This window comes from Vipera berus (assembly GCF_964194415.1).
Source record: "Vipera berus genome assembly, chromosome: 6".
Classification (NCBI taxonomy): domain Eukaryota; kingdom Metazoa; phylum Chordata; class Lepidosauria; order Squamata; family Viperidae; genus Vipera; species Vipera berus.
Window position 1 is genome coordinate 64,777,541 of NC_138208.1, and position 470,453 is coordinate 65,247,993.

General features: G+C 39.4%; 12 protein-coding genes across 24 annotated transcripts; 7 read left to right on the plus strand and 5 right to left on the minus strand.

Moving 5' to 3' along the window:
* Positions 1-6,788: 6,788 nt before the first annotated feature.
* CYTH4 (cytohesin 4) lies at positions 6,789-57,678 on the minus strand. The gene is made up of 13 exons (XM_081331872.1): positions 57,604-57,678; positions 34,100-34,182; positions 33,329-33,393; positions 27,886-27,952; positions 24,067-24,185; positions 23,862-23,942; positions 22,648-22,760; positions 21,375-21,523; positions 18,904-19,015; positions 16,047-16,123; positions 14,943-15,014; positions 10,966-11,120; positions 6,789-9,767 (listed from the first exon to the last, which is right to left on the minus strand). The coding sequence occupies exons 1-13, from the start codon at positions 57,620-57,622 to the stop codon at positions 9,695-9,697; spliced, it is 1,185 nt and encodes a 394-aa protein (XP_081187998.1). The 5' UTR covers positions 57,623-57,678; the 3' UTR covers positions 6,789-9,694.
* Positions 57,679-66,524: 8,846 nt separating this feature from the next.
* On the plus strand, positions 66,525-84,361 carry RAC2 (Rac family small GTPase 2). Its single transcript, XM_081330338.1, has 7 exons — positions 66,525-66,688; positions 70,837-70,908; positions 71,894-72,011; positions 73,663-73,725; positions 74,622-74,781; positions 81,154-81,286; positions 83,935-84,361. Exons 1-6 carry the CDS (start codon positions 66,654-66,656, stop codon positions 81,282-81,284), a joined length of 579 nt encoding a protein of 192 aa, XP_081186464.1. The 5' UTR covers positions 66,525-66,653; the 3' UTR covers positions 81,285-81,286; positions 83,935-84,361.
* Positions 84,362-96,410: 12,049 nt separating this feature from the next.
* Positions 96,411-465,124, plus strand: SSTR3 (somatostatin receptor 3). Of its 6 annotated transcripts, XM_081330893.1 has the most exons (4): positions 96,411-96,535; positions 96,646-96,704; positions 97,277-97,373; positions 104,018-107,820. In XM_081330893.1, exon 4 carries the CDS (start codon positions 104,072-104,074, stop codon positions 105,311-105,313), a length of 1,242 nt encoding a protein of 413 aa, XP_081187019.1. In that variant the 5' UTR covers positions 96,411-96,535; positions 96,646-96,704; positions 97,277-97,373; positions 104,018-104,071; the 3' UTR covers positions 105,314-107,820. The 6 variants fall into 6 exon arrangements, 4 of the variants coding, with proteins under 4 accessions (XP_081187019.1, XP_081187017.1, XP_081187018.1 ...); XM_081330891.1 differs by lacking the exon at positions 97,277-97,373; XR_014026876.1 differs by lacking the exon at positions 97,277-97,373 and adding an exon at positions 465,075-465,124 and having other exon boundaries at positions 96,436-96,704; positions 104,018-106,195.
* Positions 117,227-132,212, plus strand: C1QTNF6 (C1q and TNF related 6). Of its 3 annotated transcripts, XM_081330981.1 has the most exons (4): positions 117,227-117,261; positions 119,042-119,072; positions 129,790-130,052; positions 130,796-132,212. In XM_081330981.1, exons 3-4 carry the CDS (start codon positions 129,809-129,811, stop codon positions 131,341-131,343), a joined length of 792 nt encoding a protein of 263 aa, XP_081187107.1. In that variant the 5' UTR covers positions 117,227-117,261; positions 119,042-119,072; positions 129,790-129,808; the 3' UTR covers positions 131,344-132,212. The 3 variants fall into 3 exon arrangements, with proteins under 3 accessions (XP_081187107.1, XP_081187105.1, XP_081187106.1); XM_081330979.1 differs by lacking the exons at positions 117,227-117,261; positions 119,042-119,072 and adding an exon at positions 125,162-125,436; XM_081330980.1 differs by lacking the exons at positions 117,227-117,261; positions 119,042-119,072 and adding an exon at positions 125,162-125,436 and having other exon boundaries at positions 129,803-130,052.
* TMPRSS6 (transmembrane serine protease 6) lies at positions 192,887-217,623 on the plus strand (the record flags this gene model as incomplete). Its single annotated transcript, XM_081330643.1, has 17 exons — positions 192,887-193,037; positions 193,506-193,648; positions 194,006-194,073; positions 194,694-194,878; positions 199,677-199,718; positions 201,161-201,365; positions 202,200-202,336; positions 204,882-204,994; positions 205,726-205,835; positions 207,200-207,345; positions 208,405-208,503; positions 209,391-209,504; positions 210,829-210,945; positions 212,816-212,987; positions 213,644-213,915; positions 216,348-216,484; positions 216,663-217,623. The coding sequence occupies 17 exons, from the start codon at positions 192,887-192,889 to the stop codon at positions 216,822-216,824; spliced, it is 2,373 nt and encodes a 790-aa protein (XP_081186769.1). The 3' UTR covers positions 216,825-217,623.
* On the minus strand, positions 209,290-250,261 carry KCTD17 (potassium channel tetramerization domain containing 17). 3 transcript variants are annotated; one of them, XM_081330904.1, is made up of 7 exons: positions 250,032-250,261; positions 246,918-247,026; positions 232,992-233,083; positions 231,828-231,923; positions 230,965-231,090; positions 228,659-228,849; positions 209,290-209,461 (listed from the first exon to the last, which is right to left on the minus strand). In XM_081330904.1, the coding sequence occupies exons 1-6, from the start codon at positions 250,248-250,250 to the stop codon at positions 228,664-228,666; spliced, it is 828 nt and encodes a 275-aa protein (XP_081187030.1). In that variant the 5' UTR covers positions 250,251-250,261; the 3' UTR covers positions 209,290-209,461; positions 228,659-228,663. The 3 variants fall into 3 exon arrangements, with proteins under 3 accessions (XP_081187030.1, XP_081187029.1, XP_081187028.1); XM_081330903.1 differs by lacking the exon at positions 209,290-209,461 and adding an exon at positions 212,095-212,969; XM_081330902.1 differs by lacking the exon at positions 209,290-209,461 and having other exon boundaries at positions 222,414-228,849.
* Positions 252,312-262,083, minus strand: MPST (mercaptopyruvate sulfurtransferase). 2 transcript variants are annotated; one of them, XM_081330900.1, is made up of 3 exons: positions 262,007-262,083; positions 255,517-256,153; positions 252,312-253,061 (listed from the first exon to the last, which is right to left on the minus strand). In XM_081330900.1, the coding sequence occupies exons 2-3, from the start codon at positions 256,109-256,111 to the stop codon at positions 252,763-252,765; spliced, it is 894 nt and encodes a 297-aa protein (XP_081187026.1). In that variant the 5' UTR covers positions 256,112-256,153; positions 262,007-262,083; the 3' UTR covers positions 252,312-252,762. The 2 variants fall into 2 exon arrangements, with proteins under 2 accessions (XP_081187026.1, XP_081187025.1); XM_081330899.1 differs by lacking the exon at positions 262,007-262,083 and having other exon boundaries at positions 255,517-256,156.
* Positions 263,877-280,069, plus strand: LOC308669902 (thiosulfate sulfurtransferase-like; the record flags this gene model as incomplete). Its single annotated transcript, XM_081330901.1, has 2 exons — positions 263,877-264,471; positions 279,625-280,069. 2 exons carry the CDS (start codon positions 263,877-263,879, stop codon positions 279,921-279,923), a joined length of 894 nt encoding a protein of 297 aa, XP_081187027.1. The 3' UTR covers positions 279,924-280,069.
* Positions 300,404-341,013, minus strand: CSF2RB (colony stimulating factor 2 receptor subunit beta). Its single transcript, XM_081330644.1, has 14 exons — positions 340,837-341,013; positions 338,303-338,399; positions 334,257-334,383; positions 328,405-328,568; positions 325,422-325,582; positions 324,111-324,282; positions 319,889-320,033; positions 319,602-319,771; positions 311,962-312,110; positions 311,696-311,858; positions 310,732-310,822; positions 307,084-307,153; positions 305,245-305,321; positions 300,404-302,092 (listed from the first exon to the last, which is right to left on the minus strand). Exons 2-14 carry the CDS (start codon positions 338,367-338,369, stop codon positions 301,090-301,092), a joined length of 2,559 nt encoding a protein of 852 aa, XP_081186770.1. The 5' UTR covers positions 338,370-338,399; positions 340,837-341,013; the 3' UTR covers positions 300,404-301,089.
* Positions 349,430-370,511, minus strand: NCF4 (neutrophil cytosolic factor 4). Of its 3 annotated transcripts, XM_081330895.1 has the most exons (11): positions 370,297-370,322; positions 369,492-369,576; positions 369,063-369,221; positions 364,190-364,343; positions 361,994-362,064; positions 358,434-358,561; positions 358,236-358,293; positions 357,336-357,434; positions 356,589-356,719; positions 352,891-352,956; positions 349,430-349,981 (listed from the first exon to the last, which is right to left on the minus strand). In XM_081330895.1, exons 4-11 carry the CDS (start codon positions 364,299-364,301, stop codon positions 349,771-349,773), a joined length of 876 nt encoding a protein of 291 aa, XP_081187021.1. In that variant the 5' UTR covers positions 364,302-364,343; positions 369,063-369,221; positions 369,492-369,576; positions 370,297-370,322; the 3' UTR covers positions 349,430-349,770. The 3 variants fall into 3 exon arrangements, with proteins under 3 accessions (XP_081187021.1, XP_081187020.1, XP_081187022.1); XM_081330894.1 differs by lacking the exon at positions 369,063-369,221 and having other exon boundaries at positions 370,297-370,511; XM_081330896.1 differs by lacking the exons at positions 369,063-369,221; positions 369,492-369,576; positions 370,297-370,322 and adding an exon at positions 367,464-367,501.
* On the plus strand, positions 407,541-423,378 carry PVALB (parvalbumin; the record flags this gene model as incomplete). Its single annotated transcript, XM_081330905.1, has 4 exons — positions 407,541-407,601; positions 419,861-419,993; positions 422,165-422,274; positions 423,350-423,378. 4 exons carry the CDS (start codon positions 407,541-407,543, stop codon positions 423,376-423,378), a joined length of 333 nt encoding a protein of 110 aa, XP_081187031.1.
* On the plus strand, positions 439,439-447,153 carry IFT27 (intraflagellar transport 27). The gene is made up of 7 exons (XM_081330261.1): positions 439,439-439,694; positions 441,232-441,311; positions 441,878-441,937; positions 443,892-443,951; positions 445,699-445,816; positions 446,085-446,194; positions 446,334-447,153. Exons 1-7 carry the CDS (start codon positions 439,661-439,663, stop codon positions 446,430-446,432), a joined length of 561 nt encoding a protein of 186 aa, XP_081186387.1. The 5' UTR covers positions 439,439-439,660; the 3' UTR covers positions 446,433-447,153.
* Positions 465,125-470,453: the final 5,329 nt, after the last annotated feature.

The following is a 470,453-nucleotide window of genomic DNA, read 5'->3' on the forward strand; positions in this document are numbered from 1 at the left end:
AACATTGCTCCTGAAAATACTTTATGGGGGAGATCTCTGATTATGTCTTCAGCGGGGAACGTGGGGAACCAAGGAGGCTTCGGACCCCTGGAGACATGATCAACAAAAGACTAAGTAGACACACGCATCCTGGCTAATGAAATGGGTATAGCAACATCATGCTTCATTTAAGATATTGTTTCCTTGGAAAGAATTCCTACAGCAAATTCTCCTTCATTAGTTTGAATTGGGATTATTAGCTGGAGAGAAAAAAAAGAGGATTTCTCATTTATGTCCCCAGAATTCTTTACCTCTGAATGCCTAACTACTTAGAACCAAAATTTTAGAACCAGATCCTAACCCTAAGCTAGTAATGTTATTCGGTGAAAGTCAGACACTTTCATAAGCCACATTGAGGAGGGATGTAATTTAATGGTGTCTCCTGGACGCAGTTTATAGTATCTGATGCTTCTGGGAAAGCTTCATTTCCACAACATATACAGTAAAAGAGGCAGAGAAGTGATCTGGATCACAGCTGCAACAAAGAAAACGCCACCAATCCACCAGGATGTTTACCAGGGCTGACTCCGTGCTGTTTCTGATGCTCTTAGAAAAGTAGTCTCTTCTATTTTCAGATCAAACATGAGGTAGAAGAGAAGGAATTGGGCAATGAACAGCCTGACCTCAAACAGATATTATCCTATTTCTTCTAGAGAGAAACTTCCCATTTGTGTTCTGTAACTTCAGCCTACACTCACAGAACTGAGAGACACTTTATAATGAAGATGCAAAAATATATAGATGCATGTCTTTCTCACGTATAATCTATTTCCTTTCTACCTTTCCTTTCTACCTAGGCCCCATTCATCAACATCAAAAAAGAGAAAGGCAGATTGGAAATGGCACAGCAAGATTAAACTGCAGCCTATTCTTGTCACAGTTGCTTACATTGATGCCTTCACTGGCAGTCATTCTTTAGCCAATGAAAATACAAAATTGAGACCACAGTGATAATGGTACCCATAAGAGACTTTTTAAAAGTAGGGCCGGGGGATTTATTAGATTGAGATGGAAAGCAGATAGGTTGAATTCCATCATCCATCAATCCCAGTCAATATGGCCAATAGTAATGGCAGGAACTGCAGTTAAAAAACAAGGAAAAAAGGACCGTTGATGTCTCACACTGTGCTAGAACATGAAAGGAAGAAAGGAACGATGAGTTGTTGAAGATCTCAGGACTAGCCAGCATTGCGTGGACTTTTCTCCTCCACCAGCCTAATATGGACAAGTTCCACTCAGGTATTGGGGCTTTACTGTACATGTTTTCAATTGTTGCCTTCCTTCCTAAAAGTGTTCCATTTGTTTTTCAATTGAATTTTATAGCTTCTATGTGTTCTGTACCAGCCTGCTACCGGCCCTGCAGAAAAGGCAGGGACAACCCCTTTTACAAGAAGGCAAGAGGCTGGAATTACGCCTGCCAAATTTATTACTACAAAAACAAACGGAACAAGACAAACCAAGAAACTGGAGCTTTAAGAAACATGAACTATCCGAGCAGTTGCCTTCAGCAAAGCAGCCCTCCCAGACATTCCCCTTATATAGAGTTCAGGGCGTGGCTTCTCTCTGCCTCCTTCCGAGAAGCCCCATTGCCTTCCTCTGTTTACTCCTAATTGACTGCCTCCTGCGTCGGGCATCCTTGAACAGGGCCAGCTGTGGGTCATCTTCATCCACACTGTCAGGCTCACACAGCTGAGTCTCCGTGGTGACCAAGAGGGAGGGGCCTGGCTGAGGGCTCTCATCAGCAAGATCTTCAACCCCCTCAGCAAGGTCTTCAACACCCCCCTCCTCCTCCTCTGAGTCATCCAACCCAACTGCCGAACCCACAGGCTGACCCTGAATCACAACACTATGTCATATTAAAGGTAGAAACAATTCTGAAGTGATTTCTCTTGGTCTGATTTGTTTTTACATCTCAAAAACATGGCATATTAACAGGAGTCTAAAATTTAATAGGGGTTTAAAATTCTATATCCATTGTACATCTCAGACTATAAAGATGGACCACAGCTTGAGAGAGATGTTTATTGCTTTTAAATGCATCAGCAGAATGTTGTTTTCCACTTAGATTCCTACGATAGCAACTATCAGATTTTCCCCCCCAAAGGAAATGAAGTAAAATGTACACAATATGGGCTTAAATACAGAGCAGCAAGGTAGGGATGGGGACTAGCAGTTTTGTTTCTCCCTCTTTTATGTAGAATAGAGGTGAGGAGATCTTCATTGGTTCTGTAACTCAGATTCGTACTCCTTGTTTTATTTCCAGTTCATATAGTTCCCTTGTGTCTTCAGAATTTTGACAGTTCCAGAAGTGAAAGTTGTCCCAATAACTATAAAGAATTGGGAGCTCGAAGTGGAGTAGTATGAAGGTACCCACAGTTATTTGATGCATCTGAAAGTATTCACAAACTTCAGCAATTTCCGAGGCTTGCTTTCTCCAGCCAGGGAGGTCCTGTCAATCCTTATTCCTTCCAAAGTCCAGGTTTAGGTCAAAATTTGGCTTATTGCTATCCTAGATTTGAAAAATCTGGTTTGTTTTACTATAAAACCTGGCTTGGAATTAGAACAAGCCCTAAATCCAGATGCAGAACCTCAAAGCTACTGACTTGTTCTTGCTGCTGTTCCTCACTCCACTCTCCACTTTCGCATTTCCTGCTAGCATACTCTCCGCATCCTTTCCTACATGTTTCTCTGAAGTCTTCTGAAAATAATTCCTGGCTGCTTCAGTGCCAGCTTCAGTCTCCTTCACTGGCAAATGTTTTCTTGAAGGGTTTTAAAACTGTATCATCTTTTAAAAGAGGAAGTGATAAACTGAGGTGGAAAGGAGGGACAATGCTAGAACTTGCCATATTCTTCAGTTTTATGCCCATTGCTTCCTGGCCTTTTATAAAGATATATAGACATTTATTTTGAATAAATTACCAGCTGCACTCCAAAGTCCTTGATCGGAGAAAGGCCCAAAGTGTCTGTCTTCAGGTATGCTTGTGCTCCCAAGCATGGAAAGAAGCATGTTAGCCAGAGAGCAATCTATCAAATTTACTATCTGACAGTGCATTGCACACCCAGATAGGAAAGTGTCCATGGGTAGCGAGGCAAATTTTCTGTTGAATTAATGATGAAGGGTCAGCACAGATTACATTGTGAATCAAAGGGTGAACATAGTGAAATATGAATCTGAGCTGGTCAATATCCTGGTCCAGCCTGTTTATAATGCTTGAGCTCAGTGAAGAAAAATGTTCCAATCAAATGCATCAGAAATTGTCCTCATTTTAATTTTCCAGAATTCCCACTATTATTTCAAGATATTTTGGGAAACTGATACTTAGAATGCTGCCAGAGCCTACCACAAAAAACTGCCCAGCATCCTCTCCTTCTCTGCATGCGTGCACGGGCGTGCGCGCACGTGCACACGCACACACACACACACACACACCACCTTGCATTTCAAACAGGCCAAATCTCATTTTAAACGTAAAGATTCAGTGTTTTACCCTAGTCTCATCAGGGCTTTGCTCCAGAATCTATACTCAGTATTTGGAAAGGAGCCTGGATAGAGCCCTGGAGCATAAGAAATCAGCATATGAATTTAGGAAACTGCTTAATGCAAGAGAGTGCAAGCTTTACTAAATAGGATTCAGTAAAAGAACTTTCCTACCATGTATCATTGGCGTGCGGGTGGGAGAGGGGGGGAAACCTGCAGATATTGTGGTTTGAACCTGATTTATTCTATATGCAAAGCACTGTGATGCCCCTAATCAAAAGTGGCAATCTACAGCTTCAGAATCCTGGGGCCTTCAGCCTGATTTCAAAAGCCCTTTGTAAGTAATCAACTCAGATCAGATCTTTTCCAAAAGCAATTTATCCTTTTCTTTGCAGCTGAAGAAAAACAAGAGTGTGTGTGCTTGATGTCTCTATCCACATCCACTTTTTGTCTCTTGCTCTGCCCACAAGTGCCACCTCCAGCAGATTACTTCTATAAGAAAATAGCTCTTGAAAAAAAGGAAAGGTTGTATATCTTTGCCTTAAATAAATTGAATTTTCCTCCATCTTTCATTCTCCCAGAAATGCTGCATAATTCTCAATTCCCAGTAGCCCCAGCCAACCTGACCAACCTCCAGGAATGTCTAGACCATCAACATCTGGAAGACCACCCATAGACCTGTGAAGTTATGGGAAAAGAGATCCTGTGCTAAAAACCTAAAACCTTTTATTTTCAAATTAATCTCTGGAGATCTCTGACTTATTTTCTCTGCCTCTTTTAAACTTTCTCTCTGCTTTTATACATATCAAATAGCATAGCAATACAATCCCTCACTTTCTTCCCATTACCAGTGAGAAGGTGGAGAGCAGTAAATCACCAACCCAGATACAATCTATATTGCTTGCTTAATGAAGCTAAGTTACCTGAGATGGTTTAAAATGTTAGATACAGTATTATATATAGCACTGCCGCTGAATGAATCACTAGCAACGTGTAGGGATTTTCTGCAAGTATAAAGGATCCTTTCTGAACCTTTAAGGCAGTAGGAAATATGAAATTACATCAATTTTATATTCAGTAAAGAAGAAAATATAAGCAATGCATGCAATGTGGGTGAGGGGATGTTCTCTACCTTTCAAATCTGCTTTTCCTTCTTCTTCAGCAGCAGCAACTCTTACCCATTCATAAAAATAAATCCTGAAAAGAAGCTACCTAGTTTGCACTGTGTTCAAGACCCTTAACCAGATTAAAGACAAAGATGGTCACTTTTCAGGTGACAGCAATCTTTTCAGGACACAGGCAGCGTTATTTCCCTCAAGGTGATGAGCACTAACAGGTTCTACATTTTAAATATGGGTAAAAAATCTCATAAACTTTTCATGTGATAAAAAAAACTTTGCCCATTGTGGCAGAAATCCTTTAGATTTGGATCATATTTTATTCCTTTTTAAAATATTTAATTTTGGAGATCCAGGTTTCCCAGTAAGAGTTGTGGGCTTTCTGGATTCTGTGAATGCTACATGACCGAGTTTGCCATTTTCAAAGAGAAAATATAACTCAAGCATATTTTGAAAATTTATAGTAAGAGGCCCCGGTCAACCATATTATTGGGTAAGACCAAGTTGGGAGAAGGGTGCTGTGATAACACAAAAGAGTAACAGAACATTTAATTTGTTATGATAAAACACCGGTAGGATTTTCCACTTGGGCAGGGGTAGGCAATCTCGGCTCTTTTATGACTCATGGACTTCAACTCCCAGAATTCCTGAGCCAGCCAAGCTGGCTCAGGAATTCTGGGAGTTGAAGTCCATGAGTCATAAAAGAGCCGAGGTTGCCTACCCCTGCACTTGGGTATTAAAATTATATGCAAACCTGCACACTGATTTGAAGGGAAGAGGGCTTATTGGATTCATAGTTCCTGAAAACAAAATACCTAGAGCTGGCTGAACTGCAGGTCAAATACTTTGGGGGCATAGAAAACGAATTCTGGGAGAAATTGAATTGACTGAATTTCTAATAGAAGAGAATATAAATGGCTCAAGGCTGAAACGTGAAGCTCTTGGTGCTCTCTGGGCTTGATTGTTTGCTTGCAAATGTTTCACTACCTGTCTAGGTACAGTATATAGTATATTGCAGCAAACCCCATATTCAGTTACAGTGATGATGTTACCTAGTTGGATAATGAAATGTCTGCAAGCAAACAACCAAGTTCAAAATGCACCAAGGACTTCACATGCTGCCTGACATAATGTTCTTAAAAGCTTAAAAAGATTTTTTTGTCATGTTGAAGGGATTTATTCATTTTGCTGAGAAAGCATTGTTGGAGGGAGTCACTAGAAATAGATTTCATCTCATCTGGAAGGAGCTCCAAAGTAGCCTACCTAGGAGATCTGGGAAGAAACCCAGCTGGAATTGTTTTGCACCTGAAAAACGTATTCTCTTTGCACATCCTCAAGTATTTGAACAGGTGGGACAGACTAAGCCTTTCTTGGAGCTTCTGTTTTGAGCTAAATTGGTCAGAAAGCTCCTGGCATTTATAATCTTTTCAGAATATTTAGTAATTTATTTCCATTTTCTGTTCAAAGTTGCCTTTTTCTCCACAGAGATTTTTTCATCCTCTTTCCACTGGGAGATGTATGATACTGTACATGCTAGTCAACTAGATAAATAAATAAAAAAGCAAACTCCTTGGAGGATTGTCATCATTGGCAAAAAAAAAAGGGAAGAGCAACACAGGGGTCTCATTCAAGGAAAACCTTCACATTCATCTCCTGTGCTTGCACGTGATTTGACTCTAATATCTATTTGCTGTGCCTACTGGAATTAATTCACCTGCCCTGTTGCAGTGGCAAAAGGAAAAAAAAAAGACCTTGGTGTCTGAATTTCCTTGTGCGCGGAGCCCTCTTCAGGAAGAGAAGAAAGAAGAACCAGAATTGGAGACAAAAGAGGCTAGATTGTATTAAAAAAAGGAAAAGCAAGACATGGAAGAGTCACTCAGGAAAAAAAAGGAATTGCTGATTTCCTAGCTGTAATTCATTATTATAATCACCATGCACATAATAATCCACCTTCTAAATTTAGCTACCATCTATACATTATGCAAATAGCACACACAATTCTTCTTTTGGATTGTCCTGTCATGCCCAGCTTAAAAAACAGAAAGGAAATGCAGAGGTCATGACAGCCTGAATTTTGCACTAAATGTTTGTTTAAATACTAATTTATAGCCTACTTATAGGACAAGGTAGATGGCATTGCAATTAAAAAGACAAAGTAATCTAATTAAGTCATAAGAATAATAATGCATAAATAATTCAAGCAACAAGTAAATACAACAATAATAGAAACTAAATAGTTTATATATTATCAAAAACACAGGGTACTAGAACAAAAGGTGATTGTACATAGATTGGCATCAATAAATCTTTAATTATTTCTACTCTGGTATTCATACGTTTTCAGGCTGTATTTCAGAATTACAATGACTCAGTGCTACTAATAATAATATTATTCCCAAAAAGTACACTTTATACACTTCTTTCTGCATAGCTGTGGGGTTGCTACCAGCATCAAACTTTGATTATATTCAATGTTATCTATAATTTGTTTGGAGCTGCTTGTTAATGTCACAGACTTTCTATTATACATATTTCCAATAATCTTGGGAAATCAATTCATGTATCTCCATTTGTCAGATCTGCCCCAAAACAATCATTTAGGAAAGCAGATTCTCAACTCCAATTGATTGAAGTAAAAAGAACTTTTGCTAAAGTTGTTGGTTGCAGGAAGGTAAGGCAAAAACTGAAGTTCCCGCTCACCGATACAAAGAGCCAAGCCCACCGTTCCCCATCCCTCCCCCAATGTCCAGTCTGTTGTCACCCAATCCGGAATCGCAAGGATGTTGTGGGAAACTTTGGATTGTTTAGGCTGTTGGAATTTCACACTCAGGGCAAGCAGCCTTGAAGATGCCTGGCATAACTGGTACAAACAGCAAATGGCATTAATTGTTTGTCATTTCATTGCTATCTGGTCCTTTCAGCTGTGCATGAACTAACCCATGATGAGTTCATGTCTTATACTTTTGCTTTAGTCCCCCCAAATCAGCTCTACTACATTCAGGAAGGGCATCACCATTTCTTCAAAGCACCATGTCAATGGAGATTTTCAGTTATCCAGGTCATGGTTGTCCCAAACCTGCTTTTTCGAAAGGCAACTGGGCTTTGTTTTTCCTTAAAGATGTTTTGCTTCTTATCCAAGAAGCTTCTTGTTCTGAAGAAGCTACTTGGATGAGAAGTGAAACGTCTTCAAGGAAAAAGTCTTTTGAAAAAGCACCTTTGGGATCCTCAGAGCACCCTTCTTTTTGTAAAATAATCTGCTAGAGAGATTATTATTCTATTCCTAAATGACAGAGTTGTAGGCACTTTTCTAAATAAAGAAACCAGATTTAAAGGATTTTAATTCAATCCCCCTATATGAATTATTTTAATAGTGGTCATATTTCATTCATCCATTACATGTGTAGGTTTCCTGTAAATTTCATTTTATTCTATAACAATTAAAACAAACAAACACATGTTTCTTCCATACACTAGAACTATACATACTATACAATCTCTATACAAAATTGTACAGAGCTCTCTTTTCTCAGAATCCACTTAGGAACATGGATTTAAATCAGATTGGATCTTTGCAGTGAATTAGATCAGAGGATCTTCTTTAGGACTGCTGGATAAGACTCAGAATTGATGTGGATAATTTTTGTGCCCATTATAGTACTTATTCTGAATAAAAGTACATATTCTGTATCCTTGAGTGACATCAACTTCCAAACCTGCCAATTAGAAGCTATCTAATATCAAGCTATAGCCATTCAGAATGGACTTTCTTTCTTTGACTGAATTTTCTTTCTTTGAGTAGGGTTGCTATTTGGTGAATTTAAGACTTTTCACATACCTAACAAGTCTTGGGTATTTTTCCAAAATGTATAGTGGGATTCATAAGAAAAAAGAAAAGTAACAGAGAGATATAACATACCTCCTGCTTCTGATTTATGTTGATAAAATAAAAACGAAACCACAAGTGTAAAAAACTACAAGATGTTTTTCTTTTTTTTTTCATTTGAAAAGAAAAAGTGTTATTTCTCCATCTGTTTGAATCGGTGTGGAAAACAGCACATGCGAATTTTGGGTAAGTGTGCATATGGGAGTGTATTTTGATAACATGTAACTGTACTTAATCTACTTAAACAAAAATATTGTACTACTCATTTGCATGCAGGCATGATTCTTACAACAATAACCACGTTAAACAAATTTTATTATTTTACAGAACTTCTTGTATAGATGAAAAACTAAGAGGAGAGGTAAACAATTTCCCCAAGATCACTACGTACTGTAAATCTCCCATAATAAAAATCTAGCTTTTGATCGTCTGGACTAATGTATGTTTCAGAGGAAGAGGGAAGTAAACAAATATCCATCTGTATTCACGTTTTTCAATTGTTCCAACACTGATGGACCAGCCAACTCAAAGAACATAAGAATGACTAATGACTCATTGCATTGATGATTGTTTAGAGCCTGCTTTGGGTGGAAGGTTCTGTCCTGAAAAACTAACATTCAGTATTACCATAAACTTGGCAATGATTCCCAGCTCCAAAACAGCCACTTGCCAAGCTCAGCAACACAGTAATATGTGTTTATACTGGCCAGGTTTCATAGCATCCCTTGAGTCTATTAGTTCACTTTGTCCTTCATCCTATTATTCATCCTATTATCTCAGATAGCATCGTTATTCAAGAAACCTCAAGACAGTGAGCCAGAGGAGGCAGGTGTCAATGTAGAAAATTATAGTCTTACAGGTATAAAAATACTGTAACTGTTGAAACCATTCCCTGGTTTCCATCACCCATACCTAGGCACATGCACACAATTATATCCTGCTCCATTTACTCAGAAATTCATGCTTGTTTTCTGTACATGAAGATGAGATAGAATTCCTGTACCAGTTTCTGATTCTGCATCCTCTGACACTGGGAAATGGAAGCAGGTCACTGATCATCCTTTCAGTCGCTTGCCTGTCTCAGAGATGGTTGAGGAATTTTGGCATTAGAGACTCCAAGGAAGCCTTTTCTTGGTGTTAATCATCCACTGAACAAGATGGTGCTAGCCAGAAGGTTCATTTTTTACTGGTAACTTTTTTCTTACGAGCAGCAACTAGGTCATAAAAGGGATCTCTAGTGATGCTGGTTCTAAAAAAAAGAATAGAAAGAATATTAAGATTTGACTGTTAGTAAAACACTGATTAACTCCTTCACAGGACACAGTGGAATCTGTGAGCTTGAAGCTGGGAAAAGAAACAGGCCATGTGATAGTTTTGTACATCTTCCATTGCTTACAGCTAATGTGTTATTCTGGTCTTCCCAGTTGCAATGTATGGCAGTGAAAGCTGGACCATAAGAAAGGCTGAGCGCCAAAGAATTGAAGCCTTTGAACTATGGTGCTGGAGAAGACTCCTGCGAGTCCCTTGGACTGCAAGGCGATCAAACCGGTCAGTCCTAGAGGAGATCAACCCTGACTACTCTTTAGAAGGCCAGATCCTGAAGCTAAAACTCAAATACTTTGGCCACCTAATGAGAAGGAAGGACTCACTGGAGAAGATCCTAATGCTGGGAAAGATCGAGGGCAATAGAAGAAGGGGACGACAGAGAATGAGGTGGCTGGATGGAGTCACTGAAGCAGTAGGCGTGAGCTTAAATGGACTCCAGAAAATGGTAGAGGACAGGAAGGCCTGGAGGAACATTGTCCATAGGGTTGCGATGGGTCGGACACGACTTCGCAACTAACAACAACAACAATGTGTTATTGAAATTATACTAGGCAGGAGGGCATGACAGTGGCCTTCATATTCTTTCTAGGAAACTTTGGTGGTTACCCTAAAAAAATTGGATAATGGGTTTAGAGAGCTCTTCTTATGCTTAGAATGATCATGACAATGAAAGTAGGAGATAAGGAAGAGAGCACTGCCAAAAAGAATATAAAGCATTATTCCCTCCCAGTTTTTGGTAATGAAATTGATATTTTTATCTGTATTTGAAATGTTTGCCAGGACTCTCTTTTCTTTGATTTATGGGGTGAAATTATTTTTCACTATGTTGTTTTCTATCTCTGCTCACCCCTTGGCAACTTCCATCACCAAAAGTATCCCTCTTGTGTCACAATTTGGAAGGAGAAAAGTAAATGCAGTCAGGTAGTTCACACATGCATGTTTCTTACTTGATGATTCCATAGGAAGTCAAAAAGACCAGAGACAGAATAATGCAATAATTTCAAATGCAATATCTCACAGCAGTCTCATGAAATGGGGATACAAGCCACTGTTAAGCCCACACTAAAATATTTTCCATGTCATTGTTATCCCACCATAGAATGCCAGCCTTTCCTCCTTACCGTATGGCTTCAATCCATAAATCACGGTCCTCCTGGGAGGCTGCAGAGATCTTATAGGATTGGTGCTTGCCTTCAACCACCCTTCCATCCCCATCAGTCTTGCAAGCTTTGATCTTCTGCCCTTTGCAGTTTGCATTAAAGAGCTCAAAGCAATTCTGAGAGGAAAAATGTGGAAAGCAGTAAGAATCAGCAATACTACTATCTCCAGTATCTGATATGTATGTGCACATCTCTTTTGTGATGCTGGTGAGAAACATCCTAGACCTCTCTATGACCCCAGACAAAGATCCCAAAGAGATTTCATTTACACTGACCAGGATAGCCGGGGATGATAGGACTGGTAATCCAATACATCTGGAAGAGGACACTGGTTTGCACACTTGTTTCATTTACGTGTGACTTACATATTCCAACTGGTTTCAACTAGCCCACCACTTATGGACTAATATGCAGAATGGAATGCAGTTAGTTATTGCAATTATTATCTTACAACATGAGAATTTTGTATTTCTCCAGATGATGCAGCATAGTTCCTAGACCATCCCCATCCATAAAGTACCAACATTTATTTTAAAAATGTACATTATGAGAAGATATTGGGAGCTAATTAGATTCAGTTCCAATAAAATGCTAAATCATGGAAGATGTTACATGAAGAAGTCCTCTGATCAAGCACTTCCCCCTCTCTGTTTTCCTCTCATGCTTTCCTTTCCTTCCATTAGTCATTTGATGGATTTCAGCATACCCCAATTTTAATTGCATTTTACCATTCTTGTATTAGCCACCTGAGACCATACAAGGAAAAGCAGAAAATAAGCATCTTAAATAGATCAGTTGATTACTGCTGGACCGGCAAACTATGATACATGCGTATTTTGCAGACCAGGAATAGACATAAAGTTTTGTTTACTTTTTTCTAACCTTGATTTTTGATTTGCTGAAAATAAAGAGGTAACCAAATCAGAGAATGAAGGCATAGGAGGATAAGGCACCAACATATAAACAAGCTCGTATTTATTAGATACTTATCTGAACAGAGTTGAAAATAATAAAAACAGTCCAGATCCTATATTGAGTCCATTTTAATTAGATTCTGAAGATTTGGGATATAGAAAAGCTGGCTTTTATTTATTTATTTATTTGGAAAAGGCCATAGCTGAGGTTTCACTTGAATCCCAGATCTTAGAATGCTTGTGATCTGGGAAGATGTCCATGGAAGGAAGTCCCACTGAGTAAGCACGTACAAGCTTGGCATAGTGTCAGCTGTTTAATGAAAGGAAAACACTCGAAAGGAATCCCCTTTTGATAATACTTAGCTGGTCCTTGGCAAGAGTCAGCCATTTATCCATCCAAAAGATATGCAAGAAGTTAAAAGCTCTGATATCTCTGAAAGCTCTGTATGGCAATTTTGCTGCTTCATCTTGGTCTACTCCTTTAATAATTTTCCAGCATGGCATAAGGCATTATGCGTAATTGCTGAAATTTTCTCTCCCTTCCTATTTTGATAAGTACACTAGGAGTCAAGGAAGGAAACTGACTTCTGATCTGGATTTTCTCCAGTGGACTTTTTTGATGAGATCATCCTGACGATGGATGATCTCTGTGAAGTCTGTATCTTGGGTCCAAATATTGAAACAAAAGGTTTCTTCTTATCTTTTGAACAATAATTTTAATGTAAAACATTAAAACATTATCTTAGAAGCTCCGTATTGAAAATATGGAATAGATATAAACCCAGCCTGTGTCTGAAAAGGCCTTTAGGGGTCTCAGCACAAGAAGCATTCCATAAGAAAGAAACAGCAGGTAGAGAGAAATTGCTAACCTATTGAAAGCTGTTCAAATTAGAGCACAAAGAATATAAAATGAAATTGAGAGAACAATTGATAGGGCTCACAACTTGGGCGTCCTCCTGGATTCACGGCTCAGTTTAGAAGACCACATAGGTGCCGTGACCAGGGGGGCTTTTGCCCAGGTTCGCCTGGTGCGCCAGTTGTGGCCCTATCTGGACTGAGATGCCCTACGCACAGTCACTCATGCGCTCGTGACCTCTCGGTTAGACTACTGCAACGCTCTGTACATGCGGCTGCCCTTGAGGACCACTCGGAGGCTTCAGCTGGTGCAGAATGCAGCCGCGCGGGTTGTGATGGGAGTCTCCCGATACTCCCATGTAATGCCTCTTCTCCGCAAGCTGCATTGGCTTCCAGTTGCCCTCCGGGTGAGATTCAATGTGCTGGTGATGACCTATAAAGCCCTACATGGCATGGGTCCGGATTATCTTAGGGAGCACCTGCTGCCAGCATCAACTTCCCATCGTCCTGTGCGCTCCCATAGAGAGGCCCTCCTTAGGGTGCCGCCAGTTAGGGAGCGCCGGCGGGTGATCCCCAGAGGGAGGGCATTCTCTGTGGGCGCGCCTGCCCTTTGGAATGATTTACGTGTGGAACTCCGGACTGCCCCCGATCTGCGTTCATTTCGCCGGGACCTGAAAACCTGGCTTTTCGATTTATCAGGCCTGGACTGAAGGAGTTTTAGCTTTTTAAATATTGTTTTAATTGTTGGGCTTAATTAATTTAATTTATTTTAATTTTATATTATCTTTTATATTGTATTTTATGCTGCCCTGTAAACCTCCCTGAGTCCTTCGGGAATAGGGCGGTATAGAAATCTAAATAAATAAATAAATAAATAAATAAATAAATAAACAAACTGATTGCAGAGGGATTTAGTTTTAAAAAGGTTGTTTTTTATCATGCTTGGTAGACTTGTAAAAAGCCATAAAATTGGACTTCTAGATGAGAAAATGGTGGACTAAAGGTGGCTCAACAAAAAGAGGAAACATAGCAGCACAGAATCATCATAAGGCTGGAAGAATTCAAAAAAATTGAAGTAAAGAACAAAAAACCAAAGAAGACTTGTATACTAGAAAGTTATACTAGAAAGGATTAAGAGTCCAGTTAAACTTGGAATACGATTTTGGAATTCATTGTAATGAATTTTGCATGTGGAAAATAGATTGTTTGGACTTTTGCAAGACATAAAGGTAAACAATTTTAAAAATTGGAGTTCTTTAATAAAAAGTATATGTACAAAAAAGGGAAAGAATTTGAGATCTTAAGTTCCATATTGCTTTGTTTAGAGCAAAGAAATTACAGAAGAAAAGGCCTTATGGGTGAAAGTATGTAAGAAATTCAGTATGAAGTTTTATTACCGTAATCACTGTTCAGAAGTTATAACCCCTGGAATTTCCAGTATGACCAATTATGCTGGACTTTGCAGATGAGTCCCACCCATTGTTATAATCCAATTCCAAAGAGATGTTCTGAGAGACAATCTTGCCCCCCCCCCAATTGAGGAGGCTTGAACAGAGAAATAGAATGAAACCTGGACTGAAATGTTCTGCAGTGCAAAATGTTAATTCTGATCTATGATACATTGAAATCCTAAATCAACAATGAACAGCATGTGAAGAAAGGGAATTTAGGGACTGGATTCCATAGACTTCGTGGTCATCACTAACTTCTAAAGAATAAAGGTGTTTGTCTCTCTCTGTTTGTGTGTGTGTGTGTGTGTGTGTGTGTGTGTGTGTACTATAACTAAAAAATGGAAGCAAGTAAATTCTTTATAATTCAGTGAGAAACCATACTAAATGGTTCACATAACACACTAAATTGTAAACATGGAATAATAAAACATAATTGTTGAATTTCCATATCATGCTATGCCCAAATGAATAAAACATGTATTTAACATAATGGTCTTGTTCTCACATACTATTTATATATTTGTTATATATTGATTATATTTTTATTTTATGTGCTAAAAACATAATAAAAATCAACAGCAGTTAAAACACAACATTACGATAATATAATAGGTGCTATGGCTGCATCTAATAAAACTGTGCTCCTGCAATACACTAAAAGCAGAAATTAACTCAGCCGAATCTAGCATGTTTTACAAACCCAATGGCAATGACTTACTTGTTTCTTGGGATCGTCTACTGGTTGAACTGACAGGTTTTCCAGTGGGATTATCCCTAGAGGCTCTTTGTCCTAGTAAACAGCAGAAATCATAAGTGAATTGTCCCAGTGTGCATATAAAATCAGTGAAATTAATGTAAATCTTAGGTCTCCATTTCAACATGTCTGGTAGAAGAGTTAATTACTTTTTTGTTGCATGGGATTCCAGTTCAGCCAAAAACAAAAATGTGACATCTTACGAGAAGTCCTACACTTGGACAGGGAAGCAGAATTTCTTAAGAGTTTGGAATTAAGATTAAGATTAAAATAACCTTTATTGTCATTTTTTACTGTGAGTGCACTGGTACACATTAAAAATGAAATTCTGTTGCTTGCTCTCAAAAGAAAGTGTATATCTACCCATACACATACATAACACACATATACATATACTATATACATACATATATATGCCTACAGCAAGGAATGACAATTTTTGATACAACTTCTGCTTTAGAAAGGAATCAGGGGAAGAATTCATTCCACAAAGACAATCAATGAGAATACGATCTGCAGGTGATACATACTACCCCATATAATTTTGAAGAACTAGAGAGCCTTCTGCTAATGCAATCAGATAAAGGATTCTGCATCCTTTCATTAATTTTTTTCTCAGGTTGATTGCTTATCTCTACAACTAGAAGTAGTGAACCAACCATAATCAAGCATGAGGTACAGTAATGTGGAAGACCATAAAGCTGGAAGATTTCTGCTTGGATATATCAGTAGGATAAAATCAGATAGTGGGCATTCCTCCATACTCTTCCTGAATACAGTTATGGCTCAACAGAGCAGTCAACGTGACTTCCTGACAGTTAGAACAATTAACCAGTGGAACAACCTGCCTCCAGAAGCGGTGAATGCTCCAACACTGGAAGTTTTTAACAAGAGACTGGACAACATTTGTCCAAAATGGTGTAGGGTTTCCTGCCTGAGCAGGGGGTTGGGCTAGATGACCTCCAAGGCCCCTTCCAACTTTGTTGTTGTTGTTGTTGTTGTTATTAAAGCTGCAAAACTAGACAAGAAATCTTATATACTGAAGATCATCCCTGAGGACAGTCTTACCGTGGTGTATTCAAAATAGTACAGGCAATTATCTGTCAGAATGAACCAGCGACGTTTCCAGGTCTTCACTCTGCCTCCTAGAATAAAAAAAAGAATGAAATGAGGTAATTAGGGTATGGGGTTTTTTTGAGAAAGAGAGAGAAAGTGGTAAAGCTTCATGTCACGCATCCATAAAAATGGGAGGTACTATATATCTCAGTATGAATTAATGAATAAACAATATTTGCTGTAGCTAGTAAAGCCAGGAGTCAAAAACTTCATCAAAACATCAAAAGCCAAGTACCAGTTTTTTATTTATTTTTCACATTTCTGAACCATCCATCTCCCTCAGAGGACTCTGAGTGGTGTATAATAAAACACTGAAATATGAAACAGTGTATAAAATTTTAAAATGTTAGAATTAAAAGTTTAAAAAAAATAAAAAAAATAAAGGAGGCAAGAGTGATTAACCCCCATGAAAAACTGGTTGGCAAAAGCAAAAGGAAGGAAGGCTCTCGTGGCACCAACACACCCTTCAACTGTGTGCTCCTTTGGGCTCCCCACACAAGGCCACAGAGCCATAATTTACCGTAACCCTTTTTCAGAAGGCCAGGAGTGTGGGGCCCTGCCTCAGCCCCGGGGAGAGAATATGCTATAGGGCAGAGACAATGTCAGAGAAGATTCTCTTTCTAGAGCCCACCAGTCGGAGTTCTTTAACTGATGGAATCTGCAACATATGTCATGGGACGAAGCCACTTCCTTAAATAGCCTGGCTCCATGCTACGTAGTGCTTTACAGCTCATAAGCCACACTTTGAATGGGACCCAAAAGCAAATTGGCACCCAATGCAGTTTGCAGAGCAGAGGTGTTACATGTGCCCTTCTAGGGGCATCCGGTATAGCTCTCGTGGCCACCTTTTGTACCAGCTGAAGCTTCTGATACTTTTCAAGGATGGCCCCTTGTAGAGTGTATTGAAATAGTCCAGACAGGAGATGACCAAGCCATGAGTGGCCAAGTGGAGAGCCTTCCTATCCCAGGAAAAGGAGTTTGCCTACTCTTGGTTAAAGGAGATGAAATTAGAATTCTGCCCTATAATATCCTACATTTCATGGCATAACCTACAAAAACTTGTTTCTAGGTCCATCATCTAATCCTCAAGCTCCTGCTGCTGTACAGATACTTTTTTCAGCTTATTTGTGCTAGTTTAAAAAACAACAACAGAGTGTTGGTTTAGGGCAGGAATGGAAGAAAAATATCTATCCAAATATTATCCAAGGCTATCTCCAGGAGATGGTTCATATCGTAAAATGTGACCAAAGGTCTTCCAAGTCTCTCTCTTTCAAACCCCCTTCTTTTCCCCTGGATATCATTCAGTTCCCATAGCAATACTGAAGGTGATAGGCATTGGAGAACCAGCACTTGAAAAGTTTCACAACTAGAGCATTCAAGATTGCTTTCTTAAAATACCGGTAGTTATTGTCTTATAAACATTCATTTAGTGATCATTTGAAGTTACAAGGGCCCTGAAAAAAGTGGCTTATGGCTGGTCTTCACCCTTAGAACCGTTGCAGAATCATGTGACCAAAATTTTGGCATTTGGCCACCAGCATATATTTACAACAGTTGCAGCATACCAGGGTCATGCGATCACCCGCCAGCTTTCCACAAGTGAGGGAAGCTGGATTCACTTAACAACTGCAGTGATTTGCTTAACCATGGCAAAAAAGATCATGAACTAGATCACTTCTCACTTGACAGCACCTTGTTTAGCAACAGAAATTCTGGGCCCAATTATGGCAGTAAGTTGAGGACTACCTGTATATATTTTTTCCTTTAAAAGTCATGGAACAGCTTGGCTTCTCAGTGAAGAGAAGAAAGGAGAGACAGTGTTTAGGTAAAATGGGGACTTTGCCTCAGGAATATTATGGATTTGATTCAACTGGAGCCAAAATACTCTATTCTTTTTTTTTTTTTTTGCAGCTTTCGATTTATACCTTTAAAGAGCACAGAGGAAGACATCAAAGAGCAGCCAGGCAGAAGAGTGCACTGTTAATCAGAAATAAGCCTCACCAGCTTAATCCTAATAAGCAGGTTGATGAATTAGTGAAACAAAGTATATGGATGGGAAAGGAAAGAAAAGAGCATTTCATTAAATCACCTCTCTTTGAATTGTGAGCTGCTGTACAAATTATTAGTTAAATTACTGGTTCTTGACAATTCTGGTTCAAATCACCTGTTCATAAATTAGGTTTATTATGCAGGCTTAGAAAGCCTGTCAACATAGCCACAGAGTTTTCAATTTATCCTTTGAAAAAGTGTCCCCAGCACTCTCCCCAGCAGCTGGTCCTCCAGGTGGCTTTCCCCCAGCCCATTAAATGATGCAAGTCAATAGGATATTCAGTAAAACTTTTAAGTGACAGATATATATGCCATTTTGTGTGCTAGATCATATCATGCAGCAACTAGCATAAATTAAGTCTTTCTCGTATGGTAAATGTGAACACATTTCATTAAAACATTTTGTAATTTTAACGATACATGATGTACAATCGTTGATGTGAAAAAGTAAAATTTTCAACAAAACTTTAAAAAAAAATGATGCAAGTCAAGTACCCAGGCCAAATGAGGAGCAAAAGATCAGCCACTCTGTTAAGGCCTAGTGCAGTCTGCAGGAGTCTCTAGAGAAATATATACCAGAGCCAAACACCAGGGGTCATTCTCGCCCCATAGCTGAAGACTGGCTGGCTGGCTTCTGCTGCTACAGTGCTCTGCTACAATATTAACACAACCCTTTTCCTTGAAAAAAAGACTTAAATTTGAGTAGAAGTCATGAGCAAGTTGTTTTTATTTTCTTATCAGCAAATTGCAAACAGGTTACCTAGCTTGAGGAGCCAGCCTTCCCGACTAGGGTTGAAGAAAGTGTGGGTGAGATCATTTCCGTCGTCCTCTGGGATGGAAAAGGGTTCGTTTTTGATACTCTCAAATAAATTCTGCCAGGGAAACGGAGAGGAGAAAGAAAGAGAAAATCCTGAAGAGTGTTAATGTTTGATTTACCAGGTCAATGTGTTTACTTATCTGGTGCAGTAATAGGTCTCCTGATTTGATATCTCAGGCAGTCTTTCCCTTCCCGTGCCCCCTGTTCCTTTTGATTGGTCTGTGGTCCTTGACTGGTTCTGGAACCTCTTGCATGGAAAACATCCTCACCATCACTGAGCAATGGACAGTCCTTTCCATTTATTAACTGGCAAATTTGCACTTTCTTAATTTTAACCATATAGACCAGGGATGTCCAACTGGCAGCTTGTGGGCTGGATGCATCACATCCAGGCCATGCCCACCCCAGTTCCACAAAGGCAAACACTGTCATAATATGTCACAATTTGTCATGTGATGTGATCGAATTTGACACCCATGGTATAGACTAAACCAACCCGAGTCCCTAATGACATGTAATATAGTTGTGTGAATACACATTCAATTTTGACTGAATCACTAGAAATCTAGTCACACTATAACCACTGATTGAGTGGAGTCTAAACTTCTTCATTCAGCAAAATGAGACAGATACCGGTATATGCTTTGCAATGTTTTTTAAAATGCAGGAAATTAGTCAAACCACTTCATTCTATCAGTTCTCTCTTTACATACATCTGTGTATCGCTTCCTACAATGAAACTATGTTTTCCTGCCATTCCTCTCAATCTAATTTAAAACCACAATCATAAAGCAGATGTTGTTAATCAGAAATAAGCCCCACCAACTTAGTCTTAATAGGTAAGTTGATGAATTGGTGAAACAAATAGATGGGAAGTGAAGGAAAAGAACATTTCATCATTAATGAAATTAATTCAATCTATGCTTGAGAGCCAATTTGGTGTAATGGTTAAGGTATCAGGCTAGAAATCAGGAGATCATGGGTTCTAATCCTGTCTTAGGCACAAAGTCAGCTTGGTGATTTTGGGCCAATCATTCTCTCACAGCTATAGGAAGCAGACAATGGCCAACCACTTCTGAAATCTTGCCAAGAAAACAGCAGGAACTTGTCCAGTCAGTCCTCAGGAAAATAAAATAGTGATCTGAAGATAAGCACACACAAATATGTTCAGGAAGTGGATTTCCATTTTACAGCATTTTCTTAAATCTGAGAGAACCACAAGTTTTGACTATGTGCATATAACTTATTGCTACATTTTTTTAAAGTGATTTCTCATCCAATGAAGTAATACTGGGATATGATGTCATATATTATGTAATGTTGCTGCAACTTCCTGAAATTGCTTATCCAAAAAACTCCGCTTTTACTCACTAAGTAATTTCAGATTCCTATGCAAAGTTGCGTAGGAGCATTTCAAGATAATTTTTGAAAGCTGATACTGAATTTGTACAGCTTTGCAAACTTTTATAGAAAATAGTGATAGCTCTATAATACAAATCAAACATGCTATGAAACCCTACTGAAGAGCTTGAGCTCTGCAAGAATAAAAATGAAAAATACTGCATAATTCCAACACTGGCCCACATTCAGTAGAAAAGCAAAAGGCCATATCTAGATGCAGACATAACTAGGTTAATCAAGAGTTCCCATTAATGGAAGGAGGCTTATGTGTATACAAATGTTTGCTAAAATATAGCTGTGAAGAACATTGCTGATGGGCATTTCAATTTATGGCTATCAAGTATGATTCCATTTGTCTTTTATATACTTGATAAATGTACCACAAAATAATTTGAATATCCCTATCTAGATTAGGGATCCTAGAATAAATACAAATATTACCACAAATTACAAATCCTGGTGATTACATGGACACATCTTCTTAGCAACAATTCAGAACTGGTTTGATTTTGATTTTCCCAAGGTTTTTAAAAAATTCCTTATCTAGCCTACAGTTTTGTACTTTCTTAAAGTTTCATCCAAATCTAACCAAGTTTGAAAAAAGCTAAGATCATCTACCAATGGAATTCTTTACTTGAATATAAGATGATTTTCTTTAATGTCTCATCTCATGTACTTCATTCGGTTGTTAGGGCTTAATGTAATTAAAAGATGCCAACCTGGTCTACAAATTGTGAATACAAATCTATCAAGTACTTTGGGGTATTTGGCAGTAGATTAGAGCATCTTCTTTAGACCTATGTCTAATATTTCAGAGTAATTTGCTTTTCCTTAGCAAACAATGCTATTCATAGATACTATTATGCAAATTATCCCATCACTCCATGAGTATACTGGGGATAACTGAATTTCTGAAGTGCACACAACCATTAAAACCACCAGAAATCTATTAGAAAAGGTGTGTTTGTATCAGTAAAATGGACTGACAATTTGAGTTTATTTTGTTACCTTACCTTCAGAAGTACTTCTTGAAAATCTTCTCCATTATTGATTTCTCTGTTCATGGACATGAACTGCTCAAATGGAGGCTTATCTTTGACGTTTGGATTGTGGAGGCTGGTATTCAACATGATAACCGAGAATGAAAGGATGTAACAGGCATCTGACAAAGAAAAATGTAGGGTTAATAGCTGACAATAGTGGATTTCTGAAAGAAAGAGTGATAGTTATCAGTTTAATTAGCATGATGAGGCCTTCTAGAACAAGGGTCTTACCTTGATACCTCAGCTGGTAACCATTTTCTCCAAAATATTTGCCAGTCACAAAGGCAATTCTGGGCTACTTGTACATGCTTTTGTGACAACCTCATTCTGTAAACACTTTGTGATTTTAGTTCTGGGTCGGTGCAATAAACAATATTGGGACTACTACAAAAACAGTAACAGAGCTTAAGTAAAACACCCCGGGGTCTTCTGGAGTTGGCAGCCATAATAAATGTAAATAAGTAAAATGGTAGCAGTGGTTCTTTTCAAAGATATTATCTCAGGTATTGTTTGCCCGGCCTGGCACCTATTTATTTAGTTTTGCCTTTAGGTTCTTAATGGATTTTATAATTTTCAGGAAATCCATTTTATTTTAGGGGTGCAGAGCATAATCTTTCAGGTTAAAACATCAGGATGTGATCAGTTTTATCCTTATCTTGTTTGACACTTTTAATTACTCCACTAGCAATGAGTTGAAAGTAAGGTAAAGGTAAAGGAATCCCTGCAGATTTTACTCTGCTTGTTATAGTTGAGTTTAGGTGCTCATCTCCATTTCTTCAAGCCATTGAGGCAGCACTGTCCAAAGACATTTCTGCGGGTCATGTGGCCAGCATGACATCATGCTGCAGCAGGATGCATACAGAGAAACACAGAACATTGTTATCTTCTCACTGAAGTGGTACCTATTTATCTACTCACATTTGCATGCTTTTGAACTGCTAGTTCGCAGGAGCTGAGGCAAGTGATGGGAGCTCTGCTTATCTAACCGCTAGAATATAGATCTTCTCCAGCATCTTTTAAGCCACTGAGCCACTGTGCCTCAATGAGTTGAAAAGGCAGTACAGAAAATATACATTAATTGAGGCAGCTACATCTTGAGCTTGAAAGTTAGTAGATAATACAGAAATAGTATAGACACATTGATTTAAAGCACAGATTGAAATCAGACAGGTATCTCTTCCATGCTATTAGAACTAGTGTTGTAGGATCCTAAATAAATATGTCCATCCATCCATCCATTCACCTGTTGACTGAAAAATGCCTGGGTTGCACTGACAATACCAATTGGCAAAAGCTTCCATCATACGGTCAATCTTCTGGGCTTCTCCAGGCAAACGGAAGCTCCACATAAACTGCCTGTAAAGGAAACCATATCTTCAGAATCTTCTGTCAGAAAACGATAAAAATTTCCTGTCATAGAAACTAGAGACGATGATATGATGTTCCAGACATTACTAAAATCATGGTTAGTCTCCCAGTCCTTGGTAGACATTGGTTGTTGGAACCCTTGTTAGTTAACCCCAGTTTTGTTTTTCTGGTGAGACATTTTCTCTTTTATATGCATATAAGTTGCCCAGAGACACTGAGGAATTAGGTAGTCTTAAAATTGGAATTAGTAATTAAATTAACATTTCTGCTATTATGGTAATGTTTTTCAGCTGATGATTTTTTAATTGCATAGATCTTTTGACTTAGCTGAGAGGAAGAGGACACTCCTTTCTTTTTGCAATAAACTTAAGTCCAGGTTATAATTGTGGCTTCACACGTGTCCTAAGATTTACTTCATACAAAGCAGCTGTGTTCATCTAAGATGCATAACTAGTTCAGTTATGAGCCTAGATGCTACATTTCCACAATATACCAAAAACTGGGTTAGTTTTGGGGGCTTAGTTACTTATTTTGTGAACCTGAGCCATTTGGTTACATTATGGTTCAAGTTATGGTACAAGCTCAGTGACCATCTTGTGTGCCAACTGCTCTACTATTGGATGGATTTCTCTTCCATGCCACAAATTTAGAGTCGTTTTTCACAGTGGCAGAGTCTTGAATATTTACTGGTTTTGCACAGCAAGGCTGGAATTTATCTAGATATATATTATATGCATAGAAGTGGAACAGAAACTACTTAAGTGCCTGAGAGAATTTACCCATTTGCTTCACATTCACAGCATCTCAGTTGGTTCCCCTCTAGACTAGAGAAGGAAAATGGGCATCAAGATCAAAAGAGAGCCATAGAATAATAGAGTTGGAAGGGACCTTGGAAGTCTTCTAGTCCAACCCTTTACTCAAGAAAGAGATCATATACTATTTTAAACAAGTGGTAGTCCAGACTCTTCTTAAAAGTCTCCAGTGATGGAGCACCCACAACCTCTGAAAGCAAACTGTTCCACTGGTTAATTATTCTCACTGTTAGAATATTTCTCCTTGCTTCTCTCCTTTGCATGTTTTGAAACTCACCGTAGTGCTTGCACCAGATTGAGATTGGCAAACTGGTGGCATTCTACAAAAGCCTGCAGAACCTGGAGATTCAGTGGATCCCTGGAAGGAGAAGATGGTTAAGATGAGAGACGTGGATTTTTTCCCCTCCCCCAAACATATTTTCCCCTGTGTCCTGAAGGCCAGAATAGAAACATGTGTGTTTATTCACTGATGGTAAACTTACCTTTGCCCCAGGTAATCTCCTATGGCTGTTTTATTGAGTCCTTCTCCCTGGTAAAGAAATTTGGCAACTTCTTGTGCATCCAAGGAGAGTACCTTGTGCTCAGCTAGATATTGAATACCCTGTTGAGGAAAATAGAAGATCCCTATGAGTTAACTGTGAATGGACTGTTGCTTCCAAGAAACAAACAAGAATATGTAAAATAAGGGGCTATAAAAATGAGTGATGGTTATTGTTATATGTGAGCAACTTAACTTAACTAGTTCCAGTTCTGGTCACCACAATACAAAAAAATGCTGACGCCCTAGAACAGGGGTGTCAAACTCAATTTCATTGAGGGCCGCATCAGCATTGTGGTTGCCCTCAGGGGGCCGGGTGGGTATGGTCTGGGTGGGCGTGGCCTACTGGGTGGGCGTGGCTAGAGCGCATATGGCCTACTGGGTGGGCGTGGCCAGCTCTACATCGTTGGCATCAAGGGTGCCTATGGGGGCCTGGGCAGGAGTGGGACAGATCTGAGGGTCTCTGGCGGAAGGAGGGTCTCTGGGCCAGGGCCAAGTCAGTGGGGGCCGTTCCCTCACTGTTTCCAGGATGGCTTCGCGGGCCGCATGAAACCACTTCGTGGGCCTGATCTGGCCCCCGGGCCTTGTGTTTGACATGTCTGCCCTAGAAAGAGTGCAGAGAAGAGTAGCAAAGATGAGTGCCTATCAAAGAAAAAGATTATGAGTGACATGATACTGACTTCCAGTACTGAGGGGCTGTCACCGAGAAGAGCGATTAGAAGTTGTAGATGTTCCATCACTTGAGGGTTCCAAGAAGAGATTGGACTACCATTTGTCTGGACCGATGGGAGGTCTCCTAATCAAGCAGGAGGTTGGACTAGAAGACCTCTAAGGTCCCTTCCTACCCTGTTATTCTATGTTCTTTGTTCTATGACTTGAATCTCTTTTAAGCCATGAATTATCCCTTATTGCAAGTCTCAGGAATATTCAGTTGCCTACAGAAAGAGATAATAGGTTGTATAACTGGTTAATAATTTCTTCTGCTCTATGTATTTTAAGATTTCCAACAGTTTTCCCCCCCTCAAAATTCAGCTACAACAGTTGGGCCATATGTTCCTAGTAAGCAAAATATAGCTGGATTCTGGAGCTCTGATTTAGGCCCTGCTATTGTGGGAAATCAGAACTGATTTCTTAACAAGAGATTTCTTTCTGGTGACATCATAACCATAGGATTCTCTTTCATGCATATATAATTAATTGCATCAATTAAGTGAAGATATTTTGTTCCACCAGTTCCTTATTTTATTTTTCAATGTGTTCAACTTGCAGCTGTGTTTACAATAGCACTCCTCAATGTGAAGGTAAGTGGGAAATGGTTCTCAGTGTTGATGTTTTAGTGTTTACACACATATTCTTATTTGAAGAAGATGTATTTTAAATAGGGCTGGATATATTCTCTAGTTCAGACATGTCAAACAGAAGGCCCGAGGCCGGATCCGGCCCGCAAAGTGGTTTCATGCGGCCCACGAAGCCATCCTGGAAACAGTGAGGGAACAGCCCCCACTGCCTTGGCCCTGGCCCAGAGACCCTCCTCCTGCCAGAGACCCTCAGATCTGTCCCACTCCTGCCCAGGCCCCCATAGGCACCCTTGATGTGAACGATGTAGAGCTGGCCATGCCCACCCAGTAGGCCATGCCCACCCAGGCCACACCCACCCGGCCGCCTGAGGGCAACCGCAATGCTGATGCGGCCGTCAATGAAATTGAGTTTGACACCCCTGCTCTAGTTGAACTAGTTTTGCACGTGTAGGTTCTTTAATAACATACAAATTGATCAGAAATAATAATGCAACTAATAAAGTGAGCTTAAAACACAATGGAAATCAATCATCCTATCAAATTGTCCTCTTTTCTTAAAGTCCTTGTTCATATTCAACACACCTTTACCCCACTGTAGTAATGTAGGTAGCTGCTTTTCTATTAAGATTTTGAATACCATTTAATGATTGAGTGGTCACTTTTAACTGTACTGTTGTTAGTAAAAGGAAGTAATTACACTGAGAGTATCAGAAAGATAGAGTTCAGCATTAAGTGCAATTCACAATGGGTTACAGTTAGTGAAAAGCACAGAGATAATTACATCTAGAAAAGAAAGATAAGGAAAAAGACAACTTCAGTTCCATCTTTGTGTAGGCAAGTACCTGGTTGTGACAAATAGAAAGAAATATGGTGAAACCAAAACATGGGGATGTATAAGAGGTTCAGAATGAAATTAGCTGTGATTAACACAACTGCTACAATTAGTAATTGTGATTTTCCTTTTAAAGTATACGCTATGAATTCCAAAGAAGAGAAAGATGATTGGAGAAATACCAACACACTCTTTATTCATAAGGAAGCGGATGTCAGAAAGGAGCAGAATATTTTGTGTATTTGTAGCATTTTTCATTAGAAAGAGGACCTAGGGTGCTTTCTCATCATTCGTTAGAAAGAGGATTTAGATTTCTCAGAGCTGGACCTGTCTTTTATCATATGACTTACTTCCTTTCTTGTAATTTCTTAGTAGTCTCATTACCTGGCTTTCAAAAGTTTCATTCTAGTTTTCTAATTTCTTCCATTTTCTTTTTCATGTAGTATATGGTACATGGTTATAAAAATTGGCTTAGCTAATAATGTGTGTTTTTGTGTGTGTATGTGTGTTTTTATATAAAAGCAACCAAGAACCTTTCTCCATGGCTGTGTTAAAGTGCTATCTGTCAATCTTTGAGCCAGTCAAAAATGTTATTGGCATTAAAGTTGCTGGATCCATCAATTCCCTATTCTTCTATTGGCCCAATGCTGCCAAGTGATGTCATCCTTATTTATTACCCATGGGGCATGTTAAGAAAGGGCTTTGGAGAATTTCCTCATCTTTGTTTTCCCTCCTCTCATCATCCTCTGATTGGAAACAGCTATCAATTACACTCCTTATTGGGGCATAGGGATTGGGGGGAGTTGAATTTTTACCAATGGCTGGTTATGGCATATTTAATAATCTTTAGTCAAGATTCACTCTGACTTTGAGCAAATATTTTGCATATCTGAGTTCAACAGGAGCCCAGCTATTATCTGACAACGGGGATCTTTTTGACATGGGTTTAATACACTAAATCCAACTCAAAACAAATAAAAACTTTAGTGCTTTTCTCAAAGACCATTAAAGCCATATTCAAAAGCAGAGTAAACAATAGATAACTGGGTGGGGGTTATGCCATGAAATGGAAAAAAGAAAGAAACCTACTTTCTCTCTCCCTCTTAACCACCCAGCCCAAGTACCACTACCTCTCTTTCAGCTGCTATTTGGGCTGGTTCCTGAGATATGGATTGACTCAGTGGGTTAGGACGCTGAGCTTGTCGATCAGATGGTCGGCAGTTTGGCGGGTCGAATCCCAAGTGCCACGTAACAGAGTGAGCGCCTGTTACTCGTCCCAGCTTCTGCCAACCTAGCAGTTCGAAAGCACGTAAAAATACAAGTAGAAAAATAGGGACCACTACGGTGGGAAGGTAACAGTGTTCCGTGCGCCTTTGGCATCTAGTCATGCTGGCCACATGACCACGGAGACATTCTCGGACAAGCGCTGGCTCTTTGGCTTTGAAACGGAGATGAGATGAGATGAGTTGGAAACGACTAGCACGCATGTGCAGGGGAACCTTTACCTTTACTTTTTTTAGGTACAAGAGTAATTCCTTCCTTCCTTCCTTCCTTCCTTCCTTCCTTCAAATAGCTTTTTGAAACATGAAAGCTTTAAATCTTAAATTAAATCTCAATACAGACTTGTTCCTACCTTAACAGGATCCATATTAAATTTCTTCCGTCCAATGCTCAAATTCTTATCCCTCTGAATAAGTTTGCTGCAAATATAGAAACAGGATCAGAGCACAGGGTAAAACAAAGGAAAGCCACCTTCTGTCTTTTCCAGCTATTTGCTAAGTCCCAGAAATGTACACCAAACATGGATGCATTCAGGTTCAGTTTATACAACTGGTTTACTTAATTTTAGGCCCATTAAATCTCAGTCGCTTACTTGTTTTGTGTCACACAAAATATAGGTACAAATTAAGCATTACTAATTTATGAAATAAAAGGAACAGTATGAAGCAGAATAGATCTTCCCTGGTGTTGCTCTGTGCCCATTTTATGGAGCTTTTCATGCAAAAAGTTAATTACAAGCAATATTATAAGCAATAAAAGCAAAGTAAGTTTGGTCTTACTTTCTAGCACCAGGCTAGAAAGCCGTGGTCTGTGAGTTCTAGTCCCACCTTAGCCATTAAAGCCAGCTGGACAGTTACTTGGACAGTTACTCTCTCTCTCAGCCCATCTCACCTCACAGGGTTGTTGTTTGTGAGGAAAATAGGAGGAGGAAGGTCTGTTGGATACATTTGCCACCTTGAGTTATTTATAAAAAATAATAAAGGTGGCATATAAATAAATATTTCTATTCTACTATATATTACTGCTATAGTATAGTATACATAAGTCATCTACCCATAGGCCAGATCAAGATACAGAGTTCCAAACATATAATATTAATACAAACAATTTAAAATGAAATTGGAATAAAATACAATAATTTAATATATAGACAAGTAAAATAAGATAAAACTATTTTTCACCTCTACAATCTACCCCAATCAGTCCCACGTAGCTGATTTTATCCAAACCATTTTACTCAAACACTGTGCTGTACTAAGTGCTGTTTTCAGATTCTGGCCACACATAAGATATGTTTTAATGTGGGGTTCCCCATGGGTCATTCATTTAATATATGAACCAGGGTACCTGTCTCTCACCCTCTTATACAAACAACAGTCAAATAGTATGTGAGCCAAGTCTTCTACCTCTACTGCTCCGCAAATGCATATACGTCTATCAAATGGTATAGAATGGAACCTCGAATATCTGACCATTGTATCAAGCTGTTTGAATCCTACTTGCGTAAATATCTCCCTAAGATGTTTTGTCAATTATAACTCTAAATAGCTGTCTGTTTGAAAAGTATTGTTTGGCTTAGTAATTTTTTAATTTTGGCTTAGTAATGTTTTCAAGAAAACTGGGAAACTCTGTATGATTGACTTGTCAAATTGATGACATGTAATTGCTTATAAAGATATACCTGTCCCAATCAAATAGGCAAACCAAAATGGCAATTTAAATTTAGAATTTAAAGAAGAAAGTTTGCAGTTTTGACTAGTCTGACTTTAAAAAAAAACACTTTAATTGCTTGTGTTCCTTGTGCATATAAAATCCAGCTGTTTTTATTGGATCAGTTTCTGATCTCCCATGGAGCTCTCCTGGGTCCTGAATACCTACACAGGCTGCCTGTAACTAGATATATATATTTAAAGTGGCTAATTCAGTGTTTTTCAAACTTTGGCAACTTTTAAATTATATCAGGGGTGTCAAATTGCCAGCCCGCAAGCTGGATGCATCATGCCGAAACTACGCCCCCCCCACCCCATTGCTGGCAATGGAAAAAAAGTGTGATACGTCGCAACACATCATGTGACATTGCAAGTTTGACACTCCTGAATTATATGGACTTCAAATCCCATATTCCCCAGTCAGCACTGTGGTTCATTGGTTAAACTCAATTCTCCACTAATTTAACTAACAAAGTGAAGGCTGTTAGCTGCATGGAAGAAAAAAAACCTTTTATATGCAAAGAGCATTTGCTAGTTTTGTTTTATATATATATATATATATATATATATATATATATATATATATATATATATATATATATATATATATATATATATATATATATATATATATATATATATATATATATATATATATATATATATATATATATATATATATATATATATATACACATATATATATATATATATCCCCTTCATGGATTACTGCCTTGTCGTGGCGAAGGGGCTTGCGTAATTCAATGAAGCTATGAGCTATGCCGTGCAGGGCCACCCAAGACGGACAGGTCATAGCAGAGAGTTCTGACAAAACGTGATCCACTGGAGAAGGAAATGGCAAACCACTCCAGTATCTTTGCCATGAAAACCCTATGGACAGTACCAAAAGGCAAAACGATATGACGCTGGAAGATGAGCCCCTCAGGTCGGAAGGTGTCCAATATGCTACTGGGGAAGAGCAGAGGGCTAGTACTAGTAGCGCCAGAAAGAATGAAGCGACTGGGCCAAAGCCGAAAGGACGCTCAGCTGTGGATATGTCTGGTGGTGAAAGGAAAGTCCGATGCTGTAAAGATTTTTTCTCCATAGGAACCTGGAATGTAAGATCCATGAATCAAGGAAAACTGGACGTGGTCAAACAAGAGATGACAAGACTGAACATTGACATCTTAGGTATCAGCGAACTAAAATGGACAGGAATGGGTGAATTTAATTCAGATGACCATCAGGTATACTACTGTGGGCAAGAATCCCTCAGAAGAAATGGAGTAGCCTTCATAGTCAATAAAAGAGTAGGAAAAGCAATACTGGGATACAATCCTCAAAATGACAGAATGATCTCAGTTCGAATCCAAGGCAAACCATTCAATATCACAGTAGTCCAGGTCTATGCCCCAACCACCAGTGCTGAAGAGGATGAAATTGACCAGTTCTATGAAGCACTACAGCACCTTATAGAACTAACACCAAAAAATGATGTTCTTATCATCATGGGGGATTGGAATGCTAAAGTAGGAAGCCAAAAGATAACTGGAATAACAGGCAAGTTTGGCCTTGGAGTGCAAAATGAAGCAGGGCACAGGCTGATAGAATTCTGTCAAGAGAATACAATGGTCATAGCAAACACTCTTTTCCAACAACCCAAGAGACGGCTCTACACATGGACATCACCAGATGGTCAACACAGAAATCAGATTGACTATATGCTCTGCAGCCAAAGATGGAGAAGCTCTATACAGTCAGTAAAAACAAGACCAGGAGCTGACTGTGGCTCAGACCATGAGCTTCTCCTTGCAAAGTTTAGGCTTAAACTGAAGAAAGTAGGGAAAAGCACTAGGCCACTCAGGTATGAATTAAATCATATCCCTGTTGAATATACAGTAGAGGTGACAAATAGATTTAAGGAATTAGATCTGATAGACAGAGTGCCTGAAGAACTATGGACAGAGGTTCGCGACATTGTACAACAGGTAGCAACCAAAACCATCCCAAAGAAAAAGAAATGCAAGAAAGCAAAATGGCTGTCTGAGGAAGCTTTGCAAATAGCTGAGGAAAGGAGGGAAGCGAAAGGCAAGGGAGAAAAAGAAAGATACACCCAATTGAATGCAGAATTCCAGAGAATAGCTAGAAGAGATAAGAATGCCTTCTTAAATGAACAGTGCAAAGAAATAGAAGAAAATAATAGAATAGGGAGGACCAGAGATCTTTTCAAGAAAATTGGAGAAATGAAGGGAACGTTTAATGCAAAAATGGGCATGATAAAGGACCAAAATGGCAGGGACCTAACAGAGGCAGAAGAGATTAAGAAGAGGTGGCAAAATTACACAGAAGAACTATACAAGAATGAGCTTAACGTCCCTGATAATCACAATGAGGTGGTCACTGACCTTGAGCCAGACATCCTAGAATGTGAAGTGAAGTGGGCCTTAGAAAAGCTGAGCAACAACAAAGCTAGTGGAAGTGACAGTATTCCAGCTGAGCTATTCAAAATCTTAAAAGACAATGCAGTAAAAGTGCTACACTCAATTTGCCAGCAAATTTGGAAAACTCAACAATGGCCACAGGATTGGAAAAGATCAGTTTACATTCCAATTCCAAAGAAAGGCAGTGCCAAAGAATGTTCAAACTATCGCACCATTGCACTCATTTCTCATGCTAGTAAAGTCATGCTTAAAATCCTACAAGCTAGACTTCAGCAGTATGTGGATCGAGAACTACCAGAAGTGCAGGCAGGATTTCGAAGAGGCAGAGGAACTAGAGATCAAATTGCCAACATACGCTGGATCATGGAGAAAGCTAGGGAGTTCCAGAAAAACATCTACTTCTGCTTCATTGACTATGCTAAAGCCTTTGATTGTGTGGATCATAACAAACTGTGGCAAGTTCTTAAAGAGATGGGAGTACCAGACCATCTTATTTGTCTCTTGAGAAACCTATATGCGGGTCAAGAAGCAACAGTGAGAACTGGACACGGAACCACTGATTGGTTCAAAATTGGGAAAGGAGTCCGGCAAGGCTGTATACTGTCGCCCTGCCTATTTAACTTATATGCAGAGCACATCATGAGAAAGGCAGGGCTAGATGAATCAAAAGTTGGAATTAAGATTGCCGGAAGAAATATCAACAACCTAAGATACGCAGATGATACCACTCTAATGGCAGAAAGTGAAGAAGAACTAAAGAGCCTCTTGTTGCAGGTGAAGAAGGAGAGTGCAAAACTTGGGTTGAAACTTAACATTAAGAAAACCAAGATCATGGCATCTGACCCTCTCAATTCCTGGCAAATAGATGGGGAAGAAATGGAGGTAGTGACAGATTTTATTTTCCTGGGCTCCAAGATCACTGCAGATGGGGACTGTAGCCAAGAAATTAAAAGACGCTTGCTCCTGGGGAGGAAAGCCATGGCAAATCTAGACAGCACACTAAAAAGCAGAGACATCACCCTGTCAACAAAAGTGCGTATAGTCAAGGCTATGGTCTTCCCAGTTGCAACGTATGGCAGTGAAAGTTGGACCATAAGAAAGGCTGAGCGCCAAAGAATTGAGGCCTTTGAACTGTGGTGCTGGAGAAGACTCCTGCGAGTCCCTTGGACCGCAAGGCGATCAAACCGGTCAGTCCTAGAGGAGATCAATCCTGACTGCTCTTTAGAAGGCCAGATCCTGAAGCTAAAACTCAAGTACTTTGGCCACCTAATGAGAAGGAAGGACTCACTGGAGAAGAGCCTAATGCTGGGAAAGATCGAGGGCAATAGAAGAAGGGGACGACAGAGAATGAGGTGGCTGGATGGAGTCACTGAAGCAGTAGGCGTGAGCTTAAATGGACTCCAGAAGATGGTAGAGGACAGGAAGGCCTGGAGGAATGTTGTCCATAGGGTCGCGATGGGTCGGACACGACTTCGCAGCTAACAACAACAACAATATATATATATATATATATATATATATATATATATATATATATATATATATATAAAACAAAACTATATATATACACACACACACACATATATATATACACACACACACACACACACACACACTGTATGTATGTATGTGGCTGACACCTCACCATGATTGTGCTTGCTGGAAATGATCAATCTCCAGAAATATTTCAGCAATCTCTTGATTTATTTTCTGGAAGCAAGAAAAACCAATGAGTATGAATACAGCCAGAAAAACAGTGACCACATTGAATGTTTTCCAAATATTCTGTATAAGTGGTGAAAAAACAAACAATGATTACATGCCAAGTCAACAGATGTATGCATTTTTCAGTCATTTCATTTAGATGCAATACACACATGTATTTATCCTTAGAATATATGTCCATGATACAGATGAAAAATATATGTGGAAAGATAGAGATTCTCTAGATCAATAAATCAGAGGCCAAGTTGAGATGGTCATGCACCAAACCTCTAGTAATAATGCCAGGAGTCTTGTCCCAGAAGCATAGCCATTATCCAAATATATTGTTCTATCTCACAGGAAAATAATGCTTACTCGGGGCAATGCACTTGACTTTATAAGACCTTTTCTACTACCTATAACCCTATTAAATCCCAGGTCAAAAATTAGCTAGCTGCATTATTGATTTTCTTTCTCTCAGCCATCCCCAACCTGGGGTAATCCAAATGCTCTTGAGTAGACCTCCTATAATTTCCACTCCACAATCAATAGGCAAGTTGTAGTCTACCCCAGGGGTCCTCAACCTTGGCAACTTTAAGATTTTTGGACTTCAACTTCCAGAATTCCTCAGCCAGTCCACAAATCTTAAAGTTGCCAAGGTTGAGGACCCCTGCTCTATCCCATCTAGTTGGGGAATTAGAGTTATTCCTACCTGAATGTCTTCCAGAAAGTCTTTCTGATGCTTCTTCATTATCTCTAGCTCGGTGTCTTCAGCATCATTCAAGTCGGATGTATCTGAAAGAGACCAGCTTTTTTACTCCCACCATAAAACTCTCTGCAGTAATAAAAATAAGATCCAAATAGGTAGAAAAAGGATAAAAATATGATTTAAAAATCCCACTTACATATAGATTCTTTCATTCACCTTCATTTAAAAACAGGCAAATCTAGACTTTCATGGAATTTTCATGTTCCAGGGGACAAAATTGTTTGATTACTCCAGAACAAAACCCATGAGCTGTCATTAACAGAACATAAAGTGCTCACAAGAAAAGAAATTTGCCAGATAGCTGGGGTCAATGAATGAAAAATTCAAGTATTGAGGCAAATGGCAATGCAGTGTTGAAGTTCAAGTGGGTAATCAGAAGATAAATTTGGGGGGGGAAGAGTAACAGGAAAAGGCCTGAAGTAGATTGATGATGTTGATCCCGGAAACTGAATTTGCATTAACTAGAAACTTTTATAATGAGAGCTTTTCTGGTTATGCTTCTGCTTCAGCTATTTCTCAGATAAATGACACCATATGGATGTTATTGAAAAGTCTGTCTGTGTGTTTTTCATTGTTGAAAGCAGGAGCTGTGATGCAAATCCATGCAGATGCTGCTATTCCTGACAATTTAAAAAGAGTTCCAGATTTCTTTTCTGGCTTAAATGGAAGGCAAGCTGAACAGATTCTTCTTTCCTATTGTTACCATTTTTAGAACATACCATGATGCCTGCTGAGCTATCTTCTCTGAATAGATGTCTTCTTCTGGAGAATGAAATTCATGACTAATAGGGATTTGAATCCAAGATTTTGAAATGCTAGTATGCCACTCAATTTATTCTATTCAATTCTATGTCCCTATCCACTTATTTTTTTAAAAATAATATTGTGGGAATGACAGATCTGTTTCCATAAAGCTGTTTCAAATCTACTTGAATTAAAAACTTTAATTGCTGTTATAATATAGTAGTAAAATGAGTGGTTAAAAATCAGACTAGTGCAGGCGAGAGTATTCGCTGTGACATTCTGTGGACATTAAAGTTGGAGTTTGAAGAAGCAAGATAAAAATCATATTGGCATTTCTGGTATTGGAAAAAAAAACCTAAGAATGCCATGGACAGTGAAAAAAAATGGATCCTTGAACAAATCAACCCAGAGCTCTCACTCAAGACACATAGCATCAGGGTGAAATTATCTTACTTTTGGACACATCATGCAAACATCTAGCTCCTTAGAGAAGTCTGTGATGCTGGGAAAGGTGGAAGAATGGAGAAGAGGATGATCAGCTGCATGATGGATGGGATTTGTTACAGTGGCAATGGGTACACCCTTGGAAGGTCTGGAAAGACCTAATTGGGGCAAATTGTCATGGAGAAAATTTATGTGGTTTCTAAGAGTCAAAGATTTGATGGCACATAATCAGACAATCAATCAGTCAAAATGAGAGATTGAGAATAATAATCTTATGGACCCTTTTAATTCAATACAGCCTTTTTGAATGGGGGAAAAACAGGGAAAGAGAACAAATAGATAACCAAATGGAAATTACAGCAATACAGCTAATATTGGGTTATGAGAATGACTGCCTGTAGCTGCACTTTCATTGAAGAAGAAAGATTGGAGTGGAGGATCAGTTTCTCTTCCTGCCAGGTGTGATTATGCAGAGGTTTGCATAAAAGCAAGCAGGCTTTGGCTTTAGTCTACAAAATGGGGAGGGTTGGATGAGTTGCTTTGAGCTGGTATCTGCCCACATTTGCTCCAGTAAATGGCTTTAATCTACCAGGATTTCTTTCAAAGAAAACCAGTTCTCTGGATAAAGTGCTTGGGTCCCAGAAAACTCACAACATGGAGGACTGAATGAATAATTCCGTAGAGTCATTTTCATGTATATCCTGAAAGTGGTCCAAATTTGGTAGCTATTTTGTTGAGATGGTATGCATAGACAATTACAATGAGAGCTCAAAACCTAAAATTTATACAAGGATACCTGTTGTAATATCCTTATCTACATATATCTTCCTCCCCACTTGAAGGGGGATAAGATAGTAGAAGATTTTGAAAGAAATGGAGGCTTTATCAGAAGCTGTCCATAAATCTTACTCTAGGCTGTGCACAGTTTCTGTTTAGTTCTCAGGAAATGGGGTGGCTGACATCAGAGACAAAAGCCACAAAATGGTTTAGTAAGGAAGCAGAAGTAGCAAGCCAGCAGGGTGATGGTGGATACTAGAGTTAAATCATGAATGCTTAGCAAATATTTGTCTGTTAATGAGAAACAGCTATTGTAACTGCAAATAAATGCATTTATTTGATGTATAAATTGTACCATTTTTTGAGGCATTCACTCTAATGTAGAATAAAGGTATCACAGAAACTTATCACACAAATGTAAATGTCAGGTCTCTCTGTGCTTTGCTTTAGCTAAATACTGATATTCAGAATGGACTTTAGTTAGTTTAGGGAAAATAATGTTTAGCAGGGGTCAGGATCAGTTCTTCCATTAGAGAAAATGAGATGGTTCATTTCCAATAGGAGTTCTGCAGATTTAATTCACAGTAGTTATTTTAATTATTAGGACATTTTAAACCACATTCACATTGGTTTATTTGATTGGTCTATGCTACATTAGAACAAATATTATTTTGCAAGCACACTCAGTAGTTTAGTAGCACATCATCATTTTATTTTTGTCTTATTTCTGTTAGGATAGAAAAAGGAAGTATAATCCATTGGTCCTGGAAACTCTTTCTCTACTTTGTATTTCACATGCAGATTATTGCTAAATATGGTCAGAAAAAGGGAAGCCACCACCTAGACCCAAGGTGAAATTTGGGTAGGAAAAAGAAGGGAGAGGAACAAGAATCTCATTCAACATGCCCTTTTTTTCTTGGCTACATTTTTAAAAGAAAAAAGAGTAAGGCTGATGTGTAATTATTTGCTGAACACTGATATGAAGCCTGACAGATATGGTGATATTGACGTAGAAGATGGATGGCTTTTTTGAATGAAATTTTGTCACTGGGAGAGGATATTGATACATGAAATATTTTTAAAAAACCTCCACGTTTGTGTTTTCCATTTAATTTAGCAGCATGTTTTCTGAACATTTTTTCCCGAATGCACTCACAGATTGCACAGTCTCTGTTCTAGAGCAGGAAACATTCACATTCTCATATTTTTCTTTGACATACAGAGATAATTCACTGCCTAATGATTGTCTCAACTTACTATGTCACTTCCTGATAGTACAGTATGAACCATATTAGGGCACTCATCTGGTAATGCAAAGATGTAATATTTCGGCCACAGCTAAGATGAGCAATGGAGGCTAGAAAAGATACAGCAGGATAAAAGATACAGGAGCCATGTGGCACACTGATTAGAATGCAGTATTGCAAGCTAACTCTGCCCACAGCCAGGAGTCTGATCATGACAGGACTCAAGGTTGACTCAGCCTTCCTTCCGAGGTCAGTAAAATGAGAACCCAGATTGCTGGGGGCAATATACTGACATTTGTGAATTACTCAGAGAGTGTTGTAAAGCACTATGGAGCAGTAAATAAGTCTAAGTGCTATTGCTATTGCTATACAGAATTTTTGCAAAGCTGACTTAAGGCTTGGACACATGGGGCACTGTCACTATATTGGATGTTTTTGCTCAGATACAGGGTGTAAACAATGAGTGCCAGTGGCACAAAGTTGTTTTAGCACCAGGCAAGAAACTAGGAGACCTGTATGAAAATCCTGCCACCCATCTAGTTCACTGGAGTGCTGGGACCAATTACTATCCATCATCATAACTCCTCTTAGAAGGATAATATTCAGAAGGGCACCACTGAGATTATTGTAAATTCCTTGAAGATTAAAAAAAATGTAACAAATGTTGTTAATTTTTGCAAAGATGTTTCTGAGCAAGGTCAGAAAGTCAGCCTTTGGGTTTCACTTGTCATAGAACCAAAGAACTAATCCAGACCATCATTTCAATGTGCTTCTTTCCATTCTGTGAGGTGTCACTAAACATAACAGAAAGAAATCAAAGTCATTTTTTTACAATTCTTCAGTTTTGATTAAAACTTCATTTCACCAAAGAGTGAAGACAAAGTCGCTTGCATGTTTGAGATTTATCAATTCAAAGTTTTTAATAGATAAAAAATAGTTAGCAAGCAATTACCAAACATGATTATAAAAATACGTTTGCAACCTTAGTGACCTTTAAAAGGTGTCAACCATGGTTGCAAATAAGATGGTTATTCCCATCATGCCCCAGTGCTTAAAACCCAGCAGACACTGCTGCCTTGTGGTCTCCTCATCAGGAGTGACTGTCCTGAGCGCATGTGGGTAATCTCCCATCCTCTCCTTGTCCAGAGAGATTCTGAAGAACCAGTCTACTCATTGGCTCTTTGTTCTTTATTGCAGTCATTGGCTTGCTTTTTGTCTGCAGTCTGTCATTTCTTCCATTGGAAGTCTGAGATTCTTTCCCCTACCCAATGTAGAAGTGCCATTTAGAAAACTGGCTAGGACAGAATACTTTTCCAAACTGTCCTATATATTTTGTTAAAAGTGACCCAGATCTAGAATGAACCCATATGTGCATTTTCAGCTTCCTCTATAAGCAGTTGTTGTTTTCATACATTTCCTCTGAGCAATATTCTACGCAGAAGTAACCAGGATCACATAAAAATGTTCATTGATGGTGCAGTTGCAAGGTTTCCCTGGTGAACCTTTAATCTGGGAAGACCAAACCAGTGTGTTTGCAAAAATCTCCCAAAGTAGAAAGGCTGACAATGAATAGAGTTAGCATACTAGAATCCCTAAGGCAGAAAAATTGGCAAAACATCTCCTCCAGTACATGCATTCTAACCATAGACTGTTTAGTCCAACAGATAAATAATTTCCACTGGCAAATTCCCCTCAAAAAAGTTTATTCTGAAAGCAATGCAGAACAAGATGCAAAAAAGGAACAGAATTCTTTTAACAACTGAGAAAATCATTTTATACATAGCTAGAGCTGCTAACTTTTTCTTTTCAATATATAACTATTGTCTAGACGTATACTGTCAATAGTATAATTATTGAAGACACTGAAATACTTATCCTCTTTTCATCTGGCCACATTGGGAACTAAGCACTATATTACAGATTTATAACCAGCCACACACAATTCTCCAACCCCAGGGAGAATAAATGTTACAGAGAAAGATTTGGAAATGTTATTGCCTCATTTAAAGTCTCTGTATTTTAACAATAACACTATATATTTATTTATTTTAATTGGTGCACAATTAAAATAACAGAATAACAAAGTTGGGAGGGACCTTGGAGGTCTTCCAGTCCAAACCCCAGCTCAAACAGGAAACCCCACACCATTTCAGACAAATGGTTGTCCAATCTTTTCTTTAAAACAAATGAATGAACCTTTATTGTCAAAGTACAACTATGTATACATTGAGATTGGCTGAGTCTCCCTTCGTGTATGAGCACCCATAATTTCTGGAGGCAAGTCATTCCACTGATTCATTGTTCTAACTGTCAGGAAATTTCTCCTTAGTTCTGGGTTGGGTCTCTCCTTAATTAGTTTCCATCCAATGCTTCTTGTTCTGCCTTCAGGTGCTTTGGAAAATAGATTGATACCCCTCTTCTTTGTGGCAGCCTCTTAGATATTGGAACACTGCTATCATGTCACCCCCTAGTCCTTCTGTTCTTAAACTAGATATACCCAATTCCAGCAACCTTCTTTGTATATTTTAGCCTCTGTTTCCCTAATCATCTTTGTTGGTCTTTTCTGCACTCTTTCTAGAATCTCAACATCTTTTTTATATCGTGGCAACCAAAACTGGATGCAATATTCCAAGTGTGAACTTACCAAGGTATTAACACTTCATGTGATCTTGATCCTATCCCTCTGATAATGCTGCCTAGGACTGTGTTGGCTTTTTTGGCAGCTGCAGCACACTGCCGGCTCAAATTTAAGTGATTGTCCATTTAGAAAAGAATCAAAATATGCAATAAAAATATCCAGAGTTTAAACAACAAAAATAACATAGAAATAAGGCTAAGATGACTCACAACCACTCAAACCAGCCATGTCATGGACTCACTCATGGTATCAGCATATCAGGCTGAATGGCAAAGCCAGATTTTTAGTGCACTACAACAAAAGAAGGGATAAATCTAATTTCTCGGGGGCAATGTTCCAGAGGGTGGGTGCCACAGCAGAAAAGTTGTTCTTCCTTTAATGAAGAGGAGTAGTTTAAATACTCTTGTAACTCCAGCTCTGAAAGAGCATGGTCATTAATTTGTTTACTACTGAGCCAAGTTCAAGCTATTGATGTTGTTGTGCAGAGCCCTAGGTGACTTGGGAGCTAGGAAGAAACAGTTCTTTCTGCGTTCTCCTGCTAATGCTTATTTGTTCAATGTATACTTCCTTCAATATTGCTGGTTTCTGTCTTTGGAAAAGAATCTTCATGTTGTCCTTTTATTAGAAGGGGTTTATGGAAAGTTAACACATAGGGCTGTCTCCAGGACGATGTCCAGAAAATGGGCAACTCTCTCCAAGGAAGTTATCTCTTATATATATCTATATCTATATCTATATATATATATATAGATATATAAAGTATAAAATCTTCAAACACCAGGATGGATAAAAAAACAGTCATTTATTGCTAAAAGATCATAATAAGCAATAAAAAGTAACCGTTTAAAGCATATCTACCTAATCTAAGCTTTCGCTGGTCCTCTTAGATTAGGTAGATATGCTTTAAACGGTTACTTTCTATTGCTTATTATGATCTTTTAGCAATAAACGACTGTTTTTTATCCATCCCGGTGTTCGAAGATTTTATACTTTAAGTAAATATGCCTATATATATATACGCCTATATATATATATATATGCCTATATATATATATATATATGCCTATATATATATGCCTATATATATATATGCCTATATATATATATATATGCCTATATATGCATACACACACACACACACACATATATATACACACATACATAAGTATTTTTGTCCCTCTTCTATATTACACACACACACACACACATATATATATTTGTGTATATAAAGTACACAAGAATGAGAGGGACAAAAAAGACCTGGCTCATCCACCCACAGAGCAGCATGAAACCACAATGAGAAAAAAGAGGGAGACACCAACATTACCCGTTCAGGAATTAGAAGGGAGATGACAGACCAATGAGAACAGGATGGGATGTACGGCAGGAGGAATGCTACCAGATGTGACCATGCAACAACTTACAGGGGCCACAGGATGGGGCAACTCAGAGGACAATCTGGCAATGACGCTAAACAGCCACACACAAGCGGGAGGAGAGAAAGCGCCAAGAGTCAAACAAACACAAGTAGATGCGATACGATTAGGAACAATACAACTGGCTGAGGGAGGGGTGGGTAGACCGGTTACACGCTTGATGAGCAGAGCATTGAAACAGCTAACTACATAAGCAAATCTTCCAGCCACTGGCTTTCACTCTGACAACATCGGCAGAGGACCAATGAAAGCTTAGTATTAAGCAGCTTGTTTTTTTATATTTATCCCGGAGTTCAGTGACTTTGTCGTACTTTTGATATGAATATACCTGGGATTTGAGTTATATATTCCAGAACTGGTGAAATCACCACCTATATAAAATATTGCCACATATTATACATGAAGCCATTTTTGATGACCAATTGGAAGCAGCGATCAGTGAAATTTATTACAGATGACCATTAATGTGGGCACTGCACTGGTTCCTAGTAAGCCTCCAAATACAATTCAATGTTCTGTTTTTGACCTCTAAAGACTTAAATGTCTAGTTTTTAAAATACAAGCAGAGCTATCTTCTCCATGTACAACCAACTTATATTTGTTTTGAGTGGAAATGTTATGGGTTTTAACTTCACATGAGGTGAGGTCATGGCTGGCCTCAGAATTGTGTTTGTTGATGGTGGCCTCTGCTTTTCCTGAAGACCAAATCAGCAGCAACCCTGGCTTCATCCAGAAATGCAGTGAAGGTTGGAATAGTTCAAGGAGCTTTTGAAAGTTGAGATTACCTACTGTGCATGGATTTGTTTTTTACTTAGAAAATAGAAATTCAATCCACCAGTAGGGCTTAGTGATTGTGTTTGTGAAAAAGATCTTGAAATAATAATTGATATCAAACTGAATATCAATAAGAAGTGTGATATGGCTGCAAAGAAGAGAAATAGAATTTTAGATTGTATGAACAGAAGTATATTTCCATGAACTCAGTTTAAGAGAAGGCAACTGCATGTTGGCAAAAAATCACTTTGTGACAGTAAGAGAAATTTAACAGTGGACCCAATTGCTGAGAGTTGGGGACAGGGAGTTACTAATGATAGTTGCAAAAAAAAGAGGGGGAGATGTTTCTCATTGAATTACAGTCACCATAGTTCATATGGTAGCACTATGAGCAGGGTAGCAATATTTTCCAGATGTACAAATTAAAAAGGCAGAAGCTTTACACCATATAAAAGCAACCACTTGCCACACACAGCACATTCTTTGTTAAGTATTTATGAGTAATGTATTTATAGCACACTTTAAAAGATGTACTTTCAGGATGAGTTGACTATATTTTTTGTCCACCAGACGAACAGAACAGGTTTTCTCCAGGACCTCTTGACCAGCAATTGCCTACGCCACTATATACAACAAGAGGAAAAGCTCAATTTGTCAGAGCACAGAGATACAGATGTTATATTACATCACAAAACAATATCTGGCTATATTGGAGAATTTGGTGAAACCAATCACATAATACCTGCCTCCTGGTGGTCTGTGCATAAATTCAATTGAAAGCATTTTCACTTAAAAGCATAAGATAATAGATGATAAGTATATTTGCCAGAAAAAAGTATATTTGCCACGCTAGAGACCACCCCGCCCTGAGGACCAGTCCCAGGGCCTACAAAGAAGGTAGTAGCATGAGGCAACATGAGACATGAGCCGCGAAGACTTCTCACCATGTCGAAGTTTGGAAAGCTCTAAGAATTCAATGACACACACCCAGAGAGATGGTTGTCCTACATCTTGAGAATGGAAAACTACCTCTGAGCAAATGAAGTCACCAAAGATGGCCTGAAGGCTGCAACACTCCTCTGTGTGTGCAGGCCTGCAATGTTCGACATCTCTGAGAACTTAGTCGCACCAGCACAGCTGGAGTCCGTTATGTACGTGGACCTGAAGAAATGGCTTTGCAACCATTTCCAACCAAAGCTGTCAGTGATAGCATGGAGGCATGCTTTCAAACAGCAAGTACAACAACCCGGAGAGATGGCCACAGAATTCATCGTGGCATTGAGACAAGCTTTGTGCCTTTGTCAGTTCACAGACTTGGAAGAAAGGCTTCGAGATCGTCTCATCTGTGGACTCAGGAGTAGAGAGCTTCAACAAAAACTTTTTGCAAAGGAGACTCTCTCACTCCAAGAAGCCTTAAAAGAAGTTATGGCGCATGAAGCCACTGGCGGGGCTGTGAAGGAGTTGCAGCCCGCCAAAAGCACTCCACATGAAGAAGCCGTCCACCACAAGGATGCTGAGCAACGAGAAGATGTCGACTCTGACCACAAAGTCGACAAGATTCAACAGCACCAAGAAAAGGAACAGAAGCCCCTTTACAAGGCAGTTCCCTTCCTTCAATGTTTGGGCTGTGGCGGCCACCACTAACAAGCAGACTGACAATTCAGGACAGCCATGTGTCAGGCCTGTGGAAAATCTGGTCACATTGCAGCCATCTGTAGACCGCAGAAGGACCGCATCGTTCATGAGAGGTACCGGGGCCCTGGGGCACCACGGGAGCTCGCCATCCCCTTAAACAAAAACTTCAGCTTCAAGTCGAGCTGCAAGGTGTTGCTTGCAGGATGGAACTGGACACTGGTTCAGCTGTATCCATTATTTCACTTGAGACTTTCCAGTTCGTGTGCAGCTGCAGCAAGAGATGGGCCAAGCTTAGGCCATCCGACATCATTCTAACTGACTTCCAGAATTCCCAAGTGGCCATCAAGGGCGAGGCCACTTTGGCTGTAAAATTCAAGGGGTTTTCGGGGACCCTAGATGTGATCATGGTGGAGGGCCAGAGAGCAAGCCTTATTGGGCTTTATTAGTTTGATGCACAGGGCATTGAGGTAACCGGGATCCACCAGACACAAGTGGTGAGCTTGGCGTCAGTATGCGAGGAATTCACAGATGTTTTTGACACAAGCCTGGGAGAGTACAAGGGCCCTCCAATAGGATTTAAGCTTGATCCTTCCATAACGCCCATTAGGATTAAGCCCTGTTGAGTGCCTTTTGTACTAAAACACAAAATTAATGCAGAGCTGGACAAGCTAGTCAGTCAGGGGGTACTACAGCCTGTAGATAGGGGTGAGTGAGAAACTCCCATTGTCATGCCACTTAAGACCAATGGGGAGATCAGGATTTGCGCTGATTACAAGTGCACCAATAACCGGGCACTGCTGCAGCACACATACCCAGTGCCAGTCGTTAGCCACATTTTGCAAGGGGGTACCATGTTTGCTAAGTTAGATTTAGCACAGGCCTATCAGCAGATACCAATGGATGAGGCCACAGCGGCCGCACAAACAATTGTGACACATAGAGAGGCTTTTAGGGTCAAGCGCCTCCAATTCAGGGTTAGTGTAGCCTCGGGAATCTTTCAGGGAGTCATGGAGCATACACTCCAGGGTATTCCGGGGGTCTGCCCCTATTTTGACAATGTACTCATTGCCAGTGAGTCCACTGAGGTGCTAGCAAGGTGGCTCAAAGCCGTCCTTCAGCAGTTCCGCACAGCGGGGCTCAAGCTGAAAAGGGACAAGTATAAAATTGGGGTCCCTTCCACTGAATTCCTGGGGTTCCATATCGATGCTGAAGGCATCCATCCTGCATAGTCCAAGCTGAAGGCAATTCAGCTGGCACGAAGACACAGATCCAAAGAAGAGCTCCAGGCATTCCTGAGTCTCCTGAATTTTTACCATGTGTTCCTTCCTAACAAGGCCACAGTGGCAGAGCCGTTACATTGGCTCTTAGACAAGAACACCCTTTGGAAGTGGACCAAGGTCCAGGAAAATAGTTTTAAGGCAGTAAAATCACTAAAAAGGTAAAGGTACCCCCGCACATGCGTGCTAGTCATTTCCAACTCTAGGGGCTGGTGCTCATCTCCATTTCAAAGCCGAAGAGCCAGCGCTTGTCTGAGGACGTCTCCGTGGTCATGTGGCCAGCATGACTAGATGCCAAAGGCGCACAGAATGCTGTTACCTTCCCACCTTAGTGGTCCCTATTTTTCTACTTGCATTTTTACATGCTTTTGAACTGCTAGGTTGGCAGAAGCTGGGACGAGCAACAGGTGCTCACTCTGTTACGCAGCACTCAGGATTCGACCTGCCAAACTGCTGACCTTCTGATCGACAAGCTCAGCATCCTAACCCACTGAGCCACCTCGACCCTCAGATTTTACCTTTAGTAAAATCACTACTGTCCTCCAATTCAGTGCTTATGCACTTTAATGAAAACTTGCCAGTCTGCATTGCATGTGATGCATCCCCTTATGGGGTGGGGGCTGTACTAAGCCACTTGTCAGATGATGGGACTCAATTCCCCATTGCTTATTATTCAAGGACATTGTCCTCAGCTGAGCGCAATTATGCTCAGATTGACAAAGAGGCCCTGGCCATCGTGGTCAGGGTTAAAAAATTCCAACATTATTTATATGGCCGGAAATTCAGTCTTCACTGACCACAAGCCATTGTTGGGGTTATTTACCACAGATAGGCAGATGCCTCAAATACTCTCCCCCAGAATGTTAAGGTGGTCCATTTTTATGTCAGCCTACAGCTACAGGCTGGTTCACAAACCTGGCAAAGACATGGGCCATGCAGACGGCCTTACCAGGTTGCCATTGCCACACATGGAGCCAGATCCGGCTCCAGCAGCACGCATCTTGTCAATTCAAGATTTGCCTGAACTTCCCCTCCATGCTGGTGATGTAGTTGCAGAAACTGCCTCAGACAGAATTTTAATCAGAGTGTTGTCACACAGGGTGGCTGGAAAATAGCCTGGGACCAGAGTTCCAGAGCTACTTCACACGTAGACATGAGCTTTCAGCTCACAAAAGCTGCATTCTATGGGGAAGCAGGGTTATTGTCCCCAGTTCATTAAGGCACCGTGTACTTCAGTCTCTCCATGAGGGCCATCCGGGCATAGTCCAGATGAAGGCATTGGCACAGAGCTACCTTTGGTGGACAGGGTTAGATAAGGCTATTGAGGCCCAAGTACATGGGTGTTACATGTGTCAACAGTCCAGACCAGAGATGCCACAGGCCCCTGTCCATTGATGGGAAGAGACTCATACACCGTGGTCAAGGATTCACATTGACCACTGGGCCCTTTCAGGGACAGTTGTTTTTGATAGTGGTTGACAGCCACTCTAAATGGTTGGAAGTAATTCCTATATCTACTATGACTACTGCTAGGACCATTCAGGTGCTTAGGAAGCTTTTTGCTACACATGGGCTGCCGGATGTCTTAGTCTCGAACAACAGGGCCCAGTTCACAGCATCAGAATTCCAGGCCTTCTTGAGGGCTAACCTCATAAGGCATGCAACGTTGGCTCCCTTTCACCCCTTGACTAACTGGCAGGCTGAACGCATGGTGCGTACGATGAAAGAGTCACTCAAGCGCATTGTTTCATGGGATTGGCACCATAGGCTGGCTGATTTCTTGCTTTGCCAGCACACTACGCCTTGCACAGCAATGGGTAAAAGCTCAGCAGAGCTTTGCTGGGGAAGAAGATTAATCACGAAACTGGACAGGTTGCATCTTGACCAGGTAGCAGCAGACACTGCACGCCCAAAGGCACCAAGAGGGTTGCAAGTGGGTGATGGGGTGTGGGCCCGGAACTACGGGCATGGGAACTTGTGGGTGCCAGGTAAAATTGCTAAGGTCTCAGGACCCCTTTCCTATGAGGTGGTCCTGGATGGGGGGCAAGTCGTTCGCCAAAATATTGGTCAGCTGCAAAGGCGTTTTGTGGAACGGCCACTAAACGAGGACCTCACAGCAGGTCCGCAACAAGAGCCAGCAGCCAGCAGCCTAACAGAGCAGTTCACATGCTCTGAGGACTCATTCAGTCATTACAACGGGGAGGTGGCCATAGATGGACACAGTCCAGGAGTGCAACTTGGATCTCCACATGGGGAAGGACAAACCAAACAAGGCAGCAGCTCTGCTGACCCTGCTACCACATTGGACTTTGGATTGGGCTGACCAGGAATGGCCAAAGGAACTCAAGTCAATCCGACTCACGTGAAACCCAGAGTCCCGGTCTACCCAGCCCGGCGGGCAAGCTGGTAGACCGGGAGTTGCCTGGAACCCCAAGGCATTCTGAAAGGTTGTGTAGACCACCAGAATATCTTCAAGATTATGTTATTAAATAATGTGTGTACATTCTAGGGGGAAGGGGTGTAATGTATTGGGATTTTTACTTATACTGATTCACATGTCTGTTTGAATGCTGCTTAAAGGTTGCTCAATGGTGTGTCTGTGTAACAGTAACTGATTAGCCAGACTTGCTGTCTCCAAGAAGATCATTGGATGATTTGGGGCAGTAATGGGTTCCTTTAAACGTATTGGCTGCCACCTAGTGGCCATCCGTATAAGTAGCTGCGCAGCAGCCACTGTTTCAGTTGTCTTCCTGTTTGCCTCAATAAAGCATGTTCCTGTTTGCAACCTCCCGTCTCACTTATTTTCTGCAAAGAACCAGCTACACAACAGTTACATTACCTACAGGTCTACTGGTTACATTAACAGAATTTTGCAACTTTCAGAGTACATCTCTCTCCTGTCACCTGTACAGCCCAAAAAATTAAGAAGGGTCCCTTCTGAGGTGTTTGCCATATCCACTTTAGTGCTATGAGCTAAACTGCCGTTTACCGGACTGTTACCAACTGCAGTTCTCATCTCTCAAGGTTATTCTCTTATATCATTACCTACTGTGACATAAAAGACTGTAATAAATGCAATTTTCTATCACCTCCAGATAGAGAGGTTTACAAAATCTAGAATATATTCCAAAATGGTGCATTAAATCAACAGATGTTCTGGAAAGCTGTGTTTAAAATATATGTCAGGTCTCAATACATATAAAGTGAGATGCTTAGAAAAAGTATATAAGTTGCATAGAAATACTTTTAAACTACAAGGAAAAAAGACAGACAGCATCCCTATGAAAACAGCTGCAAATAATTCAATGGGAGACTTGTTGGAATAAAATGTGAATATATGTGGCACTGCATGGGCCAAGTTTCCAAGTACATTGTATGTGGTACTGAAATGGAACCAGACATACCGACTTTGGGAGCAGGCAGGAAATTAAGGAACAAATATATGGAGATCACAGTGAATCCACCTTAACGTGCTGTTTTGCCTCACCAAGATGTATCATTGCTTTGATGTGATAACAAAAGTGAGACACTCTGCTTCCTCCAAGCAGCAAGCCAAGGCCAATCTCACATGATCTGCTGTTTCATTCTGGTAGAAGTAGCTTCTGAGCATGGACTGTTTCATATGTTTAGAAATTTTCAGAAAGTATGTACTTTTTTATAAATCCTTTCTTATTGATATTTATGTCTAAATCTGAACCGTTTAATTTTCTATCCATACAAAAAAAGAAAATGTAATCCGGTAAATTACTGGTTCTTAAATTTCTTCTATTTTGCTTTATAATGTCCAGATAGTGTTGCTGGCTAGGGATACTGGGAACATATTGGGGACTCGCTTGTTTTTGTCTAAAATATATTACGAAATTACATCTTAGCATGGAAATAAGGCCTTCCATTGTCCTTGCTTAAAGTGTCACTGCACGTTTTTTTTATGTTCGTCAGAAAAGTTCATTTCTAACTGTACATTTCCCCTGCTCTCTGCACCTGTTGTGATAACTTATCTGGTAACCATAGTGAATCCCATATGACTAGCTATGTTATGGTTTCAGTCTGTTTAGTGCGCATGTCTAGAGAAAGTTCTGGGTTGTTATCTGTATTGTTTTTTTCTCTTTGCTGTTACTGACTGTTACGTTAGGATGTAGCCCAGCTAGCTCTGTATAATATATATTTAGTTTTTATATTTTTGTAAGTAAAAGGTATTTAGTAAGATTATGCGTCTTGTTTTTCTTGCCTTCCTGCAAGTGTATCATGCATTCTCTGAAGCACGGTCCGTCGCCCTCTACAAAGGTGATTTTTACCTTGACATTTTGGTATCGAGGATGGTTGATTTATGTTTTTGGAGATGCATGTTTCTGCGGCTGTTATCAGTTAGTTAGTGCTAGTGAGGCAGCGGTGATTAACTGCTGAAACATGTCAGGAAGGAAGCCACGGCTAAAAAGGAGTCTTTCTGTGGGCCAGCTCCCTTCGACTTTAAGAACTCCGATAGCTTCGGCCACACGCCTTGGAGAAGACGCACCTGCTCCTGTCGCCGATGCAAGGTCAGTCACTCCTTTTTCTACTTTTCCAAGCTCCCTGGCAGCTGCTTTTTGAAAATGTTCACACTCCTGGGGCTCAAGATGAATTTCAAAGGCTTGGAGCGAAACTTAAAGTCCAGCCAAAGAAAATTTCTTCTGCTCCTTCAAGCCCCAAGCAAACTATGCGAGATAGGGCTATGCAAGGCTACTGTGAACAAATTGGGGTTTTTGAAAGGCGTTTGCAGCAGGCAAAGAAATATGTGTCAATGGTTCAGCAATATGAGAGGTATTATGAGCATGAACCGGCCATATTGCCACACCCACAAGGAGAAGCCATATTGCCTCCTTCTTCCCCAAAGCCAAAGTCACGCCCATCATTGAGTGTCATGCAAGACGAATGGGAACCGGAGGCTCCTATGTCACATGATTATGGGCTGTCCCAAAGGACATACAGAGCCACAGTGATGCCTGAAGCAAATGTTATAGCACCATCTACTGGTGAAGCTGCATTAAGACATGAATTGGAGCTCTCACTCTCGCAATTGTCTATGGAGGAGTCTTTGCTCAGAGATACAAGATTTCTGCCGTTATCTGAGGCTCCAGTCCCTGATGGTGCTAGGATTCCTGTTACTATTGCTTCTCCTGTTAATATTGCTTCTATGCAAGCCCCTCTACCTGGCAGAACACAGCCATATTCAGCCCACATGCAATTGCCACCGGGTTCTTATATGCGAAGGCCAGTGTTATCTGCAGGTTATGCTAATGCACCAGCCCCAGCGCCAGCGCCTCCTGCTGGCCAGGGTGGAATAGCAGCTCAAAGACAGGCACAGCCAGCACCAAGACTACTGGCAGCTTCAATGCAACTGCCGCATGTCCAGGCACAGACGCCACTGGTGCCCCCTGCAGGTTATGGTCGGATTGCACAACCTGCACAGCCAGTACCTCAATTGTATATTCCTCATCAAACACCTTCCATTGTACCACTGGCTGGTGATTCAAAATTAAAGAAGTCAGGACAGAATTACAGGGCATGGGTCAGTGAGGTTGGACTTTTGTTACGCAGAGAAGGTACTCACATGATGGTGTTTAATCCTCCTGCCCAGCCATGGACTCCTGACATATGGGACTTGGATAATAGAGCATGCACAACATTATTGATGTCAATGGACACTGAATTGCAGCTCACGTTTTCACATGATGCAACTGCCCAACAAATTTGGACTCAGTTAGAGACATGTTATCGGCCTACATCAATTGAGTCTACATGTTTGCTTTTGTCTGAGTTCCATGGTTCCAAATTAAAACCTGGTGAACATATTGGAGCACATTTGACTACAATGAAAGGTATTAGAAAAGAACTGGGCGAAAAAGGCTATCCTATTGATGATTTTCAAATGATCAGCATTATCATCAATTCTTTGAATCATGAGTGGAAAGATGCTATTTCCAAGATCAATCAAGTGCCTATTGCTCAACGCACAGTGGATCATGTATGCAGAATTTTAGCCGAAGAAGAGGCACTTATGCAAGCTGCACCACATTTAAGGGAACCACCTGCATCAAGAGCTTCAGCGAGGCGTGCCTTCCGTGGAAGTACCTACGTTCCAAGGATGCCAAGATGCTACATCTGCAATCGTGTGGGACATGCCACCCGGGATTGTCCCCAGCGAGTTCCAGCCCCCGTCACATACCAGCCCAGAGGAACAGATTCCAGAGGAGGCAGAGGTAGAGGCGGACGACAAGGTCGTGGTCGTGGTTCCAGGTGTGATTCACAAGCTCCACTTGTCACATTGGTTGTGACCAACGATCCACAGCCTCAACCAGAGTACGACAGACGACTTCTTTGGACTTTGGACAGTGGAGCAGCATTACATGTTACCTACAGAAAAGAGCTTTACACTGAGATGCACGAGCCTGAACCTGAACTTCGTGAACTTTACTCTTTTTCCAATCATCCTGTTCAGGTCATGGGAAAAGGAATTGTCTACATTGAAGAGCTTGATGCTCTCATTCCAAATGTTTACTATGTTCCGTCTGCCAGTAGTAATTTGCTTAGTCAGAGTCATTTGTCTAGGTTTTCTCATTTTCAGGTCCACCATCTTGAAAAAGCAAGTTATATAGTCAAAGACGGAGATATTGTTGCTGAAACCATGTTGATTGGTGGTGTTTATTACTTAAAACCAAAGCCTAAGCAGCAAGAACAGGCAAGTATACACGTTCCAAAAAGCACAGGCCCAGAGAGAGACGTCCCAGAGAGAGATCCTGTTGCTACTCCAAAGGTTCCTAATAATGATAAAAATACAAAAAAGACACAGGTTGCTCACAGCAAGCCTGGGGTTCCTAACAAAAATGCTAATGTTGAGAATTCACTAACAGGTAAACCTTTGCATTCCAGGTGTATCCATAAGTGGCACAGAAGATTGGGTCATGCCAGTTTCCGTGTTCTGAAGAAGATGCCAGAGTTCGCAAGAGGTTTGGATCTAAAGGGGTGTAAGGTGTTCTTGGACTGTGCTGTCTGCAAGAAAGCCAAATCCAAGGCAGCAGCAATTCCAAAACGCGCTACACGCCTGTCAACACGCATTTTTGATTTGGTACACACTGACATAGTTGGTCCTTTTGCACCAACACTTGGTGGTAAAAGATATTTCTTGACAATCGTTGATAATTATTCTAGATATGGATATGTATATCCTATGAAAGAAAAATCTGAGACCTTTCAGATCTTTAAAGACTTTGCTAGTCTTGTCTATACCCAATTCGAGGTCAACATTGCCAGAATCCAGAGTGATCGTGGTGCTGAATTCATGTCTCAGCATTTCCAGGACTGGATGCGTGAGAATGGGATAGTACATCAGACATCTGCTCCTTATACTCCAGCTGAAAATGGGGTGGCAGAACGCAGAAATGGGGTTTTGCAAACCATGATGCGTTGCCTCCTTGAAGATGCTAACCTCAGTCTTCCATACTGGGGTGAAGCTATCAAATATGCTAACCATATCATCAACCGTACTTGGAGTAGTGTGATAAATCAGACTCCTTATTTCATGTTGTATGGACACAAGCCTGATCTCTCACATCTCCATATTTTTGGTTCATATGCTATGGTGAATATTCCTTTAGCCCAAAGAAAGAAAGGGGGTCCTGCAGCAAAGAGGATGAGATTTATGGGCATTGATGATAATTCAAAATGGAGCAAATACATTGACTCTCATCATGTTATTGTGGTTTCACAATCTGCTACTTTTGAGGAAGATGCTGACTGGTCCAGGATTCATTCTAATGATCCTGGAGTTTATTTTCCTAGAGATGATGTTGCTGATGCCACACAACCTGATGATCAAGATTCACAGGAGAATGTTCCTTCCACAAGTTCTTCTCAACCTACTGTTCCGTCTTCGCAAGCCGCTGATGTTGCTGCTGGCGACGATGATGAAGACGAGGACGACACGGAAGAAGAATGGACGGTTGGCCCGAGACGTTCCAAGAGGTCCACAAAGGGAATCCCTCCAAAACGTTATTCGTGGCAAGTAACAAAAACACCTGTACCTTTGATTTGTAATGTTACACTTCCACCTGAGAAGTTCACACAGATCAAACATCTTCCTGAATCAGAACAAGATAAATGGTTTGAGGCAATGCAGGCTGAAATGGACAGTCTAAAGAAACTCCAAGTGTTTACGCCTGCAAGCCCTCCAGCAAACAAGAAAGTTATTGGTACTCGATGGGTCTACAGGATCAAAAAGAAGCCGAATGGTGAGTCGTTGTACAAGGCCAGACTCGTAGCCCAGGGTTTCGCTCAACGTTATCCTGAGGACTATACAAATACATACTCACCCACAGTGCGGACTGAAAGTGTGAAAATTGCTTTAGCCACTGCAACTATCCTTGGCCTGGAAGTTTTCCAGTTCGACGTTGAAACGGCTTATCTACACGCTGATCTTGATGAGGACATCTACGTCAAAGGTCCTCCAGGTTTCAGACAGCAAGAAGGGGATACCTGGTTTCTACACAAAAGTCTTTATGGTCTGAAACAGTCTGGTTTAATGTGGTACTTATGTCTTTCTGACAAACTAAATTCAATGGGCTTTATTAAGTCCGAAACAGATGAATGCGTGTTTACCAAAAGATCCGGTAATAGGTATGAGATAATTCTTGTTTATGTCGATGATATTGTTTATATTGGTCCAAATAAGCAGATGAGTGAGGTTTTTGCTAAAGCTTTACAAAAGTTTTTCACATTGAAGTGTTTAGGATGTATTAACACTTATTTAGGTGTTCAAATTGCCAAAACTCAGAAGGGGTTTAGTCTCACACAAGAAGAGAAGATTGAACAACTGTTACATCACTGTAACATGGAGGACGCTAAGCCTGTGAGTATACCCATGCAAACTGACTTTCACATTTTGGCACATGAACCAAGTCCTGAGTTCGAAGATCAAACACTATATCGCTCAGTCATTGGGTCGCTGCTGTATATTAGTAGTTGGACTAGACCCGACATTGCACTTAGTGTTAATCTTTTATCACGACACGTAGGCAAGGCAAAACAGTTTCATTGGACATGTGTTAAAAAGTTATTGAGGTATCTAAAACACACCAAAGACATGAAGTTGTTGTTGGAACCCACACATACTGACTATGCAGAGTTATGTTGTTTTGCAGATTCAGATTGGGCGAGTGATAAGAAGTCACGGAAAAGTACATCAGGTTACATGATGTTTTTAAATGGATGTCCTGTTTACTGGCATGTGCGTAAACAGAATTTTGTTTCTTGTTCCTCTACAGAAGCTGAGTATGCTTGTGTGTCTGATGCATGCAATTCTTTAACCTGGTTTGATGCTTTGGTCACAGATATCTGGACACATCCGATTCGACCAATCACAGTGATGGAAGATAATGAATCTGTGGTTTATATTTCTGAAACACGTTTTACAGGTTCAAGGTCCAGACACATTGACATCCGATATCAAAACATAAGGCAACTGGTTAAACAAGGTTTTGTGACGTTACAGTATGTGCCTACACGTGATCAAATTGCTGACATGCTGAACAAACCACTTCCTACAGCCCAGCATGAGTATCTGCGTGAGAAGATGTGCCTTACTTGAGTCTTCACTTTGCTGACGAAAGAAGGGGAATGTCACTGCACGTTTTTTTTTATGTTCGTCAGAAAAGTTCATTTCTAACTGTACATTTCCCCTGCTCTCTGCACCTGTTGTGATAACTTATCTGGTAACCATAGTGAATCCCATATGACTAGCTATGTTATGGTTTCAGTCTGTTTAGTGCGCATGTCTAGAGAAAGTTCTGGGTTGTTATCTGTATTGTTTTTTTCTCTTTGCTGTTACTGACTGTTACGTTAGGATGTAGCCCAGCTAGCTCTGTATAATATATATTTAGTTTTTATATTTTTGTAAGTAAAAGGTATTTAGTAAGATTATGCGTCTTGTTTTTCTTGCCTTCCTGCAAGTGTATCATGCATTCTCTGAAGCACGGTCCGTCGCCCTCTACAAAGGTGATTTTTACCTTGACATAAAGCTTTTACCATCTTTAATAAATCTCTATTTGAAATGGGGAAGAATCTCTTGACTAAACAAAGTTCCTGGTCACATTCAAGCAGGGGAGAAGGATATGTTTCTCAGGCAAGATTTTTTTTTCCTGCAAGAAGCTGATCATAAATGAAATGGTTGAATCTGTTAGAGACACTAAGGTCTCATGAACATGAGATGTGGGACATCAAGGCACTTCATGAAGTCAGTTTGGAAAGGTACTTCACTTAGAGCACTGCTGAAGTGAAGCGCTACTTCATTTGGATTTGCTTTTGTAAGGTGTAAAGTTTTCCAGGCATGTCTTCAGCTGGTGACATTGTTTTTAGTACTGGAACCACAGGCCGTACACAAGTATTTTTACATACAAAGCTTCTTTTCCCCCAGCTTTCTGTATCTTAATAATCTAATTTAGGAAGGGGAAATGGATTTTATTTTTATTATTATTAAACCAGTGGAATCCTTGTTGGAATCTATCAACCTCCTGTCTGCCAGTGGTCTAACCTTTACAAGGAACTATTTTTAATGAAAAATTAACACAAAAAGATGAGATTAAAATACTTCAGCTTTAACAATTCAGCTTTAACAATTGCACCCTTTAGTGCACTGCTGAAAAAATTATATTTAAAAAAAAAATAACTTTTTTTTAAAAAATCTATTCTAATTCATTCTGATCAGGGAAAAGTACTTTCAATATATAAAAGAGAAGAAAGTTTCAGAAAAATCCTGATGATTGGAGTGCAGGATAATTGTGTTTACTGGAATACTAGGATTACTAGGAGGGGGTAACCTTGATTTTTTTGACCCTCTGGACAGATGGGCTGAAGCTACCCTGGCTCCCCCCTTCATTTATATTTTATGGAAGTCAATATGAAGGAACTTTTCTGGGGTCTTTTCAGAATATCAATGATAGACAATCACAAAGAGTCATGAAGAACAGATAGTAGAAAAGTCACCTCCATAAAAACAATATTTCCCATTCACCAGACAATATTACTGGAGATAACAGGGATAGCCAGGTTTTTTTAATTTCCTTTCTCAGATGGAGGAACCAAAGGTTTTATAGCTTAGAAGCAGTGGTGGGATTCAAATATGTGAACAACCGGTTCTCTGTGTGGATGCCACTTGTGGAAGCCCATTCTGGGCCTGGGCAACAAAAAATTAGCTACTGGTTCTGCCAAACTGGTCCAAACTGGCTGAATCCCACCACTGTTTAGAAGGGATACTAACCTTCCATTCCCCCTGTTCCTAAGTATCTGCCCTGCATGCAGCCAAAGAAGAAATAAGGCTATTGGAAGAGAATCATGATTGTGGATGACCCAGCAAATAACTCTCCGTTTCTCAAGCACTTTCCCTAAATTTTTATTTGGGATGGGGAGTACTAGCTCTGGTCTTTGCATGTAGACTTGTTTGGTTTTAAAAGCTTCCCCAAATGGATCAAGTTAGCCATTTCAGACAGCTGGTTACAGTTTTGACATAGCTTACAGATACAATGGACTGTAGCCATCATTGTCTCTCATTTAATATTGCTATGATAACATGGAAAAGAAAATTATGTAAAAAACCAAGAGCTCTTGAAAAGAAGTAAAGGATTGAAAATAAAATGCAACTGATTACATCTAGTAACTGGGAGCTGCACATATCTAAGATGTGTGTGTCTCTGAAAGATTTTAGATACATCAGAAGTTATTGTGATGATCCTATTTCATATTTTCTGATCTGAATAATTGGCATAAGACTCCATCTCTGAACAGCGCCTTTATGAGAGTGTGGTTGAAATAAAAGACTTGACAATTTGAACTATCTGATTATTTCTTCCCAATAATTTGCCTTTTCCTAAGTTCTTGGCCTGCCTGTTTATAACTTCATATTAAGATATTATATCATGATATAATTATATTATATCTATCATTTACCTGCAAGTCACAAGGAAACTCCATTAAGGACCAAGTCAAAGTACACATCTAAGCCATACCTACTGAAAACCTCCTTTCTGTATCACCAGAGTGGAGATGAATGAAAAGACATAAAAAAGTTGTATCAGATAAGTCTTCCTGGACCTTTAGTTCTTTTTCACTTTTGCTAAGGTTTATTTATATTTCCATCAATCAGTAAATTCAAATAGTGATCATGTGTTATAAAGTGATACAAATATCCATGATAAAACATGAAAAATAATGAAATGATATGGCAGCTGAATTTTCCCTTTAGGATATCCTTGGCTGGAATTAAGGAAGCAAAACAACAAACATCCAACAAGAAAGTTGGACAAACTTATATTCTATCCAGTTGTCTCATTTCTTCTTGGCCCTTTGTTTAAGCTGATGAAGTTCCTATAAGACAGTTCTCTCAGGAATCCTACACATAGAAAGGCAACATGGAAGTTCCCTATCTCTTTTATGGTCAGAGAAGACTTACCCACAAGACAATTATCCATCCTGAAGATGTCCCCAGGGCAAGGCAGCAGCTACTCCAATTTCTCTTCTCTTTCTTTCTTCAAGCTTAAGGTGACTTGAACAGAATAATAACTAAACTAAGTGACTCCACCCTTTGTTTCTGGTTCCTCCTTGAGGGTTCAGATAGACAGAGGAAGCCATTTGCTCACAATTCAGAACTGTGCGCAAGTAGTTTGGTTATTTCCTGGAAAAAAAATGCAAACCCACAGCACTGTTGCTCACATTGCAATGAATGTCTTTGTTAAGAGGAGTCTTGAATCACAGAAATATATTCCTCTCTTAGAAGTGATTCCCATTGTGTTCAACATGCTCATTTATAAGTGTAAACCATTCTGTAGTTAAAGCTATCATGCTCAGGAAAACAATGGTAACAAAATATGAAAAACATCAAATGGCATGACAGTTAAAGAGACTTTTTATTGCTTATTAGACTAAAAAACTATCTGTTTTAGATTTTGGGCTCCTTCCAGGAAGCCAGAACTAGAAATAAAAGGATGTATTTATGAATACTGGTTCTTTTTTGTCAGTTAAAAAGAATCTGGGGCTTTTATGTATAACTTATTTCTGTTTCTTCAGCATGGGCATACTTTTTTTTAATCCTGTGTAGCTCATTAAAATTCAGTTGTGATAAAACTGTGCTGAGCTCATCTCTGCTTATATTTGGAGCCACAACTCTGCGTGGCTGTTGTTTTATAATCCCTTTATTCCTCATTCAATGCAAGTCAAATGTATTGGACATTTGCATACTTTGTACACCTCTCCAGTGAAAAGAATTTCAGCTCCACAAATCCATAAGTAAGCCACAGACAGTTCTGACACCTTGAGAAATATAAGTGTGTGTATGAAATTGCATGCTACATCTGGCTTCCTTAACAGACTAACACTGATGCAGAAGCAGAAGACTGTACTGTTTAATTACATACTGTATCTGACATTTCCTCTTCTTTCCACAACTGTGAATGGGACAAAAGCTCCTATTTTGCATCCAGCTCCCTATAGCTTCCTCTTTAGCTGATTAAATGTACCCCTTCCACATTTTTTCATTTCATCTTACAAGAGTGCTGTTTAAAGGCCAGTTAAAAGGAGGCAGCAGATCAAGAATGCTTCTGCTTCTTTTTCACATCTTCCGCAATCAGCAAGGGTAAAATAGGAAATGCTCAAAAGGCAGCACTACCCTTTATTTCATTTCTTCTGCTTAGAATAATCTAGAGAGGCTGCACCACCAGCTGGAAAGAAAAAAGAAATGCAATGATTACAATTCAAAGAAACCAAGTTCCCAAATTTTTCATCTTAGGATCTTGTGGCAATGATTAGGACAGTATGTAATAATATGTATTGGATGTAATAACAACAACAACAACAACAACAGCAACAACAATAATAATAATAATAGTAGTAGTAGTAGTAGTAGTAGTAGTAGTAATAGTAGTAGTAGTAGTAAGTCATTATTTTGAATTATGCATGTAGTGAGTGCATCTCAAGAAGACCTGTTAAGAGACTCACTTCTGTCTGAGTTGATGAGGATATGGACAAGACAGTAGGCCTTCTGTCTTGTAGGCCACTACCACACTCTCAAATCCTCAAATTCCAGAGATCCATAAATTTCCTTCCACCTTGGTTTTCAGGAGATTTTCCAAACAGGCTTTCAACGGGTTTTCAATGCTATCTAGGTTTTGTTTTGTCTTTTATCTAGGAAGGAAGGAAGGAAGGAAGGAAGGAAGGAAGGAAGGAAGGAAGGAAGGAAGGAGCAAATTATTATATAGCACAAAGTAGATGTATTGGTAGAAAGAAAACAGGAAACCTTTTGATACGTATTTTTTTCCATTTTCTGTTTAATGTATAACATTACAGTTTACTTTTTACCTTTAAATCAGAAATGTAATGGTCAATTTTGAAAATAATGTTCCTGTCACCAAGAAGACACTATAACCAAGCTTCATGAACATTTATTTTTAATTCCTGTTGTTTATACACAAAGAAGAAATGACCATTTTGGTTAAAAAGAAAAAGAAAATCAGAAATCTGTTAGCACCTTTTCAGACTTACAGATCTTATTAAAAGGCATAAGTTGTCATTAGCTATGTGAAATTCTGATTTTTGGCTTCTATAGATTAACAACAGCTCCCTTACAATTTCTTGAATGGTTAAAAAACCAAAAACATTGAAACAAATTGAACAAGCAAACTACTAATAAAATAGCACCATTAAATTTATGGAGCATGACAACAATTCAGCACATAGATACCTGGAAATAAGCAGCATTTAACTCTCTGGGGCTTACGTTTGACAACAGAAATGTTTAACTTGTAAAACATAGTGAGTTTTAACAAAAGATCTTTGGGAAGCTCAAACGCCACTTTTAGCTTTTAATTAAAAATGCAAGCAATCTTAAATAACTCTTATAAGTAAAGCAAACACAGTTATGTTGATGGAGGGAAAAAAGGCAATACTTTCATTAAGCCAGTACTTTGCCACCTAGCTTTTCATTAAAAAAAATGCAAACAATCATTTAAATAATTTATAGGTGAAGCAAGAACAGTTATGATGGAGGAAAAAATGACAATAACTTTATTAACCCAATACTTTGTCACTGTCGTGCAAATTGCTGAACATAGAGGCATAGAGAGTCAAAAGTGTGTAGCATGGGGAAAGAGAATATATGATGTCTATGAATCTCAACTGATAAATGAAGAGAACTTATCAAAGCTGAGGAAAAAGTAGACCACCTCTATTTTAGTAATTTCTTTGTTCACTGATTATTTTAATGGTAATGTCACAAATTGTGATGAAATGGGTGATATTGTTCACCCCTCTTCTTTTGGCAAGGCACAGAGTACTCATGAATTCTGCTGGTGATCCACCAAATGATAGTATCATGACTCATCTTAAGAAAAAGTAAGTAAAAAGTTCTGTTTAACTGCATTCCCACTGGGAATGAAATTCTAATCATTTAAAATGTCTAAGAATATAGAAAATTATTTCACAAGTGCAGTGCCCCCACAACTGCTTTTAGCAATTTGAATTTTCGGTCCCAGTAGATTGGAGTCTAGATGGAACAAGACTCCCTTTTCAGAGCTTGGAGTTTGCCAAGAATTTACACACTGACACTGAGCACAGAAACAGCAAAATTGGTACGTAATCTACCACTATCTCCTGTAGACTGTGAAAGAAAAAACTTTTTTTTTGCCTTTTTCCTGGCAATAACATTTAATTTCAACCTCGATCCATGGCAGTCAGTAGGCCAGAAAAAGGGCTGGTGTCTGTGATAAAAGAGCTAAATAATAGCTAAAATGTGTTGTCTTCTGAGGGTAGACAGAAAGACAGATTGCAAGACAGAAATTTTTAGAGGGTAAGAGAACTGCAGACTGAAGCATAAGTTACTGGAACAGGAAGACAGATTGAGGGTAATTTAGCAATTTCCTCTTCTGCTGTATAATAATTGTTTGGTTGTTACAATATCCTCTTCTGAAAGGTGAAGAATGGAGCAAAAAGCAGTGTCACTCTCAGACCATCTAAAGATGCAACTCCTTTGCCCTTCTGCAGTGGCAAAATTACCTCCATTGTAGTTCTGTAGCCAACACATGATTAAATGATAACCTGCAGTTTTCTTCCATAATTCCTTGGTATGATAAGGGGAAACTGGAATAATTAATCATGTGATAATTTGATGTTAGCAAGGCAGATTCATGGCTAATGAAAGCAGTTATTTAAATGATCAAATGATATAGCTTCAATTATCATATTAATAATTCATTCCCCTAGTTAATATACCCATTTGCCTTTGATGGAATATAGTTCAGGCAGAGGTATATCATATTTTCTCGGGTGTTCTGTATGATCTAATCATGCAAACAAGGGCGTGTACAGCTACTAAAGAGAGAGGAATGATCAAATTCTCTCTGGGGAAATGGGTGGGAAGATAACACAAAAAAGGAAGAAGCTGGGTAAAACTGCAGCAATTCAGTGGCTTTCCTTGGTATAAGTCTTCACTCACAATCACATTTCTAACAAAGAGAAATGGCAAGGGGTACTCCTGCTAACTCGGTAGACAACTTAGTTCTGTAAAATTTTGAAATTTTAGCAGTGTGGGGGGGGGGGTGACTTAAAAATGTTAATTTCTGGTAACTGCCTGGACAAATTTCTACAGTGTTTGGAAGTGTTTGCTATTGCCTTCTTCCTAGACCTAAGAGAGAATGACTTATCCAAAGTCACCCAACTGGCCTCATGCTGAAGGTGGAACTAGAACTCATGATCTCCCAATTTCTAGTCTGATGCCTTAGTCATTACAGCACACTGGCTTTTTAAAGTTTTGAATTACAACCTTTACAATTTATTGCAATCTACCATGGTGGATGGGTCTGATAGGAGGTGAAATTCCAAAATTTAAAAAATATCTACATCTATAATCTATATCTATATATACCATTTTTGCATACAAGGCCATAGTTGGTCTTCAGTGGTCTCCTAAAGACCATGGTCCTTCCCTCCACAGCTGGTTAAGAAACGAGGTATGAAAGGTAAATGTGGACTCTTGTTTTCTATGACACATAAAAGGTAAGATACTATATAGCATATGGCTTTTCCCCCTCTATCTCTCTTATTAAATTTTATCGGAAGCAGCTTCTGTGGACAAATAAGATATTATGATTGGTTAATTGACAATAATTACCATGCTAAAGGAAAAGGTTGTGGATATTATTCAGCCTCTTATGGGCATTTTGCACAAAAAGAATAAAAGGAACTTAGGACTTATGGTTTTGATTAATAGACAGATTATAGAAAGAGGAAACATATGATGTAACTTTGGACAGTTCAAAAAATATTTGCATTATGACTGCATCACACTGTGGCTGCTGTGAAGAATATTGAAAGGCACTTTTTTTTATTCTGTACTTTCTTTTCTATTAATTTTTTTTGCTTGCCCTTTTCTTTTTTCTTTAATTTTCTTCTTTTGCTTTCTTTATACTAGTTTGTATTAGCTTTTATCTTGTTTAAAAATTTTATTAAAAATTATGTACATATAAAAATGGAAAGGTTGTGAATATTATTCTAAATCCTACATATTGTATACTTACCTTACAAGAAAAGGCTAGAATATGTGAGACACAATAGCTAAGAAAAAAGACAACTTGGACAGGATATGATTGAAGTCTATAAATTCATGTGTGGTGTGCAGAGAGAATTTGTTTTTCCATTCTGTCCAAATACCAGAGGGCATCCTATAAAAACTTAAGCAGTTCTTGCTGGATGAGATGCCTGGCCCATCTAGTCCAGCAGTCTGTTCTCACAGTGACCAACCAACTGCCAAAAGAAGCTCAGTACTCTCCCAGAAGGCAGCCTTCCAAGACAGTCATGATCCCCATGACTGCCATGGATTAGTCCAACCCTTTCTATGTAGCTACCCAAGCCTTTAGCCAGCACTACATTTTGTGGCAATGAAAATGACTGATGCAAAAGGTTGAATTCATTGCCCAGGAAGAGGCTGTCTCAGCCATCCTACCACCCACATTGAGCCATTCAGGGTATGAATATCATTCAAGAGAAGTATCAGTTGGAAGAACAATATTTGGTTTCAGAAAAGGAATTTGATGAAACATTACATAGGAAATTTGGGAGAAGAACTTAACCCGCTCTTAAATTGATTTAAATAGCCCAGCTCTCTCTAATTTTGTAACAGCAACTAAATAAACATCCAAAAATATCATTATCTGCTCTTATTCTGAATCTGTGATTCAATAGTATACTCAGCACACCTGGCACCATTTTTAGATATGCCTCCTCACCAAGAACCAGTTTGGTGTAGTGGTTAAAGCTGGGGTGTCAAACTCGCAACGTCACATGATATGTCGTGACATATCATGACTTTTGTTCCATTGCCGGCAATGGGGTGGGCACAGTTTCGGCATGACACATCCGGACCATGGGCCAGCAGTTTGACACCCCTGGGTTAAAGGCAGCAGGTTAGAAACCAGGAGATTATGAGTTCTAGTTTGGCCTCAGGCACAAAGCCAGCTGGGTTGACCAGCCATTGTCTTTCAGCCCTAGGAAGAAGAAACTGGCAAGCCATTTCTGAAAAATACTGCCAAGTAAACTATAGGAGGCAGTCACTATGACTTAAAACTGACTTGAAGATGCAGTTATTTTCCTCTCTTGCTGCCATGCCACTCACCTCTAAAAAGGTTCTACATTTAGGCAGGAAAAATCAAATGCATAGGTATAGTATAGGTGGTACCTTGCTCAATAGTAGTAACTGTGAGAGGGATCTCGGAGTCTTAGTAGACAATCACTTCAATATGAGCCAGTAGTGTGCTGCAGCTGCCAAAAAAGCTAACACAGCGCTAGGCTGCATTAACAGAGGGATAGAATCAAGATCAAGTGAAGTACTAATACCACTTTACAATGCTTTGGTAAGGCCACACCTGGAATACTGCATCCAGTTTTGGTCACCACGATGTAAAAAAGATGTCGAGACTCTAGAAAGGGTACAGAGAAGAGCAACCAAGATGATTAGGGGGCTGGAGGCTAAAACATATAGGGAACGGTTGCTGGAATTGGGTATGTGTAGTTTAATGAAGAGAAGGACGAGGGGTGACATGATAGCAGCGTTCCAATATCTCAGGGGCTGCCACGAAGAGGGAGTCAAGCTATTCTCCAAAGCGCCTGAAGGCAGAACATGAAGCAACGGATGGAAACTAGTCAAGGAGAGAAGCAACCTAGAACTAAGGAGAAACTTCCTGACAGTTAGAACAATTAACCAGTGGAACAACCTGCCTCCAGAGGTGGTGAATGCTCCAACACTGGAGGTTTTTAAGAAGAGACTGGACAGCCATTTGCCTGAAATGGTATAGGGTTTCCTGCCTGAGCAGGGGGTTGGACTAGATGACCTCCAAGGTCCCTTCCAACTTTATATTATTATTATTATTATTATTATTATTATTATTATTATTATTATTATTATTATTATTATTATCCAGTGCTGCACCTGCTTCCTTATTGTCTTCAGAAGCATTTCCCTTATTAGCTGCACCTGGGCTGCCTGCCACACACCACACTCCCCAGCACACCACCACTGTGATCGATTCTGCTTCAAGTAGCTACTGTATATTTTGGGTAACAGTTTACTTTATTTCATCAATTGCACCATTCCTCTTCTACTAACATGTCATCCAGACTGAAGTTTGGATATCCATAGCTCAGAAGAAGCTACCGTATGTATTACAAAAAGTCTGATCTTCTCTTACTAGAATGAAATGTCATAGCACTTTCATACCTCTTGTTATGTATCCAGGTGAAGGGAACAGACACACATTCATAGCAGTCACCACCAGGGGGCGTTGGACTTTTTGGCGGGAACCCATTTTCGGTGGGAAACAGAGGTTCAAACCGATTGGCCGGCTGCTCTCCTGCCCAGGTATAAAAGGAGGTCAGGTAACCCCTATTCCCCAGTACAGTCACTACCACCGAATAAAGATCTGCCATGCTGTACTCATCGTCTCGGCGTCTTTCCTGCTGCCCAGAACCCACTACACAATACCTCTTTTGAAGAATTCCCCACCTGAAAAAAACAAGTAACAAGTCCAAGAAGACTTACAGCTTTCAGTAGGTGAACCAAGGTGCTATGAAAGACAACAGCAAAATATGAATTTAGTAGAGCCTAAAGGTTAATCTAGGTCATCAGACTGACTGTCTGCTTGAAACAAAGGGTTTATACCACTAGAGACATACCTGAGGCTTACTAGCAGCTTTGGGACATGCTGCAAGAGTCATGATATAAACATAGCTTTTAAATATTTCACACTGCAGCAAATACATTTGGTTCCAATTCTCAGCCCTTGCTCTAATTCAGTATCTTCAGCTCTTGGACATCCCCATTTCACAGTTTTTCAGGCCATCTGTCCTGCTTCATCTATCTTTCTTTCAGTGATTTAGGACTTCATGTGTTTGTTTCTGTAGGTGTTTTATTGCTGCCTTCAGTCATAGATGTGGCATGTCAAGAGTTAAATGGTTAGCATTGTTGAAGGAAAAGTCTCCATCATGGAGTTTATCAAGTTTATCACATCTGCATTTTTGCAGACTTGATTTCTGTTTGGGACAGAGAGACTTGGGAGCAGGGGTTGGTTTCTGCTTTTAAAATCCTTTAGAGAAATATATTCTGCCTTTTAAAATATTTCCAAAAATATTTCTTTTTCGGGGGGGGGGGGGCTGACTTCCCACAGCATCTATTGGCAAACATTATAGACACAAATATTATCATGACTTGGAGAACTGTTCTGCATGCATATAATTATAAAGTATTCACTTTGCTTTATACATTGTGAGGTGAGGAACCAAGAATTCTGCATGTATGTGACTGATTCAAAAGTGCAAAAGCATCCAAAACATTTCACAATGTTTTTTTGTGAATATCCAAGTCTCTGGAAAAACAAACAAAATAAATGTTCTTAAACATTACTTCTAAAAGGAAGATAACAAGGTGTTTACAAAATACACAGACTTTGTTGTGCTCTCTCTCTCTCTCTCTCTCTCTCTCTCTGCAGTGAGACCAAGCCTAATTCCTCAGCAAGGCATCTTCTCTTCAGCTGAAGTAGCTGGAAGGAGAAAAGGCCTTCCTTTTCCAAGCCTGTCTCTCTTCTTCACCCTCTCCATCTGCTGCTCTGGGTCGTGTATGTTGGGGAGAGGATTCAAAGCAACCTTTCTCCCTACTGTCCAAATTGTGGAGTCACAGATAAGAGGAAATGCTGAGCCATCTGGGATCTGCAAAAAGAGTTCTGCTTTCAAACAGCAAGCCTGCTCTTCTCCAGCAAACACTTAAAGCTGCCTGGTAGAGGAAGAGTGTAGTGGGCGGGCTGAGAAATATTCTATCTCTTCCGCTTCCTCCCTAACCCACAACCTGCTGTTAATTCAGCTTCAGTTTTTACATATCTATAGAAGATTTTCCACCATCAACATTTTTTGAGCTGCTTCGTTGCTCAAGAGGCTTCCTGAACTCCACAGCACTGCTAGGCCGGAGACATGCAAGCCATCAAATGTGTGGTGGTAGGAGATGGGTATGTACCCTTCATTTGGGGAGAAAGGGAGAGTCTTTTTTTTTCCTCAGCTGCCCTTCTGACAAAATGGGTGCAGTCTTCTTTCTTGCTCTCCATCTTTCTTTTAGAGAGAGAGAAAAAAGAACATAGAAAGCAGAGGAGGAAATTTGTTTTCTGGGCAATACGGATGGGAAAGTAATGCTTTTATTTTTCAGAAATATGGTATTTTTAAAAAAAAGATTAATTGTGGAATTGCCTACCAGATAACTTGTTACTTGTCAAATAAACCATGCCCCCTTTATTTAAGTTCTTTAAGGCAGAACCTCCTCAGTCTGCTGCTCTCCAGGTGGATAATAGGGATCACAGCTCCCAGAATTTCCTGTCATTTGGATCAAGAGCAAAACCTGGGGAAATCTGACTTAATTACAGTAGTTTCATTTTTGGAGCTAAATGTTGCAAGCCTGAAATAATGTAACTATCTTTCAAATGATTTAAATTGGAGGTACAGGCCTTATATTTGTGGCTTTCTGCCTAGGCTGTGGTTTACTGTGCCAGTGATCTTGGAGGGTCTTAAGCGCAAATCTGGAGGAGAAGGATATTTGCCCTGAATGAAATTCAGCCTGTTCCTTTCATCCTTCATTATTTGCCCTGGGCCAGTACAGATAAAGGGACTTTTCTAGCTTCTCCATTTCACCAGTACCTTTTCTTTTTCTGTAACCTCAATGAGGAAGTTTCCTTGAAGTGTTTAACACCTGTGGCTTTAAAAAAAAGAAGCATGCAGAAGTTGAGGGAGGGGTCATATTTCAATGGCTCAGGTTTGAATTTCTCCAGTTGAAAAGGCTAAGTAGTTAATGGGCTCCTGCAAATGAGAATTAGATCAGCCTTTATAAATCAGATCATCAGCAACTCCAATCATTCAGTACTGCAGGGGTTGGGAGCTTTGGCCCTTTTATGACTTAGGGACTTCAACTCCCAGAATTCCTGAGCTAGCCGTGTTCCAATTGGAATTGGCAGTACTGGGCCTGATAGCTCAAAGGCCTGGCATGATGGCTGTATTCACAAGAAACACATAGGCAATCATATGCCAATCTTGTGTGAGCCCATTTTATGTGCATCCATAAAATTGGGTTAAATAAATGTACTTTGTGAACACCAAGTTCTGAATGACATTCTGATGATGAAGTCTCACTACCTGACACTGGTGTTCTCCTTTTTGACTTTATACCAACAGCTGATACACTCAGCAACTAGCTATCTTTGTCTAGGAGATGATCCTTGGGCATCACTGGTAGATTCTTGATTGGGCCAAATCTTTTTTGCCTTTTCACTCCCACCCCCCAAGCTATATCATTGTCCATGGAATTTTCCATTGGGGTGGTTTCCCTCAAGTATCAGTCATGGGTCCTATTTTGTTTACCTATTATGCCCTTCTCTTGGGTTCCCCAATTCATGCTCAGTATCATGCAAATATTATGCCTATCAACCTGTCTCACTAGGTTTTCATCCTGGATATTCTCTCATTGCCTAAAGTTGGCCTACAGTAGTTGTCTTTTCCATCCTTTACCATCTTCCTCATTTGATTCCAGAGCTTCAGATTATCTGTTTTCTCTGCCTGAAACTTTGGAGTCTTGCTTGATAATAATTGACCCATTTATTAATTGTATAGCATTAACATAATATCTTCAATCTTGGGACTTATTTTATCAATGGTTAGAGAAAAGATTTAGGGATTAGGAATTTAATTTGCATTAGTGAATAAGATACTCAAAAAACACATTTTTGTTGAATAATTATTATTGAACTCTGTTAAAAATAATAAAACTTTTTAAAAAAATTGTATAGCATATTTTTAGTTTGGGGGCATTATTAGGCTCTTGGTGGCTTTATTGATGCTTGCTTCAGTTGCTTCATGCTTGGACTAATGCAGGGTCTTCAAACTTGGCCCTTTTATGACTTGTGGACTTCAACTCCCAGAATTCCTCAGCCAGCATGCCTGGCTGAGGAATTCTGGGAGTTGGAGTCCACAAGTCATAAAAGGGCCAAGTTTGAAGACCCCTGGACTAATGCAATAGGCTTCCAGCAAGTGCTCCCAATGCCTCTCCCTGTCATGAGTTCTTAGTCAAAACAGTAATTTTGGGATTGCTCTGGACCTCTTTGCTTTCCTCATATTTTGCTACACTATATAGCACTTTACTTGCTTCCTATTTGAACCAGACCCACATGTTTGGGGTGGATTGTTTTTTTCTTTGTTTTTTGAGCTTGGTGGTCTCAAGCCCTTCAGTATGTGCTCTTATCCTATAAATCCAACCATCCTTTCTGTCCCTTTGTGCAAGGCTGTCTTTCTCTTTCACACTCCAGTTTGTTATCTGGCATTCTGGGATAGGCCCATCATTCTAAAATCAGTTGCTGCTGTTCCTTCATACAGTATTTGTGAAAGTTTGCATGCTTTCAAAAAGACTTAAGGGCCTTTTTGATTTGTGGGTTAATGTGGAGTTTGCTTATTTGACCTTACTCTTCTGTAATTCCTAGAAATAAGTTAATATTGCAGTTCTTGCTGCCTTGTTCTGGTTATTGAGAAATCATGGATGGATGGATGGATGGATGGATTGGTAGTAGGATAGTGTAAAAATGTCTTGTTGTACAATACCAGGTGGCTGTTTAAATTCTAAATATTTGTTCAGTTGCTCATTAGGTTCTGGGCATTTTTGTATTGGATGAAATGTTTATAATTACTGGATTTCCTTGATCGTACCATGCCTTGGTACAAATGCATATGATTTATTATTACTACTACTACTACCATTCTCATGCACCATGCTCATGTTCATGTTGGAACAAAATGAGAACATCCTTTTAATGCTAATTCCAATTATTGGCTAAAACATCTACAAATATTTCAGCTAAATCCCAAGGAGGATTATCTAGACTTAACTCCACAAATGCCATCCTACTGTATTTTTAATTAAGAGAGCTGAGGATGAATACCTTAGAACAGCTTTTCCAATCTGGTGCCTTCCCAAGATGATGCTAAAATCACTTTTGTAATTTCTTAGCAAAGGGCAAGCTGGATGTCTTACAAGATATTTTTTAAAAACTAATTTTACAGACAGACAGTTCACTAGAAACTCATTTAGCTCTTCCTTCCAATTCCTATCTAATAGCCATCACGGTACTGTCTAGACTATGGGCTGGTGGGAAATATCTTTGAAGTTACATTTTCCATTGGATCACCCTGTTTGCTCAAATCATACAAGCAGGCACACTCGTGCTCAATTTCACATGCCTTTTTGTGGCCTCAGGTCTGACAACAATTTTTTAACCAGATTTTTAGAAAGGTCTCTGAACATGGACAACATTTATTCATTGCACAGGATTTAACAAAAGAGTGGTTCTGCATACTTGGTCTTAGCATGCCTTTCACAACTATGTGGAAAGTTTATATGAATTGCACAGACCAACTTTCACCCATCTGATAGCTTCTGAGTATCTTGGACAAAACTGTGATTATCTGAAATAAGCATGCCTGGACTTGATGTAAACTATAGAAACCACGTCTCAAGAAGGCCGGCATAAGCAGTCAGGTGACATTTTTTTAACTAAAGAATGGACAGGGAAGTGGCAACTTGCTTCCGGTTCCTTCCTGATTTTAATGAATTTTCTTTGCTAGCACCCAAACAGACTATAAACATGTACTGGTAATCTCTCTGTGTCTGTTTCTTTTATATGTTCTCCTGAAGTTGCCTTCATCTTGTTCCTACCCATACTTAAGAGAGATTACAATTGTCCTTACCTGTATGCTTCATGCTCCTATCTCTCTTATTTGAAATAAAACCTGGGGAAGTGTTTCTCAACCTTGGCAACTTAAAGATGTGTGAACTTTGCAAAATTTTCCAGCTAGCATGCTAGGAGCTGAAGTCCACACTTCTTAAAGCCACACAAACTGTGTAGTGCATGTTAGCCATTACTGAAAATATCTTGTTAGATCAATTGGTCCTCTTCATTACCTGTGATTTAAAATGTTCAATTTCTGGATACCATTATGATACTGCCATGTAAATCATTTGACTAGGAACTTCATTCATAAGCAAAGCATCTCTCTAAATCTAATCTTGAAGCATATTTTTAAAAAGAACTGCATTTATATGACTCTTCCCCTTTTTCTCTTTCAGAGCTGTAGGTAAAACTTGTCTCCTGATCAGCTACACCACCAATGCATTCCCAGGAGAATATATTCCTACTGTGTGAGTATGGAAATTGTTTAGCTTTTGGTTATTGGATTTGAAAGAATTAGATCTACTCATATTCCTGTTTGTCAAGGAAATGCAATTTTACTGTGTAGATAATATCAGCAATAAACAATAAGATTAAGTTTCCAAGAATCAAGGGCATTCAGCATTGTAATATTCCTAGATGGGAATGTTAAGAAAAACAAATGAATTTGATTAAGAAATTATTTGTATCTGTTCTGTCCATTTTGGGGATAAGATGACAGATCAGCCTAAATTAACTTGGTCCTCATCAAATTTCTTAGGATCACAACTTTCAGAACAGGAGCTATCACTGCCAATATATCTAGAAAGGGTGATAGCAAAGAGATATAGCTTCATTTTGGGATTGCACCCTCAATAGTTTCTAATGTACTGCTTTAATATAGAATTCGGCTCCCCATCTTATGAAAAGGATTGGTTTAGTGCCAATTTAATTATATATTATGGGGAACTATTGTTTAAGGGGGGTATAAAAAACTCAAGATGGCAACCACAAAAATACAATCTGAGCCATGCTCCTTATGTGCAATACACATAAAAAAGGAGCTCAACTTGGATTGCTAAATTGTGCTCACAATCTTGACTTCTTTTGACTTCTTCCCTGTAGGCACCCTTACCTTCCAGATTGCTTACTAGTGCTCCAGAATATCTTTGTGTTGCACCAAGAGTCCACACATAAAGAGATTACTGAGATCTAACCATCCTCTATTTTCATAGAATGCTTTTGGGGCCTCATGCTACTCCAGAAAGTGCCAGTGGGATTTACAGAATCAAAATTTTCCATTTAATGTTTACGAAATAAAGTCAAGTGACTCAAAGAATCTGATGGTGCCAAGAGAAATATCTGTTAGCACCCTGGAGAGAACCGTGCTTTTTCTCCTGAATCAGGATTTTGGTCTAGGAAAGAGTAAGATCCCTCTCCCTCTAATGTCACTATAAACCTTGATATCTGTTACAGCTTTGATAACTATTCTGCCAATGTGATGGTTGATAGCAAACCTGTAAACCTGGGATTATGGGATACAGCTGGCCAGGAAGATTATGACCGCTTGAGGCCCCTCTCCTATCCACAGACTGTGAGTCATGAATTTTCTCTGAAGCATTGTCTAATTGTTTAGGGCTATCAGATATGGACTACACAAATCCAAAAGTCGAGACCACCAGTAGAAGCTGCAAAGAGCTATAGTTCTCCTTATTTAGTGGACACCCATATTTGTTTGATAGCCTTATTTATCTCTGAAAGGTTTTGTTCGATATTCCTTGTTAGCACACACATGGCAACTTCTACCTAACCTTAGCTGATTACCAAAAATCAGCTATCCAGGATTAGACCTAGTTAGCATTTTGATGAGATACCACCAAGAAATCATTAGACTGTAGAATAGAGTGGAGATTTTTAAAAAGGCATTCTGAAAGAAATCAATGACAATGAGATCAATCCACATCATCACCAGTAGTCGATATTATATTAATGAAGTATTATCATATCTGGAAGGGACGCGGTGGCTCAGTGGGTTAGGACGCTGAGCTTGTCGATCGGAAGGTCGGCAGTTTGGCGGGTCGAATCCCGAGTGCCGTGTAACAGAGTGAGCGCCTGTTACTCGTCCCAGCTTCTGCCAACCTAGCAGTTCGAAAGCACGTAAAAATGCAAGTAGAAAAATAGGGACCACTACGGTGGGAAGGTAACAGCGTTCCGTGCGCCTTTGGCGTCTAGTCATGCCGGCCACATGACCACGGAAACGTCCTCGGACAAGCGCTGGCTCTTCGGCTTTGAAACGGAGATGAGCACCGGCCCCTAGAGTCGGAAACGACTAGCACACATGTGCGGGGGAACCTTTACCTTTACCTTATCATATCTGGGCCACCAAAATCCTAATTACAGTGGATGGTGGTAGTACAAAAAATTAATGTGATGTAATAGTCATCACAGCCAAAAAAAAACCACACCCCCAGAACGTTTAATAGTTTTACCTATCTGATCCAGGACTTTAGAGAGCCTTTCCTCTCACTTTTTAAAGATGGAAATAAAATTATATTTACATAATTTAAGGCAGTCCTTTAAGATGCCTGGATAAAATCCTCAAGCTTCTCTAGCTGATAGTAAGTACTGTACAATATAATATGACATATAACTCTCAGATGGGGAAGCTGATTATGACATGAAGAAAGCATCAAATCAATATTATTCTGAATTAATCTTGATTAGATAAACTAGCTAGTATTTTTCAGCCTGTGGGCATAGCTGTGAACTTGTTAGGGATGCTTTTGGATAATGGCTACCACCAGGGCATGCCTCATCAAATGATGGCTAAGATAATATGACACTTTTGGTTTTTTTAGTATTGCGAATATTGAGTTATTAGTGGAAGAAGTAATTCTGTTATGTCTATATAATAGATCTAGTTTTTTTTACTGTTCACACTGTTTCTTTGTTTCAAAATCCTTTGGTTTCAGTAAAGCATTTCCACAAGATTCAAAATTCCTCAGGTGCATCTTTCAAACCAACCAAAATAGCTGGACTTTAGAAATATCCATTAACAATAACAATGGAGCCTATAGAGTTCTTGTGAGAGTTGCAGAGATGTTCTGTAAAATGCTTTAAGCACCTGAGCAATAGTGTATATCAATATTTGCTACATTCTGCTTCATAATGATGACATTTTTTTTCCTGGATGCACCAAACACTCACATGAATTTTTCCCCCATGTCTGAATTTTCTGCCTACAGGATGTGTTTCTCATCTGCTTCTCTCTGGTCAGCCCTGCATCTTACGAAAATGTTCGTGCTAAGGTGAGATCATCCGGGCTACTGTGTGCAGAGCAAGTGACACCAGGGAAGACTCAATCTTGGTATTGTAGCAGCATGAAAAATATACAGTACAGTGACAGTAAAGTAGTTGGATCCTTATGTAATGTATAAATTAGATTGATGTCAAAGACTTCATTGAAAGTTTTGAATGAAGACACCTAACTTTTCCCATGACTATGTTAGATTTTCCATATTGTTTGGGAATTCTGATAATTGAAGTGCAATAAATCTGAAGAATGTATTGGATGAAGGCTGTTTTACATCAACGTAACTCTTCAGATCCACTAGAGGTTGCATCCTACTCTACAAATAGGATTCAGCAACACTAGAGCATAAGGCTAGGTAGAGCTGCCCAAAGTTCCAGTTTGTGTGGATCCTCCTTAAAGGTATCTAGGAATTAGATGAGCTCTTTGTTGTGAATTTGTCTTTTTTATGATCAGAGCTGGGTTTGTTTTCTAATGCCATTACTTTTCCATTTTAAAAAAATTTCTAGTTTTTTTAACCCCAGCTTTGTCTTCCAGAACTGCAATTATTAGATGGGCAGCTATATAAATTGATCAAAAATACTTCAGTGGATGTAACCCAAAGTTACATTTGCTAAATGTTTATATCATTTATACTCCTCCACAATCAGAATCAACTCTCTATGGTTCAGCAGCCTCATATTCATCTTGAGATCAACTGCTATTCCAAGATCTATTTCCTGGGTTTATTAAAAACATTTATGCCCAATCCAATACCTGGGGGTTTGATTTCTAGTCCTTATCTAAGAAGGTTGCATTGGTGCAAATGATCTGCCTGGTTTTTCATTTACCAATCAGCTGTCCTGCATCACTATTTTTTGTGTTACTTCAGTAAAATCTTGAACTTTCCTTTAGTGGTTCCCTGAAGTACGACATCACTGCCCTAGCACTCCCATGATCCTGGTGGGCACAAAGCTAGATCTCCGGGATGACAAGGATACTATTGAGAAGCTGAAGGAAAAGAAGCTGGCCCCTATTACATATCCACAAGGTCTTGCCCTAGCCAAAGAGATTGGTAAGTGTTGCTGCAGGGAGGGAAAAAGTTTGCTAGTTTCACTTATTCCAATTCAGTTGTGGCTACCTATTTCTCTTGAACCAATCAAATGCAGGCAGACATCCATGTCCATTCTTTAGATGAGATTGGCACTTATCTTCTAGCTGTTCTTCTTTTCTTTGGCTTGTTTATTTTGCACTTTCTGCACTTTAGCTTTTAGTGACACTAACTCTGGTGCAACATGAGGAAACCTGTAGAGAAATAAGAGCTAGAAAGCAGCTGAGAAATTCAGAATGGCAAATGCATGTTGGGCTAAAATAGCCACAATCCATGATAGATAAGGAAAGAAAGTCCTTCCAAAATAACTCTCACATTAGTTGCTCCAAAGCTCCAAAGAAATGTTAACTTGAATATTTTGGTCTCCAAGAGTGGGATGCTGAAGTTTTTTTTTGGTTGTTTTTTTTTGCTCACATTTTAATGAGCCAACCAGTTCCGAACTTTTATGCAAATCAGAAAGCAGTTATCTCTGAAATTTCACACTTTTCCTAATTATGTGATCCAATGCCACTTCAGAAAATGCATGCATGAATGTGTATTTTGAGAATTTAGAAAGGAAAAAAATGTGGAAGAAAGTCCACTAAGAAATGTGTATCAAAACCACATTTTTCTACATTTAAAAATAAGATGCATGTGGCCATGTGTTTGAAAAACCATGGGCATAAAAAACCCCATTTGTCTATTTCTATTAATACACTAGAAAACCTATATTCATGCCTATCAAACCTTGGCAATAGAACTATGCTGGTTTGTGAGCCCCGGCACCAATGATGTATGCATAAGGGGTTAAGGTGGCATGTTTCTTGCAGAGTTAAGATTAAGAATAGGGCTTAAAACTCAAAATATCAGAATGGTGATATTTTCCCCCTCCACTTTTCAACTTTCTGTATCCGGAACTTGCCTTCTGTCGCTTGAAATAATGTTGAACCACAACTTCCTTTTCCTGTCCTGTCTTCTGGGACACACCAGCAAAAGCTGAAAGTCTGCTCTTCTTTCTGAAGGATCTTTACCAGAGGATAGAGTCACGTTTTCTGGAAAAATAATCTATCTTTCCCTTTTTATTATCTCCCAAGGCCTAAATAGAAGGTGAGACATAGGCAAAGTGAAAAAAGGGAACAATACGGTATATTAGATGGTAATTCTGGGGTGGGGGGGGAATCTAATCTTTTGCTGTCTTGGGTAACAGATGTCCTGCTGGGAGGATTTAGGATTGCTACTCTTCAACAAACTAACAAAATTTGGCTTTTCCTATGATCTGCCCAATAATTTAGAATCTGCATATTTATTTATTTATTTATTTTAATTTAATTTGTATACCGCCCTTCTCCCGAAGGACTCAGGGCGGTGTACAGGGCAATAAATACCAAAAATACAAAATACAAAAGTTAAAAACAAATTAAACAATTGTGCCCGAATACAATAAATTAATTAAAAACAGTAATTAAAACCCCAAACCCATCAGGCCAGGCCGGCTTGTTCAAATAAATAAGTTTTTAGATCACGTCGGAAGGAGCGCAGGTCGGGAGCCATCCGGAGCTCAACCGGTAAACGGTTCCAAAGGTCTGGCGCGCCCACAAAGAACGCCCTCCCCCTGGGGGCCATCAATCGGCATTCTCTGATCGGAGGCACCCTGAGGATGCCCTCTCTGTGGGAGCGCACTGGGTGGAGGGAAGTTGACGCCGGCCGCAGGTGCTCCCTTAGGTACTCCGGACCCATGCCATGTAGGGCTTTATAGGTCATTACCAGCACCTTGAATCTCACCCGGAAGGCAACTGGAAGCCAATGCAGCTCACGGAGCAAAGGTGTAACATGGGAGTATCGGGAGACCCCCAACACAACTCTCACGGCTGCATTCTGCACCAGTTGGAGCCTCCGAGTGGTTCTCAAGGGCAGCCCCATGTAGAGACCATTGCAGTAGTCTAACCGAGAGGTCATGAGTGCATGAGTGACTGTACGCAAGGCATCCCGGTCTAGATAGGGCCGCAACTGGTGCACCAGGAGAACCTGGGCGAAGGCCCCCCTAGTCACAGTTACTATATGATCTTCTAAGTAAAGCTGTGAATCTAGGAGGACTCCCAAGTTGCGAGCCCTATCTACGGGGGGTAATAACTCACCCCCCCATAGTAAGAGATGGAATGATCTGAATTTCCCGAGATGCCGGCACGCACAGCCACTCAGTCTTGTCAGGGTTGAGCCAAAGCCTGTTCCTCCCCATCCAGACCCGGACCGCCTCCAGGCAACGGGACATCATGTCGAGGGAATCACTGGGGTGGTTTGGGGTAAAAATAGAAAGCTGGGTATCTTCAGCATACTGATGATAACCAACTCCAAAACCACGAATGATCTCACCCACAGGCTTCATATAGATGTTGAACAGGAGAAGCGAGAGGACTGACCCCTGAGGAACTCCACAAACGAGAGGCCTCGAGGTCGACCTCTGCCCCCCTGCCAACACCAACTGCGAACATCCCAGGAGGTAGGAGGAGAACCACTGAAGAACCATGCCTCCCACTCCCAATCCCCTGAGACGCCGCAGCAAGATACCATGGTCAATGGTATCAAAAGCCGCTGAAAGGTCTAATAGGACTAGGACAGAGGAACAACCCCTGTCCCGAGCCCTCCAGAGATCATTCACCAGAGCGACCAATGCCGTCTCCGTGCTGTGCCTGGGCCTGAAACCCGATTGGTACGGGTCCAGATAGTCAGCTTCCTCCAGGAACAAATGGAGCTGATGCGCCACCACGCTCTCAACAACCTTCGCAAGAAAGCGAAGATTGGAGACCGGACGGAAGTTGTTTAATACAGCTGGGTCCAAGGCAGGCCTCTTGAGGAGAGGTCTCACCACTGCCTCCTTCAAGGTGGCGGGGAAACTACCCTCACTCAAGGAAGCAGTTATCACCGCCTGGAGCCAGCCTCGTATCCCATCCCGAGCCGCATAAACCAGCCAGGAGGGGCACGGGTCCAATAAACACATAGTGGAACTCAGCTACCCCATGATCCTGTCCACATCATCCAGAGTCACAGGATCGAACTCCTCCCAGATAACATCAACAAGACCGCCCATGTCCTGATCGTCAGACTCTGCCCAGTTGGAGTCCAAACCGGTCCGAATCCGAGCGATTTTGTCCGACAGATGCTGGCTAAACTCCTCGGCATGACCCTGCAAGGGCTCCTCCCTCACCTCCTGATTAAGGAGGGAGCGGGTCATCCTAAATAGGGCGGCCGGGCGGTTATCTGCAGACGCGATGAGGGTGGCAAAGTAGTTAGACCTTGCCATCCTCATCGCCGCGAGATAAGACCTTGTAAAGGACCTTAGTCGCGATCGGTCGGATTCAGACCGGCTGGATCTCCAACAGCTCTCTAGGCCCCGTCTCCGACGCTTCATCTCCCGGAGCACCACGGAGAACCATGGAGCCCACTGGGATCTGCACCGGGTCAGGGGCCGCAGGGGTACAACTCGGTCTAGTGCCTCCATGGCTGCCTTTTCCCAGGCTTTCACTAAGGCATCGGCCGAGCTGTGAGCAAAGGAGGCAGGTGGGGACCCAAGCGCTGCCTGGAACCTCTCATGGTCCATTAAGCGCCTAGGGTGGAACCATCTCATTGATTCAACAACCCCATGACGGGGAGTGGCAAAACGGAAGACCAACCGCAGGAGATGATGATCGGTCCATGACAGGGGCATGACACTTGGAGAACCCCCACCAAGATCATCTAACCACTGTCCAGATAGAAAAAACAAATCAAGCGTGTGGCCTCCCACATGAGTCGGGCCCTGGATTACTTGCATCAGGTCCATGGCCGTCATGGAAGCCATGAACTCCCGAGCTAACTCAGATGATCCTCCCAAGGATGGTAGATTAAAGTCACCCAAAATCAAAAATTTGGGGAACTCAATCACCAGCCCCGAGAGGATATCGAGAAGCTCAGGCAGGGCTGCTGCTGCTGCGCGACTAGGGGAAAGGTACACCAGCAGCAAGCCCAACTGAGCCCTAGAGCCGCATCTCAGGAGGAGGGAATCACACCCGGCTATTTGGACAACGGTGGCCTCCCGCGGACAAAGGGTCTCCCTCACAACTACCACCACTCCCCCGTCCCTACCCTGAGCCCGAGGCCAGTGCAGCACCTGGAAAGCCTGAGCTCAGGTGGCTGCACATCCTCGCTCCCAGAGCCACGGGACAAAACCAGAGGGTCGAAACCGCTTGGAGATAGTGGAGACGTACTCCCAGATGTTGATACGGCCCTCTGTTCACACCACGGGATGAAACCGCTTAGAGATAGCGGAGACGTACTCCCAGATGTTGATACGGCCCTCTGTTCACACACCTGCTGCCATTCCCTAATGTCGTGGGAATAGGTAGTCCCACGGCCCCCTCCGGAGCCCCGGAGGCAGCCAACCCTAGCTCCCCCCCCAGCGTGATCAATCCCGGACCTGGCCTGAACAACAGTTGGTGGACACCCCCCAGTTTCCAACCAACCCTGAAATCCCTCCCCCCTCCCTAACCCCACAAAAAATTAGCTAAAAAATTAACCAGGGGCCTCTTATTAAATTTGTATCGGAGGCTCCTGTCCCTGCCCAACCATCTCTCAGGGTCCCAGCAATTGGGCCCTTCATCAAGAGGAGGAATGGAAATAGAGGCGGGTCGCACCCAGGAAGGGGGGGTACCCCTGAGGGCGAACAAAACCGTGCTGGTATAGCTAAGGTGAGTCATGATTATCAAAATAAGTCCAGCAAAAAGGCAATCCCTTGTTTGATCAGGAGGATCTTAAGACAAAAGGTAAGTGAGTATCCAGTCTGCCAACCCAGCTCCACTGCCACTCGAGCTGGGTGAACCTCCGGAACAAGTCAACCACCATCCTCTCACGACGGTCGTAGGTCTGATCCGGGGAGCAGCCTGGAATGCACAGCCGGGGTAACGCATACCGCCTAGAGCTCTCACCTCTAGGGGGGTAGCAGATGGTGAATTTAAGCCACTCTCCCACAGTGGCTTTGTACCCGGGTCCTTCTGAATCCATTGGGCGGGGCGGCAGGCAAAAGAAACAAGCAGCTATTAATCCAAGGCGTAAAGCCTGTAGAGTCGTAAAATGGCAAGAAATCCTGGCTGCAAATGTTCTCCTCCACGTCAAGAGAGGGTCAGGCGATAAGTAAGCAAATAGGGGAGGCAACCAAGATACCCGCAGTACTTCCTCAGTACTTTCGCTGGGCCGCAAACTGGCTTCTCGGAACACGAGCGGCGTAAAGATGGTTTGTGCCGCCCAACCGTCCAAAGCACGAAGCGGCCGCATTCCACCACTGGGCAATGGGTCCCCACATCGGAGCGGCCGCAGCGCTCCAACTCACCACGCCACCAGCCGCTCCAGACGCCGCTATAATGTTTCCATCATTCCGCCATTCTAAACGCTGTTCCAAGCCGCAACTCCATCGGTCCCGACCATCAGCTGATCAGCGCCTTACAGAGTGCGGCTCCTCCAAACTTTCTGGATGACTTTCCAAGTTCTCCCAGGCTCTGCCGGGCTCCATCAGCACCAATAATCAGCTGGTCGGCGCCTCACAGAGCGTGGCTCTTCCAGGCCTTCTAGGCCGAGGCCCCTCCAAAGGTCCCAGAACTCACGGAGCCAATTCTTGAGACATAGGATTATGCCGCTGCCAAAAAACAGCCACCAACAGTCTTTCGTCTGCCCGACCCAAGCCCCAACACAGAGGGCATAAAGCGCCTCTGTAGGACTCCCAGGGTCGCCGAGTTGCTGAAACTCCTCGCAGAGCTTAGCCAGACACGTCCGCCATCTTGGGCATGCGCAAGTAGAAGTTGCTAACTCCTTCTGCAGTATCAGAAATAAAGTTTTTATCAATTGATGCTGCACAGCTATTACAGTATTTGTTTTCTTACTTATTACATCAAAGACATGTAGTTTTATCACATCAAAATGCAAGCTGTAGAGGAACAGCAAGCAAATTTTTTGTGTTCATGTATTCCTTGTGGATGCTTGTAGCCATCTGATTGGCTAAGAGATAAAGCATCTCCATAACATGCAGAATGTCCTTGTTTAGTGTTTGATCTCACAATTAGTGATGAGCGATATTTCAGCCTGAAACCTTGGACAACCAATTATTGTCAGTGCAAACAATATTGAGGTAGTTTCTTCAATGGTTAGACTCTACATAAGGCATCTTCCTGTGGCAAGGTTTTGGTCTGATCATGTTAATCTTCTCTTATATTCTTACATTCCTAAGTAGTTCTGCTGTCCATAGAGAGGCCGAACCTGATATTGGGACAAATGAGGGAATTATTTTTCATTTGTGCATCTTCCTCAGACAGAGTTTTTTTTTTCTTTTTGCAGATGCAGTAAAGTACCTTGAATGTTCAGCACTCACCCAGCGTGGCCTGAAAACAGTGTTTGATGAGGCCATTCGAGCAGTTCTCTGTCCACAACCTACAAAGACAAAGAAACGGAGGTGCAATATCCTTTAGGGGTAAGTATCAAACCTGCTTTTGGTTTCATCCAGAATGGATCCATACCAGTGTGATTCCTTACCATGGGACTTTAAAATATTATAAAGTTTATCATGTGCTACTGTTGTGATTTTAGCAGGTTACAAACACCCGCGAAAAACCTCAGAAAACAAATATATATATATATATATATATATATATATATATATATATATATATATATATATATATATATATATATATATATATATATATATATATATATATATATATATATATATATATATATATATATATATATATTTGTTTTCTGAGGTTTTTCGCGGGTGTTTGTATGTGGATCTTTGGTCATTCGGGTGTGTGCTGTGGAAAAGCTGCTGTGATTTAATGAGCCAAGACATCTGAAAACTCATTCCTCCAAACTTTACAAAGGACTAGTGCATATGACAAGTCTGGATGATATAAACTTGAGCCTAGAATAAAAAAATCAGGATAATCATTACACACATAATCCACACATCAGCTTTGCCACATGGAACTCTGCAGATGGGTTGCATTACAATTCATTGTGCTAGACTTACCATCTTTGATCAATGATTGTCAGTGAAGCAGTGCGTGGTAGTTGACAAACAGAGATGTATCACTGGGTACATACACCTTTTCAAAATTCTCTGCTCGATTTATTCACAGTAAAGTTGATTCAGAAGATTTTTCCAAACCTCTCCAGGGAAGAGGAAACAACTCTGTAAATATCCTCTTAGTAATGACAGTCACATTGCAATTGCAAAAGTCCCAGTGAAGAAATTGTCTTGTGATATATTTCCCCAGGATTTAAATGAAACATGGAATATCAGAGAAGCTGCAACCCATTGGAAAGATGCTTGAATAATAAAAAAGCAAGATATTTATATATGGGCATGCATCCACATTGTCTACCCTTTCACTATATAAATGTAAAAATATTGTGGGAAATTGTAGGTATATTTTATGTATAGTGGTTGGTCTAAGCTGTAATGAAACTTACGTTATATTGTGGCCACAAAAGTGTCTCTAAATTCTCTTTTTTATTCAAAGTTTCCAAAGTAAGTACTTTTTTATTAAATCAAATGAAACCAATTGGAAAAAAAGTGCAGGGAAATTCCTCTGGTTAGCAGTATGAAGGTGTGTAGAACAAAATGTTTTTGGCAAAAGCAGAATGTATATTTGTGCTTAAGAACAAGAGCAGAGAGTGTGGTATATGTAGACAGTCTGGAGCACAAGCCAAAACACTGGCATTGGGGGAGGGGATAGATTGGAACCTTTACTCTTAGTTCACCCCTCTCATTTATCTATTTGATAACAATGTGAAGGAATTCCACAGCACACTAAAATTCTTCCCATGTTTACTTTTCATAATTATTTTACCGAATGCCAATGCATCAGTAAAGGTCATGAGCACCAGCTCTATACACGGAAAATGTTTTCATGCCAAATTTTTTCATGCATACGGCACTGGGTGTGGGATCCAGTGTTCCAACCTTTCCATTGGTTTTCCCACTGACTTTCCCACCCTCAAATCCCACCCACCCACTTCCCCTTGGCCAGCATTTTAAAGTTTTGGGGTTTTTTTGTATACTGCTACCTTGTTGTATTGTTCTGGGATTTTTACATTAGCTATATCAAACCCTTAAAACTATTTTTGTACTTCTGCAAACCCTGAGATTTTTCCAAGTCTGATGACAACATCTGTACTCCAGGCCTCTTCAGGCAAGTCTTTAGTGAACAGCAGGATATTCACTTCCCCATTCACCCTCAACAGCTAATGAGGTTGTCCAAGTGATTTTATGGGGCTCAAACTAGAGGGTAAGGTTTCTCAGCAACAATACCGCAACTTTGTGATTCAATTGTATAAAAAGCCAGCCCTTGCTAGGTTTCTGGGCTGGTATCTGTAGCAGCACAGTAAATTTTTGCACTTTTAAAAAAAAACAACAGACCAGTTCAATGATTCAAGTGGGCTGTGGAAGTGAGCCTAAGTCTGCCAGTTTCTCTCCTGCCCGAAAGGAAATTTGGATTTTAATGGCTGCCTGCAACGATCTACTGCTTCATAAAGGGTGGAGAATGCAATTATTTACAGCAGTTTCCCCAAATTGTTTAATCCACCCCCAATGCCCTATCCATCATAACAGCTAAGAACTCTAGGTGTTGAAGTCCACATATATGAAGGAGCCCTGGGGTGCAGAAGATTGTTATGTAGCTAACAGACTAGAGCAGTGATGGCGAACCTTTTAGAGACCGAGTGCCCAAAGTGCAACCCAAAACTCACTTATGTATCATTGGGTGCCGGGCGGGTGTAGCCCATTGGGTGGGTGTGGCTGGGGTGGTAACAGCAGACAGGGTGGGACTAAAAAGTTCAATCAATTCCAACTTTGTGAGATTTTTTTTTCCCCGTGAGAAGTTGAAATTGATTGATTGAATGAACGTGGGTTTTTTTTGCCCATGGTGGCGGAGGCCTAAAGCGAAAAGGTTTTATAAAACCCAGCTGAAGGCCTAGGGATGGGGTGACAGCGTGTGTGCCCACAAATAGGGCTCTGCATGCCACCTGTGGCAAGCGTGCCATAGGTTCACCACCACAGGACTAGAGTAACACAATTTCTCTCCCTCCCTCTTTCTTTGTGTCTCTCTGATACAGAATCTGGATTCTGGCCCTTCAGCCCACAGACCTTTGAAGAGGGGATGAAGAAAGAGAACTTTAGAGGCTGCTGGATTTTTAATCTTGTTTCACTATGAATAGCCCAGTGCTTCCACAACTAGCTCTTTGTTTAAAAAAAATCTGAATGTATGCATTACTTTATTCTTAATAAGGTGCATTATAGTATAATTTGCTTTCTCTCTCTTTCTCTAGATCTAATTTGTGGCTACTGCTTAAAAAAATAAAATGCAGTCATGGCAATATATTCATTAGTAATAGGGAACATACTATGAAAACTTTTCAAAAGGGCCTCTGTTTTGCGCATATTCTTTGCAGGTTCAAACAGTTAATGTCTCCAGTTGATCTGGGCTAGTGGTTTTTTAATCAATAATTTTCATTTTCCTTCTGAATACATTTCCTAAATTTCCCCAGTGCTGGTATGGATGTGTGTATGGGGGGTACATTTTAACTATTGATTTTCTCTTCATTTTTCTCTTCCCCCCCCCCTTTTTTGGACTGGTAAACTAGTGCTATAAATGAACTCTTCCCGTATTATATAAAGCAAAGAAATATGTATAATGTCAGGAAATGTTTTAGTTCCCAATGAGAAATCATAATGATAGTAAGGTAATTGAAGGCTTAGACTCAGTATTATCCCCATGCTTTATTAACATGTACACGCCACAAAAGACATTGCTTTTGAATAAATGCTTTGGAATATTGGAAAAGGCTTTGCTAAGTAAAGTGCCAGGTAATACAGCAATGTATAATGTGCTGTATGTTTTAAAAAATATTCTTGTACTGAAAAAAAGATGCTTCCTCAGTACTAAAGAGCTTTAGCATGGGAGCACCCTTATTTAAGTTATTCTCCTACATTACCAACCTGCTCCTATTACTGATCACTGCATTGTAAATGAGACTCAATTAAAACATAATCATAAACCATCTATTCCTATTACCCATAACTTGTATGGGTGCTAATACAGATACACATTGTCAGAGATAGGTTGCTGAGATGCTGGCTGTTCTGCTACTTATTGACCAATCTATCTCATTTGGCAATATTATGAGCACACAACTGATGAAGTTTATTCCTCATAAATACTAAATTAGAATTTAGAATGGATGTCATTACTGAGAAGTAATGTGCCCTTGGTAGATATTATGTTGATTAGACAGCATGATCCCAATTTTTAGTACATAAGATATCGTAGTCACAGGTCCATAATTTCATTATTGGGTTTCCTGTTCTGTATTGTTCCTGTAGCCCTTCTGAAAGGGTAACCTGGACATTTTTTTTTTAATCCCATTTATATCCCGCCCTTCTCCGAAGACTCAGGGCGGCTTACAATTTAAGCACAAACCAATGTGCTTAGCAATTTAATGGTTTTGGAAGATGCTAACTTCGTGCTACATTTTGTTTTACCAGTAGGTCTTCTGGTAGGGCTGGTGGTTTGCCTTTTACCTTCTTGCCCAGTGTCTGTTACTCTCAACCCAAACACTCCAAATTGCTTCACTGTCTTCTGTCTTACAGGAAGCTTTTTAATGAGGCTCTGAGCTAAGCCAGGGTGCCTACATGTTGGTAGTGTTACATCAATTCTAATTTAGAATTGCAAATATTTGTTCATGGCAGACGTTGCGTGGTAAAAACAATGTGACTCTTGACAGTATATAATTACATGGCAACCTACCAGATGCACAAGAACCACGTGAACATGCTAAAATGAGTGATGTGATTAAGCCTACATTGGATATATCTTTGTGGATTAACAAATGGATATAGCTCCATACTGTGAAGGTATAGGTTGGCTGGGTTTTCATCTGTGCTAAAGATCTTGCCATTTTTTCACAATTGCCTTTTAAGGAAGAGTCCAGTTCATTAAAGACATTTACTAAAGATTCAAAAGATATCTCTTCTAACAGCTAGATCATCAAGCTAGTCAAATCTGATTGGGATGACTTTGGATCAATAGGGACTTCATCACTTTTTTTCTAAAATCTCAAAATCGTCCAACTGGAACCAGCTGTGAAAGATGATGTATTAGAGCATGCTGGCTGGGGAATTCTGGAAATTGAGGTCCACTCATTTTAAGTTGCCATGGTTGCATGGCAACTTAAATGCTGGCTTAAAGGACAGACAATTACTGTACCTGCTATAAGCTATGAGCTATGCACTTGTATTATTGGCATATTCAAGCACAAATCAACAACTGTCTAATGCTGTTGTTAAATGATTTTTAAACAATTAGGAGTCAGAAACCTTTTCAAGCCATCCAGTGAACTACTAGCAAATCTTAATTTAACTTTACTTTACCCCTGATACTAAGAAATGCATTTCAGCCATTCTAAATTGTATTTAAGAACTATAAATCTGTCTTTCTGACATAAAACATATCAGGAACAAAATTAGGCTCACTGAGAAGCCTCTGGTCTCAACCTCCTTATTCACAGTAAGAATTCCTCACCTGCTCACGCTGTGTGTGACAAATAAACAGCATGTGTGTGTGAGTGGGATGGTTGGTACAAACCATATCTGCAGGAAGGCAACCTTATTCCTTGTTTCTTATATGCCAGGCTTTTCTGTATCAGTGCACCTGCAGCTTTCTCCTACCCACAGAATGGTGCCAATGAGCATAAATGACTCTATGTTATACAAGCCAGTGGTTTTGGCAATGAGAAAGTCTGCATTATTAGGGAGTTTCTTAATTTAGGGTGAGACCCATGCCTTTGTGGCACTTTTCTCCTGCTGGAGTGCTTCTGGGCACCTACAAAGAATGGTGCAGATCTCTGCTGTTATTCCAATCTCTCTGCTTTCACTAATCTGCCAGCAAGAAGCAGAGACAGAAGCTGAATGCTGGAAGGAGCAAGGAGGCAATAGAATGAGTCACCGATCAAGACTAATAGCCTACGGGTTGCTAAAATAAAACTGATGACAGCTATCCTTATGGTGCAGTAGAATCGGCAGCTGTGGGCACCTGTGTTACTGGATGATGCTAAGAACCAGGGAAGGGGCATGGCTTTAAATGATGATCAGTAAGGTATATTCTTGAACAACTTCCCAAAGGTGCCATTTTCTCATAGTTTTGTTGCTACATATTTTATTAGCTGCAACAAAGTTCAGAGCAACCCTCACCCAGATAAAAGAACACAAAGGAATGGAAGAATCCCCTTCTTACTCACAAAAAAACATAGCAGAAAATTATACCTACAAGGCATTTTACAGATTAACTGTAATTTTACAGATTAACTGCAATTTACTTAATGTCAATTCTTCTTCAGTACCAGTTGGATGTGATGCCTAGTCTACTGTGCCAGATAAAATGTTTGATATGGCTATTGTAGTGTATGACTTTAAAGCATACACGGAAATGTCAGCACAGCAGGGGGCTGGACAGCTCCAGGCTATAACCGCGGGAAAGCCTGAATAGGGCGAGTCGTTGACAGCCCCAGGGCATGGTCAGCTCTGGCGGGAAGCCAGGGTTTAAATCCATTGACCACCTGCACTGGCGGGAAGCCCAGGTTTAAATCTATTGGTCACCATTCACCTGGGCAGGTATAAAGAGACGGCAGGTAACCCCTTTGCTCCAGCTTCATTTTTGACTCAATAAAGAAATACTACCCAGCTCAAGTGTCCGTCTCTCCGTTCAACCACGCAACATTGCAGCTATGTTCTTTTTTCATGTGATTAGATGAGACATTTACTGTAATTCAGTGGTCAATTACAGGTTTGCATGCGAAAATTCACTGGTGTTCACTTGTCAAATTATATGTTTTGCATGCAAAAAACTCACCCCAGGATCTTCAGCAAAAGATGGGAATGCCCCCTGTCTGAAAATTTGGAGACTGCTGCTCAGATTGGACCCATACTATATCCTATCCTTGAAAAGCTGGATATAAACCAAACATTCCCAAAACACAATAATGTTGGATTCAGACATCATGTCAGCTATACATTACATATCTACAATTTTATAAGGAAGCCACAATTGGCTTATGCTCCAAGGAACATTCTCACTTTGTACCATTGTTAAGAGTTTATCCTTGAGAGAACTTGGTGAAGAAAAGGAAAAGAGAAGACTTTAAGTATGCAGCCACTTCACTCCAAGACCTCCTGCCAGATTGGGCTGCAGGCCGCCACCTGTGTTTGATGGGGAGTTATGGGTTGTTCTATTCCCCCTCCTTTACTCACAATTGGGATCTGGGTTATAAAGATGATGAAATGCTTTTATGTGGATTCAAACAAAGGTGACTAAAAGACCCTGTGGATCTCTCTCATTTCAGTAAATGGGACTCAAGAATGCTGGAGAGACAACTGGACAAAATCACTCATGCTTTGGAATTTGCAAGGTCTTTTCATGTGGTAAAACAGTTTTTAAAAAAGATGGGAAGGAAAAGTATTATTAAGGGCATACAATTTTAGATGGTTTGGGGGAATAGACTGTGGTTGTAGAGATTCCACATGTGCTTCTCTCAAGATTGATAGAGGGAAATGACCACATAATTGTTTTCCCCAGCATACACCATTTTGGTATATGCAGCTCTTGCATACATACATATATATATATATATATATATATATATATATATATGTGCAAATTATTCAAATTGCTAATAAAGAATTTGGGAGGCTCTTTATTAGCAATTTGAATAATTTGCACAAATAATGAGCTGTCATAAGTTGACTAGTTCCTGTGGATAAGCCCTGAGCCGGGCCAAAACAGGAATGAAAGAGTTAATTAGCAAGGTCCATTCAAAAAGCCTTGACAAATACTTAAACATATATATATATATATATATATATATATATATATATATATATATATATATATATATATATATATATATATATATATATATATATATATATGTGTGTGTGTGTGTGTGTGTGTGTGTGTGTGTGTGTATGTGTTATGTGTATGTGTATATATATATCTTTAAAAAGTATGCAATTTGAATATATAATAAAGAATTAGGGAGGCTGATATGGCCATTTCGAACTTATTTTGTTCTCATCAGTCAGTCATACCCTTTATCTGAGATTCGAACCTGGGCTAATTATATATTAGGCAGTTGTTTTAACCCCTAGGCCACAGGCTCTTTCTCTCTTTATTAGCTAGGAAGCAAAGGACATATATATACATGTAAAGACCAATACTGTTCAGAAGAAGATGGAAAGACAGCTCTATAACAGTTTCCTTTTTCTTCATATTCTATCTTTAAATGGAGCAGAAAACAACGTAATCTCAAACATTAAAATAGGAGACAGAGTAGTGGCAAGATGTAGCTGTCAAAACATTAATGCTATCTTAATGGACACCAGAAACAATACAAAGTTAAGCTCTGTTCCACATTCATGGGGAATAGTTTCTGCAGTTGGTCCTCTGAACCTTGTGGCTTAGTGAGGAATGCAGACTACAGTATAATCACAGAAAACAAACTCCCTTGAGCAAAGCAGAAAAAGGTGGGCTGTAAGCAGGAGATGAAGGACAAACCCAGGAGCTAGAAAGAAACAAAGACAGATAGGCAGAAGCAAAAAAAAGGTGGGTGTTGTTGAACTCTAGATAAATGCCAAGGCAGATTCTCTGAAAACACACACTCGCACACACAAAGCATGTAGAGACAGAAGAAAATAGCTGACATGTTCTGTTCTTTTTTAATGGCACACTTTGGTTGCTCTGAAGACATGATTTTATAGGAAATCTTTCACTTAGGTAATAATATATTTAATAATGTATTAACTTATTCCAAAGGTGAAACAGACAGTAAATATTCTATGCACCCCTGCACATTCTCCCCTTCTGTGCTTTACAAATAATATTTCCTTGATATTTTGGGGCAAGGGAAATCATATTAAGTTTCTTGGTAAAGATGATTCTTTAAAAAAGTGAACATGCCTAGAATTTCATATTTAAATACTATTTCGTTATCATAACAGCAGCCTATCGAAATCTCCCCTCTACATATTCATGAGGATTACTTCCTACAGTAAAGTGGATTGGGAGTAGAGGAGCATTATCTATTATCAAATGATTAGGATAGGGCTATATTTTAGTTTTCTAAAAATAAGTTGCAATTCTTCCACATTTTTGTCTTCCACATTAGAAGTAATCAGGACAAAACTGCATACCTAGGGACTCTTATACTGTTATAAAGACAATGTCTCCAAATCAAGCTAAACTTCATGCTCTTTTCTGGTTAGAGAAAAGAAGTAATTTAAGATGCCATCGGCATCTTTCCAACCTAGCCTATGACTCCATATTTTCTAGTAATCTCCCAACCAAGTTCTAATGAGGTCTGACACATTTTCTGTACCAAAGGCTGCCAGATGTTGCTACCTAATGAAACAGTAGTTAAGGTCCTCATAATTAAGTATAGTTAATTTATGGTAAGCAATCAGGAATTATGAGAAAAGATGAACACATGGTCCAGTTAATTTTATATTATTTTTTTAAAATTCTAGCCATCAGCAACTAATCCATCTAAGCTTGGTAAGGGGTCCACCAGTAAACTGTGGTGCCATCATCCAAAATTGCCAGTAAGGATAAACCAGAAGACAAACAAGTCCTAGATATCTAGATACCAGTATATCATCAAATTAATTATGTATTAATCCACTGGGCAGAAAGCAGGGAGAGGCAAAGGGGAGGGGACAAGTATTCTGGTGATGCTGACATAATGTTGGCTTTTCCCCTGTTATACATGCTTTATACAAAAAAGGGAGGTATCTGCATTGTTTGTTTCATTTTGATAAATTATCTGATCCTATAGATACATTTGAATATAATTATAATTCACCTATCCTAAATTTAAACACCTTGGGCTAGGCATATTTTTTGAAAAAACAAAACATATTTTTATTAGTTTTTTTCAATTTACAACCTATATATCTAGAAAGCATCGTGGTACCTGGGTAGTCATCAATTGAATAACAGAGTTTGCAATACATAGTTTGGGTTACATTATCATAGCATCCTTCTCTATTTCCCTCAACATTCAATACAACATATTTAAAATAACAGATTTATAAGAATAGCATGGTCAATTAAAAAAGATTTTGTCAGTCCAATTTCAATGAAGTATATCTATATCCTGTTATTAGAGTTTATCTAATTTTGATGTTAATTGTAGTATCCAAGTTTAACCTTTGACATCCCAAATAGTATTCAGAACCCCAAATTCCCTTATTTTATTACATCAAAGATTGTATCATCTAACATACACCCAATAGTTAAATAGCTAACTTCTACCTAATAAACATTGTTTGTTTCATATCCTGATACGACACAAGTTATCAATCAGAAAGCCTATATTTATCAATCTACTTCTACTTATACATAACCAAAATTTTAACATCAAAGATAGGATCCATAAGCCAATTTTCCATTATGTCAATATATAATGTTATAATATTTGGAATAAGCCCAATAAGTACTTAAACACATTTTAATTCTATCTCACGAATATTTTCTATTTCAGATCTTAATAAGTCACTAATTACTAACAAAATGACCTATCATAGTTCTCTAGGAATTCATTTTTAAAAAATCTAACTCTAGGTTCCTTTTTTTGCCAGTCAGGTTTCCAGACCAAGGGCTTTAAATTGCCAAGTAGGTCTTCCTTTGCTGACATGCATATTATTTGCACCAGAGGAGGCCATCCAACCATCAGCGATGTACAAAGGTTGAACCATTTATAGTGATTATATTGTTGCCATGTTAATTCCACTCTCTTTATTTGCTCTGACATCTCTGTCTGCAGTTCAGTCTGGATTCTTCTTCCATCTGGGTTGATATGTTTTAAGGAGAAAATCTTATCCACTATTATAGTTAGTAGTTGACTGTCCAGGCTTTCCACAGGTTTGTTTATTTATTTATTTATTTATTTATTTATTTATTGAATTTGTATACCGCCCTATTCCCGTAGGACTCAGGGCGTTTTACAGGGCAGTTAAAACCATGAAATACAAAAATTAAAATCAATTAAAACAATTAATTAAATTCAAGCCCCAAAGGTAAATCTAAAACCCAATTAAAATTAAAAACCCCTCAGTCTGGGCCAAACAGCTTGAAGAGCCAAGTTTTCAGGTCCCGGCGAAATGAATGAAGGTTGGGGGCAGTCCTAAGTTCCATAGGTAGTTGGTTCCATAGGGCAGGCACACCCACAGAGAACGCCCTTCCCCTGGGAATAACCCGTCGGCGTTCATTAACTGCCGGTACCCTGAGAAGGCCCTCCCTGTGGGAACACACAGGACGATGGGAGGATGATGCCGGCAGCAGGTGTTCCCTTAGATAGTCCGGACCCAAGCCATTTAGGGCTTTATAGGTCATTACCAGCACCTTGAATCTCACCCGGAGGGCAACTGGAAGCCAATGTAGCTCACAGAGAAGAGTTGTTACACGGGAGTATCGGGAAGCTCCCATCACAACTCGCGCAGCTGCATTCTGCACCAGTTGAAGCCTCTGAGTGGTCCTCAAGGGCAGCCCCATGTAGAGGGCATTGCAGTAGTCTAACCGGGAGGTCACGAGTGCATGAGTGACTGTGAGTAGGGCATCTCGGTCCAGATAGGGCCGCAACTGGCACACCAGGTGAACCTGGGCAAAAGCCCCCCTGGTCACGGCTCCTATATGATCTTCAAAACTGAGCCGTGAATCCAGGAGGACGCCCAAGTTGTGAGCCCTATCAACGGGGGATAACACCTCACCCCCTATTGTTAATGATGGAAAAAGCTGGTCAGTCCGAGACGCCAGTATGAACAGCCACTCAGTCTTGGCAGGATTGAGACGAAGCCTGTTTCTCCCCATCCAAACCTGGACCGCCTCCAGGCAACGGGACATCACGGCGAGGGCATCACTGGGTTGGTTCGGGGTGGAAAGAAAAAGTTGGGTATCATTGTCTTAGTTGGTCTTCGGCGTCCTCTATGTTGGCATTACTATTTTGCCTGTAGTGTACTTTTGAAGTTATAGGCTCTTTAGAAAGGGTCAAAAGTTGAGTATTAAGTTTTTTCCTAGTTTGTTGTTGATCTTTAGGATTTTCTGTCATAGGAGTAGTTCCTTGTACTTTAATAATTGTAGGTTCTTTGGGTAAAGTCAAGTTTTGGATAATAGTTTTTTTTTAGTACTTTTTTGTTTTGGCTTATATTCCTCTGTCTCAATAGTAGTATCTTCCAAGTTTGTTATATTCTGAAGTATAAATTCTTTAGATGCAGTCTGGGTTTCAGTTTGTAAATCAAAGTTGGCATGTAAATTATTTAATCTGGAGATAGACATCTCAGTGACTCTATAGATTGTTTCAAATATAAGATTATAGTCAAGCGAGGTTTGTGGCTGATCATTCTCCATTTTGTAGTAATTATAAATAGTCCTTGGTGGAGGCTATTTTTCAAACAAAAATCAGTAAGTGTCCACCTCCACAAGTCTAAGCCAAATTCATCCCCAGCTGTTTCAGGTTTTTATCTTAATGCCAAGGTCAGTCCAAAATGTAAGCAAGCTTGTTTGCCAATGGCATTCACTTGCTGTAACAGAGTTTTCTTTTTTTATCTCCTTTTTTAGATTGATAAGTAGAGTAGTCCATTTCTATTAATATAGGTATTTGGGGCCAAAGGTAGAAAGGCAGTAAGTCCAATTAATCAGTATCATGTAGTTTAAGGCTTTTTCTTTTCTCTCCCAATGTAGACAAAGGACGCCATTAAGGAAGGTGGGGGAAAAAATCCCTTCCCTCTCTCCTTGCAAGGGGAAACAAATTCGGAAAGCTTTGACAGGAAGAGTAGACAATTAGGAAAAGAAGAACGCAATTCTCAGCCAGTTTTCAAGTGCTTTCAAGTTCTTTGTTGTGATTTTGGCTTCGGCAGGAGACAGCTAAATGATGGGCCATGGGAGTGGCCAATCCTTTCTTCTTTGGTTTGGAGAGTAGCTCCAAGCCGACGGGAGGGCCGCTGACCTTCTACCACCAACTGGAGAGACCTCTCCCTCGCTCATCACCCCTCCAGGGTGACTTTTGACCCCTTTACAGCCCACCCCCCTGAAGAAGAAATCCAGGCAACATGAGGAACGATTCCCTCGTGCATCTGGCCGCACTGGGATCTGGAACCGGAAGCCAGGCTAGGCATATTTTTGACATCATTTGATATCTTGGAAGCTGTAGAATTCTGAATGTGGTGAAATAAATTCATATTACATCTTTGAAAATAGAGCTATTTGTCATCAATAGACATTGGGGCAATGTAATAATATTTTCTTGATAATAACTCTGGATGAAACTATGTTCCCTCCTGAAAGAGTTGATAAGATTTTTCCTGAAAGTTTTGGCCAGAAGCAGGTCTGAAAGTTCCTGCTTAAACAGCAGATGGAAACCGTGATTGGGGAAGATTTTCTCCAGCCTTGGCTATCTGAATCAACATCTGCTGCAATAGTAATATGTACCTGGACCACAATTCAGATGGAGTATTGCAATGTACTTGCAAGGGGTAACCTTTGGAGACAATTAGAAGCTACAGCTGATACAAAATGCAGTGCCCAGACTCTTGGCAAGACACTACATCAAATTAAAATAATAATAATCCTGAAATTGCTACATTGAATCAAAGTGCTTTTATCAGCTCCTTAATGAAAAGGAGTAACTGACATGATTGTGCCATCAGGATGATCATTCTGGAAAAATCAGATATGACGTGCCTGTCTATAATCTTAAAGGTTCTTCCTAAAACCAAATACCACTAAACTCACCACATGCAAAAACTAGTATCTGGAGGAAACCAGCTAAGAAAATAAAAAGAGGTCCCATCAGTCTTAGCAATTTTGTCTTGGAAAGTGAAGACTGAGACTAAATGTATAAATAAACTTGCAGCTGATAATGCCAGATAGATGTTCATTTGGATCCTTACCTCTCCTCCCTTCTTTGGGAACCTGGAAATCTCCAATTTGCCACGGTTAATTTTTTTAGTCCAAATTAGGGATCTCCGATTGTCAGCTTTAGCACAATTCTGAATCTTAAATCCATTGTATAATATGGTTTTTCAAGTCAAAGCCTGTTCCAAAGCTGGTAACCATAGTTTCTTTTTTTCAGATGTAATGCGAAATTATGACAAAATTAAGGAGGACAGAAGAGACTGTACATGTCTCAGTTTATTAATTCAAAGTGTGGTTAGACAAATATGTCTGCTAAGTGCAAAATGCTGTCCAATTTTTAATAGTTCATTCATGGAAGCATAATCTGTACACGAGGGAAAAGCCTTTGAACATTTTAATTTATAATCCTAAAAAGCAGCCAAAAAATTCAACAATTATTCACATATGATTTTGCCCCAAAAATGTGAAGCAATCACACAACTGTTTTTTTCCCACGTAGCATGTCAGCTAATCACTGCTAGAGGGGGAAGGAGAGCAGTCATAGCACTTCTGCATGTTAAAATATTGACAACTGTCAACTTAAATATTATGGGATGTCTAATGAACCATTAATGACATGTTTTCTTCATTTGCATCTTTAGAATAGTCTTGAATGAATCTCCTCTGGATATTGTTGCTGCAAAGAGAATGCAGAATAACATTGGCTAGATTAAGCAAAGCAATCAATTTATAGCTTATTAAATATAACAAGACATTGAGGGGGAAAAAACAAATTAAAATACCAGATTTACTTTTTGAGCCAATTATGACTTTTATTACTGCAGCTAGAGAGATTAGAAATACAAAGCGCTTGCATTAAACATCACTTACAAAAGTGCTACCCCTTCCCCCCAGGCTCAGAAGGCACATATAAACAAGTTACATAACATCAAATTAAGAAAGGCCAAAGCATATTTATGAATTAACAAGTAGGATGGTGGAGGGACAAATGGCATCACTGACAGGCAGGCATTGCAGCAAGGAATTCTGAATGTATAAGTCCATAAAACTTCACAGAAATCTTGGATGGAAAGGAAAAAAAACACAAATAGAAATCAATAGTCACCAGACAAGAGATCCAGTTTAGCCTTAGCCCAGGGACCTTTCTTCTCAGCAACACTCCAGGAGCATCACTGAGCTTCTTTCCAGATTTTCCCTTTTTCCTTCCCCCCCCACTTACCTCTCTCCTCTCTTTCCTGCTCTGTCACCATCTGTTATAACTGCACTATTGCACACCCCCTCCTGCTTCCTTTTTTCCTTCTTACACCCCCTCACTTCCCTTCATCCTCCTCCCCTCCATGCTCTTTCCTTCTATCATAATCTCTCTGTCACTCTGCCAATCTCTCAATCTCTCTCTCTCTCTCTCCCTCTCTCTCCTTTTCCTCCTGCTTGCTCCCTCTAAATCGATGCCAATTGGCTGGTGGCACCATTCCCAGGCGCAACTGACATACATCTTGATCTGCCTAACCCTGTGAGACAAGCAGTTCCCCCACCCTCCCCCTACCCTCTCCCTTCATTCAGCAGAAGGAGAGCTGGGCTGGGCTGGGCTCTAAGTGGAGCTAGAAGGGAGCTTTCTTACCTGCAGTGACTAGAGAAGACCAGGTGGGAGAGTATTAAAGGCAGGCAGCAAGCAGGCAGGCCGATGTGGGAGCAAAGAGGCCAGGAGACGGTATGTCAGCCCAGGAGGAGCAGCCAAAGGGGAAAAAAAAGCTAAGCAGGTGCCTGAAAGGAGAAGGAAAGTTGAAGAGATAAAAAAAGCTTCTCAGTCTGATGTAAAAGACAGTGGATTCAGGCATTCCTTTCCTTTTTTTTTCTTATATAAAAGAAGACAGAAGAAGATGAAATATCATCCTGGCAAGTGAAGGCGGATACCCATTTGTTGAATCTGTGAGTATCCGGCACAGCATGCTGTCCCTGGCTTTACCTTCACATTCAATTGCATGCAAAACTTTACTTTGGCATCAGGGCAATTGATGCTCTCTGCTCCGTGCCTCTCCCTCTTCCATCTTCTTCAGATAAGTAGGATTTTTACTTGGCGGGGTGGGGGGTGGGGGGGGAAGGTTCCCAACATTCATTAGTTTTGAGCCACGGAGGAAAAGGAGCAAGTGGATGAGTGCTGCAATGTGCTGCCTTATCAAATTCAGTTTTGTCATTAGTTGATGTTTTCCCAGCTCTGTCTGCTACAGCTACCTGTTGTCATTCATTTAATTCTGTCATGCAACTGGCAGCTATATACTCCAGAAAAGTTTCTTGTCTTTTTAAAGGATTTTTCTCTGAATAACTGGTAGGTAGAAGATTGCAATCTTGGGATTGAAAAATCTGTAGGACATAAGCTGTATTTGTAGAGTAGCCTGTCCCTGGGGTTGGGGATGGGGGGGTATAGGTGGGGATAGGTTTAGGGGAAATGCAACAATTCTATTTATTTATTATCTAACTTCATATTCCATCTATTTCTTCAGACTCAAGACAGTTTAAAAATTGGTAGCCCTGATATAAATTATGGGCAGTGTGGAGAGAGTCATGATGACATGCTAATTTCAGAAATAGATTTCATAGGTAAGGTTCCACTGAGAGTATAACATGAGAGCCAATCTGGCGTGTTGCTTAAAGGCACCAGACCAGAAACCAAGAGACTGTGAGTTCTAATCCTGCCTTAAGCATGGACCCAGATGGGTGACCTTGGGTCAGTCACTTTCTCTCAGCCCTATGAAGAATCTCCTGGTAAGTCATTTTTGAAATTGATGCCAGGCAACTGGGGTCTGTTCAGGCAGTCACCGGGAGTCAGGCACACAAAAAAGGAAGGTAATAAGTAACCATTGCCATATCAAACACACTTATGCACATATGCATCTACTGGAAATTTTCAAAATTGTTGACTTTGCTCAAAGACTGATATGGATGAAATTCCTTAAATTTTCTTTTTTCAGATTTAGTTCTAAGTAATTTGGAATTTCTCTTTATAAATCAGTGGCATTGTTTTCTCCGATGGGAAGAATAATATTCTCACATGTAGAAGTACAGCCTTTTGCTCTTTTTTATTTTTCTATGCAGCAAAATATGGCAAAAGTATGTTAAGGTTACAAAAGAGTGCCTGGTTTGTTTTTTTAAAAAGAAACTATTAGACAAAATGGAGCCCAATAATTGTACACATAAGCATTTGCAAAGAATGTGGACACCTGAAGCATATGTAGAAAGTAGTCAGAGTGGTGTCGCGATACACTCATAATTTATTCTGTCCCAAAGCATATTTATTTAGTCACTAGGAGCAAAAAAAAATGACTTGGTGGCACATAATCAATTAATCAATCAAAAGCTTATAGGTCTGCCTGCGCAAACTATTATGGGTTTGTTCTGTTTGAAGAACTCTATAAATATATCTGATTTTCAGCATTTTGGAATCTTTCATGTTGACTTGTGGGAGAGGGCAAAATAAAGGTCTAATTGTTACTAAATTGTACCTTGGGATCCAAATGTTTTTCTTTAAGGCCATGCTTTATTTCTCAAACATTGCATTTTCCTGCTAGTTAATCAGTCACTGTTCTTCTCAGGATAAAAAGTATTTTTCCCCTACTTTCCGTATAGCTTGAGGCAGTCAGAAATGCTCCCTAAGATATAGCTGATGGTCCAAATCTGATGGGGAGGGTTACTAATAAATAATACTGTACTGTATTGGTAAGAAACCACATTCTCTTTGTTCTCTTTTTAAGCATTGTAAATTGGATCATGGTTGGGATTTTTTAAACAATGTTTTTAATGTTTCTCTAATGAGCAGCCACATTGCTGATTTTTCAGGGCTCACTTTAAAAACCCCACTGCTATTCATCCTCAACCTCTACTAGTTTAGACTATGCTTTTCCCCATGATGTTCCCATTCCCAAGCTAGGTTTCCATCACTCAAACACCATACCCGTGTTTTGAATTGTTGTCACTATTTACAAGTTTTTGTTCCTAATGTTTTCTTATAAATACCTCCAATTATAACCAACAGAGATTCAGCAACTAAAATGTAATTAAAATTGATAGTGATTCAGAGTGTCAAATGCTTTCTTCAATAAGCATGACAACAAGCCATCTTGTATTACTGAGTAACCACATTAAAGCTACATAATCGGAGTCCTAGGCATCCATGCAGCTATTTAAAGTTTGTGAATAGGCAACTCCCAGATGATTTTTAAAAGTTACCTCAAACTGTAATTTGTATTTGATCATAAAAAGATAAACTGAGAAAACCAATTTAATAATATTAGCCTTACTTAATTTGCCATAAAGGTTAATTTTCAATTAAATATTGATTTAATCCAATTTAGGTTTTATCCTGGCTTTGAACACTGTGCATACCATCTGAAGACCCTTTGTGCTTTAAAAAGTTTGCACAGCCCAGCAATTCACTATTAAATAGGAATTTCAGTCTGTTTGCAGACTAACATAGAGACATTGGTACTGATCTGGCATCTTCTGTATGCATGACAATGCTCTGTCATTGTGTTATTGGCCTTTCCCTCAATATAAACTCATGAGAAAACCCCTATAATTTACACTTGTTAATGCTTTGATTCAAAACCATATATCTACCAAATCTTCAGTTACATTCATTCACCTTTCTATAAGTTCCATAATGAGAAATAACAACAGAAACTACTACAAGCACTGTCTGAATACATACGAGTTTTAAGTTATAGATAAGTAGCTAGAGAGAATGTTCTATAGGCTAACTATATAGTTAAGGGATAATCATAACTATACTATCATTCCATAGCTCTAGAGTTAGCTGCATTGCTCTAGAATAATTTATCTTTGCAAGTACCAGATTTTTTTAATGAACATAATAGAAGACAAATTAACTCAGTATAAGTCCAATATTTAAGTCAATCCAATTCAATGAATGGTGATCTTTTTTTAAAAAAAGAATGGTTTTTCTGCATTTTGTTTTAATTACTATTAAGAGACTCAAATTACTGAATTTAGCTGGATATTAGGGATTTCACAATATGTTACAATCATTTCTACAAATGAAACTGGGAAATATATATATTCTATCGAGCATGTGGGTTCTTTATTTCTGGAGGCTTTTAAGATGAGTCTCTCATGGATGGTTAATTGGTTCTCGAAGAGACACTTGTGCGGCAGGCTGAGACAAAGAGGCAGTCGCGAACCAGCGAAATCCTGGGGCTGGACAGGGGACAGATTATATCTTCCCTCAGTGTGGAAGGGACTGCCACTTTTGAATTGGCCTTTTTAGCCACACCAGATGCTGCTTTAGGACCTCTTTCCAGAGCACGATACTATAGTCTTTCGAGACTGAAGGATGCCAATGATGAGACTAGTTGTACTTTGCAATCCTCTTCCAGAATTATCTGGTTCAATACTACATCCATAGCTAATTACAAAGGTATATCTGAAAGATTGTGGTTGTACAGCCAACTGCAAGTAGACACAATGCGTGTTGTAAGAAAGGGTTCTTTATATTATCACCATAGATTGACCATATGATGAAAAAGATTTTTAGAATTCTCACAGGCAGATAATATAATAGCATATGTTCATGGAAGAAAAATATAATCCTTCACTGAAGCGATTTACAATCAAGATAAGCTTTCATCACCTCCAGCTATGTATTTATAGGGTTTATAGGAACATCACTTTCAAACAGCAGGTTCTAATTATTTTGAAGATTGTGGCTGTGTATGTATGGCCTCTGTGTGTATGTGTGTGTGTTTAAAAATGGAAATTTCATCTTTTGATGGTTTAATAATCATCATTCTAATGGTAGAACTATAAGCTTTACATCCAAATGTTTTTTGGTACTGGATAAACAACTAATGTCAACTTTGCATTATTAAGTCCTGCTTTTCCCACATAGCACTGGGAAAGGATCATTCTCTGTAATCATGGAAAATTGTTCCGCGCCTATTCCAGCCTTCCCAATGTGATGCTTTCCATATGGCTTAGACAACAAAGTCAGAGCTGTGTATCCTGATCTTGAGGCTGCCTGGGTAGGACTTTGGAGAAGAAATCCCAGGCATCCAAACACAAGAAAATTGCTTAGTAAAAATTTGAAGTAAAGGAAATAAAGCACTTATTTGTACTTTGTGAAAAGTAAATAGATCGTTATCCTTTCACCTGATGGATAATGGGTTTACTTTCACTTCAAAAGATAAAAATGTTGAGTGGGTAGTGGTGTTCCTACACTTGCCTTATTACACTTGCATGTCCTGCCTTTGCAGTTCCCTTTGCTTCCTATACTTCCACTGCACAGTCTTCTCTCCAGCAGCTTCCCACACTTCAACTGTCTCCCAAGGGAAGAAAAGCATCATGACTGCACTTCTCCCACTGAGGTAGGAAGTCACCTCAGGAATTCTCCAAGCTAAGATCTAATTCTTCGGCCTTAATCTTTCCATTGGACTAGAAATAGGATTTTCTGTAAATAAGTCCTCATCTAATCACCGATCATCATATTTTTAGTTTTAACTATATTCTATTCTGTTTCCATCAGTTACTGATTTAACATTTGCCATGAATAGATGTTTGTGCATTGATATTCACAGATTTTCTGGAGAAATATTTAAACTGAATAACGGGGGCAGTGATTTAATTGATACAGAACATTCCTGTCCTTGGCAATCTAAAAATTATAGGGTTATCCATATTGTAACATAGAGGCGTATGTGTGGACAAGAATGTCAACCTAGCTTTCAAGCAAAATCAAGCTTTTAATAGTGAGTGCCACACCAAGTGCACTAATCTAACAAGAAAATAAGGGAACTTAGGCACCACACAGGCTATGTAGAAAGTAAACACAGGATCAGTCACAAAGGACTCAAATGTCTATACACCAATGCACAGAGTATGAACAGTAAACAGGGTGAACTAGAAATTCATGTTAATGAGGAAGGGAGGGAGTTGCAGGTGAACTATATCTTTCAAAGATCCTGAAGCACTGGGGAACTACCAGAGGACTGGAAAAGAGCTGATGTAGTTCCCATCTTCAAAAAAGGAAAAAAATGGATCCAGGAAACTACAGACCTATTAGCCTGGCCTCAAAACCTGGGAAGATCTTGGAAAAGATAATCAAGCAACAAATCAGTGAACACCTAGAGGAAAACAAAGTCATTACCAAAAGCCAACATGGGTTTGTCAATAACAGATCATGCCAGACAAATCTTATTGCATTCTTTGACCAAGTGACAAAATTAGTGGATCATAGGTATGGTGTGGATATAATTTACTTGGACTTCAGTAAGGCATTTCATAAAAGACCACAACCTACCACCTGATAAGATAATGTCAGTTAGACAGTATCACCATCAGATGGATTTGTAGCTGGCTGATCGACCATACTCAGTGTGTGGTCCTCAATGGAACTGCATCTACATGGAGGGAAGTGTGTAGTGGGGTGCCCCAGGGCTCTGTTCTGGGCCCAGTGCTCTTCAACATCTACATGATTTGGATGAGGGGATAGATGGGGAACTCATCAAATTTTCAGACAACACCAAACTGGCAGGAATAGCCAACACTCCAGAAGATAGGCTTAAGATACAGAAGGATCTTGACAGATTCGAACATTGGGCTCTATCTAACAAAATGAAATTCAATGGTGAAAAAAGTAAGGTTCTCCATTTAGGCAAGAAAAACCAAATGCACAGGTATAGTATAGGTGGTACCTTGCTCAATAGTAGTAACTGTGAGAGGGCTCTTGGAATCCTAGTGAACAATTACTTAAATATGAGCCAGCAGTGTGCTGCAGCTGCCAAAAAAAGCCAACACAGTGCTAAGTTGCATTAGCAGAGGGATAAAATCAAGATCACATGAAGTGTTAACACCACTTTACAATGTCTTGGTAAGGCCACGCTTGGAATACTGCATCCAGATTTGGTCACCACAATGTAAAAAAGATGTCGAGACTCTAGAAAGAATACAGAGAAGAGCAACAAAGATGATTAGGGGACTGGAGGCTAAAACATATAGGGAACGGTTGCGGGAATTGGGTATGTCTAGTTTAATGAAGAGCAGGATGAGTGGTGACATGGTAGCAGTGTTCCAATATCTCAGGGGTTGCCACAAAGACAAGAGAGTCAAGCTATTCTCCAAAGCACCTGAAGGCAAGACAAGAAGCAACAGATGGAAACTAACCAAAGAGAGAAGCAACCTAGAACTAAGGAGAAACTTCCTCACAGTTAGAACAATTAATCAGTGGAACAACTCACCTCCAGAAGCTGTGAATGCTCCAACACTGGAAGTCTTTAAGAAGAGATTGGACAGCCATTTGTCTGAAATGGTATATTGTTTCCTGCCTGAGCAGGGGGTTGGACTAGATGACTTTCAAGGTCCCTTCCAACTATTATTATTATTATTATTATTATTATTATTATTATTATTATTATTATTATTATTATTATTATTATTATTATTATTATCATCATCATCATCATCATCATCATCATCATCATCATCATCATCATCTAATATGTAATATTTATGTTCAGTTTTGCTTCAAAAGTCCCCTAATATAAGACATCAAACTGATTCTCTATAGATACACTGTCATCAATTAAATATTTAGCTGACAGGACTTGCTCTTCTTAGAAACACCATCTTGAGTATGTGTATGCATGAGCTCCTGTATCTAATTTGCCTTTAGAGGAAATAATTTTGACAATGCAGGATGATTGAGTTGGTTGAAAAATATGTCTTAATGTACATTAGAGTTCTATCTGTTATGGCTCTTGAGCCTCATTTTTATTAGGTAAGGAATCTAAGTTTGGACCTTATTCTGGCCACTTAATAGGATTTTATGTTGTTCTCATGATCTGTTTGATGCCAACCTCATTATGCATAACAATCTGCTCTCTTGTGATATTCTGAAGATAAAGATTGCTCTATTTTTCAAGATTTTTTTAACATGGTGTTTCTTTTTTCCCTTTATTCTACCAATTTTCTCTGGAAATTTATCATTATTCCACTTCTTAGTTGTGCCTTAACTCAGGAATAAGGCCTGCTGAAAAGTAAATATCCACTATAGCCAACATTACGGTAGAAGCAATGGAGATATATAGAGAATTCTAGCCTGTAGTCATGAGATTCACTGGCCATCATTTGCTATTCCATATCTTAAGCCCTCTGCAGAGTTACATACTATCTAAAATGCTTGTGGATCATAAGGTGAATGATAAATTATCTGTTTCTGTTCTTGTCAAATACAGAGTCCTCCAAAGGGATCCTGTGGATAATTCTGTCCTGCTGTTCCTTTTTCTGCCATGGACAGTTTCAACTTCTCCACCACAGTGGCTGTTTGGGAAGAAAATTCAACAACTTCTGGTACAGCCTTTCTTTCTGGAAATTTATCCCTAGCTTCTAGTCTGGGCCTAGATATTAGTGGTGTCCTTATTCCCCTGGTATATCTCATTGTCTGTGTTGTAGGACTAGCTGGAAATTCTCTAGTCATTTATGTGGTTTTGTGCCATTCAGTTAGTGAATCAGTGACTAACATCTATATCTTCAACTTGGCACTGGCAGATGAACTCTTTATGCTTGGCCTACCCTTCTTGGCAGCACAAAATGCTTTATCATACTGGCCTTTTGGTTCATTTATGTGCCGTCTAGTAATGGCTGTGGATGCCATAAACCAATTTACTAGTATTTTCTGCCTCACCGTGATGAGCATTGACCGCTATCTAGCTGTGGTGCACCCTGTGAAATCCTCAAAATGGCGGACAGTCCGAGTAGCTAAGACTGTCAGTGCCACTGTGTGGGTAATCTCATCTGTGGTGGTGCTGCCTGTGGTTGTGTTTTCAGAAGTCCCTCATGGTATGAGTACATGCCACATTAAATGGCCCGAGCCTGCTTCAGTATGGAAAGCAGGTTTCATCATCTACACAGCTACACTCGGCTTCTTTGGGCCACTGCTGATTATCTGCTTGTGTTACCTGCTTATTGTTGTCAAAGTTCGTTCATCAGGTAGAAAGGTGCAAGCACTGACAGCTAAACGCAAACGGTCTGAACGGAGAATCACACGCATGGTAGTAATTGTGGTGGCAGTCTTTGTACTCTGTTGGCTACCTTTCTATATGCTCAACATCATCAACGTCATCTGGACTTTGCCTGAGGAACCATCACTCTTTGGAATTTACTTTCTGGTTGTTGTCCTGCCCTATGCCAACAGTTGCACCAATCCTATCATCTATGGCTTCCTCTCCTACCGATTCAAACAGGGTTTTCGCAAAGCCATCTTGAGACCTTCCCGCCGAGTGCAGAACCAAGAAGTAGCCATGGCAACCACTGCAGATAACATGGAAGAAGAGGAAGACGGGGAGGAGGGGGAAGAAGAGGAAATGTTAGCTAAAGTAAAGGAGATCAGCAAGATCACCCAAAATGGTAATGGAGGCCAGCAAGAGAGTGAACCTGCCAGTGAGCCAGGAAGAGGCAGTGAACACAAGCCAAATTCTGAAGAGCCCATAAGTTGTGAGAAGCCCAACATAATTAACATCAGCTGTTTATAGTGATAGGGAACTGGATCTCTCCCTCTTTCTCCTGAAATTGCCTGGCAGAGACTCATGTAATATTTTTTTTAAAAAAAGAGTAATTCATAAATTAAGGAGTTTTATAGTAATAACCAGTCCTGTGATGTCTTTTTGAAGCAAGGTACTCTACTAACATGACCATAACTATTCCCATAAATCAGAATAACTGAACAGAAACTGAAAACAGCCTTGACCCATCATTAAGTAAAGAAGTAGGGATAAGATTGTCTTTGTTCTTTGCAAATGCTCAGAGATTGATAATTAGAATCAACTGCTCAGCAAAATTTCAGCTAAATTTGCCCTCTGATCTAGAAATCCACTGCACAGGAAAGCTAAAGCTACTTTTATTGAGTCTGGCTACAAAAACAGAAGCTTGCAAGTGTGATTGTACCTCCTCCTCCTTCATATTATTTAGTTAAATAGTAATACCAAGGCACTTCCAATGTTATCTCATTGCAGAATTCAAAAATGTTTCGTCCCTTTGGCCTAGGTTCCCTCATATCTTTATCAAGGTTATCTTCCTTACTTATAGGTAGACAGAAGTATATTTACAATTAGGTTTAGCACATCTCAGTTTCAAAAATATGGATGTTTTACCACATGGCAACAAGGAAACATAGAAATGTCTCTTTTTTGCCTTCTAGTGGCTATTTGGATTTTTCGCAATCTCCAGAATTCAGATCTCCAAAGGAAATGTTTTGGATATGGTAAAACTGTGACTGGGGGTCATGACAGCTCAGTGATTAAAGACACTGAAATGTCAGCTATAAATAGAGTGAGCTCCCATTATTTGCCACAGTTCCTGCCCACCTAGCAATTTGAAAGCATGCATATGTGAGTAGATAAAAAGGTACCACTTTGGTGGTAAGGCAACAGTGTTCCATACACCTCAGCATATAGTCATGCTGGCCACATGATCACAGAAATGTATTTGGACAATGCTTGCTCCCTCAGCTAAAAAACTAAAATAAGCACCACATCCTAGAGTTGGAAACCTTTACAAGTGTGATTGCCCATCAGTGGTACCTCAAAGTAACCATTCCTTCAAAATCAAGAAAAGTCAGGCCCAAGATAATCTGGGCCATAGGTCCATGGCAGGTTGAAGTCTCCCAGGACCATAAGCCTGGGGAATTTCACTGCCAACCCAAAGGTGGTTTTTCACAAGGCAACTCTTGTTTTTCTTTGAAGACATATTGCTTCTCATCCAAGAAGCTTCTTGGATGAAAAGCAAAATGTCTTTAAGAAAAAACAACCAGTTGCCTCGTGTAAAAGGCCCTTTGGGATAACTAACCCTGAAATGGCCTGCAGCCGCAGGGAGGTTGCCATGCAGCAGGGATGCTGGTACACTAGCAACAATCCCAACTGATCTGATGAGCGTAGCTTCAGAAACATGGTCTCACAACTGGAGACTTGGGGACCAAAACCCTGAAAGTCTAGGGCTACACAGTTCAACCTAAGCAATATGTCTTTTCTTCTAGTGGAATAGTAATATCCCTTTTTCCCTCTCCAGAAGCTCTTCTATGTCTTTAAAAGCTATATGATAGAAGTTTATTGTATTAGCAACAGTTCAATTGATAGATGGAAATGGATGCACTGGGAATAGTTACAACTCCCCACAGGTATTTGATACTGCCATCTGTGCTTCTTTAAATTTTGTTGACATTTTTTGAAATAAATTGCCTGAACCAGGTTCTTCCTAGTAAGCTGAAATTTGATAGTAACACTCTTCCTACAAGGAAATTGTCATTTCTTGCAGCACTTCTGAAGTCATGTAACACACATGGGACATTGCATGCAAGACTTAAAAGAATGTGGAGGGTGATCAGGTGGCACATAGTCCCATTTCCTTTAGTTGTTATATGGCTTTACCTCAGTTTTATACCTTGAACTTTTCCATATCTCTGGTTGCTAAGATACCCTACTATAATCCAGATTTCTGTATGTGATTTTGGACACCTCCAGAGGAGACTTTAGCAGAAGAGCATATAAGGTTCACTTCATCTACTACAGGTATGTCAAACACACGGGCCGTGGGGCAGATGTGGCCCACGCCCACCCCAGCCCTACAAAGGCAAAAAAAAAAAGTCCCAATACGTCACGATACCCCACGATGCGATCGAGTTTGTCACTTGTGATCTAGTGGGTTTGAAGTGACAAGTATGAGGAAAATCTTGTACTTCAAGATCAACTCAAATTATACCTTTTCCTCACAGAGAGCTTTTGTACATTTCTAACATCTGGTCAATTACTGTCTTTGAGTTAGATGGAATTTGAGCATTCCCTGAATCTTGTCAATCTTATAATTATTAAAAACAACTATGTGAGGGACTCTGAATACATCAAAGTTATATGTTTTCTCCAGTGTAAAAGCAGTCTTTGTCCTGCATTTTATCCTGCTTTTAGTTGTGGAGGAAGAATATGCACACACACAAACAGAGAGCCCATAAACATATAATTTAAAATGAATAATTTACTTCATCATATCCCAGCCTATGGGTGATGTGAAGTTGTTAAAACAGTGGTATTTTCAGTTACTTAAAATAAAAAATTCAGATTCAGTTTTGTGGGTCTAAAGAAAAAAAATCTTTTCAAATATGCGTCCTGACATGCACTACCATTATAATTACTGTGTTGGATAATATTGTAAAGATTATCAGCTGTGTATGGCATATATTGCTTACTGTAGTTTTGGAAAGAATTCTGGGAACTACAGGGGCATAATAAATTTATTAAAAGCAACAAATTTTTCATAAACTAGAGAGAAAATTTAGTGGCTCTTATTTCTGAACATGCAGCATACAATCATGCCTGTGGTATTATTATGAGCTTTAAAATTCCTCACTGAGTGTGAAACCCTGCAGTGTCGCAATAGGAGGGTGGTGCTTCATCAGTAATATATTATTGTGCTTATCAGATGGGCCTCATTAAAAATCAGAAGTTGTGAGAACAAGCTTCTAATTAAAGTTGCAGGGGATCCCTGATGTATGTGGATGTCTGGAGGTCAAACACAAATTACTGTGGTATTTCACCTTGTGGTTCCATTCCCTAATCTCTAAGACACTTACATGAAAACACCAAACACATCTTGCTTCCTGCAAAAGCCTTTTCACCATATCCAATTTGCTTTTAAGTTATGTTGGGAATCCAGCTGGGACAGTATATCAAGTTAAACATTCCCACCAATTATCCTCTGCAAATCCTCCCAAATTACATCTTACTGTCACCAGAAGGTACAAACTCCTAAGTCTGACTTATAATTTAAAATGTTAAAAAAAGGGTACCAAGTGCTTGTCATCAATAGACATTAGGGATAATTTGAGGGTCTTGATACATAAACAAAAAATATGTCTTACATGGGTTCAAATACAGATCCTTCTGCCTTTGGATGGAATGGGATAGGATAGAGTTAAGTAGGATAAGAAGATAGTTAAGTATTTATATTTACAGAGTATGAAACGTTTCTCTTCCTGTATGGAGTATAAAATAAAAAGGTGAGAAACAGAGAAAAAATAAGTTATTGCAGCCATAACAAGCCCAAGTTAATTTGAAATCCCTGGAAATTTCAGAGACTCTCATTTTGGATTGCTTATTAAAAAAACAAGAAGTATGCCAGAACTTTGCACAGTGACTTTATTTTAAAAGGTTCAAAGTTCCAAATTTCACCTGCAACTCCCTCCCTTCCCAGTACAAGCCTGATGATGTCAAGGACACAAGATTCTTGTATACAAACTGTCAAGCATTTATTGGTTTTAGAAAACAATTTATATAGCCACTCAACTCACTGAAGTGACTCTAGGTGGCATACAAGGTTAAAACTAAAACAATAGTGCAATTCAAGAGCCATGATAACAAAATGATTGTGTGTGTCTGTGTTTGTGTATGTGTATGTCTTGAGAAAGGCCAACTGGGTTTGGGGCCATCAGGGTCTTGGGGTGGGGACACTGAGGGAAGATGAGGCAACAGAGAAAGTGTACCACAAAGGAACGGAGTGGACCCAGTATTGCTGTATACAATTCTAGCCTTTCCAAATACTCTATATGTGCATGGAGAAACTGAAGGGGATCATTTCACCATGCTTCACTAGATGTTATTCACAGTGCAATAATCCAGTTTTCCTTCCATTCCTTTTTTCTTAAAACACCCTTTCCTTTTTCTAGTTCATTCATTTTCCCACTCTATAAATAGGTTAATAGCAATAACCATCTGATATTCCAGATGTCATTCAAAATCTTTCATGAGGATACGTATACAGCATCATTATGGATTCTGTAGGGAGAGAAGTAATTTGAAAGGCAGGAAAAAAAATCTATTAAAAATCCTGCCAAATGCACTTGTTTTTCAGGGAGGGAGGGAGGGAGGGAGGGAGGGAGGGAGGGAGGGAGGGAGGAAGGAAGGAAGGAAGGAAGGAAGGAAGGAAGGAAGGAAGGAAGGAAGGAAGGAAGGAAGGAAGGAAGGAAGGAAGGATAAATGATTTTCTCAGGAAATGAAGGTTCAAAACTTCCTCTGTATGAATAAAATTACATGTACTTAATTTCAGAAGGATTTTATCTTAGTTATTTTAATCCACTTTGTTCATTTTTTTTAACTGATAGAAAACTACATGGAAGGTTTTTAAAAAGCAAAATAAGACATTATGCGAATAACTGCAGGACAAAATGTAGTAATCCACGCTTTATATTTGCACTGTGTCTTTCCTATGAAAGCATATGGTGTCATATTGGGGATAATTTTCTTCCTTCCAACATAGATTAGATGGAAATATAATGACTGGACAAGTCACCAAATAATGATGTTGCCTAGTACAGATCTGAGTCAGGTTCCAAAGCCAAGATATCTTTCTTCAGCACTATGAATCAAGAACTGCCTCTCTTTTTTATCTGAATTTAAGCACTAGATCACATAAAAATGACACATGGTGTGTGCATGTGTGTGTGTAAACTTGTCACCCACCTCTATATGTCTCCATGGGTATGTTTGAAGTCCTATATCGGGAAGTAAATTAGTAGATTTACATTTCTATAAAAATATCACTGGATGAGGCTGCACAGGGCTAACAGCAGTGGGTTGAAACAGATCTCAGATATAAAAAAGCTGAAAGAACTGGTGCTCTGTATCTTCCTGACTCCTCCATCTGGACATGGGTGAGAGAGCTTGGTGTGGGAAGCTGAGCGAACTGTCAGACTTTTCTTGCTACACTTGACATTCACAGATCCAGACTTTCATATTTTTTTGCTCCTCCGGCCTGAATAGCCTTAAGGGTTCAATCTTGCTTGCATATCGTGCAATAGAAAAATGCTGTGGATGACAACAGAAGAGAATCATGTAGATTCACATGGAGAGACAAAAGACAAAAATATATATTAACTCCAGGTACAAAAGCTGAGATAAGCATATCAGACCCTCCAGGATGCAAAGGGATTTTTAAATTAATTATTATCAGAGAGTGACCACAGCTGCTACTATAGCAGCCAGCTGCAGTGCCTCTTTCCAGCTCTGTTTGATCAAGGCTAGGCTGCATAGAAACAAGCAAAACAAATCCCCTATGTACACTTGCACACACGCACACAAAAACACACACACATTCTTTATTCTACCGGCAAAAGCAAAGGAGCAGAAGGCATCTCTTTTGTGCCCACATCACTAAAAGTTTAAGCTGGCCCACCATCAGCACCCACACAAACTACACAAATCCACCATACTTGCACGCAAACAAGATTCACCCACGCAGCACATGCACCACGTAGCACACATTCAACTGTCTGTACCCACAAAATTAATTAGTCACATCTTTTCAGTGCAGGCTGGCTTTAAAACGCCTTAAGCTAAGACTGGAATGCCTTTGAAAATAGTCATTTGCTGGAATTTTCAAGAAGGGGAAGGGCATGGCAAGGGAATGGATTGGACTGGCACCCACATAAGCTATTTATATCGAAACCTCTTCATTCCTGGTCTTCCTTGCTAGCTTTTCTTGGAAGAGCATGGTCCTATACAGTAAAGAAGGTCCAGCCAGCAATTCGTACAGCCTAGGAAGTAAGGGTGGGGATCTTGGGTCGAGTTTGATTGAAAGAGAAGGAAAAGATTTTAGGGCTTCCTGTTTAAGAGAGAAGTCACATTCCCCCTTTCCTCCCCAAGATACACTGACTGACATGTCACTGTTCTGTAAATGCAAGGTGAAACTAAAACTCTTCATCTGCTTGATTGAGTAGAAAATATGCAAATATTTGTCCTTTGCTTTCTGAAGCAAAGGCTATGAGGAACCTCATACTGAGCATCTGGCTCCCGCTTCACTCCTCAAGCCCATTATGCAAAATCAGTGCACGCCCAGCTATTCATTATGTGTGCCAGATGTCAGAAGTGGAGAATCTGTAGGCTTCATAAGTTGCCAGAGTGCTTCCTTTACCATTGAGGCTGATGGGAATTATAATTCTGCAATAATGAGAGGGACACATCCTCTCTGCCTGTGCATATCCACTGGAGTCTAACACTGGAACATATGGGGGGGGCTCTTTTTCCTTCAGGACTCTTTCCATGGCCACCTGTGAAAAGCAGGAATTTGAAAGATGATGCTTTACTCACCATCACCACATGAAAAATGTAGTGTTGTAATATATAACAATGACACAGCTTTCGGAAGAGTTGGAAATTTTTTCACACAAAAAAGAATGACAATAATGTAAAGAAGATTAGCTTTCTTATCATAGAGAAAACCTCTTTGGATGTTAAATAGTTGTGTGACAGCAGAAATGGCTAGAGTGGTGGGTCCTTCACATATAGTCCTTGAGTCCTTTGGCTTACGCTTGGAAACTGAAGCTCAAATACATTTGGAGGGAGTGATGGTCAAGAAAGAAGAATGAAATCGTTAAATACATCAAGAGTCATTATATTTATTGATTCAGTTATTGTATTTTAATTTAACCATTTTTGTCAATGCTTTAACATTTCGTATCCTGTTCCTACTCATTCCTGTAGTATATGCTCATGGCACATCATTCAAACAATGTATGACATTGACATAAAATTCTACACCTGCTTTTCATATGGATTTTTTTTTCAAGAGACACTTGGATACACTCTTCACATATCAGCTGTATGCATGAGTAGATTGTGGGTGTTCTAGCATTTGAGTTGCTTCAGTTTGCTTGCTGTCCAAATCACTCTACAGAGGGAAGCTATTTCTTCTGTTCTCCATCTGAGCTTAGCACACTTAAAGAAATACTCATGCGCGAATGCTGTTTGTCGACTTCAGTTCGGCATTTAATACAATTGTTCCTCAGCATCTAGTAGACAACCTGGGCCTTTTAGGCTTTAAATGCACCTTTGTGCAACTGGATTCTTGGTTTTCTTATTGACAGGCCCCAGTATATGCAAGTTGGGACTAATATTTCCAACATTTTCTTGAGCACAGGTTCTCCTCAGGGTTGCATCCTAAGGCCGCTGTTGTTCATCCTGTTGACCCATGACTATTGTGCTATGTTTGCCACCAACCATATTGTGAAATATGCGGACAATACAACTGGACCTTATTCAAGATGGGCCTTATTCAAGTTGACAATGAGGGTGCTTACCACAAGGAGGTTGAGGTTTTGGTGAACTAGTGTAATAAAAACAGCCTAGTTTTAAATGCTGAAAAACTAAAGAGATCATTGTCAATTTCAGAAAAGGCAGGCACAGCCACACTCCTCTATGTATTAATTATTCACCTGTGGAAATGGTTAGCAGCATCAAAGTTCTCGGTGTGCAGCTAATGAGTAGGCTGGCTGGTCACTCAACACCGAGACACTGGGCAGAGCAGTGTCTGCATTTTTTGCATCGCATGAGAAAAGTACATCTTTTTCCCCCTGTTCTTACCACTTTGTATAGAGAGTTGATCGAGAGCATCCTGTCATATTGCATTATGTTTGGTTTGGAAGCATTACTGCATCAGACAGGAAGGCGGTGCAGAGTGATAAGGATGGCAGAAAAGATTATTGGCAGTTCACTCCCTTCTATCCAGGACATAGCATATAAGCATTGCTTGAGCAGTATTGCCTGGGGCACTACCCATCCTCTTCATGACCTGTTTTCCTTGTTACCTTCTGGGAGAAGGCTTCGTGGTAGTATTTGAAGCAGAACATCCAGATTCAGTCAGTTTTGTTCCATACAGTATCAACCTTGTGAACTCTCAAGCTTCCTCTTTCCACTACGTATTCAAGATGGACAGTGATTAACATTTATATGTATTTATATGTAAGGGTGTAGGTATATACCTATGTATGTATATAGCATGTTTATGTGTGTGTTATGTATGTGTACACTTTTTAGAGCAGGCAACAGAATTTCATTTTTAATGTGTGTCAGTGTGCCCACAGTAAAAAAAATGACAATAAAGGTTATCTATCTATCTATCTATCTATCTATCTATCTATCTATCTATCTATCTATCTATCTATCATTTAGACCTGTCTTACATCAGCCACATACCTCACAAGGTACGTATCAATAACTTCATAATACAAAACATTTTCAAAAGCCATAAATTATGTAGATATTAGGCTAACGTGGCTGATTTTCTTTTCAATCAATCATTGCAATTTTCATTTAACAACTGGCAAAAAAAGGTTTCAGGTGTATTCGTATTCATTTTTGTGTACACCTCTGTACGCTATTTGTGTCTATGCCTATCATGAAAATTGTATCTTTCAAATTTTTAGGACATGCAGAACATGCATGTGGAAATTAATATATTAGTGTCTGCTTTTCCATATGGGGAGAATGCTTTGTATATGTATCTTCAGCTTGTCCTAAAATTTTGAGAGGTGAAATGTAACATGCTCATCCCTTGCAATTCCTCATACATAGTTGATATGTATATCCAAAATGAGCATGCTCATCTAACATTATTGTGCACCACATTGATCTTCCATTTCTAGATGTGAAGGATATTGCAGAATAACTAATGTATTTATCTATTTAACAATCCTCTAATTGGGCAAATAGTTTTTAATTAACAGTTTCTTGAAATATATCTATGCTGAACAAATAGAATTAGATTTGCTTTAATAATAGTATGCTTTGTATCTTACATAGCATGCATCTGCAGTGAGATAAATCTGCATCTGCAATATGTACCTTATCCCATTTGATTACTTCATGCCAAGGTTCCTTACTAGGCCAAGGACAGGTATTTCAAAGGCAATGCAACCCTAGTCTCATTTAGCACATCATGTGCCTATATTTCTCAACAACAGGTGCAGCTGGTCTCAAAGATAACAAATTGTAATTGCCAACGGAGTGTGGAAATACAAGCTTTACCCTAACCCTCTACTCCAAATAAAATCAAATAATGTAGTTCTCTTTCCATCAAATTCAGTGGCCTATATAAATTCATCTAAAAGATGTAGACTGTGGTTACATATAAAGGAGAGAGGAGTTGTTTAAAAAATGTCCTTTAATGTTTATATATTAGCCACAAACTGTGCATAGCACTTACTATGGCAGCAGGGATGCAGCATGATACATTTAAGCACGTATCTTTGCCAACTTCAAACATACTTCATTTTAATTGTATTATTACCTCCAGTATCATAGGCAGCGTGTCAGTTGCTGGGAAGCATATGTGGGAGGGTTGTTAGATGCTCTTGTCCAGCTTTTGGGCTTTCTGTAAGCAACTGGTTAGCTATTATAAAAACACAGAACCAGAGACTGATCCAGCAGCACATTTCTTCTTTTTCTGTCCATTTAATTATCCTTGTGGTACATTGGTTACTTTCACCAAAGCAAGCACAAAACTATTCACCACCTATCAGCCAGGGACATCTTTCTAATATCTATAGCTTAGTAATACCTTTATTAGACTAAGTAATACAAAAAAGTGTGCAGACTTCCAAGTTGTCCAAAATTCTTTAATATTTTATTTTTTAAATGTTTTATTTTTTATTCTTTACACATATATGTTAATTTTCCAAACAACATGCGAACTGAGTTCATAATTCATTAATACATATACAAATTTCACTCTTTGGTTCTTTTTTCCAACCATTTATAAAATAAATTCCAGCTTTCATAATATTCTGTTTCTTCTTTGTCTTTTAGTCTCATAGTTAATCTGTCCATCTCTGCGCATCCCAATATCTTCTTTATTAGCTCTTCTTCTGATGGTACTTGTTCATTTTTCCAGCATTGTGCATAGCTTATTCTTGCTGCGGTTATGATATGCAGAACCAAGTATGTATTTTGTTTATCAGTCTTTTCTGGTAATATACCTAATAAAAATAATTTGGGATTAAATGCTACATGTTCTCCTAATATTTTTTCTAGGCAAGCATGTATTTTTCTCCAATAAGCTTTTACTTTATCACATGTCCACCAAATATGATAATATGTACCTATATTATGTTTACGTTGTCCAAAATTCTTAATCAGGCATTACCATTCTTTTTAAAAAAGAAAAGGGTAGTGGTAAGGAAGAAGCACCAGAGTCCAAAAATTGAGCTAGGTATTTTGAAACTTAAGAGTCATGAAATTATTGTAATGTGGTGTTTCTGGATTTAATGCAATCTGTGGTTAGTATGAGATTATACCAAACCTTCATGGACACAGGACTTTGTCTAAAGAAAATTTATCCAAGCATGAAGTAGGGAACAAAAAATGTGAATCAAGAACACTTGATCTTGCTAGTCTTGTCAATTTTGCCTCCACATGATCATTCTTTTTTCATTCATACCTCCAACACAGCATAACATATACATAGGTGATTCCATCCTTTAAAAGGGTACATTCTAACATATAAAATATCCACAATAACTGCATTCTACTAAGTCATATTTCAGGAACATGAGGCTCCCAATAAATGTGTTATTTATTGATCCTAATAAATGCAGTAATGCATGGGATTCAGTTCCAGATTAAACACTAGAACAAAATTTGTAGGCTATTCTAGTAAAACAATAACTTGTACAGTATTTTGAAATAAGGAGCTGGGTAGTATTTCAGATCCAATGGGGAAAAATGTTTCAGAACGTATTTATAGCAGCTGTGTCTTTGCCGAGGATCATGTGGCTGCTTTCTGAACCTACAAGGCAATCCTAAGAAAAAGATATCTTTGACTTAAGAAGATTCCATCACTCATGCACGCTCTGAAATACAAGTACAATATATTGGTATAACCTTTTATGGCTAGTAACAGTCAAGGAGTGATGAGGTTTCGCATTGAATGGCCCAGGTCTAGTTTTCTGATGTCTTGACATCCGTTCCTGTTCAGTTGCCTCTGAGCTATTGAGAAGTATGCCACAAAACAGTCACTCTGCCTCTGAAGAGTGCCAGCCACAGCAGCTGGCAAAATGCCAGGTCACAGGAAACTAGACCACAGGCGTTCCGCCTCAAAGCTCATCATTACTTAACTTTGAAATATCTTTTCCCCTTCAAATATAAAGTAGCCTGTTAGGTTATAAACTAAAGTGTATGGTGACAGGTGAGGCATCATTATGTGTGAATCCTGAATTATCCTGTAGGAGGAACAATTCCCTCACAGAGATCCCTAACCCAAACACCAACCTGCTCTTCCTCAGAAACTGTCTTGAAAGCCACTTTTTCCAAATAACAACCAATGAAATGTAAAGGGAAAGGGTCATGGGAGACAGGCAAGATAAGTAATATGATATTAATAACCAAGAGAAAGTCCTGGGTCATAGGAAGTGTCTATATTGCAGGCTTAAAACTGATTTAATGACCATTCCATCTCTACAGAAGTAGTGAGGGTGGGAAAGGAAATGGAGTGGTAACCATTATTCTATCCAGTGCCATCAGGGAAACACTGCCTAGTTCTTTGTTCAAGAATGTAATTCAAGATTAGATATGCATTGGCTGCATGCTGATCCACAACAACCTATTCAATTTGTTCCATTCTAGTGACATGGAATCAGAGAAGAAGATAATGCACAACAATGCAGGTAAATTGGAAGAATGATTTTCCTCCTTTAATCCTTAGAATTCAAAGTCACCATGTGTGGTTTTTTTAATTTAGGAAATAAAAAGGATTATTCCTTGTGCATAGTGTGTTTCATGTATGGCTAAATAGCTACCAGCATAGACAAGTATTATCCTTAGCTAAGAATGATCTACCAGGCTCTGGCAGAGTTCATTTCTAATTATCAGAATCTGGACTCAAATATGGAGTCATGCTGTGTACAACCTAACTGGATGCTGCTGAAGACACAATGCTGGATTTAGGAAAGAAACTACTTTGGTCTTTTCAAATGATTCTTACACCTTCTTGTGTTTATAAAGAGACAACAAATAAAGAAGATGAAGGATTCCTGCAATTTGGAACCACTCTTAGCCTGATTGGCAATCTACATGGTATTTGTCATGTTGATCCCACTTTCAAAATTATTGAGAGCCTTTTTCCTTAATATTTAGCAGCAGGAAGGACAGGAATGATAGTAAGAAGGATCCTGTTGTTCTTTTTGTATTTATAAGAATGAATGGTTTGAAATGACAATGATCATTTTCTAAGTAATTAAAACAGGTATATAATAGTGAAAATATCTTTCTAAATATGCTTTATCTGGAAGCAGACACAAAGGTTTAAAAACCATCTAATGCTGAAACGAAGTGGCTGTGAGGGCAAGACAGGATCATATATCAACTCTGCGAACCAATCCATGTCTAGTCAAAAGCAAATCCCATTAATCTGAATGGAACATAAAGCTGAAGGGCAGCAATTTCTTGAAACCTTTTGACTGGATCCATTAATGACTAGATCCATCTCACCAATTATTAACTGAAGCAATCTTTTTCACCACATCTGCTGACAGATATCTATCTGAATCCTCCTAAACACACACATATCTGATATGACAATTCCAAACTCAGTGGTGAACAAATTGACATAATAGAATTTTGAATCAGGTTTTCCAATCACTCTAAAAAATGTAGAGAGGGATGTCACCTGAAGCCTAGATTGGTAATAAAGAATGTTATTACAATGAAAACCTGCAAGATAGAGATTCACAGTGGCACTGTGTCAAAGTCACCAATCTAAGAAGCAGCAGTTGCTTTGGATTCAGCTTTACAAATATATATATTTGTGTGTGTGTGTGTGTGTACAGTATATGTATATATATATGTATATGTATATACAGTATATGTATATATATGTATATATATATATATATATATATATATATATATATATATATATATATATATGTATGTATGTGTGTGTGTGTGTAAATTTTTTGGATTGCTAACAAAAAATTAAAGGGAGGCAATCCAAAAGATTTACACAAATATGAGCTGTCACTGTTGTGACTACAGCCTGTGGATGGCCTTGGGTGAGGCTGAAACAAGAAATAAGATTTGCCCCGTATTTGGGGCCTAGCAAGGTATTCAAAATACTTAACAAACACTTATCATATACAGTCATGGCCGAAATTGTTGGCACCCCAGAAATTTTTCCAGAAAATCAAGTATTTCTCACAGAAAAGTATTGCAGGAACACATGTTTTGCTATACACAGGTTTATTCCCTTTGTGTGTATTGGAACACAACAAAAAAGGGAGGAAAAAAGCAAATTGGACATGTCAAACAAAACTCCAAAAATGGGCTGGACAAAATTATTGGCCATGAGTGTGTGTGTGTGTGTGTGTGTGTGTATTTGAGAGGGGAGAAAGCAGTCTCATTCCTTACTCTGCTTGAAAGTAAAATTCTGCTTCTTTCCTTACTCAGAACTGACTCAAAACTCAGCCATAAATTAAAGGTAGTGTATTGAACATAAAAGTTTCATGCAAACCTATATGCACAACCATATTAATATTTATGAAAAAGTGTAATACCACCAGGAAGGTAAAATGTATTACAAATTAGCTAGACGTCAATGAGATACTTAACAAATGGGAGTATCAGAACTGTGCATCTTAAAATTTCAAGGAAATCTCATTTAAATGCATAAGAAGAACTCTAATGGGTGGGTCCAAAGGTGTATTAAATCCAAAACTTTATTGATTCAAGTAGCCAACCAAAAGCCTATATGAAGCCTATCAAATAGCAAAGATATACTGCAAAGTAAAGGGCATTGGATTTCAACTTTGTATATGACTATAAATGTATTGACCACTAGGGGCAATAGTTGAGAAAATTACACATTTATTAACCTTTTCCTGATCTTTATTTTGCATATCTCTGCCTAACATGCGTCCAGTTGGTTAAGTTTTATCAATTCAACCCTCTTCAGTTTTTTCTTTCTTTCTTGTGTGTCTTATGCAGTTCAGATACTTATTTTCTCTCTCTTCATAAGATTTAACACAGGCTCTTGGCTGTAGATAGACCTAAATAACATAGCATTTCCTAATACTATGTACTTTCTTAAGCAACACTTATTTTACTCTTACACACCAGCCTCAAGATTTCTTTTATAAAATGTATACTTTATAAAATTTATACTTATACTTCAGTTTTCTCTCTCCATACATTCTTTCTACTACATATATCTATCTGCTATCCAACAAATGGATTTTCCTTTGAATCTGCTTATATAAGGTAAAGGTAAAGGTTCCCCCGCACATGCGTGCTAGTCGTTTCCGACTCTAGGGGCCGGTGCTCATCTCCGTTTCAAAGCCGAAGAGCCAGCGCTTGTCCGAGGACGTCTCCGTGGTCATGTGGCCGGCATGACTAGACGCCAAAGGCGCACGGAACGCTGTTACCTTCCCACCGTAGTGGTCCCTATTTTTCTACTTGCACTTTTACGTGCTTTCGAACTGCTAGGTTGGCAGAAGCTGGGACGAGTAACAGGCGCTCACTCTGCTATGCGGCACTCGGGATTCGACCCGCCAAACTGCCGACCTTCAGATCAACAAGCTCAGCATCCTAACCCACTGAGCCACCGCGTCCCTGAATCTGCTTATAGATATGCCCTACTTTATGAAGATTCTTGAAATCTCCCACAAAAGTTTCTTTTATTGTCCATTCTTCCTCCTCCTACCCATCTCTCATTCTCTTATTTTGCTTCATTTGTTTCAAACCATATTGATAGGAATTTGCCTTCTTCTTATTCTTCCTAAACTTAATAATGCATTCAGTAGTTTATTATTTGTGGATTACTGTTATCCATTATGGGCTTTTTGTGGTTCCCTAATATTTTTGTATATTCAGGGCAGAAGCATCCTACCCCAGAATGCATTTATTGCTTTAATTCAGAGAACCGCCAGATGCTGCAAGAAGGCAGTGGTTTGATTATTTTATTATTATTATTAAAAATTGAATAGTTATCTGGATTTAATTTATTCTTCATACATATTGTTTCTATATAGTTGTTTCATGGATAATTTGTCATACTTGCCCATCCTCCACCTTTTCCAGCATTTAAAACAAAACATTTTATTTGTTTTTAAACATTCAAAAACACTAAAAGTCAGTTTGGTCTAATGGTTAAAGCGCTAGGCTAGAAACTGGGAGACCATAAGTTCTAATCCTGCTGTATTCATGATAGCCAGCTGGGTGATCTTAGGCTGGTTACACTCTCTCAGCCCAACTTACCTCACCTTGCAGGGTTGTTGTGGGTAAAATAAGAGGAGGAAAAGTATTAGATATATTGGTCACCTTGTGTAAATTAACAGTAAAGGAAAGATATAAATAAATAACATTGTCCATCATTCCGTTAAGGAATGAGTGGACAATATATCTTCATATGAATACTGAACTGCAACCTCCATCTTTATTTTTGATCATTTTCTTCTACTATTGCTGGCTAAGTAATACAAAAGGACATCTGCAGGCCAGTCATTGCCCCTTTTAGTGTTAGAACCTCAAGATCTTATCTCCCCAAAAAATCAGGTTAAGTGGATATTCCTTTTTCCTTCCTTCACAGGTAATATGCAGATTCAAAACTACACAAAGATTATGAGAATTGAAGCAGACAGGGAGATGTTAAACCAGTCTTCTCTTGTTGTTCCCTAAAAAGACCAGGGGCTTTTGCCTTTGCCATCCCAACTTGAAATGCACACATCAGAAGCCCGTTGCATTTTTTAAAAAGGATGTATACTAAGATGCCATTTAATGTAGTTTCTAGAAGCTCTTTGGATCCCAACATCTCTGTATATCAGGATTTCTCAATCTTAGTCACTTGAAGACATGTGGTCTTCAACTCCCAGCCTGCCATGCTGGCTGGGGAATTCTGGGAGTTGAGGACCACAGAACTTTAATTGACCAAGGTTGGGAAATCCTGCTATATATCATTAAAGATTGCTCCAGGAGAGCCACCTAGGATTAAACCTATATACGTAAACAACAAAGCAACAAAAGCTGCACATTCCTAAAAGAAAATATGAATTCAACAACTTTTTGTTGATGCTGGAATACTAATGTGTAATATTGGGACTGGGTCTGTGCATCAGAGTGCTAAGCTTGTAAGCCGCCCTGAGTCTTCGGAAAAGGGCGGGATATAAATGGAATAAAAATAAAAATAAATTAAATAAATAAATAACCAAGGACATAGGGAAGAATGCTCCTCTCTCCCACCTCAGCATATTTAGGAATTCTGAAGGACAAACTGCAAGGCCAGTGTAAAAGTGACCTAACTACTATCAAAAAAAGGTTAGACATAGTTCTGATATTCACATTTCAGCTCTCTTCTTCCCCTGCCCCTCCTCACCAAGATTCAAAGAAATTGTCTCCGTTTTTCTCCGCTGTGGGCTTCTGGATAGTGTTAAAAACCAGCAATTTCCCAGTACCTTCTGTTCTCTCCTCCCTGCCACGTTTCCTTCTTATACTTCCCCAGACTTTCTGTTTGCTTCTCTGCTCTCAGTATCTTCTGCCAAGTTGTGGGAAGCACACCAAATCTGGCACCAGGGAGTTCTCCGACTCCCTAATCTAAACAAATGGAAACAATTTGTCCACTCCAGAGCCTGGTGTAAAGTGTTATCCAGCTTTTCCTCCAATAACTTGAAAGGGCTACAGTAAACTTGCTGACCTTGCAGTTCTTCCCTTACTGAAAAGCAAAACTGATTTTCTTTGATCCTTCATTCCCCAATATTTAATCAGGAGTGGGGCCTTCACATTTCTTAGAAGCCTCTCTCCCCAGTTTCTGGTTAAACTCCGATTGTCAGCCAATCAATTTTTCCCCACCTTCTTTAATTGCCAGAACTAAAGAGAACAAAGCCAAAATAAATAAAGTCGACCCACTGTTCCCTTCAGCTGGCAAGAGATGTTGTACATCCAGAAGCAGCCTAGCGAATGCGCTGCTTTCAAGTCAAAGGGAAGAACAGCCAAACCAGCCAAGTTACATTTTGTTATCTGAATCTGATACAAAACATCCCACAAAGTGTCCCGTCCCCTACAGCAAATACATTTATTTTATTTATTTTATTTTATTATTTTATTTTATTATTTTATTTTATTTTATTTTATTTTATTTTATTATTTTATATTTTATTTTATTATTTTATATTTTATTTTATTTTATTATTTTATTTTATTACTTTATTTTATTTTATTTTATTTTATTTTATATTTATTTAATTTTTGGGACTTATATGCCGCCCTATCTCCCGAAGGACTCAGGGCGGTTAACAACAATAATTAATTAACAACAACATTAAATGACTAACAGTCTTTGAAAAGTAGCTATGTGTGCAGGATTCCTGTATGATTTCTATACTTACCTTCTATTCAGTGGGCTATATGGGGCTATATTCTAGGGTTCCTCTGAAACAACTGTATGTCCCTTGATCTTTCAACCAACAAAAGAAAGCCAGACAGACCAGAACAAAGTTCACATTTTTGCTTATTACTTCTACATTGTAATGGGAATCCTTGGAGTTAGGATTGGAAGGGAGGAATACCCATGTTGGCATACATCTGAAGCTTATAGGCAGTCCTCAATTTACGACCATGATGGAGCGTGCCCATTACACTCATGATGGTCATAAAGCGGGTCATATTTCCAATCCAATTTTATGACCATTTTTTTCAGTGCATTTTTTTCTTTATGGGGTGTTGCCAACACTTGGAAATAAATGCTGGTTTTGGCAAAAATGACACAAATCATGGTCACATGACTACAGGTCACTGCAAATAGCCATAAATAGCCAAGAACTATATACATTTATTTCCTTTCTGTGAGTTGTCTGCTTAGAGAAAGCCAGGGCAGCAAAAGAGCATCAAACAATGAAGATGGAAACAAGGAATATTTCTGTGGCTTCAACAGCCAAGAATTCTCTCAATTAAAATACTTCATCAGTCATTTCAAACCCATGAGGTAGGATTATAGCTCCCAACATTCCCAGCCAACCATTGACCATTGGGACTATATAAAACCATCAGGATAAAATCTGGCATAAGGAGAAAGAAAGAAATAAAAAGAAAAGAATAAAAACACAACAGTAGAAAAGAATAAAAACACAACAGTAAAAAAACGGAATATTCAGTTCAGCTGTGTATATTACAGGTTTGGAAACCAAAGGATATATGGGAGTTGGGCAAAGTGCCAGGTGGGAAAGTCTCTGCATTCACCTTGCTTCTCCTAAGATAGGTTTCTCAACCTTGACAACTCTTAAGTTGTGTGGACTTCAACTCCCAAAATTCCACAGACAGCATTTCATAATGCCAAAGTTAATTTTGTCTCCTCTCTATACCCACAGCTGAGGCTGCTTATAACCATCTTCAGCTATTCCAGTTTTAAAGTAGTGTTTTCTTGTTCTCCCACTAGTTGTGTATCTCACTGAAGGTCAATTTAAATCACAGAATAGCTGGATTTTGCCAGCTGTGGATGGTGGTTCTGCCACAAGCGTAGCATTACAAATTGTCCAAAACTTCAGATGACAAATTGATTTTCATGGGGATTTTTTTTCTTTCTTTTTAAGGGTAGCAGCACATTTTATCTACTCCTATCCCATTTTGCCTATGCCAATAGGTGACTTATGGATGTTGCTACCCGTAATTGTAGCACATCTTGCTAATACTACCATGGCCTCCGGCACACATTTCTGCCAGGACAAGGACAGATAGGTAACATTTTAGCAGTACTGATTAGCTGTGCTCTGTGTTGCATATTGGGTAGGATACTTTGATTTTATTGGGGAGGTGTATATTTTTTTTCTCTTAACTAAGCCTACTTCAAATTGTGCAATACAATTCTCATGTGGTTCTCTCTGCTCAGATGGATTGAATTTCAACATCTATAAGGGTTTTTTGGGGATCTGCAAGAAATAGATGGTGAGGCCACGCAGCCCAGGCTTCGAACTGCCCATTGCTGATATGAGGCACATGAATAAATGGTTATCCTCACCTTGTGTCCACAAATACATCTGGATACCCCTCCCACTATCTCTGAACATCATCCCTGTGGTTGAGGATTGGAAAAGTTAGGTGTCCTTGGTGTTCTCTCAGCTTGTTTTCTTGTGTACATTTCATTACTAGGTGGTATCATCATCATCATCATCATCATCAAGTTAGTTTGGGCAATGAACGTCTACAAAACAACCAAGCTCAGCACCAAGGACCCCTCATTTCAACCTTGACATACAAATGGTCCCCTTTATTGATTAGTCTGTAACATCAAGTGGCAATGGACACCTCAGTCTAGTTTTTTTCCCTCCCCTCCCACTTTGCTAATAACTGCTAATGGCTAATAACCGCTAATAACCATTTACTCCTTTGGTTGCACACAAACGCAGCTGCAATCCTGTTCTCCGCTACCTGGGACTAACTTCCAGTTAACCACGGAGGAGTCATTCCTCGGACTAAATGCTCTGCTTAGCGCCTCTTGTTAAGAGTTCCGGCCGTCCCAAAAGAGAGTAAGGGGACGGGGCTGAGCAAGCGCAGATGGGCCCAGGCCGGGGAAGAGAGAAAGAAAACGGCTCCTATCGCCGAGGAAAGAGTTAACGGCGCTCGAAACCCAACACCCTGCGGAGCCCGAAGAGGGAAGAAAAGGGAAGGGAGCGCGTGAAGGGATAGAGTCTCTTCGGCGGGTTGGAGGCGCCCGTTTGCCAACAAAAAGCTGCTAAAGAAACCCCCCAGGCAGGCTTCGCGAGCAGAGGTCACCCGATGCGCAGGAGGGACTGAGCAGCGAGCGGAGGAGCAGGAAGGGCTTTCTATAAGGACCTGCGGCGACGCGCCTCTCCACTGGGGTGAGCCTCCCGGTTGTTGCACGGAGTGAGGGGGTTCCGCGGGCGCCACATCTCACTGCAGATTGCACTCCCCTTCCGCTTTATTTTTCTTCCTTCCCCTCCCGATTTTGCATAGTCCCCAACTCCGGCCGAGCCAGTAACCAGACGCACCCGGCTTCGGCGTTCCTTCCGCCCTCTCCCGTCGCGGGGCTGCAGCTCCGCCAAATACCCTTCCGCCCCTTCGGTAAACCCGATAGCTCTGCTTTCCGGAGCGCTCGCCGACTTCCCAGAGTGAAGACGGGGTTATGGCTTCATCCCGGGACAGAAGACGACTCTTTAAGCGTCTCAGGAGGTCGCCTTCTTAAAAGGAACGCTTAGAATTAACAGTTGCCTCCACCGTCCCTACACAAGCACAAACAGCAATGCCGCGATATAAAATAATAGCAAATTTATCCACTGGCGGGTTGTCGTTGTTTTGCTTCCCGTTATTTGGATTCCCATTGTGGACCTCTCGGAATTGAATCCAAACGTGTAGATGTCATACGTGGAATTCTCAGTCACATCTTGTGTGTGTGTGTGTGTGTGCGCGGGGGGGGGGGGAGACGCTTGGATCGTGACCCAGAATGAAAGCAGAAAGGTTGAGAGTTCCAAAAGAGCAATGTTGCTCAACCTCAGTGATATTAAGATGTGTGAACTTCAACTCCCAAAATTCCCCAGCATGGAGAATTCTGGGAATTGGAGTCCTCACATCTTAAAACATGCTGGCTAGGGAATTCCAGGAATTGAAGTTTGTGCATCTTAAAGCATGCTGCTTTAAGCTGCTGAGGTTGAGAAATACTGCAGTAGAATATAGAGTCATAACTCTGGGAATGATATTGGGAAGAGCAACTATGGCCAATAGATAAAGATATACAACAGCAACAACAACAATAATGTCTTGTGAAGGTCAGTAAGCCAGTAGTTCTTGCAGAATATAGCAGGCAGCCTAATTGTGAATAGTGACCAAAGTCGATGCCCAGCCACCAAAGCAGTGAGGTAAGGGTACCCATGGGAGATTTATCTCTACTGTTGCAGCAACACACTTTCTAGGCATCATTCAAAACCATCTCCCTATGTAAATTCCAATGCATAGGGGAGGCAGGAGGTATTATGTTGAAAATCAAATTCTTTGATATCCAAATGCTTCAGCCCAACATCAGCAGTGGGCTGCAACAAGATGAAGGTCCCAGAATGGGGAAATAGCATAGCACTTAGACTTATAGACCACTTCATAGTGTTTTACAGCCCTCTCTAAGCAGTTTACAGAATCTGCATATTGCCCCCAACAGTCTGGGTCCTCATTTTACAGAACTCAGAAGGATGGAAAGCTGAGTCAACCTTGAGCTGGTGAGGTTCAAACTCTTGGCATTGAGCTGAATTAGTCTCTAATACTGTATTCTTACCACTGTGCCACCACGGCTCTTAAACACCGCCAAACTGTAAGTGACCCATCCTACTGCCGCAAGATAGCTACCTGGATAAGCCCTGTTTGAAAAATTACAATAAATTTTAGTAGGTAAGCAACTTACCACAGAGATAACCTGAGGAGAACTTACTCCAAATAAGTGTATGCTCTGTTTCAAAATAATTCTAACATTTATAACTTACATTTATTAGTTAGCTATGCTGACTCAGGAATTCTGGGAGTTGAGGTCCATGAGTCATAAAAGAGCCGATGTTGCCTACCCCTGATCTAGGAGTTCCTTCCAAAGACAATCACTTTAACAAAATCACTGAAACAAATGTAGCAGGCCTTAAGTCAGGGGTGTCAAACTCAATTTCATTGAGGGCCGCATCAGCATTGCGGTTGCCCTCAAGGGGCCAGGTGGGTATGGCCAGGGTGGGTGTGGCCTACTGGGTGGGCGTGGCTAGAGTGCGTATGGCCTACTTGGTGGGCGTGGCCAGCTCTACATTGTTTGCATCAAGGGTGCCTATGGGAGCCTGGGCAGGAGTGGGACAGATCTGAGGGTCTCTGGCAGAAGGAGGGTCTCTGGGCCATGGCCAAGGCAGTGGGGGCCGTTCCCTCACTGTTTCCAGGATGGCTTCGCAGGCCACATGAAACCACTTCGCGGGCCGGATCCGGCCCCCGGGCCTTGTGTTTGACATGTCTGGTATAGGGTGTCCTGCTTGAGCAAGGGGTTGAAGCAGAAGACCTGCAAGGTCCCTTCCAGCTCTATTCTGTTCTAAGTATGCATGAGACTATTAGTCTTATCTTGTACATAAATTAAGCCACATGAAACCACTTCGTGGGCCGGATCCGGCCCCCGGGCCTTGTGTTTGACATGTCTGCCTTAAGTCATCAAAGTGAAGAGATTGAAATCTAGATATTTTCATGGCCTTAATTTAAAGTACAGGTTAAAGTGAGGGTAAAAGACAATGAAAGTAGTTAATTATTTAAGGACAGCCTTAATTAAAAACTGTTGATGGGAACTAGGGGGCAGCAGCACCAAGGTGATCTTGGCTAAACTCAGAAAGGTAAGTAAGGCAGGACCTGACCAGTACTTGGAAAAGAGACTAACTCTAGGGTTGTAGGCTACCGTGGGCAAACCAAAAGGAAAAAAACAACAACAACCCAATCCAATCCTGGAAGGTTGTTGCAATCTGCTTTCATACTATCACAAAAACTATACAGAGATGGCCATGCACTTTACTGGGAACTGAGCTCAGTTCAGGGACTGCTTACTTTGAAGAAAATTGTAGCTAAAAATGATAACTGCTCATTTTATGGATTTCTGTAGCTGAACTATTTAAAGACAGTCAGCTGTAGGGACAAAACTATATATTATTTTCTTCTGTTCAGTTGCATCCAATTTTTGGAGACTGCCTTAACAAGCTAGATACAGCAAAGGAAATCAGGTGGTTTTGCAGAAATAATAGTTAAGGGGTTTTCAGTACTGGATCTTTGGTGTAAATGTTAGGGATATTTCTACCCGTGTAGTTTTTTTTCATCTTACATTTCTATTTCCATTCAGACATACTCTATATCAGGGGTGTGAAACTGCCAGCCCGCAGGCTGGTTTCATCATACTGAAGCCGCGCCCACCCCATTGTCGGCAAGGCAAAAAGAGTTTGACACCCGTGCTCTATATGGAAGGAAAAACACTCATCCTACAGGGAACAGTTTTACAGCCAGCTGCACTTACTATAAGAAATAACTTGTATATAGATCATCTTGTGATCTGTATTGTACAACTGAAAAATAAACATTTTCCCTTCCATCACAGCATCAATTAACAACTTGTACAGAATGGAGGCAGAAAATATCTATTAAAAAGGAATTTACATGCTCTTTATTTTCCCCCAAACTAAATTCCAGGGTCAATACATTTATTAAAGTACAGATAGTCCTTGACTTACAACCACAGTTGGAACCAGAGAAATAAGGTTGTTAAGTGAATTATCTAAGAAATGAGGTTGTTAAGCAAATTATCACACGACTGAATCCAATTCTTCTATCATTTTTACTGTGGTCATTAAGCAAATCACATGGCTGTTAAATGAATCACATGATTGTTAAGTAAATCTGGCTTCCCACTTGACAGAAGCCAGCAAAGAAGATCACAAATCACAATGATGTGACCATAAAATATAGCAATTGTTGTAAACGTGAATTGGTTGCCAAGCACCCAGGTTGTTATCATGTAACCAAGGGGATGGTGCGATGGTCGTAACTTTGAGGACAGGTCATAAGTCACTTGTTCTTAGACCAACGTAACTTTAAACTATCATTAAATGAATGGCTGTAAGTTGAGAATTACCTGTACAACATTCTGAACTCATAGATGCATTGAGTGTTATCCCAAGGGAGCATTATTAGTGGTTTGAAAGAGAGAACAATGAAAAAGGAAGATCAGAGGGAAATCTCAAAGGTGCATTTTCAAAAAGCAACTGGACTTTGTTTTTTGCTTGAGGAAGACATTTTGCCTCTCATCCAAGAAGCTTCTTCAGTTCTGAACAGAGTCAAAGCTGAAGAAGTTCTTGGATGAGAAGCAAAATGTCTTCCTCAAGGAAGAAAAAAGTCCAGCTGCCTTTTGAAAAAGCACCGTCAAGACAATCATGACTGGGATGACTAAGAATCTCCACAGACTCCACAGAATCAGAGGGAAATGATATGTAAAGAGTTCATTCAGGGCATGTTACTTATTGCGGTACCAGTATTAGCCAGTCACAGAATAGTTGTTTGGTGTGGCACAAAACATTTTTCCCTTGATTGGCATATTGTAGTGGGATAAGGACTATTTCTTGTGTGTTAAACAAAGATAAATTCTGAACAGTTCCCATAGAAAAAGTGAGGTACAACATTGGCTCCATTCTGGTGTCCTGTCCTTTTCACAGATTTTTCTTGCAGTTCACAATGAAAGCCATCCAAATCAGCCTGCTCCTGGCTTTTCTTGTGCTCCCGCTCTTTGTGCTTGGGGCTCCCAGTGAGGAGCTTGGCCGGCAAGAAGTTCCTACCAGCATGAGTGGTTGCAAGAGATGTTGTGATTCCCTAGATGTCCCGGGCCCCTCCGAAGCCAGTCTTGATGCAGACAGACCTCATGCTTTGCCATTCGTAATGCCAGAAGTTCGTCCATATATCAACATCACAATTCTGAAAGGTAAGCTATTATCATCTGTTACTTTCTGACACATGCTGCCTTCTCACTGTTTCCTCCTCATTTCATCTCTTTATTTAAAGCAAATTGGAAACCTTCCTGGCAGGATCTTGTGATTTGTTTATTTGCCTTAGTAAATCATCATGTATATTATTGTGCTAAATATGTGTGCATCATCTTTCCCAAGCCAATAACTGTCAACTAACATGGAAATGTTTATTTAGGGAAAGAATCATTGACCACATTAAACCTTTAGTCTTATATCCCTTGGCTGTACTGGCCAAACATGTTGGGAAATAAGTCCAAAACATCTGGAGTGACAAATTGGAAAAGTCTGCTATAAAGTCTCATTTGGTTAAAAACTCTACTCTTTGCACAGGTGAGAACCAAAACATACCTACTTCTTCAGGCAAAATTAAAGCACATCTAATGCAGATAAAACAGAGGCCTGCTGCAAAAAGTGTAGCATGCATGCTTTACTTAGATACAGCTTAAAATGTCTTCTCCATCTGGGTCATTCAAGCATCTCCTCAGGACAGGATCTGTTGCTACATATTCAATCATATCCTGCATCACCTCCTATGTTCCACCTCCCTTTCTGGACCTTTGTAGTATCCTTTAATTATGGTTTCTAGAGATGCTACACATGCATGAAACTACATTGTAAGGCAGGATTCTGAAACCACGCACAAGCAGTGGTTGTCTTCCACAGCTTCTCCTTTTTCTCTCTCTCCTTCTTTCTACAGGAGAAAAAGGAGATCAAGGAGAGCCTGGAGTTCCTGGGAAATGGGGCAAAGAGGGACCCCCTGGTGATCAGGGACCCCAGGGTCCAAAGGGCAGCAAGGGACAAATGGGGGCACCTGGAGATCCTTGCAAGCACCAGTATGCTGCTTTCTCAGTGGGCCGGAAGAAAGCTCTCCACAGTAATGAAGGCTACCAGGCTTTGATCTTTGACACTGTCTTTGTGAACCTCTATAGCCACTTCGACATGTTTAAGGGCAAGTTCTACTGCTATGTGGCAGGCCTGTATTTTTTCAGTCTCAATGTCCACACCTGGAATTTCAAGGAGACCTACATGCACGTCATGCGGAATGACCAAGAGGAAGTCATTCTCTACGCTCAGCCCAGTGACCGCAGCATCATGCAAAGCCAGAGTCTAATGCTGGAGCTGCGGGAGAATGATGAGGTTTGGGTGCGTCTCTATAAGCGAAAGCGTGACAATGCCATCTACAGTGACGATGTGGATGTCTACATCACTTTCAGTGGTTATTTGATCAAGCCCAGCCTTGAATAGCTGTTTCCCTCCAAAGCACAAATTCATCCTCTAAACATCCTCTTGATTTCCTGTGAACTACTGCAAATAATACAGAAAATGACCAAAAGATCTGAAAACAGAGCACTGAAGAAAATGTTTTTTCTTTTGAGAATGCCAACTGAAAAATAATAATATTCATAGATCAAAAAAAATTCCAGAAATGTCTTGCTGATTTATATGTCCTTCTCAAGAGTAGGTGTGATTGTAAGGTATGGACTGGAAATTCTAAGCAGCCTCGTGAAATTTCTGTGTCTGCTAACTCAGAACCATTTTGTAAACATCTTTGTTTGGACATGACACTTCCTAAGCAGAATGTTCTAATTTAGATTGTTTACATGAGGTAAACTCTTTGAGTTATATCAAGTGAGATAAGTTCCTGTATCTTATCTACAAATCTACAAACTAAATGTAGGCCAGCGAAAATACCTTATTTTGGCATTTCAAGTTCCTGACAGCGCCCTTCTTTTTGCTAAAAATTCCTGGTGGGCAGCCTTATGTGACTGACAGTTGCAGTCACCTTCACAAAATTTCCATTTGTAAATGTTATATAGGGTTGGCATATTTTACTGTGATCTGTGCATCTGTCTAATGGACTTGTTATACATTGTATAACTTAGGGATCTCTTCCATCACTATGTTAAACATATGCAGGATTAGGATTTAGCTCAGGCAGCAAAAACATTAGAAATACTGTAATCCTTCCAATTTGTCCCCCAAATCAGAAGATTCTTTTAAGAGGTTCCATGCTGGTCCCTGAATTTGTATTATAATTGAATCACACCAAATCTATAAATGTATTACAACAGGATCCATTTGCCTTCAGATGACATAGATTGATATTACAGATTTTCCCATAGGCAGATAATAAATAATAATAATAAACCTTTATTGTCAAAGTACAACATGTGTACATTGAGATTAGCTGAGCCTTTCCCCCCCCCCCCCCGCTCCCTCCCCCCAACACACAATGACAACAAACCCAAGATCACACAAAGGCCATGATGTGGGCAAAATAATCAATGGGTTTTCCTTTAGTGTCATTGTGAGCTGACCTATGTCCCATGACAGAATTAGTGACTGGGGCTGGGCAGTGCTTCAGAGGTAAATTCTTTGAAGAATGTCTACATACACCTGGTAGTAACTTCTTAAAACAAAGAGATCTATTACAGAGATCATGCTGCAACTGTGCAATTCTAGGAAAAGATGTAGCTGTTTAAAGATGTTTCCAACATGTGCTATATGATCTTCCCCATGCTCCAAAGTATCTCTCCCCTTCAAGTCCAAGACACTGCACAGCTCCACTGGTTAGCTGGGTAAACTATTAAATGTAAGGGCAAAGGATTGCAAGGAATTATAAACAAAAGAAAGATACAAGTAAGTGCTTGCATAGCAGCTTCCCTCACTGAGGGCAGCAAGTGCCATTTGTACATCTGGAGATAAAAGCCTAGGCTGGCATTCTCTTGCTAAAGCTACAAAAGAAATAGGCTACTCTGAGGATGGAAAAATATGAAAGAAATAAAGTTTCCAGAGGGAACTTTTACTTTCTAATTCTCACATGTGAGACCTGCAATTAAATATGCATAGTCATTCAAGATACAGCATGTCCTCTTCCAGGAAAGAGAATTTTATTCTCCTCCTTCCTTAGTTTTCCATTCCCCTGCTGAACCCAAGAGTTATCATCAAATAAGTGCAAAATATGCTGTTTGGGGAATGGAACATTTGGAAAAATTCAGCATGCCATCCATGCAGTCATTCAGAGGGTGATCTGAAACTTAACCTTCCAACCAGAAGTGTCCATCCAGAATTTTTCTCCATCACAGCAGGATAAATCACAATTGTTCAAGAGAATATAAACACAAATTTCTTTTCTTTTCAATCCCAATTTCCATTATGCATACGTTAGTTATGTGATCCCCCCTTTTTTTATTCCCCAAAGCACTGCTTATCTGTTAAATGGGAATTATAATGATGGCCCAACTTGGAGAGTTGTAGTCAGGATACTAGAGATCATCTTCTACCAACCTGGTACCTTGCAGATAAGGCAGGATTACAACCTCCAATGCATCTGTTGTAGTCCAACACATCTGGAGATATCAGCTTGGGGAAGACTGCTTTAAGTAAAGCACTGAGCACTTCCTAAAATATGATTTAGATGCTAAAAAAATTCTATTACAATGCACTGTATGTTAATGATATTTTTTGTGTACAGATGGTGAATATACACAGACACTGCTATATGCATTTGCTGCCTATTCCACTCACAGGTAACTAAGTAATTTCAAACCAAGAGGCTTCTCAGTCTATTAAAAATAAATGGAAATAGACAGGACATGCATTTTTATTTTGACCCAGTGGGTAACCTCCTAAGGCAGGCTATGAGAAGTATCAGCATGCCTGTTTTTGTAATACAGGGAAAGCTGCAGCTGATTGCATAACAATCTGAATTCATTCTCTCTGCAAAGTAGTGGTTTAAAAACCAGCTGTTGGGTATATGCAACACATGGCGTCCCTGTGTCTCCAGAGGGAACAATCAGAATTTCTAGTACTGAATTGCTTCCAGATGTGAGAACTGAACTCTGAGCCTTTGCCTCCATTCCTGTCCCAGCAGAACTCTCTCAAGTACTTCTACTGGGAAGCAGCGTCTAATGTTACAAGGATAAAGTTTGTGCATAGTTGTTATGAGGCTGAAGGCTTGCTTTTTGGTGCTATAAAAAACCTTTATAATTCTTGGTGCTAAAGAAAACTTTTTGATGCAAAATTTGAAATGCATAATTTCAGTTTGCTGGGAGATAGTTGGGAATAACAAATAGGAAGGCCTATGGAATTTATGGTGCTTTGTGGAAATCATCAAACAATGGTTTGTTTGTATATAAGTATCTTTTAAATATTAAAACTTCTTGATTGCACTTTGAGTTGTCCTTTTCTTTATAGGGCTTTTTTCTATGACAAAGATTTTCTATTACAAGATTTTCTATTTAGCATCCTTAGAAATTTAGTACAAATGTTACTTTTAGTGGAAATATTTCTTAAATATAGGAAAACCAGCATGCAGACTGATGGGAAAAAGCCATTACACATTCTGTGAAAAAAAGTCTTTTAGGCATGAGGAAAATGAGAATAATAAACAATTTCCATGTGTTATCAAACACCCCAGGGGAGCGCTTTTAGTGCAGGAATTGAAAAGATGGAAAAGAGGACAGTATAATTTGATTGATGGTTACTAGGAGTTATCTACTTATCTAGTTGGAAGCATCCTGAAATGTGGCTGGCTTTGCTTAAGCCTCAGATTGATATGTCTAAAAATCTAGATATTTGCCTTTTGGTAGTGATGAGTGTCTGCAAAGGGATGAAATGGGATACAAAGGAATAAATATGTCTCTGATTCTCCCACAATAACACACAGATGTAAATTTGTGTGAATTGATATTTTGATTAGGAAAATTATTGGGAAAATATATTTTTGTGTAGATTTTTTCCTCATCACACAACCTTTGTAGCAAATGATTGCAGTATTCAAAAACAAGCTCAGTTTTTGAGCACTTGTGCTCAAATTCAGCTACTGACCATTTGTGGGAAAGTCCTTAAAGCACTGTTTTTCAGTAAAGTTCATGGAGAATCATTATTCTCTGTACAGCTTGCAAGTGCTGAAAAATATTCACCACTTAACAGGTTGTGGGATGAAAAATTACAGAAAATGGGAGCTTTTATGTGAAAATGCAATGAATGTCCTACTTTCCTTTACTTCAGCATATATTGAAATAAATATGCTTTTTTTAGGATTTTAACAAATCTCACTCCGAAAACTAGTGAAATTATTGTCATGTGCAACTCATACATCATATTAAGATTAACAATCAATGTATTAAATATAAGAAAATAAAAGCTTGCTTCATTTTAATATTCTTTTTCTTACTTTTTTGAAGAACCAAAATAGTCATATGCTCCAGCTAGGAATTGTGTTTTGTGTGAAATCAGATATGCTAGTGGCAATCCTGTTTTGTATGTATATTTATTCTTTTTGCATATAGAATATAACAGAAAGCCTGATTTTAGTATCAGATATACATGACTTCTCTTGACTCCTTGACTTGACTGCCTGGATGAGTTCCTGCAGTATTTTTGGCAAGATTTCAGAATTAGTTTGCCATTGCCTATTTCCTAGGACTGACAGAGAGCAACTGGCCCAAGCTGACTTTGTGCCTAAGGCAGGACACAGTGTCTTGCCTGGTGCCTTAAACTCTCTCTCTCTCTCTCTCCCTCCCTCTCTTCATCCATCCATCCACCCATCCATACCACCAGAATCTTGTAATTGAGGCAGCATTGTAATTGTATAAAATAAATGGATGGATGGGATAAGTTGATAGGTAAACCATGGTAACTGTCTTTTCAACATTCAAGAAGATAAACATGTTATTTATGCAGGATGTCTTGACAAAACATGTGGCTGGTGGTAGTATGCTTATTTTGGCCCTAAGCATTGACCCCAATGTGTGGTTTCCTCTTTCCTACAAGTTTTTCATCTGATAAAAATCTACATACACAAAAGTAGTTTTTGTAAGAAAGTGTTTCTTGGAACAGAAGTGGTTTGGTTTCTACACATAATCTAGGCCAGCCAGGGCTATCTCAAGAACAGCCTGGACTGGATGTCTTCTTCAAGTTACTTCATCCATCTGTCGCTCCTAGTAAGTCTATTAGAAGATGGTGAGATCACGGATTTGATGGAGTGAGTCTAATATGCACAATACATGTGCATATTACCGGTATTACAGGATAGTACCGGTAGTTCCATTGTTAAAATCCAAAATACACTAGTTGTGCGTTCTAGCCTACAAGTTGAAGACTTGCTGCATTCTAGTACAGAGCTATAATATGATTCTTAACTACAATTCCTACGCATAGTGTGGAGAATACATATGTGCCAGTACTTATATATTCCCATACAGACAGAAGATAGTTAGAGTCTGATTTAGCTTGGGTTGTGAAGTCAAAATATAACATTGGGATTTAATCGATTTAATCACTAATTTTATTCTAGAAGAAGTTGATAATTGTATATGTACCACATCCTTAGCCATATTGGTTATATTGACATGTAAGCCTAGAAATGTTAATAAATAAATCATGGTTAACCACAAATAAAAGTATCATGTGAACCGAACCTCAATATTTTGGGATTACCAGTCATAAAAACCAACTGTGAAGGACACCAAATTCTGATGTTTTGGATTAAATGTCTTTTGTGCCACAGCTTATCTCTAAATGTTACCCAATCTATACTGGTTTATAATAGGTCCTAAAGAGGTAGTGGGTTGTATAATTTAGATTAAAAATAAAATAAAAGTTAAAATATCCCCTTTCTGACCTCTGTGGCTTCAGTAAAATTTGGAGTCCCATAGAAAAACCTTTTTATATTAAGAATGTAAAGAGATTTGATTAATCAATCTTCTGCATTAGTGTTACAGTATTTGGCCTTATATTCTACTACTAGGGCAGTAATCAGTTCCAGATCCTTTGGGTAATTTTAACCTTGTTTGTAAGACTTTTTACCCTCCCACTCAGTAACAATTTCTAAATGGGGGAAGTAATAGTTTAACTATCATGCCATTGCTTTTCAATCCCAACTTGAAAGAACTGAAGTTCAAAAATTAAAATGAAGTACAGTAACAGCTTGCTTTTTAATGGATCATATGGATTCTAGAAGGGTGTTCCATTATCTGATATCCTGTTCCAAATACTGCAGCTGGTGACAATACAGTACATATAAGAAGGGGCTTATCTATCCAAATCTGAGCCATTTAGACCAATTAAATTACTATTTATGACTTTATAGTAAAATTTCTCAACCTGAGCCACTTTGAGTGGACTTCAGCTCCCAGAATTCACCAGCCAACATACTTTAGAGCGGTCTCTTTAAAGGTAAAGGTAAAGGTTCCCCCGCACATGTGTGCTAGTCATTTCCGACTCTAGAGGCCAGTGCTCATCTCCATTTCAAAGCCGAAGAGCCAGCGCTTGTCTGAGGACATCTCCGTGGTCATGTGGGTGGCATGACTAGACGCCAAAGGCACACGGAACGTTGTTACCTTCCCACCGTAGTGGTCCCTATTTTTCTACTTGCATTTTTACGTGTTTCCGAACTGCTAGGTTGGCAGAAGCTGGGATGAGTAACAGGCGCTCACTCTGTTACGCGGCACTCGGGATTCGACCCACCAAACTGCCGACCTTCTGATCGACAAGCTCAGCGTCCTAACCCACTGAGCCACCATGTCTCTTTAAGAGATCTCTTTTAAGAAGAGATGGACAACCATTTGTCTGAAAGGATATAGGATTCCCTTCTTGAGCAGAGGGTTGGACTAGAAGATCTCCAAGGTCCCTTCCGACTCTGTTATTCTGTTATTCTGATCATAATCAGGACCAGCCTTTTCAACTGTTACAGCTTTTCTGGTGATTGTGGTTTCCACACCAGTTTAAAGGAGCCAGTGAGAAAGTACCAGGTGAGTAAATTGTGTGCAACTAAAAGCATAGTGATATACCACACCTAGATGTAGGTCTCTTTAATACAGGAACAAAAACACATTACCGCTTGTTCTTCAAAGAAAGGAAAGTGAAAGATTCTCCATTATTCTTCCTTTTTCTCTTGGTTTATTTTCTAAATCCTGCATAACAAAGAAAGACAATTGGATTCCTTTCATATCTGGGGAGTACATCTTTTCTCATCATCTCATCTTTCCTACTATCTTCTCCCATTGATTTCTTATAATTTATCAGTTGTTTATTATGATCTATGATCTATTATTTGCTGTTTATATATACACTGTAAGTTTATGCACTGGAGACAAATTCATTGTGTGTCCCATCAACCTTGGCCAATAAAGAATTTTTTGATTCTATAAGAAGTCTAAGACAACTAAACTTTGCTATGTTGCCCATCCTGTATTCTACTCCCACCTAGTCTTGTATTATGCTTGTCACTTTAGCCGTGCAGGTCAACATGTCTTCAAATAAGCAAGTGCCTTCCTCCAAGGTGATCATCACATTCACAAAGGTAAATTGCTCTAGAACTACTCTTTTCTTATTCCCAAATTACTGCATAGATGTCCTAATGGCAAAAGCAAACCAAGAGCATGTTTTCTTTTATCATTCTGTCTTTCAAACAAATCTTAGTAAATGCTAATCAAGGTACTGCCAGTTTGTACAAAATAAGAATTGGATGCTTTTGATTATTTGTTCCATACATAGCTCAAACCTACAGAAGGTTCTGCTTGAATACTATGCCCCACTAAAGGCTTGATGGTGAACACAGGCCTTACAAGTCTATCTATCCAGTTTCTTATTTCTATGTATCATCTGTTGAAAAGGTCTAGGAGTTTAATGTTGGGTTTTCCATTCCTTTTTGTTTATTCAACCAGTGCAAAACCTGAGCTGGGGAAGGAATCAGAAAAGAAGGTGACAATATTTGATGTTTATATTGCTATATCATAGTTTAGCACAGCCTTTCCCAATCTAGTATCCTTCGAACATGTTGCATTAGACCTATATGGCAGATCCTATCAAGTGATGGATTCATTGCCTCAAGCAGCAGTTGGCAGGAATGGAACCAATCAAAATCATACTGATTGTACCAAAAACTGGAGATACAAAAGCAAAACTTGAGCCATCCCCAGGATGCATCTGGAAAGCTCAGTAAATTTTGTGCAAGGGTCATTCTGGTGGTGGAGAAAAAAGCATTCTTTAAAAAATGTTTTCTGTAATGTTATCTCTTCATTCATTCATAAAATTTCCTTTTAAGACTGGAGAGAACCAGCTGCATCAAGAACCTACCGTATTTTGTGCTAGTTGGAATCTACGATATGAGAGTAGTTGGTCATAGTTGAAACATACTATGCGATGAAACCCAATTGCTGGAAGACAAGGGGAAACAAATTGATCTTTAACTGAAAAATGGTTAAAAGAAATTAGGAAGAAAGAGGACTTTGTTTTTCATTGCCTGCTCACTCTTTGAAAATATATATATATATATATGAAAATGGGAAATTTTATGGTTCCGTTACTTATGGTATTTTACCATATGTTGCTAATATGATAATTCATGGTATTCATTTTTTATAATAAAAACAATAAAATGAAGGAATGGGTACATGTGAGTTAAATTAAGTTGGAATTAATACTTTCAGGAAAGCTTTTCCTTTCTGACAGAATTCTATTATTCATAAATAAAAGCTACATCTTTTTAAAGTCTGGGAGACAGGTCTATTGAGGAAATGTTCTGGAAATGGATGATGCCCCAGAATTGAAGGCAAGCCATTGGGCCCGCCTTTAAAAGGGTAAATGATCCTAATTCTTTTTTTAAAAAAAATAAATAAGGAAAGAAAAAGAAAGGAGGATACAAAAGCATTATATAGAGAAATAAAAATAATCTGTAAAAATCCAAATATCCATTGAAAATAATTCAGTATAGGTTAACATGCATTTCCATGCCAGGTATGTTTAAACAAAGTTCTCTTAATATGGTTTTCCATTTGAAGAAAAAAGATAATATCTTGCCCTGATTTGCAGATCTGAATAGAACTGGATAAAGTGATTTCCAAATTGAGCAAAATGCTTCTTTGCATCTACAGCTACAGTATCATTTTTTAAAAAATCTGTATTTATTAAGAGTTTTTCCTTCATGAGAAAAAAAAGACAAAAAAGAAAAAGAAATTAAACTCAATATTTAAGTGACTTCTGATCTTTTTTTCAACAGACAATTACAATCTTATTGTCCTTTCTACCTCTTAATTCTTACCCAAATCCTTTCAGCCCTAGACCTACAGTATCACTGAGGAGAAAGAGAATTATTTCACTTCTTTGATTTTATTTTATTTTATTTAATAATTTGATTTCAGGATTGCCCATGGTTTGATGTGAACAAGGGTTTGATTCTAGACAATGGGGAGTAATGCTAGGGAGAACAATATTTTCTCCACACTATAGTGTGTAGTAGTGGGCCATACAACTGAGCAGAAGTAAAGTATACCAATGAAGAAGAATATTTGTAGCTCAGGGTTGAAATTTAATAATTTAATAATTTGATTTCTATACCGCCCTTCTCCCGAAATGATGGGTCCTCTATGCTTTCTGAGCTTCTTTGTTTTCTTACAGACATTTCATTACCCTAAATAGGTAACATCATCAGTGTTTGCTGTCAATTTATATTCTGGGGCCTTGCCTGTCTGGTTGGTGGGGGGTTGGTGGTCTTAGGGATTCTTTGGTTCAGCTATTTACTAATGATTCTTTGGCAGTTTCTTCATTGGGCTATTGCTTACTTGATTGTTGGTCTGAAGTTAACCTTTGGAGTTAATCTATGCTGATCTGAGTGCTCACGAGTCACACCCTGGTTGGTACCTCTTTACTCTCCTATCATCGGGTAGGAGATACAGGAGTATAGCTAGCCATACCAACAGGCTGAAGAACAGCTTTTATCCATGGGCTGTCAGGCTCTTGAACAGGAAATAACTTTATGTATGATTGACTTGCGAGGCCGGTGTGTTGCGCAATTAGCTCACATGGTGTAACAAGGTGGTGGTTTGTTGTCACTGTGAGTTGTGGGGAGGGGGCACAAAGGGAGGTTCAGCCAATCTCAATGTATACATGGTTGTACTTTGACAATAAAGGTTCATTCGTTCATTCATTACTGGTGGAGAGGTGCTGGAGTCCTTTTCCCTTTTGGGCTGGTTGATTGTCTCTTTTGCAGTCTATAGATGTTGTCAATATCTATGTGTCTATTGATGGCTGATTTGTCAGAGTGCCAGGCTTTTAGAAATTCCCTGGCATATTTGGATTTGGCCTGATCTAGGATTGTCACATTTTCCCCAGTTGAAACTATGGTTAACATTTTATGGTTAAATCTGTCTATATGTTGTGAAATTAAAAAAAAATCATCATGCCTTTTGACTGCCAGTTGGTGTTCATGGATACGTTCTGCCAGTCTTCTGCCTGTTTGTCCTACATAGTGGTTGTTGCAGTTCTTACACTGTATGTTGTAGAAGACTCCTGTTTTTTCTCTGGGCTTGATGAGTCTTTTGGTTTGCTTAGGATGTTCTGAAGGGCTTTAGTTGGCCAAGCTAATTCAGAAGCCAAGCTCCAGATGGGTTGTGGAGACAGAAACAGAGACAATGAGAAAGACATGCTGGATCATATTCACCATAACCAATATCCTACTTCTAAAGGAAGAGAGTATGATGCATCCACAAGATCACCTTCTATTTCTGAAGAAAGGATTTTAATATAAGCACTCCAATTAATTGTCATTGATAAAGCTATAATGTGAGGATTCCAAATTCTTTTATGCAGCTTCTCCCAACCTGGTCTTTGCAAGGTGTGTTGATGCTCTCAGAATTTCAAGACAATCTGGGGAATTCTGAGAAAGTTATGCATTCTATAAGAAATAGCTGAACCCACTTCAGAATTAACTAACCTATTAGCTATAGATAATAAAAAATATTAATTCACACAATAACAAAAAGAAAAAGTGAGCTGGCCACGAGCAGTGGAAACAATCTGTGACCTTCACTATTTGTAGATAAACATAGTAAAATATGTTGCTGGATTCTCAATAATTCTAACAATATGGTTTGTTATACATGTAAATATTAAGTTCAAAACAGCTATGGAGGTTCTTTCCATGCCAGGATCTGTTGTCCTAAAACTTCTGGGGAAAACTATAGGTTGGGAAAGCCAGATAACAAAGAGGAACTGTTGGAAGCATATCCCAAAGAAAACAGAGTCCTGCATATTTGTTTCTACATAGCACCCAAATTGTAGTCCCGTAATTCTGCAAAGAGCTAGCTTAAAAAAGATTAATCTTAATCAGGCCAAATGTGGCTAGAGAGAAACACTACCCAGGAAGACTCAAATAGTTACATAAAACATATCTCCTCTTTCCTCCTTACTTATTTTTGAATGTAGCCCCAGTTATTTCTGAGTTTTAGAAGAAAACATATAGGCAACTCAAGGAAGAGGTTGAGATGGCCAAATGAGCTGCTAAAAGAAAAAGCGGAGTGGTCACTGATGAAAACACCAAGCTGATAGGCCAATATTTAGTACCGCACTTCGGTTGCTTTCCACTGTTATCTGTTTTAGCTCTAAGGCCTGCCTACAGTTCACACATATGGGGACCACAACACCCTCCACCACCCACGCTGCTTCCTTTGCCTCCCAAGAACTGCAGTCAACCAAAATGTGCGAGCTCACACATGAGTGTAAACATTCCTCAAGCAACAAACATCACAACTTTTTCAAAAGGTCAATATATTTTCAAAGCCTTAAAAAAATATCTCCTTAAATATCTTACAGGCTGATGTTTAGATTAGCTGGGGTTGTTTTTTTTCTTAGAAGAAACTGTCATTTTAAAAAATCTGTTAAATGGAACTTACTGCACTTTAAAAAATTTTCTTAAAGGTGAGGTAGGGGTCGGGGCAGCTGCTGCTGCCAGACATCATCAGATCCCACATACACAGGGCAGTGAGTGTGTGGGAGCCAAAGGGGTCTGTCAGCAGCCAAAGCCTGCCAGCCCCTCAGCTGGAACACTCTGACTCTGTAGCTCACTGCAACAACAAGGCCAGCCCTCCAAGCAGCAGGCACTGTGGTGGCATGGGCAGCAGGCAGAGTCAGGGGGGAGGCACATGATGTGGACCGCTGGACATGCCTACTTTGTCCCGTCTGGTTTTGCTTGCACTGGTCATCTCAGTCCCCTCATGGGTGCACCTGATGCACCTGATGCACCTTGGCCCTGCTGCTGGCCACCCCATCACCAAGGTTGACAGCAGCTTGTGCAGATTCATTAGGCCGCCATTGCCACCCGGAGCTGCAGGGGCCCCCATCACGAAGGAAGTGAAGTAGCTGGGTAGGAAGCCCAAGTAGAGGTGGTAGAGCACATCCAGGCATAAGACAGCCCCCCCCCCCGAGCAGGGAAAGCCTAATCCCCATCAGTGCCATGGCTGCCCAGGCCCATCCATGATCGTGTGCATCCCCCCATCTCTGCTGGGCGGCACTGCCTCCTGTGCATGTGCCTGGGGGGGCCTGCCTGGCCAGGCTGGGCAGGGCTGGGGCAGCAAGGGGAACCCCCAAATCCAGCCAGTGGGCCTTATGTTTGACCTGTCAGTCAGTATGACACATAGTCCAAATTCCACTGTTCCCACATTAAGCTTCCTATGATATAGCCAACTTCTGGGGGTCAGATTTAGTCTTCCCCTTTTTCTAAATCTCACTAACTTCAATTTTATCTTGTTTCATTTAAGATAATCACTGTAGATAAATGGTTTTCAGGCTGTGGTTCAGAAACCACTGGCGCTGTGAGAAATCCTGGTTAAGCAAAAATGAAGTAAGGAAACACTAACATAACATAAAATAAACCATGCACATTTAAAGTGGCCCAGATCTCCAATCATTATAAAATAGATTAAGATTTTAAATCTTAAATCTTGTGAAATCAGGAAATAGCAGAGAAATCTTCATCACGCTTTTTTAAAAGTTGTTTTTATTATTGGATCATGGTCCACAAACATTTTCAGTGAAAATACACTGGCTCAGGTACTGTAAAAGGAAAGATTGGAAGTTATTGTCATCTTAAATGTAAAACTTGGCATGAAAAGACTTAACCCTGCTTAGATGAGATAAATCAGATTTCTCAAAATGATCCTGTTGTTCATAAAGTTATTTATCTATTGCACTTATATAAAAAAATTCTCTCTAAACTTTCAAGTGGAATATGTGTTTCCTCTAGCTTGTCTTCATAATAGATTTTCAGTGGACACTATGGTCAGCTAAAAGTCTGAGCTCGTCTGTGAGATGAGGTGAAGTGAGATGTCACACATATTTGAATAGGGATTTGAACCTAAATTTCCATAATCCAAGTCCATTATCTTAACTATTACATCATTTCACAAATTAACTAAAGCTAATCACTGTGCTATCTGATTCAGACCCTCCAAATAATTAGGATTGCAAAGTTATATACATTTACCTATAAGGTAAATTTTAGTGTGTTCATTGGAACTAATTTTTGAATAGATGTATTTTATTTATTGCCCATATCGACACTTTGTCCTTCATCATTTGGAGTAATATGTGGGCAATGTAATTACTTTTTTTTATAGTCCATGAAGTTTCCCCAAATTGCATTACCAAAATCCAAGGACAAACCACCAAAACATATAGTGTTATGATTATCATCTGATGTTTACTTAGATAATATGTAAAAACAAATCATTAGCCTTCAGCTGAATAACAGAATAACAGAGTTGGAAGGTCTTGGAGGTCTTCTAATCCAACCCCCTGCCCAGGCAGAAACCCTACACCAGAGGTCCCCAACCTTTTGAGCACCAGAGACCAGTTCCGTGGAGAGAGGTTTTTCTGCAGACTAGCAGTTCGAAAGCACGTAAAAATACAAGTAGAAAAATGGGGACCACTACGGTGGGAAGGTAACAGCGTTCCCTGCGCCTTTGGCGTCTAGTCATGCCGGCCACATGACCACGGAAGACGTCCTCGGACAAGCGCTGGCTCTTCGGCTTTGAAACGGAGATGAGCACCGGCCCCTAGAGTTGGAAACAACTAGCTCGCATGTGCGGGGGAACCTTTACCTTTTACCTTTAGAGGGTGTGTGGTTTCATGTACTGCCTGCATCCCACAGTTGGGGCTTTGCTTGTTTGTGCAGACCGGTATCTGGCATGCTGCTGCATGGTGCTGGTCCACAGACCGGAGGTTGGGGACCCCTGCCCTATACCATTTCAGACAAATGGCTGTCCAATATTGTCTTGAAAACCTCCAGTCTTGGATAACTGGCAGACTGATTTCAATGAATCAGAAACCCAACAAATTTCATTTGGCCTAGAAATAAGGCTATACAAAAGTGAAACAACATAAAGCTTTTTTTAAGTATTTGTAGTGACCACCTTTACTAATACCATTGCTTTGTTTTGATTTTGAAACACAAGAAAAAGATGTAGGCTTTTATTCAGAGTAATCCCAGATTTTGCATTTTTAGGGCTTTTTAAAAAGACATATTAAATCCTACTTTACTTCATGATTCTTTGAAACTGTTACATATAAGAGTCATAGTAACCAAGCCGGGATATTGTCTGTAGTATGGGCTTGCACAATTATTGTATTTGGCTCAGTTCTCAACTGGTCAACTTAAAAAACAAACATATTCAACCTTGGATGTGTATAGAGTTTGTTTGAGAACCCAGCTCTAACTATTGACTTAAAAAATCTGAATTTCCCATTGAGTTTAATTGAGAATCAAACAATGGATGCTACCCTCTCCCCCATTTAATAAGGGTCCCAGATGTTTGATGCAAAACCTGAATTATATGTTCAGATTTTTTTGTTACCCAGTTCTAGTAGCTTTTTACTATGTGAAACTTGTAGGAATAGTAACATTGTGTCCAACAAGTAAACAGCTGAGACAATCAGGGGGATTTTATGTACTGCTGGTAATTTGAGATTAATTTGAGCTAGGAGGATATACAAGAGGAGTATTTACATTGTTAGAATATCTGAAAAGGGTTTTTCCATATATTTTCTGTTCATAACTGGCACAAAAAGTTAGCTTTAGATTAGAAATCTGCTAAATTCCAAACATATAATATTAGTGAATGTACAGGAATGGACCTTTACTTGGGGAAGGTCTGTGTGATTCAGTTCTTCCTCCCTTTCTCATCCTCACTGCTGTAGTGTCTTTCTTTTTCTAATGCTTTTATTAATTTTATAAAATTGAAATATAAACACCTCTGTAATTTAAAAAATATGGTTTAATGCAGAAGGGAATTATAATGATTTAAAAACAGTTCAAGACATTTTTGGTTGCTTTCTGCTAAACTGACACCAAAGAGTACGGTACATGTTGATCCTCTAAAACACACTGGTGGAAGGATAGGATATTAAACATTTATTTATTTATTTAGGTCCTGCCTTTATTATTAACCTAGTCAGGTTAATAATTTTGTATGTGGTATATAAGGCATTTTATTTATTTGTTTGTATCCCATCTTCATTATTTTTACAAATAACTCATATCCAACACACCTTCCTCCTTTTATTTTCCCCACAACAATGCAATGTGATGAGTTGGGCTGAGAGAGAATGACTGGCCCTAAGCCACCCAGCTGGCATTCATAGCTAAGACAGGTCTTGAATTCATGGTTCCTTGCTTTCTAGCCTGATGCCTTAACCGGGAGACTAAATTGCCTCTTACTGGCTCAAGGATATACAATCCCATATATTACAAACTTTCATGATTCTATTACTGGTGAATAAAATTAGACTAAAAATCTTCAGCATTTCTTCCCTTAATCCCTAGATGAGTAAAATATCTATTCATTGTCACTGAAGTATCAAGCTCGCAACTTGGGGGTCCTCCTAGATTCACGGCTTACTCTGGAAGACCATTTAGTAGCCGTGACTAGGGGGGCTTTCGCCCAGGTTCGCCTGGTGCGCCAGTTGCGGCCTATCTGGACCGGGATGCCCTGTGTACGGTCACTCATGCGCTCGTGACCTCTTGCCTGGAGTACTGCAATGCTCTTTACATGGGGCTTCCCTTGAAGACCACTCGGAGGCTCTAACTGGTACAGAATGCGGCCGCGAGAGTTGTCTTGGGAGTTTCCTGGTACTCCCATGTTACACCTTTGCCCCGTGAGCTACATTGGTTACCAGTTGTCTTCCGGGTGAGATTCAAGGTTTTGGTTATGATCTTCAAGTCCTTACATGGCATGGGTCCGGGGTACCTCGAGGACCACCTGCTGCTGGCGTCAACTCCCCTCCGCCCTGTGCGTTCCCACAGAGAGGGCCTCCTCAGGGTGCCTCTGGTCAGGGAATGTCGACTGGTGGCCCCCAGGGGGAGGGTCTTCTCTGTGGGCGCTCCGGCGCTATGGAACCAACTGCCGGTTGAGCTCCGGATGGCATCGGACCTTCGCTCCTTCCGGCGCGGTCTGAAGACCCACTTATTTGAACTAGCTGGTCTGGCCTGATGGGGAATGTTAGGGTTTTTAATGGGTCTTTTATTGTTATTGTATTTTTTTTAACCGGGCGCTTGTTTAATTCCTTTTTAATTTTTGTATTGTTATTTATATATGCCCTGTTCACCGCCCTGAGTCCTTCGGGAGAAGGGTGGTATACAAATTTAATAAAAGTAAAGTAAAAAGTAAAGTAAGCCTATTAGCCACTGTGCAATAAAGCAATCAACTGCAATTTACTCTTCACTGGAATATTCCTTACAAGCAGAGCTTGGAGAGAAGTGGATCCAGTTTTGCAGGCACATAATATCTCTCTTAGGGCCATACAAAAATAGGGCCCTTTGATTAAGTTTTTAGTGCTTCAGGATAGTGCTCCCTCCTCCATTTCCAAAAGTGAAGCAATGTGTTTGAGATTCTGGGAGGTGCCATTCTGACATATTTGGAAGACCTCTGGAGGAAGGTTGCTATAGATGATCCGAACTAGGGATCTGCTTTAGAGTAACATAATGAAAAACAATAACGTGAAAATGAAATTAAAATTTGAAATTTTCAAAAAAAAACGTTTTCAACAAAATGAAATGTAATGTGAAGAAAAGCAAGGTTTTACATTTAGGCACGAAAAACCAAAGATACAAGTACAGGTTAGGCAAAATATTGCTCAAAAACAGTAACTGTGAGAGGGACCTTGGAGTCCTAGTGGATGATCACTTAAATATGAACTAGCAGTGTGTGGCAGCAGCCAAAAAAGCTAATACAATCCTGGGTTGTCTTAACAGAGGCATAGAATCAAAATCACATGAAGTGTAGTATTAATACCACTTTTTAACACCTTAGTAGGACCACACGTGGAGTACTACATCCAGGTTTGATCACCACGCTACAAAAAAGATGTTGAGACTTTGGAAAAAGTGCAGAGAAAAGCAAATAAGATGATTAAAGGCCTGGGGACTAAAACGTATGAAGAACAATTGCAGGATTTGGATTTGGCTAGTCTAGAGAAAAGAAGGACTAGGGATGACATGATAGCAATATTACAGTATTTGAGAGACTGGCACAAAGAAGAGAGGGTCAATTTATTTTCTAAAGAACCCAGAGGGAAGGACAAGAAACAATAGCTGGAAACTAATCAAGGAGAGAAGCAACCTGGAATTAAGGAGAAACAGTGAGAACAATTAATCAGTGGAGCTTCCAGAAGTTGTGGAGGTTTTTAGGTTTATTGTAGGTTTTTAAGAAGAAATTGGACAACCACTTATCTGAAATGGTATAGGGCAGGGGTGTCAAACTCAATTTCATTGAGGGCCACATCAGCATTACGGTTGCCCTCAGGGGGCTGGGGTGGGTATGGCCAGGGTGGGTGTGGCCTACTGGGTGGGCGTGGCTAGAGTGTGTATGGCCTACTGGGTGGGCGTGGCTAGAGTGCGTATGGCCTACTCGGTGGGCGTGGCCAGCTCTACATCGTTCGCATCAAGGGTGCCTATGGGGGCCTGGGCAGGAGTGGGACAGATCTGAGGGTCCCTGGCAGGAGGAGGGTCTCTGGGCCAGGGCCAAGGCAGTGGGGGCCGTTCCCTCACTGTTTCCAGGATGGCTTCGCGGGCCACATGAAACCACTTCGCGGGCCGGATCCGGCCCCCGGGCCTTGTGTTTGACATGTCTGGTATAGGGTGTCCTGCTTGAGCAAGGGGTTGAAGCAGAAGACCTCCAAGGTCCCTTCCAGCTCTATTCTGTTCTAAGTATGCATGAGACTATTAGTCTTATCTTGTACATAAATTAAGCTAAAAAAACAATCTTAACTTATCCTGTTTTTTCATTTGCTAAAGTAGGGGTTGGCAGTTATTTGCTGAACGAGGACTTTTAAAAATTTGTTTATATTTTCGTTATGCTAAATATTTCAATGTAAGTGGGCTGAGGCCAATTTGAGGATGATGCAGGGCAAGCAAAACGTGAGTCCCAGCCCCCTAAAGAGGAAACTTACATTTATCTTTAATTGTTCCAGTTTAATGGCATTTTCCCTCTTTTCCAAATTCACATGTTGTTGTACAAATGATTTATGATGCCTTGTTAATGACATTGGTGATAATACATTGAGGGACAGAGAAGTGCTCGGCTCTTATTGATCACTTCAGGATGGGGTGGGCATATCTCTTCCCCTTCAATATCCTGGCATTTTGACTTGGGCTGAGTAAAAGGATAATTACAAGAAGAAGTAAATAGCACGTTAAAAGTAAATAAATGTTCTGCATATCTCCTTGGAAGTGACAAATAGCATTTGATGAGAAGGGATTTATATCACTCTTTTTTCAAAGAAACACAATATCAAAAGACAGTGCATATAGCAGTTGGAAGGAGTGACTAGAAGCAGGGAAATCCTGCAAACAATGGCAGAAGCTCAAAAAAATCCTATTCTACTATATTCTCCCCACTTTTACACTACTAGTTCAGATTTAGGCAGAGGCTACATGGCATGGGTCCGGATTACCTACGGGAGCACCTACTGCCGGTGTCAACGTCCATCCGTCCTGTACGTTCCCACAGAGAGGGCCTCCTCAGGGTACCACCGGTCAGAGAATGTCGGCTGGTGACCCCCAGGGGGAGAGCATTCTCTGTCGGTGCACCAATCCTTTGGAACCGCTTACCAGCTGAACTCCGGATGGCCCCCGACCTTCGCTCCTTCCGGCGTGATCTAAAAACTTATCTATTCGAACAAGCCGGCCTGGCCTGATGGATTTGGGTTTTAAAATTATTTAACTAATGTATTCTTATTTTATTGCCCTGTACATCGCCCTGAGTCCTTCAGGAGAAGGGCGGTATATAAATCAAATAAATAAATAAATAAATAAATAAATAAATAAATAAATAAATAAATAAATAAATAAATAAATATCACATTTCCATGTCAGCTTCTGTGGAGAAGGGAGGAAAGATACAGCTCTTCAGCATAAGATTTTTTTTGTGGGGGAGAAAGGCGGTTGCTCCTAGGATCAGACCCTGGGAGGTAAAGCTTAGATCCTCCCCTATCTCCCAGGTGTACTCAAGTGAATTTATCCTAACATCTGATTTGACCTGGTACTCAAACCCCCCTTTGAGTGCATACAGGCAAATTCTTGGGCAAAACCTGCTGGTCTAGCCTTCTGTCAGAACTCATTTCCCACATTAAGGGAAGTGATTAGTAGATGTTTGAACCACTAACTTTACTGGTTCCTTGCTGAGGCACAGCCATCAGCTAAGAAGTCAGACTTCCCTACTTGTTTGCCTGTGCTTCATCTGAAGACCAACAGGCTGAGTACTGCTGGCTGGTAAACAAGGGTTTCAGCCACAGAAGTTAAGAAGCAGCTTCTAAGTTCCTGGTATTTGATAAGGTGGTTCAAAATCTGAGTCACATCAGACCAGGAAAAGGTTTTCTGTGCTGTGACCCAGTAAGGCACTGGAGGCTACATAAAACTGCTCTGTGCCAACAGCCTGATAAAACTTTCCCCAAAAGCTGAATAAAACAGGAGAGGTACCATCTTGGGACTGGAATCAACATGTATATTTCAATATTTTAGTGTAATTTCAAAAGAGCTCTTTGTAACCAAATTCTGCTCAGTATGAAATGGTCACAAGATAGAAAGAAGTGAGGAGTATCTGGACATTTTAAGAAGTGGCATGTGTAGTTGCAGGGTTGCCAACCTCTTTCTCCACTAACTTTTGCTCCTGGGATTTTATAGCAGTTTAATCTGCATATAATAGAAAATGATAGCATTTGACAAAGCTGTACCTTCTAATGCCTTGGAGCTCAAGCCAGTGTGGTTGCAAAAACAGAACTGAAACATGGAGCATTTCTATTCAATATTCTTTTCTGGAATATTCCATCCCAATACCATCTTTATGTTTTTTGTCCCATCTTCTCTCACTCTAATTTTCATGGTCACTAATTATATTCATTTGAGTTAGGTTACTTAAGTAGGGTGGGCAAGTTTTAAAATAATGAAGATAGAAAATTAGTGAAACACCTTGAGGCTAAAAACCGTATCATTTTAACACCTGCCATTCCACGTTGGAGGCCTGGTGCAAAAGCTATATTATCTAGTGTCATATATAATTATGCAAATCTGGAGACATTTACCCTTAATTCTCTCCTGCTGAAATCAATGGGACTTGCAAATAAGCAGTACAAAATTAGGTCACTACAGATTTTTTAACTTAAATGAACTATTGGGTACTCTCTTCAGACAATGATGAGTATTTGAAGTAGAAGGTGATCTACAGTACTTATCTCTTATTACCTTATTTCTTTAGCAGTAATCTGAGAAGATAACTCTTTCTTGGATTTCTAGAATTTCAATTATTGCCAAGAGTCTTATGGCCCTCTCTTTTGATAACACCGTGTATTTGCTTCCTTTGTGTCAAAATGGGTAAGTCAGCACAACTGTATTACTCTGCTGACAGCTGCCAAGAAATGGTTTCTCCAGACCTGGAGCAAAAGAGCAGTTAGATTTGCATAATGACATCTTTAACCAGATCAGTTGAAGACTTAGTGGTGTCATTAACCTATTCATTCCTTTGTGGCTTCATGTATTGTGTGAGGTCAGCAGGTTTGGTTAGTTAATGATTCAGTGTATCATGTGAACTGAGAAAATGAGTTAATTCATAAACCACAATGAGTGTATAAAAACAAATCCAGTCTTTAACTGGGCAACAGGTTTTATTAAGCTCAGTTTTCAGTTTTTCTTCCACAAACATGCAGATTAAAAATCCTAAAATCCCATGATGGGAAAAGAGGGAGGTAGATTAAACTTAAATGACTTGATGCCTCATCATGTGAGAATCCATAAATCAGAGCTACAAGACCTGGATTGAAAAAAATTCTAATGATCACCAGATAATAGTAAAGAGTAGAAGATTTCTCTATCTTCTTCTTACTAATCTTTAAAAAAAGTGTTTTTTTTAAAAATTAATGATACAAATTGAAAATACAAACTAAAAAAGGGAGGGAAGTAAAAAAAGTTTCTTACATTTTAAACTTTTCAATTGTCATTGGTTTACTAATGAATATAATAGGAACTATTGATGACAAATAATACACATTGCTGTCTCCTTTGATTAGTAGAAAATATTCCCTTTTCCAAAAGAGATAAATCACACATTTCCAACAACCATTCCTTGACACACCCATCATTTTTATTTAGTAAAACCAAGTAAATGAAGTAAAGAAAGACCGTGTGTGAATCCAGCCATTGTGATTTATTAAATAAACAGTCAATAGTAACTGGACATAATATAAAAGTTCAGGCTGTGGCCGATAGCTCCTGCGGCTGTTGGATCTGTGATGGCTTTTTCACACATATGCAATTCATTACTGGCTATTACAGTCTTCAAGCAATAAACCATATGAACTGATGCACAAAGCCAAGGAATTATGACTCTGAAGTTAAAATACATTAATTCAAATATATTATTTGAAAATGTCTTTCTCAATATTGCTTAAATATAGAGTATAGTCTTAGGATATAGTCTCAGTTCAGAGCTTACTCACACATCTCAGTAAGGCAAAATATGGTTTGTTTATCATCTAGCAATGGTTAAATCCAGTCACTGAAAATTGTTAGCTATGATAAGTATCTACAGTTCCTCCAAATCCTTATTTGCAGCCTTCAGAACTACCCAAAATTGTATCAATAAACTTCAGTGGTATGATTTTTCACTATTGTAGTTTGTGTGTAAAAATTAAATATATTGAACTTCTGCTAGGTTTAATACACCTATGCCATTTAAATATATACCCTGCAGATGGTTTCATCTGCTCTGTTGATGTTTTTAGTTACCACCACAATCCCCTGACTCTCAGAGCCAATCTCACAAAATATAGTAAAGGGTGGACCTCAGTGGCAAATGGTTTGCCTGCCACACCTTTATGACTCGGTATGTTGTCAAACAGTCAACTGTGGTTAATATACACAATCCTGGTTAAGCCAAACCCCACTTACTGTGATGTGTGAATCAGGTTATGCAAACTCTCTTGTCCACTTTCTCTGATTCAAACATTTGATATTTGTGTTGTTGGCACTAGGAGGATGAGGAGGAGGAAGAGGAGGAGGAAAGCAAGCATTTAAATGCAAGGAGGAAGAGATGCAAGAGCCATATTAAAGATAAACTAGAAATGTCACAGTTTTTCAGCTTGTCTTCTGTGAAGACAAATACTGAAAATAAATGCAAATTTGAGATCCTGCACCATGTTACTCCTTTCAGATGCTCTTGGAAAGGCTAACAGGCCAGCAGCAATCATTCTTACAGCAGGATCACTTCAGTAGCATCACCCATGGATTCCCCATGGCTAGAAGCAGTGGTGGGATTCAAATACTTGAACAACTGGTTCTCTGTGTGGATGCCACTTCTGGAAGTCCATTCTGGGCCTGGGCAACAAAAAATTAGCTACCGGTTGTACCAAACGTGGTGTGAACTGGCTAAATACTACCACTGGTTAGAAGACAATTAGTAAAGTAAAGGTAAAGGTAAAGGTTCCCCCGCACATGCGTGCTAGTCGTTTCCAACTCTAGGGGCCGGTGCTCATCTCCGTTTCAAAGCCAAAAAGCCAGCGCTTGTGCAAGGACGTCTCCATGGTCATGTGGCCGGCATGACTAGACACCAAAGGCGCACGGAACGCTGTTACCTTCCCACCGTAGTGGTTCCTATTTTTCTACTTGCATTTTTACATGCTTTTGAACTGCTAGGTTGGCAGAAGCTGGGACGAGTAACAGGCACTCACTCTGTTACGCAGCACTTGGGATTCGACCCGCCAAACTGCCGACCTTCTGATTGACAAACTCAGCGTGCGATATATATTAAATGATGCTCCATATAAGAAGGATTTTTTTTAAAAAAAAGTTTTGAGTCTGAGAAACTGGTGTGATTCAAATGAGTGTTTACTTCTAGAATTAGCAGAGGAAAGACTTAATTTCACAGCTTTATTTCATCTACAAAACTCTTAATCTTAACTCCCCCTGAACCTAACATTTTTAACAGAATGCGATCAGGACTAAGACAATAATCTTAATATTCATGAAGTCCAATAAAAACAGATCTTTTACTGTGCCCAAAAGATTTCAAGGATTAATTTTATGTTCTTCTTTGGTAAAACAGGGCCTGCTATAGACTTGTTGGCGCCCTAGGCAAAGTCATATTCTGGCATCCCCTGTTGTTTGGCTCATCTTCCAATTTTATTAGGAATTTTTAAAAGGCACCCTCTTGTTTCTTTTTTCTTTGAGCTTTTGAGTTTCCACATATTGTTTGCAGCCATGGAATGTGTGTGTGTGTGTGTGTGTGTGTGTGTGTGTGTTTTCTGGAACATTTTCACCTATTTACTGTATTTATCCTGTACATAGTAAATAATTTTAATTATATCATCACCCATTGTTATGTGAGCTGGCACACAGGTTTGCAAAGTGCACTGTTATCATTTTTTTCAAATATAACTTTGATAAGCTGACAGTCACAACTGAATCACCTAGTACCTTAATATCAGACCTGTGTCTTGGTTCAGTAATATAGCTTTCTGAGGTCCATAGCTGTAATAATAATTTGCTTTTTGTGATTTGCAACTCATGGTTAGTACTCAGAAATCTTGAATCAAATTGAAAACTGGAACTCTGGCCATGTCCTACTGGTACACAGGTTTAATCTTGAGCTATTATCCTTTGGGAAACCAACCACCATTTGTGATCACAATCATGTGGGCAACATAAATTACATAAAGTGGTAGCCTTAGGGGTAAGGAGTGCTCATATGCATTCCTGTGCATCAATTCAGGTCATGAATGTAATTGTCCTGAGTTTTTAAAAATTTTGTAGTCCAGATTCCAATTTCTAAAGCAACTATCTGCTGACTTATGGTCAATTATTATGCAGATGGGTGTCTATGCTTCTGCGGTCACTTCATCTTGAATAGTAGCTTTGATATCAGACCTCTATTCTCTCACTTTACAAATCAGGAAGTGGTCTATGTTGTGGCCTGGGGCTTTCTGACTGTCATCTTTTAAACACCTATTTATACTTTGGGGCCTCATCTCATTCTGACACAGCAAAGGAGTTGATGCTTCCTGTGTGAAGGTAAAAGTTGAGAATATGTATTAGCATCAGAATAGTCTTGTTTCTGATGCTAGCACATATGTAGGCTAATAATCCAGCAGCTGCGACTGTTTAACAGGATGTCACACCAAAAACCAGGATCAATAGCACTGCACCTTCCAACCTGATCCATGAGACTAGAAGAGGATTATCATAAAACCAGGTAATAGATGCATGTATTAAATGGGATGGTTTAAGAGAGGATGTCTTAAAGCAATTTTTTAACCTTGCAGATTTTAGGCATCACATCTTGCAACTTCATCCTTCCCTCAAAGTTCTCAAAGAAACAGGATTAAGAATTTGAATTTATTAATTAGAGACTCCACACATGCCATGCAAACCCAAATAAACACTGTTTTATTTGTTTATACATTTGATTGATTTTTTTAAAACATGTCCTGGGTGCTGCAGCAAAAGATAGTACACATAGTGCTCCATTCCTGACCTTCAACAAATCCCTATGAAGGTTTGGTTGAGAAAGGCCACCCAGTGATCTTACAAGCCTAAGGGTGTCCTTGAAACTGGGTCTCTTTAATAGCAGGTCACTATCCTGAATGACTTTTAACGGAATTAAGTAAGTCCATGGAGAAAAGAGGTATTGTCAAGGGAATATTAGTTTTGAGTGTATTACTCCTGAGCTGGTGGCAATGTATTCCCAAATGCCACTTGCAGGGGAACAGCAGCAAGTGAGACATGTATCTCCACCTCCTGGTTGTGAGCAAACCAGAGACATCTGATACAAAATGCTGAATAAAGTAAGTACTGAATTGATCCAGAAGGGATATTCTTATGTATTGATGTTCTGGATGTTTTATTTTAATGTTCTTCCTGTGTTTTGTTTTTGTTTTTTGTTGAAAATTGTTCTCTCATGGTTCTTTTTTTATTCTCTATATGCTCTGCAACAAACAGCATCTTTGGGGGCAAAAATCCCCAAAGGTTATTTTGAGTGGTGACTTCTGAGGTCAATACAGTGGATTAGGTAGACCTTTTAATCAGATTTAGCATATAGTTTTGATACTTGATAAATTTGTTAAATAAATATTCTGAAATTATTTTAATCTTAACATTCATAAAAGAGAATCATCTTCTTCTTAATTCTAAAATCCTGTTATCTGTTGCTTTGCTTTCTTATGTATATGTTGTTGATGAAGACAAAGAGACAGCTCTGAAGAAATCTTAGGTTCCAAAAAAACTCAACTGCCCAAAGAAAACTGAGTCACGTGGAGAATCCATTCATTTTGAGATTATTCTACTTAAAGAAGAATTCATTTTGAGAAATTTTCCACTTCAAGTGTAAATGTCAGAGTGATTAGAATAATGACTGAAAATGTACCCAGGAAATGAAATACAACGAACATTTGCATAGTCAATGGGTAGCATCTTTTAAGCTGTTCCTGATCAGGAAAAAAATGTCTGAAAAGGACATTTCATGATACTTTATGGCCAAGTCCCCTCACATATTTTTGGCTATCAATACATTTTTACACTGCCCAGATCTTGGAGACTGAGAAAGTTTATATATGTGTGTGTGTGGCAAACTCATAAACCTATTTAGAATTTTGAAAACAATTTGCATGCACTTATAAAATGCCTGCCATTGAAGACTTTTTCCATTTACAAAATGACCACCATGATGAGCATGGCCATTCACAAAACAACAACTCAGCAGTAAGTAAATTGATGATCATGCTCTCCATCTTTCCTCTAGCCTTTCAAAACTGCTTTCTACAATAAGCTCCTCTTTTGGCTAAGTGTTACCCCATCCATTCTTGATTTCTAAGCAGAAGAATTAGGCTCAATTGCTCAACAATTTTATTTTCCAACCATGCTAATGAGCCCATGTGAAATAATTGCATAGTCCATGTAGTGCCCAGAAACATTCTTAGAAATAAAGTTGATCTTGAAGTCTGGTGCTTTGTTTGGCAGCACGTCAGCCTTCCAATTAGTGCTTATGTTAAAATAATGTTAAATCTAATTAAAAATCAGACACAGCAGGGTGCTTGTTTCTTGGCAGGCACAAATGTATGGTATTTTGATGCTTAGGCGTATCCCGTTAAGGTTTGAAGTTACACCTATGATTTTTAGGAACTATGTCATTGATATTGTTATATTTTATGCTACTTCCTATATAAATGAATCTCAGATATTATAAAATATAAATGCATACTAAAAAGGGTTTTTTTAAAAAAAAAAAGGCATGAGAAAGAAACTCTAGGAAATGAAAACAAAGGCTAACAAAAGAAAAACCTTTTATCCCACATTCATGTAAAAGGCCTGGGTGAATGGTAAATCTTAAGAAGAATGTAACAGGAGGTGCGTAATGATGTTCACTAGAGAGAACATTCCAGAATACAGCCATCATTGCAGAGAATGTCTCAGTGCTATCACTGCAATATGGCATTTTGTGGTTCCAGGGACACCCAGTTGGAAGTCTCTTGACAATCTCAGTAATTGAGGTCTATAAGAGCCAGTTTGGTCCAGTGGTTAAGGCATCAGACTAGAAAGCGGGAGACCATCAGTTCTATCCCCACCTTAGCCATGAAAGCCATCTGGGTGACCTTCGACCAGTTGCTCTCTCTCAGCCCAACTCATCTCATTGTGTTGTTGTGGGGAAAATTGAAGGAGAAAGGTATGTTGGATATGAGTTATTTGTAAAAATAATGAAGATGGGATACAAATAAATGAATGAATAAATAAAAATGCCTTATATACCACATATAAAATTATTAACCTGACTAGGTAGCTAATTATAGCAATGAACCTACTTCCATGGATGCACATATACCAGTTCAGTTTCCAAACCAAATACAAAGATAGCCCCATAAAAAGCATGTCATGATAATCTAAGCATGAGGTTATTAATGTACGGACAATACAGTAATAGCTTAGCAGTCTTTGTTTAAGAAATATTTTAGCTATGTTTCTTTGAGGTATGCCTCACCACAAAGGTCATTTAGACATCCAATTATATTGTTTACATTCACAGATATCTTCTAACATTTCCAAGACAGGGTGACCCCACTGAAAAAAAGCAAGGTTTTCATTTCTATCTACACATTCTCCACCTTGCTTTAATTAATTGACTTATATTTTCTGCATCATTTCAGTCAGATGCTGATTTAGATATTATAAAAAAAATAGAGATGAGTAGAGAACCATATTGATGATTCCTTTCCCAAAAATGACTGATAATCACCCTCAGCATCTTCATAGAGATAAAAAAAAATAGCACTTGGGACAAAATAGCCTTATGGTACACCACAGCATAGTTGCCAGAATTCAAAGGCATAAATACTTGTTTATACAATTCCTGCAAGTAGGAGCAGAACTATTGTACCGCAATAATTCTACCTCCCTACTCATGAAGACAATTCAGTAACTTATTCATGTTGATGTTATCCAAAGTTGTTGAACTATCAAACAGATTCAACAGAATGGCCTCGCTAATGAAATCAAATTGTAAATCCTGTGCATTTCCAGAGAATGAATGAATTGTGTGCGAATTGAAATTTGCACACCTTTACAGTTGAGGTTCATTGAGATTACTTATTTTATTTCCCTTAGTCTTCCAAATCTGTGGTTATGGAGACCTGTCTGCTCATTCTGCTCTACATTATTTCATTCTTCCAAGCATCAGGAGACAGGCAGAGTAAGTTTGATTTTTGTACATATTTCAGAATGAATACTAGAGCTATGTCAGGGACAAAAGCTAAATTAGTAGTATTCAAGTTGTACTCCTGAGATCCCAAATTCCCAATGCAAAATACTACCATAAAAACATTGTATATTTTGTATACTGCAGATAATGTCAGGACCTAATTCAAGCCCACATCTTAAGAAAGCAGAACTCTTGGAAACAATTTCTTCCAAGCAGGAACTTTTATTAAGATTAGGAGATAGCAGGCATAATAGACAGGATCTGAGATTTCCCACGCAACACAGCGGGTTATAGTGTCCCCAAGCAGGACCCCACCCATAGATTGACACACGCACACCCATGGATAGCCAATCCTCAAGTGTTAAGTCCATTGTAGGAACCAAGGAGATAATATTGGTCCATCTCCAGCTCATGTGAGAGTTGGAGGCTTGTTCACACCTTTCTGTGGGAGTGTAGACAAAATCCAGGCACTGAGGTTAGATCCCTATCTCTTCCTTTGTTCTCAATTGACAGTTTAAAAGATAGAGTTCAGAGAGAGAGATAATGCAGGAAACAGGATACAGCCCCAATAAACAAAATAAGGGATTACATTGTAGTGAGGGGGAGGAAGTGAAAGCAGTGCCTCTCTCCACCTTGGAAGCATGGCAAAACCCAGGAGAAGTGGAATGAAATAGAAATGAAAGGAATTAAAATAGGAATGGGTTTTGACAGGTACAATGGTTCAGCTAAGAGATTTTCTAAACCCAGTGCTCAGCCATCTGCAAGTTTTGTAAAGGGATCCCTGAGTAAAGATGGAATCAGTGAGCCCCTTCACTTTGTTGCTTGATGGTAGTATTTTTATACATTTGTTTGCCTTCTCTTTATGACTCAGACTTAGAAGAAGGCAGCTAAAAGAGTGGAAGCTAATGCTTCTTTCATCTTGTTCTTCTAACTGTTCACTTACAGGGCCCAGCAAAGCAATAGGGTGGTGATATAACTCAGCTAACTAATTAGCTTGCTTTGGAAGATGCCAAGATATTGAGCTTCAACTCTTTCTTCTTGTTCAGTGTGATATGAAAGGAAAAGAAGAAAAGGGTTCCAGGGACATCATGGAAGTGGACGAATTGAATGGGAGAAGATGATTGGTGGGAGAAGATTTATCCCACATTTGTCTTTATAAATAAGCAGAAATATACCACTGCTTTCTGACCCAAACTGAATTAGGGAAATATGGTTCAAGTAAGTGAATAGGGATAAGGGAAGCTAATAATTTATATATGACAAGGAAGGGCAGAATGAATAGAAGCAGGGTATGAGGTTTCCATGAGAAAAGGCAGACCAAGTACCAGAAGCAATTTGTATAATTTGTTATTGAAATCAACATCTCAGAACTGTTTATAAGAAAAACAGTAAAGGGTGACACAGTTGCTCACCCATCACTGATTTAAAAAAGAGTACATGGTATCATGAAGATTTCTTTCATAACCAAAGGTTTGCCCTATGATTGCCCATATCTATCTTTTCCAATATCCAAATCTGCTCATACACTAAAGAGAAAAAAAAGTTAGGGAACAAGTCTTCTTTTGTCCACTCAGCAGAACTGCCTCACACTGAGTTTCACATAACACAAAATGAAATAACAACAGATTTTCACCTCTGTAATAGCAGAATCTTCAAATCTGGACTGTTTATACGACTCATTTGAGACAGTCATTTGCACCTGGATCCCTGTGAAAACTGCAATGAAAGGGCAATGCCAACTCACTGCTTCAGTCAGCTATGGGTAAGTAATCAGAAAAATATATTTAGAAGATAAAAACCAATTTGCCTTGTCCTAGGTCTATTCCAGTCATCCATCAATGGAAAAAATCATCTAATCTCTTGTCAAAGAAATATATAGAATATTGGTTTCCAATGACTTTCACAAAGCCACTGAGCATATTGTCCTCAATACTCTAAGGAAAATCTTGACTTTGAATACTTATGCCCCTGCACCTTAACAATTTGCAATTTCTGTCTTATAAGAATTTTATGAGTGCCTGAGATTCTCAAAGTGTGGATAATAACTACTCCAAGAGATCAACATCAATTTTGGGGAAGATAATAAAACCTTTTCATATGCAGTCTCCATTAAAATAGTCAAGTTCAGTTTTTTAGTATTCTTAATTTTAGGGTAAGTTATTCTTCAATTAAAAGTTTAACAAATTAACTTGTAACACAATTGACAATACTGTAATCTGTAAACAGGGTTTCTCAACCTTGGCAAGTTTAAAATGTGTGGTGTTCCCCATGTTCGCTGGGGAAATCTTGGTATTATTTTACTATTTATTCATTTAGATGAATTAGCTGCCCAACTCCAGTGGATTCTGGGACATGTACAAACTAGAAAAATACCAAAAACAGCTAAAAATATAAAATCAGATACAGTCCAGACTAAAATAATTTAATAAATGACATAATCAGCAGAACAAAACAGAGACCTTAAACAAATCATCAGCATCAAACCCAGGCCTGGTACCAAAGCCAGTTTTTAAAAACTTTTTGGAGCTAAGAGAAGCGTCTAAGACAACTTACTACAGTCAACTCTCCACAGCCAACTCACCACAACTAATGTACCATGACCAACTTACCATAACCAACTTGCCATGGCCAACTCATGGCAGGACAACTTGATGCAGGACAATTCAATGCTGTACTGTTTCATTCAATTACTTTTTTTATTGGTGACTACATTTTTGTCAAAAGCATTATATCTCTTGTTTTCGGGATTGACTTTATTATTATTGGCCATGGTTCCATCAAAATGAATTCAAATTTTGTATTTGTTGAATTGTCCTATAGCGAGTTGGCTGCAGCAAGTTGGCTGTGGCAAGTTGTCCCATTCTGCTAGGAGAGAGAGGACATCATTGTTATCTGTGACATGGTGATATTTCAGGGGCCGCAACAAAGAAGGCAGACTTCCTAAGTCCCACAACATGACAGTGTTTAACAGAGAGGACTTGGAGTACACCCACTCTGTTGTAATATAGTGGGTGGGAAGAATTGATTGGAGACAAGGTGTCTCTCATAGGTCCTATGCCATGCAGGGCATTCAAAGTAATAACCAGCATCTTGCATTGCTCTCAGAAAGCAGATTGACAGCCAATGCAGCTTGGATAGCAGCAGCACTCTGACCTTAACCTTATTACTACTTACCCTGGTGAATTTTGAACCAGCGGTAGTTTTCTGGTTGTCTTCAAGGGCAGCCCCATGTAGAGCACATTGAAATTATCTAATTATGAGGTGACCAGGGTATGAGTAATTGGAAGGCCTGCATGAGTAATTGGAAAGGCTGCAACTGATGCACAAGATGAACCTCTGCAAAGGCCCTCCTGGCCACAACTGCTGCTTGCTCTTTGAGTAGTAGCTGCAAGTCCAGAAGGACCCAACTTGTGCATTAGTCTAGAATAGGGATAGGGAACCTTGGCTATTTTATGACTTGTGGACTTCAATACCCAGAATTCCTGAACCAGCCATGCTAACTCAGGAATTCTGGGAGTTCAAGTCCACAAGTCATAAAAGAACCAAGATTCCCTACCCCTGGTCTAGAAGTTCAGCCCCATCCAAGACCAAGGATGGTAATATTCCCAACATTAGGAATCCAAACAGCTACAGCACTCAGTCTTGTTCGAAATCAGCTGAAGTCTGTTCTGTCCCATCCAGACCTCTGAACATGTCAATACAGTGACAGCTTCACCTGTGCCATTTGTGATAGAAATGCAAAGTTGTGTATCATCAGAATGATATGGTGTTGATACGGCACCCCAAACTGGCTGATGACTTTGGACTTGGTTTCAAGTAGACATCGAACAGAAGAGATGAGAGTGTTGAGTTCTGAGGCACCCCACATGTAAGGGGGCATGAATGGGATCATTTCCCCTATCAACACCAACTAGAAATGAGGAAAGAGGTGAACCAATGGAGTTGAAATACACACATCTTAAAGTGGTCGACATTGAGATGTATAGATTTAGATTATGGATTGTTATTTTAAAATTATCTGTGTTACTATTATTATTTGGAGTAGGGTTGCCTTTTAGTCACTGACTGTATGAGTCCCTGCAATCGCTGCAGAGTTTTTTGACAAGATTTCAGAAGTGGTTTGACATTGCTAACTCCCAAAGCTGAGAGAGAGTACAGAGTTTCCTGCTTGAACAGGCGGTTGGACTAGAAGTTTCCTTCCAACTCTGTTATTCCGTTATCCAACTGGCTTTGTTCCTAAGCAAACTGGCTTTGCTTTTGTTATACCTGCCTATTAGTTTTATAAAATATTTAAACTTATGCTTTAAAATTGGTCAGTTTGAAATTAATGCATTAAAATGTTCATATGGTTCTATAATTTGTTGTGATTCAAAAGTAAACTTGCTCATCTGGAGTATCTAAAATGGGAATGGCATACTGGCATCCGAACATGATTTATCCGAAAAGAGTAGGAGGCATGCTTTATTATGTATTTTGCTCAGATACTGCCTTTCCTTTCAAAAGATCCAGGATGTATACAATACAAATGAAGTACTACCATACCAGAATTAAAACACACAAAAAAAATCACTTTGAAAATAGTAGCACTGTGGTCATATTGCCCTTCTAAAGATTGTGAACAAATATGATTTTCCTATATACTTCTCCCAAAATCCACAGTGGAATACTGATTCTAATAAAGTTCAGCTTCAAACTGTCACACCATAGGACCAAATGGCAAGATCTCCTCAGTTAATCTTAAAATATAAATTGAGAGATATCTATTTATCTTATTTCATTTTGAAATTATGATACATTCAATATTCTGAATTGGGCCTGGCTAGTGAATAATTCAGTGATGTTAAATTAATAACCTATTCCTGCATGTGAGTTATCTGATCCTACAACTGCTATCTTGCATTGTGTGAATGAATTGTTTATGTGCAAAATTTAGAAATTTGTGTGCCTTATGACAACTCTTCCTTGCAGGAAACCACCTAAGACATGCCAAATGAATGGTACAAGCATAAGGAGTTGTAAGTTGATTCTTGAGGTAAGCGATCCTTTTACAAAATCCTGACTAATGTAAACAAAGTTTTTACAACAGCTGTTCTCTGTTTCAATAATAATTTGACTTGTTGACTGATGTTGGTATGTGAAGACTCAGGTATTATATACCATTCTTATTCTTCTCAATATTGCTTTGATCCATTCTCTTTCCTTTGGTCAAAAAGAAAAAAAGAATATGTCAGCTATCATCAAACCCACCAGGCTTTTAAGCATATATATAGAATATCAGTTAAATTTAACAGTTGTGGGATGATTTTATTTACTTATTTCAATAGAAATTGAATTCAAACCTAATATACCAATTCATAAATTAAGAATAATGTTTAAATGTACAATTAAATATGCAAACACCATCTCTCCATCAGTAAAAAATATTAACACATTTCCACAAAACATTCATTAGAGAGAAAAATGAATAGAAAGTTATAATAAAAATATGACACAAAATATCATCAAAATCAAGAGTTGTAAAATTTGTCTTCACAATCCTTTTAGGAAAAGGAATTAAAATACAGTTCCAGGCAAAGGAAATTCGTTCAGAACCAAGATGCCATTACAAAGAAGGTCTTTTCTCTCTTATAAACGCCAGCCTAATTTCAGATTAGCAATGAAGGATGGAACTGAAATTCAGGCTAGCATATTTTCATAACTGAGAAGAAAGTCTCATCTCTGAATCCACATCCTCTTCTATTGAGAATCTCAATTTAGATATCTATATTTGCCTGGATACTCTGGAGTAATTGAGCAGATAGACACAATTTTAAGCTTCCGGTGTACAAAATATTTAGGACTTTAAAAGAAATTGGTTAAGTTTACATCCCAAATAAAACAGAAACTAATAAAGACCGAGCCTCATTAAATTAATATGCTAAAAAATAGGGGTCACCTGATTTTCAACAGAAGTCTGGATCATATTCTAAACCAATTACAGTTTTCAAACCTTCTTCAAAAAGTCCATGTAGAATAGATTACTGTACATCTAAGAAAAACCAAAATTTATGGTAACAATGTCAAAATCATGGCTTTCCCCCCAAAAAAATTTCAATCCAGCTCTAGGGACATTGATTAAAATTATTTAAAGACACTTTTTGAGATTGTGAAGTATGTATCAAGATACACAACACACACACAATCATACATATGATACAACTGAGAAATGCATCCCTTTACAGGTCTATTGTGGAGGTGACCTGCTATAGTATTACAGTATGTCTGTGTGAAAGTTTCCTTGCAAATTATGTAACTGAATAATAAATCTCCAATTTTAATTTAGTAGCATTTAGTACATTTAGTAGCCATACTTATCACGAGTTTATGGAACGTCATCTGACATACTTTCGTTTTATGTACTGTTCTTTGCAACAACACCTGTGATAGTATAAGTGGTTCTGTTCTTAATTAACAGCACTATATTTTTTTTTTAGAATTACAGCTTGGCTATTATAGACCCTCTTTTCTTGGTTGTGTCTTGCAACACTGGGAAGAAATGGACAGAAGTTCATACTCAGACAATAGAACCATTTAAGAACAGTAAGTTGAAAATGTCTGGTTTGAGATATTTGATACTGTGCCCTGGGCTAGTTCACCAGATTGTATGATGTATTTTCCTGTTGTCTATTCCTATGATTCCATGTGCTATCTTCTATGTAGCCAAACTAGCACTATGCAATGGAAAACAGATTCAGCCCAGAGACAAAGTATAACAGTAATTATAACATGTGGGTATTAGCTATCAATGGGAGATATTCAACCAATTAAATATAGTGTTTGCTAAATCAGTAATGGAAACTCAAGGATAATGATAGCTTTGGACTAAAATAATGAATGATATGAAGAAGAAAAAAAACTGTAGCAACAATCACAACACAAGTAGGTCATAATTCAGTACTATAATGAATGCTTGCAGCTTAAAGTGATCCAGTTCTAGTTCAGGGATTGTTCTGTTCTACATTCTTCCAATTTTTGATATGTAAATTTGACTCAGGTTTGTTCCCCAACAAGTATAGCTGTATGAAGCATCCCAAGGGGTGTTTCTCAAAGCAACTGAAACAGTCATCCAAACCCATAGCTCAAAATGATCAAAACATACCAAGAACCTTCCTGTGTCATCTGTATGCATGCACGTAAAAGATTTCTGCCAGGATTGCTGATGAGATGAAATAATGAGGAATGTGAATTTTATGCCAAATCAGATTAGACTCAGCATAACTATTGTAGTCTCCCATGTTCTGGAAAGGCCTTGATACCATCACTTTTTTTCACAAAGGAACACCAGTTATATAGACATTATATAATCTTCCAATTCTGAAGTCCTTCAGATATATTGTACTTACAGCTCCTTCAAATCCCCAACATGGTTAAAAGCCATGTGAGTGGAACTGTGAGAGTTATAATTGCCACATAACTAGAAGGTGCCAAGCTAGGAAAGTTGCGCTTTATCAAGGGAAAATATTTGATACGCTCTTGGTTAGATCAAAGCCAGCTTGGTAACTATCCAAATTTCATTAAAACTTGCCAAATGTATTTCTTCCTCTAATATGAGATAAATTTGTTTTTAGTTGACCTGGCATCAAGATAATAGTGTAGGGATTGCACAATCCATATCACTTCTCATACTACTAAGACCAGGAACAAGTTCAATCTTATCTCCCAACTTCTAATTTCATACTGTATCATCTCCCACTATCCTTATCTTTAAGGTCTATTCATCATATTGACCATAAATGAAATCAGAAGTTTGTTTGTTTATTTCTGTCAGAAGCATCACAACTAAAATAAGGCATGCTATACAGTATATATATATATATCACAAAGGAACACCAGTTATATAGACATTATATAATCTTCCAATTCTGAAGTCCTTCAGATATATTGTACTTACAGTTTATATATAAATTGAAAATATAAGATACAAGATTAAAATATGTACAAATTAAACAGATCCTGCCCAGAAACTAGCAACATTAATTGTGTTCTTTTGCACCACCATGAGTTCCTCAAGTATACACTGATCAGGACACAAAAAGCAGGTATAGAGATGTTGTCTGCATGTCACAATAGCTAAGAGCAGAAGCCACAAAATAGCCGCATTTGTTCAGAGTGTCTCTGGATCTTCGGCACAGTCTATTCAACAATTTCCATACTTCCCAGCTTTTGTCAGACCCAGGTGCCAGCTCCTCCACTGTTTCCATCCAGTGTCGGTTCTTTGTAGCTTTCCATAGTCTACTCTGCTTTCAAATTTTCAAAGTCTTCCATTAACCTAAGGAAGCTTTTCTTGGGTCCTAATCTCTGATGTGCTGGTTGTAGGCCATAGAGAGGTTGTTGTCTAGATAGTGATGATTTGAGTTCTTTCTGTATGCTGCTGCTTCTCTGCGAACAGCAGACAGGACAATGTCAGCTAGGTAGTAAATCTTATCTAGAGGGATAGGTTTAAGGCATCCGGTAATCATTCTGCTAGCTTCATTCAAAGGAACATCTATTTTCCCAGCATGTGCTGATTTATACCCAGACTGGATATTATACCAGCAGGCTAATATCCAGTCTGGGTTCTATCCCCTGGGCTTCTTTCCACTGTTAAATGAAGCTGATAATTTGTTGTCATATAAAAAAGAACCAGGTTATTCAAATCTGCCCACTATATCACAGCCTCCCCATTTCTGTCATCAGATGCTGCTTTGACAATTAAATTCACCGGTAACAAAACTTGTTTTATACTTATTAAATAATAAATACTTATTAAATTCATCACCCTTGATCTCAGTTAGTGGTGCTTTATACACTGAAGTGACCATATAGTTGCTCAGCTTCACAGTTATTAAGGTAAAGGTAAAGGTTCCCCCGCACATGCGTGCTAGTCGTTTCCGACTCTAGGGGCCGGTGCTCATCTCCGTTTCAAAGCCAAAGAGCCAGCGTTTGTCCAAGGACGTCTCCGTGGTCATGTGGCCGGCATGACTAGACGCCAAAGGCGCACGGAACGCTGTTACCTTCCCACCGTAGTGGTCCCTATTTTTCTACTTGCATTTTACGTGCTTTCGAACTGCTAGGTGGGCAGAAGCTGGGACGAGTAACAGGCGCTCACTCTGTTACGCGGCACTCGGGATTCGACCCGCCAAACTGCCGACCTTCTGATCGACAAGCTCAGCGTCCTAACCCACTGAGCCACCGCGTCCCCTTCACAGTTATTACTTCTGTGTTATTTATTTCTGATATTGATGGCTTTACAAAATCTGCACTGCCATACTGTCAGTGGGGCCTCTCTGCTACAAGCCACATGCTCTGTATTTTAGGTCTTCTCTGGTGCTTGTTTCTGTGCATTTCCTGTGTACAGGAAATGCACAGTATATTTTTGGCACAACTCCTGCAACAGTTCTTCCTTATATATGGACAAATGTCTACTGAAATAATAGTCATCTGTGCACCTGAAAAGATCCTTTCTGTGATGTCCATTGTGTCACAGGTGAGAATGAGCACTTCACTATGTTTTGGACGCTTCTTGATTGAAAGCATTAGCCAGCTACAAACCGTTGCCCAGGAGATGCCTGGATGTGTTAACAGCACTCATTCTTGGGGGAGGCTGTTTTCATGCCCCCTTTTCTTTGTGGAGGCTCCTTTCAATCAGAAGCTTGTTTACCTCAATATCCTATTCCAATATGGTTTTATCTCCAGCAAAATGCTCTATGCTAACCACAATGTTTAAGAGACCACCTAATCCAAAGTGAGTCTGCCTGTCCTAAGAATATCCAAAGACAATCTGCTCACCATACCATCATGGTGTGAAGTTAGGGGTGGAGGATGCATGGACTGGAAAGCAAGCCTTCTTTTTGGTAGTCCTTATAGTCAGGAAACAGTATGAACCAAGTAATATGGTTGGCTCTCTCTCTTCTGGCATTTAAGATGTTGTTTGCTTGGTTTTTACACAGACCTTTGTTGTCCAGTTGTATTGGTGGGTCATCACATATTCTTCCTATATCTGGTTTAATTTATTCATTTAGAACATTTAAATGGTCATTTAATTGAAACAGTATGACTTTGGGCAGCATAAAAGACATTGTTAAACAAAGATACGTACGAAAACAACACCTATCAGCTGACTAAATCAATTAAATCACAATCAGAACTAGTATATACTGCATTTCACCAGTTGGGAACTCAATACTAACCCAAGCACCCATAGAAAGAACCAATTCTTTAACTGCTTTTCTAAAAAAATTACAAGCTTGAGGCCAACTGTATATTGGGGGATCCATGATTCCAAAGTGCAGGGGCTTGCCACTGTGGGCTTCATAAGTGATAATCAGCATTCTGAGTTGCACCTGGAAACCTATAGAGACTTAGTGCAGCTCATGGAGTAGAGGAGTCACATAAACATAATGAGAAATGTCCATAACAACCCCCACCATTGCAAATGAACTTCCAGATGGTCTTTCAGGGCAACCTGATGTTGAGCATATTGCAATAAGCCAATCAGGAGATGACTAAGATATGAGTGTCTGTGAGAAGGTCCAGGAATAGGTGCAACTGACAGATGTGCAATGGTGCCTTGGCTCACACTCTTCAAACAAGAGCTGTGAGGCAAAAAGGACTCCAAAATTGTACACTGAATTTGAGTGAGACAGCGAATGCCTACTGAGAATCAAAGTTGAACTCTCTACAATTCCAGTGCTCCAGGGCTACATTTCGTTTTAATAGGGCTGAGCTGGAGCCTGTTCTTCCTCATTCAAGCTTCCATTTCATTTATTGCTTTTCTATAGTTTGTATTGTTGTTCCCCAATGAGAATCATGAGATCAGATAGTAGAAAAATGTGATATAAGAATAAATCTTTAGGAAGTAGCAAACACTCTATAATTTGACATCTTGAATGGGCAGGGTTCGTCAAAGAAAATTTGCTTCTAAATGCTTCCAGCAACAACAGCTCAAAGTTAGAGAGCAATGGTGTGTGTGTGTGTGGGGGGGGGTGGATTAAAAAATAAAGCTCTCTCTTCCTAGTTCTCTTACTGCAGCTGTTGTGGCTGGGACTGTAGAAGCAATAGCCCCAGAGGAAATCCCTGTCACACACATGTGCACATAGACATTAAATGTTTCACCAGTTTGATTTCCTTGTGGATCGGCTTCTTTACTCACAAAAATATTTCCCCTGGGACAGTTCCAGCAACAACTGGTGTCAGTTTGAAAAGAGGGTAGCATGAACACATTTCTCCCCATCTCCTTGCAACTGTTGTGACTATGTCCCCAGCAAGTGGCTACACAGAGGCTCCATACACCACAGGAAGTGCCACTTGATTCCTGATTCTCCAGTATTCTTCCAATTCTGCTTCTTAGCTGGATAAACATCTTTGTCCATCAAAATATTCTACTCCCTATTTGTCTAATGATAATTGTAGTAGATTGGAGGGCAATTAGGATTATTAGGTAGTTAGGAAAATTATCTCTCTTTCTGTTGGACTGTTGCTTTGTGGCCAGCTGTACACAGAAATGGGGGAAAGTGATAAAAAATAATAATTCTTACTGACGTCTATGATAGCTACAAGATTTGAAGTATACTAGTATACTATTAAGAATGTTAGTTATCAGTTTCTTTCTTGCTTTCAAAATTAGTTCAGCTTCAACCTCCTTGCAACTTGCAACTGGAAAATGTCAGCAAGCCTTCCTACAATTTAACATGGACACTGTGTGTTGTCTCCCATTATCTAAAAGAAAAACTGGAATATGAAATACGGTATAGAGCAAATTCTTCTGGTGAGGTAAGCAGGAAGATACTGGAAGGCAACAACTTGATAGCACTGATTTTTTTTTTACTCTGCAATTCTGCTTTGGACAGACAATAAGATTATAAGCAATATGGTGTAGGAAAACAAAACCACACAGTACAAGTACAAAGGCCTGGAAGAAATATCTCCTATTCTTGAAACTTGATAACAATTGGCTGCAGCCCAAATCTTTGGCTTACTTCACATACCAGTCTAAGTCATTGTATGCTTAACCATGCTTTGATGAATAAATCAGTTGGCTAGGTTCATATATGTTAAACCAAATTAAACATAACCCAGATACTGTGATTTATAAATCAAGGTTTAGGATTACTAAATTGTCAGATTATAATTAATTGTAACTTAATTGTCAATCTGAGTTTGCTAAACCCAAGGTAATGGCTTCATACAATGTACAAGCCAAAGTATTGGATGTGCTCAGCCATCATCATTACATTTGACAACTGCTCAAAGCTGGGAAAAATTAAAAGCTGACATGTTTGCCCAGCCTGAATTGATACAAGAGAGATCCATTTTCAAAACGTCACCAGTGACATCCATCGGAGTGGAGGAAGGTGTCAGTTGACACACTGATAAAGGGGGTAAGGCTTCAATCATGCTGCTTCAACTGCCTTAGGTTTTTTTTTAACATCCTCCTGCACCCCCAAATGCCACTGATCCCCACTTATACTTTGAAGCCTTCGGGGTGATTTAGCTTATCTTAACTTGCAAGGTTGCTAGGAAGATGAAATGGGGAATGGGGAGAATTCTGAATAAAACCTTGGTCCTCCTTGGAGAAAGGACCTTTGAGTAGAAAAAATGAAACATTCTTCCAATTTTAATATAGATAAGAGGTATCTTTAGTTGTTGCAAATTTTAAAAATGGAAATGGGGCATTATTTATATAACAGTCTATGAAGTTTCTTGTATTTGTGGAGATCCATCCATAAATTCAGAAACAACTGAATTCTCTAACTGAGCACTGTTGAAATGTGTTACGTTCCTATAACAGGGCTTTTCAACCAGTGGTACGGGTACCACCTGTGGTACATTGGCACCTGGCAGGTGATATGCGACCATCCTAGAAAAGTGGTAGTGGGGGAGGGGAATGAGCTGAACTGGTGGCAGCACCGCACAAGCCTGAGTGAGAGAGATGGCTGGAGCTGCAGGGCTGTTAGGGCTCAGCGAAAGCTCCAGGATCAGCACCAGGCTCCAGCTGGAACTTGGCACTGATCCTGGTGCTTCTGAGCCCAGAAGAAGCACTGATCAGCTGGAATGTTGCAGCATCTCCAGGGTCTTGTGATTTACATTCAGATGCTTGGCAACTGATTCATATTTATGACAGTCACAGTGTCCCAGGGTCATGTGAAGTGACCAAAACCTGTTGCAACCACCCAGCAGATGGGGGGGGGGAAATAAAAACCAAACACCCCCCACCCACAAGCTGTGGCTTGGGGGGGCACTTTTTCAATTCCATTGTAACTTCAAACAGTAACTAAGAGAACTGTTGTAAGTCGAGGACTACCTGTACTTCATCACTTTTTTCCTTTTTTTTTTTGGTCATCAAATTTTTGACACTTTGCTAGGTGGTTCTCATATGTTGCTATATCCTAAAAGTGTTACAATGGGTGAAAAGGTTGAAAAGCCCTGTCCTATAATACCCAGCTTGGATGTGAACTATAGCCTATGAAGAAGATAAGACTGTCTGGAAGCCACTGTAGATTGGGCAATCTTATTGTATCAATAGTTGCACTGTATTTGTGTGTGTGTGCTTCTATGTTTTCCAGTCACTGACATCTATAGCTAGTATTGCAGTGTTATCATCAGAGTGGCCAAAGCTGGAATATTTTAAGGATGGAAGCCTTAAGACCTATTTTGCTCCATAACTAGAGGGCTATGAATTCTCCATCCTATTTTGGTGGCAAATATGCAAAAGTTATGTATATACTACAACTACACACAACTCAAATGCCATTACTTTTGATTCCATTTTGCAGACTGAAACAATCCTGCCCATAGCTCAGGATCAGAAATGGGTAATAATTGAGAACCTTTCTCCTGACACAGTATTTGAGGCAGCCATTCGTGTCAAAGTAAAACAGAACAGCTATTACAACAGTATATGGAGCAGATGGAGTACACCTTCTTTAAGATGGAGGACAGATCCTGAAGGTAAGGTGCATAATAGAAGGCTTGGGTCATCTCTAGAGAACATGTTGAGATAATAAGTCCCAAGAACATAAGTGGAAAACTCAAGAATGATGTTTAACAATAATACTTGACCTTAAAATTTTTAAAATAAGACATCTAGTGATACACATATAAGTTAGGATGCGGGAGGACATTTCAGGCAAACAAACAAATCTATAATTTAATGTGCAGCATTTTCAATGGGCAGATTCCAAGGCACATGCATCTCACATGTGCAAAATTAGGGACAATTTCTTGTCTGACTACTTTTGCACAACTTTACTCAAAAGCCTATTTCAAATAATATTTTTCTTACAATATTGTATTTATACACTTGAAATTTTTAGTTTGTGCTCACAATCCTTTTTTATTAGGAATGAACACACTTCAGAAATGTATTTATTATAATATTTACATAGTGCCCTCTTCCACATGATTCTAGGTGGTTTATAATCCAAACATATCCTATGAAACAAAGCAGTGAACATTATTTTAAAGAAGTGTGTCTAAAAACACTTCCATTAAACAAAACAAACTAAAATTAAATTCTGAATTAGGAAATGCTTCTGACTAGATCACACAAGCACAGCACTTAATTAAAACAGCCAGTCTTTTTCAGGATTCAACCTGAGCTGTAAAAAAGAGTAGCTGAGCCCACTGATAGAAGTTAATGTGCCTCTTTTAAATTTTTACATTCAAAGGCTGCTAAATTTCAGATGTGTGAAAGATTGGATTTGGATTCAAGTCTTTTGCTTCCAGATGCAAAAGGTCTCATGAAGAATTTTTAATCAGTATACGTTTTCAGGATGTTATTTGTCATTTGGGACTAGAGGATACATTTGGAATTTACAAGAGCAAGTGTGATATAATGGTTGTGTGTTGGTTTAGGATTGAACTAGGACAAACACAAATTCAAATCTTTCTTCAGACAAGAGCACAAATCCAGTCAAAACATGCAACCTCAAAAGCATAGGCTAGCAGCCAATCATCATTTTTATCTTTTTAAGAAGGGGTTGGCAGGTATGCTTAGAAATAAAGATTGTGCCAAAGATTAGTGTTTCCCTTTATCATGTCTCATACTAGTTTTTATTGCAGAGTTGGTTAATCTCAAAAGCAACAAAGAACTTGATAGGAACCAATGAGTTTTCTGCAAGGATCATGATGCACATTAGGGAAGGCTGCAGTACACCAAAATAGGGCCAAGGGGACCAGTTCAGATCTTCAGTCATATCTGAACTTCATAGGATGGTTTGGAGGAGACAACACTCATCACCTACAAGGATATATCACCTATAAGTGGTAGAAAGGAACATTGTATCCTCTTTTTGAAGAAAAAGCAAGAGCAAAATAATTACAACATAATTACAAAAGCAGTATAAAAAATTATCTTCCTCTTATTCATTAAACAAAATCTTAAGTCTGCAGTGTTGTATTGACCTATACGCCCATATTCCTTTACATACAGAGTCTTCTTCTATATTCAGATAAGACCTAGTTATCTTCAATGAATAGCTAATTAATACTTTTTGTTTCTGGTTATTTTTGGAGCATCACCAGAAACTACACTCCTTCCAGTTACTGTAGCCATTGCCGGGAGTTTCATCATTTCCATCTTCGTCATTTTCTTGATTGTATCTCCAGCATCAAAATGGTAAAAGTGAGCCGAAAATTTACTTCTGTCCTCTTGCTAGTTTTATTAAAAGCATTATCTCTTGGACCAGTAATGCAGGTTTCTACCGTGGCAAAATTTCAAATTGATAAGATGTATTTATACATAAATTAAGGGGTCCATTTAAACACAGAAATGTTTACTTATTTTTCAAAATGTACATACTGGGAGGTGCGTTTGGGCATTCTTTTATTTGACATAAAAAATGCCCCGCATGCTCACCATACACTTTTTCTTATATTTACAGCAGCATGAGGATTTCCTCAGAGACTATTCTCTGTAACACTTTCTTGATTGACAATATGATTACATTAGTTTGTGTTGTGACTATATGAATATTTCAGAAAGCACTACACAGAAGAATTCACTTTTGAAGATTTTAAACTTTGTTCAATTGTCCATTGGCAACTTCAAGTCTTCAAGACTTCAAGAATTCTGGGAGTTGAAGTCTACATCTCTTAAAGTTGCCAAGGTTGGGGACCCCTGATGTAGAGTTAATTATATGAAAATCCAGATTAATTATTACAATTGACATTCTAAAGCAGTTGATGTGGCCCAGATGTGGAAGCTGTAGTCCAAAGCAAATGGAGTGAATCAAACAGGGGACAGCACCATTAAGGAATAGAAAATGTGGTCTCTATCATCATATCTGTTCGATTTCATGAAATCACATGACTTAAAAAAAATTTCTATGTGAAACAGAAGAAAGTTCTGGCAACATATGGAATAAATAAGATCAAAGAATGAGTGTAAAGATGAGTGATCATTCCTATGTGCCAACCTTTATTTGATCCCCTTCATATATTTTGGAGCCCAGATTTTATTACCCCTAGACAGCATGCTTAGGAAATTGTAGCTTAGCACACCTAAAGAATCATATTAGCAAATATGGTCATATGTAGTTTTTTAAAAAAAATAATGCATATTTAGATGTTTATGTTCCCCTCACCTTTTTGTGACAAAATAAGTGCTACAACATTTTCCTTTGTTACACTTGATTACACCATTTAATTCTGAATACAGTTTACATTTAACTCTTTCTAATGAAAATATAAGTTACTTTTCTGACATTCTGAAATCCTAGAATGAAGGATTTGTCCTTTCTCATTATTGTGAATTTGTAAAAGGAAAAGATGGTGTTCCATTAGAAATCAGATAGCTCCAATTCTATATTGCCTTCCTCCACAATAACAACGGTCAGGAAATATGGGCAGCCTCAGTCTAAAAACCAGAACAACATTGTAAATATATTTGAGAAACCCATAGTACAGTTTGCCGCTGTGTAACAGGATAACCACAAAAATACTGACGCCCAACCTCTAAAGCATTCTGAAAATAATGCAACAATAGAGAAAAGATTTTGACATACTGTTTTAATCCAAATCTGCTGTTTCCATGCTTGCTTGTGACTGTTCTCCAAACTCTTACTTACAGTACTTTTCATTCTCTTCCAAAATATGCTTGCTTTAGCTTTAGAAAGATGTTTAACATCAATTTGCCAGATCCAGCTGAGTTCTTTCCATCTCTCACTGGTATCCATGGAGGAGATATCCAGGTATGGGGCAGGGGGAGGCTTGGAAATTGATGGATATGTAGCTTAGGACATGACTGCTATCTGGAAAAAAGAAACTGGCTAGAGTTAACCTGATGCATGCTTCTCATTACACATAGAGTAATATCTAGGGTGCAATATCAAATAATTAAGCTAAGATACTGTTGTTAATAATTACTATTTATTACTACCAAACAAATGGAGAATCAACATAATTAGGTCTTTAAACAATTGCACAAAAATGATTTTCCTTAAATTACTGATCACAGATTACAGTTCTAATCACTGGTTCTTGGTGAAATCAGTGTAGCCCTAATTTAATCTGTTTATTGTTTACTAACTGAATGTTGATATTTGTTTAGCAGTAGGCAATTGTTTAGTTTTACTAACATTACTGATTTTATTAAAACTGTATATATACTTAGCAAGAAAAAAGGCTAAATATTTACCCACATTGTATGCATTCTTGTATCCAGCAGCATGTGCTACTTTATCAATAGTTTTGAATTAATTGTACAGTTTTGAAAAATCCAAATTTCTACATATTTTGGGCTTCTCCAAACTGTTAGGGAACTTTGAAGTGGTTTGTATATAATTCTCATATATCCTTACATTTTACTTGGGTGTATGTATTTAGATCAAAATACATCTTCAATATCAACCTATCATATTAGCAAATTAGCAATGCAATTAATAAATTCGGCCCCACCCCATTGTCATATATACACACGTTTTAATTTTAAATGTAGTTTCAAGCTCTAAATAGTGCAGAATCAAAACATTCTGCAAGAACACTTTACTTAGAGCCTTAGTGACAATTAAAGTTGCACTTATGTCACTACCACTACCATAATAAGAATCTGTAATAGATGACAAAGGTCAACTGTCTGATAAAATCAAATCAACCAAAATGATATATAATATTCAAAACTTCACTTTCAAAATTTAGGTCAAACCACATGTTTGGCTGAAAAAATATAAACTAAACTGGAAAGCAGATGCTGTTGTTTTAGTTTTTAATCAGAGAAATAGGAAATGTTTAACTTTTGCTTTTCTCTTCTGAAACAAAACTTCTAGATAACAGAAATCCTAGAATGAAAATTGCCTTCCCTCCTTGCTAACAACATTATTCAAATAACATTTAGAACTTAGATGAGGAATGAGGCAAAGGCCACCATCACCACTTCTGTAAAGATAGCCTAAGGTAGCTTTTAGAATGCGTAGACATAACATATTATAGGTCATTTTTTTTCATGTCATCATTATGTATCTGCATCACAAATAGTTTTAATTTTTCTAAACAGATTAGAAGTTAATTTCACAATGTGTTCTTTTGCATGTGCACAAAATGAAAGGGTAGTGGGGTACATTAAGATATCTACCCATATTTGCAGAATAAATGTGAGCAAGCTAATTAAAAGCTGTTCTGCACATTTATTTTTTAAAAAAATGCAAAACCTGGTCGATTCTGGGTTAAATGTGCCCAAAATTATCAGGTACCCCTTTTTTGCAAATCATTTAATTCACATATTTTAGTTTGGTTTAAGGTTTAGGAAACTTAAGAGCTCTAGGGACCATCTCATGTATAGATGTCAATGAGAGGAGAGAAGAATAAAGTTAATGTCCTGCTTAGCAATTACCTCAATGAGAGCCTCTATTCACAGAGAGAGAGAAAATACTTGCTTTTATCTACCTTAGTGTAATAAAGGAAGTGCCATTTGATTTGGGAAAACGTTATTAAGAATTTCCCATCACCTCTTAGCCTTCTCTGTCAGTCATTAATCGGCTTCCAGAAGATGATTTTAAAAGTGTCAAAGAGGCTGTAGAGGGGACTTCACTTTTGGAAGAAAGAGATTATAGGAGATGACAAGGCTGAGCCAGAGGGAGGAGTCAAATGAGTCATGAGTCCCTTCAAGAGATCTAAGTCCAGCCTACCTTGAATTCTTTTCTATTCTTAACTCCCATATTTCCCTTAATGGTCACTTGGCCAGATTCTTGTAGCAAACTTAAACTTAAATTTCAAATACAAAGTTGTCCTATTTCAGTTTTCTCCCTTCTAGTATCTTCTGGTTATGACCATGCTGGTTGGAGGCAAAATATTTGGGAGACACTAGGCTGGGACAGGTTGCTCTAGGAAATATGACACATGATGTTATTATCTATGAAATATACCAGACAGAAATCTTATAGGCCAATTGCTTATGGAAATGGGATAAAAGATCCTGAACATCTATCTATATGTTAAGATATGAAATCTGCACTGCAGCTTATTTTGAATACTAACCCCCTTTCTGTACTTTTCCAACCAGCAGAAGTGGTTGTCCTCCCCAGCATCCATTGCTTCCTTCAATATTACAACTGAAGCCCCCAATGTCTCTATATTAGAGATAATGCAAAATAGCAGCAAGGAGTCCTGCCTTCTCCCTCCTAAGGAATACTTCACAAATATTGAGAACACAGCAGAGACCGGTGGACAGTCCTCAAGCAGCTGCTTTATGAATCGTGGCTATTTCCTTTTCCATCATCTTGACTCCCTTGAGATTGATTCCTGCAAGGTGTATTTTACCTATGATGCTGTGACTCATAGTGAAGATAGTGATTTCTATTTCCACAAAGAGCTCCATGAAGCAAGTCGCAATTTCCCATCATCTACCAACATCATGACAACCCAGGAAAATGATGCCTTTATTCAAGATTATTCAAGAGAAAATTTTCCATCAGGGGGGAACTTCCCAATAGCATCAACTGTAGAACAGAATGAAAACATGGAAGACAGAATTCCTCTTGTCTTGTCTTCAAAATCCCCTGAGCAGTATTCCATAGATGATTCAAACAAGCCACAATCATCTAGCTACAACACTGGTGGAATAGAATTACTCAGAAATGAAGACTTATCTAACAATGTTATGAGAAATAATAGGTTCATGTTTTCAAACCAAGGCCAGTCCAATGATTTCTGCAGAGCTGCATCCTCCAACCAGATCCCCAGTTCCTCAGAATCCTATCTGTCCTTGCGGGATTTTCAGAGACATTACAGTCATCATTCGGTCTAATTCCATGATGGGAAGCCTCTTTTGAGAGCAAGACAGTTTCTTTATATATCATTCATTTGCTCCAGTCAAGAAAGCAGAAATAGATCTCCATTGTTTTGACATGATTTCTAACAGAAGAATGGGTAGAAGATTTCATATTTTATAGGGATATCAATTTCAAAGAAACCTGGCCAGATACATTTTAACAGAATGACACAACTCATCGCAGCCAACCCACTATGGGACAATTCACCACAGGACAATTTAACATGGGATAACTCAAGAGAGGGACAAGTAGAATTGTAGCATGCCCCAGTGTCAATGACTTGTAACGTGAGAACATTCAAACCTAAACAAGGCCCTCTGCAATTTACTTGTCCCTCTTGAATTAGCCCACATTGAACTGTCCTGCAGCAAGTTATCCCATGGCAAATTGGCCTCAGCAAGTTGTCCCACAGTGAGTTAGCTGGAGCAAGTCAGCCCAGGTGAGACACCTGGGCCAAGTCGACTGCAGTGAGTTGGCCAGGGCGAGTTGTCCTAGACCCATGTTTAAGTGTCTGCAAAGTTTTTTTTTCTATAAAATGCTTTTGCATTTTAATTTTATGAAATTTTGCATTTAATTTTATGAAATTGCATAGAATTTCACAACCCAAAATCATACATCACAAAATTTTGCTCTGAAATTGCCAAATGAAAAATTTACAATTTCAGCCCACAAGAGTTTTAATATAAGTTGCTGCTCCTGGTGTTGATTTTGACAGTTCTTTTTTTAATTTTATTTCCTTTTCATTGATGTGGGAATACAAATAGCCTTTGACTTATAACCACATTGGGGCCAGGATTTCAGTAGATAAGCAAGGGGATGCTGCGGGGGATGTTGTGATGATTGTAGCTGTGAGGATTGGTTGTAAATCCTTTTTGTCAGTACTGTTGTATCTTCAAAAGGTCACCAAATGAATGGCTGCAAATTGAGGAGTACCTGTCCATTAGCATCTCCATCAAAAATATATCTTGCAAATCCAAATTCTGCTTTTCATGCTTTGTAATCAATTCATGCATTGGGTCTTAGGTATAGTAAATCTGCTCATTAGTACCATGGCTAATTACCATGATTTCTGCAAATCCGCTAATTAGTATCATGGCTAATTACCATGATTTCTGCATTCATTGACCATTAAATGTGTCTCCTGCAGTGGGAATGGGGTCATTTAATGCAGATGTTACATGGAGAAGTGGAATGTAGAAGCAGACAATGCTGTAAATGTTTACAGTATTTAGAAATAAGAAGGCAGACACTGCTTTTTAGACTGCCATATGAATCTCAAGCTAGCAAAACCTGCTAGATGCTCAATCAGACAGAAAATAATCCAAAGAGTAAGTAGGAAGGTAGATTCTTGTTAGTTTGTGGCCTCAGCTCAAGGTTCATTTTCAACATCCTACAAATATCAAAGCCTGATTATTTCAGTAAGAACTTTACTTATTTTGGGAATTAGACTACTCATGAGCCATGTAGCTTACAGCCACCCCCCCCCCTTTTTTAGCCCACTAGAATCCTTAAAACATCTCTTTGAATGTTGATGGCAAATCGCCATACTTCAGCTGCATTATTTTTCATCTTTCTTTAGTGAAACACGTGATGTTGACAGATACTTCCGAAAACCCCAAACCAAAAAATGTCATCCTTGGTTTTTTTGATGCTATCATATTACCACCATGGCCCCTGCACTCTATAAAGGTTGAACAATGTAAAGTGTGGCCTGTTTTTCTGCTGAAAAAGTAGCAAAATGGATAAAAATTGCTGTCTTATAAGAAATTGCAGTAGGGTTCTGCCCAGTGACGTTCAAGTCAGTCTGAAAAACTGAAATCAGCATCTAACTGAAACAAAGTGGGGTGTTTTTTTTAAGTATTGTGGTTATTATTCAAAGGCGCCTTGCTCTGCTGTATTACATTCCTCTCCAATCTCTTGTATGCAAGTACTAGAGGAGTAACTAGAAGATAATTTGCTGTTTTTATTGCTCCTTGCTCTGAATTTGAGCACTTCCCTATCGCCATTGCTTCCACTCCCCAATCCCTGAAAAGTGTTTGAAGACACTCAGCAATTATTTCCAAATTTGCTGACCTTGTAATGCTGACCAAGGGTCACGCTGCTCTGTTCTGAGTTGTCACAGTCCCTGCAGCAACCAAAGCAAACACAAAACCCTCTGTGTTCCATGAAGGCACATCCAGTAAAAAGCCAATCAAGTCACCTTTCTTTTTAAAAGCCTTCTCCTGCAGTCCAGAAACCAATAGGCAGGAAAAGGCAGAAGACTCGGCAAAGGAGGAAAGAAACCAGCTATAAACTGCAGAGAGCTGCAGCCTCTCAAAACAGAAAGGAGCTTTTCAGGATGCTTTTGGATACCTTTGGGTCAGCTGGCAAGATAGAGCACTACAGGGTCACAAGGCTGCATGTGGAGGCATCCTTTTGTCAAACGGCTTTATGGTCTTCATGCAATAAGCTTCTTTATTGTCTGTGGGCTCCCTTAGGGGCAGCACCTTGGCTTGAGTCCAAATATAAGCTGATTTTTTTTCCCTGGTTTTTAATATATTTTGCTGAAACTTAATAAAGATTTTATTTTTAAAAAAGAAAGTTCATGGAAAGTTCACCATTTACTCCATTTTCTCCTGAGCTGAATTCCATAAGAGTGTTTGGGGCACAACCTATGTTTATATTTATTCCATAGTTTCGATATGGCATGTCAAAATGATTTCTGAAATCCACATTAACTTTCATTTTATTGTACCATAAGTATCCATGCCATCTGAACCTAATACTGTGGCCTTCTAACTCTAAAAGTCCTGTTTCTCAGCAACATCCATTCTTTCATCCAGGACCCAAACAAGAAGCAGCAAAATACAATTTCAAATTTGGTAAACCCAATCTTCATTTTTCCTTTGTATCTTTTAACACTTTATATTTAACTGGTGATTTTTTCCCCATTGCTTTATAAATTTAGATCTGTCTTTCTGCCATTGTTTAAGTGGTACATCATTTATCAAAACAGGTATCATCTTAAACAAGAAGATTATTCTAGATCAGACTGTCGTTTAATGATTTATCCCCTTGCTAAGACCCCTGTGCTTGGCCTGTATAGGCGGATATTATCACTGTTAACAGCCCTTGCCAGATAGCAGAACTCGTGAAAGTACCTTTATCATCCAGAAGTACCTTTATTTGCATGCAGAGATTACAGCAGAGAAGGTGTAGATGATGCATAGATGGTATTTTCAAGGTCAAAAGACAGTAATGACTCACAGTGTCTGCACGTGTATCTGCCGGTTATGGAGGAGGAGACTCACCCAGGGAGAAGGAGGAGGAAGTCCATCCCATAAAAGGGAGGGGTGTAAAGGCACATGGTAAGGAGACAGAGGAAATACGTCAAAAATAGGGACAGAATAGGGAGGGACTGGCTGACCAATTTAGCATGCTGTAATTTCCCCAAAGGGACGCAGTGGCTCAGTGGGTTAGGACACTGAGCTTGGCGATCCGAAGGTCAGCAGTTTGGCGGGTCGAAACCTGAGTGCCGCGTAACAGAGTGAGCGCCTGTTACTCGTCCCAGCTTCTGCCAACCTAGCAGTTCGAAAGCACATAAAAATGCAAGTAGAAAAATAGGGACCACTACGGTGAGAAGGTAACAGCGTTCCGTGAGCCTTTGGCATCTAGTCATGCTGGCCACATGACCATGGAGACGTCCTCGCACAAGGGCTGGCTCTTCGGCTTTGAAACAGAGATGAGCACCGGCCTCTAGAGTTGGAAATGACTAGCATGCATGTGGGGGGAACCTTTACCTTTAATTTCCCCAAAATAACCACGTGGTGGCAGCACACTCCCTGTCTGGTATTACAAATACCACTATAAACCATATAACGGTAGTTATTCAAATGCACATATATGTTTGTGATTTGCTTGTTGTCTTAAGAACCTGAGAGATATAAGAAATAAACATGCATACATATTGCAATAATAAGAATTGCCATTACAGGCATTAAAAGTTAATTAAATTAAAAGTTCAAATCACTTTTCTTCTTGAAGTCAGGATCCAACCAGGAAAGGTGATGAGTTCAGTCCTCAAGGGGCAAAAGAAAGACAAGTTCTGTGATGGGTCTGATGAAAGTTTTTATGGTGCCTTGCTTTGCAACTTTTACTTCCACCTTACGTACCTTCCCATCATCACTGGGAATGGCTTTCACAATGAGACCCTTGGGCCAGTCAATTCTTTGAGCTTGTTGGTCTTTGAGCAGAACAAGGTCTCCAACTTGGAGATTAGGGTTCTGATGTTGCCATTTTCTGCGACCTTGCAAAGGAGAAAGATACTTCATCTTCCATCGAGTCCAGAAGCAGTTGTCTTTTGCAGAGAGAGGTTTTTGGCATAAGTGCCAGCCTTGACATTCAGTGTCACTACAGTAAACTTGGTGTGATAACATTGTGTTGTGGTGTTGAAGAGATGCAGGCCTTCGCAGGCTTGGGGTCTCTGTGTTGAGAGTCAGAACAGTACTATTCGTAGGAAGTACAGAAGATGGCTCTGCATCGTTGCAAATATTATGCTTTAGCACGTATGTACTGGTGCGTTCCATTGGATCTTCCACTTCTATTGGGATGGAACAGTCTGAATCGGTGCTTTCCTTCACTGCTTGTTCATAGACCTTCAGCTTTGCTAGGGCAGCTGCTTCTTCCCTTTCAATTCGCAGAATCTTTATTTTGCATTCCGACTCTGCTTGGCGGGCTTTGCTCTGAGCTTCCATCTCTGGTTGGCGGGCCTTGCTCTGAGCTTCCATCGCTTTCATCTCTGCTTGGTGGGCCTTGCTCTGAGCTTCCACGTCTGCTTGGTGGGCCTTGCTCTGAGCTTCTATCTCTGTTTCCTTTCTGACAAAGAAAACATGCACTTTCTTTGCTTCTAGAAGTGCACGGGCCTCTACCAGCTTGTCACTTAATGTTGAAGCCCTGGAGCGAGAGGATCTAGAAGAACGTGCTGTGACTTTACTTGATGTGGATCTATGGGATCTGGTCTCCTTCAGTTCAGCAATACAGAGTTCTGCTTTATCCTTTGCATCCTGCACTAGGAGGTCTCTTTGCTGGTTTATTGCATCAATCGTGGTTAATTCTGCTAAGGAGTCCTCTATATTAGAGTCCTTTAAGAAAGTTGTGTATTTCGCAGACAGCTGCTGGTAATGTTCATAAGCTTCAGATAAACGATCTATAGAGTCTCTCAATTCAGCACGATGATCATTAGAGTGCAGCAAAACTGACATGCAGTGTGCAGTTCTGTCCCATAGGTCTGACAGATTACTGGATAATTCCTCTCTAATTGCCTCATGATTTTCTCTGAGTTTCTGGGTTGGTCTTATTGTACGCTTGGGTTTTACAGCAGAATCAGCACAATCAGCTCCCTCTATATCTGTGTGGTCTGAAACGTGATGCATCTCTTTTGATTCAGCGATAAAAGAGCGTTCAGAGCCTTGTCTAGACATTTTTTCAAGTTTTGCAAAAAATAGGTACTGTCTCTTTAAAAAGGCAAGTTTCAGCTTAGACAGGGTTTATAACAAAGTCCAATGTACAGAAACAGTTTTCAGCATGCACAGGAGACATCCATTAAGCTTGTGCGACCATGTGCTTTCACAAGATGGTGGATTACACTGAGCTTGCTTGCAGATAACACACACACATATGGATTGCAGGCAGTAAGAATTCAAACTGTCTTTTGACTATTCTGGATCAGACTGTCGTTTAATGATTTATCCCCTTGCTAAGACCCCTGTGCTTGGCCTGTATAGGCGGATATTATCACTGTTAACAGCCCTTTCCAGATAGCAGAACTTGTGAAAGTACCTTTATCATCCAGAAGTACCTTTATTTGCATGCAGAGAAGATTACAGCAGAGAAGGTGAGGTAGATGATGCGTAGATGGTATTTTCAAGGTCAAAAGACAGTAACGACTCACAGTGTCTGCACGTGTATCTGCCGGTTATGGAGGAGGAGAATCACCCAGGGAGAAGAAGGAGGAAGTCCATCCCAGAAAGGGGAGGGGTGTAAAGGCACATGGTAAGGAGATGGAGGAAATACGTCAAAAATAGGGACAGAATAGGGAGGGACTGGCTGACCAATTTAGCATGCTGTAATTTCCCCAAAATAACCACATGGTGGCAGCACAAAGATGATTCTTGTCAAAATATTCATTTTTATCACAAATATTCTCTCCAACAGATTGTTTTAATTTCTTTCACCTTAATATTTCATTTTTAATTTAATTCCATTGCTAACCATAATTATTTTGAAATATCATATAATTCATATTTGTCATAGTAATGCCCAGGTATTACTTTGGGTGTATTTCCCATCTTCCCCTCTTGCAAGAGACAAGCTTTATTTACAGGATGAATCTGTTCTCCAAAATTAAAAGGTGAAATGCAACGTTGTAATGGAGTGGAAAAAGAGAGACAAAAATGAGCTAAATGATTTTTTCTGCAGGATTATGTTTATAATCTATTTTTACTATTGTTTTGATTATTTTGCATTTCATGCCATTAGCTAACTTGAGTTCTTTAGCATGAGAAAAGTGGGATTTTTAATTATATATTTTCAATATTCATATACAAATTAAGTGTTTTTATTCCTTGTGAAGAGGAAAATGTTTCACGGTTTTTTAAAAAAAGTATTTGAAATTGGGATATTGAACAAATAACCTCTTTGTTTGATCAGACAAATGATCCAACTTTCATTTGATTAACAATAATTCTTGTGGAGCAACATCACCCAGTTCCCATGTGAGAAATCTGATAATTATCTTCATTGTATCCCTTGTTTGAAGAAAACATCAGGTCATTAGCTAGGAAGGTGGGTGGATCAGCTCATTTAAATAGAGAGATCTGCACCTGTGCCTAAAACCAAAACCAATTTCTTATATATGTTCAGTCAACATTTCTCAGACTTCCTCCCGTCTTTGAAGCAACAATAGAACTGCCACAGTCATGCAGGCAGTGCCTTTAATAATAACACAATGAAAGAGAATAAATTGTAACAGATTATTAGCATACTTTCCACTGTGCCCATTCTTCTAGTTCATGCTGAATCAAGCCCATTTATCTAATCTTCTATATCTACAGTGCACAATCAGAAGTTTCCAATGTTTCATGTGCCCCCCCCCAGAAGACTTGGCTTTGTCTTTAAGAGACTTTGATTTAATTGATATTTTGAATGTGTCTAAAGGGGAAATTATAAATACTAGGCTAGATTATAAGCAAGCTAAGTATAGTTAAGTTTAATTTAATGAAAATTGGGGAAAAAAATCAGAGTATTTGTTCTGCCTCCAAATGCTTTGGAGTGGAATCCAAAATACACCACTCAGTGTTTGGTTGATCCAAGATCCTGTTAAGCCGAGAGTAAAACTTCTTAATTTAAACTGGAGAAATCTCTCATTAGGATATAATCAGCAATTCCTGATTTTTTTTCTGTAGTGTACAAAAAAGGCTACTATGTGGATGAAGGGGGAACTTCTTCCCTTTATCAGATTTGTCAATCAACAACTTGTTTATGTAGTTTTCCTGCTTTTCTCAGAACAAAGAGTCTATGAAAAAAATGTGGTTAGCATTACAAGTACAATATTAAATTGAAAACTGCTTGTCAACAATACAGAGGTTGCAGCATTGAAATGACTTGATATTTCATGGTTTCCTGTTTTCTAATCATGGCAAACTCTCTTGCTTGATGTAATTATTCTTCCAATTAACATTCACACTCAATAAACACATTCCCATCTGATGCTTTTAATAAGACTCTAACTATGCAGGCAATTTTAAATTTGCCACATGGTTAGTAGAATGAAAGAAATGCTATTTATCAATGCACCAACATTTATAAAGATTTTATCATACAGAGGTAGAAAACCTGCAGTCCCTTTTCATATCATAATTGCTGAGAATTGATGGTAAAGTTTTCCTCCAATCCAAGTCTTCATGCCAGCTAAATGTAGTCAAATATTCTTTTCTCCCAGATCAAAATTTGGATTTTAGATCACACATCACATATGAGAAAAGTTCTTTACTCAAACGAATTTGTGATCTAAAATCCAAATTTTGGTCTAGGAGAAAAGAATATTTAACTACATTTAGCTGGCATTAAGACTTGGATTGGATGAAAACATTATCAATTCTCAGAAATTATATGAAAGGGTCTGCAGGGTTTCTATCTCTGTATGATAAAATATTTATAAAAGTAGTAGTGCTGTCCACACTGATGTCCAAGCAGTGCAGTCTTTGAATAAGTAAGCACTAAAAAAAGGAGGGGCTGCTGCTTTGTTTCTTGTCTTCCTTAGAGAAAAGATGTGAAAGCAAAGGAATAGATAGACAAATCTTGGAAGAATAGCAAAGCCACAATAAAAGTGTTAGCAGAGATATCTCACTTGGCAGGTACCTGACAACAGCACTTCCATACTCTGGCAGAATATGTGCACGTATTTGAGGGAGATGATTTAAAGAGGCAGGGCCACACAGCTTTTCAGTTATCTTTTTTCTTTTCTTGTTTACAGATTCTGTATTAGGGTGTGGTCTGTTGCTTCCTTCAAGGCAAACAGTACTTTTGTCTCTCAAAGAAGCGCTTAACGCCTCCCAAATAAAGCCATACATGTCGTTTCCGAAACAGAGTTCTCCAACATTTCCAGCTTTGCAGACCGGTGGGGGTGGGGAGAAGGGATGGTTCTGTACGAACGGCCAGCAAGCGCGTGGGCAACATGCAGCTCCATTTGCATGAGTGGTGTGCGTGCATGCATGCTGCTCATGCAAATGGAGCTCATGCACATGCGCACGCTCTCACCTGCTGCTTGCAGAAGTGAAGATACACGTGCTGGCACATGCGCTCATTGTCCATTTCCATGGCCCAGTTGCAATCCCCACAGGTCAGGGACCCCTGACTGAAAGGATCCAGTTGGTCCTAGATCTAGACCATGGATGGCAAACTGCATTCTACAGAGCTCCACTGTCTCAAAGTTCATGACTGCAAGTAAAATCCAGATAACTTTGCAAGATGTTTTACTAGTCAGCAAAATCTGTCCAGGTGGAATCCAGACCCAAGCAACATGAGTGATTTTATTGGTGGAATGTTTGGCAAAGATGTCTGTTGACAGGTCTTCGTTTTTCTTTCCTTATCTACCAGGGTTTGGGCCATCTTAAACAGAGCCACTGTTGGACAGTACTGGACAGGGAAACCTTTACCTCTTTTTTTATACTTTAGAATTGCTTGTGAAATGTCTCCTGAGGGCAGGTTTAGAAAAAGGAGAAACATCATGACTTGGATTTCTGTGAGTAAAAATGTTAGTACTGTAATAAGGATCCTCTTGGAAGTAAAATCTGGTCCTGTTCCAAGCTGGGAGAAAGACGCTGGAAAAATGATCTGCAGACAGGCTGCATTCTGGAAAAGAGGTCTCTGTTTATTTGGTAGCCAGAAAGTACAGTGACAGCAGCATGTTTCTGGGGTGGCTTACAAAATTGGGTTGAGAGTAGGTGGGCTTTTATACATTTTATGGGCTTTGTGATTGAGAATCCTGTTTCTGTGCAAAAATATGCCTTTTAATATTTTAATGGCCAGATTCCTATGTGGTCATGTAGGGGTGATGACTGGTTGTACTGGCAAAAGGGGAAATGCAAATCCTAGATGTTTTGTTTATCTGAGCTCCTTGCCTTTTGTGTTATTTATTCAGAGGTTCTGGCTTCTCTTTGTTTTTGAATATAATAGCCCAGCTTTCTGAATGGATACACAATATCCGTTCCTAAAGACTAGCCTCTTCAGGTTTCTGCTTGAGGTTGTTTTCCTATGGCAGGAAGACTGGGGCTGCTTTCTGCTTTTAAGAAGATGTTTCTCCTCTTCTCCTTTACGGGAAATATAATATTCTGCCTCTTTGTAATATTAAGAATAAAGAATATTTTATTCTAGGGAGAGGGGGATTTCCTACAATCCTCAGACAGGTTTTGATCCTAAGCATCAAAACCTGTGGCCATCTACATGTTATTGAACTGTAACTGTACTCACTGTTTTAGCCATTGGTAAGGCATGCATGGAATTCAGTAACTATTGGAAGAATTTGTGTTGTCCATCTGGTAGTGGCTTAGAAGGATCAGACATCGGACATTTCAGATGATCCAAAGATAATATTAAAGATCAATGTGGAACCAATGTTAGTTTTGTGCTATATCATCTTAAGAAAAATTCAGAATTGCTTTCCATCTTAAAATAGGAGAAAAGGAAAGGAAAGGCACCAAATTTTGGTTCCAGTTCTCTTATATTGGTGGCTGGCTACTTGACCAGTTTACAAAATCACCATCTTCATATATATATATATATTTTAAAAATAGGAGTTTAAAAGTTCTGCCTTTTTTTTCTCATTAGCACTTGTCTGTATTGAACAGCTGGAGTACTGTTTCTTTTTTATGTTGTTTTAAATATATATATATATATAAAGTTCTTTTTATTTGTTTCATTGCTTTCATCTGGCCATCCACCGTGCTATAGTAAGTAGCTAACAATAGAGTACAAAAACTGTTCTTACAGCGGTTGTTTTGTCAAAACTACAGCTTACACATTCACTTTTCTCTGCACATTCTTTTTCTTGGTGACCTCTCTCTTTTTCTACTTCCTATTTGTGTCTTTCCTATTCTTTGAAACTTCACTAAGCTTTTTATGCAGACGCACTGATTTCTATTGCTGCTGTCTTTTAAGGTTTTTTTTTTCCCCTCAGTGGAATCATTTGTAATTGCGCTTCGGGCATTTCTTTGCTTTAGAATCTCTCAACCACTTTTAAGCTCACTTTCCCCTCAGTTTCTCAAACTTTGGAATCTTACTTAGCATTTCTCTGAGTTTGTTAAACTCTGCTTGCTTTGAAGTTCACAGCATGTGTTTGATTTCACTCAACTCTAGATTTCCTTAAAAATCAAAAACTTTTGACCTTACTTATTATTTTCCACCAATGCTGGAACCCAAGAGGTGTAACTAAGACAGGGAACAGTTGCTGGGCAACTAGGTAATAGCTTCTAGAGCAGGGTCCAGAGGGAGAGAGAGGTAGGAGCAAGTACAGCATTATCCTCTCCATTGCAATATCCATTTAACCTTCCACTAATCACTTCTGAGCTCTTGTTGGCCATTAGGTTTTCTAGTCTCCTGCTCTGCTGTTTGGAGAGATATTAAGTCATTTGGTACTGAAAATTACTATAGTTTTCCCAGGAATTAACTAAATCAAACAGGTATGGTGGTGCTGTTTTCTTGGACAAACGTGTTAGACAGCATAGCTGTTAAGTGACACAAAACTTCTGGCTAGGTAGCCATGTGATAGACAATCAATTCCCAGGACAAGTTCTGCTTTCCATGGAGCATAGGGCAAAGGCCAAAAAAGCAGGACAGAGGATTGGACGACTCATCTCAGAGAAGACCTTGGGTCTGAGTAAATATTAAACCTCACCGGTGTTTACATATGGCTTTGTGTGTGCCTCATTTTGGATGAGCCTGTGTCAGGTGAACAATACCACAGAAGGCTTCAAATAAGGTAAGACTGAAATTTTAGGTTTACACCAGAGGGGAGGGGGGTTGTATGTTGTGTGGATGTGAGTGGGTTTTTATGTATTACAATTGATCTAGGAGGGAGGGAGGGAGGGAGGGAAGGAAGGAAGGAAGGAAGGAAGGAAGGAAGGAAGGAAGGAAGGAAGGAAGGAAGGAAGGAAGGAAGGAAGGAAGGAAGGAAGAGATTTGCTGCTAGTTGTTGCTAGGAATTAGCAGTTTTGGAAAGCCCAAAGTATTTTCTCTTAGAGGTTTTGCTGTAATTCTACCAAAAAGAAAATACTGTGAAAATACTTAATTGGAAAGGCAAATCATTGGCCTGTGATCTGGACTACAGTGACTATAAAGGCGGGAAGTGAACTGTGTTAATTGCCCAGAGTAGGGTTCTTGCTGTTTTTGAAGAACTGATACAGCCTCATCTCAAGAAGCTTTCCCCAACTTGATGCCCTCCACTTGTGTTGAGATTATAGTCAGCAGCATCAGATGTATTGATTGGGAAATCTGGAAGTTGCAGTGTTTGCAATGTAGCACACTTGGAAGACTTGGACTAGTTTTATACTCTTCAGATTGATGTTTAATTGCCATTTTCACAAAGGGACTACTGTGCAATATTAAACTTTCTGCAACAGGAAAAGGCACAAAGGGAGACCACATAAGAAATATTTCAAGACGACTCAATCCCTCTCTCTCTTCCACACACACAAAATACTAAAAGGAAAAGTGTTAACACTGCTAACATTGCTAACTCTCTCTTTGGAGAGTTTCATCTGTCAGAACCATGACAAAAACAAAGGAAGGCATAAGTCTATTTATTTCAGGTCAAGTATAAGCATTGTCCGAAGTGCACCCCTGATATATACCGACGGTCCTTGACTTACGACCAAAATTGAGCTCAAATTCTCTGTTGCTAAGTAAGACATTTGTTAAGTGAATTTTGGCCCATTTTTCAACCTTTCTTGCCACAACTCTTAAGTGAATCATTGCAGTTATTAAGTTAGTGACATAGTTGTTAAGTGACTCTGGCTTTCCCATTGACCTTGCTAGCCAGGTTACAAAAGGTGATCACATGACCCTGGATCACATTTATGCAACCGTCATAAATATGAGTCAGTTGCTAAGCATCTGAATTTTGATTATGTCACCACAGGCATGCTGCAAATGGTTGTAAGTGTGAAAAATGGTCATAAGTCAAATTTTTTCAGTGCCATTGTAAAACAGTCACTAAATGAGCTGTTGTAAGTTGAGGACTACCTGTATTTATGGTGAATTTATGGGATCACTTTGGTTAGGAATATTTCCCTCCAACATTGTCATAATGTAGTGAGATATTTTGTGAACTCTGTCTCTTTGCTGAGCTGATATTGAATTCCATGCCTTGCTACTTAATTTATTATCTGATCGTCAAAATGTATATAATCAAATGGCCACAAAACTATGCAAAGGAAGGGCTTATGTGTTGACATGTGGTCTGATCCAACGTATTTTTACACTAAAAGAAGTCCGTATGTTTAATGTGGCTTATTCTCAGATAAATTTACAATGAATTTCAGCCTTTCAGTATTGAATTTCAGTAGGTCACTCCAGGGGGAAGCAGTTAAGATATTGGTATGGGTATTTATGGTGCTTCTTTTGTTCCTTAAAGTAGCCTGCAGCCTTCAGATGTAGCATCAGATACTAGCATATATCTAGTACTGTAATAAAATTCAGTGACATGCCAGTTAGATGCTGTTTACCGAACTGAGAAAGACAGCATCTTGTCTTCCCCTACTCTTTTTATTCCTTGTGGACTCAATGTACCCCTGAGCACAAGAAAGTACTTCAAATTTCTCGAAACTCTGCTTGCTTCCATTTTTCCTTATCCATAAATGTGCCCTAGAAGTAGTTGGGTGAGAATCTAACACATTTGGAGAACATAAATATAAATCTTAGATCGTAATACTTGCTTTGCTGTTTGCTAAGGTAACCATGACTGAGGGAGAAGAACAGGAGGAAGACCCAGTGGAATTACCACAAAACAGACAGAAGAGTAAACTGGTTATCTGTCAACGCTGCATCCCACTTTTAATAATCTTGGTGCTGTTGGGTGGAGCTGGAGCAATAACTTGGTATTTCTTAGGTAACAAATGCAATACATTATTCTTTGTATTCCTGATCCAATATTGGGGGTCAAGGAGAGAATGTGCTCAGGAAAAGCATTACAGGGAGAGGAGTCAGTATAGCTGCATGTAACCAGCCTCATGGCCATGTCTAGTGACCATTTAGTTCAGCTGCAATCAAAGTGTAGACCACATAAGATATAGAGATTATTTTGCCATGTGTTATTAAATTGGTGTGGTGTGGTGTGGTGTGGGGTGTGTGTGTGTGTGTGTGTGTAGATCTTATTTTTTGTTTAAGTCCAATACAGTTGATCTTGCATTTTCTAGAATTGCCAAGTTCTAGACTTCAGGCAAGGAATTATTACACTACAAACACAATATTTATGTGTAGAATAGATGTGTAGTTACTTTGGGCCTGTGATCTAATGGCAATGTTTATACTCTCCCATTACCTAGAAATAATCAGTATCTGTATCTCTTTATGGCAGACTACAGACCGTGGTATCTGGATTCTGCTCATCTGCATTTCTACTCTGGCAGCCTGAGGATCACCAATCGGCAGTATTCCCAGGATCATGGGAGAATGGAATCCAGAGCTTTCTGGACAGAGAGATCAAAGATACAGAAGATGGTGGGATTTCATGAGTAGAATAGCATATTCATCTAGGTAGTTTAATGGGTATGAGCATAAAGCTTGAAAGCTTTTTTCCTGGATCTGCCCCACTAGTTTTGTAGTAGTATAACATGCAAAATTAAATATGTCCATAGTCTCTCTCCTGTTATCATTTTCATCTAACTCTGATATTGCTTATGTGTTTTGTACCTGATTGTGGATAAAAATAATGGGAATGGGGATAATTTAAATATATGGTGATCTTCATTTGAGCTAGATGATTTAGTTTCATGCACTAAATGAGAGGTGACATGTATTGTTAAGGGGAACATACCGGTATCTCAGCTTGACATTATTTAACAATCTCCTTTACAGTTAAAAGAACTAATTCATGCCACTAACCTGGCCTCTTTCTACAACTCCAGTGCTGTCTATGCCTTTGGGTAAGTGAAGCATTATTAGTTTTTTGAGAGATCATAGCACATGGATGGTCAGAAGTAGAACCTGATCTAACTGGCTATAGATGCTCTGGTGTGCATTTACAGTATGCAACCTGGTTTTAGAGCTTGTACTGACTTACTACATAATAATAGGATATTTGTGAGCTTACACTTGTATGTACATGTTATTCTAGTTTGTGCTTCATGGGATGCAGGAGAGTATTATTTCCACCCAAAGAAATTTCTTCTGTCTCATCTGAATTATAGTTTTGTAACTGGCCTTTTAATGGTGAATTTTCTAGCAACTGTTCCCCCCCCCCCAAATAAATAAATAAATAAATAAATAAATAAATAAATAAATAAATAAATAAATAAATAAATAAATAAAAAATAAATAAATAAAAAACAGTGGATCTTGCTAGTCTGACATCTGCCTAGATCTGTCTTGCAATGTAAACATACAATTTTGGATATATTTTGATTATGAAATTGGACAATTGGGTTGAGTTATCTCTTGTGATGATTGGAAATGTTCTAGCTTCCTAACTTAGTTATCCTAGTTTCATGATGTTTCTAGAAAACTAGAAAAGAGGTGGTAAATGTGAAAAATGTTTTCCTAACAGACAAGGGTCTTTGACATGTTTCTTCTGGCTCGCCCTTCAAGTCCCAAAATATCGGCAGGTGGAGATGACAGTGGAGGAAGTAAAAGGCACACTTCATAATGAACTTCTTACGAGTTTCAACAGAACAGGGTACCATTCTTATCAGACTGACTACAAAATTGATCCAGAATCTTTGATTTTATTGGGTAGGTACTAACTATATATCTTCCCTTAATATTTCCAATAAAGCAGCTTCCAAAATTGAAATTTATATCTCTTGATACTGAGGGAAAAAATGCAGTGAAGTCACGTAGCTATACCTATGTACTGTCAATGAAAAAGAAATAACCTTCAAGAACAATTAATCTTGCAAAACATGTCTTTTCTAGAAGAAACCACATTGAAAAATTATGTTTAAAGTAATTTAAAGTAATAGTTATAAGATGCTAGACTGCACATGCTAAAAAGAGAAGTAAGTATTCATAGGAGCCTGATTCAACCGAACATCCCATTGAAGTCAGTCGAAAGATCTTGTATATATTTATCTGGTTGTCTGATTATTTGAACATTTTGGCCCTTTTGAGCCATTAGAATAAGTGAGAAATCACTACAGGTTTCACTTCTTTTACTACAAGCATCTCTCTTTCTTTGAATCCATGCATGGTATCACTAAATGAGTAGCATTGTTGCTTTCTACTAGTACTGTCTGCAGATGAAGAGAGCTGGATCTAGATTTAGGGTCTAGACCTTTTCAATTTGTTTGCATTAAATTTTCATGCAAAAAAATAAATATTTTTTTAAAGAGAAGAGAATTTGAGAAACTCTCAAGGGTGGATTGTGGGTTAATAAATTGGTTAGAGAGTTACACAGATAATGGAGGTATCTTTTCATTCAGGAACAGATGACAAGATCTTTATCACTTGGAAGGTAGAAAGACACTTATTTTTTACCCAAAGAGCAACTGAAAACTTTTATATGTCAGATATTAACCCCTCTGTGCGAGCTAGAGTTTGACACCAATAGCCTCAAAAGATTCTGCGCAAGATTTATCACCAGACTAATAGCTGGATCTATTTTTCAGAATGTCTTCAGAGGACAAAATAATTCTCCAACAATTTTGTAGGGAACTTCCCTTTAATAATAATAGCAAATGGAAGTGTTGTTTACCTCACTTCCTTTAGACCAAGGGTGTCAAACTCGCAACATCACGTGACGTGTCACGACGAATCACGATTTTTTTTTCCATTGCTGGAAATGGGGTGGGCGCGGTTTCAGCATGATGCATCCGGCCCATGGGCCGGCAGTTTGACACCCCTGCTTTACTGTAGACTGAACTGCAGCATGAAAAGCCCAGGAGAAATGATTGCACACTGAAAATCAAGGTACTTGCACAAACCTGTGGCCATTTCATAACTGAAATGAACCTCACTCCATGAGTGGGAATTTCTTCAGCACTCTCCTTTCCCTTGCTGCTTTGCATATGGAAAGAAATTAAATAGCCAGAGCAAAAGAGAGAGAGATTGAAAATGAAGCACTTGATCTCCATGCTGGACTTCCCAGCTGCTCTGCAGTGTTCTAAGGCAGGGCTTTTCAACCAGTGGTACAGGTACCACCTGTGGTACATTGGCACCTGGCAGGTGGTATGCGACCATCCTAGAAAAGTGGTAGCAGGGGAGGGGAATGAGCTGAACTGGTGGCAGCACCGCACAAGCCTGAGCGAGAGACAGCTGGAGCTGCAGGGCTGTCAGGGCTCAGTGGAAGCGCTAGGATCAGCGCCAGGCTCCAGCTGGAATATTGCAGCATCTCCAGGGTCTTGTGATTTACATTCAGATGCTTGGCAACTGATTCATATTTATGACGGTCACAGTGTCCCAGGGTCATGTCAAGTGACCAAAACCTGCTGTAACCACCCAGCAGATGGGGGGAATAATAACCAAACACCTCCCACCCCCGCTGCCAATCCTCAACAGAAATGCTCACAACAATGAAAACCTCGGACAGGAGGAAGAGCGCCGCCAGGCAGGCAGGCAGGTGTCTTTTCTTATCTCCAAATCTGCTTTCAATGTTTCTCACAGATTTATTTAGCAAGGAGGTTTGTGGAAGGCTGAAGATTGCATTAAAGCAACTCTATTCTGTTATTCCTCTAACTGCTTTTTATACCAGCACAGAAATCTAGCAGCATTATACCTGAAAGTTCAGATAAAGAATTTTATAGTTGTGTGCATTTTTTCCTCTCTTTTTATTCATGCTAAGCAACCAGGAACCTCCTTAATTGCCTTTTACCTGGTTTCTCTTGTCAAAATCAGCTGATATTAAAGACTAAATGGAAAGTATTTTTTACTTTACTTACCTAAGCCATTTTCTTTCTATTTTTTCCACTCTCTTGCTTAAGTTCTACAGATACGTTTTGAACCCTGTAGTGATTTATCAATGCATTTGATAAATGTATTTATCAATATATTTCTTAGTGAATGTCAGGATGCTCCTCCAGTCCATCCTTCAATGCTCCTTTCCTCCCTCCCCCCACCAAACAAGAGATAATTTGGTAGCATTAATAACAGCTTGTAACAGTTTCAGCTTTAGCCACTTTTATCCTATGACACTGCCTCCCCAGGCACTCTAAGGCTAGCTAGCATGCTTGGCAGAGATTTTGTATGTGAATTGGGAGAGGAGGGGGCAGAATTTAATTCAGAGGCAAATGCGTCTATATTTTAACAGGCAGTGCTTCCCTTTTATCCTTTTAGCATTACAGTATAAAACACAGGATTGCTGGAAATTCATGAAAAATACATATCTTAAGTCAAAATCTACACATTGCAAAAAAAGGCTTTAGAAATAAATTGGGACCTGATCAAAAAGCACCAAGGGCTTCCCACATTATTAGGAGGACAGAAATTATAGATGTGCAAAAAAGAAAAAATAATAATAATAAAGGTAGGGGAAAAGCTCATAAAAAGAGGAATGAGGAGTAAACAACCTATAGAACATTTCATAAGGCAACAGTGCTAAAATTTTGGGGGTTATATAATTAGATCTGGCTGTGGCTATTCAGAAACAGCCAGTGGTCAGATTCAAATATGTGAACAACTGGTTCTCTGTGTCAGGGCTTTTCAACCTTTTCACCCATGTACCACTTTTAGGATATGGCAACATCTGAGTACCACCAGTCACCTAGTAAGGTGTCAAAAATTTGATGACCAAAAAAAAAGGAAAAAAGTGATGAAGTACAGGTAGTCCTCGACTTACAACAGTTTGCTTAGTGACTGTTCGAAGTTACAATGGCATTGAAAAAAGTTCCCTCCAAGCCACAGTGTGGGGGTGGGTGTTTGGTTTTTATTCCCCTCCCCCCGTCTGCTGGGTGGTTGCAACAGGTTTTGGTCACTTCACATGACCCTGGGACACTGTGACCGTCATAAATATGAATCAGTTGCCAAGCATCTGAATGTAAATCACAAGACCCTGGAGATGCTGCAACATTCCAGCTGATCAGTGCTTCTTCTGGGCTCAGAAGCACCAGGATCAGCGTCGAGCTCCAGCTGGAGCCTGGCGCTGATCCTTGCGCTTCCACTGAGCCCTGACAGCCCCGAAGAAGCACTGATCCTGGCGCTTTTGCTGAGCCCTAACAGCCCTGCAGCTCCAGCCATCTCTCACTCAGGCTTGTGCGGTGCTGGCACTGGTTCAGCTCATTCCCCTCCCTCACTACCACTTTTCTAGGATGGTCGCGTACCACCTGCCAGGTGCCAATATACCACAGGTGGTACCCATATCACTGGTTGAAAAGCCCTGCTCTGTGTGGATGCCACTTCTGGAAGTTCATTCTGGGCCTGGGCAACAAAAAAAATTAGCTACTGGTTCTGCCGAAGTGGTCCAAACCAGCTGAATCCCATCACTGGAAACAGCTCTACCTTGAGATGCACCAGTGCTGTAATGGGCCAATATGACTGCTTGTTTTATTCCCAGAAACTCAGCAATAGATACTGGCCAATATCAAGGTGGCTAAATCACTGGCCACAAGCTGTATGACCGGCATGCCTCTAATGGGCCTGTCACTAATCTTGGGGAACACAGACAGTTTAGGTAATGGTAGAAATAGAGTCTGGCAGCACTGAACCCTGCCTAGCCTTTGTCAATGGAAGAATCACCTTTGACTGACAGTAATTTCTTTCCCCAAATTTCTCAGAAATCCCCAACATGCTGTCGCCTTTTTGGATCACGGCTTTACCATCACCAAACACCCAGAAGGGGACAACTACAAAGTGGATATGTCCTTTGTATCAATATGCCCCTTCTGCAATTTCAAAAATGCCATAAGTAATATGATTATTAGAATTGTTTCCAAATGATATGGCTTGTTTTCAGATCTTGCAAGTTTTTCATCGCCAGGTTGGGTTTGGATAGCTCATGGATTCCACATGTTTTGTGCTGGAGGGCACCTCTGGAATTTTTGCATGTGTTGTTGTGAAATTCATTTCAATTTAATTCATTTAAGTTGCATGGCCACCCACTCACTTCAACAACATTAAAAACAACTTAAAAATCAATAATAACAAATACAACAAACCAATACAAATATACATGGTTATTATGAAGAATTCATCGTTCACAAAATGACTTTCCTACTAAACCAACTTGTTAAAAGCACTGATTTATTCACTGTCTCATCTACCATACCCACTTTACCAACAGGCTTAAACTAACCATAGCTACCAATCCAAGTGTCATAGTAACCTCATATTTGAAGTAGGAGATGATGGCTATCGAGCTCCTCTTTTGGCATCTATTGGGAAGGAGGGCAATGCTTACAATGTGGATTTGCAGAATGTTTAAATTGTGGCTTAGAATTAGGTCTGAACTGAAGTGTTATTGCAAAAGAGAGAGGAGTAAAATGGGCCAGGAATACGACTGACATGAACCTGACCAAGGAGCGCTAGGGAGTTCAGTTGTGGCATCTCATGTCTTTGTCTTCCTTTTTTTCTTTTTTCTTTTTTTTTTTGTTTTCCACAGAATCCAGTCTCAAAGACATAATAATGCTGAAATCCACCTTGGGTAGGCTCTTTATTTCCCCCCCTTCTTTTATTTATTTAATTTATTTGGTTATGTTTGTTGCATTGTAAAATAAAAGATTTTTGCAAACAACCCATCAATTAATGTGACATCAGGGACCAAAATGAAATATTTTTGTAACATTGTGTACCACTTTAATGTTGTACTTCTATTTTTTATACTGATGCACTTTTTAGCATGCGCTGACTTTTTATCTAATGCTTGCTAGCGTCTCTTTAAACCCATCTTACATGAAAAAGATGGTTAATAAGAAATATGAAACATAGCAGCATGTATGATGCTAATTCTGCCCCCAACATCTCTTCTACTAGTTGTTTCAGCAAGCAGCCTACTTTTCACAAATTAAAGAAAAAATTTCTAACCAGCTTAAAGCAAATTTCTTTCTGTATGTACCATGTTAATTAACTGTATATGTATGCATTAAATGTGTATGCCACCAACTCTTTCCAGACTCACAGAGGCTTATCTAACAGTATAAGAAAACACCCAGATAAAAGATGGAGAATAACACAAAAACAATTCATTAACTGAAACCAAGAGGTATAATATATAATAAATAATGTAAATTGAAAGTACCATTCAAAAAATTCAGTCTTCATTAACTTCTGGAAGGTGATTACCAAAGGAACCAGTCTAATTTCTGGGAGAAGCTGTTATAAGCTTTTTCTGGCTTTATCTCATCTGACCTTGTGAACCTGGGATATGATAAGCAGCTTCTCCTGGAAAGACCTCCTTGCACAGGAGAAATCTAGTTGGAATAAGTAGTCCTAGGCTGTGGAAACAACTAGGTCTCAGTAAATCAAAACTTATTCCTTAGCATCAGCAACAGGCTTGTTTTCCAGCAAAACAAGTATGTGAAGGATCCCATTTCCTGGCTATATTGTCTTCTATGATGACATTTGTTTCTTGGCTGCCATATAAATTTAATTTTGTATTATAACTTCTTTTTTAATTGTTGTATGATTGTTTTATACCCAGAGTTACTTGTTTGAGATGGGTGGCTATAGAAATTGAATGAATGAATGAATGAATGAATGAATGAATGAATGAATGAATGAATGAATGATTCTCAGTACATATTAATGCAAGCAAGGCTTCCATGAATATATTCCAAGCTATCCCTGTGTACATGAAGGCTGACAATAGCATCAGCATGATAAAAGGATGTAAATTCTTTAAATGCTCCTAGTTTTAAACCTGACATTGGACAGATGTATAGAGCAGACTCATTTCTAATGGGAGAATTATTGAAATCATGGGCAACTTGGTACAAAATTATCTATTTGGAATAGATCAAAGGTCCTGGTTTATGCAGAACTTTTTCCCCTTAATACTGTGGGTGGATTAAGCGTATTTGGTTTTTTCCATGTCATCTCTTATCAACAGTATGGTGCATTCTTCCATTTTGACTGTATCCTGTTTAGGCTGCTATAGGTACAGCTACATCAGAGAGGATGTGGTTCTAAAACTGAAGGGTCCAGACTATTTAGCCTCCAGCTGCCTTTGGCATCTCCATGGCCCCAAAGGTCACATGATCAAGCTTCACCTGGAATGGACTCTCTCAGAATGCAGGGACCGACTGGCAATGTATGATGCAGCTGGGCCATTGGAGAAACAGCTCATCACTTCGTAGGTACCCTTGATTTTGTAGCAGCAACAACGGGTAGAAGAGAAGAGTAGTTGTGTGTTCTACATCTCTCCCATTATCCACATCAATGAAGAATTCAGTTTAGGTTCAGGATATACAGGAAGTTTCATTTTGCAAAATGATGATCCAGATAATCAATGAAAGTAGTACACATTGAAGTAATGAAAAAGCTACTAATGATTACAAATCCTGTGGAGTACAGTAGGCAATTTTTCAGTCTCCAGGGTAGTTAGTTTTGGTTTTGGTTAGTGGCAGATAAAGAAAAAGAAATGTCTGGTGCAGTTTTGTGTGACTCTTGGTTTACAAACCTACTCCTGCACTGATGTTTGATGTTAAAATCAAAATTAGCATTCTGGTGGATTCTAACCTCTCTTAGCCATGTCTTCTAACCACTGAAATCTGTTCTTTAAAAAAAAAAGCAAGACAGGGATGGTACAGTTATCATTAGCCTCTCCTTCTCAAAATAAAAGTTGAGCCAACTATGTTTAATTACATTTTGCCAGAAAGATATGACAAGAACATAGAAGCTACCATATTTACATTTTCTTACATGCCTAATATGTTTCTAGCCCGCAGGGAGGTAAATATTTGAAAGAAGACACATGTGTTTTGGATGATCTATCTAGCCCCCATAATTTATTGTTGCCAAAATGTTTTATTTATTTAGGGACATGTATTTATTTCCTGGCCTTTTTCACTATGCAATGACTTTTCTTTATCTCTCCTCCTCATTTCTTGCTCCTCTTTCTTTATAAAAACCTCCCTACATCCTTTTCAACTTGAGAATATGATAATAATCTGTTTTCATTCTTCAGCCTATATGGGTGTAGCCGGCAGGAACCTGTGGTTGAAGTTCTATCTTCTGGCCCAGTCATGTCTATCGTATGGAAGAAGGGGATGTACAGCTACTATGATCCTTTCATACTCTCTGCTCAGGCTGTGCCCTTTGAAGGTAAATAAGGATATGGACAGAAACAGATAGAAAATGTAGATTGCATTTGTGTTGTTCTAAAGATCTGCCTTTTTATATACAGTATTTTCCAGGTACTGCTTCTGTTAACATTAAGATGACACATATCTGCAACTGGGTAGCACTAAGCAAAGGGATTCACAAACATTTGGAGGACAAATGTTCAAATCAAATCTAGTATTAATAAAGAAGAATATCTGATATTAAGGTTATTGTAAAAAACAGAAAAAAATGTGCTGTAATTAGACATAGGACACTCTAGGTGAGAGCAGAAGGAGGCGTTTCAGTACAGCATGGACTGGGCTGTCTATAGGCTATTCAGTATATAAATGCAATGTACTGTGCAATTACACTGAGGAATTTTGACATGATCCAGCTGGGAATATCAAAAGTCTGAAGAACTTCCCTCAGCTAAGATGCAATTGTACTTTGCTACCTGGTTGTCTTCCTCGTGCAATTGTAGTACTTTGCTACCTCAGTCTTCCTCTAATGGGCAGTTTTGTTGTTATCATAGGAACTAGTTTGATTTTTTTTCCCAAAACTTTCCCCAACCCCAGCTCCTGCTACAATAAGTAAATATAAATATAGAAAAGTACCTAGTGTTTTGCTTTTGCTTTGCATCCTCTCATTGGTTAGCTGGAAGGAGCAGTGGCTGGCAGCATAGTAGGACAGAGTGTAGCTGTGGTAGGAAACAGCTGAAGACAGTTTTAAAAAATAAAGCCAGTGCTGTGTGGGAGTTCTTGTACCCTGAGATCATAAGCATAACTCATAAAGCCTACAAAAGTTCAAATTTAATCCCTGGTTTTAGGCAGTGGAACTGAGAAATGGAATCTTTTGCTTGATTGTGGGAAGAGTTTGTGTAGCTGCCTGCTGGAATAGGCCAGCTACTCAACCTTTTCACGTATTGGGTAACATGCCAACTGAGAATTATGGGAAGAGGCTTGTCCAGTACTTCTTTATGGTACCTGGAATGAAAAGGCAGGAAATAAATAATGCTGAGCTGGGTAAATTATGGCCTGATTCAGTGTAAGGCTATTTCATTTTTTTAAGTCAGAATCCTCTTTCAGTATTGGCATCGGGGTGCATAATAACTTGAAAGAGTTTGCTTAAAATTAATATGTGAATCCAGCTGCAGAAAAGAAAATAGTGGATGGTTGGCTTATAAGTAAGTGAAAATGGTAGGTATAACACATGTGCACCAATCATAGACAAAGCTACCCCAAAGGAATAGTCTTATGGGAAATGTCTTTATAATTAGCAGGTTTTAGATAGGTAGAGGTTATGCACCTTGGATGTACATTGATTGACTTTAGTTCTCCAAGAAAAAGCTCCAGATTGAAGCTTTTTAAAGAATTGTATAACTACCAATTGGAAATGCCAATCTCCAGGGACAAACTTTTAGCATCATCCCTGCTGCTGCACTTTCGTCATGGCCACTGCTATTGAGCCTTGGTTTTATTTATTTGTTTGCTTATTAATCAATCAAATTTATAAAGCTGCCCATTTCATCAAAGGCAACTAACAAGAAATGGATAAACCCACGTATAAAAAACCCCAACAACATAAAAGGTATAAAAATCATTTCAAAAATAAATATTATAAAACAACCAGGGTTACAAACTCTCTTGGCAAAGACAGGATAAGAACAACCAGCTCAGCATTATTTACTTCCAGTTCCCTGGAGCCTCAGGCCTGATAACATAACCAGGTCTTGAGGGTCTTCTGGAATGTCAAAAGGGATGGAGCTAATCTAATTTTTAAAGAATGTTCCTTAAGGTGGGCACCGTAACAGAGAAGGAGGGGCATCGGAGCTTGGACAAAGACAGACTAGCTGGAGATGAACTGTATCCTATTTATTTTGGATTTCACAGTTCAGCAATAACTGGAGATAGAAAAGATTGAAGAATAAGCTGCCAGTTAAGTTTTATAGAATATATCCCACTCCAGGTAGCTAATAATGAAATGCTAGCAGCATTATTAGAAGAACCTTGGTGGCTGCCCCCTAAGGAAGGACACTGAATCTTGTTTGGAAGACTCATAAGGAGACCCATAAGGTTTTGGTGTGAAATTCAGGTCACCAGAATTTTTAGAATGAACGTCCTGATTTGAACAGACCAAATATAAAGGCTCACCTAGAGCACATAACCATGCTACAATTTGAAATTTGGGGAAACTTTACAGCATAGTTCCTAAGTGAAAAATGCACCCCCAAATAAGTAAATCATTATTAAAAGCCCTCAAAAACTATGTCTGAAGAAAATAATAGCTCAAAACGTGTGTTCCCATCAATGTTTTTTAAAAACTGTGCATACAGTATATATGAGTAGTAAACACTGGCTGAACAAAATTTGCCAGTGAGAATCAGATGAGAAAATTGCTGAAAGTGAAATAAGTGGCTTCATTAATATTTATCATAACTAGTATGTTAGCATTTGTATTAAATATCCTCATTTTTTGTCAAAATAATAAACATGAGCAACATTTTCTGTGGGACACAGTGGATATGACAACGCTTCTGTCTTTTCAGCCTGCCAGATGAATCTAACCCTGCAGGAAAGCTGGGAACGGCAAGGGAACATCAATACTCCTTACTATCCAAGTTACTATGCACCAAATACACAATGCACTTGGCACATGATGGTACGATCTTGGCTGTTCCTAGGCAAAAGTGAGCTGTGTGTACTTTTACACTTAAATAAGAGAAGCCAAATATACCTTTACTCTGACACTGTAAATTCTCATTGTCTTTATATTCTACTCTTCCCCAAAAGTTGCACTCACCACTGCACATAAACAGATAGTTAACACCATTCACCTGAAAGAATGGAGATTTAAATTTCTCTGTATTGAAGTCTTAAAGTGGCAGTACTGTCATATTTTATAAGCTCTTACTGATCTCACTAAGGATGTATTTTAATACAGTTTGTTTTGTATTTTGGGAAAATGTTTTCCTTTTCCTCTCTTTCTCAGCCGTCATGCTTTGTAACACTCATTTTTGTATTGAAGAACCAAGGACAAAGCTCCATTTCTCTATGTAAATAAAACTCTCAGCAGTTTTCCATGTCATAAGAGATCCAAGTAGATGTCATGGTTAAGGCTAGAAACTGAGAGACCATGAAGTCTAGTCCTGCCTTAGCTACTGCAGTTAGACTTACGTATATATTGCTTCATAGTGCTTTATAGCCCTCTCCAAGCCCTCTCTTAGGCCTAAAGTCAGCTGGGTGACTCTCTCTCTCAGCCCAGGGAAGGACGCTGTGGCAAACCATTTTTGAAAAATCTTGCCAAGAAAACAGCAGGGACTATTGAGACCAATTCAAAGGCACCTACTCACACAAATGCCTCTACCGTCCACTGCATTTCCTTCTTTGTAGGTCCCATCTCTGGAGTATGGAGTTGTTCTTTGGTTTGATGCTTACACTCTCAGGAGGCAGACATACGACCTTCCATGTACTCAAGGCCAATGGACCATCCAGAACAGAAAGTAAGGATCTACAAACATCTTGGTATGTTCATCTTACAGGAGTGACTTACAAGAAACCATATCTATGATAGTAAAACAAATAGGAAAGCTTTTAAAAAAAACCTCTTGACTTTCCTATCTGATGTCCTCCAAACATGCTGAATATCAGCTACCCAACCTAGCCAGCATGCTGCTTTTTAGGATTTATAAAGAGGACCAAGTATGAGAATTTTTCTCTATTTAAAAGTTTCTTATGCTATATTTTAGAACTGGAAGAGAAGAATCAAGCAATTAAAGACGAACAATACATGCTTAATCAGAGTAAGCTTCAATAGATTCAGCAGGACTTTAATTTACAAAATGCATCTGAGTTCATGAAACATCTTTTCCACAAAGAAATTGGATGGTTTCATAACTTTTATGAAATCAGCCTCTTGCTAGCTATAAGTTAAATTCTGTAATGAAATTGCTCTCTTCATGAATACTCCAGCTCATTGTTAAATGACTTGGAATTATATTTCAGACTGAGTTTCCCTTCATTTCTGCTATCCATCACTCAAGGATGTGATTCTTGAGAAATGATTTCTTTATCTGCTTCTGCTGCTTCTTGTCTTCAGTGTATTGAGTTTTGGGGACTCTGCATTTAACAACTGGATGATGGACAGATATTCAGAATATACATTTTTCAATTTTTGCTATATTCATGATGCTAAAGAAAATTGCACCTGCTAGATTTCTGGTAATAATCCATTTTTAAAAAGAAAAAGTGATTTGCCTTAAAGATATTGAAAAACAAGATCCAATTCCACCCACCCACCCACCCAACAGCTGAATAGTTTTCTTGCCATATAGCAACATTACTTAAACTGGGTCAATTTAAAACAAGAAATCCAATTTTGAATTTGGTTTGTAATTTGTAATGTTTGTAATTAATTTTCTCCACTTTTTCAACATTATACTTTCATCAGGTGAGCCTTCTTCCTGCTGCCAAAATTTATAACCCCCTTCCTCATTTTTAAAACAAGGCCTGGGTGGCCCCAGAATTTATTTTGGGGGTTAGCAACTTGGGTTCTAGTGTTCTGGTTGTGTCCATAACTAATGCCAATCTCAGCGTACATATACTGTATAGCTAATCCTGAAAGACAGTAACTTATTTTAATTTTATCCACTGTGGGAATTGTAGTTAATTTTACAATGGCATCTGTCTCACAGTGGCTGTCTTTATTACCAGCAAGTCTGGCTGTTGGAAGAGATCCAGAAGAAGATGATTTTGATCTTCTCTTGCTCCCTAAATTTCATGACATCTTTCTTCCTATACCCTTGGTGTTTTCAAAGGCAAGATGGTTGACTGTGATTTATTGCCCTAGTCTTTTTTAAAAATCTAGATTCTGTGGTCTGCGGATTTTGCAAGCCTATGCTGAAAGAATACCTGTGATGTCTAGAGCTGGTGTCACCATCAACTTTACTTCTCAGATCTCCCTAACAGGGCCTGGAGTGTGGGCTGCTTACAGTCTATATAATCAATCAGATCGTGAGTATACAGTTGTCTCTAAAACATGCAGTTCAGCTAACTGGAAACTTGTGCAAAAATCAACGCATGCTTTCTTATGAATGTTGTCATTGTGACTGAACATGAATCAAGGGCCAAACTTGATTCAGACTAATGGGGAACTCGATGCTTTACAGCAGAACATCAATATTATTTAATTGCAGGGAACATTTCCCTAAATGGCCTAGAATGCAGCCTTTTGCATGATCAGCACTACACTTGCAGGTTTTCAATATTCTGCCATGGATCTGGACTGCTGCCTCAACTTGCTGCCAGATCCATCACAAGCGTGGGAAGGGGTTTCTGATATTTTCTGGTACCATCCCCACAAACTAATTTCCACTTCTTAAAAGCATACCATTTTTACCATACAAGTTGGTACTTCAAATTGGAAAAAGTTCAGGTAATATTCTGCTCTCTTCTGTGATGGGCAGGCCTCATTCCAGATCCCACTAAAATGTCAGAACTAAATGCAACACCAAGCACCAACATTCCAAATGTTTCCATGGTTTTAATTCATAGATAGTGGTGCACTGTTCTCCAGCTTCTAATGTGGCAGCCAGTTTTGTTATAGTGATAAGGCACCAGGCTAAAAGCCAGAAAAAATGAGTTTTAGTCCCACCTTAACACAGAACCAGCTAGATGTTGTTCTCTTTCAGCTTCTAGGAACTGTTTCTGATAATCTTGGCGAGAAAATAGCAGGACTGGTCTATGCAATCACCATGAAATGCACAAGACTGTTGAAGGAATGTGCACGCATGCATGCACACACACACACCATCACTCACCCTTCTAAAAAGGTCATAGTTCCTAATTTTACAGCCAATACTACATAGATTAAAAAACTTTTATGGATTTAATACTATATTGATAATTTGACAGGAGAATCTTTGTCATCTTTCAAAACTATTATGATTCAATTTCACATAGAATTAGAAGTAGATTGGAAGCACAGTACAGTGATTTAATATTTGAACTGAATTTTGAATATGCATTAAAAACCAACTAATATTCTACTTTATTTTCCATTTTTTAAAAAAGCATGCCCCAGAGAATTCCTTTGCCTTGTGAATGGCTTATGTGTGCCAGCTTGTGATGGAATTGAAGACTGCCCCAATGGACTAGATGAAAGAAACTGTGGTGAGCAGTGCTTTATCATTTCCCTCCTCTTCACATCATGCTTGACTTTTGCTCTGTCCTTTTGGGGCAAGAGGACCTTTGCAGGTGGCATGTGCTTTTCTCACAGAAGAGTTTATTCCTATCTGTGAGTCAGCTTTTCCGAAACATATTGAACATTATACTTTCAGAAGCTCCTATGATGCAGCCATTGGTGAGAAACCATTGGTTGCTATGGGAAAGGAGATGTACAAATAAAGAAATAGATGCCACATTCATGAACTGCTCTGTCATTTAGCTATGAACTCCGCTGGCAGAACCTGGACATGGAAGAATAGACATACATTTTCACACACAAACATACAACATCTGCCCACATTATCTTAGAAAGTGAATTAACAACATTGCTGGTTGATTTAAGTCTGTAATTCAAGGAATCACATTATAACTTCCTTTTATTCTTTGATTTTCTTTAAAAAAATATCCAAAGAGCAGTTATAGGAAACATTTATTGCTTATATGATTTCTCTGTGTTTGTGTGTCTCTCTGTGTGTGCGCATCTGTGTGTATAGATGTGAAAAATATCATGGGATGGTAGTTAATTAAATGTGAGTTAACATGCAATTGATACAAAAAAATGTAAATGTAAAGTATATTGTCATATAAAGTACAGTTGGCTGAATTTAAAAAGCAGTGTTATACTGGATGGCCAGTGAAAATGCACTTATTCTATAAAAACAACATGAAGGCAAAGGCCTTTCAAATGACCACAGACACAAAAAGATACATAAAAGTGCATTGGGTGTTGGATGCTGCTTGTACTCAAATGATCTTTTGACTTTTTCATCCCTGTTGCTCTTCTACCTCCTGATTTTTCTTCTTTCTTTTCCTTGTGCTTTGCAATTTGCCAGTCTGCCCTGCAAAATTTCAATGTCAGGAGGACAGCATGTGCATTGATTTCTCCAAGCTCTGTGATAAACATCTGGATTGCATCAATGGGAGTGATGAGGAGCAATGCAATGAAGGTATAAAATCAAGAACATCTATTAAACAAACTTTCTCGAACCTATTCTCAGAAATCAAGTTAACTTACAGTTGTGGAGGCACAGTGGTTAGATTGCAGTATTGCAGGCTAATTCTGCTGACTGCCAGCAGTTCGATCCTAACTGGCTCAAGGTTGGCTCAGCCTTCTATCCTTCTGAGGTCGGTAAAATGAGGACCCAAATTGTTGGAGGCAATATGCTGATTCTGTAAACCGCATAAATAGCACCTACAGTAATTAATTGAAGTTTATCAATAAAAGTTTACAGGGTTTTTTTAAACTCACTGTTACTCATCTCTGGTAGAAAAGGGACCAGCCTGGCACGCAAGTGATATAAAATTGAGTAGATTAGCCAGAAGAGAGAAGCTTCAATAAAATTCAAAATAATGTTGATAGGTTAGAGACAATGGGCTAAAAATAAAGAATTAAGTTTAATAAATGCTAGGTTTTGTACTTAGGAAATCAAATGTGTAAGTATAAGGTGAGTGATTCCTGGAGTGGTAATGGTAGTTGTGAAAAAGATCTTGGGATAGTACTTAATTGAATGTGAGCTGACATATAACACTGCTGCAATAAAACAAATGTAAATTTAGATTACATCAATAGAAAGTATAATTTTCAAATCGAGGGAAGGAATCCTTCCACTCTATTCTGAACTGTTTCCTATTTTGTGCATCACATTCTTGAAATGCCTGAAAGGAAACCTCTTGAGTGAAGGTCAAGACCTGTTCTTTCTTATTGTAGAATACAGGAAGTGAAATGAATGATTTAAGACATAGGAAGTCAAATTCTAATTAAATGTTAAGGGGTAAAATTTCCTAACACTTAAAACAGTTCAGCAGTAGAACCAATTATCTTTCCTTGGAAGTTCAAGCAGAAGCTCTACCATCTTGATCTGGATTCCTGAAAGTTGGACTTGATGATCTGACTCATTCCATATGATTCCATCTGCATTTTAAGTCTAGCTTGCCTTGCTTCTAGCTTTGTTTTCAGAGTGCAAATCATCCCTTAATATAAAAGCAATGGGCACTGATGTGATTGTCACTTTCTTTTCACCATTATCATACCTTTGAGACTGAGCTTCATGACTGTAATCAAGTGCAGCTGGTAGGTAATTTGTGGACCCACCAATTCTGCCAAGTTCTAACTCCCAGCCAACATGGTTGTTAACATTTTTGGACATGGTAATTCATGCACATATGGAAGGTCACCAATTCTCCACTCCTGTGAAAAAATTGCAGTACTGTATCAGTACTGCATCAAATGATAATAAAACTATATTCTCGTTTCACCACGTATCTTTGTAGGAATCCCTTGTGGACTTTACACTTACCAATGTGCTGATGGGAACTGTGTGAAGAAGCCCAACCCTCAATGTGACTCAGTTCCTGACTGCAAGGATCAATCGGATGAAATGCACTGTGGTGAGCAACTCAGAGGAAGAGATCCATCCTAGTCAGAGGAATTATCTGAAACCATCTCAGTTTCTTCTTCTTAGAATGATCCTAGTAGAAGAGCTGCAGACGTTCATTCTGTCAAGGGTTGCTAGCACTAGGCTTCAGTCCAAAGGTACTAGTTTTTTCCCCAAGTTTGTGATTGGACTGCAGTTCTCAGAACTCTCAGCAAGCATGATCGTACATGGCTTACCTGGAGGATATTAGTATCCTATCTGATTTGTGTTGGTAGAAATTTGTAATTCTGGGTGGGTATGAAATGCTACAGCAGATTAATTACACATCCAGTTTGGAGTGTCTATGGAGATTCTCAGTCATCCAGGTCACGGTTGTCCCACAGATGCTTTTTTTCACGCAGCAACTGGACTTTCTTGTTTTTGTTTGAAGATGTTTCGCTTCTCATCCAACAAGCTTCTTCAGCTTTGACTGGATGACGGGGAATGGCAGGAAAAAAAAGCACCTCTGGGACATCCAATTTGGAGGGATTCAATATCAAATGGCTATTGTGCAGAATATCAACATGCTCCTTCTGAGAAGAATAATATAAATGCGGGAAACGTTCAGTGAATGGATATTATCATGTACTGTATATATTGAATCATTCATGTCAAAAGAACAGTAATATTCAAGGTATATGTTTTCCTTTTCACTGAAATCAAAACTTGCATTTTACCCCTTTTTATTCCAATTTTTTTCCCCCATATGGATTAAGCCATTTTTCCATTTGCATTTACAAGGCTCCAAAGGCTGAGTGTGACTGTTTGGGCAAGAAACCTAAGATGGTGAATGAAGAGGGTATACACAGTTTCTGTGGCAGAAACATTGATTTTAAAATCCATGTTACATTTATACCTTGCTTTTCTTCTAAGAGCTCCAAGTGACAGATAAAGTATTCTTTCCTGCATTCCCCCAATGTAAGACAACAGACCCCAAATCAGACTGTTGTTTTTCTATGGCTGATAGTGATATTTGATACTTGATATGTCTTTTCTTAGTCCAACTTCTTTTATTACTATTCCATACTGTGGTCAACATCAACATTTGTGGGCAAATAGTAGCTGAGAGTAGATTTTTCAGCTAGTAATTGAATAGAAACCTTTGAGACTTAGAGCTGCTTTTTATTTAAAATAAACGTGGTCATCATAAACAAAATTACAATGTACAACTTGGACTATGTTCTCACCGAATCTGCTCTGATTTCACAAGAAATAAAGAGATTTATATGGCTATGAAAATACTTGGTTTCAAGATTCAGTTAGAATAAAATACTATCAAGGCTCTGAACTGACCTTTGATTCCGCTCAAATTGGGTGTTTTTTTCACAATTCAGAAAATGTTTTGAATTAATTTGATGCTCAAATTGGATTGCCAATCCAAGAATTCAAACTGAAACCAATTAGCTGTTCCTAATGGAGTCACTCATCAAACTGCACACTCCCAACAATTTGTTCACTAGCATTATGTGCCAAGTGATTAACGTATAGGAGCCAATTAGGGATTTGGACTGAGTCCAGAGAAACTCAGGTTTGGCTCTGCCAATCATCAGCAACCTGTATATCCTCAGAAGAATGGTTGTGAAGATAAAATGAGAGCAGACACCACCTAGTACACTAACTTAAACTTCCTCGCAGAGGAAAGCCTGAGGCATAAATGCAGTGGATGAATGCATGGTAATCAGAAAGGAGATTTCTCTGTAGGCATGATTATTCAAAACAGGAAAATAAAAATCCATCATAAAGAGTCTTGCAGGTATACTTCTCCCCCTCTCCCCCTCTGTTCTACCACTCGCCTTAACTCAAGTCATTCTTTCTGTTTCCTAAAATTTTCTCTTTTTTCTCAGATTGCGGAGTGCAGGAGACAGCAACACAGAGAATTGTTGGTGGTGGTCATTCTATGGAAGGAGAGTGGCCTTGGCAAGCGAGTTTGCAAGTCCGTGGGCACCACCTTTGTGGGGGAACATTGATTGCAGATCGCTGGGTGATCACTGCAGCTCACTGTTTCCAGGAAGACAGGTAAATAAAAGGGGTGAGCACCTTAAAACTCACCTTTTTGTGTTTGCCTTTTGTCACAGTATGGCTTGCACTGGATTTCCTTAATCAGATACATTAGTAACACTGAACAAATAGTTAAATGTATGCATTTCACCTACAGCAAAATCCACAATCTTGTAATAACATTTTTGCTAGTTGTTTTTTTCTTCTTCTTCTCCTGGCTACTATTCTGCTCCACCCTATTCCTTTCCTCTCGTCATTTCTTTTTCACGATAGGCTCACATAAGAGATCTGTTGGTCTTTTGAGACACCATAAGACTCTTGCATAAAACCTACATGTCTACTCCTTTATTTACAGCCACCATCTAAGCTAATTTTAACTGCTCCTGGTTTCTCTCTTCCTCTCTTCCCTTTCCTCCCTGCAAGCAATTACGTGCTTACAATGTTCTTCCCTTAGGATAAGCCTCCCCACAGAAGATGCAATGGCTTGTGACCAACAAAATCTTACTCATTAATAAAGCCAGTTCCACACATTTTGGGTCTTGGGCAGAATTTGACCAGGAGTAAGACAATTTCCTTTCTTCCCTAAACCCAGAGTCCTTTGAGCTGTACTTGGGAGCTGTATCAAGAGAAAAAACAAACCCGCTGAAGTTATTTCCCACTCTTTTCTTCTGCAGTCAGGTTTCCCCCACAGTCTGGACCGTATACCTGGGCAAGCACTTTCTGAATGCCAGTAGCCACAATGAGGTTTCCTTCAAAGTGAACCGTATCTTGCAGCATCCCTACTACGAAGAAGACAGCCACGACTATGACGTGGCTCTGTTGCAGCTTGACCATCCAGTCATCTATTCTGCTTTCATCCAGCCCATCTGCTTGCCTGCCAGCTCCCATCTCTTTGAGCCTGGCCTCTTGTGCTGGGTCACAGGCTGGGGCGCAGTCAAGGAAGGAGGTACATTATTTGGTTTGTGCATCCTTAAGGCCCCTTTCTTTTTTTAGATTTAAAAGGATGTTTCAGATATAATCATATAATAAAAAAGGCATCCTAAGCTCTTGCCCAAAGGAGTGTGCAATAATTTAAAAGTTGGCTGGTGAAAGCAAATTCAGCCTCAAAGGAATACTACATGTCTACTAAACTAAGGCCAAGCATTGCAAGGGCTTTGCAGCAAGATGTTACCGAATCAAGCTCCCTCTAGTGGATCCTTGCATAAATCATGCAAATATTGCAGCATACTCAGGAAGCCAGGGGGTTGTCTTCAAAATTTGTTCCTTTCCTCTTTCCCCTCTGTAAGTGCATTAGGTTTGCTCAGGACATTCTTCCGAGCATCTGGACTCATTCCAGAACAGCAGCTGCCAGAGGAATAATACCACTTGATCCAACCCATTCTGTTAGGCTCCAATAGGTTATCCTATTTACAAAACGGTACCATTCCATTTCTTATTCAATGGAGATTTCCTAAAACAGGGAAATGTGCCTATAATGTCACACTTTTTCGCATGAAGCAGGTAAACATCGACCTGAAAGAACTGTTGCATCCCTATAGAACAGGGTTTCATTCCAATCTCCACATTTTCTACAGCAAGGTTTCCCAACCTTGGCAATTTTTAAGACATGTGGACTTTAACTCCCAGAATACCCCAGCCAGCATGGCTGGCTGAAGAATTCTAGAGGTTGAAATACATATGTCATTAAGTTGCCAAGGTTGGAAACCTTGCAATAGAATGTGGAAATTGGAATTTCATAGAAACAGGAAACATTTTCTTTATTTATTTATTTTATTTTATTTATTATATTTGTATACCGCCCTTCTCCCAAAGGACTCAGGGCGGTGAAAAGGGCACATATAAAAAATACAGAATACAAAGATTAAAAAAGAATTAAATAGGAGCCCGAGCTAAAACAATCAATAGTGATATAAAAATCCCCTTAAAAACCCCAACACATTTCCCATCAGGCCAGGCCGGCTTGTTCAAATAGATAGGTCTTCAGACCGCGTCGGAAGGAGCGAAGGTCAGGTGCCATCCGGAGCTCAACCGGCAGCTGATTCCATAAAGCCGGAGCGCCCACAGAGAAGGCCCTCCCCCTGGGGGCCACCAGCCGACATTCTCTGACCGGTGGCACCCTGAGGAGGCCCTCTCTGTGGGAACGCATAGGGCGGAGGGAAGTTGACGCCGGCAGCAGGTGATCCCCGAGGTACTCCGGACCCATGCCATGTAGGGCCTTAAAAACCATTACCAGAACCTTGAATCTCACCCGGAAGACAACTGGTAACCAATGCAGCCCGCGGAACAAAGGTGTAACATGGGAGTACCGGGAGACTCCCAAGACAACTCTCGCGGCTGCATTCTGTACCAGCTGGAGCCTCCGAGTGGTCTTCAAGGGAAGCCCCATGTAGAGAGCATTGCAGTAGTCCAGACAAGAGGTCACGAGCGCATGAGTGACCGTACACAGGGCATCCCAGTCTAGATAGGGTCGCAACTGGCGCACCAGGCGAACCTGGGCGAAAGCCCCCCTAGTCACAGCTACTACATGATCTTCCAGAGTAAGCCGCGAGTCCAGGAGGACTCCCAAGTTGCGAGCCCTATCTACGGGGGGTAAAAGCTCACCCCCCATGAAAAGAGGTGGAATATTCTGAATATCCCGGGATGCCGGTATGCACAGCCACACAGTCTTGTCAGGGTTGAGCTGAAGTCTGTTCCTCCCCATCCAGACCCGAACCGCCTCCAGGCAGCGGGACATCACGTCGAGGGCATCACTGGGGTGGTTTGGGGTCGAAATGAAAAGCTGGGTATCATCAGCATACTGATGATACCCAACTCCAAAACCACGAATGATCTCACCCAGCGGTTTCATGTAGATGTTGAACAGGAGAGGCGAGAGGACCGACCCCTGAGGAACTCCACAAACGAGAGACCTTGGGGTCGACCTCTGCCCCCCTGCCAACACCGATTGCGAATGTCCCAGGAGATAGGAGAACCACCGAAAAACTGTGCCTCCCACTCCCGATCCCCTGAGACGCCGCAGCAGGATACCATGGTTGATGGTATCGAAAGCCGCCGAGAGGTCTAATAGGACTAGGACAGAGGAATGTCCCCTGTCCCGGGCCCTCCAGAGATCACTCACCAGAGCGACCAATGCCGTCTCCGTGCTGTACCCGGGCCTGAAACCCGATTGGCACGGGTCTAGATAATCCGCTTCATCCAGGACCAGAGGGAGTAGATGCGCCACCACACTCTCAACAACCTTCGCAAGAAAGCGAAGGTTGGAGACAGGACGAAAGTTATTTAACACAGCTGGGTCCAAGGCAGGCTTCTTGAGGAGAGGTCTCACCACCACCTCCTTCCTGTGGTCAGTCCTGCTAATCTGCAACTCCTCTCTCATAGGTCCTACAAGCAAGATTTTGCAAAAAGTGGATGTGCAATTAGTTCAGCAAGACATTTGCAGTGAAGCTTATCACTATCAGGTCTCTCCCAGAATGCTTTGTGCTGGCTACCATGAGGGCAAAAGGGACTCCTGTCAGGTAACTTTAAGCACTAGTTTCCATGATCTCGAAAGAACTTTTCCCTGTCCTGTGAAGCTGCCTTATTTGCATGCAATGTCACACACTGAGTGTTGCAAAGCTCATTACTCAGAGCTTTCTCTTTTCTGTCTATTTGAATTATTTTTCCTCTGACTACTATTTGGTTTCACTTTTCTAGGGAGATTCTGGAGGACCTCTTGTTTGCCAGAAAGCCAGTGGCAAATGGTTTCTAGCTGGTGTGGTGAGCTGGGGAATGGGTTGTGCACGTCCCAATAACTATGGAGTGTATACCAGAATTACTAGTGTGAAGGAATGGATGAAACAAACTATGTCAAACTGAGCATCATTCCAAATTCCTCCTTTGGTTACAAGGTGACACTGTTGAGGAGACACTTTTAATCTTTGTTCCACTGTTCAAATAGCCGAAACTGTGGAGACATCCCATCTTACACCTGGCTCCTGTTGCACCTGATATTCAAATATTGGTCTTTAAGGATTCTTTAGTATGTGGAGAAGCCTAAGAAGGCCATTGAGGAAAGATTGTCCAAAGTAAATGTAAAATTTGAGATGCTGCTCCAATGAAACAATAGAGATATATGATGTGCTCCTTCAAAAGGTATTGACTATGGACTGATCCTTAGATTAGTTTGGATGGAAAATCCGAGACATTAGGAAAGTTGATTCTCTTGAATGTTAAATGTAGAAGTAGAAATTTGGAAGTCTATCTAGTTCTTCTTGTATTATTTAAAAATCAATCCCAAATGAATTGACCAAAACACTGACAAATAGGAGGAGCTATTTGTGGAATGTTAAGGGAAGAGCATCAGTTGCATTTTGTATTATTACTTACATGACTCATGCCTTATCTATGTGCTGATTATTTAAAAAAAAAATGCATGGATCTTCCTACTGCTAAGATTATTGGAGTTTTCAATGGACATATCTGGAAAGAAACCTGCAATGAGCAGAATACAAATGTATTTCAAGGTCACATCCTTATCCAGCAGTAGTCACTCACCTCCTGCAGCTTCACCCCAAACTACTTTGTGGATAAGGCAGGAGATGCCTCTTAATTTAAGACTGGAAATAAAAATCCTTAAAAAGCCAAATCAGAAAACAGAGTATGTTGTCCCATAATGTTTGCATAATGGCCCTGCCTGTACAAAATGGCTGATCTGGTGATCCCTTTCCCTGGCCAACTGATTGACCATCCATGTCCTGACAGTGCATGATAACTGACAGCCATTCCCTTTTAGTTCTCCCAGAAACAAGTGGGCAGCCAGATCAAGACAACCTGCTTCTACTTAAAGCATCCAGGTAGATTGACTCCATTTACAAAATTGAGATTCTTTGCCTTGCATGAGATCATTTCATCGATCTGGACTAAAGAGCAAGAGCTGTTTTGCAGTCAAAATGTTTACTGCAAATTTTAACAGATTTCAGGCACCTCACATCGATGGCAGCAAAAGAGAAATTCTGTCAATCAATGCAAGGAATCTATAACTGAATAGCCTCAGCTTATGTTCAGAGCTATAGCTTTGTACAGAAATTATAATGAAACTATCCTGAAAATGATATAAACATGCTTCAGGTTTCCAATACAAGTGCGCCTCCTGCCAACAAGAGGATGTTTGTTGCACAGGATAAATTTGTCTTTTTTTTTACTTGTACAGTTATGGCGTATTTGTCCTCGGCAAAAACTGTAGAGCTTTTATTTTAACATCCCATCAACTTGTACATACTCCTTTCAAGGATATTACAATGACTTTCAATGTAGCAGGACTGTGGCAGGCTAGCATTAGGATATGGGTTGAAGCTACTAGATTGACTCTAAAGTAGAATTACCATCTCTTCAAAAATAGAAGAGCTGGTCAACACAGCAGGTTGGTATTAAGTTGGTAACGCGCTTGTAGTATCATCCTAGGGTGATTCTTCCCCATATTTTGTTTAGACTGATAGGCCGCTAGCAATTGCCCCATGCTTATTCATAATCAGCGAAGAGGGGGGTCAACCTAGTCTTCAAAGCACCTGAAGACAGAACAAGAAGGAATGGATGGAAACTAATCAAGGAGAGAAGCAACCTAGAAAGAAGAAACCTCCTGACAATTAGAACAATAAATCAGTGGAACTACTTGCCTCCAGAAGTTGTGGATGCTCCAATACTGGAGGTTTTTAAGAAGAGATTGGACAACCATTTGTTTGAAATGGTATAAGATTTCCTGTTTGAGCAGGGAGTTGGACTAGAAGACCTCCAAGGTCCCTTCCAACTCTGTTATTGTTAATTCCAAACCAATCAACTTGGTTTATTTATTTATTTATTAATTCGGTTTATATACCGTCCTACTCCCGAAGGACTCAGGGCGGTTTACAAGGCAAAATTTAAAAACAATACAATATAAAATTAAATTAAATTAAACTAAGTCTAGCCCCAAAAAATTAAAATCACAATTTAAAAACATTAAAACCCCTCAGTCCAGACCAGATAGCTCAAAGAGCCAGGTTTTTAGGTCCCGGCGAAATGAACGAAGGTCGGGGGCAGTCCGGAGTTCCGTTGGCAGTTGATTCCATAGGGCAGGCGCGCCCACAGAGAACGCCCTCCCCCTGGGGATCGCCCATCGGCAATGCTTGACCAGCGGTACCCTGAGGAGGCCCTCCCTGTGGGAGCGCACAGGACAATGGGAAATTGACGCTGGCAGCAGGTGCTCCCTCAGATAATCCGGGCCCATGCCATTTAGGGTTTTATAGGTCATCACCAGCAACTTGAATCTCACCCGGAGGGCAACTGGAAGCCAATGCAGCTCGCGGAGAAGAGGTGTTACATGGGAGTATCAGGAGACTCCCATCACAACTCGCGTAGCTGCATTCTGCACCAGCTGAAGCCTCCAAGTGGTCCTCAGGGGCAGCCCCATGTAGAGAGCATTGCAGTAGTCTAGCCGGGAGGTCACGAGCGCATGGGTGACTGTGCGTAGGGCATCTCAGTCCAGATAGGGCCATAACTGGTGCACCAGGTGAACCTGGGCAAAAGCCCCCCTGGCCATGGCTCCTATATGATCTTCCAAACTGAGCCGGTTTCAGAACTACTTAAAGACACACTTCTTGTGATATGGGTGATTATATACATTTGATAAATAAATACAATTTTGGTACCACCAGGAACTGCTCACAGCATTCTAAGCTATTCCAAATTGTTTTGGCTCTGAAGGGGGCCAAATCTTTTAAGAATGTCTGCTTTCCACCAGAGGGCAGAAAGAACACACAAACTCAAAACCAGTAACTATTTTGTTACTCTTTCATGACTTATAGCAGGTTCCTGAAGCTGCTCCTTCAACCTGATAAGTCCATTCGTGCTTGGTTTGAATCAATAGCTTTTGAGAGTGCATTATTTAATACTGAAAGTGTACCTAGTGGCACTTCTTCAATCATAAAACTAAATTCATGTTTTCATGAACTGAATAAAGGTAAAGGTTCCCCCGCACATGCATGCTAGTCGTTTCCAACTCTAGGGGCCGGTGCTCATCTCCGTTTCAAAGCCGAAGAGCCAGCGCTTGTCCGAGGACGCCAAAGGCTCATGGAACCTGTTACCTTCCCACCATAGTGGTCCCTATTTTTCTACTTGCATTTTTACGTGCTTTCAAACTGCTAGGTTGGCAGAAGCTGGGACGAGTAACAGGCGCTCGCTCTGCTACGCGGCACTCGGGATTCGACCCGCCAAACTGCCGATCTTCTGATCGACAAGCTCAGCATCCTAACCCACTGAATAGTTGCATATAAAAGGCTGAATTCATTCTTGGAACATTTTTTCTCACTGGCAATATCTTTAAAAAACTTCTAAATACTTCATTGAGGTTAAGACTGTGGATATTTTGGTAAAGGTTTAAAATCCAGACTCCTTAATCGATAAAATTATGGCTGAGATTGCATACCATATACTAAGTCAGGGTTTCCTTAAATGAGTTATGATTTAATCAATAAATTCCAATTGGTTCTTAACTATATTTGGAAAAACACATTTGATTTAGTATGTTTTCTGAACACAACCTAAGGTTTCAAAGCCATATGAATGGACCATGACATTCAAAGAAAATAAATTTCATGTAACATACTTTCTTTTCATTAGAAGCTGGAAAAATAGATCTTGCTCTTTACAGCACTGGAAAATACAATGTTAAGATCTGAAAAATGCATCCTAATCTGAGACCATCTTAACATAAAACAGCTCTCAAGACCCACCGCCTCAGGTCTAACTAGCTTGGGTTTCAACCTTTTAGCTCTTCTCCTCCTCCTCCTTCCTCTTAAGTTATATTTCCAGCGAAATAAATGAGTTGGTGGAATCAAATGCCATTATGGAAGGATGTGTTTCCTATGCACATTCTGATGAGTACATATTCTCTGATGGCCCAAGAACATGAGACATAGTAATGAGATAGTGAAATTTATTCAAGAGTTTTTACACAGCATCCTTGGACACAATTTAAAAATTGCTGTCTCAATTAACAGAATTATGGATATCTTTGTAGTAACATGTGGCTTTATATTAGAAGTAATATTGTCCTGTTTATTTACATAAATGGCTATGATAGTTCCTGGGGCACTGAAATGAAGCATGTACATAGGTGACTGTGTGGGCATGCAGAAATGCATGCATTCAAGTGTATCAAAGGGCAGATGCTCATCCATTAGAGTATTGCGACTAGCCCTTCTCAAGTATCATGGAAAAGAAAAGATATAGAGAAAAATGTATGAGCTTCCCTTCAGCCTGACCTTTTGGGATGGAGAAAATGTGAGTAAAATAAATATTTGGCTAATTGCAGTTACAGTTGTGCATCTGGGAACCTGAATTTGTGAATCATCCCCAATCCCATAGAAATTTATTATTTAATTTATTAATTTAATTTGTATACCGCCCTTCTCCCTAGGGACTCAGGGCGGTGAACAGGGCAATACATAAAAAGTAGATACAAAAATTAAAATTATTATTAAAACATGATTAAACAATGCCCATAAATTAATACAAATTTAAAATTAAAGTCGTTTATAAAAATCCCACCCCGTCCCATCAGGCCAGGCCAGCTTGTTTAAAGAGATAAGTTTTAAGATTTAACAGAATTATACAATAGGTTGGAAGGGGCAGGATTAGAGGACACATATCTCCATCTCCCCACTATATATTTCTGCTCCTAATTTCTATTCCATAAGGACATTTTTTTTAAAAAAGGTATCTCCAAACAGCCATACAGATGGCAACCACAAGATAAACAGAAGCGAAATTGATCAGCCAGGTAAAAATCAAACCAACGGTATTGCTGTGTCAAATCCATTTTCTTTTCCCTGGGCTGGCTAGTTGCATGCTAGAGGACATTTGTGTATCTTTAAAGCTGCCCACATGGACATGCTTTCAGGTCTTCCACTGAATGGTACACATATAAAGAAAACAAAACCAGCCCCTCTTCTCTAGGGTGTTCTCTTGGGAGTTCCTGCCACCCACTCCCTTGCTCTGCTTACCAGATGGGAAATGTGGAAAAGCTAATGAATTATAACAGGCTGGAAAAATTGCTCCGGCAACAGGAGATTTAGAAGGAAAATGAAATATTTGTCACGTTGCAGTTTGCTTGCCTTTAGATCTTCATGGGGTATGTTTCAGCAGCAACATCCACCACAGCTTCTTTTCATCACGTTGAAAAAAAGTCAAACTGCACTGCAAAGTCTACCCTTTGGTACATATTATGATGTCACAACATGTGTACAAAAGTGATGGTGTTTGCATTACAAGATTGCCCCTCCCCACCCTGCAACACCTCTCTTGACCTTCTCAGACACTGCTGTGTTTCAGTAAAATCTGGTGCAGTTCACACCAAGCCAATGTGATCTGCTTAGTGATGTACTGTCAGGAATAATAAAATCTTGTTCAAGAAGGACAACACTCTCCTCCTCAGTCTAAAGGCATAAGATTTATTATTGGATCTGCTCCCAAGGAAGAATTGTTATTTGAACACAAGCCAAGCTCTCCATCTAGAAGCATATCTACTGAAGGAGAAACACTCCAGCTGGTTTCTTTCTACCCAAAGGGATGTATTTTCTTACACAACTTATGCTGCCCTTTGCAGCTAAAAATGGAACTCTCGAAAAACACAATGTGCAATGCAAAGACCAAAGACTGGAGGGACTACATCTCTTCATGCTTCTTCTTTTTCACACTGCAAGGATATTCCTGCATGCCAAAATGTTAGAACTCATTTAATAGAGATGGTTGTCCACAAAGAGCAACAGGGATTGCCATTTGCAGCAGGATGCAGGACAGTCCTTGTTAAAAGCTCCTGAGGTCCTTTCCAGAATTTCATCTATTCCCACACTGAGCAACCCTGAACCTTGCAAGGCTAGAAAAAAAAGTCTGTTTTACTTTGTTCTCCCCAGCAGGGGACGCTGTGACAGCATGAAAAGTCAGTCTTGGGGGGCCATGGAAAATTATTTCCTGAAAGTGCATTTCCCAACAATACCAGAAGGGTAAGAAAAGTAATCCAGTATTTTGCCAAATAGCAGAACATACAGCAATTAGAGGTTGCTGCTTAGAAATTGGAAAATACAATATTTCATCTTATTCTAACAATCCACCCCATTGTTTTTTTTAAATAACAGTACAAAAATAAAGATTTAAAAGTTAACTTTAAAAAGAGAGAGAGATTGATCCATCATTAGCATCATATCCTGAGACATCTGGTTTGTAACAGCTTAAAAAAGCAGCAAGGATGAACAAAGTCAGGAAACAGGAGAAGTGAGGACAAAAGAAATGAACAAGATGCAAGAGAAAAGAGAAAAGCAGCTGGAGGGCAGGGGGAACCAGGCGAATACAGAGCGCCAGTGGTCTCAAAGACTACCTGACCTTCGGGCCATAGCAGAGAGCCAAGACATTTCTGCAGAAACAAAAGATTAATAAACCTTCTTCTGCTAGAACCTTCCATTGCAGATGATCACAGAAAGGACAGCCTTAGGGATGCCTTGAACCTTCCTTTACAACAAAAGACAAAGCTCACCTACCAGTATGTGTCAAACCCATATGCCTTGGAAGAGGCCAGTGTTGTTCACTGGCAAAGAGTTTGTTCCAGGAGACAAGCAGGTACATTGACAAGAGGATAAATATAAGTACCTCTATACAAAAGACCAACAACAGTATTCTTCCTTATAGAATGAGCCAGACAGTATAAGAAAACCTTAAATGGTAAGGCCGATTACCATATTCTCTATTCTGATTACAGATGAAATCAATGGTTTTAAGAGTACTTAAATCAGTACTGGATTGCTGCTGGTAAACTAGTCCAAAACTTGGTTTCCTTGGGAATATCAAATTTAACTTTGTAGTCTTCAGTTATTAGGTGGGAGAATAGGAGCAGGAAATTAGATTTACAGTGAATGTCTTCTCTTTTTTTTACAGTAAAGACAGGACATCCCTAAAGAGTTTTTCTTTCCCATTCATTCCATAGGCAAAGCTATAAAATATCTAACATTGCTTTCTCCTTCCCAGTTTTGGACTGATATTCCGGATCACAAAGGAAGAAAAGAAACCCTAAGACGTGCATAAACAGACTATAGATCTTTCTAATGTATCAGGATGGGTTGAATGTTCTATGGCCATTGTAAAAAAAAACTTTCACAGTAAGTTCATTATACAGTTTTCCCACCATGAAATATATCACTGCTGTCTCTGAAGATGGAATCCTATTGTTGTTATGAGCTATCTTTTGTAATTTTTAAAATGCTTTTGGCCAAGAGACACGTGAGTTTACACTGGTTTTTTTTTAAAAAAAGACATAGAGTTCTATGTGGAAACTCCACATGTCTCACAAGTGGGCAGCCAAAGAGGACATATTTCTAGGTGAGTGGGCTACAGTTCCCTATAGGGCATCCTTGTTCTAGGTCTCATGGGAATGTCTGATGCAAGTTTTGATCCATCTGGTGGTTATGAACAATGTGGCTTTGTAGTTCTGAGATATCTTCCAAAGAAAAATAAAGAGTTTGAATTTCTCTATTTTGCTCAGGTAGATCTTGACTGGCCATCCAATGTCTAGTATGTGCTAATCCTTTTTAACTAAATCTTGGAATTGGGGCAGAAGAACAAGGTTACAATTTATTTCTAGCAAAAAGTGGTCATAAACCTAAGGGTCCAGGAACAGAGTGTTGATGAAGAACTCTTTTTTTGCTAGGGTGTGTCCTTACCTCTGATTGACCAAAGTTACCATATATACACATACCCAATATTAAGCCCAATTTGAGTTTAGGGTTACCTTCCTATTTGTCAGCCACCATTACTTCCTTGAGGTAACACTAACTGCCTTACCTCTAGCTAAGAATCCACCATGAAAGCAGCAGTAGCCTTAGCTAGTTGTTCATAATTTGTACGAGCATCTTCTTTTCCCAGTCTGATTTCTTGAGATAATTTGGATAGTTTTCTATTTGCATCATAGAGTAGAAGCCTTGGCCATGACTGAGGTAGCAAAGGTGTACTGAAAAGTGATTTAAGCTAGTTGATCCATAGACCAGGGCTTTTCAACCAGTGGTGTGGGTACCACCTGTGGTACATTGGCACCTGGCAGGTGGTACGTGACCATCCTAGAAAAGTGGTAGTGAGGGAGGGGAATGAGCTGAACCAGTGGCAGCACCGCACAAGCCTGAGCGAGAGACGGCTGGAGCTGCAGGGCTGTCAGTGCTCAGCGGAAGCACCAGGATCAGCGCTTCTTTGGGGCTGTCAGGGCTCAGCGGAAGCACCAGGATCAGCGCCAGGCTCCAGCTGGAGCTCGGCACTGATCCTGGTGCTTCTGAGCCCAGAAGAAGCACCGATCAGCTGGAATGTTGCAGCATCTCCAGGGTCTTGTGATTTACATTCAAATGCTTGGCAACTGATTCATATTTATGACAGTCACAGTATCCCAGGGTCATGTGAAGTGACCAAAACCTGTTGCAACCACCCAGCAGATGGGATGGAGGGGAATAAAAACCAAACACCCCCACCACCCCCAAACTGTGGCTTGGGGGCACTTTTTTCAATGCCATTGTAAATTCGAACAGTCACTAAGCGAACTGTTGTAAGTCGAGGACTACCTGTACTTCATCACTTTTTTCCTTTTTTTTTTTTGGGTCATCAAATTTTTGATACTTTGCTAGGTGACTGGTGGTACTCAGATGTTGCCATATCCTAAAAGGTGAAAAGGTTGAAAAGCCCTGCCATAGACAATTGCTATTTCAGTTGAATGTATACATTTTATAGAATGTATGACCAGCAAACAACCTCTTCTAATAATCATAATGGCTAATAAGCTTAATAAACTATATGATAAATATTTAGTTTAATAAAGTATATACAATCCATCCAAAACCTAGATGCATGGAAATTCAATAGCATGACTGAGTACACTAAAGCAATGAATATCAAAGAATGATGAAAAGATTAAAAGTACCAAGAAGTCCCACTTGTAAAGTACTAGAGAGTCAGTTTGGCCTAGCGGCTAAGGCACCCAAGCTAGAAACCAGGAAACTTTAAGTTCTAGTTCTACCTTAGACATAAGTGACTGAGTGATTTTGGCCAGTCACTCTCTCTCAGCCCAACTCACAAGATTATTGCTGGGAAACTACAATGAGTAAGGAGCATTAGTTATATTTGCTGCTTTGAGTTATTTATGATAATAATAATAAACGACAGGATAAAAAATAAAAAAGAATATCTTCCACAATTAAGAACTGCTCAAATATTTTCTTCAGTTTCCAAATTGTAACAAGATTTATAACAAGATTGATGAAAAGTAGCTGATCAAGGTCCAATACTTTTAGGCTATAAAACAGGAGATGAAGGAGAACTCTCTGTGAATGTGTGGAAAGAGTGCAAGTAAGAGCTAATTTATTATATCTGGTTTTATATTTTTGCCTCATACTTCTCCCATTGTCTTTTCCGCTCTTGGAAATCCAGTCAAGGACCTTCAAAACAACTTTTAGTAACTAACAATTTATTTAGATAACATCTCTGCTTACATTATTTGGGGAAATTGGGTTGATCAGTAATGTGTACCTCTATTTAGCTGTGTAAGAATTGAGAAATATACTAAATGAACAACTATATTCAACCTTTTATTCAGTAAGCTTACATATTTGTTGTACTGTGTACTATTGCCTTATGGGGTGATTGTACCCAAAAACATCCTAAGAGAGGAAGAAGTAAATTCTGTCTTTTCCCTCACAAGAGACTGTTTTTTATAGCTGGGAGTATATTTGCTTTGGGTTGAGGGAATCTCTGTTTTCCTGCCTTTGGGAATTTGTGGGTGCATCTTTCACATGTTTGTGAAATGAAAAGCAACTTCTGCCATAGGACATTCACTGAAGAGGTATGAGACATTCTAGGGCAGTCTCAGGGGAAGTATGGGGTTTCCAGACTATGGAGGAGCCAGCCCTCACAAACCTTCAAGAACATCACTGAATGTCTTGGAATATGAGGGAGTGACAGTTCTGGCTTCCTGAGGCCAAGATGTTCACAAACTTTCCTAAAATACTCAGGAAAATCTGATATTTTTTGGAAACACCTGATGGATTTGGGGAATGACTGTTGTTCTTCTTCATCCAGAGACAACTCACTCTTTTTCCCATGTACCAGTCTTGAGGGGAGATACCTGAGTACTTTGTATGGGGACGGGAGGATTGGGCACCCCTTTTTCATTTGATTGTCTGGTTTCCCCCCTATTAAGATCTAGAAGGGGAAGAGAAGAGGAGCTATACCTTTTGCCTATTTTCATGTTTGGATCCAGTCAGGAAACCCCAAAATGCAGTATCCTGCTCTTTTGAATCCCAATTTGCCCCAATGCATGTGGTTACTGTATGGGGTCCAACCCAGAGAGGCAACGGGGTCACTGACTCAGCAGACATCTTGGGAGAGGAAACAAGATTATGCACTGATGTGGTCACTGACTCAGCAGACATCTTGGGAGAGGAAACAAGATTATTCACTGATGTGCCACTGGAGACCAGGCCTGGTTTGACTCCAGCCATTGGGAAGATACTTCCACAAACAATAAACTGCTATTGATGACCATGGCAGAAGGTCTGTTGTGTTTATAGGAACAAAGAGAAAAGAGAAGGAAAGGGCCAAAGGAAAAACAAAAATCTGGAGCTGAAAAACAGCCAAAGTAGAGGGAATGCATAATAGACTGACAGGCAATGTACTCTCCGAAGCAGGCAGGACTCAAGTAGGAAAGGAGACATTCTTCCCAGAAGAAGCAATATCAAAACCCTTCCCAAATCCAGGAAGGAGATATCACATTACGGATCATTTTGGTTCCAGATAAAAGGAAGATTGGCAAGAAAAAGGAGGTCCCTTGATACAAGTTGAGTCACAAAGACAGAAGATGCCAATTGCAAAATTTGCCCTCAGCAAAGACAGGGTGATTTTTTTGTAATATGAAACTTTGGTTTTTCTTTTAGATCACAAAATAAGTAAGAATAGAAGGGCAATGGAAGGATGAGTAGCTGCCAAAAGCATAGCACATAATTGTAGAAGAACCAAACTCAATCTCTGGCTTCTCCAGTTAATGATGTCTAAAAGAACAGAGGTAGAAAAGTACTACTCACAAGAAAAGATACAGCCAAGTCAGAATGGTCACTCTCCATTTCATTTTTTTTAAAGGCTGCTTTGTATCTTTAGAAGTCATTTAACAGCCCCCTTTCTCTCGCCTTTAATCTTCTACTGTGATAATCCATTTCTCAGAATCATGAGGCTTATTTTGGAAGACAAATTCGAAATGGTCTCAGTCCAGACACCTATACCTTAGCAAAAAGAGTCCAGGAAATAGGAAGGTGCTGGGTGAGTCAAGATAAAAGGTGTGATGGTGAGATGATGTGTTGTCTTTTATCAAAACAGAATGGGAAAGAGAGGCCCAAAGGGAAAAGTCTAAACTAGGCTACAGTGTAGGATTCTTGGCTCATGGAGGAAAAGGAAGGATCAAAGGAAAAAAATAACAAGAAAACGGGACGGAATGTAAAATGGAAAGAGCAGAAAGTAAAAGGCCTCTAAAAGGTCACACGAAGAAAGAGAATCAGTGGAATCTTGGGTTGCTGGAATTTGCTACAAATTCAGTATTAAAACAAACAGTTTAGACCAAAGTGCAACAGCTGCCAAATGCACAGTTTTCCCCCACCTCTCACCAGCGTTAGGCTTCTGTATATTGCTTGATGCCCACACAGGCACTCCATGCACCCTCTTTTGAAGCTCCTCCACCATCTGCTTGCACTGGTGCTTCCTCCTGCCCCTCAACTTCTTGCAGCTGCAGCTCCTCATCATTCTGCTGCTCTTGTTCTGGGTCTTCCTCAGGATTCTGTGTTGCAACTGGCGGCACCTAAGGAAAGAACAACAGAAATAGGAATATCACCAGTAAGGGCCGGATAATTCCACTTCTTCTCTAAAGGCTCTGGAACAGAACTTCAGCTCTGGGTTTAGTTAACTGGGATAGCTCAAAGGATGAGAGGATAATTTTAAGACTAAGAAATAAACCAGAATAACAGAGTAACAGAGTTGGAAGGGATCTTGGAGATCTTCTAGTCCAACCCGCTGCTCAGACAAATGGTTGTCCAATCTCTTCTTAAAACTTCCAGTGTTGGAGCATTCACAACTTCTGGAGGCAAGTTATTCCACTGATTAATTCTTCTAGCTTAATTCTAAGTTGCTTCTCTTATTTTAGCCTCCTGTCCCCTAATCATCTTTGTTGTTCTTCTCTGCACTCTTTCTAGAGTCTCAACATCTTTTTTACATTGTGGCGACCAAAATTGGATGCAGTATTCCAGGTGTGGTCTTACGAAGGCATTATAAAATGGTATCAACACTTCATGTGATCTTGATTCTATCCCTGTTAATGCAACCTAGGACTGCATGAGCTTTTTTTGGCAGCTGCAGCACACTGCTGGCTCATATTTAAGTCATTGTCCACTAGGTTTACAAGATCCCTTTCACTATTGAGCCACGTACCATCTATACTGTACCTGTGCATTTGGTTTTTCTTGCCTAAATGTAGAACCTTACTTTTTTCACCACTGAATTTCATTTTGTTAGATAGGGCCCAGTGTTCAAGATCCTTCTGTATCTTAAACCTATCTTCTGGAATGTTGGTTATTCCTGCCAGATTCATGTCATCTGCAAATTTGATGAGTTACCTATCTATCCCCCACATCATATCTAACATTTGCCATCAACTAGCACTGGGTTGCATTTCAGCTCTCATAATGTCAGCCAGCCCAACTAAAAGAAGAAGCAATGACATAAGTTTATCTTACAGTGTTATTTATAAAAGTTACAGTTAGATAAGGGATAAGCAACCTTTTGGGAAAGCACACTTGGAATTTCAAAAGCATTTTGTGGCAAAATGGCCATCAGAGAAGATATTCCCGTTCACAAAATGGCTGCTATAATGGACACCAGCAATCATAAACATCCACCTACCAGAAGATAAGGTATCGTTTCCACAATATGCCTGCTATAATATTTTGTGAGATCTAAATGCATTCCTGAAAATATCTGTGCTTTGTCCTGCAATATTTCATCTTCCTCCTGTTTTATTTTCTTAATTAAAAAATATTTTAAAAAGTGAGATGGTGGGCACAGTATCTCTCAAAAGCCTCCTATTACCTTTGCTGAACTAGATCATGCACATGAAGCACTGTACATACTTAAAACACATGTGACTAATATTTCGTCAATGAAGAACTTGGGACTAATCACCTCACTTCAGAAAATCCCTCACTCTGGAATCTCAGTTAACAGAAAACCAAGCAGGACAATACCATGCAGAATTAAGAAAAATGCCTGCAATTCTGAGGAACTACAAATTTATTTGAATTTTGGATTATCATATCTATGAAAGCAAATAGGTATGAAAATATAATTCTGCTCCATCACTCCTTCACTCTCTCATAAATATTTTTAAAAGGCAGAAAACATGGATCATTGGCTTTAAAATAAACATGTCTACAACTAGATTTAAAAGGGACGCAGTGGCTCAGTGGGTTAGGACGCTGAGCTTGTCGATCAGATGGTCGGCAGTTTGGCAGGTCAAATCCCAAGTGCCGCGTAACAGAGTGAGCGCCTGTTACTCGTCCCAGCTTCTGCCAACCTAGCAGTTCGAAAGCACGTAAAAATGCAAGTAGAAAAATAGGGACCACTACGGTGGGAAGGTAACAGCGTTCCGTGCGCCTTTGGTGTCTAGTCATGCTGGCCACATGACCACGGAGACGTCCTCGGACAAGCGCTGGCTCTTCGGCTTTGAAACGGAGATGAGCACCGGCCCCTAGAGTTGGAAACGACTAGCACGCATGTGTGGGGGAACCTTTACCTTACAACTAGATTGGACATGATAGGGAACAGAAAAGAGCAAGTCTTAAAAAGTTTGCCATTTGATAGCTGAAAAGATAGTTGAGAAAGTAAAGTCACTTAAATTTCAGGATTTTAAGGATTCCCTGACCTTGACTTTCCGGCTGGATTCAGAACAGAGGCCACTGGGTGAGCTGCACAGTTCCTTCGAGACAACACACAGGAATTCCGATTGATCCTCATTCCCATAGTTATAGGATGATCCAATATTCACCAACTATAGAAAGAGATGAATGAATGCTTGTTATGCCAAATGATGCAAAAATGGGAACACTTCTAGTCTGAAAAGGAACACAAGGTCTGAAGAGGGCAAATGTTAGGATTAGTGCAGAAGATGTAATGTTAGTGCATTTGTCCTTCACAGTGGTCTTTATATGACAAGAAACAAAAGAAATTTACTGTATTTTTCAATAGATCCAGAAAGATTCAATGTGCCAAAAGATTTTTATCACGCCATAGAAAGAGCTAAGGAATATTTCCCCTCGATCTCCAAGTTTTAAATGTCCTAGGATCTGAAAAAAATATATAAATCTTAAGTTTATATAGTCTAAGAATTGGGAGTATTGTCAATTTACAATTTATGCCTGCAATCTTACCTATATTCATTAAAAAGCACCGAAAACAGTGGGACATCCTGATAATCAGGCACAAGATTGCATGAAATGTCTTGCACAACACGTGTCTATTAAAAAGTAAGCACCATAAAGTTTAGCGAAACTTATTCCCAGGCATGCAGTCAGAAGCGGAAAAAATGACTAATAAAGTTTATTAGGTTGATATCATGTTTCTTCCTTCTTTGAATACAGTTCATAAATTACTTATAAGAGCCAGAGAGATGCACATGTGAAGCATATTCTGTTTAAAAATGGCTGTATGTTCTTTCCAATTCCACACTGGGAAACCTATACTCATCTTTTAATAAATTTAATAAATAAATGCAATTATCTTGCACACCTGTTCAAAGCGCCACCCATCTGACATTGTAGAAACCATTTGTGTGAGCTCTTCCTCCTGACACTGCAGCACTCTGTAGACATGCTTTGGTGGCACCTAGAAGAAGCATGACAAGGAACAACAGACCATATCAGCAAGGACTTTTCTGTCTAACTGTCCAGATTTACCACTAATAAACAAAGCCAGACAGAGGCTTCTCATCCTCAATTCAGCCTCCTATGCTATAGAAAAGACAGAAGCAACTGCTAGTTGTTGGAACATCTGTATATGTGCATTAGACTGAAAAGTTTTAGATAAGCATGGAGAAGAGCTTTAGCTCAACAAGTGAACATCTTCTGGCAGGGCTAGGCTAAGGGCTAAGAATCCAGAGTTTTCTGGCAACCGAAATAAGTAATGCTGGTGTAGGAATGATGTCGTTCATTATAAAGCAAAAGGAATGAGTTCTGAACTTGGAAGGAAGAGAGGGACATGAAATTTCAGGCCTGAAAATTTCATGCCTTGAAATGGAGACTCAGAGCAAGGTCACACATGAGATATATGAGAATAAAAAGAGCAATCTGTCTCAAAGGTTTAGTCGTTATCTGCAGTTAAGAGAGATCTAGAAGTACAGATTTCCTCATTTCAGCAACCTCCAGATGGGTTGGGATTTCATTTCCCAGAATTCCCAGCCCATATTGCTTTGATCATTTGAGGCTGAAACTGATATAGTGCCAACACATCTGGAAGGCACCTGGTTGGGAAAAGCTGCAGTACAGTATGAGAATTGCCGTCAGTCAGAATAGGAGATATATGGACAAGTAGCTTAATATGTGAAATCCTAGGAGGTTTTCCAGCTTCTCATTTCTCTCATAGCAACAATCAAAGACCAAGTGCTAAGAGTACTGCCTTTTCACTGCTCCCATATATGATCTTTCTCCCAAAAAAACACAGACAGAATTTTCAGGAATCATTCTTTCATTCTTTCATTCTTTCCAATTGCATAATAAATCCCCCAAATTAGCTGAATTAAGACAGTCCCTGCTTTAACAATGAAATACTGGCTTGTTTATTCCCAGTCTTGTAACATTTATCCTTGTTCAATTTTTTTGAAAAATGAAATTTAATATTCTGGGCACTTTTGTTTTCAATTTCTCTTAAATATAATTCTGACATTTCCCAACACACCTGGGTTACAGTGTAATCCTTTTCCTCCAGTCTGTCTTTTATTAGTCTGATTAGAGACCCAATGTTGTAGAATTCTGCTTCTTCCAGAACTCCTAATAATAATAGCAGAGAGCATTAAAAATAAAACACTGAACAATCTCACTAACAACTAATATTAATTAAAAATATAAACATTTTGTTATTACACCGAAAAGATTTTGTATCAGAATTATACGCTGCAAGTGTGTGATATCTTTTATAGAGATCAAATTTGGAAAGGCAATCAAAATCTATGAGGAGAAGGCAAGGCTACAGTGAAAAATCACGTAGGGGAATACTTCTAATTTAGCATACTGTGACACATGTAATATTGTATGTATGTATTGTATGTAATAAAGCATGTTATAGTTCAATGGTTATGTCAGTCCAACTCACTTCACAGTGTTGTTGTTGTGAGGAAAATAGGACGAAGAAAGTGTTGGATATGTTCACCACCTTGAGTTATTTGTAAAAATAATAAAGGTGGAATACAAATAAATAAATAAATATGTTCAAACAAACAAAATCCAGATTTTTTAAGGAAGAAACTATATGACATCAGAAACAGAACTTTATCCACCAACATTATATAGTAAACATGCATCTCTTTTTCACAATCTTGCCTGCTGCAAAATGAGGAGGCAATTTTGATTTAAGAGAATCAGATCATAGAAACGTGCAACTGAAATAGATCTCAACGGATCACCCAAATCTATTAATACAAATTAGTAATGTAATATGAGGAATGAACAGCTTTATTCATACTTCCCATTTTAATTCTTCCACATCCATCTGTAAATTTGTTAATATCTCTTTCTATTCCATTCCAAGCAGCTTCTGCATCAAACTTCTTTATGTACACTTCTCATTCTTTCTGTTACAACATAAATCTATTTTCCAATACTTTTCATACAGAATCATCATATTTGATCCTTATGCTCCTTCCAGCTCTACTATGATTCTTCTTCCACTTCCTCTATTTCTATTCTGATTTCCTTCATGTTTTCCCTTCTTTCCGTGCCTCTATTTTTTTTTTCCAAACAGCAATCAGAAACTATCAAGAATGTTCCGTGTCACATTCAGGATCTCTCATCATTGTGATATTGTTCACTAACTCTTTCAATCACTCATCATAAACAAATCAGTAAAGCTTTTTGATTTATATTCCTTCCTTTTCCATGTGTACATGTGAATAGATTAAAACATAAACCCTAAATTCAAAACAAACACATATTTCTAAGCAACTATGTGGTAAACAATCATCATTTTCTCATTCAATTTTGCAACTCTGAACAGTCCCAATGTTCATCTCATTACCTCCATTCATTCAAGTCATCTAACCAAGTCATTTTTCTCCAGAATCACATTCAATAGAATTTTGCATATTTGGCAAATTCAAGCTTAAATTGTGAAATGAATATAACATTCACCAAATCAAATTACATCACTCAGTTCAAGATTACTCCAGGTACCTACTTTCATGAGCATTCACAACTACCTAATGATGCCAATTCATTCTTTCTGACATGCACCATAATCCTTTCATTAATAATTAAACTTAGTTTCACTTTTCCACATTCGACTCAACAAAATTAATCCACCTTCAATCAAATCTATTACATTCTTTCTTATAATTTTACATAAGTTATCTATTTTTCTTTTATTTATTTTAATTATTAAATTATTATTAACAGTAGAATACAAGCAATTACAATGCCAAGAAAAATGTTGTGGTTTGTAATGAAAAAAAATATGTACATGGAGATGATTAAGTACAATAAAAAGGAAATGTGGGAGAACTAGTAGCAGAAAACAAGAAGAAATATTGATATAATTTTCATTTAGTATCAATATAGAATAAATCCAATCCTCAAGCTTATTATTCAGTCTGGATCATATGGAGATCTTTTCAAAAATAGATAAGGCTCATATCTGAATTCATCAGGAAAATATATTTCTTTCCATTTGCATAAGATTATCCTCCTTGCCCAGCCTCAGGCTTGATGAAACCAAGATCTCCATAAAATGACAAATTCTATATTTTAGGAACATAGCTTGACAGCTCATTTATATCTTAATTCTTATATTTGCCTACAAAGTTGCATATGCTATGTTTTGCATATGCTATGTTTTGCATATGCAGAGTTACCATATGCTAATTTTTGATTGAAACAAAGCTAGGACTGAATTAAACCAAGTGATATTTTAGGAGAATATCAAATCCAAGTGCGGGTCAAAGGAAGAAAGCTGAAGACAAAAAGACTCTGAAAAGACAGAGTAAGAAAGGAATGATCTGACAAATATTAAACAGCTTGTAATTAATATGCTTTTCCTTTTCATTCAAATAACATGAGTCTCTTTTTCCCACCCTACTAGGTCATGGAAATTGACAAGGAAGTTTAAGGTGATCAGAAAAAAAATATGGAGCCCCCCCTAAAAAAAAACCCCACCAAAATCCACCTCAAAAGGGGAAAGAAATGGAAAGACAGGAGTACATATTTCAGAAGGATAAAATAGAAGCACTGTGTCCAGAGCTCAACTAAGTTCCCCACTGCATGCCCAAATGGTACTCAAATTGGAAGTGACCATCCTAAATAGATACATATCAGAAAAGGTGGCATTAAACCTCACAACTTTCTTTTACTTTAGTATACCAGCCTGGATAACAGAATTGTCATACAAATGCAAAAAACAAAGAGTCTTTATGAAATCACTATAGATCACACTGAATCATAATGAAAGCAAGCAAACAAGCAAAAATACTTGTATTGAAATTCATCATTTCAAAGTAGGATAAATATAAATATTATCTTCTTCTACAAAGAAGCTAGAATGAATTTTGCAAAGAGAAAATAAACTAACCACCATTTCTATATGATTCCTATTCTACTTAATTTTAAAGTAGATCAATTATCTCAATAACTTCTTACTGGCTTGGCATGAAATTAGAGAAAACATGGGGTAAAAGTATTTCTAAGGATATGAGCAGAATGCTGGAATGGTCTTTTCAGAACCATTCTCAGTAGCAGGGCACTTAATAGTGTATAAATGATAACTGTTATGCAACAAAGTGTAGGAGAAATTCTTGAATTTCCCCAGCTCAGTGAGTCTATATTTAGTAGAATATGTGCATGTGAATAGAACCAAGCCTGTTAAAACAATCCAGAAAGAGATGCTTCAGATTCAAAAGGACATTTATATTACAGAAATAGCATGCTTAAATAAAAAGTATGCTTCTCTGAGTTTTCTACTTCCATGGAGATTGGGGAGGACGTAGGGAAGGGAAGGGAAGTGCTTTGTTCTTCCCAATTTCCTCCAACTGGGAAAGAGAAAACAAAAATAAAAAGAGGAACAAAAGAAGATAGTTGGCTGCTTACTCATAACATTCTTACACAGTAAGAAGTTAAAAATGCACACTCCTAGTTCTCCAACACAAAACTGTAACAGCATTAAACAATTCCAGATATCTTCATTAGCTTTAAAACACGCTTCCAGCAAATCATTAAGAAAGTCAGCAAAATATAATAGTTCTAGACATATCCTTAGGTACCCATTTCATTGGTAATTCCCACGGCGGTAGGGAATGGCAGCAGGCGTGCGAACAGAGGGCCGCATCAATATCTGGGAGTGCGTCCCCGCTGTTTCCAAGCGGTGATGCGCTCCGACCCTCTGGTTTCGGCCTGTGGTTCCAGGAGCGAGGATGAGCAGCCACCTGAGCTCAGGCTCGTGTATTTCAATGCCAGGTCCGTAGTTAATAAGGCTCCTCTTATACGTGATTTGGTCGAGGAGGAGCATGCGGACCTGGCTTGCATTACGGAGACCTGGTTGGGCCCAGAGGGTGGTGTCCCTCTGGTTGATCTTTGTCCATCGGGTTTCCGGGTGCTGCACCAGCCTCGGGCTCAGGGTAGGGGCGGAGGAGTGGCGGTAGTCGTGAGGGAGACCTTATGTCCGCGGGAGGCCACCGTTGTCCAAATAGTCGGGTGTGAGTCCCTCCTCCTGAGATGTGGCCCTAGAGCTCAGTTGGGCTTGCTGCTGGTGTACTTTTCGCCTAGTCGCGCAGCAGCAGCCCTGCCTGAGCTTCTCGACATCCTCTCAGGGTTGGTGATTGAGTTCCCCAAACTTATGGTTTTGGGTGACTTCAATCTACCATCCCTGGGGGGATCATCTGAGTTAGCTCGGGAGTTCATGGCTTCCATGACGGCCATGGACCTGATGCAAGTTATTCAGGGTCCACTTCATGGGGGGGGGGTCACACGCTTGATTTGGTTTTTCTATCTGGACGGTGGTTAGATGATCTGGGTGGGGGTTCTCCAATTGTTACGCCCCTGTCATGGACCGATCAACATCTCCTGCGGTTGGTCTTCTGTTTTGCCACCCCTCGTGGGGTTGTTAAACCAACGAGATGGCTCTGCCCTAGGTGCTTAATGGACCCTGAGCGGTTCCAGGCGGCACTTGGGTCCCCACCTGCCTCCTTTGCTCACAGCTCGGCCGATGCCCTAGTGGAAGCCTGGGAAAAGGCAGCCACGGAGGCACTCGACCGAGTTGTACCCATGCGGCCCTTGACCCGGTGCAGATCCCAATGGGCTCCATGGTTTTCTATGGAGCTCCAGGAGATGAAGGCCTAGAGAGCTGTTGGAGATCCAGCCGATCTGAATCCGACCGGTTGTGACTAAGGTCGTTTACGAGATCTTATCTCGCGGCGATGAGGACGGCAAGGTCTAACCACTTTGCTATCCTTATCGCGTCCGCAGATAATCGCCCGGCCGCCCTGTTTAGGGTGACCCACTCCCTCCTTAATCAGGAGGTGAGGGAGGAGCCCTTGCAGGGTCGTGCCGAGGAGTTTAGTCAACATCTGTCGAACAAAATCGCTCGGATTCGGACCGGTTTGGACTCCGACTGGGCAGAGTCTGACGACGAGGACATGGGCAGTCTTGTCGATGTTATCTAGGAGGACTTCAATCTTGTGACTCCTGAAGACGTGGACAGGATCATGGGGAAGCTGAGCTCCACCACGTGTTTATTGGACCCGTGCCCCTCCTGGCTGGTTTATGCAGCCCGGGATGGGACACAAGGCTGGCTCCAGGCAGTGATAACTGCTTCCTTGAGTGAGGGTAGCTTTCCCGCCGCCTTGAAGGAGGCGGTGGTGAGACCCCTCCTCAAGAAGCCTGCCCTGGACCCAGCTGTATTAAATAACTTTCGTCCGGTCTCCAACCTTCGCTTTCTTGCAAAGGTTGTTGAGAGCGTGGTGGCGCATCAGCTCCCTTTGTTCTTGGAGGAAGCTGATTATCTGGACCCGTACCAATCGGGTTTCAGGCCCGGGTATAGCACGGAGACGGCATTGGTCGCGCTGGTGAATGATCTCTGGCAGGCTCGGGACAGGGGTTGTTCCTCTGTCCTAGTCCTGTTAGACCTCTCAGCGGCTTTTGATACCATCGACCATGGTATCTTGCTGCGGCGTCTCAGGGGGTTGGGAGTGGGAGGCACAGTTTTTCAGTGGTTCTCCTCCTATCTCCTGGGACGTTCGCAGTCGGTGTTGGCAGGGGGGCAGAGGTCGACCTTGAGGCCTCTCGTTTGTGGAGTTCCCCAGGGATCGGTCCTCTCGCCCCTCCAACATCTATATGAAGCCTCTGGGTGAGATCATTCGTGGTTTTGGAGTTGGGTATCATCAGTATGCTGATGATACCCAGCTTTTCATTTCAACCCCAAACCACCCGTGATGCCCTCGACGTGATGTCCCGTTGCCTGGAGGCGGTCCGGGTCTGGATGGGGAGGAACAGGCTTCAGCTCAACCCTGACAAGACTGAGTGGCTGTAAGTGCCGGCATCTCGGGGAAATTCAGATTATTCCATCTCTTACTATGGGGGTGAGTTATTACCCCCCGTAGATAGGGCTCGCAACTTGGGGGTCCTCCTAGATTCACAGCTCTCCTTAGAAGATCATATAGGAGCTGTGACTAGGGGGGCCTTCACCCAGGTTCGCCTGGTGCGCCAGTTGCGGCCCTATCTGGACCGGGATGCCTTGCGTACAGTCACTCATGCGCTCGTGACCTCTCGTTTGGACTACTGCAATGCTCTCTACATGGGGCTGCCCTTGAGGACCACTCGGAGGCTTCAACTGGTGCAGAATGCAGCTGCGCGAGTTGTGTTGGGGGTCTCCCGATAATCCTATGTTACACCTCTGCTCCGCGAGCTGTATTGGCTTCCAGTTGCCCTCCGGGTGAGATTCAAGGTGCTGGTAATGACCTATAAAGCCCTACATGGCATGGGTCCGGATTACCTACCGCAGCACCTGCTGCCGGCGTCAACCTCCCCCCGTTCAGTGCGCTCCCACAGAGAGGGCCTCCTCAGGGTGCCTCCGATCAGAGAATGTCGATTGGTGGCCCCCAGGGGGAGGGCGTTCTCTGTGGGTTCAGGGTTTGGGTTTTAACATAGCTTTTAATTACTGTATTATATCTGGCATAATTATTTAATCTTTTTTAACTTTTGTATTTTGTAATTTATTGCCCTGTACACCGCCCTGAGTCCTTCGGAAGAAGGGCGGTATAAAAATTTAATAAATATAACATAAATATAATATAATAATCTCTTCATGATGAGCTGAACTTCTGAGTAAATAGAACTGAGCATGCTCCTTCTTACTTATTCATAGCAAATTTTGGGCACCTCAAGAGGCTTCACTCTCTTATTTAGCTGATTTTTCTAGCACAAAAGAAAACTCCATATTTACATAAAAGAAAAATGAACCTGAATTTAAGATGGCCAGGTGTATCACAAACATATTCTGTTTCAGAAGATCAACTTTCTGAAAACTGCTAAATTATCCCGTGGATTAATGTAACCTAGAAAACAATAAATTGTTCCAATGTATTCTGGAACATTCCAGCCTTTTCATGTCCAAGTCTTGTTCAAACCAATCCTGAAGTGTATTTTTCCCTCAACAAATGTATGCATGTAAGACTCTCACATATGTGTATTCGTGTCTCTTACTTTAAAGAATTTCACAGACTAGTCGGTTTGGAGGAAAATGGGAGGTCAAAGTGGTATGTATTTCACCTTGACCTCCTAATAGAAAGGTGGGAAATTAATAAATGAACAAACTAAATAAGCAAATGGATAAAGGTGACCAAAACTAACCTTGATTAGCACCCCCACTCATTTGCTCATGTTCAGCAGTTATACAGAAACAGTGTTAGTTGCTTTCTAACTCTCTCAAGAAAATGTACTACACCCATAAGTAATTCTTTGAGAAGAAAGCTAGATTATTTTGTGGTAAATATAGTAAATGCTAGTTGGTCATTAAGTCATCCATAATAGAACATTATGGCTTGTTTAGACCCAAGTATTATATGTTAACTAAACTACTCTGGCTTATTCAATACATTTTTTAAAAAAAAAATCCTGACTTAATTTGATGCATAAATCCATTCAACTGATTTCCCTTATGGAAATGTGACAAAATCTTGCCTATCAGAAAAATAACTTAACAAACTTGACAGATGGTTTAAGAATAAATTTCCATCTATTTAGTTAGTTTGCTTTATAAAGTCTGCCACTCAGCACATAACTCGGGGCAGTGTACATCATTAGTAAACAACAATTAAGTCCATATAAAATGACTTAAAAGAAAAACAAAATTCAAAACATAAGAACATTCAGTGCTGGAAAAAATTAAACCAACAGATTATTCTGTTGGCTTAATGTCTCCACTGCTTGGGAAAAGATTTAGATTTTTATGCCCTCCAAAAGCAGGAAAAGATGGTGCCAACCAAATCTCAAGGAGGAATTGTGTTACTCCTTGAGATTTGGTTGGTCCCAAAGGACAGGAAAGTAACAGAGGAGGCACAACTCCTGTGTCTTGCTTGGTGACACTGACTGTCATAAGTGACATAACACTGTCAACTATGTCCGATCAAACTGGGCCCTGCCAGATCTAACCAGAAGAGCAGAAATAATCAAAATTATTTTCTAGTCCTGCAAATAACCCAGCCCTGCGTCATGAAAAACTTCATAGTGAGAACCATGATCTTGAAATACACTCAGAAGCTCACTGGCAATCAGTGTAGCTCGTAAAGTAGAGAGATACCCTATTCACATCCCTGCCAGCAGCAGCTTCTGAGAGGTCACTGAGGACCTGGAATCATTGCAGTAATCCAACTGTGAGGTGACTAAGGCATGAATGACTATGAGGAGAGCCTCCTCATTCAGGCATAGGCACAACTGGTGTTATTCCTCTTAGAACAAGAGCTATATGTCTAGTAGGACTCCCAAACTGCACACTGGGTAGATTTGGAGCGGTGCTACTCTATCCAGAAAAAAGATGGAAAGTCTCTAGATCAGATGGTCCCAAAATCAACAGCTACTTTTATTACAAGGATGAAGTCTGAGCCTGTTCTCCCTCAACCAGATCCTTATAGCCGCTAGACATCAAAACTGAATTTTGATTGTATCATTTGGAAGGCCCAGTGTGGAGAGGTACATCCAACTCAATGCCTATGGATGACCCCATCCAGCAATCTCATATAAACAGGAGTCAGAAAAGCATCAAGCCTCGAGCTATCCTACAAAGCAAGAGCCTTGAGTTAGATCTCTCCTCTCATCTCCAGAACACCAATTTGAACTGGCCCAAGAGGAAAGAGAATGACTACAACTCCAGAACTTCCAACACTTAAAGTCCGTCCAAAAGGATATAATAATCAATGCTATCAATACTGTCAAGGCAACCAGTAGAATACCAACTCTGTACTAGTCCTGGCACACATCAAAAAATGAAATCGATACCATCTCTACACTGTATCTAGGTTTGGAACCTTACTGGGAGAGATCCAGAGATCCACCTAGAAACTGCAACCTGACTACTTTCTCAGAAACTTTCCCTAAAAAGGAAGCAGTCCAGAAATTACTCAACAAAGTCAGATCCAGCATGACGAGGGCAGGAGAGGGGGGGATATCTTAAGCATGGGTTGGACCACCCCCTCTTTCAAGGATGAATCACTGCTCGGATTCAACCCACATGCTCTAGTGAGCCTTAACTAACTAGCCAGATTATATCACCAAGCATACAGTTATTTGATTCATGAAGAAATATTTAAAATTTAATCTTCAGACATATCCACTATCTAGCTCTAATCCAATGATGGCCAATTTAAGACTTATTGGATCTATTTTGCTCGTTATTTTTATCACAATGGATATCAATATCCACTAACCAGATTTATCAGCCAGACAGAGGAGCAATATTAAGGAATTAGGGATTTCTAGCCCAAAATATCAGAGATGAGGTTGCAACTGATGGCTAGAGAATTCTGGAAGTATATTTTAAAGTTTCTGAGGTTGAGAAATACTAGCCTAAAGGAAACTGGCATGAAATTGCTGCTACATAAGCAAATAAAATGTTGTCTTCCATTTTGTTTATCTGTCATCATTTGCATCCCCGTGTCTCTTTCCCTAGAGGGACACACGTAATGCATTTCAGCAGCAGGCATGGGGGAATCTAGGCACTTAATGAACCCACTGAGGAACCACAGTTACATTTAGGAACTAGAATTTTCTTATTCACCAGAGTAATCTATTTGAACCTCATACCGGGTCCTCACAATATGTCATTTTCTTTCCTCAGCAAACTAGGTGAAAATATTAATAAACAAAGCAAAAAATACAGCCACTCTGAGTCTGAAAGTTGTTGGGAGAGAAATGAGGAAGCAGCTTCTTTTTCAATCACCACAGAGAGTTACTGTCATCATCATTACAATGATGTTGTTGTTCCTTTCTTTTCCTTCCCCTCCCATGTAAACTAGAGTAGTATCCAAAACCAGAACCAGAATAGAACCAGAATAAAATATTGTAATTTCAGACTATTCAGGATTGATCAGTTGGCTTCTTGTAACATGCTAAATTCTAAACTTAGATTACTAAGACATGATTTTTGTTTGCACATAACATGTACCAAAATAAACCAGACATGAGTTCCCATAACATGTAAGTGAATTCTTATAATACACGCTGCATCTTTAATCTCATGTATTGTTATCTGAACTCAGTAAGTTCTTCTCCCTATTCTTAATCTTTTTTTGTGCTGTAAGAAAATTGTGCTTTGAATAATTCAGACAAGCGCTCTCACCACTGACAACTACTCCCACAAGGAAAGGAAAGTGTCAGAACAGAGAAAATGAAACGATATAATGCTATGAATTAGTTCATCCGCTTTTTTCTTTTTAAATTGGAAAAAAACATTATAAGCATACAATCATTTTACATTCTTCAAGCTGATGCTAAAAATTAGACATGACACAAGAATACTAACACCAAAGTAAAAAAATAAAAACATAAAAACAACATAAGACAGAGCTTTCAACAGCAGACTTCCTACAGTATTTTATTTCCACTGTCTTCTCTCTTACTGCTACTTAGGCATTTATATTCTTCCTTGACCCCTGGAAATTATAGCTTGTATCTTATTTGGATGGTTTGTTCTAGTTTTTATTTAGCTGATTGTTATCAAAAGCAAGAATGCCACCAAAATATGTCATTGGCAGCTAATTGTTAGGATTTCTGAATATATAGAGTAATAAACAGCATTCAAAGAATGGTAACTTTTTTGAAGGAAAAATACTGCTTCTTACGAAGTTGAAAACTAAATATTTAGAATACCAAATCAGTGTATTTACAAGGGTACAAACCATCACCCTTGTGATGCACTATTTGGCCCGTTTCGTATTTTTCCAACGCAGAAGTGCACTAAGGGAATGCAGGCAATTAAAAATACAGTAGAGCCAAAGCAAAGCAAGGACCACAGTATAGTAGTAAATAAATACAATTGCTCTTTAATATTATTTTCAAGTTTAGAGTCTCAACCCCACTCAGCATGGTTGTGGTGGGTGAGGACAATATCTATGTGGGCATCCCCAAGTGGGGTAGTAGCAATTGCCAACTTTCGTTACAAAAAGACGTTAATCTCTGGCCCAGATTAAGAGAAAGTACGCAACTATTATCCCACCCATTTATTTTGTAAGAAACTAGCCTGGCCTGCCTCTCCTTTCCTCTCCCCAGTTCAGCTGCTAGCTTAATGTCCAGTAGTGTAGCAAAGGAGGAGGGGGGGGCGAGGGAAGGGCATCAACCTTGGGTGCAAGCAACAAGGAGGTGAGGCTGAAGATAAGAAGGCAGCTAGTCAGCTGTCTGGCATGGCACAGCAGTGATGGGAGGCAAAAATGTGCCTTAGTCAGTATTGTGTACTAGCAGCATTTATCCCCTGCAGCATTTTTCAGAAGTGACATGCTAGTTCCCTCTTCCTCAGTCTGAAAGTAAACAGCTAGCCAAGGTCAGTCAACTTGCTTCATGCCTAAACTCACAGTCTCCTGATTTCTAGCCTGGTGCCTTAATCCCTACACCAAACTGGATCTTAGCAGCAAAAGAGTGTCAAACCCAGATGATAGCTATACATTTGAGTATGTTCTACTGATTTAACTTTTTGAAGGAAAATGTAGTACAAGTGGTCCTCAATTTACAACCATTCATTTAGTGATTGTTTGAAATTACAGCAGCACTGAAAAAGTGACTTATGACGGTTTATGAGAGTTTTTCACCCTTATGACTATTGCAGCATCCACATGGTCCTGTGATCAAAATTCAAATGCTTGGCAACTGGCATGTGTTTGTGACAGTTGCAGTGTCTTGGGGTCATGTGATCAACTTTTGTGACTTTTTGACAAGCAAACCTAATGGGGAAGCCAGACTCACTTAACAACCATGTTACTAACTTAACAACTGCAGTGAATCACTGCAATAAGGTTGAAAAATGGGGCAACTTAGCATTACTTAGCAACAGAAATTTTGGGCTCAGTTGTTGAAATTGATTGTAGAGATTGCTAATTATTACGTTGGGACAGGTTTGTGTCTATAGGATTCATTCAATAAATCTGCCATTTTTTTTCCTCTTGAACATAAGCTAAGCCTTCTGCACTAGTGCAGGTATTAGTGCTAAACTAAGGCAGTTTGCTAGTTCAAGCAGCATGCCAGAAATTAAAGTTTTCTCTGGAGAAGATGTTCTGCAGATATCTATATCTTAGCACAGCTATTTGGAAAGTACAGCCCAGAAAAGAGATACTAAGTTATAAGTCATTAGATAGGTAAAATAACTAAGCAGTACCTATTTTTTTTAATTTTTCTTATCCATATTTCTTCACCAAAATGGCCTTACTTATATTATAAAAATAAAGATAAAACAACAATTATGCATAAATCAAACAAAAGCACCTACTGTGTAGGAAGAAAAAGGTACATAATCAATTAAAGCTGCAAAACCAATATAAATGCTAATTTGAATAAGCAAATCTCTATATAGGGCAAGAGAAGAAGGGCAAGAGAAAAAACAGATTAAGAAATAAAGGAGAAATTTACTCAGTAGTAAAATCTTTGTTTTTCATACAGAAGTCCTGGGTTAACATCTGGCCTCTCCATCAAGGCTAAGACAGACTCTATTCTGAACCCCAGAGACTCTTTGCTGTCAGTCATCATAAACCAGAGTTAAGAAATTCTTAGCAAATGGAGCTAGACCCTATTTTATGCAGGGTGGCTATGGCCCATAAAGGCAAAGCTAGTTAAAAGTATATAGGGCTGTATCCAGTGGTGGGATTCAAATATGTGAACAACTGGTTCTGTGTGTGGATGCCGCTTCCGGAAGTCCATTCTGGGCCTGGGGAACAAAAAATTAGCTACCGGTTCTGCCGAAGTGGTGCGAACCACCTGAATCCTACCACTGTATCTCAGATGTGAGCAAAACAAATACTGGAAATTTTTCATGTAAATTAGGGACGGTTTAGGGCAGTGGTCCCCAACCCTTCCGGCTTGACGAGCATGGGGGGAAAGGGGATGGTTCTGTGTGAGTGGCAGGTATGTATGCATGAGGATGCACATCTCCACTTGTGCAAATGGAGCTTCACGCACAAGCACAAGTACCTGCCATTTGCACGAGTGGAGCCACTCACGCATGGGGACCTCTGGTTTAGGGGATGTTTGTCTTTTAACTATGCTAAATCTACCTTTAAGATTTATGTTACAGTTTGTGTTTTTCATGTTCAATAATTTAGAAAACCATTTTACCCATTTTTAAGAAGAGAAACAATAGTGGAAAGAATGGGCCCTTGGTGAAAAAAAGAAGCTGGTATTACTGTATAAACATTTATACATATCAGATGAAGAGTCTAATTTGGTATAAGGCATCATTCCATGTTCTTGTTATAGAACACAGGGATCATTTCCCTGAGAAAATATGTGAAGTGTTCAATCTCATGAAAAAGATCATATTGCCAGAAAACATTTAACATGTTCTTAAGATCCTACTACATTACTGTCATGAAATATGATTTTAGACAACAGAGACAAGAGTATTCTTAAGTGTATTGCAGAGGCACTTTAATAAATAGCCCTTAGCAATCAATTATGTTCATTGCCCACCATAAACAATTCAGCTAGTCCTCAACTTACCACCCTAACTGAGCCCAAAATTTAATTGCTAAGTGAGACAGTTGTTGAGCTTTGCCCCACCTTATGACTTTTTGCCATAATTAAGTGAATCACTGCAGCTGTTAAGTGGATCATGTGGTTGTTAAGTGAATCTGGCTTCTCGCATTTGACTTTGCTTGTCAGAAGCCAGCTGGGAAGATTACCAATGATGATCAAATGACCCTAAGGTAAGGCAATAATCATAAGGACATGCCAGTTGCCAAGTACCCAAATTTTGATCACGTACCCTTGGGGATGCTGCAGTGGTCGTACAGGTGGAAACAGTCATAATTCACATTTTTTGCTGCTGTTGTAACTTTTAACGGTCAGCAAATGGATGCTTCTAAATCAAGGATTACCTGCACTAGCATTTATATAGCTGGGTTCTGGAACATAAGATCTATAGACTTACCTTCCTCAGCCATATCTTTATCCAGTACCAGTTTCCCATGCCGGAGAAAGTTAAGAATAGGTCCAAAATAAGTTGGGTCTCGATCTATGAGATATGCGCCTGTCTCGTCCTAAACCAAAAGCAAAGAACAAAACAAACCATGTTTTACTAACTTTTCTGAGTTCTTTGTTTACTTGGATTTTCAAAAGATTTTTGAATACAATTCCTCACCCAAACCTCTGAATAAATTTAGTTTTCAGGGATAACAAATTAAACTTTATTATGGATCACTAACTGCTTAAAAACAGAGTAGACAGAAAGAATTAACGGCTAGCTTTCACAATAAAAGGTTATAAATACCAGTTGGGACATATGCTTCTTATGTAAACTTTGAAATCAGCAATACGGTAACCAGTTTTGCTGACCCTTCATTACTAAGAGGAGAAAACAAGTTCAAGGATTCTTCCAGAAAAGGTTGAAGGGAGTTAACAAGTTTATATATAAAATGATTCAAAATAGGGCAAAACTTTTTGAAACATTTTATACACACACACACACACAGAGAGAGAGAGAGAGAGAGACAGAGACAGAGACAGAGAGAAATAGATTCATACATACCATCAGTCAATGACTGATCAGAAACAGACCTTGATAACACTACAACATGTGAAGGTATTTATTATTTATATCTTGCCTTTATCATTTTTTCATAAATAAATCAAGGTGAAGAACACCTACAATTCTCCTTCCTGCTCCTATTTTCTCCACAACCACCACCTGGTGAGGTTAGTTGGGCTGAGAGAGAGTGACTGGCCCAAGGTCACCCAGCCAGCTTTCTGGCCAGAAAATTCCCAGTCAGTTTTCATGCCTAAGGCTGATTTCTCCTGATGTCTCCTGATTTCTAGCCTGGTGCCTTAACCCACAAGAGACACATCCCAGCATAGTATTTATCAAGAAAAAAAATAAAACAAATTGTAATGCCAATGTTAAATGTGTTACACAGATACACACAGTATGTCTCAAAATTTGTTGTGTATGAAAACTGCTTTTAAAAAAATTAATCTGGTTCAACTCTCCAAAGAGAAATCATCTTTCGGAGGTGGTGGTGGGGGGGTGGTTTTTTTTTGTGGATGGGAATAATGGACAAAAAAGGAAGTCTGTATAAAACTATGCACACTCAGCAAAAGAGGTTTTTGTCTCTGTCATATTTATGGGAACCCCAAGTCATTAACTGTAGTTGAATAGCAGGAGATTCAGGGCAAACAGTTAATAAATATATTTAAACTGTGACATGTTTAAATATTTCTTAGTTAAATGATGAATGCATTATAGCAATATAATTCATTGTGTTATGCCATAACTATTACTTACATAACACAATGGCTAAGTTTGCAAAACAAAGTCAGAATCAATTGCATGTATCTGCAGGATCAGAGGGAAGAAAAGCAAAACTGCCAAGAAAAATAGGAAGAAAGGGATTTGGCAAGGGTGTTTGTGTGTGCGTGCGCAGGCACAACTGTGTACTTCCTCCAAATAATATTGGCCAATTTGAAACACTGCCATCAGGAAGACTATACAATATTCCCAAAACAGATTAAAATGTGAACTGAATTAATAAAATTGGCTGAGTTCACCCAACAAACTAAATTTTACCTATAAATTCTGTTCAGTTATAGTACTACTTGATTCACTCAATGAGTTGGAAGTGTAAATCAGGGTAAATAAAAGGTATCTGTTGAGTTCTCATAACATGCTGCATCTATATGAACTATCCTTATTATGGCTTTAGTTGATAATCTGGTTCACAAGATATCACAATGGCTGGATTCCTTCAATATGCTAAAGCACATCTTAGCCTAACCTAGTTGTGTGTAAATCCAGCCATCCAACTACAAAACACTTTTGAACCTAACATGTTGTCCAAAGTCAGCAACTTTTTGATCCTATCACAACGTTTAGTTCAAGGCTGTATTCTTTATGGATATCCTTGGAGAATTATACTGAAGTCAACCGCCCTTGCTCTGACTAAGCTGTACGCTTTACTCCACTTAAAACAAAAACAAACAAAAAAAACCAAAAACATCCTGCGGATGAAGTTTTTGAACGGCTGCCCACGACTACATTAGCCTTAGAAAAGCTGCATCGAGCGTCAAAGATATAAAAGTCTTGGAATCACTGACAAAGGACCCCACATTGATACAAGGGGTGTTACGGTGAGGAAAGCGGAAGAAATGACCCTAAATTTGTTATTATTTTGAGTTCTAGGCAAGATTTCTTCGAGCCGAACCAGCCCCTTGGGTGGACAAGTGGAGTTTTCGTGAGTCTTTGTCGACGCTTTTAGCCCGAATCGGCGCGCTTCTGAGATAAAAGAGGCAATAAACAACATTATCTCCGTCAAGCAATCAGCTCACTCGCGTGCAAAGCAGAAGCTGGAGTTTCTCCGCGTTTTTCAACAAAGCAGAACGGTTGGCCTGTAGGCATTTAAAAAACCGTTTCATTGCTTGACAGTTTTCGCTGCTCAGGCAGACGCCCCTCCAGAAAACAGATGCTTTTGTAGGACTTGCCTTTTTAAACACTGCAGTTGAAGCGTAGCCGGGGAAACTTTCGTTCCTATATAAAGCTCCAAACACCCTAGAGCAGGGGTCGGCAACCTCGGCTCTTTTATGACTCGTGGACTTCAACTCCCAGAATTCCTGAGCCAGCTATGCTGGCTCAGGAATTCTGGGAGTTGAAGTCCACGAGTCATAAAAGAGCCGAGGTTGCCGACCCCTGCCCTAGAGGAAAGGGCGGGGGGGGGGAGCGAGAAGGGAGAGAAAGAGAATCGAGCTTCCTGACCAACTTTGCGTTCAAGAAGTAAACGTGTGAATGTGACTTTGCAAAAAAAAAAACACAAAAAAAAACCAGACTCCTGCTGATGGGCAAGACCCCCAAAAGTGCGTGAATCGAGAGGGGGGGGGGAAAGCTCGACCCCTTAGCAAGATTATTTCTAAGTGGGCTCCGGTCTTTCGAAACAAAGGGAACCCCCCTCGTTGCTGGCGCTCTCCACGCCCTGCGACTGAAGCGAAGTGAAAAAGGCTCGCGTGTTCGCAAAAGAACAGTGCTCCTTCGAAGGGTCGGTGAAGCGCGGGCGCTTACCCGATCTGACTGCAGCTCTTCCCCCTGGCACAGGCGGCAGAGGAAGGATTTCTGCTCGCGGCATAAGGTCTGCTTGGTGGTTAAGAAAACGGTGCCCCCGACATTCAGCCGAACCCATTTGCCTCGGCTGCTGGGGGGAAGTGGCTGTCGCGAGCAATCCCACGCGGACGAAGTAGCCTTCTGTGCAGCCGGCGCGTCCTCCCCTCGTTCCATTCTCATCTCTTTCTCTCGGCGCGTCCCGCCTACTTTCTCAAATAGGCGGGACGCGGCTTGCCAGGTGTTGAGCACTTGGAGTATTCTGGGGCTTGTAGTTTGTTTCCAGGCTAGCGCGCATTTCGGACTTAAGCGGGAGACGAAAATCAAGGGCGCGGGTTATTTTGCTATGGATTCACGTTGCGGTACTTCAGGGAGCGTTCTTTGCTGAATTTCATTTTGATGACAACCCAACAATCTTTTTAGCTGAAAGTGAGAAACAATTAAAAGCAGGGTTTCTCGACTTTAGCAACTTTTAAGACGAGTGGATTTCAACTCCCAGATTTCCCCAGCCAGCATGTTCGAATGAAGTTCACCCATCTTAAAATTGCCAAGGTTGAAAATGCTTTTTAAACACATTTTAATGGCTGAGAACTTATACGATTTTACATTTTCACTGAACCATCCTACAAGGTGAGTGAGTTCTCACTAGATCTGGGAATTGGAGGATATTCCAAATGTTTAAACTAATTTTAAGGCTCCTTGAGTGCCACTTAAGGAACTGGTGGACTGATTCTTTAATAATCTTTGATAGTCCACTAGACAAACTTATCCAGAGATAAATCTTATTTATAGCATAATTACATCACTATTCTGTTTTGCCAAGAATGCTGTAAGATTCAGTATCTCTTTTCTTTCTAGAGATACCTGTATTTGGTCATTTCTAAAACAAGAATGTCATAATTTCCTAGGCCCCATTTGAGTAAAGTGGAAAATGGTAAATTATGCAGTTCAGGGATGTCCCTATGCATGTAATATCTTTATTTTAAAAAGGCCAATTCTTTAGGTTTGTACTGTAAACCACTGCTTTAATTGCTTCTTTGAAAAAGCATGGAGCTTAACCTAAGAATGTCAGCTTTTCAAGTGCAGACCAGACAAGCAAAACCAATTACCCCTATTGTAAAGATAAAGTAGGGACACGGTGGCTCAGTGGGTTAGGACGCTGAGCTTGTCAATCAGAAGGTCGGCAGTTTGGCGGGTCGAATCCCGAGTGCCTCGTAGCAGAGTGAGCATCTGTTACTCGTCCCAGCTTCTGCCAACCTAGCAGTTCGAAAGCACATAAAAAATGCACGTAGAAAAATAGGGACCACCACGGTGGGAAGGTAACAGCGTTCCGTGCGCCTTTGGCGTCTAGTCATGCTGGCCACATGACCACGGAGACGTCCTCGGACAAGCGCTGGCTTTGAAACGGAGATGAGCATGCATGTGTGGGGGAACCTTTACCTTTTAAAGATAAAGTAATAGAATCTTGCAAGTCTGAAAGTCCCCCTCTCCTACCTTTAGTTCCAGTGACTTGGGGGGTGGGGGTGTCAATTCTGATATGCTTTCTCCAGTGCTGGTTCCAGCTTTGGACTCATATTTCTCTTTCAGATTGTAGAGTGAAGTCTTTCTCCTACCAGTATGTATTAAGGTATTTCTCAGAGCCCATTACAGTATATGTGATCACTTGCAGTTTTCCTTCATAGGGAATGCCACATCACACAACTTATCTCTCCAATTTACTTACATTTGGTTCACTATCAGGTGACCTATCTGAATAAAAGCTTGGAGTTAGCAGTTAGTATTGATAGATCAGTATTTCTGTGGTGAGGTTATTGGGTAGGTTGGTTTAGGAATTGACCAGACTAATGCCTGGACTAATGGAGCTGTTGGAATGCAGAGAATGAGATGGTGCTTTTGTTAGAGAGTAGAGATTTGGAAAAAAGAGAAAGGAGTTAAGAAATTTGATTTGTGATGGGATATGTCAGGATATGTCATCATATCCCTTAAGATACTGGTTCCTGCTGGCTTAAAGCTTTTATGGGGTGAGATGAGAGGAAAAATGGCCAACAACAGAAAATATCAAAGATGATAAGGAGTCTAGTGGCTAAATCCTATGAAGAATGGCTAAAGGAACTAGGTAGCTTAACATACATTTTCTATTTGGTATAGTCTAGAACCAGCTGAATTCAAGGTGCAGTTTCACCACATAAACTGTCATGGACACAAGTTTTCAGAATCTGACCCACTTCAGGCTGAGAACACAAAATAAAGCAATGAATCTTTAAGGACACTAAGATGCTTTTGATTTTAAAAAAATGTTTGTTGCATTTCCATAAAAATGAAAAGAAACCAAATTACAGGATTCAGTGGAGAAACAATTAACACTAAATAGCCAGAGTGACACAGAGTGACACAATTTGCCATAGTTACAGTGCAATATTAATCCCCTTAAAAAGCAAAGTTCTTTTTTGTGATTGCAAATCTCCAGAGTTTTTGTGTTCTACCTGGAACTCTAATTTGATCTTCCCATAATTAGTGTTTTCTTTGCTATGAAAAATGGGCAGTATCTATACTTGGCAATGGAGACAAGCAAAAGAATGGCAAATCCCCCAATTCATGATCAAAACACTTCATTCAATAGGCAGAATATCTTGAGACAGAATTTTTGAAAGCCATCCCCTTCTCTAATGTTTCTGTCTCAGCAGAAGGCCATGCTTCAGAGGCTCTTTCCCATCATCTCTGAAATGATGTCTTCGGGCTGTGCGCGCATGAACCATTCCACCCAAGCCCCATCATAAATGGCCACATCTGGCTTCCCACACAGATATGCTGCTAATGCCACATGGCAAGCGGTGACTCCTGATCCACAAGTGGCCACAAGAGGTTTGGAGAGGTCTACTTTCTTCTCCTGAAACAAGCCTTGGATAGTTTCTGGGCTTTTTTCCAAGCCTGCCTCAGTGAGGAATTCTGTGAAAGGAATGTTCACAGAGCCAGGGATGTGACCAGGTTCGATTCCTGGAGAAAGTTTGAAAAAACAAAATACTATTAAAGTTCATTCAACAACATTGCAAAACGAGGAGCACAATTATAATGTGCACACACACACTGTATGTAGTGAACCCTGAAATCTTGTACATAGCACTAAGTTTCTAAGTAGGCATGATGGCTGGGAAATTCTGGGAGTTGAAGTTCACATATCTGAAACCTGTCCATTTGAAAAATACTGGTTTATACTAACGGTGAAGGATGAATTCCCCCCTGCCCATTTGCCCCAGTAAGCCAGAATATAAGGTGAGGTTAACTGATATCACCCATCTGCTGGTGAACATGGGGAATGACTGTTCTCTAGTGTACAGGGAAAAAAAACTTTATTTGATCCAAATCTTCCCCAATTGCAGAAGGACACTTGTTGTAAAAGTTGTAAAAACCAGGAGCCATGCTGTACCTTCTCCAATCTGGGAAGGCTTTTGACAATTTTTGGCAGTCCTATCATCTTCTACTTCATCTTTCTTCTACAAAGAGTGAAAGATGCAGCAAAAATGAAAATCAAATGCAATTAGTATATTAGGAATAATGACAGCCCATCCTCTGCCTAATCTGTTTAATTCCTTACATATTTTATTATATAAAGTAGTAATATATAAATTACTGCCATTTGGTATACTACATAAATAAATAAATAATGCCCCACCCTCTCCTTTCAACAACATCCTTATTAGGAGGAACTACTGATATGTAGGCATCTCCTCTTGTTTCTTGACTTGTGTAGAGGTCAGAGGAAATGGCCTTGAAGGACAGCAGGAAGAGCCTCTACCAAGTTAACAGTCAGATGAAAGCCCCCCCCCCCGAATCCAGACAAGAACTGAAATGAGTGAATATCTCAGACAAGCCCCTCCCTGGTTCCCACATAGATAAGGGGAGGAAGGGGTGGGGGAAAGCATAATCAGACTTGCAACATTCTGTTACTATAGCTTGACAGTAAAAGTAGTATTAACCTACATGTCATTGGTTTCCTAAGCTGTTCTATCTTGAAGTGCTGACAATTTGCAACTTCCCTTTTTTAACAGAAAGTTTTAAAATCAGAGGTTTTAATCTCAGAGTTAAAGCAGCCCAACAACTCTATCGTCAGGCTCCAAAACCTAAAAGAGACACTGAAGTACTCCAAAGCAATCTCCATTATTATTCCTCAAACACAGACAGAAATCTTGCCAAACGAAAGCAAACTACTTGCACCAATAAAGATCATTCGTGGTTTCGGGGTGGGGTATCATCAGTACGCTGATGATACCCAACTTTTTCTTTCCACCCCGAACCAACCCAGCGATGCCCTCGCCGTGATGTCCCGGTGCCTGGAGGCGGTCCAGGTCTGGATGGGGAAAAACAGGCTTCATCTCAATCCCGCAAAGACTGAGTGGCTGTGCATATCGGCATCTCGGGTCAACCAGACTATTCCATCTCTAACGATGGGGGGTGAGGTGTTACCCCCCGTTGATAGGGCTCGCAACTTGGGCATCCTCCTGGATTGACGACTCAATTTTGAAGACCATATAGGAGCCGTGACCAGGGGGGCCTTTGCCCAGGTTCGCCTGGTGCGCCAGTTGCGACCCTATCTGGACCGAGATGCCCTACGCACAGTTACTCATGCGCTCGTGACCTCCCGTTTGGACTACTGCAATGCTCTCTACATGGGGCTGCCTTTGAGGACCACTCGGAGGCTTCAACTGGTGCAGAATGCGGCTGCGCGAGTTGTGATGGGGGTCTCCCGATACTCCCATGTAACACCTCTACTCCGCGAGCTGCATTGGCTTCCGGTTGCCCTCCGGGTGAAATTCAAGGTGCTGGTCATCACCTATAAAGCCCTACATGGCTTGGGTCCGGGGTATCTGAGGGAACACCTGCTGCCGGCATCAAGTTCCCTTCGTCCAGTGCGCTCCCACAGGGAGGGTCTTCTCAGGGTCCCACCAGTAAGAGATTGCCGGCGGGTAACACCCAGGGATAGGGCCTTCTCAGTGGGGGCGCCTGCCCTTTGGAACCAGCTGCCAGTGGAGCTGAGGACTGCCCCCGACCTCCGTTCATTCCGCCGGGGCCTGAAGACCTGGCTCTTCGAGCTCTCTGGCCCAGGCTGAGGATTAATTTATTTTAATTGGGGTTTTATTTGTTCAGGGATAAATTTAATCTTTTTTAAACTTGGTTTTTAACTTTTATATTTTTGGTTTTTAATTACCCTGTAAACCGCCCTGAGTCCTCCGGAAAAGGGCGGTATATAAATGTAATAAAATAAATAAATAAATAAATATACTCTGAGAACTTTTAGGGAGGAATTGTCTTGAGCCTTTTCCTTTACCTCTTCAAACTATCCAAAATATCTAAACTTCACTGTCTTTTGCTCCTCTGTAATGCAGCCACTTGCTCCTGGGAATCCAGACTACATTCCACCACATCTATCCTACAAACTTAAAGAAACCATTACCTTGTCGGGGTTCTGGTTCCGTCCCAGTGTACCTTCCAGCAGACCGTGCATCCACTACCTGGAACTGGCATGACTCAATGTTCTCCTTCACCTGCTCATAGGTCTTCACCATTGATTTATCCAGAGAAGCATGAAATTCAGCAGAAGCAGGATGACTCTTTCCAGAGCTGATTGGATACCCCTCTTTCATCCAGTTCTTCAGCCCACCATTTAGAAGGGAAACCGCTTCATGGCCAAAAACTCGGAACATCCACCAGACCCGGGGAGCTGAGAACAAGCCCTGGTCACTTGCGTCATACACTACAACATGACAATCACTGCTCACTCCTAGTTTGCCCACGTATTTTGCAAAATCTGTTGCACTAGGAAGCATATGATCATAAGGTGATGTGCGGTCACTGCAATGATCAATGTCGAAGAAAGCGGCTCCTGGAATATGGCAATCTTCAAACTCTCTCTGGGGATTACGTTTCATTTTGGGGAGGTACCAAGAGGCATCCAAGAGCTTCACAGATGATCCAGTTTGAGGAGACTTGATAATTTCTGACACCCATTTAGCAGTCACCAATGCCCGGTAAAGCAGCTGCTGAGACATGGCACTCACAGCCTGTTTGGGTTTGGACGTCACTTGAGATTTCTATTGGCAGTGAGGTGAGAGAAGACAACACAACAAATTAGGATCATCCTCACAAGAGAAAAGAACACCCAGGGATTATAACAAGTAAGTAGTTACACCTGAACGCAACAGCAAGTTCAGCCAATTTTGTGGCTAAGTTAAGATGTAATGTTCTTGCTATAATCAATACAATATTGCTTTGTTGGTAGAAGGGAAAAAAATTGCCAAGAGGATGGGAATCTACTGCCAAATCTCCATCTATGCTGAAAAACGCCTCACCCCCCATTGGTGGTATCTCACAAATGATATAATCTGAAGCAGGCATTTGGGGAGGCTATTATAGAAAACCATACATGCTTAGGTTCTAAGTCCCCTTGCTCCCTTGAGATCCTTCCCAAACTATGAAAATCCTCTCTGTGTGTGTCTATGTGTGGACTTTGATCATTCTTGCTCAGTCTGACTTCACAGAGTGGTTGTTGTGGGGAAAAACTCAGAAGACGCAGTATAATGTACACTACCTTAAGTTCCTGGAATAAAAGTAGAATACAGATCTATCAAATAAATGATAAACATATATGATTTATTACAGTTCAAAGAACACTATGGTTAAACAATGCTAACAAGGTCACTTGGCAAAGTATAGAAGTGGCAACATTTTTGCTTTTTCTTCCGGGGAGAGACATTAAATGCTTCTATACCATTATGCCATCAAAATATAAGGAATTTGCACCTATTCATAATCCAAGCATCAACAGTACTGTATAAACAGTATTCTGGGCAAAAAGACAGGGATAAAATTAGAATTGTTATCAGTGCTTTTTTTGTAAAAGAAAAAGGTGCCGGAACTCAGACATGTCATACAACCTGCCTTGCCTACCCTACAAGGTTCCATCCAAAAAAGGTGCCGGAACTCCGTTCTGAGCGTTCTATGAGAAAAAAAGCCCTGATTGTTATAACAACACAGTTTAATTAGTGAAGGTAAAATATCACCATCATAAAAAACCCTACCTATTTCTGCGTATAATAAAAATGAACTCTAGTAGAATAGCCATTCTCTTGGGAAAAGCTCCAGGAATCTTCAGCAGTCCACCTCAACATGGACAAAACAATTATATGATCCATGCAAAGTGAAAAGGACCCCTGCAGATTCCTGATTTTCTCATTTTTTGGACTCATATCTAAAAAGGATATTTAGATTGCTGTAGGATTTATTTTGTTTAATTTAAATGCCATCTTTTCATCACAGTACTGCCCAAGTTCTCTTCATTACCTTGTCCAAAGCATCTGAGATCTATATTCAATAGCAAATAAACAAGAAAGCAAGAGTGGCCAAGGTTTACAAAAACAAAGATAGACTTTGAAGTTAGATCTTCATGGAGAATGTGCAGGGCTTGACTTAAATCATAACTTCTATAACAGCAGCTGAGTAGATTGGGTCTTCTCAGTATCGACACCACATTTGTTACTTCTCTTTTTTTTAATCTATTATTTTTTAAAAATACTGTCATTTTTATTTTGTCATGATAAAATCCCCTTCATGGATTACTGCCTTGTCGTGGCGAAGGGGCTTGCGTAATTCAATGAAGCTATGAGCTATGCCGTGCAGGGCCACCCAAGACGGACAGGTCATAGCTGAGAGTTCTGACAAAACGTGATCCACTGGAGAAGGAAATGGCAACCCACTCCAGTATCTTTGCCATGAAAACCCTATGGACAGTACCAAAAGGCAAAACGATATGACGCTGGAAGATGAGCCCCTCAGGTCGGAAGGCGTCCAATATGCTACTGGGGAAGAGCAGAGGGCTAGTACTAGTAGCGCCAGAAAGAATGAAGCGACTGGGCCAAAGCCGAAAGGACGCTCAGCTGTGGATGTGCCTGGTGGTGAAAGGAAAGTCCGATGCTGTAAAGATTTTTTCTCCATAGGAACATGGAATGTAAGATCCATGAATCAAGGAAAGCTGGACGTGGTCAAACAAGAGATGACAAGACTGAACATCGACATCTTAGGTATCAGCGAACTAAAATGGACAGGAATGGGTGAATTTAATTCAGATGACCATCAGGTATACTACTGCGGGCAAGAATCCCTCAGAAGAAATGGAGTAGCCTTCATAGTCAAAAAAAAGGGTAGGGAAATCAATACTGGGATACAATCCTCAAAATGACAGAATGATCTCAGTTCGAATCCAAGGCAAACCATTCAATATCACAGTAGTCCAAGTCTATGCCCCAACCACCAGTGCTGAAGAGGATGAAATTGACCGGTTCTATGAAGCCCTACAGCACCTTATAGAAGTAACACCAAAAAACGATGTCCTTATCATCATGGGGGATTGGAATGCTAAAGTAGGAAGCCAAAAGATAACTGGAATAACAGGCAAGTTTGGCCTTGGAGTACAAAATGAAGCAGGGCACAGGCTGATAGAATTTTGTCAAGAGAATACAATGGTCATAGCAAACACTCTTTTCCAACAACCCAAGAGACGGCTCTACACATGGACATCACCAGACGGTCAACACAGAAATCAGATTGACTATATGCTCTGCAGCCAAAGATGGAGAAGCTCTATACAGTCGGTAAAAACAAGACCAGGAGCTGACTGTGGCTCAGACCATGAGCTTCTCCTCGCAAAGTTTAGGCTTAAACTGAAGAAAGTAGGGAAAAGCACTAGGCCACTCAGGTATGAATTAAATCATATCCCTGTTGAATATACAGTAGAGGTGACAAATAGATTTAAGGAATTAGATCTGATAGACAGAGTGCCTGAAGAACTATGGACAGAGGTTCGCGACATTGTACAACAGGTAGCAACCAAAACCATCCCAAAGAAAAAGAAATGCAAGAAAGCAAAATGGCTGTCTGAGGAAGCCTTGCAAATAGCTGAGGAAAGGAGGGAAGCGAAAGGCAAGGGAGAAAAACATAATATGCCCAATTGAATGCAGAATTCCAGAGAATAGCTAGAAGAGATAAGAATGCCTTCTTAAATGAACAGTGCAAAGAAATAGAAGAAAACAATAGAATAGGGAGGACCAGAGATCTTTTCAAGAAAATTAGAGAGATGAAGGGAACGTTTCATGCAAAAATGGGCATGATAAAGGACCAAAATGGCAGGGACCTAACAGAGGCAGAAGAGATTAAGAAGAGGTGGCAAAATTACACAGAAGAACTATACAAGAATGAGCTTAACGTCCCAGATAATCACAATGAGGTGGTCACTGACCTCGAGCCAGACATCCTAGAATGTGAGGTGAAGTGGGCCTTAGAAAAGCTGAGCAACAACAAAGCTAGTGGAGGTGACAGTATTCCAGCTGAGCTATTCAAAATCTTAAAAGACAGTGCAGTAAAAGTGCTACACTCAATTTGCCAGCAAATTTGGAAAACTCAACAGTGGCCACAGGATTGGAAAAGATCAGTTTACATTCCAATTCCAAAGAAAGGCAGTGCCAAAGAATGTTCAAACTATCGCACCATTGCACTCATTTCTCATGCTAGTAAAGTCATGCTTAAAATCCTACAAGCTAGACTTCAGCAGTATGTGGATCGAGAACTACCAGAAGTACAGGCAGGATTTCGAAGAGGCAGAGGAACTAGAGATCAAATTGCCAACATACGCTGGATCATGGAGAAAGCTAGGGAGTTCCAGAAAAACATCTACTTCTGCTTCATTGACTATGCTAAAGCCTTTGATTGTGTGGATCATAACAAACTGTGGCAAGTTCTTAAAGAGATGGGTGTACCAGACCATCTTATTTGTCTCTTGAGAAACCTATATGCGGGTCAAGAAGCAACAGTGAGAACTGGACACGGAACCACTGATTGGTTCAAAATTGGGAAAGGAGTCCGGCAAGGCTGTATACTGTCGCCCTGCCTATTTAACTTATATGCAGAGCACATCATGAGAAAGGCAGGGCTAGATGAATCAAAAGTTGGAATTAAGATTGCCGGAAGAAATATCAACAACCTAAGATACGCAGATGATACCACTCTAATGGCAGAAAGTGAAGAAGAACTAAAGAGCCTCTTGTTGCGGGTGAAGAAGGAGAGTGCAAAACTTGGGTTGAAACTTAACATTAAGAAAACCAAGATCATGGCATCTGGCCCTCTCAATTCTTGGCAAATAGATGGGGAAGAAATGGAGGTAGTGACAGATTTTGTTTTCCTGGGCTCCAAGATCACTGCAGATGGGGACTGTAGCCAAGAAATTAAAAGACGCTTGCTCCTGGGGAGGAAAGCCATGGCAAATCTAGACAGCACACTAAAAAGCAGAGACATCACCCTGTCAACAAAAGTGCGTATAGTCAAGGCTATGGTCTTCCCAGTTGCAATGTATGGCAGTGAAAGTTGGACCATAAGAAAGGCTGAGCGCCAAAGAATTGAGGCCTTTGAACTATGGTGCTGGAGAAGACTCCTGCGAGTCCCTTGGACTGCAAGGAGATCAAACCGGTCAGTCCTAGAGGAGATCAACCCTGACTGCTCTTTAGAAGGCCAGATCCTGAAGCTAAAACTCAAATACTTTGGCCACCTAATGAGAAGGAAGGACTCACTGGAGAAGAGCCTAATGCTGGGAAAGATCGAGGGCAATAGAAGAAGGGGACGACAGAGAATGAGGTGGCTGGATGGAGTCACTGAAGCAGTAGGTGTGAGCTTAAATGGACTCCAGAAGATGGTAGAAGACAGGAAGGCCTGGAGGAATGTTGTCCATAGGGTCGCGATGGGTCGGACACGACTTCGCAGCTAACAACAACAACAACAACATGATAAAATGCAATGTATAGGATTATGTTGCATTCAATTGCTTTTTAAAACAATCCTTGAACCCTGATATGGAAATATGGAGTTAATAGGTGAAATATGGAAATAAAAATAATTCTCATCCCATGCACAGGAGAAAAAAAGGATAGTGCACTTCTATCATTTTCTTTATAGGTTCTTGTAGTTTAAAAAGAAACTTGTTTGTTTTTAATATCTGCTGCTTGATTAATCAGCTAAACAGAGGTTTCCCGTTTTGCAGCCCTGGACACGAGTCTATCTGAAAAAGAGCTTTCTTTTTAACACATCTGCAGCTTTATAGAACTGGAGTCTCTTTGTTAAAGCTAAGCAGGAAGATGCTGTGCAAATATTGAGACGCACTCCATTTTGTTCAGAGCAGATTTGTTCATATCAATAATGGGTTTTGCTACTTCAAATTCAAGTTTCTTTGAAAATGAACAGAAAAAAGTCTCCCAAAGGGGGAAAGAATTCATCTCTCTTCCCCCAAGAGTGCTCCACCCACAAAAACCCCAAAGTCTCAAATTCCCCAAATGAAGACAGTAGAAAGACTGCACCAAGCACCCAACTAGTGCATAACAATTTATTTCCTTCTCCAAGAAAGACGGTTCTTCGGAGCCTGCCCAATCTGGCAACCCCAACAGGCGTTGCAGTCAGTACAGCTCCCATCCTCCTCAGACAATCTATAGAGAGGAGAGTATTCGATCTCACCCCTGCCAGCAAGGATTTGAGAGTTATAACCCAAAGGTTTCCAGGGTTGTCCAGGGAGGAGAGCATCGCATAGGTAAATGCCGCCACCGGAGGAAAACCCATGTCCCGTCCTTGCCTCACCCCCTGAGGAGGCAGCTTACTAGCAGGGTTAGTGACCTCTGAGCACATGGGCGAGCGTTCATCTCATGCTTTTTGTTTTAAACCAGGGGTCTTCAAACTTGGCCCTTTTATGACTTGTGGACTTCAACTCCCAGAATTCCTCAGCCAGCAAAGCTGGCTGAGGAATTCTGGGAGTTGAAGTCCACAAGTCATAAAAGGGCCAAGTTTGAAGACCCCTGTTTTAAACCTTCAGCAAGTCCAATCTACCTCCACCTCTCTGCTTCCTCTTCTCTTACCTCGGATGGATCGGTGGCTTCTCAATCTACAAAGCGTTGCGCCCACGCCGGCTTTCGCCCACCAGCTTATTCCCTCTTCCTTATTCTACCTCCAGGGCGGAGAAAAGGTCCACGTCCCACTTTTGATATCCAGTGAAAGGAAAGCTTGTCGGGTCGAACCAACTGGGGCAAAAAAAGGGGGGGAGGAAATTAGCAGAAAACCATTAACTCGCACATGGAGATCGGTCCCTCATCTAAGTGGAATCACTCACGACCTTCTTTTTTAATCCTCATGACATCTGACTAACTACTCTCCCCGTGAGCCGCTCATTTTGGGAGACATAATAAATATTTGATTTGCTCCCCCCCCCAGCCACTTCTTGGAATAACAGATTACGGAGTCCAAAAGAAGAAGGCGTGGAGAAGCACTTTACTTCCCATCTGATCATTTAGAGGCGAGGCGCGTTTCTTCGAACACTTTCCAGTTAAGGCCGTGCCTGAGTTTCCTAGAGCAGGGTTTTCCAACCTTGGCAATGTTTAGACGGCTGGACTTCATCTCCCAGAATTCCCCAGCCAGCATGGCTGGCTGGGGAATTCTGGGAGTTGAAGTCCAGTTGTCTTAACATTGCCAAGGTTGGGAAACTCTGTCCTAGAGAACGTGGGTTCTGGAAGAAAACCAAAAGACCGCCTTGTCTTCTCCGCCAGCAATGATGTTTGAAAAGCCAAACGGCGCACTTGCACCTGTTGCTATAAACTCTTTAGTCCTTCGCTCTCTCCGTAGTAGCAACAAGGAGGAATTTGGAAAAGAGAAGATCCGTTGCAGACAACCTTGGACAAGCGAGATAATCTTGACCCTAATTACTTAGATACTTCTTACTTGCTTTAGAATTCTTATTCTGTCATGGACTTCTCTCACGACCCTGAGTGAATCATTTAGCAACACACATATACCTTCCAACTCACCCTTTATCCAAAGTGCTCCAACAGTGTTGTTACAATTCTGGACAGTGGAAATTGTGATTCAACACATATAAACTCCAAATCACTGCAGGCTGCTGTGTTCCCACAACCTCCCAAAAGTGGGTTTATACTGCAAGTCTCTCATTTTTCTTCTGCTACTTTGGCTACCTTGTCATAAGCATGTTCAGATAGGGGAAATATAGCATTTATTTCAGAACTTGCAAAGTTTAGGACTCAACAGTATCTTGCTAGCTCTACTCTAACATTGGGGGCCCTCTTAACTAAACTGTTGAAAAATGGATATGTAATGCAGGTTTGCCATATCTACCATTTCTATGTAATCACATTGCTGCACTTACAAAGCTGGATATATTAGGAAACAGTATCTGGATGTTTGAGATCAGTATACCAGCTTCTTCTACAGTGTTTCCTCTTACACACTTCGCTCTTTGGGACCCCATGTTCTTGGCCTTACTGAGTTTCTGAGTGCTGGTTTCCTCTTTCAGGTTTGCCCTTTGCCCCACTTCTGACTTTACTTTTGCACCGTCACTGACTGTGAACACTAATGCATTTCTTGTCTTTTTGCAGCAGATCCTGAAAAGCTGGCTGGTGTGTTCTCGCCCTCTAGTTCTTGTGCAAGAACAGGAGGGAAATTAATACAAAAAACCCTGGAAGTTTTCTCTGAACAATGACTTTAGTTTCCCATCAAGTACTAAAGGGAGGGAGGGATTTTGCGGCTGACTGTGGATATGCCTGTGCCGGTCCAAAGTGCAGACTTGAATAGAAATGAATTGGCTAGGGCTTCTTTCTCCGCCCTTTCTTGGTTGATTGGTAGGGAACAAGACACTGGAGCCTGCACAGAGGACCTCCCTTTTCTGTACATACCATTTGTCTCTTTTTGAGTTCACCCATCAAGAAAGTTTTCCTTAACATGGTGCAGCAAGCTTTATACAGAGGTTTGGTCTCCACTAAATGGCTAGCAGAAGCTGTCCGAGCCAAAAAGATTGGCCCTGAGTTGCGAGTGCTGGATGCTTCCTGGTATGAACCTGGAACGAGAAATGCCCAGAAAGAATTCCAAGAACAGCATGTGCCTGGAGCTTCTTTTTTTGATATTGAAGAATGCAAAGACAAGTCATCACCTTATGAGCTTATGTTGCCCAGTGAGAAACACTTTGCTGATTATGTTGGCCACTTGGGCATTGGGAATGATACACATGTAGTAGTGTATGATGGAGACAACCTGGGCACCTTTTATGCACCACGCGCATGGTGGATGTTCCGAGTCTTTGGGCATCGAACTGTTTCAGTGCTGAATGGGGGCTTCAAAAACTGGCTGAAGGAGGGTCACCCAGTGACATCAGAGATCACCCGGCCGCAGCCATCTGCCTTTAAAGCTACTCTTAACAGGTCTCTCCTGAAGACCTATGAAGACATGGTGGAGAACATGGAATCCAAGCGGTTTCAGGTAGTGGATGCCAGATCTGAAGGGCGATTCCGAGGAACAGAACCTGAGCCAGGAAAGCAAGGTAGGAATATACCCTGATATAATTGGTAAAGACCCATATTCTTTACCTGCTAATGATATTTTAGTCTTTACATCCCTCTGGCAGACTTTAAGTTTATTTATTTGTGAACAACCTCCTCTGAACAAAGTGGAACACTTTCTAAATACACTTTCATAACAGTTTAATATTACAGTGCCTAAGAAGAAATCCATAGGTCTCCAAAACTTATACATGTAGATATACTACTCCTGAGTAGAAAAATAGAGTGATCTAAGAATTTATCCCTTGGGAGAACTTTTACTATTTTCCTGGCCTTTTCCTTTTTCTCGTGTGGTAAGAAATAGATCTACACACACACGCATGCACACAGAGGATCCACTTATGTTTGTTTGTTTGGGATTCCATACTTGCAGGGTCTGCTACCAACACTTGTTGGTATTCCAGTTTTCCAAACACCCTGCCCCAGAAACTCAGGACTCTGTTCCAATCAGATCTCCAGTAACTTGATATGTCTGTTGCTCATTCCAAAATTTTATATTTTTTAGAGTAAATGCACTCTGATTAGTCTTTGACTAAAAATCAATCCTCCCAACAATTGCACAAAAAAATCCAAGACATTTTTCACTTTATTACATTCCCCATCCCATTAATGTGTAAGCGAATGTTGAGCTAAAAACTTTGAGCCCCTGGACAAAGGGCAGGGGCCATAGCCATGGCAATTGGTGAAAGATATGTCCACGTGCATGTGTCAGAGAAGAATTACAGCCTTCTGGAGCAAAACCTTGATTGATCAATTCCAAGTTAATGATTTTTCAGGTCACCATACCCAGCAAGTCCATGATCAGTCAGCATAAAAATCTCACAGATTGATTGCTTTTTCATCCGTTGGACTACTTTTTCAATAAGTATTTTTCTGTAAGGAAATGGGGAGGAGTGCAGATTGTATTACACCTTAATAGCTCCTATGCCTTATTTCAGTATTGTTGTTCTGTTATCCTTGTTTCAGGATCTAGGATCAAGGGACTCATACTTAACTTAATGTTAAGTAAAAACTAGAAAGGGGAAATCAGTGGCTTGATCCCTAAATGCAGACATTAAGAGGGTCCAGACAGAGAGTTTGGGAAGGATACACCAATATTAGAAGATACAGGCACAAGATCATTTTGCAAACATTACACAATTAAGCCAACCCCCAAGATATCAACTATGGTAGATCTAAACAGCAAATTTCTTGGAAAGCAATGGCCTCTAAGGAAGGGGGTCCCTAACCCCCGGTCTGTGGACTGGCACTGGTTCACAGCATTACAGAAACTGGGCCATGCAGACAAGCAAAGCCCATCCACGGGATGCAGGCAACACGTGAAACCACGCCTTCTCTGGTCGGCGGAAAAACCTCTCTCCACGGAACTGGTCCCTGGTGCCCAAAAGGTTGGAGCCCGCTGCTCTAAGGCATGGAGTCAGAGTCATTACAGAATGGTTGGGCTGAAGCAAACCTGGTGTCAAATATGATAGCCTTTGCAATGTTCTTTAAGTTTGAGATTTTTCCAGGGAACCTCTGCAATGTTCTGCAAACCATAATGACAGCTGTCATAGGCCGCATTTACGCGGCCGCACTGACAGCTGTCAAATCTGACACATGCGCAGACGCTCCCGCAAGCACACGCGGCCGTTTGACAGCTGTCAAACGCCGCGCATGCGCACACAGCCGCGAACTGTCAAAACCGCGGCTACCCCACAGCGGCAGCCGCGAGCTGTCAAATACTGACGCATGCGCATTCACCACTCGTCTGTCAAACTCGCGGCAACCCCCGGCGGCCGCCGCGAGCTGTCAAAGTTGGCGCATGCGCAGTCGCGGCGACAAGCTGTCAAACACCGGCCGCCCGCCAAAACCAGCTGACAGGATTCCCTGCCTAGTTACCTGCTAAGCGCTGTCGCTGGGGAAATTTCTGCCCTAACAGCTGACTGATTGGCCCCCTGTCTTGGAGGGAAAATGCGCCCAGCTGATTTGCTGTCCCGTTAGACAGCTACCTATATAAGCATGCTGTTTTACCGTTCCCGTTGTCCGGGCTGACTAAATAAACCTGTTAACGAAGACGCGTCTCTTTGGTCCTTCCTGCCGCTAAACTAACCTCAATCTGGCAATGCTGGTTTCTAGGGCAAGACAAGTGGCTGAGGCACAAAAGTGGCTGACACTGAACCTTCAGAGATGCATTACCATAAAACTTGCAGAAAGGAATTTCACCTCATTCTATAAAATAGCTCTGAGAGGACTGTTGTTCACCTGCCTGAAAGGAGTGCAACAAGATATTCAATAAGCTTTGCATAGCACTTATCTGAGTGGATTAGTTTGTTGCATTCCTGGAAGATCCAGTAGAAAGAGCACAATAGCAGAAGGAAGTTTTAAAACTGTTTGTAGAAGCTTTTCTGAGAAGCCAGCTTAAAAGAGCCATAGCTTATTATTCCATCATATAATCTTTTTGATTTCCTGCATCTCAAATTATTGGAAAGTTGTTATCTTCCCTCATGCCCATTCTTACAATAAATGCAAAGAGGTGGCTGCAAGATGCCCATATTTGTAAATTGAAAATAATGCTTTCTTTCCCATAGCATTCAGACCATTAAAAAAGAGAGATTCGCCTAAAAGTATGTATGCAAATACTTCTCACTAGGGATAGTCCTCGAGTTACAACAGTTTATTTAGTGACCATCCGAAGTTACAACAGCACTGAAAAAAATGACTTATGACCATTTTTCACATTTACAACCATTGCAGCGTCCCCATGATTGTACGTTCAAAATTCAGACGTTTGGCAACTGACTCATATTTATGACAGTTGCAGTGTCCCAGGGTCATGTGATCACCTTTTACAACCTTTTAAAAAGCAAAGTCAATGGGGAAGCCAATTACACTTAGCAACCATATTGCTAACTTAACAACTACAATGATTCACTTAATATCTGTGTCAGGAAAGGTCGTAAAACAGGGCAAAACTCACTTAACAAATGTCTTGCTTAGCAACAGAAATTTTGGGCTCAATTGTTATAAGTTAAGAATTATCTCTATTTCCAGACTGAAATTCTTCTTTCTTCAGATTAGTTCTCTGATGGGATTTTAAGATTTTATGGCAAACAAAGAAATAATAATCACACGTTATTTGATGTGAGTTATCTGATGATAAGAAGAAAAAACACTAAGCTTTAGTCTTTTGGATCTATCTAGCTCAGGGGTGTCAAATTGCCAGCCCGCGGGCCGGTTGCATCATACAGAGGCCGCGCCCACCCCAGCTCTGGCAATGCAAAAAAAGTCATGATACATCGTGACACATCACGTGACACAGCGAGTTTGACACCCATGCTAGTATCACTGGTATGGTGACATAGTATAATACATGTTCATCAGGACCCTGACTACAGCTGCCATATCCTCTGATATTTACCCTGGCTAGCTGGATTAACCCCTTCATGGATTACTGCTTTGTCGTGGCGAAGGGGCTTGCGTAATTCAATGAAGCTAATGAGCTATGCTGTGCAGGGCCACCCAAGACGGACGGGTCATAGCAGAGAGTTCTGACAAAACGTGATCCACTGGAGAAGGAAATGGCAACCCACTCCAGTATCTTTGCCATGAAAATCCTATGGACAGTACCAAAAGGCAAAACGATATGACGCTGGAAGATGAGCCCCTCAGGTCGGAAGGCGTCCAATATGCTACTCGGGAAGAGCAGAGGGCTAGTACTAGTAGAGCCAGAAAGAATGAAGCGACTGGGCCAAAGCCGAAAGGACGCTCAGCTGTGGATATATCTGGTGGTGAAAGGAAAGTCCGATGCTGTAAAGATTTTCTCTCCATAGGAACCTGGAATGTAAGATCCATGAATCAAGGCAAGCTGGACGTGGTCAAACAAGAGATGACAAGACTGAACGTTGACATCTTAGGTATCAGCGAACTAAAATGGACAGGAATGGGTGAATTTAATTCAGATGACCATCAGGTATACTACTGTGGGCAAGAATCCCTCAGAAGAAATGGAGTAGCCTTCATAGTCAATAAAAGAGTAGGAAAAGCAATACTGGGATACAATCCTCAAAATGACAGAATGATCTCAGTTCGAATCCAAGGCAAACCATTCAATATCACAGTAGTCCAAGTCTATACCCCAACCACCAGTGCTGAAGAGGATGAAATTGACCGGTTCTATGAAGCCCTACAGCACCTTATAGAACTAACACCAAAAAATGATGTCCTTATCATCATGGGGGATTGGAATGCTAAAGTAGGAAGCCAAAAGATAACCGGAATAACAGGCAAGTTGGCCTTGGAGTACAAAATAAAGCAGGGCACAGGCTGATAGAATTTTGTCAAGAGAATACGATGGTCATAGCAAACACTCTTTTCCAACAACCCAAGAGATGGCTCTACACATGGACATCACCAGACAGTCAACACAGAAATCAGATTGACTATATGCTCTGCAGCCAAAGATGGAGAAGCTCTATACAGTCAGTAAAAACAAGACCAGGAGCTGACTGTGGCTCAGACCATGAGCTTCTCGTTGCAAAGTTTAGGCTTAAACTGAAGAAAGTAGGGAAAAGCACTAGGCCACTCAGGTATGAATTAAATCATATCTCTGTTGAATATACAGTAGAGGTGACAAATAGATTTAAGGAATTAGATCTGATAGACAGAGTGGCTGAAGAACTATGGACAGAGGTTCGCAACATTGTACAAGAGGTAGCAACTAAAACCATCCCAAAGAAAAAGAAATGCAAGAAAGCAAAATGGCTGTCTGAGGAAGCTTTGCAAATAGCTGAGGAAAGGAGGGAAGCGAAAGGCAAGGGAGAAAAAGAAAGATACACCCAATTGAATACAGAATACCAGAGAATAGCTAGAAGAGATAAGAATGCCTTCTTAAATGAACAGTGCAAAGAAATAGGCATGATAAAGGACCAAAATGGGAGGGACCTAACAGAGGCAGAAGAGATTAAGAAGAGATGGCAAAATCACACAGAAAAACTATACAGGAATGAGCTTAACATCCCTGATAACCACGATGAAGTGGTCACTGACCTCGAGCCAGACATCCTAGAATGTGAAGTGAAGTGGGCCTTAGAAAAACTGAGCAACAACAAAGCTAGTGGAGGTGACAGTATTCCAGCTGAGCTATTCAAAATCTTAAAAGACGATGCAGTAAAAGTGCTACTCTCAATTTGCCAGCAAATTTGGAAAACTCAGCAGTGGCCACAGGATTGGAAAAGATCAGTTTACATTCCAATTCCAAAGAAAGGCAGTGCCAAAGAATGTTCAAACTATCGCACCATTGCACTCATTTCACATGCTAGTAAAGTTATGCTTAAAATCCTACAAGCTAGACTCCAGCAGTATGTGGATCGAGAATTACCAGAAGTACAGGCAGGATTTTGAAGAGGCAAGGGAACTAGATATCAAATTGCCAACATACGCTGGATCATGGAGAAAGCTAGGGAGTTCCAGAAAAACATCTACTTCTGCTTCATTGACTATGCTAAAGCCTTTGATTGTGTGGATCACAACAAACTGTGGCAAGTTCTTAAAGAGATGGGAGTACCAGACCATCTTATTTGTCTCTTGAGAAACCTATATGCGGGTCAAGAAGCAATAGTGAGAACTGGACACGGAACCACTGATTGGTTCAAAATTGGGAAAGGAGTCCGGCAAGGCTGTATACTGCCTCCCTGTCTATTTAACTTATATGCAGAGCACATCATGAGAAAGGCAGGGCTAGATGAATCAAAAGTTGGAATTAAGATTGCTGGGAGAAATATCAACAACCTAAGATATGCAGATGATACCACTCTAATGGCAGAAAGTGAAGAAGAACTAGAGCCTCTTGTTGCGGGTGAAGAAGGAGAGTGCAAAACTTGGGTTGAAACTAAACATTAAGAAAACCAAGATCATGGCATCCAGCCCTCTCAATTCCTGGCAAATAGATGGGGAAGAAATGGAGGTAGTGACAGATTTTATTTTCCTGGCCTCCAAGATCACTGCAGATGGGGACTGTAGCCAAGAAATTAAAAGAAGCTTGCTCCTGGGGAGGAAAGCAATGGCAAATCTAAACAGCACACTAAAAAGAACAGACATCACCCTGTCAACAAAAGTGCGTATAGCCAAGGCTATGGTCTTCCCAGTTGCAATGTATGGCAGTGAAAGTTGGACCATAAGAAAGGCTGAGCGCCAAAGAATTGAGGCCTTTGAACTATGGTGCTGGAGAAGACTCCTGCGAGTCCCTTGGACTGCAAGGTGATCAAACCGGTCAGTCCTAGAGGAGATCAACCCTGACTGCTCTTTAGAAGGCCAGATCCTGAAGTTGAAACTCAAATACTTTGGCCATCTAATGAGAAGGAAGGACTCACTGGAGAAGAGCCTAATGCTGGGAAAGGTTGAGGGCAATAGAAGAAGGGGACGACAGAGAATGAGGTGGCTGGATGGAGTCACTGAAGCAGTAGGCATGAGCTTAAATGGACTCCAGAAGATGGTAGAGGACAGGAAGGCCTGGAGGAACATTGTCCATGGGGTCGCAATGGGTCAGACATGACTTCACAGCTAACAACAACAAAGCTGGATTAAAGAGGAATCAGCATTTATTATTATTATGTTTAGGCACCGCCCAATTCCAAATACGTATCTGGGCAGCTCATAATACAGCAAAGAATAAGATAAAAACACAATTCAAAACAGGAAAAAATGGGATCTAGTCACTAAGTACAAAACTACAGAAACCCATTCAACAAGGAGGCAATTAATTAAGAAGGTTATTCTTTAAATTCTAGTTTACTTACCGGTATTTGCTTCAAAGAGCAATGGTATATAAGCATTTATAAAATATTTTAAAAGGAAAAGCTAATATAAACAAATATTCTCAGTTGGATATTTTTAGCTCTGTAATGCTGAGATGATATCTAAGAAAAATAATGAGTCTTAAGTCAGTTCCTTTGAGCCACAGAGAAATGAATGTTATTTTGAATATATATTAGTAAGGAGAATGATATGTATTGACTAATTGATACTGTATATGATTATTGTTTAGCATATATATTATAGCTACAGGTATTTACTGTTATATTTGAAGTATTACTATTACTGTTACATTTGAAGTATTTTTAAACATTTTAGCTAATCTTACTGGTGTCATATGCAATCAATAAAACATTTTATACAAATTTTCTTTATATGAAACTGCTTTAGTCAATTTAATATTTCTATCCCATAATTTTTGCCAGTCTTCTAAATCTATAGAATATCCAAAGTTTTTTGCCCATGTATCTTTTACTTGTTCTTCTTCCATCTTCAAGTTTAGCAGAAATCTGTAAAGTTTCTTAATCAGGTTTTCATCTGTTTTTAATAATATTTGATCAAATTCTGTCTGTTCTTTATAAAATCCCATTGTCTTTGCATCTTTTCTATATCTTGTTTGAATTTGTAAATATGGCCACCATGCTAAGTCAATACCTTGTCGATGTAGGTCTTGTCTGTCTTTCAATTTTCCTTCCTTATCTAGAATATCTTTGTAGGTAATGACTTTGTCATAGTTAATTAAATTTGGGTAAGCAAAAGCTTCCATTGTTGAAAGCCATTCAGGTAGTTTAATATAGATTTTCTGCTTTATTCTTTCCCATTCTAAAAGAAATACATTCCTTATAAAGTGATTTTGGAAGTATCTATGTATTTTACTTTTTCTCGTACCATAGAAAGGCATGCCAACCAATTTGTAGGTCATGCCCCTCTAGGTACAATAGTCTTTTATTTCTCAACATAATCCATTCTTTAAGCCATGGTAAAATGGCTGCTTAATAATATAGTCTCCAGTCCGGGAGTCCAAATCCTCCACTATTTTTAGCTTCTTGTAACATTTTCACTTTAATTCGTGCTTTCTTCCCTTGCCAGATAAATCTCAATATTGTTGCATTTAGGTCATCAAAGAAAACCTTTCCCAATTTTACAGGGATCGTTTGAAATAGGAAGAGTACTTCATTTTCTTTATGCCAACTCATCAACACAATTTGTGACAATCAGATAATGATTTCAGAGACAGTTCAGCAAGGTTGAATTTGATTACATGCCATCAAGTTGTGGATGACTCTTAGTGACCCTATAGATATATCTCCAGGATCTCATGTCCACAATCTAATCTTTTTGTCTTCCAATGGCATATTCTTACTGTTATAATCAGATCCATCTGCTATGTTGCTGGTTACCCTCTTCTTTTTACTTCTACTTTTCCCAATCATTATGGCTTCTCAAAGGAGTGGCTCTTTATATAATATGCTTGCATAATCTCCTTGATGGAGATGGATGGTCCAGAAACACAGAATATAAATAAGTCCAAAATATGGTAATTTGTGCCTAGTCATTTGTGCTTCAGGTAAGAACTCTGGATTAATTTGTTACATGATCCATTTATTTGTTTTCCTCATTCCTGTTCTCAAGAGTTGCTTTGCACTTCTATAGAATATCAAGGGGAAAAGCCACTGCCTATACAATTATGATCTTTATAGACATGTCACAGCATCTGAATATTTCCGCCCGCCCCCCGTCCTTCATTGCTACCTTAAAGTGCTAGATTGTGACATTTATTCACTACTTATTTCTTTACTGTTTAAAAAGCTATCAATCTCAACCTAGTCACTTTGTGCAGCTAATAATACATAACAAAAATAGAGCAAAATAAAACCAACACAATACAATATAATGCAATGTGGTTGGGGCTCAAGCAAAATTCTCCTAGAGCACATAAAGCATACATAACAGACTTATCTAACATCCTGGCCCCACTGCCTGAGAGAAAAGTCAGTTTTCAAGGTCTTCCGAAAGGCTAACAGGTCAGGCCTGTTCAAATCTTGGGGGAGGTTGTATTATAGGGTAGATTCCGGAACCAAGAAAGCATGTCTAGTGAAATATGACACAATTTAACAAAAAGGTCCCAGTGCATACAAACCCAACCAGATTTGGTGGGATGGGCAGAAACCATACAGACAGATGATCCCACAAGTAACCTGGCCATTTCCATGTAGTACTTTATAGATGACAAGTTAACAGATATTTGATCACTGACTGCATTATACCCAAGTACTGTGTCTGCTATTTCCTTCATGTTTCATGTCTTGAGCAGTAAGCTATGATGTTATGACTGAAGGTTGTCCAATTCCAGTCTATTTCAATTTGCTGATGCATCAGATGTCAATGTGTATTTCATCTCATCTATTAAGGTTAAATTATGAAAGTGAAGATGAAGTAATTGTAATTAGGATGTTGCATTTCATTTCATTATTAAATGCAAAATTCCATTTAAATTTGGCTATTTTTAAAATTTTTATGGATTTTTAGATGTATATATTGTAAAGCAGTTCTCATCCATCTTTTCCAAAAAATCTGCAATTATCTTGCTTTATATTTAAATGCAGTAAATTCTGGAGTTGTGATTTATTAGAAACAGACATTTATAAAGCTGTTTCATTTTACATTTAACAATCACCCATATAACCAACATATTTCTTACTTTTTATTCAACTTATTTGTATTAGAAATAATTGATAATGTTTGGTTCGAATTGACGAGGACTCAGAGTGGTTAACACTAAACGAGTTTATTGAATACACACAGTCAACTGTCAACTGTCAAATGTTGCAACCTTTTATAGAGAAAGCGTTTGAACTGTAACCAATAGAAACAGTCTCTTTTCCCGCTCCTTGGTTGTGGCGTCCAATGAGTGCACCTTATTTTCCCGCTTTAAACCTTGCAAAGCTGCACTGTGTTTGCAATCTCTTCCATGGCTTATTGCTAACTATTTACATACACAACACCCCTTACCCCCCAGTTGGTGTCATTTCTTTACAAAATCCATTAGGTATTTTGGTGGCCTATGTATTCTGGACGGGTATCTGTTACTTTGGCTATTAGGGACACTTCTTCCTGGTTGACTGCTTGGCTGCTGGTTACTACTAGACCTGGGCTCTGGGTTACTGGCTTCAGATGTACTGTCTTGTGTATTAGGTTGTGTTTGGGATTCATTGGTCACTGGCCTACTTCGCAGGGGTATTCCCCAATCAATTGGACTGAATTGTTGTTGTTGGGCATCAGAGAATGTGTCATCTTGCCCAACCTCTACACCGCTTCCTGGCCTACTGTTGTCTGTACTGTTTCCCCTTACTGAGCTTTGGTCCCCCTCAACAGGCACACACCCACTAGATCTTTTCCTCAGCTGGTCTATGTGTCTTTTACAGATCCTATTCCCTTCCCCCTCAATGATGTATGATAGGGGACCTAAGATTTCAGTTACCACCCCTGGAATCCATTTGTCCCCTTGGGCGTAGTTCCTGGCCCAAATCAAGTCCCCCACTTCAAATGTTCTGTTAGGAATGTCTAATTCAATGTTTGGTTGGAGTCTGTCAGGGTGTAATCTGTCCAACTTGGTCGATATTTTCCTGCCCCACCTCATTTCAGCTGGACTTTTCCCTGTAGCCGAACAAGGGGTTGTGTGTTGAGCCAACAAGAACTCAGCTAGTCTCTGATGCCAGTCACCTCGAATGATTCTTTTAAGCGCGTCCTTCGTGGTCCTCACATTCCTTTCAGCCAATCCGTTGGTGGAGGGGTGGAAGGGTGCAGAAGTCTTGTGCTTAATCGAGTTGGCCTTGAGGAAATCCTGAAATTCAATAGATGTGAATTGTGGCCCATTATCAGACACTATTAAATCTGGCAACCCATGAGTGGCAAAGAGGCCCCTTAATGCCTGTATTGTTCTGCCTGCCGTTACTGAACTGACCGGTACTACTTCTAGCCATCTAGAGTAGCTGTCGACCACTACAAGGAACGTTAACCCCTGGAAAGGTCCAGCGAAATCAATATGAATCCTGGACCAAGGATTCCTAGCTAGCTCCCATTTATGTGTGCGGATGTGTTGTTGTTCAGGCCTGGAACATTGGCACAGATGGCAATTGGCAACGCATTCCTCAATGTCGTGGTCCAATCCTGGCCACCACAAGTGACTCCTAGCCAGGGCCTTCATCCTTACTATTCCGGGGTGTCCCTCATGCAATTCAAATAGAATAGCTGATTTGTGGATTTCCGGAATTACTACACGAGTTCCCCAGAGTAAGCAACCCATATGAACTGATAGTTCATCTTTCCTTCTGAAAAATGGACTGTATTTTACGTCCGGGTTGGCGTTGGGCCAACCGCTCATGACCCAGGCCATTACTCTCCTTAAGATGAGGTCCTTATTGGTTGCCTCAGCTATGTCTTTAGCAGTTAGGGGCAAATCAGGAATATCTTGTAGGGACATTACTTGTCCCACTGGGGCAGGGTCCTCCTCTGTTGCGCTAAGGGGCAATCTGCTAAGAGCGTCTGCATGACCCATGTCCTTACCTGGTCGGTATTGGAGGGAAAATGAATATGCTGAGAGGAAAATGGACCATCTCAGCATCCTGGGAGACATAATTTGGGGAGTCTGTTTATCTGTGGTAAACAGTCCCAGCAGGGGTTTGTGGTCAGTCAGTATTGTAAAGTTCCTGCCGTACAGGTAGTCGTGGAACTTTTTAACTCCTGCCACTATGGCTAAAGCTTCCCTGTCAATTTGAGCATAGTTCCGCTCTGCCTTGGTTAGTGTGCGGGAGTAGTAAGCAATGGGTCTTTGCATTCCCTGGGCGTCTAAATGGCTGATTACTGCCCCAACGCCATAAGGCGAAGCATCGCACGCCAGGTAGATTGGTCTATTTTCTATAAAGTGGGTTACAGTTGAACTACTGGAAAGGATGTCTTTTAAGGTCTGGAAACTCGCTTGGTGCTTGTCTTGCCAATGCCAAGGGGTCTTCTTATCTAAAAGCCTGTGCAGAGGTTCTGCAATGGCAGCCTTATGTGGCACAAAAGTGTGATAAAAAATTACCAAGCCTAGGAAGGCCTGTAGCTCCGCCTTGTTCCTTGGTTCAGGAGCCCCTTTTATTGCTTTAATTTTTTCAGGGGTAGGATGGACTCCACTTTTGTCAATCCTGAACCCCAAAAAATCAGTGGATTTAACCCCTATGCTACATTTTTCCTTTTTTAATTTTAATCCAGCCTTTCTAAATCTGCCCAGTACCTGTTCCAGCCGCTCTACTAACATTCCTTCATCTTTTCCAGCTATTAGGACATCATCAAAGTAAGGGCATACTCCAGGTATGCCCTTTAAGGTCCTCTCCATCACTTCTTGGAAGATGCCTGGAGCTGCTGCAATTCCAAATTGCAGTCTGTGGACTCGGAACGCCCCCTTGTGGGTAACAATTGTCTGTGCCTCTGCAGCCTCCTTGGAAACAGTCAACTGTAAGTACGCATGCGCCAAGTCGAGCTTGGCGAAGATGGCGGCGTCCTGGATCGTGGCGAGGACCTGCTTCACCGTCGGGACCGGGTAAGCATGCTTTTTCATTCCAATGTTGAGGGTGGCCTTGTAGTCGGCGCAGATTCTCACATCCCCATTGGGTTTGAGGGGTGTGACAATCGGCGTCTCCCACAAACCGCCCTCAACAGGTTCTAAAACTCCGAGGCCTACAAGCCGGTCGAGCTCGGCCTCGATTTTTTCTTTTAAGGCAAAAGGTACCCTCCGGGCCTTTAGCCTGATTGGATTTACTGAGGGGTCTAGGTTAAAATTAATGGGGGGCCCTTTGTACTTGCCTAGAGATCCATCGAATACGTCTGCAAATTCTTTGCAGACGGATTCGAGGGTCTTATTTCTAATCACAGAATTTATTCCCCCAATCCAAATTCCCAGGGCAGGAAACCAATTAAGCCCTATTAAGCTGGTCCTATTCCCCTCCGTAACTATCAAATCTAAGACCCCCTTAAACCCCTTAAAGTTTACTCTAAGGCTGGTCTTCCCTTTTACGATTATTGGACTTTTTTGGAAGTCCATTAATTGAATATTTGTTGGACTAAGTGGAATTCTTTTTCCGCTTAGTTGTTCGATTTTCTCAAGGGTTTCAGTGGAAATTATCGACACTGAAGCCCCTGAGTCGATTTCCATTCTGCAAGGGACCCCTTGCAGAAGGACTGTGATTTTTAATTTTCCGTCCGGAAAATTGTGACCCCTTCCCCGCCGTCTCCGATTGACTCGGGCCACCTCCCTTAGGTTTGGAATTTTCACCCGGGTTTTAGGGGTCTCCTTGCCACTGGCTTTGGGGGTTACCTTACCCTCTGGCCACACATCGACTTCATTCAGACGGGTGTCCCGAACGCGGTTTCTGCAGATGGCCTGGATGTGGCCGGTCTTGCCGCAAGCCCTGCACTTGGCGGTACGGAATCGGCAGGAAGCGCGGGGATGGTTGCCGCCGCAGCTGCCACATCGGTTCTGAGTTTCGTTGTCGCGCGGTCTGGTTGCTGTGTCCCGCCACGGTCGTTGTGCCCCTGTCGGTGGTCTTTGCGGTGTTGCGGGTTGTTGCCGGCGGCCAGGTTCAGGCCCCTCGCTTCTGAGTTGTCTTGGTGCCATCTTCCCGAATCGCCTGGAGACTTCGGCGATCTCTTCCTCCCACTGCTGATCCACCTCCCCGCAGTCCACATAGCCCTCTTGGTTAATTTCGGGCGCTGCCGCCATGCTACTGCGGGGGGGGTCGCGATACCCGGTTGACTCATACGTTAGGAGTTCGTCTAGCACTTCCTGTAAATCGCCGGTAGGTTTGGCGATTATTCTATTTTGTAATTGTTCATCGCGTAAGCCCAGCACGACTCTGTCCCGAATTCTAATTTCTAAATTATCGTATTTGCAACGCACTGCGGCTTCCCTGACGGCAGCGACGAATTTCTGTATGGACTCCCCCGGTCTCTGATTTCTCTTTTCAAAGATGCGCCGCCAAAAGAGTTCGGACCTTCGGGGAGTAAAGTGAACTTTTAATTTTGCGAGGAGGTCGGCATAGGGCACGCTGGAGACTGGTTGTGGCTGGCACAGCCCGACAGCAACTCTGTAGACCGGTGTGCCGCAGATTGTCAAAAGTGCCGCCGCTTTTTTCCGGTCGTCAGTGATTCCGTTCACTAACAGGAATCCTTCGACCTGACCGATGTATTCTTCCCAATCTTCGGGGAAGTTAGGGTCGAATTCCTTCAGTGACCCGATTTGCGCCATTCGGAGAATTTTTCCCTATTCTGCCGCGGCCACTCGGTTGACTGTGACTCGCTCTGAATTTGCCGCCTTCACGACAATTCTTCCTAATCTCTGGTCTTCTGTCAATCCCACCTTCGTCGCCAGTTGTTTGGTTCGAATTGACGAGGACTCAGAGTGGTTAACACTAAACGAGTTTATTGAATACACACAGTCAACTGTCAACTGTCAAATGTTGCAACCTTTTATAGAGAAAGCGTTTGAACTGTAACCAATAGAAACAGTCTCTTTTCCCGCTCCTTGGTTGTGGCGTCCAATGAGTGCACCTTATTTTCCCGCTTTAAACCTTGCAAAGCTGCACTGTGTTTGCAATCTCTTCCATGGCTTATTGCTAACTATTTACATACACAACAGATAATTTCAAATTATTTGACCACAATCCCAGTTTTGTGCTACCATTTGTACTCCAATTATGTGCTTATATACCATACCATTATATAGGATTAGAACTTATTATAATACTATTTTATTTGAATTTATTTTAGTAACCCTGTTCTTAATTAGTGGGTTAGGATGCTGAGCTTGTCGATCAGAAGATTGGCAGTTTGGTGGGTCGAATCCCGAGTGCCGCGTAGCAGAGTGAGCACCTGTTACTCGTCCCAGCTTCTGCCAACCTAGCAGTTCGAAAGCACGTAAAAATGCAAGTAGAAAAATAGGGACCAGTACAGTGGGAAAGTAACAGCGTTCCGTGCGCCTTTGGCGTCTAGTCATGCCGGCCACATGACCACGGAGATGTCCTCGGACAAGTGCTGGCTCTTCGGCTTTGAAATGGAGATGAGCACCAGCCCCTAGAGTTGGAAATGACTAGCACGCATGTGCGGGGGAACCTTTACCTTTACCTTTATACTTACTGTTTTTTCTTATGCACGTATACGTATATATAGAAGGATATACTTATTTTATTCAATATTTTGTTTGAATCTAGACTTAGAGTTGTAATAAAATTGAACTGAATTTGATCAAAATAGTTACAGGAGGTACTTTTAATGACTTAGTTGAGTGATAACTCTTTCTCTTATTCCAGGGATAGAACCAGGTCACATTCCAGGCACCATAAACATGCCTTTCTTCAACTTCTTGACTGAGGAAGGATTTGAGAAACCCCAAGAAGAAATCCAGAGCATGTTCCAGGACAAGAAAGTGGACCTTTCAAAGCCATTGATTGCCACATGTCGCAAGGGGATTACAGCCTGCCATATTGCCTTGGCAGCATACCTCTGTGGTATACCAGATGTGGCCATCTATGATGGATCCTGGTCAGAGTGGTTTCATCGTGCCCCACCTGAGTATAAAAAGTCTGAATGGAATTGCCATAAGGCATAATAACTCAATTTCTGTGAAGCGTAGTTCCTAATACTTTCTAAGCATGATGAAAACATAGGAAAGTAAATTCCTATTCTACAATTTTCTCATTTTCTAATCCATCGTTGCTGCTTGTTTTTGCAAACTGGTAATTAAATAAAATTTAATCTTGGGTCAAATACCTTTTTCAATTTTGTGTCCTTTTTTATTGTCCATAGCTAATAAAGGAAGAGAAACTATCCACTGTTATTATAAGTATTAATATTAATATCATGACTTTCCATTAAAACTATAACATGCTGCCCTTGAAATGTAATACATGTAGATTACAATTATTACTGTCCCTAGATTATCTATTTAACAGCATGATAGTGGTCAATTGTAGGAGTTAGTCATATCTGGAAGTTGCTAAGTTGTGGAAAGCTAGCAAAAACTAAAAACTAACTGGAACCTTATGTTGATATAAGTAGAACAACAATGTTATGTTTTAATAGTATTAGAGACTGCATATAAAAATCAAGACCATAACTCACTGAAACAAAACATTTTAATGGGCTAAAGTATTACTAGGGAAAGGACCAATAGATTTCATGAAAATGGATTCCAGTTCCAAGTGACCATGGTACTGCTTCAAAGAATGTTGTTTCCTTTGAATTCACACACCAAATTTCCAACAGTGGTAAGGTACAAAGAATCCTCTTCTGAGAGACACATTCAGGCAGAGATTTATGATGGTTGACATATTTTAGGCTCTGTCATTTAGGCTTTAAAGATGATACCCAGGAATTTTGAGACAAGATATCTTCAAAGTTGCTTTGCATGTTATAGGTTAAGATACTGGTAGTTGTCCATGCATTCTGGCACAGAAGTTATTTTATAAATCATTGTGCCTTACTACTAAATAATTGTGATGAGGTCAGGCTCCAGGTATGTACCTTGTTACTATGCAAGGCAAGCAGCTATATTCAATCTTCAAATGTATGAAACCCAGGAAAACCAGTTCACTGATGATTCTATATCTCAAAAGTTCTCCATTTCCCCATGCATAATAAACATTCTGTCAGGATATACAAGTTCATCTCCTCCCTCCAATTTTTCATCATTTACAGCAGGGGTCCCCAACCCCCGTTCTGTGGACCAGTACCAGGCCGGGGCATGCCAGCAGCCGGTCCGCACAAACAAGCAAAGCCCCATCCACAGGATGCAGGTAGCAAACGACAATCATTCACCATCCCACATTGTGCAAGAGAGGCTTATGCAACATTCCGGTCCAATGCAAGGGGATAGAACTAAGTTTCAAGGGCTATGGAAAACCAATAAAATTGGGATTATCTGAATCTTGGGGGTATGATGTTTCAAATACCATGATAGGAGAAAGCTTGCCCCTTGTCCCACCAACTGGTAGTTTCATAGAAGGGATCCAAAACATGTCTACCCTACTGGATCTCATGTAATCAGAAAAAAAATCAGAAATAGATTGTTTTGCAAATAAGCCAGCCCTGTGCCATTAAGGGCTCTGTAGATGGCAATCTGCACCATGAATAATATCCAAGACCCTCTTAAGGCAGTGCAGCTCACAAAGTAATGTTATTATATGTTTTTATGTGCATGATTTTTCCATGACAACCTGTGCCATGCATTCTGAATTAACTGTGGCCTTTGGATGGTCTTCAAGGACAGTCCCATGTAGACCACATTTTTTGTGGCTCCCAGTTTTTCCTTTTGTGAGGGAACCGGTTCCGAGTGGCTCTTTCACTGTTTCAGGTTGCCGATCCCTGGTCTAACTAGATACCTTCTCCCTGAGATCTGGCAGGTTTACCCTTTTAACCTTCTGCAAAGCCAGGCAGCTAGATTTTTCCCTCAGGCACTGGGATAGAGTAAGGTTGGAGTCCAAGGCTTGTATGGGATAGTGGATCAGAAGCTCAGTGCTCTTGGTTTTATCTTTTTCTTGTTTTTGGTTTTATTAGTGCTGTGAGCTACCCAGAGTTGTGTTTTACAAGAAGGATACATGTCTTTTTTAAAAAAGGTCTCTCTGAAAAATCCTTTCAAATATTTGAAAACTGTTGCCATAGCCAATCCCAGGAGATAAAAAGAAACATGCTGGAATAAAGCAGAAAGCCACTTGCTGTCAAAAATTATGTCTGTGTAGTCACTGAGTTGAGTTCTCCTGAAAACTATGCAAGTGAAACATTCCTTGCCAGAAAGATATATTTGTATGAAATTTGATATTCAAAACACTATTCTTAAATAATCATTCTTGTATTATGACAGTAAATGGACAACCAAAGCTCCAGCACTTTTGATAGGCAAACTTCAGCTTCTGAACATCTCTCTCAGAGGGGCACTCTGTTTACTTGAGTCCCCATAGCAACTCTAGCTCACAGAGGGGAATATGTTTCTTAGCAACCATCCTTGGAAATTACACATAGTTCCATTTCTTTGTCTCCCTAGACTTGGCAAGGACCTGCTTGATTCATGAGAACTCCATTGGCACCTTAGTTGAGACCATGGCAGCAGAGGTGAGATACGTGTTTGTGAGGAGGGCTTAGCTTGGTGCATCTGAGAGAAAAAAGTAACCCTTCCCAGCCAGGCAGTTACACACAAAGAAAGGTGCTGATGCTCTATGACCTACACAAAGCCTCTTGGTTTTTAGGCCCAGGTCACAACAGTGAGCCTTGCTGTGCTCTTGCTGCCAGTCCAGGCCACATGTGGCAGGCATGTGGGGCTCTCCTTGGCCACCTCTGGCAACTGATTTGGAGCCACATCTGGTTGGCAACTCTGGGACATGCCTGGCATGTATATAGCTCATTTATAATCATAACTGTGCTTTTCCCAGCCAGAGGTTTTGTAAACCTGGCCAGGCATCTGTATGAGCCTAAAAAGACCAGTGGCTTGTTTCAGGGTCAGAAGGGGCTTGAAGAAATTAATCCCTTACTTGAGTACCAGCAGACACCAGAGATGGCTAGCCCCTTCCTCCATTATGGACATGACTCTGAGGAGATTAGCCCTGTGTTTCAGGGTCAGAAGGGGCTTGAAGAAATTAATCCCTTACTTGAGTACCAGCAGACACCAGAGATGGCTAGCCCCTTCCTCCATTATGGACATGACCCTGAGGAGATTAGCCCTGTGCTCCGATACCTTCAACATCCTGAAGAATTTACTGTCCTGTACCAAAAACCACCAAAGTCTGAGGCAGAGATTGATACTGTAAGCCAGCAGTCAGAGGAAATCAATCCTGTACTCCAGTATCTACAACAGCTGGAGGAAATTGGCAGCAACTTGCTTCAAGGGGACAGCTGCCTCATATCTTCCTGCCCAAGAATTTTCAACAAAGTGGAGACTGTGACTCAGGTGAAATACATGGGGACTGGCCAAGTCTATCTTTGCAACTTTTTCAGGATCTTCAGGGAGAAGCAAAGATAATATTGTACCTATAGTGGTGATTTAGAGACAAGGAAATAAGGGAAGGTAATAAAGATCTATATTAAGCAAAGATCCATGAGTTAAATCTTAAAAGGCCTTAGTTTTATCTTGCCAATATATCTAAGCAAACGGAATTGAAATAATAACAGATAATTTTGTTGGTCCTGAAAATCCTTAACACTGTGTATGATGCAGTACTTAAGCTCATGTTTATTATATTGCATTAGTTCAGTAAACATTGCCTAATGTAAATATACATTGTGTATATGTGTATCCATACACACACATTAATGTAACACCTATATTAAGTTGTGCAAGGGTAATATTCCTGTCTGTATTATAAAATGGTCAGGACAGGACATGCAAAGCTAATTTGCTGATTTTACTGTCATAATTATGACAGTTATAACTAAGAGGCTAGGAATTGTGGTAAGTCGTCTGCTGCATAGCCAACTAAAGTATTTCTTTTAAAAAAAGAATTTATATGCCACTTCAATTACCAATAGAATTATAGAAATCATTCATATTAAGTTGGAATTGCTGTATATTTGATCTTATTAAATCTTGCCTGCCTGATCTTCTCAACTTTATAATTTTTTGTTCATATTCCCCTATAAGTGGAACTCTAAATATTTGGCAGATCTATCCTTTTTAATACGGTTAATAAGGTTTTTTTTAATCTATTCTGGTTTTCCATCATTCTACTTCTGTTTCCATTCCTAAATTAAAATCCTTCCTTCCAAAGTAGATTTTTATCAAGCAGTTGTCCCTCTTTATTCATAGAGTCTTATCTCTGGTACAAATGAAAATATCGTCTATTGTCTTTTCTTACTTCCTTTTAAATCTGTTGGAAGGAAAAGTCTTCATCATGGTTCAGTCCAAGCTGGGGATAAACAACATGGCGACTGCTTTAGAAAGAAGGGTGCAGTTTATTGAAGAAGAGAGCCAGACAGAAAGATGGCTCTGGAAAAAGAGAGAGAGAGCACATGTAGGAAGTGGGTTTTTATACCCTCTGGGGCTTTTGTTTGGAGTTGTTTCCTGTTCCTGTTTGAGGCTTTGTATTTCCTGTGTCATGTATTCTGACCTGAGTCTGGGTGTGCCCTTTGGCATCTGTGGGTTAATCCTATTATGTCCTGTCTTAGAGTTTGGGTGGGGTATGTAGATTTTAGGTGTCTTTGTCTTCTTAATCTTCTAGCTGGGGGCATCCAACGTTCCTGGATAGTTTACATCTGCATTTGTAGAGATCTGGTTTTTGCTTCAGGGAGGGAGACTTGGGGCTATTAAGAAAACTGGTCATGCTTTTCTGCCTTTTTAAGATTCTTTGAGGAAATATATTTTTCTGCCCTTTTAATATTTACTTCTCTGGGGGGCTGACTTCCCACAAATCTAAATTGCTTTTTGTATCATGCTTAGATTATTTTTGCTATTTAGTGTAGGTAGGAACTTATTTAACTTTATACAATACAATTTTATGTGATATACAACTCTATCCTTTTTGAAATCGCCAAATTGATTTGAGAGGGTTTGGTATAACTTTGTAGAAATAAAGTTAATTCTTGTTTACCTTTTCAAAAATCTTATAAGCAAGCTCAGGTTTGAAGAAGGAACAAATAAATACCATAGACTTGATGTATTTGGGAAGAACTGGTTAGGCTGAAGAATAAGGATGTCTACTTTTGAAACCATGATCAATGGTTGTAGGAGATGAAAGGTCAACCCATTGGCCTCTTGCCTGTGAAATGTGCAAGTTTTGATTCTTTTCCCTCCACTTTTTTCACATTTACAGTTCAAGATATGTTAGCATCTATACACCAATTATACCCTATTATACATCATTCTGAGAAGCTGTGCTGATAAAGTTCTATTCCGGTGTGTATTGGGGAAGAAACAGGCTGAAGCTGAACAACCCAGCAAGATGAAATTACAGTTGCTACTAAGTGCAGTGGTCCTTTTGCCAATTGGTATTAAATGCCATAAACATGTGTTTCAGATTCAGCTCTGGTTTCCAGTATATTTCAGGGTGCAGTTTAAATTGTTGTGTTTGACTTATAAAACCCTATATAATTTACTGCCAAAGTACTTTAGGCCATATGTCTTTTAACCAGTACTTATATGTAGTTAATTGAAGAAAAAAAAGTTAGTAACTCTCCATTACCCCAAAATTAATTGGAGTGAGGCTTAGAGGAGATTCCTCTTCACTGTAGTCTTCATTGTGGTTTTGTGGAATGGATTTCCATGAGATATGTGGCTAGGCCTGATCCTGTTGATTTTCTAGAAGCTAATCAAAAGCTTCCATGTTAAAAGGGTTAAATATTTGGGGATATATTTGTCACCCTCAAATGTAAAGCTATATAAAAATAATTATGAAAAGTTATGGGGAAAAGTTCAAAAAGAATTGGATAGCTGGAAAAAACTACAATTATCTTTATTGGGAAGAATTGCAGCAGTGAAAATGAATGTTTTGCCGAAATTTTTATTTTTATTTCAAATGATACCTATTCTTAAAAAGGATTCAAACTTGGAGGAATGGCAAAAGGGTATTAATAAATTTGTCTGGGCAGGGAAAAGGCCACGAGTTAAATTTAAGATTATGCAGGATACGCGTGAGAGAGGTGGTCTTAAAATGCCTAATCTTAAACTATACTATGAAGCTGCTGCTTTGTCAGTGATAAGTGATTGGATTGATTTAACACAAGGGAGATTATTAAATCTTGAAGGCCATGATTTGTTATTTGGTTGGCATGCATATTTATTGTATGATAAGAAGGTGGATAATGTGTTCAAGGTACATATTTTAAGACATGCTCTGTTGCGAGTTTGGAAAAAGTATAGACATAAGTTAAATTATAAGATACCTATATGGGCAATACCAAAACACACAATAGAAAATATAAGTGTTGGGTTTAAACATGATGTGACTACATATAAGGAAATTTTAAGTTTGGAAAGGAATGTATGGCATTTGAAGCCGTATAATATTTTAAGAGAAGAAAAGATTGTACAAACTTGGTTTCAGTATGGGCAATTACAGGCCAGGTGGAAAGAAGACCAGAAAATTGGTTTTTCAATGACGGATGAAAATCTGGTAAAGCAAATTAGAGATCAAGGTCAAGCACATATTAAAAGGATATATCTTGCATTGATAGAAATTGATTCAGAGACAGAACTTGTTAAAGACTGTATGATAAAGTGGGCTCAGAATTTTCAAGAAGTCATTACAATGGATACTTGGGAAAAGATTTGGGTGAGAAATGTAAAATTTACGCAAGCTCAAAACTTAAGAGAGAACTTTTATAAAATGTTTTATAGGTGGCACTTAGATCCTAAAAAATTAGCAAGTATGTATCCGAACTGTCAGCCTAAATGTTGGAGGTGTGGTGGTGAAGATGCAACGTATTTTCATATATGGTGGACCTGTAAAAAGGTTAAAGCTTTTTGGATTAAAATCTGGTGGAATATGCAAAAGATATTTAAGAAAAGGATAAAGTTTTGTCCGCAATTGTTTTTACTGGGCATTATTACTGATACTACTGTTGTGGACACTAAGTTGATGTTGAATTTAATTACGGCGGCAAGACTTTTAGTAGGGCAATATTGGAAGAAGGAAGAACTGCCGACTATAGAAGAATGGACTTTAAAAGTTTCCAACCTGGCGGAAATGGCAAAGATCTCGGCGTACTTGAAAGACCATTCGCAACAGAGATATATTGTGGAGTGGAAAAAATGGATTGATTATATCCAGAATAAATATGGGACTAAAAAGTTTCACCTAGCATTTGAATAAGTATTGATGTGATATTTACATTTCTTGTAGTTATTTTATAAGAGTTAAAGTGCGATAGATTTAATAGTTTATTGTTGTTTGCATAAGGTAGATTATGATTGTTTGTATTTTTATACCCTGTATTTAGCTCTGGGAAGTTGGGGAGGGGGAAGGGAGGGAGGTGTTGGGGAGGGTTGGGGAGAGGGGAGGGGGTTGGGAGGGGTTTTGTTTTGTTAAAAAAATGTATTGTAAAACTTTTCAATTAAAAAAAAAGCTTCCTGAAGGCTTTTTAGCTAATTAGAATAGTATTACTATTCTATCGTTTTCTTCTGTGAACACAGTGAGCACAGGCATCAGGCTTGCAAGATCTTTGCTTTTTATTAGGATTATTGAATCTACTAAGCTGAAACAAATTCAGAGCAAATATTTGGGGCTGGGGTGGCAGAATTGAAATCAATTTGCTCGTCTTTATGTATTCCATATACAATTTCAAGCATACCGTATTTTCCGGCATATAAGACGACTGGGCGTATAAGACGACCCCCTACATTTCCTGTTAAATTATAGGGTTTGGGCTATACTCGCCGTATAAGACTACCCCTCTTCCAACGCACACCAAATAAAAATTAAAAAAACATCAGATTTGATTTTAATATGGTAATTTTAATTCAAATGCTTATGACATGCAGGTACTTAGTAGGAAAACTGTCACTTATAAACATAAGGCTGTTTTTCATCAAACATGTAAACATAAAACAGTGCAAGTGGATTAAACTTATAATAATAATAATAATAATAATAATAATAATAATAATAATAATAATAATAATAATAAGAAGAAGAAGAAGAAGAAGAAGAAGAAGAAGAAGAAGAAGTAGTTGGAAGGGACCTTGGAGGTCATCTAGTCCAACCCCCTGCTAAGGCAGGAAACCCTATACCATTTCAGACAAATGGCTGTCCAGTCTCTTCTTAAAAACTTCCAGTGTTGGAGTGTTGGACATTCACCACTTCTGGAGACAGGTTGTTTCACTGGTTAATTGTTCTATCTGTCAGGAAGTTTCTCCTTAGTTCTAGGTTGCTTCTGTCCTTGACTAGTTTCCATCCATTGCTTCTTGTCCTGCTTTCAGGTCCCTTGGAGAATAGCTTGGCTCCCTCTTCTTTGTGGCAGCCCCTGAGATATTGGATCACTGCTATCATGTCACCCCTCACCCTTCTCTTCCTTAAACTACACATACCCAATTCCAGCAACCGTTTCCTATTTTCCTAATTCACTTTTTCACTTTTCCTAATTCACTCTAAAGCTTTCCCTGCGCAGAGCCTTAAGTAACACCAGCTGCCTGCAATTAGTGCAGGTTCGCATCCCACCAGGCTCAAGGTTGACTCAGCCTTCCATCCTTCCGAGGTAGGTAAAATGAGGACCCAGATTGTTGGGGGCAATAAGCTGACTTTGTAATAATGCTGCTTGTGGGGGGGGTGAAAGCTCTAATAAGCAGGCATATACATAGAATGAAGGCTATTGCTAAGCACATTGATTTGTGCTTTAAATTGTAAGCCGCCCTGAGTCTTCGGAGAAGGGCGGGATATAAATGGGATTAAAAAAAAAAGACCAAATGGGAGATCCGCTCCAGGTTTTCCAGCCAGCCCGCCCAGTTCCTGAGTCAAATGTGTCCTTAGAGCTAAGCAGCTGCTCTGGCTGCAGCATTCCCCACCTGCCTTTCAAGTTGGGATAGACTACAGCTGCTCTTCAACTTTAGAAGGAAAGACGCCCAGACCCCAGCCTGTAAAAAATCACAGACTGCAGCTTCTACTCCAATTGGTCCCGCTTTCCCTGCACAGACTAAATGGGAGATCCGCTCCAGGTTTTCCAGCCAGCCCTGTCCCTAAAGTTTCAGCACCCGGCATATAAAACGACCCCTGACTTTTGAGAAGATTTTCATGGGTTAAAAAGTCGTCTTATACGCCGGAAAATACGGTATATTTATTATAAGAAGTTACTGTTTATCCTGATCATATACTGATCCACTACCTTCTTTTTTGGTAGATATTGGTGATTTTTAAAGTTATGCTGCTTAAATTTGGTGGCAAATCACAAAACCATGGCAGTAGTTTGGTTAACTCATGTTTGCAAGAACTTTTGAAGATAAAATTAATATTTAGCCATATTGCTACTGAAGCAGAGGCTTGCAAATAACTGGGGCAACCAGTGTGATGGTATGTGGGAATGACCTTGGTAGGGGGAATTGCTTTCCTGCCAGGCGCGTTCCGGCCTCTCCCCTAGTGACTCTCAGCTCTGTTGGAGAAGCAGGTTCCCATCCTCATCGCCAGTATTGTGTACTGGGTTCTGTGCTTGATTGAAGAGATGAGGCGAGTGAGTTCAGTAAGAAACATTCTTTATTTGCTTGCAGGAAATGAACTGGGGAACAGGGCTGCGTATGCAGCTATTTATACCCTGGCCTCTAGGTGGTGGCCAATAGGTTTAAAGCAACCTATTGCCACCCTAGAAGCAGCCAATGGCGGCGCTGGAGACGGGTTGTCTGAGGAGCTGGGAGCCATTAGCCAGCTTCCCTGCTTAAGCAACCTTCCAGCAATCAAACCCACGTGATACACTTTAGTAAGACAAAGCCCAATACATTATAGTTAGATTTTTACAACCATGGATTTAAATTTTTTAAATTAATAGAATGATATAGATTTTATTTGGGAGTTGAGGCATGTTTCATTTCTGATGTTTCTTTGCCTTTTGTGATATAATTGTTGTTATTACTGTGCTGGAATCTTTTTGAATGGGTGACAGATATATATTATACCTCTTTTAACATTTAGCCCTTCTTACCCTCCCCTGAAAAATAATAAGTTGAAAATGTTGGCAATGGCCATGCAGCAGCATAATTGGAGCAGTTTCCTCCCTTGTCCCCAGATTCTTGAGATAATTGTTCAGAAAAAAGAGGCAACTTCAGAAAACCTATCAGCCTTACTTTATGACAATGTTTTCTTCAGTTCAGCATCAGTAAGCATAACAGTTAGGGGATGCATTTTCAATAACTGCCCTTCTATCCCCTGTTTAACTGGTTTACCTTGGACATTAAAAAAGATTAAATGCTAGCGTGTTTTTTTATTTAATCCTAAATACAGTGCATTCAGTGTATATAGTACATAGTAATACTTTTAAAAGTATATGAAAATACTGTATAATTTAATACCATACATACAATTATAAAACGCAATAGTTGCCTCCAATAAATATGTTCAAATGTTTATAGAAAAATCAGGTAATATATTAAGAGTGAATGCAGATTTAATTAATTCTAAATATTATAAAATTTTGCTGTTTGGGCTTAAACAAGCCATACAAATTCTCAGATCCTTATTTGTGCTGGAACTTACAAGTATTTTACATGTAAATAATCAATACATTATTTCTTTGGGGGGGGCATAACAGGTGCCCATGGACACAGCCTTCCCAGTGCCTGCCACCACATATCATGTAAACAAAATGACATATCATCCAACAGGTAAGAAATATATAATTGATGGGAAGTTTCTATTTTCTCCACTGTTTAGTGAAGATTGATATAGATTCCTAGATTCTATGAGCTATTTGTTAACGTCTGATCAATCTTTTGTCAAACTAAGGAAAAGCAAAAGACATTACCGTTATCCCAACCACTACCTCCAGACATGCGAATAGAATAGAATAGAATAGACCTGGAAGGGACCTTGGAGGTCTTCTAGTCTAGCCCCCTGCTCAAGGGAAAGAACCTATACCTATACCATTTCAGACAAGCAATAGTCTCTTCTTAAAAGCCTCCAGTGATGGCGCACTCATGATTTCTGAAGGCAAGCTGTTCCACTGGTTACCGTAATTGTCCTCACTGTTAGGAACTTTCTCCTTAATTCCAGGTTGCTTCTCTCTTTGATCAGTTTCCAACCATTGTTTCTTGTCCTGTCCTCTGGTGCTTTGGAGAATAATTTGACCCCCTCTTTTTTGTGGCAGCCCCTCAAATACTAGAATACTCCTATCATGTCACCCCTATTTCTTCTTCTCTTTAGACTAGCCAAACCCAAATCCTGCAGCCATTCTTCATATGTTTTAGTCTCCAGGCCTTTAATCATCTTACTTGCTCTTCTCTGTACTTTTTCCAAAGTCTCAACATCATTTTTGTAGTATGGTGACCAAAATTAGTTTCAGTATTCCAGATCTGGTCTTACTAGGGTTTTATAAAGCGGTACTAATATTTCACGTGATCTTGATACTATGCCTCTGGTTATACAACCCAGGATTGTATTAGCTTTTTTGGCTGCTGCTGCACACTGTTGGCTCATATTCAAGTGATCATCCACTAGGACTCCAAGGTCCCTCTCACAGTTACTGTTTTTGAGCCAAGTCTCACCTACTCTGTACTTATACTTTTGATTTTTCCTGCCTAAATGTAAAACTTAGCTCTTCTCCACATTAAATTTTGTTTTGTTGGATAGGACCCATTGTTCAAGTTTGTTAAGCTTTTCTTCTGGGATATTGGATATTCCTGCCAGTTTAGTGTCATCTGCAAATTTGATGAGTTCCCCTTCTATTCCCTCATCTAAATCATTTATGAAGATATTGAAGAGTACTGGGCCTAAGACGGAGCCTTGTGGTACCCATTGCTTACTTCTCTCCATGTGGATTTAGTACTATTAAGGACTACTCACTGAGTGTGGTTTGTCAGCCAGCCACAAATCTATCTGGTGGTGATGTTGTCTATTCCACATATTTCTGGATTGTAATTTTCGGAATTTCTTGCCTAGCCAGACAGCAATTCTAAAAGTTAAGTTCCCATAACTCTGGAGGATGGCTGAATTCAAATTATTAGTTCAAACCTGATAATTGTCCCTGCAAATCCATACTTCTACCAAGACTAGATGGTGATGTGTAGAGAGACTCAAGGACCCTTAAAGACTTGGGTCCAATTTAAACTGTGACATTTTTGTAAGCTTGCAACTTATAGGCTTGATCTTGCATCTTATAATTTGACCTTGCAGTACAACCTGAGTGTGTTGCTGTGCACTGCTATCTACTGATAATGCCATTCATGTGACAATACCAATCTCCATGTTGCAGGCTTGGAATTGTTGTTTTTCCCCTCGATGGTGCAACAACCTCCATAAATGTTTGTGCAGTAGAATCTGCAATGCACCTTCAATGTCCAGTTGTCTGACAAATCTTTTTATTAAAGAACAGGGGAAATGGCTATGGGAGTTGGGGGTCTGGTCCACTTCACTGCCAAAGAGATCCATGTTGTGCAGAAGTAGTAGTCCCACAAGAAACTAGGAAAAGCAATTAAAATTAAATGTGGAACATTTCATTTAAGATGAATTCAAGTGCTAATAGGAAGAAACCTTTATTGAACTTTTCAAGACCATGCATGATTTTACCATTCCTCCATCATTTCTTGCCTCGTTTATCTTTTTTTCAAGCCAGGAAGTCTAAATATTTTACTTTTTCTTCACGTAATTATTTCACTCCCTCATTTCAGCCGATTGTTTATTTTTTGTTTGGTCAGTTTTGTTTTAGGTTTGTGTGTGTGTGTGTGTGTGTGTGTGTACCTTTCAAAGTTCTATAATACATTTAACAATAAATGTATTGTTTTTATATTTAACAATATTTAACAATTTATATATTAAATTATATATTAAATTAAATATTAATGCTTAATATTTAACAATAAATATTATTCAAGTCTGATGTTACCATAAATTTATATAATAACATTATACCATATTGGTGGCTTTACTATCTGTTATTATCCAAGCAATTCCAATAAAGGGGTACCATGGGAGAAAAAAAATACATCTTTTTTTTTTGCATTGTTTTGCAGAAACTTTTGCATAATTCATAAAAAGTGTATTATGCAATTCTCCAAAATATATCTCTGGAAAATCCTTGATGGTTGAACATCATACACCAAGATGGAATTATTGAAATGATTTTTTTTTTGTTTATTACTCTATATGTCACTTAGCAGATGTGCTATTGAACACCTTTTTGGAAGAAAAAGAGAAAAAAATAAAGTTTCTTCAGCCTGGTATACTTCTCCTATGTTATAGATTGCAAGTTTAATACTCTTCAGTTACTATACAATAGATGTAATCACTTAGAAAGGAGTCCAATTGGGGAAGGTTAGAATATAAAGTGATGGGAGAGAATATTGGAAAATTGATTGGAGGAATAGAAGTAAATACCAGAGAAGAGGTCATGACTAGCAGGCTGGTACCTATCATCTGGAGATAGAGGACTTGTAATATATAAATACCTCCAATATTTTATCCTCTGTCTTCCAGAAACGCCTGGCTACAAAAACAAGGAGCAGGTTACAAATAACAAGGCTGGGCTGCCATCCACCAAAACACTACCCTCAAGGACCTCCAGTGCAAGCTCTTGGGACATCTCCAAGAATCTGGAAGGGGATAAAACAAGAGATGAATTCCTCTGCCAAACACCTCCTTCCACACAGCTCTTTCCAGCAAAAAGCCACAATAAGCAGAACCACAATTCCAAAACTACTCCTGTCCAATATATTCACCATGAATCACCTAAAATATGTGTTGGAAGAAGGAATAGCTTAGAGAGCAAAATTTCTCTTGAAAATCACCAGAAGGGAAGGGCTGCAAGTTCCCAAGAGCGTGCCAAGTCTATCCAAGAAAAAACTGAATCCAACAATTTTAATTCAGATGAATCAACAGGCAAGTTACATCAGTCTATACGGACTGAGTTGCCCAGTTCCCCCACAAAAAATATAAAGAGCAGCTGTGAAGATACCGAAGAAGTCAAGTCTGTTTCGCATGCCAAAGGCTCCTTGGCTTCAGGTATACAAAATGTTAAAGCAGAAGGCAAGCCCCTTCAGGAAAAGAGAAGCAGTTTGATGCCTGCCAATATCAAAGCCAAATATGGCACCACAGTAGTGGAAAAGCTGATATCAGAGGAACAGGTAAACAAAATAATTTCAGATGGGGGCATGATGATTAATAGCACTCATAGATGGCGCTCTTAGATGTTTTGAACTTCAGCTCGCATAAACTTCAGCTCGCATAAACTTCAGGTCTCAAAGAGACCAAATCTTGCCTCATCTTAAGAACAAATAACTCTACTATCATCCAGGTTTTCATGGCTCACGGCTGCCATCAGATGCAGAGAATACAGGCAGTCCTCGACTTCGAAACACAATTGAGCCCAGAATTTACGTTGCTAAATGAGAAACCGATTAAGTGACTTTTGCCCCATTTAATGACTTTTCTTGCCACATTTGTTAAGGGAATCATTGCAGTTGTTAAGTTAATAACATGGTGTTTATGTGAATCTGGTTTCCCCATTGACTTTGCTTGTCAGCAGGTCGCAAAAGAGGATCACATGACCCCAGGCCATTGCAACTGTCATAAATGTGAATCAGTTGTCAAGCATCCAAATGGAAATCATGGGACCATGGGGATGGGACAATTGTCATGAGTGTGAAAAATGGCCATAAGTCATTTTTTTCAGTGCCATTGTAACTTAACAGTCACTAAATAAGCTACTGTAAGTCGAGGATTACCTGTATAGTGCAGATAATGGAGTATTATGTATCTATACCCAGCTGTTGGCAAAGGTGAGAAAAGAGGAGAAAATGGTGAAAGGAGAGGTAAAAGTCAGAATTAGCTATTATCTGTGATAAGCAGACATGAAGAAAGAAAGTTAAGAAAGTTAAACGTGATACATTCTTGCAACTGAACATGGTTAGCATATATGTAAAATATGTTAATCTGACAGTTAACTGTGGAACATCCCATTTCTTTCTGGATCCACACGTGCTGTGCGGGTGGGGGTGGGGGTGGCATGGTTTCCGGTCTTGTGGATTCTAAAAATAAATACTCTAAACTGGAAGGGATTTGGAGCACAAGTCAGCCTCTTCCACCACCACTTGGCTTGTCTCATCCAGAAAGCAGTTCAAAACCTTCCAAATAATTTCCAGTTTGGAGGATTTACTTTTGGAAACTCCCAGACTGGCCCAAAGAATTGCACAATTCAGAAAAGTCTTGATATACTCCTGAAGCTTTACAAGTTCAACAGTCACTCACCTGAAATTAGGAAAAGGCTAAGAGTTATTTGTTATGTTAGACCAGAAAGTATTTGCAGAAAAAGCGATATAGGATAGCCAAATGTTCCTGTATTTTACACGTTATATTTCTTTGCAAGGCTAACTTTGAGATTTAATTTCATTACATTCTATTTATAAGAATATCACTGTAGTTCATATATTAGATAAAACATATGCTTTAACTTGTTAAACTATAGCTTGGAAATTTGTTTTTAGAAACTCATTCTCCAGTTAGGGCAGACTTCCAGGTGCCTTCCAAATATGTTGACCAATACTGTCCATCAACTCCAACCAGCATAAATATTGTTATCAAGCAGTGAAAGATGGCTCTAGGCTTTTTTATTTTTATTTTCACATGGAAAATTATGGTTACTTCAGTGATGCTTATCTGAAGAATACCTCTTGAATTTATAGGGCTGTCTTCAGAGGAGACAGATATTATATTGTAAGGAATTTATGTAACTACAGTATAAAGGTAAAGGTAAAGGTTCCCCTGCACATGCGTGCTAGTCGTTTCTGACTCTAGGGGCCGGTGCTCGTCTCCGTTTCAAAGCCGAAGAGCCAGCGTTTTTCCGAGGACGTTTCCGTAGTCATGTGGCCGGCATAACTAGACGCCAAAGGCGCATGGAACGCTGTTACCTTCCCACCGTAGTGGTCCCTATTTTTCTACTTGCATTTTTACGTGCTTTCGAACTGCTAGGTTGGTAGAAGCTGGGACGAGTAACAGGCGCTCACTCTGCTACGCAGCACTTGGGATTTGACCCGCCAAACTGCCGACCTTCTGATCGACAAGCTCAGCGTCCTAACCCACTGAGCCACCGCATCCCTTATGTAACTATAGTATAATGCTAAACATTAGCTGAATAATTAAGCAGGGAGCTGGAAAGCAGGACCTCATTTACATCATGAGCAATATAGTTTAAAGAAATGTATGTTTGTATAAGGAAGGTTTAAAGAAATGCTTGGTTATATAACTGAAAAGACACAAGGCCAATGTCACATATATTTACAGTACTGCTTTATATGTATTAAATCTATACCACCAAATTTTACAATTCACAGTCCTTTACAACAATAAAAGCACAAAAGTACGTAATAAAATAAAATAAATAAATTTAACAATCAAGGCAAAACAGTTTAATAAAAACATCCATTTCAGATCATAGTAATCATAGGATCCCACCAATATGAAGTGGCATGTGCTCTTAAAAGCTTTCCAGAATTGTTCAAATTGCTTTAAGAGCTCAGTTTTAATAGTTTTATGGAACAATGTCCAATTTTTCAGGAGCCTAGTTTCCATGTAGTGAGTATTCTATAGGGGGAAAAAAGGTCATAATAGAGAAGTACCGGCCCAAGGCATCCAGGAATCTAAATTTTCACACTGAAGATAAGATCCCCAGCTGGCTCTGGAAAAGATGGTCCTTTAAGATAAAAAGCAATACTGTACCTTGTACTCTAAAATCTATTGATAGTAAAAAAAAAAAGTGATCACAATATGGTGTAAAAGGGCTGAAACATTTCTCAACAACCAACATGTAGACGTTTTGCACTAATGAGCAGTCTTCCAAGTATTCCATTTATATCAAAGTGACAAACATATAGCTCTGATTTATCATTTAAGTTCAATTTTATTTTAATGGAAAAAATCCATAAAGATTTGGCTGTAGTCCAGTTAGTATTTGGTGTTTGTTTTGGTTGTTTTTTTTTGACATAAATACAAAACAAGAAAAGCCTACTTTTGGCCAAATTTGATGAGTTTAACCATCTGGGAAGTGGAAATTGTCATTAGTCCTGTAGGTATGCTGAAACATGTTAGATGATAGCAAGCACCTTGGGATGCAAAGTGGAGATTAAACGCATCATATCTTATATATATTTATATATTTATATATTTTCCAGGCACGGCGTGCTCTTTGTGAAGCTGGACTGATCCAAGGACAGAAAAGACTCAGTGACTGGCCATTCAAATCTCTTGAGAATCCTATGACAGCTTCACCCTATGCTGATTATTATGAACTGGGTTACAATCTGAGATCCAACATTTTCCAAGGTGGGCTAAACAGATCTTCATGCTTCCTATTTTGATCTTACATGTAGTCCTTGACTTATGTCCACAATTGGAACCAGAATTTCCATTGTAAGTCATTTCAGTCATAAGTTGAGTCAGAACCAATTTTAGGACAATTTTATGGTAAGGAAAACCACATGGTTATTAAGCAAAGCACATGGTTGCTATGCAAATCCAACTTTTCTAATGGGTGTTTTTTGCTGGAAATTGGCAAATAGGTTGCAGTTCGTGAATATGTGACTGCAAGACACATTGCAACCAGTTGTAAATGCAAATTGGTTGCCAAGCACCCAAATTGCAGTCATGTGACTGTGGGGGTGATGCAACAGTCATAAGTGTGAGTAAAGTTCATAAGTCACTTTTCTGAGGCTGCTGTACCTTTGAACAGTCATTAAACGAACAGTTGCAGGTTGAGGACTACCTGTAATAATAACAGCATGATTTGGTGCTGGTACTTTAAGGGACCTCTTCTCCCTTCAGAGGAATCATTTTCAGAAATTAAGAGTTGTTTTGCTTTTGATTTTTCTGCTTGTAGGATCAAATTGTCATCTTCAATGTAGCCTGGGAGTTATTATCATAGTGTCCCACAGACTTCTGCTTGTGCCTGTCACTCAGTGGTGAGGGGCATTGAACATTGTTATTCAAAACACTGAAGTTTCCTTTTGTTTTATTTGTTTTATTTTGCTTTGCTTAATATGCAAATGACCATATCAAAAAGTATTTCTCCCAACAAAAAGATTTGACCCCAACCCCAAATTAAGACAGTATCAGATATAAAAAACTGTCACTGCTTAAATTTCGATAAGGTAAAGGTAAAGGTTCACCCACACATGCGTGCTAGTCATTTCCGACTCTAGGGGCCGGTGCTCATCTCCGTTTCAAAGCTGAAGAGCCAGCGCTTGTCCGAGGACGTCTCCGTGGTCATGTGGCCAGCATGACTAGACACCAAAGGCGCATGGAACGCTGTTACCTTCCCACCGTAGTGGTCCCTATTTTTCTACTTGCATTTTTTACGTGCTTTTGAACTGCTAGGTTGGCAGAAGCTGGGATGAGTAACAGGCGCTCACTCTGCTACACGGCACTTGGGATTCGACCTGCCAATCTGCCAACCATCTGATCGACAAGCTCAGCGTCCTAACCCACTGAGCCACCACGTCCCTAAATTTTGATACAGTATGACTAACCTTTTCCTGTTTGTCCTCAATCTCTCTTCATTCCAGTGATTTAGAGCAAAGATTATTATAGCAGAAGTGAACAATGTCCAAATATTCTTTCTGTAGGAGGACCATTAGAAACAAAAAGCTTGATGAAAGATTCTTATACCCCTGATGTAATAAAGAGGGCAGTACGGGATCCCAAACGCTGGCATGGAAGGAAGACTGATGATCTAGGTAAGGAAATCTAGAAACTGCAAAGGAAAACTAGAAGGAGACATGCTTAGCTTTTCTTCCTCTCAATGTTATGAGTAGATTATGCATCGATCTTCAGTATTATTATAATCTAAATATTCAGATTTCATCCATTTCCTAGTTTACAAACTTCAAACTATATGCTTAGGAACAGATTTAAAATAGCTTATGTGAATTACTGTACAGTATTCCTTTTCAATGATCCTTACATAATTTCACTACAATGTCTACAGAAGCAGTTTTGCTGTTACTTTGGTGGCTCTTTTCCAGCTTCTCCAAAAAGTTAAGGATGTAGAGCTGAATAAAAATGCAGTCCAGTCTAGCAATGATTCTGAATCAGCATAGGATTTTTTATTTTTTATTTAGCTTAAAAAGGTATGTAGAAAATTCTTGAATTTGTAGCTTGTCCAATAACATTTTATTATAATTTTGATGATGATTGTTGCTGTTGTTGTTATTTTGTATCTCATTAGGGAGATGGTTCCAGAAAAATGCCCTAAATCTTAACCTGCAGAAAGCTTTGGAGCAAAAATATGGGGAAAAGAACAAAGGCAGCAAATCCTAAAAAGGCATAAAAGAGGCATACGAGCCCTTGGTGAAAGTTATCTGCCTCTCCCTCGCAGTGAAATAAATCTCATTGCAATCTCTGTCCTTCTAAGTACTTATCTATACTGACAAAAGTACAAGTAGGTTCAGATGAATACGGAAAGCCTGTTTGCCTGCTACTGACACTTTATAGACACTTGATTATACAAACCAGCATATAAAGTTTTAAAAGTACATAATCACATAACTAAAGGTAAAGGTAAAGGTTCCCCCGCACATGCGTGCTAGTCGTTTCCGACTCTAGGGGCCGGTGCTCATCTCCGTTTCATAGCCGAAGAGCCAGCGTTTGTCCGAGGACGTCTCCGTGGTCATGTGGCCGGCATGACTAGACGCCAAAGGCGCACGGAACGCTGTTACCTTCCCACCATAGTGGTCCCTATTTTTCTACTTGCATTTTTACGTGCTTTCGAACTGCTAGGTGGGCAGAAGCTGGGACGAGTAACAGGCGCTCACTCTGTTACGCGGCACTCGGGATTCGACCCGCCAAACTGCCGACCTTCTGATCGACAAGCTCAGCGTCCTAACCCACTGAGCCACCGCGTCCCTTTAATCACATAACTATTTGCTACCAAATGTATTGTTCATGGATCCAGTTCAAAAGTCGGTAACTCTTAATTAGTCATGTAACATATGAAAGTTTTGCAGAAGAAGTAGACTTCTTTTTGTTGTTGTTGTTAGCTGCGAAGTCGTATCCGACCCATCGCGACCCCATGGACAACGTTCCTCCAGGCCTTCCTGTCCTCTACCATCTTTTGGAGTCCATTTAAGCTCACGCCTACTGCTTCAGTGACTCCATCCAGCCACCTCATTCTCTGTCGTCCCCTTCTTCTATTGCCCTCAATCTTTCCCAGCATTAGGCTCTTCTCCAGTGAGTCCTTCCTTCTCATTAGGTGGCCAAAGTATTTGAGTTTCAACTTCAGGATCTGGCCTTCTAAAGAGCAGTCAGGGTTGATCTCCTCTAGGACTGACCGGTTTGATCACCTTGCAGTCCAAGGGACTCGCAGGAGTCTTCTCCAGCACCATAGTTCAAAGGCCTCAATTCTTTGGCGCTCAGCCTTTTTTATAGTCCAGCTTTCACTGCCATACATTGCAACTGGGAAGACCATAGCCTTGACTATACGCACTTTTGTTGACAGGGTGATGTCTCTGCTTTTTAGTGTGCTGTCTAGATTTGCCATGGCTTTCCTCCCCAGGAGCAAGCGTCTTTTAATTTCTTGACTACAGTCCCCATCTGCAGTGATCTTGGAGCCCAGGAAAATAAAATCTGTTACTACCTCCATTTCTTCCCCATCTATTTGCCAGGAATTGAGAGAGCCGGATGCCACAATCTTGGTTTTCTTAATGTTAAGTTTCTTTTTAATTGCACATAAAAAATCATTAAAATTCTGGGGTGGTTGATACCTTCCTAAATATTCAGTCCAACTGCAGGCTGCTGATATCTGCAAAGGGAAGTCCAACCTTTACTGGTAGATGTGGACTTAGTATGAAAACAATGCAATAATACCCAAAATATTGCCTCGGCAATGAGGAAGTTTTCCATAGTGAAGCATGTTTTTGCAGGGTAAACTTTCCATTAACATTTGTCTTCTAATGAGAATTTTATGGTTGAAAAGAGGCCATTATGAAAGAAATCCAGTGACTGTTATATACCAAAAGCAAAGTCATATTACCATAGTTTGCTTCTCTCTCTGACATATATTTGATATCAGTTTGTTTTCTTCTGATTATATAAAAAATAATCCTTCCACAGCATAAAAGAGAGCAAGATTATGTATTCAAGGACTTGAGAGTTTTTATTGAGGAACATGTTTCACATGTCTTGGCAGACCTGGGAAATGACCTGTAACTTACTGTCAGCAAATTTTGTCTCCAAAGGGTATTTGGTGACTTTTGGAAAGCATTCTGGAGGCTGGTGGCCCACAGGTGCTTCTTGACCTTTACAGTCTTCTTTCTTCTTGGAGCCCGGAAAAAAGCAGTATTCACCCTCTTGATATAAGAAAACTGGGCTTCTGCCACCAACATTGAATATAAGAATGTCCTGCTTAGATTCCTCCATGGTAAAAGCTAATCCATCCTTTGGTACAGAACCTGAGGTAGCAGAAAAACCCATAAGATAGTCACTAGATTCTTCCTGGGATATTGCTGAGAGATCCATAACTGGGGGGGTTGGTTTTGATGTCTTTTGACATAACTCTGAGAGATTTTCATTAGTTTTGGGCATGTGTGCAGCAACTGTTGCTGTGTTAGCACAAGGAAGCATTCTTTCCCCTGAGACCAACACAGGTAATGGCAATAAACATCCCTTTTCTTTGCTCATTGAGAGATCTACTGTAGCAATGTAATCTAGTGGCAAATTTTGACAGTGGCTATTTGAGATGGAAAGACATCCTGCAGTTTTCTCTTTCTTCAGCTGTCCACTTGATGCTTCTTGTCCTGTAGGGAACAGTAACTTCTCTTCCACCTGCTGATGTACATTAGAGTCAGACAATAAGGTATTTTCCTTTCCCCCTCCTGGCTGTTGCTGAAGAGACGAAGAAGGCTGTAATCCTATACATCGCAAAGACACTGGTGTTTCCTTCAGTTCTGAAGGAGTAACTTTCAAATCCTGCTGAACAGTATGTGCGAACGGTTCTGCAGAGGAATATATGTATGGGCCGTTAAAATCAAACATTTGTGTATTGGGATTAGTACAAATCTGGACTGCATTGGCTTTATTGAGAAGGTCTGTCTTTTTCGTATTCTGAGACCAAAGCAGTTGTGGTGTTTTCTTGAACCCATCTTCAATAGCTGCTGGGCTGCCAATCAGTAATTCCCTGCAACAGGGGAGAAAGTAACCAAACAACAATTATCATTTATATATAAAGTCTCAAACAGAACGCATCAGGGCTTAGATGAGAGAGAACTGGCAAGTGGGACAATAAAAAAATGTCTTTAAGAGGGAGAACTAAATGTTACTTTGTACAGGTAGTCCTCGACTTACACCAGTTCATTTAGTAACCGTTCGAAGTTACAACAGCACTGAAAAAAGTGACTTATGACCATTTTTCACACTTACGACCATTGCAGCATCCCCATGGTCGTGTGATCAAAATTCAGATGTTTGGCAACCGAGTCATATTTAGGATGGTTGAAGTGTCCTGGGGTCATGTGATCTCCTTTTGCGATCTTCTGACGAGCAAAGTCAATGAGGGAGTCAGATTCATTAACAATAGTATTACTAACTTAACAACTGCAGTGGTTCACTTAACAAGTGTGGCAAGAAAGATCGTAAAATGAGGCAAAACTCACTTAACAAACATCTCACTTAGCAACCAAAATTTTGGACTCAATTGTGGTCGTAAGTCGAGGACTACCTGTATTTAAAACTACACCAAAGTCTTCCAGTTTCCTGGAAGTTTATTTTTTCTTTGCAGAATATGCTTTTGTATTTCTACCTCATTCACAGGATGCTTTAGAGCAGTATTTTTCATATTTAAAGTGTGCGAAGCCATGCCCATGCAGACTGATAGAGGCAAATGAAATAATACAAAATAGCCTTAACATTTCATTTTTAAAAGCACTCTCAAATGGTAGAAGAAATGTTCTTCACCCAGACTCTTTTTCATTGTCCCGGATATAAGGCAAAAAAAAAATTAAACCTTTATGATTTGTAAATAGTACCGGCTCTGCTACTTTAATGGTTACACAGAGCATGATCAAATCAGCATGTGTTTAAAACCATTAAAACAGTCACTGTAAGTAGTCATCAACTTAGACCTTAATTGACCCTAGAATTATAGCCATAAATTGTTGTTAACTAGGTCATCATATGATTGGACCCAATTTTATGACTTTTTTTTTGCAGTGGTCATTAAGTAAACTCTACAGTCATTAAGCAAATCTTTCTTATCCAGTGGGCATTTTTTTGCCACAAACTCAAAGCAAATGCTGGAAACCAGCAAAAACCATCAAAAATCATACTACCCTGGGACGCTGCAAATGGCCATAAAGTTGAGCAGGTTGCCAAGTAGCCAAAAGTTATCCCCTGACTGCAGGTGGGTGAGGCTGTCATAACTTCAAAATTAAATCATAAGTAACTTTTGGAGGAGGGTCCATCGTAACTTCGAACAGTCATTTAGTGTCCAGTCGTAAGTTAAAAACTAGTATATTATTATCCAGCATTCATTGCTATAGTAACAGCGAATTTTTACTTCTCCTCATGGATTATAAGTTCCTCCCAAAATGTCTTAAGTTTCTGATGATTCCCAGCCTTTCCAAAATCTCAAACTGGTGCAACATTATCGTGAATCTTTGGGACCTGTTCATAGAGAAATACAAAGTTCCTGTGGTGGATGGAATCATTGAATTATAGTATTTCTTCAGAAATCAGTTTCATGATTTTATGGTCAAATTGCCCGTTTTTACAACTTCATAATCATTTTCATTGACTGAATTTAAGATCCAACCTGTTGTGTAGCCGGTTCCTTGCAGGCATTGAGCGAGATGGGAGGTTCAAACAGCAACAGGCTTTATTGAAGGTCAGAACATAACAGAAGCAACAGAGGAGCTGCTGCGCAGCTATTTATATGGTTGGCCAATAGGCGGCAACCAATAGGTTTAAAGCAGAGGTTTCCCGCCCAAAGACCTACTTAGCCGTCTGGAGACAATCAGTCTGGGTCGGCCCAGCAACCATTACAAGCATACATGTAAACTAAGCACTTAGCAATTGAACTAAGCCATTAGCAAGCAGTATAACATAAGCAACACTTACAGCATGTAAAAGGCCAATATATTACACAATCTACGGAGTTTTTGCTTTGTTTAAGCTCGTCATTGTAACCTCTGGCTCCTTCATAAGCAAACAGCCTAATTCTCCTGGTTATATTTTTCTTTTAATATTTTATGCTTCTCTATAAACATTTACAACTTGTTTTTTTTCAAGGGGATGGTAGCCTCTATGGACTGCTAAGTAAACTGTGTTCCAGTCTTGCAGAATTCTTAGGTAGATTGGCTTTAGGGTCCAACTGCCTGCTTGCAAGTGCAAAGTGCAAACCAGCTACCACCTATATAGAGCCAGAAAAGGGTTAATTGCTAACTCTATCAATCTACAAGTCAGAGTACTCAAAACTCACTTGGTTAGAAATCTCAGCAGGGAAGATATTATTGACTTTCTTACTGAAAAGTAACTTGAGATGTGCAAATATGAAAATATAAACCTGTCTACAAATGCTATACTTTTCAATTTTCAATTTCACTTTTTCACAAATCTGAACACTAAAGAAAATTACTGGACTTTTTAAAAATGGTAGAATTGGAATCCACAAAGGCACTGTTCTTACATAATTAAAAAGCATTTGGCCTTTATGCTTCTTTTACATTCCCAATATTTTGGCTCTTGCCTCAGTTTCAGATTTTTATATACAGTAATAATTAGAAGTGTATTTATTGTGTGTGTCTTCTAAAAGGTAACTGAATTTTGAAAGAAATACTGTGAGTGAGGTTCCTTCCACATGCAAAGATTCTAGCATAAATCCTGCCTAAATCCTAGTTGTTAATGGCAATAGCACTTAGATTTATATACTTATATATAAAGCTTCATAGTGCTTTATAGCCTTTTCTAAGCAGCTTACAGAATCAGCATATTGCCCCCCGAAATCTGGGTTTTCATTTTGCTGACCTCAGAAGGATGGAAGACTGAGTCAACCTTGAGCCAGTCAGGATTGAACTGCTGGCAGTGGGCAGAGTTAGCCTGCAATACTGCATTCTCACCACTGTGCCGCTATGACTCTTTAAATAATTGAATATAGGCTTTCATAAATTACGGTAATCTGAGCTCTAATTTCTTCTCTTTGGCATGTTGAACATTGGCTCAACACCAAACGCAATACTAGGGATCTCTAAATTAGTAGTTTGCTTCCTTTATAGTTTTGTGAAAATGCTTTGAACTGGACTTTCAGTAGCAAGTCTCTCAGTTTTATATACTCACCTCTCCAGTTTACTGGAATAGTCGATTCCTTCCTTTGCTAAAGCACTGTCTTCTGAATGGTTTGCCAATGGCACTTTCTAAAATGAAACAAGAATAGATTGCAGCCCAATCTAGATGAAAATGCTAAAAGAACGAGATATTCAAAGAGACCTGTGTGCACACGACTCATTTGAAATTCTGCATCCAGTTTTGGTCACCACAATACAAAAAAGACTTTGAGACTTTAAAAGGATTGCTGAGAAGAAGAACTAAGATGATTAGGGGGCTTGAAACTAAAACATATGATGAACAGTTGGTAACAGATAGAACTTAATCAAAGCAAGTTCCAATCTAGAGATAAGGAGAAATTTCCTGACAGAACAATTAATCAGTGAAATGGCTTGGCTCCATCACAAGAGGTTTTTAAGAAGAAATTAGACAGCCATTTGTTTGGAATGGTATAGGGCAGGGGTAGGCAACCTCGGCTCTTTTATGACTCATGGACTTCAACTCCCAGAATTCCTGAGTCAGCTATGCTGACTCAGGAATTCTGGGAGTTGAAGTCCATGAGTCATAAAAGAGCCGAGGTTGCCTACCCCTGGTATAGGGTCTCATACTTCAGCAGGGGATTGGACTAGAAGACCTCCAAGGTCCCTTCCAACTCTGTTATTCTGTATTCTGTAAACCTAACCATCTCAACATGTTTTTCATGTCTATTAATGTCCCACAGTAGTTCTGTGTCTGCAGACTTGGTATTCATATACAACTGACTTCACACATATTGAATTCTTCTCTTCTACACTGCATAGCTTGTTTGAATTCACATAAAGCAAGGTAAATCTGAGAGTTGCTATTTTGAATATAAAGTGGCTACAACATCAGTTTCAAGCTAAGCAGGTTTGGGCATGCTTCTGCCTATTTCCTGGGTTGATTTATCCTTCTTATCCAAATTCCCCTGATCCGTCATTTTACATTTTTTATAAGTGAATGTTGGGGAAGAACACAATATTCAGGGATGTACAACATGCCACTTGATCCTCCAATTCCTAAAAAATCCTTAATCCAAAAGCCAAACAGAATAAATAAACTTTAACTAAACACTAAATTAAGAGATTATCTTTTGGGATTTATGGGCCACTGGTTCTCCTCCTCAGCTGTTTGCTGCTCCGTGTTGTCTACAGTACTAGGAGTTCTGCAGAAGCCAGCAATCGAAAGGTACAGATAGCAAAAAAGCAAGATGGTGCAACATTAGCTATGCTAGTATATTGTTTCCTTATTGACTTAAATAGTTAACAGTGTTGATCTTTAGGGAAGTGATTTTAAAAGATTAAATCTCTGGCCAAATATTCCAAATATTGCAATGTTTAAAACATAGGCAAGGCTATTTGTGAAATTATAAGCACAAGATCTGCCAAAATAAGATCTAGCAATGGTGCCAAGACCAGCCTGTTTTGTGGTACAGTAGAATAGCGTCTTTTTTCTCATCCATGTGCAAACTCCCATTGTGTAGCTTTAGGAGCCTCATGGGACTTTTTTCAATTTGGGTTTGTTTTTTCTTTTACATCACCATATGGGCCATATGCTTATGTCCTTCTAGATTTGGATTCCACAGCCTTGTAAACTGAATGGCAGCAAGATCTGCCAGTTATCTGGATGTGCCCTAAGAACAGCCTTTCCCAACTTTCCCATACCCATGACTGCTAGCCCTTGGCCAGGGTGTGGTCTAACATCAAGCCTAGATTCTGTTTGGCTGATAAAGAATCTGTTTTAGATAACTTCATATTTCTTTCATTTTTTTTTATTTTGGCTTAAAACTTTATTATATGCTAATAAGTCCTGTTTTAAGAAAATCTTTCTTACCGGGAAAAAACTGGGGAGAAGAAACGTCTTCGGAGGACTTGGAATGTTTGCTTCCCATTTCTTTTTCTTGCTGTAGCAAAAGCATATATTTAATTCAGAGAACCACCAAAATTATACCTGACCCTGTTCAACCAGCACCAAAATCTCACCTTTACTTTTGCAGCTGCCACACAAAAGCAATACTGAGTGGGCAGTCAAGTTCCCATTCCATACTCACTGATAGATAGCCAGCCTAGCTTTTGCTGCCATTCTACTTATCTTAGGTAATTTCCTTTGGTTTAAATCCAGGGGTTACAAGACATCTCTATCATTCTTTCAAATCATCATATTGACTTGGAGCTGATAAAATCTGAAGGACTTGGGACCTGCTCCAGATCCTGGAACCAAGGTCAGCAGAAAAGAGAGATGAACCAAGAAAGCAGGAGCCAGTTGCAAAATGGAAAAGGGCAATATTTGGCCTAGGGTCTAGAACAGGGGTCTTCAAACTTGGCCCTTTTATGACTTGTGGACTTCAACTCCCAGAATTCCTCAGCCAGCATGCCTGGCTGAGGAATTCTAGGAGTTGAAGTCCACAAGTCATAAAAGGGCCAAGTTTGAAGACCCCTGGTCTAGAATCCTTAACCCCATCAGACAGTTTCATTTCAACATCTCAAATGAGAAACTAGCTCCAGTTGATTGCACCTGCATTTCCATTTTATAGTTGCCCATGGCCTTTGAGGACCTTCCTCCCAAAAATGAGTAAGGACAGGGCAAAGAACTGATTGAATTGGTTTGGAGGTAGAGACGGCAGACTGAAGATGGCTCCATGAAACAGAGCAAACAACAAAACTATAACAAAAAGTGAAGAGAGGCCTGGAACCTCTCCAGATAAGGAAAAGAAGGGAGATTGCCCAATATGGTCCATATACTTGCTCCTTGTTGATTCTAGGGGGGGGGGAGTTTTTAAGCATTGGGAGACAATGGGAATAGCCATCTTCCTTGCAACCATAGTTGAGCCTTTTAAAGATTACTAAGCTCACAAACTTTCTTTTCCAATCACTTTCAGAAATTGCTTGTTAACTATTTGTAAGCTATTAGAGACCTTCAGATCAACATCTCAAAACATCCTGTGAATTTGACTTCAGTCCTTAATCGTAAACTTAAGATATTTTTTTAAAAAAATAAACAGCAACAAACAACAGTAAATAAGACTTTGACCACAAATACATTTGTAAAGAATGCTAGATGAATCTTTCATGCAGCCTCCCACCTACAGTGAAATTTTGACTGAGTTTCTCAGAAGACTGAGAAGTTTTGACGGAAAGGTTGAATGAACCCAGCATTTGTTGGGAGGAGAAATTATGCAGAGAAATTATGCAATATAGTGAGCGATATTTGCTGAGGATGAATGGAATGAAGAAAAGGATCCTGCATGTCATATAATAGTTTATTGCCCAAGATGTTGTGTATCTACTTATACAAATAGCTTACCTGGGTCAAGTGACATTACACAATCTAAGCCAAACAAAATAGTCTTATGTAGTCAGTGCTAAAATAATTCCCAGCAAAAAAAAATATGGCAAATCAAAGTAACATTTAAATCCAACCTGGTACAAAACTGAACCTGATTGGAATACAGCACACTGAAAAAGGATGTGCTTCATGTTGCCTGGAATTTTCACTGGAAAGTATGCAGGTAGCAATGTACATGCATTTACTCCCAAAGAGTACAGCTACTGGAACAAGATTACAGAGAACTATTCAGACTTGAGGCTGTATAATGGAAGTGAAGTCTGCAAAGACTTCACAGTGGCTTGGGACAATCGCAGATAACGTCAGAGAGGCAAAGAAAGCTCAGTTTAACCCAATTATGTCATGTTCAGAAAAATAATTCCATAAAACATAGGCCTTACATTGCTGAGCTAGCAGAAATTCTTAGGTTTTCTCTAAACAAAATTTGCTGGGTTCGTACACGGGGAAAGTGATGAGATAATGGCAATGAAGTAATTTTATTTAAACCCTTGTACCTATTTACAAATTATGATATCAAAATTCAGTCCAGATTGTCTGTTTTGCAAATTTATGAAACCCCCCATCCAAGCAGCCCTGAGAACTTTAGCTACATAGTAAAGGAACTTTCACATAATGCTTGAAATTGCCTTCAAAATTTGAAACAGCTAACTCCAATCTAGTACTTTCTAGATGCATTGTGACTACAACTCCTGGAATACTTAGCTAGAATTCTGGGGCTTTTGCCCAGGTTCGCCTGGTGCACCAGTTGCGGCCCTATCTGGACTGAGATGCCCTACGTACAGTCACTCATGCACTTGTGACCTCCCGGATAGACTATTGCAATGCTCTCTACATGGGGCTGCCCTTGAGGACCACTCGGAGGCTTCAGCTGGTGCAGAATGCAGCCGTGCGAGTTGTGATGGGGGTCTCCCGATACTCCCATGTAACGCCTCTTCTCCGCGAGCTGCATTGGCTTCCAGTTGCCCTCCAGGTGAGATTCAAGGTGCTGGTGATGACCTATAAAGCCCTAAATGGCATGGGTCCGGATTATCTTAGGGAGCACCTGCTGCCAGCGTCAACTTCCCATCATCCTGTGCGCTCCCACAGGGAAGTCCTCCTCAGGGTCCCGCCGGTCAAGGAGTGCTGGAGGGTGATTCCCAGGGGGAGAGCATTCTCGGTGGGCGCGCCTGCCCTATGGAATCAGCTGCTGGTGGAACTCCGGATTGCCCCCGACCTTCGCTCATTTCGCCGGGACATAAAAACCTGGCTATTTGAGCTGGCCAGCCTGGACTGAGGGGTTTTTAAGGTTTTAAATTCAATTTTAAAGTGTTGGGGCTATTAATTTAATTGTATTTTAATTTGTATATTGTATCTCTTTTTTAATCTGCCCTGTAAACTGCCCTGAGTCCTTCGGGAAAAGGGCAGTATATAAATCGAATAAAATAAATAAATAAAATAAAATAAATAAATCTCAGCATATCTGAATGTAACAAATTGGGGAATGTCACCCTAAGATTTATGTTAAGGGAGATGAGGAGAGTGCCCTTAGCATAGCCACTTGCTATTGTGAGAAGGAATCTTCCATTCAATCCTCCCTTGTTCCTAAGATCCCAACCTCACAGCTATTTCCAGGGCAAAAAACACACAAAAAAAATTACACTAAAATAAAAGATAAGAAACTTGACAAAGAGGTAGAGACCTGCCAAAGGTGGTATATATTCCTTTTTTTATGATAGACAAAAGATCCCTTCTTCTATGATTGCCACCACCAGCTGCGACTGTTAATTAAGCAGTAAGCCAGTTGATATGGTAAATAAGTGAAAAACCCGCACAAAATCAGCAGGGTCCCTAGCTACCAAGCCTCCCTTTTGGTCATCCAGCTAATCATAGTTTCCAACGATTCCTAGTGGGCGGGCTCTGTTTCTGGGTGGAATAAAGGACAAGACAGAAAGATAATCACTTGACAGCTATAACTCTGCTGCAACCTTGGATTGCTGTACTTCATGTGAACTCCTGAATCTACTATGCCTCTGCTCCCAGTGACTTATCCTGTGTGTTCTTTGGATGACCTGGTCTTATTTTGAACTCAGTACTTTCTTTTAACACTATTTTCCCACCTCTGTTATGCCAAGGTGTTAAAATGTACATCATGCATACCTGAGAAGATATTTTTGGCAAAAGCAGATTCCTCCCATCATCAGAATGATACAGATCACTGTTATTAGCAAGATACCCCAGAGAGGAAAACCTAAAACAGAACAGAGGATAAAAAAAGAAGAAAATCATTTAAATGAACTATTAAAGCAAGTTTTAGGAAGAAAAGAACAACAACAACCGGATCTGACCACAGTAGAGTGTGGAATGACATGCAAGTAGGCTGTCTTTGATGATACCTGGGAGACTATATGTCATTCAGGATAGTGTTCTACTATAGCCATAGCAATAGCACTTAGACTTCTATACCGCTTCACAATGTTTTGCAGCCTTCTCTAAACAGTTTATAAAGTCAGCATATTGCCCGCAACAATCTGGATCCTCATTGTACCAAACTCGGAAGGGTGGAAGGCTGGATCAACCTTGAGCTGGTGAGATTCGAACTGCTGAACTGCAGGTAGCTGGCAGTCAGCAGAAGTAGCCTGCGGTTCTGCTTTCTAACCACTGTGTCACCACAGCACTTAGTTTGGCAAAGAGAAGATCTCTCAAGAGTTTAGGCAGGAATTTTCACAGCTCTACCCCGAGATGTCAGGGACTGAACCTGTGATCTTTTGAACGCAATTACGTAATTTGCAGAGATTGTATTTACTTTTTAAACAGTTGCATAACTGGAGCTTATTTCACTGTTTTTCATTATTTCTGTTCCTTAATTCAGAGCATTTATTTCTAAATTATTTCTGTACTTTTGCTGAAAAGCTGTATCTAATTGTTGTCTTGCAATAAATAAATAAGATGTGTGTGTGCACAGGCACACACCACTCTTCACAAAAAGTCCCACCATGATATTAATTAAATAATAATAATTTGTTACATGCACACATTGTATATTATATTTTGCCTTCTGAAGATAACCTAAATTATTTCCCTATAAAGACCAAAAGAAGATTAGTATGCACTCTTAACTTACCACTGGTGGTTTGCCAGCCAAAGTCCTCACTCCATTCACTCCAATAACCTTGGTAGTTAGGTTCCGTTACTATTGTTCGCACCTTGGCTGTGTAATTTTTGCCTAGTTCCAGGAACTGGGAAGTGAAGAGAAATTCCTGGTTTGTGGTGTTATGAACGTGGGCCTGAGAGGAAGGGAAAAAAGATAAGTCAGGAAAAAATAAAATTAAATGAGGGCAAACAGAAACACAATCTGTTTGCTGTATGAAGCAATCTATCCCATCTTACCTCTAAAGGTTTTCCAGTTTCCCAGTATGAGATCTCATATGTCTTTTGCAAATCAAAAATTGTATGGATGATTTTGGAGTTCCAACGGAGGATGTACTGAGGGCCATCAATTACTGACATGGACAGGTTGTAAGGTGGGTCTGGCTTGACTAGAAGAAACAAAAATGTATCAAGAGACTCAATTTATTATAAAATTCTAACTCTCAGGCTCTGCATACGTTGCAAAATCTCTGATTCTTTCCCTCATTCAGAATTTTCTGAATTTCACATTAAAGAGGAATATTCCTAGCATTGGTAAGTTCTTATTAAAAAAAAATAACTGAGCCAGGTGATATGCTTTTGCATCTGCCTAGGTCAGATTCAAAGTTAGTTTTTCATAACTTTAGTTACTCAGGGAGAAAAACTTGTCAGAAAAAAACCCTGGCAACTTTAATTCAGCATTTTAAATATAGGATAATACATAAAGATTCAAACTCAGAAGAATTAGAATTTTACTTTCTTTCATTTGAAAAAAAACATATCAACAGCTTTCTGGTTTTTAGCAGAAATATGCAAATACTAGTAAATTCAATAGAAACCCAAGCCAAGGTCTTAGTCAGCTGGAACAACCACCACCAATGAAGCATCCTTTGCTGCCCTCTATCATGTGCAAAAGAAATTAATTCTGAGTTTTAGACAACTTTATTAATCTAAGTGGAAGTTCATCCATCTTCACATTTTCAAGGTTGAGAAACTCTGCTTTGAACAATTCCATATGGCAGACTGAGAAAGCAAGTCTCAGTGGCTTAACTTTCTATGGTTAGGTCTCCTATCCATATAAATGCCATTTGCTGACACTTTTCTTTTAGTAATTATTTCCTTCTTCTTGGTCCTCACTCTTTTCCTTTCCAGATGTTTGTATCCATGACTATCTTATCATCCTTTTGCTGCATTCTCTCTTTTGATACTAGCATAGACCCTTTCTTTTGTGCTCCCATTGAACTATTATTGTTTTGATGCTAAAACGTGAAAGCAAAAACAACAGGATGCCTACATTCCACCATTCACTATATTTTTATTAAAAGTTTTTGCTTCGTACTTTGTACTACAGTAATGATGAACATCTTATAGCCAAGGTTTATAAAAGGTTGTGACAGTTGAACGTAGAATGTGAATATGTTAAACTTTGCATGATTCAATGGACAAGAAGCATTGATTATATCACAATGTTGGAGCAATGGAAAAAAATATGTAGACTAAAGGACTGAAATTTACATTGAATTATAATCTTAAAGAGAATTTGTATAAAGTGATGCACTAGTGGTATTTAACACCAGATAAATTATCAAAGATGTATAAGGGTGTTTCAAATGTTTGCTTGAAATGTAATTGCAAGGATATCTTTTAGCACATGTGTGTGAAAAGGCAAAGAAATATTGGGAACAGATTCGTGTTTCACTTCAGAAGATTTTAAAAATGGACTTACAGTGGAAACCTTGAATTTTTTCTTTTAGGACATTAGATAAAAAATGGGGGGAAATGGAACACTTTTATTGTATTTGTTGACAGATGCAAAAATTCTATCTGCCCCAAAATGGAAAGAAGCATCAACTCCCACAATGGAGGAATGGATCAAAATGATGATGGTGGGGAAGTTGACTGTGTTAAGGAATTTATTGTGCAGAGGTCTCCTTGTGCTACCAAAGAGTTGCACAGACAAGGAAGGGCACTGAGAGCAGTAAAAGTCACACACAGAAATACACTGAGTTCTAAAAGCAAAAAGTATTTTACTTTGAGGTGGTGTAAAAACAAAAATGCACAGTCAAAAATAAACAGTCCAAGTCATAATCCAAACTACAAAGTCTTCTTACCGGTCCAGAGGTCAATACACAGTTCAGGTTTACAACAGTAGTAAACCAACAGCATAGCAAAAACAGTAATAGTAGAGATCAGTGAATTCAGAGAGAGAAAGAAGCTACGTTCCTAGCTTCCTCTTATGGCCATGAGAACACTTACACACCCATTGGCCAATTAACAACTTAAAGACATAGCATTATGGTTAATATATTTTCAACCCAACATTGTAGGCTAGCACCATATGCCTAACATTCTCCCCTTTGGGTAGAATAATATATAACTCTTACAATCTTATGCACATTCTTTCACAATTAGCATTGTGTTTCACAGCACTTTGTACCTTCGTAAAATGGTCTGCAATATTTACATCAGATGGACAATACTCTAACTGTATTAATTTATCTTTGACACATTGTCTGACATTTAAATAACGAAGATCAGTATGTTTAGATCTTGTTCTTACTGCAGCACTATTAGCCATCTTTATCGCAGCTTGATTGTCCTCATACACAATAAATGGATCATTTACATTTAAACCCATATCTAACAATAATTGTTTGTACACTAGCAGTTCTGTACATAACACTGATAGACATGAAAATTCAGCCTCCATTGTAGATAAGCTTATGTGTTTTTGCCTAATGGACTTCCATCCAATCAAAGAATCACCCAACATTACAGCCAACCCTGAGGTAGATTTACGACTGTTTGTATCAGAGGCAAAACTCGCATCTGCATATGCAGTAAGGATTAACTCACGATTTGGCTCTAGATATAACGAGTAGTGAATAGTCTGTTTCAAATACCTTAATACTCGTTTAGCTGATTGCCAGTGTCTAACAGTTGGATTATTGTTGTACCTAGCTAATTGATTTACACAGTAAGAAATATCAGGTCTAGTCCAATTACTCAGATACATAAGACTTCCTATCAAAGATTGGTACATAGTCTTATCAAATACAGGACTCTCCACATTAGTGTCCTTAAAATCCATAGCCATCGGAGTTTTAGCTGGTTTACACATTTCCATATTGTATCTCTTTAATAACTGAGATATCTTACTGGCTTGCGACACCTTAAAACCCCTATTCGTTTTCACAATATCTAACCCCAAATAGTGGCTTATTTTCCCAAGATTTCTAATTGTGAATTTATTTTGCAATCTTGAAATGATAGTTTGTGCTTCTAACTCATTTTTTGTTATTATTGCAATATCATCTGTGAATAATAAAAGAAAAGATAATGCTCCGTTGTGTTCCCTTCTAAACAAACAAGGATCAGCATTACTGGCTACAAAACCTAATGCACTTAACTCATTAACTATACATTTATTCCACTCATAGCCTGATTGTTTCAATCCATAGAGGCTTTTCTTTAACTCCCAACAATCATGGTCTCTATCACTGGTCAATCCTGGTGGTATTCTTAAATAAATAGTATGTTGCAATGGAGCATGTAGATATGCAGTTTCAACATCTACATGATTAACCATATATTGGTTTTTAGCCGCCCATACTAAAGCTGCTCTTAAAGTAGTTGCCCTTAGACTGGGTGCAAACACTTCGTCATAATCCTCAGTAGTTTGGGCAAAACCTTGTGCAACCAAACGTGCCTTATGGGTTACAGTCCCGTCTACACCTTTCTTTATCTTATATATCCATTTACAACCTATAGCTTGCTCACCAGGTGGCAGTTTTGCTTTCTGATAAACCTTAAGATTCTGCAAAGACTTCAACTCCCTGTTCATTGCAGCTTTCCATGATGCCTGTTCTTTTTCAGGATACATCCTGATCTCATCATAGTTAGATGGCTCTACACTAACTTGACATACTATACTAGCTTCATAGCGATCAGGTGGATGTCTGATACGCATTGAACGCCAAGGAATTACAGGGCTTTGAATTTCAGACTCCTTTCCTTCCTCTGATTCCTCTATTATCTCCCCTATCTCCTCTTCATCTTTTATATTTACAGGAGATGCATTATCATTACTAGTTACGTTATCAGAGGAGTCCTCAAACACTAGAGGATCAGTATTAACAGTTACTTGCTCTAACCTATCCCAACCAACGTGCTCAAGGAACTTTGCACTAGCACTGTTATATACATTAGTTGTGCCTCGTTCCCAGAAACGATAGGATCTGTGATTAGCTTCATAACCTACGAAGTATAATTGCCTAGCCCTATGTTGGCCTTTACTCCTGAGTTGTGCAGGAATGTGGACCCAAGCTGGGGTGCCAAACGTGTGCAGGTAATCAAGGTTTGGTCTTCTACCATGCCATATAGTATATGGTATTTTACCAGTAGAAGTATTAACAACTATATTCAGAACATGGTTTGCACATTTTGCTGCCTCCCCCCACAGTCTATCTGTTAAGCCTGAATCTTGTAACATGGTTCTCATCATGGCTTGTAACGTTTGCCCACGTCTCTCAACAAAAGCATTATGTTGAGGTCTATAAGGGGCTGAACGTTTATGCTCAATGCCAGCTGATTGTAGCATATCAACAAAACACTTATTTGTAAATTCAGTACCATTATCAGTAATTATGCACTGAACCTTTCTCTTTGTTTTTCTCTCCACGAACTTCAGCCAGTTTGCAAATTGTTGGAAAGTGTCTGCTTTTGACTTAAGCAGATAACAAAAACCATAACGAGAGTAGTGGTCCAATATACTTAAAACATAACATGACCCTCCTAAACTTGGTTTCATGGGTCCAATTAAATCAGCAAACACAACTTCCAAAGGTACAGTTGTTTTGAAGCTGTTTATCCTGTTTACAGGAGTTGCCTTGCTCTTTTCCTGATTACAGGCATTGCAATTCAAATACTTACTACATGGCTTCAGTTTAATTCCATCTACTAATTCAACTGTTTCACGTAGTGAGTTAAAGTTTACATGCCCTAACTGCCTATGCAATAAATGTATACATTCATCATGTGGCTTCTTGTTCTCACATATTGAGTTAGCTTTAACTGTACTAACCTGGTTACTTGTGAGAACGAATAAACCATTTTTCAAATTAGCAGTTACACAGGTTCCATTCCTCTCAATAGTGCATTGCTCCCCTCTGAATGTTACCACAAACCCAACTTTAACCAATTCCCTTACAGATAACAGGTTGAATCTTAGTTTAGGTATATATAACATAGGTAACTGTTCATTAATGCATGGACAATAGGAATTACCTTCACCAGAGGCCTTGATCTTCCAACCATTGGCCAGTGAAACATATTGGTTGCTGTTTTTCATAGTAATAAACCTCTTTTTCTCTTTAGTAATGCATTGTGAAGCCCCACTATCAACAACCCACAATTCATTATTTCTGGATGTTGATTCACCAGAAATAGCCAAACCAATGCCCTTCTTAGCCTTCCCACTGCTATTCACATTCTGTTTTTTACCCTTTCTACAGAATTTGGCTATATGCCCTCTAGCCCCACAAGAATAACATTTCTTGACGTTGTAAGCAGTGGTGAATTGCTGCTTCTCTCGTGGCTGTGTCTCTCTCAGCTGGTCTCTGTCACGCCTCCTTCTGGACTCTTCCAGCAGTCTCCCAGTAATGTTAGTCAATGTCAGTTCCTCTCTGGTCAGGACTTCCAAAGAAGAAACATACTCATCATAACTCTCATCCAAAGATGACAGAATAATGTAGACCTGATGCAACTCTGAAAAAATCAGCTCCTTTTCATGAAGCTCTTGAAAAGTTGCCTTCATGTAATTTAAATGGGTCAGCATATCTCCATTCTTCTGCAGACGAGCCCTAAACAGCTTACGTGTAAGGTGTATATGTGCACCCACACTGTCTCGAACATAAAGCCTTCGCAAAACATCCCAACACCTAGCAGCAGACTCCTCACCACGAATATGGACAAGCTGCTGGTCATTCAGTGTTAGTCCAATAATGCAAAGAGCTTTCTCGTTGCTTCGTTTAAAGTTGTCTAACTTCTTTGCATCCTCTTCGTCATCTGGATCCCAAGCAGTAGTATCTGGTGGGTTATTTACAACAGCCCATAGTCCTTCCTTGCGCAAAAGCAAGCAGCATTTCGTGGACCAGGAAACATAGTTTGTCCCATCCAACCGGGTTATCCAGGAGATGCCTGACAACAGTTCCTGTGCCATTTTACACCAAATACAAACTCAGCTAGGAATACTGTGTGTACTTACTCTCAGTACAGGCCTGGGCCCATAACCAGTGTTAAGGAATTTATTGTGCAGAGGTCTCCTTGTGCTACCAAAGAGTTGCACAGACAAGGAAGGGCACTGAGAGCAGTAAAAGTCACACACAGAAATACACTGAGTTCTAAAAGCAAAAAGTATTTTACTTTGAGGTGGTGTAAAAACAAAAATGCACAGTCAAAAATAAACAGTCCAAGTCATAATCCAAACTACAAAGTCTTCTTACCGGTCCAGAGGTCAATACACAGTTCAGGTTTACAACAGTAGTAAACCAACAGCATAGCAAAAACAGTAATAGTAGAGATCAGTGAATTCAGAGAGAGAAAGAAGCTACGTTCCTAGCTTCCTCTTATGGCCATGAGAACACTTACACACCCATTGGCCAATTAACAACTTAAAGACATAGCATTATGGTTAATATATTTTCAACCCAACATTGTAGGCTAGCACCATATGCCTAACAGACTGCATCAATTAGGGAAAATAATGTAAATAGTTTTGTTGTTACTTGGAAATGTTTCTGGACTTTCTGCTAGAAAGAGGAAAAAATGAAACTTTGTGTTTTGATGATTAAATGGGTTATTGCTATAGAAATGACTAGTAGTTACTATTTGGTATGAGTAAAAAGTTGATAGGAGTCTTACAGCACTGAAAAAAGTTGAAAGCTACTACTTTTTGTTTCTTTTGTTTACTATTCTCACTTCCTCCCTGTATTCCCTTTCCCTTCCCTTTTTTTCCATTGTCTTTAATTCCATTTGTATTTTATATTAAGACATTCCATTGTAGGTCCATAAAAACTTGTAGCAAGGATAACTGATGGTTCAGCTGCAACAATGAATGCTTTTGTGCTTTGGGAAGCTGAACCATTAGTTAGGGAAGAAGAGATTTGCAGTAGTATAGACAGGGATGGGGAAGCAGAAAATGAAGACCTGCCCTATTGGTTACATATTTATTTGATACATCTACAGCAGGGGTTTCAAACTGTCAGCCCGCAGGCCGGATGCATCATGCTGAAACCGTGCCCACTCCAGCTCCAGCATTGGGGAAAAAGTCATGATACATCGCAACACATCACGTGATGTGGCGAGTTTGACACCCCTGATCTACAGTATATCATGCCTTTCCTCCATGGGCTTACTCCAATGTGTGGACCACTTCTTTCTCCAATTTGTCTCCACAATGGGGACATGAGAAATTGCCAAGTAAGCTTCTGAGGACAACCTTGAACATGGATTGTTCACAATCTTAATCTACTCTCTACTTCATACATGCGATAGTGGTCATTTGGATGATTATTATCTTCATTACATTAAATCCCATTTTTGTTATGGAGTTCAACTCAAAGTATGTGAGGTTTTTAAGAATAGTCATTTAGGTACTGATAAAATCCAGGGTTATTTAACTTTAGTGAAGTTGTGATATCATGTGTCCTTAGGCCGTACCTAAATCCTCCTTAATCTGCTAGACATATGCTAGAGAAGATTATACAGTACAATCCATTTCATCTGCATGTTTGCTTCTTTATGACTCTGTATTGGATATAATCCAAGAAAGAGAATCAAGAATTACAGGAGTCAGCACATGGTTCTGTGAAATAAATAGGCATTCTCTAAAGGGGACTTACTGTTCAGATACATCTTGATCTCTTTCACTTCTTCTTTTGGTATCACACGGACAAGATACTGGCTTTGCTTGCTGCAGTTAGTGACATTAATCTCACAGCTTTGCAATACATGATAAGTGGCATTATTGCTTATAAGAGGTTCTTGATAGACTTCAGAGCACTCCATCTCTCTGCATATAAACAGATATGTCAGAGAGAACTTATAAAACATGTAAATTAAATTTATTTATTTTTTTAAAAAAACTAAGTCATTTGGGAAAATATTTGATTTAAAGATAGCTTCTTACTTTGATCCAGGTTTGTCTTTGTAAAACAGTGTGAACAAGATAGAATTGCTGATTTCTTGTCTCACCTCCCAACTGCATTTGAGTCGATCAATTCCATTAAAATAACACTGAAGATTCTTGGGCACAGCATCATCTGATGGAGAAACTAGAAATACATTTATTGGAGTTGTGAAAAATGTGACAACAATAAGAAGGAAGAATTTTATAAAGAGCATTGCTAAATTTAAATTTTTAAAAAGGTAAAGGTTTCCCCTATTCCAGAGGTAGGCAAACTTGGCTCTTTTATGACTCGTGGACTTCAACTCCCAGAATTCCAGTGCCAGCATAGCTAGCACTGCCCTATCCAGTTGTGTCTGACTCTAGGGTGTGTGCCTCTGGGGGCAGTTTTAAAGCCTATGAGCAAGTAGATGTTTCAATGCTAGCAAACATTCAAACTAAGTGTAAGTAAGACATATAAAACATGGATCAATCCAGTACAACCTTCTAATTCTACATCCTATTTCTGATAAAGTTAGCCAATTTCTTTTGGAAAGTTCATTATTGTATTGAAAAATTATCCTGTACCAGTTCTCACTTGATTTAAAGAAAGATAATTTGCTTTCAGGTTTTTGTTTTTGTTTTCAAAGAAGAAGAAAAGAGGTGGGGTATCTGGTGTTCTTGCATCTAGTTAGTTACAAAGTGAATGAAAGGTATTTCTGTATATATGTCAATAGTGCATCTTTCTCTGGCAGTCTGTCTGTTTATCACAATCAAAAGCCAAGGGAAGATGAGGAAACTCTTTTACAGTACAGAGAAATTCAGAGAAATGTATAAAAACAATGGACAATACCAGCAATGACACATTTGCCAATTCCAACCATAAATCAAGCTCAAGAACACCAGAAAAACTAAATAATCAAGTAGTCTGAGAATAAGAAGGCAAAACCAAAGCCCCTTTTGCTGAGGAAGCAGTCCTTTGAAAAAGATTTCAACATAACATTGACAGACAAGAACAAAACTACGTTAGTAACTGTTGCTGCCTAATCATTTGTATCAAGTGGAAAATGTTTTTCTTGTGGTTCTTGCATGTTCACTTTAAAGTTCAACTGAGACTCACCTGGATTACTTTGACCATATTCTGATCTAACCTGGCCTCAGGGCACTCTCAGCATGGGCCTGTTTCAAGTGGCAAGGAGTCAACATTTGCCCTTTCTGGTTAATAGTTCAACACAGATTTGTCAGCCAATCTAAAAATGGTAGCCAACGAACTTCATTACACCCACCCCATGTCCTTGTTTTTTTTTAAAAAAAATCATCCTTTCATAAAAAGAAAGAAAAATGTTCTGTATTTCTCAGGGTTGTAAAGCAAATCTGCCAATTGATTCTAATCCAATAGCAGTTTGCTTCAGTGCCCCTTGACAAAGGAGCCAATTCCTCTCCAATGGATACACAAAACACTCACCAGAACTATTTGAGAGGCAAACTTGAATTGGCTACTCACTATTAGTTAAACATAATCTTTTACTGACAACCCACCAGTAACAATGTCACCTAAACACAAAGGACCTCATCTCATTGCTGGTATGGAACTGAAGATTTTTTGGAAGATCATCTCAATGGCCTATTGCATCTATAGCTGACTTTCTGTAGTCATTGTGATTTAAAAATCATTGCTAGACTTGGCCTTAGTAAATTTCCCTAATCAACTTTTAAAGCCATCTGAACATATATAAAGCTAACAGCTATCATTACTACTTGGGAGACAGAATCCATAGATGCTTTATGTATCATGCCTTGGAAAAGAATGGAATGAGCAGCTGCATGTAATGAATGAGTACCATTTCAAGAAAAAGCTAGCTAGGGAAAGCTTTATTGATTAGAAGTGCCAGTTACTTAAAAGAGAGAGAAAGAGAAGGGAGAAGCATAAAGACAATAGTCGGTAAGTTGGTAAATTCTCCTTCCTATGCTAAAAGGTTTGAAGTTCTAAAAGGTACCTTGAAATGGCCTTTCAAGATTCACTACCCACTTGGAAAATCTTAGAGTTCTAAGTGTAATAGAATTAATTACTACAAACCCAAATAATAAGGAAATTATTGTCAACCATTCTCTTTATCTCTTTTCCTTGTCTAAAATACATTGACCTGAAGCTTTCTTGAAAACCATAATGTAAAAATTTGATAAAGCAGCCACCCATCTAGCTCTGTGAAGCTTCATATCATATTGGATTTTAAAAATGGGAAGAAGAGTTTGCTATTGAAAGCCCCATTGATATCAACTTGAAAAGGACAAGTGGAACAAAAAAGATTGTGGTAGCAACATTTACTCTATTCAGCCACTTCCTTTGATTGACAAAGTCATCTGAGGTAAGTCATTGCTGGTGTTACAAAAGGTGTGAAACATCAGTTTTTGCATTAAATGTTTTTTTTTTCACATAAAGTTTTGTGTTGCTTAAGTTATTACTTAAGTCTTATTCTCTTGTATGTCAATTTTTCTAGAGAACTTCCTTTCCTGAAACTATGCATTCTGTTGTTGACACAGAAGCAGTTTTGAGATCAGTTACTAAAGATTTGTAAAGATTTTCAAATCACAGTCACCATACAGTGCAAGCACTTGTGGGAGAACCCTGTAGACCAGGGGTGTCAAACTCAATTTCATTAAGGGCCGCATCAGCATTGCGGTTGCCCTCAGGGGGCCGGGTGGGTATGGCCAGGGTGGGTGTGGCCTACTGGGTGGGCATGGCTAGAGTGTGTATGGCCTACTGGGTGGGCGTGGCCAGCTCTACATCGTTCACATCAAGGTTGCCTATGGGGGCCTGGGCAGGAGTGGGACAGATCTGAGGGTCTCTGGCAGAAGGAGGGTCTCTGGGCCAGGGCCAAGGCAGTGGGGGCCATTCCCTCACTGTTTCCAGGATGGCTTCGCGGGCCACATGAAACCACTTCGTGGGCCGGATCTGGCCCCCGGGCCTTGTGTTTGACATGTCTGCTGTAGACCCACCAACACATGTACCACCATAAAAAAAAGGATTTATTTTCTCTGTGTGTGCTCTGCTTAAATTTTATGGATTGAACAATCATGTCTATGTTTTTGAGAAAAAGGTTTATGAAGAGGTTATGCAGTCTGTGCTATCTAAGAACAAGCAAGAAGACTTCTTTCTGTAGCCATGTACTTCTGATAGGAGGTTAGGAATGCATAACTCCTCTCTAAGAAAGACAGATAATAGATTCACAGAACAAGCATGAGCACTGGATAACACTAATGATCAATACTGAAGTTCACATTTTCCCAGTCTTAGGTTCCGTTTGCCCTATTTTCAGCTTAAGATTTTTTAAACAAATACATGAAAATATGTATCATGCTTTAATCTCTTTTTTCAAAAGTATGGAACATTACCTTGGATATTCATATTTGAAACAACAGATATTTCCTTAGTCACTGGAATACAAGAAGGGGAATTGCACAATTCTGTTATTATAGCCAATATCAGTAAAAGTTGAACCACTAGGTAGATGGGACCAGGCACTCAACTCAACAGAAGGCTAAGACTACTTTGTTCAGATTGGCAATAATAACAGACTCCTGCAAGTCTGAATCTACTATACATACCTCTTCCTTCTTATAGTTCAATGGTTTATTTATTTATTTTTTCATTCATTCATTCCTTAAATTTCTGGTAGCCACCCAGCTCAGCCAAGTGATTCTGGGTGGCTTACAATTCTAGAGAGATGTCTGCCTAAGCTGCTTCTCAATGTTGTCTCATTGTTCTGGAATTTTAAAAAAGTTTCAGCCACTTTTGCCCAGGTAATGTCTTCCACCAAGGTCATTTTCCTTACTATTTACACTGCCGCACAATAACTGTATTGCCCTTGGCAGGAATTCTTGAACCCATCTGAAAAGGCTGAGTGTTCCATTCATGAAACATGAAAGAAATTAAGTATGCATTTTTTGAGCTTGATAAATGAAATATTTCAAAACCCAGACTAAATTCTAAATTATTGTTTGTCTGTAAAGTGAGAAAACAAGAATTTGGACAATGGAAGAGTTAAAACAACTTCTGTTTTTCCTATTGATATGATAGATGGGAGCTTAATCAATAACAAAACATTGCCGTGGTTGGCCTAAATTTTATCCAGCTGATGAGGATCCTTTCCAGAAATTTAAAGCATCTGCAAACATCTGCAAACATCAAATTTTCATTTTTTTCTCAGTCAATAGTCACACAAAATCCTCCTGTTTTTCAACTTACTTTCTGGTGTTTGCCAAGTTACCACTGGACTCCAGTCACTATAACGGCCAGCAAATCCACTTCCTGGACTTGGCTTACTTCTAACCCTGGCAACATATCTGCTGCCAGGCACAAGGTTACTGTGTCGGAAACAATAATGAGACTTATTTGAGACCAACACAGAGGAAGATTCCTAGAGTGTGTAAGGAGAGAGATTGGTATAAAAATATGGAAAAAACAAACAATTTATCTGTTCTAGGAAAATAAACATTCTAAACTTGTTTCTTATTTAATGCATTGATTTCCTATGTTTAAATAAATATTGGGTATTAAATATTTCAGAATATCTAATTTATCTGATAGAAAATTATGGAAAATTGTAACAATATTGGGTGGAAAGATTTGTTTCTCTTCTTAACTATTTTTATGGGTATGCTACCCAAAGTCCTGTTTGTAGATGGATAGTTAAAAACATTTAATAAATAAATGAACAAAATTAATTTTCTCCTCCCATTATTTTTGAGAATGTGGACAAGTGGGGGTGGTGTTATTTTTAAAAATAAAATGCTGGTATTTAAGTTTACTGGAGTTTTTCTGTACTTATTTTATTGTTGGCTTCTTTGAAAAATAAATTGTGCACTATAGTTCATCCTGATGTTATTGAATGCTAATAGCCCAGTGGTGGAGGTCCAGGGTCTACAAAACATGGTTGGGAAGCCAAATACTACCTATAAACACCAGATTGCAGCTTGTCTATATTCAAAATAAACTTTCATAAATACAGCCAGCTTCAGTTTTCGATTAATCTACTCATGGAGTGAAATTTCATTTGAGATTGTTTTAGGGTTCATCCCTGCTCACAGCCTCATCAGCTAGATTATTTATTTATTTGGCAAACTTTTAAAAGATTATTGTTCAAAGAAGTTAGGGATTCTGGACTATCAAGGAAGGAAGGAAGGAAGGAAGGAAGGAAGGAAGGAAGGAAGGAAGGAAGGAAGGAAGGAAGGAAGGAAGGAAGGAAGGAAGGAGGGAGGGAGGGAGGGAGGGAGGGAGGGAGGGAGGGAGGGAGGGAGGGAGGAAGGAAGGAAGGAAGGAAGGAAGGAAGGAAGGAAGGAAGGAAGGAAGGAAGGAAGGCTGAAGATGTCAGATTAGAGTTTTAGTTTGTTTTTGAGCTACAGATGAATACAACTACAGTATTCTCTAGACTCCATTCAAAACATACAGTTGCCTTTGTTGTGGAAGAAAACTACTGCTTACTACTAGTTTTCTAAGAAACTGTAAATATAAATAGAACCACTGTAACTATGTGATTATAATGATTGCCATAGATACCTCCCAAAGTTCCCAAGTTCTTTTATAGATTATTTCAAAATCCAGGGGAACACCTTCCAACAACTGATTTCTGTTTGTTCCTCCACCTGCTTTCCACTTCAGTAGGAAATTACATTCTTCTGTGGCAGTAACATTTAATTTCTCAGGTGGCAGAAGCTGAACTAAAGAAAAAATGAGGGAAAAGCATAGTTTAATTCTTGCCTATATGGAAATCACTCATTTACTAATATTGTCCAGAAGTATCAAAGGGCAATATTTTTGCCCTTATAATGGTTGTAGGGAAAAACTAACATTAGTAGGAAAAGCTTATCTGTAAATATAGGATGCTGTCATGAAATTTGAGTTTTGTGTACATTTACTATACAACAGTACATTGAGAATTTTCTCTAACCTGATACCCTCCAGGTGTGTTCGATTTCAGTTCTGACTGCAATATGGCCAATAGTCATGCTTGGTGAAAATTATAGGAGCTTCAGTTAAATATATCTGGAAGGCATTACATAGGAATATGCCCTACATATTTAATGCAATAAAAATATCTCTATCATGGCCAGGAAAATGAGAAAAGAAGCTAGATTGAGCAGTCAAAATCTTTGATTGTCAGATCATTGGTAACTTTTCTGCATATTCCATATAACAATCTGGAGAAAGAAAAAAATGTGCTCTGAGTCTAATAATGCAAGCTTGGAATGCCATCTAATCATGGTGGAATTCAGATGGTTCGCACCACTTCGGCAAAACTGGTGGCTAATTTTTTGTCATCCAGGCCCAGAATGGACTTCCAGAAGTGGCATCCACACAGAGAACTGGTTGTTCTCATATTTGAATCCCACTACTGCATCTAATCCCATTGATCAAGTGATGAAAAGAATGGCATCATTCTCCAACTTGATCATAAGAAACCATCTAGTTAAATAAAGAGGATAGTAAGCTTCTCAAAAATACTGTCAGGCCCTAGCAACCAAATCCATGTGTGATAGGTTGAAACTGACTGCTTTATTGTGATTTACCTGTAGTACAAAAACCTCCCCAGACTGCTCACCTTCCCTTGGAACAAACAGATAAGGTTTCGTGGACCTTGGGGAGAGGGGTAAGAGAAAGGGGTCAATCCTATTTCTCTTGTGGCTCACGATGACTCAAAACTAACTTTCCACTAGATCCCTCCTCTCTCCCCACAATAGACCTCTCCCTCTTCCAAATTAGCTGTGAGTGGCATGAGAGGAGAAACCTCACAAAGTAAGACCTAGGACTGGGCTTATTTGATTGTACTAGTTCCAGTTGCATTTCTTCCAAATGGAAGCAAGCAAGTTGGTACAACTGTCCCAGATTCCATGGAACTCCTTGTCTAACCAACTCAGTCCAAATGTTGTTGTGTGGACCTTGCCTGAACTGATCTATCAAGGCTGCTTTGTTCCAATTTGCATCTGCTGCCAAGAACTTGAAAGGAGCTAGGTAAAGCCTCACCCTTCTGTTGCCTTGTCTGAGCTGCCAAATCTTGTAGCTGGCTCTCACAACTCTTTATCAGGTCTCCAAAATGACCTCTGAATCTGTCCATAAACTTTTGGTAATGTCCATGAGTTGGTCATTTCATTCTATGATGGACAGGGCTCACTCAGTTGCCAATTCTTTTAACTAGCTTAGCACAAAAGATCCTCTTGTGTGCTCTGTAGGGAATTCTGCAGGTTGGGTTCCCATAAACAACTTGCAGTGAGCGATGAAGGTTCTCATCTTGTCTGCTTCTCCCCCAAACGTCTCTGAGAAACCTCCATGGTAATGAGTAGCCGATGCTGCCAGCAATGGGGCATTCTGGAATTGCTGCTGAACCAATGTCAGGCCCAAGCAACCAGATCTATACATGAAAGGTTCAAGGTGATTTTTATTGTGTTCTACCCAGTGCTTTTTTTGTAAAAGAAAAAGGTGCCGGAACTCACACATGTCATACAACCCACCTTGCCTATCCTACAAGGTTCCATCCAAAAAAGGTGCCGGAACTCTGTTCTGAGCGTTCTATGAGAAAAAAAGCCCTGGTTCTACCTATAGTAGAAAAATCTTCCCAGACAGCTCACCTTCCCTTAGAAACAAACAGTTAAGGTTCCATGGAACTTAGTGGATGGGGCAGTCCTAGGTGGCTGTCCAGTGACTCAAGGCTAACTCCCATTGGATCCCTCCTCCTTGCCTAGCTGGGAATTTCCCAACAGTATGTTGCACAACACCAAGGTAGATCTGAGAGAAGTGAGTGGAGAAGCTTTAGTCTACAATTCATCTTCTGGATAGAGCACCACTTTGCTTAGCAGTCAGTCAGTTTTAAGTGTCTATACAGGTAGTCCTCAACTTACAACAGTTCTTTTAGTGACCATTCAAAGGTACAACGGCACTGAAAAAAGTCATGATCATTTTTCCCACTTACGAGCATTGCAGCATCCCAAGGGTCACATGATCAAAATTCAAATGCTTGGCAACTGACTCATATTTACGATGGTTGCAAGGTCCCAGGGTCACGTGATTCCCTTCTGTGACCTTCTGACAAGCAAAGTCAATGGGGAAACTCAATTCACTTAACCACCATGTTACTAACTTAACAACTACAGTGATTCACTTAACAAATGTGGCAAGAAAGATCGTAAAATGGGACAAAACCCACTTAATAAATGTCTCACTTAGGAACAGAAAGTTGGGGCTCAATTGTGTGTACCTAATTCCTGGAATATAAGATTTGGGTTCTATTTGTGAATTTTTCACCATGCTGCTTAACAACTAAGCTGGCAAGAAAAAGGCACATGAGTGTAATGTTTTAGTTGGTGATCATTCTGAAGTTGCTGTACTTCAAAGTTGTCACTGAAACCATCTTTTCAGCAGTTGTTCAGGATAGTCACCTTTTTAAATTGTTTCAAATTGCTTGAGGCAGAACATTGGTCTGATGTTCTGTACTTGATTAGAGGAAGGTGGATACGGAATATTTTCACATGGATATGCAGATACATACTGTTCTTGAAGAGGTCAACATTCAGTTGTATTTCCAACTTCCGATCAGGTTTGAAAATGAACGTATTAATCACTTGAGCATTGAATCTGGTTTCATTCCTCCTACAGTGCCAATGTATTTCAGAGTCTAGTTCTTGGCTATTGCAGATCATTTTTGTGAGGTTTCTGTAAACAGCAGAACTTTGTTTTATTGAAAAAAACAACAACAGTTTCTTACATTAACAATATGAATAATTCCAAAATTACTACCTTTGTTATACTGACAAAGGTAATAAAGAAATGTGCATGCTTTCAAATTCTCCGAAATTCTTCCCATCAAGCCAAACAATATAAAATGGTTGGGATTCAGAGTATGTAATAAGCAACATAATAATAAAGTAAATAATTACAAAAGAGAACAATTACCGATGTGAAACAATCAATCCCTTCCAGTTTAGTTTTTACCAACTTCTAGAAAAACTGTTATAGATATTCCTGGATTTCATATGTGAAATGCCACATGGTCACTAAACTACCCACTCCTTTTTCTCACCCTGCTTTTTCCTCCTTCCCTGGCAGATTGAAAAACAGTTCCTCTTTCAGAGTAACAGAGAGAGAAGATAACAGCTGAAACACCACTTCTTCATTCTTTGAAAGAGAACAAAAGGGCAGATGCTGTCTACTTCTCCATTGCTAACAAACTATATTTTCTCATCTTCACAATAGGGAACTTCAACTTGTATTTCCTCAAACTATAATTAATGTGTGGTGAAGGAAGCATGATTACATATACTGTCATGAGCACATATGTACATATTCATTGGGAAACCCACAGATCTATAACTGAACCTGAATAGAATTCTCAAGCTACAGTTGACAATGATTTCCAATCATGTAAAGAGAGCTAGAAGAACAAGATTTCTGATCATACAGAAAGAACTAAACACAACACTTCAGTTTAGGTCAATGCTTTGATTGGACCACAGTCTATCTAATCAACAAAATGTTTAATACAACTGTCGGTTTTACCATCACTACCCAACATTTTTTTACTATTGTACAGCATTCAGGCATTATCTCTTCCTTGTGCAACTGGTGTCACAGCCTTTTACTTGTCTTCATTTGGTAGAGTTAGTCCATCGTGTCTTCAGATGAGGGAGGAGGGATCAAGCCAGTCATTGAGAATAGCAAAACCTCCCCTCTGAGTCTCTCTCTTTCATGGAAATATTGGAAAGGAGAAAGTTGTTGAAGATTTAAGATTCTTAAAATGGATTTACAATGGAAACTATGAGCTTTTCTTTTGGGATTATTAGATAAAGACATAGGGGGAAAATGGAAATTTGTCATTATATATTGAAAGCAGCAAGAAACCTATATGCTCAAAAATGGAAAGAGACATCAATTCCCACAAAAAAAGAATGGATTGAAAAGATGGTGGAACTGGTAGAGATGGCAAAGTTAATTGCATTCAATAAGGATAAGAAGGTAAATAATTTTGTTTCCACTTGGAAACCGCTTCTGGACTTTCTGCTTGAAAGAGCAAAAAAAAATGAATCTTTGATTTTGGGTTTTGACGACTAAATAGGTCATGGATATAGAAATGGCTAGCGTTTACTATTTTAGATAAGTAAAAATGTAATGTTATAACTGTATATATAACTGTATATAATTGCACCAGAAAAATTGGAAGTTACTGGGGTTTTTTTCCTTCTTTTCTTTTTCTTTCCTCAGTTTATTCACTCTTCCTCTTCCCCCACCCCTCCTTTCTACTCCCCATTTTCCTCGTTGCCTTTGTTTCTATTTGTATATTACATTAAACAAAAAAAAAATAGTAAAGGTATTTTTTAAAAAAAGAAAAAAAACACTTCAAACATTTAGGACTCATTAGCTTAGGGGAAAAAATGATTAGGCTGGAGAATTATTGGGCTCTATTAAATAATGCATGATTTAGAGAAAGTGAATAGAGATAACCAGGGTTACCCAGTGAAGAGATTTAGAATAAATAAGAAAAACACTTCTTTATGCAGCACATAAATAAAATTATGGAATTCGTTACCACAAAGTGAGATGATAGCCAATAATGGCTTTGAAATGGTATTAGATAAATTTGTGAGAGAAAGCTCTATCAAGGGCTCTTAGTCTTGGGCAGTGCTTTTTTTGTAAAAGAAAAAGGTGCCGGAACTCACACATGTCATACAACCCCCTACCCTTCAAAGTTCCATCCAAAAAAGGTGCCGGAACTCCGTTCTGAGCGTTCTATGAGGAAAAAAAGCCCTGGTCTTGGGGGACAGCTATGTCTCCCTCTCCTTCTTGAAAACTCCCCAGAGACTTCTGACTAACTATTGAGAGAAAGAAAAGGCTGGATTCATGAACTTTGACCTAATTCAGCAAGCCTTGATCTCATGTTCTTACATACCTCTTTTTGGTAGCTACTGGAGAGATAGTAGCAGTACTTCATACCATCAGCTCCTCCAAAATCAATAGCACTCCTTAGTTCAAAGATGTCTCACAATATAAATTACCCATTAAGGGGAGAGCAATGAGAAAGAAGCACTGTGTCTGAAATCAGCCTTAGATCTTTCTTCACATTTATCTCACTGCAGCACAAACATTTCCCAACAATCTCTCTTTTTCTGTGGTGTCCTCATGATGTTCTCTTCAATTGAAGTCATCGTGAACTGTACTAGTTTTGTAGTACAGGTTGTCCTTGACCACAACAGAGCCCAAAATTTCTGTTGTTAAGCAAAATATTTGTTAAGTGAGCTTTGCCCCGTTTTACGACCTTTCTTGCCACAGCTGTTAAGTGAGTCACAGCCGTTGTTAAGTTAATAACAAGATTGTTAAGTGAATTGGGCTTTCCCATTGATTTTGCTCTCAGAAGATTGCAAAAGGTGATCACATGACCCTGAATAACACTGCAACCATCATAAATATGAGTCTGTTGCCAAGCCTCTGAATTTTGATCACCTGAGCATGAGGGTGCTTTGATGGTTGTAAGTGTGAAAAATGGTCATAAATCATTTTTTTCAGTGCCATTGTAACTTTGAATGGTCACTAAAAGAACTGTTGTAAATCAAGGACTACCTGTACTGTTTGTCCTCTTATCCCAACATTGAATTTGCTGTGGATTCACTATAACACACTTTCCTCACCATTGCAATAGCCATAGCAATAGCACTTAGACTTATATACTACTCCATAGTGCTTTACAACACTCTGTGAGTGGTTTACAATGTCAGCATATTGCCCCCAGCAATCTGGGTCCTCATTTTACCAACCTCAGAAAGATGGAAGGCTGAGTCAACCTTAAGCCCTGTCAAGATCGAACTCCAGACTCTGGGCAAAGTTAGCCTGAAACACTGCAGTCTAATCACTGCACCACTAGGGCTCCTCCTTCACCATGCTGTTGATAGCATAGCCAGCCAAACCCAAAGAACAGAATCAGCTATTATTAGCCATTTTCTACTGGTATAAGCATGCTCTTTCCCCTCCAATCCATAGATAGAGTCTTCCAAGGCCACTGTCTTTGGGCAGCAGGAAAATCTAGCTGTTTTCCACAGGCTTTCCTTCTGTATCTGTCAGACTTATAAATCTACTCTCAGTCTGAAATCCTGGATCAGCCTGAAGAACAGCTTACTAGCAATGAGGCAGGACAGATCTGCATGTGAAGTGAGAGCAAGAGAGGTCTGCATCTTCATGATGAAATTCTCACCATGCCTATCAGTTATTGTTTGGCTGAAAATGAATTTAACAGAGCTAGTCCAGAAATATTATTGCATCAGCTTTCATTTGGACTGCCTTTGAATGCACCATGCAAATCATTTGCTCAAAACCAGAACATATTTTAACAAATGGCTAAACTCATTAGTTTAACCTTTTCTGAAAATTCACCTACTTCGCCTCCACATCCCAGGTAAAGGTAGTGGTGGGATTCAAATATGTGAACAACTGGTTCTCTGTGTGGATGCCACTTCCAGAAGTCCATTCTGGGCCTGGGCAACAAAAAATTATCTACCAGTTCTGCTGAACTGGTGCAAACTGGGTGAATCCCACCACTGGGTAAAGGCAACTGAGTAGTAGATATTTTCTGAGCAACTGATGACATTTAGAGGGAGAAAAATTAAACGGAGCAAATCTAACAATCTTTCTTTAAAATTTCTTGTATGACTTTAAAAAAAAATAGCACAGACCATTTGCCAACATTACAGTTGTGGCAGGCCGGGGGTCACCAATGAGGGCAGAAAAATATATATTGCTCTACTGTTCTATTTGCTTGAGCATTAGTAGGTAGCACTTTAATTTAGCCATAAGGGAAAACCCTTAAAGAAGAATAAATAAATCAGTCCACAATATTTGTGCTGATGACACTTCTGCATAATTCTGTGCCAAAATTCCTTCCATCTTCTTCTTCCATATTTCTCATTCAGTATCATGAAAAATGAATTACATTGAGGTTTTTTATTTGAGGAGAAGAAAATTTCAGCAGTTTCCAGTGATAAAATGTGCGAAAAGCAGGTCTTTTTTTCTCATAGAACGCTCAGAACTGCGTTCCGGCACCTTTTTTTTTTGCACAAAAAAAAGCCAGCTCCCTTATTGGTTTTCCTAAGCCTATTGCAGGACTAGCAATCTTGGCTCTTTTTTATGACTCGTGGACTTCAACTCCCAGAAATCCTGAGCCAGCCATGCTGAGGGGAGAGGTTTCCAAGCTGAGCCATGCTGGCTCAGGAATTCTGGGAGTTGAAGTCCTTGAGTCATAAAAAAGAGCCAAGATTGCTAGCCTGCACTAGAGGAGGACGTTATTTACAGGATTACTTCTTTAGGAACTAAACTTTTAGAATCTAAAACAGCTAATTCAGAAAAGCCAACAGGAAAGAACCTCACATTTTTCATCTGCTTCTGTCTTTTGGAAGGTAAAATTAGATAACAAAATACAATAGAAAAAATATATTTTTAAAATCATCAGATTAAAACATCGCCTGGCCCGTACTGCCTCCGCTGCCCGCATTGCGCAGCCCCGCCATATAGAGTGGGCTCTGCTGCTCCCACAGCACCAGCCGTGCCGGCTCCAGCCCCAGGGAGGGGAGCCCGCCGCCAACACCCTTTGCACCTGTGACTGCAGCAGTACCGCCCCCCCCACTCCCCCGCCTCCTGCACCCGCCAAGATGAGAGTTCCGGCACCTTTTTTTTTTAGAAAAAAAGCACTGGCGAAAAGCATGTCCTAATGAGTGCATAAGTGCTCCCATCTTTCCTTTTTTTATTCTATCGCTTGAAGTTTGATGTCTTCTAGTCTTCCTATGCATCAGTTAAAGTGTTAAACCCTACAAGAAGACCACTAAGAAAACCCTAGGAAATAACTTTCAGAAAGCCAAGTTGAGACAGTGGTAATTTTCTAAGTAAGGTAAAGGTAAAGGTTCCCCCTCACATGCGTGGTAGTCGTTTCCAACTCTAGGGGCCGGTGCTCATCTCCGTTTCAAAGCCGAAGAGCCAGCGTTTCACCCGTAAATTTATAAATAAATTTATTCCCTCTTGATAATATCTGAAAGGGCACATTTCTTTTAAAAATACATAATTTATGCTTAAATGGTACTTCTCTCAACATTTATCTTCTATTTTTCCCCCCAAAGTACAGAATGTTTAATTTTTTAATTATTAATTATTTACTTGAATGAATTATTTCCTTGAAATAAGAATGGCATTAGAACTCTGGAGTATCAGCGGATATACAGTTCTGACCTGCCCTTTTGTGAGTTGCATCTATTCCATGAGTTCCTGTGTCTTAGCATTACACTCCTCTAGAAGTCCTCTTTTGCCCCGCCTTTTCTTTTTAATATACCCAAGTTCCTGTGTAAATGAATCAATTGCTCAGCCACTCACAAATCACTGTGTTTGCGAAAAAGGTGCATCTTGACCAAGGCGTTTCCCTCCCGAGGCTCAGACCAGATGCAGTTTATATGTGAGGTGTAGTCATTGGAACAGCACAAGGTTTCATGCAGCCGGCTCTCTAAAAGAAAAAGAGAATATTTCTAAAGACATTAAACTGATGTCTCGAGTAACAGCTATAGCAAGAGCAAAAACAGCAAAGACAAGAGATGGGAATTAAATATTTTTTTTAATGTCATTTATTTATTTATTTTATTTTATTTATTTTAATTTTAATTCCATTTATATCCCGCCCTTCTCCGAAGACTCAGGGCGGCTTACAAGCTTAGCAGTATTTAAATTACTTGGGTATTTAAGCACTATTAAGAAATATAAATTTCCTGCTTTCTCAAGTGCACCATTTGGAGAAAGACAGAAATCTTTCAGTAATTTAGATGGCTTGTCTAGATATACACAAACACATATGCGGAAATTATGTTTCATTTTATACAATTCTACAAGGTTTTTCCATTTTAAAATTGCCTTTTAAAATTCAGATTGAACAGAAAAGAAAATTAGAAAGCCCCAGGGTGATATAATTCCTAGTTGTCCCTGCCCGTATTTAAGCCTGAGAGAGCAAGTGGAGCAGAACTTTAGAGGATGGTCTCATTGTTTTTGTAACGTTCGCTTTAGAGTCCAATTTATCCCTTATTGGATTAATGCAGACATTTTCCAATTGTTGACCAAGGCCTCTATATGAACTGGCAAGGATGCCAGTCTCCTAACTGATACAAGGTACCTGGAATGTGAACTTTTCTCAGGCTCTGAACATACAAATACATCTTTTGACCAAAAAAAAGCCACCAGTAAAGTAAAAATTGTTGTTCTTCTCCAGCCTTGTGTAGCCATAATTTTTTGACAAATGCAACAGGGAGGAAGAGTTTGCATCTTTCAAATTATATGAGCTTTTTTCTACAAAAGTTGAAAAGAATATCCCTATGTTTGGATACACGTGTGTTAAAAACTCTTCTTTGAGAGTAATAGGAACAGTACAAGTCACCAGACAAGATAAGTTCACATATACGCCCCCAAAAGAAGGGAAACAAATTGGACTGCATATTACTGTATGCATAAATGTTGTAGGAAAAGGCTTCTCACAGACCGTCTAAATTGCAAAATCTTTGGAGAAGAGTGTGTCCCTGTACCTTGTATAATGTTTTGGGTAGGAGCCCTGCTGGGAGAAAAACAGGAAGAAGTGTACCAAAGATGAGGGGCTGGTAAGGCTGGTCAAAAAAATATATATACAGTATATTTAATCCCATTTATATCCCGCCCTTCTCCGAAGACTCAGGGTGGCTTACAATTTAAGCACAAACCAATGTGCTTAGCAATAGCCTTCATTCTATGTATATGCCTGCTTATTAGGGCTTTTGCCCCCCCCAAGCGGCATTATTACAAAGTCAGCTTAATTGCCCCCAACAATCTGGGTCCTCATTTTACCTACCTCGGAAGGATGGAAGGCTGAGTCAACCTTGAGCCTGGTGGGATGCGAACCTGCAATAATTGCAGGCAGCTGGTGTTACTTAAGGAGGCATTAGCCCACTGCTCCACCAAGGGTCTTGTCCCCTGAAGCTGAGAACTTCATTCATTATTTTATTTCCATAAAAATAAGGCATGTATTTTTATTTACTTATTATATTTGTATACAACTGTAATCTAGACAGACTCCCAGTAATTAACATTTACATACAATAATATAATTAAAACATCCATGTTATACAGCTGACACATACTGAGTAAACACATTAAGAGAATCTTTAAGAATCAAAATAATCAGGTAATATGATAGAACAACATAATTTCCAACAATCTAACAGGAGCATCTAAATTTCTACACACCCTTTGAAAGAGGTCCATTTCAATAACTTCCAAAAACTATAATAGCAGAGGTAATTCAAGTCTACACTGGGATGCTGTTTCAAAGCAGAGGTGCTCCTACTGAGAAACATTTGGGCATATTACTGCAGTTTTATCCATTACTTTACAGAAGTGGGGAACTAACATTCAGAAATGATTATATCAGTTTGATTCTGACTGAAAAAGACAGCCCTGGAAGTATCAAAGTGCCAAACTTTATAGGCTTTATTGAATTACATATTGAATTATATCCAGAAACCAATTGACATCCAACGCAGAGCTCATAACACTGATGTAATATGTTCATAGTAAGGCGCAGCAGCTAACAAATGGGCCATCAAATTCTGCCCTAATTTAATGTTCTGAATGGTTTTCAAAGACAGCTCTATGTAGAGGATCTTGCAGTAGTCTATACAAGTAATTACAGTGGAGTGAGGTGTCATCAAAGGTCTCTCTTGCTCTAAGTAGGGCTGCAATTGGAGAACCTTCAAGTCACAATGTACTTTCATGAAGGATACAGCTTCCCTGTCAAGAGACAGTACTGAAATTGCTAAAGCACCTCACTGCACAAAGCAGCAACACTACCCTATTTGGATCCAGATTTACCCTGTTTTGTCCCATTCAATTCTGGCAATTTCCAAGGACAAGTGTGTACACATAAATACTATCCATATACTATACTTTCAGATGACATTCTAAGTACATTAATGTTAATGTTGAAGTTGGATGGTTGGGGGAGAGAGTTTCCCACAAAGAAATGATTACCTAGGCTAATCTCTGTTCTCATACAACCATCATCTGAAATGACCCACTAAACCAGGAGCTCAAGCCTTTGCAGTTGGTCCAGAAGGATACTATATTCATGGTATAAAAGGCTGCACATTATTCCCATCCAGATCCCAACTAAAGTCACCTACTGTGATGACCGAAGTGTCAAACCCCGCCTAGCTAGGCAAAATCAAGGAAGCACAAACTACACAGATTTCAGTAGAGTATATTTGATACTAGACTACGATAACTAAGAACATTGTAAATTGTAAAATAAATCTCCCACTTTTGTGTATAGTGTGTTCATGTGGAATTTCTCTGAATTATTTAAAAAGCTTTTCCCCAAGTTTCTTTCTCCTGGACTAAATGGCTGTTTATGAGATAAGATGTCAGCCAACTCATGTTTTTGTCTTGATAGTTTATATCTATCCTTTTTTCATTGTTTTCCAAACCTCATCACTAGGCAATAGTTGTCAGTCACATTCAAAGAGTGCCTCTTAAGGAAAAGAAACATTACAATCCTATTCAAATCTGCTGGTGCCACTTCTTGCTGGAGTGAAGTATTTATAACCTCCCAGCTCCAGCTTGTCACACTTCCTCCAGCTCCACATAAGAGCTACGTGGGGCGTGGTTTCAGCCCACAAGTGGCTGAGGACATACATCATCAGAATCAGAATTCCAGCTGACATGGCAAGACATTACTTCAGTTGCCACATTGGCCTCCACCCACAAACAGTCAAGATTTTTTGTTAACCTGGACAATGTTTTTCAGCAAAAAGCTGCACAAAATAGTTTCAGTGGACAGGCAGGGGATTTTTCTATAATCTCCACCTCAGAAGGGAATTACCAACATTCTCAGAAAATTTGCTGTTAGGGACTATGATGGTGAGTCTTCTCTATTCTGTGCCCTTTTTGAAACAATATCTCAGAGATTAGCATTGCTAGTATTTCAGAAGGGTTTTTTTTTTAGGTCTAACCTTTACAGTAGGTTTATGAAGGGACACAAGTTTTGGTCTCTACTGAAGAAGGGGTATTTGTATTAGCCATCATTGGTCTGAGTTCAGACTAAATGAGATTCTTTACAAGCATGAATCTCACAGAGTTCTTTTTAGCGGATTTATTAAGAAGAATGGAATGGAATTGTAAGAATCCCAGTGACTGAATTATATTGTATTTAGTATCAATTTACTCCACATACATACTGGCTTTTTTTTCCTAATGGCTTTCCCATTATCAGGTAAGGGCATAGTCTTTTCACTGCTAATGGAGAGGCTTGCAACTGACTATTAATCTTTTCCTAACTATTATCAGGAAAAGAAAGATCAGAAGGAGCAAAGAGGGAAGTGAAGAATAAAAATTATGAATAGAAAACCTACCTCGAGCTTCAATGATGACAACAGTGAGGCTTAAAATCAGAGCAATGCTGTAGGGCTTCATGATCATTAAATACTCTTTGTTGCCTGAAGCACTCACCTGTGGGCAAGACAGAATTTTTTTTGAATAAGGTACTGTTGAGTGATGTCTGCTTTGCCATTGCTTATTCCCCTGCTGAATATGAGAGCAAAACATTCAGTGTAATTATTAATGCTCCACCTGATTAATTCCCAAATTATTCTTTTTCATTTCACTTGCCCACAGTCTCTTGCTGCTTTTTAACAAATTACATTTTTGCCACAAAACTACCAAGACTGGGAGACTTAGCTACCCTGTTTACCAAGAAAGTTTGCTATTAGAGCCACTCATTAAAAGAAATAAGAAGACAAAATAAAACAAAACTTCTACAAAGGGGGGGGGGTCAAACAGGCAGGCCCCCAGGCTGGAGGTGTCATGTGCAGGCCATGCCCACCCCAGCTCCATAAAGGCAAAAAAGTCACAATACATCATGATACATCATGTGATGCAATCGAGTTTGACACCAGTGCTCTACAGAGTCCCAGGTTCCCTTCAACGTTCCAGAGTTTCTTCAAAGATAGTTAGCCTTAAAACCTCCAATCAGATCAGCACAGATGAAAGGAAGAATCACAATTCTAAGGTTAATTATCTACCATCAGAGGAAACCGTTCTGGTTTCTCTTCATATCGTAGACCAGTATCACCTTTTATAGGGAGAAGGGAGAAAATATAGAAGAGACAGAAACAGTAGACTTACTGCATCTTTTCACAAGAAAAATTCTCCGTGCACATATCTTAGAATTCCAGATCAGCCCAGTTAGACATGACACCAAAGGCCCTCCTGATTCTGTGCAGCTGATCCTCAACCTCCATTAGCTGTCAGATCTGAATAAGGAGTGCACTTGTGTTCACTAACGGGCTTAATATTTGTTATTTGTTTAGTGACTTTTGTTTTATTTTGTAGATTCTGTTATTAGAGCAAATAATAGAGCAGAGTGTCTTTTTGGTTTAATATTTTTTTGGTTGGTAATATCTTTTTTACTTTTGAATGCTGTCCAGAGTTCACCGGAGATGGGCCAGCCGATAAATTCAAAATTATTAGATTGGTCACACTATCAGCCAAATGGTTAGATTGGATTAGGATTTTTTATTCACCTATCAGAATAACAGACCTGGAAGGGACTTTGGGGTTCTTCTAGTCCAAGAAGGAAACTTTGTTCAAGCAGGAAACCTTATAACATTTCAGACAAGTCCAAGGAGACCATAAGTTCTAGTCCCACCTTAAGTACAAAGCCAAATGGGTGACCTCAGACTAGTCACTCATTCTCAGCCCTAAGAATGTTCCTGGATGAAACTGATTATCTGGACCCGTACCAATCGGGTTTCAGGCCCGGGCACAGCACGGAGACGGCATTGGTCGCACTGGTGAATGATCTCTGGCGGGCTCGGTACAGGGGTTGCTCCTCTGTCCTAGTCCTATTAGATCTCTCAGCGGCTTTCGATACCATCGACCATGGTATCCTACTGCGGCGTCTCAGGGGGCTGGGAGTGGGAGGCACCGTTTTACAGTGGTTCTCCTCCTATCTCCTGGGCCGCTCGCAGTCGGTGTTGACGGGAGGGCAGAGATCCACCCCAAGGCCTCTCGCTTGTGGAGTCCCTCAGGGGTCGGTTCTCTCGCCCCTCCTGTTCAACATCTATATGAAGCCGCTGGGCGAGGTCATTCGTGGTTTCGGGGTGGGGTATCATCAGTACGCTGATGATACCCAACTTTTTTTCTCCACCCCGAACCAACCCAGTGATGCCCTCTCCGTGATGTCCCGTTGCTTGGAGGCGGTCCAGGTCTGGATAGGGAGAAACAGGCTTCGTCTCAATCCTGCCAAGACTGAGTGGCTTTTCGTATCGGCATCTCGGGCTAACCAAACTATTCCACCTTTAACGATGGGGGGTGAGGTGTTACCCCCCATTGATAGGGCTCACAACTTGGGCGTCCTCCTGGACTCACGGCTCAATTTTGAAGATCATATAGGAGCCTGCTGCCCGTGGAGCTCAGGACTGCCCCTGACCTGCATTCATTCCGCCGGGACCTGAAGACTTGGCTCTTTGAGCTCTCTGGCCCAGGCTGAGAATTTTAACTGGGGTTCTATTTTCAGGGATAATTTAATCTTTTTAATAGTCTTTTAACTTTTGTATTTTGTATTGATGTGATTTTAAAATGCCCTGTAAACCGCCCTGAGTCCTTCGGCAAAGGGCGGTATATAAATCTAATAAAATAAAATAAATAAATAAATAAGAAGCAGGCAAAGGCAAGCCACTTCTGAAATTCTGCAAAGAAAACTGCAGGGACTTGTCCAGGCAGTTGCCAGAATTCAACACTGACTCAAACAGACGCATGCAAACATACACAAAACAGCAATAAAAGCAGCTGATACGTATTGAGATTTTCTCTGAGAAAGAAAAACAGGTTAAAAAAAGGTTAAAAACTTAACAATATGTGGTAACAAATAATAATAAGCACTCACCTTCTCAGTTAAATTTTCTCTTCTTTTTGCTGACAGTTTCAAACTATAAAATTAACAGTGAATGATTAAGCTTTTTACTCCACTGCCAATTAAAACTTTTCTTAAATGCAGGAATCTTCAAATACCATTTTCCAAAAATGAAAGAAATGTTGATAGTTTAACTATACAGTCTGTATGTTGATCAGTTTCTGGTCAAGTTTCATTTGCTCCTTTTGATTTTCTTTTCTGGTAGTTTCCTTTATTTTCAAAGTAATCTTTCAACATCTCTTTTGCTTACGGAAGAGAAACTAAATGTTTCATGTTTAAAATAATTGCATAACATTTTTAAGAAAACATTGTACTTCATAGAACAATCTACACTAGGCATGTCCAATCTATGGCCCGTGGGCCACACGCAGCCCTGGCCAGCTAGTAATGCGACCCCACAAGACCTCAAAAAATAAAGGAAGTTTGGTTTTCATACACATTAACTATATGGCATATTTTGTAGGTGGCCCAAGATAATTCCTCTTCACTCAACGTGGCCCAGGCAAGCCAAAAGTTTAGCCACTCCTGGTCTAGACTATCTATTACAATTAAATTTTATTGGACAAAATGAATGGACAAAAATGTGATGTGATTTGCAATATTTACATAATAATATCCTTATATAGATAACACAGATTACATAGTTTATACCATTTCTTAATGATATCAACATTCAAGTAACAAAAGTTGCAACATTGGGGTCACTAAAATGAAATATTCTTAGGTTAGAGAGATTTTGGGGAGTGATGGATCTCTTCCCCACAAATCTCCATTAAAATGAGGTTAAAAAGTATATTGGCTTTCACATTAAAAAAAAATCCACATAGAATATCCAGTTTTTCTTCGAACTGAGGATGTATACCTAGCTGCTATGCGCATATTCATACAGAATCTGTCAATTTTTATCAAGTTATTAATCTAATGTTACAATTTCAAACAATAATTCTGAGTTATATGACAAGTTGTTTAAAGACTGATAAAGTTCATCATCTTGGTTGTGTAAAAATGTTATAAATAAATAAAAAGTTATTACATAAACATTCATAGCTCGCAATTGGCTTCATTAGATACTTGGAATATAATTCTGAAATGAGAGAGGGGGAGGGAGGGAGGGGTAGGAGAGAAGGAGAGGGAGGGAGTGGGAGGGAGAGGGGAGGAGAGAGAGAGAGAGAGAGAGAGAGAGAGAGAGAGAGAGAGAGAGAGAGAGAGAGAGAGAGAGAGAGAGAGAGAGAGAGAGAGAGAGAGAGAGAGAGAGAGAGAGAGAGAGAGAGAGAGAGAGAGAGAGAGTGGGAGCCAAAAAAGGAACTCTAAAAGGAAAGGTAGGTGAAAGAATTAATGCTGCTTAGGTAGCAACTGTGAATCAAACAAGTGTTACCCAGTTACAATTTCATTGAGTAGTTTTGCATAAATTCACTGCTGAACATCTCCTTAGAGACTTACTATATTCTCTGACCTACTGAATTTTTTAACATTTCTTTTCATTTAAAAAAGTGAATCATGAAGCTGGCATGCAACAAAATAAAACAACTGATTGGGTTTTATAAAATGACCTGACTCCGATAAACAACAATAACTTAATTTATTTACAAGAACAAAATCATACAGTTGCTTGCATATCTTAATTTGCTTTTCATAGTTGGAACACTTTCTCCAGCAGTTTATTTTATTCCAGGAAATCTTCCTCTTCTTCTTCCCCTGTTCACTAACTAGAAGCAGATTTCATTAAATTGCTTTTTCCATTCAATCATGAACTTTATGTAACCTTCAAAAATCCAGTAAATCACATGCATGTTTTCAGTGTCCTAACTCTGAGGTGATGAATAGGCTGGCAATCACATCTAATAAATTTGAAGATTATTCTGCCAGAATAAGCAGTGCTATTTCTATTTGCATAAATTAGTTTCATGCAAACTTTCATACTGGAATGCATCTAGAAGTTGTAGGTTTTATGCCTAAAAATGAGGTGCACAAATCTGATGGTATGATTAGATGGCTATTGTTATCTCTTAGTAGTACATTAAGTTAGTATTTCCATCTGTTACCAAGTTTACCTTGTTTAACCTTGTTTCTGGAGATTTATGAGCTAACTGTAAATGTCTTCTGATTTTCTTAATGTTGCCTCTCTTCATCTTGAGAAAATAACACTGAAATTCCTACACAGTTTTTGGTTAAGACTGCACCCAGGGCTTTTTTTTGTCATTGAACGCTCAGAACGGAGTGCCGGCACCTTTTTTGGATGGAACCTTGTAGGATAGGCAAGGCGGGTTGTATGACATGTGTGAGTTCCGGCACCTTTTTCTTTTACAAAAAAAGCACTGACTGCACCTTTGACAAAGCATACTCTTTGTGATGTCTTCAAAGTGAAATGTGTAGGCTGCTTTTGCATCTGATGCATAGACCTGCTTGACATTGATTCAGTTAGGGTGCATGTTTATTTCCAACATTTGAAATGGGATTCATAGTTATAACTTAACGAAGCTTGTAATGCTAGAATTTACTTCATAATTTGAACTACTTTTTCTGTTCCGTCACTGGCTTGTGAATGGCAGGGATTGATTGTAATTTGTCTAAAATTGTACTTCTTTATAAATCATCGAAGCTCTTTTTCAATGAACTGTGGGACATTAGGATATCCTCAATTTGCCTTTATGTATGATTTTTATGCAGATCTTGCAACATCGTTCATGTTTGCCATATCAAGGTTCCTAGAAAAATATTTAAGGCAACAAAATACTTACAGTATGACCTCCAAGCTAATAATATTTGTGTTATTTTCACACACAAAAATCATCACCTGCCACCCATATTGATGCCCTGACTCAACAATGGCTATGAGACAAATACTGTAATCTTGTTATTCTGCACTGAGTGTTACCTTTGGGCCAGATGTGTCCAAGAAGAATGGGACAGTCAGATATTTTGAACACTTTAATCTGGATCCCTGTACTAAGTAGGGGATTTGACTAAATGGTCTAAAAGCCCTCCCTCATCTATTCTAGGGGACCGAAAGCCAGAGGTAGAATATGAACTCTAAATGCCAAATCACATTTTCTTTCCCACAAAATATATCAAAATACAAATTTCACAAAAGGCAAAACGTTGACAGACCCACCTCCATAGGGAAAACAAAACACACCATACTTCCACATGTGGGGGTGGGGGAAAGCAACATTCAGTCTTAGCTTGCCAGCTTTTCGTGCATTTATTTTAAATGAAAGAAATTTTTGAACAGTTCTGAGAAACAGTGTGGCTGGGTAGATGCCAAAGAAGGATTCTTAGACATATTAGTGATCATGGGCACCATATTTAAGACTCCCAAATTAAGGCATAAACTAAATTGTGGGTCATTATCATTTGACTTATGTAAGGAGCTGTTTGGCAGATTCCATGTTTCATGTACAAAAAATTCAATTCTATCAACTGTTTTCTTCTAGCCTTTTGTATGGATAGGGCTATTTGGATAGTCCTCTGCTCACAGGTATCTAGAGGGGAGGCAGATAGTCAAAATGTACAAGATGGAAGGGATAGAGGCAAAACCTACACACACAGACAACAGAGACAGATACACACATATATGATAGTTCCTGAGGCTGTTTTAAACACAGCACACTATCCCCAAGTTAACAATGGTTTTCTGATGTGATTTTTTTTAACCTTACAAGTCATATGGAACAATAAACTAGCAATATGGCCTGAATTTGCATTACACACCAGCCAACCACCTTCAACAAGTAATGTGGACCAGCTTCAACAAAGGCTAAGTAATGCTGAGAAATCAATCACATGAAAATTACACTAATGTGATTTAATAGCATTGGTCAAGAAGGACCAGTTGCCTCACTAGCAGCCAGTTTCAACTATTCAGGAATAAAGTTTCATATAAAAATATCTTTTTGGTTTAGTTTATACAACAGTGGATTCAACATTTCATTATGATATTCAGCTGTTGCTTGTTGCTACCAGTTCCCTATCTTTCTATATTATTGTGTGCATTTGATTGTATAAAAGAACACATCTGCTTTCTCAGAGTTTAATGGAAAACAGAAAATCTAATCCATTCCCATGCCAGAAAGAAATGCTAATTGGTTGGGGAATTAAATTTGCATGGATTTAATTCCATTAAATTCCAGAACTTTTGCAATTAAGAGAGAAAAGTTTCAGCCAATACAAAATGTCAGTGTTGCTGGCCAAAGATTATTCATGCAACTAAAAGAAAAACAAATAAAATATGAAAAACTCTTACATCTCCTGATAATTTTCTGGTTGCTAAAAGGGCCAACACAAAAAGTAATAATGGGGTTATTGTTTTTCTTTCTCCTCTCCTTATACTGCAATTTGAGCAGAATATGATATGATTCAGAAAATAAATCCTAAATGCCTCATTTAAAAGATATAGTTATCTGGAATTATATCTTTCCTCCCTACAATCTCAAAGGTGGGGAGGGGTACAGGATGTATGTTGTGGAGGAGTTGTCCTTGTTTTTTGACTCTTAGTTTAAATGACTGTCTTAACAGATTTAAAAGTAAAGGATTCTAAGAAGCGGAGTTGCTTGGAAGTTGCCCATCAACTTTGAGCATCTGGCTAGAGATGGAGCAGGATCTCAGTCTTTCCACTGTTGTGTGATGGATTGCATTTCTGTTTTAATCAAACTTACTACATTAATGCAAACCCTTAATTTCTTTTAGCATTTTTTGGGCAATGCTTGCATTAATGACACTGAATCGTTTCCCTCCCTCACCAGAACTCCCCTCCTCCTTCATCAAACCTTCCTTCCTTCCTTCCTTCCTTCCTTCCTTCCTTCCTTCCTTCCTTCCTTCCTTCCTTCCTAATAGAAAAATGGCCTTTTCAAAACTGGAAGCATTTATCTGTTATCATAATTCTGGAGGAGCTGTCTTGCTTCCCTTCCTAGAACTTATACCACTGCTTCACCTATTCTCTTACTTAATTGTTTCTATCATTCTTTCTCCAGTATAATGTTGAATGCTAACTGATCTAATCTCAGTATCAAATACTGCCCTACCTTTAAGAAGTTTGTGCCTGTTAACAGTGAAAAAGATCTTGATGAAGTGCTTCTAAGGATCAGACAGCTTGATGTGTCTTCCTTTCCCCAGTGGCTTGAAAGACATATGCTCCCCAAGAGTAGCTGAACTCACATTTCTTCTTTCATCTCATGCTCTTGGTTTGGAGCAAGTTCTCAACATGCCCCAGAAGCACTGAGAGTTAATGGATTTCCTTTCTAAGGAAAGGTAAAATAACTTATGCCATTGGGTCCCTCCCCACTTAAATAGCAGAGAATGGGAATTAGCTGCAAAATTTGCAAGGCAATAGATGGAACAATACTCATTCTCTATTCTTTCAAGAAAAAAAACTAGAGTTATTTCTAAGACATACAGTAGAAGAAATGAAAGAGGAAGTAGAGACTAAATCCCATCTAAGAATGGCAGGTTAAACTTTAAAATAATTACGGGCTCAGAAGATAGTTAATGCAAAAAAAATGGCACATAATTAGAATTAACAACTATTTCATACATACCTTATTTCTGGCAGGTTTCCTTCGCTTTTAGCAACAATGTGGCATTCAGAAATGCCAACTGGTGAAATTTCCCCAAAGGTTCCTGAAGGGCACTAATTTATTAGACAAACAGCCAAGATAGCTAACTTGGTATTCATAAAAAATATGAAGTAGCTAGATTTATACCTTCATATGACATCTGATAGGGTATAGAGAGTTCCAGACTTGAAAGTTACAACATGAAATCCTTCCAGAATCTAAAGCACTCATGCAGTTTCCCCATTCCTTGAAGTGAATAGGAGATTGGAAAGCTTTATATTCATGTGGGAAGCTTTTGTACCATCTACAATTATGTGCTGATTATGACTTCCCTTTTCCTTGTATGCTGACTCCTGCCATCTCAGCCTGATTATTACAAAGAGAGCAAAAAATGGAAGTTGAAATCCTCATCTGCATTTATCTTATTTATAAGAGGGCCAAGAGACAGGTGGAAGTGTCCTGTCCACCCTTATACAATTACAGCAGTCTGCAACTTCCCTAGCTTACCACACTTCAGTTGAGTCCCTAAAGACCAGTGCTTTTTTTGTAAAAGAAAAAGGTGCCGGAACTCACGCATGTCATACAACCCACCTTGCCTACCCTACAAGGTTCCATCCAAAAAAGGTGCCGGAACTCCGTTCTGAGCGTTCTATGACAAAAAAAGCCCTGCTAAAGACCATGAAGATATTCTTATCATTGGGGATTTTTAGAAGAGGAAACGCTGCAGCCAAGGAGGACTTTTATTTGTTTATTTACATATGTTTGTGTGTATGTATAATTGGAGAAGAAACATGCTACATTTCCACAAAAACTAACCACTGCCACCCAAATGTAAAGAAATTCTAAATCATCTTCTTCAAAGTGAAGAAAGCTCAGAGAGGTTCAGGGCTTCCAATAAGTCTAGTCCAGGCAATATGGTCAAAGATCAATTAACTATGCACTACAACAGGGGTTAAACCGTTCCTTCTAGTCCAAGAATGAAATTCTAGAAGAACTTCAAGATCTACCAACTGGAGGTGGAAGGAAAACAGTAGCTCAGAATGTTTAAGAACTAGAAATAAAAATGCCTTCCTTATGCTCACCTCAGAAATATACTATAAAAGGGGAGTGATTTTGCCAATTCTGTTTGTCCCGGATTTTTCAACATATCAACCACAAGTTCTATTTGCAACTGAGTGGAAAAATTGTATATACAGTCACGATACAGAAAAGATAAAAAAGAACCAGGGATAAAATTAGACCATACACAATTAGATAAAATTCTTCTAGGAACAGAAAATCAAATGATAAAAAAGATATATTAATATTTATTAGAACAGGATTTGTTAGAAGAACAGGTAAAAGAAATAATGTTAACCTGGAGTAAAAATTTTGGTTATAATATTGACCTAGATAATTGGCAATCACTATGGGAAAGAAACAGGAGGTTAACGCTAGCCACCTCCTATAAAGAGAACTTGTACAAGATGTTTTATAGATGGCACCTTCCCCCTACAAGGTTAGCAAAAATAGATAAAAAAATCTCACCAACGAGCTGGAAATGCAGAAGGCTTCCAGGGACTTACTATCACATGTGGTGGGAATGTTCAGAGGCGCAAAATTTTTGGCAGCAGATAAAAAATTGGTTGGAAGAAATATTACGACAAAAAATTTATTTAAAACCAGAAATCTTTTTATTAGGGATTATTAACGATAATCTCAGTAAAGCATCTCTCTACTTATTAGTACATATCTTAACCGCAGCAAGACTGGCATATGCCCAAAAATGGAAAAGAAAGGAAACACCCACTGAAGAAGAAATAATAGATAAAATTTTATCCTGCGCTGAAATGGACAGGTTAACCCTAGAGATCAAAAATAAAAACAAAACGGAGTATTATGAAATTTGGCAAAATTTGTACAATTGGTTAGAGTTAAGGAGGATCGCTGAGATGAACATTGTTTAATTGGTTGATAATGTAAGGATTTCTTATTAGCATCTATATAATGGACATAACTGAAAGATATGTAAATGTAATGCTGAGGACTGAATGATAGTTTACTAAAAAAAACCGACAGATGTTATATGTACAGTTTGTTATACTCTGTCCTGTTATAGACTGTATTCTACTGTAGGTTTTTGTTATTTCTTTCTGTAACATAAGCTAATACTAATAGAAGTGTTGTAGCTAGGGAAGTTGAATCATGTCCATTTTTGTTTTTAAATGTATATTTAATAAAATTTTATTTAAAAAAGAAAAATTGTATGCATATTTGCACAGAAAAATGCATTTTTGTATATGGTCCAATACAATGACTTTACATATATTTTTTGTAAGGCATCCACTTTTTTAAAAAAAAACATTCTTTCACAAAAAGTGCAAATTTCTGCAGATGTTTGCTATCATAAAGACTCACCTCAAATACATAAGCTGATATAATGAAATTCGGTCTTGTGTCTCTAATCTGAGTATATTTGTTCTTAACAGATATTAAAGTATGCTAAAATGCATAGTTGGTGGTAAAAATGTGTAGAAATGTCTACTCGCATATTTCTAAAAAAAAGAAATCTTGACATAGACTAATACAAGCCTGGACTGAGACCATGCAGATGTGCCGGAAAAGGAATAGAAAAGAAAGTGATTCACCCCCAATTTCTTCCTCCAAGTCTTAGCTATTCTCTAGGTCAAGGGTGTCAAACTGCCAGCCCACGGGCCAGACACGTCATGACCAAACCGCGCCCACCCCATTGTCGGCAATGGGGGAAAAGCTCCAATACGTCGTGCAACATCATGTGACTTCACAAGTTTGACATGTCTGCAGGTTCTCTCTCTTTAAAATGGAGATAACTCAGGAACATATGATAAAGTTCAATATAGTTGTTTTTTCTAAAATGTGCCTATATAAGAAAATGTATTTATGGGTCTGAATATTAATAACATCAAAACCAACATCAATTACAATGAATCATTATAAAGTTATTAGTAGCTTGTTAAAAGAGGAGTGAAGGGAGACAAAAGTATCAGAGCTAGGAGTGTCTTTTAATATTTTATTTCTGTATTTTTAATAATATACATTAATTCCATAACAGCTCAATATTAAATAAAGTAAGCAATTTTCTAAATCAAGCATTTAATATGCAACTACTAAGACTGGTAGTTTGGTACAACTAAATCTGGTAATGTCTGTAAGTCTTAATGACTCCTAGCCATGCTTCATAATTTTAAGCGGGGGGGGGGGAAGCATTGTAAGAAGTTTTATAGAAATTTTTTTTAGTGGGTCAATTCCAGGTCGATTCCACACTGGTCTAATCAGTTAATTATTACTGCTTTCTATCAAAACATCAAGTTCCCTTATGAATGTTTTTTAGCGGTTTTTATGTGGAAATGGCAGGTTTTGTTGAGTGGTAAATGCTGTAATCATCTTCTCTGGTAACATGCAATTTCCATGGGAAGATATGTTTCTCAGAAGGCCAACTTCTGCCCTGAAACACCATAAGTGCAACATCCTCATCAGAAAGCAGACGGATCAGATCTCCCTCAGCATCACGGTAATTCAAAGCAATATCAATCCCCTGAAATTCACGCCTGAGAAAAAAAGAAGTTATTCATCATAGAATCAGAATCACACCAAGAAGAATGTGCCAAAACACATTTCCACTTTCTGGTCTGGAAGTATGTCCCAGGCTGGCATAAACACAGTCTCTCACCTGTTTCTTGTTGTCAGTGCCAAAGATAGACTCAGTTAGCTATCAGCAACAGATAAACAATTATCAGCTTAGCCACTGCAATATCATGCAAGAACCCTGATCTTGTCTGTGGATGTTTTCTTGGTTAATGTTAAAATGCCAAGCTAGACAGGCAGGAAAATGACATTATCAAACATGCTCTTTGAAATCTGAGATGCACATGAAATATTTAGCTGCTGAGTTGATTCGGATCAATGATTGAATAAACAATGTGAAGAGAAAAGAGGGAACTTAGATTCTAGTGAGGGAGAAATACATTATTTTCCAATACAATAAAGGAATTAGATGACCTTTTTAGGGAAGGTGGTTAAAAGGTAGCATCCTACAGCTCCAGAAGATTCTAGAGTAAGTAGATTATCTAGATCTCTTTCGGTCAGTACTGGCTTTGGTCACACTGGTGAATGACCTTTGAAGGGATTAGAATAAGGTAGTGCATCCATCTTGGCCTTTCTGGGTCTCTAAGCTCCCTTAGCCATGATAATTTTCTGGCTTATGATGTTGGAAATGGGAAACACTGTTTTGCAATGGCTCTTCTCCTTCCTCCATGGATAATTCCAGTCAGTGTTATAGTGGGTGAAATAGTCTAGCTGGAGATCTTTCCTTTGCATGATGTCTTAGTGCTCCACCTTATCTCCCCTTTTTTTAACACCTCAGAGCTGCCAGAAGTCATCTATTGGCATGGGGTACAGTATTATCAATGTGCTAATGATACTCTATTGTACATCTCTGCTTCAGCCATCCTGGTGAAACTGTCAGAAGGGTGAAGACTGTGGAGGACTGGATGAGAAAGAATAGGTTTTCAGGTCAGACATACCAAGGCTGAGTGGCTCTGGATTTTGGAAACTTTGGGTTCCAGAATTAGTGCTTCATCCTTGATTCTTAGCAGGATAGTATTGTCCTGTTCAGCCTAAATGCACAACTTGGGAATTCTCTTGGACTCACAGCCCCTCCTGAAGAGCGGGTGGCAGCTGTGTCCAGAGGGACTTGTGCACAACTTTAGCCTCTGTGCCAATTGTGCCCCTTCCTGGATCTATGCCTTATTCAGTTCCCAATTGGATTATTGCAATGAACCCTATTTGAAGTTGTTCTTGAAGACCATCTGGAAGCAACAATTGGCCCAGAATGCAGTGGTACCAGAGGTTGTGGATGCTTCACATTATTCCTATTTGACACCACTATATGCTACAAGCTACACTGGTTTGCTTCTGAGTGCAATTCAAAGTGCTGATTATCATCCTTAAAGTCTAATATGGCATAGAATCAGCTTACAATAATGAGACTGCTTTCTTCCTAGGCTATCTGCTTGCTCTACATGCTCATATAGGAAAGACACACTTCAAGACCCTTCCCTGAAGCCAAGTCATCTTAGTTAATGAACTAAGGAGGTGACCCATGAGGTGAACCTTCTCAATTGCAGCCCTTATCTTGTGTAATGTGCTTCTGCCTGATCTTGCTGTCTTTTAGAAAGACCTGGCTCCTACTCCAGGTTAGAAAGTTGTGTTGTTTTACAGCCCAGATTGGAATGATGGTCTCACCTCTGTTTGGATTACCATTTTATTATTTTATTGTTTACATATTGTGGCTTTGTATCACTTTTGTTAGGTTCTGTAGACTTTTCTGGAGGCTGCACAAAGTCACTTTGGTTCAGTTATGTGACCATATAAATGTTTTTAATAAAGAATGGGAAGGACCCTTTTGTGTTTTTTTTAAAAGCCAGAGCAATTTTTTTTCATAAAGCCCTAATCCTTGAATGTGTCACACTCTGGAAATTGGAAACAAAATTGGAAACAAATCTGAATGAGGGATATCTCTGGTTGAGATCTTACTGCAGATCTCTTATGCCCCCTTCCTGCACTCATCTGTTGTTTCACCCTCACCAACCACCCTAAGTACATTGAGTAAACATAGATGGAGAGGAAAATGTTGACTATTCCAGGTTCTGATCCAGAACTGAGAAAAAAGGGAGAGGCAGAAATGTCTTCTCCAGTGTGTTTAAAAAACAAATTTTACCAATGTTCCCATATAGTATTATTCCAAATTAGCACTATTCCAGACTAGTATTACTTTGGAATGGCACTATTCTGGAATAATAATAAATCCACATCCAAAAGGAGCCTAACTCTCAGCTGAACACAACAATACAAACAACCTGCACAAAACCAAAGCCATATTTGACAAAATGCATTTCTTTCCACAATTAGGAGAACAGTTGGCAGATATTTCCATCAGCTGATGACATTTGGTGGGAGAACAAATGAATGCAGTGTGGTTTACCAATATTTTTATTATTTGTTCAACATTAAAATTATGAGAATGGCAATACTCTTGAGGCAAAATAAGGATTGCCAATTGCCAACACACTGTTCTGCTTTAATGTAGCTGTGAGGAATAAACTCAGATCCAGGAATTAGAGCTGAGAAATACATCAGAGTTAAAAGTCTGCTACTCAGTCAAAGAATCAGCCCAACAGGAATCCTTTTTAGCCCTTCCTTTATCCAACAGAATTAGGTGAAGACAGGTCCACCGCTTGTGCAAATGGAGTTGTCCGTCCTTGCAGGCATACCTACTACTCACACTGTACTATCCCCTCTCTCCCCACCCGGGCCACCAAGGTGGAAAGGTTGCTCATGTATAAAACCTGAGTTCTTGCCTAAGTTTGGAGTTGTTTTGGACAGCAAAATAGGCAACATATAAATTTAACATATATGAATGCAAATATTTGGAGATATTGGGACTGCAAGTTGATACCTGATTAACTCCATTAGGTCTTGAAACAATGGGATGCTGCTCAAGTCTTCTTCCACTGATATATCCCTGGGGGGGGGAAGGGAGGGGGGAATGCAGAGATTTGGGGATAAAAAACATGCCATATTTAGAATGTAAGTACAAAAAAGTAAAAAATGAAATATATACACATAGTACTCTTGCCCACTAAGGAAGAATTAGCATGTCTATTTAAACAGCTGTATTTGGGGACAACTAAGATAGGAGTAACAATCAGCCCAATATCATACCTCTAATCTGATAGTGTTTATTAGCAACCACATTTTTTTCTTTCAATTCTAGGTAACTCAGTGTTTCCAGAAGTGCAATTGTGAAATGATTTTACAGGTATGCATTTAAAACAGGAAGTTACTGAGGGTATGTCAAGATTTTTAAAAAGAGATGAATAGGGGACTAGCCTTCCACAACTAGGGTACCTATAGAAGTGTGGATAGTGACTCCCAAAATTTCCCAACCAACATGCCCTGTTATGAGAATTCTAGGAGTTAAATTCCACACATTTGTCCACATTCCCTGCCCTTTGCTCTGAAATCCTATCACCACAATACTTTTCAACTAATAAAACAGACCCCAAACTACAAATCAGGGTTGTTGTTTTTTAAGTAATATACTTTTAAGAAAGAGGATTAAGAACGGGATTTCTGAGGAAGAAATGATGAACTGAACATAGCTCCATTACAAGTGCAGCTAATAAATCGTGGCAGAATGAAGATCCAGCAAGTAAACCAGCTCTTTGTAATTCCTCTCCAGACAAGAAGAAGACTTGAGATCTCCCATAAGTGCTCCCTCCTTGTGAGGAGGCCACAAGACAGTGGTCTCCCATGGGTTTAGAGTTCCAGAAGTTAACAGAATAGCCATCTTTCCCCCTTTCTAATTATTTTCAGAAATTATTTGTTAACTGCTTTTCAGCTATTAGAAACTTTTGGATGGACAGGTTTTCCAGCACCAGGTTTGGTACCTTCAATCCTTTAATGAAAGAAATACAAGTTTAAGGACTAAATAGTATAAGGATGATTGGAACTTTGATTTTGGAAAGTTAGAATTGGATTAAGGGTCCAGGTGAATTTGAAATAAGATTTTGGAATTAATTATAAGAATCCTTCCTATGGGAAAATGCTTTAGTTTAGAATTCCCTTTTTTTAAAAAAAGATAGGATGAGACATTGAAAGTTGGACACTAAATGGAACCAGAAGGAATTAAATAATACAATTAAAGAAAGAAAGAGTGCAGAGAAGGCCAACAAAGATGATTAGGGGACTGGAGGCTAATATATATAAAGAACAATTGCTGTAATTGGGTATGTCTGAGTTTAATGTAGAGAAGGACTAAGGGTGACATCATAGCAGCATTCCACTAAGCCTAATAAGCAGGCATATACATAGAATGAAGGCTATTGCTAAGCACATTGGTTTGTGCTTAAACTGTAAGCCGCCCTGAGTCTTCAGAGAAGGGCGGGATATAAATGGGATTAAAAAAAAAATCTCAGGGATTGCCACAAAGAAGAGGGAGTCAAGCTATTCTCCAAAGCACCTGAAGGCAGGATAAGAAGCAATGGATGGAAACTAATCAAGGAAAGAAGCAATCTAGAACTAAGAAGAAATTTCCTCACAGTTAGAACAATTAACCAGTGGAACAACTTGCCTCCAGAAGTTGTGAATACTCCAACACTGGAAGTTTTTAAGAAGAGATTTGACAACAATTTGTCTGAAATGGTATAGGGCTTCCTGCTTGAACAGAGGGTTGAATTAGAAGACCTTCAAGGTCTCTTTCAAATCTGTTATTCTATTCTATTCTATTCTATTCTATTCTATTCTATTCTATTCTATTCTATTCTATTCTATTCTATTCTATTCTATTCTATAGAAGAAGTACACTTAAATTTGACTTACCAACATAAAATGAAGCAAAATACTTTAATATTAGATATACTGTAGGATATTTTTGAACATGGTAGAGGACAGGAAGGCCTGGAGGAATGTTGTCCATAGGGTCGCGATGGGTCGGACACGACTTCGCAGCTAACAACAACAACAACATTTTTGAACAATGGACTCAGAAGTTACATTTAAGTGTGTCCGCCTCTACAAATAGATTGTATATAAAGTTATGTAAGAGGAACAAATTTTACCAAACAAGACTGAGATTGATCTGAAAGTTGATTTTAAAATGACAGGCTAAAAGAAGGATTTGGGGAAAAACCCTGCAAAGTTGGACATAGAACTAAAAACATCTGATGTCTTAAGAGATATACAAACAACAAATCTAAAGAATCACCTGGATAACTTTGCTATATTTGATTTACAAAAGAGCCTTTTTAAAGCTTTGAAGAATTTTGTGAAAAGGGACAAAGAAAAAATGAAAATAAATCAAATTCTAGGATATTATTTGAAGGAAGAAAGACCAAGATTGTTAAAAGTAAAAATGAAAAATATAAAGTTGGTTTATTTTATCAAGGTTAAATAGAATATTGCCATTTCTGGTAATGGACTTTTGGTGATCAGAACTGAACAATGAGGCTTTAAGGATTTGTCTATACATAAGACATTGGATATAGGATGAAATCATTTGTTATATTTTAAGAGAAGATGATAAATTACCAACATTGCAGGATTCAATCTGAGAATGGGCTCCAACATGAGTTCCAAAGCTCAGAAGACTAAACCTCTGGTCCTAGTGACCAACCCAGATTGAATCCTGCAACATTATCTTGGGACATATATATTTGCTTTTATTTGTGAGTTACTGTCATTGTTTATATTTGATGGATGAAGTTATTTCTTTATATATTTCTTTTTTTCTTCACTATGTCATTTTTTCTTTCTATTTTTTCTGGTTTCTATTTTTATTTATATTCATTTAGTTTTGTAATTTGCATTCATTTTTAGCTTTTTAACTGTAATCTTTAATAAAATGACTATTAAAAAGAAGAAGCATTAAGAATGGGGATGTGGAATCAGTACCAGAGAAGGCATAAGAAGTTAACCTTTCTTTCATATTTTTATTGGCTTCAAAGAGTTTTCTCACTTTGGAATCTGAAATTCATTCATGTGAATGGTTAGGCCACCGGTTAAGGCTATTTGGAGTGCAAAATGATAAGGTGGAAAAGTCTAGGTGTGTATGTATGTGTGTGTGTGTGTTCCTCTCTCCCTCACAAAAACAATCTTTCTTTTATTTTTAGGTATAGACATTTGCTTGTTATTTGTAGTATGTCCTTTACCAACAGGGAGGATTGAAATATGTCTCTACACCAAACAGCTTCCAAGGCCCATGAAGTATACCCAATCTAACATAAATAGAGAGGTTTCACTGATAATTAATTATCATTAATAATTTCAAATATTCAAATTATATCACAGACAGACACAATAGTATCGTAAATATAGATACAGCAAGGGGAAAGGTTAAGAGATAAACCTAAAGAAATCACTGGTTTTAGTGGAGGGAAGATTTGAAATCAGAGACCTGTCATCTTGCAGTCTGTAAAGTGTAATATTGTCCCACAATGCTACATAAATAACTGTAAAACAAAAATATTCTTCCACAATCTCCTGCTCTTAGTGGATGAATAGGAGAAAAATTCTCAGAGTGGGACTGATGCTGAACCCCAAAGTACTGACAGTTAAGTAAAGTACAATGCCCAGAAAGTTGCTTGGTTGCACTACCTGATAGAGCTAACGTTGTCATCATGGTAATAGCAGCGCAGCCAGTTGATTGTGTCCTCTTCCTGAGGGAGATCTTTAATAACTGACACAAAGTCACATGGAAAAATTCCAGTAGCATCTCGAAGAGTTCCCTGGAATAAAACAGGGCAGTTTTTGAAAGGATTACTCCTTCCTATTGATTGTATGGGACAAAAAGTGGAGAATGTTATTGCCCATTGAATATGGCCCAGGATAGCCTTACCAATTAAGCTGAAAAGACATTGATATGAGTCAGCAAGCCACCAAAAGAAAGAACGGCAACAGAAGAACACAAACATAGCAAATAAGTATTCAAGAATAAATACATGCCTTACATATATGAAGCCAATTGGCAAACTATCTAGCCCTATGCATGACAATGTAGCTATGTGTGAAGTTAATCCACCAGCTACACCTCAGATTGCTTTTAGGAGGGAAGGATTCCAGTAAATAAATGGTGTCAGGATGTGCCTTCTTAATCCTTTCATTGTCCTCCATATAAACTTCTAAATACTCTTACTCCCCCAAAGTGGAATCCCTGGAAAATATTCCATGATTTCCTATCTTCCATTTACCATGCAATGATGAGAATGATTAAAGAATCCCTGGCTGAACCTGACTTGTTGAAAGTCCTTAATTTCTGTCATACTTGAAGTCAACAGTGGGAGATACTGCAGTTCTGATCATTTCAGATCAGTAACTTACCCATGAGGATCCAACAATATTTACCTCGAACCAATCTTTATTGACCCTGCTGAGTAAATAGATCAAGTCTCCTTTTTTGAAGCTCAATTCCAGTTTATTGGAGGCAGAAAAATCAAACAGTGCCTATGGGAAATAATCCAATAGTAGGAGATCACAAATTAGGAGTAGGAGATTACAAATTACAAAATTACAAAATAGTAGGAGATTACAAATTACAAAAATTGGGTATAATTTATATTCTCAGAAAGTAAGCATTACATCCCAATAGTTTAAAGACATCAAAGATATTTGCGCAAAAATCTTGGATTAGAAAATCTATACCTGGATTATACCAGTTATATAACACTATGTGTAGCAACTTTGTTCTCTTATAGGCTTCTGGCAATATTTCCCTACTGCAGAATTATACCATACCATGATAACACTGACTGACAGATTTCATGGCTCTGAAAGAAAATGACCAATAAATTTCAGTTGTAGGAAAAATAATTTTAAGAATGAGACTCTAACGTTCTATACAATACATTTCTGTTGCCATAAGAAAGGGAAAAATATGCCCTCAACTGAGAAAGAAAGAAAGAAAGAAAGAAAGAAAGAAAGAAAGAAAGAAAGAAAGAAAGAAAGAAAGAAAGAAAGAAAGAAAGAAAGAACACAACTATTTCTATGTGGATTTTGTTTCAAATGTAATGTTAATTCAATGCTATTTAATACAGTAATATTAAGTTTCTTCATTCCTTCCTTTCTCCCTTCCTCTCCATTCTTTCTAAGATAAGTTGAAAGGAAGAAATGTATGCTCTTTGTATTGGCCCACAAATTCTAACTCTATTATTGAAAGAGGATCCTCTGGCTGGTTAGTGTCTGAATAGCGACACATTCAGAGAAATACCTTTATAGCCTTATATTTATAGCAAATGAGGCACTCACCTCCACTCGTGGAGCTGCCAATCTGTCAAAGCCCGGTTCTTGAGGACTCACACTCTTTCTATCATAAAGAAGAGAGAAAGAGTATTTCACCAGCTCCACTGGGGATCAATACAGAATTAGCATTTCAACCAGCTGAATTTTTATTAACTAGGCTGGGAAGTTAGCAAGAATGGTGTCCTATGTTTGTTGCATACTCACACACGGCGAGTGCGAGGGCGTAGCCTTCTCAGTCCTTGAGGTATCTGCTCAGTGTCAAACTTTGACTGACAGAAAAATAAGCGGATATCTTCATCTAGTAACACACAGGGTGGCAAGCTAAGCAGCTTCTGTGACGATGAATTTTTAAAAAATCAAATTGAGAAATGGACAGTTTCTGTCTTTGCATTTTACAAGTAGAGGAAATCTTTCTGGGGGAGTGGTCAAAACACCCCCCTCCTGGTCCATCTATACCCCAGGTAAGAGGGAAGTGCCCAATATCCCTATTCCTTAGGCCTTGAGAGATATTCAGCATTGATGAGGGCTCTTTATTATCAATACTGTAAGAAGTTAGGAGCATCTGCTGAGAGAATTAAAAAAAAAATCAACATGACAACCATAATTGTGCAATTGAAGCCCTGTCCTTTTAAATCAAACCCCCATCCCTTTTTTAATTTATTTTTTTATAAATCCCCACCCTTTCTTTTTTTATATATAACTGCCCTGAGATGTCCAGCAGGACTGTTGGGGAGTTTGGAATGATCTACAGTTATATTGGCATTGTAGGTGGGATTAACAGCTTTGGTAGAATGTCCTATTTCACCAGACATCTTGGGGTGGTGAGGGGCTTAGAAGTGACTCTAATCTGGCTTCCAGTTTGATGTCATGGTGTAACAGGTGCAGGAAGACAGGGATCCATCTTCTGCATTCAATTTTGCCTGGCTGGGGACTCTAAAAAGGGTCAAAGGTCACCCCAAAGAGGCAATGGAGAAGGAGGGGACCCTTGTTGATTGCAGGAGAGCAGCTTCCCTTCCATTTGATCTGAGGAAGCCCTCCAAACCAGCAGGGGAAAGATTGGCTACATTTGTGTGGCCAATCAGAAGCTGCTGACAACAGTAGAAAATAAGCATTAACCAGCAACTTTCAAGCAACATGGATGGAACTGGGTGAGACCCTATCCTCTCTTTATGATTTTAAGACTTTTTCCTGGGGGAAAAACGTGAAAGCAAAGAATCCTCCCTGATGAGAGAGGGAAGGGGAATTTCCACCCCATTCCCTCAGGAAAAGAAAAGTAGTGAATTAATTGCTTGGGGGAAAAGAAAGAAAATTACAAGATTAATTTGGAATCAATACACAAATATAACTTTGAAATTTGGGGACTAAAAGTGCTTCTGAGATTTTTTTTTAAAGAGACTTAAAAAGCTTGTAATGTAAGTTTGGATGTAAAAAAGCTAGAAGACAGCATCGACATCTAGTGGTGAAATACAGCACTACAATTTATTATGCCTAAAGGAAACTTGGCTGGAAGCCCAGACTCAGATAAGACTCTTGTTGTTTTCAGGAACTTTCACTTTTGAAGACTGCAGCTGGGAAAAGGGGAAAAAATTCTCTAGGGCTGCTTATCTTTGTGGCAGAGACAATAAACTATTTTGAAACTGGCCTGCCTGGACTACGAATATAAATACTAACTGATCTTTAGAGCTGTGTCATTAAGCTCTTTCCCTATAGAAGAAACAGGCATTATTGATTGAGATGATGGAAGATGATTTGGCAAAGGAAAAAAGCCAGAATAAGACTCAAGAAGAATGGAGTTTTAACCATCTTATTTAAATCTAAAACAGAATGTACTTAAATAGATAAGATGTGTATGTTGAACACAAGAAATTGTTATGAACTGAGATAAAGAAAAAAATTTGGTCATTAAAATTTAGCAGTATTAATATTAATAGCTAATTTGAATATTGATTTGTGCATAAAGGTCATGTAAAGGTGAATAATGTAGACAAACTAAAAACCTATTGTTGAAAGTAATAAATAGGTCTATATGGAATGTTAAAAATGAAAATTATCAGGTTAAGTAAGAGATAGCAGATACAAAGAGGAAGAGAGGAAGTATTAAATATTGAAATAAAAAGAAATTTTGATTACTACTTAAAAAAACAACTGAAAATTAGCAAAAAGGAAGAATATCATATTGTATCCTTAATTTGTTAACATAGCGGGTGAGAAGCTAAGTAAACGGGATGTGTATTTTAATATTAGATTTTGTGAGGAATGGTGATAGATGAATTGGGAGTATATTAAAAATCTTGGGAATGATAAATATCAAACGTTAAATCTAAATGTTAGTGAAAATTAAAATTGAAAAATCTATTAGGTCATTGATTGTCTAAAAGATTGTATGTTAAAACAATTAGAATATGTGTAAACTAAAAACTATGAATACTGTATATGTAAGAAAGTTATTTTCTATGTGATTGATAGGATGAAACTTGTCTTTAAATCTACAAATAGACAGCATATATGAAGGGGAAAAGAGAGGAAATGTTTATGATAGCAATTTGAAATCTGTACTAATGATATCTGTATGTAATTGAATTACTACTATCCAGCCACCACGTTGCTTTTCAAATATGTGAATGTAATATTATAAAATCAATAAAATTTGTAAAAAAAAAAAAGAAGAAGAAGAATTGTATTTGCCTAGTGTGAGAAAATGTGTACTACCGGAAGAAGAGAGGAAGCATTGGATGGTGTAATATTGGGACTAGATTGAAGAAGTTAACATGTACCACTGAATTACAAATGGCCCCAGAAAACACGTTGTTTATTAAGTACTTATGATTGTAAAACTAGAAAATTAATAAAATATGTATTAAAAAAAGAAGTCTCTCTAATGTCTTATAATTAAATTAAGTTTGGACTATGAAAGGCTGCATAGGATGCTAGATGTATATAACCATTTCTGGACAATTGTGTAATCTTGCATAATGTCCCAGGCATCCACAACTTGAATGAACATTCCTATGATTGCCAAATCCTCCACAGTATCAATACATTTCAGCTTTTTTTTTCAGAATGACTACTTTCAATTTACTGGAGGTGCTAAACATCATTTGGAGTGCTAATGGAAACTCTAATAGCCTCAATCTTTATGACACCACCTCCTGCCCAAATATTGGGCGACTGTTCCTAATTTAGTGTGCAGATCTTTTTTTTTTATTGAAAAGTTTTAAAATACATTTTAAAAACATAAACTATATAAACTATATAACCATAGATGGCACACAGAGCCCTCTCTGTGGGCACACGAGCCATCGTCCCAGTCCTAGGCCTTCAGCTGAGTTTTGTTAAACCTTTTCGCTTTAGGCCTCCGCCACCGTGTGCAAAAAAGAAAAGGTTAATCAATCAATTTCAACTTCTCACAGGAAAAAAAAAGATCTCGCAAAGTTGGAATTGATTGATTGAACTTTTTAGTCCCACCCAGTCTGCTATTACCACTGCAGCCACGCCCACCCAATGGGCCACACCCACCCAATGGGCCACACCTACCTGGCACCCGACGATACATAAGTGGATTTTGGGTTGCAGTTTGGGCATTCAATCTCTAAAACATTCGCCATCACTGATCTAGACCAATGTAACCACAAATGGGTTTAAATTGCATGTGTGAATAACTTCTCAGCTCACCCTGGTGCAACAATTAATGTTTCTATAACACTATTTTACACTAAGTAGCTCCATGATCAAAGTGGCAAACCTTTCTTAAAATTAATGCTTACCTTCATGTACATGTTGAGTATCGGGATTCGGCTATCTGCAATCTCTTTCTTTGCACCAACATAAACTTTTCCTGAAAAGCATCAATGCAAATAAAGAGAATCAAGGATATCACAGAAGTGATGTGTATTGGGAAAAAAATTAGAAAGTTTGATTGTACAGAGGACTTTCTTATCCTTTGGGAGGTGTTTGCCAATTGCAAATCACATTTTTTCCAAAGCACCAAGAAGGCAAGACAAGAAACAATGGATGGAAACCAATCAAGGAGAGAAGCAACCTGGAATTAAGGAGAAACTTCCTAAAAGTGAGAACAATTAACCAATGGAACAGCTTACGTTCAGAAGTTGTAGGTGCTTCACCACTGGAGGTTTTTAAGAAGAGACTGGACAGTCACTTGTCTGAAAAGGTATAGGGGTCTCCTACTTGAGGGGAGGGTTGGACTAGAAGACCTCCAAGGTCCCTTCCAGCTCTATTCTGATTGATTTTAAACTCTCATTGTTTCTGTACTAATGCAACATTAGGCTCTGTCTCATGCAACCTGCAGAGTCTCTTCTTTCTGAGACTCCTGCGGTCAATAATTCTGTGAAAGGAACTAATGATTTCTATGGTGCTGGGATCACAAAATGCCCATTTTAAATTTACAATATTGACAATGGTTTTAATAGGATGGCAAAGACCAACGTATTTCCAAATAGAACACATGGTGAAGAAAAACCAATTCTCTATAAACAAGAGAAACTAAGGTTCAAGAGCAGCAGAGGGACTTTCCCTGTGACAGAGATAACTGAAAGAATTGGGGACTTTATTCGGCATAAGAATGCCTTCTTTGTATGTGTTTTATAAAACAAGGGAGGGACTGTTCTAAAGAACAGAAACAGGCTGTCATGCAGCAAAAGGAATTTTTTTTAGTAACATGAGAGACAAAGGCAGAAGTTGAAGTATAAATGGTGAAATGAGATAGTTTAACTGTAGGGTATACAGGAGAGATGTAGAGATAGATTCTGCTTCAAGCACCAGGGTTTTTTAGTTAACATAATATTCATAGAGAGGCAGAGAGACAGAGAGACAGACAGACAGACAGTATTAAACCCATCCAACTCCAGGGCAGTTTAGACCAGGTCCAATACATAGAATAAAAACGTATTAAAAGCTACCTGAACATGCTCCTTAACATGCAAAATCTCAACAGGGATGTCACAACCACCTTGGGGACTACTGGAAACCAAGGAGATTGGAGCCCCTCCATTTTTAAAGGGGGACGCTTTTCCAGAGGGCAAGGGCAGCAACGTAGAAGGCTTGATTCCTTAATCTCATAAAATTACAATATTCAATTGATGAGACCTGGAGTGCACCCATATATGAAAAAAACTGAACAGGTTAAGTCAGCTTGGAAACTGTGTTACTGAAAACATATGAGGTTTACATAATCCAGACTGAGACAATTTGGGATAGTACGTGGGGGCTGAAGTTGTGCTACTTAGAGGAGGACCTCCTATGGAAATGTACATATTGGGAAAGGTACATACAATTGTAGGCTGAATCTGATTTTTTTAAACACAGATTTTCATTTAAAATTGAATGGCCACCAAAAATAATAAGACACAGCTATTGGAAAAGCCATTCAATAAGATATGACAAACATAAGCATTCCAAGGTCATCCTAGCTTTTATATTTATTCATTTGTTATTCATTTAATTTTTGATCCGAGACTCCAACTGACTGTAGGCAGCTCACAAAGTATAAAAGAACATAAAAACAATGAATAAGAATACAATAAATATTACTCCAAAAAGAATTACAAAATAGTTACAACATAATGATTTCAAAAAGTGATATTCATATTAGGGGAGCATCCTAGATGGCAAGGGGTATTTGGGAGTTCAGAACATGCTGCAAAAGGCAAAGGAATCCATCATTTGAATCACTGTATTATCATAGTCTTAAAACCTTCTGCTCCATCACTGGAGGTTTTTAAGAAGAGACTAGACAATCACTTGTCTGAAATGGTATAGGGTTCTCCTGCTTGAGCAGGGGGGCTGGACTAGAAGACCTGCAAGGTCCCTTCCAGCTTTCTATTCTATTCTAAAATTCTAAAATTTATAAATCTTTTACTATGCAACCATTAAGTGAACAATTCACTATCAGATAATCAAGGAAGAAAATATAGACACAGGGCCAGAAAGGTTTTGTGGTTTACCTGGAAGGGTAGGAAGTATGCAGGTAAAGCTGCTATTTTTACTTTCTGCACCATATCTTTCTTCCAGTTTGGCATGCAAGCTATAGAATTGGCTATAACGCCGAAATATCATATATCTGTTCTTGCCTTTTGTTTTCACCTCAATCACAAATACCTAGAAAAGAAGAATTCAAAATTCCTGACATCTCCAGTTAAAATAATTTTAGACAACACAAATACATTTCTACCTAAAATGCTGAAGAATTGGTCTACTCTTCATATAAGCCTGCTAACTCCTTAATACAAGCAAAGGAATTCAAAAAACAGAAATATGTAAATATCTTTCCTATATGTGTCCTGAACAATGCAAGATGATCTTCATTCAGTGCTAATGATACAGTATGAACATTAATGCTTGGTTTAGAGTAATGGTCAGTCATAGTTTGGCATATTGAATAAATAAACCTTGGTTGCCCATACATCTCCTCCCCTATCTTTTCTTGATAGAATAAAAACAAGATTGATTGTAGCTGGAATCACATATCATACTAATAGTATTTGTTTTAATCATAATGTGCTAATTTCTAGCCTTCCGGAAATTATCATTGCATTCCAAATCTTTGAGGATTACAATTTTCAAAGGCCAATCCCTGGCTAGGAATTCTGGGTCTTGTGTACCTAATATATCTGCTGGGTGTCCAGGTTGGAATACACTATTCTAAGCCATAGACTGCAGTTTACAAATCGCTATAGTTGAGTTCCTCATGCTATTTCACAAAAACAGCAATGTTATGCAGTAAAAATCTATGTTTGCACCTAAAGACACTCATGTCACCCTAACAGAATCACTTGGATCTTTCTGGAAACAAATATTCCAGAAATTTAATTTTCCATTAATTTCTTCCTTAGATTTATATCCCATCTGTCTTTCAAAGTGTCAGTTTTCATGAGGATTTTCCTTTATTTTTTATCCCCATGGCAGCAATCCTAGGAATTTATGATGAGCTGAGAATGACTGGTCCAAAGATACCAGTGAGTTTTCACACTGAAGATGGACTCAGGTGTAGCCCAATATCTTAGCCATTATATTGCATGTTAGTTTGTTTGATTGCTTGTTTGTTTATTAAGATCATATGCCACCCTGTCAAGCAAATCTGGGCAGCTTATAAACATCTTAAAAAACAAAAGGTACAAAACATTAAAACAGTAAATACTAAATACATATTGTTGTTGTTGTTGTTAGCTGCGAAGTCGTGTCTGACCCATCGCGACCCCATGGACAATGTTCCTCCAGGCCTTCCTGTCCTCTACCATCTTCTGGAGTCCATTTAAGCTCACACCTACTGCTTCAGTGTAGCCACCTCATTCTCTGTCATCCCCTTCTTCTATTGCCCTCAATCTTTCCCAGCATTAGGCTCTACTCCAGTGAGTCCTTCCTTCTCATTAGATGGCCAAAGTATTTGAGTTTCAACTTCAGGATCTGGCCTTCTAAAGAGCAGTCAGGGTTGATCTCCTCTAGGACTGACTGGTTTGATCACCTTGCAGTCCAAGGGACTCACAGGAGTCTTCTCCAGCACCATAGTTCAAAGGCCTCAATTCTCTGGTGCTCAGACTTTCTTATGGTCCAACTTTCACTGCCATACATTGCAACTGGGAAGACCATAGCCTTGACTATACGCACTTTTGTTGACAGGGTGATGTCTCTGCTTTTTAGTGTGCTGTCTAGATTTGCCATTGCTTTCCTCCCGAGGAGCAAGCGTCTTTTAATTTCTTGGCTACAGTCCCCATCTGCAGTGATCTTGGAGCCCAGGAAAATAAAATCGGTCACTACCTCCATTTCTTCCCCATCTATTTGCCAGGAATTGAGAGGGCTGGATGCCATGATCTTGGTTTTCCTAATGTTAAGTTTCAACCCAACTTTTGCACTCTCCTTCTTCACCCACAACAAGAGGCTCTTTAGTTCTTCTTCACTTTCTGCCATTAGAGTGGTATCATCTGCATATCTTAGGTTGTTAATATTTCTCCCGGCAATCTTAATTCCAACTTTTGATTCATCTAGCCCTGCCTTTCTCATGATGTGCTCTGCATATAAGTTAAATAGGCAGGGCGACAGTATACAGCCTTGCCGGACTCCTTTCCCAATTTTGAACCAATCGGTGGTTCCGTGTCCAGTTCTCACTGTTGCTTCTTGACCTGCATATAGGTTTCTCAAGAGACAAATAAGATGGTCTGGTACTCCCATCTCTTTAAGAAGTTGCCACAGTTTGTTGTGATCCACACAATCAAAGGCTTTAGCATAGTCAATGAAGCAGAAGTAGATGTTTTTCTGGAACTCCCTAGCTTTCTCCATGATCCAGCGTATGTTGGCAATTTGGTCTCTAGTTCCTCTGCCTCTTCGAAAGCCTGCCTGTACTTCTGATAGTTCTCGATCCACATACTGCTGGAGTCTAGCTTGTAGGATTTTAAGCATAACTTTACTAGCATGTGAAACGAGTGCAATGGTGCAATAGTTTGAACATTCTTTGGCACTGCCTTTCTTTGGAATTGGAATGTAAACTGATCTTTTCCAATCCTGTGGCCACTGTTGGGTTTTCCAAATATGCTGGCAAATTGAGTGTAGCACTTTTACTGCATCATCTTTTAAGATTTTGAATAGCTCAGCTGGAATACTGTCACCTCCACTAGCTTTGTTGTCGCTCAGTTTTTCTAAGGCCCACTTCACTCCACATTCTAGGATGTCTGGCTTGAGGTCAGTGACCACCTCATCATGGTTAACAGGGACATTAAGCTAATTCTTGTATAGTTCTTCTGTGTAATTTTGCCACCTCTTCTTAATCTCTTCAGCCTCTGTTAGGTCCCTGCCATTTTGATCCTTTATCATGCTCATTTTTGCATGAAACTTTCCCTTCATCTCTCCAATTTTCTTGAAGAGATCTCTGGTCCTCCCTATTCTATTGTTTTCTTTTATTTCTTTGCACTGTTCATTTAAGAAGGCATTCTTATCTCTTCTAGCTATTCTCTGGAATTCTGCATTCAATTGGGTGTACAGTGTCTTTCTTTTTCTCCCTTGCCTTTCACTTCCTTCCTTTCCTCAGCTGTTTGCAAAGCTTCCTCAGACAGCCATTTTGCTTTCTTGCATTTCTTTTTCTTTGGAATGGTTTTAGTTGCTACCTCTTGTACAATGTTGCAAACCTCTGTCCACAGTTCTTCAGGCACTCTGTCTATCAGATCTAATTCCTTAAATCTATTTGTCACCTCTACTGTATATTCAACAGAGAAATGATTTAATTCATACCTGAGTGGCCTAGTGCTTTTCTCTACTTTCTTCAGTTTAAACCTAAACTTTGCAATGAGAAGCTCATGGTCTGAGCCAGTCAGCTCCTGGTCTTGTTTTTACTGACTGTATAGAGCTTCTCCATCTTTGCCTGCAGAGCACATAGTCAATCTGATTTCTGTGTTGACCATCACCAGACAGTCAACACTAAATAAATAGAGATTAAATAAATTAAAATATCAGAATACGATGGAGTGGAGGAGGGATATTCTTCCTAGTCCACTAACCACCTCCAACATGGAACATCCCCATTGGGGATCCAGGTCAGTTTAGCAGAATCAGGTTTTGAGGCTCGTACCGAAGGCCAAGAGGATGGGAGTGGATCTCACCTCAAGGGGCATGAGGCCATGGCAGAAAAGATTCTTCTATTGGAGCCCCTTCGCCACTGCAATTTCTTGACTAATGTGGTTTGCAGCATGCCCCTTCCACCATTGGGGTGAGATGGTTCCTCAGGTAGGCTAGAGCCATTCCATAAAAGGCTTTAAAGGTCATAATAAACACCTTGAATTGAACTTGGAAGCAGATTGGCAAAACAGTAAAGCTCACAAATTAGCGGTGTTATATGGGCCACCCTAAGGATCCCTAGAACTGTCCATGCAGCTGCATCTTGGACCAGCTGTAGCTTCTTCTGAATATTCTTCAAGGGTAGCCCCACATAAAGCACATTGCAGTAGTCCAAACACAAGTAGTCCAAACACGATTCCAGGCATGAGTGACTGAACACAGTGACTCACAGTCCAGGAAAGGGCACAACAGGTTCACAATATGAAGTTGTGCAAAGACTGTCCTAGCAACAACAGCCACCTGCTCCTTAAACAGGAGTCATGAGTTTCAGAAAAATTGTGCACAGGATCTGTTTGGGGCAGTGCAACACAACACAAAACTAAAAGCATTAAAGTCCTGGGTCCCAAAGCCCCATACATCCATAGCCACTCAGTCTTACCAGGATTCAGTCCAAACTATATGCTTCCACTTAGGATATTTTAAAAAATATCTATTTATCTGCATATATGGTCAGTCATTTGACTTTCAGCTGGAGAATCTGGACATTCACCATGTCTCCTGCTTCTCAGTAAATAATTTGCAGACTGGGGTAGAGAAAGCAAAACAAGATTATCAGGTGATGCTTTCCTTTTTATTCCCCATGGGTTGTCTTGGTAGTAAGGGTCAACTTTGTTGAATATGATTTATGGATCCACCTAGGGCTTTTGCCTCCATTTTTAATCATCTATGATTAATGTTAACTCTGAGTAAAAAAAAAAATCTTCCCTAACTTAGCACCTTCAGATGTGTTCTCTAGACATGTTGGCTGAAAGTTAATGAAATGAAATCCAACGTATCTGGAGCATAGCACTGAAGAAAACTGATTTAAGTGAACAATCTTAACCATAGTTTAGATGGGCCATTTTTGCTGAATCGTATTTAACAAACATTGATCACAGACTGTTCAGGTTAAAATGCTGATAACGAAGGAAAACATTTCTAAACTTTCCCATCTCAAAGGGGAGGAAGAAATCTATGAGCTTGTTTAAGCAATAGTGGACTTTGGTTTGATATTACCTCCAACTGCAGATTTAAGATAGTTTTCTAAATCTCTAAAGTTTCTATGGAGATTCTCAGTCATCCAGGTCATGGTTGTCCCTTTTTCAAAAGGCAACTGGACTTTCTCTGTTTTTGCTTGAAGATGTTTCGCTTCTCACGCAAGAAGGTTCTTCAGTTCTGAGAAAAGGATGAGAAGCGAAACATCTTCAAACAAAAAGAAAGAAAGTCCAGTTGCCTTTTGAAAAAGCACCTTTGGCATCTCTAAAGTTTCTAATATCCATGGTGTGATAAACACCAATCATTACAAAGTGAAACCAAATCCAGTGAAATTACTCATTTCACGTTAAGAGTGCTTTTATGAAACAGTGGATTTTTCCCCACTTTCACTCTCCCCGTCCCTGAAATATCATAGATAGATCAACAAACAAAAGAAAAATATTTTCTTACATAATAACTGGAGAAACCTCTCTTCTCTTCAATATCTGCAATATTAGCAGAAACTGGTACATCATCTGGAAGCTGGTCAAAGTCACTAAAAGATACATTAAATAGTGATTATTTCAGCAGGTGATGACCTAGCTTGATGATCGTACATTTCTAAATGTGCATTTTTCATTCAAATCCGGATAACTCGCCAATCTTGAACTATAGGTGCCCTACAGTTATATTGTACTTCTGGCCACTCTGGCTGGGAATTATGGGAAAAGGAGGGTAGCACATCAGGAAGACACTAGGTTGGGACGACTGCTTACAACTTCCTGACAATATTTTTCTTGGGGGGGGGTTGTGTGTGTGTGTGTGTGTGTGTGTGTTTTTGTGTGTGCATTTGTGTGCATTTCTGCATGATAGGTTGTATCACTTAAGGAAGTCAGAAAGCTGCCAGAGATAGCAACAATGAGTTATTAATGTGTTATTTTTATCCTTTTAATAGCAAGAAGACAGGGCTGTGGGATTTCCTGTTACAATGCCAAAGGTACTTTACGGAGGAGACTTTCTATTTCTATTTGCAACTCTATCTCAGACAGGAAAATATCTTGGGATAGCCTGGCATGTGTGCATTTAAAAAGGGGAAAAAGGGCTACAATCACAACAAAGAGAACACCAATACACTGACGTTCTTCTCTTACCGCAACTGAAGCTGCATCACATATTTTAAAAAACCTGAACAGCTTATGCCAAATTTGAAAAGGTATTGAGCCTGAGGCAAAGGCACATTAAGAAGCCCTTTGGAGAAAGTATCTAAATGACTTACCTCTCATCTCGAAGCTGCCTTGGATGAGACATTCCTCCAGGCCCTTGCTTTGCAAGACCCCCAAAAGAGCCAATAACTTAAAAGTATTTCATCTGCACTTCAAACAGCTCGGCAGCAACCTGTGGGATGGAGGTGGGCAGGAGAGGGGGGTGTGTTCTACTCCAAGTCTCTACCTTGGTTAATGGACTGTAACTCCCCTGCAAGTCTTCAGCAATCTCTGCCTAGTTGCTTAATTCTAACTTTCCGGAAATATGCTTTCTCTTAGTTCTCTCCACCCTTGGCCATTTGAGGAAGTGCAACTGAAAGCAACCTTTTGAAACAGAATATAAGGCATGACAAACATGCTCATGTCTAAAATATCTTTTCCTTAAAAGAAACTCCATGAGAGCAAGCTACAACTGAAATGAGTTTTCCATCGAGTTTTAGCTTTATGTGCCACATTCTGAATTCTCACATCACCTTTGAACTGCTTAGTTTTCTTTGTTTACTTATTTGTTTATTGATCTTCTGCTTTTCAGAACTGCAGTCTCACAAAGCAGCTGACAAGCAATGTATGCATCACTGAATAAAAACAGGCAATACTGTCTTAAAGTAAACTATTGTTATTATTTCTACAAAACAGATAGAGTAGTAATAGAGTGGGGACAGGTAGCTCTGCAACAGAATCATATTTTCACATCACCTGTCTTCCTCCTCTTCTCTATAACTTATTCAATGATATGACTTATAGAACAGACATGTCAAACACAAGGCCCGGGGGCCGGATCCGGCCCACGAAGTGGTTTCATGTGGCCCGCGAAGCCATCCTGGAAACAGGGAGGGAACGGCCCCCACTGCCTTGGCCCTGGCCCAGAGACCCTCCTCCTGCCAGAGACCCTCAGATCTGTCCCACTCCTGCCCAGGCCCCCATAGGCACCCTTGATGCGAACGATGTAGAGCTGGCCACGCCCACCCAGTAGGCCATACGCACTCTAGCCATGCCCACCCAGTAGGCTACGCCCACCCTGGCCATACCCACCCGGCCCCTTGAGGGCAACCGCAATGCTGATGTGGCCCTCAATGAAATTGAGTTTGACACCCCTGTTATAGAACATCATTGCAGATCATGGAGAACCTTAATTTTGTAGGATTGCAGACTAGGAGATGCCCAGAGAAACCTGTGCATGAATTATTGTGTCTGAAAATGAGATCAGGGCATGTACTTCATAGGAGAATCAGACAGAAGAAACTATCCAGCTGATGAGATCTATATAAATAATAATCCAGTGGTTTATTCATGCATTTACTAGAAACAGAATCATGTGAAGATATGGTGTTCACATGCAGTAATCATAGAAGGTGAACTACAAAATGATGCAACCTTTCACATCTTGAATCTACTGATCTTACTGCTAAGCAATAGCAATAGCAATCCTACTCTGGAGCATGAATATAGAAGAGAAAAGAGAAGGAAGGGATGGGCAATATGAATTTGGTAATAGTGTAAGGATATTACAGCACAGCATAAAATCTACTTCTACAAATTTAATGGCTATTTTAAACATTTACTTATGTTATATGTATGCATGAGGAGAGACCATGAAGCTGGAATTCATTTTTCTTGGAATTGTGACTGTATCAAAACCACACACCATCCTTGTGACGTTTTGCATTTCTTCTAAACCTTAGAGTTCAATATTGCCCCCAACATAATATTGCCGTGAGAACATCACTGTTCTGTTTTGTTCATCTTATCCCAAGCTATGAGTGAAACACTGAAGCTGTCATTAGATGTACCCCTTAAAGGATACCAAAAGGGATACTCTTTATGACAATGCCATCCCCACCACAGTTACAAGATAGGTTAAATCTAGAATATTTTGTCAACTGCCTCATTGTCAGAAGCAATCAAAAGTGTATTTGGGGAGTACAGACCAATCGCTTGCTTTATGCTCACTAGCCAGCATTCTTTTGCTCTCTCTATTGGCATGCATAAATACATAAATACACTCAATGAGGAAAATGAGGTTTAATGTTAAAGGTATATATATATATATATATATATATATATATATATATATATATATATATATATATATATATATATATATATATATATACATACATACCTTTAACATTAAACCTCATTTTCCTCATTGAGTGTATTTTTTAAAAAAGGATGTCAGTAGCTTTTGTTGCTTATTTCCAATTATGTTTGTCCATTTCCACCCCATGCCTACATACCGTAATACAGCAAGAGATGTAGTTATTCTACCGCTGTCAAATTCAGATTCCTATACCAAGTTTATTTCATTATCATGGCAGGGTCTATCTTCTTCCTCTCTTTGGCTATTTCTCCTCTGTTTTCACATCTTTCTTCATTTCTAATTAATTTTACTTGAGAGATGCCCAAATGGAGTGACAAGAGGGCAAAAAACCAAAAAGTCAATGACCATGTTGTACTTAGGGATACCCATTTTTGTTGCAATACCTGGATTGGTAGACGTTTACCACTATGCTAGTGACTTGCTCAATGGTGATGACAGAGGAATGAGATAAGAAAACCAGTCACCTTGTCTATAATGTCTCTGCAATCGGGACAACTCCATTTAGCAGCAACTCAGAACAGACGCAACAGACCTAGCAGAGGCAGTGGCAGTGGCGTCACACTGATTCAAATATGAGTCAGTTGTATTTTAATGCACTGGTAGTAGGAAAATGTCCTAACTTGGTACAAATGTTCTGACAAGAGAGTTGCCTCTTGATGAAAGGAGGGGTTTAACTAAGAAATTTAACTCAATTTAAGAAGTTCCCATATGTCAACATATCACGTAGCAGGCAAATACAAATGCAATCATTCACAATCTGGTTTTAAGAGGGCCTAAAATCTACAAATATTACAGATCGGCAGATATATAAAAGAGGGGGAATAAAAAAAACCAACAGCTCTTTTTATATAATTTCCTTTCCCTTTTTAAATTCTTGTTAAGTTTGCTCTGCTTATCTATTTTTTCCTTTTATTCATAGGAAACACACACACACACACTAAATAACAATACAAACTAAATAACAATACAAGGGAAACTTTAATAAGTAATCAGCTTAAGATCAAAATCTCTAATACATAAAATTAATTTGATGTTTTTAATCGTTATTTTTAAATGGATGAAAAAGCTAAATAATTTTACACTTGTAATATTGCCATCCTAAATATTAATTAACCTTGATGGAATGATTTTTTCTTTCTCTTTTCTTTCCTCAATATTCTAAGTTATTCAAATAATAGAATGCTGATAATTTTGAAGAGATTGTACAAACATCAATGTATAGAAATAATTCATATTATATATAGAACCTAATGTTCTAAGACTTATAACAATATAAAAAAGAGAAAGTTGCCTCTTCACTTATCCCTCTGACTTACCTCTGTAAACTTTGCCAATAAGTGCCCAGTGACTGCTCTCATTCTCCTTCCATTCCTATGAACACTGACAATATTCCCATTTTATTGATTATAAACTAAGGCTAAGAAGAGAACCAGGCCAAAACAAGTCATCACTTTATGCTATTGCTACTCCTGTTCCAAAGTGGGGAGGGTTCCAGATTTCATTAGCCTTCCATCAGTTTGAGCAAGGACTAATTCACACAAGACCAACATAAACTGCCAAATTAGAATCATCTGGAAGAAAGGCTTTCATTGTGATTTTGGAATAATGGGTGGAGTAAATCATACGATATGCAAGTTAATGTGCGCTATTTTAAATCTTTAATAATCTCTATTAATTTTATTTCAAAAAAAATTAATGTACCTGCTCCCGTTGGGGATATGCCACTTATACAGTGCCATATTGCACACTCAAGTAGGAATCCACAAAGCTGTTAAATTAGGTAGGTCACCTAATAAGATCACCCAATAAGACTATAACTGTCCCAGTTAACTGTGTAGGAAATTATACACAATTAGGACTATCATATCCAGGCCACAGACATCTGGACAGTCACTAGATGGCAGAAAAGAGATACAGAAAATACAAGGTGGCATGTATTGCTGTGGTTTACACAATGCAATGCCTTTAGAAGAGCGTTGCTAGAGAAAATTTGAAGCAAATTGATTTTGGTAGAAAGACAATATGAAAAAAAGGTTTCAGGATGATGGGAAGTTTTTGGCAGACAGTTTCAGAGAAGAAACTAAACTAGAAAGAGAATAAGCTTTAGAAAAGATGCATTCTCTCTCCCCTTCTCTTAAAGGAAGATATAAAAGAAGTGTACTAATCAGAAAGGAAAATTTTTGGCATGGAAATTCAGTCTTGGAGTTCAATGTAAGAAGCAAGCAACATAAACAAGTAGTCAGTAACTGAGTAAGGTTGCTACTCTGCACTGCCACATGCCAGCTTTTTATTTCAGTGTTTTCATTCTAAAAAGTCAGGCTGGGAAGTGAGTCTGGTAGGAAAAGGGTCAAAAGGCACCCTTACGCTAAATGCTGCCTACACCTGAAATAGGCGATTCACTAAACTAAGTGTGCACATTCTGGAAGCACATATTGCTGAATGAAAAGGGAGGAGATAGAACCCAAATATACACTTAAATCAATTTTAAGAGGGCTTTCAAGGCCACAGCAACTAATTATCTATCTTCAAACACTTTGCCTCAAAAAGCTAATACATTCTGGGCTCCCACAGGACTGTATGGGAATCTAGGGAAGGAAAAGATGGGGGAGCCACAAGATGGCTGGTCAGAAATAGTTCTTAAAGTTCTTCAAGATCCCTCCTCCCAACCTACTCTCTCTCTGTCAGGATTTCTGCAATCCAGTTCTGGTAACACGATGCTGTTTTATTCTGCCACTGTATATGGATTTTTCCCTTGTATATAACTCCAAAAATGGTGCTTATTTTATGTTCAGGTTCTAATGCGAAGTTATTTGAGATTCTTTCAGACAGCCTGCCAGACTCCAACTGCAAAAAGATACCCAAACTCTGAAATAATACATAGTTTTGCACATATATCTATCATCTTGCCCTGTAGAGAAGCGAAACACAGGGAGCAAGGAGACAAGAAAAAAATGCTTAGAGTTGCATCAGGATTTTTGGATGATTTCTACCCTTGCCTAACAAAATCTATCCAGACAGGCTGTCCTTCTCCTTCATTTTCTCTTTCTTTGTGGCCCAGATTGTCTCAACAGAAAATTGGTCAGCCATTTTGGGTGGGGGAGGGGTGTTACTAGACCACCACAGTTCAGTAACATCAGTAACAGTCTGTAGCTTATCTAACCATAACTTGTCTCTTCATCCATGGGTAGGGATTTTCTGATGCTTTTCAGTAGTTTGGCAGATTTGCTTCTGTGACTCCCAGGATGATGAGATGAAAATGTGTTGTATTGTTTGTGTTAGATATGGTTTTTCACATTCTGACTTTAAAAAACCCCCACCAAGTTTCCTTTTAGGATAAACATTCCCAAGATAAAGATGGAATTATGAAAAAAGAAAGCTTCTGAGCAGATTACAAATTGTATAGAAGGGAGAGAAGCAAAAAAAAAAGGAACCAGAAGGTTACACAAAAGAGAACAGATGGGGGACTAACATTTCTCCAGCAGCATAAAATATGGTTTCAGAACTTGACCCATATTTCCTGCTTTTTAATTTATGAGAAGCAACAAGGTGAATCAGTCAACATAAATCATTCATCTTGGCTAAGAAGGAAGGATATAAGATGAGTGAAATAAGAATCCAGTCCATTATTCCATGCACAGAGTTATATTTACAGATGTATAATAAAGAATAGCTCTGCTTTGTAGAGACATTTATGGCATGTGTTAAATAGTGGGTTCTTGGTGCAGGAATGACGACGTGAGGCTGAGTACAGGATAACTCGTACTTTTTATTTCTTGCTGGAACTGTACTGAAGCCAGGGCTGCAACCAGCCGCAATATATATAGTCTAGCCCCTAGGTGGCAACCAAGAGGTTTGAACCAACCATTGCCGCCTGGGGCTAGCCAATTGCAGGACAGGACACAGTTAGCCTGGGTTGCTGGACAGCCGTTAGCTGCTCCAGCAACCCACGTGGTGTATCACAAGAGCCCAGTACATAACACCCCTCCCCTCTTACATCAGACCATGACAACAACATTTAGTCTTGACAGTTGTCAAGACTTATTAATCAACACACACACAATAAAGTGATAATAATAAAAATAATAAAAATCACTGTGGAATACAATGAGATTAAACAACGTCTAAATGATCAGGCTTCCATTTGCAGTAATAGGCAGTTTACACAAAGCACTAGTTTCTGTAGTTTAGTGGCAACAGGTTTTACAACAATATATATCTCTTGGTTTTACAATGTAATCTTTAAGGTACGAAGGAGGCTTGTGTGCCCTAGACGAACGTCTCGGAGTTCCCATCACTTTGTGGTCTACCAGCTTACCCAGTGGGCTGGGTAGATTTGTGTCCCTTTGTGCTCCAGAGTCAAGGGGATTCGAAACACTCTAGCTGGCCTCACCAGGTTGGCCCACCCCAGAGTCAGTCTGTTCGGCAGAGTAGGCACAGCGGTTGCTGAAGTTTGGTTGGCTTGTTTAATCAGGGGGTCCATGTTGCACTCCTGAGCTCCCCGGTTCTCCCTCTGGTTCCATCTCCACTGAGAAGGAAAAGTCCTGGTAGTCCATGTGAGGGCTGGCTTGGCCGCAAGTTTGAGGACCTTGGAAGGGACGTATGATGCAGTCCTTGCTTAGTGGCCATTCTGGAAAGCTTTCCCTGAGCTGATCAATGTGTCTTCTGACAACTCGCCCTCCATCCAACCCCACTTCATAAGATAGGGGTCTGGATGCCTTGGTGATTTGACCAGGAACCCACAAATTCCCCTGACCATAGTTCCCGGCCCAAACCCAATCGCCCATGTGCAGCCCCCTCGGGGGTTTTGGTCGAGAGGCTTCTGCTGCCACTCTGGATGCAACCTGTCCAGTTTAATAATGAAACGCCTCTCCCAATGTAGTTCTGCAGGACTTTTACCTGTGGCCGTGCAGGGCATAGAATGCTAGCAGAGTAAGAAATCTGCCAATCTGTGATGCCAGTCACCTGTGACAATGCGCTTGAGTGCCTCCATCATTGTCCTCACCATGCATTCAGCTTGACCATTAGAAGATGGATGAAAAGGTGCAGACGTTGCATGTCTGATGAAATTAGCTCTAAGAAAAGCCTGAAATTCAGCAGCAGTGAACTGGGCCCCATTGTCAGAAACTAAGACATCAGGCAACCCATTGTTGCAAAGAGTTTTCTCAGCACCTGATGGTCCTAGCAGTAGTCATGTTAGGAACTGAAATTACTTCCAGCCATTTTGAGTGGCTATCCACTACTATCAGGAAGAGCTGCCCCCGAAAAGGCCCAGCATAGTCTATGTGAATCCTAGACCAGGGAGTGTGCGTTTCCTCCCACCTGTGAACTGGGACCTGAGGCGTTTCAGGCCTAGATTGCTGACATGTATAACAACCATGGACTTGACCCTCGATGGCCTTATCAAGGCCAGGCCACCAAAGGTAGCTTCTAGCTAAGGCTTTCATTCTGACAATGCCTGGATGTCCTTCATGTAAGGAGTGTAAGACCCTGTCTCTTAGGGAAGTGGGAATTATGACTCTGTTCCCCCATAAAATGCACCCTTTATGTGCAGACAACTCATGCCTCCTGACAAAATAACTTTGAAATTTAGAGCCTGGATTTTTTTCCAACCAGCCCGTGTATACCCATGACAACAGTATTTTATCTGTGGCAGTTTCAGCAGCAATGTCCCCTGCATGGAGGGGAAACTCAGGTATGTCCTGTATGGACAGTATTCTAGCAGCAGGAGCCAGATCTGGATCCATTAGTGGCAGTGGTAGTCTGCTGAGGCCATCAGTATGGCCCATTTCCTTTCCCGGTTTGTGAATTAGTTTAAAATTGTATGCAGACAGGAAAATAGACCATCTCAACATTCTTGGAAATAGTATGTGGGGAGTTTGTTTGTCTGTTGTGAACAGTCCCAACAGAGGTTTGTTGTCAGTGTAGACAGTGAAATCACTGCCATATAAATAATCATGAATTTTTTTTTAATTCCAGCAACTATGGCCAGAGCCTCTTTGTCAATCTGGGCATAGTTGAGCTCAGCAGAGGACAAGGTCCTTGAGTAAAATGCTATAGGAACCTGTTTCCCATTTTTTTCTATGTGGTTTAAGACTGCCCCCACCCCATAGGGAGATGCATCACATGCAAGATATACAGGTTTTACCCAGTACATAACAGCATGTTTGGTCTTGTTATATAGAAAGGGCCAGCAACCTTATCGGTTAATAGGCCCCGTTGCTCAATTTATCTGATGTGAGAGAACCAGATCTCCAGCAGAAACTATGTGACAACTTATTTGGATTAGCAATGACATACAGTGATAATGTTTTGGTCTTAAACATGATTTAATTTTGGGATGGTCAATCAAGAATGTTTTGGCCTTTGTGGATTTCATGTTGTTGAACTAAATCAGGAGTGTGGTAGAATCCTTTTTGTGTACAACATATGTTATTAAAAGTGATAAGCTCATGAAAGCTTATATCTTTTAATGAACAGGAAAATTGCTACCAGACTTCTGACTTTTTGCCACCATAGATTGACACAGCTTTCCTTTACAGTGTTCCTGTACTGTGGACTTAAAAGTATCTCAAAAGTCAACCCTTTTAAGTGCACTGATTGGGACAAGTTGTGTCAGAGGCTGAAATGGCATGTCTACCAATTTGGAAATAAGTCTTCTGAAATCTGTCATATTAGCTTTATCAAGTAAATCTTAAATTCAGTCAAGCTATAAAGTTAAGATGTAAATGAAGAGGTTTGCAGGCATCAAACTCTGTATAAAGCTGCATCTATTAAACAGGAGTGCGTGAATCTGTTTTGTACTATTTTTGTCACACATGAATGTTAATGAAGGAGAGAAAGTGGAAGATAAATTGATTTTACATTCTCGCCAAGATTATTTTTGTCCTGCAGAAAGGAGCAGCAACAAAATGTGGTAACCTTTGAAATGAAGACTCCTCTAAGAAACCCAGCCAGCAAAGAAAGTAGGAAGGAGACATAGAAACAAAGAAAGACAGGTATATATATTGTAGTTGTGGTAAAAGGTGGTTTCTGAGTCCGAGAGAATGAGCTTGTGCGTAGATGTCTTGGCTAAGTCAGCCAGACTCCTGACATCAGCTGCAATGAATTCAGAGAATCATTCTGTGCCATTACATTCCCCAGGTAACAAATAATAAGGTCACTGCACCCCTGCTCATCTATTTTGCACAGACATACACAGACACACACACACATTTTGTTTTTTCATGTCATCTTTTGGAGTTGGCAATCAGATTCAGGATCCCAAATCCACCATTGCCCCAACCCAAAGAGCGAGGGCAAAAGGGAAAGCAATGACAAGGCCTGAGAGAGCTATAGCTTCCCATGCAGCTCAGGTCATGATTTGCTGAATAAGCCACAATGGCCAGGTTCAGACAACAAATTAAATCATGATATGGGTTATAGACTACAATTATTAAACTTAGTCTAGTGTAGCTTAGCACAATGTGTGAGCTTCCTTCCTTTTTGGTCAACCTCCATCCCTTGGACTGAGCCTATGTGTATTAATATTTGATAATATTTGATAATATTTGACACTAGCCTGGCACAGAAATCTCATTTTATTTTTCATGCTTTTATCAGCCAGTGGATGGTCGTTTATGAAGACATCCACTAAGGTTTACTTAACTGCTTGTTCAAGGTCTCCAGTAGAAATTGGCCCACAAAGAGGTATTACATTTTCCGCTTTGATTTTTTCATTATCTGGATACCCCAGAGCAATTACATTCTCCATCAAAGTAGCTGAAATGTCCCAGTGTTAATATACAGAATTCTTTTCTTCTAAGATCAACTAATTACAGGCCCAGGGTTTCTAAACATCTCCAGCGTAATTCACCCAGCATGAGGGAAGACTTCTGAAAATGAAGGTTATTCTGTAGTTTTGAAAAGCTTGCCTAAGGTATACAGCCTAATTGAGATTAGTAGGAACAAAAGAAGGGTCAATTCCAAGCAGTGAGGACTGCTGGTTCCTGTCTTGTTCCCCAAATGCTCCAAGACTAAGCTACTTCAGACCCACAGTAAGAAAATGAAATGGTAGCTATTCCCAAATCCCTGGCTGTTGCTTCAACTTCCAGACAAGAGGGGGAAAATCAAGGGAAGGCAAATGCTAGAATATCTATAATTTTGCAGTGATACTGAACAGCTTCTTATGCTTACCTACCATTACCATCACCATGCCCTGCCCTTCACAAATCAATTCTGGTGTCAAAAGAAGACTATGAAACGAAGCAGTAGTTTATAGCTTTCCATAACTGCTGTTCTTTAGTAATGCTGAACAAAATTTCTGTAATTTCCTCCGTAGTCCTGCTATTGACATTCTGGCTGGAAGTACTGGGGGAAGCATGACTTACTACATCATGCTTGTTCCATTGCAATGTTCTCTGTGTTTTGATACGCAAACTCCTTGGCCTTGTTTTCCCTGATACCACATTTCTCCCATTACCTTTCCTGTCATTCATTGGTGATGATTTTTTTCCCTCTACAAAACAGGAGTGGACTTTTCATCCATTTTTTAAGGTAGGATTAGAGTAAACATGGATTGTTTTATTGTTTTTCTCAATTCTCAATTGTATTTTTATGAGGCTATTATTAGGACTATGCGAGCTGGACTGTAAAAATCTAAATGATCAATAGATGGCAGTAAAGAATAGCTTTTAACCTTTGTTTTGTTTTACTTTTTTGATTGATTATAGGCTGTCAAATCATTATCCACTCTTAGTGATCACATGGATAGATTTTATCCATAACAATCTGTCCCTAACCTGTTCCTTCAAGTCTTCCAGCTGTGCCCTCAATGCCACTGCAATTAAGTCCATCCGTCTTGCTGCTGGTCACCCTTTTCTTCTTAGCTTCATTACACTCTTCTAAGTAAATTTGTCCTACTAATCATTATTTGCAGGCTGCAACCAACAGTTAAACTAAATTAAATTTTGGAATCCCACATTGTATATATATATAGGATGCAGCTAACTTAATGGAAGGTGGAAGTGAAAACCAGTAAGAATAATAATAATAATAATAATAATAATAATAATAATAATAATAATAATAATAATAATAATAATAATAATAATAATAATAATAATAATAATAATAATAAGAAGAAGAAGAAGAAGAAGAAGAAGAAGAAGAAGAAGAAGAAGAAGAAGAAGAAGAAGAAGAAGAAGAAGAAGAAGAAGAAGAAGAAGAAGAAGAAGAAGAAGAAGAAGAAGAAGAAGTTGGAAGGGACCTTGGAGGTCATCTAGTCCAACCTCCTGCTCAGGCAGGAAACCCTATACCATTTCAGGCAAATGGCTGTCCAGTCTCTTCTTAAAAACTTCCAGTGTTGGAGCATTCACCACTTCTGGAGGCAGGTTGTTCCACTGGTTAGTTGTTCTAACTGTCAGGAAGTTTCTCCTTAGTTCTAGGTTGCTTCTCTCCTTGACTAGTTTCCATCCGTTGCTTCTTGTCCTGCTTTCAGGTGCTTTGGAGAATAGCTTGACTCCCTCTTCTTTGTGGCAGCCCCTGAGATATTGGAACAGTGCTATCATGTCACCCCTCACCCTTCTCTTCATTAAACTACACATACCCAATTCCACCAACCGTTCCCTATATGTTTTAGCCTCCAGTCCCCCAATCATCTTTGTTGCTCTTCTCTGTACCCTTTCTAGAGTCTCGACATCTTTTTTACATCGTGGTGACCAAAACTGGATGCAGTATTCCAGGTATAAACAAACTTGCTAGGAGGCTGTCTTTATATCAAATGCTTTTTCTCATGTCTTTTAACTGGTTCAAACTTAGTGATGTCAGTATGACAGAAAGCCAGTCCATGAATGCAGCCTGACACTTAAGCCCAGCTGTTCAATAAGTTCACATGAGCAGTATGTCTAGGTGGATATGTGCCAGCCTTTAGTGCAGGTTCTGTTTTCTTTCTACCTGTGTCTAGATATGTCATTTGCTAGTGAGCGAAGTTGCTAAAACCCTTTCAAAAACACTTCTGTTGGTCAAGTTGCAGATGGGGTGGGGATGTCAAGCCAGGAATAGAGTTAAGCAAGTCTAAAATGCTCAACAGCCATACCACAGCTAAATGTGATGTACTTTCATCATAACCTTTCATCATAATGTCACTGAACTAGACCTTAGCCAGCCAATTTTCGCTGATGAGGCCATACCACTAGCCACCAAACAGCTGATCAGTGGACCAGCTGTAGTGCTGCTCTCAGCTGATTCAGAAAATTCCAGAAAATGTAACAATTTGGTCTTATGAACCAGAGCAAGCTTAGTAAGTCAAGACTGAATGAATAAAGCATGCCAGCCACATAAGTAGCAAAGGCAATTATAATACAGATGGCTAAGCAGGCAAAGAAAGCTAATTTTCAGTTATCAGTTCAGATGAACTGCTACTCCCTATCATGCTGCTATTTCTCTGAGGCCTCCTAGTGTGGAAGTCAGAGGATAACTTTTTCATCATCCCATTTATGGTCTACAGTGGAATTTTATTATAGTAAAGCTATTTAAAAATAGGAGATAACTTGAGGCCCTTCTAGAAGCTAAGATATAAAGCAAGCATCATAGTCGCTCTTCTAACTACTTGTAAGAAAGGCTTATTTCTGGTTTTTAGTGATTTAGTCAGTGAATATTTAGTCTTTACAGTGATTGAGAAAACAGTTGGGGTTTTTTTTCTTCCCCCCTTCTTCCTTAATGGAACTGAATGCCATATTTTAGAAATGAGAGCTGGCATTCGGGACTGTAATTACAAAGAAAAATGGAGTAAGCAGTACTTCTACTTCAGGTCTTCATTTAAACAACATATTTTTTCAGTTTGTTATGTAGCCAAAATTTATTGCTATTGTAAATGTTACAGGTTACAGTATGACTGTGATAAACCTGTCCTCATAACAGTTCTGAGAGGCAGCTAGTCCACAAGGTAAGAAGGCAGCTCTTTACTAGACTGCTAGGCATTGCTGGAAATAGGATTGAGATTATTGGAGAGAATCAAAGTTACTAGAGCAATATTCTCAACCTCAGCCATTTTAAGATGTGTGGACTTCAACTCCCAGAATTCCTCAAACAGCACGCCGACTTGAAGTCCACACATCTTAAAATGGTTGATGTTGAGAAACAGTGAGTGACACTCATGTTCTCATATTTCTACACCAATGCACAGATTAAGGAAAACAAACTTAAATCTCAACACAGGATGAAAAATATGATGTCCTAATAATCTCTCAAACTTGGTGAGATGACATACACAATTAGAAAATAGTTATGGAAGGCTACAAGTTATTCAAAACCATAAATTCTACAGAAAGGAAGTGAATGTGGAAATTTACTATAAAAAACATATGTCTGCCCAGAAAGTATGAATCATAGCATGGAAATCCTATTGAGTGTGGCTAAGAATAAAAGGAGAGAGAAACAGATGGGCTATTGTTATGGGAGTTTATTTATGTGGACAGGAAAAAGAAATGGATAAGTTTTTCTTTGTCAGATGACAAAAATGTTCATAAAGTCACAACATAGTGACAGTGGGAAATTTCAGTTACCATGACACCTGCTAAATATCTGCTAAGAATCAGAAGTCCTAGAAAAAAATCCTGTCTTCTGTCCTATTTCACCAGCTATCAAGGTCTCTTGGTGCATTTAACAAGATAAAACCATATAAAACATAGAATATTTTTTAAAATATAAAATAATTAAAATTAAAACTGTTCAAAGAGTTCTGCTTTCAATTTTAGTAGCATAATCCTGCATCAGAGGCATTGCTGGTTGCAAAAATGAAGTTGAGAGTTTCATGACAACTCATAGCTCATAGTAACAGTGATAATTTAATTAGGACATGGAAAGTATATTTGCTTGAAATGTCAAAAAGCAAAGTTATATGCTCCCATTTGGGACTTGAGTTACTCCATCTTAGTACATGATACTCAAGGGAGGGAACCTTACCCATCCTACTTATCATATTTTGGTTATTCCAACTTCTCATAATACTCATGTCTAACATAACTTGCCCAATAGTTGTTCCAAACAAATGTGTCCCCCCCCACACACCAGTCTGAAATCTTAAATTTCACTCAAAGTAGGCAGAGGGGTAGCAACGTAGAAGTTTCTACAGAGCTAGTCTGATATGCGCCTTTAATTGCATGAGCATTCCTATCTTGATTTGAATAAAACCACAGTAGCAATTTCACAAACTGCCTGATAGAACACAACTCTCTGTTTATAAAATTAACCCATCTCATTATCCCCAATCCACATTACAGCTTTTCCTCTCATTTTTCTTCTCTGACATCAATGAGAAGGTTACTAGGAGTTTCTACCTACATACATTTACACAGTTCTAATTTTGTTTTTGTTTTGTTTTGTTCCTAACATGTGTACAAACACTTTTGTTCTCCCATAGCTTTAACAACAAAGGGAAGTCTTGGAATTGTTGCTTTTCACAACTGCTGCATCACAGCTAAGTCTCAAAATAACTTGGGTCATAAACATTCTCTAACATGTTACTTTATCTTTTCCTCTCTTTTTTTCTATCTTGGGGCTCATCCACACAGCCCTATTAATGTGTTTTTTTTCCTGTCCCTATTCTGCTACAATCTACCTATTACTGTGGCTCAAAACCAAGGTTTGTAAAATTGCTATCCTGAAACGATAGAGTGGAACAGCTGCTGATTATGCTATTGAAAGTGATCATGGTGCTGCCCAACAAATCATGTAGGTGAGGAATTTTTAAAAAGTAAAGCTTTAGTGATCTTTTAACTAGAGGTAAATTAAAAAATGCTTAAAATGGCTGTCCAAGCATAGCAACTTTAAAACTTGTGGACTTCAACTCCCAGAATTCTCCAACCAGTCATGCTAGCTGAAGAATACTGGGAGTTGAAGTCCACAAGTTTTGAAATTGCCATGCTTGCACAACCATTTTTGCATTTTTTTTCACCTTTGTCTGAGCAACTTTCCTCCCTGAGTGGAGTGATGTGCCTTTTTTATCCCCAACTTCCTCCTTCTCTCATGACTTTAAACTAGACTAAGCAGACTAGACAGGTGGGCTCACCACCCTTCATCTTCTGATCTTATAACCTCCCTCTCTTTCTCTTCAGTCCTTCTGGAGGTTCCTCTTGGTCACCTCTCTGCTTTCATCAGCAAAGAGCAACTCTTTCCAGGAGAGGCAGAATTGGTTAAGGCTGTCTCTTCCCCTGAAAAATGATCCAGCAAGATTGCTAGCAGGTTTAGTGGCAGATCCAAAAATTGTGTCTGTCCCTTTTCTGAGCTAATAGAGCACCACAGAACCACCACTCAAAAAGGACTCCCCAGAAATCCATTGATCATTTTTCCATGGGAATAATTAATCTTATTAAAGACCCTCATTTGGTCTTTCCTCATCAAGTTGAACAATCACAGTACTGTATCTTGTTCTGTTTATTTTGCCTAGATTGGAAAACTATATCTTTTGGTATGGAATTTTGAGATTGCTCCTGTTCATAATTATAATTTTTCAATTGATATAGTTGTGAGGCTTTAAGAGGTTCTAAGTGAAAGTATGTATTTTGAATGGGCTCAATTGGCAAATGGTCAATATTGTACTGAACATGTTAGATGGGAAGGAACTAATATCAAAGGCACTACATCCTTATCAATAACTAGGGCTGATGGCTTGGAATTTCCCTAAGCAAATTTTTGATAGAAAATATGATAAAGGGTAGAAGTGGACACTCTGTATTATTGGAACATTTCCCTTGTATTGTTGCTATTGTTTGATACATTGTTGTTGTTGTTAGCTGCGAAGTCGTGTCCGACCCATCGCGACCCTATGGACAATGTTCCTCCAGGCATTCCTGTCCTCTACCATCTTCTGGAGTCCATTTAAGCTCACGCCTACAGCTTCAGTGACTCCATCCAGCCACCTCATTCTCCGTCGTCCCCTTCTTCTATTGCCCTCGATCTTTCCCAGCATTAGGCTCTTCTCCAGTGAGTCCTTCCTTCTCATTAGGTGGCCAAAGTATTTGAGTTTTAGCTTCAGGATCTGGCCTTCTAAAGAGCAGTCAGGGTTTATCTCCTCTAGGACTGACCGGTTTGATCGCCTTGCAGTCCAAGGGACTCGCAGGAGTCTTCTCCAGCACCATAGTTCAAAGGCCTCAATTCTTTGGCGCTCAGCCTTTCTTATGGTCCAACTTTCACTGCCATACATTGCAACTGGGAAGACCATAGCCTTGACTATACGCACTTTTGTTGACAGGGTGATGTCTCTGCTTTTTAGTGTGCTGTCTAGATTTGCCATGGCTTTCCTCCCCAGGAGCAAGCGTCTTTTAATTTCTTGGCTACAGTCCCCATCTGCAGTGATCTTGGAGCCCAGGGAAATAAAATCGGTCACTACCTCCATTTCTTCCCCATCTATTTGCCAGGAATTGAGAGGGCCAGATGCCATGATCTTGGTTTTCTTAATGTTAAGTTTCAACCCAAGTTTTGCACTCTCCTTCTTCACCCGCAACAAGAGGCTCTTTAGTTCTTCTTCACTTTCTGCCATTAGAGTGGTATCATCTGCGTATCTTAGGTTGTTGATATTTCTTCCGGCAATCTTAATTCCAACTTTTGATTCATCTAGCCCTGCCTTTCTCATGATGTGCTCTGCATATAAGTTAAATAGGCAGGGTGACAGTATACAGCCTTGCCGGACTCCTTTCCCAATTTTGAACCAATCAGTGGTTCCGTGTCCAGTTCTCACTGTTGCTTCTTGACCCGCATATAGGTTTCTCAAGAGACAAATAAGATGGTCTGGTACTCCCATCTCTTTACGAAGTTGCCACAGTTTGTTATGATCCACACAATCAAAGGCTTTAGCATAGTCAATGAAGCAGAAGTAGATGTTTTTCTGGAACTCCCTAGCTTTCTCCATGATCCAGCGTATGTTGGCAATTTGATCTCTAGGTCCTCTGCCTCTTCGAAATCCTGCCTGTACTTCTGGTAGTTCTCGATCCACATACTGCTGAAGTCTAGCTTGTAGGATTTTAAGCATGACTTTACTAGCATGAGAAATGAGTGCAATGGTGCGATAGTTTGAACATTCTTTGGCACTGCCTTTCTTTGGAATTGGAATGTAAACTGATCTTTTCCAATCCTGTGGCCACTGTTGAGTTTTCCAAATTTGCTGGCAAATTGAGTGTAGCACTTTTACTGCACTGTCTTTTAAGATTTTGAATAGCTCAGCTGGAATACTGTCACCTCCACTAGCTTTGTTGTTGCTCAGCTTTTCTAAGGCCCACTTCACTTCACATTCTAGGATGTCTGGCTCGAGGTCAGTGACCAACTCATTGTGATTATCTGGGACGTTAAGCTCATTCTTGTATAGTTCTTCTGTGTAATTTTGCCACCTCTTCTTAATCTCTTCTGTCTCTGTTAGGTCCCTGCCATTTTGGTCCTTTATCATGCCCATTTTTGCATTAAACGTTCCCTTCATCTCTCCAATTTTCTTGAAAAGATCTCTGGTCCTCCCTATTCTATTGTTTTCTTCTATTTCTTTGCACTGTTCATTTAAGAAGGCATTCTTATCTCTTCTAGCTATTCTCTGGAATTCTGCATTCAATTGGGCATATCTATGTTTTTCTCCCTTGCCTTTTGCTTCCCTCCTTTCCTCAGCTATTTGCAAAGCTTCCTCAGACAGCCATTTTGCTTTCTTGCATTTCTTTTTCTTTGGGATGGTTTTGGTTGCTACCTGTTGTACAATGTCGCGAACCTCTGTCCATAGTTCTTCAGGCACTCTGTCTATCAGATCTAATTCCTTAAATCTATTTGTCACCTCTACTGTATATTCAACAGGGATATGATTTAATTCATACCTGACTGGCCTAGTGCTTTTCCCTACTTTCTTCAGTTTAAGCTTAAACTTTGCAAGGAGAAGCTCATGATCTGAGCCACAGTCAGCTCCTGGTCTTGTTTTTACTGACTGTATAGAGCTTCTCCATCTTTGGCTGCAGAGCATATAGTCAATCTGATTTCTGTGTTGACCGTCTGGTGATGTCCATGTGTAAAGCCGTCTCTTGGGTTGTTGGAAAAGAGTGTTTGCTATGACCATCGTATTCTCTTGACAAAATTCTATCAGCCTGTGCCCTGCTTCATTTTGTACTCCAAGGCCAAACTTGCCTGTTATTCCAGTTATCTTTTGGCTTCCTACTTTAGCATTCCAATCCCCCATGATGATAAGGACATCATTTTTTGGTGTTAGTTCTATAAGGTGCTGTAGGGCTTCATAGAACTGGTCAATTTCATCCTCTTCAGCACTGGTGGTTGGGGCATAGACTTGGACTACTGTGATATTGAATGGTTTGCCTTGGATTCGAACTGAGATCATTCTGTCATTTTGAGGATTGTATCCCAGTATTGCTTTTCCTACTCTTTTATTGACTATGAAGGCTACTCCATTTCTTCTGAGGGATTCTTGCCCGCAGTAGTATACCTGATGGTCATCTGAATTAAATTCACCCATTCCTGTCCATTTTAGTTCGCTGATACCTAAGATGTCGATGTTCAGTCTTGTCATCTCTTGTTTGACCACGTCCAGCTTTCCTTGATTCATGGATCTTACATTCCAGGTTCCTATGGAGAAAAAATCTTTACAGCATCGGACTTTCCTTTCACCACCAGACACATCCACAGCTGAGCGTCCTTTCGGCTTTGGCCCAGTCGCTTCATTCTTTCTGGCGCTACTAGTACTAGCCCTCTGCTCTTCCCCAGTAGCATATTGGACGCCTTCCGACCTGAGGGGCTCATCTTCCAGCGTCATATCGTTTTGCCTTTTGGTACTGTCCATAGGGTTTTCATGGCAAAGATACTGGAGTGGGTTGCCATTTCCTTCTCCAGTGGATCACGTTTTGTCAGAACTCTCGGCTATGACCTGTCCGTCTTGGGTGGCCCTGCACGGCATAGCTCATAGCTTCATTGAATTACGCAAGCCCCTTCGCCACGACAAGGCAGTAATCCATGAAGGGGTTTGATACATTACCTCCCCAAAATGTCTGGTGACAAAGATTTTGCAACAGAACATACATAAAAATAATTTTTTTACATGCTATTAATATTTTACATGCTATTCCTTTCCTGAGAAGAGACTAAATGGGTATCAAATGTTCTTCCATTAGTATATTTTCTAAAATATTAGCCACTGCCTGGTCATTTGCATCCAGAGAATCTTTATCTAATATTAAAATTATGGCCTTGGCTGGCATAACTAGATGATATAAAGGAAGATTAGGGGTCTTCTATTATTAAAGCACTCACTTCGGCATGCAAATGTATGCATCTTATAGAAATGTCCACTTACTCACATAAACTATGAATATTTTATTCAAGGGCTTGTAGTGGCCATAGGAAATGGCCTTGAAGGACAGGAGGAAAAAAAAACACTACCAAGGCAACGGTCTGAAAACTTCCTGGGGTTGGGAATATGATCCTATCTTATTTGCAATGTGCTACAACCCTGCTTCTGCCCTAATCTAACCTGCATCCTGTTTCTCTGAACCCCTGGGCTTTTCAGCATCAGAAAAACAAGGCAGTCAATCATCACTAGAGGCTGCCCATCGTGCTGTTGAAAGCCACCAATTAAATTGGACACAGATGCCAGTGACAGTTTTCAATAACTGCTAACTAGATTTGGATTTGTAAGGGTGACCCTGAGATATCAAGCTGTACATTTCTTTCCCAGTCTTGTCAGGTGGAAAAAGTGCTTCTGGCTCATAAAATATTGCCAGGTAAATTACCATTTGACAGAGTCCTTGCATTCTCTCACAGTGGCCGATGAATGTTATAGATTTCCTTTCCTTTGCATATGATTGCTGTGCCAATAAATAAGCCCCTCCGAGAGAAACTTCGAGGAAAAAGAAAGGAAAGATCTGTCTGAATTGGCTTCTCTACCCATGGATGGCAATAAGTTTTTTGTCCTGGCTTTTGAATAAACAGACCATTTTCGGCCTTGGCAATGTCAGAGGCCTGCTAGCTGCTAACTGTCAATTGTAAGATTACATAATTAGCATCAGGGCTTTTTTTCTCATAGAACGCTCAGAACGGAGTTCCGGCACCTTTTTTGGATGGAACCTTGTAGGGTAGGCAAGGTGGGTTATATGACATGTCTGAGTTCCGGCACCTTTTTCTTTTACAAAAAAAGCACTGATTAGCATTATGCTTAGCAAATAATGAAGCCTATGAATATTTGTACAGGTAATCCTCAACTTAAAAGTTGAGTTTCTTTAGTGACCATTCAAAGTTACAACAGCACTGAAAAAACTGGCAACCATTGCAGCATTCCCCTGGTCATGTGATCAAAATTCAGATGCTTTTCAACTGACTCATATTTATCATGGTGTCCCAGGGTCACGTGATCCCCTTTTGCGACCTTCTGAGAAGCAAAGTCAATGGGGAAGCCAGATTCACTCAACAACCATGTTACTAACGTACCTGCGGTGAATCACTTAACAGCTGTGGCAAGATAGGTTGTAAAATGGGGCAAAACTTACTTAACAAATGTCTCACTTAGCAACATAAATTTTGGGTTCAACTGTGGTCATAAGTCAAGGACTACCTGTAATGAACAAAGAAATCAAAGAAATATAAAATATGAATAGAAAGATTAAAAGGAAAATACACATCTAAAATTATTGAAGGAAGGAAAAATCTATATTTGATGAAGAAAAAATAAAATTGAATATTTATTTAAAATTTTAAAAGATTTAATGAACTTTTTGATCATATATTAAGTCATGAATAAAGGCAAATATGCATGTCCTGGGATAATGTTGCAGGATCCAATCTGACTTGATCACAGGGACAAAAGTTTTAGTCTTCCAAGCTTTTGGACTCGTGCTGGTGCCCATCATCAGGGAACTTTTTTCTCTCCAGAATGTTCTGGTGACTGACTCAGATTGGATCCTGCAATATACCAAGGCATTGAAATAATGACAATGAAATATATTTTGATTAGAAGATAAGATTAGGATCAACTAATGAAAAGTGAATAGATAAATATAAAAGCTATACAGTAATGAAACCAAGGTTTTAGAAATGGTGGCCTCTTGGCTTCCAGACATGCAAAGGATTCGCTCCTCATGTCACCTGGATTTCTTCATTGAGAGGCCCCTGTAAAGGGGTCAAAAGTCGCCCTGGAGGGGCGATGAGCGAGGGAGAGGTCTCTCCAGTCAGCGGTAGAAGGGCGGCGGCCCTCCCGTCGGCTTGGAGCTACTCTCTGAACCGAAGAAGAAAGGATCGGCCACTCCCATGGCCCATCATTTAGCCGTTTCCTGCTGAAGCCAAAAGCACAACAAAGCACTTGAAAGCACTTGAAAACTGGGTGAGAATTGCCTTCTTGTTTTCCTAATTGTCAAAAGCTTCTTGAATTTGCTTTCCCCTGTGAGGAGAGAGAGAAGGAATAGTTTTTCCCCACCCTCCTTAAGAGAGGCCTTTGTCTACATTGGGAGAGAAAAGAAACAGCCTTCTACTAAATTATACTGATTTATTAGACTTACTGCCTTTCTACTTTTGGCCCAAAGTTCCTATATTTACAGAAATGGACTATTCTACCTATTAGAATAAAAAGGGGACAAAAAAGAAAGAAATAAAAAGATACTGTCTGAAAAGGATTTGAAGTATTCTGGGGACATCTAGTGAATACTATTGGCAAACAAGCTTGCTTACATTTTGGACTGACCTTGGCATTAAGATAAAAACCTGAAACAGCTGGAGATGAATTTGGCTTAGACTTGTGGAGGTGGACTCTTACTGATTTTTGTTTGAAACATAGCCTCCACCAAGGACTATTTATAATTATTACAAAATGGAGAAGGATCAGCCACAAACCTTGCCTGATTATAGCCTCATACTTGAAACAATCTACAGAGTCACTGAGATGTCTATCTCCAGATTTAATAATTTTCATGCCAACCTTAAGTCACAGATTTAAACCCAGATTGCAACTAAAGAATTTATACTTCAGAATATAACAAAATTGGAAGATATTACTATTGAGACAGAGGAATATAAGCAACAACTATCCAAAGAACCGACAACTCTAAAAATACAAGGTATCACTATGGCAAATAACCTTAAGGACCAACAACAAACTATGGGAAAACTTAATACTCAACTTTTGACTCCATCAAAAGAGCCTATAACTTTAGAAGTATACTATGTACAAGATAGTGATGCTAACATAGAGGACGTGGAAGATCAACAAAGACAGTTTTCTGAAATCCTGGATAGCCAAGCATTAATTACAAAATTGGATAAGACTCTTTACTTAAAGCAGATGAACCCAGACCGAAGAGGAATCCAGACTGAACTGAAGATGAAGTTTTTAGAGCAAATATAGAGACTAGAACTAACAGGGCAACAACATAATGATTATGAATGGTTTGGTTTTTGTAGATCACTGATGGCTAGATGACATCCTTCAATTCAAATAATATGTATTGGAGAGAAGAGAGACCTATCTGGCAATTCAAAGGCCTTGGTTTGGAAACCTGATTGGCAAAAAAAGAAACCCAGAGTTAGATTTAAAAAGTGAGTTCTTAGAGAATCATTAAAGGTTATCCTTTCAGTAATCGGTGATCTATTAGGATCTAAAATAGAAAATGTTTATGAGATAGAACTAGAATGTGTTTACGTATCTAAGGCTTATTTTAGACATTATAATTTGTGCACTGACATAATGGAAATTTGGTTTATAGATCCCACTTTTGATGTTAAAAGATATTTGATTATTCTATTTAAGAATTAAGAATTAGCTAAAATTTAAAACAGAATCTGGTTGTGTATAAATAGTTGTAGATTGATAAGCATAGGCTGTGGTCCTGTCAGTAACATGTGATGTATTAGGATGTGAAACAGACGGTGTTTATTAGGTAGAACATAGCTACTCAGCCACTGCGTACATGTTAGATGCTATAGCTTTTGCTGTAATGAAATAAGGGAAATTTGGGTTGTGAAAATTATTTGGGATGTTAAAGGCTAAATTTGAATAATATAATTAAAATTAAAATTAGGTAAACTTTAATAACAGGAAATAGATATATTTCAATGAAATTGAATTGATAATTTTTTCAACTCACCATGCTATTTCTAGAAATTTACTAGTTTGAACTGGTTGTATGAAATGTTAAGGGAAATTGAGAAGGATGTTTTGATAATGTAACCTGAATTATGTACTGAAAACTCTGTTACTGAATCTCTGATTACCCAGTCATCATGATGCTTTCTAAATATGTAGATTTTAACTGAAAAACCAATAAAACTTGTTTAAAAAAAGAAATGATGGCCTCTTCTTCAGTACAAACACTGGCTGGTGTCCTTCAATAGCAAAGGATTGTACAGTACAGTTTTTAATGTCCAGTTCAATTCTGTGATTCATACTACAGCTGAAATTGAAGCCATAAGAAATATAGAGTGAAGGGCCTAACCCCACCACCAATTTAGATTGCATCTTACCTTGTTAATATGTTTATCTATTTGCAATTCTGAGCAATGCTTTTAAATGAGATCTAAAGATATAAACTAGAAGTGCAGAATTTTTCTCTTAGCAGAGAAAGTCCAACAGAGTTAAGGTATTGTGTGCTAAGATTGTACATATTACAGTTATCATACCTAGTTATTATATCTCAGTCTAATGAGGACTCGGGAAATGTTTTGATAAATAGTCACCTGCATATTTCTTCATTATCAGTGCAAACATCAGCAAGTTTACTCAATCACAGAAAGAAGATTTTAAAAAGACAGTGAGGAAGACTTCACATTTTGAGATATATAATTTGTAGAAATTACATAAGGAAAATAGTTACGTTTCCAGTATTCTTGTAACCATATTCCTTTCTTCTAAATTTGCTAAGGGTTGTCATTTTTGGAAAAATACTTTGAACCAAAAGCAGACTGTCAAATTCTTACCACCCAAAACAGCAGATGTGACCTTAATTCTGATCAGAAGTGCATATTATTGTGTCTTTAAACCCTTCTTTTTCCTTCATTCTTTTTTACTGAGAAAAAATACCAACTCATCAAGTGGAATTTTTATCCTGCCATTCAGAAAATCTCCTTTTAGCTTTGAATTAGTTACATTTTAAAGTGTTTAAGAAATAAGGATCATGCAGAACTTATTCCATATGCTGCCTTACTGCTGTGAGCTTGATTGAAATCCTTCTGCTTCCAGTCACTCAACTCATGAGCAGACTGCAAAAACGTCAGTTCCTATAGTCTACTCATGAGGATCAGCTGTCTGGAATGCAAGTGGGTGTTCTTCTTTTTCTGGAAAGACTTTGCTGGTCATCATCTGGCCACCAATCTCTACCACAATGCCATCCCCTCTCCTTAAGGGACATCAAGTTCACCTTGAATTCTCAGTAGAAGCTTCAACCTTCAGCAAAAAAAATCTAACAAGGAGTTGATGTAAGAAAGTTTAAAATAGATGAAGGAGATAGTTATCATATTTTCAAAGATTTTGTTTCTGTGTTAAAGTGCTTTTGAATAAATTGGAGTTGGATTAGACAAACAAATCAGATCTTCACAGGAATTTTATTTTGCTATTAAACAGTGCAGATGATTGATGGATTTTACAAAACAAAAGATAGCAGTAATGTAAACCAGATTGTAATGCTCACTGTTAACTATACTGCCATCAGAGAATCGTTTTTGATATTTACCTAAACTATTGTTAAAAGACAGTCTTAGAAATGTGTTGGACATTTTGGAATATTTGGAGCAGCATAATGAAAAAGGAAGCCCCACTTGTCTTCTTAGATCTAGAGAAGACTTTTGACAATTTGAACTTGGCTTTCTTATGCAAGGTTTTGGAAGATACAGATGTTTGAACAGAACTTTATAAAATGAAATAGAATTGTGTACAAATTATGAACATGTAATTGCTAAAATGTATAAGCTTCTACTGAAATTTGAAACAGAAGGACAAGTAACAGAATGTATTATAAAACAGACTAAAATGTTAGGTTATAATATACAGATGAAACAATGGGAAATACATGGCTGAAAGGATTGAAATTTACATTATGTTATCTATTATCTAGAATATATAAAGGTACTTCAAATTTATATTGGAAATGTGAAGGAGAAAGGATATTTGATCACGTTTGGTGGTCATGTTAAAAAAAATTGGAAGGATTGATGAACAAACAGTTGGAAAAAAAGTCATAGAGCTTTGTTTTTATACATACTAAAGCATGATTATTGTATTGTATACATAATTGCATGCACAAAGATGGAAAGATTTTGCACTATCCACAATGGAGGATGATTGGTGAAAACGATGGAGATGGCTAAATTGACTTTTTTTATTAGAAAAACGGCAACATCTACATTTATTGCTGACTGGAAACCCTTTATGGATTTTTTGCATAAAACAGGAAAAAACAATAATTTATGAAGTTCATTGATTGTTGCCTTAAAATTCTTAGCTGCCCAGACTTCTTGCCTGGAACTCTGACTTAGTTTGATTTCTTTTTTTCTCTCGCTGCTTCCATGGACTTAGACCATGAATCTACCTTTGAATCCACAATCCCCAGCCTGAATCACTGCTGACCTTGAAATAAGCCTGATGTTTTTATTGCTAATTGAAGTCAGACAAGCACAATTGTTGTGAGGCCCAAACATATTATCACATCTTTCAACATAGTCCTTATTACAAAGATATCCTGATATCTGATTTTATGTTCCTATCCTTTTAGGTCTCGTGACTAGAATAAATCCCCAGCTAACACTGAACTCCTCTGATTAGCTTTGCAGAACTGGAGCAAAAAGGAAAGAGGCCTGACTTTTCTGTCTTGCATATATTCTGAATCCTCAGTGAAAAGTACTGGTTCTCACTGCAGGGACAACCTCTCTGTTATGTAGGCTTCAGGAATAACCAGGAGTAACCAAATGAAACCTATTTATCCATGAAGGTCTGACCATTATCAGAAGTGATCAGATGTCTCCATATCAGGGGTAGGCAACCTTGGCTCTTTTATGACTCATGGACTTCAACTCCCAGAATTCCTGAGTCAGCACAGCCAGCTCAGGAATTCTGGGAGTTGAAGTCCATGAGTCATAAAAGAGCCGAGGTTGCCTACCCCTGCTCCATATAGTTAAAACTGTAGACAACTAGGATCAAAGAAGACATTCATTCCTCTTACTTTGGAGAAGGTTGAATAGAATATTATTATTCCTTCTCTCTCTCTTTCTCTTTTCTCTCTCTCTCTCTGTGTTCACTCTTATTGTGGTTGCTATAGATAAGTTAAAAGTTGGACTTAGAGCTTTAAGAACTCTAAATAGAGAAAAGACTAAAGTTGGTTGCTTATTCCCACTTTCTGTTTCCTTACTAGAGTAAAAAAATTTAAAGGTGATTTAATCTATGAAGTGAATATAATACATAGGGTTGCTGGATGCAGAATTAAGCTTGTAACAGAGCAGGCAAACTCATATACCAAAATCTCAGGTCAGTCCAGATAAATCAAGTCATGGTGATCAGGTAACACGGAAGGAAAAACCCAACTTTTTTTACATAGTTTCTGACATAATATAAAATTTGCATGGCTCGGCATTATCACAGTTCCTAGGTTTCTAGTTTCCTTGGCTTTAAAAAAGCATTCAAATTTTTTTGTTTTGGTTCTGAAGGAAAACTCAAGACAAAAAGTGCTGAACAAACTTTTCACATGATGGGATTTTAAGATCTCTTGACCAAATAATTGGCACTGTGTGTTTTTTTAAATCTGTAATTTATTACTATTACCCATTTTAAATCCTGTTTTAGAGCAAAAAGAAGGGGACATGCCTTTCATATCTGAATACTACATAAATGTGCTAAATGCTGTGTAATTTATCCTAAATTGGACAATAGAGTTTAAAATCAGCAGTCCTGCTTTTCAAGGTAAGGAGGTGAGTTACAGAAAAGAGCCAAAGACAGTGCTAGTTATTGATTAGTTTAGAAAAGGTACATGTAATACCACTACCAGGGACGCGGTGGCTCAGTGGGTTAGGATGCTGAGCTTGTCGATCAGAAGGTCGGCAGTTTGGCGGGTCGAATCCCAAGTGCCGCGTAAGAGTGAGCGCCTGTTACTCGTCCCAGCTTCTGCCAACCTAGCAGTTCGAAAGCACGTAAAAATGCAAGTAGAAAAATAGGAACCACTGGTGGGAAGGTAACAGCGTTCTGTGCGCCTTTGGCATCTAGTCATGCCGGCCACATGACCATGGAGATGTCCTCGGACAAGCGCTGGCTCTTCGGCTTTGAAATGGAGATGAGCACCGGCCCCTAGAGTTGGAAACGACTAGCACCCATGTGCAGGGGAACCTTTACCTTTACCTTTAATACCACTACCACTGATCCAGGGCATTTGACGCAAGTGTGTATAGAAGCGGGGCAAGGGGGACGTGGCCTATCCAAAAAAGAAAAGTCAGGAGCCCTTAAAAGTAGACACCTGGAGTGTCACCTTTCCTAAGAGCATCTCCCAAACCCACCAGTACTACACCTAGTGACATACATTGGAGAGCTAAGATAGGGCTGCCTGGAAAAAGAGGCTGTCCAACCTCCAGATTTGAAGGCCAGCCTGATGCTTGGGTGGTGGAAGTGCTTTCCTAGCCATTGCTGACCTCGACATTCTGGTAAAGTTCAGCATCTGTGAAGGAGAATATTTGTAGCTCAGGGTTGAAATGATGGGAGGGGGGGGGGTCCTTGGTGCTCTCTGAGCATACTTGTTATCTTGCAGATATTTCATTACCCTAACGAGGTAACATCATCAGTGCTAGTCTTTGAGGTCTGCCTCTGTGATCATGAGCCGTAATCGCTTTTCGCCCACTTTCTTGAGCTATTTTCCGTCCAGCTGTGCAGTTGCTTCACGGCTTGTACTTGACACTGGTAGGCAGGCATTCGTGCAGGAGAAAAAGTTGCTCTTTGACGGAAGTGTGCCAACAGGCAAATTTTTTTTCCCCCATTTGCCTGCTGTCTGAAGCTTTTGATGCCCACACGTGGTAGCAATGAAGGAGAATATTTGTAGCTCGGAGTTGAAACGGGGGGGGGTCCTGGGTGCTCTCTGAACCTGGTTGCACTGATGATGTTGCCTAGTCTGGGTAATGAAACGTCTGCAAGAAAACAAGCAAGCTCAGAGAGCACCCCGGACCCCCCTCAGTTCAGCATCTCTTCTCCGCCACCCTGCCAAGAAGCAGAACTGGAGGCCTTTCTCCTCTCCCAAGCAGGAGGGCGCGCAAAGCGCTCGGAGGAGAACTCGACAGGAGGAGGAACCGCGGCCAGGAGAAGCGGGATCGGCCCTGCAAAAGAAAGGAAAGAGCTGGAAAGAGCGGAACAAAGAGAAGAGGGGGGTGGGCTATGATCGAACCCCCCCGGAGCCCCAACCCGCTAACTTCTCTCTGGGTGGCAGGACCTCTGAGAGGAAGGGGGAAACGAGAACAGCAAACCCTTCAGCCCCTCCTTTCCCCTTCCGACTCTGGATTTTTTCCTATTGCGTTCGTCCGGCTTAACTTTGAAAGCTTCTGCCTAGGTCGCTCTGCAGGAGCCTTCCTATTGGTGATCGTGAGCGCCAAAAGGGCTGAGGATACTACATGCCAGCCAGTCACTCCTCTTCCATTCGCGCCTTGGTTTAGCTCTGGCGGCGGCGGTGGAGGAGGAGGAAGAGCGCACGCACACACACACACACGAAATCAGGCCCGTCTGTTTTCCACGTGGTCCAAAGGGACCGTGCAGACGAGGCCGGTGAAGCGCGGCGCGCGCTGAGACGGCTGGTCGACTTGCGACCCGGATACTACATCCCCCCGCCTAGCCACGCTTCTCCTTTAACGTTTCAATTCCCCCTGTTTCAAGACGAGTTTGTTTCTCTTATAAGCCTCCCTATTTGGGACGAGATAGATTGGGCTCCGCGTCCGTAAAGCGGAGCCCAACCTCTCGCGTGCGGCATTTTTGCAACGTGCCAGTTGGAGATGGAGGAAAGCTTTCGTCCGCGAAGCAGATTCCTCCTATTTAACACTAAAGCTTTGGGTTCTGAACTTAACCAGCAAGAGTAGCCCAAACATGATCCACCTAAATAAATTCTACTCCAGAAACTATTGCAAATTCGCTCTGCGGCATCTGCATCCACCCCTCACCACCACTTTCTAACGTCCTCGTTTTGTACATTCATTCCTTGGGACCCTCTTCCTTCCTCTTCAAGGTTTGGATTACTTGCATGGATACGTTTTAATTTTAAAGTGATGTAGTCTTTAGACTGAATGGCTCCCTTGAGGATCCTTTAACGAAGGCCCTGCATATGGAACAGGCACTCAACACAAAGTCTTGACTACAGAATTCGTTCAATTTTTTGTCCCCACACACTAAGCTTTGGTATAAAAATTTCACATTCCATGTTACTTTCCTTCCCTCCCTCCCTCCTTTCCCCCCTCCTTTCTTCCTTCCTTCCTCTTTCTTTCTTTCTTTCTTTCTTTCTTTCTTTCTTTCTTTCTTTCTTTCTTTCTTTCTTTCTTTCTTTCTTTCTTTCTTTCTTTTCTTTCTTTCTTTCTTTCTGAACTAAGAATCTTGCCAATCGATAGCAAACAATCTTAATGAGTACCTGCACTTGTTGCGCAGACTTGTGAGAACCCTTTGTTTTCCAGCCTGCTTTATGGACATCTGTCCTGAAGAAATAATAATAATAATAATAATAATAATAATAATAATAATAATAATAATAATAATAATAATAATAATAATAATAATAATAATAATAATAATAATAATGATGATGATGATGATGATGATGATGATGATGATGATGATGATGATGATGATAGGGACCTTGGAGGTCATCTAGTCCAACCCCCTGTTCAGGCAGGAAACCCTATACCATTTTAGACAAATGGCTATCCAGTCTCTTCTTAAAAACTTCCAGTGTTGGAGCATTCACCGCTTTTGGAGGCAGGTTGTTCCATTGATTGATTGATGATTGATTGATCTAGACAAGACCGTGTCTTGTCTAGAGGGAGTTGCCCCGCCCGACTGAGTTCGTCCCCTCCGACATGAACTTTCCCCAACAAAGTCTGTCCTCAAGTGGAGAGGAACCGTAGGGACCAGCAAACAGTTCATTTCTATTGCTGTCGACACCTCTCACCCCGCCTCGCCCCAGGACGGATCTCGAATCCCAAGAGTTTCTGAGTAAATCTGCCACGAAGGGGGGCAGCAATTGGGTCGCCCAAAGAAAAGAGGCACCCTAGTCGCAGTTTCTTTCTTTCTTGGAATGACAGACGTTTCTTCCAGGAACAGACAATTATCTTCCAGGGCAGATAATTCAGTTTTAAGCAGAGCGATCCGACACAGATCCGAGCTATAGGACCAGAATTTGGTGCGATCCAAATGGGCGGGGAGAGTGTCAATTGGAACGGGCGACTGCAGAAAAAATATTTTTGTATTAAAGAAAGAACGCATGTTAAGGCGCAAGAAGTTTTCTTCTCCCGTTTTTATTCCTCCTCAGCCTTTTTTTATGCACCTCTCACACACTTTTCTCGCCGATAATAGAAATGGAAGGAGCGGAGTCGGGGAAGGGAGGGAAATCTGCAGCGTGGAAAGCCTGGGTTTGGAGATCTGTAATTCCCATGGATTAGGGGTCTGCAACCCTAACAACTTTAAGACTTGTGGACTTCAGCTGTGCTGGCTGAGGAATTCTGGGAGCTGAAGTCCACAAGTCTTAAAGTTGTCAGGGTTGCAGACCCCTGCCACAGATCATCCCTTTCAATGCTTTTCCTGGGACCTCACTCAATCCCCTGATAATAAAGAGCATCCATCCCTCCTGCACTCACTCAGGTCTTCAACCAGATGCACTCCAGAACTATCACCCAGAACTCTGTAGAGGGTGAGGACCAAATGTTCATGGCCCATCCTTATCCCCCATATATGCACACAAACACACCCACGCACACTGCTTTTTTCACCTCATTCTTTCTTCTATTTGTCTTTCCAAGCTAGTAATCTGGAAGTGTGCTGGTAAAACCCAAACACTGGCATAACTCTCGGGATTATCTATTTGAATTGATGATCTGCTTCGAGTACAAAACTCATCTGGACTAAGACAGCAGGAGAACTGTTGGGGCAATCCTCCCCTCTTCCAATTCACAATAACATTTCACAGAGTTGAATTTCAACTGGACCCTTCAACTGCTTTTTCTCCTGATTTATTCCAGCCAATCTCATAAAGCAAAGGGGGGGGGGACTTGCAAAATTTCTCACTTGGCTGTCTCTTCTATGAACTATCTGCTTCCTGGAGCTCCAGCTGCCTGTGTATCTCTTGCACTCCAATAAATCTCAGAACTCCTTGCTGACGTTTTTTATCAGAAGCCATAAAAGAAATGAGGTGGGCTCTTCAGGGATTGCATTTCATAAAGACAGCTCTCAGCCTTACTAGGAGTTCATCTGGTTAAAACTCAAGTCACTTACCTCCCTATTAAGCATCTGTAGGAAAAGTCATTTTGCAACTTTTATCACTTGTGTGTGTGAGAGAGACAGAGTGAGAGTGAGTGAATGAGTGTGCACCTGCACATACAAGTGACTGTGTGCCTTTGAGCCAGTTTTTGACTTGTGGCAACTGCCTGTAAAAGTCCCTGCAGTTTTCTTGGCAAGGATTTGGAAATACAGGCGGTCTTCGGTTTACAAACACAATTGAGCCCAAATTTTCTGTTGCTAAGTGCGACATTTGTTAAGTGAGTTTTGCCCCATTTTACCACTTTTCTTGCCACTGCGAATCACTGCAGTTGTTAAGTTAGTAACACGGTTGTTAAGTGAGTCCGGCTTCCCCATTGACTTTGCTTGTCAGAAGATTGCAAAAAGGGGATCCCGTGACCCCAGGACACTGCAACCATCATAAATATGAATCAGTTGCGTCTGACTTTTGATCACATGACCCTGGGGATTGCTGCAATGGTTGTAAGTGTGAAAAATGGTCATAAGTCTCTGTTTTCAGTGCCACTGTAACTTTGAATGGTCTTTAGTGTAGTTCTTTTTTTTTTAGTTTTTAGCGTGTGTTTTTTTAGTTAGGCCATGTGTGACTGACAGACTGAATGCCAAATTGTTATTTTAAAATAATAATTCATGCATTATCCAAAATTAGAGCTTATAACTACTGGTGCAAAGTTAATGAAATGGAGACTGATAGACTCCCCAAGTTATGCCTACTAGAGCAAATAAAACTACAATCACAAATCTCCTGGAACACCAAACTAACAAATTTTGTGAGAAGCTGTGGCCTTCCTGTCTCTTGCGTAACAGGAGAACAATCCAAAAAAAGAGTTGCCCAAAGAATTAAGGATATAGAAGCACAAAATGATATAGCTATCCTTGGTAAGGTGGGTAACTTGAAATGGCTGAGTAAATGCAAACGTACTTTCCAAGTAGACAGTTATTTGAAGTTACAACTCCCAAAACATCTTAGGGAGATATTTACGCAAGTGAGATTCGAACAGCTTGACACAATGGTCAGATATGGGAGATTTCATGCTATACCCTACAATGAGCATCTCTGCATTTGTGGAGCGGCAGAGGTAGAAGACCTGGCTCACATCCTATTTGACTGTTGTCTGTATAAGAGGGTGAAAGACAGGTATCTTGGTCTATATACCAAATGAATGACCCATTGGGATCTCCATATCAAAACAACTTACCTTATGTCCGGCCAGAACTTGAAAATAACATTTAACGCAGCACAGTACTTAAACAAAATGGTTCGGTTAAGATTTGCGTACAGTATGTGGGACTGATTGGGGTAGATTGCAAGGGCGACTCCGAAATATAATTTTATCATATTTTATCTATACCTTAAATTATTGTAGACTATTACAATTTCATTTTAGATTGTATTTTATTACCATTTCATTTTAAATCGTATTTTATCAAATTCCATTTTAAATTGCTTTATTTTAATATAGATGTATTTATTATCCATCTCTAGACAAAAAAGTAATACAAAAGATCTATCTGTCTGTCTGTCTGTTTGTCCGTCTATCTATCTATCTATCTATCTATCTATCTATCTATCTATCTATCTATCTATCTGATTTTTATCCTGTCTTTATTATTTGTATTTATAACTTAAGGCAGGGAACATGCATAATACTATTCCCTCATATTTTCCCCACAACAATCTGGGAAGGTGGGTTGGGTTGTGAGAGAGTGACTGGCCCAAGGTCATCCAGTCAGCTTTTGTGCCTAAGGCAAAACTAGAACTCACAGTCTCCTGGTTTCCCTTAACCAATACCTGAAACTGGCTCTATGCATTTAAACTGGTATTTTTGGTCATCAAGATTCAATATATAGGTAATCCTCAACTTATAACAGTTCATTTAGTGACAATTCAAAGTTGCAATGGCAGTGAAAAAATGACTTATGATTGTTGTGCACACTTATGACCCTTGCAGCATCCCCATGGTCACACGATCAAATTCAGATGTCTTGCAACTGACTCATATTTATAATGGTTGCAGTCTCCTGGGATCACGTGATCATCTTTGGCAACCTTCTGACCAGCAAAGTCAACTGGGAAGCCAGTTAGACTTAACAACCATGTTACTAACATAATAAATTCAGTGATTCACTTAGATGTATTTATTTTTTATTATTTGTTAGCTGCCCAGAGTAAATAGGTGGCATAGAAGTGTAGTAAATAAATAAATAAATTTTGAGCAAAGCTGTATCAGTTGCAATAAATCCAGTTGGGTCAAATTTAGAATGTGAACAGGAATGTCACTGTTAACTACAGATGAATTATAGAATTTAAGCACATTTTTGATGCTGGTGTAGCTGAATGGTTAGAATACTTGACCAAGATGGAAAAGACAGTTTTAATCTCAAATCTAACAAAGAACTTCAATAAAACATATGAATCTAGAATAGTCACCATTTCTCTATCAAGTTCCTTCTTAGGGTTATTGATAGAATAAAATGGGAAGATAACTACATCTGTTTAGAGGGAAGCAGAATAGCTATGGCCTGAATTAGCATATAACCTTTGGCAAATAAATAAGAACAACCTAGGATTATAGAGCAGAATTCACATGAAAAAGATCATTTGTATGCATAAGAAATTCATGGCCTCTACAGACATTGCCAAATTACAATTCTCGTAAGTCCCAACAATTTAGCCACTGCGAAAGAATATTGGAAGATACAATTTAGCATTTGGGAGAAGAGTGTCATCAATTCTTACTCCTGGCATACACTAGTGCCTGTGCATCAGATTCAAGGTAGGAGCATGCAAAAACTGGCACCATCAAGAATCTGGTGGCCCTAAAACAATCAGTACAATACAGCTATCACTATAGAAAATGACACCCAAAGGACACAAAAAGGGTGGTTTTCTCTAAGTAAAAAACAACAAAAGTCATATATAGTAAAGTCATATATACAGTAAATTTATGCAAGCATCTTTACAGAAACACTGTACTAATATTACAAGCACTGAGGATGTTATCCAGTTATCCCCTCATTACGACCCTATGCTACAACTATTCTCCTTTATTAGAAACATTGTAGTCAGAAATGCCAGTGCTCCACCCCTCCCTGCACATACACACACACACACACACACACACACTCTATAATACTAAAAAGATTTTAGCCATCTGGCAAACTTTCTGAGAATAATTTTGAGGTACAAAGCAGGAGGATATAATTATGACTTCCCTGAGTGATCTCTAAACAATCAACATTTTGCAAATGGCACATCATACTTTACTTTTTGTTCTTTCTATTTAGACTGGATACAGCTTCCCTTTGCAAGCCCCACTGGCTTCTGCTATTTGAACATTATATTTCAGACTATACTTTTGATCTCTTTATCTTTTATCCTTCATCTGTGTTCTTTTCTGGAGTATGGCCCTTTTGTTCCAAGAAAGATCAGCAGGAATAAAGTATTACATTTCCTCAAGCCCTTACTTTCGTAATTTTCTTCCTGCTGAAAATTGGTCTGATACTCTTTGTCCTTGTTTAAATGACTTTGTAAGATCTATGTTTTCCTCAGATTTCCTTTGACTGGTTTTTACCCTCTTTTTATTGTTAAGCACATTTATTTAAATTTCTTGCTCTTTCCATTTCCACTTTTTCTTTGTGAATAATGCAGTCTTTAAAGCTTTTGTTTTCTCCTGATTTTACAGTCCCTACAGACTCATAGAATAATAAAAATGAATTGTTATAATTATTATTATGGAGGAAGGAAGAGGAGGAGGAGGAGGAGGAGAAATACCTGATGATTTTAACTAAAATATATATACAGGATCCAAAAGAATATGTTGGAAAATGTTTTAGAGTGAATACTAGGAACATTTATTCAGCTATGCATCATATTGAATTCAGAGGCCTTATTCTGACTGTAGATGACTACAGCTGCAGTTTTAGAACAGAGGACACTAGAGGGAAGGTAACACATTGCGCTAAATTCTGAATCAGACTGGAAACAATGAGAAAAGAGATGCTTTTCAGCCAGTGTGTAAAAGTTAAATTGCTGAGAACATTTAATAAGATCATAAGTAATTTCAGGAAAAAGAAATTTGAACAAAATCAAGCTGTCCTTAAAATAAAATCGAAAGGGATATTTGTAACTTATTTTAAAATATTACAATGGCTCATTAAAAATATATGTGAAAGAAGCAATCCCAAGAGTATGCTGCCTTAGTTAATATGGAGAACAAACTGTAGAAGGGAAAATACATCTTATATCCAAGTTATAAAAGTTTTGATTAAATGAGAAGAAAAAGCATAAGATCTAGTAAAATAAATCTAGATTTCTGAAGCTGATCGGCTGCTATCATGTAGCTGAATATTGTTTCAAGAGTGAACGTTTTGCACAACCTTGCTGGCATATATAACCATTCTGTATTTTCCTGCAGCTCCTTCCATCTATATTCCTTCCATTACTGGAAATAATCCATTAAGAAGGAGAAGCAGGGATGGGGCCAAGTATCTTGGATAGAAATGGGGGAGTCAGGTGGAGGAGCCCATCCTCTAAAAGCCTGAATGGTGGGAAAATAAGCAAGGGATACATGTGGAAGGCAACCTCCTCTGATCTTTCAAACAAAAAGTGAGGTGGGATGACTGCACAATGCAAGTCTGGTCTGGAGCAGCAAGAAAGACCGAATGCAAGTACCGCCTCCCACTGCTGCCTCCTGCCTTCCCCTCACCCCCCCCCCCCACCCGCCCCGCGGTACTTAATTCGCGATACAAAAAGGGTGAATGGAGGAGGTATAGCTTTGCATGCTGGGATGGAAAAAGCCTATCTCCTCTCTAGAACTAAGCCCTGAGAGAGCTGGGATTTATTTTTACAGTGTGGGAGTCCGGAGTTCAATCACTGGGTGACCTTGGGCAAGTTCCTTCTGCTGCCTTGGAATCTGCCTTGCGGATGAATGCTGAGAGTAGGGCGAAAGGAAGAATTGGGCTCTCTTTTTGCAAGGAACTTCCGGGGCTCGGAGGAAAGATAGGAGCGATCTTACAACTGCCCCTGATGATGATGATGATGATGATGATGATGATGATGATGGTGGTGGTGGTGGTGGTGGTGGTGGTGGTGGTGGTGGATGATGATGATGATGATGGTGGTGGTGGTGGATGATGATGATGATGATGATGATAATAATAATAATAATAATAATAATAATAATAATAATAATAATAATAATAATAATAATAATAATGGTTTTGGCATTGGCCCATTTTTCTGCTGCACTGCTCCCCCTCCACACACACACACACACACACACACACACACACACACACACACACACACACACACACACACACACACACACACACACACACAGAGACACGTTTCTCCGTGCCCTAAACGGCTCTTTCCCCCCAGACGAGACAAGTCTTGATTCTGATCTGGTCTTGGTCTCTTTGCAAAGTGGTGCGCCTGTCCGAGCGACCCGCAGAACTGTCCTCGGTGCGCGCCTCGCGGCACTTCTGTTGCTGCTGCCGCCGCCGCCGCTGCTGCTGCTGGCAGTGGTGGTGGTGGTGGTGGCTGGCGCGGGTCCAGCCTTATCCCGGTGTGCCATCCCCGCCCAGCACTGCAGCTCTGGTCATATGAGCAAAACCCGAGGAGAAGGGCACTTCCCCCCCCCTCCCCCCTCCACCTGAAGTCTTCCCTTGCACTTTATCTCCCACTCTTTCTCCCAACAGTTGCAAGGATGGCGATGGCTGACTTGTTCACCGGCGAGGAGATCAAGAAGATGTTGAGAGCCTTTGCGGGTGAGCCTTTCCACGGGGCGGGAGGGATGGGAGCGGGAAGGTCCGCGTCGCTGGAAAAAGTGGAGCTCAGGCAGGAGAGGGAACTGGAGGTGCGGGGAGAAGGGAGAGAAGGCTGGGCGCCCAAGCCTAGGCAGGCAGCCGGCAAGAGTCCGGGGACGAGTCCTGCGCCAAAAACTTCCTTGAGTGTAAGGAAAGCTTGTCCAAGTGGGGACGCTGGGAGGCGACGGCTGCTGCTGCTGCTGCTGTGCTGCGCTAGCGGAGACCGCACATTTTCTCAGCCCAAGCAAGAGCGTCCAAAGGAAGTTCTGGCTTTACCCTTCAGCCAGGGACACGCGAGATCTTTTGCACTGCGGCTCCCGCAAAGCCGGACTCTCTCTCTCTCTACGAGCGGGGCATAGAAAAGTTGCCATGCCACAAACCTGGAGAAAGCAAGGTTGCCACGTTTTTAGCAATATTCTCCTCTGTTTTCCCATCTTTCCAAGAGTTTCTAATTCTTGTCATTGACTTGGTTTATTTTTATTTGCTTTCCAGGAGACAGGGTTTTTTTTAAAGGGGGGGGGAGGAAATCAATTACTTTCAATTAAGTCACTTACAAGGGCAGAATGAAGACATGAATGGTCAAATTTCCTTGCAACTTCCCACAATCAATCACATAGTGGTTGATTCATTTTTGTTGCTAGATGGGGATTCTGGACACCATAGATGCCCCTTGTGACCATGAGCTCAAGGGGCAGAAAGGTCATGTTAAAACACAGGCCCAGGTTCAGCTTATTCTACTGGGGGACCAGGGGGGGGGTTGTGGGTGGGTGGGTGGTGAGGAAGGAATCCACAGTGGTCTGATGCAAGAAAGAAGAATGACAAGCTCCCACACATTGCCAGCTGCATCAAAAAGATTATTTCTCCAGTTGTTGATTAGCATGCAGACCAGATTTGCTGAATTTCCTTCTATCGAAGATCTCTTCTCCTGCCTTCTTTGATATCTGGCCGCTCTAATCTTTCAATTTATCACTTTAATGGATATGTCTTCGATGTATGTGCTCCTTTGATATTGTATGTATTACTGAAGCATTCCTTGGTTTGCTTCTGTTCTATGGACTTTTAAGTCACACAATTCTCAGCAATGGCCATTGGCTATGCTGACTGGGAAATCCCATATAACTTGAGTGTGCCCAGACTGCAGATGGATGTACCACTTTCAAGTAATACCAATGGGCATGGCTGAACATAGAACTATCTGGTTGAGCATTATGAAGTCTGGTGCCCTCCAAAAATATTAGACTGCCTGGTCAACATTGTCTGTTTGGCATAGTCTTCTTTTTTCCAAAACCCGGAGTAGCTTACCTGGAAGACAAATCTGGATTAGTTTACCTAGAAGTCCATTCAAGCAAGCCAGTGCTATTTTATCCAAGTGTCTTCAGGGCTCTTCTCTTCTGCGGGATTTTATTTTTCTCCTTATTATATTTATATCCTGCCTTTTTTTCTTTTATACACTTCAGGGTATATACATAATGTTCCTTTTTCCTGTTTTCCCCACAACAACAATCCTATGAAGTGGGTTGGGTTGAGGGAGTGATTGATCCAAAGCCATCCACAAGACTAGAGTGTTACAGTTTGGTCCAGCACGTTAAGCACTGTCCCAAATCAGCTTTCTGGAATTGTCACTCTCTCAAACTATCTGATATCATATGGCTGAGAGACAAAGGAGCAGGTCTTAAACTTACAAAATCCACTTTATTTTTTGCAAAAACCCTACGATCTATGAATCAACCCCAAATAAAAGCATATCAGCTTCATGGCTAGACATATGCTTGCAATTAAAAAAAAATTAATCCATGAATTTATTTTTAGTAACACAGATGAATTCACAGTTTAGTTATGGAATGGTTTTCTTCATCCCCTAAATTGGGGGAGAAGATCCTGTTCATTTTGATAGGCAGAAATCTGATCATTCCACCAGATAAAGAGAAATGGGCTTCTATTGTGCAGTCATGGGCTAATCTCTGCTTCTCTATGTATATTTGCTTAATGCAAGTAACAGACTAAATTATGTCCTTTCCCCTTTTAGTTAAACACTGCAATTTTTGTGTGATTTTGCTGTGACCTTGGTAAATGCCCTGAATGAAACAATAGCGATCACACAAGGAAAGTGTGCCACAGAACAGATTCCTCTAGGAGTGGACTGATTTCCAACTCACATCTTCCTCCTCTTTCTGTTCATTGATTTCCTCTAAATTTACATGCAGTGCCAGAAAAAGAAATCTGTCCAAATGAAAGACATTGCCAATCAGAGCATTTCTTAAAGTCATTGTATCAGATTTCCCCGTTACCTCTCCTGGATGTATAAACCAAGGTGACAATTATCTCAATATTTAAATTGAGCCATTTAAACTCTAGAGGATTATCCTCAACATTATTATTGTTGTTATTGTGTGAGGTGTGTGCATGTGTGTGTGTGAGAGAGAGAGTCAGAGAGACAAGCTCATGTCATGGCTGTGATATAGTACAAAGCCTGTTTTATAGTCATCTCCTAAGTAATATCTCATCGCCTCCCTGCACACCCTGAGATAATTTATACAAAATATTCACTGGAGAAAAGCTTAAACAAATAGCTATTTGTCAACCCTCTTTAATTCTAGCCTTCCCTTCTGCTTAAGACGTAGACAGCAATTTTAAAATATGCAAATTAAGGAAGCAGTATTCTGCATTCTTGGTTGACAATGGGAAATTCTCCCAGGATTTGTTTTTCCTGCTACAGAATGATGGTTAAAATATCCGTTGCCTTGTCTTCTCTTCTCTTAGGACTCATCATATACTGATTAACAGGATATTCTTACTTTCTCATTTTCTTGAAACTACTACTTCTTTTCTTGTAGAACTCTGCCAATGCCCTGGACATCCAGTGGACCTCAGAAAAGTTCCTCTCTTGTTCTCTGGGCTATATAACCAGGCCACTGAACTGCTAGATCCTGTATCCACCACCCCCCCCCAAAAAAAATCCCTTAAATTCTTGGCTTGGTATTTAAAATACTTCTTTCTTTACAACCTGAAGTGTCTTGAATCTTTTGGGTGAAACTGTGTGAATATCATGCAGTCGTGAATATATTAATCTCCTGTATTACACTGAGTTTAGTCCTCATTTGCAAAAGTTCACACCTAGCTCTATTAGGGACATATCTGTAGACTGAAAGGGGGTGGTAGAGAGAGACAGAGAGATGAGAGACAGAGAGAGAGAGAAGAAGAGAAGTGATTATCTTTCAGCTTCTTAGGCTGGTTCCTGATCAGGTCCTAAAATGTAGCTGAAGGCAAATAAGGTCACCTGGATGACTTTGGGTCAGTCAGACTCTTTTGGCATAGCCTACCTCTCAGAATTGTTGCAGTGAGGAAAATAGGAGACTAAAGCATTAATTGTGGTACCTTGGGTTTTATAAAATAAAGGTGGAATATAACTCTATTAATAATTATAGCACCGTTACTACATCTGGCTTTGGACTTAGTGGAAAAGCACTTGTGATAATTAATGGAAAAATAAGTAAACGAAAAAAATAAAACGAAAAGGTGAAATGTTGGCTGTAAATACCATGGAGCAGGGATGCAAATGGTACAATTATATAAATAATTTAGAATAACATATGCCTGGGCAATAGACAGTGGGTTCTTACAGTTCCCATTTTAACCCTACCTTAACCCTCTTTCTTCTTAAAAAACTAAAGTTACAGTTGCATCCTTTTTGGTTTGATGTTCCCTACTGTGCTTTCCAAAATACCACAAAAATAGCCTTATTATCTCCATTATGGTTGTGCAATGCTTCACAAATAATTTGGAGATGGTGCATGAGAATAGTATTCAATAGACAACAGCATTGTCTGTAATTCTTTAAAGCAACTACATCATTTCCTAGGCTCATTTTCCCAATTGGAGTTTCAATTGGCATGAGGATGTAACTGCAACCTAATAGTCTCTTTTGTTCATATAATGCTGGCCACATCTAATTTGCAGGGCAATCAATTTGCAGTCATCCCTTGGCAGTCCCAATTAAAAGCAGTTTTATTTCATATAAACTGACAGGGCCCTGCCATAATAAGGTAGGTACAATCCCTGCCTGTGTTCAAAACAATTAGATAAGAAGTCTTGCTTCTACAGATGTCACCAGTGTGTATTTATCTACACATATCTATATGGTCATCTATTCACTATCTAGTCCATGTTGCTTTCCAAGTGAATACTCACTATGTGCTATGTGAAGTACTAGGTATTCCTAAAAATTAAAAAAAGGAAGAAAAGCGAGGAACAAAATGAATTTGTGCAAAGCTGAAATGGTACCAGGCTAGAAAGCAGGAGATGGTGAGTTCAAGTCCCACCTTAGTCATGAAAGCCAGCTGGGAGACTTTGGACCAATCACTTTCCCTCAACCACACCTACCTCACAGGGTTGTTTTTATGAGGAAACAGGAGGAGGAAGGTGTGTTGGACATGTTTGCTGCCTTGAACTATTTGTAATAGAAAAAAGATAGGAAACAAATGAACAATAGAATGAATGAATGAATGAATGAATGAATGAATGAATGAATGAATGAATACATACATACATACATACATACATACATGTGTTAGATTACACATAGCAGCATCAGTTTTGCTACTTACAGTCATCTAATGTTTGCATTCTTCCTGCCAGCAGATGACCTTGAGTTGGGGATGAATGGACTATCCATCCACAAATCATAAACTTTGTTGTTTCCATTGCCAATCCCTATCCTGCCTCCACTGCATCTGTTTCAAGTCACTGCCAAATGCTATTTGACTATTTATGAGCATGCCAATAATTAAAGGCAAGGTTAATAGTTATTTGCTCTATCTTGCCTACTTCCTGCTTCAGCTGGTAGGAAAAGATACAGCAATCAGGGCACACTAAGAAGAATGGGATTGGTTGGCCTTCAAGACTTTGCGTAGGCTTGTCCATCCTAGCTTTTCTACCACCTTTGCACAAGCTGGGCATCTTTCAGAAAGGGAGGGAGGGAAGGAAGGAAGGAAGGAAGGAAGGAAGGAAGGAAGGAAGGAAGGAAGGAAGGAAGGAACAGTGGCGTAGCGTGGGTTGTCAGCACCCGGGGCAAGGCAAGTAATTTGCGCCCCCTCGCTCTCGCACCGCACGCCTGGCACCCCCCTGGCGTAAGAAGAATCGAGCCTCCCGCGATCTCCCGTCCCCCCCCACCCCCCTGAAATTCTTGCCCGCTTTCACAGACTTGTTCTTTTACACCGGCTGCAAGTACCAGGAGCCAAAGGCAGCCTCTCCGAAAGCCTCACACCCAAAGACGCAGGCACGCCCACACCGAGGAATGCCGCCGCTGGCGAGGCTCGCAGACGCCACCGCTGCCATTCTTTCTTTCTCGTTCACGGGAGCGCGCGGCGGCGTGCGCATACAGAGGCGTATATAGACCCAGGGAGCCGCCGAGCCTTCCCCCACCCGGAGAGAGAAGCGTTTCTGTGTCGGCGCAGGCACAGATACCCCTCGCTCGCGAGCAGCCTTGCCCTAGCCCGCCGGTCGCGCCCCCCCAGATGTTGCGCCCGGTGCGGCCGCCCCCCCTGCACCCCCCACGCTACTCCACTGGGAAGGAAGGAAGGAAGGAAGGAAGGAAGGAAGGAAGGAAGGAAGGAAGGAAGAAAGAAAGAAAGAAAGAAAGAAAGAAAGAAAGAAAGAAAGAAAGAAAGAAAGAAAGAAAGAAAGAAAGAAAGAAAGAAAGAAAGAAAGAGAGAAACAGCCTTAGAAAAGGGAGGTAGCGCAAAAGCAGAGAGAGAATGCTGGATAGTGACCACAGGGAAGCGGATTATCCAGAATGCTGGATAGTGACCACAGGATTCTCTGCACTTCCCAGTACTCCCCAAATATACTTATGATCATTTCTGACAGTCAGATAAGGCTTTCTAGATTTTACCTACCTTAAAACTGTGGCGAGGACAATGTCATCTTAAAGGGACACACCTAATGACAACTTTAGTGCTTTTCACCCATAGCCTGTAAATGAGGTAAAGGCAACACAGTGAAACAAAGCAGAACAAGTGTGTTGTCAGGGCAATATTGTACTGTGCTAAGTTGCAGCTGAGCACAAAGGCTGCAAGAGTGGACTTTTGTCACATTAACCATTCCAATGAATATGAATTCCACTTGCACGGTCCCTCCTGTAGGTACAAACTAAGTAGATGTTTGAAGTTTTTGTTGTTGTTAGTTGCGAAGTCGTGTCCGACCCATCGCGACCCTATGGACAACGTTCCTCCAGGCCTTCCTGTCCTCTACCATCTTCTGGAGTCCATTTAAGCTCACGCCTACTGCTTCAGTGACTCCATCCAGCCACCTCATTCTCTGTCGTCCCCTTCTTCTAGTGCCCTCAATCTTTCCCAGCATTAGACTCTTCTTCAGTGAGTCCTTCCTTCTCATTAGGTGGCCAAAGTATTTGAGTTTTAGCTTCAGGATCTGCCCTTCTAAAGAGCAGTCAGGGTTGATCTCCTCTAGGACTGACCAGTTTATTTATTTTATTTTAATTCCATTTATATCCCGCCCTTCTCCGAAGACTCAGGGCGGCTTACAAGCTTAGCAGTAGCCTTCATTCTATGTATATGCCTGCTTATTAGGGCTTTCACACACACACACCCAAGCGGCATTATTACAAAGTCAGCTTAATTGCCCCCAACAATCTGGGTCCTCATTTTACCTACCTCGGAAGGATGGAAGGCTGAGTCAATCTTGAGCCTGGTGGGATGCGAACCTGCACTAATTGCAGGCAGCTGGTGTTACTTAAGGAGGCATTAGCCCACTGCTCCACCAAGGCTCTATCGCCTTGCAGTCCAAGGGACTCGCAGGAGTCTTCTCCGGCACCATAGTTCAAAGGCCTCAATTCTTTGGCGCTCAGCCTTTCTTATGGTCCAACTTTCACTGCCATACATTGCAACTGGGAAGACCATAGCCTTGGCTATACACAGTTTTGTTGACAGGGTGATGTCTCTGCTTTTTAGTGTGCTGTCTAGATTTGCCATGGCTCTCCTCCCAAGGAGCAAGCGTCTTTTAATTTCTTGGCTACAGTCCCCATCTGCAGTGATCTTGGAGCCCAGGAAAATAAAATCTGTCACTACCTCCATTTCTTCCCCATCTATTTGCCAGGAATTGAGAGGGCCAGATGCCATGATCTTGGTTTTCTTAATGTTTAGTTTCAACCCAAGTTTTGCACTCTCCTTCTTCACTCGCAACAAGAGGCTCTTCAGTTCCTCTTCACTTTCTGCCATTAGAGTGGTATCATCTGCATATCTTAGGTTGTTGATGTTTCTTCCGGCAATCTTAATTCCAACTTTTGATTCATCTAGCCCTGCCTTTCTCATGATGCATATAAGTTAAATAGGCAAGGCGACAGTATACATCCTTGGTGGACTCCTTTCCCAATTTTGAACCAATCAGAGGTTCCGTGTCCAGTTCTCACTGTTGCTTCTTGGCCCGCATATAGGTTTCTCAAGAGACAAATAAGATGGTCTGGTATGCCCATCTCTTTAAGGACTTGCCACAGTTTGTTATGATCCACACAATCAAAGGCTTTAGCATAGTCAATGCCTTCAATATAAATTTAATAGGAGGCCCCTGGTTAACTTTTTAGTAAAAAATTTTATGGGGTTAGGGAGAGGGGTGGGAGTGGGTGGTTGTTGTTTGGCTATGGGGGGTGGTCAATCAACCGTGGCTCAGGCCAGGCCTGGGTCTGATCGCACGGGGGGAGAGCGGGGTGTGGTTGCCTCCGGGGCTCGGGAGTGGGTCGTGGGACTACCGATTCCCACGACGTTGGGGAATGGCAGCAGGTGCATGAACAGAGGGCCGTATTGTTACCGGGGGGGGTCGTCTCCACTACTTACAAGCAGTGAGGCCCTCTGACCCTCTGTTTCTTCCCCGAGGTCCCGGAAGCGAGGATGCGCAGCCTCCTGAGCTCCGGCAGGTGTACCTGAATGCCAGGTCCGTGGTTAATAAAGCTCCCCTTGTTCGGGATTTAGTTGAGGGTGAGCATGCGGACCTGGCTTGCATCACGGAGACTTGGTTGGGTCCAGAGGGTGGGGTCCCTTTGGTCGATCTTTGCCCACCAGGTTTCCGGGTGCTACACCAGCCCCGGGCTCAAGGTAGGGGCAGGGGAGTGGCGGTAGCTATCAGGGAGACCTTATGTCCGTGGGAGACCACCGTTCCTCAGATAGTCGGGTGTGAGTCTCTCTTTTTGAGATTTGGTCCGGGGGCGCAGTTGGGCTTGCTGCTGGTGTACTTTTTGCCTAGTCGCGCAGTGGCAGCCCTGCCTGAGCTACTCGATGTCCTCTCTGGGTTGGTCATTGAGTTCCCCAAACTCATAGTTTTGGGTGACTTCAATCTACCATCCCTAGGAGGTTCATCTGAGTTAGCTCGGGAGTTCATGGCTTCCATGACGGCCATGGACCTGACGCAAGTAATTTCTGAACCAACTCATGAGGGAGGCCACACCCTTGACCTGGTTTTCTTATCTGGACGGTGGTTTGATGATCTTGGTGGGGGCTCTCCATTTATTATGCCCCTGTCATGGACCGATCATTACCTCTTGCGGCTGGTCTTCCATTTTGCCACCCCCCGCCGTGGGGGTACGGAGCCAACCAGATGGTACCGCCCCAGGTGCTTAATGGATCCTGACAGGTTCCAGGCAGCGCTGGGGTCCCCACCTGCCTCCGTTGCTCACAACTCGGCGGATGCCCTAGTGGAAGCCTGGGAAAGGGCGGCCACTGAGGCACTTGACCAAGTTGTACCCTTGCGGCCCCTGACCCGGTGCAGATCTCAACGAGCTCCATGGTTCTCTATGGAGCTCCGGGAGATGAAGCGTCGGAAACGGGGCCTAGAGAGCTGTTGGAGGTCCAGCCGATCCAAATCCGACCGGTTGCAACTAAGAACCTTTATTAGGTCTTATCTCGCAGCGATGAGGGCGGCGAGGTGTAATTACTTCTCTGCCCTCATCGCGTCCGCAGATAATCGCCCGGCCGCCCTGTTTAGGGTGACCCGCTCCCTCCTTAATCAGGAGGTGAGGGAGGAACCCTTGCAGGGCCGTGCCGAGGAGTTTGGTCAACATCTGTCGGATAAAATCGCTCAGATTCGGACCGGTCTGGACTCCAACTGGGCAGAGTCCGACGATCAGGACACGAGCGGTCTTGTCGATGTTATCTGGGAGGAGTTTGATTCTGTGACCCCTGAGGAAGTGGACAAGATTATGGGGAGGTTGAGCTCCACCACATGTTTATTGGACCCGTGCCCTTCTTGGCTGGTCTATGCAGCTCGGGAGAGGACACGAGGCTGGTTCCAGGCAGTTATATCTGCTTCTTTGAGTGAGGGTAATTTCCCCACCGTCTTGAAGGAGGCGGTGGTGAGACCTCTCCTCAAGAAGCCTGCCCTGGACCCAGCTGTGTTGAATAACTTTCGTCCGGTCTCCAACCTTCGCTTTCTTGCGAAGGTTGTTGAGAGTGTGGTGGCGCATCAGCTCCCCCTGGTTCTGGATGAAGCAGATTATCTAGACCCGTCCCAATCGGGTTTCAGGCCCGGGTACAGCATGGAGACGGCATTGGTCGCTCTGGTGAATGATCTCTGGAGGGCCCGGGACAGGGGATATTCCTTTGTCCTAGTCCTATTAGACCTCTCAGCGGCTTTCGATACCATCAACCATGGTATCCTGCTGCGGCGTCTCAGGGGATTGGGAGTGGGAGGCACAGTTCTTCAGTGGTTCTTTTCCTATCTCCTGGGATGCTCGCAGTCAGTATTGGCAGGGGGGAAGAGGTCGACCCCAAGGACTCTCGTTTGTGGAATTCCTCAGGGGTCGGTCCTCTCGCCTCTCCTGTTCAACATCTATATGAAACCGCTGGGTGAGATCATTCGTGGTTTTGGAGTTGGGTATCATCAGTACGCCGATGATACCCAGCTTTTCATTTTGACCCCAAACCACCCCAGTGATGCCCTCGATGTGATGTCCCGTTGCCTGGAGGCGGTTCGGGTCTGGATGGGGAGGAACAGACTTCAGCTCAACCCTGACAAGACTGAGTGGCTGTGCATTCCGGCATCCCGGGACATTCAAAATATTCCACCTCTTTCTATGGGGGGTGAGTTTTTACCCCCCGTGGATAGGGCTCGCAACTTAGGAGTCCTCCTAGATTCACAGCCTACCCTGGAAGACCATATAGTAGCCGTGACTAGGGGGCCTTTCGCCCAGGTTTGCCTGGTGCGCCAGTTGCGGCCCTATCTGGACCGGGATGCCCTGTGTACGGTCACTCATGCGCTCGTGACCTCTCGCCTGGACTACTGCAATGCTCTTTACATGGGGCTCCCCTTGAAGACCACTCGGAGGCTCCAACTGGTACAGAATGCAGCCGCGAGAGTTGTCTTGGGAGTTTCCCGGTACTCCCATGTTACACCTTTGCTCCGCGAGCTGCATTGGTTACCAGTTGTCTTCCGGGTGAGATTCAAGGTTTTGGTAATGGTCTTTAAGTCCTTAAATGGCATGAATCCGGAGTACCTTGGGGACCACCTGCTGCCGACGTCAACTTCCCTCCGCCCTGTGCGTTCCCACAGATAGGGCCTCCTCAGGGTGCCTCCGGTCAGAGAATGTCGGCTGGTGTCCCCCAGGGGGAGGGCCTTCTCTGTGGGCGCTCCGGCTTTATGGAACCAACTGCCGGTTGAGCTCCGGACGGCACCGGACCTTCGCTCCTTCCGGCGCGGTCTGAAGACCCATTTATTTGAACAAGCTGGCCTGGCCTGATGGGGGACGTTAGGGTTTTTAATGGGTTTTTTATACTGTTACTGTTTTTATCTGGGCAATTGTTTAATTCTCTTTTAATTTTTATATTTTCTATTTATATATGCCCTGTTCACCACCCTGAGTCCTTCGGGAGAAGGGCGGTATACAAATTTAATAAAATACTAAATACTAAATAGTAAATGAAGCAGAAGTAGATGTTTTTCTGGAACTCTCTAGCTTTCTCCATGATCCAGCGTATGTTAGCAATTTGATCTCTAGTTCCTCTGCCTCTTTGAAATCCTGCCTGTACTTCTGGTAGTTCTCGATCCACATACTGCTGGAGTCTAGCTTGCAGGATTTTAAGCATAACTTTACTAGCATGAGAAATGAGTGCAATGGTGCGATAATTTGAACATTCTTTGGCACTGCCTTTCTTTGGAATTGGAATGTAAACTGATCTTTTCCAATCCTGTGGCCACTGTTGAGTTTTCCAAATTTGCTGGCAAATTGAGTGTAGCACTTTTACTGCATCGTCTTTTAAGATTTTGAATAGCTCAGCTGGAATACTGTCACCTCCACTAGCTTTGTTGTTGCTCAGCTTTTCTAAGGCCCACTTCACTTCACATTCTAATGTTTGAAGTAGCCGTTACATTTGTAGATTTTATGCTGTGCTGTAATATCTTTACAATACTAACAAAGTCATCTCAGCCATCACTTCCTTCTCTTTTCACTTGAATACATGTTCCACCACAGGATTGCTATTGCTCAGCAGTGGAAGAAATAGATCAGAGATGCAAGAAATTTCTTGTTCGCTGTACATGAACTACATGATCACTGTATAGGAATACCAGATACCACAGTTCTGTTCTCAGTTAAGACATTATTTACATAAATTTCATTTATATAAATCTCTCTAAGATTTACATAAATTTCATCCACCAATTAGTGTTTCTCTCTCTGAGTCTCCTAACAAGTCCATGCCTGGATCCCATTTTCAAACACTATAATCACAGAATGGGACAACTCACCATGGCCAACTTGCAGTGGAACAAGAGTTACACTAATATCAAAAAATGGTGGAATACAATCATTAAAGAAAGGATGCCAAATGAAATGTGAAGGACAAAAATTAAAATAATGTTTATATACGTGCATACAGATTGGCTTTCTGCAATCTGTATGAGAAGTTCCAGTCCCAATGTACCTGGAAGGTACCAGAGTAAGTAACGCCGAAATGGATACTAACATTTGGTCATTTCTGATTACAATATTATTTACATTTGGTGGATGAACTATCTCCACTGAATATTTTATTTACGATTATTGGTTGAGGCTGTGATGGCACTCATTAACATAGTTAAATCACCTGACATTGCTTTCCCCAAAAAATGAACAAATATGTATCAATTAATTGCTCTTATACTGTGAAAATGAATGGACCATGTCTTCTACAAAAGGGGAACAAATGCTCATGCAAGCCAAATTCTGTTCATCTTCCTGCAGCTACCAATTCTTTTGACTACAAGAAATTCTTTGAGGTGTTGGGATTGAAGAATAAAAGCCTCCAAGAACTGAAAATGTTTTTTAGCATTCTGGATACAGATAAAAATGGCTATCTTGAACCCGGTGAAATACAGTAAGCAAAGATTAATATTCCTTTCATAACATGTACCACATGAAATGCGCTATATGCTAGTAATGTGGAATACAGGTTGATATTTTTGACATTGGCTACTAGCAGAAAAATGCAGGCATAGTTGATAAACTTCCATAATTCTAGCCATATGGAAAGTATACCTGTCTATACTACTCTCTGTCACTAATAAATCATTAAAGAAATAAAATCAGAATGGAATCTGAATCTAAAATTCTGAATTGAATTAAAATGTTGTTCCTAATACAAACTCCAGCTAACTTTCAGAGCAGGGCAGGGCAGGGCAGGGGAGAGGAGAGGAGGGAAGGGAAAAACAGTAATGTTACATTAAAGATTACAACCTATGTTATACATATTGAGCAAATCATGGAACTGTCCAAGCCCATCACCATCCCGAACTGCTAAAGGAGAGGGAGGTATGTCATTTTGGGGAGCTCTTACAGTTAAGCTGATGTAGAATGAATTCTGCCGGTGATCATGATTTTCTATTTTTTAAACTAATTATAGACAGTTTGCATGTTTTACATGTTTGCATACTGGTTTTTAATTTGTTTTTTTTTTACCTGTTATGAACCACCGAGAGTTACTTAGATAAGATGGGCAGACATAAAATCAAATAAATCAAAATAACAATTTTCCCTTTAGCCCATCAAACCGGTAAAATCTATTATTTATTTGTGTTGACTTTGAAACATTTCTCATGATGTTCAACTAAAATCTATTCTCCTGAAACTTAACTCCATTAAATCTATTCTGGTTTTATGTCTATTAAGAGTCCATCTATCCTTTTCTGTGGAAAAATTCTGTAGGGCAGTTTCAGCCAATTATAGCTTGAATTACAGATATGGCGAATGGCTTGAACTAACCACTACAGCATCTGAAATTGTGCTTTTTCTAGTTGCATTCTCTTTCTTGTTAAATACCTAACATGTGACAATATCCTTTCCTAGGCAAATTTAAGGTTATTCATTCAAGGTTTTTTCCCCTCTATAACACAAACATACATTAAAGAGAAAGCACGTACCATATATCTAGATAAGTTGGAGAGGAAGATGCTGAGGGTGATGGGTGGCTTCGCTGACTAGGAATTAATGGCATCCTGTTTCCCCTTAAGTAAGTGGATGGCTTAAACATGAGAATATTCCAGGAATATTCTTCAGTTCATGAATGTGGCAGAAGTATACCTTATCATCAAACTGCTTTGCATTCTGCCGTAATCCATTCCACTTGAACCAAAGGTGCTTTTTCAAAAGGCAAGTGGATGTTCTTGTTTTTTTTTCTTTTAAGATGTTTTGTTTCTTGGATAAGCTTCTTCAGTTCATGAAGAACTGAATGAATGAGAGAGAAGGAAACATTTTCAAAGAAAAAAAAAACCAAGAAAGTCCAGTTGCCTTTCGGAAAAGCATCTTTGGGATAACCATGACCTGGATGATTGAGAATCTCCATAGACATTTCACTTGAATATCAATTTTCCATGAAGATGACCTTCAGGATAATTTAGAAATTTCAGGTGGTCCAAATAAAGGAGGGTGATCTTTATTGGGTGCTGACTTCTGCAAGCACAAGGATTTGTCTTATGACGTTCAGTTGCTGCCATTAATTCCAGGTTGGTCAATCATTAAAGTCCTCTGTACTTTAGGTCTCATACACTGAAGAACCTGTCTCATTCCTTATATGACCTCCCTCCTGAATAAGCTAAGATATACATAAATAATTTTTATTGGAAACTAGACTACACAAATAAGCTTTATTTTACAAATGAATTTGGTTTTTATAACTAAGCCTGAATTTAGAACAGACTACCTATACATGTCTACTAGATACATTACACAGAAGCCTTCATTCTTAATATAAAATCCTTTTCATTCTGTATGGATTTGCACAAAATTTAATTTCCATTACACATTTTAGTTCTGTTTCAATTTGTGTGGGTTTTTCTTTTGTTTCCTTCTGTTGTTCAGACATTCAGACGTTTCTTAAGATCTTAAGATTTAGATATTAGTTTTTATATTATCTCAGTTTTCTCCCCAAAACTATTTTTTACCATTTTTTGAAATAAAATAAAATTCTATATCTATATAACAAATACAAATATTTATAAAAACCATTACCTCTGGAATCAGCTCTTCTGTTCTTTTTGTTTCCATTCACAGGTTCATGTTGCAAACTTTTTCCCCCAATAGCAGGCATCTCACTGACAAGGAAATCCAGGAATTCATGGGTGCTGGAGATAAAGATGAGGATGGCAAAATAGGTATTGATGGTAAGTGTGCTGCCCTGGACATCTCAACTTTTGTACCAGACGTTTAGAGTTAAAGAACCTGAACTAATAATTATGCATTGAGGACCCAGATTGTTGGGGGCAATAAGCTGACTTTGTAATAATGCCGCTTTGGGGGGGGGCGAAAGCCCTAATAAGCAGGCATATACATAGAATCAAGGCTATTGCTAAGCACATTGGTTTGTGCTTAAATTGTAAGCCGCCCTGAGTCTTCGGAGAAGGGCGGGATATAAATGGGATTAAAATAAATAAAATAAAATAAAAATTCAAAGACAGTGATAAAATCATAAGATTAGAAGGGGCAGTTCAGGCTATTGAGCTGCTCAGTCCAGAAATCTAAATTATAGTATTCCCCCAAATACTATAGTTTAGATTTCAGAGTATTTGAACACGTGCAGTGAAAGGGTTTGACCCCTCTCTCTCATGAAATGGTTCTACTATCAGGCTGCTTCTGTGTCATAGATATGTATATGTTCAGCTTATCAATTACCTTAGTCAACAAAGTGCTGCTCTAATCCCATTTTCTCAAGACTAAATATGAGGCCTGCAAGAGACAGGCCAGGTTGGTTTGTGATGGACCGCTTTGTACCAGAGGCAATGCAATTCCCTCTGAGATAACATAATTTCTTTCAAAGAGATGCTTCATGTCAGCTCACAAATCTTCCCAACCTGATGCTCTCCAGAAATGTTAGGATTACAACTCCCAAAATTCCTAATCAGCAACAGTAGCCACAGATGGCTGAGAATTATAATATCTAGGAACATAAGAAGCTGCTTTGTAAGTTTCATCCTTGATCTATCTAGCCTAATATAGTAAAGACTAACTTAGTGTTGCTAGATGGATTGATGTTTTCCCAATTCTGTCTGGACAGTGTAGAAAGTGAATATGAGACAACCTTCTGCTCAGGAAATACATGATCTATCACTTACCCCTTGATTACTGTGAGCCAGGGAGAACAGTTATAAAAAATAACCAACAAAGTTGGTTGCTTCTGTCACAGCTATCTCTTCTGTTTACTGACCATTTGTTTCCTTCTCATTTTTATCATTCTTCCAGAATTTATTATCCTGGTGAATCAATCATAAAGGTTTGGATTCATCTGAATCCTCATCTATCATTTACCACCTGATTCCACTTGTTTGTATGGGCCTCTTTTGTTCTTCACCTGTTCATCTATCTTGTTCAAACTTCAACTTTCTGCTGCAGTCCTGTAACACTGTAATTGTGCTGGAAATGCTCTTAAAATAATAAAGGTCACATCAATCTGGACTCTGTTCTCGCTGCTTCTCTTATGTTATTTTGGCATGAAGGGGAAGGGACACTGAGAGGATTGGGAAGGCATTATTTCAATAAAAAATATTCCAAGTGTGCCTAATTTAATCTCATCGTGTCTTGTTATTGCTTTCTGGCAAGACTGATTTCTTTCTCCAGACACTTTCCTGCATATGCACACATGCACATGTTCATAGGAAATCTACAGTGATGGCAGTTACAAAACTTCATTTGACAGCCAAATCCTTTAAATGAAATCATACAATACTTTACAATATTTCTTACCTGCCTCAGATTTTGCTTATTTAAAAAATGTTAGGTGACTATTTCCCTATTCATATATTCAGGAAATTATGCATGTTGGAAGATACCTCATGCACAGCCTTTGCAACTCTCTACATGGGGCTGCCCTTGAGGACCACTCGGAGGCTTCAACTGGTGCAGAATGCGGCCACGCGAGTTGTGATGGGGGCTTCCCGATACTCCCATGTAACACCTCTACTCCGCGAGCTGCATTGGCTTCCGATTCAAGGTGCTGGTGATGACCTATAAAGCCCTAAATGGCTTGGGTCCGGGATATTTGAGGGAACACCTGCTGCCAGCATCAAGTTCCCTTCGTCCAGTGCGCTCACACAGGGAGGGTCTTCTCAGAGTGCCGCCGGTAAAAGACTGCCGGCGGATAACACCCAGGGGGAGGGCCTTCTCAGTGGGTGCACATGCCCTCTGGAACCAGCTGCCTGTGGAGCTTAGGACTGCCCCTGACCTTCGTTCATTCCGCCGGGACCTGAAGACCTGGCTCTTTGAGCTCTCCGGCCCAGGCTGAGAATTTTTAACTGGGGTTTTTATTTTAAGGGATAATTTAATCTTTTTTAATTGTTTTTTAACTTTTGTATTTTGTATTGCTGATTTTAAATTCCCTGTAAACCGCCCTGAGTCCTTCGGGAAAGGGCGGTATATAAATCTAATAAAATTAAAATTAAAATTAAAATTATTTCAACTGGAGGCAGAGAATAGCCAATCAGTTCTAGAACGGATAATAGCGCATGTCTACCAGCAGTGCCAGTAAGTAGCCTGTATGGGAAACAAAATGATTCATACTACTTCCCAAAAATTCAGATGAACAGAAAAGAAATTCTTTTATTGAGATTTCTGTGCAACTAATACCATTCCTGCCTTGGGGGAAAAATGCTGCAGTTTATTCTTCCAAAGCAACAGAATTTTATTCTAGATCTTATCCATTGTAAGGGACGTTTTCATGTACAAACAACCATTTCTCTTCCTTCTGAATCTTGGCTATTCTTTCAGCAAATTTATGACACGGTGAACTATTGTCAAAAACTGAGAAGTGCCTGTTATTTTCTCTAGTTATTTCTGCTCACCGTTGCTTGTGTCCTGGTCACCTCCTGAGTGGACTACTGAAATGCACTCTATATGGGGCTGCCCTTGAAGAATATTTGGAAGTATTTGGAAGCTTCAAAATGTGGTACAAAGTGTGACACTGCAAGCAGTTACGTGTGCCTCCAGAAAGGCACGTTATGAGACCTGCTATGGTTGTTATTTTGCTTCCAGGTACAATTAAAGATACTGATTCTGACCTTTAAAGCACTACATGGCATGGGATCAGAGAATGTGAGGGATTGACTCTTCCCTATTACATCTACCTGTTCCATCAGCCAGGTAGGAAGGGCATGTTATGGGTCCTGTCTGCTAAGGAAGTGTTACCCAGGAAGTGAGACTTTTCTGCCTTTTCTGCTGTAGCACTCACCCTGTGAAATATCTTACCCTGACATGAGATTGGGCTACCCGCAACAGATCTCCTAGAAGACCCTTGGTTTTATCATCAGGTCCAATGTTCCCTTGAGAACAGGAAGCTGGCAAGGTCTTTGTATATGAGTTTTTAAAACTCTCCTGTGGCCTTATTATATGCATCTTTTATTATTTTAAATGTATTTTATTGCTTTTTATTGTATGCTGCCCAAAGTCAGAGTCGTGAGATGGGTGGCTTCTTGAAAGTAATAATAATAATAATAATAATAATAATAATAATAATAATAATAATAATAATAATAATAATAATAATAATAATAATAATAATAATAATAATAATAATAATATAAAGTTGGAAGGGACCTTGGAGGTCATCTAGTCCAACCCCCTGCTCAGGCAGGAAACCCTATACCATTTCAGGCAAATGGCTGTCCAGTCTCTTCTTAAAAACCTCCAGTGTTGGAGCATTCACCACCTCTGGAGGCAGGTTGTTCCACTGGTTAATTGTTCTAACTGTCAGGAAGTTTCTCCTTAGTTCTAGGTTGCTTCTCTCCTTGACTAGTTTCCATCCGTTGCTTCTTGTCCTGCTTTCAGGTGCTTTGGAGAATAGCTTGACTCCCTCTTCTTTGTGGTAGCCCCTGAGATATTGGAACACTGCTATCATGTCACCCCTTACCCTTCTCTTCATTAAACTACACATACCCAATTCCAGCAACCGTTCCCTATATGTTTTAGCCGCCAGCCCCCTAATCATCTTTGTTGCTCTTCTCTGTACCCTTTCTAGAGTCTCGACATCTTTTTTACATCGTGGTGACCAAAACTGGATGCAGTATTCCAGGTGTGGCCTTACCAAAGCATTGTAAAGTGGTATTAGTACTTCACTTGATCTTGATTCTATCCCTCTGTTAATGCAACCTAGCACTGTGTTGGCTTTTTTGGCAGCTGCAGCACACTGCTGGCTCATATTGAAATGATTGTCTACTAAGACTCCGAGATCCCTCTCACAGTTACTACTATTGAGCAAGGTACCACCTATACTATACCTATGCATTTGATTTTTCCTGCCTAAATGTAGAACCTTACTTTTTTCACCATTGAATTTCATTTTGTTAGATAGTGCCCAGTGTTCGAGTCTGTCCAGATCCTTCTGTATCTTAAGCCTATCTTCTGGAGTATTGGCTATTCCTGCCAGCTTGGTGTCGTCTGCAAATTTGATGAGTTCCCCATCTATCCCCTCATCCAAATCATTAATGAAGATATTGAAGAGCACTGGGCCCAGAACAGAGCCCTGGGGCACCCCACTACACACTTCCTTCCATGTAGATGCGGTTCCATTGAGGACCACACGCTGAGTACGGCCTGTCAGCCAGCTACGAATCCATCTGGTGGTGATGCTATCTAACCCACATTTTTCTATCTTATCAAGTAGTAGGTTGTGATCTACTTTATCAAATGCCTTACTGAAGTCCAAGTAAATTATATCTACAGTGTTCCTCTGGTCCACTAATTTTGTCACTTGGTCAAAGAATGTAATAAGATTTGTCTGGCATGATCTGTTTTTGACAAACCCATGTTGACTTTTAGTGATGACTTTGTTTGCATCAAGGTGTTCACTGATTTGTTGTTTGATTATCTTTTCCAGAATCTTCCCAGGTATTGAGGTCAGGCTGATAGGTCTGTAGTTTCCTGGATCTATTTTTTTCCCTTTTTTGAAGATGGGAACTACATCAGCTCTCTTCCAGTCCTCTGGTAGTTCCCCAGTGCTCCAGGATCTTTGAAAAATATAGTTCAGTGGTTCTGAGATCACGTCTGGCAGTTCCTTGAGAACCTTGGGGTGTAATCCATCTGGTCCTGGTGATTTGAACTCGTCTAGGCTGGACAGGTGCTCACTTACCATTTTCTTGCCTATCTTAACTTGCGTTTCTATTCTGTTTTTTATGGCACTGGTTTGGGTAGGTTGGACTGTTTTTTCCCTTTGTGTAAAGACAGATGCAAAAAACGAATTAAATAGTTCTGCTTTCTCCCTATTGCTTGTCACCTTCTTGCCACTTTCCCCCACTAATGGACCAAGGAAGGAAGCAAGAAACCTCTTTCCAACCCTCACTCAGAAATGAGTGAATAGACCTATCAAAGTTGTATTCACCCAGACAGTGTAACAGGCGATCCATTTTTAAGCCTTGCAAGGAAGAGGACATGAATCTAGCAACTTTGGTCCTTGTCAAAACAGCTTCCTTCCTCAGGATGGATTGTACTCTTTGTACAATGAAGTCCTGCTACCTAGGTAGTGCAGCCTGCTTGCAGTCCTGTATAACTTTAGTTCTTCTCTTCTACTTTTGCTCCAGGCAGCTTGCATATATCTGAATAAAAAAGAATGGAGCTGAGGTTCTGTAACAGCATGGTTATCCAACCTTGCCTGGGATGCATTGAATGAAGTCTTGGGTGTCTTGGGTCACATATAAAATATATAATAAAGTTAATGTATATAATATAGTTAATGAATATACTATACTTAATGTATATAATTAACACATTTCCTTATTTTTTATATTTTATTATCTTGTAGGGCCACATTACAAACTGCAGGGCCACTTTAGAGCCCACGGGCTGCAAGTTGGATACACCTGTATTAGAATATGGAATAAGGCAGGGTTTAAATGTAGCAAGTTACGGATGCTATGGATACCATCAAGGGTTGGCAAAACTGTCTGTATCTGCCAGCTGTCGTACCTACCATGTGTTTGTTATTAGATCTAGGGCCTTCAACTCAATGAAAACAGGAGTCTGCAACTACTTGGCTCCTTCTACTTGGATTATGGCAGAGCTTCTCCACTGTGGCTTCTGATCCACTCATAGCCTTTACTAACTGGATTCTTCAAGAGGTTGCTGGAAGTACCAAGAGACGGTGATTTAAAAATAAAAAATAAACTTTTTTTCCAAATTTGCACAAACTTTACCTGCCACACAAAGCTGGCAAGCACTTGTAGTGGTGGGAATTTTACATGCCATGATTCAGCTGCCAATCTGTCACTTTTCCATTGCTGTAAACATTGTAAAACATAGATTGTCTAGGTTAGAAAGTAATTATATTGTGACATTTTCATATTCCACTAGAGGAGAATATATGTAGATCAAGGTTGAACTGTGGAAACCCTGGTGCTCTCTGGGCTTGGTTGTTTGCTTGCAGACATTTCATTACCCAATTAGATAACATCTAATGATTGGTAATACTGCTTAGATTACTTATTAGGGTAATGAAACATTTGCAAGCAAATAACCAAGCTCAGAGAGCACCAATGGTTCCAGAGTTTTCGTATTTTCTGCAATTTGTATGCAGAGGTCCCCTGAGAGTTGAACATTATTTCAAGGTTTTTTCTATGGCAAAAAATATATGAAAAAAAGCTGTTCTAGGGGGCTATATGCAAAACCAAGGAGCTATCAGATTGCTGGACAACCAGGTGGACTTGGTGCAGGCTTCTGCAAATGTCTGAACAGCAATTCCAGGGAAACCTTATGTATTATATTAAAGGGGGGAAATGAAGTAATTTATCTTGATCTGATTTTTTTTATATATCTCAAAAATTGGCATTTTAACAGGGGTATGTAGATTTCTTTATATCCACTGTAATTCTTCTCTACAATAGTTCTAGAAATTCAGATTATTATTGAGGTTCTTCTATCACAAGACACTGGACAAAAATCAAGCTATAGGTAACTGAGAATGTGGCCATAGAGAAGAGCTGATCACTGCAAATTTTGCAGAACAAATTAAGATGAATGGAGTGGATAGGGATAGCTGAAAAAATTAAATTAAGACAAACTTCATGCTTTTTCAGATTTAATTATTGTATTTACATGTAAAATATATTTATCAAAAAATGGATGATGTAAATATTAAAATTAATGTCATCTACCACTACAATATTCTTTTTTAATGCTTTCTGCTGCCTCAGTTTAGAGAAATACTATACATATTAGCATGTATTTTACTGAATACTGTAGTTCAGTTTCCATTAATTTTCAGCAGTTAGTGAGATTTTATTTTTCATTTCAGTTCTCTTCTATGAAATTCTGGGACAGGATGGGAAAGTATTAAGAAATAAATTCTGGATTCTATGGCACAAAGTACAATACATAGTACAAGGGCCATAATATATCCTCCAGTTTAAAATAATGGCTAAGGGCTATCATGAGTCAATAGGGGACAAAAGACATGTAGAATTCCATTAGATTGTCTGCCAAGAAGTAATTGCATTGCCCAGACAATTCGTTTATCTGCCATCATATCTATGATGCGATATATGCACAATGCAGAAGTTATCTGAATATTAGCACATGATATATAATACTATTCAGAAATCATTCCCTAAACTAGGGATAAAATCTATGGTGGAAACAGTTTGGTGTCACCACCAAATATTTTTTGTTATAGATATTTTATTAATTTTTTATAGTTACAAATCTTTAGTGCTTATTAAACAACATGTTGTCTGGGTCCACATATTTGACATTAATAATAATACAGTTTCCATTCCTATTCTCTACTCCGTTTTTCTAGCCATTTGTAAAAGTTATCCCGTGTTTGAAAATATTCTTTTTTCTTCTTTCCTTTTCATTTTCAATGTAAGCCTGTCCATGTTTTCTTAACATTTTCTCTAGCCACATATGCAGTGGTGGGATTCAGCCAGTTCACACCACTTCAGCAGAACCAGTAGCTAATTTTTTGTTGCCCAGGCCCAGAATGGACTTCCAGAAGCGGTATCCACACAGAGTACTGGTTGTTCACATATTTGAATCCCACCACTGCACATATGTATCTTTGACCAGAATTTTTTTCCTTTGGGACATGTCCACCAGAGGTGATAGTATGTGCCTGGCTTTTGCCTACATTTCCAACAATTACTAGACATGTTTTTAAACATTTTATATAAATTTTCTTTATAAGTAGCTATCCTTATTTTATAGTTTCTTTCCCACAAATTTTGCCATTTTTCTAATTCTACATTGTGCCCAATTTTTTTTGCCCAAGTTATCATTGTTTCTTTGACTTGTTCATCTTCCATCGTCAAGTGTAACAAAACTTTATAAAGTTTCTTAATCAATTTTTCATCTGATGACAATAGTATATGGTCAAACACTGTTTGGTCTTTAAAGAAACCATATGTTTTGGCATCTTTTTCATATCTCATTTGCATTTGCAAGTGTGGCCACCATGATAGCTCAATGCCTTGTTCTTCCAATTCTTGTTTAGTTTGTAATTTCCCTTCAGTATTCAAAATGTCTCTATAGATCACAAATTTCTCATAGTTGATAAATTTGGGTGCGCAAATGCTTCCATTGTTGACATCCATCCTGGTATTTTCATATAAATTTTCATTTTTATCTTTCCCCATGTTAAAAGCAAGGCATTTCTTACATAGGGATTTTGAAAGTATTTATGGATTTTATTCTTCCCATACCAAAGAAAAGCGTGCCAACCAAGTTGTAAGTTGTGTTCTTCTAAGTATAGTAATCTTTTGTGTCTAAGGGTTATCCATCCAATGCAGCTGCTTGATAGTATAGAACCCAGTCTGGTAACCCAAATCCTCCGTTTTCTTTTGCTTCTTGTAACACTTTTAGTTTTATTCTTGCTTTTTTCCCTTGCCAGATAAATTTCAAAAATGATGCATTTAACTCATCCCCAAAAAAATCTCTAATTCTATAGGTATTGCTTGGAATAAAAAAGTAGTTTTGGTAAAATATTCATTTTTACTGTCGCTATTCTTCCCAACATTGATGGTTGTAAATTTTTCCATTTTTCCAAGTCTAATTTAATTTGCTTTCATAGTTTAAGATAATTATCTTCTTTTAATGTCGCACACCTTGCTGTTAAGTATATCCCCAGGTATTTAACTTTCTTAACTATCTAGAGGTCTGTTTTTTCTGATTGGTTTTTTTGTTTATCTGTAAGGGTTTTGACTATCAGTTTGGTCTTATGCTTCTCCAAATTCTTCAATTTTGTCAATAATTTAGGGCTTGTCTCCAAGGGGTCTTCTAATATAAATACCAAATCACCAGCAAATGCACCACTGAATATTTGATTTAAATGCTACATATTCAAAAAGCTAGATCACTTTCCTTCTGCGTAACCTCAGTAGATTACCATGGGATCAAATAAGATCAAATCAACATAAATTGCCTAGAACTCAATGAAAGAATAATAAATTCAAATATTATAAAAAATTCAACAAGATAACACTCTCACAGCCATTTGTGAAATGGCTTATCTAAGCAATGGCAACAAAAGCCCACTAAAAAGAGTTCTTTGATTTGTTTTTTTCCATTTAGGATTGTGCTGTCATTGAATAGTAGGCTATGACAAACATGTATATGTCAATCTTTCCTAAAAATTATATTTCTAGTTTATAAATAAACCAACAGAAAACAGAGCAAGGTCATTCTGGGATTCATGCCATTGCCGCTTGGGGGTGTGTGTGAAAGCCCTAATAAGCAGGCATATACATAGAATGAAGGCTACTGCTAAGCTTGTAAGCCGCCCTGAGTCTTCGGAGAAGGGCGGGATATAAATGGAATTAAAATAAAAAATAAATAAATAAATAGCAATCATAGGAGGAGATTGGAAGAATTTCAATTGGCTCTACCCTCCTCTGGATTGGTTCATTGGTTCTTGACACCTTGGATGGATCTCTCCTGGAAGCGGGGGGGCGGGATCTGTTCTACTACTTCCACCCTCCCCCATTTCTGAAGAGTCTACATGTAACTTCATTCTGTGACTGTGCATAATTCTAAAATGAGAGAGAAATATAGGTGAATACCGAGGCTCTCTGTTGCAGATGTTCACCACATGACACATGTGGCATGGAAACCTAGCTTCTCTCTTGCCACAATTCCAACCATGAGGAAGGAGACCATTAAAAGCATTGAACTTTCTTTTCCTTGTAGCACATAAAAAGCAGGCTAAAGCAAAGGAATTCACTTTGAAAATGTAAAGGAGATTTACATTTAAAAGAGAAAAAAAACCTGTGTCTGGTAAGTCTCCATAAAAACAGTCTTCCACAAGTCCACCTCCTCTGAGAAACCCTTTTTATGGAGGCTTACCCAAAGTGATGTCTTCCTGATGCAGCATAAGCCATTGAATGTCCTAATATTCTGACTTAGAGGAAAGGAAATACCAATATGTCATTGGGCTAATGCAGATCACAGCCAAACTGTTCCTCATGCAATTGGAAGCCCTTCACTCCAGTGATTATGTGCGGCAATTGTATATGCTGCAAACAAACACACACCTTTTCAGGATTAGTTCAGCTGGCTTCTACCTAACAAGGTATCTACAACACAGATGCAGATACTATTCATACATCCCAAATGCTGTCACAGATCAGAGTACTAAAACACAAATCTGAGGGGCCTCCAAATCTGAGATGATCATCCATCAGTTTTTTAGGCTGGCACATACCAGCAGCATTCTCTCCTGTGATCTAGACTGACATCTCAGGTTTTGAAAACTAAATCTCATTTTCTCAATAGAGGATTGCGAATTCAGAATAAGTGTCTTAAAGGACCTTTTTCTCAGCAACCACTGACCTCCCATGGCCAAAAGGTGGCATTACATTATCTTTACCTCAAATTATTGGCCTTTGGGAATACAGGTAATTAGTACAGTACAATGTAAAATGCTTCTAATCAACAAACCTAGGTTAAATTGTTAATGTAGTTGGTGTTTTTATTCCCATTCCCTATGGACAAATCTACAGAGAGTCATCTTTCTCCCATAGTAATAAATAGGTTCTGCCTGAGTGCAGTCCAACTGAGCAGAACATTTGCAATAATAATAAACACAGAGATTACCTTTATCTTTCTTACTCTGCCTGAGGTATTGAAAACAGCTGATTTTTCCTGAGTCACACTGATGTTTGTTCTAAGTCCAGCATCATCAATCATGACTAGCAGCAATTTCAAGGGAGCCAGTGAGGTTAAGGCATTTTCCAATCCTGCTATCTGAGATCAGAACTAGCATAAAGTTGAACACATAGTCGGGAATGGGTATTGAGCTGTAGAGTTTTTTAAGGGAACTTTTCTTAATTAATTTTAAGGCAATAATTGTGTGAAACAGTGTTATGCCAAACTCAGCATTATTTGCATTCCTTTCCTTTAAAATCATGGGATAGGTTGGTGATAAAGCATGATTTTACATTTTTGGAATCGTATGCAAGGGAGAAAAATCAGTTCCTCACAAGTTCAGTCTGATTTCTTTAAAGATCTCTTAATGTGATGGAGAGAATTAGAATAAAAGCTGATCTTTCTTATATTTAGAAAATATTTTTATTGGCGAAAGATAACTACAACAGGAACAAAATGCAATAGTGACAATATAAAAATCCTATAAGCACCATAAGGATTAAAATAAAGAGGAAAGAAAACCAATATTATAGAAATCATGTGGTATCGTGTAGTATCGATTTGTATCAATATGGGATTCTTTATCAATATTCAATATGGATCAGATATTACTTTCTAGCTACCAGCATTCATGGGGGCAGATAGGAAAGGTGATAGAAAATCTAGGTCTCCTTTGCACACATGACCAATCTGAATTCCAATATTGTCTAGCTGTTTGATAGGACATTGTGTGCACAGCAGGAGACAATAGTGGATACAAATACTGTTAAGACATGGGGTTCATCCTTTCTGAAGGCTGCTTCCATATCTGGATGCCTAAAGTAAGATAGGGCATTCATGTAATAGTGGTGAGGGAACTGTTCTTCTCTGCTGCCCATTTGTTAGTTTATACAGTAACAGCAGTCTGAAGCCTTAAACATGCCCCTGATGTTCGGTTGCTGATCCTTTCCTAGTATGCTAGCTAGACCAGGGGTAGGCAACCTCGGCTCTTTTATGACTCATGGACTTCAACTCCCAGAATTCCTGAGCCAGCTACGCTGGCTCAGGATTTCTGGGAGTTGAAGTCCATGAGTCATAAAAGAGCCGAGGTTGCCTACCCCTGAGCTAGACCATGTCTCTGTGAACTTTGGATATTATGTATACTACTACATATACCACTACTACTGAAAGTAATAAAGAACTGTAACAGGACTGACTTCCCCATGACTTTGCACAAACTTCTTAACTAGGATTGATTCACACCTGCAGCTGAGTTTATGGGATAATAATTATTCACTAATAAAGTTACGTCTATATATGTATGAATTGGCTCCGTACAACTTTCATTCGGTTGTTTTTTCCAATGGCCCTAAATTGTGCTGTTATTTGTTCCACATTGGTTAATAACAGATTGATTTGCCATTTTTAAAAGTCAATTTATAATCAAAATTCTTGAAAATAACCTAATAGAAAAGACGTTACAGAGAACGTTAACTGCAGCAGTATAAGCCTGGGACTATGGTACAATGCACATGGTACAATGTGAGCAGATACAAATCACATGGCTTGTCTATAAGATTACTTAACGACAGCATTGGCTCAGATAAATGCTCCCTTGCCACTGCCACCCACATAGCAAGACACCTGCCCTTCCTATCATGTGCATGATCCATCTGGCACACTATACTGAAAAGCTAAACAGATAGTCGTTGAAACCCAGTCAAGAAAAACCATGCTTATCTTCTAGTGGGAAAAAAGCAATAGGGGAAAAAATAACATGTCCAGATGACAGAGCAGAAAGATGCAACACATTATTTATTATGAGATAAAAAGTAGACAATCCAGTCTACACACCTAACATACATCCAAGTTATCTCCACACTTTTAAGATAATCAACTTTCTTCTTTATAAGAGGCAAAATTATTGTCTGCCTGTTAACAGTCTCCCAAGCCCTCATACATTTTCATGAAATGTTTACAAAAAAGGAGAAATGATATTTGGAGACATCATTCATTATTATATTCAGTAATTACAACCTGCTATTATAGAATTAGTAATCAATTTCTTAGGAAGATGCAGGCAGCTCTAAAAGAAATGTAGGTCAATCTTGCTCACCCAGGGACTAAACTATATTCTCATTTTTATGCACATAAATTAGGCATAGTATTTATTGAACTAATCTATTGTTGTGTGATTATGCAAGAGCAAGAGTTACGCTTGGCCTAGCAACCTAAATTCAGAAGTTGCAAATAATGGGGAGTGTGGAACCTGGAACTTTACCCTGAATACTATTTTCAATACTTTTCCAGCTGTGAGAATCAGTATTTAATGTAACAGAATAATAGAGGGACAAGAATAAGAAAATGTATTCTATCCAGTGAACCAGATACCTCATAATTTTACTGAGATAGCAATTTGCTGCTATTCCATTAGCTTTTTGATAAAATGGACACATATCTTAACCCCTGTGCAATGCACATAAAAAAGCAGAGTTTGGCTGCATCTTGATTTTTTTCAAGGTTCAGATACTTTTTTCCAGGCATACAGATGAATGATTGTAGAATTGAGAAAACAAATGTAAAAAGCTAGATTAAACCAAAATTTATATCCTTATAATTTGACCCAAATATCCTTTGGAAACCAATAAACCCCATTAGGCATTTGGGGTGGACTAATAAGAACATGCTTCCCTTTCTGCAGAGTTATGTAGCATCAATGAACTCCACAGAAATTAAATAAGAGATTGTGCCATACCATTTGTATGCCTGGTGGTTTCTGCTCCCCTGCAGAAATCTCTATTTTGTGTTGTAAGTTTTATATCCCAAACAACGAATGAAGACACTTTAGAGAAATACTGAACAGCATTACCGGTACTTCATTTGACTGCTAAGATATGTTTCAATGCATCTATATCCTTGTATCTGTCTAAATCACAAAGCATGAATTACAAGTAAATGATAATATTTTGTGTTATTGTCATCCAAGTATTTTGTTTTGCTGATATTTTTACATTTGGCTGCTTGTTCTAACATTTGTGATTTAAGTCCAGCTTCAATTCATACTCACTAACTTTAGAATTCACATTGGATGGCTTTCTCATTAGAGAACATTCTAGGCAGGAATGTGATCAGAATTTACATAGGGTTTTGTTCCTTTGGTTCATGAAAATACTTCTCAAATTCTGGACATGTAGCAGTTTAGATGATACGCAGCATTTTTTGCTGTATCAGAACTGTCCTTCTGCCCTTGCCCTTTATTCTTCAATGATAATAAGAAAAGATTATTAGTAAATGCTATCCTCTTTATATTTTATTAAACAGCTCCCATGCGTTACAGTAATATTAACTCTTGCTTCCTCTACGCAGTGCTTCTACAATCTACACCATCAAAATTATAATTCATAACTAAATAGATGATGATGATGATGATGATGATGATGATGATATGATTCTCCCTTTACCAGTCTACATATGTGAGTGCAGGGATAATATATTTGCAACCTGGTACTCTTCAGATACCTTTAAATAAAATTTCTATCAGCTCCAATATGGCCAGTAGTAAGAGGTTAAGAACAATGATTATCTATTCTTCCAAAAATGTTTGTGCCAATATTACTGCAGATAGATAGTATCAAGTAGATTGTTTAATGCAATGTGCTTCAGCTCCCCTTAGTTGGTTAGATTCAATCAAGACTATGTTTTCTGCAGTCCCAGCATTTATTTTATTTATCATGTTTAGAAACTGCCCATCTTATTTAATTTTTAATTTTAATTTATTGCACAGATGATTTTAATTTTATTTTTATCTTAATTTCTGTACTTATTATATGTTTTGTTGTTAACCGCCCTGAGTCCTTTGGGAGATAGGGCGGGATATAAATCCCATTAATAAATAAATAAATAAAATCTCCCTCACAGGGAGAAATAGAAAGACATTAGAGGTTGTGGGTTGTAATTATATATTTCAACTCTAAAATAGTACTAAAATAGTACTACGTTTCCTATCCCTAAAATCTTGAAAAGAGCCCTCTTTTCTTTCCTTCCACCTTTCCCAGCATTATAGAGATCTAGATATCCAAAATAGGCTACAATGAGATGGAGCAAATGAATATCAAGTATCAACACTATGGACATTATGTCATGTAAACCCCAAATCCTGAGCTGAATAGCTGAATAAACTATTATTAAATTACCCACAAGTATGCTTTTGTAGTTTCTCTTGTATCATATTCAAACTCACAAATTTGCCTTTTATAAATGTATACCGGTAATCCCTGCAAGTAAAATTTTTAATATAAATTTCTTTGGTAACAGCAACATTTCTAAAAATTGGGTACCGTAATTGTTTCTTCATCAACGATTTTCATTCGTTTGGCTATTGTCCTTCTTTTGAAATTTGTCAATTTTTTTCCAGAAACTTTATCACTGACTGACTGCTTCTCAGGGTGGACTGACAGGTTTTTGAAGACACTGATTTTAGAGCATACTCAGAATGAGTTATACCGGCACTGTAATTATACCCTTTTTTGTTAGATCTGTCTCTCACACTGCCTCACCATTTTGTAAAATAAAAACAAAACTGTTAACTTCTACAGAAAAGAAAGTGAAGTATAGTGTGAATTGAATCTTAAGAAATGAATACAAGAGGGAATTGAACTGTATCTTGGAGGTTCCAAGGGAATATCATAGGCAACTTTTCTGTTATGCCAAGCTTTTTTCAAACTTCCTTGAGAGCTGCTACCTTGACCCTGTCAGTCAGAGAATCAATGCATCTAATGGTTTTGCTTCTGCAGAACTGTTTCCAATTTGAAAAATAAACACAACCTGTGATGATTGAAAAAAAGGAAGCACCCATTTTACAGTTCGTGACTCATTTTATTTCAGCTGTTCTGATTATTTAATTTCACCATCCAAAATGCATTACTTTTACAGCATTTGGTTTACATAGAGATCCAGCTTGCTGTTATGGCCTGATTGAGATCAACCTCTGGATTCAGGCTTTGAGGCAGACTTAAATCATTTTCCATTTTGTCCCCCACAAAGGATTTTGACAATAAAGGCAGTTTTACAAAAGCTGGAACAGGTGAGGAAATTAGGAGAAAATATGTATGCAAACGGGTATGTTGGCCTTAGTGTGATTTATGAGACCAAGATCAACTGTTCCATTTTGAACTCCTTCAAGAAAGGGGGAAAAAACTCTGCTAAAATAATGTGAAATAATAATGATGATGATCTCGTTTCGGCTTTTTGCTTGGGGAGTCACGAAGGGCTGATAGCAGAGGCTACTTCAGCAGATAGTCAACCACAGAAGCCGTTTCTGCTCCTCACAGATTCGAGGGCAGCGGCTGCACAAATCTTAAATGTGGCTGTCACTCAATCACAACGAAAGGGGGAAGGAAGGAGCGGTTGAGGCCGTTGGACAAATGCCTCGAACGCGCAGCAGCCTCAACCCCTCGCTGCCCTTTCCTAAAGCGGGATGGGGGGCAGGGAGCGGCTGCAGCAGAGTACGCAGGCGTCAAAAACTCAGTTAACCTTGCGTGAAGCGAGTCAGACGCGAGAAAGTACATGAGAGCTAAAGAGCAGTGTAAGAAAGTCCATTATTTAGAACGGCGGGGGCGGGGTTGAAAGGGACGGTTCATTCTCTTCTACATCGCTTTGGGGCCTAAATGGAGACTCCAGAGAAAGCACAAGTAAATATATAAAGGATTCTCTCATCAATCAGAACAAACTTTTCTTTGAAAATTGATATACAAACAAAACGACTTTTTTTGTCCAAATGGTACAATCCATCTGCATTTAACCAATCATAAAATAGTCTCTTAGGGGTATCATAAATTACCGGGTAGAACTACGACGCTAAGGCCAACGCACGCTAAAATTGTAGCCTAGAATGACATCATCCTTTGCCTGAGCGTGGAGGGAGCAGGACGGCGTCGTGCCAAAGAAGAAGAGATTGACCATCGACCTTATCAATCACAAACTGAATTTCTTTTGAGCGACATATGCTGAGAACCAATACTCTGAGGCCAGAGGCAGTGCCCTGGCCAAAAGGCGGGAAAACATGAAAGTGACAGCCAATGGAAACGTTCTAGCGAGGCGCTTAACCAATCGACTTTTCCTATTTGGAATCCTCCGATGGAAGCATCAGCCAATGAATGGAAGAGTAGCGGGGTTCTTCGTGTACTGTTGCTAAGAGAGCTTCGTATTGTATATCCCCGCGACCAAGAAGAAAAGGCGGTGAATGTGGGGCTATATTGTGTGTGTGTGTCTGTGTGTCTGTGTGTGTGTCTCTCTCTCTTTCTCCCCTCTGCATCACACCCGCCCCTCCGCTTCCATGAGAGCCTGATGTCTCTGGGCTCCATTTAATCTCTCACATCTCAGTCCCAATAAATGCACATCTCTTCCTCCAGCTTCCCCGAAGGCCCATTTTTATGGTGAAGATCAATACAGGCCATGGTGAAACTGGCTGCCAAATGCATCGTGGTGGGTGAGTCCCCAAACTGGCCGCCACTGTTTTCAGTTGTATCTTTTTTTTTTACAGGGCCTGGATAATCCTAAATCAAGATTTGGGTCAGGAAACTCAGTTACTTCCCAGCGGTTTCCTATCAAAAATTGCACTTAAAATGAGTTGGGTAATTTGGAAATAAGGACGAGGAATCTGCTTGATTCTCAGTAGGATAAGATTCCTCCTAACCTTAAATTTAGCAGCCAAGCTATAATGTGGCTTCTTTGGCTTGGTGTCATGCTGGTATATTTAGTAAATTGTTAAAATGTGTTTAGGCTTAGGAGAATTAGGCTTAGGAGAATTGTGAACCCAATCACTTGCTGGTTGCTGCTTTGCAACAGTTCAGGATTTTTTCCTGCCTTACCTAGGGATGCCAGCAATCTGAAACTTTTGATATTTCCTTCAGGCAAATCACGTGTTCTACTGTTGTGCTAAACATTTTAACCAGTGAGAATTGCTTCAAAGGCAGTTTGATGGAGCACACGTTGAATCAGTTTCCTTACCTTTATAGGACAGTGTTCTTTCCCTACGTGCCTGTTAGCTTGAGTGTCTTTTGGCATCTCTAAATCCAGGGTTTTTCAAACTTAAGGCTGCAGAACCTGTTAGCTGAAAAATAATTCTCAGAACCCGAATAAACACTTTTTTCCTGTTTTTTCTATTAGTCTCTCAAAACCTATACAAATATTTACATTGCCAAGATCTACACTGCATTGGCACAGGGTCTGTACTGCAGTGGGTGATGAGAGTCAGGGTGGACTAGAGCAGTAAGTTAAGACAGACATACCGGTAGGATGTGTTAATGGTGGAGAAAGGTGATTAAGGGCAGCTGGGTAAATCCCTGTAGTATGGCATAGACAATAGTATATTGTGTGAGAAGTACCTGAACCCCAAATTGTGAGTTGTATATCTGTGTTCTAAATGAGGTCTGTACCACATACAGGCCGCCAGGCAGGCAATTGACATTTTTAAAAAAATTCACCATCACTAGGAAGAACTGCCACCCTAAAAAACACCATGCTAAGCATCTTTTTTTATTATGTGTGCCTTTTGTTTTTGCCCATTTTCATCTTCATGGTATCCTTTCTGAGGTGTTTGATGATTGGAAGTACATATGAAATTTCTATTGCCAAGTCATCATAGATTAAAATAGTATTCTAAGGAGAGCCTTATTGTTTAATTATTCCAAGCATGGAATTTGTCCCACATACCAATATTAAAGAGAATGCTGGAGGTTGGTGCTTCATTCTGTACAATGTCTGCTTCCTATTTAACTTCAAGCATTTTTTTAAAAAAAAATTAAATTCAAACCAGCCAGGAAGCCTGGAGGATACTATATGCATACCCTTGACTCACCCTTGAATTTCTATGGGTTTAGGCTTTCCACAGAAAGCTTAGTATAGATATATATACGGTATATTTGTTGTTTAACATAGCCAATAATAATAAAATGGAAGAGAACTCACAATTTCTTAAGTACAAATGGCTTAATCAAAGAGCTTTTTATCCGTTTGTGATGCAGGTGATTCAACTGTGGGGAAGACTGCTTTGGTCCAGATGTTCTGCAATGATGGGGCTCATTTTCAGAAAAACTATACCCTGGTGAGCCTTATGAGAGATACTGAGGAACTAAGTATTAATTATGATCTTTAAGATCAATATTAGAATTTTTTTAAATGCTAGAGCCAGTTTATACCTTTACCCAACCAGTTATTTTCAGGTGGGAAAACTATTCCATTCCATTTTCCACTACATACATACACATAAAAAAGGGAATGGGCATCCCTACAGTAGCCTGTTTATATAGACGCTCAATTGGAACTGGCAGATATAATGCCGATCTGACCTTTACATGCCCATTTTCTATTTGAAATATATTTGTGTTACTTTAGACCGTTGGCTAAATATATGTATGAACTCATCCCCAAGCAATATAGAATAAACTTTAAAGACTTAATAAAAAAATATATTTAAATTAAGTGAATACATCATTTTTCATTTAATTTTGTTTTTTTCAGCCAAGATCTTACTATCCAGTATTTGAGTTTCTCTGACTTAAAAATATCGAGCGCTGGGTATTGTGAAGGGTCACTTGAGAGACCTAACAAGTTGTAAAGTAAACTGATTTTATTATTATTTGATATATTTTTCTATGTTCTGAACGATAGACAATAGGAGTGGAACTATTGATGAAGACAGTACCTATTCCAGGAACAAATGATAGCGTGGTAAGATTGACTATGATTTAGAATTATTTTTTTTTAAAAAAACTCCTTGAACAGACAGTTTTGTCAGAAATACTGTTTGTGTTTTGTTAAGCTTAGCCATTTGTGTTCAGCTGCATGCGGAACTTTAATATTGCCTGTATAGAAATAGGGATGGCATTTCATTGTCTGAATCGTTTAATCTGAATTTCTCCCATATTAAAAAAATAGAAATAGTCATAATTAGTTGCATTATTATTTCAAATTTATTATAGCCACCCACTCCCATGAACTCTGGGTGACTTATAAATACCAAACAATAAAAGCAGTTAAAAATATACAGCACCAGAGGGACCACAAACTTAGGCAATCATAACAATAACAAACCAAACCAAAACAGGCGCACAAACACATCATCCCAAGCCTAAGGCCAAAGCCAAGTCTTAAAGTTGTTTCATAACCCTAGGACAGAGGGAACTGTCCATACCTCTGGAAGGTGCTGTCCAAAGAGTAGGGCCATAACAACGAAGGCATGCTTCCTTAGTCCCATAAAACAACAATATTCAATAGAGATCTGGAGCACATCCACTCTGCTAGATCATATTGGTGGTCCATAAAGATTGGAGGTAGGCAGTCTCTAAGATATCCAGGCCCTAAGCTATAAAGGGCCTTATAGGTAATACCGAGCATATTAAATTGCACCTGAAATCTATTGGCAACCAATCACCATAGTAACAATGCTGAGAGGCACCCATTAATGCTTGCACTTTTGCATTTTGTACCAACTGTGACTTCCGGATAGTCTTCAGGCAACCCCATGTACAGCACATAACATTAATCCAATTTCTTTGATACTATACAAGTAGACCTCAACTTACAACAGTTTGTTTAGTGACCATTCGAAGTTTCAACAACACTGAAAAAAGTGACTTAGGACCATTTTTCACACTTATGACGGTTCCGGCATCCCCATAGTCACATGGATAAAATTTGGATGCCTGGAAACTGACTCAAATTTATGACGGTTGCAGTATATCAAGGTCATGTGATCCCCTTTTGCAACCTTCTGACAAGCAAAGTCAATAGGGAAGCCAGACTTGCTTAACAACTGTGTTGATAATTTAACAACAGTGATTCACTTAACAAAAGTGGTAAGAAAAGTCATAAAATGGGACAAAGCTCAGTTAACAAATTTCTCACTTAGCATAAATTTTGGGTTCCGTTGTGGTCACAAGTCAAGGACTACCTATATTTGCTTTATCCAGCCTTCTTTAAATACAAATTGCATTATGTAAACTTAATAAATATTATAAATATCTTTATTTGCATGGAATGTTCAGCATAGTATTTTCTTATTTTGAGTTTTGTATATTTTTGTTTGAGGAAAGCCAATGTTTTGAAGATGGTATTTGTGTCATCAGAAAACCCAGTAAGAGGAAATGCATGAATATATTCACAACACAACTTATGGGAATTTATTTTAAACCTTTTGTGTCAAATTAATTTTAAGATCCCATAGTCATTGAAAGTCTTGTATTTTTGCATCAGAAATACATAACTGTTAAATTGCCATTTGCTGTTTTGTTTACAGTATGTATTAAGTTAACTGGGAATAATACCTGACCTATTGGTTTATGTAAAGAAAAATAGTTCGAGATCTATGGACCATTCCTTGATCTCACACCATTGCAGCTGTGTATTGTGGTGATTCAGCACCACCGGTTGGTTCTTGAGGGAAGAGGGGGCTTGAGAGAATGGCATCTTTGTAACTTAGGTATGGCCTGGAGCTATTCTGTCTATGGAGTTTGAATTTATGATCTTAACTCAATAAATTATATTTATCTTTTATGCTGCAGGCTGATTAGCCATTTGCGGAAAGAGACTTTTCCCCCTAGCCATGTCTGAAAATTCTAGAATTCAAAAACTTCTGAACTATGGAATATTTTTTAATTAAACAGTGTATTTGTTCTCTTTTCAGGAACTCTTCCTCTTTGATTCAGCAGGCAAAGAACTCTTTTCTGAAATACTAGATAAATTGGCAAGTATAAAAATCTTCATTCAACTGTCTTTTCTCCTGGAAGATCTGCTGTTTGTTTGGATACTGTGATTCTTATTTAAAATGCTTTATTTTATTTGTTTTATTTCAGTTATAGTATATGCCACCTAATTTTTAAGACTTTTCACAGTGTACAATAAAGAAGAGGTAAAACATGTTTTTTTTCACAAAATAGAAAAACATCCAGAGAAAATGAACACCATCTCACAAATCAGACAATCTAGCAGGGGGTGCACCCACTCTGCCCCAAGGCCAAGAGAAAAAGCTAGATCTTAAGGGCTTGTCTAAACAAGATTGGGGAAACAGACATGCAACTGTCTAGGGGGAATGTCATTTCAGAGCACAGGCAGAGCCACTGAGGCTCTGTTTCCAGAGTTCCATTAGGTGGAATTGCTTAATAGATCCTGAGTATGCTAGATCAGCAAATAGTCTCTAAAGTACCTATGCCGTGTAGGGTCTTATAGGTGATAACCAGCACCTTCAATTGTATCTGGAAGCCAGCTGGGAGCCATGAAGCATTGGTGTTACGTGGCAGTACTAAGTATCCCCGGAACTGCTTTTGCTGCTGCATTCTGGACCAGCTGCAGCTTCCAAATGGTCTTTTAAGAGCAATCCCATATAGAGCACACTGCAGTGGCTCAAATGCAAGATGACCAAAGCTCCAGTCCTTTACCAAATGAATTAGATAAATCATAAGAAATTCTGTCTCAGGTTTTTTGGATCAACAGGACTCCCATCTGGCCTGTGAAACCAAGGCCATTCCCTCCCTGAAGTCCTCTTTCCCAAAAGAAAGCACTAGGGCAGTCCCCAAGCTTTTGTTCATTTGTTATTTTTCCCAGGTATAAAAATGTCAAGGAATGAAAGTGGCTGATAAGCACTGCCTTATTTGCTGGGTTTCTTAACTGAGTTCATTCACTCCTTAACTGTGTCTGCATAGAAAAAAAGTGCAGAGATGGATTATTTTAAGGCAGGGGTGTCAAGCCCGTCACGTGATGTGTCGCAATGTATCACGACTTTTTTCCCATTGCTGGAGCTGGGATGGGCGTGGTTTTGGCATAACGCATCCAGCCTGCGGGCTGGCAGTTTGACCCCCCTGTTTTAAGGGTGCAGCTTTGTGGAAGAAAACCATAACTCATCATTTAGGAGGTGTCCCAGATAACAAATATGCCCCTTTAGCAAGAAAACATGCTATATGTCTTCATGCAATGGTAGCTGGTCTGATTCTTATGCTAGAAAATACAGTTGTGTTATTTTCTATACCTTAATTGTTCAGAGACCTTGAATATGTATTCTTGTCTTGCATGTTTAAAACACAGAAGTAGCTATAACTGTTTTAATTTGTTTTTTTAATTGACAATTCAAAGAATAAAGTTTAATTGCAGTTAAAGGCATCATTTTCTCTTCCTTATTTTATTTCTGTTTGAAACAAATTGCTTTGTTTCCTTGGAAATGGCTGATACTCCGGACTTTAAAACAAATGTACTCTTATTAAATGTTGTTTTGTTCGTTCACACATTTTTATTTATTTACTTAAAAAACATGTCCCCTTTTATAAGTAGATGATATTTCCGAATGGAATTGCCTGTGGATTTTTGTAAAAAAAAATTAGACTATTTTAAATTGGATTTTATTATGTTTCTTCTACACAACATTTTGCCATTTTTCTTATAGAGGATGTAAGGGTGATTTATTTCAGCATAATTTATAATATTTTCCTTTTACTATATAGTGGGAACAGCCCAATGCCCTGTGCATTGTGTACGATGTCACCAATGAGCAATCTTTCAATAACTCTGCTCAGTGGCTAGAAAGGCTAAAAATCCAGACATCAGGTATTCATATTCCAGGTAGGAAATTGTAAATGTCTTTGCATATATATATATATATATTCTACAGCTCATACTCCTCAAATATGCTGGAAAACAGAACCTGAATTCCAAACAATTGCTCTCTTCAGTTTACTCAGCCATACAATGCAGAATTGTAAAAAATTATATTCTAGCTGATTCCTTTGTCATCCTTTTCTCTTGATAAACGTCAGACTATTCTTTTTAACTTGTTGGCTTGCTTATCTGTAACAATCCAATATTTCCTTTCTTTCTTTCTTTTTTTTAGCTGTCCTGGTGGGCAATAAGATTGATTTAAGTGATAGGAGAATTGTAGAGCGCAAACAAGCACAACAGTGGGCAGAAGCAAATGGCTTGGAATACTGTGAGATATCAGTAGTGAGTAGCTTTAGTTTACTGGATATATGTAAGTGCAGTTATTTGCATTTTAAGTAAAGGCTGATTACTTTGGTTGATTTATGCAGTAGCTTGATGAAATAACTACTAACCCATTTGTAATTTTTTTTTCTCTTTACAGAAAGAGATGGAAAATTTTGAAGCTCCTTTTCACATTGTGGCAAATTCTTTCTATCGATTGTACAAAGAGAAAGTAGAAATTTTTCATTCATTGGTGTGAGGTGTCCTTAAGTACAGTATGGTGGATTAAAAAGAAAACACACCAACAAAGAAAATGGAAAGTAGATTTTTGTTGTCATTTGCTTTCCATCATAGAAAATTATAATTCTTCAGCAGTAATTTCAGGTCTCATCTGCTTATCGTTTGTTCTGTGATGGACCTTTTTATAAGAGACATTCTTTTTGGTTATCCTTTTTGCATGAATTCAGAGTGTAAATACTGTGAAATATTTAACAAATTTCATAAGGGTAAATCTATCAATTAATAAACATGCCATTACTCTGTACATTTCAACAATACGAACAATCTATTTCTTGCAGTTAAGTAATATCAAGTAATTGTTATTCAGAAATCAACACACAGTAAAAGTTATATTTTAACTTTAGTTTTCTGAAGGTAGAAATGATTAATTCTTAATCCTTAGAACTTTTTCTTCTGCAATTTTGTTCCTGCCATCTCAAAATACCATTTGGTGGAGTTCTGTTTGGATGTTAGTAGCTAAACCATTGTTATAGGCCTTTTTGTTGCCTTTTTTTTAACTGCAGGGGACCAATTATTTTAATGGAAGAAAAAGGTTGAGACACCATTTTACCCAATGTCATTCTTAATACTATATTAGTTCTAAAAACATGGCAGGTTAGGAGATTTATTTGGCAGGGTTTCTTCATATCTTACTTGTGTTGTAACTGGTGGACTTTTCAACATTTCCATCATTGGTATACAAAAAATCTGCTGGGAATAATAAAAATGTGTTTATTTTAAACAAAGATTATATTGGGAATGTTTGTCACAATAAGCCAGGGGCTCAGAGCAGGTCAGGCCACATAGTTCCAAAATATCCTATTGTTTTAAAAAATGTAATGTTTCTGCCAGCTAGAAATGGGACAGAAACCCATCATAGATTTAATTTAAAACAAAAATGATAGAAATCCACAGATATGAAATTTGATATACCTTACTACATACAAAATGAATGAACCGAAAACGAAGCTAGAGCATTGCTTGGGTAAATTTGAATTATATGAAAAAGGCAGGATTTCAAACCATCAGGTCTCTAATTCCACCAGAGGAGAAAATATTTTATTCCTGTTGCAAGAAATGGATAGGTCTTGCCTAGGTGTACTTGCTTCTAATTTACTTCAGTTTAGAATTGCTTTCCAAAACTGTTGCTCCTCTTGAACTAGCTTGCTTTCTTTTTCTTTCTTTTTTTCTGCTTGTGTGGCTGCTCAGTGCTTTTTGCAAAAGGTCATCTGGCTCATTAAGAAAGCAAAATCTGCAATTTAAAGACCACATCAAATGTTTTTCAACAAGTTTGAGTTGAATAGTTAGGTCACAAACTACACTATTCTGAGTATATTAATTTTTAGTTAAATGTATCTTTCAGATTTAAATCTGGTAACTGTACCCTAGGGCTGTGCACCTTTCCTGACTACCTGAATCTGTATGTATAAACACAAAACAATTTTGATTTACCTTTGAAATTGCTGCACAAAACCTTTGAGAGATACAGCTTTCTTGACCCTTCAGCAGTAGGTTTGATGGCACGCTTTGATTATTTCACAAAGCATCCCTCTGAGTGCTTTGCACAGCCCTAGCTGTACCTTCTGTATCCCTCACACAACACTTACTAATATTCCTACATATTGCTGGACACTTAGAAAAGATCAACAGGTAATGAATACATTAATTATTTCAGTACACACAGTTAGCTGTGTTTGGGTAACTCCAAAAGGAATTGCATTCCTCAAGTTACCTTTACTACCATTATTGACTTTTTCATTTTCGAAGTGTATTTTGTTAAGCTGAAATAATTGGTAGAGAAAACTGCAAATTGAGAATGTTGGGCAGTTTGGCAAATGCCTTATTTCCAGTCCTGCATTGGAAGTTAGAACTGTCAAAGACGTTCCATTCCTAGTTTTGTTATGATCCCGAAGGAAGCTTTATATTTGGGGTATTCAGATATGAAGTTCTCTTAATCTTTGTGAGCTACTTGTCAGATGGCAGCATGAATGAAAAGATGTGTGACGGTGTGTGAGGTTCATTTGACAATACTGCTTCTCCAAGGAGTAAAGGAATAGTGCTCAAGTTCAAGCAAGCAGGCAGACATGGAATCTTGGGTGGATTTGATGAATTTGTGCTTTTAAAAATCTATGCACGTGTAAAGAAAAGCAGCAGATCATTTCTTAGAACTGATCTATTATGCCCACTCATATAGTAAAATGTAGATGAATTGAATCCAAGCCATTGATAACCACTGATTGTGAATGCATAATGAGCTCAGAGGCCACATGGAACATTGCATGTGGTTGATTGCAGAAATAACACAATATGATTGACAGAGCAATCTACCCCTGAAGTGGCTTATTCTGAACTAAGTCATAATGGAGATAGCCCAGTCCAATTTCATATTTGGTTCTGGATTAACATTGAGAAAAGCAAAATCCATAATCTAATGTAGGAAAAACATAAAAAACTGCAACTTCAAATATAATATTTGTACATAATCTAGACTTTACCAAGATTCACATCAATATGTGAACATATATTTTAGCCACCATTCTTTTAAAAATAATTTTCTTTCAAATGTCTGTATTTTGTGGGGATAATTAACAAGCAAATGATGCAGCAATAATAGACTTTACATTGGTACTCCAAATTTTGTGTATGCCTAATAAGCCCCCCACCCTTTTAATTTTTTTTTAGCATTCCTTGCCTCTTTTAAATTTTATATACTGATTTTAATATTTTATTGTACACCACCCAGATTTCTTCTGTGAGAAAGATGCACTGCTCTTAAATATGATAGATAGATAGATAGATAGATAGATAGATAGATAGATAGATAGATAGATAGATAGATAGATAGATAATGATAGATGATGGATGGATGGATGGATGGATGGATGGATGGATGGATGGATGTGTCAGAGGGGCAGATTAAGCTTGGCTTTAGTGGGAGAGTGTTAATGCAAAAAGCTGAGTCTCTAAAATAAGCTCTTTCTATTCTCCATATTCTCATGGTTGAAGATCTAAGAATGGTTTTCTTAGGCAACAATTGAACCACAGCAGCTTATACTGCTGTTGATAGTGTTTGAATTCAGTCTAGTACTGAGTAGTGTACAGAAGTAATCATGATGATTTTTAAGATTAATAGCTGCCCTTCAAGTTAGACCAGATCAAGAGGCAAGACATTGCAATGGTTAGTGGAGCTCTATTTTTTTAGGATATAATAACCAAATATTTCTCCCTCTATCAAAATGAGATAGTCTTGAATTTATTTTTTTCACTCTCCTCCTCTCTCTCTCTCTCTCTCTCTCTCTCTCCCTCCCTCCCTCTCTCTCTCCCTCTCTCTCTCCCTCTCTCTCTCTCTCTCTCATTGATGTTTATGTAATCATTCTTGCAATGCTCCTTCAACATCTTCATACTACACTACATGGTGTGGCTTTCATTCCTTACGGATAGGAAAAATAGCTAAACAGAAGTGACAGCTAGCAGAAGAGAAGGGATAGAGAGCACATAGTTAAAGAAGACTTCATGAGAGCAGGCTACTTTCTATAAGCTTGTTTCTCTTCACCAAGCTGAAATAGTACTAATTATTTCTTGGCTCGGGTTTGTTTCTTATGAATGTCATCAATGTGGAAAATATTACAAATTTTAGCACTGGCCATGAGTCTTTTTCCCTGTTTATAAAACCCATCATATATCTCTCAGTGTTATCCTGTTTTTAACTGACCAAGAATATTTTTATACAAAATCCTAGATAGAACCTACACCTTTCTCTAGCCATTGGTATGTTTCAATTGATATTGATACCTAAGATGATTATTTACATCACAGTGCTAGAAAAGGATTGAAATTTAATTATCAGTACTAATACGAGTTTAAAAAATGAATTTTGAATTAGGGTTATCCTAAGCAGGCATCCCCTTCATTCTCCTAGCAAGACTGCTTTGATTTATTTTACCATCTGCTTTTCAGTGCTGGAGATGATGCTGGAGATATGTGACTTGGGGCACTCAGGCGGAAACTGGCCTGCACAAGGCCGGGCATGTGTTTGTCTCCTAGCAATGCAGCGGTCAGCAACAAAAAATTTTGCTGCCATATCAGAGAGCAAAGGCTTGGAAATATTTCAGATGCAGCAAGATGGGCTGTAGGAAGGCAAGATTTGGGGAGGGTCAGAGGAGACAAGGAACTGACTGATAGGCTACATATAGATGTAATAAAATAGAGATTAAATAACCAGATAATTTAAAGATGCCGAGATATTAGAAGACAGGGATATGCAGACTTGGTAGTTGCTGATAAAATGACTTCATTTGTCCCTCTAGCAATGAGAAAATAGGAACAGCATGAATCAAGACTGATGGTTGGAAATGCCACAACAAAGCAAGAACAATTCTACCAAATGTGGCAGCTATATTTAAAAACCTCAAAGGTACCATAAAGAAATAATCAACATATTCAAAAAATCTCAAACAATACATTTAAAATTGCAGCCACATATATATTTTTTTAGGTATGATTCTAGAAACAAAAAAAATCACAGCTTGCTAAGTTATTTGTTAACAATTGGAAAAGCAAGCTTATCACAACACTGGAAAAGACAAAACTTGATGTCAGATTGGGAGACTAAAATTGGAGCATAAGCTGCAATAGCAAAATGGACAGTATATCTGGGTCAACTACTACTACATGACCCAGAGAATGGGGCATTTGTTTTCAAAATTTCTGTATTATATGATGGTATTTTGTGCAAATGGTTCTTGTGGCTGTAATATCTGTCATATTTTCACATTCGTCTGAAATAAGGGTGCCACCAGGAAAGCCTCCAGAGGTGTATAATGCACAGATAAATGGAATGGTTGCCAGGTGTAGGGTGGCAGGTGTAGGGTATCACCCTTTGTTAACCTCTTTTCACCACAATGTGGGGAGCCCACCATCTGCCCAAGCAATTTGAGCTTCATCAACAGGAATCAAATCAGTTTATTACAGCCATATGGCCAGAAACAGTAAAATATCCAATTGTAGTCTACTTAATTACATACATATATGGAATGAGCATGCTTGGATGGACTATGGATGATGAAGTAAAAGCAGATCCAACAGTTTTGATTGCTGACAGCCGACTAACATTAAGATCTCAGTTTCTAAGCTGTGAAGAAGAGCAGGATGAAATGGAGCAGCTGCGTAGATTCGCAAGCATCACCTGCAGAGTTGAGCCAAGAGGATGTGTTGGAATGGAGGCTTCACCACAAGTCCTCAAGCAGTCAATACATCATTTTAATGCATCTTTGCTGCATCAGAGGATGCATATTGACAGATGTGCTAGGACGTGTATACAGATGTCCTAACATTTCCATGACTTTATGTGGCATGGGGAACTGATAGCCATAGGAACTGTAGTGGCTTCTCATTAGCCAAGATGCTCTTTGAGATTAGAATTTCAAGAGCCATAGTCCATGCAAGGTCAGATGTCTTATTATTTACATCCCAGTAGATGGACAGCAGTGGCCAAATTATATTACTTAGACAAGTTCTAAAGAGCTAGATAGGCACCATAGCATGGAGGAAAAGGGGGGGATTGATTTTATTATTTAAAGTAAAATGAGATTAGTTTCTCTGTTTAAAATGAAGAGTGAGAAAAGTTCTCCCTGCTTGAATGAATGGCGGGGAATATGCCAAATAGGCTTTATAGGAAGGAATAGTCTTACTTATATCACTACATGCATGTCTTATATACCATACCCCAAGACTATAACAGGGTGAGCTAATTCTTTTCTAAAGCAGCTAGGCTTCTCTTCAATATTTTTAACAAATGTCTATCCATTCCAGTATGGATGATACACTTCCTATAATTTCTGGGGAAAGACTCAAATACTACATTCATATAACTCATAGAACCGTATTTAGTTTTGGTCACCACAATGTAAATAAGATGTTGAGACTCTAGAAAGAGTACAGAGAAGAGCAACAAAGATGATTAGGGGACTGGAGGCTAAAACATATAAGGAACGGTTGCTGGAATTGGGTATGTCTAGTTTAACGATGAGAAGGACGAGCGGGGACATGATAGCAGTGTTCTAATATCTCAGGGGCTGCCACAAAGAAGAGGGAGTCAAGCTATTTTCCAAAGCACCTGAAGGCAATGGATGGAAACTACAAGGAGAGAAGCAACCTAGAACTAAGGAGAAACTTCCTGAGAGTTAGAACAATTACCAGTGGAACAACCTGCCTCCAGAAGTGGTGAATGCTCCAACACTGGAAGTTTTTAAGAAGAGACTGACAGCCATTTGTCCGAAATGGTATAGGGTTTCCTGCCTGAGCAGGGGGTTGGACTAGATGACCTCCAAGGTCCCTTCCAACTAATTATTATTATTATTATCAATATCAATATTATTAAATGCAGCATATGTGTTGGTTTATGGTTCAGTGTGTCTTGTAAATTGGGTTAATTGAATAAACCAAGGTTTTGTAAATGATGAATAAACATTGTTTAAACACAGCCAAAAAGCTGTACTCAGTTTATATTCATCATAATTTACCTACAAGTAGTCGTCAGCTTACAACCATTCCTTTAGTACCATTCAAAGTTACAAAGGCATTGAAAAAAAAGTGAGCTTATTACTTTTTCACATGTGTTGCAGCATCCCCAGGGTTACATGATCAAAATTTGGATGTTTGGCAACTGGCATGTATTTTTGACGATTGCAGTGTCCCAGAGTCACGTGGTTCCCTTTTGCGACCTTCTGACAAGCAAAGTCAATGGGGAAGCCAGATTCACTTAACTGTAGTGATTCGCTTAATGACTGGCAAGAAAGGTCGTATAGTGGGACAAAACTCACTTAACAACTGTCTTGCTTAGCAATGGAAATTTGGGGCTCAAGTGTGATCATAAGTCAAGGGCTATTTGTAATAGCAGTGCTTTTTATCCCTTTGCAATTATGTAGAGAATGTACATAAAGCACTTCTGTGATATAACTCATGTTTATATTAACTGTCCATAAAACCAATCATTTCCTTAAACATGGACACTTGTGCATAATGTGGTCATTCGCTTTTACTTAAAATTTAATTGATAACCAGATTTAGAACCCATGATACTTAGTTTTAATATCTATCAAACTGTAGGAACTAGCCTAAATTATAAAATGGTTTGTCTTTAAGGGCATAGTGTTTTGTTCACATCTTGTTGCTTTTGAATAAATACTGATCTCTTTAACTAGTAGAGTTTGTTTTAGCTAATGTTGTTTGTAATGAAATTTAACTTTATAGTGCATTTCTTAGCAACTAATGTGTTAGTAACTAGTCTAGCTAGGATTATGTTTCATAAGCTCATTTATCTTTTCGATTATTTTCTTCTAAGATAGTGTGTGTATGTAGTGAGCTATTAAGTATTTTTTGACAAAGCAATTCTGCTTGCTTTTCTAAATCCACATGATCCGTCCTCATATACTCAAGTTTGTTTTTCATGCTTGTGTATCTTAATATGTCACTCAACTGTATAGAGGAGACACATTAACTCAGCTGTAGTTTAAAAGGGTAAAAGTAATTAAGGTTCCTCTTTTTAATTTTATAGATGTCATATCAGTTTGGTCATACAAATAATTGATGAGCAGTGACAATTTCAGGGAGAAATATTTCCATCAAATCCATATTAGTTGGTCTGTATGCAAGTTACAGCAATCAGAGACTGTGGCAGAAATGTTGGCTTTCTGACCAAATTAAACAGCACTTTGTAATTGGTTATGATGTGTTGATATATGGTGTTATACCGCCCTGAGTCCTTCGGGAGAAGGGCGGTATACAAATAAAATTAATAATAATAATAATAATAATAATAATATTCCTGCAGCCTGAATGCATTTTTTTCAAAGCTGACCCAAAAAAATTTGCTATCCAAATTTCACGTTTCCATCTATCTTGTTTTAATATGTTGAAAAGTCTATCCGCACTATTTACAACAATTCCTGTCTTCATCTATCCATGATAAAGGCAACTCCATATACTATGAAGTTACCTTTATCAGCTTTACAGAAGGAGCTCCAACTTTGCTGTAAATGTGTTTTATTTCACCTGATTTTTTTTTAAAATTCATGACATGAGAACCCAAGGTAGCTTACACACTAAGTTCCCTACTTTTATCTCAGAACTACAGCTTTAGGAGGTGAATTGTGCTACCAGTAAAAGTGACAGTCACAAAGCTACTGAAAGATCTCTGGGGTTAACTGGGACTTGATTCTGTGGTTCCAGTCCAATACTTCAATCACTCCATTGCACTGGCTTATGCATCTGAATGAATAATAATAGCTGACACGCTTATTGCCTGTGCATCCCAAAGTGCAAGTTCACACTAGTTACTTTTAAATATTTCATTCAGAGGAACATTGGGAAAATATATTCTTTTTTTTCTTTTTGTATTAATTTATTAGTATTATCGTTCTTCCTAGTTTCTCTTCCTCTGTACTAATGCACATCACTTCTTTTATGTTCCTTTATGTAATGCTTCTCATATACAGTATTACTTTCACCTCTGTATTTACCCTGTCTAGGTTCCTTTTAATTCAGTTCTATCTTCCTCTACCTCCTTTTAGTCCATTTCCTTATGTTGCTGTTGAAGTAAAGTGAGAATACTGTCAGCATCATAAGGGGACAAGCTGTAAAACTGCAAATCCCAGTGGGTTAAGTTGTGATCCATTTCATTTCTACTTTGTCCTTGAATGTGCAAATGTGTTTATTCAAGGGGGAGGGGCTCTACTGTATTTGTGTCAAAAGAGAAATACAGCCCAGAACAAATGGAGCTAAAGATGAATATAGGCCAATTACAGATAAGACTCTATGTAAAACTGGAGTATCTTGTGTCTTTGGGCAAGCTACCAAGAACACGGCATGTAGCAGAAATCACATGGATAAAATATATTGGATGCTTTATCCTACAGTTTAAGATGTGTTACTTGCATGTGTGGCTATTGTAAAAGGACAATCACTACTTTTCTGCAAAAAGGCCATCATAGCAAATGTTGGATTCGTTGCATGTAAAATAAAGATTGTCTCAAGATTAGTTTAGCTTCTCATGACAGCATGAACACTTTGTGGCTTATAGTTCACTCCATCCAAAATGACTATGGATATCTTGCATTCCCCTTTTCCGGTAAGAAGGTTAAAAAGGGGAAATAATAGTAATACAGGATAACCATTAAAAGTGCAATTTGAATCACAAAAGGTGTTACATCCAATCGCTACTCAAAACATCAAAAAAATAATTCGTCAAAGGGAGTCTTATATCTGTCATTCCCAGGTCCTGCTTAATCTGGTTTTAATGGTGTTCTTAAAAGTCAAAGATGGGAGCTAGCTGATCGATTCCAAAGGGGGGCTATAACTGAGAAATATCAACTTCATGGCCCTGAAGATGATTGTTTCTAAGAAAATGGACTCACTCCAGTGACCCACCCACTGGAAAGCCTACTCTTTCCAGTCTTATGAGGTGAACAATAAAGCATACAGTACTGGAAAAGATACCTGACTGTACACTATAAAACATTCATATGGCTTAATTGGCAATTGATAAGGAGGGCAATTCTTTGTGTTTCACTGCTCCTTATGGAGGAGCTCCATTGGAACCAATACATCTTGAACCTCTGGAGAAAAGGTAGCTTATAAAATATGAATAGATATGCTCCTGGAGATTATTTAATATTATGCCTCTCAACAGAACAGTTGGAATGGCATGTGTTTTTTTATTTGTATCCCTTTCTATTATATTTAAGGCTCTGCCCCTGAAAACCCTAGCCTAGATAAACCTTTTGAGTATCTTGAGGTTTACTTCTGATTGGTTAGTCACAATCAGCCACATGTTTAGACTGAATTTGGCATTTTTATCCACCAGAGATCTCCCCAAGGACTGGGACAGGCAGTTGTGGATGTTTGATGGTGTTAAAGATATGGTCGCAATGTGTAAATTGTTCCAAATAAAGCTGCCTTTTGCAATTGACTCTTGGTGATTTGTCAGTGTAGAAGGTGTTCAAGTGATGCTCCAGATGTTTTGGGACTGCATGCAAAGGGCCTAGTACCATTGGTACTTTCTTTGATGTCTTTTGGGCACAGTTATTCTATTTGCAAGTTTTTGTAGTTTGTGATTTTTTGAAATACAAAAACTTGCAAATAGAAGTAGAACAACTGTGGCAGAAGACATGAAAGATAGTGTCAATGGTTATAGGCCCTTTGCATGGAATCCCAAAACACATCTGGAGAATCATCTACATCTTTCTTTTATTCTGCTTTCTCCAGGCACTGCAACATCCACCTTTCAGACTTTTTGCCTGTTGGTTGTCTGTTTCATTTCTTAAGTCCCAGAGCACTTTATCTTCTTCATTTTCTACTACCGGTACTTTGTCTATTTTGTGGTTCCACCAGTTTTTGCTTGCAGGCAAATAGTATTCCTTGCAGATATTCCAATGCACCACTATTGCTATTTTGTCATACATTGTTTGTAGTCAATCTATAGCTGGTTGTTGTGTTGTTAAAAAAATGTTATGTATTTGTAAAATTTTATATTTTGAATATTTTTACTTTGGAATATTAATATGTTTCATTGCAAAAGACAGATCTTGGTGTAGCTTTAGAAAAGACATATTGTAGATCAAATTCAGAGATAACTACATATAATACTTGGTCCTATAAAGTAGTCTTGAATTTCACATTCTCATCTGGTAGATGGGTTAGTTGCTTTGTGGGTTTATAATTTTTCATCCAAATCTTCAGAAATATGCATATTCTCCTTCATAATTCTCCTACAATACCTAACAGTTCCATGGATATTTCAGTAAATTGGCAACAGTGAAGATACACATATACTTTTTTTTACAATATGTATAAACAGATACTGCCAGATTTTCTGCCTCCAGAAAGTTCTGCTTAACACATACGGCATTTTTAATAACATGACAGCACAATGGCCTAAAGAGGAAGAGTGATAATGACAACAATTGATTACACTTTGAATCCCAGCAACTTAAATTCTTGCCACTTGGTTAACAGGATTGCTTAACAACTGCCCATGAATAAAAACCAGCCACGTCAATATACATTGCTATGCAAATATGGAATCATCTATTGTTTTTTGTAAAATTAGAGGGAATTCCATTTGGACTGACATTTAACTATTGAGATCAGATTCATTTGCTTATTGATTTGATAGACCATTTCTTTCCGCTCATGGTCCTTACATCTGTTTAGAGTTTTATACATGGTAAACCACTCATTCAGGAGCATCTGGAAATGAACTAAAGTCAAAAATAGATTAGACAAATGAATAAAAAATCATATACTTCAAAGGCAGAAAGCAAGACACTCTCACAGAGCTTCAATCCACCCTTGGTTTCCCATCTGTACTTATAATACTGTATTAATGAGAACAACTGTGAGAACAACTTTAGGCGTTCTGCCTATTTCCTAGCATTGCAGCCAGGATTAAACTCTGAACTGAATTTAAGTTAAAAGAATTCAGATTTTTAAAAATATGGTAACTTTCTTTGGCCATATTCTGACTCCTCCCCTCCCCATTATCAAAAACTAATTACAAATATTGAGCCAGTAGGAAAGGATTGAAAGTGGATTAAAAACCTAGTACTTTTTTAATTTTAAAAATTCAGCACTGCCCATTTTGCTCTTGATGCAAATCAGTTACGTGGCAATATTATAGAAATAGCATTTTCTATTTATTTGCTGCTTCTGCCTTATAGGGTTTTTGTTTTCATTTTTGTGATGTAACCTGCTGTTTCTCCTATTTTTTTCACAACTGGCCTGGGTCATAGGTGGGCCCAATTTCACTGGAAGGGTACCATTTATTGTTTGCTAGTTTATAGTCTAACAGCTTAACCAGTACACCAGAGTGTTTTTCGCTAGGTCTTTGAGTTTCCTGCAGTAGCTATATGTTAATTGTCAGGTTTCTTGTTTTAGTTAGTTTGTTAATGGTTAGTTTTCCTTTGTATTATATCTGTGTTTACATGTAAATATCAGTTTCCTAGAAGAATACTACAGGTGGTCTTCATCTAAGGACCACAATTGGGACCTGCAGGCATTAAGTAATCATCATGATTTTACAACTTTCCTTTACTTTGCAGGTTGTAAGTGCAAAGACTGGTCACATTTACTTTTTTATCACCATTAAAATTGTGAACAGTTGCTAAATGAGTTGGTCACTAAATGAGGACTACCTGTATGCTATTTGACTTCTAAGCGATCAGTCCTTGTAGAGTACTGTTTTCACTGAGTTCATAAAGTTTTGATTTGTTTGTTTCTCTTACCGAGGTTGTTTCCAAGTCTGAAAAATCAAACATGGCTAATGAAATCCAGAATTAGTATTTTCTTAGGTAAAGATTCCTGGTTTCCTGCTGTTTTTCCAGGATTCTTTTGGCTTCCCCATCTAGTCTACAACCTTTTCCAATTACTTACCAGGTCTGCCTCTTTAAATGTTCATTGCAACAATTCTCTTTGACCATTGGGTTTTATGTGACAACGTTCTGGAAATTATATTTTTAGGCTCAGGATATCAGAGAATGAGAAGAATCTATAGCAACTCACTCCTCCAGCCTAAGCTATTTCAGCATTTTATGACCAAAGACCGAAAGAATGGGACCAAGCAATAGACTTTTGATTAGAGTTTTCAGGAAGGATCTAAATGAAAAAGTCCATTTATTGGTATTAGGCATGATGCTCTAATAACACAGGCTTGCCCCTAAATTTTGAAATGCCAGAAGGTGAGAGTGAACAAAAGTCAAGAGTTTCTTCTGTTTGCCTTATAGCTCTCTTGGAAAAATTCAGGGTTAGCCGGTGTCTATGATGAAACTGTGAGCTGAGTTTGAAGGACCAATGGGCTCATCTATGGTGGCAGGTTTTTTTTATTATTACTCTCCACATACTGTTTCTGGCAAGCAAGTCTGTTTTGTACAGAATTCAGGTAATGATGTTTCTTAGAAGGGGTTCTGGTTTGTAAGTATTAAGCAGAGATGGAAGCTGTGGGAAGTAGCTTCAGCAAATCAAGAAACAACTGATTTGTCTTTCCCATTGCCACCTGCCCCTGCACTTGAAAAATAACCAGTATTTCATTTTCATTTCATTTTATTCTGGTCCAAGATCAGTGCTGCCAACAGCGTACACAGTCAATTAAAAGAAACTGAATAAAATACAAAGTACCAAAATTAAAGCTAAATTAAAAGCCAAGGGATAAAAGAGTGACAGATCAATGACTGCATTTAGTATTGAACAATTGTTAACAGGTAACAAACTGTAGCACAAAATGTAACAATTCTGGAATTGTTCGTTGCACATGGAATTGTTCGTTGCACTAACAGATGAAATACATAAAAGTGCTGACAACCAGCTTGTAATGAAAGTAGGCCTGGTATCATTGTAGTAAGAGCAGCATAGAAAGATGTAGGTTTTTTATCTAAAGAGTAGGGACAGTTTCAGATTTGCACATCATGGAACAAAACAAATTTTAAATAAAAATGTATACGACATCACTGCTCTGTAAGAATCATTGTGAATTAGCCCAATTGCTGCTTTAATGTATTTGCACTTTTATTGCCCGCACATTGATATATAATATTCTCTCATTTTGTGATTTTCTCATTTTTCTCATCTACTCTTTACATGGAAAAATCTAAGCATAGCTGCATCATAAATATTTATATAATCAGAAATTATTATCTTACCTCATTCATCCAGCATGTGAATAACATGGCTAGCCAATTCTGGTACTGCTGGAGTCTTCTAATTTTGTTGGGTTTTCTTTTTTTTTTTAACGAACGCAGAAGCAATCCTATGAATTATAAAGAAAATAAAAAAGTATTCCACAGTTCATCTTTTATATTCATACTTAAAACTCCATTTCTAATATGGGGTACATTGCTTACTTCTACACTATAGGGTTGACCTAGCTATGTGTAGACTTTAATTCTTAGTTAAAAATGCTAACAAGCTTACAGAAAAGAGTACAGTGAAGAGTTTAAGAAAAGAAACATTTAGTTTCTGCTTGATTTTTCTTCTTCATTTTCTGATTCCTTCAGTATTAAACTGTCACAAACAATAATTTCTTTTGAAAAGATTGTCAACATTTCCTTACCAGAGAGTCTCTCTCTCTCTCTCTTTCCCTCTCTCGCTCTCTCGCTCTCTCCCACTCGCTCTCTCTCTCTCCCTCTCTCTTTCTCTCTCTCCCTTTCTCTCATTAATTCACCTCACAGGGTTGTTGTTGTGGGGACAATAGGAGAAGTAAGCTGTGTTTGGCATGTTTGCTGCCTTGAGTTGCTTATAAAATATTAAAGGCCAGATACAAATCAATCAATTAATAAAATCTGTCAGTCACCTTGGAGTTTCAATACATGACACCACCTCTTTGGGATATGCTCCTTAATGTTTCCTCCTGTACCCCAGTAGTGTTCTTCTTGTGTAAGGGTTGCTGTAGCAAACACTGATCATTTTTGTTCGGGTTTACCGCTGTAGGTATATACTCTTTCCAACCTTGCCTCTTCTACATTTAAGGCATCGGATGTCTGAATCAAGATATAACATCATGTAGCTTGTTAGATAATGTCATTATATTTATTGTAGTGTACCATAGTTAAATCATAGCTATATGTCTCTTATTACATTTAACAATGCTTGATATATTAAGTCAAAATCCAAAAGTTGCAATGCTGGCTTATGAGGTTTTTTTTTATGTGGATTGCAAAGGACTAGATCGGTTCCAGACCTTGCAGTCTAAAGAACTTGGAAGTATCCTAAGCATTACATCCTGTTTGCAGAGAAAAATTCCCTAAAATTTCCATGTCAGATGTATTTGTAATAAGGATGTTTTGACTATGGATGTATCAACTTTTCTAGGCAGTGCATAAGTTGAGAGTAAATCTTCCTCCAGTTTCATAACATTGTACATTATACAGACATCTTCATTTAAGTACAGAGAAAGCCCTGCTTAATTTGACTTGCAGCCAAAAAAGGTATTTGATTTGTAAAATATCTCTCTGTTCCTTGTATGTGTAAGGATGAGAGAAAGCCCATAGCTTTTGGCATAACTGCATAAGAATTCATAAATACAAATTTTAATCTTTAGTCTGATTTCTCTCACAGAATTTACCTATATTCCTGACAAACGTCCTCCCCCCCCCCAAATATACACACAGAGAAAACCATTATTTCAGCTAGTATGCCTTATTAACAGCCTGCCCTCTATTTAGAACTAATGGCTGACATGCATTGATTTCTTCCCTTCTCTTATTGATTAGGCAGCTGCTGAATGTTCACATTCCACCAAAACATGCAAAGAGAAAGGAGATAAAAACAGTTCAGAAACAAACTCTTAGGCAGATAATGTGCCTCAGAGAGCCTGACTCTTTGTTCCAGATCTACACAGAATAGGACAAGGCTCTCTTGAGTTCCACTCATTAGGGAGCTCAATCACAGAGGCCACAAGAACACAGCTGTGTAGCTTTCTTGGCAACAATATAGAAGCACTTTGCTATTTAAAGGGAAGGGGGAATAGTTGTAGAAATCTTTTTTTTTATTGAAAAGTTTTACAGTACATTTTATCTTTAACAATCCCCCCCTCCCTCCACCCACCCCTACCTAACCCTCCCTATCCCTCCCCCCCATTTCCCCCTCCCCCCCCGACTTCCCAGAGCTAAGTACAAGGTATAAAAACAAAAAACAATCATAAACATCCATATGCTAACAACAATAAACTATTAATTCTATCACACTCTAGCTCATATGAAATGACTACAAGCAATACTAATATTACATATAAAAAGAAAAAAGAAAAGAAAAGAAAACTTATTCAAATGCTAAATGAAACTTTTTAGTCCCATATTTGTTCTGGATATAATCAATCCACTTTTTCCACTCCATAATATAACGTTCTTGCGAATGATCTTTCAAGTAAGCCGAAATCTTTGCCATTTCCGCCAGGTCAGAAACTTTTAGAGTCCATTCTTCTATAGTCGGCAGTTCCTCCTTTTTCCAATATTGACCTATTAAGAGTCTTGCTGCTGTGATTAAGTTCAACATCAACTTAATGTCCACAACAGTAGCATCTGTAATTATGCCCAATAAAAACAATTGCGGACAAAACTTTATCCTTTTCTTGAAGATCTTCTGCATATTCCACCAAATTTTTATCCAAAAAGCCTTAACCTTTTTGCAGGTCCACCATATATGAAAATACGTTGCATCTTCGCCACCACACCTCCAACATTTAGGTTGATAATTCGGATACATACTTGCAAGCTTTTTAGGATCTAAATGCCATCTATAAAACATTTTATAAAAGTTCTCTCTTAGGTTTTGGGCTTGCGTAAATTTTACGTTCCTCACCCAGATCTTTTCCCACGTGTCCATTGTAATAACTTCTTGAATATTCTGGGCCCATTTTATCATACAGTCTTTAACAAGTTCTGTTTCTGAGTCAATATCTATCAATGCAAGATAAATCCGTTTGATATGTGCTGGACCCTGGTTTCTAATTTGCTTTATCAAATTTTCATCGGTCATTGAAAAACCAATTTTCTGATCTTCTTTCCACCTGGCACGTAATTGAGTATATTGAAACCAAGTTTGAACGATCTTCTCATCTCGCAAGAGATTGTACGGCTTCAAACACTAGATGTTCCTTTCCAAGCTTAAGATCTCCTTATACGTAGTCACATCATGTTTGAAGCCAACATTTATGTTTTCTATTGCATGTTTCAGGATTGCCCACAACGGCATCTTGTAGTCTAACTTATGTCTATACTTCTTCCAAACTCTCAACAATGCCTGTCTTAAAATATGCACTTTAAACACATTATCTACCTTCTTATCATACAACAAATATGCATGCCAATAGTTGTAGAAATCTTATTTGGGATAGATATTTCATGGGATAGAAAAATTTTACTTCTGCTACTTCAAAATATTTGATAGGGTCCAGAATGTTCATAAAATTACATGTATCCCATTGCCCAGTCTCAGTTCATAATAATGAAGAGCCTATTCCATGTAACAATCTCTCAGTAATTGTCTCCACAATAAAATAGTATTGCACCAGTTGGCATTGGGAAAACGCTGAAAGAATTTCAACGTTTTCTAGTCAAGTTACAAAATGTTTACTTACATTGTTTGAACTTATGTAGAAAGGGGGTATAAAAAAAGAATAGTCATTTCACTTTTATGGTGGTCTATTTCTAATAAATTATATATATATATATATATATATATATATATATATATATATATATATATATATATATATATGTGTGTGTGTGTGTGTGTGTGTGTGTGTGTGTGTGTGTGTGTGTGTGTATAATTGTCCAAATTTGGAGAAAAATAGAGTTAATCCTTTCCCTTACCTATGCTGTTTATTTAGTATGGCTAATAATTAAACTTCTTAATTGCTACTAGTAGAAAATAGCACTCTTATATAGTAGCAAATATAAAAACCTGTGTAATGTTAAACGTATGAGAAGACAACATGAATCTTGCTAGCTCAAATTTAAATTCAAAAGCACTTACTGGGAGTTCTTTACAAGTATTGTACCTAACAAGATTCAGGGAAAGGAAAACAGCAAAAATGGAATTTGAAAAGGGGACATTGATATTTGGAAAACTATTTGTGACATTAGAATAATTCAGGAATGAGAGAAATGTTGTGTGGGAAGTAATACAAAAAAAGAAGAAGCTCTAGGTAAATTATGAAAAGAAAGCAGAATGATCAAAGAAATAAAGTATGGCACTAAAAACATCTGTAAGCCATAAATATTACTGCGTTCAATAGGACATGTAAGAGTCAGCTAGAATTCATCAGATAACATGAGCACTTGGGAAAGCCATATGAATGGCAAGGAAAATTCCGCAGTGAATTATGATAAGAATTAAGAGCCAAAATTGACCTTTCAGATATAAAACTAAATTGGTGGACTGAAAAGCTGAAATGGTGTGTGAAAACTCTTAAAGGTCAGAAGTTCTATTCATTGGCAGATAGCAATATGAACAAATGGTGTTAAGAAAGCAATTAAGGATGGCAAGGTGTAATGTTTTCTCATTAGTATTATTACATAAGAATTATTATTATTATTATTAGACTTATATACTGTTGAGGTCTCTTGGTAATTTATTAAAAACGTTGGAAGAAATGTTTGACTTACATTGTTGTATTCCTGTTCACTTCAGCAGAATTTCAGAAATAGAAAGGGCCACTGAAAAGCAACAAAGCCAATAAAATAATTGTACTATTTCTCATAAATTCAGTTACTACTGTTAAATTCAGTTACAAGCATAGGTTCAATATATTTGCTAGTGCTGTAAAAATGTAGATGCTGTTAGACTTGATTCTGGTATATGGTAGACTTGACAAATTTCCTGCCCTGTTTTTTAATCAGTCATAGGGATCCCTAAAATATCCAAATTAAATCAGAGCATTTTACATTGCACACTTAACAGACAAATTGAAATAGAAGATTTTTTTTATTGTTTAATCTTAACCTTCATCTGTCTCATCCAATTCTTTCCTATCATAACTTGAAATTACCCCTTTCAAAAGAGAAATCATTTGATTCTCTCCTTGATCTGCATTTTAGATGTACCCTTAAATGGACTCAAGAAGATGGTAGAGGAATGTTGTCCATGGGGTTGCGATGGGTCAGACACGACTTCGCAACTAACAGTAACAAAAAGCTATCCTAGGTTTATGGTTTGGTTTAACTACTATTGAGTCCATATCAGAATACGCACTCAAATCTGAGAATGTTTTTAAAATAAGCAAAAGCACATTAAACTTGTATGGATATTATGAAAAGGTCCCAAAGTACTGTATATTTACTAAAATTGATTTGAGACCACAAATTTAATGGATTTCAGTCTTTGGCATTTTGGAATTATGTGATCTCGTTTTCTGGCCATTTCTCTTTGAAAGCTCATGAAAGATCCATCAATCAATAATTGATGTAGAATTACACTGCAGAATTACTCTGAGTGTGATCAGAGTAATTGTCTCTGTTTTCTGTCTCAGAAATCTCTTTGCATCCTCCAATCTTTTCTGGAGTATCATATATTTTTGAGAGAAGGAAGATATTCTGTTCATTTCCCAAAACTGTGGTAGCATCTTAGAACACTAATATTCTTCACCTAAGATTCTGAACTTGCTAGATTTTACTGCCAAAGTGGTCTGTCTCCTCTTTTTCCAGAGTTTGGCTCTATCTTTCACTATCTTTATTAAAAAATTAATTATTGCAACCAAATGCAACAAAATTATTTTAAAAAGTACATTGTATAAATTTTATTGACCCTATAAATTGTTTCTGATATTCACTATTGTTCTCCAATGCAACCCCATATGCTTCTTTACTACTATCTCTGCTTCTTCTGTTAAATTCAGATTAGTAATAGTTTTACTAACAGCAGTTCCACAATAGTAATGATTTCTGTCAACTTTTAGAGTCACCCAGACATCACTGTGCTAAAATAACAACAATGTGGATAGCTTTATTATTTCAACAATGACTGAACAATAATGTTAAGATGCTGTAGGTGAATAATTCAGAAGTGACAAATCATGGATTTAACTTTGTTTGTTTTTTGTTTGTTTAGGAGAGGGGAGGATGAAATTATGGTTATGCAGCATAACCATGGGCACGTCACAAACAATAGTAAAATAGTAGTAATGATAATAACAGAATGAGTGTGGCAAAAGAAAGCAAAGGTAATACCAATAGTAATAGTCTCATACTACCTCAATGTGAGTTGTGTGAAAAACCAGGTCTTTAAGTCTCTGGAGAAGGCTAAGAGGTGAGTGCCTGCCAGATCTCAGGATGAAGGGCATTCCAGAGGGGAGGAGCAACTATGGATCCCACCACATAGCAACATGTAGCAGAAGGAACAGAACTAAGCCCATCCTTTCAGACCTAATGGAACATGCAGATACCCTTAAAGAGAGACAGTCCAACAAATCACCTGGACCTAGGCCACTCAGGGCTTTGTAGACAATAACCAGCACATCAAACTTCACCAGTAATATAATAACAAAAGTATGGATTTGTTACTATAATTAAAAGTTGGTGGATTCTGAACAAAGATTGTGCATTTCTTCTTTTAACATACAGTTTACATGCAATAAGTCATGCTGACCTTTTATATATGATAAAGGAGGATGCCTCCAGCAACGGATAAATAATATAATAATTGCACCTGGAGATAAAGAGAAACATTCTCACAAACTCCTTTTAAGTGGGATGACACATGCCACTATAACACTTCTCTGTGTTGCAGAATTGGAGTAATTCCGCACTCTGATAACCTGCAGATGTACAGTATTCAGGTTTTAATTTCCAGAATTCCTAGCAAGAATGATCATCCGACCTCCCTAGAGTATAACTGTATTTTTGAACTACAACAATAAGCTAGGCCAGTATCCGTATATCAGAATCAGGGTTTCGGCGAATATAACAAGTCACTATTTTAAGTAGACCAAAGATTTTAAGGAAATCTTTCAGGCCTGAGTCTCGGATCCTATTGAGGTCTCAACTGCAGATTGCCATGAAAGGCTTTTGCAATACTTATGAATAAACTTTGGTTTGTATCAATTCTACTCCTTCTATAAATAGTGGCTAACTGAGCCTGCATTTCTAAAAGAAGAACTCCATCCAAATAGGCAGAAGTTCAAGGTTTTTCCCCTCAGAATCAGAGAGACACTTCTCAAACATCTCAAACGGAGGGAGGAAGGAATGGCCTTGAGGGGCAGAAGGAAGAGCTGCTACCAAGGCCATGATTAGTTAAAAGTGACCTGAGTCTGGGGCAGGAATGTAACCTGAGCAAATGTCTTGGACAAGAGCCTCCCTAGTTCTGACAAGGATAAAGAGAGGGGGAAATGTACTCAGACTTGCAAATTTCTGTTACGGTAGCCTTACAATAAAAATAGTACTGACCTACATGATATCAAATGCTCATCTGATCTACCTTGAAGGGTTGACACATCCAGAGAATGTCAGATCCAGGAATATCTGAAAGGATCAGAATCCTCTATTTAGCTTCAATGTACCCAGAAGTACGTTGCTGCTCAGGGAGCTCCACGTCCACATGATACTAAGGGCCAAACTGGCTGGGAATTTTAGCAGTCCTATATGTTGTTGTTGTTAGCTGCGAAGTCGTGTCCGACCCATCGCGACTCTATGGACAATGTTCCTCCAGGACTTCCTGTCCTCCACCATCTTCTGGAGTCCATTTAAGCTCACGCCTACTGCTTCAGTGACTCCATCCAGCCACCTCATTCTCTGTCGTCCCCTTCTTCTGTTGCCCTCAATCTTTCCCAGCATTAGGCTCTTCTCCAGTGAGTCCTTCCTTCTCATTAGGTGGCCAAAGTATTTGAGTTTTAGCTTCAGGATCTGGCCTTCTAAAGAGCAGTCAGGGTTGATCTCCTCTAGGACTGACCGGTTTGATCGCCTTGCAGTCCAAGGGACTCGCAGGAGTCTTCTCCAGCACCATAGTTCAAGGGCCTCAATTCTTTGGCGCTCAGCCTTTCTTATGGTCCACCTTTCACAGCCATACATTGCAAAGATAGTCAAATAAAGAAAATCAGAGCGTGCTAATTTAAAATAGGCATACTATATAACAATGCTCTCAGGTGAAGCCCAACTCCTGAGAACTGCATCCATGCAGTTTTCCAAGCAGCATTAAGGAAGTGATTTGCCGTGGTCTTCTTTCAGTTTTCATTCCCCACTCAGATACTAACCAGGACCTATCCTGGTTAGGTTCTGATATCAGGTAATGTCAGGTACATGATGTCACTATTAAAGGGGGGGAAATGAATGAAACAATTATTTCATTATAAGTTTGTTCAACGAAGTGAAGCAAAGGAAAACAATCTAGGGAAAGATGAAAGCAAACACTGACAGAATATAAGAAAAGCAGAGCAAGAACATTAGAAGCTATGGATCTCCTATTTTCTTATTCGCTTTCTGTGTTCCTCTTCTTGTTTTGGCATTCGCTAAGGTCAGAAGGAACCCTCTGCTGAGCCAGGCCCTGACTGGCATGTCTTCTTGCAGTTGAAGTTTGTGCAAAGCAATGTGAGATGGCAAAATGGAGGCACTCCAAACCTGAAGTTGGCGTAAGTCTCATATACAAACATAATGCCAGTTTCACTAAAGGTAGTCCTCAACCTATGACCACAGTTGGACTGCAATGTGGTCATTTGGTGAGTCATTACAAGGCCACACCTGATTTTATGACCTTTTTTGCTGTGGCCATTAAGCGAATCATGTGACCATTAAGTGAATCCAGCTTCTCCCATCGATTTTGCTTGTTAGAAGCCAGTTGGGAGGGTCACAAATGGTGACTACGTGACATTGAGATGCTCTAAATATCATAAACATATGTTGGTTGCACAGCACTCAGATCATGATCATATGACCATGGGAACGTTGCAATAATGCTAAGTGCAAGGATACATCAAAAGTCACTCTTTTCAGCACCGTCATAACTTTAAACAGTTGCTAAATGAATATGTGTAAATTGAGGACTACCTGTAATACTTCCTTCCAAATGAACAGCTTTGGAGTGGTTCCTGTGGAGACATACACTTAGAAAAATAGACTGAGATATTGATCAGCTATATTGATTTTTTTTTTCAAGAACTGCCCAGTGGACTGGATTATTTCTACTCTTATTTACAGGATTGCACTTCAGGAAAAATAATGTTTTCATGTATATAATCCCATAGTATCTTTCCTCGTGCTTGCTTCTTGGGAACAAATGATGAATCAGAAGAGTCCACTGAATCATCAGATCAAAGTCTGTCTAGTGTAAAAAGTGAAATCTAGACCCTAAATTTAATGTTGAACTAGGCAACTTGATATCTACTCCCAAAGATAGTTCTTCCTCAGTCAAAGAGCAACTCCAAATATCCTGGACACCTCTGGCTTCCCAGGGCATACTCACCAGGAAAAACTCAACATAAAGGAATGTGTTGAAGTTCAAGATGGCAAACTCAAAAGGTCATATTTTAATCAGCATTTTTCAATCATGAAAGTGAAACCTGGGCAAACAAGAGGGAAGAGTGAAGGAACCAAGATATTCTATGGAAATAATAAGAGTCTGGATCACTGCAAATACCTGGACATCCTTCAAGCTTTAACAACATTAAGCATATTGAACCCAAGAGAAGGTAGTTAATATATCAAGAGAGTGAAGAAGATCAATTCAGTGGAAGAAATACCAACAAGACAATTAACATCTGGGCAAATCCAGTCATTAAATTCACAGCTAGAATAGAGCACTGGACTCAAGCTGGATGAGAAGCACTGGATAGGAAGACTAAACAATGACAATGAATCATGCCTTTCATCCACACTGCAATGTTGATTTACCAAGGAGTATACAGTAGGTGGATGTGGAATTGTGCAAGTATACTAGAGAGTTGAAGAAGATAAATGGACATTGGAAGAATATCTGAAGGTCAATGAAGTTACATTGAAACTAGTACACTAAGAAAGCTTATTGAATATCAAAGAGACAAAAATGACCTACTAGAACAGGGGTGTCAAATTGCCGGCCCACAGGCCGGTTGCATCATACAGAGGCTGTGCCCACCCCAGCTCCGGCAATACAAAAAAGTAATGATGTGTTACTACACATCATGTGATGCGGCAAGTTTGACACCCATGTACTAGAAGAATAGAAAAGAGACATGGGAATGCAAAGTATGCCATGGCCACTACACACAAACATTAAATAAAAACTAGCAGAAAAAGCAGATAATTGCAAAACCTGGCAATGGCTAAGAGCTGGAAAGTTGAAGGATTCAGGGGGGGGGGGGGCTAATCCTGCCTGCACAAGTCTTAAGGACAAATATATACCAAGCCAGAATTGAGATGATAGCAAGAGACAGCAAATGCTGTTTTGGCAAAGAAGCTGAAGAAACAGTGGGCCACCTAGTTAGCTGCTGCAACCCCAGGCAACTGGCCTCCATTTTCCAGACTCCCTGTAAGCCTATCACCTGCGA

Excerpts from the sequence above, each read along its gene's own strand:
- CYTH4 (XM_081331872.1), bottom strand. Across the intron at positions 22,761-23,861 it reads AATCTGGTGCAAGCACTACG|GCAGTTTATGTGGAGCTTCC; the intron begins GTGAGTTTCAAA and ends TTTCCTTTACAG. Across the intron at positions 16,124-18,903 it reads AGGCTGGCTCCTCAAGCTAG|GAGGCAGAGTGAAGACCTGG; the intron begins GTAACCTGTTTG and ends TTTTTATTCTAG.
- RAC2 (XM_081330338.1), top strand. The coding sequence starts at position 66,654 with ATGCAAGCCATCAAATGTGTGGTGGTAGGAGATGG. Across the intron at positions 70,909-71,893 it reads GGAGAATATATTCCTACTGT|CTTTGATAACTATTCTGCCA; the intron begins GTGAGTATGGAA and ends TATCTGTTACAG. Across the intron at positions 74,782-81,153 it reads TGCCCTAGCCAAAGAGATTG|ATGCAGTAAAGTACCTTGAA; the intron begins GTAAGTGTTGCT and ends TTCTTTTTGCAG.
- SSTR3 (XM_081330893.1), top strand. The coding sequence starts at position 104,072 with ATGGACAGTTTCAACTTCTCCACCACAGTGGCTGTTTGGGAAGAAAAT.
- C1QTNF6 (XM_081330981.1), top strand. The coding sequence starts at position 129,809 with ATGAAAGCCATCCAAATCAGCCTGCTCCTGGCTTTTCTTGTGCTCCCG. Across the intron at positions 130,053-130,795 it reads CAACATCACAATTCTGAAAG|GAGAAAAAGGAGATCAAGGA; the intron begins GTAAGCTATTAT and ends TTCTTTCTACAG.
- KCTD17 (XM_081330904.1), bottom strand. The coding sequence starts at position 250,250 with ATGAGAATGGAACGAGGGGAGGACGCGCCGGCTGCACAGAAGGCTACT. Across the intron at positions 247,027-250,031 it reads AAGAGCTGCAGTCAGATCGG|GACGAGACAGGCGCATATCT; the intron begins GTAAGCGCCCGC and ends CTTTTGGTTTAG. Across the intron at positions 233,084-246,917 it reads TAAAGATATGGCTGAGGAAG|GAGTTCTGGAAGAAGCAGAA; the intron begins GTAAGTCTATAG and ends TATTATTATTAG.
- MPST (XM_081330900.1), bottom strand. The coding sequence starts at position 256,111 with ATGTCTCAGCAGCTGCTTTACCGGGCATTGGTGACTGCTAAATGGGTG. Across the intron at positions 253,062-255,516 it reads GGAACCAGAACCCCGACAAG|GAATCGAACCTGGTCACATC; the intron begins GTAATGGTTTCT and ends AACTTTCTCCAG.
- CSF2RB (XM_081330644.1), bottom strand. The coding sequence starts at position 338,369 with ATGATCATGAAGCCCTACAGCATTGCTCTGATTTTAAGCCTCACTGTT. Across the intron at positions 334,384-338,302 it reads TGTCATCATTGAAGCTCGAG|AGAGCCGGCTGCATGAAACC; the intron begins GTAGGTTTTCTA and ends TTTTTCTTTTAG. Across the intron at positions 325,583-328,404 it reads TGTTGACCTCTTCAAGAACA|TTCAGCTTCTGCCACCTGAG; the intron begins GTATGTATCTGC and ends TTTTTTCTTTAG.
- NCF4 (XM_081330894.1), bottom strand. The coding sequence starts at position 370,328 with ATGTCTCATCCAAGGCAGCTTCGAGATGAGAG. Across the intron at positions 364,344-369,491 it reads GAGGTTTCTCCAGTTATTAT|GTATTTGTGATTGAGGTGAA; the intron begins GTAAGAAAATAT and ends CTTCTTTTCTAG. Across the intron at positions 349,982-352,890 it reads GACCTAATGGAGTTAATCAG|GCGTGAATTTCAGGGGATTG; the intron begins GTATCAACTTGC and ends TTTTTTTCTCAG.
- IFT27 (XM_081330261.1), top strand. The coding sequence starts at position 439,661 with ATGGTGAAACTGGCTGCCAAATGCATCGTGGTGG. Across the intron at positions 441,312-441,877 it reads TTCAGAAAAACTATACCCTG|ACAATAGGAGTGGAACTATT; the intron begins GTGAGCCTTATG and ends TCTGAACGATAG. Across the intron at positions 446,195-446,333 it reads AATACTGTGAGATATCAGTA|AAAGAGATGGAAAATTTTGA; the intron begins GTGAGTAGCTTT and ends TTCTCTTTACAG.